Source organism: Perognathus longimembris, chromosome 2 (genome assembly GCF_023159225.1).
Source record: "Perognathus longimembris pacificus isolate PPM17 chromosome 2, ASM2315922v1, whole genome shotgun sequence".
In the NCBI taxonomy this organism is placed as follows: Eukaryota; Metazoa; Chordata; class Mammalia; order Rodentia; family Heteromyidae; genus Perognathus; species Perognathus longimembris.
In genome coordinates, this window is record NC_063162.1 from 52,865,083 (window position 1) to 53,434,078 (window position 568,996).

A 568,996-nucleotide genomic window follows, 5' to 3' on the forward strand; every position below is an offset into this window, starting at 1 on the left:
TGTAAAATGAGAATAATAATATGGAGTGTGAAGGGAGGTTGGGAGGGGAAATGCCATGACATGTGTGAAAACACTTGGCCCACAGCCAATGCCATGCACATGCTGGTCCCTCCCCCTTCCTCCCGGGACACACTATGCTGGGGAGCCCAGTGATGGTTTCAGATGCATGCAAGTGACTGGCCTGAGGAACCCTGGTCCTCCAGGGAAATCAAGGGGGCAGAACGTCATCTTCCCCAGCATGCAGAGATACCTCCAGGCAAGTTGGGGAGGGGCAGGGTCCCAAGAGTTCCCATTTCAATTTCTAGGTGCAACTCACATTGTCTACTAAGTGAAAACAAGTGTGGGGGAGGGGGTGGATGGGTAAGCATATGGGTAGGTGGATGGATGGATAAGAGAACAGCTTGAATAGGTTTCTAGGTCCCATCAGAAAACACCCACCCCCTTTTGTTCCAGCCCTACTGAATGCCATCTTTTTTGTTGAAAAATATCATAAATCGGCAATTCTTCAAGTTTCAGAAACATCAGAAGAGGACTTGTAAACATGGATTGTAGGGTCCCACTTACAAAGCTTTTAATTTGAGAGCATGGGTGGGGCTGGATATCTCTTTCTCTGTCTTCCTCTGTCTTTTTCTCTGTGTGTATGTGTGTGTGTGTGTGTGTGTGTGTGTTTGTGTGTGACAGAGAGAGAGAGAGAGAGAGAGAGAGAGAGAGAGAGAGAGAGAGAACATAACGATGCACACATTCATACTGGGCATGGAACCCAAGACTTCAGGCAAACCAGGCAAGCACTCTTCCATTGAGCTGAGACTGCATTTCTGGCCAGCTACTGCTCCACAAGTCAAACCATCTATTTCCAGCAGCCTTTGTCAACAAAGCTGAAAGCCACAATAGGGTCACCTGGCCTGGAAGAGGTTGGTAGGAGGGGAAGAAAAGAGGGCAAAGTCCCTCCCCCAAGCTCTGCTAATCCCCTGCTCCCCATCTCCAGCCAGGCTCTCTCTAAAGGCCCTGTGGGCCTGCCAGGACTTCATCGTAGATAGGCTTCATCTGGAAGATGCAGCCTTCCTTGGGGAGTTCAGGCTGCTCTAGAATCCCAACAAGTAAGAGGAAGCATGCAGAGGGACAGGCAGGTCAGCCATGGGCCTTCCAGAAGCAGCAGCAGCCCTGGGAAGCTGAGTCCCTGGCTTCCCAGACTAATGCACATACACATGCATATCCATGCACACATGTAGATGTGTACCTGTATGCAAATGCACACTCAACATGGAGGACGCCCAACTCCTTCCTGACATGCACCAGGCCTTCCTCACTGCTGGTGCCATGGGCAAGGGAAGCAGGACTTGAGTCGGAATCTAGCTCAGGCACTAACTTGCTGTGTGGCCTTGAACACAGGCCTTCTCTGCATCTTTGTTTCTCCATCATAAAACCAAGTGGTTGGATTAGATCTGGCCCAGGGAAGGGACGGATTCCATCTCAGCCGCCAATGTCTTCACTTGTTACTTTTTCATCTAACAGACACTGGTAACTCCTGTAACCCAGGACCTGGTCTGTGGCTGTGAACAGGTGATATGAACAGAGCTCCGAATGGAGCTCAGGCCCCGCAGAGCTGGCCCCAAGGTGACCACACACTCACCTTCTCATTCCCTCCTTGTGCATTCATCACATTTAACCACAGGACCTGGAGGCATCCCCTGTGTGTCACAGGCCAGGAACCTGAGGGGAGGGCTCAGACAGTCCATGGTGTCAACGGCCTTCGCCCAGCCCTGAGCTGAGCCCTCCACCCACGGAGCTCTGATCCTCCAACTCTGCTGGATTGGGGAGCAGAGTACCTGCCACCAATCCCTGTGTCCATCATGTCCCACAAGAACATGGAAAGACCCAAGGCCATGAGAAGACTGCTGTCACTCACTGAGGCTCACATCTGGGGATCCAGGCTGGACCAGGACATCACCCTCCTTCCTGTGAGAGGGGAGTTCCAGGGTCCTTCTCAAGCCCCTTCGCCATCCACCCTGATCGCCACCCATCCAAAGTGCTCACACCTGATCAAAGTGTAGAGCAAGTCCAAGCCTCAGGCACCATTACAGCCTTGTTCAAGGCATGAGGTTTCACAGCACACTCGCTTAACTCCAGCACACAAGGAAGGTTAGTAGCACCAGAGAAAACAACTTCATTTGGGTGGGCCTGTGACCTTGCCAGGCTCTGGTCTCTGAAGGACTCAGCAAGCCTGTGCCCTAGGCCTCCTTCTGCCCCTTTGAAGATGTGCCCAGACCTTCCTTCTGCCAGAAGCCTTCTCTCTTCTTTCTACCTCCCAACATGGCCATCTGTCAGGGCTCCCTTCGTCTCCTGCAGCCTCCAGGAGGCTGCTGTACCCCAACAGCCATAGATCCTGCATCTCCCAGCACAGGAAATCAGGTCTTGCCCTGGGCTGTTTACTGGGTTGATGCAGCCCCTGTCAGCTAAGGGAAGAGGTCCAGCAGGGGACCAAGTGCTAAGACTTTGCTTCTTACAGAGGTCTGTGACAATTAGAAGATGTTATCTGCCTTTCATGTTTTTCCTTTTGAAAGCACACCATGAGACCTCAATAGATGAAGTACAGAACCAGTCCTCATAAACAAAACGGAGATTCACAAAAACTAAAGGTAATGCCAATCCTAGCTACTCAGGAGGCTGAGGTGTGAGGATCCTGGTTTGAAGCTCAGCCTGAGAAGGAACATCTGTGAGACTCTTATCTCCAATTAACCAGGGGGGCGGAGAGCCAGAAATGCAGATGTTATTCAAGTGGTAGAGCACCAGCCTTGAGTGAAAAAAAGATCAGAAACAGAGCTCCCAGGCCTTGAATTCAAGCCTTAGTACTGACATAAAAACAATTGAATTAATTCATTTTTCAAAAAGTGATGCCACTCTTCTGATGTTTCTTCATTTTAGAAAAGTTTTTTAAATAAAAACACATTATATTAATATGAAGTGGAAAATTCTGTTTCAAATTCTCATTTAATAACTATCAAACGTATGTAAATATCAAGAACAATTCTACTTTGGGGATCTTCTCATTCTCTAAGAGTGAGGCCAGGCTTGGGAAATGGAACTGCAGGAAGAGCTCTACTCATGGCCACTGATTAGATGATGGGTAGAACCTGACCAATGAGCAGCCAATCCAGGGGCAGATGGTGGTGTGGGAAATGAGAAAGGGCTGAAAAGATGGCCTGCTCTGTGGACCATGACTTGGGCAAGCAGCAAAGAACAAGAAGCCAAGGGGATTGCTGAGGCCATCCACGAAGACTCCATCTGTGAAGAGCACATCTGTAAAGAACAAGGTCTGAGGTTCAGGCCAGACACACAGACAGGAAGAAGGGAAGGCAAGAGTCAGAATGGAACAGAAAGAGGTAGAGACATGGGGGGAAGAGAAGAGAAACAGGATGGGGGAGTACGAAGGCAGAGGACAGAGGTTTGCTGCATGATGCTCAAGCCCCAGCTCCAAGCACTGTGTTCCTGATGCCTCAGAAACTCCTGACTCCAGAAAGTTCCACAGTACACCCCCAGCTCTACCTGCAACCCACTGATTTGATTTCAGCCAGGTCACCAGAGTGGAGTCTTCCTCCAGCCTCCCACTCCTTGAGATCAGATGGCCTTTCCGACCTTGACATTTTCAGTCTGACTTCTGCCCTGTCTCAGGGACCCAGGCCGTGGTGCTGAGGATCAGTCTTCTCAGGACACCACAGGGAGCACTCAGGGAGCAGCGGAGGGCTCACTAGGATTGACGTCATCAGCCAGAGTAAGGCCTGCTCTGTGCCTGGCCCTTGACAGGTGCAGCTAACATTAGAATGCTTGCTCCTGCCTCTACCGCTACTGTTATTATTAGTGTTGGAATTAATATCACAGCAGGAAATAGTCTTCAAAGTCACAGAGCTCCGGAGCTCGATTTATTGAGGATAAACAGGAAGGCCAGGAACAGGCCAGAAGCAGAATCAGGACTCATTCTCCTGTCCTACCCCACAGGTCCTCTGAGCTCCCTGGGGACGGAGATACCCAGCCACATCCTCACCCTCCCGGCCACTATGCCCTCTGTTGACAATCCTTTCTTCAAAGGCATCCTGCCGTCTAGGCACTGTGCCAAAGGCTGTCTGCCCACAACAGGACTTGGCCCCCAAATCCATTCAATCGGTGTTTATAGATCGACTTTTGGCTTCTCCCATCTGGCTAGACACTGGGAATCCAGGCCAGGGGTGGGGCCTGGAAAGAGTTCCCTGAGCTAACCCCCTGACCACCAGGGGTCAAAACACATCTGTTCTTGCTCCTCCCAGCAGCTGTCTAACCTGTTGCCTGCGGAACTCCACTGGGTCCTCATCACTTTACCAGAAGGAGAACACAGAGTCCAGAGAGGCTTACTGCCTGTCCATGGACACATAGCCAAGGGCTGGAACCACAGGTTTCTCAGTGTAAGTTCCAGATATAGACCATGACCCGCTCAGGCAAGTGATACGTCAGAATGTGCCTGGGTGGGAAAAGCAGTGTCTCAAAGGTCCTGGTGGGGTCTCTGCTGACAGAGGCATGACACAGCCAAGCCCCAGAATGGCCTCTTCTTTTATTTTCACTTTCCGTAGTTGTACAAAGGGATTTCAATTCCACAAGTCAGATTCTGATACAGTGTATCTTGATCAATGTCACCCCTTCCATGGTCCTGCCCATCTCTCTCAGTTCCATCCTTTCCCTTGAGTGCTTCTCTTGCATAATGTACATTGATTATAGTGACTGTATTTGCTCACCCTTCCTCCCTCTGTTCCTGTACCCTCCCTCCCTGTCCTTATTGCCTCCAACCCTTGGGGCAAAACATGTTTTAGCTTTTGCCTATTCGTCTTATTAAACAGCAGTTGTTCACAGGAGTTACACCATGGAACTCCTTCCTTACATATACCTTTAGTCAATTCATGTGCATATGAATATAACTCTGCGTGCGTTATCATGTAAGTTTGTATTTTAGATCTAGCTTCTTCATACAAGAGAAATCATGTGCTTGTTTGTCTCTCTGAGCTTCAGTTGCTTCAGTAACATATTTTTGTTTCTAGGTCTATCCATTTCCCTGCAAGTGACATAATATTATTCTTTCTGATAAATGAGCAAAACTCCATTGTGTCTACATTGCAAATATATTTTTTCTTTTATTCTTTGTTTTCTTTTTTTCCCCCCTGCAATCTCCTCATCCATTGTAGGGCATCTGGGTTGTTTCCATAATGTGGCTATGGTGAGTAGGGCAGCAAGGAACATGGATATGGAGTGTCTTTACGGTATCCTGACTTGTAATATTCTAGATTAATGCCCGAGAGCAGTATCACTGGATCTCAAGATAGTTCTGGGATTTGTTTTTGTTTTTGAGAAATCTCCAAACTGCAGAAAGGCCATTTCCACGCCAGCCTCCGGTCCTTCCCGATCAAAGGGCAGGGCATGGGCATCCAGGCCAGATAGAGCCTGGCTGTCTGAGAAGGGACCCTCAGGCATTGCAGGATAGTGCAGAGGAGAGGTGGTGGCAGTCCCAGAGTGCAGGGACAGGGCCTGGGAGGGGTGGCAGGGGCCAGCAGAACATCGAGGCACATCCACAGGAAGGACTTAACCGAAGCTGGGAGTGGCAAGCCTTGGGAGGAAGGGGCCCAAGAATGTTGATGGTGAGGAGGCTGGTTGGATGTGGAGACCTTCTATCACTCTCACCATTTGCACCTCTCATTCTCTGTGGAGTCACTGTGCTACCCAGCCAGGTGTCAGGTTCCTTGAAGGTATCACTGATGGCTCACACTGGGACTCCTAGCTACTCAGGAGCCTGAGATCTGAGGATCAAGGTTTGAAGTCAGACTTGGCAAACAAATCTGAGAGACTCTTATCTCCAGTTACCCAGGGGAAAAAAAAACAGAACTGGAAGCATGGCTTAGGTGGTAGAGTGTCAGCTGTGAGTGGAAAAAGCCACAAGAGAGGCAGAGAAACACAGAGAGAGAGAGAGAGAGATGGGGGGACCTGAGTTCAAATCCCAGTATCAGTGTTTGAAAAAAGTTAGGAAAGAAGGAGAGAGAGAAGGGAGGGAAGGAAGGAAGGAAGGAAGGAAGGAAGGGAGGAAGGGAGGGAGGGAGGGAGGGAGGGAGGGAGGGAGGGAGGGAGGAAGGAAGGAAGGAAGGAAGGAAGGAAGGAAGGAAGGAAGGAAGGAAGGAAGGAAGGAAGGAAGGAAGGAAGGGAAGGTTTATGGCTCCCTGACAACCCAGTGTCTGACCCAGAATCTGGGACCACTTTGAAAGCCCACCTTGGCACACAGAAGAGTCTCTGTCCCTATGCAACCATCTTGGGTTTCTGATCTGTTTTGGGAGGCACCGCCCAATGGAAAAGGGGGTGCAAGGGATAGCCTGCAATGAAGTCCAACCCAACAACTAAGGGGTCAACAAGACCCAGGCAAGGGTCCCCCATCCGCTTTCCCACAGTAACAGTGATACAGACACCTAAGCAGGCTCTCAAATTCAGGGACAGGGTAATGTCCCTGCCTTCACACACACACACACACACACACACACACACACACACACACACACACAAACCCAAGCTGGCCTGGCACCAGCATGGTGCTCCACACAGGCAGTGCCTTGCTAGTGGAAGGCCTTAGGCCGCAGGCGGCAGCAGCAGGGCCCCTAACAAAGGCAGGGGTGGGGGTGGGGGCGGCAGCCAGGGTGAGGGCGGGAGGGACGTGGCTCCTGGCCTAACAGGCCACCAGCAGCCGCAGCATCTGCTTTTTCTCACCTCTAAAGGGAATCGATTTGTCTCTGACTGATTTCCCTGACGTCTAGTTTTCTTCTCCACCCGGCTGTCAGCCCAGCCACTGTGCACAGGGAAAGAGGGAGGAGGCGCCCTGGCCGCCAGCCCACCCTCACCCACCCCCCTGTGCCACCCACACGCTCCACTCATGCTCTCAAAGAAGCCCCACACCCCCTGCCACTGCTGCTGCCACCTTACCAGAGCCCCCATGCCCTCACACCCACAGACAGCTTGCCCTACATGTGCCCAGATCACACCCACAACACACACTCCCACCCCACAGACAGACCTGCTGCATGCAGTGCACACACACACACTCACACTCACACCCTACAGACAGACCTGCTGCATACAGTGCACACACACACACACACTCCCACCTTGCAGACAGACATGCTGTGTGCAGTGCACACACACACTCCCATCCCACAGACAGACATGCTGCATTCAGTGTACACACATGCACTCTCTCACCCCACAGATGCACTGTGTGCAGTGCACACACACACACACACACACATGCTCCTGCCTTGCAGACAGATGTGCTTTGTGCAGTGCACACACACACACACATTCCCACCCCACAGACAGACCTGCTGCATGCAGTACAAGAACACACACACATACACACACACACACACACACACACACACACATACACACAGCTTTCCTGCCCCTACCCCAGGCAGCACAGAAGCACCACACATACACCTACACACTCACACGTACACGCCCTCACAAGTCCTGGACACACACTTCATCACCAACATGACACTGCATGCCCAGTCCTCACAGTCCCAGATGTCACAAATGCTCACACAGCCCACAAATCACAGTTATACAGTGTGACTGTGACATACCACATCCCTGTGTGCCCAGACCTACACAGCATGTGCACATTCGTGATGCTGGGCCCCTCTGATACTCCCATGACACCCCACAGTTCCATTCCTGACACACACAGACACACTGCCTCATCACCTGGTGCTTCCTCAAGCACACACCCTCACCCGGGCCCCACAACACGCTGCTTGTGGCCTAGGCTCCTGGGGGTCTAGGTGTGATGCCACTGTGTGGTGACGTCACCTCAGGGTGCCTGCTTTCCTGCATGGCAAGGACACATGGGAGCCATCGTACACCCCAAGCCTTCGTGAGAGGGCCTGAGTGTGAGCACAGGCAGTGGCTGAGGCTGGGCAGGGTTCAGGGCACCACGGGACCTTTGCTAGGCCTTTGCTGTAGTAGCACAGCCTGTGGGAGGCTGGACCCTGGGCAGTGACTTGAAACAGGAATGGGGGTGTCCAATCCTGAGCATCGCCTGACCCAGAGCCAGGACCAGGGCAGGCCGAGCAAGGCTGCTCTGCTCTCCAAAGGGTCCAACCAATCGGCAACAACACCGTGGTAGAAAGACCAATAATAAGAGTGCCATGTGCACAAGACATCCTTGTGTCCCTGGCAGCTGGGCGCAGGATCCCAGGCACACCCCCTGGGCTTGGAAGGTTCCCACCTCCAGGATGAGGAAGTTGGGGCTCGAATTGGGACAGAATTGTCCAGGGTCCTGTAGGGTCAGTGAATTCAAACCTGTGATGGGAATCGGGTCTCCTGATTTCTCAGCCAAAAAATTCAGACCGATCCAACCGGCTCCAGATAATGGTCCATCTGTCCTCAGAAACCTCACATGGCCACCCACTCTGGCCCCACGCCCACCCTGGGGAGTGCGATGGAGCCCAAGCGCTGCCCAGGAAGGTGACCATTGAGGTGTTGGGTGTTGGGAGAGGCTGGGATTCTCTGCAGAAAGTGTGTGACTGTGGGGACCAGGTGCAGAGGTGAGGTGGTGTGCATAGGAGGTGCTGCCAGGATCATCCAGGGGGAGTTGAGGCTGAGTGCAAGGAAGAGGCAGCTCTGCACACTGGAGTGAGTGTGTTCGTGCCCACCCCTCCCAGTGCACCTACTCCAGACGAGGGAGGGGTGGGCTCCCTTCTGAAACCCTATCTCCTGCTCCCCTCCCCGCCCCTCCCTCGGGCTTTATCTGGCCAGGCAGCCCTGCTCTCCACTCAGGCAGCAGATAATTGATTAATAGAGCCCGTTCTTGGCTGTCCAAGGTCTGGATAGAGATAAGAGGAGACGGGAGTACCAGTTCAGAGGGGCGCCGTGGATTCCAGAGCTGAACTTTGAGGCCACAGACGCCCCCAATCCTGAGCCAGAGCCTTCCTCCCTCTGAGACCAGTGTGCCCCACCCCACCGGGACAACACAAGCAAGGCAGATGCCCCATGCTGAGCCCCCGGAAGGCAGGGGCTGGGGCAGTGCCCACGTCAGTGACACTTGCATGAGGACACAGTGGCTGGGGCACTGGGCTGGACTGATAAATGCATGCACTCCCAGTCAAGCGTCCACTTGTCTCCCCTCCCTTTTCCTGTCCATCTATTTCAGCATCTACTGTGTACCGGGTTGGAGCAGCTCCCAGAGCCTGAGAGGCCAGCAGACACAGGACATGTCTGGCTGACGTCACAGCCTCGGAGCCTCTGGGGACCGGGCAGTGGGGCCAATAGAGAGACAATGGCACTGCCTCCAACATCCCAGTCACAACTCAAGCTCAGACCTGCCAGGGTCACTGGCCGGTGTCTGCAGGGGAGAGGTATGGGCCATTGTCAAACATCTGCTCCAGCTAGACGCCCCTGCACCACTTACTGTTTGTTGTGCGCTGGACACTGAGAGGCTGAGCAGTTCGATGATTGTGCTGGCTGACCACAATCCCATGGACAAGTCCTGTTCCCATCCAACCTCAGCTTCTCATCCCTGAGATTTGAAAGCAATGAAGCAGGTGGACAGATGAGGTTTTGGAAAGACACAGCTCTGCCCCTGAGGGTATAGGACAAGGTGTCAGGACTGTCTGTAGAGGACGGATGCCCAGCTGTTTTTTTTGTCTCTCTATCCTGGGCTACTTTTTTTTTTTTCTGATGCCATCCTGGGGCTTGAACTTGGGGCCTGGGTGCTGTCACTGAGCTTTTTTACTCAAAGCCAGCACTCAACTACTTGAGCCACAGCTCTACTTCTGGCTTTTTGGTGATTAATTAAAGATAAGAGTCTCCCGGACTTCCCTTCCCTGGGCTGACTTCAAATCCTGATCCTCAGATCTCAGCCTTCCGAGTAGCTAGGATGAAAGGTGTGAGCCACCAGAGCCTGGCTCTCTTCTGGGCTACTTCTAAGAGGCCACACAATCCCCAGGACCAGCCACAGATGCTGAGGGCAGGAAGGCTGAGCTAGGTAGGCAGGGATGCTAGCTTCTCTCTCAGGTAGCGGAGACTCAGTTCACAGCCCCTGGAACCCTGTCTCCTCCCCTCCCCAGGGCTTTCTATGGCCAGGCATGGGTTTTATCTACAGCTTCCAGCATGGAGCCTTGGGAATCCAGAGACACCCCCGCCACCAACCCCAGGCTACCAGTCTTCCCACCCTGGAACACTGAAGGCCACCATTGTGTTCAGGGGGCAGGGACTGCACCCACCCACCAGGGAGCATACCTGGAGTGTTCATACCATCCTAGCCCCTGGCTGCCAGCTGCACTCTGCTTTGGCGATGTCTACAGACAATGATTGTGGGTAAGCCTCTTGCCAGTCTTTCCTTCCTTCCCTTTCTCTGGCATTCCTCGGCATCCTTTTCTGATTGCACTCTACAAACTCCTCTCAAAAAAGAAAATCTCCTTCCTGTTCCAAGTTTCCCACTGAATTCTAGGGGCTCTGCAAGCCCAGACCCCAGATGTCATGGAGCATTGGGCCATCTACCAATGAGGCACAGAGTAGAATGGATGTGGTGTGTGACCTTGGACCTCAGATGGCTGCGTGAGCATGGATAAATCCATGCCCTCTCTGGGCCTCTATGCTCCTTTTGTCCAATAGAATGGAATCCCCTCCCTCCCCTGTTGCTTCTTATTAGAAGATAGGGGAGGGAAGAGAGGAGAAAGGAGGGGAAGGAAAGGGAGAGCAGAAATGAGAGAGAGGAAAGGGAAGACACTCTTCCCTACAGAAACTGTATTCACATGTTTTATTATGTGCTCTGGCTTGGGCAGCACCTTAGTTAATGGCATGTCAGATGATGGTACAAATTTATAGCTGAAGGTTTACATCACAGACAGCTGGGATGAATGACAATAAATTAATTTAAAGTGCTACCAAAGTGTTCCCCAAAGTATATGTGCTTATGAGCTCTGGGCTAATAATTTATAAATGCATGCCTTTTTATAATCCTGATCTTAAGTCTTGAAAGCAGCTAGTTAAAAAGCAGTCACATGACATAAATTACTTTTATTAATACCACTAGTGCATCATTAGTGTGGGAGCAATGGTGGTCACCAGTGCACGGTTCCTGCAGACAACCATGCTTCTTCTTCCCAGTCCTCTGGTTCCTCTGGTCCTGAGGGGATATGAACCCCACAGCCCCAAGTCTCTGTTCCAGTCCAGGAGCACCTCAGGCTACCAGGACCTGAGCCTCTTGTCCTGAGGAGGAGAGGTGCGATGAAACGCTACTTCACTATGAGGTCACTTTCTGAGGAGTTATGGTGACATACTCCTGCTCCTCAGTAGAAGAGAACAAACATCTTTTATGTGCAATCAGCACAAGCATTCAGGAGAGAGAGAGAGAGAAAGAGAGAGAGAGAATTGCTAGTCTCAGCTGTTCCACTGTAAAATAAGCATCACAACGCATAGGAAGAATTGATTAAGGGTACCTATAGCACTCAATAAAATCTCTCTCTCTCTCTTTCTCTCTCTCACACACATCTCCCTACAACTTAACCTAGCACACAAAGGAAGAGGCAAGTTTAAAGTACTTTACACCACTAGGGACTCTAGTTGGTTGACTTTCTCAGATCTTCATCATAAGATGCAAGGTGACTCTTCCCTTCTAGAACCTTCTTCTGTCTATAGCCAAGCATGGCATGTATCACCTTAGTGGATGCATCAATTCTTCTCATATAGGCTCCCTCTCTTCTATACAATATTAAAGACAGCCCAGAGAGTTGGCAGCTTCTCTAAGCAAGAAATGGTGCCTGCTCTTGTACCCCTTGAATTGGGGCTGGCCCAGGACCTGCTTAGACCAGTGGAATCTGACAGTGGTAACACAACACTGAACAACTTCCAAGACAAAGGCCTTGAAAGAGATCTCTGTCATATCTGCCTTTGGAGCATTTGACATTTTCCCTCTAGGAACCCAGCGGTTAGGCTGGAGAAACACAACGGAGGTGGAAGGGCCAACAGGAGAGAATGAGGCAAATGTCAGCTGGAAGCCACATGAGTGATGGTTCCTGACATCAGCAGCCAAAGCCGACACCATGTGAACCGAAGAACCGGCCAACTGAACCCAGTCCACCCCAAGAGCTGAGTGGTATGAAGTAGACCATCTAAGGCCTTGGGTTTGAAGGTCTGACTCACAGCAGTAGATAACTAGAACATCTCTCTTTACTGGTTGCTCTCTATCAGCATCCACTCGTGCTCCAGCCTCTCCTACCTAAAACCACGCTGGACCCTATGTCCCTCATCCTCCTAGCTCACTACCTCCACCTTTGTTGGCAGCCAAACTGCAAGGAAGAGAAGGGTTTCTGCACTGCCTCCCTTCCGCACCATCTCCAGGATGTTAGAAAGAGCCTAGAATGTTGGGATGTCAAGAAGGATTAAGGATACCAACTCAAAAGGAACCCAGCAAGGCAGTTTATTTCTGCACTAAGTGCAACATCAGCCACAAATCTGCCAAGAGGCACACAGAGCAGGCAGGCTGCTCCCTTTTGATCTCTAACCCAGCGGGACCCACCCCTCTGCTCCCATTGGCTGAGCTCAGGTTCACAGTCTGCAAAATGGTGTGCTTAGTTAACAACATGTAACTAAAATTCAAGGAGCTTCTAACAGCATGTCTTAAAGTGGCAGGGAAGGGATGTAACAAAACTGAATTAATAAGGGCCAATCCAATCCAACTGGCCAAAGCAGGAACTTTTCAGAACAATTCTCACAAGATTGACAAAAAGGGAGTAGTGTCATAGAAAAGAGGATCTTCTCATAAAGACCCAGGCTCCAGCTATGTTCAAATTCTGCACATGACCCTCTACCCTCAGGCAGTAGGCATCCTGTAGGTTGGCTTATGACAATAATCCTAAACTACTCCGGAGACTGAGATCTGAGGATCCCAGTTCAAAGCCAGCCCAGGCAAGAAGCCGGAAGTGAAGCTGTGGCTCCAATTGTAGAGTGCTAGCCTTGAACAAAAACTCAGGGACAGAGCCCAGCCCCTGTGTTCAAGCCCCAGTACACACACACACACACACACACACACACATGCACGCGCACACACACACACACACACACACACACACACACACACACACGCAGAGTTATCTCTTGGCTCAAACCTGGCAATTTGAATTTCAAGTTCTATCACTCCTTGGTAAGAGTGACTCACTACGCTTGTGTGAAGAATATGGCTTATGCAGAACATGGCTTTCCTGCTGAGAGACTGGACTCCAAATGACATAGGCCACACATAGGCCTGTGTGGGAAGCTCCCACTTCTAGCTTACCTGCACAGGATCATACTTACATGGGAAGCTGAGAAGGGGAGGATCACAATTTGAAGCCCATCTGGACTACAAAACCCACAAGACCCCTTCTCACTTTATGGCTGGGCACAATGGTACATGCCTGTCATCCATGCTACATGGGAGGCTGAAATTAGAAGGATCACTGCTTTAGGCCAGCCCAGGCAGAAACGCGCACACACACACACACACACACACACACACACACACACACACACACACACACACACTCTCCTTCTCAGTGAAGAAAAGCTAGATATAGAGGCACATATCTGCTATTCTGACAGGGAGCCTAAAATAACAGGATCACAGTCCAGGTACATGCAGGGTAGGAACAGAGGTTTTTATCTCACAAATAGCCAGTATAAACAGGCCTGGAGGTATAGTGTCTTGCAGGTGTGAGGCCTCTCTCTCTCTCTCTCTTTTTCTTTCTTTCTTTTTTTTTTTGGTCATGGACTTTGACTCAGGGCCTGGGTACTGCACCTAAGTTCTTTTGCTCAAGGCTAGTCCTCTACCACTGAGCCACAACTCTACTTCTGGTTTCTTGATGGTTAATTGGAGATAAGAGTCCCACAGACTCTCCTGCCCAGGTTGATTTCTAACCATGATCCAAATATCTCAGCCTCCTGAGTAGCTAGAATTACAAGTGCCTGATGAGGCCTTGAGTTCAAACCCCACTGCTGGGAGGGCAAAAAAGGTCAGGGAGCCTCCCATGATGCTGTGGCAGAGAGCACTTCACAGGCACTGTCCCAGTTCATTGCGGGACAGTTGAGGATATTCTGTGAGATTCCACCCGGGACAGACTCTTGGAGGCTGTGTCTGGTTTCATTCAAACACCACTCCCTGCTTTTCCTTTGCAATTTTGCCTGTATCTTTTGCTGCAGTAAATCTTAACATGGAATAGTACTGTTGAACTTGAGAATGGTCTTAAAGAACTCCAACACATCAGTGATTCCCCTAAGAAAGTCTAAGAGAAGAAAACCAAATTAAAACCAAAGTAGAAATATGGGAACAATAAAGACCAGAAATCAATACACTAGAAAATGAACATACACTAAAGAAACTCCATGAAGCCAGTAGCTTATACTTTGGAAAAGATCAGTAGAAATCAATAAACCTCTAGCTAGACTGAAAAATAAAAGAAATAAAACAGAAGTTACCAATATCAGGAATCAGAGTGAGCTCATCACTAAAGATCTTGCAGGTGTCAAAAGAATCAGAGAGGGGCTGGGAAGGTGACTTAGTGATAGAGTTATTGGCTAGCATGCATGAAGTCCTGGGTTCAATTCCTCAGTTCTACATAAACAGAAAAGCCAGAAGTGGTGCTGTGGCTCAAGTGGTAGAGTGCTAGCCTTGAGCAAAAGAAGCTCAGGGACAGTGCCTAGGCCCTGAGTTCAAGCCCCAGGACGGGCCAAAAATCATCATCATCATCATCATCATAGAGGAATATTATGATGCCAGGAGCTGGTGGCTTACATCTGTAATCCACATAGGAGGATCAGATGGGGGATCCAGTTCAAAGCTAACCTGGGCAGACAAGTCTAGGAGACTTCATATCCAATAAGCCAACAAAAAGCCAAACTGTAGACATGGATCAAGTGGTAGAGTGCTAGCCACACAACCAAGCTGAACAAGCACAAGGGATGGTCATCAAGCCCTGGTATTAATAAAGAAAGGGAAAAGAGAACATTATTTTTAAAACCTTAAGATAGTAACTTTCATATCCTAAAGCAGAACATTTTCTTGAAAGATACAAGATACTAAAGATGACATAAGAAACATATTTAAATAAGCCCAGGTCTATAACAGAAATTGAATTGCTTCCTGTCGGGGGAGCTATCCTTAAACTGCCTGTCAAGGAAGGCTCTCAAACTCACCATCCTCTTGCTTCTGCCTCCTCTATGCTGAGATTATAGGTGTGAACTACCACACCCAGCTTGTCAAAGTTCAAAATAATGAATAATCCCAAATGAACATACCATATCAAGCACATTCCATAGCTGCAGCAATCACTAAAGTGAGGTATTGGTGGAAGGGAAGATGTGGATCAAGGGAATGTGGATCATGTGAATGATTTTTGCACCAGTGGCAATGCTATTGATTGAGTAAAGAATGACATTTGCAAAAATAATAATACTAATAATGTTAAATAGCAGACTTTTGGTTACCATGCCAGCACACAAGAAATTTGGAACTATTACTCCTATTTTCACAGTAGGAAATAAAGCTGGACAGACTGAAAATCAACAGCTCTTCTTAGATGGATCAGAGAAATATTCATGAGGAAAGCTAGAGCAACTAAGGTGTCTGCCCAAGCAGACACCATGAGGAGAAACCTCAGGAGAGCCCAGAAGCAGCAGCTCAGCACGCACAACACTACCTCCAGCTTCAACAAAAAGTTACAAGTCTTTACACAGGGCAACACAAGAGGCAAGTGCCAGTGACTCACCTATCCGATGAGGATACATCATAAATTTAAATTTAAACCATAAATTTAAATTTTTCATTGGCTTTAAGGCAAAAAATTGATATCTGGGGGCAGACCAGGAGGGTAACAGACACAGAAAGATATAAATTCTAATAAAGAACTGAAACGGAATGCTAGAAAACGAAGCGCCTATGATGGGTACCTATAATCCTAGCTACACAAGGGGCTGAGATCTGAGCATCTCAGTTCCAAGCCAGTCCCAGGCAAGAAAGTCCATGAGACTCTTATCTCCATATAACCATGAAAAGCCAGAAGTGGAGCTATAACTCAGGTGGTAGAGTGCCAGGCTTGAAGCCTTGAGTTCAAGCCTGAGTACCAGCACACACATATATATATATAACATTTATATGTACATTATATATTTTATATATAAACATGAGTATTACATATGCTGTATATAACATGTGTACAGTAATATATTAATAATGTAATATATTATAGATTTATGTATTTACATATAAATGCTATACTATAAATACTATATATGTATATATGAACAAAAGTAGAACACTGATGAAAACACAGTCTTTCCTTATTAATAGATGAGACGACTGGGAATGAAGCCTCGAGCTTGAGGAAATGATCACAAAATCCTCCAAAACTGGAAAGGAAAGTGGAAAGCAACAGAAAGGAACTAGAACTATAGGACTATGAAAGTTGTAACACATTTGTCATGGAAAGAGAAGAAAAAGGAAAAGGAGCAGGAGAAATGACCTAGAGTTTCCCCAAATCAACATCCAACACCAAATGCAGTCCTATAAAGCTCAAAGAGTAGCAAATAGAATTAATTTGTTAAAAAAAATGTTGTCATAGTCAAATTGTAAAAAAAAAATCAAAGACCAAGGTACGACCTTAAGGAAGCCAGTAAACAAAGGGTAAAAAATAATAATAAATAAAAAATAAAAGCAAGCTGGGCACTGCCGTCTCACTCCTGTAATCCTAGCTACTCAAAGGGCTGAGATCTGAGGATCGTGGTTCAAAGCCAGCCCCAGAAGAAAAGTTTGTGAGACTCCTATCTCCAATTAACTATCAGAAAACCAGAAGTGGAGCTCTGGCTTAAAGTGTTAGAACACTATCCTTGAGCAAAAGAGCTTAGGGGCAGCACCCAGGCCCTGAGTTCAAGCCCTATGATCAACAGAAAAATAAAATAAAATAAAAGCAAGCACTTTGTATAAAGAAGCAACGTTTCCAGGCAGAAACACCAAAGGGGGGAGAAGGAGGAGGAGGAGGAGGAGGAGGAGGAGGAGGAGGAGGAGGAGGAGGAGGAGGAGGAGGAGGACTGACAAATTATTTTTCAAAGTAAATGACAGGTGGGCACTGGCGGTTCCTATCTATAACCCTAAGTATTCAGGGGGCCGCAATCTGAGGGGCTTCAAAGACAGCCCAGGTAGGAAAGCCCACATAAGTCTTATCTCCAATTAACCACACACACAAAAAAGCCAGAAGTGGAGCTGTGGCTCAAGTGATAGAGCACTAGCCTTAAGCAGAAAAGCTCAGGGACAGTACCCAGGCCCTGAGTTCAAACCCCAGAACTGACACACACACACACACACACACACACACACACACACACACACACACACAAAAGCAGAACAAAAACAAGGTAAATGACAAAGTTTAAACCAAAACTGAGGGAGTTTGGGATCTCAATTTCTGACTTATAATGGATACAATAGATACAAGTTTGCAACAACATAATAGCAACAACATATTCAGTTGTAACCATTTATAAGTAGGTAAAACAAAAAAAAATGGTAGTGGCACAGGGATAAGGGAAGGACTTCCAATACTTTCTTACTGTAAGCTTTGTTATAAATGTGTACTGACAGCAAGTGCAGGATCCTGTAATTCAGCTTAGACATCCCGACTTCAAGGCCAGCTTAGACAACATAGCAAGACTCTGTCTCTTTAAAGAAAACTCTAGGGAAACTGAAAAAAAATAAGTAAAATTGATATGCTTTAAAAAAAAAAGTCTAAAGCATAGTAAATGTTCAATTAAAACTACAAAAGGCAGTAAAAGAACAGAAGATGACAAGGAATCAAGGATCAAAGGGTAAGGACAACAATTAGAAATAGTAACAGATAAACACATAGTAACACATGGCTCACATCTGTGATCCTAGCTACTGAGAAGGCTGAGATCTGAGAATCACAGTTCAAAGCCACACTAGGCAGGAAAGTCTATGAGACATTTATCTCCAATTAACCACCAAAAGTGGTAGAGTGCTAGCAAAAGAGCTCAAGGACAGTTCCCAGGCCCTAAGTTCAAGGACTACAACCAACAAACAAATAAAAATACAACACAATTTAAAAAGTGCTGACAAGAACACAGAACACCTATGTTGCTGCTGCTGATACTGCTAGAAATGGTCCATTTTTTAAAACATTCAAAATCTCATAAAGTGAAACATAATTAGTATGTACATAACCCAACAATTCCACTTCTGTACACTGTCCCAAGAAAAATAAAAAATGTTCACCTGTAGATATATTTGTGAGTGTATGTGCTTCTTTCATAAAATATGGTAAAGACATACAACCTCAAAGCACATTGATTGGTGGATGGAAAATGAACATGGTATGTTCATTCATTGAAATATTACTCAGTAATAAACAAGGTCATACTGCTCATACATGATACAACATGGATGAATCTATATGAATGAGTAAGCTAGGCTTTGGTGGCTCACGCTTATAATCCTTGCTACTCAGGAGGCTGAGATCTGAGGCTGTTCAAAGAGCCTCAGCAGGAAAATCTGTGAGACTCTTACTCCAATTAACCACACACAAAAAAAAAAGGAAGTGGAACTGTGGTTCCGAATGGTAAAGTGCTAGCCTTGAGCAAAAATGAGCTTAGGGACATTGCCCTGGCCCTGAGTTCAAGCCCCACAATTGGGGGGAAAAATACATACTATTTAAATCCATTTATATGACATTCCAGAACAAGACAATTTAATCTATATGGGGAGGGGTACGTGCACTCAGGAAAGGGAGGTAGGAAGATCCCAGTTCTGAGCTAGCCTCAGCTACACAGTGAGCCTTTGCCTCAGAAATAAAACAAAATAATAAGAAATAAAAATAAAAAGAACCGGAGATGTAGCTAAGTACCAGAGCACTTTCCTAGCATGTGTAAGGCCCTATGTTTCAGCACATGCATGCACACGCACACACATATGCATACACACCCATGCACATGCACGTGCACACAGGCACCTGAATGTCAGGAAACATGATATCTAATGCCTTCTGATATGAGGTTGGCTAGGCTCCACCTGTCACTGATGGCATACCGGTGTGACTTTGTCCCCATGCCTCAGTTTCCTGCTCTGCAAAGCAGAAGGGTCACAGGTTTTCCTAGTAGGGTTGTCCTGGGGGTTCCACGATGTGGTATTGCTAAGTCACCTGGCAGCTGGGGCTGTCCTGCTTACAGCTTCAGGAGCCCTGAACTTGTGCCCCTGCGTCCTGTCCAGTCAGCACAAGCTGCACACCCTGATTTCACATCTTACTGGCCAGGAGGCCTGGAGACAGTTCCTCAGCCACTCTATGCCCCCATTCCCCGCAAAGCAGGCAGGAGAGGGTTAACTGAGAGAACAGAAGCACAGTGCTTATCTCAATGCCTAGCACATCATAAATATTGAGGAAATGTCAAGTCTTCTTACACGCGGGTGACCAAAGCATTGAAGCAACGCACACTGAAGCCCACAGATGGTGACTGGTTGGTCAAGGTCACACAGCAGGGTGGGAACCCCATCTCTGGGCCCAGGTGAGTTCATACACAGCAGGGCATGCTACCACCTCTGGTATGGCATCAGCTTAGCAGGTCCAGGGCAGCCTCTACTGCGGAGCAGAGGCTGTGCCGGCTGCAGACGGGGCTTCCTGCTTTCCTGTGAGTGCAGAGCTGTGGCTTGGTGTGGCTGACACCATGTAGAAGAAAAGAGTACCACCTAGCTCTGGTGGCTCATGCCTGTGATCCTAACTATTCATGAGGCTGAGATCCAGAGGATCGAGGTTCAGGGCCAGATTAGGCAGAAAAGCTCACTAGGTTCTACCTCCAAAATAACTAGCGAAAAGTTGGGCTAGAGGTGTGGCTCAAGTGGTAGAGTGCCCTCTGAGCAATATGAGGCCTGGAGTTCAAATTTCAATACTGGTAAAGAAGAGGAAGAAAAGAAAGGAAGAAGAGGAAGAGGAGAAGGAGGAGGAGGAGAATGAAGAGGAGCAGGAAGAGGAAGACTAGGAGGAGGAAAGAAGAGGGTAGAGGAAGACAAGGAGAAGAAGAAGGGAGGAGGGAGGAGGAGGGAGGAGGAGGGAGGAAGAGAAGGGGAGGGAGGAGGAGGAGAAGAAGAAAGAGGCAGGGCGGGGGCAGCATTGTAGTCACTCACCACAGGCAGGAAGGCCTCTCTCGTCTCTCCCGCCCACCTTTGGTACTGGCTGTCGGCTGGGTAGACTCATCCTCCCTAATCCAAAAATCTGAACATTCTTGGGCACCATCATGATGTCACAGGTTTTTTAAAAATGCTGCTCCACAAACCTCAGCTTCAGACTAAAAAAAAAAACAAAAAACTCAAGTCCTGAGCAGAACTGCCTTGACCTGTGTGTGCAAGGTATGCTATGAAACCTGTGTAACCTTCAGGCTTGGACTGAGACCTCGTCTCTCATTCTATATACAGATATTCCAAAGTCTACAAAGTCCAAACCCAAATGATTTTTCCTGTCCTCAGCCCTTCGGACGTGGATGCTCAGCCTGAGTTATGTCCATACAAATCCCCTTGCACTGAACTGCCTGCCCCCAGGGTGGGGTTAGTGCTTGGATCAGTGGAGCCAAGGTTGCTGTGTGATGCCTAGGCCTTGGGAGGACCAAGTGAGAGCCACGTGGGAGCTGCCTGCCCGGGTGCCTACAGAAGCAGCGTACAGCCCCTGGCATCTGTATCCTATAACCCGGGCAACTCTAGAAGACAGGCAATGCAAGAGGAGAGGCCCAGAGAAAGTAAGAGTCTTGGCAAAGGACACACAGCAAGGAAGTCTCCAAGCCACACACCCAGTACTCCAGCCTCTGCCCGGAGCTTTCCGTACAAGGAGAGAGGGTTAGGCTGGATGGTTAGGTTTCTGATGCCAGCCTTGTATGGAGTGAGAGTGTGACTTCACTGGGGAAGCGTATTTCTTCCCAGAGCCTAGGACGTGGTCAGGGGAGCAGCCCAGCACAGCACAGCAGGGCCAGTGTAAAGCAGACTTAGGGAACTCTGAGGCAGGCACTGGGGGCTCAAGCTCGTCATCCTGGCTACTCAGGAGGCTGGGATATGAGGATTGCAGTTCAAAGCCAGCCCCAGCAGGAAAGTCCAGGAGACTGGTCTCTAATTAACTAACAGAAAACCAGAAGTGGCCCTGTGGCTCAAGTGGTAGAGTACATAAAAGCTCATGCCCTGGCTTTGAGTTCAAGCCCCAGGTCTGGCAGAGAGAGCACAGGGTAGGGTGAAACTCGAGTCTCCTTCCCTGCCATTGAAGAACCCTGGTAAGAACTAGGTGGTCACTTCTGGGAAAGGGGAGAAAATAACAGTTTCCTCTGCTTCCTGGCCTCCTCCACTGCTCTCCTGGGCAGGCCATTTCCTTCATGGCCCTCTCCCTTGCCACCTTCAATAGCTTCTTTTCACCTAGGCCAGTTTGCCCAAGTCAACTTTCTACAGTTTCACTAATCAGAGAGGAGGCCCCATTCCTGACCTCATGGCTTCCAGAGTTCATGTGCTCTTCAAGCTTTCTCCATGTTCCTCATTTAACAGCTAAGCCACCATCAGATGCTCAAAGCATGGCAGTGACTTGCCCAAGGCCACACAGTAAAACTTGGAAGTTCTAATCCCCCTCGTGGAGCTTTCGGCCTTATCAACAGAGGGGCCCAGGGCCCAGGTTAGAAGCTCAGGGAATCCATGTTGCTTGGCAATGTTGCCTGCTTGTGTTAGAATAGCAAGTAATAGATTAGGAAGGAGGAAGTGGAATGGTGAGCTCTGTAGCCATCACTGCTTTGTGGGTGGAGTTAAACTAGCTGGCCATGAGCTGGGCCTCAGCTGCCTGGGGAAGCCCAAACCCCAGACAGTCAACAGGCTTCCATAGGACTAAACGTTGGCCTGGCCCAGCCCAGAGGGGAGCAGGGTACACCAGTGCCTTTGCACAGGATGGCAAGGCCCAGGGTTGTGGGTGCAGACTGCAACAGCTCCAAGACCTACATGGCCCCAGCTACCACCCACACTCCTAGTTGGTGCAGCACCACCCCTGCCAGAAGGAAACTTTTAAAAGAAGCAAAACAAACATCTCGGTGCACTGTGTGTGTTGGTGGCAGGAAAAGAAACATAACTTCAGAGGGGAAACACACACACACACACACACACACACACAACAGGCCATGGGGGTGGAGGTGGGGGCTGGGCCAAGGCTTCAGGGGGGAAAGAGAGATCTGATAAGGAAGCTCTAGGCACAGCAAGGCTGGGGGCACAGCATGGAGGGGACTATGCTCCTCTGATCACTGAGCTGCTGTGGTGGGGGACAGGAGGGGTCTGGGGGCGGGGGGCGGGGCACATGACACCTGCAATGTGGGAGCAGGCTGGTTCCCAGAGGGGGCAGAGGATCCACTGAGGCAGGAAAGGCCCACCTGGGCTGACCTGAAGCCTCTGTGGGGGTTGATGTGCCATGGCTCTCAACCTGGGCTATTCTGAAGAGAAGTGATGTGTCTGGCCAAGGAACTAGCTGAAAACTTGAAGGTGGAAGGCATCCTTTGTTCAACTCTGAATTAGCCATGGCCTTGGGACAATTTCTGCCCCCTCTGGGCTCAGCATCCCCCCCATTGAGAGTGTGGGCTGTATATGGCATCAGAGTGTGGTGCTAGGCTGGGAAACCTGAGGCTCAGCCTCCAAGAGACAACTGAGCAGGCAGCTTCAGCCAGGGGATGCTGAGATCTGCATCCTGAAATGCCTGGAAGCCTAGGGCCACAGGATTGTGGTCTCTTTCTTTCCTCACAGGCTGATATTTTCTCAGTGGAGACAGTAGAGGCCCTTCCCAGCTCAGGCCTTTTCCATGGCAAGGCTTGGGCCTGCCCTCCTGACAGAACTTCAGCCTCACCACAGAGATGGGCATGTTGGGCAGCCAGGGCAGGTATCAGCCCTGGAGTGAAAGGCAGGTACAGGTATTGGGGTGGGGGAAGGTGTGGAGGGAGAGATCCCCAGAGTCTGAGACCCAATGTGGCAGTCAGGGAAGCAGAGGAAAGCAGAGATAGCATTCCAGTGGTAGAAAGAGCCTGAGAGACCAGAGTTGGCAAAAGTCTGCCAAGTCTTGTTCTAAGTGCTGAGAGATGCTAAGGCCTTGCATGGCCTCCAGAAACTTCCTCTTGAACTTTGAAACCCACCATCTTCAGTGGGCTGGTGCCCAAAGACAACCGAGTTCACCAAGTCATTTGTGTGTAGCAAAAAAATGAAAACTCTAAGCAAGTTGAGTTTTTTGTTTGTTGGTTTGTTTTTTAGAGAAGACAGGCTTTTCACTCATTAAAAACCCCCAGGGTCAAGGCGATGGTGGCTCACATTTGTAATCCTAATGATTCAGGAGGCTGAGACCTGGAGGATCTTGACTTGAAGTCAGCCCAAGTAAATAGTCCATGAGATTCTATCTTCATAAGAAAGCTGTACTGGAAGCATAGCTCAAGCAGTACAGCACCAATCATAAGCAAGCAAATTTGGGTGGGGGGTTGTGAGACTTGAATGCAGGACCTGGGTGCTGTCTCTGAGCTTTTCTGCTCAAGGCTCGCACACTACCACTGTGACCCACTGCTCCACTTCCTATTATCTAGTGGTCAACTGGAGATAACTGTCTCATGGGCCTTCCTACCCAGGTTGGCTTTGAACCAAGATCTTCAGAGCTCAGCCTCCAACTAACCACCAAAAAGCCAGAAGTGGAGCTGTGGCACAAGTGCTAGAACACTAGCTTTGAGAGAAAGAGAAAGAGAGAAATCAGCTCCGGTAGCATCACAAACACACACAAACAACGCAGCTAGAGTAGCAGAGGGGCTGCAGTAGAAGGGAAAGTGACTCTGGATGTCTAGGGCTTGTAGGGTTGAGGTGAACTGGGAGGCCAGTCCACCAAACTAGGCTTGCCCTCTCTTGCATGCATCTGAGCTGGGCAGAGGGGGTATAAAGGAAGTGGGCTAGGCTGGGGAGGGGGAAAGGGGCCCATCTGCAGTGTGCTTGCTACAATCCCACACACAAGCCCACTTCCCCAGACAGAGACAAGGAGGCCGAAGGAAACGGAGGGGGTGGGAGGGAGGGCTCAGAGCTGAGCTGTGACTCCCCAAAGGCACTCAAGCCCAAGAGTGTGCCACAAGGTGCCTGCTCTGCACCAGGCACACACCAGGCTCTGCGCCCACTGCTTCTTTAATTTTTTTTCCCTCTCCTGATTCCCTATGCCAGATTGATGAACAACGTAATAACGGGGCCAATCACATTATTCCTGAATGCATTTTAATAAAAATCAAATAAAAGCAATTATGTGAATTTCCAAGAGGATCACCTCTCCTCCTTTCCCTGAGGTAGGAAACAGAATGAATTCAGGAAATCATTAAAATCAGAAACCCGAGCCGTCTGCCACTGAGGCCGCTGGCGGCTGCCACACAAAGGCTGCAGAGAAACCCGGTCCCCAGCGGCTGGCGGGTGGCAGGCAGCAAGGATGCCTTTCTTTCTTCAACTCTCTTAAGTGGAAATACCACCTATGGGTGAAGAAGGGGAATTCAGAGCCAGGGAAACCTCTGACAGGTCACCTCTGTCCCTGCAGGTTGGACTCACGGCTTCAAAAGGGCTTCAGACTCCCTGAGTGTGTGTGGGGGTGGGGAGAGAGGGGGTTCTTTAGCCATCTCAGGAGGGTCTCTAGACCAACCCAGGTCTTCTGCAGGGCACAAGCAGCTCTTGGTCCAACAGGAGTGAGAAACTGGGTACACAAGTACAGGGACCCACCAAAGAACATCGCTTGTTATTTGTAAAACCCTTCTCATGTCCATATGGTTGGTCACTCTCACCCTGCCTGGCTCTGGGATTAGTGCCCTGCTTTGGGATGAAGGCTGCTGCAGCCAGTGACCTGCCTGGGGCCCCAGCCAAGCCTGGGATGGTGTTCTCCTGGGAGCGAAAGGCTGGCCCAGGACCTATGTGGAGGTGGCTGCTCTCGAAGGATTCTGCCTGGCATAGCGCTTGTAGGAATGAACACTGATCATCTTCACGGCTCTTTCCTGACCCCTCTGGCCAGGGCAGGGGTCCCCATCCTGACACCACGCAGGCAGAGTGTCCTTTATCTTCTCTGTACAAGTACAGATTTAGACTTCAGCGAGGCAAAGTGACTGCCCACAGCCCCACAGAAGCAGACCAGGCGATCTGAGCGCTGCCTGGCTATCAGAGTCCCTGGCCAAAGAGCCAGCCTGCCAAGCCACCGTGCCAACCCCTCTCAGTGGAGCCAGCCTCTGCTCAGGCCTTCCAGGTGGCCTTTGGGTGGTGTGTGAAAGAAAGACAGCAGTTTCACCCAACCCCACATTCATGCTGGCTAAGGACCCACACCATCCTGCAATCAAGGTGGCCCTAGCCAATCATGCCAATCTCCCTTCATCTGCTCCCGCTGCTCAGGTCAGGAGAGAAGCAAGCTGGCAGGGAGTAGCCTAAGTAAATGTTTGGAGGCAGAGGGCTGGCTCTGCATCTACATAGGCAGGTCCTATGTCTTTTCTGAGCACATACACACACACACACACACACACACACACACACGTGCAAATGTACATGCCCTGATTCCCAGTTCTCATACCTGGTGGTGCTACTTTACACTGTCCAGCCTGGCTGAGCTGGCAGCTGCCCTCAGTCTCCTGGGCTCCCTACAGCCACGGCGCCCCCCTACAGGACGCATGGGGAAATGTCCCCAGAAAGTGCAGAGTTTGCCAGGGAGTTAAGAAAGGGCTCCTGGGCCCCTCCTAATGCCAATTTACTTTGGAAGGGGCAGGTCTCTGCCACCCCTGCCACTCAACATGAAATCTGAGCACTGGCCAAAAGGTCCTGACCTGTTGACTCTGTCTGTGTCTGTTGTGGCCCCAGGGGCCTCTGGGGGCCTCGTCTAGGAAGTGAAGGCGGAGGGACACGGCTATTAGGGCTGGTATGCAGGGGGCTAGGATGGGAAGATGGCGTGTGACTGGTGTCATTCCAGCCCCTGCAGGAGCCAGCTGGGGCACACCCATCCACCTAGCTCTTCTGGTCTAGCCCAAAGTACACGGTGCTAAGACAGAAAGCAGGCCTGTGCAGAAGACAGCTGAAAACAAGAAGCAGAAATCTCCTTGCCTGCTCCATATAGACTGCCTGCAGACTGTGCCTATGTCTCACACAAGCACACACACTACAACATGGCCATGCATGTGTGAATATGTGCATTTCAACAAACACATCTACCTGTGGGGCACACCCGCTGACCTATACAGAGGCCTCCCACTTCTCATACATCTACACAAGATGTGAGTACAAATCAGCCCCAAGAGTTCTCCATCACTACCACCATGACTGTCTCTCAATCCTCAGTCTAGATGAGCGTCAGAGCACACTGAGAGGACTGGGGAGGGAGAGACAGGCCCATGGGGTGACATGCTGTATACTGTATGCTGATGCCTGCAGGCAGATTCAATCTCAATCACTCTGGCAGCATCTGCTTTTGTCTGACACTAGGCTTCACCTGGGATCTGGCACTGCTAGTAGTGCATCATCCCTGGGATAAGGGTGATAGGGGAATGCTCAAGGACCCTCATAGGGCACTGGAGAGCAGAGCCAACAGAGGTGGCTTCCCCAAAAGGAAGCCTTGGGGTTGGAGCTCATCTGGGAAGCAATGGCTGTGGGATATGTTATAAGGTCTGGCACATAGGGGCCAGGATGGAAAGGAGGAGCCAGGTGTGCTGAGCCTCCAGGTGGAGGGCTTGCTGAGCAAAGAGAAGGCAGCTGGCTTTGCTCAGGTGCTGCTTGGCTGCCAGACATCTCCCACTCCTGCTGGCTGTGTGTGGGGAATGTCCTGTTTCAGAGCAATTATTAAAGTGAGGTGAAGGATGGCCTGGGAAGGAAAGGGGCGCCTTGGGGTGCAGGTGACCCTCAGGGTCCTCCATGTTCCTTTCCTCTGTGACTAAAATACACTGCAATGGGCTGGGATGTAGCTCAGTGGCAAAGTGCTTGCCTAGCAAGTGCAACGTCCTGGGTTCGATCCCCAGTACCAAAAAAGAAAAGACAAAAAAAAATACAGCTAAAATACACTACAAGGTCTCAAAAGCTCAGTCAGCTCTCAGGGTCTCCACACATGCTAGAATTATCTGCTAAAAAAAAAAGGGGGGTGTGGCTTAGTGGTAGAGTGCTTGCCTAGCATGCATGAAGCCCTGGGTTCAATTCCTCAGCACCACATAAAGAGAAAAAGCCAGAAACAGCACTGTGGCTCAAGAGGTAAAGTGCTAGCCATGAGCAAAAAGAAGCCAGGGACAGTGCTTAGGCCCTGAGTTCAAGCTCCAGGCCTGACAAAAGACCAACAGAAGATATTGTTAGGAGAGGAACACAAAGGCGCAATGCCTACCTGCCTCTGATCATATAAAGTAATGATCAAAATGAACCCTGGGGAATGGAAACAAGAACGTTTTTCTTTGTTGATTTTTTTGTTTTGTTTTTGTCTTGTTTGTTCATTTCTCTGTCTTTAGGAGGGTAAAGGGGACACAGAATTGGAGGGACAAAGGGTAAACAAATGTAGCAGTGGTATTCACTAGATACTATGTTGAAAATGAACTATATAACTTGTGGGTGGGTACAGGAGGGAAAAACTGGGAAAGAGGGAAAGTCCATAGAGAAATGTACTCTTTACCTGACTTATGTAACTGTAACCCCTCTGTACATCACCTTTATAATAACAATTTTAAATTTTAAAAAATTAAAAGAAAAAAGAGGAAAGGAATCCTTGGGCATAGGTATCTCATGGCTCTAGTCCTAATTACTTAGTAGTCTTAAATCTTAAGACCAAGGTTCAAAGCCAGCCAGGGCAGGAAAATCTGTGAGAGTCTTGCCTCTAGTTATCCATCAAAAAGCCAGTTGTGGAGGTTTAGCTCAAGTAGTAGAGCACCAGCCTTTGGCAAAAAGGTAAACAAGAGTATACTTGCCCTGAGTTCAAGCTCCAGAACCAGCACACATAAAATAAAATGTAAGAATAGGAGAATAATGTAATTTACACATTTCGGAGAGTGGTTTCCCTCTAGAAAGTGGAGGCCAGGAAAGGTAGATCTTCTCTTCTGTTCATAATAATCCCATTCTTAAACTGAGTGGTCATGAGCACTTGGGTGTGACGTGTTTCATAGCTCACAAATGATCTTTTATATGTATGAAATATTATGTAATAAACATTTTAATTGTGTGTATGCCAAGTTTATAGAGTTGTCCAAGGCCAGGCTGAAGGCCTCTACAATCATCCTTAAAGATATTTGCCCTCTCTTGCTTTGCACCCTACTACCACTGGATCCATAGAAGGTTCTAGAATATCAAGGTGCCTGTGGCTCACATTTGTAAGTCTAGATACTCAGGAGGCTGAGATCTTTGGACCAAGGTTCCAAGTGAGCCTGGGCAGGAAAGTCCATGCAACACTACTCAGAAAAAGCTGGAAGTGGTACTGTGGCTAAAGTGCTGGCCTTGAGCACAGAGAGGCTCAGGGACAAGCACCCAGGCCCTGCATTCAAGGCCCAGGACCGGCAAAAAAAAAAAAAAAAAAAAAAAAAGGAAATAAAAGGTTCTAGAACAAGGCGGGGTATCACTAAGAAGGGCAGGGATGAATGTCAGAGTTAGGCACATCCCTCTCCTGGGAGCTTGGTGTCTCTTCTGTCCTGAAGGACTCTGGTGAGCTGGGGTCTTGGCTTAGTCGGACTCCACCAGTCCAGTTACCACCCAGTTTCATGGGCAATTTGCCCATCTATAAAGTGGGACTAAGAGGGACTAGGAGGCATGGGAGACCATACATGTGCAGACACTCCCTGGACGTAGTGGATAATAGTCCATAAATGTTGGTTTCAAAATGAACTTTAAAAAAAGTCACTGGAACATAGATCTTCTGTGGAGCCGGGGGGGGGGGGGGGGGAAGGGGGAGGGGTTAGAGGCTGGGGATCTTATTAATTCCAGGCCAGGCCACCTCTCACTAGCCAGAGTTTCCTGTCCCTTCTGAGAGGGAGGGAGACAGAGAGAGAGAGAGAGAGAGAGAGTGTTCTGCCATGGAAAATGCCAGGTTAGTAACCAGGGCTATTATAATCTCAGACCCTTCTCCAGGGAAAAGACCACAATCTGCTGGGGAGGGCTGGGGTGGGGTATGAAGTGGGCGGGGGGGGGGGGGAGGCTGGCCCAGGGCTGTCCTAATCTCAGACCCTACCCAGCTGCCAGGCTCTAGCTCAAGTTAGAGGCCAGGGCTGGGGGGGGGGGGGGGGTCGTTGCTGTGGATCAAAGGCAGAGCAAATTAGCATCATAGTGTGCCTGGAGTGGGAGAGGCCGGATTAATCCACTCTTCTTTTCCTGCTGCTCCTACCACAGCCCGGGCAGCACTTGGTAGGGGGAAGGGTCTTCTTCCCTCCCTCAGCACCTGCCACATACCTGAGGCCCAGCTGTGACCCAAGAGGGACTTACAGGGAAAAGTGGGGTTGCTGTGAATGCTTAACTGGCAAGACTGGAGATGCCCTGTGGGGGTCAGAGTATGGTGGACATGGGGTCACAAGGGTTGCCCTTTGCACCTTCAGGCCTGGCCTTGGCACTGCTGGTACACAGGAGCCTCTGTGCGGGTATGTGCACATGCATGTGCACACATCCATCTTTTGGGGCACAGGGCCTGTGGATCCACATGGGTGTCAGCACACATGTGTCTGGGAATCTCTGATTAAATGTGTGTGACCCCGAGCCTTATGTGCCCACAAGCCCAGGCAGCCATGCTGTGTGTGGGGTGTGTGGACCCCATCCTGGAGGTGAGCTAAAGGAAAGCGTGTACACTATTTCCCAGAGAGAAGTAGCTAGAAGGAGACCCACATGGACAAATTGCAGGCCCAGCCCAAAGACCTCCTGCCTCTGCCATGGGCACCTCTGTGGAGCCACCTGGCTTAGCCTCCCTGTGCCTCAGTTTCCTCATTTTAAATGAGGGTACTCAAGGACCTTGGCAGATGAAGAAAGCTGGCTCAAGATTTGGAGGGGGCACTGACTGATACTTGGAAGGTCGAAGTCAGGCTGAATCGAGTTGACAGAAGGAGCAGGAAGTACTGGAAAGCTGTCCTGGTGGGTGGGCACGGCTGAGCCGGGCAGCCTGTGGAGATGCCTGTATGCCCTCACCTGGGCTGACCTGGCAGATCTGGCTCTCACCAGCCAGGCACAGGGCTCTTCCTGCCCCACCCCTTCCTGTCTACTCTTCCTCCCCATCCAGCCGGACACTGGCTTCCTGCCCCAGGAGTGCCTGCCACATAGTTACCACCACCCCAGTGCATCCGCCAACAGGCTGTCACGGTCCATTCTTTAAATCCATTCTGCAGGAGGGGAAACGGAGTCTCAGAAAAGCAAAGAGATGTGACCCACAGAGCTGAGTCCACTGCAGAGGATGCTGGAGTTAGAAACGCTTACAGAGAAGCTAGAGGCCACCTGGCAGCCCGGCCAGCTCCCACCTCCCCCATGATTTTCAAAGCCCCTGAATCAGATGCTCAGTGGTCCCTGGAACACAGACTAACACTTCCTTCTCTTAGAGCCTAGCCTCTGCTCCATCCCACCCACTGGGGTATAAAATGTCCATCCTGATATCTGGATGAACTCCTAATCCCCCACCCCCATGCACCTTTGTCCTCCTGCATGCTCTGCCTGTCCACTCAGTCCAGATCCTCGTTGTCAAGGCCCACCACACATGCCCCTGTGACCCCAGCTCAGACGGCCTATCCATGAGTGGCCTCTCAGTTGGTCCTCTGCCCTCCCACCCCCACCTCCACCAACCTGGAGACATGACTCTCTTCCCCACTAACCATTTTACTTTTGGGAGATCCCAGAGGGCGGAGCAGGGCATCAGCCTGCCACAGGTCAGGGCCAGGTTGTGCAAAGGCTCTGATTCATCACGGACCTACCACCACCACCACCATAGCAGCACCAGGAGCCCTTGAGGCCTGGCCATATGTTATTGAGTTTAGCAGCTAAGGCTCCAGGAGTGGATTTTCCTATGCTCAAATCTCAGCCCTTCCACTCATTTTGGCTGTGTGACTTTGGGTTGTTCCTTACCCTCTCTGTGCCCATAGTCATCCACTCACGGAAATAATATAAGTCTAGTGTTGTGAGCTTGTGAGGATGAATTGGGTCACCATGTGTTGGTTCTTAGGATAACAACACACATCTAGCATTGTTATACACATGTTTGCTGCTATTATTACTATTGTTGTGTTAACTGGACACCAGCTAATTCATGTCTATAATCCTAGCTACTCAGGAGGCTGAGATTTGAGGATCCTAGTTCAAAGCCAGCCAGAGTGAACAAATCCCAGAGAAGGAGAATGGGGGGTAGGGAGGAGGGGGGAAGGGAGATCCTAACTTCCAATTAACCATCAAAAAACCAGAGGTATGGCTCTGCCTTGACCACAAAAGCTAAGGGACAGCACCAGGCCCTGAGTTCAAGTCCTAGTACTGGTACACATACACAAAATATTGTTATTGTGACTACAAGGAGTTTACAAAGGGGTACTACCAGAATATCATGTTCAAGAGGATGGGAACCCAGACAGGAAAAGAAAAGGAGTTTACCTTTGTAATCCCACTGAAAGGCTCAGGTCATCTTGGAAGTAGTTATCGGCAGGTCCATTGTACAGATAAGGAAACTGAGGCTCTCAAAGGTGGTGTGAACTTCCCCAAGGGCTCACAGCCTCAGTAGTGGCAGGCAGGGCTGGGGTGGAGAGTCAGGTCATGTGGCTCCAAAGTCCACACTCTTTTCAACCAGCCATGCTGCCTCTCTGTCTGCCAGGGAGATAAGCCCTGTACACAAATAGCTGTAATCCAAGGTAGAAAGTGATAAGTGCCAAACCGGTTGATAAAGGCTCTGGGGTTGGGGGGAGCCTTCCTGCTACAGGAAGGGAAGGGGTGGTGGTCTGAGCTCCAAGGGAGGAGAGCATGGGAGACGGGAGACAGGCAGGATGGGGGGGGGGCGGTGCTGAGCACATGGTCGCTGTAGCCACAGTACCTACTACCATTAGGTGAATCACAGGACCCAATAAGCATCTGTGAAATAAAGGAAGGGCCAAGAGGAGGTAGGAGGGGTGTGCCCTGTGTCTACTTAATCCAGAATCTTCTCTCTCACAGGGAGACAAGAGCTCCTGAAGATCTCTGAAGGGGGGCTCAGTGGGGTCACTAACCAGATGTTTTGCTGAATATCAAAAAACAACTTTCCAGCAAGGAAAGCCAGACAAGACTTCTCCATGGGGGCAGGGACCATGGGGGTACTGCAGCCTGCTTGTACTGGTTTCTTTAAGAGTGGGGCTGTTAAATTTTCACAAACTGTGGGAGCTGGTTGATGTTAAATTGGTGGCTAGAAGTCAGCCATAGGGGGAAATATTTACACTATGGAAATAACAAATACTAGAAATCAGGTTTCCCCCACTGTGGAGAGCTCAGAGGTTAAACATTTACCAAAACAACACTGGGCAGAGGTCTGCTCTGTGAAGGAGCTTTCCGGCAAGCATGCAAGCCAGCGTGCAAACACTTCCCAAGGAAGAATAAGGAAGGTTAATGTGGTCTTGCTTAGTGAGGGACTTAGATCGAATCACCTCAGACGCCTTTTTCTGGTCCCAAACACCTATGAAAAGTTGCGTTTAAGAACACCAAATCAGTGCTGGGTGCTGATGGCTCACACCTGTCATCCTAGCTACTCAGGAGCCTGAGATCTGAGGATCCTAGTTCTAAGGCAGCCTGGGCAGGAAAGTCTATGAGACTTTAACCACCAGGAAACCAGGAGCAGTGCTGTGGTTCAAAGCGGTAGAATGCTAGCCTTGAGAAAAGCACTCAGGGACAGGCCATGAGTTTAAACCCTACCACCAACAAATAAACAAACAGACCAAAAAAAAAAAAAACCACAAAAAAACCAACAAATCAGCCAGACATCCATACACAGTGAGACCAAAGAAAGATATTCTCAGCAAAGGAACACAAATGAGCAATGTCTATGTGCATCTGATCACAGAAAATAGTATTTATCACAATGAACTCCAGAAAAGAAAACAAGAAGGGTGTTTTTTTCTTTGTTGTTGTTTTCTTTTCTTTCTGTCTTGTTTATTCATTTATCTGTCTATGGGAGGGTAAGAGGGGGCACAGAAATAGAGGGGCCAAGAATAAACAGATGCAGCAGTGCTACTCACTAGACACTATGTTGAAAATGAATTATACAACTTGTGGGTGGAGATGGGAGGGAAAAACTGGGAGAGAATGAGGGAAGGGGAGACACTGTCCAAAAGGAATGTACTCTTTACCTAACTTATGTAACTGTAACCCCTCTGTACATCACCTTTATAATAACAATTAAAAATACTCTTAAAAATACCAAATCAGGGCTAATTATTCATGCCAGGAAATCATTAACTGCTTGCCCCAGAGGTATGTGTAGGGCGTGAACCTAGGAAAATGTGAGATGCGACCTGCCTGCAGATTTCCTAGGTGGAAATCCTCAGTGCCACCCAGGCAGTGTGGGAGAGAGGGAAAAAGGAAAGGGGGACACTGGGAGGGGAACCCATGTCTCCATTCTGAGTTCAGGACAATGTCTAAGGAACAGGAATGAAGGAGCATCCTTCTACACAAGACTTGTGTGGGCTTGTCTCTTCTGTCAGTTGGCTCTGTGACGGCATGGATGTGCCATGCTTCCTTCCCCACGGCTGCATCCCCAGAGCCTTGTTCTGTGCCTGGCACATTGCTTGTATTCAATAACTATTTGTTGAATGAATCGATGTGTCTGAGATCCTGTCTCCTGGCAGCATTAGGAGCTTAGGGACACCATCCTGGGGATGACATCTCCACCTAGGGTGGGGGCGGGAGATTCCTGTTCAGCTACATAGAATCAACTGACTACCCCCCTCCCCCACCCCTGCCTTGTATGACTTTAGCCATGCTACCAGGTCCTTGAACTCTGGTTTCTTCCTCTCCAAAGCAGGTTGTGCCTTCATCGTGCCCCCTGAGGCTGCTGTGGCATTCACAGGTGACACAATTTTCTTCCAAATGGAAGTACCATGCCCATAAGGCGGTTGGGGGGAGGGGGGCAGAAGGGAGCTTGGAAAGCTGACTGCAGGTTGCCCTAGGGGGTCCTGGGGGGCCCTGAACAATAGAAAGGCTCCTATGTAGGGTAATCTGGATCAGGTCAGATTTTACTCTGGGGAGCCAGGGTCAGGCATAAAACAGCTCACAAAAGGGACAGAAGGAGAGATAAAGTGAGATTTTGGGGGGTGGCTTTTGGAGGGAAGATGGGTTCCTTTTCCTCCTAAGACCAATGGAGAGAGCAAGCCAGTGACTTTATCTCAATAAAGCTGTGCCTGTGAAGGACCTTCATCTGTGAGTGGATGGCTTGCATTTGGGGTGAGTGGGAAATACTAACATGTCTACCCTCAAACACAACCAAGGTCCAAGTGATTCTGTGAAGGAAGGTTTTATCTAACACCCTGAACAGGTCCCTAAAGTTCCCACCAGCAGGGAGTGGGGTCCTGCTCACTCCAGGCTGTAGGTAGATGAGAAATTAAACCACAGAAGGGGCTGGGCACCATGGCTCACGCATGTAATCCCAGCTACTCAAGAGGCTGAGATTTGAGGATCCCAGTTCAAAGCCAGCCCGGGCAGGAAAGTCCTAGAAACACTTATTTCCACCTAACCAGCAAAAAGCCAGAAATGAAGGTGTGACTCAAGCAGTAGAGTACCAGCCTTGACTGAAAATTAAGGGACACAGATCCCAGGCCCTGAGTTCAAGCCCAATACTGGTACAGAAGAAAAAAAAAAAAAAAAAGAAAGAAAGCACAGAGGAAGAATGGGGAAGGCAGGGAAGGAGGGGGTGAGTGTCCCTATAGCCCTTGCAAGTGGCGCTTAATTTTTGCAAAAAAGGAGAGAGCAGCAGAAGCGTCCGAGCTGGGGCCAGGGAGGCAGGTGGAGGGTGTCGGCCTGGGTCCCCAGTGGGAAGCAGAATAGAAAGGCTCTCTGTCAGGAGCCAGGCCCTGGGCCGCCCAGCTCCTGTTCCAGTCTGCACAGCGGCGGGATTCTAGTTGGCACCAGCTGCAGTTGGGAACAATGCCTGGATTTCTTTCTTTCTTTCTTTTCTCCCCGCTCTCTCTCCCTCTCTCATTTTAATAAGGGGGAGGGGGGGACCGGAGCCACTCACTGAACAGCTCAGCATCATGGTGTCTGTGGCATGTCCTTCAAAAGGAGCCCAGTCACATGGTCCCCCCAGCTGGCTGCAGGAAGGTGCATCGCCCTAGGAACCAGGGTCATGGTCTCACTCTTGTTGTATGACCTTCGGCAGGTCCATGTCCCATCAGAGCTGGCCTTCCAGGTCCCACTCAAGGATGGCCAGCCTTTTTCTTTCCTTAAATCCTTAGTGGCATCTGTCTAGATGGGCATTGGTGGCTCATACCTGTAACCCTGGCTACTCAGTCCAAGATTTGAGGATCATGGCTTGAAGCCAGTCCAGCAAGAAATTTTATGAGACTATTGTTTCCAATTAACTACCGAAAAGCTGGAAGTGGACGTGTGGTTCAAGTGGCAGAGCTCACACTGGGAAAGGAAGATCCTCTATGCCTCAGTTTCCTTATCTGAGAAATGGAACAGTGAGTACAAATCCTCTGCTTGATGAAGGCCCAAGGAGTTGAAGTGGATGAGCTCCACAAAGCCTGGTGCACATTAGGAAATTAACCAATAGTTTGATGGTAGTACTACCTGGAGGCAGGACCAACAGCATTCAGAGGAGGTGATACCTCTGGGAGAGGCTTTGAGGAAGAGCAGGTGGCTAGAGATGTGGCTGGAGGCTGGAAGGGTGTGTTCCAGGAGGATGGAGGAGCCTGAGCAAAGGCAGGACTACATAATAATGTTGGCTAGGGCTGGGGGCGGGCTGTCTCAAGTAGGAGAGTGCTAGGCTATGTATGATGTTAAGAATTCTGGAAGGCACCCAGCATGAAGGCAGGAGATGGATAGGACAAGCAGGTATGAGCCCTCAGTGGAAGCCCGAAGGTCCAGGAGAAAGGTTGGGTCTAAACCAGGTGCTGAGCTCACACTTGTAATCCCAGCTAATCCCAGCTACTCAGGAGGCTGCAATTTGAGCATTGAGGTTCCAAGCCAGCCTGGGCAAAAATAGTGGGTGAGAACTCCCATTAATCTTAGCAGAAATCTGAAAGTGGAGTTGTGGCCAGAGATGCCACCCTCCTCTGCTCTCTGCAACCCAGGGGCCAGAGGGTACTCCCCAAAGTAAGGCCTAAAGTAGACCACAGGCCAGTCCAGGATGGAAAGCCACAGCACAGCAGCTGGCGTGCCACTGGACACCTTGCCCACCTCATAGCATACAAAACATACCACAGTTACATGAAGTAGATAGAGAAACCAAGGAGGCTGCAATGCGCTTAAGCCACGCCGCACAAACGTGGCACTCCTGAGGCAGGTGCTCAGTCTCCTGTCAGAAGAAATGGATGGAAGGGGCCTGAGCTAGATCTTGAACCAGAATCACAGGACAAAGCTCTGTGACAGAAAATGTCACTGCTCCCCTGGGGAGAGGGTCCTGTGGAGCCAAGGCCAAATGCTCAGAGAAAACATGCCTCAGAGAAGGACACAGTCACTCTGTGCCAGTCTTGATCCCCACCTCTGAAAGGACCCGGCTGGACCTAAGTGATTCCTAGATCCACCAAGGACTGCAAATTAAATGTGCTCCTGGTTACTCTGGCAGATGGGTGAGTCTTGACTCCACAGGACTTGAAAGTCACCTCATCTGCACCGTAGCCTGGGGATGAGATGAGGGCAAGACCCCATGCCACACACCAGAGCACAGCCAGACCTGGAACCAAGCCCAGTTCCATCCACTTAGTGGCCCTGAGAGCCTGAGCAGGTCACTGCTCTTCTCAGTGAGGCAGGTGTTCCAGTGAATGAAATTTCCTTTCTCACCCTCCAGCGCCCATGTAGATGCCTCTGGGCACCTTCCAGGATGGAAGGGCAGAGGGTGGATTTTGATCAGGTAGCTTCTGGAGAGGCAGGAGGCATCTCACATGTACCTGTCCCCACCCAGCCTACCCAGGACTCCCAGAATAGAGCCATACTCACTGTACCCTGCACAGGTGTTCTGTACCTCCCAGGGTCCTCAAGCCTCCCACTACCACCTTTGTCCTGGTCCCTGAACTTCCAGTCTTCTGAACCCCCCACCTTGGCTGTCTTAGCTGGTCCCTCCTGTTGCTGGCTTCTGGAAGGCAGGGAAACTAGAAGAACTCGAGTCTGCTTCCTGTAGCCTGGATTCCCCAAGACAGACCAAAGCTGCTTCTGGAGACAGGTGATGTGGGGCCTACACTGGATAGGTATCATGTGACCACCATTTTCCCAGTGGTTGGGAAGAATGGTGCCTTCCTCCCTGCATCGTCCTCAAGACCTTCTGGTGTAGAGAGGTGGAAGCCAAGGGACTGGGGAGTCAAGACACATAGGCCTTAGCCACACTTGATCACTGCCATGAAATCTGATCCTTATTTGACAGAAGCCCAGAGAGTAAAAGCAACTTGCTCAGGGCCACACAGAGTCTCCTGATGAGAACACAGAGCTGAGATCCAAGGGCCAGCAAAAGACTTGCTAATGAGGACACAAACTCACGCCTGGCCCCCTACAGCCCAGTTTCCTCTAAGGAATGTGCTGAACTGGAGGCAGTGCACAAACGCAATAAGCTAATGCTCCCAAAGTCCTTCCCACTGCACCAGTGGCACTAAAGAAGGCACAGGGATTCCCAGGATCTTACAAGGAGACAATTTGCCTAGTGACCTCACATGCAAAGGCTGGAAACCCCAAGATCTGGGGCTCAGGGTCACTAGGAGAGCTGGATTCCTCAACCTTGTCCTAAGTATCATGCTTGCTCAGCTGGGAGGCTGGGATATCATACACACACACACACACACATACACACACACACACACACACATTGTGCTACCCTGCCCTCTGGGCCACTTCCTGGTTCCCAGGTGCAAATGCTGGTCAGAGAGTGGAAGATAAAACTTCCACACAAGAGCTATCAAACATGAATGGTCAGTCACCCCAACATCACTGTCCCCTGCATCCCCCACTTCCTGGAAGTGGTCAGCTCTGGTAACTGAAGAAAGGATCTGGATGGTGTTAGCATGGTCCAGCACCCTGACCTATGCAGGTATCAAGGTGAGCAAAACTGGCTCATGTCTTTAAACTCTTAGACCTGGAGCAACAGTGGCTTTCTGGTCACTGTAATCTTGTGGATTGCCTAGTGGTGGGGGAGAAGGCAGAAATGCTTCTAGATACTATCCAGCATGATAAATTTCCCCCTTTCAAGTCAGGCCTCCAAGGATTGCCCAGTTTGCACCCCCATCTGTGAACTGGGGCCATCCACAAGCTCAGAGGGAGGAGCTACTTTCCACAGCATTGGGCTGGAATGGTGTTGGGCCGGAGAGGGACTGTGTCTCCCTGGTGTCCCTAGAGGTCTGGAGTGATTTCATACCACCCTCTCCAGGGATGCTCAGCTGCCACCTGTGGGTGGGGGAACAGCTGCCCCAGCGTCCTGTCCTTTCTATGTGACAGGTAGGTCCCAACACTGAGGCCTTTGGAAAGGAGGGCTTTCCTTTGGACCAAATGGCAGGGGGACAGGTTTCCCCTGGGAAAATCAAACAGGTACACACACACACACACACACACACACACACACACACACACACACACTGCACTCCCTATAGGTCTGAGCTGCTGTAATTCAGCCCACAGGAATTCCAGGCTGAGTTCACCGGCTGTCAGACTCTCTGAGCCCTGAGAATGAATTCAAAGCTGGCAAAACCATTTTGCCTCTTTTCTCTCAATGGAAAAAGTGATCTCTCTGGCCCTGAAGGAGTTCAAGCCGAGGTCAGAGCAGCTCCCTGAAGGATGTTTTAAAATGGGGTGTCTGTGTGTGCACGCGTCTGTGTGTGTGTGTGGGGGGGGGGGGGTTACTCCCGCCTTTCCCCACCACCCCGCTGACGCCTGGGCTCCGCTCCGATTGCGCCTTGGAGGCTGCGTGGCACGTCTGCGCTCCCATGCGGACCTCGTCCATCAGGCGGCGGTCCCAGCGGGGCCCGGACGTCTTCCGCCGCCCCACGCCTCGGGAGAAGACCCCCGCCCCGACCACCTCCCCCTCGACCGCCTACCGCGGTGTCATTGTTCTCTGACGTCAACGCTGCAGACCCGCCCCCCAGACCCCCCCTCCTTCCCACCTCGGCGGGCCCCGAGCGCCCGCGACCCCGCAGCCTCCTCCGCCCCGGCCGCGCCGGCTCCCCCCAGCCGCCCGGCTGGGGCTGCGCCCCCTTGCGCTCTCCGCAACTTGCCTTTGTTATTCCAGCTCCCTTCCTCGCCGCCTCCGACACTATGGCCGCCTGCAAAACGCGGAGCGCGGAGCCGGCGCCACAACTGGGTTCCGAGGCGGGCGGGCGGGCGGGTTCTCCCGCTCCAGTCTCCCCCCCCCCCCCCCGCCATCCCGCCCCGCGGCCCCGGCGGGGGATGCCCGCGCGCCAGTCCTACCCCGCTCTGATATGGCTTGAACTGGGGGAGGTGGGAGCGCTCCTTCGAGGGGTGCTCGAGGAAGGGGTGTGGAAGAGGAAGTAGGGAGGAGGACCCGTGTTTGTATGTGTACGAGAACGAGAGCCTTGGTGCACGGGGCGAGGGCGCGTGTTTTGTTTTTCGACCGTACGTGGGACTGGGACTGTGTACACAGATGTTCGTGTGTGGCGCACAAGTGTAGGTCCGAGTGCACTTACCGTGGCCGTGCGCGCGGGGCGCGCGTGTGAGGGGCGGTGTGAATGGGTGCGTGTGGGTAGCGGCTTTGCCGTGCCGAGGCTGGGCGCCAGTGCGTGTGGCGTTTATGTAGGAGTTCCTACGTGAGTGGCTGTAGACGTGAGCCAAAGGGGGGCGCACACGGACGATCCCCGGTGGGGAGGGACTGCTTGCCGCGGGAACCCCGCCAGTGGACACATTCAGCTGGGGCAGTACCCAGCCCCTGGCAAGGAAGCCGGCCTGGGTCTCCCTGCCTCCACTCCGCCCGCGCGCACTGCACCCCAAGGGTCCCCCTCGAGGCTTCAGAGCACCCACGCATCTAAGGATGCCAGGACCCGGGAGCTCACGGCACCCTCGCTCCTCCTCGCCCCAGCCGCGGGGGGGGGGGCACGTGGCAGCTTTCCCCAATATCACTCTTGGTGTTAAAATTGGGGATCCTCTCGCGCCCTCTCCTCGCCATGCGCTCGTCCCAGAGCTTGTAGGAACGACCCCAAAGTCCCTCCTACGGGGAAGGAAGGCTTTGGAGATCTTGTTAGCAACTCACTCACCCTAATTCGGATACCTGGCAGCGCTCCGCGGCCCGAGGCCACTCCAGGTGGGGGCGTGCGAGTGCACGGGGGGGGTGCGTGGGGGTGATTTGGGTCTCCCCAAATGTAGTCCCTACGTAGCCTCAGCATTCCTCCTCTTCTCCAAACTTACTGGGATTGAGGGGTGTGGGGGGGACGTTAGGGAACAGTGAGGGAGGGAAAGGGAGAGAGGAGCGGTGACAAGGAGCCCATCAACGCCTGGAGGACGAAAAGCTGGGGGGCGGAGTGGGGGGTCAGTTAAGACAGCCCTGAGAGTAGAGAAGGGAAAGGAGATATTGTGGCGAGGTGCAAAGGAAAGGCAGAGAAAGAAAGCAGCGCGAGTGCAGAGAGAGGGGAGAGAGAGAGAGGAGGAGAGGAGAAAGAGAGAGCGAGACAGAGAGGGGGGAGAGAGAGAGTGAGGAGAGAGAGAGAGAGAGAGAGAGAGAGAGAGAGAGAGAGAGAGAGAGAGAGAGAGAGAGAGAGAGAGAGAGAGAGAGAGAGAGAGAGAGAGAGATTGAGAGACCCGGAGACAGACAGAGCGTGCTAAGGAGAGCGAAAGCACAGCGCCGGCTGAGGCGGCGCAGCGCTCCGCTCCGCGCTCTGTGCTCCGTGCCGACTTTTGCGAGCGTCCGGTGGCGCGGGGCCCTTTGGAAATAGAATAGCCAATGTAATCTGACACTTCAACTTGCTGGGCTCCGGGCGAGTTGATTCACTTACTCACCCCCGAACGCCGAGTTCCTTTTCACTGTCTGTGGACATTAAAAAAGCGAGCGGCGGCGGCGGGCGCCCGGGAGAGCCAGCGGCCGGCCGGGAGAGCGAGCAGCGATCGGGCGGCCAAGACAGCCAGCAGCACCGGCCGCAGCGCCGTGGCCCCCCAGCCCCGGCTGGAGCAGAGTGGGAGCCGGAGCCGCTGCCGAGCCGATCTCGGCGCCCTGGCTGCGCTCTTCCCGGCCCCAGCCGGCCCTACCGGTGGCGGCGGCGGCGGCGGCGCGTCCTCCAGCGGCGGCGGCGGTGCTCGCAGCGCCCGGTAAGTTTGGGGACAGAGGCAGGCGCCCGTTAGCCCCGAGGCTTCCTTCCGCTCTCCGCGGGTTCTCCGGGTACGAGCGTGGGGCGCGGAGTGCCCGAGCTTTCCCCTTAAAGGATCCACTTGGGCAAGGGGAGAGGGACCGGCGGCCAGCGGCGTGGGCTTCGTGCACTCTCCTCGGCGGCTGGGGCTGGAGGCCCTGGCGGCCGGCTAGCACCGGGCTGCGCCGAGCCGGCTCAGGCTGAGCGCGGGGACCCGGGGATCGTCGGGTGTGCGGGGCGCGAGTGCTGTTCTACGCGCGCGGAGCCGGTGCCCGCCTGCTGCCGGTGCGCCTGAGGCTCTGGGTTCTGAACACCCAGTGGCCGGGCTGGACCTGGATTCGGAAGAGGGAGGGAAGGACCAGAGAAGGACTGTCTAGATCTCTCTCGCCTCCTTTGGAGAGATGCGAAGTTGTGAGCTTGTGTGCATTTGAGAAGCGCCAGAGAAGGAACCGGATTTCAGGGTGGCCAGGCGGTGGGGGTGGTAAGCTGTGCATCTGAAATTTCCAGGGAAAACACACACTTTTGCACTTGGGAGGTGGGAGCGCGGTTAAGTTGTGTGTGTGTGGGGGGGGGGGATTGCCCCGGGAAACGCTGCGCGCAGCCCGAGCAGGGATCGCCGAGGGGTGTGTACTGGGGGCTTCTCGGGGGGTTTTGGAAGCCACAGGGGGCTTTCAGGCCAATGCTTGGACGGGGTGCCCCGGGCAGAAGGCGAACCCCGAGGGAAGCTGTGCGTGCGCGCGCGCGGTGCAAATGCGAAAGTAATTTCTCCGGGTTCTTTCTTCCTCTGTCTCCCGCGTCTGCGGCCCCGGGGGAGCGTGAGGTCGGCCCGGGAGAGAGGTGGAGGGGCCGGGCCAGGCTTGGAACTAGGGTCGGGGGATAGAGAGGGGAGCGGGTCCTGGAAGCTTGCTACCCATTCCTGGCGTCTGGGTTGGGGAGAACTCGGTGGGGAGCGCGGCCTCGGCGTCTGGGGCGCGGGCAGCGGGCGCGCATCGCCCCCTCGCCACGGGGACATCTGTCCAGGAAGCTGGCCGGGCGGGGAGAGGGCGCGGTGCGGAGGGCAGTCTCCCCGCCCTGGAGCGGCGGGGGCGCGGGCGAGGGGCGGCTGCCTTCCCCGGCCATTGTGCGCCTGTAGATTTTCACGGGAGACTGCCCCGGAGCCGCCGGAGAAGGCCGGGAGCCGGCCACAGCCCAAGGTTTAAAAGACACTCCAGGAATGTAAACAACCCGGGCGGGAGGGAGGGCGGACGGGAGCGCGCCGGAGCCGCCATCCCGGGCCCCCCACCCTCCCCGGGGGACAGGACTGTGGGCTGGACCGTCCGGTCCTACCCCCTCTACCTGCTGCAAACTTTTCACTCCTCTGCCTCTCTGCTTTACCTCCAGCCGGGTGCGGGATGAGAGCCTCTCCCAGGCCAGGGCTGGTGGAGCCGGGGGAAGCAACTGGCACCCCGCGCCCGATCGGGCCAGCCTGGAGGCTAGGTCCGAGCCCGGAGCCCAGGCGCAGCTGCAGCTTCCTGGGCCGGCGGTGCCCGAGTAACTGGGGCTCCAGGCTGCCCGTCTCGCTGGCTCCCTCCCTCCCTCCCTCCCTCTGCTTCTTCCCCCGCTCTCCCCCCTTCTTCTCTCCCCGGACTGCTTTTCCAATGCCCTGACATGAGGGAGGAAGATTTAACTTGGCAGCCCAAACAAATGTTCTCTCTGAGGTCCTCCAAGAAGCTGGCGGCTGGGCTGGCGGGCGAGGGCACCGGGCGGCCAGCCTTTCCGTACTCTCTGCGCTGCCAGGGACATTGGGAGCCGCCCCCCCCCCCCCCCCGCAGTGGACAGCCCTGAGCATGGAGAGTAAAGCCCAGTCCTGAAGATTTAAAAGGGCAGTGGGCAGCGTCCTGTGGAAGCCCCTGGCTTGGTGCTGGGCACTGCCAGGCTGGAGCTGCCTCCTGGTGCCAAGGGTTTCTGAAGGCTCTTAAGCAACAGTTTGTCTCCGGGCTGCAACCTGGGAATGGAGCCTGGTAGACCAGAGGGTTAACTAGTGCAGTCTCCTCCTCCCCCGTGGGTGTGAGGACAGGCTGGTTACACAGGGCAGGGCAGGAGGCCAGAGGCTGTTCTCAGAGGTGCCTGGGTTTGCTTATTATTGTTTTTTTGAAGGTACTTTAGATAAAGGGACAGGCAGTAGGGCTGGAGAGCCAGGCAACTTGGCTGCTGGTTAAATTCCAGAGTCGCCTTTGCCAGAGTTTGCCTGGTAGGAGTGGAAAAGTTGCTTGTAAGCTTTTTGGGAAGTTTCAAGGAGGGAGCAATTCTCCCCCCTTTCCATTTTCCCTGTCTTGACTGCAATTTTTTGAGGGGTTCCAAAAGAAGAGGAACTTTCTAGCCCTTCTCTGGCTCTTCCTGGCTCCTATGTGGAGGCCAGGAGGGCTGGTGAATGCCCAGGAGCCTTGTGCTGACCTTTTCCTCTTCAAGTTGAGGATGTTGAAACTCCAGCATCAAACAAAAGACACATTGAAAGCCCTATCTGCTACAGAGCACGTGTGGCTTTGGGGCTAGAGGGAGGTGGCTTTCTTTTCTTTCTTTTTTTTTTCTTCTGAGTTTTATAATTTCAGTTGAGCTTCCCCTCCCCCCCCCCCCACCAACCAGGACTGAAGCATCTATTGGTCCCAAGTCACCCCGGTTATGAAACACATTTTCACATGTAAATCTCAGAAGTTTAGACTTGGGAGTGTGGGTGGCTGTGGCCTGGTGCCGTGGGGGTGGGGTGGCTTAAGAGTTTTCAGAAGTTGGATGGGGGGGGGCGAGGAGGGGGCATTCAGAGTAGGGCTCACTGAGAAAGGATGAGAATAAGAAAATACTAGACGTAGGAAAACCTCTGAACAAATAGCCTTTTCTATGCAGAAAAGCATTGCTGGCTTCTTTGTAGGGACAAAATGTCCCTTTTCCCCTTCTAAGGGAGAGGGAGGTTTCAGTAGCAAAGTGGCATTTAGCTGCAACACACAGACACACAGTCTCTCTCTCTCTCTCTCTCTCTCTCTCTCTCTCTCTCTCTCTCTCTCTCTCTCTCTCCCTCCCTCCCTCCCTCTCCTACAACATTCTTCTCTAGTTACAATAACACTTTACCAGCCCCATCTCATTAGAGATGACCCAGCCTAGGACAGGTGTCCACCCATTGACTCATTCTAGAAAATCACAGGGAGAAGGACCTAGCCGAGAAGCCCTGCAGACTTGAGCTCCCCCCACCCCATATGGCTAGGGGTGGATGCAGAAGGGGACACTTTGGGTCTGTGTGTCCCTAGAGCACAGGACCACCTTCCAAGGAAGCTAGGCCTGCTGAAGTCTCTTGTCTGGGCCAGAGTCCAAGATTTGTCTATAACCAAAGGTCTAGAGGTTAGATCTAAGAAACCCAGACACCAACAAGTTAATTTTGGGGAGCTTCTGTGGGCATTCCCATCATGGAATCAGGAAGTAGGGCCTGCCAGGTCATGACTGGGTCCCCTACGTTTTCATTCATAACTCTGCTCCCCTGGGCCCCGGCTTGGCTCCTATCACTGTCGAATCTTTATGAGGTTCCTTAGGTTTTGTGTGGATAACAAAGGCTGGCTGCTTAATTACCCGATGCTGCTGCTGCTACAGTCGTGCCTGGTGACTGCCTGGTCCTCCCAGCAGGACACAGCGGCCTCTGCTCAGGCCTCTGAGGAGGGCTCTTTGTCCTGAAGAGCCCCTGAGGCTGGGGTGGCGGCAGACTGCCTGGGCTACCAGCTCAGCGGTGAGTCTGAGCTCTGGAGAAGGGGGAGAAGGCTGCAGCTTGGCTGGCTGCTGTAGTCAGTTTATTCTGCCTGTCTCAGTCTGTTGATCTGTACAATGGGCTCAAGGGCAGAATGTCTCCTCTCCCTTTGGGTTGCTGAGATGAGAGGGCGCTGTAGAAGGATGGGGCAGATGAGTAGTGTCCCCTGATGACTAGACAGGCTTGGGGGGCCAAAGCTGGTTGAGGAATTTAGACATCTTCCCCTCAAGCTACTCACTTCTCTCTGTGTATTTATTTTTTCAGTCCTGGAGCTTGAACTCTGGGACTCGCTCTCGTTTAGCCTCTTCACTCAAGGCTGGCAAACTATCCCATGAGCCACACCTCTGCTTCTGGCTTTTGGGTGGTTAATTGGAGATAAGACTCTCTCAGACTTTTTCTGCTTAGACTGGCAGAGACCCTCAGATTTCAGCCTCCTGAGTAGCCGGGATTACAGGCATGAGCCACCAGGGCCTGACTCTCATTTTTTTCTTTAACAGTGATGGATTCCAGAGCTGACATATTTGTGTTTGGGGACAGCCCTGGGAATGGCTGCTTCCAGCCTTCATTGACAGTGACATTCAGGGAGCGGGGAAGGGTTCTTCCTGAGGGGGCTCACTGCCATCTGTCCTGTGTGCCAGTTTTACCTCTTGGCTCTTCCTCTCTTGGAAAGGGGCTGCAGAGAGGAGGCTCCAGCACCTATGCCACCCATGCTTATTGAGTGTCTGCAGTGTGACGGCTTTGGCCCCGTGAGACCCACAACCCAGTGAGGCTTGGAAGTTCCTGCTCCTTAAGAGCTTACATCCAGCAAGGGCAGGGAGATCAATCCAAATAAATAATTAACCGCACCAGTTGGCCGCCTGCCATGGGGCTTGGGACAGGAGTAGCCACAGCCCCTCCTCTTTGTATGGCACTTGGTGAATCTACAATTGGCCGCCAAATTTATTTAACCCCGCTAACAGCACTGTAAGCTAGCTAGTATTTAGAATTATACCTCCCCCCATTTTACAGAAAAGAAGAATGAAGTTTGTGGCATTAAAAAAAAAAACACTCAAAAACCAAAAACAACCTTTGGCTCATGAAGTCTTACAGATGGATACCGGCATCAAGCCTTGTGTCAGAGCTGATGCCTGTGTGGACCCTCAAAATGGGAGAGAGAGGATGAAGGAGGTGAACCAGGTAGAGGTGGGCCTTCCCTGGTCTAGCAGTGCAAGGGCCACGCCCCCTCAGCTGGGCTCCTTTGGGCACAGTGTCACAGCTAGCTCTGAGCCTCTGATGTCGCCCTCTGCCCTTAACACCCGTGTGCATCAGCTTCGCCCAGGGCCCTGGTCCTGCAGTAGATCCTGTGCAGCCCAAGTCTTTCTTCCTGGGCTGTTGCAGACCCCATAGATACAGAGGGTGACTCAGACTGCCCCTGCCCTGGCTGAGTCAGTCCTCAGGTTATGTGGGGTGGCTGCCCCTTGGGACCGGTCACCTCACGGATGGCACCTGGTAGTCTAGAGCCTAGCTAAGTTCCAGCCTTAGACAAGTCTGCAGCTGGTTGAGGTTCAGGACAGTGGTACAGCCAGGAAGGCCAAGCTGGCATCTCCCCTAGGAAGCCTGGCCTGGCTCAGCACACCTGTCCAGGTAGTAAATGTGGCCCAGGAGGGCTCAGGCCTCTTCCTTTCCTCAAGCCCAGCTGCTGGGGTTACTTACAGGATTGCTGGGGGAGGCCAGGGTGTTGGAGCTAATTAGATTTCTTCGATTTCAATGCTCCCCTAATCCTGTTAGCCAGGCTGTAATTGTAACCACTTCAAGGTTTTGGCTGTGGCAGGCTGTTGAGGACAGACGGAGCAGGGACTATATTCTGCCTTAGCCCTGGACATCCAGTTGGGGACCAGGAGGACTCGGAACAGCCTTCCTGGGTCTCCAGGGTAGGGGCCTGAGCCCTGGTAGGTTGGCGGGTATTTTCTGTAGCATGCCAGGCTGTCAGAGCAAACGTGGCCCTCTTAAGATCACTCAGTGTACTCCCTTGACAGTGGGGAAACTTAGGCCCCAGAGGGACAGGGCCTGGCTAACGGCCTCAATGGCTGGTAGTGGCTGAGTATCAGGAACTTGTGGTCTGACTTTGTGATTTTTGCCCCTGAAGGCTTCAAGGCAGGAATGGAATTTCCAGGACTGGTGAGTCCTCTAGAGATATCTGTCTGCCTCCAGAGACAGGGAGTGAAAGGTCTATTCCCTCTGTGTGTGTGTGTATATGTGTGTGTATGTGTGTGAAAGAGTGTCTATACACGCACGTGCACGCACACACACACTCTCTCTTCAGGCTTGCCTCTTGCACCCCAAGACTTGAGAACCTTCTCCCCATTCCTACCCCCAAACACACCGTCTCCCCCACATCCACTTTGGAGCAGAGCAAGCAATGGCCAGGCCCCTCTAAAGGTGAGAATGGTACTAAAATGCAGTCATTTTGCCCATCGCTGGTGGATCAGGCATTTTAATCCTAGCTACCCAGGAGGCTGAGATCTGAGGATCCTAGTTCAAAGCCAGCCTGGGCAGGAAAGTCTGTGAGATTCTTATTTCCAGCTACCCCCCATACAAAAAAAAAAAAAAGCCAGAAGTGGAATTATGATTCCAGTGGTAGAGCAGTAGCCTTGAGGGAAAAAAAAAAAAAAAAAAAAAAAAAAGCTCAGGGACAGCACCCAGGCCTTGAGTTGAGTTCTAGGGCTGGCATGCAAGCACATGCGCACACACACACACACACACACACACACACACACACACACACACACACACACACCAGCAGCCATTTAAAAATTTCAATGCCTCTTTCTTCCAAAATTCTTTCATGGAGTCTAGCTTGAATAGAAACTGCACCCACTCTCCTTCCTTTCTCCATCACTGTTTCTCCATCCCCACATTTATTCATCCACCCACCCCCATGAGCCACAGTGGAAGGCTGTGTGGCCTTCAGAGCTCCTGCCCTGCCTGCAGCCCCCTTCCATCCAGAAGGGAGCAGTTCCTGGAGACCTTCATCTACTTGGGAACCTCCCTGATTCTGGGCTTTGAAATCATAAGCATGGAGAAGTCAGGGGCTGATTGGGTTACCTGCTCTGCTTTTCCTTTTCTAGGCAGGAAACTGAACCTTGGAAGGTATGAGGTCAGCGATGAATGGGAGGCAGAGCCGGCCCTGGAACCCTGGCTCTGCAAGCCTATGAATTCATTAAACATTTATGGAGCATCTACTGTTTGCTAGGCCCAGCCTCCTTAGCTGCTCTTCAGAGCACATAAATAAATGTTCTTCCTGCCCCCATGAGCCTAGAGGACAGGGCTGGCCTCCGGCTTCTCTAGTGACAGGGTTTCAGTGGCTCCTGCCAGGTCCCTGCAGCAGGTGGAAGGATGGAGCTCTAGGATGGCATTGGGTCTCCAGTCCAGCAGTGGTGTTTTGTTTTGTGCCGGTCCTGGGGCTTGAGCTCGGGGGTGTGAACTGTCCCTTAGCTTTTTCTCTCAAGGCTGGGCACTCTACCACTTGAACAACAGTTCCACTTCTGACTTTTTGGTGCTTACTTGGAGATAGATAAGACAGTCTCGTAGACTTTCCTGGCTGGGCTGGCTTTGAAGTGAGATACTCAGATCTCAGCCTCTTGAGTAGCTAGGATTACAGGCATGAGCCACCAGCACCTGCTCTGTATGTTTGCAAAGCTTGATGGTATTACAACATGAGGAAAGACAAACAGAATCCTTGCAGGGAGGGTGCAAGGTTTCTTCCCTACCAAAGCCAGTTCATTCCGGGAGGATGGGCGGCTCCCTTCCCTTTCCCCTGTCCCCAGCCCCCCATTCTCTGACCTTGTCCTGAGCTAGGCTAATGACTCTCATGCTGTTCCTGCTCCCACCTCCTCCGTGGATGGGGAAGTGGGGTGGAGGCCTCCTCACCCCACCCTTCGAATCACCTGTGTCAGACCCAGGTGAGGGCACAGGAGGAAGAGCGGGCTGGGTTCCGGGTGAGGGAGGAGATGCCAGTGCCTGGACCTTGCCCTACCCCAGGGCTCCTGCCCCAACTCCCACTCCTGCTCCTCAGGTGGACCTTGACCAGAGCCAGAAGCTGGGCGGGCACACAGCTCCCACCAGCCAACAGTTTGGATGAGCTGAGCTAGGACTCACACACCTGTGGCAAGACTCCTGCGGCTTGCAAGTGGTGAGAGCCCTTTGGAGTCTCTCTCTGCCCTTCTGGATGGCAGGTGGAGAAACTCCCAAACCCAGACAGCCACAGGTCCAGCAGCTGGGTGGCTTTCTGCAGCAAGGTGTCTCACAGAGGGAGCTAGGTAGGGGTTGTAAATTTTGGTGCCCACTCTCCACACCTTGAACAACTTACTGGCGTCTCTATCAATATTACAGGCAGCGCTTTACTCAGGCTGCTTAGGGTCGGGCCTCAGGCTCATCTTTGTGACCTCTGGGACTTAGGGCATTGTCTCTACTTTTCTGACCTTGCTCATGTGTGTAAGACTTAATACACCAGAACAACAGCCCACCTGCAGCCTGCCTCATGCAGGATGAGATGGAGCATGCTCAGTGCCCTGCACGATAAATACTTAAGAATAGTAGCCTTTCCTGCTGATGGTGGCTGATGCCTGTAATCCTAGCTTCTCAGGAGGTTGAGATCAGAGAATCTTAGTTGAAAGTCAGCCCCAGCAGGGAAGTTCATGAGGCTCTTTATTATCTTCACTTAACCACCAAAAAGCTGGAAATGGAGCTGTGGCTCAAGTTGTAGAGCTCCAGCCTTGAAGGGAAAAAACTAAGGGACATTAACCAGGCCCTGAGTGCCAAAATAGAAAAAGCAAGGTAAAGAACAGTAGCAGCCCTGGTCACTGCCATTACCATTGCTCTCATGGCCTTTCCTGGGGTGACTGACTGCCCAAAGTCAAGTTGCCTGAGAACCAACTAGCATTTCCCCATTCATAGTCCATAGGCTGTGCTTGAGAGACCCCCTAGTGTAATCAAAGTTCTTTTTCGTTTCTTTGATTGTACTGTGATTTGAACTCAGGACCTCATGCTCTACCACTGGAGCCATACCTCCAGCCCTTTTTGTCTTCATTTATTTCTTCAGGCTCTAATTCTGGACTGAGCCACTGGCTGCATTCCTTACCTGTGCCTCTGGAGTAGCTGGGATTATAGGCATGAGCCCGTATACCTGGCTGCCCAGGACACCTTAACTCACCCACCAAGGCAGCCTGTTCCTCTTGGAGGTATTCAAAAGGTGGAGATGTCATTTGGGCTCCTGGGTGAGAGAGAATCATATTTTTCCCCCTCCTTACAAACAGAGCAGGTAATGAGTAACTCTTCACCTTATGAAAACTCCAAGAGCAGGTATGCGCAGAAGCATTGCAAAACGGGGAAGGAGACAAACCTGGGCCTTTGGTTCTTCTCACTCTTTGTTTGATAATCATAAGCTAAGATCACAAAATTCAGGATCCCAAAGTGGGCTCTCTGGGTAGCAGGGCACTTCCATTCCTGTCATAGGAAACTGCCAATGGAATTTGCTGCAAAGAACCTCCCAAACTGTAGAGCTCCCCCTAGGCCTTTCAGAGTAAGACTGGCCATACCTATGCAACACAGGAATGGGGGGAGGAGGTGGAGGGGGGAGGAAGGGAGGGGGGAGATCTCACTCCTGGCTGGATCAGCAGTATTCACAGAATCACTTTCCAGACAATCTCAGCATGGGGAGACCTGGACTGTGTAGCCCTCGTCCCCAGAAGTCCTCCCCGTAGCCAACTTTCTCGGTCACTCCTGTCTTACTTCTACCAGCCTCCAGCCTGCAGGCAGGTCTCTACCACTTTTGCTGGCCTCTTTTTCTTTCTTTTTATTTTTGGTCACTAGACCGCAAATCTGTTTGCGGTTGGGCAGTCTGGAAAGTCAAACCAGTTTGGTGGCAGGGTGAGAACCTCTACTAGGCCCCTATAGAAGTTGGCCTCAAGGATCTCCACCCGCTGGGGAATGGCCCTGCCCCTGCAGGCACAACTCTACCTGCATGCATTGTCCTTTCTTCAGTCCTTACGTCAACAGGGACACCTACAAGTCATAGCAGAATGGTGGGCTTGTCCCACGAATGCAACATCCTCAGCCTTTGAGTGGAAAACCATGGTGTTTTTTTCTTTTGGGTTTTTTTTTTGTTTTGGTCAGTCATGGGGCTTGAACTCAGGGCCTGGGTGCTGTCCCTGAGCTTTTTTGCTCAAGGCTAGCACTCTACCACTTTGAGCCACAGTGCCACTTATGGTTTTTTGGTGGTTAATTGGAGATAAGAGTCTTATGGACTTCCCTACCCAGGCTGGCTTTGAACCTCGATCCTCAGATGTCAGCCTCCTAAGTAGCTGGGATTATAGGCGTGAGCCCCTGGTGCCTGGCTGCTACAGTGGTTTTGCTGTCAACTCCTCTTGTCCATGTTCCAACTCTGTTGTGGGACCTCTCCAGCCCTTTGACTGCTGTGTGTGTCTGTGTGTGTGTGTGTGTGTGTGTGTGTGTGTGTGTGTACATGACAACACTCAGGGCCTCATGCTGTTACTTGACTTCTTTTTTTGCTCAAAGGTGGCACTTGAGCCACACCTCCACTTCTGGCTTTTTGCTGGTTCATTGGCAATAAGAGTCTCATAGAGGGCTGGGAATATGGCCTAGTGGCAAGAGTGCTTGCCTCGTATACATGAAGCCCTGGGTTCGATTCTTCAGCACCACAAATATAGAAATGGCCAGAAGTGGCGCTGTAGCTAAAGTGGCAGAGTGCTAGCCTTGAGCAAAAAGAAGCCAGGGACAGTGCTCAGGCCTTGAGTTCATGGCCCAGGACTGGCAAAAAAAAAAAACCCAAACAAACAACAACAACAAAAAAAAACAAAACAAAAAAGAGTCTCATGGGCTTTTTTGCTTCAAACCTGGATCCTCAGATCTCAACCTCCTGAGGATTACAGGCCTGCGCCACCTACCGGTGCTTGACAATTCACAGATGAGGAAACAGGCTGAGGGAAGGGATGTGGCTGGCCCACTAATAGTGACATCCCTGGGGATAGGAGCCCCGGCACAGGGGCCGGGTTGGTCTCTAGGGATGAGGAGTGACCATCGTCAGGTGGGTCTTCTGGTGAAAAGGTCCCATCTTGTTGTCTATGAGATGTAGTACCTAGCTGTGAGGGTCAAGGGATCAGGGTGGAGGGGGAACCCCCCTACTTCCAGGAAAGCCAGGCAGGACCACCCGTCTAGGGCTGATGGCCTCTGAGTTAGGAAGCTGGTTTCAGCCACTCTGCTGTAGTATCTTTGCTGTCTGGTTAATGTTCCTCCCCCTTGAGGGGCGGGGGCTAGAACTTCCAGAGAGAACACCCTCTTGCACTTAAGCCCTTCCTTGGGATTATCTGGATACTTGTGAGGAGAGGCAGGCTGGGCCCTGAAGAGAACTGTGATCCCAATCTGTAATTGTGAGGCATGATCCCCCTCCCCTTCCCGGCTCATAGTCCCCCATCCAGGGAGAAGAGCAGAAAAGCACTAGGGTGATTTTTCTTTCCTTCCTTCCCTTCCTTTCTTTCCTCTACTCTTCTCTCTCTCTCTCTCTCTCTCTCTCTCTCTCTCTCTCTCTCTCTCTCTTTCTCTCTCTCTCTCTCTCTCTTCTTCCTGTGCTGCTACTGGGGTTTGAATCTGGGGCTTTGTTACCTAAAGGCTAGCATGCTACCATTTGAGCCACTTCTGGCGTTTTGCTGGCTAATTGGAGAGAAGAGTCTCACTGACTTCTCTTTGCCCTGGCTGGCTTCCAATGGCAATTCTCAGATCTCAGCCTCTTGAGTAGTTAGGATTACAGGCATGAACCACCAGTGCCTGGTGATTTCTAATTTCTTGTTTAGGGAAGAGGTCTATATCTATTTACCCCTGCCAAGGGGTGACTTCAGATGCCCCAGCTGGCCTGCCCAGGTGCCTGTTCTACTTTACTGGCAGACCTTGGTCCTTTAGGCAGGAGGTGGGTCTAGTCCTGGAGTGGGAGTCCTCACAGGCCGTAGAAATCTGGGACTTTCTGCCTTGTGGATGGCCTCCCTCTTAGGCCAGCTCTCCAGAGGTGCCTGGCATTCCCATCTGTACCACCGCCGGCCCCCACACATCTTAGATTCCCATGACCTCAAGTAACCTTAGCCGCCACCTTATCTAATGCTGGGGCGCCGATAACTCTTGCTCAGCACTCAGTGGACAACATCCATGCAGCATCTTCCTGCATGAATTTATGCACCCTGAGGAGCAGGGCTTCTCTCTGCCTCCCCAGCAGCTCCTTCCATCTGGGACCTCCTTCCAAGGATACGTGTGGTCCATACTCACCCCCAAACTTGAGGATGGGGAATTCGGTTCTCAGGAACTTTCTCTCCACTGTACCCCAGGGATTGTATCCCCAGAAACCTTTTTCTAGGCCAAGTCTTGCCAGGCTGGAGTAGGCAGAGAGGGTGTGGAGGTGGTGTTCTTCTGTCCCCTGGGCCTTCTAATTCTTTCTGTTTCTGATTCGAGTCTAGGCAGCTTGGAGGCATTAACCCCAACCGGGAAGTCACCTCTACAGATCAGGAGATGTGACAGGGGCTTGGGAAGTCCCCGGCTGTGGGCCACTTGGCTACGAAGGGAAGAAAGTGGTCTTCCATGCTGGGCAGGGGAGGGGGGTGCTCAGGGAGGAAGTTTGTCTCCCTAGCTCTTCCTCCCAGCCTGATCACCTGCCCTGGAGATGGAGCCTTGTGCTGGGAAGTGAGAAGATAGCCTACCTGCGCATCCTTATATTCTGCACAAGGAGTACTGGGGTTGGAGTCTGAGCCAGGGGCACTGCTTCCTGTTCTGGCCTCCCCCAGGATTGTTGTGGGAGTTGATGGGAGGGCCAGGCCTTCCTGCTGTGCAGTCACCCTGTTGGGAGCACCCTGGCTTATTCCCGTGGTGGTTCAGAAAGGCCCTGGGGACTGTCCAGACCAACCCCAACATTGAGCTGCTGAGTCTGAACCAGAGGGACAACTCCTTTTTGTAGATCTGAAACAAAAACCCAGGTGTTAACAGGGTGCTGGTGATTCCTGTCTGTAATCCTAGCCACTCAAGAGACTGGGATCTGAGGATCGTGGTTCAAAGCCAGCAAGGGCAAGGAAGTCCATGAGACTCTCACCTTCAACTTGCCTTTTAAAAAGCTGGAAATAGAGCTGTAGCTCAAGTGGCAAAGCACTAGCCTTGAGCACAAAGGAACAGAGACAGCTCCCAGACCCCAAGGTCAAGACCCAAGACACACACACACACACACACACACACACACACACACACACGCTTGCCCTGCCCCCAGGTATTCCAGGAATTATCACAGTGTCTCTCCACAGAGTGAGGTGCAAGGAGAGAGTCCTCTACGGCTGTGGCTGCGGTACTACTTCACCTGTGTTTCTCTCTTGTGTCACTGGGCCTGGAGTCAGTTCCCTGTGGCCCATGTGGGTGCCTCTAGAGGAGGGCGCTTCTCTTCCCTTCAGCCTCCTTACAAGGGCTGCCTGGCTGGCTTATACAAGAGCCCCCCCCCCCCCCCCCGACTCCTTTCTTGCCCTGTTGTCTGGCCTTGGTGGTTGGGTATCTTGGATTGTGGCTATAGTTTCAGTTGGTATGACCTGCCCCAAGGTCCAGAGACACAAAGACGTTCAAACCACTGGAACTGGAGGAGCTGGGCATCATGCCAGCCTCACTCCCCATTTTCCAGATTAGACAGCTGAGGCCCAGAGAAGGAAGGAAGCCAAGCTGTGGAGCTAGCAAGATGCTTGGCTTTCCTGTCTCCACCTTTCTGCTTCCTGAAGCTGCCTTTGGCCCTGGAGGGGACAGAGTGCCTTCCAGCCCACTCCGCTTTCCTTGGAGATCTGAGGAGCACCAGCATTGGGAGGACAGAGCGAGTTGCCTGCTGGTGCAGGCCCTGGGGTTACATGACAAAGTTGACGGAGGCAGATGAGACAGTCAACAGGTCAACGGCTTCATGATGTCATGAGTTATGACATGTGCTTTGAAGAAAATCATGTCAGGATAAGGGGATCTAGAAAAGTGCACTGAGAGTGGAGGCAGGCTTCTGGGGAGAGGCTGCAGCTGAGCAGCTGACCCAGGGAGGTGAGCAACGAATCCAACTGTGCAGGCAGAGGGAACAGTGTGTGCAAAGGCCCTGTGCAGGTCTGTGGGGAATGTATTCTAGGAAAGTCAGGGAGGCCAGTGTGGCTGGAGGGAAGGAGGCAGCTGCAATGATGTCAGCACAGGCGAGGAGCCCCAGGTCACAGAGGGACTTGCTGATACTGGGAAGGCTACTGATTGACTTTAAGCTCTATGGTGTGAAAGCCACTCGAAGATTTTTTTTTTTTCATTTTAATGGAGCTGGGATTTGAACTTCTGTCTTTGGACTCCAGCAAGCAATTCCTTTAGTCATTTTTTTGTGATGGTTATTTATTTAGTTATTTGAATGGTATTAAGGTTTGATCTTTTGCTGGTTTTCCCCTTCCTTTCCTTTCTTTTCCTTTCCTTTCCTTTCCCTTATCCTTTCCTTGTGCCCATTCTAGGGCTTAAACTCAGAGCCTCTTGTTCTCTTTTGCCTTTTTCACTAATGGCTGGTGCTCTCCTGTTTGAGTCATGCCTCCAGCTCTGTCCTCTTTTTGGCTGGTTAATTGGAGGTGAGTCTCATGACTTTGTCTACTAATACTGGCTTCAAACAGTGATCTTTATATCTCAGCCCTCTGACTAGCTGTAAGCATGAGCTGCTGAAGAGCTGTTGGTTATTTCTGAGATGGGGGTCTCACTTATTGCCTGGGAGTGTGCTTAGACTTCTGTTCATCTATCGTATACTTCCTGTGGTGGCTGAGATTTCAGTCACATGTCAACATGTCAACCTTCCTTCTGTTGAAATGGAATGTCACGGGCCTTTCTGCCTGGCCCCAGCCTCCAACTGCAAGCCTCTCAGTTCCAGCCTCTTAAGTAGCTAGGATCACAAGTATGACATGCTGGTGCCTGCTGCCACTGGTAGATTTTGCACAAAGGACTGAGGCTTTCTCTCTGGGCAGCAGCTGAGAGTTGACTACAAAGGAGGACAAGTATGGTCATCTAGATGGCCTTTGGATGTTTTTGGCAGTACTGAGGATCAAACCCCGGGCCTCGTGCATGCTCTTGACCACAGAGCCACACCTGCAACTGGAAGGCTTTTACAGTAACTGGAAGTGGGTGGCAGGAAAGGTCTGGTCCTGGTTGTATCGGTATTGACTCCATGCAGAAAAGCACTTTGGGAGTGCCTGTCCACTTCCGGAAAGCAGCCTGTGGTTTGGGGATGGAAAACCTCCCAAGTTACCATGTCCTGGGGTTCTGGGCCCCTTTCCTCCTGTGTCTGTCTCCTCCTGTGCTGCAGCAACTCTGTCATGATTGAGAAAACAGAGATGTAAGGAAATGCTCCTGGTGCCCTGGTCGCAGTTGATCTCTGTCCTCTACGCTGGCACATTCTCTTGCCTTACTCTACTGTGCTACCCTATGCACCATGGTTCTCTAACATGTTCAACCATCCTGAAGCCCTGGACCTTTGCATATGCCAGTTCCACCCATGAGCCTCACAATTCAGTTTGGTGAACTCCTACTCACCCCTAAGAGCCCAACTCAGAAGCTGCCACCTCTGAACTCTCGTAGTCTCAGATGCTAGGGATTTGTTTTCCATGGAAGATCCATCCTCCTATGCCTCTCCTTTCCCACTCTTTCGCCTGGGATTATCTTGGCTTGGGGTGGGACTGAGTCTCCCTTTACACCCCCTCTTTCCGTTCTGTGTCCTCACAGCCTGGCCCTGGGCCTGCACAGAGGAGGGAACAAAAACATTTCAGTGTATTCCTGGAGCAGTAGTTGGTTACTATGGAAACAAGGAAGTGTTGCAACTTCCTGAACCCAAGGTTGAGGTCAAAGAAGGCAGCTCTCTGTCTTGGCTCCCTGAGATTCATCCACGATGATGATCCTTGGATTCGTGTTAGTTCAAAGGCACCTTTGACTGGTTTGCTCCCACTCTTGAGCCTCAGTTTCCCCATCAGTAGCCTAGGAAATCAGGATTGCCTGGCTCTCTTCCCTAACTCACCAACCTGTCTTTTTTTTTTTCTTTCTTTCTCTTTTTTCCTAATAAGATTCCTGCGTGAAGCCAGGCGCTGGTGGATCCCTCATGCCTCTAATCCTAGCTACTCAGGAGGCTGGGCTCTGAGGATTGTGGTTTGAAGCCAGCTCAGGCAGGAAAGTCCATGAGACTTTCATCTCCAATAAGCTACTCAGAAAAAGCTGCAAGTGTTGCTGTGGCTCAAGTGGTAGAGTGCTAGCCTTGAGCACAAAGAACATCAGGGACAATGCCCAGGCCCTTCAAGCCCCAGGATTGTTTAGTGTCTCTAGAGTCCATGTTTCAGCAACCATCTCGGCCTTTAGTGACTGAACTAGGGTTCCTGTGACCCTCAGGGGCACAAAGAGGGATGTCACCCAGACCAGAGGGAAGTGGTGCCAGAAAAGTGTCTTTTCAGTTAAAGTAGTTTGTTTCTTTTCTGTTAGTCTTGTGAGGATTGTTTTAATGAAAAGTCCCTGCTTTGGCCAGTTGGATTAGCCCTTGTAAATTACTTTTGAGTTACATACACCTGCCACTCTAATTATAACATCCTTGTTAGAAGATCCTTGCATTTTAATTGCATCCTATTAATTAAGCTATTGCAAACCTGAGCTCAGCCAATGGGAGCAGAGGGCGGGGCCTGCTGGGTTGGAGATTAAAAGAGAACAGCTGCTCACTGTGTGCTTGTTTGCCTGCCAGATTTGGGGCTGATGATGCACCCTTCTTCAGAAGTAAACTTTGCCTTGCCAAGTCCTTTTCCAGTTTGACACCCTGACATTCTGAGCGCTTTGTAAGAGCGGGTAGAGCAGGGAGGTGGTGGAAACCAAACCAGCTGACTCTGGTCTGCGCCTGAGCAGGCCCTGGGTCACCTTCCTTCACCTTGAAGGTGGCCTGAGCCAGTGTGGATCAGGGTGGCCCTGGCCTCCACTTCACGCTGCCCATTCTCTGCTTTCTGATTAGTGCTGTATCACATAGCCCTTGACCCTCCCTCCAAGGGTTGACATGTCCTTTGGTGGCCCCAGAGGCTGCCCACTGGCAGTGGGGCTGTGTGGGTGGACAGTGCCGTGTCACTCTGTCTCCTCCACTTGGTTGCTCAGAAGCCACGAGTTAGCCAAGCGGAAAACCACAGCCTGGCGACTGCCCGCCTCCCCAGCCCTGCAGCACCTGGTTAAGCTCTGGGTGCTGCACTGGCTGCACAGCCCTGGATCTGGTCTCCCCAAGCAGCCAGGCCAAGGGTCCAAAGCCAGCCCCTCCAGCTGTTCATACCTGCTTGACCAGGTAGGGTGGGCAGTAGGCATCTCTGCCAAAACCTACTCTGGTTTCTGCCTGGCTTTTAGCTGGCTTCCCCGCCAGGCCTGGGACCAGAATGGCCCCAGAGGAAAAGCCCTGCTCGTTCATCTGTGGAATGGGTAAAGGGTGCAGCCTTCCAAAGCCAAGGAGGGCACCCAATGAAAGCCCTTACGCAACCTACGGAGAGAGCGAGAGGGAGAGCCCGCTATCTAGAGAAACAGAATCCTATGCCTTTTACGTGTCATAGTCCTAGGCTGGGTGTTGCTGGTAGTGGAATGATTGCTGGGCAATCCATCGAGGTCCTCTCCCTCCCTTTCTGACCTGTACTCCGCGGACCAAGACTGGAAGGTGTCTTTGTGTCTGTCTCCCTATGGTCCTAGCCCTGACCCCGGAAGCCCCAAGGGCAGCCCTAGGGCTGGGAAGTGGGTCTGGCCAGGGTCTGAAGATGCTGACCTCTACCACAACAGTTTCCTGATGTTGACACACCCTGGCTCTCCCCCACCCATGGGTTCCTTGAGGCCCTCTGCAGCCAAGACCCTCTTTTGGAAGCCTAGCTGAGCATTGTTACCTGAAGGCGAGGGTTCTACTTGAGACTCTCCCAAGACTTTATATTGTAGGTCAGGGATGGAATGCATCTCCTGCTCTGCCTCACTTGGCAGAACTCAGGTAATTGGTGTTTTTTTCTTAACGTTTTCATGCTGGTCCAGGGGCTAGAGCCTCAGAGTCTATTCCTGGGCCTTCCCCTCCCCCCCCCCCCATGGCTAGTGCTCTACCACTTTAGCCACAGCACTACTTCTGCCCTTTTTTTTGGTGGGGGGGAGAGTTAATTGGAGATGGGAATCTCGTGGACTTTCCTACCTGAGCTGGCTTTGAACCCCAGTCCTTAGATCTCAACCTCCCAAGCAGCTAAGATTACAGATGTGAGCCCCCATTGCCTAGTTCAGAGATCACTTTTGTCATGGACTTCTCCCCGAGCTTCCTAGCGGTCCCCACTGAGCTCTACCAGTCCTCTACCTTCTACACCCCTCTGTGCCCTGTGAGGCATCACCGCATCTTACTCTTACATCTCTAGTCTGTACCTGGAGCGGAGAAATTTCTGGATGTAAGCCCTCAGCAAACCAAGCAGGGCGACTGGCCAGAAATACAGTCCCTTCATTTTCTCAGCACACAGTTACATTCTGAGGCTTGCTGGCTAGAGTTTTCTTGGCTTATTAGTACTTATCATGTTTGTTGTGTTTGTGTGTATGTACACCTGCCGGCAGCCGGAAGTGGGGCTTGAACTCAAGGCCTGGGTGTTGTCCCTTAGCTTTTTTGCTCAAGTCTGTACTCTACCACTTGAGCCACACCTCCACTTCTAGCCTTTTGGGTGGTTAATTGGAGATTAGAGTCTCATGGACTCTCCTGCCCAGGCTGGCTCTGAATCAAGATTCTCAGATCTCAGTCTCCTGAGTATCTGGGATTACAGGTGCGAGTCACCTTTTTCAGAAGCTTGTCACTAAGACCAGGACTAGTTTTTCTATACTATGGGCCAGTAACTGTCTTTCAAAACTGATGCTTTCTGGTTTGAATCTTTATTTACCTTGTCTGGGCAGCTACTTTTTCTATTTTGGTTCCATATAGTAAATAATTCCACATCGCATCTTATTTAGATTTCTCATGCCAAAAGATCTGGGAGGATTAGCAAACATTCTGCGGGCTTGTTCTTCACTTTAAGTGGGTTCTGTGTTTGTCTTGTTTTTTAAATTTCTGTGGACTAGACGTTATCCACCTTTTCTATCTGCCTGAGCCCCAGGCCTCTCACCCTCTCTTTTTTTTTTTGGTGCTAGTCCCTGGGACTTGAACTCAGGGCCTGGGTGCTTCTCTGAGCTCTTTTTGCTCAAGGCTAGTGCTCTCCCCCTCTGAACCACAGCTCCATTTCCGGTTTTCTGGTAGTTAATTGGAGGAAAGAGTCTCACAGACTTTCCTTCCTGGGCTGGTTTCAAACCACAATCTTCAGATCTTAGCCTCCTGCGTAACTAGGATGACAGGATTGAGCCACCAGCGCCAGGATTGCTTTCTCTCTTGAACTTCAAGCATGATGTTGTTGGGTTTCTTTCCCCAGAGCTTGGCTTTGGGAGGATGCGGGCGTACTGGACTGAAGCCCCCCAGCTCCATTTTCCAAATGTTTCCCAAGCCACCCTCATCTCCCCCTCAGTGTCTCCCTTCCCCTTTGCCTCTCCCCCCTACCCCCACCTTGCATTTGGCCACTAGTGTGGTCCTTAAAAAAGATGCCTCAGCTCCTGTCACCTCCTCACTTCCATCCATGCCTCCAGCCTGGCCTTCAGAGCGCTTCCATCTCCAGTCCCAGGTGAACTCGCACTTTCGTGCTTTGTGCTTTCTGTTCCCCTTGGCACTTGTTTTCCGGGGGAACTTCTGGGCCTCCTGCAAAGTCCACTCTGGACCCAGCTCACTCTTCTGTGCCCGCCAGGTCATATGGTATCCTCACGTTCTCGTGGTGCCCCAGGCATTGTTGGCTTTGCACTGTTATGGCCCTCGTCTGGCAGGACGGCGGTCACCTTCAGCTCTGATCTCCCAACACCCAGCACCATGGCTGGCATCTAGCAGACATTCTAGAGTATTCCTTGCATAGTGACTAACAGATGACACCATTGTGACACAGTGCTGGTGGGTCTGTGGTTTGGAATATGCATACTTGAACTTGGAAATGACTTGGATTCTTTGCTTGAGAAAGAACTGAACACCTCTGTGTCTGGGGTTCATGGCTGGCCTGTGTGCGTGCTCTGACTTCCTTGGGCTGCTTCTTTGTCAGCCCCTTCTTTGCCTGCCCCTTCCTGGTTGGAGCTGGAGGTCCAGGCCGAGCTCTCAATGCTTCCTGGGCTGGGCTGTTTTGCGTAAAGCTGCTGGATCTGAGGACACCTGTGAGTCAGCTGTGCCTGCCTCGCTGCTGGCCTCGCTTGGCTTCCTGGGAGAATTGGCTCAGCATTGCTAACCATAGCCTGGGCCAGGCCGCTGGGCCTCTTGAGCAAGACTTTGGGCAGGGCCAGGGGCCCTACACACAACAGGCAGTCTCAGGCGACCTACTATGGCCGTGCCAGCTGGGGGAGGGGGAGGAGGAGGAGGGAGGGCCCCCTTCTGTTGGGCAAACATGGGCATTCAGGCCTGCTGAGACATGTTGCAGGATCCCATCACAGGTCCCTGGGCTCTGTGGGTTGAAGGTGCAGGACATTTCCCCAAGCTGGGAGCCACCAGGTGTCAGGAAAAGGGGACAGGGAGGGACACGTAGGATTTTCATCATTTCTGCCAGGCCTTGCCACAGCTGAATAGAGGCAGCAAGAGGCTTGGGGGAAGGGGGTGTCCTCAGGCCAGCCCCTAACTGCTATTGCTCCTATTTCTGTCATCCTGTCTCTGCCGTGCAGGCTACCACTCTAAGCCCTGGCAGTAAGCATGTGGTGAACTGAGCCAGGTCTCCTAGCAGAGATTGCACTCAGAGCTCCCACTGTAGATCTGTTCTAGTCCCTGCTTCCCTAAAGCAGTGCTTCATCCTGGGGAACACTAGAGGTGTCCCAGATATGGTACTTGGGATCTTGAGTCTGTCCCAGGAGCCTTTTTGCTGGCCATGGGGCTTGAATCCAGGACTTGGGTGCTGTCCCTGAGCTTTTTTTTTTTTTTTTTTTGCTCAAGGCTAGTGCTGTACTCTACTGTTTGAGCCACCAAGCCTCTTCCAGTTTTGTGGTGATTAACTGGCGATAAGAATCTCTGTGGACTTCGCTGTACAGGCCAGCTTTGAACTGTAATCCTCAGATCTCAGCCTCCTGAGTAGCTAGATTACAGGTGTGAGCTACCAGAGCCAGGAGCTAGGAAGACAGACCAAGATGCCTCCTCCCACTGCTAAGAGGAGTCTTGGGGTGTCTCCCTGCAGGAGGCCTTGTCTCAGACTTTTTCTTATCAGTCTGCTATCTGTTGGTACAGATGAGTAACCCTAGGGGTGTAGTTGCCAGCCTTGTTCCCCTCTAGTGGAGAGCTTTGGGCGTGTACCTGGCGTGTGAGCCCTGAGGGAGGCAGGCGGGGAAGCCTCTGGGCAGCCAGCAGGGTTCATTGCCTCAGGTGAGAGTCTCCCTGTGGTTGAGTCTGGAGCAACAGCATCTTGGTTCCTTCTGCCCCACCTGGCTACAGCTGAATGCCCTGCCCTGCCTTGTCCCATTAGACCCCAGCACTTGGGCACAGAGATCCACCAGCATGGGTTTGGAGAGTTAGTATGGCCTGCCAACCCAGCTTACCCTCCTTCTCTAAGATGAATCCAGCTGGGAGTATTTCTGCCTTCCCAGTTTTCTTCTCCTCTGGGGTTCAGGGCCTCCACTCAGGGTAAGACTGTTATGTCAGATCAGACGCGAGGCAGGTAGAAATTAGGGGTGCTGGGCACAATGAGGGGGTGCCTGCTGGGGGTCCCCTGCAGGTAGAGTGGCACACGGCTGTTGGCGGGCATGTCTTTGTCTATAGAGTGGGGATCCTCTGGCTTGGATGGCTTTGAGCTCATCACTTGTCTGGGCAAGAGCCAGCCTCCTCCCCTTCCAGCCCTCCTGCTGTGTTTGAGATGGGAGACTCTGTGCAGGGTGTGTACCCGTTGATGCCCCTGGCTTTAAGGAGGGGGTAGGGACAGGTCGCTGGGGAGACGAGAGGATCTAGAGTGTGATTTTACTTCTGTGGTTCTCCTTTCTCACTGTCTTGGTCAATCTATTTTGCCTGTCACTTTGTAAATCATTATGAAGGATGAAACCTTTTACCAGCTTTTAAGGCTCTGTAGCCATGGACCGCCCACCTCACCCACATCCTGCCTTCCTCCTCTGCCTTGGGAACTTGTCCAGCATCATGGACACATTACTGCTGCCAATTCTCCAGGCATGGTCCCTAGACTGCAGCAGGAGATGGTGGGTCATTACTGAGCTTAGCACCTGCCCCCAGTGGACAGGTAGGAAAAGAACCCCAAGGTGGTTTGGGCTCATGGGTCCAGTGCTGGGTTTTGTTTTTTTTTTCTTTTTGTTGTTTGTTTTATACTGTTACTGAGGTTTGGACTCAAGGCCTGGGCACTGTCCCTGAGCTTTTTGGCTCAAGGCTAGTGCTCTATCACTTGAGTCACACCTCCACTTCTGGCTTTTTTGGTACTTGGGGATAAGTCTCACAGACTCTCCTAACCAGTCTGGATTCGAACTGGGACCCTCAGATCTCACCCTCCCGAGCAGGTAGGATTAAAAGTGTGAGGCACCAGCACCTGGCTTCCATGCTCTTTATTCTAGTGTTCTGAGTTGAAGGGTTGCCCCCCCCCCACCTTGCCTGTGGTGCAATTGCTGAGAGCCCACTTGAGCTGTGCTTTGAAAAACCTCTGGGAGATGCAGTAGGTCCTTCAGTCCTCTCTCAGGATGTAGGACCAGGAGGCTGCAGTGGCCCGGGACATGCACCCCTTGAAGTGACGAACATCTAGAGTTGGGATGTGGTCCATGGTCTGAGGAGCCGTGCTGGCATGTAGGATCTGCAGGAAAGCTTTGCAACGAGGAGCAATGAAGGCAGTCATGCAGCTGCACAGAGGTGTGGAGAGGGGCCAGGCGGCCAGGCCACCAGCTAGCAAGCTGTGTGCAGTGGTGCGTTGCCCATCACTGGTCCATCTGGAGAGGTCTGCTCTGAAAAACAAAGCAGAAAGGTGCCCCCCCCCCCCCGCAAGGCTGTCCCTGTGGTGGGAGTCAAGGACCTCAGTGCCCTTTTCTAAGCCAGGGAGGCCTTGGGCCGAATTGCCATTCCCATCTTGCCACCTAGTCTGAGAAGAAGCCAGCCTACCCTTGAGGCTGAGGCCTCCTCTGGCCATCTGGGAGGCCAGCACACACCCAGCCTGCTTCTGTGACCCCAGCCTCCCTTGTCTCGAACCCCACCCAGTAAGTGTCACTCCCCCCAGAGACAGGCTGGAGCATTTCTGTGGCATGGGGTTCTCCCATGTAACAGCCACCCCAGCCCTTCCATTCCTGCAGCCCTGGCCACAGGGGCTCCCTCTATGTGGGCCAGCAGCTGCCGCCTCTGCACCCACTTCTAGTGTTGTTTCCTGTCTCCCCTTGGCCTGGGGCCATTAGAGCACAGACTAGAGAAGAACTTCTTGGATGGAAGAATGGACAAATACACATCCCAAGACCTTTACGTCCAGGAGTTTTAATTGGAAATTGAACCTGCTCAGTGCTCAGTGGGAAGAACAGGGAAGATAAACACTGAGCAGTCCCGAGGGATGGGGCCAAGAGGAGTGAGAGATAAATCTGGGCCAAGTAGTCTGGGAGAGCTACCTGGAGAAGGGAGCATTGAAGGGCAGCATTGAAGATGGAGAGGCCTTAGCTAGAAGGAGCAAGAAGGAGGGAGATGGGAAGGAAGCAGGTGGGGATACCTGTGCCGGCACAGCCCATGCCTGTGGACTGCTGGGGTATAATTAGGGTCGTCCTTAGGTATGACTGGGCCCCTAAGGGAAGGCAGAGTTTGGGGAATACCTATCCTGCAGGTGGAATTGGGGAGGGGAGTGATGGATGGTAGAGGGCGGTCCAGCAGCATGCTTTAGATTAATCTGGGCCGGAGATGGAAACTGGAGTCCTATTAACCATACAAGAGAGTGCAGGGCTTCAGGTGCCTTTAGGACCAATTCCCTCCCCTGTGCTGCAAGAGAGAGCTGGCAGGGGCCGGGCCTAGGGCATAGACCTGTCTGGAGGCCAAGGAAACTTTCTGAAGGTCTGGTTGGGTGCAGGTTTGGCCTAGTGATTCATTGTGGGGTGTCCGGGTTCACCCCTCTGATTTCAACCATCATCCTCCTGACTGGTGGTCACCCAGGGATCTGAGTTTTGTTTCCAGCAAGTCCTGTGACCTTGGACATCTCCTCCCTCTCTGCAAGCCTCACTTTGTCCTCCACAAATGGGCCCATCCCATCCTTTCTGCCTCCATGGCTACTGTGACTGTGTGCTGGAACTGTGCCAGCCCTTAGAGTGGCCCTCTGTGGCTCCGTTGTCATGGCAGCCTAGCAACGCCTGCTCCTAAACTAAACCTTGGGCCCTCAGCCCAGAGGTTCCGGTGTGCATCTATTGGTGTCTAGTGACTGCTAGGGCCATTTTGACTTTTCTTGCACTCCCTGGAGGTGACATACCCTGAGCAGTCTGTCTTTCCTAGCAAGCCACACCCAAGACAGAGCTTTGTCTACTGATGCTCAGTCCTGATGCTCACACCAGTGGCTGGACACAGTGACATGCTTTTTATAAGATGAGATTGGGGTTTTCTTTCTTTTTTAGGTCCCATACCAGGGCTTGAACTCAGTACCTGGCGCTTTTGCTCATTGGCCAGTGCTTTACCAAACGCCATGCTTCCAACCCTGTGGGATTTGGGCTTTTTGTTTGTTGTTAGGAACAGATTTTGTTTTCTGGCAAAAGAGCTCTTGAGAGATTGAAGAGGGAACATCAGAAGTTATTTGAATATGCGGCCAGCCAGTGAAGGGCTGAGCTACTAGCCAATAGGAGAGGGACTCCTGGGCTCAGAGAGCGGAAGGGACCAGTCTGAAGCCACACCACAAGAAGCAAAAGAGTGGCAGATCCACATGTTGGTTACCAATGCCAACTAAATAATTAATCACAACCACCACATCCAGGAGACTTTTTAGGCTCTTTGTACTATGCCAGGCAAATTTGTGTTCATATCTTGTGTGTGTGTGTGTGTGTGTGTGTGTGTGTGGCTTGAACTAAGAGCCTGAGAACTGTCTCTTAGTTTTTTTTGCTCAAGGCTGACCCTCTACCACCTGAGCCATACCTCCACTTCTGGCTTTTTGGTAATAAGAGCCTCACGGACTTTCCTGCACAGGCGGGTTTCGAACCATGATCCTCAGATCTCAGCCTTCTGAGTAGCTAGGATTACAGGTATGAGCCATGGGTCTCCTGACATATCTCATTTAATTCTCCAGGGAAGCTCAAGAAGGAGGGACTACTATTGCATGTAAGCTGGAAATAATGTGGTGTTGCAAATGGATTACAGTTGCAAAGCTAGACCAACTGTACTGGCAGGATTTGAACATGAAGCTTCTCTCTCACTGCCCTCTGTAACCTCTCACCGCTATGCAAGCTGCTGTGAGAAGACTTAGCTCTTTCGGCAAGGAGTGAGTGCTGAAGACTTTCTGTAATGGAGAGATAAAAGGGCCTGTTGGGATGATTTTTATCAGCTCAAGCGAGTGGGTTTGACTTGCGGGAAGAAGCCGATTTGTATTGGGGAGAGCCATGTGAGCAAGTGCAGGGTAGATTTATAAATAAATAGTCAGCGGCGGAGGGCATTGTCTGTCCCCAGCCGTTCAGTGCCGGGCTTCTGTTGACACCAGCAGGCCGATGTGCACGTCACTGCTGCCCTTTGGACAGGCAGACCTGCTTGAGTAAGAGAAGGCTGCTCTAATGCCAAAGAACCCGTCCTCCCACCTGGCTTTCCCCGGGCACAAGCTAGCCGGCCGAATCAGCCTGTTTACCAAGACTGCTGGTGGGGCGTGCCAGGTGCGGAGCCTGTGGGCTGGAGCCCAGGAGGCCTCTCTGCCTGCCTTGAAAAGCCCTGAGGGAGCCCTGGAGCCCATGCTGGGGGCTCTAATGCTGCCTGCTCGTTAGACACCCATCTCTAGAGCTGACGGTGGTGTTTAGGGCCCTCCCACCACTCCCTTTTCTTTCTGGAAGCTTCAGTCTTTCACTGTATGCAGTGGGTCTTAACTTACTTCTCAGGTTATTTTGAAGATGAAGGGGAAATCCCCAGTAGAAAACATGAGGCTCATGTCTGTAATCTTAACTGCTCAGGAGGCTGAGATCTGAGGATTGTGCTTCGAAGTTGTCCCTGGCACACAAGTCTGAGAGACTCTTACCTCCAATTAACTAGCAGAAAAAAAAAATCGAAGCAGAGGTGGTAGCTCAGGTGGTAGAGCACCACCCTTGAGTGAAAAAGCCAAGCAAGAGAGCAAGTCCCTAAGTTCAAGTGCCAGTATTTGCACACACACACACACACACACACACACACACACACACTCACAAGCCCTGGGGGCTTGATGCACACTGAAGACCTGGGGCCCTTGGGTCAGAGGGGCTGTGCACCCCCTCACTGAGCTGAATGGAACTGGGCTGTTGGGCCAGCCCTGTCCCCTATGCCTGCCATCTGTGGGGCAGCCATTCCCCCGTCCCCTCTTGGCTCCTCAGGTTCCTGGGCATCAAGTAGGGACACTGGGAGTAGTTAGGAGGATGAAATATAATCATGAGTGGTTTGTGCTCAGTGTAGAGCTGGCCCCATGGTGACTGCTCATAAATAAATAATGCCAGTGATATTTATTTCAAGGGAAAAACCTATTTTCAAGTCAGAGCACTATCTATTAAGTCAAACATTCTCCTGATTTAATTTCAGAAAGAACTAAATAACCCTAATAACCAGGGTTTCTTGCCATTAGAGGATGCCCTGCCTAGGCCTGTCGCGTGCTTCATGAGAGTAGCCCTCCATCATGACCCGTCCGGAACCTAGCTAAGCCATTCTCCATCTGGTCACTGGGGCCTTCCTTGTGTCCAGTTCTGGTGTCTCTGGTTAGATGATGGTGACTCTGTCCTCGTCCCATTTGCAAACGTGTTGCTCTACACTGTGCCTGGCCTGATGCTGGGGGCCTGGAATGCGTTGACCATCGTTACCACAAAGAGGGGACCTGTTCACCCAGAGACCCCCCTGGCCCTCACACTTGGGGTACAGTGAGTGCTTCCCACTCAGCTGTCCTCGGCTTCCCATATGGGAGCTGGATCTCTGTCCTCATGTTCAGAAAGCAGCCCAAAAGCTGCCCTGGGTATATCCCACGCTGAGTGGCTTGGGGACTTACCCACTTTGCTGCTCCACATGGAGGTGGGTCCCCAGAGACTAGATGAGACCTCAGTTTTCAAATACATTTTGTATAAGGGGCCATTGCTGGTGTGGTTCACACCTGTAATCCTAGCTACTCAGGAGGCTGAGATCTGAGGATCACATTCCAAAGCCTGCTCAGACAGGAAAGTTTATGAGATGCTTATCTTCAATTAACCAGCAGAAAGCCAAAAGTAAAGCTGTGGTTCAAGTAGTAAAGTGCCAGTCTTGAGCAAAAAGCTAAGAGAGAGCCCAGGCCCTGAGTTCAAGTCCTGGTACTGGCATAGACAAGCCAAACAGGAGCACCTGTGTAAATCATGAGTCCTCAGAAAGAGACAGAGACTGGATGGGAAGTTCTGGGCTGCAGGATGGGAGAGGGGTGATTTAGACAAGAAAAGTTTTTCTGTGGAGTGGATAGCACATGCCAAGGCTGAAAGGAGGCCTGAGTGGCTGGGGGACAAGTGGGCCAAGGACTGGGAACAAGGACACACACGTGCTTCCACTCTGCTTATCCTTAGAGCCAGGCAAGCCGCCCGGCCTGCTGTGGTCAGGGGCCAAGTATGGACATGGCCGTAGCTGCTGGTGGGTTCCATGTGGGGCCCAGGGGCACATGGTGGTGACATCATTGGCTGTTTGTACCTCCATGTTGGTGACATGGATAGGAGGCCTGACCCAGGCTCTTGATCCTTCCCTGGTAACAGGGCTGGCTGTCACAGAGCGAGCCGGAGGGCCCGGATGCTAGAGCTACTGCCAGAGGTCTCTAGCCCGGAGTCACGCTGGGCCTGCACCCTTTATTTATTTACCTTGGTCTTTGCTCTGATCCTGGGTAGTAGCAAAACTGCCTGGAATGAAAGGGGCAGAACTAGAGATGATAATGAAATCAATTGGACTGTTTCCCCAGTAATTCTAGAGACTGATGCATCATTAATGGTGGTAATACAGTGCCTGTCAGATCACAAACTTCTCAATAAATGTGCAGCTGGCAAGCTCTGATAGAAATTGCAGGCAAGCAGAGAATGAGATTTGGGGCCTTTGATATATGGGGTGTCAGCGACGCAGTGAAGTTTTTATCAATTGCTGTCACTTTGGGCCTTTGTGCTCACTACGTCTGTGGTCCTGAGGCCCCTGTCTGTGGGCTGCCCCGCCTCCACACCCACCCGAAGCCTGGCCACAGGGCTTCCCAATCATGGACAGGCAAAGCCAGTTGCTTTAGATCTAGTCCCACAGATCATCTGGCCACTGTACCAACAGCACTTGGTGAGCCCCTGTTCCCTGTGGACCCTCGGTGGCCTGATGGAAACCTAAGACTCAAAGGCTTTCTTACACCAAGGTCAAGGGTCTTGGCATAATGGAAGGTGCATCGTGGGTGGTGTGAAAGTGTCTATGGACAGACCAGGGGGAGGAGCCTATCAGATCAGGAAGTGGTGTGGGGCCAGGCCTGGAGCCCCAGGTAAACTTTGGTGTTTGTGGGAGGGTAAGGAGCTTAACCAGGCTGGGCTCCAGTGGCATGGGGCAGGGACAGGAACAGGAACCTTTACATATGCCATGTTATGGGGTCAGCTCAGGTGGCAGGACCCCTGGAGCCCACTTACCAGCCACCTGGGCTTCTGACATAGTCCTCCGTGCCTCAGTTCCCTTATCTGTTAAGTGGGTGTAGGAACAGGCAGACCACCAACGTCGAGAGCTCTTGTAAGCATAAGTGGATGAATACAACAAACTCGTCCATCCAGGCAGAAGTGGAGGGCACATTTGAACCCAGGTAGGGATGTCAAGCTGGGCCTGGGGCCCCAGTGGAGAGAAAGCATAGGATGAGGGTCCGACTCCCTCTGAGGTCACTGCCATCAACAGGAGATTAATTGTTGTGGGGATGGGTGGAGGAGAGTGAGTGGGCTCAGCTTTCCTTCCTAAGCAGCTTTTTGGGGGACTGGGACCTGAGCAACCTCTAGAGACTTGCTGGGCTCCTGGCCTTTGTCTGGAGAAGGTGTTGGTAAGGGACAGATGAGCCTAACAAGGAACCGTGTTGTTTGTGAACCCTAGTGGAGAGTTGAGGCCCACATGCCCCTGCTGTGTGTGCCCCAGCCAGCCAGCCAGGGCCCGCTGCCTCTTTAGCAACCAAAGGGTCAGACCCTGGGTGGTGGTGAGGGGGCACTGTCCTGGGAGGGGGGACTTGTGACTTACCTGTGACATCACTAACCTGCTGAGAACTCCCTGAGGACCACTGCGCCCCTGGGACCTCCCTGAACACAGGGCCTGGACTTTCCTCTGGACTTGGTACTTCTGGCCCTCCCTAGGCTCCCCTGACAGGCTCTGCCTCTGTTTGCTTTTAAGGGCGGGCAGCCTGCAAGGCCCCAGCGGGTCTCGGAAAAGAGGAAGGATCTCCTCAGACCTGGGTGTGTTAAAGACAGAGGCACCTGCTCTGCACCCAGCAAGGAGAGGGGGCCTCCCATGGTTGGTCCCCAGGCCCCTATCTCTCCCAGAGCCTCTGTGATCTCCCAGGGCCTTCCTGCTGTCCAGCCTGGGGCTCTGTACTTGTTCCAGGCCTGCATTTCCCAGGTGACATGCCTGGAAAGAATGTCCCTCTGTGACCCCCGGGTGGCTGGAGCTTGGGGAAGTGTCCTATCCTAGGAGGGAAGCCACGAGCAGCCATGTCACAGGTGTCACCCCCATCCCAGGAGGGCCTCACTACTTTCCCTTATTTGACTAAACAAGCCCCTCTCTGAATGTCAGTTATCCCTAGGTAGAGGGTGTTTCTGCCCACATGACTCAGGCTGTGGCTACCCTGGGTCTCAGAACACCTCTGCCTGTCCAGTGTCAGCCTCTGGTGACCCACTTTGCAGGCTGAGCTGAAGGTTTGTGGAAGCCCATGGAAGCTCTGTCTCCAGGGTCCCCACAGGACAGGAGTTCCTGAACGAAAAAGAAAAAGGCCAAGCTGCCTGCATATTCAAGATCACCCACCCTTTTGGCAGGGGCAGAGGGGGCTTGAACTCAGAGCCTAAGTGCTGTCCTGTAGCTTTATTTTCTTTTTTCTTTTGCTCAAAGCTGGCTTTCTACCACTTGAGCCACAGCTCTACTTTCATCTTTTTTGCTTGTTAACTGGAGTTAGGAGTCTCATGGCCTTTCCTGCCAGGCTGACTTTGAAGTGCACTCCTCAGATCTGGACCCCAGGCCTCTTGAGGATGGAACTGGCTGGACTTAATGCTGCTCAGGACCTGGCCATCTCTTGTCCCTCCTGCCCTAGGCAGAGCTTCGCATGGTGAAGCAAAACCTTCTGCTCTGCATTTTTCACCTTCCCTGACCTAAAACAGCCCAAAGCAGCCAAGCCAGCAAGGGGGCGGGGGACTCCCTGAGTGGGACAGGCCCTCTGGGATTGTAGTAAGTCCCCCCACCCCCCCGGCCCTGTGACTGAGAGCCTGAAGCCCAGCTCTAGAAGGGTGTAAACATGGCTATTTTTAGTCCTCCCAGAGCTGTGGGTGCAGCAGCCATGACCTGAATTTGGCTCAGTCCTCTTGTACTGCCCCACCCAAAATAGGAGGCCACTTTTGCCCCACTCCATCAGCCTAGGCCAGGCTGGGAGTTCCAGGCCCCCTGAAGAAGAAAACTGGGCCTGGCTAGGGCAGGGTCTCTGCCGGGGCGCCCAACTCCTGAGGCTGAGGCCAGCACAAAGGGACAGGATGTGGTTTTCTGTGAGGCAGCATTTCAAGTTGCAAGACAGATAGCAGAGCTACAGGATTTCATGGTTTTCCCATGGCTCCTGTTCCCTCCCTGGGCTGGTAGGAAGCTGGGTTAGAAGAGACCTAGAAGAGACTGGGCTAGGCTTCAGGGGGTCTGTGCTCTGCCCCATATGTGTGGTCCCTGAAGTTAGGGTCCTCCCCAACATCTCAGAGCCCTCCTCCATGAAGCACAATCAGTCAGTCATACCCAGCCTGGCTGCCCTGAGGTAGGCAGAGAGCTGATGAGATGTAGACAACCATTCAGTCATTCAACAAACACCAGCCATGGACTTTGTACTAGCACTAAATGTGAAGTAGGAAACCAGACTGACAAAGTGCTAAGCCTGGAGTTAATATCACTGGGCAGAGCTCGGGGGTCAGAACACAGGGACAGAATGTAAACAACGTAAACATAGGATGAGAAATATAGTAATCCTCCACTCCTTTTTTGGTTTGTTTATGCCACTAGTGGAACTTGAACTCAGGGACTAGGCATTGTCCCTTAGCTTTGACACTCTTCTACTTGAACTATAGCTCTATTCCCAACTTTTTGGTGGCTAATTTGAGATGAGAGTCTCAGACTTTCCTGCCCTGGCTGGCTTTGAATTGCCATCCTCAGATCTCAGCCTTCTGAGTAGCTTACAGGTGTGAGCCACTGGTGCCCAGATGAACATGGCTTTGGGCCCAATGCCTGAACTGCTGGGGATAGATGATGCAGAGGGGCTGGTGGAGGTAGAGGGAGAACAGGATAGAGGGCAGTGCCATTCCTGACACAGGATGTTGTGCTGTCTGCTGGCATCTCAGCAGGGAGGGAACTCTGTGCCTCTTGTCTGCTCCTGGGGGGGTGGGGGTGGGGGTGATGTGCCTCCCTCTCAGGTGGGGCTGGTGCAGGCAGAAACCTCCCCCAATGCCTGGCCAGTGCCTTCACCTGTCCTGCTTGCATGTGGCCTGGGCAGGACAGTGCAGAAGGTCCAAGCCCTGCCCTACCGTGGCCGGCCAGTGACATGCCCATTGCTGGTGGCCAGAGGCAGATCCTGCTGTCGCTACATTTATCTCAGCTGCCTTGACATGTTATGAAGTAGGACTTGTCTCCAGGGCACCTCCCCGCCCGCCCCCCCCCCCACCCCGCCGAGCCACCACATGTGTGAGGATTTCTGTAGCAGGCGGGATTCTCTTGAGTTTCACACCGGCCATCATCAAACGTGAAGATGTCCCTTTCCCTCTATGGCCCTCAAGTTCCCAGCCTGACACCCCGGGGTGTCCTCACAAGAGACATTGGGCTGGGGTGCCAACCCTTTGGTTAGTTTGGGGTGAGATAATACCTGCATCTTGGGTTCTGGAAGTGCTCCTCAGGGCCCCTAGGTGTGCAGTCTGAGACAAAGATGCTCAGCAGATTTTTGAGAGGGGTCCAGGCTGCCTGTGGAAGGTTGCCAGGTGGGCTGTTGCATGCCCAGAGAATCTCTCAGCTCCCTGGGTGCCCAGCAACTGGTGAGTGGCTCAAGCAGATGTGTTCGACATGCACCATGGAGTATTACTCAGCCATAAAGAAGAGTAAAATGATATCATTTGCAGGAAAATGAGTGAAAGTAGAGAGTATCACATTCGATGAGATAACCCGAGCTTGAAAGGCCAAATCCTGCATGCTTTCACTCATAATGAAACCCCCTAAACACTGTTTTGAAGTGGAGGAAGTGGAGGTGGGTGGGGTTAAACGAATAAAACAGAGGGGTTGATCTTTTTCTAAACTCACTGTAAGCAACTATGAAACTCTCATGATGAAACTTCCTTGGACTATGAATGTATCCAAATACATATATTTTTTTTAAAGATGGGAAATCTCCACTTGTTAAAGCTTGGGTTTTTGTCATCCATACAGAGGGGGTAAAATAAATATCGCCACACGGCCAGCTCTGCACCTAGCCATAGAATGTCGTCTGTGTCGGGGGCGCCTTTCCTCAAGTGTCCCTCTCCAGTTCACAGCTAAAACGCAAATTCCCAAAGTTGATGGTACTTTTTGTTTCTTCTTACCAGTCCTGGGGCTTGTACTCAGGGTCTGGGCACTGTCCCTGGCTTCTTTTCGCTCAAGGCTAGCACTCTGCCATTTGAGCCACAGCGCCACTTCTGGCCTTTTCTGTTTATGTGGTGCTGAGGAATTGAACCCAGGTCTTCATGCATGCTGGGCAAGCACTCTACCGCTAAGCCACATTCCCAGCCTGAGGGTGTTCTTTTCTGTTGCTGAGATTCTAAGAGCCCCGGATTCCAGCCTGAGCCTCTTAAACCTCACTTAGAGACTACAAACCTCATGTGGCCTTGGAGGCCCACTGCTGTAAATGTCTACTTTAGGTATACTGTGCATATTAGGGTGAGTTGGGGTGTCAAACCACGGGGCAGAAATGTGGGTGATGAAGTCATGCGGGTCAGGTTTTCTTTCCCAAAGAAAAGACAGGCTTTGATTTTCACCAGTGCGGATGTGGTCGCTGTTGTGGGGTGTGTGTGTGTGTGTGTGTGTGTGTGTGTGTGTGTGTGTGTGTGTGTGTGTGTGTGTAAATTGCTCTGGGTTTTAGAGCTGCTGGAGAATGTGTGGAAAATAGCAGATGCTGCCTCTGATTGCCACCAAACTGTCTTGAAATGCTATAAATATTTTCTAAAAAGACCAGCTTCCAGAGCCCTCATGTGTTACTTATCTCTTCCCAGAGAAACTGATTCCTGAAAATTAAGACAAATAACCTCTTAAAATCACAGTTGTTAACCTCTGGCATAAAATAGCTGTCACTGTGCCAGCCTCGGGTCAGGGTGACTCTGCCCTGCCTAAGTGACTCTGTGTGGCACAGACAGGGTAATGCAGCCCCGAGCAGTGCCTCATGCTCACCCAGGAGGCTGGGTCAGCCCAGCTCAGCCACACACGGCTATGTGACCCCTGGTCAGTAGGCTCACATCTCTGATCTCCTCTGGGTTTCCTTGTTTGTAAAACAGGATGCCCTTCCTGGCCCCTGAGCCACCACTAGCTGGCCTTGTCCTCCTCAGGGGCAGATAAAGGTCCCCATGCTGTGTTACTCTGCGTGTGTTAAGGACACCGTCCGATAGCTGAGACCCTGTGCTGGGTTGTAGTATCTGAACACTGTAATGCAAAGCTTTTGTCCTTACAGTATTTCCATGTTTAACTTCTGTGTGTGGTGAGCAAAGCTCATTCTGTGTTTTAGGTAACACCTCAAAACTTTTAAAAAGTAAGTGCACTTGAGTCAGGGTGCCAGTGGCTCACACCTGTCATCCTAGCATCTCTAGAGACTGAGATCCGAGGAGCGTGGTTCTAAGCCAGCCTGGGCAGAAAAGTCTGTGGGAACCTTATGTCCAGTTAACCAGCAAAAAGCCAGACATGAGCTGTGGCTCAAGTGGTAGAGCATTGGCATTGTGTGAAAAAGCTAAGGACAGTGCCCAGGCCCAGAGTTCAAGCCCCGATACACACACTCTGTCTCTCTCTCTGTCTCTGTCTCTCTCTGTCTCTTTCTCTGTCTCTCTCTGTCTCTCTCTCTGTCTCTCTCTGTCTCTCTCTCTCACACACACACACAGAGTGAGTTGATTTCAGGATAGATAGTTCACAAATGCCTATCTAGATGATGGAAGGAATCATGAAGCCCAGGAGGCAGGCTGAGAAGCCCAGGAGGCAGGCTGAGAAGCCCAGGAGGCAGGCTGAGAAGCCCAGGGACTGCAAAGCTATTCCTCTGCACCCTGCACAAGCACTCTTAAGTTTGTCCTTTGGAGCCGCTGATGGATCAGACTGCAAGAAGGACATTCTTGTGACCATCTCCTGCACAAAGGGGCTGTAGAAATCCTTAGCCTGGAAGAACCCCCAAACCTGGGGAGGTAGGCCAAGAATCTGGGAGGGTTGGGTAAGGAAATGAGCTCCTACCTGTAGACCCTCTGTGTGTCGCCACAGTTCTCAAATCAAGGGAGGCCCAGACCTGGCCTCCCCTGCGATGGATGTGGCCAGTTCCAGTAGAGGGTGGAGCTTGGTGGTTGTTCCACCCACCACCCGTGGGGAAGCCAAGTCCTGTAGGTTCTGTTTTATACTGTCTGGCATTCTGTAGAATCATGCTGCTGAGGCTGTGTTGGAATTCTGTTAGAATGAGGGGATTGATTGGTAATGCCTGCCATGGATGTAGGCAGGAAGCTTGGGGAGGCATGCCATCACTCGCCACCCAAGGAGCTATCCCAAGCCTGTGGCTGTGTCCTGCTCCCTGTTGCACAGCCCATGCTGGACTTGGTAGGCAGGGAGTGATGGAGCCCAGAAGATCCTTTTGGGATTCAGTAGCTACTCTCCTAATGGCTCTTGCCCATTATACAAGAGGCTGTCCCAGACTGCATTGCAGGTCCCAGGGGGTCAGCACCCAGTCTTTGGGCTTTAGGAAGTCCTCATTGTCACCCCCTACATACTAGAGACAACCAGGGCTGGAGACAAGGTGGGTGACCAGGTAGTGTCCTCATTTGATAGCACCTCTCCTATAGGTGGCCCAGAGTTTTTAGGGCAGCCCTAGTTTCAGGCCCCTCATTTGTTGCTCTTAAAGGTTCCTGCCGGTCAGGCAGGCTTTGGGCCATGTTTAGGAATCCTGCCTGCTGTCTGCAGTGTTACCTCAGATTCACTCACCGGGACAAGCAGTGAGGACAAGCCTTTTGTCATTTTCAAAGAGTCCAGTTGGCCTTTGCCCTCATGGCTGGCCAGTAGATGAGGAAGCCCTGCTCACCCCTATTTTATAGGCAAGGAAATAGAACCCCAGAGTTGGCAAGTGACTTGCTCCAGGACACACAGCTGGTTAATAGACTTGGCCTGAACCCATGCCATCCATTTCCTGTCCACTTTCCTTCTACTTACAAAGGTAGCTCAAAGGAAGTCACATATTCTGGTACTTATACTTCATTCACTCATTCATTCATTCATTCATTTATTCAAAGTCTTTGGCCTCATGGGTGTGAGACCTCTGGGGCCCAAAGGCTTGGTTTACACTTATCCATCCATCTTCTGGACACTTCCTTTAGTCTCTCTATGCCTCAGTTTCCTCATCCCTCAGGTGGGCATGAGTACCACCTGGAGTGGTTGTGTAGGTCCTGGGGCAGGTGAGGATACACAGGTTCTGACCCCCATGAGACAGATGGGAGAGGCAGGCTGGCAGGCAGATGAAGATGTGGCCAGCCAGAGACCAGGTCAGCCCTAGCAAAGCAGAGAGTTCAGGTGTGTGGGTGGGGCCAGAGGCTGCACCCCACAGGCCGTGGGAACGTGGACCACACTCATCCCACTGTGGAGAGATGGTGGAGGCTCCTTCTATGGTGAGAGCCTGCTTGGTCCAAGGCTTTGAGGACAAAGAGGCCACCAGGCAGAGGTGCAAAGTAGCATGGCCCCGGATCTCTCCAGAGCTTCTGGACAGAAGAGCATCCGTACTGTTCCTGGCAGAGGCTCCAGGCTCCCGGAGGCGGGAGGGCTGTGGGGGAGGCAGATTTATCCCCAGGGCAGGCAGGGCAGGCACACACAGTCCTGTTGAGAGCCTTGACCCCAGGGACTGTCTGTTGTTTGCCCTCTGGTGAACCAGCTACCAGTGTCTGCTTGCTTACCCGCCTGCGGTCTGTCTGTCCTCTCTGAGCACTGTTAGCAGCCCCTCCCCCCTGCTCACTGTGGCTGCAGATCTGCTCAGGGAGCGATTGACACCCACAGCCCATCCAGACACCCATTTATCCTGCCGCTGGGGCCCAGGCCCAGTTTTAATCATCCGTACTCCACTGCAAGCTGCAGATGGTTGTATTATTAATAGTCATAATTAATCAGCATCCACTGAAGGGCTTGTCCCAGGAGGTCCTGGTCCCATCTCCACTCCCCAGTTTATAAACGGGAGGGGTGGGGAAGGGGCGATGGGAGGAGGGGAGGCAAAGGAGGTGGAGCTGGTGTTGTTCCCAGCCTCAGATATGGGGTCTGATGACCACACCGCAGTGTTCCTGTCCAGGGATTGGATTGTCCAACCCCTGCTTTAGGCATCCAGGTCGGAGGGTGCTGGAATCTTGGAGAAGTGTTCAGGCTGGTGTGCACTCAGGGGAGTCCCTGACCATGGAGGAAGAAAGGCAGGGCCTTAGCAGGCTGGCAGGCCAGGGGTAGGGTTCTGGCTATATGGGAGGTGGGGTGGTGGCCCAGGCTGGAAGGAATGCTGAATGCCCACATCACCCCACCCCCACCGCTGGCAGGCAGGGCTTTCTTGGTCCTGCTTGCTGCATCCCAGGAGTGATTTAGAGCTTGTGGTGGCAGCTTCTTGATTTATGGGGCTGTGTGGACACTAGTACAGCCGAGCAGGGCTCCTTCAGACCTGCAGATGGCTGTCTGCCCACTGGTTCCTGTGCTGTCTCCAAGCCCAGCTGCTGCCAGGTCCCCGGGGAGGGGGGCAGTAAAGGTGTTCTGGGGCCCACACCTGGGTGGGCACACATGCGATTGTACCGCGTACACCAGAGGTTGTTTTGATCAGTGCCGTTGGCCTAAGTGCAGAACACAGGATAGCCCAGCCCACCAATACGCTGAGGGTATCTGTCCATGCTCCTGTGTCTGCTGGGCAGCCTCTGTCCATGTTCTTTTGATTCTGGCCTTTAAATGGGTATACACACACATGCCTCCCGCATGTTCTTTTGAAGTTACCATTCATCATGTCAGTTTGTGCATCTTGGTCAGTGTCACCCTTTCTATCCTTCTCCCTCTCTACCTCACCCATCCCCTCAGTTTTTCCAGTTTCATAGGGTGTTTATTGAATATTATGGCTGCATTCTCCCTGCTTCCTCTCTTCATTCATCTGCCCTCATCTTCTTACCCACTTCAGTGGGTGTCACCCATGCTAACAGACCCCATGCCCAGTAGTCCCTGCCCCAGGCTGTGGAGACTGCTGTGTCATCAGAAAAGTCGAGTTCAAAAGCAGGACATGAACTCTGGTACACCACTAGGGTGTGGCCCCAGGCAGTGCCTTTGCCTCTTCCATCCTCAGTGCTCTGCCTCTGCAAAACCCCACGGGAGGACTGGGAATATGGCCTAGTGGTAAAGTGCTTGCCTTACATACATGAAGTCCTAGGTTCAGTTCCTCAGCACCACAAATATAGAAAGAGCCAGAAGTGGTGCTATGGCTGAAGAGGTAGAGTGCTAGCCTTGAGCAAAAAGAAGCCAGGGACAGTGCTCAGGCCCTGAGTCCAAGCCCCAGGACTCGGGGGCAGGGGGGGGAACCCACAGGATCATGTTGAGGATCATAAGGTGCATAACCAGCTAGGTCAGCCAGGTTTCTTCTCCACCAGGCTCCAGGTGCCCCATCTATAGAAGACAGTAATGACCCTCAGAGGGCTATTATGGGATTTTGAGTTTTGGTTGCGGGTGGGGGTGGGGGATGGGGGACAGGGAACAGTATTAGAGATTGAACCTAAGGTCTTTCTCATGCTAGGCATATTTGTACCAACTGAATGATATCCCTGTCCCCCTTTGTAAATCGTATTTTGAGGCAGGGTCTCACTAAGAGTGCTTAGTCTGGTGTGGAATTCCAGATCCTCTGCCTCGGCCTCCCCGGAACGGGAATTGTGCAGGTATGTGGCAGTGCATCACTGTGCCTGGCTACCTGGGGCTGTCTTGAGAATCAAATGAGGAAAGGGCCAGGAAGGGGGCTGGGTGACGGCCACAGAACTTGCAGCTCTGAACACAGGAGACAGAGGCAGCACCTGAGTTGTAGGGCCAGATCAGACATCTGTGTCTGAATCCCTATGTGACCACACTGGCATGGGGATTTGGGCACACCACTCCCCTTCACCTCCAGCTGAATTTCCATGAACACTGAACCCTCCATCTTTCAAGAAGGCACCACACACAGGTGACCACTGGGCCCAGATGCCCAGATGAGTGCATTGTGAATGATGCCATGGTGGCACAGGAGGACACCTGCTCAGGAGATGACGTGCGTGTCTCCCAATATTACGTCCATCCATCTCGGCCTAGAAGAATCCAAACCCTTCCTAGGGTAGCTATGGGGGACCTGGGGGGGGCAGACTGGCAGCCAGCCTGCGGGCTGCACTGGGAAGATGTCGATTGGTTCTGATCTGACTAGGGAATTGGCACCGTCTGGTTCTCCTGTGGGAAAGCCAAGGTCACCTCTGCTTGCCTCCTTTGGACCACATGACAGCTGGACCCAAGGCCCTGAAGGGGGTGCACTGAGGGGAGTATAACACCCCACCTGAGCCAGGTGAGGGCAACAGACCCCATTAGCAGCCCCTCAGGCTGCCAGCCCTGGTGCTTTCTCCTTCTGACTTCAGGAGTAGCCAGTGAGCAAGATCTCCTGTCCTGTGGCTTCCCAGTCTGTTCCTGCCTTGTGTCGACTGCTATGTGTGTGCATGTGTGTGTCTGTGTGAGTGCAAGTCTCCATTGCACACCTGATATCCAGGATCTGACAGGGAGAAAATGGTGCATAAATCAGTCATGACCAGGACTTCAGGAATTTGGAGGTCATTGGGACCAAGATAGGCACTGGTGGGCAGACCAGGCTGGCGCTAGACCTTGGGCAAAGAAGATTTAGCTGGCTGGCTGATTTTCCAGAAGGATACAAGTATGGGGATGAAGCTTTATGCTTGTTTGGGAGCAAAAGGTCCCCCACAAGACCTCTGGGCTACTCTACCTTCAGCTCTTGATGACTAGTGGCTGTAGGGTAAAGGAGAAGGCCAGGAGGGGAGGTGGAGGTGCCCTCAGTCCTGAGCCAAGCAAGGCCAAGTGGCCCACACAGGCTGTAGCCTGAGACCTTGGCACCAGCTACATGAGTCAAAAGTTAATGATTCATTTGTGGCCAATTTCTGCTAGCATTTGCCTGGAAAGTCCCAAGCCTGCCTCTTCCCTCAGTTGTGGGAGCTCCAAGAATATGGTCTCATTTACACCTGGATGAGATAATTTTACCCTCTCCCTCCCTGCAGGGAGGATTTTGAAAATTACAGTGGAAGCTATGCAAGTTGGCCATTAGGAAGAACTGGTCTGCTAGGTAGCAGGCTGGGGGCTGGGGTGGTTAATCTGAGTAGAGCAAAGTAGAGGTTGTTGGGTGCCAAGCACTAGAAAAGGAACCCTGTGTGCATTCATGGTGTCTCCACTTTAGACTAGATCAGATGCGACTAGAATTCAGTCTCGTGTCATTTGTCAAGTGTGCAGCAGTTACAAATGGGGAGGGAGTCAAGTCCTAGAGCAGGACTTGTCTAGGTAGGGAAAGCAAAGGCCCATATGCCAATGTCCTGAGGATGTAAGAATCTAGGGAATATGGAGGGATTGTGGTATGATGGGTACAGAAAGTGTGAGAGACCTGTAATCTTAGCTACTTAGGGCTGAGTAGCTGAGATCTGAGGATCATACTTCAAAACCAACCTGGGCAGAAAAATCCCTAAAACCCTTACCTTCAATTCACCAGCAAAAAGCTGGAAGTGGGATTGTTGCTCAGCTGGTAGAGTTTCCATCCTTGAGCAAGAAAGCCAAGTGAGAGTGTGAGAGGCCCTGAGTTTAAGCTCTAGTACAGATGTGTGCGCTTGAGTGTGCGCATGCACACACACACACACAAGTGTGAGAGACTTTCTAGGACTGTGAACACAACTCATGTGCCACAGCCTTAGAAATTTGCCCCTGGGAGTGCTGGAAGTGGGGTGGGGAGATGTTCACAGCAGGGCTAGGCGTGTTTGGTTTGTGTTGTAAGGTCATCTGCCCATGTGGGTTTTTATCCTGCTGGACAGCAGGCCTTCCTGGACACCTGCTCTGTGTTAAGCTTGGGCCCAAGCTCTGCCTGAAGCAGTGGATTCTGGCCTAGCCAGACAGGGTCTCATGCAAGGAAGAGCCAGTGGAATGGGCACAGGTCTATGGTGTGAGACTGGCTGTCACCCGTGTGAGTATGGTAGAGGTGTTGGGGTCAGCTTCAAGAACTTCGTGTTCCCTAGCAGGCTCTGCCAGAAAGACAGCAGGAGGTTACACCCCTGTCCCATGGGACAGGGAGCCTGAAAGTGTGTCTGTCACTATGCAGAGGGGCAGAATGAGCCCAGAGAGGGGACAGGCCATGGCAAAGAGCTCAGACAGAGCTCCAGGTCTCGCCCAACCCCATCCTGGCTCATGGTGTCCATGCCCCTCCCCCCTGCCCTGGCTCCTGCAGCCGAGAGGATGAGAGACCAGCAAATGGAGGTGTGGAGAGAGGCTCCTTTGTATTGCTCACAAGTTTACAGATTTCATTTCTTTGGATGATGTCTTGACAGCCTCCAGCTTTGGTGGTAAACAGCTACTCTCCACCGAATGGCCCCAGCACAGTGACACAGCTTGCTCTGGCAAGGGTGCTCTCCACACTTGGCAGGGCCTCTGCTGGTGCAGCTCACTCCTCCCACCCCCCTCCAGCTCCTGAGAGCCATGGAGAAGCAATCCAAGCCACTGAGCCCACAGTGAGCGTGACTGGGCCAGGCCTTCCTTTCCCCCAGCAGCCCGGCCAGGCCTCAGAGCCTCAAATGGCCCCTGATTGTGGATGGCCCTGAGCAGTGAGGCACAGTAGTATCAGATGTCCACTGGCTCCCACAGCCCCGGTGTCCAGGTCCTTGGCACTCACAGTGGCAGAAGCAAGCCTGCCTCCCGACGACAACTGATGCCCAGACCTGTCTGTGGCTGACAGCGGCAGTACTTTGCCCTACAGCCTCTGTGGCCTGCGTCACACTGGCTTAGGTGTCTTGAATCAGAGCCAGGAAATGGATCTGCCATACGGGGGTGGAGGTGCTGCTGGCCTGGCAGCTTGGGTGAACCCCAGCCTCTTGTCTGTTCATGCCTGATGGAGCTGGCTCGTGCGTTCTACCCTTGGCCTGGCCTGGGTTTGACCATGGCCTGGAGGAGAGGCTGGGCATAGCCAGCTCTGCTCTGTGCATCTTTCATTGTACCCAAGTCCAATGCCATTGGGCCAGCAGCTGTCACTCAAGATGGGCAAAGCTGTGATTAGGGGGAAGGGGAAGTACTGCTGAGTTGCATCGCTTGGCCTTTGCCTGGGCGGCCTGTTAGAAAGCCACTTTTACTTGGCCCTAGGATACTCTTTTGCTCCCCTTCCAAGTATTTGCCTAAGAATGGCTAGTTTGGCGAAGTCTTCCTTGGCAAGCAGGCACGCCTCCAGCTGAGTCTGTCCCCATTTGTCTGTCCTTGCCATGGCTTTCTGTTCAGGGCTTTGTCACTATGTGATACAATCCCACTTTCCCTGCAAAGGGCTTTCCCATTAGCCTAAGTGAGGGCCTTCAGCCTTGTTTATCTGTGCATCCTGCATGCCCAGATATATTGTAGGTGCTTAAGACAAGCAGACTAAACTTAATTAAGGGGCAATGTTCGATGGTATTGGAGTGTCCCTTTTGTTAGTGATGGAAGAGGGAAGAGGGTGTTTGCAATTGGTGGGCCTGGCCTCCCTGCCCCGCCCCTGCCTACCCCTGCCCTGCCCTTGCCAGGGTGACTGCTGCAGGCTGGGCGGCCCTCCTGGCTTGCTGCCCTCCAGGCGCTGCCTGCCTTGCTGCCTTCCTCGGCTTCCTGGCTGGCAGGAGCCTGCTCCCTGGGTTGCCCGAGCGATCGCTCTCCAGAAAACACCCCAGTGGAAACTGCATGAATGATTGATAAGAGCTGAGAGCTGTTTAATTTTTCCCCCTGTTTAATGGCTATCAATAATTTAATACGCTCTCTGTATGTTTTTAAGAAATAGCACCCATTTGCCGTCTCCGGTTTAGCGGGCTAAATGATTTAAGTGTTGGAAATGTGCTTGGAGGATGGAGGGAAAAATCTGGAGGCTGAAAGGGGGTGGGGGTGGGGGCAGGCATTCAGAGCCCACCATGGCATCTTGGCGTGTGTGTGTGTGTGTGTGTGTGTGTGTGTGTGTGTGTGTGTGTGTGTAAGGGAGGATGAGGGGGAGGGAGGGAAGGGGCGGGTAAAAGCCAGTGCCTCTCAGCTAAGAGCAAGATAATTGCTTTCCCTGGGCCTCTCTAAGCAGTAGCCGAACAGCTGTCACCTCCTCCCCAATGCTGGGCTTTTCTAGGCGGCCCTAAGGGCTCAAGGGGGCTAGGAAGGAGCAAGGCTAGCACCATGAGTTGAGACCACCCCCCCCCTTCCTCGACATTTTGACCCCCCTCCTAAAGCTTTTAAATCATTTTTAATGATGCACCAGGCCACTGCCCGGCTGGTGTCTTCCAGATGGGTCTGGGTGATGGAGGGGGGAGACTCAGAATCACTAATCTCTGGGCCCAGAGGGATCTAGAAGGTCATCTGCCGTGCTCTCCATACTTTGCAGATGCAGAGGAGCACCTGGGAGGACTGGTTAACAGTTTAAAGCTCTGGGCTGGCTTCCAGACCCCACGGCTGCCGTTCTCAGGGGAGGGGCTGAGGTGCTGTGAGCTGTGGGCTGAGCAGTCAGCCTGGGGAGTCTAAGAGCCAGGAAGGTTCAGGGAATGTGGAGTCCAGCTTCCTCGTGGGGCTCACAGCACCCACAGCCCCAGCTGATGCTCCATGTACTTGTATGGCCTCTTGGGACAAGGTACCCACCCCTCCCCAGTAGGCTACCAACTACCCAGTTGCCCTTGCGAATCTCCTCTGCTACAGGACATGATCCCTTCCCTCTCCAAGGACCTGGCATCTTTCCCCCGCCTCACCTGGTCACTCACTCTTTCCATGTCTCTCTGCTGGATAAGGAAACATCTTTTTTTTGGGGGGTGGGGGTGGGGGGAATCCTGGGGCTTGGTTGGACTCAGGGCCTGAGCACTGTCCCTGGCTTCTTTTTGCTAGCACTCTGCCACTTGAGCCACAGCGCCACTTCTGGCCATTTTCTGTATATGTGGTGCTAGGGAATTGAACCCAGGGCTTCATGTATAAGAGGCAAGCACTCTTGCCACTAGGCTATATTCCCAGCCCAAGGGAACATCTTGCAAAGGGGGTACATGAGGCAGGGAACAGGTACCAACGAGGTGCTGTGGCCTGCACCTAGGGGATCAAAGGTAGCTGTACCGGCTTATAGCTTGCTGGCAGGCACAGTCACTGGTCTAGTGGGGACCCTAAAGGAGTCAGGGAAAGGCCCCAGCCTGGCCCCTTGGGACTCGTGCCATCATTGGAGAGTAAGACTAGGACCCACAAGAGTTGATTGACTTAGCCCACCACTCAAATGACAGAGAAAGAGCTGACCAGAGAGGCTCCCCAGAGGTCACACCTGCATAAGGGCAGAGCTGGGGCTGGGAGGATATGGGCCAAGGCCCTGCTTTGGGAGTCCCCAGAAGCCCAACCCTGTCACCTACCCTAAAAACGCCTTCCGGAGAGAGGCTGGGCATGAGGCTCCTCCTCTGCTCTTCCAGGGCAGTTTACATTGCTTTGGCCCTGGGTGGAGCACTTGAGGACTGCCAGTTGGTCTGGCAATTTAAACAGATAATTATGAAGGGAGGAGTGGCATGTGTGGATGAGGTCATGATCTGCTGCCAAGTGAGGAGCCCCCACAGGACCATTCACTCTGTGAACCTTCTTTGTGCCTACCCTTGGTCTGTGTAGGAGGAACTGAGCTCTGAGAATTGCCCTGTCTGTCTTGTGCTGGCACAAGGCATTGTGGGTACTACTCTCCTATGTCTCTCTACCCCTGGTGACTGCTGGTCATCATGGGGTGGCTGTGGGGGGGGGGTCTCTACCCTGGGGAAGAAGGGGAGGGGTACTGCTTGACTCTGACAGGGCCTCTGACCCTAAGAGAAAGCTCTCAAAAGATGGGCGGTGGAAAAAAGAAAGGCCTAGTCCTACCCAGAGGCAGGCCATGCCCAGGAGCTGTCTATATGAAGTCCCCAGCCAATCAGAGAGGGAAGTCAGGATGGGCTTCAAGAAGGAGGTGCTGCCTGGCTCCAGGCTGAAGCATGGTAGGAAATGGAAAGGCTTTTCAGACAGAGGAGAAAGTGGGGGCAGCAAGGCAGGGGATGGCTGGAGAGGCAACAGACCAGGGTGGGGCTGGACTTGCCTGCTGCTCCCCCAGGAAAAGGGATCTTGATCTCCAACAGTCTGATACCCATGGACCCATCCCAAAATGAATGGCCTTAACAGCTCCCAGTTACGAAATCTCACCAGTGTGTGGTTGGGCTGGGCTGTCTGTCTGCCTCTGGGTTTTTCTGGCAGGCTGGCTGGAGGGGAGAGCCCGAGATGGTTTCTCTCGTAGTAGCAGCTAGTGCTGGCTGTTGGCTGAGCCTTCTTGGTTCCTTCTCCTTTGGTCTCTTTTCATGGCCTGGAGGTGGTCCATGAGCCAAGATCAGAAATGGGAGACCTTTTGAGGCCTGGTGGCAAAATGTTTCTTTTGAGGCCTTGTAAAATGTTACTTTTCACTGAACCAAAGTTTGCTTCATGAGCTAGGCACTCACTGGTGGCTCACACCTATAATCCTAGCTACTCAGGGGACTTGAGGTCTGAGGATCAAGGTTCCAAGCCAGCCTTGGCAGAAAAGTCTAATGAAACTCTTCCTTCCAATTAATCAGCAAAAAGCCAGAAGCAGAGTTGTGAGGCTCAAGTGGTAGAACACTGGCCTTGAGGGGAAAAGCCAAGCAAGAAGCTGTAAACCTTGAGTTCAAGCCCCAGTACAAACACACAGACAGACAGACACACAGACAGACAGACACACACACACACACACAATTTGCTGAATGTGAATTCAGATTCAGGGTGGATTCCCCTAATGGGAAGGAAGAACCACACAGGGGCGGGGTCCTGTTCCATCTGCTGTAGGCTGAGTCCATTTGCTTCTTGACCTTGATATAAATGGATCTCATAAGTCCATTGTCTCCCAAACCTGGCTTTCTATATCAATGTTACCTTTATGGATTCATCTATGTTGGCTGGATATAGTTGTACGTCCTTCATTCTCGAGGCAATGCAGTAACTCACATGGCTCCACCAATTTATCTGTTCTCTGACCACTAGGCCTTAGCACAGCTGGTAGCAAATGCAAGCATCTCTGTGAAAATGGAGTTGCTGAGCTGTGGGACAGGCCACGAGGCATGAGACACATCCACACCGTTCTCAAATAGTGATACTGGTGTTACCCATACCAGCAGTGCCTAGGGGCCCCAAGGCTGGGTTGAGAAAGGCCCACCAACTAAATACAGATTAGAAGGGACATCACTGGCCCTGGGCAGCTGTGAACTTGCTGGTGATGTCCCCTCCACCTGCTCCAAGCTTTGGGTGTCCAGGCTGGGCACCCCGATCAGGTGGCTCTGTTCCCAGGGTGATCTTTTCTATGATACTTTTCCTAGTCCCAAGGGCCTCCTGTTGCTGAACTCTCTTGCCAAAGGCTGTCTTCTATGGCAAACTGGGTCCTCAAAAGACAAAGGAGTCATGTGGATGGGGCCACAGGACCTGATGGTTTCCGGCAGTGGGCAAGGCTGGAGACTTGGGTTCTACTCTTGACTTTGCCTCTCCCACCAGCTGGAGTACCATGGGAAGAACCCTTCCTCCACTGGGTCCTCAGTTTCCTCACTTGGAAAATGGTAGAGAAAAGCATCAATAGCACCCAGTCTCTCCTCCCACCAACCTGACCCCCTGTTCTAGAACTGGACAGCAGGAAAGACACGGAAGTGTTTTGGAGCTTTCAGTGGAATGCTTGAGTTCAAGGCAGGTGACCCCCTTCAAATATGAGGCTCAGGAGCCTGTGCCTTTCCTGGGGGAGAGGGTATCACCTAGTTTCTCAAGGGCTCTCTTTGAGTGGTTGGCCAGAAGAACCTAGGCAGGCTGGATCTTGAGGTTGGGGAAGGGGGCGGAGGGCTGCTGGCAGAGCTGGATCTTGGAGCTCACTGACCCCCCTTTGCTTTCTTCTTTAGAACTTTCAACGGCTGTGTGTGGATGTAGTGGGGCTAGGGCTGCTGCCTCCTTCTCCTGTGACTGTTCCTCTCCTGACGCCCAGCAGCCTCCAGTTGTGGTTGGTCGGTAGAAGCCTCTGCAGGTAAGTAGGCTGGTCCAGCCCTGCTGTAGAGTTACCCATGGCGGGGGGGGGGGGGGGGCATGAGCAGATGAGGCAGCCCTTCACTTCTCTGTTTCCAGTTCTTCCTTGACTTCCAAACCAAACAGTGGCGGGCGGGCACCACGGCCTGGCACTTGGACATTTGGTTTTACTCTGTGGCTGACTCCCAGTTGTAGCCTCAGGGAAACGCTGTATTTTAGGCACTGTGCTCAAAGCATGTAGGTTACTATCTTTCCGTCTTCATAACTAGCCTGGAGGGAGTAGCTATAACCAGCACTATGGTACAGGTGAGAAGATAGCCTGGGGGTCAGGAAAATACTTTGCCCAAGGTCACAGCAGCATTTAAGTCCAGGTCTTTGTATGTCAGTGTACCAGCCCCACACAGTGGGGCCTGGGCTGTTGGCACCCTGGCCTTATCCCCTGTGGCTTTTGTGTTGTTTTTTTGCGGGTGGGAGTGGGACAGTGGGGGTGTGGTTGAGGTCCCAGAAGGGCTGGGTCCTGTCCCAACTCAAAGAAAAAGGAGGCTCATGCCTCTGATGCTAGCTACTCGGGAGGCCAGGATCTGAGAATCGAAGTTCAAAGCCAGTCTAGGCAGAATTATCTGAGACTCTTATCTCTAATTAACCAGCAAAAAGCTGGAAGTGGAGATGTGGCTCCAGCAGTAGAGTACCAGTCTGAAGCAAATAACCTAAGTAAGATTGCTAGACCCTGAGTTCAAGTCCCAGTACTGGCAAAAAAAGAAAGAAAAAGAAGAAGAAGAAGAAGAAAGAAAGAAAAAGGAAGGCCTTTTATAAGGTGATGGTGTTTGCTGATGTGTCATGAATCCTATGTGGCTACAGTATGGCCTGCACCAGCCTGGTCTGTGAGGTCATTCTGAGGTGCTCCCAGAGTCCCCTCAACACACACAGAGAAGGGGTGTGTTGACTGGATAAAGCCTTCTTCTGTTTGGTTCCCTCACCCCCAGTCCAGCTCCCATGTCGTTTACTGTATGCCAGGCTCCCGTGCAGGGAGAGGCTGTGGATCCCGCTGCCCCGTGGAGAAGCAGAGAGATCTCCACAGAGGCAGCCCCAGAATGCAGGCGCGCAGGGTTCCGAAGTGAGCAGGACAGTTAAGGCAAAAGAGTGGGGAGATGGGTACAGTAGACAAGTGGGAGAGCCTGGGAAGATGGGAAGGTGAAGGCTGCAAATGCCAGGCTGGGCACTGAATCCCAAGAACCACTGAAGGCTCTGAGTCAGGTAAGTACTACTGCAGGTATGCTTGAATTCGAGCCCTATGACTGCCTTGGAGAGGCCCATCTCTGGGCAGGGACACTCGGGTCCCTGGACCCAATGGGAGAACTTAGCTGGGGCCAGAGTAAGAAGCACAGGAGAGGCTGGATGCTGGTGGCTCATGCCTGTCATCCTAGCTACTCGGGAAGCTGAGATCTGAGGATCACAGTTCAAAGCTGGCCTGGGAAGGAAAGTCCCTGAGACTCTTAATTAACCACCAGCAAACTGGAAGTGGCTCTGTGGCTCACAAAGTGGCAGAGTGCCGCCTTGAGCAAAAATGCTCAGGGACAGCACCCAGGCCCTGAGTTCAAGCCCTGTGACTGGGGAGGCGGGGAGCACAAGGGACTAGAGGAAGCAACATTGGCAGCTCCTGGGTGCCAGTGTAGGAGAACTGCTCTGTTTTGGGATGGGATTGATGTGGGGATTCTGAGTGAAGCCTGAGAAGGCTTCTTGGAGGAGGTGAAGAGTGTCTGAAAGGTTTGAGTGTTGATGAGGAAGAGGAGACCTGGGTGGCATTGTGTTTATTCCTGGACTTGATCTTCTCACATAAGCATAGACACTCACGCAGGTATCTTCACACATGCTCAGGCCCGCTGTACTCACTGTGTGGGTACACAGACACACACATGCACACTTACACAGACAGACATAAGTATACCTGTAACTGTGCTTGCAAACATGCCTGTGCTCCCCAAGGACATATAAATGTGCACACATATGTACACATGAGCTTTCATTTGTGCACAGCTATGCCAACACACATGCCAGTGCAAGAACCCCATGTGCACATACGCACAGATCACTCATGTCATGTGTGCACATATATGTATAGGTTCATAGACACATGGTTTACAAGAGCACAGGCCCAAGTTCTCACAGAGGGATGGACACACACACACATACACACACACACACATATATACACATACACACAGAGGATAGGGGCATTCTAAGAAGAAGCAGGTTGGAGGTTGATGGGTTTGCACCTGTAGAAACATCCATAGCTCCCTGGGGTCCTGGGCAGCTCTTGGTGGAGGCTCAGTTGGGAAGGGTGGCTGTTGTGGTTTTCAGGGCTGCCATTGGACTGACTCTGGACAAGTCCTGTCCCTCCCTGGCCCTCAGTTTCCTCATCTGAACAAGAACACTCTCCCTCTATCACCCACGCATGGTCAGGTGGGATGTAGACTGCTTGAGAAGAGTCTGGGTGCTTTGCTGAATTGGAAGCTTTGTTCTCACAAGGAAATGGGTCATGGGTGGACTGGGGCTGCTGTGGGTTACTGTCCTGGGATGATTGTGGGGCCCTATCTCTGTTCCTAATCCCCTGGGGGTGGGGGGGTGTGCGGGTCCATCTAGGCTTCCTGAGGCATGAGCACCCTCTGAATCTAGGCACAACTGGTGACCCCCCACCTGCCCTTTCCAAGTAGTAGGTCTCCCCTACCCTGTCCCTCCCCCCACCCCATCTCTAAAGCTGACCCCTGGGCAGCTGCAACTATAAGCACCCAACTTTGGGTGCCTCATTCTATGAGGCTGGCACATTCTTGTGAGCACCCTCGACCCCATCCTCAAGCCCAAGAGGGAAGCTTACTGAGCCATTTCCAGGTGAGGAAACTGAGGCATGGAGAGGTTGATGAGAAACATTGGAGGTGGGTTTAGAGCCAAGCTGGGTGAGGACTTTCCCTCTTTATTCCAGCTGTCTCCTTCTATGGATGGGCCTTCTAATACCCACTTAGCAGAAGGGGAAACTGAGGCTCTGAGAGGGTGGGCTGCACAGCAAGCATGTAACTGCGCAGCATCCCAGATTCACCTCCTCCCTCCATCCCAGCAGGGCCCCTCGTGGTAGAGGGGGTCCTCAGGCCACTCTGGAATTGTCTGGCCTGCAGTCCTGGCCCAGTGTCACTGGCATGTCTGCCAGTTCCTTGCACATAAAGAAGTGGATTGTTCCCTGGGGCCCGTTATCGAGCCTGATCTGGAAACCTTTTCTCCAAGACCCCTTTGTTCAGTGTCCTTAAGATCGTCCTTCGGAAACTTGGCCAGCAGGAAGCTCCAGGAGGGGGCTTTGAGAGAGGCTGGCGTGACACAACCAGTAGCAGGCTCTCCAACCTGCTGGTCTTGTCAGGCTCCCAGGCCCTCTCACAGGGAGTGGAAATCTGCCTGGGAAGGGAGGAGACCTGAGAAGGGCCCCAGGAGGTGACAGGCAAGCTGGCCTTGGATTTAATGATTTCAACATGGTGGCAGCAAACATGGGGGTCCTTTTGTGCTTGAGGGCCTTTGCGACTGCCCACAAAGCCAGCCTTGCCTAGAATAAGCATGGCAATCATGGGAAAGGAACAGTTTGTATGCTAGCTCCAGCACTGACCGCCCTGGCCACCTCAGGCAGATCTCCCTCTGCCATGGGGGGTTCAGTGGTACGAGGATCCAGCTTTATCCCTAACAGTTTAGAACAGAAGTTTCTTTAGGGCAACCTGGAGCCCCTTCCTTCAGACTATGGTCTTTGAGGCTCCCTGGACCTGGCTCTGTCTCCCTTTCTGGCCCTGCCCCTGTGTACCTTGGCACCTGGGTCTCTGTGCTTTTCCAAGTGCAGCAGGGCTGTTTGTGGAGGTAGGAGGGGCTGGGGTAAGGTCTGTTGTGTGTTATTTACAGAGTCTCCTGTCTGGTCTGCCTGCCCCAGGCCTGTCCATCTCTGCCTTGCTTGGCACACTCTTTTCCAGATCGGCAGCCCAGGAGCCTTCTCTGACACACTTCCCCCTCCCACGGCTGCCATGAATTCTTGCATTGTGGGATTGAGTGGGCAGAGCTCTTTCATCCCCTGTGTGCCAGTGCCGAACTCAGGGCCTGGGAACTGGCACTTGCTTGTTTTTACGCAAGGCTGATGCTCTGCCTTTTAAGCCACAGCTCCACTTCTGGCTTCTTGCTGGTTAATTAGACATAAGAGTCTCACAGATTTTGCTGCTCTGCCTGGCTTTGAACCTCATTCCTCAAATCTCAGCCTCCTGAGTAGCTGGGCATGAGCCACAAGTGCCCAACTTTCAGAGAGCTCTCGAAAGGCCAGGCCTACATGCCTGATGAGAAAGTAGACTGAGAAGGTGTAGCCCTACCTCAAGCTCCTGAGCTAAGACCGGGCCACAGTAGGTCACAGGGTGACAGCTGAGAGCAGAGAGTACCTGGGCATTACCTGGGCAGACTTGCATTCCAGCCTTCTGTGGAGACTGACTTGTCTTCTAGTGGAAAGAGGTGAGCTCATTCCATCTTGACCCAGGGGGTATCCCAGTGTTGAGTGGCTGAAGAAGAGCCTGGACTTGCTGAACCCAGCGGTCTGGCCTGCTGGATTAGATCAGCTTCCAGCCCTGCTCCTTCTTTCAGGGGACGTGACCCATTTCATGCCACCAGGCAACTATGGCCCAGTGTGTGAGGCTCTAGAGCTTGGGTGAGTGGCGCAAGAGGAAGCTTGAGCTGGTTGGCCTCTTGCAGCCAGGAGAGACTGGACACCAGGGAGAGGTGTCCCATAGGTGCTATGGCAAGTGACAGGAGCCGCTTAGTGAATGAAAGAGAAGCTACAGGATTAAGGGGGTGAATTCCCAAGGCTACACTTGGAGCTGCTTCCACCTCTGCCTCTCCTTCCTCTTGTGACTTCAGGCACTAGTGACTTGGCCTCCCTGTGCCCCAGTTCCTCATCTGCACACTGGGAAGAGCTGACACGGCCTCCCCAGTGGTGAGGAGCCAGCAGGGCCTGGCACACGGAGGGCACGTGGACAGATGGTGGGTAGTGGGCAGCATGAGCGTGCCTGGGCCTGTAGGCACATGCGGGTGGTCCCTGGGGGAGAAGCCTGGTCACACGGTGAATTACATGGGAGATAGGGGGTCAGAGTTTGGGTTGGTTTCCCCAGAAGGCCACCCCACACAGCTGTTGCTGCTGGCTTGGAGGGCAGTGGCTGGGTAAGGGCCATGGCCCGCCCTGCCAGCCCCTGGGTGTGGCTTCAGGCCTCCAGTTTGGTTGCTGTGAGCCGTCCTTTGACACAGTGCAGGGCTCTGGGTGCTATGAGCTTCCTGCAGAAACTCCGAGTGCCCAGGCCAGCTCTGGAGGGCCTGGCCCCGCCTAGCGTGTGGTCTTGCAGAGCTGCAGTTCCAGGGCCAGCCTGTGGCATGCCTGTCCCATCTTCAGCCCCAGCTGAGAATGCTCACCCTGCCCCCACCCGCACTCTGCTGCCCATAGCTCAGGTCCCTGTGCCACCAGCCCCACCCCCCATTCATACACCCAAACCTGGAGCTGGAAATAGTCCATAGCCTGCTGCTCATTTCTGCCCAAGGGGACACATCCCTTCTGATCAGCAGGGCGGGTGACTGGCCTGGAAGGACTTCTGTGAGGACTTTCAAGCTTTTACTTGGATGACAGGCATGCTGTGTGATCTTGGATAAGTTGTTGCCCCTCTCTGAGCTGCCATTCATTGGTCTGTAAAACCCAGTTGGGCAGATGAGGAGACGCAACCCAGAGAGACTAAAAAAACCCATTCAGAATCACACAGCTATTGGCTGGTAAAGCTGGAATCAAGGCCCATTTGATCTGAAATCTTCACTACCAGAAGAAAAGAGGTCACCAAAGGTAGGAAGATGAAGCCCTTGGGGCCGATAACCAGGGGTCACCCTCTTGGGGCTACCATTTGCACATCTGCTTCCTCACACCTGTGGGTCTGATCTCAGTTCAGGAGCTTGGAGTGGATGTTTGTTGTGTCATAGTGGGATCAGAGAGGCTAGGGACCAGCCTGAGGACACACAGCATTAGCATAGGCCTAGAAGGCCCTGGCTCCGGCAGGCTGCATCTTTCCCAAGGAGGAAGCAGTCCAGCTCTCTCGGTGGCTTCCCCAGAACCTGGAGGGTGCTCCCCAAGTGTGTCTAATCACACGCATAGGTTTGTGGGGGTCATAAAGAGCATCACTGGAGTTACATCTGGCCAGCGTCCCGTCCCTCCAGTCAGGTTTATTATCCAAAATTTCCAGGGCTTTGTGTGGGGCCCAGGCCTCACACTAAGGGGTAAACTCGCCCAAGCCCTGAGCCCCTGGACGCAAAGCCCCAGTGACCTCCCAGGCAGGGAGCCAATTCTGAGGTCTGGGGGGAGATAGAACTGGGTCCTAAGAAAGTCATAGCCTTTCCCCAGGGAGGAATTCTTTTGAAATCACCCAGTATAGCCCCCTTGTGGCACAGGAGGGGGCCCTGAGGGGCTCAGAGATAGGAACACATACCTCGAGTAAGCCAGCACAAGTGCCAGGCCTTCCCTGAGCTCACTGCCCAACCTTTGCATCTCCTGCTGCATGGCAGGGGGCGTGGCCTGGTGAGGGTGGGGCCTGGGAGGGGCGGGGCCTAAGAGGATCTGGCGTTTTTTGGAGACTCACTCAGGGCAGGTCCAAGGACCGGACAGTCTTCATGATGTTCCATACACCTTCAGCTGCTGTAATCATTGGCTCCCAGCTGCCCAGAGAGCCCTAGGGTCATAGTCTTGTGGTCAGGGCTGGCACCACACCTTGGGCCAGCAGCTGACAAGGTACAAGGGAGTGAGGTGTAAACGAGGTTCAGGAAATCCAGGGCCACTCATGTCCCCTCTTTCTCCTCCACCAAGAGACAGCCAAGTAGTCAGCTGGCCTGCAGGACCGTATCCACAGTACATCGGGTGCAGAGTCAGGGAGGGCTTCCTGGAGGAGGTGGGGCTGCAGCTGGCTCTTGAAGAGTAAACCATATGGGGAACTGCACCACAGGCATCCAAGCTAGGCTAGGCCTAGAGAGATAGACTTGGAGCTTTGTGGGTTCAAGACTGGGCAAGGAAAGGAGGCTGAAAATGCAACTGGGAATCCAAATGGCAGAAGGAGGCTGCTTGTGCTTTGCTACTAACTTGATAAATGCCCCTGAGCAGATTCTGTCCCACTTGCAGGCCTCAGTTTCCTCCAGATCTTCTCTGAGCTATAGGAGCCACAGCAGGTCCGTGCTATGGTGGAAAGGGGAGTCTTTTAGGAGGTGTGAGCTGACACCAGAATTATTAACGGAGGGCGGACAAGGCTTCTCCGGCTGTTGATAGCTGACTTGGGAAGATGCTGCTGGACCAAAGGCTTTTCTGGTCGGTGAAGACCAAGCCTCCTCAGTTTCTCCAGCCTCGACCTGCCAGGAAGGACACAGGCCCCTACTGCAATCCACCCCTATGCAAAGACAGAACAGCAGGTGCGGGGGAGGCCAGGCAGCTTGAGATGGGATCCCCTGTCTTCTGCGTGCTCCCGCCTCCTCGCAGGAGAGGCTGGTGGGTAGGGTGGGGGAGGTCTCTCCAAGGCCGCAGCGGCACAGGCTGTGAGCAGGCCAGGTGCGCTTCCCATTCTCCTGTGCAGCGTGCCAGACTTGCAATCTGCTACAGCACCTGGGTCTGTCTACCCGCTGCCCTCCCCAGGCATGGCGGGGCCCTCCCCAGCCCTGGCTCCGCCCATGTATGTTTGCTGAACCTCGCTGACCCATAGCAGTCTCTGTGTCTCTCTCACCTCTCTCCTTGGAACTCGAAGTACCCAGGATTGCGCAAATCCCCCCAGCAGCGTCCATAGCTGCCAGCTCATGCCCCATCAGCCATTGGCTGGCCCAGTGCCTTCTCAGGAAGTCCAGAGTTCGATTCCGGAATAATACAGCTGCTCCTCCCCCCAGCAGGGGGTGACAGAGCTCTGTGAACTCAAAGCCTCTCCCTGACCCCTGACTGGTGTCACCCTCATATATCATCCGAGTCAGAGAAGGTGTAACACTTGGCTGGAGTCACACAGCTAAGCCAGGATCAAATTCAGGATCCAACCACCTCCTACTCCTTTGGGGACCCAGCCAGTGTTTCCTGCTGGGGTGGTTGGGGCACAAGGCAGTTGGGTTGAGGAGGAGGCCCGTTAGCCGAAGCTTTGGGGCTGGGTGGGGTGAGGAAGCAGGAGATGGGGGCCTCAGCTCTGTCGTCTAGCCTGCATTTCAGCGGCTTTAATTGGCTGTATCTGCTGGTGGCACTGACATTTACCTGGCGGGGAGGAGGGCCTCTCCCTCTTGAATCAAGATACTAAAAATAACCAGGTTCCGCTTGCCAGGGCCCTTGTCCAGCCAGCTCCTGCTGTCTGCCTCTTTGACCTTTTTCCTGGGTTCTGGAAGCTAATTGCTCTGCTAACAGGAAGTTCCTGGACCCTGGGGGTCCTAGGGGGTCCAGGCAGGAGCTGCCTTGTATGTCCAGCTTCCCAGTCTCTGTTCTTCCAGATTTCCTCCCTGGCAGCCACTGCTGCCCAGGGTGCCTGGCCCCTTCCCTGAGCTTCCAGGTTCTCCTGGCTACCTGGGCTTCCAGAGAGAGAAAGAGAGAGAGAGAGAGAGAGAGAGAGAGAGAGAGAGAGAGAGAGAGAGAGACAGGCCTCTCAGCTCAGTTATCCAACCTAACTTCTAGGCTTGCCCTGTGCCTGGCTCAGATATACAGGGCCCCGGTGCTGCTTGTATGCACTAGCATCTGGATGTTTGAAGCTTGACCCTGTGTGGCCCATGAGTTTCCAACCTCTATATTCCCATCTCTGAAACGGGCACTGCTGCCTAATAACATGCAAAAATAAATTAAGGCAGCATGCCCAAAAGTCTCCATCAGGAGCTGCACTGCCAGGGCCATTCAGAAGCAAGGGTGTAGCCATCTTGGAGCTTTCTTTCCTGTCTCTTGTTCTGAGTATATGCCCTGGGAACCTAATAAATCAAATTGGTGAGTGTAGACAGGAAGAAAAGGTCCTGAAGACCCGAGCTTACGGATGGATGACTTACGCATTCCCGGGGTACCTCTCAAGTGTCTTGTCACCCTTGCCCAGCCTCTGTCTGGTTCTTGCTCTGGGTCGGTGTGACCAGAAGCATGCGGACACTGGCCTTCATCCAGTGGCCAGCTGCATATGGAGTCTACCCAATGGTAACAAGTGGCTTTCCAGCCCTCCAGATTTACCAGCTGTGAGACAGGGGACACATGTCTTGGTTTCCTCATCTGAATGAAAGGAATAAGGTAAGAGTGGTCCCCTGACTAACCTGGGGCTATTACAGAAGCCCAAAGCTGCGATGTGTCTGCAACAGCACTCAGAAGAGGGTTGGGTGCGGTGCCTGTGAGCGTGTGGTGTGTGGTATTGGCTGGCTGGTCTCGGCATGGTAAGCCCAGAGGCGCAGTTGGTGGGGTGGTGGCAGCCACCTGCCATGTGCTGAGTGATTTGTATCAGATGCTACACACTGTACATACATTGTTGAACTCCAGCTCCTCACTACCACACACAGGGAGCCGGCACATGCTCTACATACCAGAGGAGGAAACTAAGGCACAAGGGGACAATCTGAAAGAGGCAGAGCCAAGAACCTGAATTTAGCTATCAACTCTGCTAGGGTAGACTGAGCAACGGGCCTTGCCTGGGACCACCCCAGTTAGAGCCTGAGAATTCCAAATCCTGGCCTTCTCTCTTTTCCCGGCATCCCCAGGCAAGGGGCCAAACATACCCTGTCCGAATGAGAAGACTCTCCTCCTATGCAAGAACCTCCCCTCCCTGTCCCCCACACCTGGCCCTGAGACTTCCTGGGGCCTCCTAGGCTCAGCCCACTCCACACATCACAAACCCAAACCTTCCTTGCCCCCAGGCCTGGCTTGTCTCCCCCTCCAGGTCTGTTGTCAGGACAAGGGGGGCAATGACATGGCTGGGCTCTCTGCCCAGGTTGTACTTGCCCTTGTCTGATGGACCCAACAGGCTGATTCTCCTTGCCAGGCCTCAGTTCCCTTGTTTGCATGGAGGGCTTTGGCAGCTCTACTCCCAGCCTTCTATAGAAGTCAGAGCCTCTTCCCTGAGGAGTGGGCAGAGGGAGCTCATGCCCCAGCCCCAGCCCGGCAGGACCATCTGCAAAGAATGCGCTGGCTTCCCTATTTGCTGGTAGAGTCCACCCTTGGTAAAGGAGAAGGGTCAGCAAGGGACATGGCAGAGCTTCATGGGGGAGGAGCCCATTGCTCCCCAGGATCCTGGGTTCCGTTCATGGAGGCAGCGGATGCTTCCTGAGGCATCCCCACCTCCAAGGGCTGTAGAGAACCTGGGTTATCCTTGATACCTCACACCCAACAGGGGTGTGTTGGAGAGTGTGTGTGGAGAGCTCAGTAGTTACTGAACAAGCTCAAGATGGCAAATATGGTCTCTATTCCCAGCCCCACCCTTTTCTAGCTGTGTAGCCTCCCTGGGCCTCAGTCTCATCATTTGTAATCATAGCCCCTCTTCCACATGCTAACATCAAGGAGATGACACATATAGTGTGTGCAGGGTTCTAGAACACTGTAAGGATCAATGAAATCAGCGTTCATCCATCATCATTATCACAGTGGGTACCACATTGAGTACCAATGTGGGTACCAATATGGTTTGCCACCCCACTGAGGTGGCAAACATCTTCCTGGTGGGCTCTGCCCAGTTCTGTGAAGGGACCTTCATTTCTGCCCTTGACCTTCACCCTGCTCTAGCACAGGCCTCCCATTCCTCCCTCTCTGGCCCATTCCCATGGAGCAGTAGCTTTTAGTCAGATTCGTTCGTGCGTGTCCCCCAGTCCTGTACAGATACCTAGACCACAGTTTAGGGCTAGTCACAGTTTCTGGACTGACATTAACCAAGAACATTCATCTCCGAGAAGCACAGGAACAGCAGGGACAGACAGGCCTCTGGGCCCCTCCACCGGCAGCTGTGGACACACCCAAACGAGCAAGCGTGGGTTTCCTTCCCAAGCACCTTGGAAAGTGATTCCAGGCTGGACTCCCTTCCACCCTCTGGAGCGGCTTCCCAGGCTGGCTCACCATGTTGTCTGCTTGGGTTCGTTCCCCACCCCCATGGTTCTCTTGTTAAATTGTGTTATTATATTTAAACAAATCAATTCCATTGCAGAGTTTTTCCTGTCCTAATGATGAGTTTGCAGCACAAATGCCATTGATTTCTCACAGCCCTGAAAGGCAAGTTGATGAATAGTACCGGCATGTCTTTGGAGAGGTGCTCAGGCAGCGTCAAGAAGCCCCTTTGCTCCCCCAAGCACACCCCCCTATGCCCATCCACAGTCGGTCCCCACCCCCAGCATCTTTAGCTGCCACCTGCAGTTGGGACTGCGGCCTCGGGATAAAGGTAGATTGTGAGCACTGCTGTGGGCAGAAGAAATGTCATCTCCACGGCCGACCCTTGTCTAGTGTGAAACCATCATCGTGGGTTTTTATTGATTTCCGCCCAAGGCAGGAGCAGGACTTACAGAGCAGAGAAAGCGAGCGATGTGATCTTGGTCTCCCCGTACAAGTCTGGAGTGCCCTCCTGACAGCTCAGCCCTCGTTTCTATGCCTCTTTCTAGGCCTGTGGGGGTGAAAGGCATGTGAGGGATGCTTTTGTAAAGCCAGGGGTTGGAGGCCGGCCATCCTGGGGACTGTGGAGTTTCCCTTTGGGAAATCCTTCAGATACTGCAATGTCAGAGTCAAGTTCAACCGCCACTCAGGCTTTGAGGTTCAAATGGCTGTCGCACAGACAGCTTCTTAAAGCTTCTGTGGGCAGGTACTTTTTAAACTCTTTCCAGTTTAGAGGTGGGCATGCTGAGTCTGGGCTGTCGCTAGAGCCTAGGGGGGTGGGGGATGGGACACTACTGCTTACCCACTGAGGCAGAGGAGGCATTCTGGACCCTGAGGGCAGCCATGGCTCTCAGCTTTCCTCCTGCAGGTCAGCTGCCAGCCTTCTAACTGGCTCCTCACCAGCCTGGGCTCCTAGCTGCCTAGCTGTCCAAGCCCAGGTAAAAAGAAGATGAGGGAAAGGCAGGGACCACAGCACACTGGAGAGTGCCTGTCCTTCCTGATTCCTCGCTATGCTGATAGTTATCCTGGAGCAAGAGCCAGGTTTCTGCCTTTCCCCTTTGCCAGCTTAGTCTACTTTGGAAACAGGGCTGGGCCCCTATCTCTCAGGCTTGGCAAGGCTCCTAAGATAGACAGGCCTCTCGCTCAGAGGACTCAAGAGTAGCCTGATGTATGTGAGCTTTTCGCTTCACTCAGAGCAGCTGCCCTCCCTCCTGCCCACCCCTGCAGACAGACCTCCTGCCCACCCCTGCAGACAGACCTCCTGCCCCTGTAATCAGGTTAGCCTCTGCTCGGCTCCACACTTGCTCTGCAGAGCTGGGCCAGCTGCCTCTAATGGCTCGTCCACCTGGCTCCCTTCTGTGGCTCTGGGCAGGGGAGAGGGCCTGAGAAAGAACAGTGAGTGGGAAGTACCTGCCCCCCCCCATCCTCTCCTCTCTCTGTGGCATCTAGGATCAAGATAAAACCCTTAGCCTGGCATCCAAGAGCCCACTTACTTCCCTAGCCTCCCCAACCCGAGTATACCATTAACTGTAGTCATGCATTTCCTATCTTCCTGCCTTTCACATACAGGTCCCTTTGTTACTTCTGGTCTCAGAAAACTCCTATGCATCCTTGAAAACCCCCAGTTCTCATCTTGCCACCTGGAATCTAGATCTGTGTTCCTGGAGTTCTAGGAGGAAAGGAAGAATATTCCCTTTCTCTCTGCACCTCAAGGGCAACATGGGAGATGCTCAGTGAAGGAACAGGACCAGCAAAGGAAAGAGGGGTGACTAGAGGACAGAAAGAGACCTATAGGAAGGTGAGAACAGCTGCTTTGAGCCCTCATGCTGCCCCAGCCCACTTCCTGCCTGGAGGTCCTGTTCCCTTCTCACAGAGACCTAGGCCAGTCCTGAAATAGACCCACAAGCTACAAAGACCCTCCCCCTCCCTCAGCCCTGCCCCCAAACTAGGACCTCTCCTCCCTCCACCCCTAGGGCCCAGGCCACGCCCTCTGTTCTTGCTAACTTTGTTTTATAAATAAATTATATAAATAGGCTTCTCTGGCTCCTGGGAGCGGGCTGTGTTTAAGGACTGGGGCGCTGCTGCCGGCGTAATTGTACTACGGAATCCATCAGCTGCCTAATTACCATTCATTTTGCATTTATTCCTGCTAATTAAAAAGAGAGAAACTCCTAACAACTTTTACGTAAATACTATATTTGTTCTATGTAAAGATGGGATGCTAATTTGCTGGTGATTAGCTGATTATTTAATTTTATAGCTGTCACACACAATAGCCCTGTGCCCCCTTGGCACCAGGACACCCTGAGAAGGCCCCTGAGGGGTGAGGGAGGCCAATGGTCTCAGGGCCTGGCTAAGGTGCTTAGGGGATCCAGTCTGACTGGGAGGAACCCCTGGCTCATGAAGGAGAAAGCAAGGCCCAGAAAGGCCCATAGCCTCCAGCAAGTCAGTGTCCTAGACATACACCATTGCAGATGTGTGGGGCCTACTCGGCGCTCACCAGGAATATATCTTGCAGTTGACAGGAGCCATGGGCAGGGATGGCAGAGCCCAAACTGTAGCCCATAGAGAGGACGAGGCAGCTTGATCTGAATCCATGTGCCCTTCCAGAAACCTCCACCTGCTTCCCCATCCTGCTTGGCTACTGTGCCCTCCTCCCCACCCCACTCCCCATGCGGTTTGGGGCTGTCTCCCTGCCTTCCTCATAGCCAGCCTGCACCCAGATCAGACCTTGCATACTGACTGGCCTACCAGAACACGTGTGCAGGTCTGAATTTCACATTTTAATATTATGTATTTATTTTCCTGTGGATTCGAAAAATATATAATTAGTACATCAAACCCATGATTTTGCAGATGATACTGCTTTAGATGAGGCTAAATAGGAAGAAAGTGACTGGTTTGAAGTGATTTAAATAATGATACATAAATAATGAATGTAGAACCCAGATGGGGCTTGCTGGAGCTGTTGGAACATTCTGGAAGAGGGAAGGACACATCAGAGAGTCAGGACAGAAAGGCAAGGACCATGGAAACATGGGCCAGCAAGGTGCCCACTGCTGTATCCCATTCCAGGACCAGACAGACAGACTCCTGGACAGCACCACTCGTTCCTCCCCCCAGCCCTGTAGGCCCCTAAGGAGATGCTACTCACCCCACACAAAATCACGCACCAGTGGGAGGCCCTGGGAACTTCCGGTCGAACATGACTTCCTGGACATCCCCCTGCTCTGCTTTCCTGGCTAGTCTGAAGGTGGCTGGTTCTCCAAGCAGAGGGAGAATGGCTTTGACAAGGTCCTGTGCTGGCTAGGTGGCCAGACCTCCAGATGAGGGCTGCAAGTTCTGGAGGGTGAAGACAAAGGCCAGGTTCGCCATGCTTCTCTACTGCTTCTCCCACTGTCTCCTCCTCTGTCCGTTGGAAAAGGCAGTGCTTTGAAGGATGGAGAACCACCCTGGAAAGTATCTTGGTGCTGTGCACCTTCAGTGCCACTGTCACCAGACACCTCTGCTCATCAGCCCTTCGTTGGCACTGCATGCAGTCTGGTGAAGCCAAGAGGGCCAGGGGACAGATGGAGGACAGAGAGAGAACAAAGTTACCTACCTGCCTCCTCCATCCACTGCCACCTGTGGGCAGCCCTGCCCTGTAGAAAACCAGCCTCATACTCCACACAGGCTCTCCATGTGTCCAGAAATAAACTTCTCTCTAGCTTATCTCTTCCCGTCTGTGAAATGAGGGAGGTGGACAGCAGGCTGATGACCTTTGGCAACTCTGTTCCCTACCTCATTGGGACCAGCTCAGCTCAAGGGACTGTGCCTGCCCTTCCCACCCCCTAGTCATGCCAGACAGCCTCAGAAAGTCCAAGTGGTGCCTACCTCTGCCTATGCAGACGAATGCAGCATGCCCAGGGCAGGGTGAGACAGGCAGGAGGCTCCATTCTCCACCAAGGTTGCCAGTGTCTTCTGAACACTTGTGGGGTAGTGAATGAATGGGGGTTGCTCATGAATGAATGAATGAGAGCTTACTTAGTTTCAGCTTTGGCTGCTTCTGGCCCCATTAGAGTCTCTCAAGGAGAGAAAATGATCTCTGCTTTCCAGAGAGCTAGCAGAGGGACTTGAGGGCAGCTAACCATGCCAGTGCAGAACCATCTGTATACACATTTTTGGCTTTGTGATCTTGAGATGATTAATTTTGTTTTGTTTTGTTTTGTTTTGCCTGTACTTAGGCTTGAACTCGGGGCCTCCTGGGTGCTGTCCCCGAGCCTTTGTGCTTAAGGCTAGTGCTCTACCACTTGAGCCACAGCAATCCTTCCAAATTTTTAGTGGTTAATTGGAGTTGAGTCTCACAGACTTTCCTGCCCAGACTGGCTTTGGACCATGATCTTCAGATTTCAGCTTCCTGAGTTGCTAGGATTACAGGTGTGAGCCACTAAGTGCCCAGGTAGTTTCTAAGCCTTTTTATGTGTCAAAATGAATCCAGTCTCTCTCTCTCCAAGACTGGTGATCTTGCAAGAATTGATTCACATAAAGTACTTGTACAGTATTGCTGAAGGCAGCATCAGGTATCCTGACTAGTTTAATCACTGCCATGGCGGTTAGGGAGGGAACCTACTGAGAAGCTCCTGTGGCTTCTCAGGGAAGGCTGGGAGTTGCTGGGGGCTATGGAGTGTTCTAGATAGAGGTACGGCAGGTTGCAGGAGGCTTTCGTTATAGCACTTTTTGGTAAATTGTATAAAGCAGCCTCCTGAGAAAGGAGCGCAGATCGCTATCTTCAGGAATTTGGTACAATTTCTTTTCTGATTATAAATATGTATTTGTAGCCGTGTGTGTACATTTATTATTCTTGTTGTTGTTGTTTGTTGTTTGTGTGGGTCCTGAGGATTGAACTCAGGGCCTGGGTCATAAATTTTCCTTCCCCCGGCTGACTTCAAACCACAGTCCTCAGATCTCAGCCTCCTGAGTAGTTAGGATCACAGGTATGAGCTACTAGCACCTGGCTATATACATCTTTGTCAAAGAAGATGCCAAACTTGTATCAGCTTAGCTGGGAGCCTAAATGAAGCTCTGTGCCAGGGGCCTGTGCCGCTCACCCCAGTGGCTCCGGCAGGAGGAGGTTCTAGCACAAGGTTGGTGGGACCTAACTTCTCCCCTGTGGAGAGACATGCTGTCTACAGGCTGGCACCTCTGCCTTGGGGTCTACACTACATACCCCAGACTGAGCCCAGAGCCCAGGGGACCAACTGGGACAGTGACACCTCTGGGCGGCTCTCCTGAAGGCACCCAGCTTCCTGTACCCAGCCTTGCTGACCCTCCCTGCTCTAGGCCAGGTGACCGCGCACTGGAGGGCAGTAGGGCCATGGGAAGCAGGATGTGGAGTTGGACAGTTGGCCCTGAATTTGTCACCAGGGTGGTTGGCTGTGTGCCAAGTCTACGGCTTAGTGCCGGGTAGGCCTTGCCCTCTTGAGTTCTTGGGTCTCTGGAATCACAAGTTTGTGCCTGGAAGAGTGGGGAACCGACAGGGGAAGATGGGGTCATAACCCCATCATACTAGGTGCCTCAGAAGGAGCCGTGCTGAAAGCCCAAGGGTCACAAGGCTGGACACCTGAGAATGGTCTCTGGAGGAGTTGGAGGAGGCCTCAGGGTGAGCACTCTGCCTCCACTGGCAGCTGGGCCTCTCGCCCCTGCTCTGACTGGGACATTTATAACTCACAGCTGTGCGGTTCTGAGCCCAACTGACTGTGGTAAACCGATCTGGCTTCAGGAAGCCCCGTCCTGGGGCCACTCCCTACCCGACCCCACACTCGCACTCACCTCCGGATGCCTACATCCTGTTCTCCACGGGAGGGGCAGGCAGCAGGGTGTGGGGTCCCTAGCAGAAGAGGACAGAAAGTGCCAGCAGAGTCCAAGCTTCCAGATCACCAGCAGCAGCATCTAGGCCTATCCCCAACATGCATACCAGGAGACTAAGGCTTAGGGAAAGCCACCCCCCTGACCCCCAGCTACAGGATCACAGGATGTAGGCCAAGAGGTACACCTGTGCCTCTAAATCTACCTAGAGAGAGAGAGTAGCCCCTGCTGATCAGACAGGCCTAGGAAACTGAATGGAGCTGCAGAGGGAACCAGAAGCCTCTAAGAATGCTGGGAAAAGATGCTTTCTTGGACGCCAGGCTTCGGTACCCCTGTGCTTCTTCAGGATGCTCCATCTTTAGGAGGGCTTGTATCTCCCACCTGGATTCTCACAGTGGAGTTTAGTGCAAGGCCAGGCTAGTCCAGCTAGTACTTGAAAGAATACCACAAGCTTCTAGTACTCCGTGACTTTGATTTCCTTGCCTTGGTCTCGAGGCTTGGGCCCCATCAGCCTCCTAACCTTCCTCCCTGCCTCTTTCCCCTGTGCAAGGGAAGGGTTGCCATACTGCAGTGAACTTTCTAAAACGTGATCCAGGAATCACTAGAAGTCTATGAAAAAGGTCTAGAAGCAGATGATGCTGGACAAAACATACATCTCTGTCTTATTGGCTGTGTATTAAGATATTACAAAACCAGAAGTAGCACAGCAAACCAATTCTGTGGCTGTGATTACTGAGTACAAAACCATACTTGCTGGAGCTGAGAGGAATTGAAAAAGAAAAACTCATGGGAGGGAAAAAGTGGGAGAGAGCGAGGGAAGAGGTGACATTGTCCAAACAAGAATGTACTCTCTACTTGTTTTATGTAACTGAAACCCCTTCGTACATCACCTTTATAATAACAATAGAGAAATTTAAAAATAAAGAAACAAGACAAGGGCCCCAAATTAAGAAAACAAAACAAGGTGAGTAGCTGTGGAGTAATCTCAGAGGTAGAACATGGTTCTGACAGGAGTTGTGAAGGACACAGGAGAAGGTCTGGAGTTAGGGAGACATGAAGTAAATCAGTAAGAGGTCTTGTCTGCCTTAAATTATTTCTGGGCCACCAGTTGTAAGGAAGATAACAGTCTGAACTCACCCATGCCAGCGCACAGGAGGGTGGGGAAGGGTTGATTCTCCTGGGGGCAGTGTGTACATGTCAGGTGGCTCCAAGTGTCCACCCTATGGAAGGAGAGCTGTTCATAATGAGGGAAGAACTCAAGCAAGGGTCAAAGGGTGACTTTGGAAGTGGGTGCATGATCGGCTGTGTGAGATAATTCCCCGAAGCTAGGCCTGGTGCAGGGAGAAGCCAAGCAAGGGCTATGTGTGCCTGGCTAAAAATACCCCAGTTGCTTCTCCTTGACACCATGCCTGGGGACCACCTAGGAAGGTGGAAGGTGATGGCTTTCTGTGTCTCTCACCAAGGAAAGAAAAGCAACTCAAAGCTCCTGACCTCCAGAAGAAACAAACTTTACAAAGACACGTACTTAAGAAATAAACAAATGAACAAAGGCCCACTGCTAGTGGCTCACGCCTATAATCTTAGCTATTCAGAAGCCTGAGATTTGAGGATCATGGCTCAAAGCCAGCCTGAGCAGGAAAAGTCCATGAGGCTCTTATCTCTTAAGTAACTACCAGAAAACTGGAAGTGACACTGTGGCTCAAAGTGGTGGAGGGCTAGCTTTGAGCAAAAGAGCTCAGGGACAGTGCCAAGGCCCTGGGTTCAAGCCCCATGACTGATGAAAAGAAAATAAAGATACCACCAGGAGGATGCTTAAATGGCTCAGAGAAAACTGAGATTACCAGAACAAGGATGGGTGGGAGGGACAGCTGCCTATGTCCCTCCCTGGCCTCTCACATGTGTCTGTCTCTCCCTGTGGAGCAGGAAGAAGAAGAGGGAACCCGTGGGTACCAGACCAATGCTGCCAGAGGTGTGAGGAGAGGAGCTGACACCTGTTGCTACACTACAGGCTCAGAAAGGTAACTCCAGACTCTCGGAAGCCCTGACAGGCTGAGCCAGCCATTCTTCATCTACATGGAGTTTCTCTGTAATGCCTCTGGCCTGCCACAAAATACCCTGGGCTTCAGTTTGTCTGTCTCTAAAATGGGTGTGGGACTCAGGTTCTCTGCTCATTCCAGTTTTTGAGGATGCCATAAACAAGTGGGGTCTGATTTCTCCTTGGAGTTGAGCCCTATTAGCATCCGAGCTCAGTTTGAGGGTAGAGCCACGGGGCCTAGCCCTTGTGGCTGTAACCTGAGGTGACTCTGAAGCCATCAGAGTCAGGTGGAACCTGAGGGCAAAGGCAGATCTATGTAAGGCAGACCGGTCTGAAGGTGCCCCTCTCCAGAGAGATGGCAAGGGTCTCCTTTGTGGTAGCATTTAAATTCCAAAGCCCCTTCCCTACCCCAGGAATTTTTATCTACATGTTCAGACCCCAGACCAAGGCATAGGGAAACTCATGGGCCTGCCAGAGGCCACATAGCAAGCTCTGGCCAAAAAAGGGCAGCTTGGATTAATCTTATTTGATATATAAAGCTTCTATACTTTGGCTTTTTACCATACTGCACTAGCCTGACGAATCCATCCTGGAGAACATGTTACCTCCTGTTTTAATTGTGTGCATTTGGTGGGATTCATTCACTTGCCATCTGTTTACTCACCTACCAATGTGTTACCCATTTCCTTCTACCCCATCCATCTGTCTAATCCCATCGGGCCTATTCTCCTGTCTGTCCATCCATCCATCCATCCACTCATCTACCCAACTGTTCATCCACCCATCTATACATCTACACACCCATCTACTCATCTACCAATCCACCCATCGGACCACCACCCAATCCATTCATCCATCCATCTATTTATCTGTCTATCCACTCATTCATCCATCTGTCCATTAATCCATTCATTCAGCTCCATGTTTTATCTATTCACCCATTTCTAATTCATTCATCACTCACTGACTCTTGTATCAGGTCAAACTTACACTATAAAGGCCTGGGTTTGGGGAGATAGAGCAGATCCAGCCCTACCCCAAACAAGCAAGTGTGATAGAGGCAGCCTCCTGGACTCAGAGCCAGCCTCACTTCTCTGGGGGTAGTGCTCAAGGCTGAATGCCGTGTGTGCGACTGCCCTGGGATGATGAGGAGGCACTGCATGCCGACTCTGTGGGGCGTTCAGGGAAAAGGACATGGCATTATTAATTTCTTCATTCTCTAAATGATTATTGAAAACATCTCTTGGGGGGGGCTGTTGAGACTGGGAGTATAACAAAACTCTACCCTTAGGATGCATTTGTTCCCATGAAGAAATGAGGACAGTAGATACTCCAAAGTGAAGCTATTATGTGTCAGATGATGCTTTTTTGTTTTTGTACTGCTACTGGGACTTGAACTCTGGGCCTGGGCGCTGTCCCTGAGCTTTTTTGCTCAAGGCTAGTACTCTACTACTTGAGCCACAGTTCCGTTTCTAGCTCTTTTGGTGGTTAATTAGAGATAAGAATCTCACAGACTTTCCTGCTGAGGCTGGCTTTGAACCATGATCCTCATGTCTAAGCCTCCTGAATAGCTAGAATTACAGTCATGAGCCACCAGCACCTGGCTCCAAGGCCTAGTTTTTAGAAGAAACATGAGCCAATAAACAGTGGAGCTGCAGGCTATGGTAAGGTATTCTCTGATTAGCTGATTGAGAAAGACCTCTGGCTCGGTAGGAGACTTGAATCCAAGCGATCAATGAGTAGCGGTACACCTTTGTGTGCAAGGAAATGGCAGGAAGTCATGTGGTTAGTGCTTCATGAGGGCAAGTGGTAGACCCACTCATGTTGACGGCAAGCGGGAAGTAGAGGAGTTCGCTGTTACTCAGCCCAGATAAAGTTGGTGGCAGCTTGGCGTGGGGATGACAGAGAAGAAGCAAGAAGCCACCGAGACTGAATGTTCCTGAGACTCCTGAATGACTCCTGAGACTCAGAAGGTTGGCTTGCTATGGACTCAAGGAAGGTCAACACAGAAGATAGGGACAATCAGGGTGGGCTCTTGAGGTTTGGCCAGGGATCCAGGCAGGGGTGGGGTGGGGCCGGGGTGGGAGGGAGTCATCTTGAAGCTCAGGATTTTGCTTTTGATGGGTAGTAACAGTAACATGTGGGATGGCCGAGCCATCCGGGTGGAAAGCTGACTAGGCAGCTAGATATATGGGTTTGCAAGGCAGAGAAGGCCTCGGCTGGAGATAAAATTTGAGTGTTGTTTGTAGCTGGTGTTGCAAGCTGTGTGGCCGATGAGATCACCTAAGCGTGAGTGGAGATAGTGGGGTAGGGAGCCTGAATCTGAGTCATAACCATCCTGCCCTTGGGAGGGGAACTGATGGGGAGCCGGCATAAGAGAGGGTGAGGAAGGTGTTCGCTGGGAAGAGGAGAAGAATGCAGAATGGCAAGACTGACTGACAAGATGTTACTGGAAGAAAGGACACTGCAAGCAGATGGAGCCAAGGGGGCACAGACAAAAGGAGAAGAGTAATGGAGAGGGAGGAGAGACTAAAAGCCTCTGGTGTGTCCTCTTTGTGTGTGTGTGTGTGTGTGTGTGTGTGTGTGTGTGTGTGTGTGTGTGTGTGTGTGTGTGTGTGTGTGTGTGTGATTAATTGGAGGCAAGTATCTTCTTGGACTTTCCTGCCCAGGCTGGCTTTGAACTGTGCACCACCAGCATCTGGCTCTGAGATCCTTGATCTTAAAAGACATTGACACATCTGGGGCTTTGAGGGAAGTCCTGAGCTACCGGCTCACCAGTTGGAGCATTGTCTGACTTTAGCAGGGACCTAGGTGTGTGTCTGTCACCCTGTAGCCCTCTTCCCTCATCTCATCTCTATTTCTATGTCTCTCTTAGCATCATCCCCTCTGGATGGGGAGGTGGGCAAGTTGATACACCAAGAATCGGGAGTAACTTCTGCCTCCAGATTGTTCAGACTACTCCTCTCTCTGCTCCTGGATACACACCCTTGTGGGACTCAGGAGCTTAGCCGGCATTAGAATTCTGCGCCATGGCCCATGATAGAGTGACTTTGGAAGCCACAGCTGCCCTGTGCTGACAGTACATGAGACAGGGCCTGCCCAAGTGTCCTTGAGCCGTCCTTCGTCTAGGATGGAGATACAAGGTTTCCATGCCCCGCAGGGCACAAGTCCCACACTGACTCCCACGGGATGTCTCCCTCACCATTCTGAGCATCAGCTGAGCACCCATCTGGTGCAGGAAAGGGATTTGAACCAGCTGGACAGAGGAGCCAACAGAGGGTCCCCACTGCCTCGGAGTCCAGGAGAGATGGGCATAGAGCCAACAGGGTACAGGGTGGCCGTGAGCTCCACAGGCATTCTGATGACAAAAGTTGCTGCCTCTAACAATGTCTTCTGTAATCCTGAGATCTGAGCATCCACAGTTCAAAGCCAGCCCAGGCAGGGAAGTCTGCAAGACTCTGATGTCCAATTAGCCACGTTATAAAAAAGCTAGAAATGAAGTTGTAGAGCTCAAGTGGTAGAGGGCTAGCCTTGAGCACAAAGGCTTAGGGACAGCGGTCCAGGTCCTGGATTCAAGCTTTAGGACTTACCACGCATAAACAGCTTCTCTAATACCCTTATTTTGCAGGATATCTCAGAAGAGGTAAGCCACTTGGCCAGGGCTACACAGCAGTGGTACCAGACTCCAAGGAGCCCAGGAGTAGTGTAGGGATCTGCCCTGGACCCTGCCCACTTTCCCCAGGGAGCACCCAGTGCCTGGGGTCAGCCGGCAGCCTTTGGCCCCCAGCTCCTGGGGAAGGTTCCTTCTTGGCAGGCTCCATTGTGCCTATTGTTTAAATATAGATTACTAATGAAATGCCTTTCATTGCCTTCCCAGTGAATAGTTTCCATGTAAAGTTAATTTGCAGTGTTATGTAAATTCTGTTTAACTTCAATCAAGTTTCTAATTATGTTTTTACCGCAGTAATTCCCATTTGATTTGTCATCTCCTGTTAGGTGTTTAATGTTCGGTGGGCGGGCTTGCTTTCCGTCTGTCTCTTGGTTTCCCAGGGCCCTCTTTCCACTGACCTCCTCTTTGCTTGGTTCTCCCCTCCCACTTACTCCTCCCACCCCCCTCCTGTCCCTTCCCCTTCCTTCCCTTCCTCTTCTCTCTGTATTATCCCCACCTCTCTTTCTCTGTCCCTCTCCTTTTCCTCCTTCCTCATCCAGCCTTCTATCCCAGGGCCATGTCTCCCATCTTCCCTCTCCTGGTTCTCCATGCCTCCTCTGTTTTTGCTGCTCTCTTTTGTTCTCCTTCCTGGCTTGTGGCCCACCCAGGGTTCCCTCCTTCTCTCTCTGCCTCCTCCCTGTTCTCCTTTTTCCTTCCCCATAGGGCAGGCACAAAGCTGAGTGCAAGGATTGCTTCCCAGCAGACAGAGGATGGATGGTGAGGCTGGCTGGGTGTGGGTCCTAAGTGCCCCTGCAGACACCCAGGCCTGGCCTTGGGAAATGTGGTCAGGGGCTTTGTAGAAGACAGGCCTGTTGGACTGGTGGGGTGGGGCATTGGTGGAAACTGTAGGCTTCAGGGTTGGACACTGTGAGTTCAAATCTCCATTGCAGCTGTAGCACGTGGAAAGACTTCTGGTTACTGAGCATTTATTTATCTGTGCTCCAGGTCCTTCTCTGTAAAGCCCAGGGATGATGCTTGCCCTAGGGTTCAGCTACTGTGGAGATTCACCAAGGTGACTTTGAAGGGCTTGCCTGGGGCTTGGCTTTTATCTGGAGACCTAATTTCTCATTTCTCTGTGGCCTTCCTGAGATTTCTCGGCAGTGGGCCTCTGTGCCCTGGAAATACCCTGGCCCACAGGCCTTTCCCAAGCAGAGAACAAAGGCAGAGCCATGCCTGCTAAGGGGAGGGGGGGGTGTCCATTTCTCACCCCCTCCTCCTCCCCTAGACACCCCCCAAGGTCAGGCCATGGATCCAGCTGTAAGTTGTGGCTGGCTGGCTGACACCTCCGTCCCCAGCTCCCCCTCCTTGCTGGTCTCAGCTGGAAGATACCCCCCCACCCCCCAGTGTTCTGTGGACTCTGGGGTTCTCCCTGTTCTCAGGAAGCTGGTTTCCCAGCAGACATCTGCCCTCTGGGTGGGGATTGAGGAAGGAAAACACCAGATAGGGGGCCAGGCTGGGTGTATATCTTCCCCGCTCCTAACACACACGTCCGTCCCTCCCATCCCCCAACTCTGCTCCCTTTCTACCTCCCATGTCCCTGACATATGCAGAAAGAAAAAAAAAAGTGTTTGGAAAGAGCCTTCTTTTGGGTGACGAAAGGCAGCTGGTCATTTGTCCTTCCGAGACATGGAAATCTGAGCTGGCCCAGCCCTGCCCTGCTGGGCCACATGGCCACCTGACCCACAGGGAGGGAGTGTGTGTGTGTGTGTGTGTGTGTGTGTGTGTGTGTGTGTGTGTACTCGTGCTCGGTTGGGGTCAAGGAAACCTTAAATATCACGTGTCTCTTTCTTTCCCTATTTGTCTAAGTAAGCAGTTCAGGCCGGCTGTAGCCAGGAGGCTATGACGAGAGCCAGGGACAGGGCCACATTGCTGTGGGCTCCTGGGCTACGCCATTCGCAGAGACCTTGAACCGGGTCCCAGAGCTCTTAGCCCCTGGATTTGGTGTGGTAATCTGGGTGGTGGCCATATTCTGATCTTCTGTCTACCCAGATCTCTAGCCTCCCCTGCCCTGCTGACCCAAGATAGGACAGAGAAACCTCCCAGTTGTCTAAACCAGAAAAAGAGGCCTCTCTGACTAGGGGAAGCCCTAAAAGGCAGCATGCTGGCCAGATCCAGGGACATGTCTGTCCATACCTACTATGTGTCCTAGCCCCTGGCCTGTGTGGCACAGCTCTACCTCCTTGGCCTTGCCTCCTCCCTCCAGTAAGCCCCCAGTAATAAGTAGTAACCCAGTAGACATTGGTTTGACACCTTCCAAAAGCTCAGTGGAGCCCCTTATCTGTGATTTTTTTTCCTTCCTGTGGGGTGGCAGACCACCTCTCATACCAAAGACCGTCCCACCAACAGAAAAGGCTCATGAAGCCCTAGCATCAGCCCAGGGCTCCAGGAGAAGTGAGAGACTCTATTGGGTCCCTTGTGGAGGGAGCAGGTGTTTCTAGCTGTCTGTGGAGAGGTCCCCTTCCTCCAGGGAGGTTAAAACCCAGGCTTCTAAAAGAACAGAACAGTGCGCATGAGCAGAGCACACAGGCCCTGAGCTCCAGACTTCTGGGGGTGTCTTCAAGCCCACCTGGGCAGAAAAGCAGCAGGAGGAATGGCAGCTACAGAATCACAACCTTGTGGAGTGTCTTACCACAGATTGGGCAGTCCCAGGCCTAGAGGGAGCCAGGGGGGCTCTGTGGGGAGACATTACCCCCCACCCTTTGCTGCCTCCTTTCTCATTCCTTCGCTTAACAAACAGTTGCTGGTAGTCTCATCCATGCTGAGCCTGTGTTCAGGGAGACCAATGACCCTGGCTCTAGAAATGCTCACTGCCAAACTACCAGTGAGCAGCATCCCAGAGGGTCAAGGGGCAGGCCAAGGTGAGGCCAGGAGAGGAGAACTGCATATAGCTGATCTCACCACTACTTTGGGCTCTGGAGCGGCTGAGACCTAAGACACATAGGTACTGAGTGCCTATTTGGATAAGACTGCAAGGTGCAGTATTCAACCTAGAGGAGGCGGAGCTCAAAGCTATTTTGTCACAGCTAGGAATGCCACTGCTGAAAAAGGGGTGTGACCAGCAGCCAAGAGGTGACACCTGCCAGCCATCCTGCCACCCACATTCAGATCCAAGAATTTACAGCCTGGGCTTCAGTCCTAGACTTGGCTTGTGCACCCCACCCTGGGATCGGGGGGTGTTTTCTCTTGTCCGGTCATCTTGTAGCTCTTCCTTCTTGTGTTCTAGCCTCCCACCTGATTGACCTCTAACCTCGGTTTTCTGCCCTGCTTGTCTTAGGACTACACAATGTGGTCCTTTAGCATCTCTGACTCTGGTCCTCCCAAGCAGGCTTCCGAGGAGCCGCAGCAGAGCTTGTTTGGGACAGTCTGAACAAGGCTTCCTGTCCTGCCCTGGCAGCCAGGGAATAGCTTGCCCAAGCCCAAACCTAGCCTCTCAGCCTTCTCAGGATTTCCTGGGGCCAGGAGAGCCAGGGCAGGTGTGTGTGTGTGGGGGGTGTTCATCTTCTACTGCAGAGGTCAGGGGGATAGGCAGAAAGCCTGGCTCTTTCCCTGTCTCCAGGGTCCTCCAGCCAACATGGTCAGAAGAAGCTTTGGCCTGCAGTGAGACCTCCTCACGCTGGCACATTTGCTTTCAGAGCAGCCTGCGGAGACCTGAAGGCAGCTACAACGGGCCTGGGGTAGGGGCTGAGCAGTTTCTCCCAAATCTCCCCCACTGAGCCAGGCTACCAGCAGCCTCTCCCCTTCCCAGCCCATGGAAGTTGGGTCCCCAGCTCCTGAGGCTTCAGGGGTCCGCTGGAGACACTCCAGCACTCTAAGGATCCAGATGAGGCACTGGGGAAAGGGGGCTTTCTGCATGCTGCACCTGTGGCCCGACACTGTGTCATCCCTGGCTGATTGGATGCCACGCTCTCTGTGAGGGAGGCCATGCCAGCTCTGGTGTGTGAACACAAGGAGGGTCTGCCTTAGGTGGGAGTTGCCTCCCCTTTCCCTCTTCTGCTCTCAGGCCTGGCTTCTCAGAAATGACTGCCCCAGGGTTGGGAGCATGATCTGATTCCCAAAAGCCCTGTCCAGTCTTGTCTGAAGTTATGTGTGCAGGGGAGGGACCCAGTGGTACTTTTGTCAAGGCCTCATCCTGTAAAACAAATGGTTAGAGGCCTAGAGGTCACCGCAGGCTTGTCCCCACCCCACCTGCCCAGCCCCCCTCACCCTGAAAACATCAGTACTTCTGAGGGGACCTCCACAGCCCCTCCTTTTCTGGGGCCGGGTAGAGCCAGTGGGACAGGAAGCTGGGGACTGGCTACAGGAAGGGGGCCCGCCAAGGATGAGGCAAAACTCAGCCTGGCCCTTCTCTAGGGCCACCAATGCACAGGTCATTGGTCCCCATGAGGGAGCCCTGCCCAGGCATCTCCTTGCTCCACTCGAACTTCCTGAGGGTGGTGCTTCTTCTATTCCTGTGGGAGTCACCGCCAGGAATCCTGTCCTCTTGAGAAAGGAAGACTGGCCCCCACCCCCCAGGCTCCAGTCTGCCCTGTGCTTGCCCTGCCCTGCCCCTCTCCTGGGGACATCCCATGGGTGGGAGCTATGAGCCCACACCCAGCCCTCACCCCACAGGCTGATGACTGAACTTCTCCAACAGTCACTAACTTTCAGGGCCCTAGTGGAGGAGCCTGTTAGGGGCATCTGGGGACTTGGGAACCCAGGCTCTCAGTCCAGGATCAACCATTGATGTGCTGGTCCCCCTGGGCAAGTCACTGGGTCACTGTGAGGCTTACCCTTAGAAAGCTAAGGGAGAGATGGAGAGTCTGCCAGCAAGTAGCATCCTGGGTGATGAAGGGGTTGGGGTGAGGTGAATTCATGCTCCTGGGTGCTGCAGGCTTGGGGTGAGCTCTCAGAACCCCCTTCCACATCTCTGTAGGCTGGGAGAGACCTTCTCTATTCCCATCTCTCCCAAGCCAGGAAGTGGAGTATGTCTGGGTTCTCTGCCCTGCTCAGGCAGGTGAACCAGGTTGGTGAGCCTGTGGGTTATGAGCCAGGGAGGGGTCATTGCATATCCTCCCAACACCATCCTCCTCCTCCTCCTCTTGAGAGGTGCTCTTAGACTTCATCCTACCTCCCCAAGCTAGTAGCCATCAGCTTATCCCAGCTCAGGATGTGCAGAATGGCACTCTAAGATGACAACTGGGTTCCCTAGGGCCTGAGGAGCGGCTTGGGACAAAGGGGAAGGGGGTACGAGTTACTGGGACTTTGGGTAAGTTAAGACAGAGTAGGCCCCACCTTGAGCTTACGAACTAGCTGAACGCTTCTTGGCTTTGGAGATGTCCTCACACCTGGGCAGCTGATTCCCTCCCTGTGGTGTAGGGATAGCTTGGAGGCCTGTGACCTTGGATCCTCTTCCCCCTGAGAGTATGCCTCTGTCACGTGATCGTCACATAGCCATTGCCGTGCTGTGGAAAACACTGGAGATGAGCAAGAAAGCCTAAGCTTCTGAGCTAGACTGAAGTGATCCAGTGCTTTCCTGGCATCAGGATTGGCACAGGCAAATGTCTAGAGGAAGTTATGGACATACTTTAGGGAAAGGTTACAGGCCATGGTCTGTGGGATCCTCTAGAAGTTCTGTTTTGTTTTGTTCGGGCCACTACTAGGACTTGAACTCAGGGTCTAGGTGCACTGTCCCTTAACCTTTTTTGCTCAAGGCTGGAGGTTTACCACTTAAGCCACAGCTCAACTTTTTGCTGGTTAACTGGAGATCCTAGTCTATTGGGCATTCTTGCCCTTGCTGGCTTCAAGCCCCGATCCTCAAGCTATCAGCCTCGTGAGTATCTAGGATTACAGTTGTAAGCTTTTATCTCCCAGAAATAGCTTTTGAGTCTTGAACACAAGAGGAATGAATTTGGGGGGAGAAGAGTTGGCAGTGGATATCTGGCACGAGCTGTTAACATGGGGCCTTGAATTCAAAGGAGTCACACAGTAAAGCTGGCCAGTGTGGGTGCCAACACCAAGGTCATAGGCCAGCCTCAGTTTCTCCTGTGGACTCGGGTGGGCAAAAGCCAATGCTGGCACCATGCCCCTAACCTCTTCCTCCGGGTGTATCTGTGTCCTGCTCAGCCCTGGGTGGGGTCCACTCTGCCTTCCTCTCGGTGGCTTTCTGGTCCTCAGTGGGAGGGGCCTCTGGAGGCTGCAGTGGGCCCAGCCATGTCGACTGGGTGGGGGCCCTGGCAGTGGGTGGAGTCACGGGATGGGTGGCCGTGAGTCAGGAATTGCCAAGCCTGTGCGTCATCTGGCAGTGTGCATCCCCCGCCTGTCTGCCTCGTCTCTCCCGCCCACATCTGGACCCATGGTGCTTCACTGGGGGATGGTGCTCTGCTTCCAGGAGCTCAAAACCCAGGCTAGGGGAGCCTGGAAACCCAGCTTCACATCCCAGGCTCTCCCAACCTCAGGTGGACCTCTCCCCTCCCTTCCTTGATGGAAGGGCCATGGTTAGGCAGGCCAGTGGCGCTCAGCCCGGGCCCCCAGGTGAGATCTAGGCTGGCTTTGACACATACCTGTCTCAGACCAGTTAAGTCAGATCCCTGGGTGGGGCTTGCAGCCAGGTTGGGAACCTGAGGCCTATGTGGCTTTGGGTAGGCTGCTCTGTCTCCACACCCTTCCCAAAGCCCAGGAGAAGGCAGCTATAACCCTGCACAGAACCCAGCTCCTTCACTTTCTAATAGGAGCCAGGGCCTTGGTATCTCTGAGCCTCAGTTCCCTCTCCTGTGTAGTAGGGATCATAGTGCCTACTTCACAGAACTGCTTTGAGGACAAAAATGGGCTCACGTTGAACTCCCATATAGAAACAGTGTGGATGAGAGCGAGATCCAGAACAAGCATCCTAAGTACTGCACTAGTGCCGGCATCTCAGTCAGAGCGGAGTTCACATCACTCTGAGGTTAAGTGTGGGGGCATATGCCTGTAATCCCTACACTCAGGTGGCCGAGGAAGGAGGATGGAGAGGTCGAGGCTAGCCCCACAAAGTTAATGAGATCTTATTTCAAAAACAATAAGGACAAAATGACTGGGAATGTAGCTCAGTGACAAAGCAATGGTCTAGCATATGCAAAGCCCTGGGTTCAATCCCTAGCACGACTGGAAAAAAAAAAAAAAAAGAGCTGGGCACCAGTGGCTAATATCTGTAATCCTAACTACTCAAGCAGCTGAGACCTGAGGATTGGAGTTCAAAGCCAGCCCACATAGGAAAGTCTGTGAGACCTTAATCTTTAATTAACAAACAAAAAGCAGAAGTAGAGCTAGGGCTCAAGTGGTAGAGTGCTAGCCTTGTACAAAAAAGCTAAGGGACAGTGTCTCAGCCCTCAGAACAAGCCCTAGGACTGGCACATGTGCACGCGCATGTACACACACACACACACAAAAGGGGGGTGGGGGAAGAAAACTACTTAAGACCAGGTAATTGATAAAGAAAAGAAGTTGAGTTGGCCCATGTGCTTATACCTGCTGGTCATCGGCTGAGGCCTTCTTGCCCCATCATGACACAATGGAGCCACTGTGCCAACTCAGCTCTCTCTTCCCTTCTTACAAATCACTAATATCAGCACCGATGCCCCACCCCCATGACCCATCTCATCACAGTCACTCTCAAAGGCCTCTCACCTCCAGATCCCCCATCATACACTACAGGGGTAGGTGTCCAACACACCGGCTTTAGAAGTACCATCTAAGTGTCACTGCCAGCAACAGTGCTGGGGTCTGGGACAGTAGAAAAAGGAAGCCCAGCCAACCAGGGGGCTGGGCCTGGAAGAGGAGGGCATCACTTCTCTGAAAAACCAATTAAACTGCTGGGCAGAGAGCCACTCCTTCTGAAAGAAGGGAGACAGAGGGTGTCTCAGGATTGCGCAGGTGACCTGCGCTGGGAAGCTCCCAGGAAGTCCTCCGGGTCTCTGGGACTCCTGGGCAGCACCAGTAGTGCCCAGAGAAGACGGGACCGCCTCACTGCCTGGGGAGCGGTGGGCAGCAAACGATGAAAAGGAGACCTCAGGGATGGGCGATACCTAGCCCAGATCAGGGAAGGGTGAAGGCACCAAGGTAGGACTTAAACCCCAGATGGAGACCTTCCTGGGGGAAATGGTGCTAGGAGTGCATTGGGGCATGCTGGAGAGTGATCCACTCCACAACAGGAGGTGCTGCTACCTGGGAAGCCTGAGGGTCAGAGCACGCCTGCACCTCAGTCACCCAGTCAGACCATTCTTTTCCTTCTTTTCATTACCCCACTGGGGAAACAGAGGCAGGGGGAGTTCTTGGCTTGTGAGCAGTGGATGGAGTCAGGAGTCTGCCCAGGCCTGGGTGACATTAGAGCCCTGTGCTCAGCGGCACCACCTCCTGCTAGCAAGAACAGTGCTTTGCTTTGTCTTGCATTTATAAATCTGGGCCTCGGCCATCACTTCAGACTGGCCAGGCACACATGTGGGCAGAATCCCAGAGGGAGGCCTGGCTTGAGGAGCGTGACAGCCCAGGGCTGGCCCTCACCCCAGGAAGGGGTCATTGGGAACACTCGGTACTTGGCCATTAATGGTGCATGTGCCCTTCAGTCTCTTGACCTTCTTGCATTAGCTGTGGGTGTGACATCGCTTCATCTAGAAGGCCTGGAGGGACTCCCCTGTGAGTTAGGATTGTACCCTTGAGGCTCCTCAGTCTCTCTTCTGTGTGTGTGCGCGCGCACACACACGCGTACTGCTTCTGAGGCTTGAACTCAAGGCCTGGGTACTGTCCCTGAGCACTTTTTTTTTTTTTTTTTTTTTTTTTGGTGGTGGTGGTTAATTGGAGAATTGAGTCTAATGGACTTCTCTGTCTGGGCTGGCTTTGAACCTTGATCCTCAGATCTCAACCTCCTGAGTAGCTGGGATTTACAGGTGTGAGCCACCAAAGCCTGGTCAGTACTGCTGACCTGGGTGCCAGACTCAGCTGTCACTCTCTTTCTGTTAGAGGACAGGCTTGGCCTCAGAGAAGATTCTGCGGAGAGCTCTGTCAATTCTGCATGCCGTGGCGGAGGGGGTGGGGAATGGGGGAGGGACATCCCAGAGATTGGGAGAGCACCCCAGATGAGCAGGAGGTGTGTGTGTGGCGGAGTGGGTGGAGGCAGGACACCAAACTTCAATGTATGTCCTTCCCAATGGGAGAAGCAAGTGCTTGAGACTTCCCAAGGCCCTAGAGTGGCACCTTTCTCATTGGTGACACTCTAAGAAAGCCCATGACCCCCAGAAAGTGGGGGAGCCCTGATGGAACGGTGGGTGTGATGGGGAGGTGGGTCCAGACACCAGTGACTCACGCCTATCGTTCTAGCTCCTCAAGAGTCTGAGATCTGAGGATCACAGTTTGAAGCCAGCCTAGGAAGGAAACTCTGTGAGACTCTCATCTGGAACAATATTACCAAAAAGCCAGAAGTACAGCACTAGCCCTGAGCAAACAAAGCTCAGGGACACCCATGCCCTGAGTTCAAGCCCCAGGACTGGCCCAAAAATAAATAGACAACAACAAAAAACCGAGGGAGATGGGACCCATATTCTTGTGGGAGCAAATAGTTCTGAAATTAACCCACAGGGCTTGTGGGTCAGCCTGGAAAAGGTGTGGCCTTTGTGTCTATGGTGGAGTCCAAGGTCTTCTCTCAGTCAGGGTCCTGCATCACCCCCCCGAAACCGGCCTAAACAGCAGTACTGGTTGTACAGCCCCTGTGCCCGGTCTTTCTATGCCAGTGTGACTCAGCTGAGACCTTGAAAAGTCCTTCACCTTTGAGATCAAGGTGTTTATTGTCCCTGTCTTACAGAAGAAGAAACAGAGGCCCAGCTTGTGCCTTCTTTGGAGGAGAAATTGTTCACTTGATGATCTCGCATGAGGGGGCTCATGGACCTCTGTGCCTGGGAGGTGTTGGTGGGAGCAGGCAGCGGGCTTTGGGAATAAGGTGAGCCTCCATCCCTCACCACTTCCTAGACAAGGATCTGATACTGATGACAGGAAAGGAGAGCCAGTCTCCCACCAGGGATGAGTTCAGATCCTAGTGTTTTTATTTATCTCTTTGGGTAGGTAGATCCATTCTTCTCTCTGGTTTCATTCCATCTCTGTTCAAGCCCCTCACCCAGAGGCTAGGGTGGCTTAGACAGGAGATGGCCAGGCAAATCTGTGCACCAATGGCCAGCATGTGTCTGAGAGGCAGGATGGGCAAAAGTCATTTGTCATAGGACCCGGATGATATGCAAAGAGAGCAAGCACTTACTTTCTATCTAGCCCTCTGAGGCAAAGATCTCTGCGGAGGTTCAGGGTGGCCGTGCAAATGTGGCAGCTCAGGGGTGGGCAGAACAATGACTTTGCATGGTCCCTGCTGTCTTGCATGCTGCCTACTGCTCTGTCATTGGCCTTGGACACTTCCCTGCTTGACCTCTGGGCCTGGGCCATCCTACCCAAGGTGCCCCATGCCCTCACCCTGCTCCAGTCCCAGCAGGACATACCTTCCTGCTCTCTGTCCCACACCTCCTGGTCCAGTCCTGCTTCCCCATATTAGGGGACTTAGGTTGTAGGGAGCAAGCCTCCTACCTCAGAGTCTGAAGGCTACAGACTTTCGAGTCCTACTCCCAGCTACTCTTCTACTCTTCCTTCCTTTGCCAAGCCATTGGGTGTTAAGAGAAGGGGAGGGGCGGGGAAAGAAGGGGAAGGCAGGAATAGTGAAAGGAAGGGAAGGGAAGGGAAGGGAAGGGAAGGGAAGGGAAGGGAAAGGAAGGGAAAGGAAGGGAAGGGGGAAAGGGAAAAGGGAAAGGGAAGGGGGAAAAGGGCTCCTAGTGGTTGGTTTATAGCTTCCATTTTGAGAAATGAGAAAAAAAGAAGAAAAACACCTTATAAATTCAGACAATTTTCCTTCAGGAAAGCAATATAAAAATGTTCCCAGCTGAAGGGGTGACGTTCCCGAAAAAAAAAGAAAAGTACTCTTTACCTGACTTATGTAACTGTAACCCCTCTATACATCACTTTTACCATAACAAAAATTTTTAAATGAGAGAACCCAGTCTCCGCAATGTGTGGCGCTCGTACCCTTCTCCAGCACCCCTCTCTGGATCCCTCCCTGCTGGCTCTGGAGGGCAGCCCAAGTGTGCATGGGCATGGAAGCTTTGTAGCCACACCCATGGAGGCAAGCATGAAGGGCTGTATCAGCTTCCATGTGACTGCCTCCAGTGTCTCAGACCCACCAGGCCTGCCTTCCCCTGGCCGAGGATTGCCACCTCAGCCACTCAGCCAGATGCTGCTGCCTGTCCCCTTCCTAGGTCCTTGTGGCATTGCCAACAAGAGAAGAAGGCCAGAGTACCAGAGGCTTGCTGTGCATCAGGGCAGGGGCAGGTTGGCTGGGCTGGATGAAGAGTTCTCATAGGAAATGAGGATGGACAGGGCACTGGACGGCTTGCAGGCAGCTCTGCCCCTGAGTCCTCTGGACCCCAAGCCACCAGCTTGCTAAGTCTCACAGGCTCCGCAAGTGCTGGCTGGGCTGTTGGAGGCCACCTGCAGGTGCTGCTGAGTGTGTGTGTGGGGCGGGGGGGAGATTCAGTGGACCTGTGTCCTCCCCTGAGCACTCGTGCTGTCGACAGCCCCAGGTGTGTCCATGCCATTCCTGGAATGCGTGCGAATGACCAGGTCCCTGTCTTTGCAACTGAAGGGAGAGATAACCTGCAGCCAGGTTGTAATCAAACAAAAGGAAAGAAAAGAGCCCGCCAGAATGTTCTGGAAGTTCAAGGAAGGGAAAGGTCTGTAGAAAGGACTCTCAGGGAGGGTGGCATGAAGGAGGCAGTGCCTGGACACGGAAGGATAGACAGGGCTCCTCATCGGAGTGTGGGGAGGGTGACACTGCCCACTTCTGCCGTAGCTAGAGAGTCAGCAGGTGGGCCTCTGTTGTCTGATGGGTGGGAATTGTACTGACGGTGGAGTGAGGGTTGCAAAGGATTTTGGGGGACAATTGGGGCTGGCAAATGGGAGCCTCTCCCTGTGGTGGCAGGCTGGGTGGCTCAGAGAGAGAGAGAGAGAGAGAGAGAGAGAGAGAGAGAGAGAGAGAGAGAGAGAGAGAGAGAGAGAGAGAGAGATCAGCTATAGCTGTGAGAGGCCCCCGTGGGTACAGGAACCCTGAAATCTGGAACGCTTATGGGCTCAGGTGGCCCCCTCCACATACCCCACCCAGGAGTCCAGCTGGTGCCCAGTGGTCCATGGGTGGGTAGGTCCTGTGGGTGGGTAGGCCTGCATTCTCCCAACTTTAGCCTGGAATTTCCCTGGAGAGCGAGTAGCTGGGAGAGGTTGGCGGGTGGGGTGGGTAGGTTGGCAGTCCTAGCATGTCAGCCACCTGGCCTTGCCCTCTCCCTGCCTAGGACCCTGAGTCCATTCCTTCCCTGGGTCTGGATCCCCAGCCCCCAGCCTAGTGAGGTCAGGGAACACATATTCCAGGAATGCGGGAGGCAGGGCAGCAGCCAGCTTGGATAAGGTTTGGATAACCATCAGGGGTAAATATTTGCCTGGCTCCTGGAGCCAGCCCTGGCTGGCCTCTTAGGGAGGACAGGGGCCTGTCCCTAGATCATGTCAGAGGATGTATGACCAGGTGGGTGGGCTGCAAGCTGAGGAGACCTGGTCCCTTGGAGAGTTGGTATGGAGTCAGAGAGAGGGTCTGTGGCTTCCACTCTGAAGTCATTTGGCCCATTTGTAAAATGGGGGTCAAGCACCAGCTGCCCAGCCTGGCTCAGACAGAGGCTGAGGGGTCAGGATGTCCACAGCTGGCTCAGGTGAGTTCAGGCAGGAATGAAGCAGGTCTGCTGGGAATGGGTTGTGGTCCTGATCTCTACCTGGCCATTTATTGCCTGGAACGAGTTACCTGCTTGCCCAGCACTGCTGAAAATCATTCTAAGTGTTATGCCTCTACACCTCAGGTCTTCTTTAGCCCCCACAGCTCCCAGCCTTGGGGTACAAGGACGTGTGTGTGTGTGTGTGTGTGTGTGTGTGTGTGTGTAAGAGAAAGACAGATGGACAGGTGGACAGAGAGGCAGAGAGAAGAGCCTATGTGAGGAGTGAGGTCTGGTGACAGGAGCCCTGGGCGCCAGGCTCAGAGACGTGCCTGCCTCTGCCCAGCAGACCACCCAAGGACCATTTGACCCCCTCCCCTGCCCCGCCACTAGTGCTGCTCTAGCCAAAGTCCTGCTCTTCCACAACAGGTTGGAGCCTCTCCTAGGAGCTGGAGGGGAACTGATCCTTTTTGAGAAAGCAGATGGAGGTTCAAAGAGGCTGATCTACTTGCTTAAAGACCACCCAGCAGTAACAGCAAAGCCAAGATTTAAACTTAGCCCTCCATACTCGAGGCCTCTGACCTCTCTACAAGGAGGGTACACTTGCAGGACCCATCTTGGCTCTGGGATGGCCCTAACCCATTAGCGGGGACACCTCCTGCGTGCAAGATTCAGCCTGACCATTCCATCTATGCTACGTCCAGCAACTGTGTCAACTACTGCCGTGGGACCTGTTGGACAATATGGGCACAGTCCTGCATCCTGCCCCACCCTGCCCTGGGATGCTTCCCAGATGGACCACCACTTGGGCTGCAGCTGCCCCAGCCTTGCCTGGGTTGAGGCTTCAACACCCCACCCCCCAAACCATCATCGGACTGGGAGTCGGGAAGAGTCTTCTGGACACTGGGGGGACCCATCCATGGGAAGCCTAGGCAATTTCCACTTTCCCACAGCCCAGACTGTACCCCTCATGGTACCAGGGACCCCTATGTCTGTTCATCCTGTAATCGCCCAGGGTAGAAGCATCCAGGGACATTTCCTGCCTTCTCTAGAGGGCACCAGCAAGTGGTAAAGGGGATATGCCCATTTCCACAACCTAGCCCAGGCTCCTGGATCCTGAGCCCCCTTCCCTGTGGGGAAGGATCCCAGCTGCCACTTGCTCCCAGCAGGGCTGCTGAGCAGCTCCCACTGCTAGGCAGCGCCTGGGCAGCAGCTAGGTGTACATGCTGGCTCTTGTTAGCTGTGTGGCCTCAGGAAGTTAGAGAATTGCTCTGAACTTCCTATGTGAATTGGGGATACAAGTTTCCCTGTAGGTTAAAGGAAATAAATAGCTCAGGCAAGCCTCATACTTCTGTCTTGCAAGCGAATGATATAATCCAGGCACGCTCACCGCCCCTGACCAGAGCCTAACCCCTCCTTGCTGCTGTGTGACATTGGGCAGATCCTGCCCCTCTGGTCCTAGTGGCTGGAGGCCGGGAAGCTCATGTATGCCTCCTTTGAGCCAGAACACTCTGAGCACAGGACAGGCAGGTGGTGTGACTCCTGGAGGCCCGGATAAGGGCTGGACACACTCACCCCCGAGTGAACAAGGGCTTTCCGGCTCTGGCTTCTGTCTCAGCTGCCAAAACGATCATTTTGTCTTGGTCAGAGGCTCTGCGGGCCAGGCCAGCTTGCCCTTGGGAAAGGTCTGGGCTGTCGGTGGTGGGAGGTGGGAGGTGGGAGGCTGAGTCCAGTTCCTCCCCAACCCATGACCTGTTGATTGACTCTGAGATGAGTCAGACGCTGCCCTTCGGTGCCTCAGTTTCCTTCTGTGTGAAATGGAAGCACAGAACCCAAGGGACATTTGTATTTTTCAAAGTGGTTGGAGTCTGGGAAGGCAGTGGCTGGAATGGGGACATTGCCTGGCCTAAGAGTTTGGGGACCCAGGAATCTGCATTCCATATGCACTGTGTTCTATAGTCTACATCTCTCTGAGGGAGGGTGCTAATCCCCCCACAAGTGAGGGAACTGAGGCAGAGAGGTTTAAGAAATGTATCCCAATCTGGGTGCTGGTGACTCACACCTATAATCCTGGCTACACAAGAAGCTCAGATTTGGAGATTGAAGTTCAAAGACAGCCTGGAGGAAAGGCTATACGAGTCTTACATCTAATTACTCAGCAAAAAAAAAAGAAAGAAAGAAAGAAAGAAAGAAAAAAGGCCCAAAGTAAAGGTGTGGCTTATGTGGTAGAGTGCAGCTTTGGGGAAAAAAAAAAAAAAAAAGCTCAGGCTCTGAGTTCAAGCCCAAGCTAGCTTTGAACCACAGTCCTCAGCTCTCAACCTCCTGAGTAGCTAGGATTGCAGGTGTGTGCCTCTGCTGCTTTGGTGCTACTTTTAGTTCTACAGTGTTTTCTTCTTTGCTCATCATCTGAGTCCTCTGAGGAAGGACTGCTGTGAAATGTGTGTTGAGTGAATGTGTGAATGCAGATTGCCTTGGATCCTTCTAGCAACCCTGAGAGAGTCCAACTCAGGATCAGACTCGGGCTCCCTATGGAACTGGCTCACTGATCACCCCTTCTCATTGCAGGATCATGGAGCTGGAGTGAGGTGAGGGGCTGCGAGCTGCTGATCAGTGTGGGGGAACACTGGTGACTTGCAGATCACTAAGGTAGGTGTGCAGCTGAGCTGCCTGACTGCGGGGAGGTGGGGTGGGTGGGAGAGTGCTGGCTGTAGGACTCTGCACCTTTGACTCGGGGGCTCAGCGCTCACAAGTGGGATGGAGTGCTAGCACATATGTCATTATACAAACGGATATTTCCTTCAGCCTGCGTCCCAGGGCCTCTCTGGCTCGGCCTTTTTCTAGAGTGCCTGCTTGAGTGGGCAAGGGATGTGCCAAGGAGGAGGGACAGGCCTGCTGCTGCACACGCAGTAGCCCTGACCTCATGGGGTCCTCACTCCTCTGAGCCCCATGGGGCATGGACCTTGCAGGAAGTGTGGCCTGGGTGACAGAGAGTATGATGGCCAGCGTAGGTCAAAAACAGGCTGCGGTAGCCACTTCTGGGTGCAAATCTTGATTCTGGCATTTGTTCACTGGGACCTTGTACCATTTTGGCCAGGGCCTCAGTTCACCTGACTGTTGAATGGGGGAATAGTGCTCCCGTGGCTCAGGGCCTTTTGTCCCAAGGTGCCATGGCCTGAGACCAGTCCAGGAGAAAGAATATCCCTGTTCTGATGCCCAAAGCTTCTCTGTGGGGCCCCAGTGGGGCTCTGGGAGCCCTAGTGGTAGGGTTAGCTAGCTGCAGGAAGGCTCTGGAACAGGAGAGCCAGGCTCCTTAGCCTTTCTGTGACTGTGAGCTGGTTCCTTGCCTATATTGACAGCCATGTCTTCCTCCAAGAGAAGCTGCTGCTGCTGACATTGCTAATAGGACAGTAGGTGCCTAGAAGTCAAGATTTCTAAATGCACTGGGGCTTGAACTCAGGGCCTGATGCTATCCCTTAGCTTTATTTGCTCAAAGCTAGCACTCTACCACTTAAGCTTCGCTTCTGGCCTTTTGGTGGTTCATTGGAGATAAGAGCCTCACAATCTCTCTGTGGACTTAGCTTTTCCATCTGTGCACGAGGGGAAGGACAAGACTAGAAAAGCATAAGAGCTGGGTACTGACGGTTCCTAGCATCTCAGGAAGCTATCATCTGAGGATTGTGGTTTAAAGCCATCCTGTCTGGGTGGGCTGAACTGCGATCCTCAAATCTCAAGCCTCCTGAGTAGCTAGGATTACAGGTATGAGCTACCAGTGCCTGGCCTAAATGCCACAGCTTTTTGACCATCAACACCATAATGCCAGGCATCATACACCTGAAATAACACTTTTCTCCCCACCGGAGTTCCTGGAGGAAGTTGGCTTCATGCCTCACTCTGGAAGGTTAAGCTATTGAGCTGTAAATAGGGGAGTGGGGATTTGAACCCAGGTCCACAGGAATTTAGCAGTAAGCAGCGCTTTGCTAGCATGGTGGCATGGGGGGAGGTGCACCACCCTCTTTGCTTGCTCAATGCCCATGTTACCCAGCACCCTGCTACTGTCTGGAGCCTGAAGGTTAGCCCTGGGCTGGAACACAGGCTTTCCCATGGGGCCTGTCAGCACCCCAACATGGCTCCGGGAACCTCCTGTTAACTGTCAGGTAACCTTTGAAGTTCTCCTTCACGGCAGCTTCTCTTTTCAGATGTTTTTCAAGGTAATTCATCCCCTTTCCAGAAACTGCCAGTGGCAGAGTGTTAAGCAGCTGGTAATTAATCATAGGAGCAGCTTTGAGTTTATTCTTTAAAAAAAAAAGTGAAGAACAGAAAGACTTAGTGAGGAAAAAAGAGAAAGGAAAAGAAAAGAAAGTGCTCCAAGTTAAGGCTGGTAATAATACTTCCTAGGAAAGACGGGATGGGTTGGGCAGCCACGCTGCCTCTCCCTTTCCCTTTCTTCCCCGGGTGGCAGGTGGTCAGCTCCTGTGGCAGTATGAGCCTCTGATCTTGGTCAGCAGCTCCTGTTTGACTCTGGGAAGTCACCATCTCTCTGGACTTTGCTTTTCCATCTTGTGAAGGACAAGACTAGAAAAGCACATGAGCCCGGCACTGATGGCTCCTAGCCTCTCAGGAAGCTAAGATCTGAGGACTGTGGTTCAAAGCCAGCCCAGGCAAAAAAAAGTCCATAAGATTCTTATCTCCAATTAACACCCAAAAAGCTGAAGTGGAGCTGTGGCTCAGGTGGTAGAGCACTATTCTTGAGCACAAAAGCTCAGGGACAGCACCCAGGCCCCCGAGTTCAAGCTCTAGGACTGGTGTGCATGTACAGCATTTATGCATGCACACACACACACACACACACACGGACAGCTAAGATCTGAGGGTTGTTAGTTGCCAGTCTGGATAGGAAAATCTGTGAAACTCTCATCTCTGATGAACCAGCAGAGCAGTAGTGGAGCTATGGCTCCAGTGGTAGAGTGGTTAGCCTCAAGCAAAAAGCCCAGGTCCTGGCCTGTACCAGGGATGTTTACTGAGTGAGTTGATGACCATCCTAGAGAAGAGCTGTTGTCAGGAAAGAAGACAGCACAGGCTCTGACTCTGTTGTCTCAGGGTATGTGACAACCAGGGTGACTGGCCAGCTCTGTCACTTTCCAAACAAATCATGGAAGGATAGTCTTGTCTCGGGCCAGGAGAGCCCAGGTCCCTTCATGGCAGCCACTCTATGTCCCTGTCCTCTTCAAATTCAAATGACTTCCGGCAGGGAGTGACTTCATTCTTTACATGCTTGCTGACTGGACTCAGGGCTGGCTGGACTCAGGGTTGCACAGGCCATTTGGGCTGAGGACTGGGGAGACAGAGCACCCTGAGTCTGAGAGTGACAGTGTGCTCTTTAGGATAGCACTGGAGAGGCTGGGCTCCCAGGGGGAAAGCCTGTCCCCTCAGAGTCCCTTCCCAGGGCCTGTAGAAGACTCACATACCAGCTCAGAGTTTCACTATTGTGACGCTTGCTGTCCTGACTGCCCTCGCTCATGCCGTGGGCCCAAGACACAGAGCAGGTGGGAGAAAGGACCATTACTTGGGGGGGGGGGGAATCTCCCCCCCCCCATCTCTTTGGAAGTCCCCAAGATGGCGCTGCCAGTCCTAGGTGGCAGAGACTGTGGTGAGTTGGGCTTGGGATAGGGCAGGAAGGCATGGAGAATCGAGAGCTGGCATCTGGGAGTAAGGGCCTCAGGCCTGAGTTCCTCCAACTAGCTAAGAATTGGAGGCCATAGAAGCCACTTCTGAGGATTTGGGCTAGGAGGGGCAAGCAGCTAGGGAGCAAATCCTCCAGAGCTTTCTCTCCTGAGTCCCCCATCCCCCACCCCACCCCAGGGGACTCTGGGAGACACAGGTGGCCTAATAAAGCCCAGCTTCCTTCCAGAGCTTTCTCTTCCTTTCACCCAGACTCCCAGGATGGATGGCCCTGGCTTATGTGGGAACTTGAGTGACAGCCCGTGAACAGGTGTGAGGGTGTGAGTGTGATTGATCAGGGTGGCGTGAGATGGTGTGAATGGTTAAGGAACCAGGAGACCCCACTATTTAAAAGATGCCCATATACAGTTCCTCATTAAGACCTTCACACTACTTCCACATTCAGACTGCCCAGGGGAGAGCTGCCTGTGGCAGAGCCCACTGAGGGGCAGCATGAGGACAAAGATGGCTCTCGAAGGACTGCAAAGCAGAAAGTGTGTGGGCCAAGAGGCCTGGCCTCGCCCTCCCCTCCCAAGTGGGCAGGGCCAGGCTTTGATGCCTTAGGCTGCTGGTGTCTCTGGCATGAGTCTTTGTATGGGCTCAGCATGTCCCACATGGGCAGGCCAGGGTGTGCTGGGGACTCTACAGAGCAGCTAAGCCCAACCTGGCCCTACTCGCTTCTGCTGAGGCTGCTGAGCCACAGCTCAACTCTGTGTGTGTGTGCATGTGTGCATGTGTGCGTGCATGCGTGTGTGCGTGCATATGTGGACTCTTCCAACAGACACAGGGCCACGGCTCTGTTTCTCTGGTCTCCATCTCTCCTGTTAACTGTCTCTGGTCCTTGTCTCTCTCTTACCCAGTAGCCTCCCATAGCCTCCTCTACCTCCTCCTCCTAAATCATAACCATCTTCTCTGCAGAAGAGTGGCCACCCTCCCTCCCCCTTGTCACCTCTTGCCTGATCCCTCTAACACCTGTCTCCAGCCATGCCTCATGCACAAGTGGGACGTCCTCCCCCCTCCTCCCATCTCAGGGGCCATAAGCACCTGCTCCCATCATGCCTAGGTCCAAGCCTATCCTTCCCTCAAAAGTGCTTGTCATATGGCCACCACTTCTCTTCTTAGGGGTCACGCATGTAATGTTCATGTGGCGGATGCTCAGAGCAGATGGCTAGCCTTCTTTTCCCATTCTATAAGTCTTTCAAATCTGTACTAAGACATACATTCATCTTGGCTCCTTGGCACTTGACCGAAGTGGCCAATGCAGGCTGGGAGGGTCTAGCTTATTCCTTTTGCAGGTGGGGAAACTGAGGCTTGGAAGGGAAGTGTGGCCCTGGGAAGTGGGGGCAGAACAATTGATGTCTCCACTGTCCTGCAGTACAGAGTAAAGATCTGCGGTCATGAGGTCATGAGGTAGACAGGGCTGGCGGGGTCATGACCAGGACTCACTTGATTGAAACTGGCTGTGTAGTGAGGCCCATGTAAGGGCAGGACAAGGTAGCTCACACCTGTAATCCAAGCTATTCAGGAGGCTGAGATGTGAGGATCATGGTTCTAAGCAAGCTCAGGCAGGAAAGTCCCTGAGAGTCTTAGCTCTTATTAACTACTAAACAAAACAAACCCAACAGTAGAGCATGTGATGTGGCAGTACAGGGGCTTGAACTCTGTTACTTAGATTTTTTTGCTCAAGCTACCATTCTAGCACTTGAGCCACAGCTCCATTTCTGGCTTTTTGCTGGTAAATTGAAGGTAAGGATCCCATGGACTTGCCTGTCTGGGTTGTATTCGAACTGAGATCCTTGGGTCTCAGCTTCCTGAGTAGCTAGGATTCTAGGTGTGAGACACCTAGGTTTTATCCAGTGTGCCAGTTCTTTCTGGGCTTGGAAGATGCCATGCTAAGGAAGGCTTTACGCTGCCTGTAGGCTCTGTGAGAAACTATCCTTGCTACATGGTACATATGTTCCCTGTGTCTGCCCACACACAGGTTTCCCAATTCTGGGCTGGGACCACAGGGGAGGGAAGAGGCAGTGACCATTGCCAGTGAGCTCTGTCCACCCTGGCTGTTGGGTGGAGCTTTACCACAGAGAACATTCCAGACTCCCCCTAACGCAGAACTGGTAAGTAGAGAACTGGTGGTCCCTGAGCTCCCGGCAGCTCCGCCCTCATTCAGGTCTCGTTCTGGTTTGGGGACCAGCATTCCTTGCTTCCCAGCTGTTCGGGACCTTCTACTACTTTCCCAGGCTTCTTTGGGGGCCTCTTCCAGAGCCTGAGGGGCCGTCTCTGCTTCATAAGTTCTGTGGAATGCTCTCAGGGTGCCACCTCCATCTGGCTAGTCACAGACTAGTGGGATGGTCTAGCCTGAGATAGTCCTCACTGGGCGGGCCCTCTGAGTTCCTTCCCTGGCCCTATCCCCATCTAGACTCCCCATCACCGCCCCCTCCCAGACCTCTGCTCCCACTGTCTCCTGGGCACGCATGCACACACGCACATGCACACACACGCACACACACACACACACATGCACACACACGCACAAGCAGTCCTTACCTGGCAGCTGCACAGTGCCAAGGCGTGATCCAGGAAGACTTTGATGAACTGGAACCTATAGAACATCTGGAATACTTTTCTGTATGTGGAAGAAGTACAGTGAATATCCTTGTATCCTTTAGGCAGCTTGGTCTGTCCCCAGTCACCCTCCAGAAGGCTGACATTGGTCCTCTCCACCCCCTTACCCCCTCCCATGCCTGTGTGTGGCCCCTCCAGCAGATGCTTGCACTTCTCCATTGCCGGAGAACTTCCCACAATTCTGTTCCTGTAAAGATGGGGGTGCTGAAGGATGTAGTGCATCAGGTGGCTTGTGCATGGGTTTTAGAGACAGGCAGCTGTGGGTTCAAGTCTCAGCCACTTCTCAGCCCGGTAAGATGACACCATGTGCTCTGGCTTTGTCTCCCTTCTGCTCCCTCTTCTGCATGCCCCCCTGGAAGACTGAAATGCAACAAGCCTGTGAGACCCAGACTCATCCTGCTCTTAAAACCCCACAATTGCTGGGTATAAGTGGCTCATGCCTGTAATACTAGCTACTCAAGAGGCTGAGAGGTGAGGATCGTAATTCAAAGCTGGCTTGGGCAGGAAGGTCCACGAGACTCTTATCTCTAATGAACCACCATAAAGCTAGAGTGGTGCTGTGGCTCAAGTAGTAGAATGTCAGCCTTAAGCAAAAAAGCTAAGGGACAGAGCCCAGCCCTGAGTTCAAGCCCCAGGACTAGCAACCCCGCCCCCCCCCAACCACACACATACCAAACAAAAAAAGATAGCTGTCTCAAGTCCAGGCTCCCTGGAGGAAACTGTGGGTTTCATTCCCATTCCCTCCCACCGCAGAATATTTGGCTCAGTGGCTGCCTGCCAGCCCAAGTCCCAGAGACAGAGAAACTGATTCCTGGGTGTGATGTGCCATTTATCGACCATTCCCTTGGGCTCTTCCAGGGCCTCTGCCCTCTGGCTAGCAGCTAGGAACTGTCCTGTGAGCTGAGCTGGATTGCTCAGCAGGGGCTCTGGGAAATTAGAGGGAGCAGGAGTGTTGTGGACTCATCTAACTCCTCTGGGACCCTTCTTAGTGTCAGAGACACAGGTTGACAAACTGACGCCAGGTGGGAAATAAAAACCTGAGGCCCCAGGTAGAGCATGCCTTGCCAGGCCACCAGGGAGACAGGGAGACACTCTGTGTACCTCTGGCCTCAGGCTGCTGTCTGGGCTGAACCTCACCATGCACGTCCCTGTGGGTGGTCTACGGGGGTGGGCAGTCCTCCTAGCCCTGAGCCTTCCTTTGCAGCCCCTGGCAAAGGCCCGGGGCCAGCTCAGGACAGGGGCCACTGCCTGCTTTCTGCAAACTGTCCCTTTGATCCACACTTTCCGTTTACTTGGGCAGCCCTCTGATGGCCTCCTGGGCCCTGAGGTCCAGCCAAGGAGCACCCCCCCCCCCCGCTCCCCCAAGAGGTTTCCAGGCCTGTGAGTAGTAAGCTCCAGAAATGAAAAGGCTCTCTCACTCCTCACTCCCTCCCATTCCACTCTCCACTGCTCAGGAGAATTAACAGCAAGAGGTGAAAAGGTTGGCCCCATCCTAATGAGGCCTTAGAGGGCGCTGGGCCCTGGCAAGTGACAGAGGAGGAATTATTCAGTGCAGGGGCCTTGTGCCACACCTGGAATGACGTCAGGGCCCCAGGCCCCGGGTCTGGGTGGTACTGTCACTGAGACATGGGACCTGAGCTCCTCTGACTGCTGCTGGCACCCTGCTTACCCAGCCAGCCTTGGGTGTGGGGCCGTGTGGGGGTGGCTCTGTCTCCTCCCTGGGTGAGCGCCCCAGTCAAGACCTGATGCTGTGCCGCCTCCTGCTCTTTCTCCATGCACTCTCCACCTGTTGTGGTAAGGCAGCCATACATAGTTGGTGCCTACTGTTTGTGTGAGTCTATGCGCAATTCTTAGGGGAGATGAAACATATCCCCTGGTCTAGGTTCCAATGTGACCTTCATGCAGGGAGCTAGTGATATACAGTGCCAGGAGGCCAGGATACGTGAGGATCAGAAGGGAAAGACAGGTGTTAGTGGATCATGCCTGTAATCCTGGCTGCTCAGGAGGCTGAGATTTGAGGATCCTGGTCCCACGCCAGCATAGGCAGAGGAGTCTGTGAGACTCTTACTTCCAGTTAATCACCAAAAGCTAGAAATGGAGCTGTGGGTCAAGTTAATAGTGTGCTGCCCTTGTGCAAAAAAGCCAAGTGAGAGTTTGAGGCCTTGAGCTCAGTACCACCTCAGTACCACCACCACCCACACAAAGAAGCGGGGAGGAAGCATTAGGGAATAGGACACATGGCAGGCTTCCTGAAGGAAGCGTATTGGAGCTGTCTGACCACTCAAGGCTTTCAGGTGAGGCTAGGGATGGTATTTGCAAGCAATGGTGTTTTCATCAAAGCATCAGTGGGCACACACCTGCCCCTTCAAGGCGTGGAGCTGCAGGGTAGCCCACCAGGCAGGATGAGGACCCAGCTACACTGAGAGGCACCCAGGACTCAGGCTTGGTGTGTCCTTCTGCCTATTGAGTAGCTGCTCTGTAGTGTGGCAGGACCAACAAGCATGTATGCAGTCAGTGCTCTGTAGAAGGTGGCTAGATGGAGCACACAGTGCATACACGGGACCCATGAGATGACTAAGAACCCAGGCCAGGAAGCAGCAGGGACCATGGGACAGAGCACCAAGTCTGGAAAACAGGGCAGAGCCAAGGACAGCTCAGCCTAATTCTTCAGAGCTCAGCATAGCTGGAGCCTGCATGACTCCCTCTCCAGCCATGGCAGAGCTCCGACAGGCCCAGCATGGCACCTGACAAGGCAGGCATACGAGGCAAAGATGTCCAGGGCCCAGCTGCCAAGCAGTGGCAGCTTCACTGAGATGCATTTGTACATGGCACTTGGCGTGTGCACCACACATACCCAGCAACTACCCCAGGGCCCCAAGGACCGGAAGAGAGCAGCCAGCTGTGGCACTTCTCCCACTGGAGGGCAGGACACAGCCCAGTGCCCATAGGTGGTACTCATTAGGATAATTAATAACGATGATGTCCACATCATCTCTGTCTGACACTCCTGTCCCCACCCAGGAGGTAGGCATCGGTCACTTCTGGTTCATGACTGAAAAGATCAAGGTGTAAAGAAGTTAGGGAAACATGGAGGGTTCGAACCCTGGACCCTTATTGCTACACTTCTACTCTGATCTAATATTGGGTCATCCCACCCAGCCTTCAGCGCTAGCACAGGACACACAGGGTCCAGTCACATCTTTTAGGACACAAAGTAGGAGAACACAAAGTCCAAAAAATCATTTCAGGGCTGGGGATATGGCCTAGTGGCAAGAGAGCTTGCCTCGTATACATGAGGCCCTGGATTCGATTCCCCAGCACCACATATACAGAAAACGGCCAGAAGTGGCGCTGTGGCTCAAGTGGCAGAGTGCTAGCCTTGAGCAAAAGGAAGCCAGGGACAGTGCTCAGGCCCTGAGTCCAAGGCCCAGGACTGGCCAAAAAAAAAAAAAAAATCATTTCAAGTGGTCCATTATCACTCTTTACCCAGGCCCTTTCTCTTTCTTCCCTGCTTTTCACCCTCTAATGGTTAGAGTGGATCCTTCCCCTGAACTGACCAGTTGTAACTGAAGTGAATTATCTGCTAGCCTTTTGGGCAGCACAGTGTGCTAGTTCAGATGTTTAAATGGTAATGAGTGTTGGACCAATCAGAGCAGGCAGTGAGATGGATGAAGGACTCAACCAGAATTAAAGGCGCTTTATCTAGGGACATTTATGAGCTGACTCAAGTCCTCAGAGTCCTGGTGGCCTCTGAAATATAGGAGGTCCCTGGGGTGGCAGTGAAGGTCAAAGAGCCAGAGGGTAGCCTGGTGGCCAGAACACCTGGCAACCTGCTGTTTTTGTAGAGGTGAGGGTGGTCCAGTACAATAATAAGAAAGGGTTTTTTTTTGTTTGATTTGGTAGTGGTGGTGGTGGTGTTGGGGTATGTGGGGGGGGGTGTATGTGTGTGTGTCTGTGTGTCTGTGTGTGTGTGTGTGCATGCATGCATGCATGTGCTGATATTGAGGTTTGAACTCAGAGCCTAGGCATTGTCCCTGAGCTATTTTCGCTCAAGGCTAGTATTCTACGACTGGAGCCATAGCTCTATTTCCCACCTTTTGGTGGTTAATTGGAGATAAGAGTTTCACAGACTTGATCCTCAGATCTCAGTCTCCTGAGTAAGCTAGGAGTACACAGGCATGAGCCACCAGCACCAGCCCCGCAGGAAGAGAATTTTTTTTTAAAGCATACATTAGCTTGCCAAGAGAAGATTTCATTGTGACATTTTCACACATGTATACAATGTGTTCCAATCAATCTTCCCCACCCCATCACTAATAAGACTTTCCCCCAGTTAGCAAACAGCAAGTGACTTGTCCAAAGCTACTTTGCCAGGATTCAAGACCCAGTCCTTGCTGTCAGTCACTGTTACATAGCTGTGTGTGACATTGTATGTTGTGTGTTGGAGGAGTCTTAAAGGTAGTTATGTTAATTAGTATATGTCCCAGTTATTATATGTATATATATGTCATCTAATTTAATTTTCATAGAAATCTATTTCAAAAATGAGTAAACTGGCCAGGTGCTGATGATTCACACCTGATTCCTAACTACTCAGAAGCTGAGATCCAGAGAATCCGAATTCAAAGCCAGCCAGGGCTAAAAAGTCTGCTAGATGCTATCTCCAAAACAACCAACAAAAGTCCAGGCTGGAGGTATGGCTTAAGTCATAGAGCACCAGCCAAATAAGCAAGCCCAGCGAGTGCCAGGTCCTTAGTGTAAACCCTGGTCCTAGCAAAACAAACAAACAGATTGAGAAGCAGAGAAGTTAAGTGGCATACTCATAATCACTTGGACGCTTGCTAGTGGGCCAGAATTTGATCTCAGGCTCATCTGACTTTCTACCTTAAGCTCTTGGCCTGGACCCCAGGCACAAGGAATCTGGCCTGGGCTTTGCTGGGGCACAGGCCCTGCCCAGCAGGGAGAGTGTATCCCAGGGTAAGGAAAGGCTGTGAGGAACTGGGTAGAATACTAGGAGCCATGACAAGGCACTACTCATCCCTGGGCCTGAATGTCACTTCCAGAGCAGAGAGCCAGAGGCAGGATGAGGGGCAAGGCCCCGCTGCTGGGCCACACTTCCATCTCATGGGCAGTAGGGAAGCTAGTGAAGGCTTCAATCTGTAGAAGGAAAGACATTGCATCATTTCTTACTGAGTTCCTAGAAGTCCAGCACGTCAAAGCCTGGGGCTCAAATGCAGTCATAGGGCAGCAGATCTGCTCCCTAGGGTACTCAATTGTGGGGGGGAGGGGACCTCTTTGGAGCCAAGCTGACCCTTTGCAAGGCTGGCTTTCAAAATCCCAGTCCAATGAGGGACGAGGCTCACCGTGTTCATTGGAAATGGGGTAGGGTGGGAAAAAGGCAGCACAGAGACCCCCCCCCCACACACATACACAGAAGACCCTGGATATGAGAGGAGGGAGCTCAGGGGACAGCCATCTCAGCCCCTGTGTCTTGGAGGAAGCTGAAGCCCAGAGCCACAGAAGAGTTGGCCAAGTAGGCACAGGGTCCTTGAAAGAGTAAGTCACAGCTTTAGCACGCGCCTGCCCTCCTGGGGACCATGGTCCTCCCACATGCCTCTGGCCTTCCTCCCCAGGCCTCTCCTCTGAGCATGAGCAGAGGCCAAGGGGTGAGTCAGACAGGAGGGAGAGCATGACATGCGGACCACCTGGGCCAGCCCACCAGCCTTCAGAGAGCCCAGGAAGCGCATCCTCACAGGAGGCCTTTTCTTGACCCTGGACACTGAACATGGCACTCACATAGGGACAGGTACCATGGTGGCAGTAAGTATCACCCAAGGCATGACTCGTAAGAAACCGAGAAGCTGAGCACTGGTGGCTCATGCCTGTAATCCTAGCTCCTCAGGTGGCTGAGATCTGAGGATTGTGGTTCAAAGCCAGCCTGGGCAGGAAAACCCAGGAGTCTCTTACCCCCAATTAATTAACCATCAAAAAAGCTGGAAGTGGAGCTGTGGCTTCAGGGGTAGAGTGTTAGCCTTGAGTGAAAAAGCCCAGACCTTGAGTTCAATTCCTAGTGCCGGCACATACACACATACACATACACACACACACACACACACACACACACACACACACACACACGTAAGAATTGGGGTGTAGAGCTGTTTGTCTGTGGCCCGCATCTGCCTCTGCCCACCAGCCCTTCCTCTCTTGCTCCTCTCTCCCCCCTGCCTGGAAGAGTCAGGCCTTCCCTCACTCTTGGGACTGTTGGGGTCCCCATCTTGACTGTCTCACTGCCCTATCTGGGCAGCAGGAGTGCATAGCCCAGTGCCCTTCTGAAAGATGACAGCGGACCTGTTTCTGCCCTGTTTATCTTCCTATTGTGACGCTTGCTCTTTATCCTGTCTGGCCATTTGTCCCTGACTCATCGTCCTCCGAATCACAGAGAACTCACACACACAGGCCCCACCCACCTCTGGGCTGAACTTAGGGTCCTCCCCACTCCTGAGGACCACAGCCTGGCTCCCCGCAGGTTGTCACCAGGTTCAAGCACCCACCTTACTAGTTGTGGGCTGTCTGCAGTGGACCTGGGGTCCAGCACAGGACTCACCCAGGGAGCCCGCCCAACACCCAGCCTGGAAAGTGGCCCTTGTTTGGGGGAGTAGGAGTGGCCTGGATGGGAAGAACCAGAGAGGAGACAGCTCATGAAAAAAAGCAAACAAGGGCAGGATTCTATGGCACGAAAATGTGCCTTTTGTCTAGTGCTAGTGCTCTGGGAGTCCCGGAAAATGAGGGACAGCACACCAGGGCCCACTGTGTAGAAGAGCTGGGGCTGCGGGCAGCATTGATTCCACAAGAATGGGATGGCCTCACTGACTGCCCCAGCCTGGAAGCCAGGGGGAGGTGGGGGGGGGCAGGGCTGCCACTCCTCTCCCTGCAAGGCTTGACAGCAAGATTTTCTGGATGGCCCCAGCAGGGATGGCTGCAAACAGCCAGTCCCCTGGCCAAGATGCCGGATGGAGGGCAGCATTCCTGGGATCTTTACTGAGACTTCCGACTCAGCTATGTGAAGCTAGAGGGGTTTCCTCTGGGCCTCAATTTCCCTTCTTGTAAGATGTGAAAGACAGACAGCTCACAGGTTTATCATCCAGCAGCGGCACTTGTCCAGTATGCAGTGTCCTGTTTTGCCAAGGGGACACAGTCAGGAATCTGCCCGTCTGGGTTGAGGCCCTTCTGTCTTTGCTAGCAGTCTGGTGGTATTGGGAATCCCTTCCCTCTGAAGGCCTTAGCCTTCCATTTGGCTGGGTAGGGGGAGGAGCAGCTGATGGGGGATCCAGAAGGCCTGGAACCATTGAGGTATTCGGCAGTTTGGTTGGCCAGCATTGGTGGCTCATACCTGTAATCCCAGTTACTCAGGAGGTTGAGATCTGAGGATCCACCCAGGCAGAGCAGTCTGTGAGAGTTTTACCTTCCATTAACCAGCAAGAATGGGAAAGCAGGACTGAGGCTTGAGTGGGTAGAATACCAGCACTGAGTGAAAAAGTCAAGTGAGAATGTGAGGCTCTGAGTTCAGGTCCCCAGTCTCAGTGTGTGTACACACGTGCGTGCGCGCGCGCACACACACACACACACTATAAATTGTGCTGGGTGAGCTGTCATGAGCAAGGCCCCATGGCAGTCTCTGTTAGCACTCTCCAGAGCAGCAACGGACCCTGAAACTCCCCCCACCACCACCCCAGTTAGGCCAGTGGAAAGCAAGGCCTGCTTGCAGCAGCGCCTGGCAGGGACCTGTAAATTGAAAACATGTTTCCTGTGGGAGGCCAGCACAGGGCTGGACACTGTGTGGCCTTGGAAAGCTGGCCTCGCTGCTCAGGAAGCCCTGCTCCCCACCACACCGCCACAAAAACAGTGGAAAAGTGAGCTCTTTTCAAGTCTTGTTTCCACTGTAAACAGGGCCTGAAAGCTGGCCCCAGGTCTCCTGAGCTTCGGCCAGGCCCCTCTCCCCCCACCCTCCACCCCCACGGAGGGGCTGGCCTGCCCTGCATTGGAGATACCTCAGCCACCCTGTCCCCAGCTCAGGAAGCCTTACAGTGTAATTTTAGCCTGTCCAGACCTCCTTGTCCTCGAACCCTGGCCTGCATGGTGGGAAAGGCTGGGGAGAACAGTGTACAGAGAGGTACAAGACATGCCTAATGTCACACAGCAAAGGCAAAGCTGACCTGTTCCTCTTCTTTCCTGCTTACCTGCATCCTCCCCCAGGGCCTGCAGGCTATCACAGAGAAGCCTTGGCATAACTGTTGTCTAATTCAACATGAATTTCTTTGACTTTGTCCTCTAATTTGGGCAAGGTAGCAGTTAGTGGCATAGTAGCATTTAGTAGCACACTGACTATTGATTTTTAAGCTTTGATAATGTCCTTGTCCTCTTAGTTATGTACACTTCTTGTAGACAGCCTGAAGGTCACAAAGAAGCAATGAAAAATAAAATCCCCCCATAACTATTTCCACCAGAAGTCCCCTGATCCACACTGGCTGTATCTCTGTCATCGATTTTGGACTTCCTTTCCCTGTCTTGTGATCCTACATTGTGAGTGGGTTTCAGGGTCCTTCAAAATCCCCCTGGCTGGAACAATCTGGACTCACTGTGATGGGGGCCATCTGGGACACAGAGGGGCAATGTCCCCACCCTACAGCCCAGGTGTCTGACTTTGGCCTGCCTGCAAAGTGGGTAGATAGGATCCTTGTGGATTATTCGGGCAACCAGTTAGCCTACGACCATGCTAGCAGCCAGTCAGCCTCTGACCAATGCCACAGCTCTCTAGCTGTAGTCATAGCATGAGTTCCTTCCCTCTGCCATCTCGGAAAGATTGAGTGCCTACTGTGTGCAGGTGTTCCTGAGCAAATGAGAGTCCCCACACTTCCCACAGCTGCCCTCTCTCCCCATTCCTGCCTCTTTTACCCCTCTTCTAGCCCAGCCAGCCTCTTCCTCTCCAACCCTCACTAGGCTGGGGCTGGAGCCCAGCTAGGTGGTAGAGGAGGGAACAGCAGGAAGATGAGCCATCTCCAGCCCTCTCTGCCCCGCCGACGTCCTTCGTGGTTCTTAAGACAGCTTTATGGAGGATGGGGAGAAGCTGTCTTCCTCTTGGCAGGTTTATTTCTTCATTTCTCAAGCCCCGCTCTGAGTTTTCTACCTCGCCCCCCTGCCCCCACCTCCCCTCTCTATAGGCTTCCTTCCCTCCCCCCTCATCCATCAGCTCAGCCAAGACAGAGGGCCATTGGCCTCCAAGGTGATTGAATTCTCAGGGAGATGGGCTAGGGCTTATGTATGGGTACTCTTGGCTTCTCGCCTTCGCAGAGGGGTTGGAGGAGACTGGTGATGGCAGTGACCGCAGTTGAGGAGCTCCCAGAGAGCCCTACCGCGTGCCCCCAGCCAGTCCTGTTTGGGCCTGGGCTCTTCCCCCAGCGGGATGGACCGGCACTCTGTCCAGAGCTGGAGGAAGGAGAGGTATCAGGCCAGCTGACTGCTTACTCACTCTGGAAAACCTCCTCCAAAGCTGCTGTCTCTGTGCTTTGAGGCAAAGGCGCCAGAGGAAGAAGCAAGGCGGCTTCCACTTGCAGCATCCCTACTATGTGCACCTGCCCTTGCGCAGCAAGCCTCCATGTAGAGACACACAGACACGCATTGCACACATAGCAACTGCTAAGAGCTCTGGACTTTTCCAGCCAGGAAAGTATAAATCTGGACCCCTGACTCTCATATAAGACCCGGAAGGTGTTTGGTGAACTTGAGTCTCCTGAAAGGAGACTGAAGAGTTCAAAGTTCAAAATGTAAAGACACTGGTGGCTCACACCTGTCCTCCCAGCTACTCAGGAGATTGAGAACTGAAGGTTGTGGTTCAAAGCCAACCAGGGCAGGTAAAGTGAGACCTCAAGGAACCCATCAAAAGCCAGAAGTGGAGCTGTGGCTCAAGTAGTTGAGCACCAACCTTGAGCAAAAAAGCCATAGGTGAGACCATGAGTTCAAGACCCAGCAGCAGCGCACCTGTGCGCACACGTGTGCATGCACACACACACACACATGCACACACACACACGAATGCAGACACCCACATACACACAACCCAAGATGACAGAGTTAGAAATGAAGCCCTCCTTCTACCTGACTCCGTGGCAGCCAGCCACCCCTCCTCTTCTGAGTTTTCAGAGAGGCCTGCCATTCCAGCTGGCATCCTCTGATGCTTGCCTGTGATGGCGGGGCTGAGGGCACGGTGACGGCCCAGGGCTTTCAGCCCCTTCTTGCCTCTGTCCCTCTGCTGGTCAGGCCCTACTTGCTTGATGTCTCTTCCTCGGGAAGGAGGGGCAGGTGGGCAGGGAAAGCCCCCTCTCCTCTCCGCTCTGCTCTCCACCTCATGGAAATGAAAAACACATTGGCTTCATTATCCCTGGATTGAATGAGCAGGGTTGCCATGGCGACAGCCATCGTAGGCCGCGAGGGGGCAGGGAAGGGGCTGGCGAGGCCGAGGCAAGTGGGGACGGGGCAGCAGGTGAGCAGGCGCGCCAGGCAGGCCAGCCACAGGAACAATTGCCATTTGTGCCACCCGCCCTCTCAGGGAGGGGGGAGCACCTTCTGCTCAACAGGGACAATGGACAATCAGCATTCTCTCCCCCCATCTGTCCCTTGGTCCCGGTCCCCTTCCCTAGAGGGGTGCGAGGGTGGAGACGGGCCTGTACCTCACACCAGCCTGCAGGTCAGGGACAGTCAGAGAGGGAGAAGTGGGAGCCACAAGGGGCCAGTGCCCACTCCCCAGCCAGAGACCCGCCTTGGGGCTCTACTGGGCTCTCCAGGGATGTGACAGATGAAATCCCTGGAAATGCTGGGCTGCACTCACCTGAGCACACCTGAGGCAGCTGTGCTGCCGATGGCACTACGTCCCCTATCACCACCATCCTGAGAGGCTCAGTCACCAAGTACCAAGAGGACCAGAGATGGCAGTGACTCTGGCCTGATGGCAGGGAGTCATGGCCCTGTCCTGGTGTCCACCCGGGCCTTTCCTTCCCCATGGCTGGGTGCTGCCTGGCACCTCTGCCCCATGTGCTGTCAGATCTTGGTAGGCCCAGGCTCCGCCACTCCTGTGCTCAGCTGTACCAAGGGGGACTGGCTCACCCCCAGATTGAGCTGACAACAGGGGAGGCCCAAATGGGCCAAGGACCCCAAACAAACACTGCTGCCTCTTCTGAGCAGATAGCCTCGGTTGGCCCTCCATGTGATCCAGAGACACTGCTAAGGGACTAAGTGCCCTCAGGACAGTACTGGTCAGACAGGGCCTGTCAGAGAACCCCAGTGATGCCCCAGCAAAAGTTCCACCTCCATCTCAGGTTCAGACTTAGCCCCACTTCAATGCCCTGGCCCAGCCCCGCACCGGTTCTACTTGCCTGACTCATAATACCACCACCCTCTGCCTCTGCACCCCTAACCCAGCCTCCTCCTGTGCTTGCTTTACTGGGGAAACTGAGGCTGGCAAGGGAAAAGACTTGGTGCAGGCCAGAGGTAGTCAGAGCAGCATGACAGACTCCCCATTCCCAGATGGGCTTGAGGGGCCCACTGAGATGAGCCAAGACCACAGGGCTATGATCCAGAGCCAATCTTTTGTCCAGGGTTGGTGGCAAGTTCCAGAGGGCAGGGTTTTAACTCCTTGGTGACCCTTCCCAGCAGTGGTGTGGGGAGGGGAGTGGCTTAGTGCAATCCAGGCCTGAATTCTTTGAATCTTAGGAAGAGTCACGTAGCCTCTTCCACTTCAGGGTAAATGGGCAGTTGATGTGGTCAGGGTTTCAATGGCGGCCTTGAACTCCTGCCAGATGGGGTGTGTGTGTGTGTGTGTGTGTGTGTGTGTGTGTGTGTGTGTGTGTGTGTGTGTGTGTTAGAGGAAGGCAGAAGAAGCCATTCAGGGGTTTCCAAGCCTTTCCCAGAGGCAATTCAAAAACAAGATTCCCAGGCTTTCCCCGGGAAGCAAGGGCAAGGCCAGGGTTCAGCACTGAAGCTTCCCAGAGCCTAAATTATGGCCCACTCAAGGGCCTGGCTGGCCTGCACGGGGGTCTTAAATCTTACAATACTAGCCTTGATGACTGAGCCCCCTCTTCTGTCCTAGGGTCCTAGGGGAATAACCTCTGTCCACCCTCCCTGGGCCTTGTCTCGCAGGGAGCTCGTCTCAGACCAGGCCTGAGGTCTTGTGCTCACAGTCCCCATGGCATTTGGCCCTGACGTTGACCTCTTATGACTCGGTGGCTGCACGTTCTGAGCCCGCCTCCCAGCCACCACCACGGTCACCGCCCAGCTCCCTGCCCGCCGGCCCGCTGAGGGCGTCTGCTGGGCAAACCTGTCATTTTCTGTGTTGGGGATTATAGGTTTGGAGCTGAGGGAGTCTGAGCTGGGGGAGGAGAAGCTGTGAATCTGCCCCCGTGCCAGGCCCGAGAGAGAGAGAGAGAGAGAGAGAGAGAGAGACACCTCACAGGAAGGGCAAGCCCCAGAAGATGATAGCTGAGCTGTGTTGGGGAATCCTGTAGCCTGACATTCTGAAGCATGTGTGCATATGTGTGATATGTGTGTGTGTGTGCACATTTACATTTGTGTATGCCTCTCCTGAAGACCAAGGCTCCTCATGAACTCAGAATCTTCCCAGTGATCTTAAGAACAAACCCAGCCATTTTCCAGAATCAAAAAAGTCAGAGATCAGGAAGGACAGCAGACGGGCTGGGGTCCCACGGCAGGGCAGGGCAGGGCAGGGCAGGGCAGGGCAGAGCTGAGTTTGGGCCAGCTGCCTCTGGATGTGGCAGCCTTTACTTTGCCCTCACCATCTTCAAATGTGGAGGCAGCCAGGGGAAGGTTTGGATTATAATAGACATTTGAAGGTGGGGCACTGGGGTAAGGTTTGAGATCAGGGCAAGGCAGACTTCTCATGTGCGCTTTGTGGACGGAGAGCCCTGCGGTGAGCTTGGATGGAACAATGTGACAACATTCAGAGGATGGCTAGAAAAATCTCCCAGTGGTACACAACTGAGCAAAGTTGGACAGGGCTAAAACACAGCAAGGGAAATGCCCCCTGCCATCCAGGAGACATAGGGTAAGGCGCTGTGTGTTAGAAATAGAGCCTGAGAACCATTTAGGGGCTTAGGACCTGAGGGGCCAGGCTACAGTGGCTCTTAGCCTGGACCCCAGAATCAGCTTGCCTGTGCCGGAATTTGGGACCCAAGCATAAGAGGTCCTGGGAGCCTTACCCCTAAGAGCCGGCAGGCAAGTGCCACCGCCATCACAGTCAATAAACCTGGATCACCTGCTGCTGCCATGCATGCTAAAGGGTCCCTCACCCTTACCCATTTGAGCTGTGAGAACACAGCTGGGCCATCAGTGCTCCAGGAGTGGCAAGAGGGGCTTCTGAGGCTGTCCCAGGCTGGATCACTCAGGAGCTGGGTTTCTTGTGGGCAGCACTAGATCCACCTAAACAGGCCACCAGCCCTGAGGTGAGCAGGTGGATGACTGGCAACCAGAGGGGCCTGACAGAGCTGACCCCCCCCCAAGTCCCCAGGGAGCCAAGAGTGGGATGAAGCTGAGGCTAGGGGGAGGCCTGCCTGTTCCTGGGAATTCACGATGTGTCTGCCTGTCGAAAGTACCGCGATAAGGAAGATTTGTGGGTGAGATTTGCAATTCTGTTTTCTCTGAGGGTTATAAATCAGCTACATGCACATCTTCCATGCAGGACAGACCTAAGGCTCATGAGTGCTTACACACACACACACACACACACACACACACACACACACACGCACACACACACGCGCACACACATGCACAGAGGAGATTTACTCCAGGCCCTACCCAGTGTTCCCTGGAGCAAGCCAAAGAGTTCTTCAGGGCCTTGAGGCCTATGAAAGGGAAAACCAAGCCTGCCCTGAAAAGGTTTCAGACCCTTCTAGAACCCAGGACCCAGAGCTGGGAGGCAGGTTAGAGGGCAGCATATTCTTGTCAATTGCCAAAGTGAGCCCTGGGATCTGCCTGGCTGGGCTCACATCTGACCTTGCATCTCACTTGCTGTCTGCCCTTGGCCATACTGCTTTCAAAGCCCTGTGCCTCAATTTCCCCATGTTTGAAGTAGCATTCTTTATAACATGTACTTTGTGGTTTGTTTGTTCCATTATTTGTGTATTGCATTTTATTCACTCAGAGGTTGCTAGGCTTTTATTGCTTGTGGCTGGCACTCTGCCAATTGAGCCATACGTCCAGCCCAGCATTTTTGATAGTTAATTGGAGATGGGGTCCCAAAGACTTTTCTGCCTGGGTTGGCTTTGAACCATGATGCTGTAGGTTTCTATTTCCTGAGTAGCTAAGGTGACAGGTATAAGCCATCAATTCTGGCTTTCTAATTTGATTTTATTTTTGGTGGTACTAGAGGTCTATTTGAAAGAACAAAATAAGATCATGTGAGTAAACCAGGCACAGTAATTTACAGCTGTCATCCTATCTAGTTTGGAGGCAGAAATTGGGAAAATCATGGTTTAAGGCCAGCCCTGGGCAAAAAGTCCAAGAAATCCAATATCAATCAGTAGTAGAGTATGGTGGTATGTGTTTCTCACCATAGCTATTTGGTAAGCACAAATAGGAAGATCTTGGTTCAGGCCAGCCAAGGCAAAAACCTAAAATGATGTGAAGAACAATGAAAGGAAGGAGAGCTTTTACTCATGTATATGATAGAGCATTTGTGTAGCAAATGTGAGATCCTGAGCTCAAGGTAATTAATAACAATAATCGTAATATGCGGCATGTTTAAACTAGTACAGGGTACATAGTAAGAGCTCAGGAAGGCTTGGTTGTCCTCAATACCAACCTCCTCAATTAAGAGTATGTTCTCGCTGGGTACCAGTAGCTCACATCTGTAATCCTAGCTACTCTGGAGGCTGAGATCTGAGGGTTGCGATTTGAAACCAGCCCAGACAGAAAAGCCCTCTTGAGACTCTTTGCTCCAATAAACTACTCAAAGAAGCCAGAAGTAGTATAGTGGCTCAAGCGGTAGAGAGCTAAACTTGAGTACAAAGAAACTCAGGAACAGTGCTCAGGCCCTGAGTTCAAGCTCCAGGACTGGCAAATAATAATAATAATAATGTACTCTGGGTGTAGAGTCAGGCCTGCCAGAGCCCCAGCTCTGCCCTGGGTAGCTCTATGATCTCTGTGTGTAGCTTGAGTGCCTTTGCTGAGCCTCCCGCTCCTTGGCTGTGAATGGACTGGACTCTGGGACCATGACATCTGGGCCCATGATATCTCCACCATGGTTCAGTCTGCCTCCAGGTGGGCTTCACGAATGAGGGCCTTGGTTTGCAGCCCCAGGTGGCCTGTCTTCCTAAGAGAGGACACACAGACAGGATGTTTAGAGACTGGAGAGGAGAGGAGAGCCGAGGATCCCAGGAACCTCTCTGTCTCCCTTTTGCCGCTGGGGAACAAACAGCAAGCCACATGTTCCTTCTGCCCTGACTGGCCTCCCTTCCCTTCCCTCCCTCCCCACCACCCATCTCTGGTGCTGGGTAGGTACACAAGAATGGGCCTTGGCGACAGCAGGTGTGACTCACTGGGGTGTCATGCATGTACTAGGGTGGCCTTAGGCAGATCCCTTAACCCTTCCAGTCCCTGCTGGGAGGGCTAATCATGCCTGTCTCTCCAGGCTGCTGGAGAGCACAGTTAAATGAGATAATGGCTGTCGAGCACCGCCTGGCTCCCAGTGGCGGCTGGGTAAGTGCTGTGCGAATGCCATCACCGCCCCTCCTCTCCTCCCCCCGACTCATTGCTCCTCTCTCTCTCTCTCTCTCTCTCACACACACACACACACACACACACACACACACACACACACACACACACAATCTGATGCACAGCCTGCAGCTTCCTGGGCCAGATCTTCAATATTTCTCCCTGAGAAGATAGGCTTTAAATCCAGGAGCAACCCGAGGAGATTGTGGATGGAGAGAGATAACTTGAAAGACCCAGACCTGCTCTGATTCAGGTCCCCTGGTACCTGCCATCCTAGCACCCCAGCGTCCTGTATGTGAAGCCTGGCCCTGGCTGGGCGCACAGCTTTTCACCCCTGGGCCCCCTCATGGTCTTCTGGGCTCCTTGGATGCTGTCAGATTTCCAGCTTGCTTCCAAACTGTTTCTGGCATTTTTTTTTTTTTTTTTACCTGCTCAGCCATAAACCCTGGGAAGCGATGAATCTGAGGATGAGTAGTGGCTTGCACAAGTGTGGGGGGCGGGCGGCCATGGGCAGCAGGAGGCAGGGGAGGGTCTCATCATTTTGCTTCGCTGACATTTTTTGCACCTCTCCCTCCCAGCTCACTACTCTGAAGCGATGACGGTGAAGCTTTGGCCGTAGATAATTGTCCAGAGCATCCCAGGCCAAGTCCAGTCTCTCATCAGAACTTTGGGGGCGGGACTTCACTGTTGCCAGGGAAACCAACGGGTTCCCTGGAAAGGAAACCACAGTGCTTTGGCTGTGAAGATGCAGTCCCTCCCCACACTTCCTCCAAAACGAGTTCCCTCAAATCCCATCTCCCCCCACACCCCTCAAAAACACCGCCAAGGCGGCAGCATCCTGCCTCCTCCTGAGCCTGCTGAAATCCATACAAAAATGAAATCTGGCCCTGACCTTGTATTTTTCACCTCTTTTTAAAACATTCCACTGTTGCACAAGGACATGTTTTGTTTTGTTTTGTGTTTTTTTTTTTCTTCCTTATTTATCTTCCTCCCATGCCAGCTGGGGCTCCAAGTCTTTCTCTCTCCTCTTGTTGACTGGAGCCAGAAGGCAAAGGACTTCCATGTCTTTTTTCTTTCTTTCTTTCAGCTGTCAGCAAAAATAAACAACCAGGTTTATATTTGGAAAGTACGGGTCTCAGCCACCAGATCGCTATGTCCGGGGGGATAGGTTCAACTTTAGTGTCCCCTGCTGTAACTAGGCTGGAAATCCAACCTGCAGCTTGGGGCGGAGGGGGCGGGGGGCGAGCCGGCCTGGTTTTACTCACATTGACTTATTTTTTTCTTTTTTTGTGTGTGTGCTGGTAGTGGGGCTTGAACTCAGGGCCTGTGCCCTGTCCCTGAGCTTTCTTTTGTTTTTCTTTTTCCCCCCACTCAAGGCTAGTGCTCTACCACTTGAGCCACAGTTCCACTTCTGCCTTATTTGGTGTTTAATTGGAGATTAGAGTCTTATGGACTTTCCTGCCTGGGCTGACTTTGAACCGTGCTCCTTGAATTTCAGCTTCCTGAGTAGCTAGGACTACAGTCATGAGCCACCAGGTCTCAGCTTCATATTGACTTTTAAATGCCCTGGGAGGGTCACGGTGATTCTCAGACCAGAGAGAATAGCCTGGCTTTAATTAACATTAGGTCCTGGGAGAATGGCCCAGAATGACACTGGAGTGGGCAAGATATGGGCAGAAGCCCCTCATACCTGCCCCTCCTGTGGTCCCTGCCCGGGGAGGGGAGGGGGAGTCTACTCACCTGGTTTACAGATTCTCTAAGGTGGAGATTGAGATTCTCAGCCAGGCCCCGAAGCCCATGGGTTGATATTAGGAGACCAGAAAGGAAGAAAGCGGAGAGGAGGGGGCGTGTGTTCCATGTGGGGTCCTTGAATGGTTTTCCTGTCCAGCAGGAGAAGGGAAGGAGATAAAGAGATTTTAGTCTAAACCCCAGCAAATCCCTCCACCCCTGCGGCCTGGGTCTCCCCATCCCCACTTCTGCTGGGATCTGAGTCAGTGCCCACCCCCCCCCCACCTCTGGCTTACGTCCTGCTCTGCACTCACCGCTACTTTGTTTTGGTGATCCGAGCAGTTAATTTTTCACCTAAAAGTGACTCCCTGTTCCGTGAGTAATTTTAAACAAATTCTGTTCCTGTCCCTGGACTTCCAAACAAGACCCAGCTGGATTTTCCAGCAAGCTCCACAGATGTGGCTGCAGGCAGAATGAGCTTGAGGCTGTTTGGAGCCAGGGTTCCATCCACATGAAGCCCCCAGCCCCAAGTGGGGCACAGACTCCGTCACAGGGAGAGCAAGGGGTCCTGGGGACACGTCTCCGTGGGGTCGCAAGGCCTTTTGAGTCCTGTTGTGGATCGCCAATGGAGCTTTCTTGTTGATCCCTGTCAGATCTTGCTATTAGCATGAAGCTCTCAGAGTGTAGAGTAAACTAATGAATTACAGCATGATTACACAGCACATAATTAACTTTGTAATTAATATGCAACTGCCACTTAAGCTAAAACACTGCTTATAGAGACATACAGCAATAGTAAATCACAGGTCAGAAATAGCACTTTGGAATTTTCAGAAGAGCCAGCGGAAGCTGGAAATCACTGAAGGTCGTAGGGCCAGTTCATTAAAAAGCAGATGGAAGGCGAGGGTCCCTTCTCATTTCAGGATCTTCCTAAAGAAAGACCTTCATGCTACCTCACTGGGAGGACAGCCAGGCCTGGCCAGAAGGAGCCTGCACAGATGGTTTTATTTGCAAAATAAGAAAGGACTTCCCCCTTTGGGCTATGGCCCTTGGGCCCCGGCTGCACTCCTCTTTCTCCTATAGGTGCCCCCACTTAACAACTTAACTTTGCCTCTGCCCTCTTCCCCTGTGCCTACGCATGGCTACCTGGATGGGCAGTTATCTGTCCAGCAACTCTGGAACTCAGAGGTTCCTTGTGGTTCAATCCTATCATCCCCCAGCTTCCACCAGAACATTTAATCTAGAAGATTCCTTAGAAATTATTTCACTCAAGTACCTGTTCTCCAGACCAGAGATCTGAGGGGGGCGAGCACCCCCATCACCAGACAGTGGAGGCCAGGCAAGGCAGAAGGCCCTCCCTTCCACCAGACAGTGGTCAGAGCCAGGTCATTTGCTGCATGATTACACTGAGTTCTAATCCCAGGAAACTCCCCTGTCCAGCTATGTGACTTTGAAGAAATCACATGACCTCTCTGAGCCTCAGTTGCCTTAAGATCTGGGAAATGAGGCCCATCTTGGTGGGTTGGAGAGAGACTCGGGTGGAAAGATGAACTCAGAGGGGTTTGTTGCAGTGGTGAATGATTCCCACAGAGGGTGCACCTGTCTGTCCCCAAGTATGGGGGTTCGGAGAGAAGCCAGTGACACCACAATGAGCCCCATCTTTGGGGGGCTGAGGAATCAGAGAGGTTGACTGTGCAGTACTATGTGTTGGCTGTCTGGTTAGCTTGCCCCGCCTCCCCCCCCCCCCCCAGCCCAGACAGAGAGGTGTCTTTATGCCCCACCCCGGGCTGGGTTCCTGGGATGCCATTTTCCTGTCCTGTAGCTGCCAACTGGTGTGCAGATCGTTGGGCTTTAGGAGAGCTACTCACTGGCCTTTGAAGTTTCAGAGAACCTGAGTTTGAATCTCAGGTTTAACCATTTTTCTAATCCGGGGCAAGTTTTAGGCTCCTTCATGACATTTCAGTCTTTGCTCTCCTTCCTATAGATGGCGTTAATCATTCTCCTTTGGCTATGTTGTTATAATTCTCATAAAATACCAAAAGCAGGCCTGGCATTAGCAGGGTAAGGGAGGAGTTCCTATTGTTCTCATTATTGCTCAGAACTGTGAACAGGGGTGGCTGTGAACAGAGTGGCTGTGGGGGGCTGCCCACCCCCATGACCTCATGAGACAGCCCCCTACAGTCCAGGCCACCTGGACCACCTCACTCCATATCCAGGCCATTAAGCCCCCTGCTTGGAGGGAGGGGGAAGGGGGAGGAAGAGGTCAGCCTCCCAGCCAACCCAGACTCTTCCTTAGTAGCTCATGTGATCTTCCAGTCTCTGGCCTTTGCCCTTCCAGGAAGTGGCCAACCTGGGCCAGCCCTGCTGGGGGAGGGAGTGGGGCTTCTGCCACATTCTGGCTGGCTAGGTTTCTCTGAGGGTTGAGACTCCAGGAAGCCAGACCCAGGATAGGACTCAGGATTCAGTATTCCACGCTTCTTATGGGTTCTCTTCCCAGAGACAGCCTGGAGTCTGACCACACATTGTGGGGTACCCTCCCCTTGGCTTGGGTCTTGCAGGGGGAGGGGAGTCCAGTATCCCCTCCCCTCTTAGATCGGCCCTTCTCTGGAATTTTAAAACATGTTTCTTGCCAAGCATCGGTGGTTTGCGCCTGTAATCCTAGCTACTCAGAAGACTGAGAACTGAGGATCATGGTTCAAAGCCAGCCCAGGCAGGAAAGTCCATGAAACTCTTTTCTCTAATTAACCACCAAAAAAGCTGGAAGTGGAGCTATGGCTCAAGCAGTAGAGCACTAGCTTTGAGTGAAAAAGCTCAGAGACAATGCCCAGGCCTTGAGTTCAAACCCTAGGACCAGTGCGCGCGCGCACACACACATACACACACACACACACACACATACACACACACACACATACACACACACACATGTTCCTTGAAAAAGCTGTTTTGTGGTCCATTAACTTCATGATGTGGATGTCTAAGGCTGCGCCTGGCCAGCTAGTGTGCTTTGGTAGACATCCCGGGGAGGTTTCTTCTGACCAGGTGTCTGTCCTTGCAGGGAGCTCCACAGGAGCATGGATTCTGCTGAGCAGATCCCCGTGCCCACCTGGCCACGGTCCTCCCAGACAGTGGCTCTTCCCTGGCTCCTCCAGACCCTGCCCACACAGACAGACTTCACATGAGCATGCAGGCCCTTGCACAGGAGTTGCTCACTTCACATTTCCCAGAGCTCCAACTCTATCCCTGCTGGAACTTTCCATGACTGGTCTTTGTCTTCAAAACGGAGTCTGTCCAACTCTCCAACCTAGCATTCCGGCCAGGCCCTGCCTCCCTGTCACCTCCAGCTGCTCTCAGCTCTGGGCAGGCTCACAGGATGGTTCTCAGAGGTGCCCAGGTGAGGGAGGCTGAAGGGGGCCCCCCTGGATCACTCTCCATCCACAGAGGGCCCCTCCCTTATTTTAGAAATAGAACATCTCCCTAAAATGTTACTGTAAAGTCTAAACAGTACGTTTAAGAGGTAATTTAGCAGGGCTAAATTATAGGCTCATGCCTATAATCCTAGCTATTCAGGAGGCTGAGATCTGAGGATCATGGTTCAAAGCCAGCCCAGGCAGGAAAGTTCACAAGACTTTTACCTCCAATTAACTGCAGAAGTAGAGCTGAGGCTCAGGCGATAGAACATCAGCCTTGAGCAAAAATGCTAAGGGACAGCTCTCAGGGCCTGAGTTCAAGCCCTCGCAGTGGCACAGACAAAAAAGTAGAGTGTTGTTTTTAAGACCGAAATCCTGAAAATTTTCACACCATCTGAGAAGGGAGGGCAAGAAGGTGATGAGCAAGAGCACTCTGGAGACTGTAAAGCACTTCTGCTGTGAACAGAGGGGACCCAGCTGGTCCCTGCAGGGCTCCTGATGTGGGACAGCCCTCGAGAGCAAGATGGGGGCCAGATCCTGCTAGACACACCCCACTGCCAAGGGCTTTCTGGAAAGGGAGGGGTCTGGAGGGACCCCTAGCCAGCCTCAGTGCAGCAGGGCACTCAGATACAAGAAGATGGAGAATCTACACCTGGTACCCTGGGCACCACACAGGGTGCTGCAAGCAAAGCCACACTGCTTTTAGTGGGCCCACACCCCCATCACCCTTGGCTTATTAAATACCCAGGCTCGCCCTACCCTGCTCCAGGGCACTGGCTGATCCCCCAGAGATCCCTGTGGGAGCCATCTGTGGCCTGATCACAAGCTGGCCTGGACCAGCACCTGTAGGCTTGTCTGGATGGGTTAGAGGGTGAGAGAAAGCTAAGGGCCCTCGAAGCTGGAGTCTTCATGGTATAAATGTTAGGATGGGTCTGAGCAGATCACCAGATCCCTTCTGGACATAAGCCATGAAGATCATCTCTTGTTGGTTTGTTTGTGTTCATCTGACACTCTTACCTCATGTCAGTTGCTCCCTTCTGATTGGTTTTTTGCCCAGGAGAATTTCCCATCCATGCCTTCGATTTCTTATGCCTGGCTTCTCATGTGCAGAGCAGAGTGGGACAGACTGCCGTGACACTGTGGTATGAGTTTGCTTGAAGTATGGCTAGTTCACAGAGTGGTTCAACCGTGAGGGTCTCATCTGGGGGGTGGGGGGAGAAAGCCTGGGCTCTGACCTTTAGTTAGGGAACCGAGCATAGTCAGGAATGGAGTCTCTGCTAAGCTTCTGCCTCTCTGGGCTTTTCCAAGGGAGAACACCTGCAACTCTTCACCTCCTGCACTGGTTCCAGGAACTTAAGAGTGTCTGGGTGGAAGGTTATGTGGAGGATCAGCTGGACCTGTCTGGACTCTGTGGGAAGAATGTGGTGGTGGATTGGTCATGCCTGCCCTGGGTGCAGGAAGTAAGGTGCTACGCCTGGGCCAGGTGGTCCTTGTGGGCTCTGTCTAGAACTCCCTCTGAGTGCCAGATAGGTGGATTAAGAGTCTTACGGAGGGGTGGTAAGGGGACTGTTGAAAGGCCTCCTCTGCCTAGAGCTAGAGCTGTAGGAATATCTGGGAAGTGTTTACAGCCTTTGATGGGGCTCAGAAGGCCCTGCCGGTCTCCAGCCTCTTTTCTTCCCATGTTCCCCAGGGCCCTTGAGTAACTGCTCCCTGCCCCCACCCCCACTTCCTGACATCTGAGCCTTTGAAATAGCAGCAGGAGCCTCAGACAAAGCCAGGTCAGGCCACTGAGAGAGCAGTGCTATCCTGAGAGAGGCTGTGGCCTGTGCCCCTCCCAAGGCAGTGTCAGCTGGGCCTGTGGCTGGACCTCAGGGAGCACAGCACTGCCACGACACTCACCAGCCCTGCTCCTGTGGAGGGAGAACACAGTGCACAAAAACATGGCCTCTGCGATCAGACTGGAGTTTGAATCCTAGCACCGTCACTTCTCAGTGCTGTGACCTTGAGCAAGTCTTTGGATCTCTCAGAGCCCTGGTCATTGTCACTAGAGTAGAATACCACAGTAGGCTTGGGAAGCTTAAGTGAGGCAACACAGGGACCTTCGTGTCCTGCAGAGGGAGGTTCAGTCATGGTTTGCTTTCTCCTACCTCTGATGAGACACAAGTGTGGAGTGGCTTTTGGGAGTCAAAGGAAATTGGGGTCAGGGACTCGGAGTATGGCCAGAAGAGGGTTCATCCTGCTTTGGAGCCCTGTGCCCAGAAAGACAAGGCCCCCAGCTGCCACTGGGTTCCCAACCCAGCATGGGTCAGGTCAGGGCTGTGGTGGCCAATGCCAGGCTCTCCCCAGGAGGTCCTTGCTCCCTCTGCCCCGTGGTCCTAGATCAGGCCGGCAGACATCGATGCCTGGGCCCGGCCTTCGGGACCCCCCACTCTGGGAGGCTCAGGGCTGCACTGTGTCCCCTGTTAGCCAGCATGGACAGTGATGGAGTGCTTGGAAGTGTGGTCACCCTTTCAGAAGCCTCCAGTGTGAACTCAGAGCATCAGAAGCCAGTGTGAGCCTTAGCACCAGGCACCGCTTGGCTCCAGGGAAGAGGGGGTGGGACGACACTACATCTGGGTGAGTGGAGATCCAAATGCACAATTCACCTTTTGGGGTACTATTCCCTAGAGGCATCCGCACAGTGGGAAGGGAGGAGATAGCTCCTCGTGTCTCACTGTGGTGGACACAGGCTCAGAGAGGTGCAAGGCCTCCCACAGCCCCATGGTCAGGAAACTGTGGCTCCGGGCTGCTGCCTCCCACAGCTCCACCAAGCCCAGGACTTGCTCTCCCTACTCAGCCTGGAATGGGAGAACAGCTACCTGGAGCTGCTGTTCCTTCCTTCCCTCCTGTCTCTCTCCTCTGGGGTCCTTCCCAGACGCCCTTCCTCACTTCCCTAGGGAAAAGCTTTTCTTTCCTTTTTTTTTTTGTCTAGTCCTGGACCTTGGATTCAGGGCCTGAGCACTGCCCCTGGCTTCTTTTTGCTCAAGGCTAGCACTCTGCCATTTGATCCACAGCGCCACTTCTGGCCTTTTTTTTTTTTCTGTATATGTGGTGCTGGGGAATCAAACCCAGGGCTTCATGTATAAGAGGCAAGCACTCTTGCCACTAGGCCATATCTCCAAAGTCAAAGCCACTCCCCTTCATCTCTCCTGCCTCCTCTTCCTCTGCTTTGGGGGCTCCCAAAGCTAGGGAGGGGAAGATGCATTTGCTGGGCAGCCCCAGGCAGCTGCTGTGCCTGTCTGAGCTTCTGAGCCTTCTCTTTAAGTTGAGGGAGATGATCAGAGTTCACATCCGAGCTGCCCTATCTAGGACTCTCATCAAACTGTCTTCAAAATATCCCTTGAGGCCAATAGGTCAGCCATCACTGCCTAATCCAACTGCGTCCTGAATGATACTGACATCAGTTCGGCCATGATCACTTCTCTAGCCCCAAACGTCACTGTGAAAATGAAAAGGGTTGTGAGGTGCCCGTGGCTTGGCACTGTCAACCTAGCTACTCAGGAGGCTGAGATGTGAGGATTGCGATTCCAAACCAGCTCAGGCAAGAAATGCTGTGAGGCTCTTATCCTCAATTAAACACCAAAAAGCTGGGAGTGGGGGCTGGGGATATAGCCTAGTGGCAAGAGTGCCTGCCTCGGATACACGAGGCCCTAGGTTCGATTCCCCAGCACCACATATACAGAAAACGGCCAGAAGCGGCGCTGTGGCTCAAGTGGCAGAGTGCTAGCCTTGAGCGGGAAGAAGCCAGGGACAGTGATCAGGCCCTGAGTCCAAGGCCCAGGACTGGCCAAAAAAAAAAAACAACAAAAAAAAAAAAAAAAAGCTGGGAGTGGAGGTGTGGCTCAAGTGATAAAGCAACAGCCTTGAGTGAAAAAAAGCCAACCCGGAGTCCAAGGGCCTGAGTTCAAGCCCCAGTACTGGCAGATTAAAAAAGGAAGGTGGGGGGGGGGTGGGAGTGGGGGAGTGAAGAATAGAAATGAGAATGCCTGCCTGTGGACCACCTAAAATCACCATTTCCCAGTCCCAAGAATTTTCTGCAGGGCTGTGAGAGTTATCCCTCAGCTCGTGACATTCTGGATCGTATATACTCCTTGTAGTGATTGTGCATCCAGCCATCGGGTGCACCTGGTGCATCCTGTGTACACCCAACTAGGAGCCACACCTGCGCTGGGCAATGGCGGCGCATAATCACCCCCTTTCAGCGGAAGGGGAAATCCAGGCAGTTTCCACCAGGCTAGGCCGCCGGGCTGAGGGTTCAGGACCCGGATGCCAAGGGCATGGGAGCATGAGGGGGACAGCCTGCCAGGCCTTGATGGATGGGGAGGCAGGGCGTTCTGGCCTGAGGGATAGGCAGAGACCAAGGCTGGGGCTGTGGTGTTAGAGCTGGCTTTAGGCCTCAGCAAGCAGTCTCAGGTGGGGGTATGGCATGTGACTGGGAGTGATGGGAGGTGGGAGGGCAGGCCAAGAAGGACCATAATCGTGCTGGCAGTGTAGGGTGACATGTCACTGCCAAGCCTGGGCCCCATGATATCTGTCCTGCTCCCCCCGCCACCCCGAAGTCCAAACCAGGATGAGTCCCCTGCATCGCCGGGCTCTTCTGCATGGCAAGCCACGAGCAGCACCCCACAGGTCCTGGGTCAGTTGGGGCTAAGGCCTCTGCATAGGCCCGAGGCAGAGGCCGCCACGCCCACCGCTGGCCCTGCTCTCCCTGGAGGACCCAAGCTGCAGATGCGTGTGGTGCGTGCCTGTGGTGATTGAATCGTTTCTGCACACCGGTGCTCACATAGCTCCCCTGGGGACCCACCACTTGCCTGTGCAAGCTGCCATGAGATGTGTGTGTTCAAGTGCATCCGAGCCGGCCGCCTGTGTGTGCACATACCTGTTCTGAAGCAGTGCATTAGGGCACGTAGGCATTGCCGACACAGTCGGGTGTGCAAAAGCCTCTCCCTGGACGTGTGGCTGGAGGGGGTCAGGTGTGCAGATGAATGGTTCAGCCTGAAAGATAAATGCAACACTATTCACACCACTGATTGTGTTGTGGGCCTGCCACCCTAGCCTTGGAGGCTGCCTGTGTGGCTTTACATGTTCCTGGGATGGCAGTGATCTAGCAAGCTACTCAGAAGGCTGTGATTTGGAGGATCTATCTCCAAAATAGCCAGCAAGAAGCAGAGCTGGAAGCATGGCTGAAGTGGTAGAGCACCCGTTTCTGTACCTAGCAGGGGAGCCTGCCACAGGCCACTTGCTGCTCCCAACTTTGGCAGTCCTTACATAGAACAGCAGAAGCTCCAGCCTTCTTCCTTCTGCAACCCCAGCTCCGCATCCTTCAGGATAGCTCTCCCGGCCCCTCGCACACCTCAGTTCAGCGTAAGGTGTGAGGAAAGGTAGCTTTGACTGGGGCAGTGTCCAGGGGAGGGAGAGGAACAGATTTCCTGCTGTTTTCCAGGCTGCTGGCTCCACAGGACCTGCCTTGGAACAGACTTGGAGTTTCAAAAGCTCTACTCCTGCCTACATGGGGCTTTCCAACCAGCCAGAGGCTCTGGCATAGACCTCCCCTGGGGCTCCACAGGCTGTCTAGCCCAGAGAGGGAAACTGAGGCTCAGTCACTGGCCCTAGCCTTGCATAGCAGTCTGACTCTGCTCAGACAGGAGAGATTGGGTAGCAAGGCCAGAACCCCCTAATTGAGCCCCTCCAATGTACCCCAGGGGCAGATAGGCAGCAGGAAGAAACCCCGGGGCCCTGGCTGGGTGCTGGAGCTATAGCCAGGAAGGATTCTTGAGGAGTTGTAAAAGCTTAAGGGAGCTTTAGGGAGGTGGAGGCAGCTGAACTGAGCAGAGCCCAGCAGAGTTGATCTCCCGCGGTGGAGGGCGACCCCTGCTGGCCACTTCCCGAACACCAGCCACTGTGCAGAGCCCAGGCACGCTTGAATGGCTTTGGAAAGACAACCAACAATTTGGACAGGGTGGATGGAATAAAGAGGGTATCTTTTGGGGCTCGGTTATGGCTGGAGGTGCTGACAGCTAGGGGACGCTGGCCACCCATCTTGGAGGAGTGGAAAAGAGCATAGTTGCTACTTAGAAAAGCGGAGTTTAAATCTTAGCTCAGCAGTTTCCTGGCTGGATGTCTTAGGGCAATTCATGCCATTTCTCCCTTTAAAGATTCAGATAATACTTAGCAAGACTGGGCACTGACAGCTCATGCCTATAATCCTAGCTATTTTCGAGGCTTCGATCTGGAGGATCTAGTTAGAGGTCAGTGTGAGCAGCAATCCATGAAGTGCCACCCCCCAAATAACCTGCAAAATGCAGGGCTAGAGGCATGGACCAAGTAGTAGAGCAACCAGCCTACTAAGTTTGAATCCCTGAATTGAAGCCCCAGTACTGCTAAAAAGAAAAGAAAACTAGCTATGTATAGGACCCAGTCAGTCTGCCTCTTCCAAGGCCTGTTGCCCATACCTCCTTCAACCCATCCCTCCTTTGTTCCTACCTGGGACCTTTTCACTTCGGAGAAATCCATTCCTGATGTTAATAATCCCAATTTTCCACCACTTATCTCAGCACTTTAGAAACGTCATCTCAGCTGAATGTGGTAGCACATGCCTATAATCCCAGCACTCTGGAGGCTAAAGCAGAGGGTCATGAGTTAGACTGAGGCTAGAACACAGGCCACACGATTGTCCTCAGGATTCATGACATCTTCTGCCAGCTGTCTACTCCCCCCCCCCCACACACACACACTGAATTCAGTCCAGATGTGCTATCTAACCTTGGACTAACCACTGTGGCCTCAGATTCCTCCCCCAAAATAAAACCAGCTGGACAGCTAGAGTAGGGGAGCCTCAAAGCACCTTTGCCCTCAATACTCTGAGAATCTTTGACTCCAGAAGCTAATTCAGTCCAACTACCGGCCTGAAGAAGGCCCTGGAGGGGCCAGGCTGAGCTTGAACAGCGCAGGCTTGCCTCATTGTTGGCTCTCGAAAGGGAGATGACTAGCAGCCGTGGAGCCCCGTGGTGGCCAACTAGGGAGGGCCAAGTTTGTGAATTAAGAGCTTTTCTCTGTGGGTTGAGCACCCCTACTCCCAAGACTGTGGAAACTTCCAGTCAGGAAGCAAGCATTTCTCCAAACCCTGAATAAATGCATTTCCATTCTGGAAGGCCCTGCTCAGAGACAGACCTTGAGGAGACCACTAATTCTCCCTTCATACCATCCTCTCCTTCAGATAGGGAAACTGAGGAGGTCTAGAAACCAGACGTGCCTGAACTACATTGTCCGGGCATAGAGACCCCAGGACTCCTTGGTTTGAAGGAGGAGATGGGGGTACAGAAGAAGGGACCCCAGTCCCCACTGGGCAGCGTTCTGGTTGGTCCTCTAGGTGCTGATGCTCGCCAACAGCGCCCCCTGCTGGCCTTTTAGGCTGCCGCAGGTCCTTTGTCCTGGTGGAGTGGGGCTGTGGGTGCTTATCCGGCCTGGGGTTTCTTTGTGCTTCTCGCTTAGTCACTCAGATGACCCAGGCTTGGCGTATTATGTTCCTTCAGCTTGGTGTCGCTCTTCCTGGCTATGGCCAGGGTGGGCTGGACCTCCACAGCCCCTGAATTCCACCCAGATAGGGCCTAGAAACAAGAAGTAAGGTACCGGCTTGTCCCCGCTTCCCCAGGGAGGTCCTGGGGCGCTGAGTGCTGGCCAAAGCTCTGCAGGTGAACTCAGGCCCTGCTTGGCGGTCCTCTGGAATAGTAAGAGGACCTGCACTGCCCCCCCACCCTTCACCTGCAACCCCACAGCAGCCTCAGTGGGGGCTCCCCTGGGACCTGTTCAACAACAGAGTTGTTATGGGAACGCTGGGATCCTGGAGCTGCCTCTGTTTTCTCGTCTACAAAGTGGGGATGTAGCGGCATCTCTCTGTGCCCAGGGCATGGCCTGGCACCTGACTAGGCCTAGGAGGACCGCAGTAGATTGTCACCGACGAGGAGTGAGAATGCAGGCTTGGGGGGCTGGGGATATAGCCTAGTGGCAAGAGTGCCTGCCTCGGATACACGAGGCCCTAGGTTCGATTCCCCAGCACCACATATACAGAAAACGGCCAGAAGCGGCGCTGTGGCTCAAGTGGCAGAGTGCTACCCTTGAGCGGGAAGAAGCCAGGGACGGTGCTCGGGCCCTGAGTCCAAGGCTCAGGACTGGCCAAAAAAAAAAAAAAAAAAAAAAAAGAGAATGCAGGCTTGGGCACTGGCTTCTGTTCTCTCACTCTGCTTGCTGCATGAAGCCATGCAGGTCTTAGCACAGTAGCACATTGCATCAGTCCCTGGGAGATGATGCACACGGGGGGATGGGTGGACACACGGGCACTGACAGAGAAGTTGGACATTTGGGAGTATAAAAGTGTGGTGGGTGGAATGATGGTCAACAGGGTGAGAGTGAGGGAGAGGAAGTAAATATGGGGCCCGCCCCCCACCTTTACCTTCTCACCCAAGGACTCCAACATAAAGCGTACCAAAAGTGCAAATGTAGGGCTGGGAATATGGCCTAGTGGTAAGAGTGCTTGACTCGTATACATGAAGCCCTGGGTTTGATTCCCCAGCACCACATATATAGAAAATGGCCAGAAGTGGCTCTAGTGGCTCTAGTGTCAGAGTGCTAGCCTTGAGCAAAAGGAAGCCAGGGACAGTGAGTCCAAGGCCCAGGACTGGCAAAAAAAGTGCAAATGTCCAAAGGCTCAGCCCCCTCCCATCAGAAGAGTATGTTCTTTAGATTAATTCATGCGTGTTGTCTGTTGCTGCAATGACAAGATTAGGGTTCCCTCACACTGAATGGGGTCGGGAATGTGAGCCTCCCACGTGGAGGGGAGGAACCTAGGCCCGGCCTGGGTAGGTGGACAAACCTAGTAGAGGATCCAGATTTCAAACAATCCTTGTGTTTTGGAATCTTACACAGCTGTTAAAAATGAAAGGACTCTGTTTTGAATGGGAATAAACTTTGGCATACATATGTACATATACATATCCCCCTCTACATTTATATGTGTTTATATATGTTGTTTATCATACACAGCTACAATACATTTTGGTATTATTTGTCCTCCATTTATTATTAAGGGGAAAAAGTAAGAACCAGATAGTATAAATAGGATGATGTCATTAAGGAGTAACACTGGTCAAGATGAATTGTACTCATATACCGACATGCTGAATTGTAACCCCCTGTACAACTACTTAAAGATAATAGTACAAGCCAGGTGCCAGTGACTCATACTTGTAATCCTAGCTACTAAGGAGGCTGAGATCTGATGATCAAGGTTCAAAGTCAGCCCAGGCAGGGAAGTCCATGAAACCCTTATATCCAATGAGCCAGCAAAAAAGCTAGAAGTAGCACTGTGGCTTAAGTGGCAGAATGTTAGCCTTGAGCAAAATAAGCTCAGGGACAGCGCCTAGTCCCAGAGTTAAAGCCCCAGGACCAATAATAATAATTTTAAAATAGAAAGCTATCATTTAATTTTTTCATGGTGATTATCCTGAGGCTTGAACTCGGGGCCTGAGTGCTGTCCCTAAGTTTCCTTTGCTCAAGGCTAGCAATCTACCACCTGAGCCAGAGCGTCACTTCGCTGAGTAGTTGACATTACAGGTGTGAGCCACAAGCACCTGGCTTTGTGTGAGTGCTTTAAGGGAAGCAACAGCAGGCATGGTGGGTTTGGGGCTTGCTTTGTGGGACGAGCACCCTGGGCGTTGGCTCTCCCGGGACACAGGGCTGAAGGCAGGCAGTAGGATGCTCCATCCACAGGGTGCCCATGTGGAGGCCAAGAGACAGGCAGGAAACAGCCAGCTCCTCCTGGCCTTGGCCCCTTGAATTAGAACCTCAGTTTCCCCTGGTAACCCAGAGACACTGCATGCTCCCTGAGAGGAGAGGCCCGCAGCCCCCTTCCACAAAGGGGGGCAGAGTAGTGTGGCAGGGTTAGAGATGGTCGGCCCTACTTGTCCTCTGTATGGCTCTCTGCATGCGGTGGGAGGGGCCCTGCTGCGAGTGGGAGGAGCCCGCTGCGAGTGGGAGGTGATCTTGGACCTGTGCCAGTGATCTTGGACCTGGCCACTGAGCCATGCAAGAGCCGTCATGCAGTGTCTGTCATTGCTGCTGTGGCCTAGCGGAGGGGCCTGGGGACTTGGAGCTTTCTGGAACCAGGGGAGCCTCCTCCACTTAACTCCACCAAGCGGAAGGAATGCCACTCGGGTGCCAGTGGCACACCTCTACTCCAGAACAAGGGAGCCCAGTGTCCAACACAGGGACTACCACCAACGGTGAACCCCATGCAGTGGGGCTGGCCAAGGGTGGGGGTAGGGAGCCCTAGGCATGAGCTCCCTGTGCCGCCCTGCAGACTCTCTTCCTGTCTCTAAGCCTCAGTTGGTTTCCTGGTCTGCAGAATTGGTGTGGTGCTTCTCCCTGCACCTGTGGCTCAGCCTGTAATCCTAGCTACTCAAGAGACTGAGATCTGGGGATCCTGGTTTGCAGCCAGCTCAAGCAGGAAAGTCCGTGAGACTCCTATCTCCAATTAACCAGCAAAAAAGCCAGAAGTGGCGCTGTGGATCAAGTGGTAGAGCGCTAGCCTTGAGCAAAAAGGCTCAGGCACAGCACCTAGTGAGTTTAGATCCCAGGAATGGCACAAAAAAGGGGGTGGTGCTAACTATCAAGTGAACACATGCACATCAGGCTCACGGAGAGCATCTCAGCATCCCCTTGCCTCTCCAGGCCAGCTGTGCCCACGCAGCCCTGGAGGGGAAGGGCGGTCTGGGTGCCTGGAGTGGGCAGAGGCCACCATGATGGAAAGGGCCTTGTAGGCAGGGAGGTGGAAAGATCCCACCACTGACACGGGGTGTCATCTTCTTCCTGCAGGCTGGACGTTCATGGCTCTCGGGTAGAACCCAGCGAAACAGCCAGAATGAATTCTATGGACAGACACATCCAGCAGACCAACGACCGGCTGCAGTGCATTAAGCAGGTGGGTTAGGGCTTGGGGGTGTAGGCAGGACAGGAAGGGGCAGAGCAGGAGGGACTGGAGTCTGTGCTGGGCGTCAGGGGAGAAAGATAGTGGGCAAAGGCCAACCTTACACTGGTATCTATCCTCCATTCCTGGCTCTGAGTGCCAGCTTGTCCTTTCCTTGCTGTATGACTGTGAGCCAGTGTCCTGCCCTCTCTGGGCTCTGAGCTGTGTGGTCCATACGGTGACTGCCTAACACGATGATCCTCTTTCTGCTACCTCTCCAGAGCTAAGCTCCCTGCCGCTGGCTTCCAACTGTTCACTGATAGAAGAGAAATAGGCTGGTGTTGGTGGCTCACATCTGTAATCCTGGCCACTCTGGAGGCTGCAATCTGAGAATCATGGTGCAAAGTTAGCAGGGGCAGGGAAGTCCATGAGACTCTTATCTCCAGTTAACCACCAGTGGCTGGAATTGGAGGTGTGGATCAAGTGGTAGAGTGCTAGCCTTGAGGGGAAAATACTCAAGGACAGTGCCCAAGCTGAGTTCAAGCCCCAGGATTGGCACAAAAGACAGAAAGAATGAGAGGCAGAGAGAAGCAGAGAGAATGTCCTGGGAAATTAAATCATATCATAGAAAAGGAAGCTGAGGTTGGGCTACTAGCTCGTAGCTTGGCTCCTAGCTACTCAGGAGGCTGAGATCTGAGGATCACAGTTCAAAGTCGGCTCAGGCAGGAAAATCCACGAGATTCTTATCTCCAATTAACAACCAGAAAACTGGAAGTGGCACTGTGGCTCAAGTGGTAGAGTGCTAGCCTTGAGCAAAAAGAATCTCAGGGACAGAGCCCAGGCCTTGATTTCAAGCCTGGGACCGCCAAAAAAAAAAAAAAAAAAGGAAACTGAGTCACAGAGAGGGCACCCCACTAGTACTGAGAAGCCCAGCATGGCACGTTCCCCATCCATCCATTTCTCAGCTTGTCAGGTCGAGTGCCCCACCTGGTGGCTACATGGTATGAATCGCCCCAGGGTTCAACCTCCCTGCCCAGACCTGGGGTGGCCAGAAGGAAGCAGGGGTGGGAGGAGCGCTGACTTTGGCATCAGGCAATCTTGGACCCCTAAGTCCTTATTTTCCTATGTGCCCAGTGGGGGCTTAAGCTTGGCTCTGAGGCTTTCATTCATCCAGGCCCCACCAGCCTACCTAGCTGGAGGCTCTGAGGGGATTGTGGGTGTGACCGGCAGCCCAACCCTACATGAGTGGCAGTGGCCTGTCTGTGGAGGGGAGAGGTGTGCACAGCCCCCAGCTAGAGTGGACTCAGCAGAGAGCTTGGGAAGCCACCATAGGCCAGGCAGTGCTTGGTACAGCCTCCCCATGGTGCCCTCCCAGGGCAACTAAGGCAATTCCACAGGAATAGGGGGAGGTGTCCCTTGAATTGGCATCAAACGGAGCAATCTTGGGAGCCAGTGCAAAATCTGCTGAGAGGAAATTGAAGAAAGACTTGTTAAAGATTGAACCCAGCCCAGTCGCCACCCAAATGTCAATTACAGGTCTCTGCTCACCTTCTTCCCATAGAATAGAAACCAGACCCTGTGCTACCTCCATTCCTTCCCTCCCTCCTGCCCTCCCTCTTCCCCCCCTCCCTCCCTCCCTCCCTCCCTCCTTCCCTCCCTCTTCCTCACCTTCCCTACCTCCTCTGCTCTCAGGTCTCTCCCAGCTCTGCCTCTGACCCGGTTTACCTGCCCTTAGCTGGGCTCATGATGATCCCTTGCCCAGCCATAGTCCTGCCCCGTCTTTGTGAGCCCTCCATGTGCCAGGTGCACAGCTCAGGAGAGCCCCCCCACACCTCTGCTGGGCCTCCCCTCCCTGGTGTGCTCTCTCTTTCTCTCCCTTTCCTTTTCCCTCTCCCTCTTCCTCTCTTCCCCAGGATAGCAAACCTGAATATCCATCAGAAGAGACCCTGATAAAACCCTCTCTTACCTCCTTCGTGAAATGGACATCTTAGTGGATTCCTGCTGCTCAAGGAGTGCTGGAGGGCCCACTGCCTTCCCTACTCACTCCAGACAGGCAGACTCCCTGTATGCCTCCTGGGGCCCTGCACAGGCCAGGCAGGGGCACGTTTGTGGGCAGCAGAATGCCCTCAGGATGCTCCTCTGGACCTTCAGACCTTCCCAGCCCTCCCACTCCTCCCAGCCCAGCCTCCTGGCCCCCCTCTCTGGTTCCAGCCATTTAGGCATTTCATTCCCCAAACACTCCCTGGCCCGTCATCTCTGCAGCCACCACCATCAACTACTTCCACCATGTCCCAGCTTTGAGGGATCCAAACAACCCAGGGCTCCCTCTCAACACTATGGCCCCTCAGAGCCCCCATCATCAGGCTCCACAGCCCTCCTGAACCCGGGCACTTTGGGGGGCATGTGTGTACCCCTACTGGAGCCTAAGGGCTTTCTGGGCACCCAGAAACACATCTGCCCTACCTCCAGCAAGACGTGGCTTCAAGGCTCCCACCAGGCTACATTTTGTCATCTCCAAATCTGCAAAGTCTAGCTAGTTAGAGCCTGGCCCAGGGTGGGGCCTGTGTATTACGATACTCAGGCTAGGAAGGAGTAGACCACCACAGGGATGGATGGATGGATGGATGGATGGATGGATGGATGGATGGGTAGGTAGATGAGTGGGTGGGTAGAGATGATAGATGGATGGATAGGTAGCTGGAGAGATCGACTTCCGGGTGAATGGGTGGCTTGGGAGATGAATTAATAGATGGAAGAGGGCTGGACAATGGAGTGAATGGATGAATGGATGGGTGGACAGGTGGAAAGATGGATGGATGCCTTGATTCACTTTGAATGAATGGATGGATAGACGCGTGGGTGGAGGCATGGGTAATTTGATTCATAGAGGGGCTGGTGGGCCACTGTGTTGGTAAGAGTCTGAATCTGTCCCAGGGTAGCCCACCCCCACAGACTCAGCAGACACAGGACACCAGCCAAACCCTCTGAGGAGTTGTGTGGATGAGCGAGCTTAGGAAGCACAAGACATTCGTGTCCAGTACCAGCCAGCCTCTGATCCCACTGTGTGCCCATCCTATTCCATCCTAGGCTGGCCATACTTGCCCTGGCCTGGCCTTAGCCCCTCTCTGTACCAGTAGGGTCCCTTGTGAAGTGACCAGGCTAGCAGAAGGGACATCCTTTGGACAATTGACTGACCACCCACCACTTCCTGTGGGCTCCACTTTGTGCCAATCCTAGGTGAACAGGAGTCTTGACCTTTAGGTAGCTCATGAGGAAACAAGAATCTAGGTGTTCATGCTTGTAATCCTAGCTACTCAGGAAGCAGAGATCTGAAGATCACAGCTCAGAGCCAGCCTGGGCAGGAGAGTCCGAGAGACTTTTCTCCAATTATCCAGCAAATAGGCCAAAAGTGGAACTGGCTCACTTGGCAACAGGGTTCCTCACAAATGCTGTCCCTCACTTTGGCAGTGGCCCTCCAAGCTGTCATCCATCACCCATATTCACAGATGAGGATGCCGACGCAGGGGCTGTGTCAGCGCAGTGGCAGGGGCAGGGTTTGGAACAGGTGTGTTGTGTTTGTGTTACCAAATCACATGACATCTCCTTAGTGCATTTTGGCCAGAAAAAGACAGCTGCCATAGCCACAACAAGTGCCGGGACCACAGACACAGGGCCCCTGTGCAACAACCAGCCAGGGGAGTCCCTGCTGCTGGCTCCACCCATAAGCTGTGCCCAACCCAATCCAGCCGTCTGGGCTGAGAGCCACACTCGTGCACCCAGACGCCTAAACGGGGGTGGGCGGGTGCTATGATCACTTATGTGCCAGCAGCAGGGAGCAGCAAAGGGGAGCAGGGGCTGTTGACCCTGCTAATTGGGTGTGACATCGTGTAAATAAATGGAACAACTCGGTTAGCAGGGCAGCGAGGTGCCTGGCAGGAATGGGCTGACACTGTGTAATGGCTTTCCCCAAGAAGCCCACATGCAAGTCCAGGCCATGTGGAGAAGAGCAAAGGCCCAGGGCCATCCTCCAGAAGAGCAGGGCTCAGGATGCAGAAGCCCTGCTTGTCCCCTGCAAGTCAAGGGACAGTGGCTTGCTGAGAGCCGGCCTGAGTGCCACCAGCAGTTGTGCCATGGGAGAGCCAGGAAACCTCTAGGAGCCAGAGTCTGAGCCAAGGGCAGCCCGCATGGGAGTGCCCCGTGTCCGGCGCCTGCTAGGCCACCCAGACCTCGTTTCTTCAGCACCTAGCCCCATCTCAGAGGCATGGCCTGCTTGCTCTCTTTCCCTTCGATCCATTCTCTTCTGCTATGTTGGGGAGGGAGGGATTTCTCAATGATTTCTCTTTCTCCTGACTGTTTATCTTTGTTTGTTTGGTGCTAGTCCTGAGACCTCAAACTCTCCATTGCCTTTTTTTTTTTCTTTCCTTTCTTTTTTTTTTCTTTTTTTTTTCTTTTTTTTTTTTTTTCTGGTGTTGGCCTTGGAGCTTGAACTCAAGGCCTAGGCACTGCCCCTGAGCTTTCTTGCTCAAGGCTGGGGTTCTACCACTTTTGCCACAGCTCCAGCTATTTTGGTGGTTAACTGGAAATAAGAGTCTCACAGACTTTCCTGCACAGGCTGGCTTGGAACAATGATCCTCAGATCTCAGCCTCCTGAGTAGCTAGGATTACAGGTACGAGCCCCAGTGACGGGCTCTTTTGACTTGTTTGCTCACATCTGGCACTCCATCCTGCTGGGGAAGGGAAAAGAGGTGTGCAGAGGGGGGCTGCAGGAGTTCACCGGCCCTGGCCTGTCATCTGCCCTTTCCTGAGCATCTCCTCCCAGGTTGGAACTGAGGTCTTTCTTGCTCAGCCTCTTCCCCCACATGCTACACGTGCCAGCCTCTGTCCTGGAGCTTCATGCTGCCTCTCTCTCTTTACCCACAGCACTTACAGAATCCTGCCAACTTCCACAATGCCGCCACGGAGCTGCTGGACTGGTGTGGAGACCCACGAGCCTTCCAGAGGCCCTTCGAGCAGAGTCTGATGGGCTGCCTGACCGTGAGTGCAAATGTCCCCATGGTGCTGGCAACCCCGGGGGGTGGGGGCAGGGGAAAGTGGGGGGGGGGTAGGGGAGAGCAAGGGGCGGGGGACAGGCTGTCCCTGTGTCCAGGAGGCACCAGATCATGGGAGTGAGAGCTGGAAGGGTAGCCCTGCTGTGATGCCTGGGTCTGATGAAGAGATTCTGTGGCTTCTCTATACTAGAGAGAGACAGGCTCACCTGGTGGGGGTCAGTGTTCTCCTACAAGGGAAGCAAGGAAACTTTTGGAGGGTTCTCAGCCTTCCTTCTCACCAGACATTCATTCTCTCACTTACTGAACATTTTTTGAGCTCTTATCATTGCTGTTCATCCATCCATCGTCCATCTATAGCCACCCATCCATCCATCATCCATCTACTCATCTACCTACCATCCACCTTCCATCTACAGCCACCCATCCACTCACCCATCCATTCATCTATCCATCCACTCACCCATTCATTCATCCATCCATCCATCCTCCAATCCATCCACCATCCACCTTCCATCTACAGCCATCCATCCACTCACCCATCCATTCATCTATCTATCCACTCACCCATTCATTCATCCATCCATCCTCCAATCCATCCACCATCCATCCATATCTGCCCATGTATCCATCCATATCCATGTCCCTATCCATCCATCCACATCTATCCATCCATCCATCCATATCCATTCATCTATCCATCCACTCACCATCCATCATCCATCCATCCTATCTATTCATCATCCATTCTTCCACCATATATCATCCATCACCCATATATCCTTTTGAAGCATTTATTGAGCGTCTGTTACATCCACCTGTCTAGCCAAATAAACACTATTGATGTCTAATTTCCCATGTGTGACTCCCTGTGCTGAGAGTTTCTGAAGTGGGATGGTCAGTGTGTAGAAGTGACTGGAAAAATCACTGATAAGGAGGGCCACATGGAGAAAAGAGTTCCCATCTGCCTTCAAGGTAGAACTAGTCAAGAAAGCCACTTTTCCATAAGCTGAAGGGTGCCAAGCAGCTGGGGACCATGAGAGCAACCCCAGGCCCCAGAACAACACATCCGCACACACAGATGCCCAGGGAGCCCAGAGAGTGAGAGCTGGCTCTTGGATACACACTGGACAGAGGCCTGGCCTAGACAGAAGTCAAGGCATGACTTGCCGGGCTGACGAGAATCATATATAAGCCTCTGGCAGCTTGTGGTGTCCGGAACCCAATGGCCTGCATTCATAAGCATGCAGTGCCTATGAGGGCAGCCTTGGAGGATGGCCGCACAGAGGCCCTGAGTCAGCTTTGAAGGGTGTGTGGGCAAGGGCTTGCTGGGAGATGGACTGTCTCAGGTGTGCACAGGATGGGGCAGGATGCTGCCCAGGGTCCCACTGTGGATCTAAAGGCGCTGTAATTCCTAAAGAGCTCCAGGCGACAAGGGAGACAGGAGCTCAGTGTGGCTCCAACTTGGAAAAGGAGAAATTATGGCTTGGGCAGTCACCAGGGCCCCCATTTTGAGAGAGGCTGAGCTGGTCCATGGTGCATGCTGTCTCCCAGAATCCACTTGGAAAGCTCCATCCTGTCACCCACCCAGCTCACAGAGGAGGACATCGAGACCTATCACTGACTGCCAGGCCACCCAGCCTCGGACTTGGACTCTGGTGAGGCCTGTCTGCCTCCACAATGGGAAGTCTAGGCCATAGGGTTGCCTGGTAGGGAGGCAGCTCAGACCCTCCCAGGATGCCTCTGTTCTGTCAGAAACCTATGCATACCATCTGGCTCCCTGCAGGCCACCCGCCTTTCCTCCCCCAGCCTCCCCTCCCCCTCCCCCAGCCAGCTTAATCCTCTTTGTGGGGATCATGGCTCTGCCTAAGCCCAGGACATAGACAGATGTTGCCCAATGTCCCCTTGCTCCCACCCCAGCTGTGGGGAAGGAAGGAGTTCCTCCTAGCACACTGCCCTGAGACTGACCCGCCGAGGACACAGGACTGAATTGGATAAAGGGCCCTGGCCAGCCTGGATAGATTAGTAACCACCCTTGCTTCACCTCTGTTGTTCATTCATTCATTCATTCATTTAGTAATCCTTCACCAAGGGCCCTCACCATGGGCCAACACTGTGGCCATGCTGATCTACTCAGGAAGGACATTGACCCCCCAGGAACCAAGCAGGAGAGCAAACAAGACACGTCAGAGCCCTGGGAAGACAGGCAGCGTGCAATACAGGCGACCTCCCTGGGAGGATGAAGGTCTTCTCTAGTCTGAAACAATGGCTAGTGCAAAGGCCCTAGGGTTTGGATCTAGTGGAGGAATTTAAAGGAGGCTCAGGAAGGGCAAGGCACAGGTCAAGGGCCTGCAAGGTTCAGAGAAAGGAGCCTGGCTCTTAGCTGCAAGGTGTGGCAGGCAGGAGAGCGAGGGGCAGTTGGAAGGGGGCAAAGGAGAGCTGCGGAGGCTTCCAGAAGGAAGGAAGACCTTGCAGGGCCTGGGAGATCTAGTGCCTGCCGCTCAGCAGAGGGAGTCTTTGCCCCCACCCGGTCACAGCAGCTAAGGCCAGAGCCACTATGGGTAGACTCAGGAAAGGCACGGCCAGGAGGCTGCTAGGCGCCCATGCTGTACCCTGGTGCTTGGAGAGCCCAGGCTCTCCCAATCCTGAGCACAGCCCTAGCTCCTTCGTCGCCACCATAATGGGGTGGCCTCCAGAAGCTGGTTCCAAATTCCACGTAACCTGGACAGCACACGGGGCCTAAGCAGCTCAGGTTCAATTCCAGAAGGTGACTCTGGGCCCTGACCACTGGAGTGTAGAAGCCCTGGGCCACTCCGGGGCCTCTGCACCCACTGCCCCGCTTCCTCAGAGGCAGAGCATGCTTAGCCGTGCACCTAGGGAGCGGCCAGAAGAGGCAGGAGGCACCCAGCAGCCCCCACCACTCCAGGGAAGGCACCCCCAGGCCTCAGCGTACACCCTCCCCCCCCCATCCTCGAACCTCACTGCCTACCTGCTTTGGCCTGCTGTCCTGGCAATGGAAAAGGCATTTGGTACCCATTTCACAGATGAGGAAACGGAGGCCCGCAGAGGAAACCACTTAGGCGAGGCGGCTAACTTGCAAGTGGCAGAAGCAGACTCCTGTCTGACTTTCAAGCAGCTGCAGATACTTCCCTGTGTATGAAAGCAGGAAGTAAGGCCCCTATCCCAAGCGGTGTAAGGTGTAGCCACGGGCAGAACCAGGACAGGAACTTAGTCAGGCCCAATCGTGCACCTGGAGATGAAGTGCAGTGAGGTGAAGTCATTTGACTTGGATTGCAGAGGATGGGGAGGGGCAGCATTAGAAGAGGCTGCTCTTACTTCCTGGAGGAGGTCCAGCTCCATGCCCCTCTTCTCCAGAGCCAAGCAGCTTGTGTAGGGAGCTGATAGCACATTTCCTGTGACCTCCAGCTCCCATCACGTTTCCCTCTGTGGCATAGAGCAGGACCCCCTGCCTGAGAGCACGTGTCAGGGGCCCACGGACCGGTAAGGACCAGCCACCAGCAGAGGGCAGTAGGGCAGCCGCCACCTCGGGCCTCGACGCTGGGGGAGGGGGGAGACGGGGCATGGGAAGTTCCCAGAGTGCCAAGTGCCATGCCCACCAGAGTGGCCTCGGCCTTTTGAAATCACGGCATCTTAGCTGGGCCCAGCTCCCCACCCCCACCCCAGTGCCACTCAGACCTCACTTCTCAGGACTAACCCAAAGGTCTTCGGCTTTGGTCCGGGAACTAGGGTCCTGGGGTTTAGTGGGGCTCACTCTGTCACACCTGTGCTGTGTGATGTGGAGTGAGGCCTCGCCCTCTCTAGTCTCAGTGACAAGTGGACACTCTCACCTCCCTAGCCTGTCTATACTCACAGCAGCCTGCACTCAGCGAGTCCCTGTTGCTCAATAGTGTCTAAAGCCAGAGCAACAGGATTGGCCAGTGCTGGCTAAATATGGAGACCTTTGCCTCCCTGGCCTGACCCGGCTCTGCAGGTTGGGAACTATGGCCTTAACCCTTTGTAGGCTGGAAAAGAAACTTTTTTTTCTTTCATTTTGTTTTTGTTTTTTGTTGTTTGGCTTGGTTTGGTGCTAGTACTGGGGCGGGAACATAAGGCCTGGCTATCTCACTTGGCTTTTTCATTCAGGGCTCGTGTTCTACCACTTGAGCCACAGTTCTTCAGGCTTTTTGCTCGTTAATTTGAGATGAGGGTCTTTCTGGTTTGTCCGTGATCATCAGATAGAGCCTTCTGAGTAGCTGGGATTACAGGAGTGAGCCACGGTGCCCGGCTAGACTGTTTGGGCCTGTGTCCTGGTTCTGTCCCTCACTGCCATGCCAAGCTTCTGTTCTAATTCATCCTTGTTTGCTCCTCTGGAAACAAGAGATAAGGATCCCCTGGTGGAAGTGAGTGTCCTGTGCTGTGTTGGCTGAGCCCTAGTCCCTCCCAGCGCCAACCTCTCGCGCTCCTTCAGCATTGGCTTTTCCGTAGTGCCTGCCTCAGCCCTGCACCCGTCCAAACCCAGCTCCAGCTGTGCTCCCTGGTGACCCCCAGGGCTCACCTGCCAGAGGCAGAGGACACCAGAGGCAGTGTCTGAGCCTCAGCAAGCCCGAAGCCCAGAACCTTCTAGGCTCTCCAGATGTCTACCTACACACTTGGAAAATGAGTTAGGAACCTGAGTTTTCCTATAGAGAGACTGACAGTGAGGGTACCCCAACCTGGGGTGATCTAGATACTCTTGGGACAGAGAGAGAGAGACAGAGACAGACAGCACCTGTGGGAAAGAGCACAGGGGAGCCCTGGGCCTCCAGCCAGGGGCTAAACAAGCACCCCACGTGTCTGTGACCAAGTACCTCTTCCTTCCAGTCTGGTTTGGACATCAGCCCAGCCTGGGGTGTTCCCAGGAGAGAGGGCCCTGGGTTCCATTCCCCGAGGCACTGCTGGACCTGGGAAGAACTTTCTATTGGTTCCTCCCTGACTCAGTGAGACGCTTTCTCTGCCTGCAGTGTCTCTGTCTTAAGTGAGGAGGTGATCTTATTACCAATAAATCTCTCTCTCTCTCTCTCTCACACCTATTTTTAAAAAAAGAGCTGGAAAGCCAGGCACTAGTGGCTCACGCCTGTAATTCTAGCTCCTGAGGAGGCTGAGATCTGAGGATCCTGGTTCAAAGCCAGCCCAGGTAGGAAAGTCGGTGAGACTCTCATCTCCAATGAACCACCAGAAACTTTGAAGTGGAGCTGTGGCTCAAGTGGTAGAGAACTAACCTTGAACAAAAGAGCTCAAGGACAGTGCCCAGGCCCTCTGAGTTTAAGCTCCACAACCATTAAAAAAAAAAAGAAGAAGAAAAGAAAAAGAAGAGCTGGAAGTGAAGATGAGACTCAAGTAGTAAAGCACCAGCCTTCAAGGAAAAAAGTATGAATTCAAGCCACAGTACTGCATAGATAGACAGACAGAATCAGATAGAATCAGATGGGGAGCATGCATATATCATAGATGGATGGATAGATGGATGGATAGAATCAGGTGGGGGCATGCATAGGTAGATAGGTAGGTAGAGAATCAATCAGATGGGGGAGGGGCGCTATTCTGTGGGATCCAGGGAACAGGCCTGAGCCCATGGCAACCTGTGTGGGGCTCTGGAGAGACCCCACGTAGCTCTGGCTGGGATGGCAGGCAGCCTGGGACTTGAGGATGAGGCTTCCCCTCCTCAGAAGCAGCACTGCCACATCTGGGAGCACTTCTCCCAGTCAGCCATGGCCACCCCAGCTGTTTTCCACTGCAACTCCATTTTCCCAGGTTCCTCCTTCTTAATAAGGAAACCTCATTTGGCTGCTGCTAACGAGGAAGGCGGGCGGGAGGGAGCTGCTCTGCCAGTCATGGGATGCCTGGGAAGGGTGGGGACAGGGTGAAGCCAGATGGGCTGGAGCTTCCAGAGCCTTTTGTGGGGCCCCTGGAGCACCCTGACTGTACTGCCTCTCCCACAGGGAGACTAACCGCCCTTCCATTCTCCTACCTCTCAACTCAGGTATGACCTTGAGCTCCAATTCAGTCAGTCTAAGGCTCAATGCTAGAGGCAAACTCAGGCTGAACTCCAGGGTCCTGCACTCAGGCCAGGGATCCCTGGCCATGCGTGACAGCTCTGCCCTGGAGACCAGGGGAGGCATGTGCTGAGCTGCTCTGTATGTGTGCATGTGTGCTAGTCCTGAGGGTTGAACTCAGCGTCTGAGTGCTCTGTCTTAGCTTTTTCGCTCAAGGCTGGCACTTTACTACTTGAGCCACAGCTCCCCATGGGAGCTGGGTACTGGTGGCTCATGCCTGTAATTATAACTACTCAGGAAGTTGAGCTCTGAGGATCACAGTTCAAAGCCAGCCTGGGGCAGGAAAAGCTAGGAGACTTTTAACTCTGATTAAACACCCCCCCCCCCGCCAAAAAAAAAGGTAGAAATGGAGCTGTAGCTCAAGTGGTAGAGCACTAGCCTTGAGCAAAGAAACACGGAGAGAGTGCTTAGGCCCTAAGTTCAAGCCCCAGGATTGGCACACATACACCCAAAAAAGAATCTCATGGACTTTTCTGCCGGGTTGGCTTTGCATCACCATCTCAGCCTCCTGAGTAGCTAGGACTACAGGTGGAAGCCACGGGTGTCACGCTGTCCTGAACTTGTGGGGTGTAGGTAGGAACACAGGAGGCAGAGCCAGAGCCTCCAGTGGCAGGCCACCTGGCCACGGTGAGATGGGAGCTCAGCGATAGTCGGGAGTGGGAGGGTGGGGGGACGGGGCACAGACTTGTGAGGGAAGTTGGGAGGGGCACCTGTGAGGAGCAGGAGCCTGGCTGGGATATCTGATACAGGACGTCACCACATCTCCAGGTGGCAGCTGGCGACAAGGCACGGGAAAGTGGCAGCTCCTCGTGAGCCTCACGTGTGAAATGGGTCTATCTCCCCACTCTGGGCTCAGGGCTTTGTGGGGACGGTGACTGACCCCTGCCCTTCCTCCCCTCCTGCTGACAGGTGGTCAGCCGAGTAGCGGCCCAGCAAGGGTTTGACCTGGACCTCGGTTACAGACTGCTGGCTGTGTGTGCTGCAAACCGGGACAAGTTCACTCCCAAGTCTGCTGGTAAGTGTTGCTCAGCGGCTCCAGGCATGTCTTGTGAAGTGGGAGAGGGGGGCACACTAACCTTGGGCTGTCACCATGCTGTGCCTCAATTTGCCTAGGTATGAGGCAGGCCTCCCAGGAGCAGCTCAGCCCCGCGGAGCCAAAAATGGGGCAGATCTTTCCCAGCACTTGCTCCAGGGTTGTCACAGAACTGTGGGGACCCCTAGGCAGGCTGCACCCCAGGAGAGGCACTTTGCTAAAGGCAAACGCCTTCTGTTACCACAGGAAACTGAGGCTCAGAGAAACAGAAAAGGCTACTCAGGGTCACCCAGCCTGGTAGTTAAATCCAGATCATGCAGCTGCATGCAGAATTACTATGAACCACTCTTCCTTACACTCCACTGTGTTTATTCACTCATTCATCCACTCACTCATTCAAAAGTCCACTTATTTGAAAAACAACAACAACTAAATGTGGTGTGCTGGTGGCTCAACGCTTGTAATCCTAGCTACTCAGGGGGCTGAGATCTGAGAATTGCAATTCAAAGCCAGCCTGGGAAGAAAAGTCCAAGAGACTCATCTCCAATTAATAACCACCAAAGAGCCAGAAATGGAACTGTGGCCCTGAGCAGAAAAAGCCAAACAAGCAGTGGAAACTCTGAATCCAAGGCTCAGGACTAGTACACACACACACACACACACACACACACACACACACACACACACACACACACAGAGAAAATCAGTACATTCAGGCTCAGGACTAGTACGCACACACACACACAGAGAGAGAGAGAGAGAGAGAGAAAATCAGTACATTCAGGATCCGAAAAGCCTGCTATGCAAACTATGACTTTGTCACAGGTGGGCCCAGCTGAGCCCACCATGTCTAAGCCTACCAGTGAAAGCCTTAAGCTCACAAAAGATATGGTTTATCTGGTACAGCATCTCACTACTGTAGTCCCAGCCACTTGGGAGTCTAACATAGGCATATTATTTTTGAGCCCAGCTGGGCAATAGATTGAACCCATCTCACAAGAAAAGCAAAAACTAAAGCCATAGTTTTACGCTTGCCACTGTCCTCGTAAGCTCGCCGAGGCAGCAGGCATGTGTAAGCTTTAAATCAGACAGGCCTAAGACAGCCTTATGGTCATATGTGAAGCGTGCAGTTTCTGGGACTCAACTCCTCTGGATGGTAGGGGGTGATCATGTGACCTGCCTTGCAAAGATCTTGTAAGTTTTATAAATGTGACATGATATGTGAACTTGTGTCTGTTACCATTCGCTATTGATTCAGAATAAGGCATGATTTAAAAAGAAATGGAGTATTTGTTTCCTGTCTAATAATCAAAACAGCTGGGTGCCAGTGGCTCATGCCTGTAATCCTAGCTTCTCAGGAGGCTGAAATCTGAGGATTGCCATTCAAAGCCAGCCCAGGCAGGAAAGTCCATGTGACTCTTATCTCCAATAAACACCAGAAAACCAGAAGTGGTGCTGGGACTCAATGTAGTAGAGCAGTAGTAGCTTTGAATGAAAGAGCTCAGGGACAGAGCCCAGGCCCTGAGTGCAAACCCCACGATCAACCAAAACAAAAAAGAATTTAAAAACAAGTAATCAAAACAGTCATTTTCCTGTGATTTGCTAGCTAGTTCTCTGGAGCGTATCTAGAAACAGTCTTTGTGAAAATATTTGAAAGACCTCTCAAGAAGTGTTTCCAGGGCTGGGAATATGGCCTAGTGGCAAGAGTGCTTGCTTCATATACATGAAGTCCTGGGTTCGATTCCCCAGCACCACATATATAAAAAATGGCCAGAAGTGGTACTGTGGCTCAAGTGGCAGAGTGCTAGCCTTGAGCAAAAAGAAGCCAGGGACAGTGCTCAGGCCCTGAGTCCAAGGCCCAGGACTGGCAAAAAAAAAAAAGAAAGAAAAAAGAAGTGTTTCCATAAATGGACTCCAATGCAGTGAGAGCTACCTTCTTATGGGGAGGGCTCAGCAAGATTTTTCCATGAAGGTATATTTTAGGCCCTATGGATTAGAAGGAAGAAGCTTGGGCCATCTGTAAAGAGGTGAATGTGGCTGATGCCAACAAAGTTGCATTAATTTTATGTTTATGTGGTACCAAGGAATCAAACACAGGTCCTTGTGCATGCTAGACAAGCATTCTACCACTAAACTACATTCCCTGCCACCAATAAAATTTTATTTGTGAAATAAGTGACATAGCTATGCACACATGGATCAAATGATTATGGGATGTGGTGGAAGTATATACGAGTAGGGCAGTGAATCTGTGAGCTCTAAGTTGTGCTAATTTCCATGAAGGAAAAGTCAAGACATTTGGGGTCCACATACTGTGCTAGAATCTAGATGCACTCCCCTAAAACTGAGAAATAATTGAACAGGTAAAGAAATAGAGGATGAGCTACTTTTCAAGTAGAGAGAGCAACCTGTGCCCTGGAATAGGAGGGGAGCATGGCTTTGTGTTGGAACCAGGACAAAGGAGGTTGTTCTGGAACCCAGAGTCAGGGAACCATGTGCTTTACCTGTCAGTGGCTGAACATGCAGTGCCTGACTTGAAAGTTGTAGCCTTTATCCTAGGACGAATGAGAACATGCTCAAAATTGTCCATTAATGAAAACTATCCCTGCTATCAGAAACCTGATTGCACTGGGGGCAAGGCTGGCTGCAGGAACCAGTTGGCAGATCGCTGGGGAGATTGGGTGCATGATGATGTGGAATCAGAGAAGCAAGAGTGGAGTGTGAGATTTTATAAAAAGAGTGGAGTGTAGAGAAGAGAAGAGAAAAGTATAATAAGGGGCAAAATGAGGCTGAATATGTAGCTCAGTAGTGGAACATTTGTCTGGGTTCCATCTCTGACACTGTAATCCATCAGTCAGTCAATCAATCAATAGGCACACCCAAGACAGGGAATTCCTCACCTGAGAGGAAGAGGAAGGCTGTTCCCAAAGTCCTAGCTACTCCCTGGCAAAGGAGGGACTTTGGCCTGGAGAGTCTGTTAAAAAGCCCTTTCACTACCAATGCATGCTGGGTGCTCTCCTGTCTTTTGCTCTAGTTCCCTGCGCTCTGAGACTGGTGTTACCTAGGGATGAGGGGGGTGGAGCCCAGTGTGGGCCTGTGACTTGCCTAGAACTCACCAGCCATAAATGACAGACCTAAAACCTGAACGCCAGCCTCCTGACCCCGGGCCGAGGGCTCTGCCTACTCCATCATAGGTGACTCTGGGCCGGTAGGGGCTCTTAATTAGGAGACCTCTTTTCACAACTGAGTCTTTCCACTTAGCCCTGTGCCTTTCCAAGTGCTGTTTGCAGTGCCACCACTTCTGAAACAAGGTTTTGCTCTTTCTTTCCTGTCTTCACCCTCAGCCGAGCACAGCTCTTTACAGTTTCCAGAGCCCCTTACCACGTGCAGTCTCCACACAGTGCTTGTCAGGCCCTGGCGGGGGGTGTAGGGGTGGAAGGAGGGGTGTTCCCAATGTACCCATTTGCAGCTGGGAACACTGAGGCACAGCATGCCTGTGGCTTAACACCTCTAGAGTTCCCTCGAGCGGACTCAAACCTGTGTCAGCCCTGGTTTGCCTTTCACTGGGCATGGTCTGAGGGAGGGGGCCTCAGCAGCTGGTTCTGATTAGCAGACGACATAGGACCTGCTTGGGTGCAGGGAGAGGGTTGGCGGCCACGGAAAACAAAGCAGTGATGCCAGTTTCGGGGGTAGCTCTGGCACCAGGACCCTCTTGGCTTCCTTGCTCACCTGCCACTCAGCTGCTTGTGGAAGTGCAGTACAACCCCTAACAGGGGAGGAGAGGAGGGGTGCTGCCTATGTCAGATGTACCACGAATGTGAAGAGCCCAGCCTTTCTTCTCGGCTAGTCAACCTCTCCCGGTACAGATCCCAACCTCTCTCCCAGCAGGGACAGTAGCTTTCACCAGCTCCTGACTCTGTGGGTGGGTTTGCATGACCTGGGGTGGCCCTGCCCTGGCAAGGCTGCAGGTGCCAGTTTCCCCCCATCCCTCCCAGGAGGTCTCTTCATCCTGGAGCCGTGTCCTTGCCGTGCCTGTAGCCAGCGGCTGCCTCTCCACCCTCCTGTCTTCCCGTCCGTCTGGGCTCCGCTCTGTCTGGCTCACCAGTGCAGTTGTCCCTGTCCTTCCTCCCTGAGGGGCGCTGGTGTCTGATTGTCTGGCCATTCCTTCCTCGCTGTTCTTATCCATGCCCAGTTTGTCTCTCTGCATTTCTGTCTTTCTGCCTTGCTCCCTGTGCAAGTGTGCGTGTGTCTGGGTACCTGTGCAAGGCTGTGCACGTGTGTGTTTCTGTGTGTCACAGGGGGTGGGTGTGAGAGCATCTACCTGTATGTGTATGCCTAATGCATTTGGCTGTGCACTGAGGGGTGGACATGTGCATAGCTGTGCATGTCTGTGTGTGGTGTGTGTGGCTGTGTGGGTGCATGTGTGCAGGTGTGCGTGGCTGTGGGCGCTGCTCGCCACCCCTCTCCCTGTCTGTCTCTTCTGTCAGGAGGCCAGGCTGGGCCCCCAAGGAGGATGAGATCATGCCGTGCAGAGAGGTTCATTGTCAGGAGAGCTGGCGGAGAGCCGGGCTGTGTGCAGAGTGTTGGTGGCTGTGAGCAGGCGCACGGGCCCTGAGGGTAGCGTGTGTGTGTGCGTGTGTGTGTATGTGTGTGTGATAGAGACAGAGTGTGGAGTGTGAGCACAGCCCAGACACTGCAGCGAGCCGCCCAGGCAGGCGTCTCCACGTGGGACCCTCTGATACCCAGCCCCCAGCTCTTTGTTCTGGTGCAGCCGTCAGCCTCTGCGCGTCCACAGAACAGGAGCCTGCGCGTGCACACCAGATGCATCCTCAGCCTGCCACTCCTGGGGGCCAGCCGTGCACCCTCTCCTGTGTCATGCAGAAGGTCACCTGCCCAGCCCCCCCCCCCAGCACCTTGCCACCTCCTTGGCTCTCCTCCAAGGTGGTGGCATGCCCAGCCATCCCCACCCCCCACCATGTGCCAGCCATCAGCAACTTGGAAGAAACGTCAGCCTCTTGAACACAGAGTGGTCCATCCTGCTGGCTACCAGGCAGGCATTCTCTCCAAGGCCCCCAAGAGCCATCCGCATGCCTCTGCTAGGTGTCCATGCTTGAATAAATCCGTGTCACCTCAGCTGACCTCCACCCCACCCCCTGGGCAGCCAGTGTGTGTTAAAATAATAGAACTTGAAATGCCCAAGCCCAGAGGGCAGAAAACCCGGGAACCAGAGGAGGTGACCCATCCCCCAAGCCACAGGAAGCCCACAACAGAACCCAGACAGGACCTGGGGTGCCCACTGCCTTTCCTTGCACCCTGCTTGTCCCCTGAAGCAGTGAGTACTGTGGACTCTCAACTGGGTGCTGTCTGTCAGCTGAGGAGGAATGTGCTTGCCTGGTGGGTGTGGGAGGCCCCAGGATGACCTAGGGCTATCTGAGAAAGGTCCCAGCAGGTGTTTAGAGAAGTGACTCTGGACCTCAGGAGAGTGGCCAGGCAGGAAGAGGCCAGGTTCCTTAGAGACAGGTGGAGGATGTTTGTGGATCCCTTACAGGGGTGGGCTACCATAGGTTCTGGCCTGCAGGCATTCTAGGTAGCCCACTAGAAGTTCAGAAAACATGTAGCAGCTCTCCACTTTTGCTGCTCACATGCCCTGTGGAAATGCCTGGTTTTCTTTGAACAGGACTTCTGAGGTCTGATCACTAACCCTTGAGACAGGGCTGAGCCCATCCTCTCCCTCCCTGCTGTCTTACCACAGCTGAGGACATGTGCGTGTCTGATCCCTGCTCCAGGCTCACCTTTACATCCTAACAGAAGCCCAGGCCCTGGGGACCAGCTTTGTGTCTCCTGCTTATGCTGCTCTCCCCTCCATGTGCACAGCTGGGCTGTTCCCTGGCACTCAGTCACAGAGGGCCTCGACCGTGCATCAGCCTTGGGCTCAGAGAAAGACCCCAACACCTGAGCCCCCGGTGTAGACATCTTACCTTTACCAAAGTGGGGTTGAGATGGGACAAAGGAACCAGAGACCAACGAGTCATGTCTGCTTCTCCTACGTAGGAATCTTTAAGCAAGGAAGGGCAGTCATGAGCCATTTTAGAAGCCAAACCTTCTTGCTTCCACCCGACCAAATAGGAGGAGACCTGCTATCATTGTGGTGGCGGGGATAGACATTCCTGATCTGTCTTAGTGGCTCCTACTTCCACCCTCATGCTTCCTAGTAGCTACTCTCCATCCTCCAGCCCAACACTCCCTCCTCCCCACTCCAGTTCATAGCCACCTTCCAGCCGGCCAGGAGGACAAATGTCCTCATTCAGGGACACCCTGACAGAGCTGTCTCTCTAAAGACAAAGCTGTGCGCAGCTCTGCGTGAAAAACGGCTTGTGGCCGCCCAGCGAGCAAGCAGGGCGGGATTGGTGGGTGCAAATTGCTGGGGATTTGTTAGCAGCTGCCAGCTTCCCCCAGAGACAGCAGCAGGCAAGGCCTTGCCCTTGAAACACAGCCACCCAGCTGGCTGGGGCGCCTTTCCAAGGCCAGGAACGACTGCTTCCTGGACACCTATTCCAAACATATATCCAAGCTCAGCAGAATGGGAATGTGAAGGAGGACTCCTCTCCTTCTGCCCAGTCACCTGCACCCTGCAGCCAGCCAGGTACCCCAGGAAAGGCTCTAGATTTCATCATCAGCCTCTTGGGAAAATGAGTGGTGTTCAGATACGTCCAGTAGACCAAACCAGTCTATGGGCATGCCTCCTGCCATGAATGGCTGTGGGGGATAGCTCTCATTAGAATACCCATTTACAGAGGAGAAAACTGAGGCTCAGAGAGGGAAAGACAGGGCTAGGTCTGGTGCTGGAAGTAGGACTAGCCCCTAGAAGGATCCAATCTGGAGCTCAGGGAGTTGCCCCATATCTTCTGAGTGACCAGGAGAGTGTAGGAGGAGGCCTGGCCTTGGGCAGTGGCCCCGTTCCTCCTCCTCCCCCAGATCCCTGAGGAATGTGGCCTGGAGCCTGGTGGCCTTGCTCTGGTCTTAGGGAGAAGGCACAGTGGGAGGAGATCTATGAGCTTGCCTTTCCCAGACTGAGAATGGGGGGAGGGGGTGGGGTGACTGGATGGTCCCTGGGGTGCCAGGAGCACACAGTGGGGAGGGAGGCAGGAGGAGAGCAGGCAGATGAGGAACAGCTTCCAGCCTTTCTATTCCATGCATACCACAACCCAGACCTGTGTAGAAATACTCAGAGTTGGTTGGGTTTTTTTTGGGGGGGGGGCGGGGTTGGAACAGCAACAAATGGTCAATTCAATATGATCTCCAGCAGATACAAAAACAAAATGTGTATGGATCTCAGCACAGAAAACAGAATGTCCCAGAATGTCAACCTATACATAATGTGTCTGTCAAGAGAGGAGTGATGGTGTGTTTGTGTGTGGCTTCAAGCCTTGAGGGTTCTTTGTGGGTGGTTGAGGGTCTCTTCTGAGCTAGAGTTAGCAGGATAGGTGATCCAAGCACGCATCTCCTGGCTGGCTCAACTGACTCCCTACCCAGCCCTCTCTGGTTAACCAAGAGCCCTGTCTCCCCTCACTGGCTGGGTTTGCTCTCAGCTGTGTGAGGACAGGCAGGGTTACCTGGGGTCTAGCCAGTGGCAATCTATTTGTCCCAAGAGAGGGGTGTCAGGACAAGGGCGACAGCCCATGATGGAGGGGGATCTGGGGGAAATTTTCAAACAGGAGATCTGAAACCCTTTCAAAATAGGCCTGCTGAAGCTGGGAATGTGACCTAGTGGTAGAGTGCTTGCCTAGCCTGCATGAAGCCCTGGGTTCGATTCCTCAGCATATACAGAAAACCTGGAAGTGGTGCTGTGGCTCAAGTGGTAAGAGCGCTAGCCTTGAGCAAAAAGAAGCCAGGGACGGTGCTCAGGTCCTGGGTTCAAGCCCCAGGACTGCAAAAATTAAAATTAAAAAATAGGCCTGCTCTTCCCGGGACCCTCAGTACCACAATCCGGAGCCCCTGGTTGGGACAGGGGTTGAGATTAATGAAGCACACGGTAAGGAGGCCAGGCTCCTGGATGCCTGGGACTCAGTACTGGAGCTCAGGCCTCTGGGAACCATTGTTAACACTCTGCCATTGTTGGTTGCTGGTTGCTGGGGAATGGAGGTGGATGAAGGCAGTTCTGGGTGAGGACAGGCTGGGTGACAGCGTACACAGTGACCAGGTATGTGTGTGGGTGGGTGGGTGTGCATGTGCACATGCGTGTACAAGGTACCTCTAGTGCCTGCCTCAAGATCTCTCCATATTTTCTTCCCCTGCACCTCTCCCCATCCCCTCCAGTGGATTCTGGTCTTCTCTGGCTATGTTGTTTTGCTCATTTGGATTTCCCTATGGGAATGGCAAAAGGAGAGTGTATGGCCACCGTACCTGGCACATACATACATACGGAAGCCACACCCTGAGTCTGGGTTGAGCTGCAGGTGTCTGTCCAACAGCTGGACCCCGAATGTGTTCTCTGCCAGGTAGAAAGGCACATGAGAGAGCTGAGGTCAGGTTCAAGTGTGCTTTAAACCAGAACTGTTGCTGGGTGCCGGAGCTTCACACCTGTAATCCTAGCTGCTCAGGAGGCTGACGCCAGCTTGGGCAGACTCATCTTCAATGAACACAAAAAGCTTGAAGTAGATAGAGATAGGGCTCTCATGGTGGAGTGCTAGCCTTAAGTGAAAAGCCCAGGGACAACACCCAGATCCTAAGTTCAAGCCCCAGTATTGGTGCATGCGCATGCATGCGCGCGCGCACACACACACACACACACACACACACACACACACACACACACACACACACACAACGTCCTCTTAGCATTCCAGAGATGGGGCCATAACTGATACACTAGTGGTTCTCTTACTGGGACCCTTGACCACCTAAGCTACCAGGTGGGGCACCTCACCTGGCTCACACTTGGGGACCCACCATCCAGAGAGGATAACCAGCCCCACCCAGCACCAATTTCTCCCTCTATCTGGGGCATCTGCAGTGCTTCATGGCTGTGGGGGAAAATGGTGGGGTACAGTGTGAGAGTTCTTTTCAAAGTGAAAAACACCAATCCTGAACCTCAAAGGCAAGGGACGATTAGCCTCTGGTAACCAGGCCTACTCCACTCTGAGCCCAGAGCCTACCAACACAGAAACGCAATACACCATCTTTGCTCTTGTGGCTTGAAATAAATGAGCACTTCCATTCTGCAGGTAAGAGCCACAGCACAGCCCCTCACCAGCCTTGTGTATCCAGCTCTGTGAATCCCCAAGGCAGGCTCGCTCACACTTGAAGAAAGTACTGAGGCCAGGCACTTGGTGGCTCATGCCTGTAATTCTAAGTACTCAGGAGGCTAAGATGTAAGAATCTTGGTTTGAAGCCAGCCTAGGCAGACAAATCTGAGAGTCCCCAGTGAACTAGCAAAAAGCAGGAAGTGAAGGTATGGCTCAAGTGATAGCCAGCTTTGAGCGAAAAGCTAAGGGACAATGCCTAGGCGCTGAGTAACAGCCCTAGTATAAACACAAAGGAAAAAAGGGGGCAGGAGAGGGGGAGGAGGGGAGGAGGAAGGGAGGGAGGCAGGCAGACAGGCATTCAGGCTCTGTAAAATGGACAGGTGGTTGGTCTTGTCAGGGGCAGAAATGGAACCAGAACTCTAGTCAGGCCATCCCTACCTCTTCAGGTTGCCAGGAACCCAGGGAGCTCTAACAGTCTCTAGCCTCTCTGGAGTTGCTGGGTCCCAGTACAGGATTACCATTCTGAGCTTCCCACCCCAAAGATGCCCTCTGGACAGAGACCTTCCAAAGCAGTCCCCTTTCCCCTCCCCAGGGTTCCCCCGAGGCTTAATAAAGCCCCCCCCCCACCCCCAGAGCAATTAATTCTGCAAAGGAAAGCCCAGGTAAGAGGATCAAGGAAGCCAGAGCTTTGGTTTTAAGATGGGCTTAGCTTTCTTGCCCCCAGAGGAAGGATTCTGGGGTGTGAGAGTGAAATGGAGCCAGAACTCAGCAGGAAGTGGGTGAGTCTGTTATGGGACTTCTTTAGTGAGCTTTGTAAAACTCAGCCTTGTGGATACTTTCTGGAACAGACAGAGGACAGACAGACAGGAATTAAGGACAGAGCGGTTATTATCCAGCTTGCTTATTTAGACTCAGATGGCTGGGGCAGGTCAGGAAAGGGCATATGGATTAGGAAATAATCTGACTTCTAGCCATTTCAGTCCTGACACAGCATAGTTTGATCAGCTTGTGTGAGATCACCCACATCATGTTTTCACAGACATACTCAGGACTACCCACTTTACAGGTAAGGAAACAGAGGTTTAGAAAGATTCAATTGTTTGATACTCAGTGATCATTTGGTCCCCCCCCCCCCCGCAGTGAGGCACTGAAAATAGCCAGAATTAGAATAGGTGTGCTCACATCTGTCATCCCAGCTACTCTGGAGGCTGAGATCTGAAGATCGTGGTTTGGAGCCAGCCTAGGCACCAAAATCCATGAGACTCTTATCTCCAATTAATCATCAAAAGGCTGGAAGTAGAGCTGTGGCTCAAGTGGTAGAAGGCCAGCCTTGAATGGGGAAAAAAAAAAGTAAGAACACAAGGCTCTGAGTTCAAGCCCCAGTACAGGAACAAAAAAAAAAAAAAGAAAAGTAGGAGCAGGGGTCCTGCTGAGGTCTCAGCATGCTATAGATGATACTCACCTCATCTTGCATCTTCTTGGGATGGTGGTACAAAGTACACCATCCCCACAAGGTTCAGAACACAATAACTGATTATTATTTTGCTTTGCAACCCAGGCTCTGAGACCTACTAACAGTGTAACTCTATGCAAATCAGTTCACTTCTCTAAGCTTGGAGACCAGTGGATCTAGAATCCAGGTCTCTTGGTTGGAGCAGCAGCAATTTGGTTTCCGTGGCAACCCAGCTGGCTCTTCAGGGACCATCTGGATCCCATCACCCTGGCGAGGTGCTGCCCAGGCAACCAGGTGTTTATGTTTTGCAGTAGAGGCTCTGCAAGGTGGTAATTTCCTCTCTGGGGACCGGGTGGTGGCCAGGGCAGGTGGCTAAGAAGGAAGCAAAGTCATCTTGGCCATGCCAGCTTCCTCTGCTGTTCCTGGGCCCAGAGAGAGAGAGAAAAAACCCTGGAGCTTAGAGCTCTGGTCAGTGACTTTCCTCGAAAAGTCTTGAACAGCTGCTTTGTAATGTTCCCAGGAACAGTTCCTGGCTTGTTGAGGCTGGCCACTTGGGATATTCTGCCTGGGGCTGGACTCCTGTCAGGAATTCCAAAAGACTCAGTCTCACCTGTTTCGGATGAAGACACACTATTGTCTCTGGCAGGAAACAGGAATTATTGGGGGAGGGGGGGATAGGAGACTGCCTTTCAAATAGGCTCCTAATTACAATGACAGCAGAAACGCAGTGCAGTAGCTAAATTCACCCCTGCCACGTAAGGAAGAAAGAGCAATCTGCTTCCTCAGACAGCTGCAGGGCAGGGGGCTGAGGAGAGGCAGGGGGCTGATGTGGTTTAGCCCCCGAGCTAGCGGCTTCCAGCAGGAAGTTCTCAACCTAGACTGAGTTGGAGCAATAGGTCCAAAGTTCACGGAGAGCCATCTCTCTGGATATCAGTGAGCTTGCCAAGGAAGAGACCTCCGTGGGATACTCCTGTCTCTTCCCAGATGTAAACTGAAGCTCTGAGAGTTGAGTCTTGAGCTCAGGGTCCTACAGTTGGGGAGGGACTAGTCCAAGATCAGAACTTAGTGCATCCTATGTGAGAAGCAAAAGCTGCCTTGTCAGTGGGCACTGTCCCTGAACTTGTTTGCTCAAGACTGGCACTCTACCCCTTGAGCCACAACTCTACTTCTGTTTTTTTTTTGGTGGTGCACTGGAGATAAGAGTCTCATAGACTCCTGCCCAAGCTGACTTTGAACCTTGATCCCCAAATCTCAGCCGCCTGAGTACCTAAGATGACGAGATGGCGAGAGCTACCAATGCCTAGCTAACCGGTTGCCTCTTTCTGAGCAGAACAAAGCAGATTTCTGCCTGTCTTCTGTTCCTCTCCCATACTTCTCTCTCCCTCCTCCTTTCCTGTGTTGCAGACTCTTCCTCCTTTCTCCTTTTCTCTCTCCCACCCTCTTTATTTCCTTTGTCTCTCCCTTTCCCTGAGGACTGACTCAGCTGCCTGCAACACTGGTCCCAGTCTGCTAAGCTCAGCTCTGCTGAGGGTCACCGGCAGCCTATGCTTCAGGACCCCCACCCACCTGCGTGCAACCCTGGCACTCCTGCTGCTGTTTAGCTCTGCCCCCTCCAGAGCACCCTCAGCCTCGGAAGTGACTTAAGTGCACAGACTGCCATTTCCTCCAGGCTCCCTGTGGTCCTGAGCCCCCTCTCAGATGTGCACCCAGATGTTTAGAATTACTTCCTCTCAAGCATCTGCTGGGATGCTGGGAGGCGAGGGGGCCTCCTGTGCCAGGCCCACATCTGTGCTCATGGGCTGAGAAGGGAGAAAAATGGGACCTCACCTTCTCCACCCCACCCCCCTGCACAGAGATGGGAGAGTGTGTGTGTGTGTGTGTGTGTGTGTGTGTGTGTGTATGAGAAAGAAACAGAGACACAGAGAGAGAGAGCGTATGTGTGAGAGAGGCACGGCGAGTACGTGGCTCTGAGTGTGGCTGATGATGCCTGGGCACTGGATGAAGCACTGTTTTGGAAGCTCAGGCACCTCTGTGGTCTCCAGGGAGAGGTTCTCCTTGCCCATGGCCTGGGATAGGACACTGTCCTCCTAAAGAAAGCACACAGGCTGCCCAGGGGCCCCAAAGGTCATCCATTTCTCCTCTAAGGGTATTAAGGTCATGGTTGGGCCACTGCTAGATTTGGAGATTTTGGTCCTAGGCTTGAGTGGGAAGGGATATTTTAGCTCCTGGTGGGGAGGTGTGGGGTGATCCAGGGGCAGCTCAGCTGAAGGAGCAGAAGGGGGATCCTGGGAATCAGAGCCCTTAGCCCTGTGGGTAGCCTAACATCCACACCTTCAGCTTCTGCAAGGAGCCTGTGTGTCTCCCTTTCCCGATGCCTTTCTGGCACCATGCAGTCATTGTCATTCATCACCTTCCGGCTCTCCTCTCTCCGAGTCATCCTGGAATTTTAACTCTCATTTCAGCTGCACTTTTCCCACTCCTATTGCTCAGACTGCTACATCCTATTACTTCCAATACTGTCATGTCTACAGCGAGAGCATCCATCCAAATCTCCAAAGTCCAAAATACTCCAAAATCACCAAATCTTTGAGTGCTATGGTGATGCTCAGACAGGGAAATCCCACACCCGACTTCAGCATGACAAGTCAGAGCACAAATGGAAGCCATGTGCTGGTGGCTCACGCCTGTAATCCTAGATACTCAGGAGGTTGAGATCTGAGGACTGAGGTTCAAAAACCAGTCCAGGTAGAAAAGTCCTTGAGACTCCATCTCCCATTAAACAGCAAAAAAAAAAAAAAAGTAGGATGGCAGGGCATCTTATCCACTCAGGAAACTAAGGCCTGAGGATCATGGTTTGAAGCCAGCCCGGGCAGGAAAGTCCCTGAGACTCTTATCTCCAATTAGCTACCAAAATAGCTGGAAGTGGAACTGTGGCTCAAGTGGTAAAACTCTAGCTTTGAGCAAATAAACTCAGAGACAGCACCCAGGCCCTGAGTTCAACTCCCAAGATTCGTACCAAAAATAAATCAACAGGCTGGAGGCATGGCTCAAGTGGTAGATTGCCAGCAGCCAGTAAGCCAGCAAAGCCAGAGTTCAAGCCATTGGTATCAGCACAAAACAAAACAAAAACAATTTGCACTAAAAATGTATAAAATGCCTCCAGTGATAAATGAATTCTAGTTTATAATTGAGTCACACTCCCCACTTATCTCATTGTATCTGGGAAATATTCTATCACACCCCCACACCCCCCCCCAAAAAAACAATCAGAAACCTGAGGGACTTCTGGCCCAGGCATTTTGAATAAGTGATATTAAAGCTGTCCTGTTGATTAACTGAGACATTTACATCTATGGAATCCATACCATGTTCCAGATCCTAGACGAATGGTGCACGTTTGTAACCTTTCCGTTTTGTTGTTAGTTTATAGAAGTAAGGTTTTGCTGTGTAGCCCAGGCTGTCCAGGAACTTGTGACCCTCTACTTCAGCCTCCTTGGTGCTGGGATGGCAGACATAAACCATCACACCTGACTAGTTGGTTGAAATTAACTTTTTGTCCTGGCTGGCCTCAAACTTCAAGTCTTCTGATCTCTGAAGCGATCCCTAATGGCTGAGATTATAGGGGGGAACCACATGCCTACCCTTTCCTTTCTTTCATGTTCATAAAGATGAAGAAGCTGAGCGTTAGATCAGTAAATGGCTTGAGATCACTCAACTAGCAAGTGGCAGGTCAAAAATTCAGACACACACAGTCCTGCTCCAGCCCACTCTACCTGGATTCCAAGTCATTTGGCCTTCCAGAAGGAAGAAAGGAGCCCAGCGAGGCCCTGGGTATCTAGAGTCTAGAATTGTCCCCAAGCAGGACTGCCTTGTGACTCAGCCCAGTGGGCAGCCAGCCATCTCTGGAAGGGTCTGATAAGCTTTGTGTTGCCCCTGACCTGACATTCCTCTGTCCAGCCATTGTCTTTGGTCAGGAAAGCTTATCTCTGGGTAAGTTTATACATTCACTGCTACCTGACCACATGGTAGGGAGAGGGCAGAAGGCCTGTACCCCAATTCCTACAGTTCTAGCTGTCCTTACAAGCTGGGCCCATATTCTTAATCTGCCAAATGTAAGATCTCATACCTGAAGTTCAGTACCTTTGTGTGTGTGTGCACACGTGCATGCACCCATGCACAGGTCCTTGCACTTCAACTCAGGGCCTTGGTACTTATTCCTTAGGATTTTGCTCAAGGCTAGCACTCTACCACTGGAGCCACAGATGGTTTTTTCAGTGTTTAATTGGAGATAAAGGAGTCTTACGGACTTTCCTACCAGGACTGGCTTTGGACTAAGATCCTCAGATCTTAGCCTCCTGAGTAGCGAGGATTCGGGCATGAGCCACCAGCACCCACTTTTGTTTTGTTTTAGCCGAAGGCCTTCTTAAAAAGGAATCTTGTCCTTCAGGGAAGGGGGCTAGGAAAGTAAAGACAGATATGTCCCAGCCCCTGCCAGGCTGAGGTTCTGTTGGCATGGCTCAAAGTTCATGCCGCTTCCTGCCGAAGAGGTGCCCACCCAAAGGCCAGAAAAGCTGCATGTCTGGAGAGACATGGGATGTAGTCGGGAGGTTATTCAGCCATTTGCTTAGTAAGCATCGATTGAGCTTTAGCATATCCCCAGCTCTGTGCCAGACATGTGAACCCAGAGTGAGTGAGGTGCCTGCGTCCTCACTCATCGGGACTCAATGGGGAAGACAGACTGAGAAGGAACAAACTCTCTAACAATGACTTCATCATGGCTGAGATGCCTCTGCAAAGAAGCTTGGCCAAGAAAACAACTTGAAGCTGGGCACTGATGGCTCATGCCTATGATCTTCAAAGCCACCCTGAGCAGGAAAGTATGTGAGAATCTTATCTCCAATAAACCAACAAAGAGCCAGAAGTGGAGCTGGGACTCAAGCCTTGAGCAGAAAAGCTCAGGGACAGCACCTGGGCAGACTTTGAGTTCAAACCTTAATACTGGCAGAGAGAGAAAGAGAGGCAGACAAAGAGGAGAAGGAGATGGGGGGGGGGAATGAAGGAGGAGGAGGAGAAGGGGAGGAGGAAGAGGAAGGGGAAAGAGAGAGGAGAGAAGTGCAGGGAAAGGCAGTGTAGGCAGAGGGAAGAGCGTGCCACAGGCTCCCACAGTGGAAGGCAGGTTCCCATCTCCCCTTCCCTCCTGTGACACTATGTAGGATGCCTCACTCTGAGCTTTTCATAGGACCAGAGCACAGCAACAGCCAAGCAGTGAAGGGCTTTGAAGGTTCGAGCGCCCAGTGCTAGCTCCATGGATGCCTGAGGGATCTGGAGCTGCCTCTTGGCTCCTGGCTTCCAGCCACCCCAACACCCAGGGCTCTGTCAGTACTGGTTGTTCCTTGGTGCAATTAGGTAATTAGGCCAAATTCAATTACACACCACACTCCCAGGTCTGTCTGGGCCAGAGAGGGGTGTGGGCTCCCCTTGCTGAAGAGTCTTCTGGAGCCCAGGCTTGGTTACCAGGGCTCTTCCTGCCTGCCATGGAGCCCAGGAAAGAAACTGAGGCAGGGGGGGTAGTACTACCTGGTTGGACATCTGTAACAAAATAACATAGACTGGGTGATTTCACTGTGCTGTTCTAAATATCGGCAACTTCAAGATCAGGCTGATGGGATGATGATACCTTCTCCATGTATCTTCCCTACAGCCTATTTATGAAAGGAGCCAACCCATGTATGACCCAATCCCCTCCCTAAGTCCCCCACCTATGTGTTTTTGTGTGTCATGAGCATGCTAGTATTGGGGCTTGAACTCAGGGCCTTGAACTCTTGCTTGACTTTTCTGCTGAAAGCTGGCACTCTACCACTTGAGCCACAGCTCCATGTCTAGCTTTTTGGTGGATATTTGGGTATAAGGGTCTCATGGACTTTGTTGCCTGGGCTGGCTTTGAACCAAGATCTTGGGTAACTAGGATTACAGGAAAGAGCCACCAACTCCCCACTTCTCTCTCTCCATGCGTGCAGGTCCTAGAGCTTGGAGCTGAGCACAACTGTGCCTTAGCTCTTTTGCTCACTTGAGCCACAGCTCCACTTCCAGCTTTTTGGTGGTTAATTGGAGATACGTGTCTCACAGAATTTCCTGCCCAGATTGGCTTCAAATTCTAATCTTCAGGTCTCAGCCTCCTGAATATCTAGAGTATAGGTGTGAGGTACTGTTTCCCAGAAGACATAAGTCTTCTAGGGACCACATGGTTCCATGTCTTGAATGCTAATTTAAGAAGCTTGAACTTCAGCTTGGTCCTGGTCACCTAGGGAGACAGGGAAGGCTTGGATAAGGGTTGCCTTTGCTGTGTCAACAGCCTGGGCAAGTAAAGGAAGGTGTTGGGAACTAGAGGCTGGAAGCAAAGTTTAGAACTGGTGCCATTGCCAGGTTGAGAGTCTGCTGGGGCAGGAGCATGCATGTGGAAGGAACAAAAACCAAACCTGCAGGGGCTAGGAATGTGGCCTAGTAGTAGAGTGCTTGCCTCATATACATGAAGCCCTGGGTTCAATTCATCAGCACCACATATATAGAAAACGGTCAGAAGTGGCGCTGTGGCTCAAATGATAGAGTGCTAGCCTTGAGCAAAAAGAAGCCAGGGACAGTGCTCAGGCCCTGAGTTCAAGCCCCAGGACTGGCAAAAGAAAACAAACCTTGAACATCACCCATGACCATACCTCTCCCTGAGCTCAGAAGTCCCATTGGTTACATGGGGTTGTTTTATGCTTGACTTGGGAGTTACTGTTTTTGAATATGTTATATAGAACCTTTCAGAAAAGAAAAGTTCATTTGTTTATCTGGAACCAAGATCTGGAACTCAGAGGGTCTGATGCTTTTGCTCAAAGGCTGGCACTCTACCACCTAAGGCATGCCTCCAGCCCCAAGAAAACATTGCATTTCTTTTTTGCAATGTTGTTGGTGGTGTGAAAGTTTGAACTCATGGCCTGATACTTGCTCAAGTTTGCTTGTTCACACCTGGCACTCTTTCATTGGAGCCACACCTCCAGCTGGGCTTTTTGCCACTTAATTAGAGATAGAGTCTCACAGACTTTCCTGCCCCAGGTAGTCTCACATTTCAATCCTCCAGGTCTCAGCCTCCTGAGTAGCAAGGATTACAGGTTTGAGTCACCAGCACCCATTATTAGTTTTGGATTTCTTTAAATGTGGACATGCTACTTTGGAAGTAGCCTCTTCTACTTATCAGAGCCATGTGTGCTGTAAACCTCTTCCTTACTCAGAACAACACAGCCTCATGGGGCAGAGCAGCCAGACTGGAGGGGGACAGTGTGTGCCCACCCCCCGCCCCTGAGAAAGAGAGCACATGTCCTCAGTGGCTGTGTGGGGAAAACAAGGCTCAGAGCAGGATGGTGACACAGTAGGACACTCCACCTCCAAAAAAAACCCAACAAACCAACCCTCCCTCTAGGCAACCTCTGTCTCACCCGGGTACTCGGCCTCCCAGCCGGGCATGTACCACTCTGCAGGGCTGATTTCAACATCAGGCCTCCCACTCCTCGCCCTGCCCTCGCGGCCACCTTTGGATTTTACCCAGAGAGGCATTCCTGCATGGCCTGTCTGCTCATGTCCAGGCTGCCCCCCCGGAGGTGGGGGGACACCTGGGGATGGAGGAAGCTGCCTGCTTCCCTGGGCTGCCAGGAGCTGGGAGAAGGGGGCTTGCAGGCACAGGCACTTGGGAGGAACCCCCCCCACCTCTTTTCATTGAGACAGCTGGAGAGGAAGGGTGGAAGGCAGTGCCAGGTGATGAAGGATTCCTGGCAAACCTTAGGGGCTCGAGGAGTTTAGAAAAGTGCTATGCTCTTACCCAGAATGCACTGAGGCATGGGGCATAACTTAGCCACCACCTGCCTCTCCTCTTACACATCTTACTACCCAAGCAGCAGGGTCTGGAAAGCATAGGCATGGTAGATCAGGAGTCCCTCTGTCCCTCCAACTTCAGCTTCACGCTTCTGTAGCAAGTGCTGATAACCACTGCTGCCAGCCCCTGTCACATGACTCCTATAGTGGATAAGGATAGGTGCTGAGGGATGAGAGGTCAGCTGAGGCCCTGGCTTCTCCCTCTGACTCAACCACTTATTTACTGTTCCACTAGAGGTATCCTTCACCCCCTCCCTGAGCCTCAGTTTCCTCATTTGAAAGATGAGACCAAAGCTAAGTATTGATAGTTCATACCTATAATCCTAGCTATTCAGGAGGCTGTGATCTGAGGATCATGGTTCAAAGCCAGCCCAGGTAGGAAAATCCATGAGATTCTTACTTACAATTAACCACCAGAAAGATGAAAGTGGGATTGTGGTTCAAGTGGAAAAAGCTAAAGGACAGCACCCAGGCCCTGAGTTCAAGAAAAGAAAGAGAGAGAGAGGAGGGAAGAAGGGAGAGAGGGGGGAAAGAAAAGATAAGACAAGAGAAGATGAGAGAAGAACTTTTTAAAAGTTAAGTTGCTGATTCCAAATGGGAAGTTGGGACTTGGTTACGAAAAGAGCTAGACACACATTACATTACCCCAACAGGGTTTAGACACTGGCTGGGCAGCCTGCACTGCAGCCTTGCCTGGTCCCTGGCCTGGCCTGGCCACTGTGTGCATGGCCTCAGAACCTGTCTCTAGCCTTTCTCCAGCCTCACTTTCACCTTCCACCGAGGGCATGCTCAGTCCAGAGAGTGCCAGGAATAGCATTGGGCAGCCCCATGGAATCTGGAGGTGTGCTGCAGGGAAGGTGGACAGCCAGCTCCAGATGGAAAGGAAATGGCATTTCTAACCACCAGAGGCTTGTGTCAGTCCAATCTTGGGGCTCTCCAGAAGCCCCCTTCAGAACTAGGTCTTGGAAGATGCTATAAAACGCTAGGGTTGCTGAGGCCCTGACATTCGAGCTGCCTTCACATCCCCTCCCTTCAAAGGCAACTCTAGAAATCGATAGGAAGAGATTCATTAGAGGCTGAGGTGGTATGCACCCACCGCATCCCCACTGTTGAGAGGCCTAAGCTTCCTGTCTGACCTGGCTGCTTCCCTGGGGAAGGGAAGGGCTCACATTCTTTAGGCAGCTGGCCCTGGGCAGGTGGGCAGAGTGGTCAAACCACACAGACCCCAGGGGGCTCACTCAGTCGGCTAGCTCTCATTTCATTCATAAAATATTTGTGGGGCATGTTTTAGATACAACATACACCAAAGTCCTATTTTGATGTAGAGTGTATGTCTATCTGTCTGTCTGTCTTTACTGTGGCTTGAACTTGTACTCTTGCTTGGCTTTAGTTATTTATTTATTTGCTGATTAATTAAAGGTCAGGGCCTCACACACTTTTTTTTTTTAACCAGGGCTAGCTTTGAACTTCAGTCCTCAGGTCTCAGCCTCCTGAGTAGTTAGGATGACAGGCTTAAAAAACAAGCTCTAAGAAGTAGAGTGGAGCTGTGGCTCATGTGATAGAGGGCTAGTCTTGAGCAAAAATGCTTAGGAACCATGCCCAAGCCCTGAGTTCAAGCCTTAGGATAGGGGAAAGAACAAATGAACAAAGTACCTAGAAAATGCTGGTCGTGACTTAGGTTTCAAAGGGCATGTCTATGTGTAAGTTTAGGATTCATTCCTAAAACCTAGGGGCTGTAGTACTAGACATCAACAGGCTCGCAGTCCCAGAGACCAGAAGGCAAGCAAGGCCGAGGTGTTGGCAGGGCCAAGTGTCTGCACAGGCTCTGGGAAAGTATTAAACATTCCTAGCTGCTTACAGGTTCTTGACTAGGGCTGCATAATTGTCCCATATTTACCCAGCATATATGTCTCCCCTGTATCCAGATGTCCCTTTCTTATAGACATCAGTCATGTGGGATAAGAGCTCATGCTGATAACCTCATCTGAACCTGACCATTGGCTAGGAATGGAACATTTTAGGGGGACTCGCTCACACACACAGTGGCTTCTCAGCCTATCTTCCTGTTCTCTCCTTGGGTCTTGTTCAGGTCTTGCTATTGAGTAGTCTCAGCCTGGTTTTGTCAAGGGGGAGGGGTAGGTCCAGAGAGTCTACTTAACTTGTCCAGGGCTGCCAGCCATCCAGTGCTTGTTTCTCAAACCACAGCCTCCAAATGCAGCGCACCATGGTCTCCTGAGGTTAGCCATGGAGTAGGGCCACTTCCTCTCTGCAGCCTGGGACAGGAGGCACTCTTAGCTCCACACACCCACTGAGGTGTCCTGTAGTATATAATCTGGACCCAGCCTCCCTCCTAGCTGAGCAGGTGGGGATGGCAGCTCCCTAAGAATGAAGCCACTGGAAGGAGCATTTTGTGTCTGGAATGTAGGTACTCTTCTCACCCACTGCTTCATCCCAGCAGATGTTTCTGGATCTCCATTAACCTTGAAATCATAGGGCTTCTTGGACATGCTGAGTAGAGTTGTGAGGTAGGAGGGCTAGTGTTGTTTTCAAAATAAAATGATTAGAGGATATGGGCCAGAAGCCAAATGCAGCATTCTGAGAAGGTAGCCTGAGTCTGGCATAAGAGACTCTGCTGGCAGTAAATCCAGGAAGAAGTGACAGGTAGAAGGTGCAGACATCTCATTCCTATCTCTGCCCTCTCCTTTAAGTGATACAAAGTAGTCTCTGGCACCATTCCCTCACTAGCTAGCTACTTGAGGAGGCTGAGATCCAGTGTACTTTGGCTCAAACCCAGATCCAGAAGAGAAGTCTGGGAGACTCCATCTGCAAAATAACCAGGAAAAAGCCTGGCTAGAGGCATGGCTCAAGTGGTAGAGCACCAGTCATGAGCAAAGAAGTCAAACAAGTGAGTGTAAGGCACTCAGTTCAAGTCCTGGTCAATACTCCTCCAAAAACAAAAAAGCAAGAAAGACTGTATATGTAATATAATATGCAGAGAGAACATAAGAGAGCTGACAGGTAGTTCTCATCACTGAGAAAATGGGAGTGGTTATTAGAGATGGACTACAAAGTAGATTCAAACTATCTTTTAAGAGTTGTCTGAGCCAGGAACCCACGGTTCGCACCGGTAATCCTAACTGCTCAGGAAGCTGAGATCTGAGGATCACAGTTCAAAGCCAGCCCAGGCTGGAGAAATCTGTGAGATTCTTATTACCAGAAAACCATAGTGGCGCTGTGACTCAAAGTGGTAGAGTGCCAGCCTCGAGCAAAACTCAGAGATGCCCTCCCCCACCCCCCACCCCCGAAAAAAGAATGGCCTAACCTCTGTGTGGTGAATAATAATTGATCCAACCAGAGAGAGTTGCTGGTGATGATGCTGTGTGTTAATGCGTAGAAAATGCCTGAATGTTCTCTAGCCACCAGCGAGCACTGTTCTGTGTTAGTATCAGACAGAAGCTTGGCTCCAGCATGCAGGCAGGGTTCTGGGGCCTGAGGTGGACGCCAACACTGTGCAGAAGCTGAACCTCACCAGTACCTTCCATCTTCAAGACTGTGAAAGAGGTTGGTCTGAGGAGAGAAAAGGGAGGGGAAGGAGGGGGGAGGGGCACAGTGCCACCAGAGCTGACTCCTCAGAAGAAAGCAGAAGCCCCAAGAAAGTCTCTGAAGACAGACCCCACCCCCTCCCAGTTGACTCATGCCCAGTGCTTCTGTCTAGCTGTTCTTCAGGTGACCTAGTTGAACGAGCACTTGCTGCTCTGTGTCTGCTTCCTCATTTGTAAGAGTTCATGTGTTTTACACACACACACACACACACACACACACACACACACACACACTGCACTCTCTTCCTTGCAAAGACAGATGGCCCAGTAGCTCCTAGGGCCTGAGCTCATGCCAGTCATTCCCACATGGGCACTCGCCTAAGGCCTCTCTGTTGACCGCCTCATCCCCCTGAGTCTTGAGCTCGCCTGGGTGACATCTCAGAATCATCAGGATATCTGTTCAAAGCCGCTGAATCAGCAAACTGCTCCTGAGGGAGAGAGAGCTCTGCTCCCAGCTCAGGCCCTTTGCACACCAGAGCATTGTTCAGTCTTTCCGTGCGTCACGGTAAGCTTGGCTTTCCCATGACAATCCTTTCTTCTTTCCTTCCTTCCTTCCTTCCTTTCTGCCTAACTCTACACAGGAGGTGACCCAGCCTTAAAGATACTTTTGACCCCTGGTGACCTACATTCCAGGTAGATGACTTAGATCCTCTCACTGGCCTGGCTTGGGACAGGATCCAGGAAGCCCATGCTCCATCTCTTTGTTTTGTTTTGGGGTTGTTGTTGGTTTTTTTGCCAGTCCTGGGGCTTGAACTCAGGGCCTAAGCACAGTCCCTGGCTTCTTATTGCTCAAGGCTAGCACTCTACCACTTGAGCCACAGCTCCACTCCTGGCTTTTTCTATATATGTGGTGCTGAGGAATCTAACCCAGGGGTTCATGTATATGAGGCGAGCACTTTACCACTAGGCCATATTCCCAGCCCCTTATGCCCCATCTCTAAAGTAGGGGAACCCTGGGGGGAGGGAGGAAGAGGCCCTTCTCCAGCCTCACTTCCCCAAAGCTTGCCTATTGTGGTCCTTCCCCCACCCCCATGGCTGGTCCTCCAGAAGTGGGTTCTGCACTACCAGGCGAGAGAGAGAGAGAGAGAGAGAGAGAGAGAGAGAGAGAGAGAGAGAGAGAGAGAGAGAGAGAGAGAGAGAGAGAGCGCCACTACCCAGCCTCCCAGCCTTCATGCCTGCAACCCGGTGATTTATTGGCAACTTTCCTCAGCACAGCCCATGGCAGGAGAAGTTCAAACACCCGCAGGAAAAGCCACCCGCTATTGATCCCACGTCTGGCCTCCTGAGCGCTGGCAGGCATTGATCAAGGAGTTGCAGCAAGTGGCTGCAGTTCACCCTTTCTTCTTCCTTTCTTCTCACTCCCAAGTCATTCCCCCCAGAACCACCACCACCACCCCCACCCCCGGCTGAGGTCACTCTGGGAGAGCCTGAGAGTGGAAGCTCCTGGGCACCTTTGTCTGCAGCCTTTTGCTATATAGATCCTTATCAAGGCCAGCCGGGGTGGAGCAGTGGCTCTGGGCTCCAAGATTTTGCACAAATCTTTGAAAGTTAGGAGAGAAATGGAGTTGGGACTTAGAGCCATTAGGGAGAAACCCTTCAGAAACCAGAACTGGCTGTGTTGCTATAGACTTGGGGCGTGCAGTACTATAGTGAGCTTGTTAACCAAGTGGGACTGAGGGGCTAGAAGAGCCCTGGAGAGGGCTTTGAAATTAGCATGTGAAAAGGGCCAGAATGGGCTGGAGGCCTTCTGGGTGCCAGTTGGAGGAGAGAATGGATACTTGAAAACAATGTTTTCCTAATTATGTAAATCTACCAGTAGGGAGAATTTACTTTGTAGGGGGAGGGGCTTACTTGGAAAAGAGCTAAAAGTGTGGCTTCTAATTCTGGTTTTAGACCTCACCACGGGGCTCATTCCCCCAAGGTTTCACCCCATACTCCGAAGTGTGTTAGGGAGGGAAACCTGAAGGGTGGGCTGTCTTAAAGTTTCCCAGGAGCTGTATCATCAGGTCATGATCTCTCTGGGATAGCAATTCTATTCCTAATGCTGGCCCAACCTACAGTAGTGATCTTTCTGAATTCATTGTGTGTGGCTCAGCTCCTGATACCTACATTTATGTGATGTATCGAGAATGCACCTAAAAGTCCCCTTCAGTGGCTGAGAAGGCTCTGAAGATCAGATTAAAATTGTAAACTGTCATTGCTCTGAACTTTTGGGAAGGGCAGGTGGGGGCAGGGTGGTTATTCAGAAGCTCTGTTGTTTGGATTCTAGATAATCAAGGCTGGAGCTCTGACTTTGGGTTAAAACCAGATTAACAGTAGGAAGCAGGTTTTAGGGACATCCATCCTTCTCTGTATTCTGAAACGTGGGCCAACACACTGTACCCTATCTGCTTTCTAGGCTGAGTTTTGGGAGAAATCAGTGGTCTAGGGGTCTACAGCCCACCCATGGGCTCCTGGGGTCCCCAGATCCATGTGGGGCTTTGTTTTGTGAGGGGGCTTGTCCCCAATGAATGTCAGTAAATGTCCTCCCAAGGGAGCCATTTACAACCCAAGAGGATGACTGTGAGCTGGGCCTGGAATGTGTGTCCAGCAAGGGGAGGAGGGGGGCTCTCCTGGCTGCCCCAGGGTTGGCCCTGCTAAAAGAGGATGCTAATTAATCTCACTCACAGGAGCTACTTCTTGTCCAAAAAGGCAGCAAGTTATGAAGTACGAATTAATCCATTTAACCAGCTCCTCAGAGGGAGAGCCCATGACAACTGCATTTCCAAATGCCAGCTCAAAAGTGATATTTCAAGTGGTGGTGGGTGGGATTAGAGCATGCTAACGACTTATGTCAAACAAGGAGCAAGTGCAATCATTTCTCCATAAGTGATTTGTCTCAGGCACTTCCTGGGCGGGCAGCAGGACAGACAAGAAAGTTTAGGAGTAAGTCAGTCAGCACCTCAGACTGAGTGAAAAGAGAGATAGAAGGCAAAGAAGGCAAGAATTCCAAAAGGCAAGCCAGTTAAGTTAGTTCCCTGTGAGCAGGGTAGTCCAAAACAGAGATTTAAAACTACTGGCAGCCAAGCCTGAAGCAGAGATCTGAGGCACATAACTCAAAGCCTGCCCAGGCCAAAAAGTCCTTGAGACTCTTACCTCCAATTAACATTAAGGAGCCATAGAGGTGTGACTCTAGTGGTAGAGGGCCAGCCTTGAGGGAACAAAGCTAAAGTATAGCACCCAAACACGTAGTGCTATGTCTTGGGATGTTGGGGGTGAGCAACGAGATGCCACTCATGGCACTTACCGTCCAAATTCGAACAACTTTCAGTAGCAAAGTTGGTAGGAGTGGGTAGAGAACTATAAAATCCTGTCGGAGGGAAGGGTGCAGCGTCCTCCAAAGGCAGCCGGGAACAGGGCCTTTGGGTCAGGACAGCGGAGTGGTTTACCCATGGGGTTCGGCCGGGCCGAGGGATGAGAAAAGGCAATCTGAGTTCAAAGCCTGGAGCCCTTACGACCGAACAGGCTGGAAAGAAGCCGAGGCCACCACAGGATGCAAAGTCAGGAAGGCAGCAGCTCCTAGAACGGGGCGGGGCCGTGCGCCACAGCCGCCCCCGGCTTCCCTCCAGCTGGAGGCTCCGGGGCACAGGAACTCCCCGAGGTCGGGGAGCCTAGGCGTTTGTGCGCGCGTTCGCCCGGCCCTGGGCCTCGCGACCGGGGAATCCCAGGGGCCCCTGTGCCGGAGAAGTAAGATGCCAGGTTGCCGACCTGTTCCACCCCCTAACGGTTCGGAAAACCCTTTAAACCCAGGTTTCAGTCGAATGTCTCCAGCCTGCCCCGCCCCTCCCTTCTCCCCCGCCCCCCTCCCGCCAAGGCCTCCGGCCGTCCATCCCCGCGCCCTGGCTCGGCGTCCTCCAACCCCGCCCCGCCTAAGACTCTCATTAGCATGACCTCTTGGGAGGGTTCCTCAGGGGGCTAAGTGGGGAGGGGGGGGTGACACCCGAAGTCATCCACTTCGAGCGCCTTCCCGGTGGCCCCCTCGGGCGACAGCGCTTCGGGAGCCCCACTCGCACAAGTGTTGCTTCCAATTAATTGCCTGGGCGGGGGAGGAAAAGGGGCCTGGTCGCCGCCCCCGCCCGGAGGCTGGAGCGCCACTGGTCGGGTCGTGCGCTCTCCCGGCGGCGGCGTGCTCCGGCACCACCCCTGCGTGCAAGTTTGAAATGTGAGCTGCCTCCGATTCAGACTCGCTTGCGCTCGAACGCCGCGGAGTGGCTCGGGGTTTGGCGGTCTGCGCGCGTGAGTGAGTGCGGGCGGCGGGTTTGGGGGGCGGGGGTGGAGTGGGGGTGTGGATGGCGAGGCTCGCGGGGCCGGGAGGGCGCGCGCGAGCAGCCGGGGCTCCCTGGAGACGCCGAGGCAGGTCTGCTCGCCTTTCATCCTCCTCCCGCGCTCCTCCCCCTTCCTACCCCCACCCTTGTGCCGCGGCGCGCCGGGCTTCCCGGGAGCCCCCAGACCCACGCGGGCGCACGGAGGGTGGGTGATCACGCCCTCCGGGGCCTGGAGCGCGGCGCCGAGCGCGGGCCGTGGGAAGTTCTGCCGAGGCTCCCCGAGCACCCCGACCCCCCGCGTCCTCCCCCCGCACGCCCCCGGCCCATCCCCGTCCCGGGGGGGTGGGGGTTGTCGCTTGCGCCCGGGCGCGCGGCTGGCTGCCTCCTTGGCGGCGGCGGCCCCATTAGCGGAGCCTCTGCCTGTGATTGGCTTCGCCCGGGAAGCTGGAGACGGGCGATGAATAATTGATGTGTGCGGTGCGGTAGCCGGACGGCGGCGGCGGTGGCGGGCAGCAGCGAGCAGGAGCGCGGGAGCCGGAGCGCCCTCGGAGCGGGCAGCGCGGAGCGATCGGGCTCCGGAGCCGCCCGGGCCCCCCGCGCTGCCGCCGCCGCCGCCCGGGCGCGGAGCGGGGATGCAGGCGGCGCCCGCTGCCTGCGTGCAGCCTTTGTTCGGCGCCGACTGAACCCTGCCCGGAGTCGCTCGTGGTTCCCGCGGCGGGCCGGGCCCCAGCCCCCGAGGGCGCCTGGGCGGGTTCGAGGACCGGGCAACTACTTGTAGGTAAGTGGCGGGCTTGGAGGGGTCGGCACCTGGGCGCCCGCGAGCCTGGCCGGGGCTCCCTCCGGGCGCAGGGGGAGCGTGTGCGAGCCTGTGTGTGACAGACGAGGGCCGGTGCATTGTGGGAACGCCGTGTGCTGCTGCATGGTGTCAACCCGAGGCTTGGCCGGGAGAGTGGCACCGGCGTATGCCGGGCCCATTTTGTGCGCCCATAGTGGGGGATCTGCATTCTTCCCCCAGAACCAGCGGGCCGGTGCCCCCTACGCCTCCTCCCTGGCGGTGAAGTATTGCCTCTCCAGCAGACATTTTAGGAGACTCTGTCCCCTGTCGGTTCCTATTGCAAAAATAAGAATCGGCTAGGAAGCTTTCGGTGGAGGCATTGGCTGAGGGTCCTAACTTCAAGCTGCTCCTTTGTCCCGAGGCAGCCCCTGATGCTGAAAGCACCCGAAGACCCCCGCCCCCGTGCGCACTGGTGGAGACACCACTGCGGCAGGGCGCCCTTCCCAGAGGTGGTGGGTGCTGATCTGACTTATGACAAGTGTTTGCTAAGAAGCCAGCTGGAGGGAGAGGTGGATCTGCACCAGAGCGCAGGCAGGGGCCTTGCAGGAGGTTCCTGGAATCACTGTTAAGATCTTGTACAAGACCTTGGAGAGGGGTTTCTCAGAACACTGCCAGGGACTAAGAGGGCAGCTACTGGAGGTTCCTAGCATGTGACTTTGGTGTTGGGGCCCTGGATTCCTCGGTCAATTTGGAAACCATCTGTGGGGAGAGTAGGAGAGGACAAGGCTGCCCAGGTACCCTGCTCTTGACTGCAGGCTGGACTACCATTGGGTCTGGGCACAGCTGGTGCCTCTTCCAACAGAAAGGTTTTGATAGCTGGCAAGGAGTTGATCCCACCTAGTGTTTCTCAACAGCCCATTTTGAGGATGGGCCACAAATTGGGCCAAGGATTTGGAATGAGCAAAACCATGTCACCCAGAAATCAGGGTTGATTGATCTAAAATTGTGTGTAGGAACTCTTGGGTTCTGGGATCCTCTGTGAAGTCACCCACTAGTGGGTGGAGTGAGGTGTGGTAAGTCTTGGGGTCCATATGGCTCCTACCTAGTAATAAACCTGTTCCCCTTTTTTTTTCTGCCTCAGTCAGTCAGTGACTACCCTGTAACTGGTTGGATTTGAGTCCCTTCTGAGCTATTTTTACCCCGAACTTCCTTAGTGAGAAACCACCAAACGGCAATGCTTTTGGTGAGAATCTGGGTCTTTACCGGAAGCAGCAGCCTGCACAGAGTTTGAGACTTGCTTTTTAGTGTTGTCGCTTTCCCTGCACTGCCTTCCTTGCCTCTCTTGGCTCTGAGTTTCCATCAGCTTTTTGCACACTAGGACTTGGGAGCTCCCTTGTCAGGTCGAAAATCTGATGTGCCTGAGTCTTGTAGGGAATGGAGGAAGCCAGGTGTGGTTCCTGTGGGAGCAAGGCCTAGACCTGGCATGAACTTTCTGGAAGGCAAGGGCCACATATTGCTCTATTCCAGTGCCAGCCATGGGGGTTGCAAATACAGAAAGGTGCCTGGCCTGTTGTTTCCCTGTTCACCTGGGGAGCTGGCAGGACTGAAAGACCACTTCTGGATTTACTTCAGGTTGAGTTGAGTACCCACTAAGCAAGTACCTAGTCATGCCTAATCCTTAGAAACTTTATTTTTCTTTTCCAGCAGGGCTTGGGTTTTTTGTTCAAGGCCTAGCGCTTTGCTTGAGCTACAACTCCACTCCTAGCTTTTTGGTGGTTAATTGGAGATAAAAATCTCATAGTGGGCTGGGAATGTGGCTTAGTGGTAGAATGCTTGCCTAGCATGCATGAAGCCCTAGGTTCAATTCCTTAGTACCACATAAACAAGAAAAGGCCAGAAGTGGCACTGTGGCTCAAATGGTTGATTGCTAGCCTTGAGCAAAAGCAGCTCAGGGACAGTGTCCAGGCCCTAAGTTCAAGCCCAGGACTGGCAAAAAAAAAAGACAAAAAGAAAACCCAAAACAACAAAAAAGTCTTATAGACTTTAATACCCCTGCTAGCGTCGAACCAAAATCCTCAGATCTCAGCCTCCTGAGTAGCTGTAATTAAAGGCTTGAGCCACCATTGGCACCCAGCCTTTGGGATATCTTTAAGATAAGTCTCTAGACTGAAATCAGCTAGTTGGACTGAGATATGTCTCAGGAATCTTTACAGAGTCCTCTTAGGGGCTTTTTCGGTGTCCTTTCGGTACCTAAAGAATGAGAGGATAGTGGATTTCTAGGTCAAAGAATATGATTGGCACTTGCCACATGGGGCTGCTTTTAAGTTTAAATTGATTCACAATAAAAGTTTAGTTATTGGCATTAGCTACACCTCCAACTCTCAGTAGCCACAAGAACCTAGAGGCCACCTTATTGAGTAGCTCCGATTATAGGACAATTCCACAGTGGCAGAAAGTTCCAGTGGATAATGCTGGCCTAGAAGGATGGGAACAGGACAGATGGAAGATGAAGATGATATACAGACAGAGACCACCCCTCCTCTTAGGACTATGTTTCCATTACGGTGGCCTCCATGAGAGAGAAGCATATACCAGCCAGCTACTCCCCGTTAGCACAGGAGAAATACTGGGGCTTCATTTTGCCTGAAATCACCAAGAAAGAGAGAGTGGTAGTAGCCCCAAGTCGCTGAAACCTCAGCCAGCCCTGTGCCATGCTGCAGAGGTCAGCCAGGGGACACAGGTGGGCAGCAATCCCTGGGGCATCCTTAGACCTCCCTGAGGATTACCCTGGTGCCAGCAGGCATCAGGCTCCATGAAGTCATCCATCGATCCAGGCAGCAGATCTCACTCAGCCTCTTTGGGAACAGACAGTTCTAAAAGGAGCGAGAGAGGCACTGTGTGGGCACAGGAGGTGTTTACCTTGATGGATAAGGCCTCAGTCCCTCAGGAGAGCCCAGCTACTCCACAGACAAGAGTCATGAGTTGGCTTATGGCCCAGTTGTTTTGTGTCACCCCAGAGGGGAGTGGGGGGGTGGGGGCTCCTTGGGCAAGTGATACTAAATGCCCCTTGCTCTCACCCTGCCAGGGCCTATGGCCCCTCATGCTGTAGCATGCCTGCTGGGCTGTGCTTGCTCTAGCACTCCCCCAGAAACATCAGCTGCCAGAGGAAAGTCTCCCAGGGCCTGCCACACAGCAGCTGCCTCCCCAGAGAGGCCTGCTCAGGGAAAAACAAGGCCCCCACCCAAGAAACGCATCCAGCTTGGCAGGAAGCACCCACAGACAGGGAAGGCTAGCAAAAGGACTTAGCTGTCTCCGTGGTCACAGCAGAGCAGGCCTGGGATGAAGTTTGATCTGCTGCAAGACCTACTTCTTTCTGTCTGTGAGCCCTGGGTTTAGGATTTAGCCAGGCCCTTTGCTTCTTTGCTTTCTTGCTCCAACCTGGTAAAGTTCTTCTAACTGACATACTGTCCTTTTGTCCTGAGGCAGCCCCCTCCCCCCTCTCCCTTCAGCAGCAAGCTTCCCTTCAGTACAGCCTCCAGCTCCTGTGGCTATGGGCTGGCTACTGGGGTAGCTTTCTGCCCAAGACCCCAGCAGACCAGAAAGGGGGTCTCCAAGGTCGAGCCAGGGGTTGTACTTTCAGGTTTCTGGTCCTCAACTAAGAAAATGGGCTTGACAGGACCCCTCTGCCTACATATACCCATCCTGGAGCCAGGAAGAGCCACCTGGGGTACCCATAGTGTCCGGTCTCCAGGGCTGTAGGCCTTCCAAATTGACTCACAAAGCCAGTCCCTGCCCTCTAATGTGAGGGCTCTGGGCGGGGCTGTCCTGCTGCTGTCCTCAGGCCAGGCAGGCTCAGGAAGTGGGGGCCCTTTTCCTGTTTCAGTAGCCCCAGTTGTGGCCCCAACAGTTGTTTGGAACCAACTCTGGGGACTTCTCTGAGGCCTCTTCTGAGGCTCCGGGTCCCTGTGGGTTTCTCCCACTGCCCCTGCCCCCATGGGGTGAGCTCGGCTTTAAGAGTAGCCAGCCCAGAGCAATGTGGGTAATGCTTATGTGTTTGGTGAGTGAAGGAGGTGCTTAGGCAGGACTCTCTCTCCCCCTCTCACTTCCCCTTTCGCTGAGGTTGAGGTTCCCAGATGCCATGGAGTTCTGGACTGGGGCCCTCTGCCATTGGCTTTGCCTGTGTAGAGTTCCTCACTGACTTCTGATACTATTCAGGCCTGGCCCTCTAGTGATAATATCTATGGTTTGGTGCCATATTAGTACACAACCTTTGGCACATCACTTCTTAGGACGTGTTCTCATCTCAGCTAAAGACTGCTTTTTGTCTCATCTTTATCCCTAAAAAGGACTTTATTTAACCTGTGACGGGAGTTGGGACTGAAGCAGGAAATAGGAAGATGCAGTCATAGTCTTGCCTACCCCCAAGGCCCTTTACAAGGAAGAGGGAAATGGTAGTTTTGGAGTTGGAGCCACTTGCAACTCTTCCCAGAAAGTGGTAGGTGTTGGGTCTGGGGTCAGTGGAGGAATAAATGTCTGGTGGGAGGGTGGTGGCTGAATCAGGGCAAGTATGACACTTGGGGAAGGGGAAGGTGTGCAGATTAAGTGGGATCACTGCTAAAACTGCTACTCAGAACTGATTTTATGGGAGGAGGGAATGGGGAGCCATTGGAGGGTTTTTGTTGTTGTGTTTTGTTTTGGTAAGAATCCTGGGGCCTGAACTCGACCTGGGCTCATTTTTTTTGCCTATGACTAGTGCTCTACCTCATGAGCCACAGCTCCACTTCCGGCTTTTCTTTTTTTGGTAGTTAATTGGAGATTAGTGTCTTATGGACTTTTCCTGCTAGGTTTGAACCAATGGTCCTCATATCTCAGCCTCCTGAGTAGATAGGATTACAGGCATGAGCCACCAGTGCTGCACCATTCAAGAACCTCCAGTGATTGATGATTGAGGCCCCTGGGACTCTTTAGGCTTTTTGGAAGCAGGGCCCCTGAGAGTATGGTTGGAAGTAGGGTTGTCCCAGCCCTGCTGACGCAGTGGAAAGCCTCTTGTCTCAGAGTTCCTGTTTTGCAGTTGCAATGTGGGGGTGGAGAGGCAAGGGCCACCAGCTCTGCCTTCCAAGAGCTCCAGGAACTTGCTGGAACTGGTCCAGACCTCCCCAGGCAGCCCTCTGCCTCTCCTAGGGAAAAAAAAAAATCTAGTAGGTCTTCTTTATGGACCCAGCACCTCCGGGGCAAGGGAGTTGCAGCTAGCCCTGGGGTGATTTAAATTGTTGCGGGCCTTTTCCTGGGGCTGGAACTGGAGAGGGCCTGTGAGTGGGACCAACCTCTGGGCTTTCCGATCTCACTTTCTGCTCTCACTATCAGTAGTTCCTGTCCCCTGGGCTGGTTCCTGAGGTGCCTGACGATTTATGGGACCTTCGCGAGCTAGAGTTTCTAAATCTCTTGGAGGGGTTTAACCAGATCTGGTTCCTCGTCTATGCGTAGCCGGAAGGACTAGGAAACGTGGGGGAGGGGGCATATTCTAAGCAGAAGCAAGACACAGCCCTGGGATCCTTGTTTCTTATTTCACTATTTATTCAGTTAAATTTCATTTTCAGTATTAGGGCTTGAACACAGGACCTGGCACACAGGCATGAGCTCAACCTCTTCAACAACTATACCTCCCTGCCCTTTGGGCTGGATTTTTTTCTTTTTTTTCCCTTTCTTTTTGATGTTGGTTCTGGGGCTTGAACTCAAGGCCTGGGCACAGTCTCTGAGCCTTTTTGCTCCAGACTAGTGCTCTTCTTGCTTTTTGGTGACTACTTGGGGATAAGAATCCGTGGACTTTTCTGTTCTGGCTATCTTCAAACCTCAGTCCTCATATCTCAGTGTGAGTAGGTAGTATTACACATGTGATCCACCAGAGCCCAGATTGTCTTTTCATTTTGAGATAGAGTCTCACCAACTTTCCCCAGGCTAGACTCAAACTTTTTTTTTTTGCTAGTCCTGGGGCTTGAACTCAGGGCCTGGGCACTGTCCCTGAGCCTCTTTGTGTTCAAGGTTAGCCAGCTCTCTACCACTTTGAGCCACAGTGCCACGTCTGACTTTTTTTTTTTTTTTTTGGCCAGTCCTGGGCCTTGGTCTCAGGGCCTGAGCACTGTCCCTGGCTTCTTCCCGCTCAAGGCCAGCACTCCGCCACCTGAGCCACAGCGCCCCTTCTGGCCGTTTTCCATATATGTGGTGCTGGGGAATCGAACTGAGAGCTTCATGTGTAGGAGGCAAGCACTCTTGCCACTAGGCCATATTCCCAGCCCCTGACTTTTTTTTTTGAGTAGTTTATCAGAGATGAGAGTCTCATGGACTTTTCTGCTGGGGCTGGTTTCAGACCAAACCACACCAGCCTCCTGAGTAGCTAGGATTAGGATTACTGGCCTGCATCATGGATGCCCACCTTTTGTTTTTTTTCCTAATTGACAGTAAGTATGTATTCATGGGATACAGTGTAACAGTTCAGTGCATGGCTACACTATATAATAATGAGATTAGAGGGAATAGCCCTTCCCATCCCTCTCAGTTTTGCTGCAGTGCAAGCCCAGCTCACGCACCACCTCCTAAGAAGCTCCTTGTCCCCGATCCCCGGACACTGTCCTTCATTAGTGTGTTTTATGAGATCCCCTGCCCTCTTTTGGTGTCAACTCTGCTAAATTGCAAGTCATGGGGCATAGTGTCTGATAACTGATTGGCCCAGAGCATAGGGAGTGTAAGCAAAGGTCTCTTAGGAAGGAATTGAGAAGCCCCAGTCTGGGTTCGTGCAGTACTGGGCTTAGTACTGTGGCTAAGTAAGTGTATGTTAGTTAAAATGAAGTAACATTATGTTTCCCTCGGTCATAGTAGCCATGTGTCAAGTTCTCTGGGGGCCCATAGGGATGGTGGCTCCCATGTTGGATAGTGTAAGTGACACCAGGGCAAGAGTTCTCTTGGACAGAACTCTTTGACCTAAGAACTTTTCCCCACCAGAGCCCTTGGGGCTCCAGCCTCTTTGGCTCTGTAGGAGGCAGGATCAGTAAGGGGTCTAAGCCTTAGAGCCGCACAGGGTCCTCCTGCTGTGATGTCTACATCTACGGCTACTCCTACTCCAGCCCCATTGGGCCTCCCTACCCCAGCTCTCCAGAGCCCTGAAAATGGGGCCACTCAGAGTCCTTCTAAGGCTGTATTGGAGAGTAATTACAAAACCCACATCTGTTGTTTCCTGGGTGACTTTGAGTATGTCACTTAACTTCTTCAAGTTTCTGTTTCCTAATCAATAGAAACCCTTACCAAGCTGGGTTGTCCTGTGGTGATTAGGGGGGGGGTGCTCAGGGGGAGGGGGGAGCACTACACTCAGAGCCTGGTTACTGAGTAATTGCTTAGTGAGTGACAGCTTGCATTACCCTCCCATACCTGAGGGTTGGTTCCTTCTTGACTCATTTCACCCACAATCCCTCTGGGCTTCAGTTCCTCCATCTCTAAGATGTTCCTGCCTATCTCTTTTCTCTTTGTATTATGACCAGAGACTTTGCTGTGCTCTGTTTTGAGTCTGTCCCCACCTCCTGGATGTTGTGTATAACAAGACAGCATGAAATGGCAAAAGAGAAAGAGAGACAAGAGTGTGCTTGTCCATTTTGTCCCTGCTGGTGGCCTGGCTCCCTGTCTGGGGGGTCCCAGCATGTGTCCTAGCTCTGGAAGAATTGCTCATGTGCAGGAGCAGACTTGTGTACTCTATCTTGAGCTCTTCAGAGACTGCATGTCTTTCACTCTTGAGGTCCAGCAGTGATTTGCCAGGGTTTGAGTGCTCTCAGATTTCCAGACAGAGGCATGTTGAGGTAGCTCTTAGGACTCCCCCTACATCCCTAACTCAAGTAAGGATTGGCTCCAGAGGGCACTGGGAGAGGCCATCACTGAAAGGAAGGGGGGCATCCCAGAGTCAGTACCCCAGACCTTGGCACCCACCTGGTGCCTAGAACAGACTACATGGGGAGAGGGATGGAGACAGCCTGGCATGGGAGTGTATGTGGGGTACTTCCTGGGAATTTATCACCATGGAGAGAGGTGGCAGATGATGAGGGCTGGGCATGCGGGAAAAGGCTTTGGTTAAGTGGGTCCAAGTGGTGGGAGGGCCTGGCTCTCCTTCAGCAGAGGCTAGGGGCTCTCAGACCTCCAAGGCCCCCTCCAGAAACTTATGCACATCCTCCTCCTCCTGTCCACACTTCAGAGCCTCTGGAAGCCTCACTTGGCTCCTCTGCAGTGAGAAAATGGTGCTCAACTCATAGGACTGTAAGTGAATGACAGAGCTCTCCCTAGCCAAGTTGTATGCCATGCCAGGACCTGGTCAGGCCCTGGCTACCACAGCCGTCCTTGCTGTCGGCCTCCCTGGGGTGGGGGTGTGCCATCCCCCGGTCTCCTTCTTGGGCCTCTTCATCACCCATGGCAGCCCCAGTCTCCCACATCTCCCTCCCTTGTGGGTTTCTGCCGGCATCTTCACCCCTGAACTGGAGGAATACACACAACACCTATCTTCCCACGAACCCCACAGCCCCACTCCTGCCCCTTAAAACCCCAGAGCTTGGGGCTGGGGATATAGCCTAGTGGCAAGAGTGCCTGCCTCCGATACACGAGGCCCTAGGTTCGATTCCCCAGCACCACATATACAGAAAACGGCCAGAAGCGGTGCTGTGGCTCAAGTGGCAGAGTGCTAGCCTTGAGCAAAAAGAAGCCAGGGACAGTGCTCAGGCCCTGAGTCCAAGGCCCAGGACTGGCAAAAAAAAAAAAAAAAAAAAAAAAACCCAGAGCTTAGTGTCTGCTGAGAACAGTCTGTGGCTTCTCTGCAGGGTGGTGTGGACAAACTGGTGTAAACTCTAGGTGTGTCTGCTTTTTATTTACCAGTGTGGTTCCCCCAAAGCCCCTGGGATACCCAGGCTAGAGGAGGAAAACCCTTGCCCTGGTTTCATGGCCATAGAGTCTAAGACAGCAACCCCACCTACCCCGCTGGTACAGGGCGGCTGTAACCATGGGGTTCCAGTGACTTCTGCAAGGCAGCCAGGGTCAGGAGAGCCTCCCAGAGGCCACTTGAGGACATAGAAGGAGCAAGGGCCCAGAAGTTGCTTTCCTGAAGCACAGGCTCTTGCTCCTTCATGGTCCTGATGACACCTAAAGGCCCAATAATTGATTTGGAGGAAACACTACTACCACAAGACCTTCCTTTGTCTGTGTCTCTGTGTGTGTACGTGCATGTGCATGCACACATGCAAACCATGCACACGTGCATTAATACTGGAGCTTGAACTCTGGGCGTGGGCACTGTCCCTTAACTTTTGCCAACTCAAGGCTGGTGCCACAGCTCTAGTTCTAGCTTTTTGATGGCTAATTTCAGATAAGAGTCTCCCAGACTTTCCTGCCCAGGCTGGTTCCCCCCACCCTGGGAACCTACAATCCCAGGTCCTTGAGATGCTGATGTACAGGCTTGCACACATCTCGGGGACTAGGTACTGATGAAGAGAAGTGGGAGATGGGGCATTGCTCATGTCACCTGGGTTTCATACTGTGGGTCTACATCATGTACAGGGAACTCGTGTCTCCCTCTGTACAACTGTGTGGATCACTTGTTAAAAGAGTTGTATGGCATTCGTCTATACTTGTCTGTAATGTGGTGTGTAAATGTTAAGTCATTTTCATCCTGCTGGATCCAGAGGGCCCAGGGCTGCCCTTTCCCTTGAGTGGCAAGCCCACACTCAGTCCTACCAGAGGGCAGGCCTGCAGCTCTGTCAGGGCTGGCCTCCAGCCCAGAGATTTCAACTAGCATTCATTTACCCAGTTGACCTTGAGATTGTCATGGGAAAAAGCACAATCAACTCCCTCTCATGTAATGTGGGATAAACCCTCTGGATGTAGCAGGCCTATTGTCACAACCGGAGTCACAGTGTCACCTGCACTAAACCCCCAAAAGACATTCACCATCTTGGAATCCAGCCTGCCCCAGGTGGCTTCCAGATCTGCACATGTGAACACTCATACCATACCCACAGCAGCACACAAGCATACATTCAGTCATGCATTCAGCCCTCAACCATGCACAAGCAGAGACATATATATGTGTTTACTGTAGTGCACAGGTGCCCATGCACAGATGTATTCTCCAACCACAGCCATATTCAGATAACCACACTCTTATACCCCGACACCCACAGCCATGTTTCAAGCACACACAGTGTGCCAGAACTGGGGCTTGAACTCAAGGCCTAGGTGCTGTTGGTTAGCTTTTTCATTCAAGCTGATGCTCTGCCACTCGAGCCACAGCTTCACTTCCTGCTTTTGCTGTTTAATTGGAGCCAAGAGTCTCCTAAAGTTCCCTACCCAGGCGGCTTGGAACCACGATTTTCAGATCTCAGCATCCTGAGTAGCTAGAATTGCAGGTGTGAGCCACTGGCATCTGGCTAACACACATTCTTATGTGTGCATTGCTAATGCATAAGCACACATACATACACCCACAGCCAGGCTCAAGCACACACTCACACAAAAAAAAACCTCACCCTCAAGTCTTTCCTCTCCATTTAGAAGACATAATTGTAGCTTAAATTCTCCTTTTAAACCAACTTTGTTGTTCATGTTGAATAACTATCACTTGTTTGCATATGCTTCAGAAACAAAGTCCCTGGGGGAGAAGTAGTCTGTTTTCTTAAGATGAATCCTACAAGTCCAATTAGGAGCAATTGTTCCTCTTATATTCAGGCGTGCCCTGCTGAGCCCCTAATTAGGCAGCTAGGGGTACCCTACTCAGGCCCTAGCATGATTAAGTGGTCTACTGTAGGGCCAGGCTTAGGCAAGTCTAGGACTTGAACCCCAAGGGGGAGAGAGTATCTGAAGGGCTCGGGGAAAATAAATTGTCCTTACCAGCCTCCAACGGGCTTGAGATCATTGCTTATGTCCCAGACCTTCCCTGCTTCGGGACACAAGCAATCTTAGCACTCCAGGTAGAAAGGAAACCTCTCAGCCTGTTCTGCAGGGCTTTCAAGGCCTACCCAGTGCTCACCTGCTAGTTGGGGATTGACCTGTGATGGGGTGCAGCTTGCTTCTCTCCATTCCTTTGGAGCAGAGCTGAAGCTCCCCGCCAAAGTCACCCCAGGGTGAGCTAGAGCCAGGTTTGGGGATGACCAGATCTGTACCTGATAACTTTTTACCACCATCCTGATGTTTAGCACAGTACTCCATCACCCTCATCCACTCTTGCTGGAGAAGAAAGGTGTTGCTTCAAAGAACATGTGCCTTGCAGCCACGTGCAGCCTGGAGGTTTGTCTGGGCTGCACACACCAGCTGGTGCCTGCTCACACCCCACAGAGCCGTTGGCCTCCAGCTTGGCATACACAGCCCTCTGGTACTGTGTAGTGCCTGACACTGCCCTAAAAGGCATTGTCCCTCCCATCCAGCCCAGGCCTGTTTTCTGCAGCCCCTGGGGAGTTCAGGTTTCCATCCACCAGGTGGGCAGCTCCCCACTTTTTTCAGTGAGCAGCAGCTTGGCTCACAACCATGGCCTACTCCTACCACCTGGGCCCCCAGGTGCCATCTGCCACCCTGTTTCTTGGAGGGAGGGAGGTGGCCTCAGGGCAAAGGCAAGGAGAAGGCACAAAGGTTTCAGGTGGGGAGGGTATGGGGCTCCCTTTCTGGGGGGGAAGCTAGTACCCCATCTGTCACCTGGCATCTAGGTTATCTTCCCCTCCCTCTAGGAAGGGCAGGAAGCAGGCGTGGTAGCATGGGCATGGGTGTGGAAGGACAGATCTGCTTAGTATATCACTATCTTGGTTGTGTGTGTGTGCTGCGTGTATACTGGTACTTGAACTAGGGCAAGGGCACTGCCTCTGAGCTTTTGAGCTCAAGGTTAGCACCATACCACTTGAGCCACAGCTCCCTTTCTGGCTTTTTAGTGCTTAGTTGGAGAGGAGAGTTGCGTAGCCATTCCTGCTGGAGTTGGTTTGAAATCATGATCCTCAGATCTCAGCCTCCAGAGTAGCTAAGGTTACAGACATGAGCTGCTGGTGCCCAGCTCCATCTTGCTGTGGATGAGGAGAGGGCCCATGAGAGCATCTTGTGTGTATCTGAGTTCCTGACTGTGTCCGGTCCTTGGCATCCCAAAGTCTCCCCAGTTGTTTCTCTGTACCACTACATCTCTGTCTCTGGTTCTGAGCTCATGGGGGTAACCCCCCTCCATATTGGGTTTCTCTGTTTAATTTCATTTTCCCAGGGATCCAACTCACAGAAGTAAACCCTCTCTCTCCCCCCTCCTCCCTGTCTTCCCCCCACCCCTACACTCCTCTGATTTAACAAGCCTGCCGGAAAACAATAGTGATTTCCTCATCGATCATAAACAGAAGTGATTACCATACAATTACAGCCTGAACCATCAGCCTGGATGCAATCACAGAGACGCAGTGTAAATGGGAAGACAATTGCTTGCAGAATTACCCCCAAATTGGTTTAAGTAGCAACAAAGGAGTGTTGGCACTTTGGCATTTGGGGGAGAACTGGGGGGAGATGCTAGTGGTCTTGAGCTCCTGGCTGTGTGCTTTGGCATTGAGGAGGCAGCCTGCTAGGGAGACAGTGGCCTGCCATCTTCCCCTACCCCATTATTTTCATTTCAGTCATTGCTCCTTGCCTGTCATGGCACAGTTTATTATAAACTTGCTTATACTAATGTGTGAGTGGATAAATGCACCTTCAAATTGGATCAATGAAAAAGATTGACTCGAGGGGGAAGGTATTTGGGGGAGCCTGCTTAGCTCCCCACTTCTTTCTTACCTCGAGCTTCTTTAAGTCTCTTCATCCCTCTGGATTCTCCTGGCCTGCCTTCCACCATCCCTAAGGCCCATCTGTACACATGTCCCAGGCATGGGTGGTCTCTGGTCAGGGACTTCTCATGATCCATGGAAGACAGTCCCCTCCCTTCCACTTCAGGGTGTCCCTAAGCTAGCCACTCGGGCTAACTGGAGCCCATGGTACCCTTGCCAGGCAGGCCCAGGCAGCCATCCTGGGAAACACACATTCTGAGAAGGGCCAGCAGAGCATGGGGGCCAGCTTCTGTTGACCAGAGTCTGCTCCTTTCCAGCCTTTGGTTTGTGAGAAGTGGCCTGCCAGCAAGATGCCTCTGGGTTGCTTCAGCTGTGTCCACAGAGGCGGGGGGTGGGGTGAGGGGATGCATTGGCTCTGGGAGGTGATTGCTCTGCATCAGGATGCTCTGTGCAGCAGGAAGAGGAGGAGAGACACTGTCAGCCATTGGCACACTGATTCCATCATGCCTAGCTGACATGAAAGCTTTGTCCTCTCCCATCTGATCCTCATACAAAGATCTGCACATGTCTGTGATTTTATTCTAGTTTTTTATTTTAAAAAAGAAGCCTTCCAGGTGAGGTGAGGTGGCTTGAACCAGTTCATACAGCCCATGAGTGAGGACTAGAGTTGAGTTCTAGATGCTATCCATCCTCCCCCCCTTCCCACCAAACCCACTTGGAGCAGACTGGAAGTCTCACCTGGTGTCTGCCTATCCTGAGCCCTTGGTTGACACCTCTTGTGGGAAAGAGCCTCAGCAAGCACATCCATGCCCCTTCCACATATCAGCTCTTTCCATTCCACAACAGTACCCCAAGGGGACACTTAGACCCCCATTGAGCAAACTGAAGACCATAGTAGGAGCTGGGCTTCCCCAGAACCTGGTAATGGAAGCTGTTACAAACCCCCATCCATCTGCCAGACTCAGTCCTGTGTTCAGTTGTGTCCCTGACCTCTTTGGACGATCCAGTGTCCCCTGCCGTTGGTCACTCTACAGGAGCCTCAGGGCAGATCCCGTACATTGGTGTGGCTACGAGGAGACATCAACTTGGCCTTTGTGCATGTCTTGGGCTCTGCACTGGGCACATGCAGAATGTCTACATGGCCCCAGGTAGCCATGGACGCTTTTAAAGTGAACCAAAGTGTGAACGTACCTTCTTGGTCATAAGTCAAGTGCTCGATAGCCATATGGAACCCCCCAATCCTAGTTTCAGGCAGCACAAATCCAGGATATTCTAGGTGAATCTAGAATGCTCTAGATTGTCACACAATACTACATACCTCATCCCCTTTCCCAGATGTGGTGCCAAGGACTGGATTGGTGATGTGTTGTGTACAAGGTCTCAGCTGGAAGCCAGCTGAAACAGCGTAGGCCCAGGAGCGTGCAAGTACAATTCCCCTGCAGGGAGAGGACCAGGGCTGGGCTTTCTCCCTGGCTTCATGGCATTAAAGCAAGTGCATGTGTTGAGTAGATGCTGGAATGAATGACTAAGTAAATATCACCTGCTGCAACTTCCGTGCAGACTTGACTCCTCCCGTGATAGAGTTAATGTGGGGTGGGCAGAGCCAGCTGCTGAGGAGTGATGGATGGCCCTTCTCTGGAGATAAATGTGGCAGTCAAGGTAATCGGATTGTGTGTGACGGTCTAATTTGTAGGCGAGGGTAGGAAGCGCCCAGCCATCCTTCGCCCTAGCCGCCCATATTAGTTTAATCAAATGCCCAGTATCTAAATGGCTGGGCCCAAGTGATGGATGGTGTAAGCTTTGTTAAATGTTGTTGCCCTGTCGAGCCAAACTTCTCAAGGCCCCACCAGACTCCTGAGCTCTTTAATTTGTTTCTTCTTGCTTGGTTATCTCTGCATGGAGCAAGAAAGGGGGGCTGGGGCTCTTCTGTCTTTCAGTGTCTGGTTTTTCATAGAGATAGAAGAGAAGGAGGCCAGAACTGGGGCGCAGAGACATTGAATCACCTTCTGCCTCTTCTGAGAGGCTGTCCTGTGTCACTGCACAGCCTTAAGGAAGCCCAACTTTCAGAATATTTCTCCCTGTTCAGTGTGGTTTCTATTTCATGTGACATACCCTGAGCTAGTTGGACTGTTCTCTTTCTTCCTTCCTGATGATTATTGTACTAGGGCTTGAACCGAGGGCATTTTACTTGTTAGGCAGGGGCACTACCACTGGAGCTGTGCCTCCAGCCTTTTCCTTTTCACTTTCCTGACCAGGTATTTGAGTACACCATAGTTTTTCACTGTATCGTAGGAAAGTTTATCTTCTTTCCCTTAGGGTCAGTGCTAGTTTGTCTTCCTTGAGAGTCTCCTGTGACCTCAAGATCATAGAAGTATTCTCCTGTCATCCCGTGTCACCTTCTAGACAGTGCATATCCTCACCCACAGACCTTTTTTTTTTTTTTTTAATTTCTATGGTGTGAGGGAGGGATCAGACCAGATCCCCAGAGGAAACAAGAACAAGACATAGAAGCAAGCATTTTTCTGTCCTCCAGGAGTATTTTTGACTTGAAACACAGATTCAAAGGGAGAAAAGGGGCCATAACCACATGTATAGTGGGGGTCTCTCTGTCTGGAGAGAGTGTGGCTGTTACCTGACATGCTGTGTCCCCCCTTCCTTCAGTAAGTGCTTGGGAACCAGGTATGGTCCTGGGGCCTGCTGCTGTAGCACATGGAATCCTTGGCACTGGAAATGCTTTTGATCCAGTGTGATGAGTGGGAAGTCGCCTAATAAGATTTTTTTACACTAGAAGGTAAGCGCTGAGGCAAGGAAAGGAAATGGGGAAGGTGTCAGGTAGAGGAAAACTGTTAGAACTTACAAACTGGAAAGTTGAGGAAGCCCTGGTGGAGGAGGTGAGGGAGTGAACCGCGTGGGTGTCCAGGCAAAAGCCTTCCAGGCAGGGGCTGCCAAGTCTTGATAGGATGGAACAGTGTTAGAAAAAAAAAAAAACCCAAAAGCTACCGGTAGTGATCCTCCCGGTGAGAGGAGCTGGGTGACAAGGTTGTGGCTGGAGACCTGTGTGTTGTCAAGACAGACTGTTTTCTGGCTCTTGTATGTCACTCATTGTGTGCATACGCCATCTCTTCAAAAGAACATTTCAGAGATGGGATGGAAGCCTTGAAACTGGAGGTGTGGCTCAAGTGGTAGAGGACCAGCCTTGAACAGAAAAGGCCAAGTAAGAACATGAGTCCAGGAGTTGAAGCTCCAGTACCAACACACACACACACACACACACACACACACACACACACACACACACACACGTGCACGAAGAAGGGAAAGGGAAGGGAGGCTAAGGTGCCATCACACTCTGGGTTTGAAGCTGACTTATATGAGCCCTACTCCCTATTCCAACCTCTATCCAAAATGTTAGGAGAATGGATTTGAGGGTTACTTATATAAATAAAAAGTCATTCTGACCAGGCACCAGAAGCTCACATCTGTCATCGTCGCTGCTGAGGAGGCTGAGATCTGAGGACCTCAGTTCGAAGCCAGGTAGATAGGAAAGTCCGTAAGACTCTTATCTCCAATTAACTAACAAAAAAAGCTGGAAGTGGAGCTGTGACTCAAATGGTAGAGCACCAGCCTTGAGCACAAAAAGCTCAGGGACAGCATTCAGGCCCTGACTTCAAGGCCCATGACCAGCCCACACACAAGAAAGGTAATTTCATTCATTCAGAGAGCATAGAGCCACCCTGTTGACTACTACTGCTGGTGGTTGTTAGACACGTTGTAGCCTCTCTGGGTGCCAGAGAAGGGATAAAGTGGGAGTCGTGCTGGGGGTCATGGTCCCTCCACAGAATTGTCAGGAAAATGAACAGAGACAAAGGTTATATCAGATCTCTGCTCAGTCTGCAGCTGACCTTTCCAAGGACATGTTCCTGTGTGATCTAGCTCTCTTTCTGGTGTGTTTGTTTCTGTTGAGGCGGAGTCTCACTGTGTAAGCTCAGGCTGGCCTTGAATTCGCAATCTTCCTTCATAGCTCTGTCTTTTGGGCGTAGGATCACAGACATGTGCCACCTACCTGGTTTTCCAGGCTCTCTTAAAGGCAACAAAGAGTACATTCTTGCCATCATATTCTCCATGGACTCCAGACCCCCAGAAGGTCAGGAATGTTTCATCTAGTTCCCCAAGGGGTCATTAGATTTATCCCTGTCTCCCTTGGTGGGGTAGCCAGTCTTTACCCCTGCTGGGTGGTAGTGGTCTGGCTGCTTGGACTTGCAAGCTCACGTAGCTGGCACCCATTCTGGTTCAGGCCAGCTAGCTGGTCATCTGGCTCCCACGCCCCTCCCTCCACATGTTTCCTTCTCTTTTCTCTGCATGCCCTGTTTATTTTTCATAGCCTCCATGAGAGGCAGAAAGCAGAGAGCTGCTTCCTGCAGGGAGAGAGCAGGCGCTGGAGAGGAGGAGGAGGGAGGGAGAGCTGCATGGTGATTAAATACTGCAGAGACCCAAACAAATGATGCCTCTGCCAGCAGCTCTGGAAGAGAAGCAAGGAGCTGGCCCTGAGCTGCTGATGGCCCCAGCTGTTGTCTGTCCCCTGATGTACCTGGAGCTGCTTCCTGAGAGCCAAGTGGCTTTGCAAGACCCAACTCAGCTCTTACAGACACTCTGGGAAGTGTTCCCTTTCCCCCTCACCCTCCCCCAATGGTGTGCAGAGCCACACCGCCATCCCCCAGGCAGCTGGGAAGCTGTGGAGGATTAGGACCGTGTGTAGGAGCTTTAATCAGACCCCATGGCACAAGTGCCCAGAGCAGTGCTGGGTCAAAGCAAGCTCTTCAGCCATAGCCATGATCACCTGTCTAGGCAGGTGAAGAAACAGGTGCCATGCCCACTGGGGCCCGCTCCAAGATCATGGGGCTCATAGCTCCTAAATAAACTGAAGCTCCACCCAATCTTGATGACTTTCCCTGTAGTCCTTTTCTTGTCACACAGGCACCTTCAGGGCTTTGAGTGCAGCAGTCAGGGGAGGCCAGCAGCAAACCAAGAGGACATTTGTTGGTCACATGGCTCTTTCGGTTCCCAGAGCATCCATGCATTCTGAAACAGAAGGGAAAAGGGAAGGGCTAACTCACTCCCTAATGCATTCATGCAGTAACTGAGCATCTGCCTCCATCCAGGTTCCAAGCTCACCCACCTCCTGGTCCAAAGCAGCAGGGCGCGTGCGTGCGTGCGTGCGTGCATGCATGTGTTTTGTTTTGTTTTTGTGCCAGTACTAGGGTTTGAACTCAGGGCCTGGGCACTATCCCTTAGTGTTTTTGTTCAAGGCTGGCACTCTACCACTTGAGCCACAGCCCCACTTCCAGCTTTTTTTTTAGGTCCAAGACTGGGACTCAAACTTGGTACCTGACACTTTTGTTCATTGACTAGCATTCTACTAACTGAGCCAGGCCTCCAACTCCTATACTTCTAGTTTTTTACTAGTTAATTGGAATAAGAGTCTCACAGACTTTTCTGCCTAGGCTGACTTTTGAACCATGATCCCTAGATCGCAGCTTCCTGAGTAGCCAGGATTGCTATAGCACCTGGCAAGAGCAGTCGTTTTTAGCGATACATTCATTCTCGTTACTCACCTGGGAACTGATTAGAAATGCATATTCTTTTATTCCATTCACCCACCGAATCTGAAGTGTACTAGGGGGTAGGGCCCAACACTTAAGATAAGTCTTCTAGGTGATTCTGAGATTGGGCAAAATGGAGAGCCCTAGAAACTAGAGAGCTCCACATGGTTCAGTCCAGCCCTGAAACTTCCCTGTTGAGGAGTTGGATTCACCCAGACATCACCCAGCTGTGTTACACCTTGAGTAACAGGTGCATCCAGGAAGCTCTGGCTGTAAATTGAATTCTTATAAACCATTCTCGTTTTCATTACTATGAGGCAACTAGATACTTAAACCCACAGAGAATTGGTTCATCGCATAAAGAACCTTCTGCAAATAGGAAAGTATTCACACACACACACACACACACACACACACACACACACACATCTGTGAATAAGTATTTTGAAAGTGATGAGCACATTCTCCTGAGTACATGAGGACTTGAGCACCCTGGGGTAGATAGAGGTCATACTGGTACTTGGGGCAATAAGGTCATACACCTGCCTAGCTCTCCTGCTGGGCACCTGGGATGTAGTAAGGGCTGGTACAGGTGATTTCCTAGGTCCTACCAACTAACCACACTTAGGGTTTGTGAAGCCCGTTTGTCCCTGATGCTGCCATGGGAGTGTGTGTGCGTGGAATGAGAGACCCTGCACACAGCTTGCAGTGCCTTCTGAGCTCATAGTCCCTGTGTGGTTTCAGGGAGCTGCTGGTATGGTGCCTGCTGCCACTTCTGATGACCACCTGCCTGATGGCACAGGCCTAGGCCTGCTTCAGACCTCAGCCCCACTGCCCCGAGTCAGATGGAGGAATCTATAGTTCTAGCATAGGAACCTGCACTTCCTACAAACATGTTAGGAAGCCTGGGAAGCAGGGGAGGGTGGGTGAGCTGAGGGACTGAAAGAGTGAGGCAGAAGGCTAGTAGAGACCTCTCTGGTCATCAGGTTATCTTTGATGGAAAACAGTGCCCTATCCATGTCCATTCTCTGCTACTTAGGTCTGGGGAATTGTCTGGGTGATTTATTTTTTATTTTTTGCTAAGAGCAAAGATGCTGTAGGATCAGTACCTTCTCAAGGCTTAGTTGATTTTGGACCAGGACTGGAGGATGAGGTCAGAAACCACTTGAATGGTGCTGGGGGCAGCTGCTGAACTTCCCTAGGGTAGAGTTCAGGATCCAGACAAGTTCAAGAATTATACATCAAGGCTATTCAATCTCATGGTGTACCAATAGGTGTGATATTAAGAGCTGGGTGTCAGCCCGGTGCCAATGGCTCATGCCTGTAATCCTAGATCTGAGATCTCAGAAGACAGCAGGGGCATTGAAGTCAATGAAACTTTGCATGTGTGTGCTTGTTCTATGTCTTGAACTCAGGGCCTGGCCACTGTCCCTGAACTTTTGTGCTCAGGGCTACTGTTTTATTACATTGAGCCACAGCCATTTTTAGCTTTTTAGTACTTGATTGGAGATTTAAAAAAAAAAAAAAAAAAAGAGTCTCATGGGCTTTCCTGCCCAGGTTGGTTTCAAACTGCAATACTCAGATCTCAGCCTCCTGTGTAGCTAGGATTACAGGTGTAAGCCACTGACCCTCAGCCTCAATGAGACTCTTGAATGGAGCTGTGGCTCAAGTAGTAGAGCACCAGCCTTCAGTGAAAAAGCTAAGGGACAAAAGGAAGGGGCGACATTTTCCAAAGTGAAATGTACTCTTTACCTGACATATGTAATCCCTCTGTATTTCACCTTAATAACAAGTTTTGTTTAATTAAGCTAAGAGACAGTTCCCAGACCTTGAGTTCAAGCCCTAGTACATGTGTGTACACACACACACACACACACACACACACACACACACACACACACACACACACATATATACACACACACAGAGCCAGGATTCTGTGCAGTCCTGGAAAGGGACTCACTGCAGCCTCTCCTCTTTAGGCTGGGAGGCGGGCACAGCCCAAAAGCATGCCTCCAGCTGAGAAGTCTCAGGAAAGTAAATTACCCAGGGAAGAAATTGATTCTCGTAACCCCTTCTTAGCCCCTCCGGCTTCCCTGAGAGCGAGCAATAGGCCATGGTGTTTAGCCCAGGGGAGATGCTGTATGTGCAGAATGGAAAACAGGCTCTCGGGGTGGCTCCTGCTGGAACAAGGCCTGAGTGCAAGTGCAGGCTTATTGGGCAGCTGCTGGCTGTGGGCACAGCAGGTGTGGCTCCCTCATCACCTTGTAGGCACACCACACTGTGAGTGTTGACCCAGAGCCAGTTAGGAAAACAAATCCTCACCTCCCTGGGTGGCTGATTTCATCACCGCCCTGAGCTCTGCTTCTGGGCTCTGCTCTGGCTGCTTGGGCACTGTTGGAAGAGGTGGCCCCAGCAGCCTGCCTAGGACATGGGTGGACCTTGACACACCCAGGAGATCTGTGCTACTGACACCCATGTCCTCCCCAAATGTGGAGCTTGTGTACGTAGAGGCCCTCTACTCTCAGCCTGGCTTTGGCCAGGGCCCTGAAAGTGGGCATTGTGACTGTGCCCCTCCCTCAAGGCCCCTCCTCTCTCTCTGGCACGCTTGTTCTGTTACTTTTCTTTTTTCTTTTGCAATACTGGGATTTGAGCTGAGGATTTCATGCTTGCTCCACCAGAGGTACTCTTATCACTTGAGCAATGCCTCTAGCCCTAGTTTTTGTGGTTATTTTAGAGATGGAATTTAGTGAACTTATATAGATAAACTGACTGGCTTCAAACTGGGGACCCTTCAGGTCTCAGCCTCTAGATTCGTTGGAATTATTTTGTTGTTGTTGTTGTTCTTATTTGGTGCCAGTACTGGGGCTTGAACTTGGGGCCTGAGTGCTGTCCCTTATCCTTTTCTTTCAAGGCTGGCACTCTACCTCTTGAGCCACAGTTCTTTTTCTGATTTTGGTGTCTCACCAGAGATAAGCATCTCACAGACTCTTATCCAGGTTGACTTTACACCCCTATCATCAGATCTCCACTTTCTGAGTAGCTAGAACAAGACACAGGCCCCTTGCACTTGACTACTTTTGTTACTAGTGCTATGTAATTTCCCACTTCGAAGGTCTATCCACTGCCCCCGTCCAGCAAATGTCCATCTCTGAGATGACAAAAATCCAGGTTTGGCTGTGCCTAGATTGCCATACACTTGGTCTGTCACCGGAAAGGCTTCTAACTTCTCCAGGATTGGAGCTGTGGCTGTTCCTCACCCCACGGTGGGCTTGAGGGTCTGTGGCAGTGGCAGGGCTGGCCAGTGCTCCTAGGGCCTGGCTTCCTGCCAGCTGCTTTCTGCCAGCCACACACAGCATGTTGGCCCATGTCCCGGTCCAGGCCCATCCTCAGGCCACAGCACTTTGGGGACACTGCTGAGGTAGAATTCCCAAGAAGGAAGGGACCTTCTTTTTCTCTGATGGGAACAGTGCCCAGGGTGTCTTGGCAGTTGTGCCCGAATTGTTCGAGCACGCTCAGGTGGAAGTGTGAGGTGGGCAGGGCACTTTCCAAGCTCGGGTTTTCTTGAGGCTCACAGACAGGCTCCGCTGGGTGAGGAAAGGCCAAACCGGTTTGGGAAATCAGCCCAGTGGGCTCAGAGGTCCTCCAGAGTTCAATTCCCAGGATGCGTTCACACGCCTAGAGCCCTCAGGGAGAGGGGGTGAAACAAGCAGGAATGTTCCAGCAGTAGAGCTGGCCTGAGGCTGGACCACAGCACCAGAAAAGGCAGGTCCTTCCCAACCTGGGGAGCCAGTGGGGCCAGGGGACAAACTGCAAGTCGCCATGCTTGTCCCAGGCAGCTGTTCTCCTGAGCCCCTGCAGGGCCAAGAACTGAGGTTTCAAGACCAACAGATGGTTCTGGCTTCTCATCTCACCACGTCTGCTGGTGAGCAGAATGTGGGAATGATCTAGAAAAATCAGAAACAGTTAACAGGACTGGACCACAAGCTGGTAGTCAGAGAAATAGTATGGCCATTCTGTCAGGAGCTAGTTCTCAGAGCCATCAAAGACTAGCCCACCCCCATCCCTCCACTCCCCACCCCCTCCTGCTCACATGACATTCCCGATGACCAGTTCATTGTCCAAGAACAGTGGTCCTGTTGCCCACCTCATACGTGCAGCCCGAGAAGAAGGAAGCTGTCTCCAGTCACACAGGAAGTTGGAGGCAGAGGGGGAAAGGAAACTGGGGAGGCACTGAGCTATCATCTGATGACTGTTCTTTGATGTGATATCACAGATTGGGGACACAGAAGGGAAATTCCATGTACCCCCTCAAAGGACACTTGTGAGGCAGAGGGTGCCAAATGACTGGACAAGGGAAAATTGTGGTCTTGCGTGGTCATTCGTCCTACAGTCGTACCCCTCTAGCACACTGACATTTGGTGACCTCAGAGCTCATCATGGCTAGAGGGCTCAGGTCAGCAAACCTTGCCCTGCAGTCCTCCTCCCTCATGCACTTCCTGTGTTGTTTCCTCCTGGGAGGAGAAAATGCCATAAACCAGAGGGGGAGGGACAGGGCCTTGGCGCCATTACTTAGGGTGCCTAGCAGTGAAAGGGCCTCAGGGTGCGGAGAACAGGATGTAGGGGGGAGGGGAGGGCCTGAGAAGGGGGTCTCACCTGTGCCCACTGCCCAGACCTCCTTGTACAGTTGAATCTAGAGTGGGCAGATGTTGGAGTGAGCGTATAGTACTTGGGATCTGGATAAACAGAAGATGTAGGCACAGTTGGGGGGCGGGCACTGCCTGCCCCAGGGACTAGGCAGTGTGAAGGAAGATGTCAAGCTGGCTTTTTGAGTATTTGGGATCCTCACAGAGTCAGAGAGACAGGACTGACAGGCACTGAGAGCAGGGGTCTACTTTCTATTTCTGGGCCACCCTAATATCACTGGGCTTGTAGAGGCAGCTGGCCTGTTTAGTGCTTTTTTAAAAAAAAATTTTGTCAATCATGAGGTTTGAACTCAAGGCCTGGGCACTGCCCCTGGGCTCTTCTTGCTCAAGTCTAGTGCTCTGCCACTATGAGCCACAGCTCCACTTCCAGTTTTCTGGTGGTTTATTGGAAATAAAAGTCTTATGAACTTTTCTGCCCAGGCTAGCTTTAAACCACAATCCTCAGATCTCAGCCTCCTGAGAAGCTAGGATTACAGGACTGAGCCACCATTGTATGGCCTGTTTAATGCGTTTATGAAAGTAACATTAACTGGCCCCATTTGACAGAAGGAAAACTGAAGCCCAGAGAGCTAAGGACCATACCCAGGGTCACACAGCTGCTATGTTGGCAAGCTGAGCTTTGATCCAAGCGGCCTGGCTCCAGCCTGCTTGTGTGTGTGTGTGTGTGTGTGTGTGTGTGTGTGTGTGTGTGTGTTGCTCCTGGGGCATGAACTCAGATCCTTGAACTTTTGTACTCAAGGCTAGTGTTCCACCACTCAAGCCACAGCTCTGCTTCTAGCTCTGTGGTAGTTAATTAGATATGAGCCTCACAGCTTTGCATTTGTCTTCATGGGCTGACTTTAAACCTCAGAGCTCAGCCTTCTGAGTAGCCAGGATTACAGACATGAGCCACCCCTTTTCTGTGCACAGGTCTGGAGTCTGGAACCATAGATTAGGCACAGGCAGGAGACTCACTGTCTTAACCCCCTTAGGCACCAACAATGGGGAAATGGAAGGTCAGAGGGCAGGGGAGTGTGACACCTGTTCCCCGAAAGGACTGGAAGGCCATATTCTGGGCTCCAGAGGGAAATGCAGATAGATAGACACCAAAAACTTCCTTAACATAAGCTCCAACACCAACCCCCGTGTTGGGGAGACATAGGGTGGTGGTGAAGTCTTAGAATACCTGCTTACCAGGTAAACTGCTTACCTTTATTCTACTACCACTGCGGCTGTATGTGCCATGAAATGGGTCACTGAATACCATGGCAGGCTTTATTTGGTGACAACACCAGTCTCTCTGGACATCCTGGCAGGATTCCATTGAAGTGTCTTGCTCTTAAAGAAGATACCCCTGCGGTCCAGGTTTCAGATGTGTGCATAGTGTCTGACCATCTCCCCCTCCTCTCTGCGTACAGGGTTCTTGCCTGTGACTCACAGTGACAAGTTAGTCATGTATTGGCTGCATAACATGTGCTAAACCTCGAACTGGGTGCTGGGGTTGTGGAAAGCCCACTCACTCAATCCTACCATGGCCCTTGGGGAGGTGCACATGAGCCCTAGGACACGCCCTGGCTAGCTTAGCTCATGACTCCTGTCTGTCTCCATTAGCATCTCCCATCCACCACAGGTATACCAGAATGCACTTGGGGGGGAAAATGCCTCTGGCTGCCATGTGACAGGGTGGGGTGGCAGGACATGAGTTTGGAGAGAGACAAATGGTAGGATTCTGTTGTTGAGATTACAAGTGTCCCAACTGGCACAGGGTACTTGGATGCCAGCAAGCAAGATGCAAGGGAGCTGGGCTGTAGGAACAGTTGGCATGGAGTAATTGGTGGGTGGCACAGGGCAGGGGTCCATCTTTGGAAGGTGACTGCAAATGCCCCCAGCCCTCTTGTGTATGTAGGAAGAAGGATTTGGAATGTATTTTGGCAGGGGAGGAGAGGAAGAGAGGTGCTCAGTATGGAGATCTAGCTCTCCTGTCCCTGGTACAGCGTGCAAAGCCCTGGTCCTGTGCCAGGCAGACCTCTTCATCAAGAAAGGAGACTGCTCACCTAGCTGTCACAGGAGAAGGTCCCTATGCATCTGAAATGCATGGCTAGTGAGTTTTTTTAACTAATAGTGAAGTCCACCTGTATCCTTCTAGGGGCTCTTCCTATACCCTCTCCCCTTCCCAGGGTATGTTTGAGGGAAAAGTGGCTGCCCTCTGCCTTGAAGACCCTGTCCTCAGCATTTTAGGGTCCTCTCCATCCCAGGGGCCTCCTGGGTCTCAGAACCCCACCCTTTGGCCCCCTCCACACATACACACACACACACACACACACACACACACACACACACACACACACACACATACACACACGCTCTCTCTCTCTCTTGAACATAGGCCTCTACTCCTTATTGGCTTTCTAGCCATGAGTTGCTATGGATCTCAATATGCCTTTGTTTCATTCCGCGTGTGGTCTGCCATCTGCACCAGCTTGGATAAAGCTCCTGTCATCCTCGTTCCCGGATCTCAACCAGAATGAGCACCCCAGAAGTCCTTGTTCAGATCTCCCCAGGGAACTTCTCTTGCTCTGTGGAGACTGTGGCTGCCTCTGATTTCTTGTTCCTTTGCAAACTGGAGCCCAGTGTGCAAAGGACTTACCTGACCTATGGGCCCAGGGACGTCTGTTTGTCCTCTTTGATACTCGGCCCAGCCTCTGCCTGGCTGAACCCGTCGTGGGCACACATACCTGGGGATCTCTCCGCCTATGCCATCCTTACCTCTAATGCCCCTCTTATTTATTTTCCTTGTGTCTAAAGGATATTGGAGTGGCACTTGCATGCAAGGTGCATTACTGTGGAAAGATCTTGGTGAGATGGGAGGGACCTTGCTTTTCCTCAGTGACCTCATTCTTCCTCCATATCCTCTCAGATCTATCTTTTGGGTCCCTCGTCCTTAGACCCCTCTGTCTTTCATTTCCATTCGTACTGCAGTTGAGCAGCTATGGGTAGCCAGCATGTGTGAGCACCACCTGATTGGTACAGCCGGTGCAGAGGCCCTTAGCCTGTCCGTGGGGACCCAGAGGGAAGCAGAAACACTTCCCTTCCAGGGCTACACGTGCCTTTGCACTGCCTGGGGAGACAGCTGCCTTTGGATGGGGGAACTGCCTTTTGCTTCCAGTCTGAGCAAGGTAAATGGTTGTCTAGGAAGATGACTGAATAACCTATATCACCCACCTGCATGACACCCCCCCTCCATGGACCACTAAAGCCTACCTGGGACATTTGTCTCTGTCCTGGGATCAGAACTGGACAGCCAAGCCCAGGGTCACCCTGCCAAGGGCACAGATGCTAATTGCCATCCACGTAGTGGCAGGCGGGCCGCACTGACCAGGAACCTGGGAAATGCTGTGCCTCATGGTGATGACTGGGTCCATCCTCACACCTGCCCCCACGAGGGAAGAGTGACAGCTGGGGACGCCTCCCAGCTTTGCAGGCATGGCATGCCATCCTGAGTGGCTTGGACGAGAGGAGGGGAGCCAGCCCGGGCCTAGTTCACGTCACTGCAGGAGCACTTGCACACAGGTGCTCGGCAGCTGTTGGTGGGGTGAACGCCAGGCGAGCTGTCAGACATGTTGGCACCTAAGGTGAAAGTGGATTGGGTGTCTGGAGCCGGCTAGGAGGGGAGATACCGGCCGGCTAGGAGGGGAGGGGATCCCAACAAATCATTTCAGAAGTGTTGGGCTGTCTGTGTCTGTGTGTCTCGTGCCTCTGCACACTGTGCTGAAGAGTTTGGAGAGCACTTGGAAATCTGGCTTGAGGCTCAGCATCGAAGGATGGGGTCCAAGGTTGTACCCCTGTTGCTGGTGAAGTGCCTGAATGGCCTGGTGAGGATAAGACATGGGACTCCATGAGAAGCCTGAGAGACCAGATTCCTGCAGCCCCACCCAGCTTGTGTGTGTTGCACAAGAACTGCCCTAAGGGAGGGGGGTAGAGAAGACCTCTCTAGGGGCCACTCCATGCCTGGGCAGTGCACAGAAGACATGAGTTTGAAGCCTCACCCTCTTGGGAAGGCCAGAGTCAGTTACAGGTCCTGCCTGAACAAAGGAGATAGTATGTTGCCACAGTCATGCCACTGGCTCCAAGAATGCCTGGTCCCAGCCCCTTTAGCCCCTTTCCTGCCTCTACCCCTGGCTGAGACTGATCGCTGCTTCTCAGTTCCCCACAGGCAAAGGGCACCCTCCTCCCTGTTCCATGACCCTAATTGGGATGGGTCCAGAAAGGACATGCTAGATCCCAAGTGCCTGTCCTTGGCCCTTCTGCAGCTTCAGAGCATCTCCCTTTAGACACACTCAGCTCCTAGAGGTCCAGCCTCAGGTCCTAGTGGATCTATGGCCAGCTGCACGGGTGGTAGATATAGCTTTGGCCACAGAAGCACTAGGCCGGAAGCCAAATATCCTCTGTCCACCAGAGAGGCAGTCACACACTGCCGGGGCTGCCTTGAGACTAAGCAAGTTGCACTTTGTAAGAAGAGAAAAGGGGGTCAGGCACTGTTGGCTCACACCTGTAACCCTAGCTACTCAGGAGGCTGAGATCTGGGCATCCTAGTTTGAAGCCAGCCGGGCAGACAAATCTGTCACCAAGTGAACCTTAAACGGCTAGAAGTAGAGGTATGTGTAGCTCAAATGGTCAAGCACCAGCCTTGAGTAGAATAGCTGAGTGAGGCCCCAGTACCAGCACACACATACATAAACACACACCAGAAAGTAAACAATTGAGGAGGGGGCACTGAGATACCTCCTGCTATTTGAGTGTATAAAGGGGGGTATCTTAGGACAAGGTGAGGGACACATATTGACCATCCAGGGGATAAAAGGGACACTGCTTCAAAGAGAGGCCCAAGCCAGGACTGGCACTATCCTCTCACACCTGAACCATCTGCATATGCCACAGTAAGTAGGCTTTTTCCATCTCAGGACTATATACCCCACCCAGCCAGTGCACAAGACAAAGGCAGGCCAAGGAGGCAAGCAGGCAGGACCTGCCCCAGCAGCACAAACAGGCCTTTCCAGACAAGCAATGTGCATGACACCATATCGGGCACCACTGTCCCCCTACCCCCACCCCAGCCCTTGTGCAATCCCCACCTGCCTCTGCCTTGACCTGTCATGCTTCTTAGGGTGGTGCCCAGATTCTCTTTCTTGCCTTCCGGTTCCCGTGTGTTGTCAGTCACCAGCATTTGCTTCCAGACAGTTCCTGTTGGTCTGTACCCACTCACCATCAAGGGGCTGGGAGGGGAGGGGACTGACATTCGTCCTCAGTAGCCAGCCTCTCTACAGGAGGGGAGGGGGGTAATGGGCTTCCCTCACGGTCCCACTTGCCCTCTCAGTTGCAGGAATGTAATCTTCCAGGTGTGTGAAGTTGTGGCTGCCTAACACACACACACACACACACACACACACACACACACACACACACACACACACACACACACCATGCCAGGCCCTTGTGGCCAGGCTCTGCACAAAAGCTTCCCTGCCTGTCTGCCTTTATTCTCTTTCCTGAAACCACTCTGCTGACAATAAGAAGAGAAGGGACATCAATGACCTGTGGAGGAAAACCCCGGTCCCTTAGTGCATGGTGTGTGTGGCTTTCCCCCGAGGAGAACAAGGCTAGGAAGGCGGGGTGGGCAGCACCATCTGCAGTTCTTTGTGCTGGCTGGCGGTGAGCGTCCTGGCGCTGTGATCAGGCTGCCTCGTGCTTGGCATGCAAATGAGTTCCCAGATGCCCGGTGCCCCCGCACAAGGAACGTAACTAGGGGCCTGGAGAAGAATGGAGCAATCTGCAAATGCACTTCTGTTTGTTCCAGCCTCATTGAATAGGCAGCTTTCCCTCCAGCCACAGCAGATGTGTGCAGGGCACTGCTGGAGGAGCCTTGCCAGTTTCTCAGCGTGTGGGGGATGAGAAGAACCTCTCCTCCCTTATTCTCTCCTCCCTTGTGTGGTGGCAGCCAGGTGACCCCCACAGACAGGGCAGGGGCCCACATGAAATCCTTTAAAATTCATCCCAGCTGGACACCCATGGCTCAAGCCTATGATCCTAGCTCCTCGGGATGCTGAGATCTGAGGATTGCAGTTAGGTCAGCGCAGGCAGGAAATTCCGTGAGATTATCTTCAATTGGCTAGCAGAAAGCCACAAGGAGAGCTGTTGCTCAAGTGGCAGAGTGCCAGCCTTGAACAAAAGAAGCCACAGGACAGCTCTCAGACCCTGAGTTCAAGTCCCAGTAGTATCAGCACGCACATGCTCGCATGCACACAGACACACACAATATGCAAGAGCAAGCTAGTGTGCAAACTGAAGACCTTGTTTCCAGCCTAATAACTGATAGACAAGTCAGCTCTCCAGTCAATGTGGCCCAAGGACTCTCATCAAGAGAGGCATGAGCTGAAGTGTGGTGCCCAGGATGTGTCTCTTAGTTCTTCCATCTGCCCCTCCCCACAGCTAGGAGGGCAGGGCAAAGGGCATTACCACTCTTTACCTCCAAACACACTGAGGCCCACTCAGAAAGGGTCTCTGAGCTCCTTAGAGTCACATAGCTGTGACTCTAGAGGCCAGGCTGAGAGACTTGCTGACATAGACAATGCTTTTGTCCTCTGGAGGCTGCAGTTGGATGGTGAAGAATCAAAGAAAATCACTCTACCCCTCCCCCTCCCTCAATACCAGTTTATTCGAAGCTCACTCAGCCTGGACATCAGCCTGGCTTTTGCCCATTTCCACATGTGGTGCCCTTGGCAGTCTGTAGCATAACCCTCCACTCCCCTCTACTCCACTCTAGAACTCCTTCCGTCCTTTCAACAGGCAAATGCCCAGCCATGCAGGGACCAGCAGTGGACTTGGTGGGAAGGCAGGTGCCACATGTATTCTATGTGGGGCAAGTTTGGGGTGGGAGTCTCAGGGAAGGCCCTAACGACACTCCTGGATGTGCCCACAGGCTTTAATGAACCCACAGGGAGAAGCCATGTAGAGCTATTTAAAGTGCACATCGGGGGAGGGACTACTTAAAAGTCCAAAGGGGAGTTGGGGGCCGTGGCTTGGTTGGTAGAGCACCAGCCAATGAAAAAGCAAGCATTGAATACCTAGTTTTGAGTCCTAGTTTGAGGAGGGGGGGGGGGTAACGTGCAAAGGTCATGCCCCTGTCCCCTCGCATCTCTCCCTGGCCCTTTCTCTGCCTTTTGTCTTGATTTTCTGGACTCTACAATGCTTCTCAGTGTGGTGGTCATTAAACTCGGGCCCCCTCTCACTGGCCCTTAGCAGTGGATGTTTTGGGATCCTCCAGGGGGAGGGGGGAGTTAGTCCCTTTTTATGGAGAGCACTAAGACCTCTGAGAAGGCTTACTGTCTCCTGGGAGCCAAGCTGGTATCACCAACAGCCAGTGCTGGCAGAGTGCAGGGAAGCCGGGCGATGAGACACAGTAGCCAGGGTGTCCACTGACCATCCTCTTTTTCTTTGCAGCCCTGCTGTCATCCTGGTGTGAGGAGCTTGGCCGCCTGCTGCTGCTCCGACATCAGAAGAGCCGCCAGAGCGACCCCCCTGGGAAACTCCCCATGCAGCCCCCCCTCAACTCCATGAGCTCCATGAAACCCACTCTGTCGCACAGGTGAGTGGGCAGGTACCTCCCTGGGCGGGTGCACAGGGTCTCCTTGGAAACCCCCCTGGGTTGGAAAAACCAGGTTAGGGCCTCTGAGCAGCTGGGAAAATATCACATCTTCCGAGTTGCACTTGTTTTTCTTTCCTTTCTTCTTTTTTTTTTTTTTTTTAAGTCTTCGTAGTGAATGCTATTTTGAGCTGGATGTAGTGATACATGCTTATAATCCCAGCTACACAGGAATTCCAGGCCAGCCTGGGCTACATAGCAAGATGAAAAAAATAGAAACGAAAGGGAAGGAAAATAAAGTGGAAAAAAATAGGAAGAGCGCACTGGATTTTTCCTACCCATCTGCCGAGTCCTTCCCTAGGGGACTGTCTCTCCTTCAAGGTGTCAGATGGAATATTAGGAACCCTGAATCAGGACTTTCCTGAACTCTTTCCTGAGCAGTCTTAGGCAAAATCAGGAAAACCAGCAGCAGGCAGAATGTCAGAAGGGCCCCGAGGCTGCCAGTGGTATCATCCTCACTGAGGAACAGAACCAGCCCAGACCCATCACACCAAAGCCATGTGAGCCTGGGCCATATCTGCCAGAAAACCGGAGTCCTGGGCAGGAACAGGCTTATTCAAGGCCTCTGGGCACCTAGAAGCTGGCCAGGCTGCTCTGTACCAACTGCAGATGAGCACGTGGCCAGGATTGGTGATTTCCCTCAGTTAATTATCGGGAGGGCACCTTGCTGAGCCTGGCTGCTCTCTGCAGGCTGACCCTGGCACCGTGGGGCCTGTCATACTGTCTGTACTCCCTAGGTGCCTCCTGCTAATGAACAGGAGGAACATTTGCAATCCGATTGGCTCTCATTATCCCTCCTGATCCAGGCACCCGTGGCCCAGAGCACGCTGCATGCAGAACTGGGAGCTCCGTCATCCACACTTAGAAATTGAATTAGAGGCTTGTTGACTCTGAACTAGAGAAGACTTTGGTTTGCTCATTAGGGCTGGTGCCCCCTGCTTGGCAACATCACCCCAACCAGGCGCACCCCAACCCAGAGCACTGCCTTGACAGACCCTGTGTCTGGCCACTAGTAGCCACAACTGCCTCCCTCTTATGCCAGTGTTTTCTTGTGGATTGGTATATGGCCAATGGACAGTGAAGGGTTTGGTGGAGTGTTTAATATTGGGGGAGGGGAGGCCTTCTGCCTACCTAATTCTTGTAATGACTAGCTCCTTCCCCTAAGCATTGCAAAAACAAAAACGCCCTCACATACTTAACTGAGTTGAGTGGTATCAGCCCCAGGCTGTGAACCAAGGCTCTGGAGAAGCAAACACCACTACCCCCACCTTTCCTTTCCTTCACCTCGGTCAGGCTAGAAAGCTGCAGGCTATTTCCCATGGAGCCTAGTGCTGAGCACAGGCAATAGATGATGTCACCTAATCAACATGGTTGGCAGTCATCTTGGTGATACTTCAGGTTAATCATTCTGGCCCAGCCATCATCTCCAGAATCATCCTGCCTGTCATCACCCCACATTGTGTCCTGCCTCACCTTCTCTCCTCAGAGTCATTTTACTCAGGTTGATGATGTTGGGCCAGTGTTCTCACCATAGACTTGTCTCAGATCTGCTTGGGCCACAAAGGATCTTTTACTGGGTCTTCACTGAGTTAAGCTCATCAAGAATGAAATTATGCCATCCTGAAGATAGACAGAGGTGAAAAGTGTCTCCACTCTAGAAACTCAGACTGGCCAATGGAGAAGTAAGAGTCCCTGGGCAGAATTGGGAGCTAACAGACAAAGGCAGGGCTGGAAGCAGCCTGGCGGGCCTGGATTCCAGGGGAGAAAAGTGGGCAAGATTGGCAGCCAGGAGACTGCCAAGGATGAATAGTGTTGACTAGGAAGGACTTGATCTGGGAATGGCCACATGCACTTTACAACTTCAAGATGGCTTTGCCTAGAAGAGATGGGGACACAGAGCAACCCCCGCCCCCTCCCCATACACACACACATGCACAAGGTCAACTCTGACAGGGAATGCAAAGCAAGTTGTCTGGAGGCTTGAAGAGCCATCTGGCATTCGTCCAGTGGCCCTCGGTGGTTTGTCAGAGACCGAGCTGGAAGACTTGCTAGGTGTTTACTTTAGGAAACCAGTGAACACCACACACACATAATGAGGACCCCTCTCTGGAGCACCATGAAATGATGGGCCTTCTGGGGGTGACCCACCTCTCCACCTGGCAGAACTAGAGAGGAAGTGAGTGCAGAGTAGGAGAGTAACATAGCCAAGAGCACCTGGCCATCAAGGTAGAGTAGGGCACTGGGCACTGCTTTGCCGTTGCTCCTGGTGCTTGGTCCTTCAAGGTCAGTGTGGAGGTTTCTGGCTGTTCGCCTGGTTTGGAGGGTCTTCTTGGAAGAGGCCACACAGCCCATTCTTATTCCCACATGATAGCAGGCTAGGTGGGACCACAAGAAGACATGTCATTAGGTGAACAAGAATTGGTGTCCATCTCTTCCCCAAACCCAGGGCTGCTCTGAGGACACACTCTGAGTGGTGCCCAGGAGTTGAATAGCCTCTCCTTATAACCTTCCTTCATGAACAGCCCCGTCGGGGAATACTGTCCCTTCCAGGGGAACTCCATGGGGCTCATTCCCCACACTCGAAGGGAAGGAGATGGGAGGCCTTCACAGTTAAGGCCCTGTTTAAGTCCATCATTCCCAACTGCATGACTGAAATCATGCATGCCTTATGTCAAGAAAACCAGGCCAGGGAGAGCCAAGGTTCTCTGGGCTAGGGTGTGCTGCTCTTAGCTGGGGGCTCTCATCTGGAGGCTCTGGGGGCAATCAGGATAGGAACCCAGGAGCTTGAAGGTGCAGAGGTGCAGAGGGTCCCTGGTGACTACAGTGTCCCTGTAGCGTGGCCTCCACAGTCATACCCACCTCAGGCCATGAACACTGTGCACCTGAGTAAATGGCTGGGAATCCGGGCCTGGTTCCTCCATGCAGGGCTGTGCTGTGCCTCTTAATGAGGCTCTTGCCCTCTCTGAGTCTCAGAGAGGGCCAGGTGATATACTCTGAGCTATAAGTGGCATGTTGGAAAAGGATAGCTGGGATGTACAAGTCTCTAGAGCCCCCATGTTATTTGTCCCACCAGGCCATTGCAAAGCCATCTTTGTGGCTAGAGAAGATATACAAAAGGATCTAGAAGGCCATCAAGAAAAGGGAAGCCACTCAATGTCCTAGAAGGTTCAGCTGTAGGTGAGGCAGGAGGTCACCTTCCTCAAAGTGATGTGGGCTTCCTGCCAGCTCCTACTGCCCTCTCCCAGCCTTGTCTGTCTGTCTGTCTATCTCTATCTCTCTATCATCCATCCATCTATCTATCTGTCATGTATTCTTACATGCTTATGTATTTATTTAGTGCCAAAATTGGGGCTTAAACTCAGGGCCTTGTATTCTCACTTGGATTTTCTGCTCAAGGCGGATACTGTACCACTTGAGTCACACCTCCACTTCCGGATTTTTGCTAGTTAATTGGGGATAAGAGTCTAAAGGACTTTTCTGTCCAAGCTGGCTTCAAACTATGATCCTTAGCTATCCTCAGTGTAGCTAAGATTACAGGCATGAAACTAGGGCCTGGCTCTACCAAGCTTTTAGTGAGTGGTTAAAATAGTCATTTGTGATTAGCTCCTTGTCTGTATGCAAATTAGTGTTGCAAAAGTAATTAGGAACCTAATCAATCTTGTTTGTGCTGTTAATTTGATTACAAAGACTCAAGATCAGGGGCCACCTTCCTCTTCCAGGTCTGAGGTTTGCCCCCCCCTCCGCCCCCACAAGTGGGAACATGGGCCTTGATACCAGGCTGTTGTCTTTTAGCTCGGCAAAATGAGCAATGACTCCACCTCTCCGTGCCTGATTCCTCATCCATAGAGGAAATAATAGTAAGGGCAGGGTCAGGATGCTTGTCTGGCAGAATGCATGACTGGCACAGCAGGAGCCCCATGGATGCTCTATAACCCCTCCCTCCCTACAACCCAGGCTACTACTCTCCCAGCCCTCAGCCTGACACCAGCTAGTGTGTGTTGTTTGTGGTCAGCCGATGGAGGTTGATCAAAACCAGCTGCCATCTTCTCTTCCTTCGTCTCCCCCATCTTTGCAGCTGCCATTTTTAGCTTTTTCTGTGGCGGTGTGCCAAAGCTCAGTTTGTAGTAGACCCTTTTTGCCCAAGAAATGTTAAGGGGAAAAAAAAGGAAAGGAAAACACAGAAAGGAAAATGGAAAGAGCCACATATCTCACTCCATCCATCTGCTCCAGATTGCTAAGATATAAGGAGCTTTTCTGCCTCCCCCTTGGAAAGCGTTCACACCCTCTCCTGTGCTAGAAGTGCACGTGTCTCCTCCAGGTTCCACAGAGGGGAGGAAGCAGCCCCGGGTCATTGTGATGATGGAGAATGCTGTTCATGGTTCCCTGAAATTAAAAGAGACCAGGAGCATAGCTTCTCGCTGGCTTGACCTTTCATTAGCCGCCGCCCTGCAGCCTACCTAGCCCATGGCCCCACCCATAGCGCTGGATCAGGGGAATTAATTAGGATCTGACAGAGCCTGCCCACAGTGGGAACTGCTTGCTTCTCCCAAATAAAGCAGCTGCTGCAAGTGCCAGGCAAGAAATAGTCCAGCTCCCCTCCCCCTCTCTGCCTTCTGGGGATGCCTGTGTAGACAGTGACTCCGCAGGTGGGGGGGTGGGGTGCAGGGCTAGGAATCACCTCCTTTATCCCAGGGCTAGCTCAGGAAACCAGCCTCACTGACAGTGGAGCTGGCACACAGACATGTAAACCATCAAGGGCAATCACAACATGAAGAGCTCTACAAAATAGATGCGGAGCTGGGAATATGGCCTAATGGGAGTACTTACCTCCCTTACACAAAGCCCTGGGTTCAATTCCTCAGTACCACATAAACAGAAAAGGCCAGAAGTGGCGTTGTGGCTCAAGTGGTAGAGTGCTGCTAGCCTTGAACAAAAGAAGTCAGAGACAGTGCTCAGCCCCTGAGTTCAAGCCCCAGGACTAACAAATAAATAAATAAATGAATGAGTGAGTGAATGAATGAATGAATGATAAAATAAAATAGATGTCTGGCCAGGCACCGATGGTTCACACCTGTAACCCTAGCTACTTAGGAAACTGAGATCTGAAGATCAACCTTCAGGAAAGTCTGTGAGACTCCTGTTTCTAATTAAGTATCAAAAAGCCAAGAACAGAGCTATGGTTCAAGTGGTAGAGTGTGTTAGCCTTGAGCAAAAAAGCTGAAGGATAGCACCCAGACCCTAAACAAGCCTCAGTACTGGTATAAGAAAAAATAAAATAAAGATGCAAAACATGCTCAGCAAACAGAAAAATACCCTTGATTCTGTCTTAGGAAAGTCATCAAAGGGAATATGCAGGCTGGGCCTAGAAGTATGAGTAGGAGTTGACCAGCTAGAGAAGAGAAGGCAGGCAAACAGGAAAGTCTCAGAGCTTGGAACACACATTCTCTTTAGTTAACAGGCAGGGATCACCGATACTAGCCCTTCCGATTAGGAGCCAGTTCTCAATCTTCAGAGCACCTTACCATAACTGTGGGAGCCCGCACCATGGCTGTGCTAGAGAAACAGAGTGAGAGCAAATGCCTGTCTGGCAGGCACCACACTGAATTCTTGCATTTCATCTTAGGACAGTGTTTTAGATGAGGAAGCTAAGGCTATCGGTGGCAGAGCCAACATCTGACCCTTCAGAGTCAAACTCCAGAGCCTATAAGTGACCTTGATCCTGCAAAATTCCCTTCTTTTTATTTCAAAATGAGAGCCTCAACAATGATTTTGAGTCCCTGCTTCCTTCCCAGCTGAGCCAGCCAAGGCTAAAGGAGGTGATTTCCTATGTAAAGCCTCTTCTCAGGGGGATGCAGTCTGGATCTTCTCTGTTCCCTGTGAAGCCCAGCTTTGAACCTCCCCTGTCCCTTTATGCTAAGAGCCTCCCCCTACTCCCCTACCAGTCCCATGCACACACATAGCGCAGTGACTTCCCTGAGAAACCCAGGGAAGATGTGGCCCCTTCTGGGGTCTGCAGACTTGCAGAGCCCCATTAATACCCAATCTCGTGCATCACCGTCATCTGTCCCAGGAGTCTGCCTCGCTGGATCCAGTCCCCCAGGTCCTTGAGACACTGCTTACTGAGGTCATGTGACCAGCAGCCTTTCCCTCTGCTGGCCCTGCTGTCCTGAGAGATCCTGCTGAGCAGAGGACTGAGTTTTTAGGGGAAAGTTCCTTCATACCGTTCCTGACAGCTGGACACCATTCAGTGCATCAGAACACGGTAATAGCAGTAGCCAGCACTTCCCCGGATGCAGTTGGGGGTGGTCTGTGATCACGTTCACTTTGCAGATGACAACCCTGATGCTGCTCATCGAGAGGAGAGCAAGCTAGTTCTTTGTTCTCCCTGGAGAGCTGGGACCACTACCCTTCCCTGGGCACCGAGGCCCAGTGGCCACAGATATTTCAGGCACTGGGCAATCAAGCTTTATAATGGACTCACAATGTATTCCCAGCATCCCCATAGAGCAGTGGCCCTTCCCTAAGCACGTTCTTGTGCTCAACAAAGACCTCCCAAGTCTTCTCAGTTTATAAGGACATCAAGCCAGACCTGGGGAGCCTGAAACCTCAAAGCAGCAACTCCTGAGGCAAGAGGAACAAGGCAAGGGGCTCTCACAGAGTGTGAGGAGCTGGTAGAATTCGTGCCAAAAGGCTGGGGCTTCCTGTTGGATTCCTGGTAACACAGCTCCCAGGCTGAGAGGAGGCACAGCTGCTCCAGCCAGGAGGCACTGGACCGGCATGGCTTCTGGCCTGGCACCTCTGGGTGAGATGAGTGGGTGGCGGCCAGTTTTGCCTGGGTGAGCCTGTTTCTGAGGGCCTTTGGTGACATGAGATCAGGGCCATGCAGAATCAGGTAGTATGGAGTGGGTCAGAATCACCAACAAAGTTGAGGCTCTCAGATGCCAAGAAATCTGTTCTCCCTTTGCACAGAAGTCAAGAGTGTGCAAGGAGACAACACCTTGTCAAAAAATTTTGTTTAATAAATAAATAAATTTAAAATTTTTTTAAAAAGGGTGTGCAAGGAGAGAAGTGGGTCCCAGTGGGTGGCCCCAAATGCCAGGCGCCTCTACCTAAGCCATATGTGCTGTAGACTAAACAGTGCTCATCAAAGAAGCACACCTCTGAGCCCCTTAGGCAAGCCCCAGCAAGTTCCTCGGCTCTGTTGGGTAGCAGCCACAGCCACAAGCCTGACCTGACCTTGATCTTGTGCATGGGACCAGGTGCCCCCCTTACTCTGGGTGGGTGACATATCATCAGACTTACTGCAGTGGGGACTGCATGGGTGTGAGCCTTCAGCATGAGGTGAGTCACCAGCCCCTCAGGGAGTGTGGTGACTACTTCTGCTTCAGTAGCAGGTGCCTGCGGAAGCCTGTGTATCCTGACAGCCCCCACCCCCGTGGTGCACCTGTCACTTCCTGGTATGCATGCAGCATCTCACAGGGCCCCTGTGTGTGTATGTGAGCGTGCGTGCTGACCCCCTGCATGCATGTCAGGTGAGAGCTTTTACTCTGGGACAGTGGGAATGCCAGCCAGGTAGTGTCATTTAACTCTGCTTCTCATGGAGTGTAGAGTAGAATGGACCAAACAGGAAAGAACCTATTTCCGCCCACAAGGCCCACCCACCACAGAGCAGTTGGAACTAAGCTTATTTGAGAGCCTCCAGTGCAGCAGGGTGGTACCCTGCAGTGTCCAGGGTGTGCAGCCAGCTGCCAGTGGGGTTTACCTCCTGAGTCTGGCCAGGCATGTTTGAGAACAGTAATCACCCAGTAGTGGACATTGGCCAGGAGGACCAGTGGGAACTTGTGGAGCAAGTGTTTGGGATAGGAGAGACAAACTGGGGCTTGTTTTGTTAGGTTGCTAAGGGAACCCATGCCCATCCCTGCACACCTGGTAGCCATGTAAGAGAACAGGTTATCCAGAGTCTCTTCTTCGCTCTCTAAAACCATATCCTGTAAGATCTCCCTGCTAGATTCCCTGTCAGCCTGGGAGTCCCCTAAGGTCCCAAGGTTCTGTGTTCTGAGAAGCAGGCTCAGTGTTTATTTCTCATGGTGCCCTGTCTCGTTCTTTCTGAGTCTTGAGGCATGCAGCAGGAAAAACATGGGGTGCACAAGGTATTGTTCTCATGCCCTCATTATTACAGAAGAAGAAACTGAGCACAGACACCTGCCTTGAGCTAGTGAGGGTGGGTCCCTGCCTGGAATAGCAGCGGCCTAGGCCCCTGCCCCAGCACAGCGCACACAGGCATGCCCATCTACAGACACCTGTTTTGTGGGCCTCGTCCCAACGAAATACCCACAGTGCGGCCAGTGAGAGGCATGGACTGTTCTTTCTGGGGTCCATGTCTGGGATTTTGTACCCTTCGCGGAGCTGTGGGGGAGAACCAGCACCTCTGAAGACTGTACCCTGCCAGACTGCTATGAGCCCCCCCCCCCCGCCCGCTCTTCCTCCAGTATGGACCCCTCCCCTGTGGAATCTGGGATTCCCTCTCCTTTACCCATAGCTCCTTGTACGCCTAAAGCAGGCCACAGAAGAGGCAGAGCTCTTGCTTCCAATGTGGAGTGGCTCCCTGGGCAGGGGGTTTGGGGAGACTGGCAACAGAAGAGAGGTTCCAGGGCAGCCCAGAGAAGATGGTTCTGATGTGGTGGAGGGAAATATCCAGTCAGGTAAATTGTTTGGGCTTGGCCTGGTAAACATTGGAAGCCATGAAGGACTCTGATCGAGCTGAGGGGGTTAGGTGTAAGGTGGATTGGGTGCTCCAGAATGTAGCAGGAGATGAGGTAGAGCAGAGAGTGTGTGTGATAAGTAGGGGTCAGGAGGAGAGAGGACAATGGGAAGCCTGCATTCCAAAGGCCAGGCCAGGAGCAGCCTGCTAGAAGGAAGGGAGCTCTCAGACATGGCCTTCCAGCTTCTACTGAGGCTTGGCAGGGAGCCTGGGGCTTCTCCTGGAGTGAGAACCAGAACAAGGTGGAAGAAGAGGCTCCTGCTGAGTCTCAGGTTGCGCTGTTCCTTCTTGACATGGCCTAAAGACTTTGGGCCCAGGTGAGACAGCCCGCCAAGCAAGTAGCCCCTGCCTAAGAGGGTGGGGAGTGGCCACTTGTACACGGACGGATACCCCTTCTGCATCAGACACCATGACATACCTGGGGTGGCACCTGATCAGAATGGGGGCCGCCTAGGATGACCTGATGGTGGGGTGAAGATATGGTCTGGGCCACCAGAGCCCTGCTCCAGCAGCCCTAAAAGGGCCTCCTTCTGTCTCTTTTGCAGTGATGGGTCATTTCCCTATGACTCTGTTCCCTGGCAGCAGAATACCAACCAGCCTCCCGGCTCCCTCTCCGTGGTCACCACGGTGTGGGGAGTGACCAACACCTCCCAGAGCCAGGTAAGAGCCTGTCCCGCTCTCAGCCAACCCCTTCCTCACAGGAGCCTACCCCATCATGCTCTGGGCCCTCAGGCCACCACCACCTCATGCCTGCCCCGGGGCCATCACCTGCCAGCTCTGGAACCCCACTTGCAGGGGTCATCCACTGCCACACCCCAGAAATGGTCTCCACTTGCCTCAGTTGAGCTATTGCCGGGCCCCTGTAGATTGTCTCATGGTGTACTCCCTTATAGGGCCTTGAAGGTGTGGGTGGGTGGGGAGTTTCGCTGTCTAGGATATAGCAGATGATGGGGTACACCACATTTACTCCAGCTAAACAAGAGAACTTTCTCTGTGTTGTTAGTTTTATTAGAGTTTTGTAAGGCTGAGGCCTTTGACTCTTTGAGTGGCCTGAGTTAGAGTTCAGCAAGATGTTGCATTTTAGCCAGGAGGGAGATATCTTGCTTCCCCAGAGTCCCAGACACAGCTTTGTTCACCCCGTCACTAAACCCCATCCCCGTTGTAAGTGCTCAGCCCCTGGGAAACGGTTCCTGCCACCCATCTCCCCCTCCCCCACTCTACTCCCCATGTCACACTTTGTTTTCTCCATGACACCTCCATGGGTAATGGCCGCTCTGTGCTAACAGGTCCTTGGGAACCCCATGGCCAATGCCAACAACCCTATGAATCCAGGCGGCAACCCTATGGCGTCAGGCATGACCACCAGCAACCCCGGCCTCAACTCCCCGCAGTTCACGGGGCAGCAGCAGCAGTTCTCCAAGACCGGCCCTGCACAGCCTTACATCCAGCCTAGCATGTACGGACGGCCCAGCTACCCTGGCAGCGGGGGCTTCGGGGCCAGGTGAGCAGAGAAGCCTCTCCCCTCCCACCACCTCCATCCATGTGCTAGCTGAGATGCCCACCTGGGACATGTGAGCATAGCTGTCACTTGTCTTCCCCCTGCTAACTTGTCAGGGCTGGGGGGCTGATCACAGGGCCAGACACTGCATAAGCTGGGTGACATGCTCGCTTCTCAAAGTGACCCCTGTGTGCTTTGGTTCCACAAATTGAAAGCCACTAAAAAATAGCAGTGGCCCTGGGGTCATTTACCTCGAGGCTGTGCCTCACCAAAAACATAGGAAGAAAGAATGAAGTGGAAACTAAAGTCCCCTAGGTCACAAAAAGAAAGGAGCAGGGTCTGGGGCGGCAGACACCTGAGCTGCATTCCATACCTCCTCCTCCACCGAGCAGCACTGGGGGGCCGTGGGCACGTTTGGTGCCTCCGGATGCATGCTCACCCTGCTTGTCATAGCTCCATTTGTAACTCTTCTACCCTTTTCTCCCCACAGTTACCCCGGGGGTCCTAGCGCCCCTGCAGGCATGGGCATCCCTCCGCACACCAGGCCACCAGCCGACTTCACTCAGCCGGCAGCTGCAGCCGCCGCGGCTGCAGTAGCAGCTGCCGCTGCCACAGCCACAGCCACGGCCACGGCTACAGTGGCAGCCTTGCAGGAGACACAGAATAAGGATATAAACCAGTATGGACCGGTAAGGGTCCCCATCTAGCCTGGGAAAGAGAGCTTGGTGCGGGTGCTTCCCACAAGGGAGCTGATGGTCTGTGTGCTGGCTTTCCTTGGAAGCATGTGGAAGGAAGGGAGTATGTTAGGATCGAGTATGGCAGTGCCCCCAGGGGCAGCAGGGATGTCTGGGTGCTGTGTTCCATGTGGGTTAGGGGTTCATGTAGAGACATGGGCAAAGAGGCTTGGCAGTGCTCTCCGGGAACCCTAATCAGTGCCTAACACGGCCTTGTTCCCAGCCTGTCCTGTTGATGCCCTCTGTGGGTTCTGTTCAGGCCTCAGGGAAGCACCCCAGACCGTCAGAAGGATGGGGTGGGATAGAGGAGAAGGGGTGCCCCATAACGATGCAGGACAGGAGGCGTGGAGGTAGGTCCACAGAGCAGCTGGGCAGAAATGGAAGCCAGGGCCAGGTCTTGGTAGATGGAGGGAGGGTGTGTGTTCTCCATTAGCCAGGGGCCAGGGCTTGCAGGAAAGGACTTCAGCCTCCATCCTCATCTGCCTCCCTCTCCTGTATCCTCCCCCACCCTGTCCCTCCCACCCTTGTCCCCTTGCCTGCCTCCCTGGAAATGCTGCCTGTGCATTGGAGTGATTGCTCCCTACCCTCCCCTAATGCCCCAGCTACATCTTTCCCGTGTGGCCTGCAGAGGGCAGTAGTGAGCGCCGCAGGACAGGGCTTCCTCTGGGGCCTGGTCACTAGCAGCAGCCACACAGGAAAGTGTCCCTTATCCCTTAGCCCCCCAACCCTACCCTGCCCTCCCTGCACTTTCAATGCATGTGGCATTTTATTCTTTTTTTTTTCTTCTTCTTCTTCTCCCGTTGAAGGTCTGTTCCTCTTTCCAGATGGGTCCCACCCAGGCGTATAACAGCCAATTCATGAACCAGCCGGGGCCACGTGGGCCTGCCTCCATGGGGGGTAGCATGAACCCTGCCAGCATGGCGGCTGGCATGACTCCCTCGGGGATGAGCGGCCCTCCCATGGGCATGAACCAGCCCCGGCCGCCCGGCATCAGCCCCTTTGGCACACACGGGCAGCGGATGCCCCAGCAGACGTACCCGGGCCCCCGGCCCCAGTCCCTTCCTATTCAGAGCATAAAGAGGCCATACCCCGGAGAGGTGAGTGTGGGAGCACGCTGAAGCTGGGAAGGGCTGGCCTTGGAGACTAGACTCGGCTGTGGATGGGGCCTTGGAAAGGGTGTGCTTTCACAACCAGAAAATCTGGGCGGGTGTAAAGGAAGGGCCTTGGGATCCTGAACTCGTGGGGGTTGAGACCTGGCTCTGCCGTTTCCTAACTCGAACAAGTCATTTGGCTGTGACGATCACACCTCCCTCAGCCATGCCTCCCCACACCCCCTATGAGGCCTGCCTCGATTGCTCACCACCAAAGCCCCCTCTGTAAGCATCCTGTCCCAGGTCTTCCACTTGCACCCCTCTCTTCAACCATCTGGTCCCACACTGTGGCCTTTAGCTTGGGCTGCAGTAAGTTTTCCATCCTAAAGGACCTAAGTTCCTTGAATGCCCACCCCCCCCTCCACACCTACCCTATCACAGGCTGGATGACCTTGCTACTGGCAGAGGTTATCCTGAATCCAAAGCTCAAGAATGGGGACCGGAGCCTAGCTGAATATCCTGGAGGCCAGAGCAAACCCTGACCCTCTAGCTAGTTGGCACTAGTGGGGGGAGGGGTGTGAGAAAGACTGTGGGTTGTGGCTGTCCTTGGGGAACCTTAGGCTGCTAGCCTGACTCCTGGTACACAACCCTGCATAGTTGCTGAGCCCTCTTCTCTGCCTCCTCAGCACTCAAACCCTGAGCTGCCAGCCTCAAGGAATGAGAGCTTGGATGCGCTTGCAGCAGAAAAGCTGCCATGGGCATCAGCCCTGTGCCAGTGCCAGGCTACTGGCTTCGTGCGGGGATGGGGGATACTGGGCATTGAACTCAGAGCCTCACACTTGCTAAGCAGCCACTCTACCACTTGCAAAACTCTTAACAGTGCCTTTTTTATTTTGGGGATAGGGTCTCACTTTATGCTTTAGGCCAGCCTAGGCTGTGGTTCTCCTACTTGTGCTTTCTCTGTAGCTGGGATAATGCAATTCTCCACCGTACTCAGCTGTTGGTTAACATGGAGTCTTGTGAGCTTTTATCCTTGGACCTGCCTCAAACTTTGATCCTTCCTTCTCTGCCTCCCAAGTAGCTAGGATTATAGGATTGAGTTACCATGTCTGTCTTCCTGGTTCCCAAAGGAATCATCTTCGCACAGAGCACTACCCATCTGTTGTCCGGGTGTGCAGTGCTTGGTCTCAGGCCAGGTGCTGACTGAGAGCTCTGGCCTTCATCTTGCCAGACGTGCTTATCCCACCATAGAGATGGTGGGACATTAGGGGGTGGGCTGGAGTCAGGTCACCTGGTCCCTACAGGATTCTTCAGCTTGGTAGGCAGGCACCACACACCTGCTGGGGGGCAGTGGGGGGCAGGGAGCACAGAATGCTGAAGGGTAAGCTCTGTTATTTAGAGTGTGAGTCATGGAGAGTTCTTGATGTGCTGGCCACTCTGACATGTACCAACATGCACAGGAGCACAGTCACCTGCCATACCTCTGAGTGTAAGCATGAGACACACTTAGATGAGGAGAGTGTGGGCTGCAGGGCCCCTGAGAGTCATTTGATGCTCCCAGCAGGGAATGTGGTTGAAGATGGCCCTGTCTCCTGTCTGATTGCCCCTGCCAGAAGGGATTGTCCAGCTCCCTCACCAGCCATTCTCCCAGCCTCTGCCTGTGTGGCCGGTTGACAGTAGCCTTGAGCTAGATGCTGGGTGTGCTCAGTGTGAGGCACAGGGCCAGTGCCACTCAGATTCACCCTCAGAGTGCAGGGTGCTTTCTGGGAGCACACCCAGTGGCCTGCCACCTTGGGGTATGGCAGCAGGGCACCATATTCCTGATGGAAAGAAAGTGTCCGAGGAGGTATGAGCCAGGAAGAAGGGCTTCACTGGGAGGTGGCATATGAGCCAGACAGGCAAGACCCTGCCTCTGGCTTGAAGGGCCCATCTAGTCCAGCTTGCCTCCTTCCCTAGGCAAGGAGGGTGTTTGTGAGTAGAAACCACAACCTTGTGGTGAGTGCCAGCCCCGGAATTGGAAGGAGCAGCTTGGAGACAAGAGAAGTGACCATCTCTTTCCTGTCCTCTCTCCGCAGCCACAGCCCAACTATGGAAACCAGCAATATGGACCAAACAGCCAGTTCCCCACCCAGCCGGGCCAGTACCCGACTCCCAACCCTCCAAGGCCACTCACCTCTCCCAACTACCCTGGGCAAAGGATGCCAAGCCAGCCCAGCACTGGGCAGTACCCGCCCCCCACGGTCAACATGGGGCAGTATTACAAGGTGAGTGTCCACCCTGGGGCCGCCTCAAATCTCTTGCTTTCTTACCATTCCCATCTGTGCCCCCCACCCTGTATCCTGACCCTTCATGTGCTCCCTGATGACCCCAAGAGGCAGGGAGTGGGGGGAATTTCAGGGAGGACCATGCATTACATCCTTGTTTTCTTACCGAACCACCATGCTGCTTGGACTTCAGTATCAGTGGATAGGAAGGCAGACTGGCTTTTCTCGGTTCCTGTTCTCATGGGATTTGGATGGTCCTTTTCTTTCTCCTTATTTATGGCACAAGCAAGAAAATAACAATAGAGGAAGTAAGGGTTGTTGTTTTTTTTAATCATATACCCTGATTATATTTACATTTTATTCTAAAGTGTATCTCTCCATGCAGATAGGGCAGCAACACATTACAAACTGTTATTCTAACTAGTCTTGACTCTGTTTGGGGTTTTTTTCTGGGGCAGGGGTGCAGCTTGAGGTTTCTGTGGTTGTTGTCATTTTTGTACTGGTCCTGGGGCTTGAATGCAGAACGTGGCACTGTCCCTTAGCTTTTTCACTCAGAGCTGGTGCTCAACCACTCAAGTCACAGCTCCACTTCCAAGGTTTTTTTTTTTATTATTATTTGTTTGGTTTTGGTTTTGTTTTGGTGATTAGTTGTTAATTTGGTAGACTTTCCTGGTCAAGCTAGCTTGGAACCATGATCCTCAGATCTTAGCTTCCTAAGTAGATAGGATTACAGGCATGGACCAGCACCCAGCTTTGAGTCTGGGAGTCTGGGTTTTTCTGCCTAGCCTGAGTTCACTGCATGTTAATTATTGCCACAGAAATCACTACATCCTAGTTAGTTTCCCACTGCCCCCCTCGGTCAGTCGGTTGGTAGCCGGTCTGTCTGCCTGCCTGTGTGTGTGTGTGTGTGTGTGTGTGTGTGTGTGTGTGTGTGTGTGTGTGTGTGTCTCTTCACTTTTGGTCTTTTCTCTTTTGCTTTTGCTTTTCTATGTGTATGTGTGCTCTTGTGCACATGAGCGTGCTCCCCAATGGTAGGGCTTAAACTGAACCAACCACACCTCTACTTCCATCATTTTGCTACATAATTGGAAATATTAGTCTGGTTTATCTGCCCAAGCTGGGTTCGAACCGTGATTCTCAGAGCCTAACTTAAGATTTTTCACTCTGAAATGATATTGTGATAAGTATCTTCAGGCTTCTAGGCTTTTCCTTCAGGAGGACCATGAAACCCAGGAAGGATGACATCATTGCATTATTTTATATTACTCTCCAAAGAATCGTGCTGGCAGATGTGGCCACCTGCCTGTGTCTTTACCATCTTTACTTCCAACTTCAGCCCACCTTAGGGGTTGCTATTTTGTTGTTGTTGTTGTTGTTGGTGGTGGTGGTGGTGGTGGTGGTCATGGGGCTTGAATTCAGAGCTTAGGTGCTATCCCTGAGCTCTTTTGCTCAAGGCCAGCGCTCTACCACTTTAAGCCATAGTACCACTTTCAGTTTTGTCTTATTTTGTTTTGTTTTTTTGCCAGTCTTGGGGCTTGGACTCAGAGTCAGGGCACTGTTCCTGAGCTTCTTTTGCTTAAGGCTAGCATGCTACCACTTGAGTCATAGTGCTACTTTCAACCTTTTCTGTTTATGTGGTACTGAGAATCAAACCTAGGGCTTCATGCATGCTAGGCAAGCACTCTACTACTAAGCCATATTTCCAGTCCCACCTCCAGTTTTTGAGTGGTTAACTGGAGATGAGAATCTCACAGGGACTTTTCTGCCCTGGCTGGCTTTGAACTGCAGTCCTCAGATCTCAGCCTTCTGAGTAGCTAGGATTACAGGTGTGAGCCACTGGTGCCTGACAGGTGTTGCCGTTTTTGTGGATGCCTTTACTAAGTTGATGGCTATGGACAGACCCAAGGGCACTCTGGCTGGCCCTCCCTGACCCAGAAGTCCCCTCCTCAGATTGCAGGCTCAAGAGAGAATCGGGGAGGGGTGTTTCTCCTGCCCTCCACTCACCAAATTGTTCATCCTTTTTTCAACAGCCAGAACAGTTTAATGGACAGAACAACGCCTTCTCGGGGAGCAGCTACAGCAACTACAGCCAAGGGAATGTCAACAGGGTATGTACCACGTCTCAGATATCCCACATGTTGTGGTCCCAGCTTCTCAGAGTTCATGAGGGTGGGGGGGGGGGGTACTTTCTCACCATCTGGGTCCAGAGACACCCAGCACATACAGTCTACACTCTGATGATTGACTAAGGACAAGTTCAGGCCCTAGAGAAAACATGGCAGGGATGGAGTGAGGATACCCAGACCAAGGGTCCCAAGGGGATGTGGCCTAGAGTCATGATGTGTGGGAGGCTACAAGGCCGGTCCCCGCTCTCCTCCCCACCTACCCTGAGCCTCAGTGCTCCTTCCTGTAGTGGCTCTGGGGCTCTGTATCCAGCTGACCTCGGAGAAGCTCAGTGGCTTGAGATGTGGATGAAGGGTGGGGACCCTTTCCCTGGTCATTTGTCTTCCAAAGGGATCAGGGGCCAGCAGGAGAGAGGGATCTCCTTGGGGAGATTCCACTCCTGGGACTAGCCCTAGGTAGAACCCAGGAGCAGGTGGGATGAAAGTTCACAGCCAGGACCCCCTGACGGGCTTGTGTCCCATAACCCATCTGTGGTTTCTCTTTCCTCTAGCCTCCCAGGCCGGTTCCTGTGGCAAATTACCCCCACTCACCTGTTCCAGGCAACCCCACGCCCCCCATGACCCCTGGGAGCAGCATCCCTCCCTACCTATCCCCTAGCCAAGATGTCAAACCGCCTTTCCCGCCCGACATCAAGCCAAATATGAGCGCTCTGCCGCCACCCCCAGGTGAGAGCCCTACACATTTCATTCACTCCCTTGAATTCGGCTCTAACCAGGACCCCCAATGGGCCAGGAACAAGGGGTCCAGGGGCTGGGCTACCTGTGCAGGGCCATGCAGAAGTACAGGAGCAGTGCATATAGAAAAGCTCCACTCAGAGGGAGTGTGTGTGTGTGTGCGCGCTCATGTGTGTTTGCACACATGTGTGCGCAGTAGTACTGGGGCTTGAACTCAGCCTGGGTGCTATTTCTTGGATGTGTTTTGTTGGTATTGTTGCTGTTGTTGTTGTTTTTGCTTAAGCCTGGCACTGCTACTTTAGTACATTGCTCCACTTCTGGATTTGTTCACTGGAGATACAGGTCTCACAGGCTCTCCTGCCCTGCTGGTTTCAAACCTCAATCCTCAGATCAGGATTACAGAGGTGGGGTGGGGGCTGAGAAAAGCCAGCAGGAAGAGCCTGGGCCTTCCAAGATAAGACAACAAAAGGAGAAGCTGGCAGACTTATGGTCAGGCAGGCTTAAGGAAGCCTGGGCACCCCACGGGTGTGTGTGTGTGTGTGTGTGTGTGTGTGTGTGTGTGTGTGTGTGTGTGTGTGTGTGTGTGTGTGCACCCCACGGGGTGTGTGTGTGTGTGTGTCTGGCTTGCGTCTGGGTTCCTTGAGCATGCCTGGGGGTGGTGTGTCAGGTGGGCAAGGGAGATCCTGTTGTGGTCGGGAGACCTGTGACTCATCAGCTCTGTGTTCCCCCTCCCCCGCCCTGCCCCCTCCAGCCAACCACAACGATGAGCTGCGGCTCACCTTCCCAGTGCGGGACGGCGTGGTGCTGGAGCCCTTCCGCCTGGAGCACAACCTGGCCGTCAGCAACCATGTGTTCCACCTGCGGCCCACTGTCCACCAGACACTGATGTGGAGGTGAGCGTCATCACCGTGCGGCCGTGCACAGGTGGTAGCCACGCCTTCTTGTTACCCTCACCTGTCCAGCATCACTGTGTGGCCCCTCTCCCGAGCAAGTCTCTAGGGATGTCATGCAGAACCCACAGGCATGGAACAGGAACCAGCCACCCAAGGGCTGGGAAGAGAAAACAGTCAAGACTTGGACCAGGGCCCCTGTGGCCAGAGCCACAGAGATGAAGGACAGCAGGAAGGACCAGGCAGGCTCACTGACCACTACCTACAGCAAAGCCTGACCACCAAGCAGAGCTGACCCTCCCCAGAACAGGCTTGAGGCCAGTGTCTGGAGGAAGCCCCCCCCCCCCAAACCAGCACCTGGGCTTATCGCTTGCTATGATTTTGAAAGCAAGCAGAGATTTTCCCTTTGACAAATGAGGAAACAGCTGGAGAAGAGCCTTAATAGTCACACAGCCGGCAGGAGGCAGAACTGAGACTTGGGCCTGGGGCTTCGGGTGGCCATAGCCAACCTAAGATGTCTTCATCTTTGTCCTTCGTCCTTGGGCAAAAGGTCACTCACATTGTCACTTGGTGCCTAGGACTAGCCACCAGACTCACACAGCTCTAGATGGCTCTGAGTGGCCACAGAGTGGGCCTCCAGGTGGGCCTGCAGGACTCACAAGCTAGGATGTCCAGATAGAAGGATGTCCCATACATGAATGGACCTAAGCCTAGAGTGCATGTACCACCATACCCCTTCCTTAGAAGTGCTCTGGCCTAGAAGGGTGGGTTCTATGGATCTAAAGGTGGGTTTAGTTAGCCTCTTAGCTAGCCTCTGTCTAGGAGATGCCAGGACGGTCATAACAGGAGTGCAGCAGGTGTGTGGAGATGCTGGGAGCTCAGGGTGTTGGGGCCAATTTTCAGTACATGATGAGATGTGGGAAGATGAGAGAGCAGGTGAATCAGGGGAAAGGATGGTGACTAGGATTGGGGTCCTTGGGATCTGAAGGCTGATGATGCATTTGGAGGTGGGGAGAAGGGGGGATGGCTCGTGGAGTCAAGCTGAGCCCATCCTGCCCCACCCCGACTCTAGGTCGGACTTAGAGCTACAGTTCAAGTGCTACCACCATGAGGACCGGCAGATGAATACCAACTGGCCAGCCTCCGTGCAGGTCAGCGTCAACGCCACACCCCTCACCATCGAGCGCGGTGACAATAAGACCTCACACAAGCCGCTGCACCTCAAGCACGTCTGCCAGCCTGGCCGAAACACAATCCAGATCACCGTGACTGCCTGCTGCTGCGTGAGTGTGCTGGGCGGGCAGGCTCAGGGGCAGCCCCACCCAGGCAGGACCTGCCCTTGGGAACGACACCGCCATCTCCATAATGATCAGAGATTCTGTGCCACGGCCTCAAACTCTCTTCCCCTTCTGCCTCCATGCAGCCCATATGTACAGCTACTTCCTTCCTCGCCCCCCCCCCCCACCTGCACTCGTCTTCCATTGGTGAAGTTCTGTGTCTCTCAATGCTGTGGGTGGTCTGCTCTCACCTCATTTGCATGGAATTTTTACATTCCAACAACCTTTTCCTCCAAACCTATCTCCACTAAATGGGGGATTAAGTCTCTTTCTTTACCTAGACTTTTGGTCTAAAGGTAGTATATGCCTGTGTGTTTAGAGGTGGTGTATGTGTGAGAGAGGAGAGGGACAGAGAGATTTAGGACCATGCTTAGGCCATTCTGTCCATGTAGGTTGCGAATCACACAGGGCTTACCTGGGTAATTTATGTGGGAGTAAACTGCCTGCCAATCTGCTGGCCATTCTAGAAGACCCAGAAAAAAATGCTCTGGTCCCAGCCTTGCAAGCAGAGAGGCTCTGAGGCTGCAGAAATGAATAAGTGTCTCCCGACTAGAGGTGCTTTATATGCAAGGCTGTTTAACTAGGAGCATGAGGAACCTGGCCAGGTGGAGATGGGAGTATGCGGTCTGAGAGGGCTTCCTAGAGGAGGGAGGGCAGGGAAGAGCCCTCTCACCAGGGAGAGCTACAGACCCGTTGTTGGAGCAGTAACAGAAGCAGTTAGGAGGCCAGCTGGGCTCCAATCCTGAGGCCTTGCATTCCATAAACTCCTCCAGAAGACATTTCAGAGTCAAAAGGCTACCATGTCGGCCTGGAGCAGAGACTCTGTCCCAAAGGACCAGCTCCTCAGTCCCTGGGTACCTTTTGGCTTCTGGGGCTCCCACTCCCAGGTCCTAGAGGAAACTGGGCTGCAGAAGCTGCAAGTGGAGTGGGCATGGAGGACCAACTAAGCATGCCCTCTTATCCCCACAGTCCCACCTCTTCGTGCTGCAGCTGGTGCACCGGCCCTCCGTGCGCTCTGTGCTGCAGGGTCTCCTCAAGAAGCGCCTGCTCCCAGCTGAGCACTGCATCACAAAAAGTGAGTCGGTCGAGGGTTGAGGAGAGGGAGTGTGAGGCTGGGCCTGAAGGGAGCTTTTTGCTGATCCAGTAAATCTGACAAGTGCCAGATTGAGTTTCTGTGAGCTTTGCAGAAATCCACCCACCCCCTCCCATGCTTCACAAAGGTGGGGTATGTGCTGCAGAGATCAGGAAAATACCTCACCTCCTTCTCTGGCTACATGTCACCCGTGAAGTTCCTGTCTGCGTTCAAGGCAGCAGGGTCTAAGGAGTCAAGTTCTGCCTTGTACTACCCAGTGTGGCACACGCCAGGGCACGTTTGGGAACATTCATGGTTTGCCCCCTCAGCAGGATTTTACCCCTCCCCCCCTCCAACCTCTCGCCTCACCCACCTGTTTCTTCTGCCCCACAGTCAAGAGGAATTTTAGCAGTGTGGCTGCCTCCTCAGGCAACACAACCCTCAACGGGGAGGATGGCGTGGAGCAGACAGCCATCAAGGTGTCCCTGAAATGTCCCATCACGTTCCGGCGCATCCAGCTGCCTGCCCGAGGCCATGACTGCAAGCACGTCCAGGTGAGCATTTCTAAGAGGTACGCCTGGAAGGCAAGCCACCTGGAGCATGCAGGGATGGCAAGAGACAAGTAGCAGGGCCAACAGGGCCTGCGTGTGGTCATCAGCCTGACTTCACACCTTCCCTTGCCATCCTTTCTCCTTTGGGTTCCATCTCAGAGTACCCAGAAATATGGCTAGCTAGATATGTCATTATTTCGGCAGATGTCAGAGGCAGGCAGGCAGGTACACCTCTGCCTGAACAGGTAGCTGTGAAATGAGTGTCACCAGCCGGCCTGGCTCTGAGAACTGTGGGCAGCCCTGGCAGGAGCTATGCATCACGGGAGGCTGCCCTCCAGAAGCGGGAGGCCAGGAGTCACTCCTGCCAAAAACTGGGTGTCAGAACCCTCCCGCTCCCCACACCCCACCTTGCAGTCACGGCTCCTCTTACAGGCTGAGGAGTGGGGCTCCCTTCCTCCGAGAGAATGCATGGGCCCAACAGCATACACGTTTGCTTTCACTTGTCTGACATGGAATCAAGAACTTGATCCATTTTGTTCTGGGTCCCTGGCCTGCTCTTGTCCTCAGGAGGCAAAAACAGTGAGCCGCCTGGGGTGGAGAGAATACCAGGAGAACTTCCCAAAGGATGTAGGCAGGGAGTCCTGTGGGGCCCAAGGTGCTGGTGAGAGGGATGGTGGGGTGGGCAGAGGCGCCAGGGAGTCTGCGGGGCTGGTTTACCAGGCCATTTTACTCCACCCTCTTGCTGCCTCCTTCTCTAATAGGGACTTCTTCCTAAGAGTCCTCCCCAGGGTGCAGTCTAGTCTTGCTTGTCTGTCTGACTGTCTCTCCCTGGCCTCTGCAGTGCTTTGACCTGGAGTCGTACCTGCAGCTGAATTGTGAGAGAGGGACCTGGAGATGTCCTGTATGCAAGTGAGTGATACCCACCTCTGCCAGGCCACACAGAGAAGGACCCGCCACCCTGGCCTCCTCCTGGGGCTCCAGCCCCTTCTCCCTGTTCTGAACACAGAACTGAACCCAACTCCACAGAGGAGCCCCATCCTTGGCCTGTCATTTGTGCTGCCTGGTCACAGAGTGCCCTGTTTGTGCCACTGCAGTACCAGCAGCATAGGGGAGGGGTGGGCTGTGCCCCAGGAGAGAACCATCTAACCCTGTTCTTCTCTTCAGTAAAACCGCACTGCTCGAGGGCCTGGAGGTGGATCAGTACATGTGGGGGATCCTGAATGCCATCCAACAGTAAGTGGGGCCCCTGCTGATGGGGTGTGGCCTGGGGTAAATACAGCCCAGATGACTTCCCTGGCCAGGCCAGCAGACCACTGACCTCCACCCATGCCCCCCAGACACACACACACACACACACACACACACACACACACACACACACACACTTCTTAGCCAGAACCGGAAGCCAATAGTGCACTTCATAGCAACTCCCAGAAAAGGGGCCCCGTCGGGGGGCTTTGTGGCCAGCTGTCTACCTCAAGCCCAGCCACTTGCTTCTCCTAGCCTCAGTTTCCCCATCTCACTCAGACACAAAGGGCTTCACCAGACTCCTGTCCTGTGCACAGTGATGAGAAGGGTTGGAGGTCCTTGGCCTTGTCTGCAAAACCAGGCATCCCAGATCCTCAGCTCTGCCTTCCTTGATCCCCCAGCTCCGAGTTTGAAGAAGTCACCATCGACCCCACCTGCAGCTGGCGGCCGGTGCCCATCAAGTCCGACCTGCATATTAAGGATGACCCCGACGGCATCCCCTCCAAGCGGTTCAAGACCATGAGCCCTAGCCAGATGATTATGCCCAATGTCATGGAGATGATCGCTGCCCTGGGCCCTGGCCCGTCCCCCTATCCACTCCCGCCTCCCCCCAGTGGCGCCACCTCCAATGACTACAGCAACCAAGGTGTGTGAAGTTGGACGAGAGAAGGCCGGAGGGAGGGAAGGAGGGCAGCTCAGACCTGTTGTCCATGCTGATGGTGGCAGGTGCAGGAGAGGAGGGGAAGAAGCAGAGGCGGTACACGCCAAAGCTCGCTGGACTTGGACAGTGGGCCAAGCCCGGGGGCTTCAGAACTTGCTCTGCTGGGTTCTACAACTGCTGCCTCTCCTGGGAACTCCTGTGTTTCTCTGTAATGTCCATTTTTGTCCCATCCCTTCGACTCTCCTCTAAGAAGTCCAGGCACTGGGAGCCCCAGCCTTTGCCAGGTCACCGTCACCCTGTGGCTCTCACCCTGATGCCACTTCACCCTCCAGTGCAGAGGGAGGCCGCTCCCCAGCCAGGATCAGTGATTGTAGGTCTCTAGGGCACCCAGGTAATTGATGGCCCTGAGATGCTAGTCCACCTAGCCAGAGTCCCACAGCATTTCAGCATGCTGACTCTCTGAGCTTCGCCATTGCCATGTAGCATGGGATGCAATGGCTTGCCAGACCCCCTTCACCCAAATCTTTATGAGCCTGGGACTGCTCACAGAAGAGCCTCTGGGCCTGCGTCTCTCAGTTACAAGATGCAGCCTTGCAGGGGACTAGTTCAGCAGCTCCTCTGATGGGCTCGTTCCATGTCCTTCCTGCCCCATAGAAGCTGGCCTGTGCCCTTTCTCCCAGTCTGTCCCTCTGTAGCCACAGAGCTGCAAACACCCCAGTTCCTGGGATGAGGCTGCATTACTGCCCAGAAACCTAGGGGTACAGGTGCCTTGCCAGCCACCCAGGAAGAAAAGAAAATGGCCCTTACCTTTATGTGGCCTAATCTCTGAGGGCAGCACCTTCCTCTGAGTGTCAACCCCCACCTTACCCCCATCTCCCTCCCTCCCTAGGCAACAACTACCAGGGCCATGGCAATTTTGACTTCCCTCACGGGAACCCCGGTGGGACATCCATGAACGACTTCATGCATGGGCCCCCCCAGCTCTCTCACCCCCCGGACATGCCCAACAACATGGCTGCCCTGGAGAAACCCCTCAGCCACCCCATGCAAGAAACTGTGAGTACCGCTTCTTAGCACCCCGGCCTTCCCGCAGCTGCTGTCTGGGCCTCTGTCTGGGACTGACTGGGGCAGAAGCCCTCCCTTGGGACTTTCCTCCTGGGGATAAGCTTGATTCTCTCCCAGGAAAAGGGGGACCCCTATTAGGTGTTGGCTTAGAAGGAAGTAAGGGGACTGAAGTAGATCATCAGCATCCATGAACTTGGCTATTCTACTGGGACTTTGCAGTCTATGGAGACTGCTTCTAGTGCGCGTGCATACGTGCACGCACGCACACACACACCCACATACATATGATTCCAGCCACCTAGAAGTTTGTCCCACACCCAGGCACTTCCCTCAGGATGTAATCTTGGGGCCATCACCACCTCCTTCAAAAGGAAAGTGCCAGGAAGCTCAAGTACCCTGGAGTGTGCTCTCCTCATCCTGGAGTGGCTAGGGATGTGCCCTGGGGCATGGTGTCCTGTGCTGGCCACTTGCCTTCCCCTCCTATCACTTAGCAGCTGGGTAGGAGGCCTGACCATCCTCCAGAGTCTTGTCTAGTAAATACGAAGTCATCCCACTCTATGCAACAAATGTTTCTTGGACCATGCTCTTGGGTCAGACTTTTGCTAAGTGTGAACAAGTCTTGTATCCTAGAAGGGCCTATGTGGAGGAAGAACATTTGAAGTTTAAGGGGAAACCAAGACCCAAGGACTGAATGACCTTGTCTGAGGCCTCAGTTACCTTGAGAAGGGTCAGCTGCTAAGGAATTCAACAGCTGGAGTGGGGGGCAGGGAGGGTGCATGTCTCTCCAGCAGGGTTGGGAGCTACATCAGAAAGCTAACTCCAGCCTGCTTCCAGTGGTTCACACCTGTAATCCTGGGCACTCAGGAAGCAGAGATCTGAGAATTCCAGTTTGAAGCCAGCCCTGGCAGGAAAGTCCTCCAGTACCTCCAGTGAACCACCAGAAAGCACAAGCCTTGAGTAAAAAGCCAAGAGAAAACATGAGTTCAAACCCCAATACTCCCCCCAACACAAACATACACACACACAAAGTCACTCCAATCCTGTCATCTTCCATTCTGTAGCCTAAAGGAAGGAACCACATAGCTCCCTGAGTCTCAGCAGTAGCAAAGGTTAATTTTCTACACCATGAGACTTTCAGCCTCCCGGGACTTCCTTTCTCTTCAGGCCTTCTGGAAGTTGATGATGGGAGGCCATATATATATACTTTCTCTTACCAGCCAGACTTTGTCCTGTCTTCTGTGAGCCCTGTCACCAGGACTCTGTGCCGGGGGGACCTCGGCCCAGGGGGCTGACTTCAGAGCCCTCAGATTACTCCCTAGATGGGTTCTGTTTTTTTCTGATTTCCCACTGCTCGCAGAAGGCCAACAGACCCTGAACTACAGCAGGGGGCGGGAGGGGAAAGGGGAGACAAGGATGTCCCATATCAAATCCAAACATACTCAGACAGAACACACCTGCCTCGGCTGAGTGTTCCCATGCACACCAGGTCAGGTGAGAGTCTCCAGCCAGGCACTGAGGTGCCCAAGGATTCTCCTACCACAGGCAACGTGTGGACACCAGCACCGGGAGGTGGGCCAGCCTGGTCAGGGAGCCCCTGCCTCCTCCAGGCCTTGACATGCTCAGCCCGTGTGTGGGCCAGGGGGCAGAGCTGTGTCTGAAGATCTGGGGACTACCTATCCTCAGCTGGGCTACCCCCAGGAGTGTGCAGCTCCTCTCTGCTCCCCCAAAATGGGCACTGTGCTGTGAGTTGGGGTGGCCTCAGTGTCCACAGACATGAGCAGGAGCCTCCACCATAGACAGCTGTGATGGCTGTCCTTCCAGCCTGATGTCAAACCGCACATGAGGGCCCAGCCTTGTGGTCATATGGTCATCTCCTCTTTGCAGAATCTTGACTAGAAGAGCACCTTGCTTCCTCATGTCATATTGGGTGGAGGGGGGACGCTGTCTCCCAAGAAGAAGGGTCCACTTGGACTGCGGGCAAAGGCCAGCCCACCAAAGGCCCAGGGAGTAACTTGTAGCAGAAATACGAGGAACAAGGGTCTGGGAGGGTCAGGATAGCATGGAGGCCACTTGGAGTAATGTGGAGATGTGTTCTGTGTGGCCCAGGAAATGTGGGGTGGGGAGGGTAGGGACAGAGAACCAGGGAAATACTTGGTCCCAGGAAGCCTGTTTTGAGGGGCTGAATGGGAGTGGGACTAGAAGCCCCCAGATGCCTGCTTATGACAACCAACAGCAGCGAGCACAATTGTATCAGACGCATCCTTTGCTCACCTGTCCACAGGCAGCTTGGTTTGTTTTGGTTTTGATTTTTTGTTTGTGTTTTGGAGGGAAGGTTTTTATTCGGGGCGGCGGGGGGGGGGGGGGGGTTGTTGCTGGTACTGGGCTTGAGCCCAGCCTGTGCTCTGTCCCTGAGCTCCTTTTGCTCAAGGCTAGTGCTCTACCACTTGAGCTATGCTCTATTTCTAGCTCTTTAGTAGTTTGTTGGAGATAAGACTCTCATGAATTTTCCTGCCCCATCTTGGCTTTGAATTCTGATCCTCATATCTCAGCCTTCTGAGTAGCTAGAATTACAGGCTTGAGCCACTGGCACCTGGCTCCCTTAGCTTTTTTGTTCAAGGCAAGTTCTTTTTTACTGTTTGAGACTCACACAGCTTCACGGGTTTTTTTGCTGGTTAAATGGGGATAAGAGTCTCACTTTCCTGCCTGGGCTGTCATCCTTCGATCTCAGCCTCCTGAGTAGCTAGGATTACAGCGTGAGCCACTGGCACCCAGATGGCAACTTGGTTTTGAATGGCAATGCAAGTTGAAGGGTGTGAACTGTCCAGCTGATCTGTGAATCACCAGGAACTCCAGTCCCAGCAGAGTCCCCCCTTCCTTCAGGACTCATGAGCAGCACCCCATCCTTGAAGACCTGAAGGGACCTGGCTTCCCCAGGCACCTTCTAGCTTGAGGCCTGTTGTTGACTTAAGTGAAGCAGCCAAGAAGAAAGACCAGGCTGGGCCTACTGATTCGCAGGCCCCCAAGAGGCAGGTGTGATTTATTGGCCTGCCCAGCCTTGCCTCGGATGCAGGGCCCGCACAGGGCAGTCCCCGTCCTGAGCTGCACGCCCGCCCGTGCTGTGTGTCTGCGTCTGCTCTCTGCTGCCCTGGCCCTGTGAGAGGCCTACATTACCATGCCGCTGGCAGCACCTGCCTGCCTCCTCCTCCCTGGAAACATGCCCATTTTGCTTCTCCATTTTTCCCTCACTGTGGTTCGTTGTGGTGACGATGTCGAGTGAGTGGGAAGGCACTGGAAAGTCTGCCTGTCTCAAAGCCCTCTGGGGCTCTGTGCAGCCTGTGGCCCCTTCCCTACCCTTCCCTTCCACAAACCTCCCTGACTAGCAGTGTTGGGGGAGGACATTCTTATTTGTTTGGGGGTTCGTTACTTCCCTGGTTTGTTTGGTTTTCATTTTCTCCAGGCATCTCGTGGCTGTGCCTCCGTCACCTCACCTCTCTTCTCTCCTGCTCTCTCCTCCTCCACAGATGCCCCACGCTGGCAGTTCTGACCAGCCCCATCCCTCCATACAACAAGGTTTGCACGTACCACACCCCAGCAGCCAGTCAGGGCCTCCATTACATCACAGTGGGGCTCCTCCTCCTCCTCCTTCCCAGCCTCCCCGGCAGCCACCACAGGCCGCTCCCAGCAACCATCCACACAGCGACCTGACCTTTAACCCCTCCTCAGCCTTAGAGGGTCAGGCCGGCGCGCAGGGAGCATCCGACATGCCGGAGCCTTCACTGGATGTAAGTTGGGGTCACCACACACCTTGGCCTGGGGTCAGGCCTGGCACCGGGACCTGCCCGAGAAGAAGGGGAGGGTGTTGAGGGCTCAAGGCCCCGGGTGGAAAGGTGGGAGGGTGGTGGGTGGGCCCCACACAGCCTCCCCTGGTTCCAGAGCCAGGAAGCCCCACCACGGAGAGCAGTGTCACTGAGGACCCCTCCCTTTCCAGCCCCTTGGCCACAGTTCCATTCCCCAGTCCTGTCCCCTTCCACCTAGGTCCTTTCAGGGGCCCGTGGAGCCCAGGGTTTGGAGGCAGCACAGGAGGGTCCCTGCCCTTCTTCCCACTCTCCCTTCCCCCTTCCCTGCGTTGAGCTTGCTGTATCTGTGTGGCTCCCTCTCTGGCCCTTGTTGAGGGAGGGGCTGGAGTAGCAAGGCTCTTCTGTCCATCCTGCTGGTCTTGTCTGTCTGCAGTTTTCTTGTCCACGTGTTATCCATTCCCTGCTTCTGCTTGCTCCATTGCTCACTCCAAGAGACCCCCTTGGTGGGGTGAGAAGGTGGTGGGATGGGGGCAGGAGAATCAGTTCTGGGGCACATTCAGGAGGCAGTAGGTCAGGGTAGGCAGCCGACTTTCAAGGGTTTTCCACCTTGGGGCCTTCACAGTCTGGAGAAAGTGGGCATCATGGCACGATTGGGGCTGGGCAGGTGGACCAGGCACCTGTTTGGGATGGAACTGGACACTTGCCCCTCCAATCTCCACTTTGGGACTCGGGGACCTAGGTGCTGGACTTCCTGAGGACACCTCAACCACTCTTGTCCTCTACCTCCCAGCCCTGTTTGTCACCTTCTCCCTAGTGTCAGGCCTTGTGTTGTAGGAACTCAATCCCATCTCAACCGTCTCTCCCCCACCCCCCGGCCAGGGCAGTAGAACGCTGTCAGATTCATGGTCCCCTCTCCACACAAGTGGTACAGTAAGGGGCAGGGGACAGTGGCCCTCAGGGACGTATGGTACTATCTGCCAGTCATAGGCTCCCAGGGAGCTCTTGGGAGCCGTCCAGGACCGGCATTTTGAAAACCACCTCCTGTGAAGCATAGTTTCTCCAGGAGGCTGTGTGATCTACAGTTGCCATGGTCATGTCAGAGAGGGCAGAGGACCGCTCCATCTGGAGGAAGCCATGGCCTGCCAACAGGGCCCTCGCTTATAGAGTTGATGTTGGAGCCTGGGAAGGGTCAGCCCAGCTCTGATCTCCACTGGTGGGCTGTGGGCTCTGCTACCCTCACCTTGAGATGGGCATGGGGAACAGCCAGCAGGCCCACACCTGGCACCTCAATTTTCCCTCTGTGGACTAGAACCACAGGAAGCAGATGGAGGGGATTCAAGAAGGCCGGCAAGACCCCTCATTCCTCTTGCTGGACGCTTCTCAGCCAACACCTCACCTGGACTTCTTCCTCTTTTCCAGCTGCTGCCAGAACTCACAAATCCTGATGAGCTCCTCTCCTACCTGGATCCCCCCGACCTTCCGAGCAATAGCAACGATGACCTCCTATCTCTCTTTGAGAACAACTGAAGGCCACCTCTGTCGGGGGCCAACCCTCCCCACTTTGCCTCCTGCCCCATCTAACCCCACACACTTGCCCTCCCTCTCAAGTGCCCGTGTCAGGCCACTCCTTGCCAGAATCACAGGCCTGGAGGCGGGCAGGTACACCGGGAAGGTTGTGTAGGGCTGCAGCTGCATCCACCTGAATACTTAGAGCTCAAAGATGACCCCTGCTGAGGGGTGCCTGGTCCAATGAGAGGCCCGGGCCCATGGTGGCTTCAGGTCCCTCCAGATGACCTTCCAGTGCAGTGCCCCCCAAAGTTCTTCCATGTTCTAAACTGTAGCCCTGCTTCCCAGCCCAGAGCCTCCTTCAAGTGACTGGAGCCTGAAGGAACCACCCCTGCCTCAGTCCAGGTCGGGGTGGGGGGACAGCAAGCTTTTGGAGGAGCAGTGACAGTTGGCCACAGTGAGAATTGCCTGCCCACCACCACCCACCCCAGAAAAGCACAAATCTAGGAAGGAGAACATCTCTCCAGGCCAAGGGTCTGCGCTTTGGCCTCTGCCATGTACGCCGAGAAGCCGTGTAAACACTTGTGAGAAAAGCAGAGACAAGACAAGGTGATGAGGATCTCCCGTCTCCACTCGGGGATGGTGGAAAAGGGGAACCGGGGCCACCCTAGGAGCCGGGACAACACATTGGTGGCTCCATGACCTGGCCTTAGATCAGAGCCCAGTCTTGGACAGAGAGAAGGAAAGAAATCCTGTGTAAGAGAGAGGACACACGTGTGCACACCCACCCAACAGGACCGCACTCTCAGCTGGGGGCTGGAGGAAAGGGCAGCTGGAAGCCCATCAGGAGCAGCCCCTTGCAACTTTGCTATAAGCCACTCCCTGCTTTCTAAACTGTGAAAGTGACCCTGGAAAGTTCTGAAGTCACCAAAGGAAAGGCACGTTGGACTTTGACCACAACCAAACCGTTTCCCTCGTGTGCTCTTCGTTTTCTTCCAACCCCACCTGCACCTGCCTCTCCTAGACTGTTCAGTGGGACATGGCTTCCTTCTGGGTCCTTATCCTTGTGTGTCCAGCCAGTGGCAGGGTGCACAATGGAGAGACAGGACAGGGGCAGTGGAGACAGAAGCCTGAGCTGGCCAACAGGAGTCCAGCACATCTGTGTCTCAAGGCTGCTTCGAGCTGCAGCCCAGGCCATCACTGCATGCCCCAGGATACCCCACAGGCAACATGTGGGCCCTGTGTGCGGCCGTCAGCCACCCCCTCAGCGTCCCCCCTCCACACTCCTGCCCCAGTGAGAGCAGTCTTCCCTCTTCACTCCATCTGGCTTAGGGCCCTCAGGGGGCTCTGTCACGCATCCACTTCCTTCCAGGCTGAGCCATGGTGATGTTGGGTTGCCCTGTTACTTGGGGTCCCATCTGTATATCCTTGGCACCCTTCCCTGCTGCCGCCGCCACCACCTCCCAGAGCCCTTTCCTGCCCTCCCATCCACCGTTGATGTCCTTGGTAGCTGTCGTGTCCCAGTCCCTCTGTGGGTGCTTGGTGTTCCCCAGGGCTGTTCGGCTTGTACCCAGAAGGTGGTCCCAGCCGTTGACTCACAGTCACCTCACCCAAACGGCACAAGGTTTTCTTGTAGGACAGCTGCCATTGTTCCCCTACCCTTTTTCTTCCTTTGTCCCTTTTGTCGAGGTTTTTTCCAGAACACCTGTTGTTCAGTATGCAAATCAGTTATTTTAAGAATCGCTTTTGTAAATATCTTTGTGAATATTTTAGTATCGTCTTTGATAATACTCCAACATTTTCATGACCTGGTTATTGCCTTTGCTGGTGTTTTTAAAATACCTTGACTCAGCAACAAAAACTGAGTCCTTTTTTTTAAAAAAAAAAAGCAAACAAAAACAAAAAAGCAACCAGGGCTATTTGTATAGATGAGGGAGGAACAGAATGAGTGGCTACACTGGGAGGTTGTAGATCTGGAAGCCTGCTGTTAAGAGCCATTCCCTCCAACCCTGGCAGCTGGTGGGGACAAGACTGCGCCAAGTAATATGGCAATGCCTGCCCTGTGCCCGTGGCCTGGCACATGGCCACGGTCTGCACTGAACACCTGGAATGTCAGCTTCAGACAGACGGACAGATGCCTTTCCTTAGAAGTTTCTGCTTTCTGCTGTGATACAGTTCCCAGAAAGGCCTAAGGTCCATGCTGATCCTTGTCACTGCACACCAGTTCTGTTCACAGGACCACCCTCTGCTCTCTAGTGCAGAGTCTAGATCCATCCTGCCCCTTCCATCTTGGCCTGGTTTCTGGAGTTCCCTCCCACACAGGCCTCCAGGAGTAGGGTCATTACAGAGCCCTCCCGGCCAGCTCTGGCCTGTGGGCACTGGGAATGCCCCCTTCCAGGGTAGTTTCGAGTAGGAGCGAGCTGGAGCCATCCCTTAGAAATGACAAGGAAAGGCAACACCCATTAGCAGAGGCAGGCCTGAGTTCTAGAAAGTTAACTTCCTGATCCTGGAGCCATAAGTAACCTCGACAAAAAAAGAGACAAGGTCTCAGCAAGCCACTCTCCTGTGCCAGCATCCTTCCATCCACCCGCCAGCATGTGTCTGTCCCCACTCCACAAAATGGGCTGGGAACAGACAGGCAGAAAGGGCCCTGTACAGGCAATCGCTCCCATCTTCTTGGTTCGAAGCTTTATCCGTGTATCATGCTCCCCTGTAGCAATTTTATTTTTGAAGAAACGTCTAATCCTTTTCCCCCAGCTGTAACGCCCAGAGAGCTCCATTCTGCTGCCGATGGGTCTCAGGCCTGACCTGTCCAGACGGGGCAGTGGGCAGCCGCAGTGACTCAAGGGACGTGTGTACATATGTAAATGAGAAATAGACGTGTCAACAGATGCTTTCATTTCTCTTGGAATGTGTATTGTTTTTATTTTACAAAACAACCACAAAAAAAGGCTTGAAACTCCATCATGCGTGGAAAAGAAAAAAAAAAACTAGATCCTGTTAGCATTTGTCTCAGCCGTGTAATATACTCTGACCTTGTGTGGAAAGGTATTTTTTTGTTCTTGTTTTTGTTTTTAATTTTTACCTACCTGTACTATTGAGCTTCAGTGTGCTAGTTCTGCCACCTGTGTATTTTTAGGGTGCTATGGAAATAATGAAAAGAAATGGAGGATTTCAGAAGAAAATTGTAACCAAATTCATAACTTTGTATAATTTTTTGATATCATGATCACAGGTAATCCACACGCCCACACATCAACACGCCCACCAGTGCAGCCTGAAGTGACTCCCACCCGAACCGCCATCCTCTCTGTACATTGTCTGTACAATGCAATCATTTCATCTCTTCAACTGGTCAGAAAACTAATTGTGGTTTCTAGTCTTGCAAAGCTGTATGTAGTTAGATGATGTGACCTCTAATATTTATCTAATAAATATGTATTCAGATGAAACCTGTATATTAGGTGTTCATGTGGTTATTTTGTATTTAAAGATCAAATTATTTGACTATTGCTAGACATTTCTATACTCTGTTGTAACACTGAGGTTATCTCATTTGCCCATGTTAATTTTTTTCTAAATAAATTGACAAAAAAAAAAAAAAGGTTCTGGTGAATTAGCTGTTTTGTGGGTGGTGAGGAGTGGTCTTCGTGTTTCACATTTATTCTTAAAAGCCACCACCCCTGTTCTGTTATTAAACACACGCCCACAGCAAACATGGGAGTGGCTTGGGGACTGTCCCTGGTGACCCTACAGCCACAGAGGCCCTGTCCAGAGCATCCATGACTAAAGAAATGGAGGAAGAGCCAAGTTTCTGTTGTCTGGTGCGTTGTGTGATCGCATGACTGGATTCAGCCACCCACCTCCTCTTAATAGCTTGGGTCTCGTCACACTCTGTCTCTGCTAGCTCCTACCCACACCACCGTCCGACCAGCCTCACCACCTCAGCCCTCCAGCACAGGCTGCACATCTGTGTCTGGGATTTAAGTTCAGGGGATGTGTATGTGGTTGGCAGGGCCTGATGGCTGGTGCTGCCCTTTCTCCACTCAGCCTGACCACTGAGCACTAGGAGTAAACAAACATGGCCACCTTGGTCCTCTGGCAATGGGCAGAAGTAGGCTCTGAGAAGGAACCCCAAATATATCCACCAGGGTGAGTTGGGCGTATGGCAATGGGTTAGAAGAGAAAGGGGTGGGGCTGGGAATATGGCCTAGTGGCAAGAGAGCTCGACTTGTATACATGAAGCCCTCGGTTCGAATCTCCAGCACCACATATCTAGAAAACGGCCAGAAGTGGCGCTGTGGCTCAAGTGGCAGAGTGCTAGCCTTGAGCAAAAAGGAAGCCAGGGACAGTGCTCAGGCCCTGAGTCCAAGGCCCAGGACTGGCCAAAAAAAAAAGAAGAAGAAGAGAAAGGGGTGAGCAGGAGACAAAACAGTCTGAGGGCCCAGGGGACAGGCCTGCCCTGAAAGTGAGTGCTCGCTCCTCTCCTCTGGGTGAACACTCACGTGGCTGGGTTCTCTTGGGGAGGTAGAGGTATGGAAAGAGGATTTACATGAAAAATAGAGGTTTGAGCTGGGCACCAGTAGCTCACACCTATGATCCTAGCTACTTTGGAAGCTGAGATCCTAAGATCATGGTTTGAAGCTAGCTGGGGCAGGAAAGTCCATGAGACTTTTGTCTCCAATTAACCAGCAAAAAGTAGAGGTATGGCTCAAGTGGTAGAACACTACTAGCCTTTTGTAAGAAAGCTAAGAAGCAAAACCGGCTGGTAGTAATAATAAAACAAAAACCAGTGTCTGTAATCCTAGCTACTCAGGAGGCTAAGATTTAAGGATTACAATTCAAAGTCAGCCCAGGCTGGAAAGTCCCTAAGAATCTTATCTCCCATGAGCTACTGGGGAAAAAGCCAGAGGTGGCAGGGTGGCTCAAGTAGTAGAGCACTAGCCTTGAGCAGCTCTTAGGTCTTGTGTTCAAGCCACAATACACGTACACACACACACACACACACACACACACACACACACACACACACACACACACACACACACTTACAAATAGAGCCTTGATCACTGCTAAATTCATGCATTGGCCTCTGCCTTGCATGGTAGGAATCTAAGCAGCCTAAGAAGGGGCATTGGTGGGGTAAGAGGTTTCCAGTGGGGCTACCCAGCTCTAGCCTACCCAGTACCCTACAGCATGGACCCCTCCAGAGAGCTGAGGACCCATTATGGTGAGGTACAACGTATATTTTTTATGAAAAAAGAAATCAGAAACATACCCTATACAGCAAGACAACTTGTTGTGTGGATGGGAGGGCACACATGCTATGTTATGATGGGAGTTCTTGCTTGCAGGTTGTGTTTAAAAAAAAAAGTGTTGAGAGATTGATGGTACTTGGGAGAGATGGCAGCCGGGCAGGGCGGGTGGCTCAGGCCAGTGTTTGGGTTGAGGTTGCTGTTGGTGACTGTGCTTCAAGGGGTGTCTGCTTTGGGGGCAGAGTTCTCATCAGAGGCATACAGAGAGTTGGGCTTCTCTAGCAACTTGTTCTGCAGCTCTTGTGATCTACTTGGATAATTCAGCCTACTTCAGCTGGATCCTGATTACAGGGGTTGCTGTCAGGAGGAAGCACAATTTGAAACCAAAAAGTTTTATGCAGGAGCTATTCTTGAAATCTGTGGATGAAAATTGGGGAGGTTTCCTCAAGTCCAAGCTTTTGTCAGAAGTGCCCAAACTGTTCCGAGGACTACAAATCAAGTATGTTCATGGTTCAGATCCTGTACTATAAAGCTTTTGGACAACAACGGGAACATTGCCGCAGAGCTAAGCATCCTCAAGTAGAACATGGATAGTGTGCAGAACAATTTTGTAGCTTCACTATTGTGAAAACAGCTTGGAGATCTACAGTTAAGAATGGGTCATACACAAAGATTTGCGTCTATGAAGATTACACAGAAAACCTTTCTTAAGGGTTTGTGCAGATCAGATATTTGGCAAATTTTTGTGCTTTACAGTCTTAGAGAAAATGTTCATTTAAAAAATGATCATTTATAATACCAAAATATAAATTAAAATGTTCAAAAGTCTTGAAAAAAATGTTACCTGGGCTCTGATGGCTCACACCTATAATCCCAGCTACTCTGGAAGCTGAGATCTAAGGATCACAGTTTGAAGTCAGCCTGGGCAGGAAAGTCCATGAGACTCTTACCTCCAACTAACCGCAAGAAGCAGAGAGTGGAGCTATGGCTCAAATGGTACAGCGATGGCCTTGAGCAAAAAAGTTCAGGGACATAGCCCAGCCTTTTGCTTATGTCCCAGGACCAGCAAAAAAAAAAAAAAAGAAAGAAAAAGGAAAAGTTTGAATATCTCTGTCCTAAAGGCAAGAAGTAAGCAGGGGAGAGAGGACCCTGTGCTCTCCTAACTTCAGGATAAAAAGCAAAGTTCTTGACATATCTGCTTGGCATCCTGAAACCAGTGCTGCTGCCCAAGGCCAGTCTGTGGCCAGCCTGAGGCCTCATGGAGACCTGAGACCCCGGCCCAGCTCCCTCCTCCTGAGGGAGGAGGAGCCCAGCTCTGGGCTGAGGAAAGGCCACCATAAAGCCCAGTGGGGGCCTGCCTCAGGGCACCTGGACCCAGACACCCTTCTGCCCATCTCCTCAGACTTCAACCACAGGCCAGGGGCATCGGAGGTCTTTGTTCTTCCCAGCACACCTTGCTTGCAAGATCTCCAAGTGCAGCCTTCAGGGGGCTCCAGGAGGAAACCCTGGGGTCTCCAGGGTCACTGAGGCCTGGGGGAACCCATCCAGGCTTCAGTGCTCTCCCTCCCTCGCACCTCCCATCATTCCCTTGTGCTCCCCCCTGCCTTCTCAATCACAGTCATCTCACTCTCAACCCACCCCTCACTCCGATGCTTACTGGCTGCCCATCCAACCCACAGACACCCTCCACCCTCCTCTAGCCGAGCCCAGACGGGATGGTCTACTCATTCCCAGGAGGTCAGCAACTCCCTGGCCTTATATCAGCTCCCCATTCTCTTCTGCCTCCAGTGCTGGCTCCCCAGTTATCTCCTAGTTGCTAACATCCACGATGCTTTCACATCCTGCATCTCACAGCAACACTTGACAGCTGTCCTGCCTTTTTGGAAATTCTCATCCCCGGGGATTCCAGGACAATGTCCTCTCAGTCGTTCTGATGTCTTCTAGCACCTTCTGCCTCCCTCACAGCCCCTGGAGTGTCCAGGCATTTGTGACACCCCATGAAGACCTTCTGTCCCTCGACAGCTGCGGAGCTGGCACACCCTCCTTCACCAGTCACCTCAGGGATCAGCGAGTCACAGCCCTGCATTCTGCCAAAGGCACCTGAGGCCTGTGCCTGCTCCTCTTGTCTGTCTCCTCTCTCCATAGCCCATGGCTGCCAGCATGCCGGGGTGATGAGCCCTTTTCATTGTAAGCTGCCTTGGAATCTATTTCAAAAATAAGTTCCATTCTCATCCCCAAAACGTGACCAGTCACTCTTGAAACTATTCCTAGTTCTTTGCTTCCTCCCAGTTCTTCCATGTAGCCAATCCAGATATCTGTTCTGCAGCCATCTCCTGCCCACACATCCCTAGGCACAGCTCCATACAGCCTGCTGGATTGGCCCAGCCACCCGCACAGACCAGGCAGATGTGCCACAGACACTGAAGTCACAGCGCCACTCACCCATTGCATCTCTCTTCAGTCAGGGAATCTGTTTGGATAAAGCCCTGGACCCAAAGGAGATGGCAGCCCTCAGATCCCACTCTCTCCTCCCTGCTCTTGCAGTGTGTATGTGGCCTCCAGGAATGCCACTCCCTTCCCAGGCAATATAATTACCTGTAAGTCATATTCCCTTCACTTCCTCCTGTGTCTCTCTCTCTTCATCCTCAAAGGGACATGCCACCAGCACCCGGTCAGTGACCTGCTCTTTGAGTGGATCAGTGCTAAAATCCTCTAGATTCAGCTGCCCGATCAGGAGAACCCCATAGAAAGTGAATTTTGGGGACCAGGTTCCACATTTTTATCACTTCAGGTTTTATCACCTGGTTGCCAGTGAAGTAGGAAAGGAACTCAATAAAAAGGCAAAGGTCCAGCAGGGCTCCTGTGGCTCACGCCTGTAATCCTAGCTAGATCTAAGGATCAAGGTTCAAAGCCAGCCCAGGCAGGAAAGTTTTATCTCCATTTAACCACTAGAAAACAAGAAGTGGCACTGTGGCTCAAAGGTGGTAGAGTGCTAGCCCTGAGCAAAAAGAACTCAGGCCCTGAGTTCAAGCCCCAGGACCAGACGGAAGGAAGGAAGGAAGGGAGGAAGGGAGGAAGGGAGGAAGGAAGGAAGGAAGGAAGGAAGGAAGGAAGGGAGGAAGGGAGGAAGGGAGGAAGGGAGGAAGGGAGGAAGGGAGGAAGGGAGGAAGGGAGGAAGGAAGGAAGGAAGGAAGGAAGGAAGGAAGGAAGGAAGGAAGGAAGGAAGGAAGGAAGGAAGGAAGGAAAGAAGGAAGGAAGGAAGGAAGGAAGGAAGGAAGGAAGGAAGGAAGGAAAGAAGGAGGGAGGGAGGGAGGGAGGGAAGGAAGGAAGGAGGGAAGGAAGGAAGGAAGGAAGGAAGGAAGGAAGGAAGGAAGGAAGGAAGGAAGGAAGGAAGGAAAGAAGGGAAGGAAGGAAAAGAAAGGCAAAAAAAGGCCAAGGTCCTTGGAAATGTAATCTAGCTATGTGCCTAGAAAGAAGCTCATAGGAAAGGATTCTGATTAGTCTATTGTCGACTACAAGGCAGGGTTGTGACTGCTTCTGTGTATTTGCTGAACATTTAGGCAATCTATCAATTTGATTTGGCCACATCACAAACAGTTCTTTCTCACAAATGGTTTAAAGCAGCCATTTGTTTATGTATTTTCACCTATGGTCCGCTTATCTGGGCTGGGCTGATCTAATCACAATCAGGCTTGCTCAGGTGTCTGTTGTCACAGGCAGGTTGGTTTACAATAGCTACACCCCTGTGTTTAGTAGTTGTCTGGTAGTCAAGCAGAATAATGAGGTAGCCAGGCTGTGTGTCTCTCATTACCTATAAGGCCATCCTGGGCTAGTTCAAATGGTGGTGGTAGGTTCTAGGAAACAAAGGGGAAGTATATGAAGCTTTTTTTTTAAATTCACAGATATTTAATTTTTTTTTTTTTTGGCCAGTGCTGGGGCTTGAACTCAGGGCATGAGCACTGTCCCTGGCTTCTTTTTGCTCAAGGCTGGCACTCTACCACTTGAGCCACAGCACCACTTCTGGCTTTTTCTATTACGTGGTGCTGAGGAATAGAACCCAGGGCTTCATGTATACGAGGCAAGCACTCTATCACTAGGCCATATTCCCAGCCCCAATATATGAGGATTCTTAAAGCCCAGCACTGGTATGGAATTACTTGTGTCATATTCCATGGTTAAAACAAGTCCCAAAGCCAGCCCATACTCAAGGCACAATGAGTGACATTACCTCTGGACAGGGGGAGGAGAGGTCACAATTTCACATTACAGATATGCCTGAGACAAGAAGGGGATTTCAGGGAGGACAACTGCAATTGACCCCAGCCAACTTCTGCCATGTTGGTACACAGGACTCAACACAATACTGCTTTCCAACTCAATGACTGGAACCAGGGGCGGGCCCAGAATCCAACTAGACCAATAAGCGTCTTTCTCTGAGACTTTCCATTCTGGCCATGAAACTATGGGTGTGGAATTGGACGACCCACCTGTCATGGCTCACAAGGGCAATGCCTGAAGTTGGAGGCCACAAGGCTGCCATTCCAAGAATGGTGGAGAAGAGTGACAGAGAGACTTGTATAGCAAGACACCCTGGTTCCAGTGTTGTCCACTCACACCCCTGTCTTCTTCAGTGATATGAGCCAGTGGAGCTCCTTTCTCCTGGTTAAGTTTGGCTTGGGTCTCTGCTGAAATGATGTGTATAGATGGATTCACAAAACAACAATGAGCGAGACATAGATTTGGGCAGGAATAGTGCCAGCCATCTCTCCTCCAGCTTACAGTGCCATCTAACCCCAAGAAAAAGGCCAAGTTTCTCAGGTCCACTTGAAGATTTAGAGAGTCCAGGATCAAATTGAGGTAGATATCAGAACTAGCATGCTGAGCCTTGCTGGGTTTCTGCCCCCTAGAATTCATGCTTAGAAAATCCCACTGAAGCCAGACAAGTGACATGATGATCCCCACCTCCCCAGTGTATATGCCAGTCAGGCAGGAAGCTCAGAGTACCAGCAGCAGAAACCAGCTCTATCTTGTTCTCTCTCTCTCTCTCTCTCTTTCTGTTCCTTTCTCCTTCCTTCCTTCCTTCCTTCCTTCCTTCCTTCCTTCCTTCCTCCCTCATCTTTTTCTTTTTTGCTGGTCCTTGAACTCAGGACCTGGGACTGTCCCCGAGCTTCTTTGCTCAAGGCTCTACCACTTGAGCCACAGCATCTCTTCCAGCTTTTTCTGAGTAGTTTATTGGAGAGAAGAACTTTCCTGCCTGGGCTGGCTTCACACCGGAATCTTCAAATCTCAGCCCCCTGAGTAGCTAGGATTATTCCCAGCTCTAGCTCTGATTTTCTGAGGAAGTGTTTGCAGGTTGGTGAGTCGAGAGGCTGAGAAGGAACATGCAAACACTTAGAGCAGGTGTGGAGTATGACTCATATAGGTTTGGGTGCAGAAACTCATTGCCTCATGAGGTATGATGTCAGAAAGAAAGAATGAATCCCAATGTTTCCCCCTGTCCCGGCACCACCTCCTGCTAATGCTATCGTTTGATGGAGTCAAGGGCATAGGCCAAACTGTTCCCTTTGTTCTGGTGGTGAGAGTAAGGTCTGTCAGAAGATGTCTCGAGGACTCTTGTGGATCCCATCAAGAATTAGAAAACTAGAGACACTAGAACTTATAGGCACAGGCAGGAACTTCCTGAACAGAGTCCCAAAGGCACAACAGATAGGGGAGAGACTCAACATATGGGGCTACTACAAAATAAAAAGTTTCTGCACAGCTAAAGACATAGCTACTAAACTAGAAAGACAGCCAACCATATGGGAAAAGATTTTCACTAGCAAAGCAACAGACAAAGGCCTATTATCCATCATCTACAGAGAACTCAAGAAACTAACCCCCTCCAAACCCAGTAAACTAATTATTAAATGGGCAAAGGAGCTAAAGAGAGACTTCACAGGAAAAGAAATAAAAATGGCAAAGAAACATATGAGGAAATGTTCAACATCCCTGGCAGTAAAGGAAATGCAAATAAAAGCAATCCTGAGATTCCAGTTAGAATGGCCTATACTCTGAACTCAGGCAATAACAAATGCTGGAGGGGATGCGGGGAAAGAGGAATCCTTCTCCATTGTTGGTGGGAGTGCAAATTAGTATAACCACTCTGGAGAACAGTATGGAGGTTCCTCAAAAAACTCAGCATAGACATATTCCATGACCCAGCCATACCACTCCTAGGCATCTATCCTGAACAACAGGCCTCAGGATACCATAAAGACATCTGCACACCTATGTTTATCACTACATAATTCACAATAGCCAAAATATGGAAACAACCCAGATGCCCCTCTACAGATGAATGGATCCAAAAAATGTGGTACCTATACACAATGGAATACTACATAGCGATTAGAAATGATAAAATAATGGCATTCGCAGGGAAATGGTCAGATCTTGAACAAATAATGTTGAGTGAGACAAGCCTAGAACACAGAGAACAAAGGCACATAGTCTCCCTCATATGTGGTTGTTTTTTTTGCGGCGGGGGGGGGGGGCAGAGAACAGTAGAGATCATGTCTGTAAAATAACTAACTTCTTTTCAAATGGTATTTCCTCATGTTTTGGTCAGTGACTTTACAGTATGTCTCTAAAACCAATTACTAAATAAACATAAAAAGGTCTAGGAAAGACCTATCAGAGGATCACAATAGCTCAATAGCTGTGTACATATGATTATATAGGATGAGGCTAAGCAAAATGAACTCCAAGAGATGAAAACAGGAGGACTTTATTGTTGTCATTGTTTAATGTACTAGGTAAATTTCCTTCGGCGTACCGCCTGTGGTCACTGTATGTGATTTTGGTACACTGGATACTGTATATATGCTTATCTGAACTAGGGAAGGGAAAGAAAAATGAGGGAGGGTATAACAATTAAGTCAAGAAATGTACTCACTACCTTATTATGTAACTGTACCCCCTCTGTACATCACCTTGTCAATAAAATTTAATTAAAAAAAATTTTAAAAGAATTAGAAAACTACAAATCTGGGGTCCAAATAAAGCCATATTTCCATTTGAATGGCTCATCACTAAGAATAGTTTAGGTATTTTTTTTAATGTTTGTTTATACAGGAGGGCTCAGACACCTGAATACATTGACCTACGAAGGCAGATCAGAAAAATTTTCTTGAGAGGACAGCAGAGGAAGGGAAAGCATTTAGAATAGCCACATATGACAAAGGTTCTCTCTCTCTCTCTCTCTCTCTCTCTCTCTCTCTCTCTCTTTCTCCTAGTATGCATGTGTGTACATTCAGGTATGTATCTATAAGTCAAAGTGTCTTAAACCAAGGTGTCTCTCTGTCAGCTGCCAGCTGGGATGAACCCCAGGGATGAAGCAAAGTGATTGGTACGGATACCCTTCACTGTCATTATCAGGCTGGGGAGGAGCTGCTTTACAATGCTGTTCAGAGCTGGGAGTTGAGCTCTCAGTGTAGTTAAGTCAAGGTTACAGTCAGAATAAGAGTCAAGTGTGGTAAAATGGAGTCCTAGGCATACTCTCATAGATCCAATCACCTTCAAGCCACCAGGTGCCAATCCAAATCTCCAAAGCCACCCTGTGGACAGGCACCATGGTGAGACCACATAGAAAGTGAGAGACAAAGTGTGGCTTCTCCAGTCCCATTGTCACCAGAGCTGTGAACGAGTCACCCTCTGACTCAGGCCACAGGGCCTCTGGAGGGAGAACGGCACTGCAGAGTGGAATCCGCCTCCAGTCCTGTGGGCAGAATCAGCCATGGTGACTGTGTGAAGTCACAAAACTTCATCTGTAGTAACCAGAGAAGAATCTCCACCCCACAAGGCCCAGCCTAGACGGGCACTGGGGGACTCACAGCCATAATCCTCCTGAACCCAGGAGGCTGAAATCTGAGGATTAAGGTTCAAAGCCAGCCAGGGGAAGGAAACTTCATGAGACCCGTATCTCCAATTAACCACAAAAAAAGCCGAAAGTGGAGCTGTAGTTCAACTGGTAGAGTACCAGCCTTGAACAGTAAACTTAAGGGACAGCATCCAGACCCTGAGTTCAAGTACCACCTTGAGCCAAGGCCTTAGAGGGCAAGGTCATCTCCTAAAGTGGCTGGTCACACCCTGAAGGAGGTCTTTCTGCAGGTCCTTGTCCTGTAGCTTTCCTAGTAAAATGCACACTTGCTAGAAAGCCCTGAGGACAACCAGCTTCAGAGTCAGGTGCTACTGATTCACTGTAGCTGGGCTGAGGGCAGGGGAGGGGACATGGAGGACATGCTCTTGCAACCTTGTCCCCTGCTGTCTGAACCTGAACAGCACCCCAGGACCCTCATATGGGCCGTCACAGGTGTCCAGGCCACAGGCAGCTGCCCAGGGTGGAAAGTGAGGGGCGCCAGCTTCCGGTCACACTTGCCAGCTGGGTAGGATCATTCAATCCAGTTCTTCCATTGCCTCCTTGAGGCAGCAAGCATCCTGCCTCCTCATCTCCCCTCCACAGCTGAGCCTCCCCTCTGGCTGAGCACCCAGGTAAGACAGAACTGTGAATACAAAGAGTTCTATCACTTTGCCCTGATGCCCAGGAGAATTGAGGCTGGTCTTTGCTCTCATGGACTGCTCACATGGGTGGGGAAAGCCCATGCTGGTATGTACAAGTTTGGAGGGGCTACAGTTGACAGAAGAGCACTGGGAACAAAGCACACTGGGAACAGAGAGGAGGCTGCATGTCAGGGCTTGGCCACAAGGGGGCAAAAGGCCACACACTCACACAGACTCCTCACAGATGCACATGAGGAAATTGGTCTGCTTTATTTACTATTTCCCCAGTGTCGAAAGCAGAGCCTGACACATGTCCAGTACCTAATAGCTGCATGTGATGAATTGATGAATGCCTGATGAATGGATGAGTGAAGAGGAGGAAAGAAAGGACCACAGGGGGTGAGTCAAGGATGAGGTAGGACAGCATTCCAAGGAGAAGGAACAGTATGTGCAAGTGCTCAGAGGCATGATGGTACCCAGTGTATCTGGCAAAGGTGGAATGTCCACTGCATATGTAGAGAAGGAGATGATGTTGACACATCTGGCTTTGAGAATACAGGTTCTTATCAAGGGCATGGCACTCATTTCAAATGTCTACAAATGGCGTTCAGTTTTAGAACATTTTCATTACCTCAAAAGGAAATCCCATTAATTTTGTCCTCCAGCCCTCTCATTCCTCCAGCCATAGACAAGTACTACCGTTCCTCCCTCCCTCCCTCCCTCCCTCCCTCCATCCCTCCCTCCCTCCGTCCCTCCCTTTCTTTTGTGTGCCACACTGAGGCTTGAACTCAGAGCCTTATTATCTCCCTTGGATTTTTGGCTCAAGGCAGGCACTCCACCACTTGTAGTTTTCTTGTAGTTTATTAGAAATAAGGGTCTCTTAGACTTTCCTACCCAGACTGGCTTCAAACTTCAATCCTCAGATCTCAGCTTCCTGAATAACTATCATTACAGGCATGAGCCATCAGTGCCTAGCACTAATCTACTTTCTGTCTCTAGATTTGACTATTCTAGATGTTTCTGTATAAACAGAACTACGCAATTTGTGGCATTTGTTGCTGGCCCCTCTCATTTAGCATGTTTTCAAAGTTGCAGTGGTGTTACTACTTCATTCCTTGTTATTGCCAACTAATATTCCATTGTCATATGGATATGTCCCATTTTGCTTACCAGTTAATGGATGGTTGAGATGTTTAAATGTGGCTTAAAAGGGATCTTCTAAAAATAAAACACCAGGAAGTGAGTACTTGAAAGGAGTAGGGTTAAGGGTAATGGGACAGACAAATGAAAGGGAGAAGAGGGGGGAAATTCAGACAAGAATTCAATGTATATCCTACAAAATTAATAAGAATGTGAGAACTAATAAGGGAGAGCTCAGTAAGAATGTTGAAAGGGGTGACATTGATCAAGATTTATTATATTCATAAACTTCTTAGTTTAAAGGCAACCCCTTTGTATAGCTACTTAAAGATATTTTTAAAAATCTAGCTGGGTACTAGATGACTCACACTTATAACCCTGGCTACTCAGGGATGATATCTGAGGATCTCAGTTTGAAGCCAGCTTGGGCAAGAAAACTCATAAGACTCTTATCTCCAATTAACCACTGAAAAGCTGGAAGTGGAGGTATGACCCAAGTGGTAGAGTGTCAGCCTTGCATGAACAAGCTAAGGAACAGCACCCAAGCCCTGAATTTAAGCCCCAGTACTGCACATAAATAAATAAATAGCAAGCAAATTAATTAATTAATGTAAATAAGCAAGATAAAATAAGATCCTCTGATGGCTAGTATTAATAGCACTGACAATACCAAATGCTGGCATGAATATAGCCAGAACTCTCTGATATTAGGGCTAGGTGCTTGTAATAGTAAGACCAGGTATGTAGGTAGATAGATAGATAGATAAGATGAGATAGACTCTTTCTCACACACACACACACACACACACAAATTCTAGAAATTTAATTTATAAGCATTTACCTAAGAGAAATAAAACATATGTCCCCCCATTAAAACTTGTATACAACCCCTATGCCACAAAAAAAGCAAATGCTGTACACAACAACAGTATTTGCTAGTAGCATTATTCAGAATAGCCAGACTTAAAACAGCCTTCATCTCTATTGCACCATCAATAGGAGAATGGACAGACAAACTGAAAACAGAATTGTGTTCACAATATGGAAATCTACCCACAATGAAAGTCACAGAAATATGAGTGGGGAGATGTTATGACAGGTGAAATGAGCCAGATGTAAAGAAACGTACTGTGTAATTCCTGAGGTTCTGTGTGTGTGTGTGTGTGTGTGTGTGTGTGTGTGTGTGTGTGTGTGTGCTAGTCAGGGCCTGGGCACTGTTCCTGAGCTTTTGTGTCAAGGCTAGTGATCTTGATCTCCTACTTGCAGCCACAGCACCATTTCTGGCTTTTTGGTAGTTAATTGGAAATAAGAGTCACATGGACTTTCTTGCTCGGGCTAGCTTTGAACTGCTGTCCTCAGATCTCAGCCTCCTGAGTAGCTAGGATTACCGGCGTGAGCCACTGATTCCTGGCTGAGGTTCCGTGTGTGTGTGTGTGTGTGTGTGTGTGTGTGTGTGTGTGTGTGTGTGTGTGTAAAGTAAACTTGCAGACTTCATTTGGAGGGGTAGAGGCCAGCACAGGGGTCTTTTCCAGAGCAAGCCGGGTGCTTGAAAGAGGGACAAGGCCCCATTGCAGGTGACAGGAATGCTATATGCTCTGTTGTTGGTGATGCAGGGTTTGATCTCATCATGGCTTCTTTAGCTCTTATTATTAGATGGAGGGGGGTAGCAGTGGGACTGGGGCCAGGGCTCGGGTGGGAGGCAGTCAGGGCCTCCTGTGGTCACAGCATGTGCAGGGCTGCTGGAGGGCATGAGGATGGAGGCGGGGAACACGAGAGGCAGAGATGAGGAAGGAGGCAAGGGATGCTAAGCAGGTGCTGAGGGCAGCACAGACTGCCTGCTCTGAGGCTGAGGGAGCAAGTAAGTGTGACTCACGGATTCTTCCGGACTCCTATGAAAACCCAGTCCACTTCTACCCAGGAGCTTCCTTCCTGACATGGCCACGTCCCGGCTGCTTTCTGATAGGGAGCTCCCACAGACTGTCACCTGTATCAGCATCATGTGACATTCCCTGACTCATGGGGGAAACAGCTCAGGTGACTTCAATGCCTTGACCTAAGCAGAGAAAGCCCCAGGCCTTCCAGGTGAGCTGGTTGCTGGGGGAGGGGAAAAGGGACCTGGCAAGGGCTCTTGGGTGGTTTGGATGTGAGGGGAAGCTCCAGCGCCCCGATGGAGAGCCACCACGATCTGATGCTCCAGAGGACCAGTAAGCTGAAGCTCAGGCCCTTCTGCCCTTACCTGCTCCCACATGCCCCTGTTTCCTGCTCCACAGCTGGCACTGCTGCCAGCACAGGCCGCCCCAGAGCCCAAGGAGAGTGCGCCACGGGAAACACGGACACCTCTGAGTAGGTGTGCTAGGGCAGGGATGCCACCGGAAGCAGAAGCCCCGGCAGGGGAGGTGGGTGTGACTTGGCGCACAGCCCTGCAGACAAGTCCCAGCTGTGTCACCCTCCTATAATGCACCCCATCTTATCCTCCCCATGGACTCACTTCCCCTCACTGTTTGTCATCCAGCCCAGCCTCCTGGCCTTTCCAAGAACACAGCCTCTTCTCAAACAATCCTGAGAACCAGGTCTTTGAAGAGCAGAGATTTAGCCTCCCTGTCTCTTCCCTCTTCCCCCTTCCACACCACGCACTGAATTCTTCCAGAACAAAGGAAATGTGGTTATTTATTTTTATTTGTTTATTTATTGATCTATCTATCTATCTATTTTGGTGCCAGTACTGGGCCCCTTGAACTCAAGGCCTCATGCTCTCACTTAGCTTTTGCACTCAAGGCTAGTGCTCTACCACTTGAGCCACGCTTCCACTTTCAGCTTTTTGCTGGTCAACTGGCGATGAGAGTCTCTTGGACTTTCCCGCCGGGGATAGTTTAGGATCACAATCCTCAGAGCTCAGCCTCCTAGGTAACTAGGAGTATAGATGTGAGTCACTGGCGCCTGGCAGTATTTTTTTTTTTTGAGACTGTTTTATTGGAACCTAACATAAAAAAAATATACACAGTGTGCTTGAGTCTTCAACATCAAGTTTGATGAGTTTACATATTAACTCTGTCTGTCTCTGTCTCTGTCTCTATCTCTGTCTCTGTCTCTGTCTCTGTCTCTCTCTCTCTCTCTCACACACACACACACCACCACCACCACCACCACCATTACCACCAAAATTCCTGTGCTTTCGGGATTCCAGAAAGGTCCCCTGATAGCCTCTCCTCTTCTGATTCTACAGTTTAACCTATTCTTGTGCTTCATGGAGGTGAGAGTTATGTATGCAAAGATGGTTGTATTTCTTCTCAATATAACCCCTATGCATTCCATCCATGTTGCTACCTATATCAATATTGTCAATATTATCAGTGTGTGTGTGTGTATGTGTGCACGTGCACGTGCTCACTCCTGTGCCAATATTGGGACTTGAACCCAGGGCCTTAGCTTGCTTGCTCAAGGCTGATGTTTTACCACTTGAGCCACAACCACTTCTAGCTTCTTGCTGGTTAGTTGGAGATAAGAGTCTCCTAGACTTTCCTGTCCACGTTTGCTTAGAACCACAATTCTCAGATCTCAGCCTCTTAAGTAGCTAGGACAGCAAGCATGACCCAGTAGTTATTGTTATTTTTTGTCTTGTGTGTGTTTTTTTAATTCTGCTGTCTGGGAGCACCTGGATACACAGGTCCATTTTACCAAGAATGAGCACTGGGGCTGTTTCTGGTTTGAGGCCCTGATGAATATTTGCATAAATATTTGTGTGAACATACACATACTCATTTCTCTCAACACTTGCCTGGGAGTGGAAATTCTGTGTCATAGGTAAGTATATTTTTAGCTTTATTAGATAACTGCTGTGTTTTTTTTTTTGCAGTGATGACACCAACTTATATACTCCCAGTAACAACGTAAGAAAGTTCCAGTTGTGCCTTCTTATAATTTTAGCCACTCTAGTGGGTACAAATGGCAGCTCAGTGGGCTTCCCTTGGCTTTCTTCAGGTGACTGGTGAGGCTGTGTGCTGTCTTCTCTCCCACCCACGAGTCATTTGCATTCCTGTGTGAAATGCCCGTTCAAGTCTTTCCACCACTCCACAGAGCTATTCACCTTTTCTTATTGATTTGTGGGAGTTCCTTATATACACTGGATAGAAACTTGGCTCTGAGAAATGTATCATGAATATTCCATTCCAGTTTGCGGCTTTATTTCATTAACTTCATTTTCTTTTTGTGTATGTCAGGACTGGGGCTTATATTCAAGACCTTACTTTCTCTCTCAGCTTTTGCAGTCAGGGTTGGCACTCTGCCACTTAAGCCATAGCTCCACTTTTGGTTTCTTGCTGGTTAATTGGAGATAAGAGTCTCATGGACTTTTTCTGCCTTGGCTGGTTCTAGACCTTGATCCTCAGATCTCAGCCTCCTGAGTAGTTAGGATTATAGGCGTGAGCTACTGGCATTCAGCTGATTGCATTTCTAAATAAGCTCTTTTGGTGAATAGAAGTTACTAATGTTAATAGAATTTAAGTTATCCATCTTAGCTCTTGAGTGCATTTTACATCCTCTGTAGGCAACCTCTGAGAAGCCGGCGCAACAGCTTCCATCCTGTCTTCCTTCCTGTGTTGGAGTTGCTTATTCACCCACTGGGATCAAGGGAGTTCCCTACCCATCAACTTACCTGCTCATCGACCCATCCACCCACCCACTTCCCTCCTATCCTTTCTCTTATACCATTCATACATCCTTCCATGTGTCCATCTATCAATCCATCTATCCATCACTGATCTATCTATCCATCTACACATCATCCACTCATCCACACATCCACTCATCCATTCATCCATCTATCCATTTATTTATCCATCCATTCATTGATTCATCCATTCTTTTTTTTTTTTTTTTTTTGGCCAGTCCTGGGCCTTGGACTCAGGGCCTGAGCACTGTCCCTGGCTTCTTCCCGCTCAAGGCTAGCACTCTGCCTCTTGAGCCATAGCGCCGCTTCTGGCCGTTTTCTGTATATGTGGTGCTGGGGAATCGAACCTAGGGCCTCGTGTATCCGAGGCAGGCACTCTTGCCACTAGGCTATATCCCCAGCCCCTGATTCATCCATTCTTATATCATCCATCATCAATATATTCATCTATCCATCCATCATCCATCTTTTCATTTGTTACTCTATCTAGATATCCATCTATCCATTGATTCATCCACCCAATATTTCTTTACACAAGCATGGTCTGAAAGATGACAGGCAGTAAGTTTGAGGTGGCGAAATGAATAAAACCTTCAAGGAGCATATGACCTGATGGGGAAATACAACATACACAAAGTCCTTGACAGATTTTTATCTAGCTTCATGTCATCCTGAATTCTGTAGTTCCCAGTATCATTCTTGGAAATCTCTATGTATTGGTCCTTGTTATGTAACACACCTTTCAATTTTGTAGACAGTCCAGTTCCCACACGTCTCAGCTGCAAAGAGCAAATAGATATCCTTCCCTTTAGATACTCAGCTTCAATTATGAGACCATGAGATAGTCAACAGCACTGCCCCACCATTGACTTAAATCTTGCTTGTGACCAGGCTGTAATCAGTCCAGTGTTGAGAAGGAAACAGTAGAGAGCAAGATGAGTGGGAAGAAGGGAGAACCCAAGTTGCCAAGTAAAAATGTGGTCTCCTTCCTGTCTAGAAAACAGTGTGGACTACATCTCTTTGCTGTTCGGTGTCAGGTCAAACTAGATCCTGGATGCCTGAGTGGGGGGCTGGGCCAGTATTTGGGAGGGCAGAGATCCTGCATCCCTCCTAGGGAGCCCTTGCCTGGCCTCTGGCTACCAGCTTGGCTCATGTTCCCTCAGCTCAACCTCTGCTTGCCATGCTCCCCCTGACCTCTATTGAAGGGCAGTGGCTCAGAACCAAAAGCCCACAAAGAACCCACTCGCCCTATCCTCAGCTGCTCAGGGCCTCAGCTGCTTTGATGGTCAGACTGCCCCAGACTCCCTGATAGGCCTGGCTGTTGTCCTGCCTGGGCAGCACCTGCTGCCCAAAGGACACTGGCCCTTTGTTGGGAGAGGTGGCTTGTTGGGAAAATCTTCAGGAGGGACTGAGCCTAGCAGGCCAGGCTGGCGCCAGGCGGGACCCAAAACCTCAGCAAACAAGACTTCTACACAGCAACCACAGTGCTTGATGGGACTAGAGCCAGTCATGCGCAGGGAAGTGGAGCTGCTAGCTAGTCTCAGCTATGCAGATCCCTGGTCCCCTTCTCCCCACCTTTCACCACCACCGCCACAAGGTGAACAATGTTACTTACTCCCACCGTGCTGTGCCACCACAGGCTCAAAAACAGGCATCCCAAACCGAAAGCCTAAGCAAACCTTCTTCCTTTGTTGATTTATCTCAGTTATTTACTATAGCATGGAAAATTGGCTGGTAGAGGTTGGAAGTGGTTAGAGCGTGTCTCCTGTCTCCCAGCACTTGTGTGCTGAGAGCTTGATCCCCAGTGAGGCAGTGTTAGAAAGTGGTGAGGTCTTTAGTAGCGAGGCCAAGGTCTGAGAATCGTGGTTCAAAGCCAGCCCAGGAGGTCAGGAAAGTCCAATTAGCTGCCAAGAGGCTCAAGTGGTATAGGGCCAACCTTCAGCAAAAGAAGCTGAGGGACAGCTATGTGCTGGTGGCTCACATCTGTAATCCTGGCACCTCAGCAGGCTGAGATCTGAGGGTTGTGGTTTGAAGCCAGCCTGGGCAGGAAAAGCTGTGAAACTTTTATCTCCAATTAACCAGAAAATTGGAAGAGGCACTGTGGCTCAGGTGGTAGAGTGCTAGCCTTGAACAAAAAAGCTCAGGACAGTGTCTAGGCCCTGAGTTAAAGCCCCAGTTATGACAGGAAAGAGGAGGAGGAAGAGAAAGAGAAAGAGGAGGAAGAGGAGAAGGAGGAGGAGGAGGAGGAGGAGGAGGAGGAGGAGGAGGAGGAGGAGGAGGAGGAGGAGGAGGAGGAGGAGGAGGAGGAGGAGGATGAGGATAGAAACAGGGACTCTTTTCTGAGCGATCAGGGAGAGAGTCGGAGAACCTTCCAGACAACCTCTCACAGCTCCTGAGGTGGAAAGCAGCTATCCCTCTGCCTGCTGTATGAGGTCTGCAGTGGAAAGCTCCACCTATGTTATGGGTGGGTCCCCAGCTGGAGTCCCAGCGGGATCTGACTACGTGCAGAGCCATGTGGTGAACCAATAGGCCTGACCAAACAGAGAGGCCAAGGACCCTACTGTGGAGCTGACAGGCTGGCTTGGCCTGGCAGCAAATCTGTCATCAGAGGGAAGGAAGATCTACAAAGGGACCATGCCCCCACTCCAGTCTTGCCTCTGCTAGGCTCACAGCCAAGTCCTATGGGGGCTAGAGGCTGCAAAGACAAAAACAAACACTTGCGAGGGTCTGGTGACTCATTAATGCCTGTCATCCAAGCTACTCAAGAAGCTGAGATCTGAGGATCATGGTTCAAAGCCAGGGAAATTCGTATCTCAATTAACCAGCATAAAGCTGGAAGCAGAGATGTGGCTGACGTGGTAGAGTTGGTCTTGAACAAAAAAGCCAAGCAAGAGTCAAATCAGCTTGGGGTACAGGAGCAGGCAAGCTTACAGTTACCGGGTCAGTGGGTGAGTCTATTTGCGTGCCACCCTGGTGAGTTCATGTAAACACTGTACTAAGGCTCAGAGAAGGAGGGTTGGTCTGGCTTTCCTGAAGGAGGGGCGGGGAGGGGGGAGGTGGAGGCAGGAAGCCACATCCATGAGAAGCAGGCAGGGCAAAGTGTTAGTTACTCGGCTCTTCCCGGAAACAGATACCAAGGCTGATGGAGCTGAAGGAAATGCATTAAGGAAAATACATACAAAGGATAGCGGGCTGGGATGGGTCAGAGTGTGAGTTAAGTCTGACCTTGAGTGAGGAGAGCGGGAAGGGAAGACACAGGAAGAAAACGAATGAGGAAGGATGGTTGGCTGTGTGTGGTACCAATCATAATCGGGAAAGACAATGAGAGGAAAGGAGGAGGGAGAGGGAAGAATGGGAGAGGAACACAAGGCAGGCAGGCAGAAAACTGCTTTGTTCAGTTCCGAAAGGGGCTACAGGTGAGCTGGGTGTTAGTGACCTGCCTGTCATCTTAGCTACTCAGGAGGCTGAGATCTCAGGGTTGCCATAATCCGAAAATTGAGGGTTGCCATAATATGAAATCCCCAAAGTTCAAAATTCCTAAATTATTCAAAACAAACAAAAACCAACCAGAATCCCCAAAGATTAAATTCTGGAATATTCCACCCCCAAAATATCCAATCTTGAGAAACCATAATTCGTGTGTGTGTGTGTGTGTGTGTGTGTGTGTGTGTGTGTGTGTGTGTGTGTGTGGTGTAAGGAGATAGAAAGCGGGATTCTGGGAAGGCAGATTCTTGCAATAAGACTTGCCTGATGATTTAAAAAATGTACTTGAAATAAAAGTTATTAAACTAAAAAAATAAAAAAAGACTTGCCTGAAATTTTAAGTTAAAAAAAAAAAAAAAAGCATGGTCTGTCTGTCTGATTTGGCACCGCTTCCAGCTGATGAAATTCCCGGAGCTTTTAAGGACTTGAAGCCATGTTTGCCTAAAGAAGCTAGAGAAGCCATTGTGGGGAGAAGAATCATTCCATGCACAGCAGGCAGTGAGGCCATTCCTGCACATGCTCTGTCCCCATGGGCCTGCACCATATGTGTGACCCTGCTGAGGGCAGGTAGGCAGGCCTCTGCTTGCTTAAGACCACACAGAAGTGCCCAGGGAAGTGGGCAGGGCAGGCCTCCAGCCAGTGGCTCAAACCTGTAATCCTAGTTACTCAGGAGGCAGAGATCTGAGGATCACAGTTCAAAGCCAGCCTGGGTATGAACGTCTCTGACACTCTTTTTTTTTGTGGGGGGGGGGGGCAGTCCTGGGCCTTGGACTCAGGGCCTGAGCACTGTCCCTGGCTTCTTTTTGCTCAAGGCTAGCACTCGGCCACTTGAGCCACAGCGCCACTTCTGGCCATTTTCTGTATATGTGGTGCTGAGGAATCGAACCCAGGGCTTCATGTATATGAGGCGAGCACTCTTGCCACTAGGCCATATTCCCAGCCCCGTCTCTGACACTCTTATCTCTAATTAATCAGCAACCCCCCCCCAAACTTGACTGTGGAGGTGTGGCTCAAGTGATAGAGCACTAGTCTTGAGTAAAAAAGGCCATAGACAGTGCCTAGGCCCTGAGTTCAATCCCCAGGAATGACACAGGAGAAGCAGAGGAGGAGGAGGAAAAGACGTTAGCGCTTCTCTGAGTCCAGTACCTTTTGTGTGCAGATCCTCTTGCCCTCCCCCACCCCCTGTGTCTTCTGCAGAATTGCCCAAGGTTTTCCCAGGGAACAGGACACCTGTACTATGATCTCCTGGGTGCCCCATGAGCCACCATGTGTCACTGTGACAGAGACTCTGGGAGTCCGTCAACTATTTGCTCACCTTCAATTCCAGCTTATTTGTCAAATCAATGGAGGTATCTCAGCCTGACCTGCTGAGGTTTTGTATCCTAACTCAATAACAACTGAGGTAGCCCGAGAGGGCAGGGCCAAGTTCTGGGATCAGATGGAGCTAAGGCCAGACAGACTGTCAGTTACTTAGCCTGTGGAAAAGTTCCTGCAGCCCTAGACCTCTTGTGCTAGCTTTGGAGTCCATGTTAAGACAGAAAAGCTAGCATTAATATCTCCTCTCCAGAGCCACACAGAGACTGAGAAGTAACATAAATGCCCACCGAGAACACTTCGTTAAATGGTGATGAAAGCTAACTACTTTGGGGAATTTCATCAGTGAGATACACTTACAGATCCAGCCCCAGTGAGACCCAGTGAGACCCAGTGAGACCCAGTAAACCATACTTTAAGAGGTCGAATTGGGAGTCTTTATTAAAATACTGGTGTCTGCAAGCAGACTCTGTCCCAAAGAACTTGCAGCAGCGAAAGTGGCTAGCAGAAAGCTTGAATAGGCCCAAACCACATATGATATGAGGAATTAAACCTTACAAAAGTGTCTTACATAAGTAAAGCAAACCAAGTGAGAAACAATTAGGGTTCCAGCCACTTGGAAGGTAAAAGTAGGAGGCTCACTGGACCCGGAAAAAGCATATAAACATACTGGAAAATAAAAAAATCTTACAAATAAAAGCAAAAGGACAAGGGGCGTGGCTGAAGTGGTAATGCCTTTGTCTGGCAAGTAGAAGGCCCTGAGCTCAATCCTTACTACTGTCAAAAAGAAAAAGGAAAAAAGTCATGCAACAGTGGTTCACACTCCTGCTACTAGGGAGGATGGAATCTGAAGACTGAGGTTTGAAGCCAGCTCAGGCAGGAAAATCCATGAGACTTTTTTTTTTTTTTTTGCCAGTCCTGGGCCTTGGACTCAGGGCTTGAGCACTGTCCCTGGCTTCTTCTTGCTTAAGGCTAGCACTCTGCCACTTGAGCCACAGCGCCACTTCTGGCTGTTTTCTATATATGTGGTGCTGGGGGATCGAACCCAGGGCTTCATGTATACAAGGCAAGCATTCTTGCCACTAGGCCATGTTCTCAGCCCCCCATGAGACTCTTATCATTTCCAATTTACCAGCAAAATGCTGGAAAAAGAACCATGGCTCAAGTGGTAGAGTGCCAGCCTGGACCACAAAACAAAAGCCAAGTGGAAACACAAGGCTCTGAATTGAAACCCCAGCACTGACTGGCACAAAGAAAGAAAGCAAAAAGAAAGGAGGAAGGAAAGAAATTAAGAGAAAAAGAAAAGGTCACTGGTCAACAGCTCAAGGAAGGGAAGATAGACTGTAAAACTGCAGGCTGTTTGCATGCGTGGGTGGAGAGCTCAGAGTTCAGGCAAGGTCAGGTCATGCTGCTTTGGCAAAGGCCCAGGCCCCACTCTTAGACAAACTGGCAGCGGAATCTTTTCCTTAGGATGGTGAGACACGGAGAAAAGCAAATCCCAAGTGGTAAATAGAGGCAGGAATGGGGCTAATCTGGGCTAGCTTGGACACCTGCTGGGCCCTGTTGACCACTCCTTTCCTGTTGACTCTGGGTGGGAACTGTGTACACACGCTCAGGGCTTCTGGTTTCTGGGGTGGTCACCTGTGCTGTTGGAGGCCAGAGGCCAGTGGGAGATTCTCTAGAGCAAGAAGGCCCAGCCAGCATGGGAACATGCAGGACGTAGGATGAGCCTGGCCTGGATTCAAGTCCAGCTCATTCACTTGGAATCCATCACAGAGGGACCAAAGACCCTCTGGAAGAGTTGCTGTTAGGACTAGGTGGGACCACTGATCTATGTGACTACTGGCAGTGTCAAGCTGGGGAAAGGCTATGTGGTGGCCCCTGTAATCTATCTCAGTGGCACCTCGGGAGCTGATCAGCTCCTGAAGAAAGACACAGAGCAGAGAACCCCATGCCACTTGGTCTCGGTGTGGCCTTGCATGGGTCGCTCGCCCTGTCTGGGCCTCTACTCCCTCACTTGTAAGGCTGAGCTCGCAAACTCAACCCTGTAAGGCCATTCTGTGCCTCCCTAGGAGCCATCTTGGAGCAGTGTCCAGAACAGAGTCACAAAATGAGGTACTGAGCCACATGCTGGAGGCTCACCCCTGTAATCCTAGCTACTCAAGGAGGCTGAGATCTGACTATCGAGGTTCAAAGTCAGCCCAGGCAGGAAAATCTCTGAGACTCTTATCTCCAACGAACCATTAACAAACTGGAAGTGGTGCTGTGGCTCGAAGTCGGGGAGTACTAGTCTTGAGTAAAAATGCTCAAGGACAGTGCCTAGGCCCTGAGTTCAAGGCCCAGAACCAACCAAAAAAAAAAGTTTGGTGTCATCCCCTAGTTCCAGCTTAAGCCAGGACTTCTTCCAGCTCCTTCTCCCTCCACCCGTCCCCCTCCCTTCCCGCCCCCCCAACCCCCAGCCCGGCTTCACTCATTTACCTTCAGATTATGAGACAACTTGGCCAATCTGCTCTTCACCTTCACAGAGACAAGCAAGTACTGTCTTGCCCTGCCAGCTTCCTGTCTGAGCCTGTGGGTTTTGGCCAAGAGCAGCTGGTGACACAAGCATGCTGAGTGGCAGGCCAGCGTCTGGCTGTGCACAGAGCACTGGGATTGTCCAAGCTGTGGCTGGGGTGGGAGGTATGGGGTATTAGTTATCTATTGCTGAAGTGATGACCCAACACAACACTTAGTAGATTACTCAACATCCAATGTGCATTACATCAGTTTCTGCAGATCAGGCATCCAGGCACAGGCTGGCTGGGTGCCTCTGGCTCAGGACACTGCAGTTCGGCTGTGGGCTGGGGTCCTCTACCAAACTCTCTCCCACGGAGGATGATGGGTTGCTCCACATCCAAGATCACACATGTGGCTGCAGGCAGATCTGCTCCAGAGGCGGCCTGTGTGTGGCAGCAGTGGGGTGTGTGTGTGTGTGTGTGTGTGTGTGTGTGTGTGTGTGTGTGTGTGTGACAGAGAGAGGGAGGGAGAGAAAGAAGAAAGACACAATTCAGAGGGAGAGAGCTGGGTGTTGGTGGCTCATGCCTGTAATCCTACTCTGGAGGCTGAGGTCTGAGGATCAAGATTGGAAGTCAGCCCAGGCAGTTAAGTCCATGAGACTCTTATCTCCAACAAACCACCAAAAACAAAACAACAACACAACAAAAAACCCACAAGCAGAGCTGTGGCTCAAGTGGTAGAAATAAGCTTTGAACAAAAAAGCGCAGGAACAGTGCCCAGGTCCTGAGTTCAAGCCCCAGGACCGACACACAGAAAGAAAGAAAAAAGAAAGAGAGAGGGAGAAAGAAAAAGGAAGGAAGGAAGGAAGAAGGGAGGAGAAGGAAGGAAGAGAGACAGAGACAAAGAGAACACAATCTGTAACCTAATCTCAGATAGACCCCATCACACTGGGTGTATTCAGCTTATTAGCTAGGCACAGTAATACACACCTGTAGTCCCAGCACTCGGGAGGCTGATGTAGGGTGATCACAAGTGCAAGGTGGGCTGAGGCTACACTGTGAGCTCAAGGTCAGTTTGAAAACAAAAACAATGATAAAATCAAGGACTGAGAATACAGCTCAATGATAGAGTGCTTGCCCTGCATGTTTTAGGCCTTGGGTTCAATATCTAGCCTTGGGGAAAAGAAAATCTAAGTTATTATATCTGTAAATTCCAGGAGAAGTGACTGCACTAAGCTGTATGTGTCTCCCAGGGTCACTGGGGACCACCTGGGATTTTCAGATCTCAGCCTCCTGAGTAGCTGTGATTACAGCTGTGAGCCACTGACTCCTGGATGACATGATACCTGTTCACTCTGCATAGTAGAAACACTGGCTCTTGGTACCACAGCAGTCTCCCCACCTTCATACCTACAGTCCCATCCCTTCCGTTAAATGAGGATGCATCCTAGCGTGGCACCCACACAGGTCTTCTGTAGATCAAAAACACTGGCTCTGAGCACACTTTCAGCTGAAGAATCCCCAAATTGAACATGTCAGTCAGGGTGAGGTTGGTATGATGGTCTTCCTCAGGGAGCCTGGGGTAAGAGAAAAAATTCACTCATAACAACCCCACAGAATCCCAACCACTGGGCACAAAGTCATACATGCACAACCAACCTTGTTACCATTTTTAGCAGGTCTGGATGGAGTGTATTCATTCCCTCATTCATTTGCTTACTCATTTCTTCATTTACGAATTCAAACACTCATTTGCTCCCTGATTCCTTCCTTCCCTCCTCCCTTCCTTCACTCCTGGACCCCTTGATATGTTCAAGCCCCTCACAGTATCATCTTTCTGAACTAATAATCCCCCTAGAAAAGGTGAGGCATGCAGCAAGGGCTCAGAGAGTAACTGGGGAGGGAATGAAAGGCAAGCTGCTGAGACTGAGGAATCTGTGACCTGGCCTGTTGGGCAGGAACCAGGAAGGTGGGGGTGGGTCACTTCCCGCCCAGCCTCCCTCCAGGGCACTCTAGATCTGTCTCTCTCTCTCTGGCACTATGCTTATCACCAGCCACCCTGGGCTACCACAGCAGTCTCCTCTTTCCATCCTTCCTGCCTCCGCTCAGGGCCTGACTCCTTGTTCCAGCAGAGCCAGGCTGATACTCTCTGCTGACTTCACCAAGTGTGGAGATGCCACCAGACAGCATTCCCAGAGCACAGCTGTCACAGCTCCCTGTCACTTGCCCTGGACAAAGTGTTCACTCAGGCTCCTCAATCAGCACCTCCAGCGATGGACCGAAGGGCTCCCATCCCAGCATCCAGGGTCCAGGCCAGCAGCCCGGCTGGGTGTCCTGGTGACTAATGTTGGCAATAGCTGGGTAGACCTTTCCCCACACACATGCCACTTATATGCCTGTCACACAGCACAGTGCTTGCCCGTCCCCAGGGTGAAGCCTGGGGCTCAGCCCTGCTCTGCATCTGCAAGTGAGCCTTTAGATATGACCCTGGGAAGAGCATCATTGTGGGCGACCACATCCTGAGACCGCCTCACTTTCCAATGATGGCCAGGCCTCTGTCCCTCTTATTTATGTAATGGAAAGAACAAATCTTGAACTCGAGGGCTCATCTAGTTTGTGGATATGATGCCTCATTCGGTGTTTGATTTTACTTGAAAATTAGTTCTCAATAATGAAAACCTCAGTTCATGCAAGTTAACTTCCAGCTTATGTTAGTAAACGAGGCTGGCCTGGTAGTGGCAGCCTCTCTAACTGGGGCTTTTGTCATGTGGATGCCCCTGTGCTTGTGCCATCTCATGCACTCGCCATGTCACCCACCTGACTCTCACAGGCCCCTGTGTGTGCCAGGGCCCCTCCCTGCAAATACGACTCTGAGTCGACCCAGCCTGACTGTTCTTTGGCTCTGTGAGGCCCAATGCTGCAGTCGTAGAATCCTCCATGACAAGCATCAGCTTGCTGGCTCAGAACCCACTCAGGCCTCGTGGGGAGAAATGCTGCCTTTTCTGAGACGTGGTCCATATCAGGGGAGCCAGGTAAGTACCACACCTGTGTCATCCCACCTGCACCTGGTGTCCTCCAGGGTTGGGTGTGTAAGCCATGACTCAGCTTAGGGACTGTCCCTCCTCCTGATACCACGGAAGACAGCCCATGGAGGAATGACCTCATAGCCAGGCTGGTGGACAAGGCAGAGCCTTTCTCTGGCTCATACACAGGTGGTGATGATGCCTGATTTTTGAAAGATGGAAGAGGAAGGAAGCAGGGGAGGTGGCGCAGAACCACCGATGACTCCTGGGTGCAGTCCCACAATGGTGGCCCTCAGCCTGGCCTTCAGGGCCCTCTGTGGTTGGACTCCCATGGGTTTTTCAGCATATCCCCAATATCACAGCCATTCCTTAAAGCTGCTCTGATCTCTCCCAGTTTGGGCTGGTCTTCCACCACCACCACACCCACCCCCGCCCCTTACCTTTTCATATCTTTGTCCTTTGTCTTCAGTCTCAGTTATGTCCTAGCCGATTCCTATGGGTAGAAACCATTGCCCTTGTCCCTGGGTTCCATGACCCCCACTATTGCCTCAGTTTCCATTCTTCTGTGTAGTCTGACCAAGGGCAGCCCCACGCCCAACCCCCAGCTCCTTGAGATTAGACCTTGAAGTTAGACATGCCAGCCCCAGAGTCAACACTCTGTCCTTGGCAATTCACTGCCTCAAACAGGCTCAGCTCCTCCCTTCACAGGCTCTGGTGCTGATCAGGGGAGCTCAGGGCTGGGAAGGGCTTTGAGACTGGACAGAAGGGGCCATGTGAACAAATGCAGCTCTGGAAGGGCTGTTCTTACACAGGGGGAGAGGGAGAAGGTGGGGTGACCAAGGCCTCTCAAGAACAGGACACCAGGGCTGGGGATATGGCCTAGTGGCAAGAGTGCCTGCCTCGGATACACGAGGCCCTAGGTTCGATTCCCCAGCACCACATATACAGAAAACCGCCAGAAGCGGTGCTGTGGCTCAAGCGGCAGAGTGCTAGCCTTGAGCGGGAAGAAGCCAGGGACAGTGCTCAGGCCCTGAGTCCAAGGCCCAGGACTGGCAAAAAAAAAAAAAAAAAAAAAAAAAGAACAGGACACCAGTGGCTCATGCCTGTAATCCTAGCTACTCAGGAGGCTGAGACCTGAGGATCTTGATTTGAAGTCAGCCTGGGCAGACAAAACCTGACGTAATTCTATCTTCAATTAACGAGCTGTGGAGCTGTGGCTCAAGTGGTTAGAGAAATAGACTTGGGTCGAAAAGCTGAGAGGACAATGCCCAGGCCCTGGAGTTCAAGCTCCAGTACCAGCACAACCGAAGAACAGGATACCTCTGCTCCCATTGCTATGGACAAGGCCTGGGTGAGCTCAGGAACTCACACTCACAGCCAACAGCCTCTGGCTCTCGGGAAGTTTCATTACCAGGCTCACAGGTGGATCTTCCCTCCACTACTTTCAAGTCTGCAGTATATACTGCTAGTGGGAGATGGGCTCTTTTGGGGCAGGAGAGGGACCAAATGGTTTCCTGGCTTAGGTCACTTACATCAGAACACAGCACAAGAAAAAGGAATTACTTCTTAGTTCAAATCCAGGCACATCCTGAGCTGGGGGCTGGTGAATCCTTCATTGGCGTTTTGTTTTTCTGCCAGTCTTAGGGCTTGATCTCAAAATCTGCACAGTGTTACTGAGCTTTTTTGCCCAAAGCTAGTGTTCGACCACCTGAGCCACAGTGCCACTTCTGGCTTTTTGCTAGTTAATTGGAGACAAGAGTCTCACAGGCTTTCCTGTCTTGGCTGGCTTCAAACTGAGATCCTCATATCTCAGCCTCCTGAGTAGCTAAGGATTAGAGAGGTGAGCCCCCAGAACCAAGCTCTTATTGGGCTTTTACTGAGCACTCAGCACCTTGCATGCTAGGAAAACAAAGCCTGAAGCTGGGGGCTGTGAGTCTCCAGAAGGAGGGGTCTAGACACTGTTCAGACCTCATGGGTCAGTAGTGATCATTCCACAGTGTTCTAGAAACTGATCCAGGGACTAAGCCCACGTGTTTCCAGGGCTCAGCTCCTATGGCTTCCCTGGACTCTCAGCATCTGAGCCTCCACATTCGAACCTCTGCTGTCTGAACTCTAAACCCTCAGCAGTCAGCCCACACTGCCCATCACCAATACACAGTATGTAGCAGCTGACACAGACCTGAATAGAAAGCAGAGTAGAGACTAGTATCATTCCTTTTTCACTGGAGGTCTGGGAGGACCAGCATAGGCTGGCAGTGGTACTCCTGGTTCTGGCTACAACCTTCTCTCTGGTCCTCAGTTTCCCTTCTGTAGAATACAACTGTTACCCAGTGACATTTCCTAGCATTCCATGGAATGGCTGGTGTACAGGGGTCTGGGGTCTGTCAGGAGCACAGTAGACCCAGGTTTCATTTCCAGTCTTGCTGGCAGACAGTCCCAGGTCAGAACAGGGAGGCCTGTGGTTACCCTGTGGGGTGTCGGGGAGGTGTCTCTCTTACCTGCTTCCTCTTGCAGCCTCACTTTCTCTAATCCCGCCTCGTCTCTGCAAGAACTATGGAGGAAGGGGCGGTAGGAAACCACTTGGACTTGAGCCTTACATATATATGAGGCACAAAGGTAGAATTTTATTACATTCAAATGAAAACTTGAGGGTGCTCATATTATAGAAGTAACCACATGGTAGTAACTTTCTTTAATAAAAGATAACTGAAGTCCTCACCACAATGAACTGGTCTTGCTGGGCCGGGGGCTGAGGGCACGGTTGGGGCCCTGGGTAGAGCTCTGTCTCTGATCAGCTCAAAGGACTTCACGTCCTTGGGCCCCACGAACTGCCTGCACTGCCCTCTGGCGCCGGCAGAGGTCGTCCGCGGACGGGCCCGTAGGGGGCGTATCGGGGCGTGCCGTGGGCGTGGTCTAACGACCAATAAAGGCGGCGCGCGCGGCTTCCGGGTTAGTTTCCTGTGTGCGCGCGGTGTAGGCGCTGCCATCTCTGGTTTGTCCGTCTCCGGTCCTTCCATCCATCTCCCGCCCGCGATGCTGGCGCTGCGTTGCGGCTCCCGTCTGCTCGGCCTCCGCCCGCTCTCCCGACCGTGCTCCGCGCCGCTCCGGTTCCCCGCGGCCCGCGCCTGCAGCAGCGCCGGCACCCGAGACCCGGCCTCGGCCTCCGCCGGTAACCCGCTGGTCTACCTGGACGTGGGCGCCGACGGGCAGCCACTCGGCCGCGTGGTGCTGGAGGTGAGGCCGTGGGGCCAGGCCGGGAACCGGAGAAGACCTGGGTCCTGGCCTGGCCTCATGCGGGCTGTCCTGGGTGACCTTGGGTTTCCCCATCCGGGCTCGGATCCTCAGTTTCCCCGTCTCTGAGACGGGGCATTAGCTGGGTCATTGGGAACTGGAGGTGGGAGGCGGGGCAGGGATGGAGGAGAAAGTTCAAGGTCACATCGCAGGGGGCGGATGCCCGAGCCCCACTCACCGATCCGGGTGGCCCACCGCGGCCAGTTCTGAAGTGGATGTGGGGGCTGGGGTGGCCCTCGGCGGCCGGACGGTGGGCGGAGCCGCCCACGTGGCCGCCTGGGCGCTCCCCGCCGCGACCCCGGCCCGGCTGTCCTTCATGGAAGCAGAAAGGGGCGTCAGTCCCTAGACTGACCCAGGTGTCCCTTTGGGGAGTGGGGCGATGAGACGGAACCCCAGCCCAACCACCCTCTTGGGGATGGACACTGAGCGCTTACCTCTGAGCCTTTCTTCCTGGCCCTTTAAAGAAGTAGGGAACAACCAGTGTCTGTAGCCCAGGCCTTTAATGCTAGCCACTCTGAAGGCTGAGATCTTGAGAATCGAGGTTCTAAGTAAGCCTGGGCAGGAAAATCTGTGAGACTCATCATCAATTAAACACCAAAAAAGTTGGAAGTAGAGCTGTGGCTCAAGTGGTAGAGTGCCAGCTTGAAGTGAAAAAGCCCAGGGACAGTGCCCGGGCCTTGAGTTCAAGCACCCCTCCCCCCAAGAAAAAGGAAACAGCCCCTGGGGAACCCCAGTGTCTCCTTCAGGCTGCTTCACTCTGAACAGTGTTGACTGATCAGTTTCCAGGGAAGCCTTGGAATGTCTTGTTATACCTCAGTTTACTTTTCTGGAAAGTGAGGTTCACCCTCTATCCACATTTAGTGTATGAGTGATTTTCAGAGCCAAAGAGGTCAGAGGCCAGCTTGGCTGGTAACAATCTACCCATCTCCTACTTTTCCCCTCTGGCCTTTCTCTGGGCTTCAGTTTCCCAACAGTGTATTGAGGCGCTTGGACCTACCTGCCTCTTCCTAATCCAGGCCAGGGATCTCTGATGCCCTGGCCCTGGTTGAAGAAGGTCCCTGTCAGTTCTGCCCAGGAAGTGGGCCAGAGTGGCACTGTCATCTCTTCTGACAGGCGAGGAAACTGAGGCTGCCTCCCCAAGCCTTAAGTTCAGGAAGCAGCTTGCCACAAGTGATAGCTGCTTCCCTTCTTCTTCAGGGTTGGCAGTCACAGGAATGGGCGAAACGGCCACGGTTCAAGCTGCTTTTGTCACTGGTGCTAGGTGGTAAGGAGGCTGCTCCTGTGCCACCTGCCTGTAGACTGATGATCTTTTTGTCTCTCTTTGCTCCCCACAGCTGAAGGCAGATGTGGTCCCAAAGACAGCAGGTAAGACAGAGCCAGGGCCTTCTCAGTTCCTTCTGGGCAGGATGGGGCAGCTTAGGTGGGCTGGAGGGGAAGAAACAATGACTAGGAAAGCGTTACACATGAGGCTTAGCTGTTGGGCAACTTAGGGCAGGCCCTGTCCCTTTCTAGGCCTCTCTGTTGGCTCTGTCCTCCAGAACCAGTGGGAGGCTCATGTAAATTCCCAGCCTCAGCTTGCTGCCTGAGGGGGCGGGGCTGGGTAATAGCCTTGGACTCCCTGCCTCGCTATCTGGGTGGCACAGCTAGGAACTGGTCCCCTTGTCACTATGTTTGGGCACTGGGGACAGAGGAGGGGAGTGACATGTCGCAGTCACACAGTGAATCAGGCAGAGTAGACCCAGGAAGGGGGAACAGGATCTTTCCATATCTGACTTACCTTCTGGGGGGCTGACGTGAGCTTGCAATGGGGCCCGCCTTGTTGACCTGCCTCTCTTAACTTTCTCAGAGAACTTCAGAGCCCTATGCACTGGCGAGAAGGGCTTTGGCTACAAAGGCTCCACCTTCCACCGGGTGATCCCGGCCTTCATGTGCCAGGTAGTGTGGTCTTTGAACTTTGGTCACTTGGGTGTGAGTGTGGGTGGCAGTGGGAGCTGCCTGGCCTCTGTGGGGGACACTGATCCGTAAGTTCATGAATGGAGCAGGGAGCTGTTTTGAGTACCTCACTGGCTTGGCTTGTCTCCTCACCCCGAGTGGCCGCACTGTCCACGCTGCCATGGGTCCTGCTTGCCTACAAGTCAAGCAACAAGGCCAGAGGCCCAGCTACCTTGGTGCCTTTGATGGTGTCAAAGGAGGGGTTGGGAGGGAGGGGCGGGGGTGGGGAGTGGACCTAAAGGCTTTGCAGGGCCAATGGAGGCTTCCAGTGTCTGACTTTAATCCCCATGCATGTTGCAAGTTCCCTGAGCACTGGGCATGGGAGACAGAGAGGAGGAAAGGGAGAGGAAGAGGAGAAAGGCAGGGCCAAGCGGAATGCGCAAGCTCTGGAGCAGCTTTTCCCAGCCAGTGCATCTTCTCGGTTGAATGAATTTCTTTAGTCATATCCTGCCTGCATGTCAAAAGCATTGATTGATGTGTCAGGTTGGGGAGTGGACAGTGACAACAAGAACTTCCCAGGATGTCAGAAGCCAAGCAGGTTGTCCTTTATTGGGGAAGACCCTCAAGATCCTGGGGCAAGCAACTCCTAGGGGCAGGGCCAGGAGCAGAAATCAGGACAGCTCTGAATTCTTTCTGCCCCAGATCTCTCCCCACCCTGACTAGGGGCTGGCATGCCATGAGAATGGCAGTGAGTTGGGACTGGACCTGCTGACCCTCTATGATGCCTGGGTCCAATTAAACATGCCCAGGCAAGGAGGGGCAGGCCAGGCCACCTGGCCTCTGCCACAGGCTCCCAGCTCTGAGGCTGGTGGATGGGAACTGGATCTGAGGTGGGCATATGAGCCAGGTACGACCTTCTGGATTCACAGCGCTCCTTGTGGCATGAGGTAGTAGCCCCAGCGGCCCAGGACAGGCATCTGAAGACACCTTATTGGGGTTTGTGGGTGCTTTAACTGGACCAGCCAGTTAACCCCTTTCAACTCGAGGATCCCACCGCAGGAAATCTGCTCCATAGCACACAGCACAGGTGCAGCTAATAGCTCCTAGGGCAAGAACTCCCTTCACAGGAGTCCTGCAGAGCTGCCCAGGCCTCTGGTGCCAACTCTGGCGGACCCTGCCCTTGGTCAGAGAACTGTGGGGCTTGGTGAGAGGGATGGCAGAAGGAGGCAGTGGTGACCAGGTCTCTCAGGGGCTGCCGATCCCTCATACCACACGTGGGAATGGTGCTCCTGGCTCTCGGGAGTAGACCCCGAGTTACCTCTCAGACACGGGGAAACATCGCAGGTGGATCTTTTGAGAATTACTTAAAAATTTGCTCCAGCCAGGTGCTCACCAGTGGCTGTGGCTCCCACCTATAATCCTATCTGCTTACAAGGGTGTAAGGGCTGAGGATCACAGTTTGAAGCTAGGCAGGAAAGTCTGTGAGACTTTATCTCCATTTAACCACCAAAAAACTGGAAATGGAGCTGTGGTTCAAAGTAGTAGGGAGGGTGTGTTAGCGTTAAGCAAGAAAAAGCTCAGGGACAGTGCCCAGGTCCTGAGTTCACCACCACCATCAAAAACATAGCTCTGACAAAAAGTGTAATGTACAGAAGCCAGGGTTGTTCCTCTGGCCAGGGATAGTTAGGCTTTGGTTCCTTTTTGCTTTGTTTCTTGACTGTTCCATGAGTTCTTGCTTCCTTGGAGTCAGGATGAGCATAGCTAAGGCGCTAAGGAGGCCTTAGGGGCTTGCAGCTGCGTGGCGTTGGGAGAGCTGCTGGAACGGCTCTGTGGCCTCCATTCAGTGGGTGTTCTGTGTGCAGGCAGGCGACTTCACCAACCACAATGGCACTGGGGGGAAATCCATCTATGGGAGCCGCTTTCCTGACGAGAACTTCACACTGAAGCACGAGGGACCAGGTATGGGGGGGCAGGTCCCCACTCCTGGGTGAACCTTGCAATTGCAGCCCAGCTAGATTTGCCCCCCTCTCCTCTACGATGGCCCTGACCAGCTGTCCTGGATGAGTGCAGTCGTCATTGCCAAAGCCAGGCCCTGGTGGCTCACACCCGTGTAACCCTAGCTCTTCAGGAGGCTGACATCTGAGGATCCCCATCTAGAGCCAGCCTGGGCAGGAAAGTCTGTGAGACTCTTAGCTCCAATTAACCACCAGAAAACTGGAGGTGGCGCCATGGCTCAAGTGGTAGAGCACTAGCTTTGAGTGAAAGAGCTCAGGGACTCAGACACCAAGTTCAAGCCTCAGTACAGGCACACACAAAAACACCCCATGATGAGCCTCTTCCTGGAGCATCTGGGTAGCCCAGCATTTCTGGCTTGTTATATTTCCCCAGAGCCTTCTCATTCCCAGCTCCCAGTTTAGAAAACAGACTCCCCTTTGGGAACTTGGATTGGGAGAACCTTGAAGCAGAACAGCAGCATAGCATCACCTAAAGCCCCAAGGTGGAGTGTGGAAAAGTAGAGATGGGCCCCAGCTTCACCAATGGGAAGCCTCTCCAAGGCACCCCACTGAGTTGCAGAAGGCAACAAAGGCCCAGGGCCCAGGCCTCACCTTTGCTTGCTTTCCCAGGCGTCCTGTCCATGGCAAATGCAGGCCCCAACACCAACGGCTCCCAGTTCTTCATCTGTACCATAAAGACAGACTGGTAAGTCTCCACACCAGGCCCTCTGGGCATGAGTGGCCAGTCTAGCCTTGTAGTTGTAGAGTGTGGCTGCATTTAACCTCGGAGCAGTGGCCTTTCTGACTATCTGTTTAGAGACAAAGTCAGTGAAAGGCTTAAGGGACAATCTTAATTGTTCCTGAAATTCCAGCCTGCTCTTAAGTGCAGCCATCTCATCACTGGCTCTGACTTGTAACCCTGTATACACACACACACACACACACACACACACACACACACACACACACACTGCTACACATACCCCTTTACCTACCCCTATATATACTCATCTACCTCTACACACATTCCTCCCCTCCCCGCTCCTACACATACCCCTATATATACTCATCTACCTCTACACACATCCCTACACACACACACACACACACACACACGCACGCACACACATACCCCTTTTGGAAATTCTGCTACATATTAGATTTTGTTACGTCCTGAGTAGAAGGCAGTTTGCTTGGTTTACCCTCTGTTTTTCTGGCTTCCCTCCATGGTGGGGCATACCTAGAGAAACTGTCTCGCTAGTTTTGGTGATACCTGTGTCAGCAATGGTGCTCAGCCCTTCACAATGCCCACAGATTCTAGGGTTGCCTTTTCGCTGGTGAGGTTTCCAGTGAGGGATGTTTTTTGCACAGAGTCCCGGGCGTCCCCGCACCTGAGGTTGGCGACAGCATCTGCCCTGGAGCTGGGACTTTATAAAGCTCATTTCCAGCATTTGGGAAATCAGCAGTGGCAGGGTAGACATTTGTTAGTCCAAGCAGGAGAGATAGACAAGCCTGTTCATCTATTCCTATCATTTTCTCTGTCCTTGGAGCCCTAGGGCAGTTATGCCCTCAGCTGCCACCTCTCCTGGCTTTATGAGCTGAGTTAAGGGCCTCTTGCACTGTTGGGACTCTGGGTCAGGTTCTGCTCAGGACTTCCGTGTTTTTCTACACCTGTTACATTTCTGTAGATTTCTCACTTGTTAAGAGTTGCCCCATGCCCTGCATCTCCGGACAGAACAGGCGTGGCTCTCTGGTCACGGGTGGGGTGAACAGCTGGGGACATAGTCTCACAGGGCGGGAACAACTGGACATGTCCTGGGGGTTGGGCATCCTTTTGGGGAGCTCAGGTTGATTCTGAGGTTTGGGTTGGTGGACCCAGTCACCCAGGTGAGTTTTCAGAACTTGTTTTTGCCCAAGTGGCAGAACCTAGGGTAACCCAGCACTGCTCGGCTCGGCTCACCTGGCTTGCCCCTTCTCACAGGCTGGATGGTAAGCACGTTGTATTTGGACACGTGAAGGAGGGCATGGATGTCGTGAAGAAAATAGAATCTTTTGGCTCCAAGAGCGGGAAGACATCCAAGAAGATTGTCATCACCGACTGCGGCCAGCTGAACTGATGAGTGGCCAGGGTGCGGAGGTGGCGTCCAGGCACCCAGGGGCGCACAGTGAAGGCGTCCTAGAGGGCCACTGGCTGGTGGCTGCTGCAGGCACCTATCCACATGTTCCTGAAGAAGGCTGCTCGGGGGCCCACAGCTCCACCAGGACCTGCCAGGGTGCTTCTTGATTGCCCGCCCTTCCTTACAGCCCGTTTCTGGGTCCCCCGTGTGTCCCTCAGCCCTGTCAAGCATTACCCATGACTGCCCAGCCCGGGCTGGTGGGTGCCTAGACATCCGTGATGGTGATGGATTTGTCTGAGGAAGGATGACTTCCCATGTCTTCCTTCACCCATGCGGGCGGCCACTCACTGTCCAGTGCTGGCTTCCTAGCTGCAGTAACTCAGCAAATTATATTGCCTAGAAATGAAGCTGTGATCCTATCTGTGCCAAACTGTGATGCCACCTGTTGGTACAGGCCTCAGAACCCTGGGCCCCGGCTTTGAAACACAACTCAGGGCTTTTGTGACAGTCTCCAAGAGCGAGGACTTGCCTTCTGGTTACTGTGAACTCCACTGGTGTGCTGTTGTCTTTTTGTTGTTGTTCTTCCAGTCCTGGGGCTTGAACTCAGGACCTGAGCTTCTTTTGCTTAAGACTAGTGACTCTACTCCTTGAGCCATAACTCTACTTTTGCTTTTTTGGTTTTTGTAATTTTTTTTTCTTTCTCTCTTTTTTTTTTTGGGGGGGGGGGGTCAGTTGTGGGGCTTGAACTCTGGGCCTGGGCTGTCCCTGAGCTCTTCAGTTCAAGGCTAGTGCTCTGCCACTTTGAGCTGCAGCACCACTTCCAGTTTTTATTGGCTATAAAGTCTCATGGATTTTCCTGCCCAGGCTGGCTTTGAACCAGGATCCTCAGGTCTCAGCCTCCTGAGTAGCTAGGATTACAGATATGAGCCACTGGTGCCCAGCTGCTGTTATCATTTTTGAGGAGCGCCCCTGGCATAGTGGGCCTAAGAACAAACAGCAAGCTGCCCCAGTCAATGTGAATCCCCATGTAGGAAGCTTCTGGAAATGCCCTGTAAGCATCCTGTGCTCAGGAAGAAAATAATTCCTGGTGGTTGTTCCTTTTTCTGTGTTGAATAAATCTAGTCTGTTGGTGGTGCATGTGAAAAGTTTCTGAAACACTGGAATTCACCATAAATGTGATAATAAATCCTATTTTCTATAGAAGACTGGTTTCTGTAAAAAAAACTATTATCACCTGCTTTAGAGATGACAACCTGGAGGCTGTGGTAGCATCTCCAGCCCCTTCCTTGAGCACTGGCTCCGCCCCTCAGTACCCACATTTCCATTTAACCCAGCTGCATCATGGACATGTGACACCTATGTCACACAGGGTGTGGCCCATACGCTCAACACCTGGCCTGGTGTGTCATTGCAGTAAGCACCCAGAATGACAACTGACATCTCTTGCATCAGGCCCTTAGGAAAGGGGTGACCCTAACCAAAGGGTCCAGCACCTCAGGTGAATGGGCTTCACTCTGGTAAACCCAAATGCAAGTTGGAATTCTGGGTGTTTGGATTTAAAGGAAGGGTAGAAGTGGGGGTGGGGTGAGCTTCCTTAGCCAGGGCTGAGTGTAGTAGAAGGCCAGGAGGGTGGTTTGGGGAGTCTGGCCGCAGGTCATGTGGGTCACCACAGTCCCTCTGAGGTCATAGGGGCTGGGGTTGGGTCCTCCAGTCAGGCTTTCCATGAGCTTAGTTAACTGTGTGGGCTTGGAGCAGGAGGATTGGTGATTTTCAAACAATCCCAAGGCTCTGGGATCCTCAGGAGAACATGGGGGAGATCAGAATGGCCTCCAAGTCCCATTTCTAATAAGCACTCCCCATTTTTCTTCCAGTGAGGCTCAGCAAACGACTTTGCTTGAGGGCTGCCATCTGAGCCATCTAGCCTACTCATTCTTGAGTGGGTAAGCGGAGGCCCTGGAGGGATCATACTGGCCGCTGGTGACCCTGTGAGTTGACAGAACAGAAGCAAGGTCTCAGGGTAGCCCCTGCTGGTTCAGAGCACACAGGACCAAGGCCCTGAGTCATAGCCCCTACATGACTGCGCAGTCATAGTCAGAACCATGGCTTGGGGCCCTGCAGAGGCCCCTGCCCCCTCTCCCTAGCACCACACAGAGCAGCAACAAGTTTGAGGATCAGCCCATGGGTGACAGGCCTTGTTTTAGTCACCTGATGGTTCTTACAGGGGAAGTAGATGTGCCATTAGGAATCTGGGAGTGGAGCAAGCAGGCAGGAATTTTTTAGAAACAATTCCCCCAAGCCGGCACCGTCCCCTAGTTCTCCAGCCCTCCATTCAGAGGCCTGGTCTTGTTTCTTGTATATAGCAAGAGTCTAAGTGCAATATGAAGAAAACACTGGCTTGTTGCTAGCCGGATCACGTCACTGGTTGATGGGCAGATGTTGTGGTGCTCTCCCTGCATGTGTTCTCATGGATGTGGGCACAGGTGACACCATGCAAACATCAGAGGTGTGTGATAGCCTTCCGTAGTGACCACACTGAGGTCTGATTTACACAGACCAAAACCCATACATTGTTAGTGCATGTATCACCAATTAAGATTTCCATCTTTCCAGAATTATTATTATTTTTTTTAATGTACAGCCCATTGGCTTGCACTCAGCACTTTGTGCTTGCTTGGCTTACCTGCTTGCAGCCTGTGCTCTACTGCTCCAGCCATGCCTCCAGCATTGCTTTTTGCTGGTTATTCTGGAGATGGAGTCTAGCAGGCTTTTCTGCCTGGGTGGCCTTTGCACCCCAGTCCTCTAGATCTCAGCCTCCTGAACAGCTGGGATTACAGGTGTAAGTGAGATCAACATACAAATGTCAATTGTCTGTCTACACAGGAGTCAAGAAAATTCTACTCACAATGAAATACCTAGGAACAACTTGAACAAAAAGAGCTGCTACACATACAGGGGTGAGGCACCAGAGTCCAGAGACAATTAGGTTGGTGTTTGATGTTAAGTGATACCAAAGGCTGGGGACTTGCTAGCAAACATGAAGTTCAAACTCCAGTAGTGCTAAAAGAAAACAACCTTTTTTTGGGGCCAGTCCTGGGGCTTGAACTCTGGGCCTAATAGTTGTCCTGCTCAAGCTATCACTTGTGTCACAGCTCCACTTCTGGCACATGCATGAGCATGCGCGCGCGCGCATGTGTGTGCGTGCGTGTGTGTGTGTGTGTGTGTGTTTAATTGGAGATAAGAGTTTCATGGACTTTTTTTGACCAGGCTGGCTTAGAACTGCGATCCTCAATCACAGTAGCTCAACAGCTGTGTACATATAATTATATAGGATGAGACTAAGCAAAATGAACTCCAAGAGATGGAAACAGGAGGATTTTATTGTCGTTATGTTTAATGTACTAGGTTAATTTCCTTTGGCGTACCCCCTGTGGTCACTGTATATGATTTTGGTACACTGGATATTGTATATATGCTTATCTGAACTAGGGAAGGGAAAGAAAAATGAGGGAGGGTGTAACAAATAAGATAAGAAACGTACTCACTACCTTATTATGTAACGGTAACCCCTCTATACATCACCTTAACAATAAAATTTAATTTAAAAAAACTGCGATCTGTTGGGGTCAGCTGTGCCTTTAACGGGCCACAGCTGACCTTGGCCTGCCCCTCCCCTTCCTGCCTTTGGCAGGAAGAGAAGGCCCTGCTCCTGGGGCAGCACGTGCTTAATGGAGGACACCCCAGAAACCCAACCCTTGGGGGCCTGGGCCTCCGCCCCCGAGAGAGGTCCCCTGACATCACTTGATGGACAGCCCTCTGTGACCAATCTGCAATCCCTCTCTTGTGCCCGCCCTTGGGGGTATATCTGGGGGGCTCCTCATTTGAATAAACAGAAGCCCTAGAGGTTTTCTCCGAGATCTTATGCGCTCGTGTCTTCCTTGGGCTGGCGAGTATGGAGGTCTCGCACCCACACATGACCCAAGGCTAAACCCGGGACCCCACTCCCGCGTCCGATACCCTACTGGCCGGAGGGGACGTGAGAGAGTAGGTATGGATCCCCCGCAGAATAGATAGGTAAGCCCAGAACCCTTCCCCACGTGTTGGGGAGGGATAGAGCTAAGCCCGGCAAATTTACAGCCCAACAGCGATCCTCAGGTTTCAGCCTCCCAGCTACTCAGCTAGGATTACAGGCTTGAGCTACGGATAACTGGCTCTTTTTTAAATTAAAGAAACAGTTAAGGGTTATCATCCCAGTGCCTACAAGAATAAGAGACTCATTAAGAGTGACTGTGGCAGAGTTTGGGTCCTCAGAACTGAAGGGCGTTCATGTTTGGCTGTCTTTCACTATGCCATCAAACATCCTCCAAGGAATTTACCCACATCACTATCTTTACTGTCATCTCTGCTGTCGTGGTGGTCATGGCCAGCCCATTGCCATAGTCACTGGCCTCCCATGGCACGTGCCACTTAAAGGCAGGTGACAACATGACTCATTGTGATGTCACAGCACACCATGGGTTATCAGCATACCATTCCCCAGTGCCTTCACAGCCAAGGGCACAGCCAGATGTCCACATTCCATTTCCCAGAACCAGTGCTGCTGTCCATTCTATATGGTCAGGGCCCAAATAGGCTGAAACCATACAGCAGCATGAATAGGGACATATAGTGGCTTAGAGGAGATCCGAGTGCTGAGACCCAGGGCCCCCTCCCAGTGCCCACTGTGTGTGAAGCCCAGTGTCACACGGCAAGGCCCCCTGCCACAGACCTGGTGTCACTTACACGGCAAGGTCCCATGCCACAGAAGGGCAGGGAGGAGGGGGCTGGGGAGTTTAGAGACAAGAGACTGATCCCTGGTGCATTGAGCTTTGCTTTTTCTTAGCTGATCTGGCGATCATTTAAATATTTAGATCATTTACATTTCATGTAATCACACATGTGGCTAATTTAAGATAAACTGGCTTAACATTTGTTTTCTATTGGTCTAGCCTGCCGTTCTCTTCTTGCCTTCTTTTGGATTGATCTTTTTCTCTCAAATGACTGTTTCTATTGCCACTGATGGCTTATTAGATTTAATTCTTTATCTTAAAAATAAAGAAAAAGAATGAGAAAGAGGAAAAGGAGGAGGAGGAAGATGATGACCATGGAAGAACACAGTTGAGTTTTGTCTGGACATGATTGCTCTGTAGGAGCTTGGACCATGGGGAACGATGCCTTTTTTCTGTGTTGTTTCCAATTCACAGTACCCCCGTTTTTGTTTTTGTTTTTTCTTTTGTGCTGTTCCTGGGGCTTGAACTCAAGGTCTGGATACTGTCCCTGAGTTTTCTTTTTTTTTGCTCAAGGTGAGCACTCTACCACTTTGAGCCACAGCTCCACTTCCAGCTTTCTAGTGGTTAGTTGGAGATGAGAGTTCTACAGGTTTTCTTGTCCTGGCATGGGCCACTGGTACCTGGCCATATTAGTCATTTTTATAACCAAGGGAGAAAAGCCAAATATTACCACTTGACAGTTTTTCTCAAGTACAAATATAGGATACAAAGGGAGATCAGGGCTCACCTGGGATGTGCGTGCGTGTGTGTGTGTGTGTGTGTGTGTGTGTGTGTGTGTGTGTGTGTGTGTGTGAAGGGGGGTGGGGCAGGGAGATCCCTTTTGTGTCCTACACAGAAGAGGCAGGTTTGCCGGCAGGGAATTGCAGTTCCTAAAATGAGCCACCAGAGGGCGGCAGGGAACCAGCTGATTAGCACAAGAAGCCAAGCAGATGGGAATTCTGCATTGGTCATTTAATCCTGGGAGAGCTGGCCACACAGTTTGAAGTAGTTCCCACCATGGTGCCAGACCAGGGTCCCAGGGAGAGGAGGACTAGATAGTTGTGTCATGGACAAGGGAAACAGAGGCAGAGGCCCTGTCAGAAGAACTGAACGAGGTGTCTGTCTGAGGAAGGAAAGGGAATGGCAGATCCAGAAGCGCTCCCTGGGCTGTTCCTGGGGAGAAGTGTGGGCTTCGTGCTGCTAGCCTACCAGGGTGAAGGATTCAGAGTCACCTGGGAGGGTGGGGAGGAGGCAGACTGGAACCATTGGGCCCATTCTGAGCTCCCCATGTGCAGAACGCCTATCTGCTCACCTAGTTTAATTTGACCTGACTTCAGGTGGATCTTGAGAAACTGAGGCTCCCTTAAGTCCATCTGAACACAGCTGTTCTGCCCAGGATGGTAAGAGACAGGAGGTCACAGCAGGAAGTAGGGTCCTAGGTAGAAGGCGGAGTTGGCCCCTTGATTGCCCTGCAGGAGGTAGAGGAGCCAGCCTAGCATTCAGAAAGTGAGGAGGGGAAGTTGAGAAGGTGACTGAAGGGAGGCTGAGTGGCTCAGCTCCCAGCATTGAGGGCTTCATTGGGAAGAATGCCATTGTCCTCTCTAAACTATGATGCAGAGTCCAGAAGGGGAACTGAGCTCAGCCGGCGGCTCCAGGAGGCTATGGGGCCATGTGGAAGGGGCATGAGAGCATGCCCAGGTTGGGAAAACATTGGTCCTCATCAGACGTTCTCATTCTGAGCACAGTGGAGACAGAGGCAGAGCCATAACCACCTCCAAGAGGCCCCTGGGAAATGGTCAGGGAAGACATGGAAGGGGTGCATGGAGAAGGCCTTGCGGGGCTGGACCTGGCTTCTAATGCCTGCTCAGGAAGGCTGGCAGGTGGGTTGGGCAGGGGTGAGGGGCCAGGGGCAAGGGAAGGCTGGCTGCTTTGGGGCTGTGGGAAGGAGCTCAGCCACAGGAGGCTGCAGGAAGCTGGGACCAGATCTGGCACCTTCTATGCCCTGAGAGTAGGGAACAGGGTGGGGGAGGGGGATTGGGGAGGGGCCGTGCTCTTTGCCAGCTCTAAGCTCTTGGAGAAGTCCTTCAGCCCCTCTGAACCTGGGCTATCCCATCTGTAAGGTGACTCATGGCGGCCCTCACTGGTCACTGTAAGGGAGAGACATGGTGTTGGGGGCAGGGCGGGGTGGGGCCTTGCACACTCCTTGCTCCACTTACCTTAACACTCATGTCGTATCCAGGAGTGAGGACAGACGCGGAAGTCCTCAGCCCTTGTTCAGCCATCATCACCCATTTACCACCGTTCTTTGACACCCCCCTCCCCCCGCATGGTCTTGTGTCACCTCCATGCTCCAGTATGGAATACATGAGGACATCTGTCCCATCCCAGGGCCATTCTCACACCTTACAAAACTCAAATTACTTCAGCTGCGTGGAGTAGGAAGGTGACTGCTCACAGGGCCAGGCCGGCGGGGCTGGGCTGGGGTCCCTGTGGGAGTCCTCAGTTCATGGCAAACTCCCGCCTGTGGGGCAGGAGGAGGCAGGGTCCACAGGAAGTTTATTCCTCCTCCACCCTGGGGTTCCCCACCCCTTAGTGTGAGCGTTGGCTGAATGTGTGTGTGGGTGTTAGGGGCTGGGAAGGGCTGCTCAGTGGGCACTGGCTGGTTGGAGCCCATGCTCTGTCCTCAGTACAGCCCTGCCACCCACCACTTGGCTCTCAGTGCCTCTGTGTGTGTGTGTGTGTGTGTGTGTGTGTGTGTGTGTGTGTGTGTGTGTGTGTACATGGGAGCAGCCTTGGGATAGATTGGCGGGAGGCAGAGGCGCCTCCACACTCAGCACAGAGCACTGAGGATGGGCTGTTCCTGGCTACAGCTAAGCTCTGGGGGATCAGTCAGAGCACCCGACCCTGGAGAGCTGAGCTTGAAAGGCAGCAGCTATTTGGATGCCTGGCCCTGGGACATCCAGGTGTAAAGGGTCAGGGCATGGGAGGGGCAGGCGTGGTCCAGGGCCAGCTCTGAGGAAGTGAAAGATGGGGGTTTGGAGACCTCACCAGGATCAGAGCACGCAGATTGGGGGCCGGTGATGCTGTCAGCCCTGGGCATCCAGGCCTCCCCCAGCCTCAGCTTTCCTGCCCACTCTGCAGGCATACTGTCCTGCCAGAAGACCAGAAAACCTACATGGCACAAGGGCCTGGGGTGAGGATCGTCCCAGGCCGGTGGGGACAGAAGGCCAGACCACAGCCATCTCTGAGCTGTGGGTAGGGACAGCTGGGTTGTGGGCCTCAGGGCATCCTGATTGTTTTATGACATATATTGGGAGATGGGGTCACTCCTGGGGACCCTAAACTCTCAGCAGGCAGGCTCTTCTGCTGCTGCTCTGTCTGAATCCTACCCTGTGTCTCCCTAGGTCTGCATTCCAGCCTGGCCTTCCTCCCCATGGCCAGAGCAAATGCTAATAAGGCTCCTTCTACAACCTTCCAGCAGTGGCAGGGTGAAGCTACCACCCCATGTTCCTTCTCGCTGCTGGTCTTCTTGTCCCTCAAGATTGCTACGAGACTCATTCTTCCCTGTCCTTTGCAGCTCAGGGCTGGGTCCCAGCTCTGCTGGGAGGTGAAGACATGAGGCTCAGATCCTGGTTTTGCCACAGTCTGCTGGGAGAAGCCAGGAGGGGCCTTCTCCTCTGGGGAGGTCTCGGCGACTCCCATGTGCAGGCCAGCCATCCCAGGCTTCCCGGTGGCCCCTCTTTGGGTGGACTCTGTTCTCTTTCTAGTCTCGCAGCAGTCACCACCTCAGATATGGCCATCAAGTCCAATGGAAACCTTTCCTGTGGGGGGAATGACTGGTCTCCAGGGCTGTGGGAGATGCTGAAATACAGGCTCTGGTGTCCTGGGGTTCATTTTCTTTCCAATTAACCACTAAGAAGCCAGAAGTGGCACTGTGGCTCAAGGGGCAGAGCAAAAGCAGCTCAGGGACCGCACCCACAGGCCCTGAGTTCAAGCCTCAGGACTGGCAACAAAAAGATAACATAATTTTTTTAATTTATAAAATAAAACCTCTGGAGTTGTCTGGCAAGCGTGGCCACAGGGGCAGGCAGGTGACTTCTGCTGGCCTTGTTTCCTCATGGCTCTGTGGTGCCTCCTAATCCTGGCTTTGCTCAGAAGGAAAGCTTCCTGCTCACCAACCTTCTCCCACAGACACTTCCATGGAGTCAGCGTGTGGTGCCCAGGGTCTGGAGCCCCAGCTGTAGTCCCAGCCAAGAGGGTCAAGTGTTCGCATCACTGGCAGGCCCCAGCCTGCTGTTCTGGGTGGATTCTCTCCTATATATGGTTACCCAGAGGCCCAGCCCTGAGCTGATGTGTGACCTAATCTGTCAAAAATCTCACCCGGCCTGGGGCCCAGCTTGGGGGAGAGGCTCACCCCCAAGCCGATGTCCACAGGGGAGCAGAGAGGCTTGGAGGAGGCAGATCAGATCAGGAACACAGAGGCAGAACAAAGCCTGGGGCAGCCCAGGCCCCTCCCTACCCTAATGCTGTCCAGGCCTGTGAAGATGTCCATCTTCCCCTGATGCTGGTGTAAATAAACCCACGAGCCTCATTTGCTTTCCAAAGTCCTTTTTAATACAGCATGAAAAGGCTATAGTCCCATAGGCAAGCCGAATACAGAGTCTCCAGGTATAAGGCACACAACGGAATGCCATCCCCGGCACCCTTGGCAGGGTGGATGGTCTGCACCATCTACCCTCCAAGTGGGGGCCTGCGGGTTCTGTTTGTCTTTTTAGCTTCACACACACACACACACACACACACACACACACACACACACCACACCAAACACACACCAAACACAGACAAGGACCAGGGGGGTGGAGGTCAAACAGTGAGGTTGGCCATAAGAGCGGTGGTAGATGCCACCAGTCCTGGGGAAGGGGTAGGAGGGAAGGGGGTAACACTCGGCCATTTCACTGCAGGCAAGAACACCCCTCTTTTATTTTAGGGTTAGTTGTTACACTGGGTTACCATGTAGTGAGGTTGGATTAAGTATTTGTTATGTGTAGATTCAAGTCTATTAGATGCTGGAGGGGCAGGAGGGCAGATCCAAGCTCACAGAGCAAGGGGGCCCAAAGGCGTGGCTCATATACAAAGCCGGGCAGGCCACGGTGGGGGGTGGGGAGAGGGTGGCTGGCCCTGCCTCTTTCCCCCTTCTTGGGTCTAGCTGGTCCATAGCAGAGGGCTCGTTTATCAAAAGCTTTCTTCCCCTGTCCATACCCATCTTCCCCCAACTCCCAGCCCTGTGAAATTTAATAAAATCATAATAACAGAAAAACACAAAGGTTGGAGAACCTCTATTACAATGGTGTGTTGGTTAATATCAGCATTAACAAACACATAATGGGGCCACTGTTCCCTTTTTTCTTTATGTGTCTATTAACAGCGCCCCTTAAGAAAGGCAATATGTTCCAAAATACACATACATATAAATACAGGACAAAAGCATATTAATAAACCTAAACACTTGACTAATACACTGGTTACTACTTAATACTGATATTTTCACCGAAGAGGGACAATACAGAATAACAATATGGCTTAGAGAAATGCAAAGAGTTTTTTCTCTCATCAGAATTATGTACCAACTTCATATAATATTCTATGTAGATAATATTTCCTTCTTAATGTAATTCAGTTGCATACTTTTTACATACCGAAGCATAGTAAAAAAAAAAGCTAATAATAGGAAAAAGAGAAAAGTTCTCACCACAAATATTTTCTTTCAGCTCAATCAACTTTGCAAAATGTTTCCAGAAATCTTTAATATTTTATTGCCTTCCTTAAAAAATTGAAGTGTTGAAAATGTCTCTTTTTAATTGCTTTTTAAAATCTAAAAAATATCAAACCATCATCATCCTTTTCTTTTTCTTTTTCTTTAAAAGGTCCTCAAATATATACAGATAAAAAAAATCACTGTAAAGATTTTTTTCCATGAGAAGCTACCAAATTCAGTGTTGTGACAAAAACTGGTCAGAAATGTTAACATCTGTGAATTTTTCCCCCTCATAATACACACATGGTGTTTTTATTTTGTTTTGTTTTGTTTTTTAAAAAGGAATTCTGTGTCAAGTATAACTCAAAATAAATACAAATTCACAAATAGAGCTATGAGTACTTCATATGTATGGCACCCACTATAACCTCTCAACTCGATCGCTAGATCTACTTAATACAAGCAACTGTCCCTTTTGAACTTAATTGCGACGGCACACTATCCTGTCTCCTGGGCTACCAGATCCTCTGAGCACTGAATTCTCTCTAAGCACTGGCCTGGGCTGTGGTGTCTTTTGCTGACCCTAGCAGGCTCCCCAGTCAGTCAGCAGCGAGAAGGAGGCATGGCGGCCGCCCCTGCGGAGGTGGTGGGGGAGGCGGGGCCTGCACAGATGTCATTATAGGGTAATGACTGCCAGTTGGACCAGCTACCAGAAAGAAAAAAAAAAAAAAAAAAAAGGTCACTTTGGGGTAAAAGCTCTCCTGCTGGCCTGGCCTCTTGCGGTCTGGAGTCTGCGTTCTGTGCAGGGCTGGGCTTCCCCCCCTGCTTTTGTAACAGTGTTGGCAGGCCCCAGATATCCTTGGATCAAGGGACCCCCAAGCCCTGGTCATCCTCACAGCTGAGATAAGCACAATGCCTTTCTCCCCACCCCAACACTCAGGAGGATGATTGACAGCAACAGCTCCTCTGGAGGACAAAAACAGTGGGTCAAGGCCACCCAGCTTCTCCCAGGGGAGCAGCTGGGCTGAGAGGCCTGGGTGACAGTCCCGAGAGGGAGCTGAAGCTGCCTGTCTGCAGTGGGCATGCTGCCTCTGAGGGGTTCAGGGGTGCTGCTGCTAAGTGCTCAGAGGACATGCCCCCCCCCACCAACCCATCCTGCAGTGCTCGGGCTGTGGAAGTGCTCAGTCTTGTTCATTCGCTCCCTGGACCTTGGCTAACACTTCACGGTAACTCTTCAACTGTACAAAGCACGCTCACTTGCAAACAGAAGGCGACTGGTCACCAGATGGGTGTGCTCCAGCCTGGTAAACATTTGAATTTCAGGACCATTTTGTGGTCTGATTTCTTTTCCTTTCTTTCTTTTCTTTTTCTTTTTTTTTTTTTTTTCCTTTTTCTTTTTCCTACAGAGTTGTAGTGTTGGGGGTGGAGATGGGAATCAAGCCACCAATCCTGGTTGCTGATTCTCTCTCCCCAGGGAGAAAAAAGACCACCGAGAGACTGGGCCTTCTCTCTGGGGAGGGAGGGGGTACATGTCTACTTGGGTGGGAACAGGGGGTGCCCTTGCCCTGTGATGCTCAGACGCCTCTCAGCCCCCTAAGGAGGTAGGAGGATATCACTGTCCCCGGTTTTCAAATGAAAGGCTCTGCAGTCTGTTTCAGGCATTACCCCTCCCCCCCAGATGGAAGGGCTTGGGGGCACCCAGGTAAAGAGAGGGTCCTTTTTCATGATGGTAGGGAGGGGGACACAGTCACAGGGGTCACAGGGTGGGCTCTGCTTCCCTCACCCTGACTTCCTAAAGGACCAACTGGGGCATGCCTGACAGGAGTCCCCCCTTCCCAAACCTGGGCTTCTCCCCAAAGAAAGCTCTCTGTCCAGAGAGGTACCCCGACAACATGGCTGTCGGATGTTACTCACTAACTGACAGGGAAACTGAGGCTGGAGATGAGGCGTCTTTGCCCCAGGTGAATGTCAGACCTGAGTCCTTCCTTCTAGGGAAGCTTCTATATGGGGGCCTCGTAGCACTGGTTGGGTCACTGCCTCCTCCCCCAGTGGGGATGAGAGGCCAAGGGGAGAGAAGGAAATGGGACTTGCAGGACCCAAGCCTGTGGCAGTTTCTGGACAGGGGGAGTCATGTAAAGAGGGGGCACAGTGATGCACACAGAGCACTGCCGGATATTCGGCCCTCTGCCTTCCAGGCTCTTGTGGCCCCTGAGGCTGTGTGTGTGTGTGTGTGTGTGTGTGTGTGTGTGTGTGTGTGCGCACAGTGACATCACAGGTGAGCAGGGCTTGGGGCTGAGTGTTGGTGGGGACAGAGGCCCCTCCCAGCAGGGGCTAGAACAGGTGCTTGCTTCCTGTGAGTGCCGGTGAACCACTGGAAACAAGGGCAGTCAGGGAGGGGCTTGTCACATAGGCACGCTGGAAAATTCTGGTGGGAGCTAAGCTGGTCCGGCTGGTCTTGGGGAGATGACCCCGCCCCCCCCCCACTACAGATCTCAGGATTCACAGTTCATTTAGTGTGCTGGTGGCCAGACAAGGCTGCTCACTTAGAAAGAAGGGTCTGGGGGCCGGGGAAGGGGTTCCTGGCTCTGCCCTCTGCCTTTACTTCTCCACAGAGCACAGAGCCCCGGGGAACACCGTACAGAATGCGAACCCCTCCCTGCCTGCTGCAGCTCAGCTGTCAAACTACTTCTCAGCACACATAAGACAAGGCCTCCAGTAGCCCCCTGCCAGGCCCACAGCCTGGGAAGGTTGCCCCTTCTCCCAGCCCCGCCAGGGGCCTCGCAGTCCCGCTAAGCAGCCTGGGAGGCAGGCCTGGCGGCTGGCAGGGTGCGACAGGCAACGGTGGTGGCTGTCACTGCACGCGGCGGCAGTAGTAGCCGAGGACCTTGCACTTCTCACACAAATGCTGCGGATGCTCCTTGCTCTGGTCAGACACGTCCAGGCCGTCGGGCTTCTCCAAGGGTCTCTGCAGAGAGGGAGGGAGGGGCCAAGGGATGGACAGACACACAGGGAGAAATGGAAGAAGAGTGAGCCACCCAGAGAGACACAAGACAGGAGAGACAGACACATGGACATACAGACACACACAGAGGCAGAGTTATACACGCAGAGACACAGAAGGAGACATGTAGTCCAGTGCTGGGGGCTTATGCCTGTAATCCCAGCTGCTCAGGAGGCTGAGATCCGAGGATTGTGGTTCAAAGCCATCCCAGGCAGGAAAGTCCATGAACTCTTTATCTCCAGTTGACCACCAGAAAACTGGAAGTAGAGCTTTGTGCTAGAGTGCTAGTCTTGAGTGAATAAACTCAGGGAAAGCACCCAGGCCCTGAGTTCAAGCCCCACAAATGACAAAGAAGAAAGGAAGAAAAGAAGAAAGGAAGGAAGGGAGGGAGGGAAGGAGGGAGGAGGGCAGGAGAGAGGGAGGGAGCAGGTGAGTGAGAAAGGAAAAAAGAGAGATAGATAGATAGGGTATAAGGCAAGATATACCAGAATGGTTCCAGACTAAGAGACAGAAATGCATATCCAAAGAGACCAACCGACAGACGGGCAGACAGACAGACAGACAGACAGACACACACACACACACACATACACACACACACACACACACACACACAGCTTGATCTTTCACCCCACCCCAGCCTCTCTGAATAGCCCAGGACAGAGACAGGATCCAGCTACAAAGACATCTTTCAGATGAGGAAACCGAGTCTCAGGCAAGGCAGACCCACCCCACAGCTCCTGATTCTGGGCATCTGCTCTTCCTCCCTGGTCTCTTGTCTCCCTGGCCCCACTCAGGGCAGCCTCAGGAGTCAAGGAAACATCAGCCTGGGTAGGGTCACAGCACTGAAACCTTGGCAAGAATAACTTACCTCCAGGAAATTGGCCTGGGGCTCAGGGTCACCTGCCCTGTTTGTTGCGTTACTGTATGAATGGAACTTCATTGTTTTCTAATGGGGAAACTGAGGCCCAGGGAAGGGAGACCATTTGCTAGAGCTCTCAGAGCCTTCATACTCTGAATCTGTGAGGGGGCCCTCCCAGCACCACCTCTTTCAGGGAGGACCTGAAGGATATTAGACTGCAGAACCTATTTCTGAGGCCCCCAAGCCCTTGCCCCCCAAGCCCAGGGAGCATGTCTCCCTGGAGATGCAAATGTAACTAGCTGTTTCCTGTTCAGCCACCTGTACTGTTTCCCTCCAGCTGCTGCCCCAACCCAAGCGCCCGCCTGCAGGAGGGACACCTGAACATCTAGACCTGGGGAGTCTCAGAGTGAGCCCCAGCCGAGGAGAGGGGGCAGAAACTGCCCGGTTGGCATGGGACGAGAACCCTTAGAGGCCAGACATGGCCCAGGATGGTCAGGGGAGGGCATTGAGGCCAACGCTACCCAGACCAGACCATGAGCTGCTCAAAAGCAGCACACAAGCACTGGTGCCTCGTGTCTGTAATCCTAGCTACTCAGGAGGCTGAGATTTGAGGAGTGTGGTTAAAGTCCATGGCATTATTATCTCTGATTAACCACTAAAAAAGCTAGAAATGGAGGTGTGGCTCAAGTGGTAGAGTGCTATCCTTGAGTGAAAAACTACTGGAGAGTCCTCTGGCCCTGAGTTTAAGCCCCAGTAGTGGCACAAAACAAACTGCATCAGAGATTAAGAGGGTGCCTGGCACACACGGAGTGCTGGCCAGTATTAATAGCAGGTATTATTAGTGCTGTGATGTAGGGTTGGGCCTGGTGGGGGACAGAGAGCTAGATGAGTCCAAACTGCTCTCACAAGCCCTGGGCTCTTCTGATCTGCGGTGGTGACCCCTGGTGCCCCGTCCTCCGTGGGCCTGGGCTAGCTGCTCAGCCCAGCTCAGCCTGCCACCAGGCCAGGCCATGGGGAACAAGCTGGGGCTCGTGGACTGGAGGAAAATATGGGGCAGCAGGACCTCCCCCACCCCCTACAGGGAGGGGGCCGGTCAGGGGAGGGGCGGCAGGCACAGCTGGAGCTTGACAGGAAACAGATGTGGCAGAGGCAGTTGCTGGGAAAGATAGACTTCTAGGAGGCCCAGGTCAGAGCTTAGGGGAGGGGGAAGGGGCCGAGGGCCTGCAGGATAAGCCAGCCGGCTCTGACTGCCTGTCATGGTACAGGGCACCACCCCAGCCTCCTCCCCAGCTGTGGAGGGACGCCAATCACTCTGCCTGGAAGAGGACTCTGAAATAGCTGACCCTTGATGCTGGCTGGTGCTCAAGTCCCTTCTCCTCTCTGGGCCTCGGTCTCGGTCTCTCTGATGTATATGGTGGTTGCTCAACAAACACTGGCTGAAGGACAGGGAGAGAGAAGAATGGAGTCACATGCTCTTGACAGGTCCTTCCCCTTGGGCCCTTGGGTGCTCCGGCCCTGAGCACAGGGAGGGGCCAGGTTGGGCCCATGAGGCAGGGGAGCCCACAACCAAAAGAGGGTAGCCTAGCTTGTGGAAGGGACATAGTGGGTATTGAGGAAACAAGGAGTTGTGTCCCACTGGCTTTTGAGTGCTGAGCTGGTCCTACCTCTCTGCTGATAGAAAATGTGGGTCATAAAGACAGAGTCCCTCAGTTCTACAGCCCAGACCCAAGCAGCTGCATGTACCTCACAAACACCCAGCCACCTCTCTTCCTCCTTCCAGCCCCAAGCCTAGCCTACCTCATGAACCTCTGTTTCCCTACTGAGTTGGAGGGGCCACCCCCTGGCCTCAGTTTCCCTCTCAGGAAGGAAGGGGACACACCAGGCTGACCTCAGGGGATGAGACCATGGCAGGTATGCCTTAGAAGGTGTGTGTAGGATGGACACATTGCTCCAAGATACCTAAGTCACAGGAGCCAGGGCTGGGATACAACAAGTGCCCAACAGGCCTTGGGACCAGGCTCTAGTTCTGTAGAGTGTCTGCAAACACAGGTGCAAGCTCAGCTCAGAAGTAAGCCCTCCCACTGAAGACTCTCCCCAGACCAAGCTGTGTATACCTGTGATGACTTAAAACCAAGCAGAATCCTGTTGCTCTTAAGCTACCTTGGGTGTCCCCAGACTCTGCTGTCTGGCCCCCTTAGCTCCCCACCACCCATTTCCACCTCACCTCTCCATCTACTCACCAGCTCCATCGCTGGTCTGTGGGCTAGGAGCAACCTGAGTCCTTTAGAATGCCAAGGCATTTGCACCCGCTGTTCTCTCTTCCTAGGATGGACTTGCCCCATTTGTGAGAGGTGTAGCCTCCCCTTCCTTCTTGTCCCCCACCACAGGTCTCTGAATGGCTTTCTCCTTGCTGCCTGCCTTAGAAGGTTTCCTCTAGCATGAGCCATCTCACCCGCTCCCACTTGCCCCTTGCCCAGCAGTGACCTTGTTCGCAAATATCAGCTCACTGGATGAATAAGGAAATTTAATATGTGGGTTGTGGAGCACCCTGCTACCCCCAGTTTCCCCCAGGAAAACAATCCCCATGGGTTCTTTTTGAAACTAGCCGGGGGTGGGGGGTGGGGAGAGGGAAATTGGGAGAAAAATGAGGGAGGTGGTAACAAGTTTGACAAGAAATATCCTCATTACCTTACATATGTAACTGTAATCCCTCCGTACATCATCTTGATAGTAAAATTAAATTTAAACAAATAAATAAAATTAGCTTGGGGGGGGTCTCTACTCTTGGTATAATGGTGCACTGGTTCCTTTATCCTCCTTCCAGTCCTGTGGAGAGGGGTTCTCCTTCTCAACCCATTTCAGTGAGACCAGGGGCCTCTCCCACGGCCACGCCCACTGCATCCACGCGGCCCTGCCCTGCCCGGTGGCCACGCCCACTGCTCCGGTGCTCCACAGACCCTCCCTCCAAGCCCGCCCAGTAGAGTCCCAGCCCCACCTGCGGCCACGCCCACGGACCCTGGCCCCAAGCCCACCCCTGCTTGCCACGCCCACTTCCCCGCCCCACAGCCACGCCCACCTGCTTGTGCGGGTACACGTTGATGTGGCACTTGATGCACTCCTGCCCCATGTTGGCCCACGAGTTCCCGCTCATCCATTTTCTCTTGCACTTGGGACACTTGTACTCTCCAAAGCAGCGCTTTTTGCCCTGGTACGGGGTCAGACCCTCGCCTTTGGGCCGTGCCTGGAGGACAGAAAGCGAACACCGGGGGTTGAGGATAAGGACACCAAGGTGATGTCCCAGCGTGGTTCCTTCGTATGCATCTCCTGCGTCCTCACGTGCAAGCACCTGGAGAGAATCAAGGTCACCCCAGCGCACGCACGGGGATGGTCAGGCTGTACGATTTTCCCCACCCCCCAGACAGGCAGAACAGGGGCGGCAGGAGGTAGCTCCTCTAAATCGAAGGAGGAAAAGTCCTCAGAGGGGGATGGCGAGGTATTTCCTTAACTGGGATGCCACACAGGAGCAGCTGGGGGTCACTGGGACACACCTACAGGTGCTTTTGGGCCACCCAACATAGGCATACAGACAGGTGCGCAGCAAGCCACCCCATTTCCACAGCCCCTCCCCCCCAAGCACTTTCTCCTAGGCTGGTCTTTAATTTACATCCTTCCTGCCTCCTTCCTCCAAGGGTTGGAATTAACCACACAGAAACTGGAAGCAATTCGGTTTTCTGTCTACCACCCCAGACATGGCTGTGTGCAGATGCATTGGACATGCTTAGGCACTGGCATTCTTCTCCTGCATCAAATAGAAACAGACACACAGCGGGCTCCACAGCTTCCGGTGGGTACTTAATAACACACCGCCCTAACCCACATCAGCAAGGCGCGGGCTGTTCCACTGCAGTCTGATTAATAGTTACAAAACTGTGGAATCCAAGTTCAAGCACATTCATCTACTAGTATTTCAGAAAATCTAGGTCGTTTCCAGTCTCTATTATCACAAACCAGGCTGTATGTGTGCATTTTGCACATGTAGGGTAAATTTGTAGAAGTGAAATCTCTGAGTCAATATGCACTATCAATTATCCTGTGTGTGTGTGTGTGTGTGTGCACATGCATGCGTGCATGCGTGCTGGTCTTGGGGTTTGAACTCAGGGCCTGGGCACTATCCCTGAGCTTTTTTGCTTGAGACTAGTGCTCTACCACTTAACCCATAGCTCCATTCCTGGCTTTTTGGTGCTTAATTGGAGCTAAGAGCCTCGAGGACTTTCCGGCTTCAGACTTCAGGTTGACTTCAAACTGCAATCCACAAATCTCAGCCTCCCGAGTAGCCAGGTATTACAGGCAGGAGTCACCAGCACCCCGTCTGAAAGATTCAGTTTTTAAGGGAAACCTCAAAACAGATGAGCACTGCTCCCCACTCCCTCACACTGCTTGTTCGCCAACTTCACATCCCATGCCCTCACCCACAGTTTCACTGACTGGCCTCCCTCAGGAGAAGTTCCACCTCTAACCATTTTGTTTTCCTTGATTTTAGTTATCTGTGGTCAATTGTGGTCTGAAAGTTATTCCGTGGGAAGTTCCAGAGTTATGCAACTTGGAAGTTTTTAATGACTCGCTGCTTTGAGTAGCAAGGTGAGATTGCCCTTCTCTTCCCCAGTGGGACTCCCTCTTTGTTCAGCAGATAGGAGCTGTACACACCACCCACCCATTAGCCACCCAGCATGGTTGCTGTGGATCTCTAGTGTGATATTCACCACCTCATCCCATTTGATGCAGTAACAGCCCTGCCATGCTGGAGTAGTCCACGCAGGCAATCAGGCCATGCCAAAGGAAGCGAAAAAGCACTTGACAACTGCAATGAAACTTCCTCAAATAAGGAAAGAAAAATACTACAAGCGGAGATTGCTTAGATGGATGGCTAGAAACAGATCTTCTGCTTGTGGAATTGTGAAGAAACATTTATGCCACAGTGCATAATAAGTGCATAATAAGACAATGGGAGACAGCCAAGAACTGGAGGCTCACGCCTGTATTTACAGCTACTCAGGAGGATGAGATTCAGAGGGCTTAGCATTTGAAGCCAGCCCGAGCAGAAAAGGCCCCGAGACTCTTAGCTTTAATTAATCAGCAAAAAGCTGGAAATGGAGCTATGGCTCAAGTGGTGGAGTGCCAGCCTTGAGTGAAAAAGTTAAGGGAGAGTGCTCAGGCCTCAGCTCTCTCTCTCTCTCTCTCTCTCTCTCTCTCTCTCTCTCTCTCTCTCTCTCTCTCTCTCTCTCTCTGATTCTTTTACTGAAGGGGGAACTGGGGGCCTCTCTCTAGCCTGGCTTGCTCTGAGACTTGGTTCCATAGATCTTTCGGCTCACTGAGCTAAAAGGGCCCAGGGTTGGAACTCCACAGCCAAGGGGTAAAGGACAGAGGTGAAAGTATCAGAGGGAATGGGTCAAGTCCTCCAGTATACTCAGCCAAGCAGAGCCTGACATGGACACCAGGTCAGGACTAGAGGTAGAATCTGTGAGCTGAAATTCCAGAATCTCTACTTTAGAAACAAGAGGGAAAGACCCCACATTGATAGTGGGGTATAGAGTATGTACCAGATGGAGGAACAAGCAAGTGAAAGAGAAGAGCAGTGTGCCTTGGAAACAGGGTCACAGTTTGGAGTTAAGAGTAACTGTCTTTCTGGAACTTTCCACCAGGTGGCCAGGGACAGAGTGCCTAGCTTCCTGCAGGCCAGGACAGCCTTAGCACACCTGTCCACAGCTGGCAGGCCGGATACAAAGAAAGACATGGCTCAGGTCCTGGGTCAGATGACCTTGACACACACGGGCTCTGCCTGTGACTGTCAGGGCCCCTTGCCAAATCACTCAATGTCTCTGTGCCTCAGTGTCCTCGCAGAAACCCAGTGATGGCCCCCGCTGGACACGCACCTTTGGGAGGCCATGATACACGCACAAGTGTGCAGGTCCCAGCTTAGCGGGAGCCTCTCCGCCACACTGGGGTGGTGGTGGTGGCATGAAGGTGCTGTAGAGGCCAGGCTGAGACCCAGGAGGCATCAGTCCAAAGAAGAAGGTTCCAGAAGTGGTAGGAAGGCCTTCCTTTCATTTGGAGGTAGAGGTAGTAAGCAGAGGAATGGAGTTAGCTTCCTTCACCTTCTAGAACATTCCAGGGAAGGACCAAGAAAGACAGAGGAGGCAACCTTAGCTTGGAGATGTGTTGGCACAGCACAAGAAGAGGGATGAGGCCTGACATTTGTGTTTCGCAGGATCAGAGCAGCCTGAGACCCCCGTCCCAGAATCCTGTGAGGCAGGGAGTGTGCTCAAGCCAGCTCAAGATGGCTGGTGACACTGTGCCCAGCGACCCAGGTGAGACAAGTTGAGAAGTGGCTGGCAGTAACGCCCCCTGGCCACCTCATCTGTTCGCTTCCACCAGGTCTGTGCCAGGGAAGGGAGACATGCTCCCCCTCCCCCACAGGCAGGAATGTCAAGAGAAAATTCCAGGCCATCCCAGGCCATCCCAGGCGGCCTGGCTGCCCCGGCTGGCCGCCTTCGAAGGCGCTTCCTGCAGGCGGGGGGAGGGGTGGCCGGCAGAGCCAGAGGAAGAGACAGTGAGGAGGGGAAGCCCGGCCAGCGGGTGCCGCAGCGCAGAGCAGCCACTTCCTGGAAGGTTCTGTGCAGACATTGTTTGTGCTGACCAGAGGGGGCAGAGCCAGGAGAGAAGGCATTTCTGAACAGAACAAAAGCCTTTCTGGTTCCCGGTTTTCTCCGAGAAAGGCGCAGCCTCGTCTCATAAACATGGGCATGAAACAGACGGTCAATGCTGACACATGGCCCTGGAGGGAGGGGCCACCCCCCAGCCTGGACAGGCAGGCTGCCAGGCCCAGCAGGCTCCCTTGATCTCACACACACACACACACACACACACACACACACACACACACACACACACACACACACACGAATATTGCATCTGTCAGGAGCTGAGGCACCGGCACCGTGGGCACCCTCACGAGGGCTCAGAAGCCACTCTAGTAACACAGACACATCCTCTGGGGACCAGAGGCAGGGAACTTGCTCAATGGCATGTGGGAAGTTAGGGACAAAGCTGACCTCCTCCAGATCCTCTGACCACTAGATGGGGGGAGAAGGATGTGGCAGGGCAAGTTGGGGGGTGGGGGTGAGCCACATGAAGGAGCAAAGAAGGCAAAGCTAACTCAGGCTTGTCATCATAACTTACTCAGAAGGCTGAGAGCTGAGGACCAGGATTCAAGGCCAGCCTTGCCTTGCCTTGCCTCTCCTCTCCACTCCTTTCCTCTCCTCTACTTTTTCTTCTTTCCTTCCTCCCTCCCTTCCTCCCTTCTTCCCTCCCCCCCCTCTTTCCCTCTCGCTCTTTCACTGGCCTGCCTGGCTCCTTCCTTCCTTCCTTCCTTCCTTCCTTCCTTCCTTCCTTCCTTCCTTCCTTCCTTCCTTCCTTCCTTTCCTCCCTTCCTCCCCCTCCCTCCCCCACCAGTTCTGAAGCTTGAATTCAGGGCCTGGGCACTGTTCTGCTCAAGGCTGGTGTTCTACAACTTGAGCCACAGTTCCACTTCTGGCTTTGGGGTGGTTAATTGGAGATAATGAGTCTCACAGAATTTTCCTTCCCAGTCTGGTCTCGGAATCGCCATCTTCAGATCTCAGTCTCCTGAGTAGCTAGGGTTACAGGCATGAGCCACAAGCAGTGTTCCAGGTAGCCTGTCCAGCTTTCTGGAGGACAAGGAAAGTCTGGAGCCAGCTACATTCCACACCAACGTTCTGTTACACCCACTGGACGAAGGACAACAAAGCCATTAGGATAGCAAGGATGGTTTTTGTTAGGAGCTGGGAAAGGGCTTCGAGAGAAGGTAGGGTGAGTGGTGGAATACTGCCTCTGTCTCCAGCTGAGAGAAGAAAAAAATGCACAAGAATAAAAACTGCTGGGAAACCAGCCAGAAAGTTCCAGAAGTTGCCTCTAGGACATGGGACTGGGGCTGATTTTATTTCTGCTTATGTTCTGTCCTAATTAATGAAAAGTCTTTCATCATGTGTGGGATGGACTTGGCTGAAGATAATGTTGGCTTAACCAGACCACTTCCTGGGCGGCAAGGCCTGTGCTGTCCACCAGGGGGCGCCCTGGGCATTGCCAAGGTGATAGGAGCCCCGTGGGAAAGGCAGCTCAGTCTACACTTGTCCCTGATGGTGCTCAAGGGGTGGACACTGTCTGCCGGCTCTTCACAGAGCTACATTGCCCAGCCACAAAGGCATCCCCACTCCTCCACCTGGTCTGCCATCTTGAGAGACACCAGAAGTGTCCTGTGACACAGCCCAACTGACCTCCCCGCTCTAGCTGCCTGGAGTCCTTCTTCAGAGCAAATCATCCTTGGGGTGAAGCCTGGTTCCTCTCTTTCAGACTAGAAGTCCCCTTTTCACAGGAATGACGACTGAGGGAAGGCTCAGGGAAGGAAGGCAGGACAGGGTAGGAGGCTGAGGGCTGTCCCTTCCCTGCCTGTCTTGACTACATGCTGGCTGGACAGAGGTTTCCAGCTGTGCTCCCCCTAACCCTGGACCTGCCCAGAAGGACAGGCCCATTTCCTACCAAGCCCTGACTTAGAGGTGTGGTTATTGCCTTCCCGTTAGCTGTCCAGCGAGGGGCTGGCCCACTTTATGACCCCAGCAAAGGTGCAATCTGGGACTCTTCTCAAATTCCACGCAAGTGTATACCAAGATGGCACAAAGAAAAAGAACCCGCTGTCTCAGGGTAGTGAGAAATTGCAAGGTACTGAAAGTCTTGGGGTGGGTCTCTGCATGCTAGAGGCCAATCCTTCCCCTCCCTAGGCCTTGCTTTCCCCCGTTTACAGAACTGGGGTGGGGGGACTGGCCTCTGGGCCAGGGCAGTTGCAGCTCTGGAGGCCCTTCAGTCTGGTGCCTAGCAGCCCATTCATGTCTCCCCTCACCAGTGCAGTGCTGGGCTGGCCCCGATCTTCCAGCTGAGAGGCTGGGGCTGAAGCCAAGATGGACAGGAGCAGGAGGCAATGAAGAGCAGATGGGCACCTGGCCAGCCTCTATCCCTGGACAGCGAGGTGGCCCTGGCCTCCCGTGCCCTGTCCTGAAGAGGAAAAGCCCTAGACCTCGGTCTGAGCTGGGTTTCCTCACCAAGGCGGCAGCAGAGGCTGAGGGCGCACTGGGGAGGGGCAGGGAGGACCCAGGACACTGTGTGCAGATCCTCCCGGGAGCACTCCATGGAGGAGGCCTGGACTTCTTCCTGTGAGCCCCTCTTTCTCGCTCTCCCTGCTGGAGGCGTCCAGGGGCACAGAGGGGCTGGAGGGCAGGTGCCCAGTTCATTCATCTGCCGAATGAGAAGTCTGGAAGGGCTGGGATTCTAATCTTCAGTGAGCACCTACTGTGTGCAGAGCACTTCCTGACCTCCCAGTGCACACCCTTTCCATGGGGCAGGACAGCAAATGGAAGCCCTGGGAGGCATGTGCGCAGGGCCTCGCTGCTGTGTTCCCACACTTGAACCCTCGCAGCCGACCTTTCCCACTTAGTGCTTGGCCTCGGCCTGGAACAGCTGTGAGCAAAAATGAGAGAACAAGCTGGCTCTGACCTCTGGCCTCTGACCCCTGGCTGACCCGTCAACATCCCCTCATTCAAGGAACATCTGTTGTGTACCACCCGTGATGTACCAGGCTGGGTGGAAAATTCCAGAACATGGACATAAACAAGGATGTTGAGGAAAGCCTACCTTCGTGGAACACAGTTTGGGACATTCAGAAGGGGCCAATACTGTGACCCTTTCCTACTCAAGCCACGCCCATTACGGACACGCCCAGCCTGAAGCCCATGGGAGACTCCGCTGTGGAAATATGCTGGGCTCCCGTCTTGAGGCAGAAACCACTCTGGCTCCTGGGTGACAAGTTCTCACTTTTAATCCCAGTGACAGATGAGGAAACTGAGGCACACCACCATCACATAACTACTAAGCAGCCGGGTCAGCCAGATAGGAGGTCAAGTTGGTCAAGCACTCACGTTTGTGCCGTTCCTTCCTCTCTGTTGGGGGTCCTGCCCGGGGGGACCCTCCAGAACCCCCTCCCTCACAGCCACACAGCACATGCCCTGGCAGGTGGGAAGCTGGCCGGGGCAGCTGCAGGCTGCCAGACGCCCCAGAGGAAGCAGCAGCCGGGCGCAGGGACAGGTGGGCTGGGTGCAGCCTGTGGGATGCTGGGAGGGGCGGCGGGGGGCGCAGAGCCACCCTGAGCTTCCTCCAGCCTCAAGGGCCTCCTTGTCTGAGCGCAGACGTCCAACGGGGCCCGTGTGCCCAGTCCCCTCCCCGGCACTGGGCTCCCGCTGCAGCCCCCTCCACCGTGGGCCCAGAAGGCCCAACCCTCCCACCCTGCCAGAGAAAATGCCATCCTGACTCCACAACACTGGGGTCTGTCAAAGTGCAGGGAACAATGGACGCTTTCACAGAGGCAGGAAAAGCCCTGGGGAGGGGGCCTGGCTGGCGTGGGGGCACGGGTGTGTGCGGGGCGGGGGGGGGGGGAGGCGAAGGGGCAGAGACAGAAAATAGGCCCAGGAGAGGCCTGGGAGAAAAAGCAGCAAGGGACAGGTGACTGAGGGAGGTGACAAGGAGAGGCAGGAGACATCTGAGAAATCAACCAAGAAGGAAGAGGAAATAGATATCCAGACAGAAACAAACGATTGCCCCTGGACCCTAAGTATGAGGAGACCCTAGTACCCCACATGCCTCCAGGCTGGGGGCCCATAAGACAACAGAGCCTCTTTCCCCAAATCCCACCCCCAGTCAGCCATCTGAAGCAATCTCAGGGAAGGCTTTTTTTTTTTTTTGGAAAGCCAGGACTTTATAATGGCATGTGCAGCTACTCCCGGGTTATCTGTTTCCTGCTTCTGGCTTTCCTCCACCAGCCAACCACAGAGTCAGGGGCTGAGGGCAGGCAGGGGAAGAGGGGCCGGCCAAGGGGGGTGGAAACATCCGAAACACAGGCATTGCAAAAGCCCAGGCCTTCCTCTCCCGGTGACTGCAGACCCAGAGATTGCTGCTGGCTGGCTGGCCCCGGAGGAGGCTTGTCAATCACTGCAGGGGACACTGAGTGGAAAGCGACTTGTTTTCCTGAGTGGACTTCGGATCCTCTAACCTTAGTGAGCGTGAGCGCGCGCGCGCGTGTGCGTGTGTGTGTGTGTGTGTGTGTGTGTGTGTGTGTGTATGTGTCTTGGAGCCTCAACTCAGGGACTGGTCACCGTCCCTTAGCATTTTCTGCTTACTTTCTGGGTCATTCCACCCCTTGAGCCACAGCTCCACTTCAAGCTTTACGGTGATTAACTGGAGACAGGAACGTCAGGGATTTTTTTTTCCTGACTGGGCTGGCTTTGAACCATGATCTTTAGTTCTTAGCCTCTTGAAGAGCTGACAGCTATGAGCCACCTGTGTCTCACTCACCTTAGCTTTTATGAATCCCTCAAAGAGTCACATGCCACCCTCCCTGCCTGATTCCTGCAACTCCCCAGGTTCCTGACATTCTTCCATCCATGAAACATCCAGGTATCCCTCCAAGACTAGCTCAACCACCCAGACTCTAAGGCTCCCAGCCTCCCTGTCCCAGGCAGGGTTAACTTCCCCCCCCACCCCCAGGGAGGGGAATAGCTTGCTGAGAGCACAGGAAGGGGAGGGGGGTGCTCCCTGAACTCCCAAGGCACCGTGTGGTCAGCCTCTCATCTGGCTGTGGCTGGTGTCCTGCCCTGACCCGGCCTCCCGCTTGCCACACTCAGAGTTCATCCCAAATGTAAAGAAATTCTGCAAGCCATGCTGTGGTTCCCAAGTGTGTGCATGCGTGCGTGCACGCACGCACGCGCGTGCGCGGGTGTGTGTGTGTCCCTGCCATGCCCACATCTCCTGCTTCTCTTAGGGCAGCAGACTCAGGCCCCCCTCTCCCCACAGTGGGTAAGGGCTTGTGATGGGAGGCACCATAGGAGAGCAGGGGGGGAGAGGTCACTCTGGCACGGGTGGCAATGCTAGGCATGGCCCAGATGTCCTTTCCTGGGCTAGGCTGACCACTCCAGACCACAGGATTCCATGCCAGACTCCGCAGGAGGCCTTCCCTGGCGAGGCCTGGCCGGAGGAGGCCAGGTCCTCAGGGCTGGAGGGAGGCTCTGCTCAGGTCCTAGGGAAGGAGGAGGGGAAAGAACTCAGCTGGAGCAAGGCTCTGGGGGTGAGAGCCGCAGCCTGCTAGGGGACAGGGAGAGAACTGAGCTCAAAATAGCGATGGGGGAAGGGTGGCCCTGGGCCAGAGAGGAGCAGAATGCTGAGGTCAGCAGTTTAGGGCCCAGTTCTGGCAGCAGCCAAGGCTGGGGCTCCCACCTACTGCCAGGGGAGGTGAGAGGCAGCTCCATCACCATGTAAACCTCCACCTCTGGGCCACAAGCTCCTCTTCTGACCAGAACAACAACAACAACAAAGCCCAAGAGGCAGGCTTTCCTTCTGAGCGCACAACAGGTGAGCTGGAAGCTGGGGCAGGGGTAGGGGGGTGGGGGAGGTGCTTCACACTGCAACTTATTCTTTCCAGAGGAAGATACAAGAGAGGTTAACAGTCACCTGTCCAAGGTCACAGAGCAAATTCATGGCAGAACTTGAACCCTGGACCTGTGAGTTCTCGTCCAGCTCTCTTGTTGCTGCATGGGCTACCTGAGGTCCAGACAGCCATAGCTTGGAGGTGACTGTCACCAGGCAGAGCAGAGGCTGAGAGGCTCCATGGCCAGCCCTGGATCCATCTGCCAGCTCCTGCCATGGTTTCCAGTGCTGGATGGTGTTAGAAATCCAAGACCAAACTTCAGGGAGCCCCAAGTCCAGGGTGAACCTCACAGGTGGGCCCTGAAGGGTGAGGGCCCCCAGGAAGGGCTGCCCTCCTGACACTCCTTACTCTACTGTCCAGGACTCAGCTGACTCCACTTCCCTTCAGGTCCAGAAGGTCATGGCAAAGCCCACTTTTCCCACCGTTCCCCAAGGCAAGTATTTGGGGCAGGTGGCTCTGTGGGAGGAGGAGGGTGGGGCACTGGATCCCCCCATCTGTCCCCTCCCCCAAGCTCCAGTTTTCCCTAGAAGTAAAACCTCCAGCTTTCCTGCCTCCTGCAACATTACCTCTACCAACCCTATGCCAACAGATCAACAACGCAAGGCACAGATAGGGTGGGAGATCTGCCTGAAGTCACCCAGCCAGGAAGTAGGTGAGCTGGGATAGCTGGGTGCTGGTAGCTCCCACCTGTAACCCTAGCTACTCAGGAGGTGAGATCTGAGGATCATAGTTCAAGTTGAGCCCAGGCAGGAAAGTCTATGAGACTCTTATCTCTCCAATTGACCACCAGAAAACTGGAAGTGGAGCTGTGGCTCAAGTGGTAGAGTGCTAGGCTTGAGTAAAAAGAGACCAGGAACAGCACCCAGGCTCTGAGTTCAAGCCCCATGAGAGAGAGGCAGTGGGAGGATCCAAACCCAGGCCCAGCTTGCCCCTCCAACACTGCCTGCTTCTTATGTGGTCTCCAGCTCTGACCTTCCCCTTGCCCTTGACCTGCTACAGTGGGGTGTTTGGGGGTGAGGGGCTGCTGGGAGGGGCCCGTGCTCATTCTGTCTCCAGTAGAATCTAATAAAAGCTGCCCTTCCTTCTAGAAGATGTGTGTGTGTGTGTGTGTGTGTGTGTGTGTGTGTGTGTGTGTGTGTGTGTGTTTAGGTGTGTGTGCGTGCATTTATACTAGGGCTTGAACTAATGGCCTGGGGGCACTCCCTCAGCTTTTTCGCTCAGGGCTGGTGCTCTGTCACCCAAGCCATACTTCCACCTCTAGCTTTTTGCTGGTGGAGATACGGGTCTCACAGACTTTTCTGCCTGGGGTGGCTTTGAACCGGGATCCTCAGATCTCATTCTCCTGGGTAGCTGGGAGTATAGGTGTGAACCATGGATGCCCGGCTCTAGGTGATGCTTTTCCTGCGCTGTCTTCGAGGGCCCCAGTGGTCTCTATCCCCGCCGTGGTGTCCCTCAGACCCACCTGCCCCAGGCCAGATGGCTCCCACCTGCCCCCAGGGATACATGACCCTGTCCCTCGTGCACAGGGCTGGGTGGGGTCCATGGGGCTCCAGGCTGGGAAATGGCCATTACCAACCACAGCCTGCAGACTCAGGAGCACAGTGGTGAGGCTGCCTTCTCCTCGTGGCCCCCAAGTGCCGATTCCATACACGGGAGACAAAGCTCACAGGACAGCCACTTGCTCCTGCTATACTCGAAGTCAGTGCTGGGGATGAAGCCAGGCCAAGGAGCTGTGGCTGGGGGAGGGGGAGGGGGTGAGTTTGGTGCAGGACTGGTGGGGTACTCGTGGTGGCAGCTAAGGAGAAGCACTGGGCTGATTCCCTGGTTCGGTCCCACATCTGTGTGTCCCTGGTATCTGGAAACCATCATGGGCCAAACGGTCCCGGGCAGACCTGGCTGCTGGGGGCTGCACCTTGATCCCCGCACCATCAGGGTACAGCAACCCCAACCTGCTGATGTGAGTGGGGTGCTGGCCAAATTCCATGACCAGGAAACCCAAGAGCAGCTCCCTGTCCAGCTCAGCTTGCCTGGCTCATGCTTCAGCTCAGGGGCCTCAGGGGGTTCAGGGTGGGCGCTAACTAAAGCAATTCCCTTGATGCTCAAACCCAAACCATCACCGGGATCCTCCGTGAAGGCTGAATGAGCAGCTGTGGGGAGGGAAGGCCACTGTGCACCTGTATCTCACTGCCACGAACCCCTCCATTCACAGCCTCAACCCCTACCCACCAGGCCCTGGTGTAGGGACCCGAACTGGACAGACCCGAACCTGCACCACAGACTCGCACCTGACCCCAGATTCCAGGCATGTGGGAAGAATCTCATTCAAATTCAAAGCATCTCATTTAAATAATTTCAGTGGTTGTGTAAGCTGAGGAGGAAGCTAAACTTCCTCCAGGTAGCCCTCCCAGCAGACACCCGTCTGGCATGCCCTGCATTTGGGCATCTCTCTGCCCAAAGCACTTAGGACAAACCACTTAGTGTGTCTGTTGCCACTCCCAACCCCATCTTCAGGGGGAACTTGGTGCTGTGGCTCATGCCTGTCATCCCTAACTATTCAGGAGGAGGAGATCTGAGGATCATGGTTTAAAGCCAGTCCAGGGGAGATACAGCTTAGAGACCCTTATCTTCACTTTGCCATCCAAAAGCCAGAAGTGAAGGTGTGGCTCAAACGGTAATGCACCCGGCTTGAATGGGAAAAGCCAAGCAAGAGTGCGAGACCCTGAGCTCAAGTTGTAGTACCAGCACACGCGCATGCGCACACACACACACACACACACACACACACACACACACACACACACCCCAGAAACAGGAAGGGAAAGCCAGAACAGACGGAGGAGGCACAAGGAAGGGGGTGGCAGCGCCTGGCAACTTCCTGGAGCAGCGAGCGGCCGCTGGTTGAAGCGCCAGTCCTCAGTGTGGCTATTGTCCCTGAGGTGCAGGGAGAAGCTCAATGGAGCCTCTGTCCCTCCACAGGCAGGCAGGCCTAGCAGCTGGGAGGTGGGGACATTTCCTGTCCCTGCTGCAAGGATTCGGGGTGGCAGGGGGCGGGGACTCCCAGACAAGCACCCATCTGTGTTCCCCAGAGATGAGTGCCCAGCTGGAGGAGGAGGCAGGAGATGCTCAGCCCCTCCCAACCTGCCTGGGCCCGGAGAGGGCAGGCCAGGCCACCTCCTGGCTCTACCTCAGGGCCTTTGCACTTGCTCTTCCCTCTGCCAAGAACACTATTCATTTCTGCTTTAATTTATCTCTATACAAGTGGTCACATCTGCAGCGAGGCAGGCTCTGACGGCCCTGTGTGAACACATTGCAGACTGTGGCATAGCTGTGTCCGTGTCTTCACTGTCTGCTCTCCCCACAAGCATGCCAGGTCATGCTCTTTTCTTGCCATCTCCCCCACGAAGGGACAGTGCCAGGCATGTAATAGATACTCAACAAACACATGATGAATGGAAAGATGAACTTGAGCTAGGTATGATGGCTTGTGCTTGCTATGTAAATTAGATTTGGGAGGCTGAGACTGGGAGGATTGTGGTTTGAGGCCAGCTGGGGAGAGTGGGGGAGTTGGCAAGACCCCCATCCCCATCCATCAGCCGGGTGTGACGGTATGCACCTGTGGTCTCAGTTATTCGGGAGGTATAGGTATAGGAGTATCTAGGTCCATAACCTCCAGGCAAAAGCACAAGACCTTGTCCATAAAAATAACTGAAGCAAAAAAATAAAAGGCCGGGGGCATGGCTCAAATGGTACAGTGCTCGCTTAGCAAGCACAAGGCCCTAAGTTTGAGCCCCAATACTATAACCACAGCCAAAAGACAAGAAGTCTAACCAATTGCATTTGATTTTCTACATGGAGAGTCATGGGCACTGGGATAGAGGACGGAGGAGCCAGGTGGAGGGAGCCCCCCGTGGGTGGCGCTGGAGCTGGGGGGGGGGGGCAGCTGGAGGCTGAGCCCTGGCACAGGCCAGGCCACCTGGGGGCTGCAGTCCCTGGCAGAATTGGGCAGGAAGCACAGGAGCCAAGTCAGCCTCAGGCTGGAGGCGGCGGACAGAGGGAGCTGAGTGGGGAAGGGGGGGGAGGGGAGTGGAGTTGGGGGGGTGGAGGTGGGGGAGGGCTGCAGGTGAGGACATAGGCCTGGGCTGCTTGCCGGGAAGCCGATGCCTGTGTGTGGCCAGAGGAGACCTCGTCAGGATTGTGGGGTGCAGGAGGCTTGGGGAGGGAGTTCGAGGCCCAGGTCTGTACTGACCAGCCTTTATCACGGTGCACGCTGGAGAGCCAGCCAGGCGGGCTCCTCTGTGCCGTGAGGGTCCTGGCTATAAGCAGCGTGGTGCCTGGCCAGGCTGAGAGAGCACCGTGCACTGTGGCTGTGCCGGGCCCCAGTGGTGACCTGTGAAAGAGGCCAAGCCATGCCTGGAAAGCAGGAACAGGGATGGATGAGGCGACCTGTCCCTGGACAGGCCTGGACAAGATGCCTGGACTCGGGGTCCACCCCAAAGCCTAGTGAGAGGAGGGCTGGGGGCCCTGATATAATTCATACCACCACACTTGCTCCCCTGCAGGGGGACACATCAGCTCCCAGAAAGAGGGCCATGGAAAGCGCAGGTCCCCACCTTCCCCACGGCTGCCAGGCCCCCACCTTCGTTCAGAGGAATGAGCAGGGGCAGCGATGGCTGCACAGCAGAGGCAGCCCCAGGGGAAAGGAAAGGGATGACCCAAGCCTGGGGTCCAGCTCGCAGCTCCACATGGGTGGATATTGCCATAGTCTCCGTCTTCCCCCTGCCCCTTCCCCACCCCCTGCCAAGATGGCCCCAAGTCTAGTGCTGGGAGACACTGCGAGTCGAGGACTGGCCCGAAGCACACAGATGGCTAGATGGGTGCCTCTCACTCCCGGAGACTGGCCACAAGCCGAGGCCTCTCATCCCCAGTGTCGGTGGTGCAATGCCAGGGAGGGGCTCCCAGCCACCACTGAGTCTCTAGCCTAGGGCTTATGGGAGGCAACTGCCAGAAGGAGTGTGTCTGCTGGCCAGTGTGCCGCTCCTGCCCCTGGCTCCCTTCAGGCCTGAGCCCCAGGAGCAGAAGGCGCCCTGGAGCTCTGCTGCAGGCTCTGCCCCCTTGGGCCCTGCAGTGCTCAGATGCATGGAGCAGGAGCATGTGGCCTGCCAGCTCCGGTCAGCAGGAAGCCAGCGGGCCGGAGAGGATCAGCAGCTCTTTAACCGGACTGCAGAACTCGGCAGCCTCCAGTGACCCGCTTGGCAGCAGGGGCTGCGACCCTGGGGCAAGGCTGCTCTATGCCTGTCTTTGCAGCCAAGGCACAGGGGCCCATTCCAGCCCTGGCTTTCTAAAACCGATGAAGAGAGCCACGTGGGGAACAGAATCGGAGGAGGGCAGAGGCGCGTGCAGCGATGCCCTCTCTTCTGAAGAAGGCCCTTTGGTGCCCCCAGCCCTACATGACTGTCTAGCTGGTGGCCATGTATCCTCTCAGGCAGTCAAGGCAGAGGGAAGCAGCTGCGTGGCCTGGGCAGCTGGGTTTGAATCCTGCCAGTGCCATTTACTGGCAGCTAGAGAGCGCAGGGCTTTCTGCATCTCTCTGACCTTCAAGTTCCCATAATTCAAGTGGGGAGAACAACTCCTGTCAAGGGCTTAAGTACAAAGTGCTCAGTACGAGTCCAGAATTTAGCTTGCAGCTGCCATAATCACCACCACTGTTACCACCAATGCCACATCACCACCACCATCATCACCACCACCACCATCACCATCATCATCATCACAACCACCATCACCACCACCACCACCACCATCATCATTATCACAACCACAACCACTACCACCATCACCACCACCACTACCACCATCATCATCACCATCACCATCACCACTACCACCATCACCACCACCATTATCACCACCACCAGCATCACCACCACCACCGTCATCATCAAAACCACCATCACCACTACCACCACCATCATCACTACCACTATCACCACTATCATCATCACAACCACTATCACCACTATCATCATCACAACCACTATCACCACTATCAGTACCACCACCACCATCACCACCACCACCATCTTCATTGTTATCATTATCATTATATTTGCCTCAATTCTCACATGCCCAAAGCCTTCAGACCCTTTCTTCCTCCTCTAGGAGTCCTTTACTTTGTTTTTGGTCAGTACTAGAGCTTGAGGTCAGGGCCTCCTCTTGTAGCTTTTTGCGTTAGTTGGAGATAAGGGTCTCATAAGTGTGTCTTCCCCAGGCTGTTTTTGAACCGAGATCCTAGGATTACAGGCGGGAACCATCGGTGCCTTTTGAAAACCCAAAGAAGTCTCTCAAATGTGCCATTCCACCCCCAGAGTTGCTATAGGTGAGCATGTGCAATCTCCTTTAGCAAACGCAGCTCCTCATCAAGGCTGGCTCCATGCAGAAAGTGATGAGCCGGGCCCACCCAGAGAGGCAGGTGTGCCCACAGGCAGGCACTGTAACTCATGATTACTGGCCCCAACACGGACAGGCACACATAGAGGTGCTGAGGCCTCCTCCAGGTCACGTGGTGGGGTGTGTGTGTCCTGGCCTGCCTGTCTCCTGCCTCTCCCCTACCCCGGGCTCCACATGTGTGGGTGCAGAGGGGCCGTCAGTCCTGGGATGAAAACAGCACAGCGTCATCTAGCAGGAAATGGCCTGGCCTGGACCACATGGGGCTTAGTGAGCCGTGTCTGGACCTGGTGAAATTGTGGGGCTCCAGGTGTGTCATCCAGGGCTACAGAGTGGGTTGTCGGGATCCCCAGCCCTGTCAGACAGGTCGTCTCCTCTTTCTGAGCTCAGTTTTTCCATCTGGAATCAGTGTGTGCATGGGTGTCTGTGTGATGTGTGTGTGTGAGAGAGAGATAGAGAGACAGAGAGACAGAGACAGAGAAAGTGAGCGGCAGACGGATGGGGGAAGGGAAGGGGCAGGCTCTCCTGCGCTCTGGGCACCACTGGGATGTGACACGGGCTGGGGCAGATCATTCACTGCCCTTCCTGCTGCAGGGTCACAGGTGCTTTGCACTCTGCTGGCTTCCATCGCTAGTGCTAGAGAAAGAGCTAGCACTAAGGGGCTGTGTGTGTATGTGTGTATGTGCACGTGAGCGTGCGCGTGTGCATGCGTGTGGTTGCGTCCCACCCCAGGCCTGTGCACCAGGCTCACACAATCACCACCTTGTCCTCAGGAGACAAAGGCCAGGCCCTGCGCCCCCGTGGCCCAGAGCCCAGAGGCAACGACAGATCACAGAGTTGCTGAATTTAGAATTTTGTTGGTGCCACAACAATTTAGATTCCCGGAATCTCTAGAATTCAGGACAACACCACATTCCAAACACAGAGGCGAAGCCGTTTGGTCCCAAAGAACAATAGCAGAACACAGAAGAGCACAGACCCGAAGGAGGTCCGAACCATCAAACTCAGAGACGGACAGAGTACAGAACCTCAGATTTAAAGTCACAAGTTTTGTCATCACAGATTGGTGGTGGGGGGGGTCACTCCTCAGGAAAAGCCTACATCCCAGAATAAGCCCTGGCCGTCACACAGTCTGGGGCTCTGGGATTGTGGGCTTGACCCCAGACAGAGCCCCTAAACTAAGATTTCTAGCATTCCCCCCACCCCCCACAAATAAACAGAACAACACAACCCTCCATTAGTGGGAAGGCCCATGTGACAATCACTGATTGGGTCCACATAGGGAACAGAGACTGTAATTAACCAGCCCAAGGATGCTAGGCAGTGTCCCCAGCCTGGGCGCCAAGGTCACGCCCCTTCCGCCTCTGTGTCATCACCCTGCCTGGACACCTCTGGCCCCAAGGTTCTGTCCCAAGCCCACTGCATCTGCCTCGGTGGACCCCCGCCCAGCACACTCCCGGTAGTCTTAAAGTACGGCAGGACAGCAGGTGAGATGCGCCCCCACCCACAGACCCCACCACATGGCCTCAGAGAAGTCTTTCTAGAAGCCTCAGAGCCCGCTTCCTGCCTGCAGGAGTCCTGCAGCAGAGCGACCCAGGCGGGAACGCAGACCCCAGAGGCCATGGTCTGGTGGCTTTACATAAGTTGCCCCGGTTTGAAGGCAGGAGGCTCTGCACAGGTGGCCTCTGGGGACACAGATACAAGCACACATGGAGGGAGGCCAAGCCCCCAGTGGCCGCGGCTGGCTTGTTCCTAATTCACCAGCCAGCTCCTGACGCTCCACCACTTCAGCCACACCTCCACTCTGGCTTTTTGCTGACTGACTGGCCACCCCACTTGGGGTGCCACTGGCATCCCACTTGGCAAGCTTCGGTATTTGCAAATGAAAATCTTTTTTTCCCCTAACCACTCCTCGCCTTTATGGCAGCTCGACCTACAAATCATTTGCAGCTCTGCTAGTGTGGAAGACCCCATACAGCACCCCTTAGGGATGGGCTGGATGTGCTTTGCTGGGTCCACTCTACAGAAGGGGAAACTGAGGCACAGCCCAAGCAAGTGGCTTATATGTTCATCTATGTGGCTACACCACTCCCTCTAAACAATTCCTCCATGGCTGGTTAGAACTAAACATGATGGCAATCAGTGAGTGACACCCCCCTCCCCAACACCTAGCAACAAATTCTGTCCTGCCCCCAGCTCAGCTCAGCCCCCCCCCCATGCTTTCCACCCCACTGGCCACAATCAGGTGGGGTTGGGGTTAGACACCAGTGGGCAGGGGATGGTGGGAGAGAAGGCCCCGACAGCCATGGGTCCACGCTGGGCTCCGAAGGAAATGGGGAGATGACAGAAGGGCTCCCTCAGAGGAGCCAAGCCTCAGCCAGCAGCTTTGCCACACAGCCCAGGACACCCCACAAGGTGGCTGAACCCATTTCACAGGTGCCCAGGCCGAGGTCACACAGCCAAGTGGCCTCTGGATTGAGCTCAATGAAGCTCAGCCAGCCTGGTTTCTCCTACCCCCACTAAAAAGCCAGAACCTTCTAGGAGCTCACAGAGCCAGCACTGCATTACCCCAATCAGAGACCTTCAATGGGGGGGCGGGCAGCTGGGAGGGGAGACAGTGAATCCCTCACACCCTCCAAGGTCAGGCCTTTTCAGCTTGGACAACAAGAGAAATCAGGGAAGGCTCCCCGGAACAGGCGGCACTGAAGAGCCATTCAGCCAGGATCTGGACAGGGTTCGAGTGTCTCTATGTATGTATACGCCAGGGCCGGTGGTGTTGAGAGATGGTAGCAGCTCAGGAGGAGGTGTATGGGTCACTGGAGTGTGATTCTGGAAGGATCCAGGCAGTCTGGCTCCTCCCTCCCCCTCCCCCTGCTGCTTTCTGCACCTGTTCCTGTGTGCACCCCCCCCCCCCCGCGCCTCATCATCCTCGGCCATGAAGCCATGGCACTGTGCCTTCCAGAACCTGCGCTCTGCCATTTACACTCTGAGCCTCCAGATGATCTCCTTCCCAACCTCTTCCTGAAGTCAGCTCTGCAGGAAATGTCATGAGAGACAGCAAGCTGGTTCCCACGGATGCGATTGTTCTAGTGTGGTGCCTTCCAGGCTTTTCCAGGGGCTCAAGCAAGGCACAGTCCTCGACTCCCACCTGTGCCAACCTCCCTGTAGCCAGGAGCATAGGGCTGAGGAGCCCAAGCACTGACCCCCGAGGTCCTGGGTCTCCTCACCACCTCCTGTGACCCTTTGAAAGGAGAAGCGGGGACACGGATGTGAAACTTGCCCTCCTGGGCTCCTTCCTGCCAGGCATGGGCAGCCGGAGTACCCCACTTCCTGTGCCCCACCCCACCCCACCCGGATGCTGCTCCCACTTGGTGAAACCAGCCCTCTCCCTGTGCCAGCCAGATGGAGCCAGCAGCCTGCAGGTGGCACCCACACCTCCCGGCCACACCCTCTCGGCCTTCTTCCTGAGGGGTTCATGGGGCAGACACCGCGGGCCACAAAGCTCTCAGAAGATCCCGGGGTAGTCCAGCTTTGGGGCCCCATTGCTCAGGGGTCGAGGGCGGGAATGGAGGCCAGGAGACCTCTGTGGCCTCCCAGAGCCCTGAGTGAGGCACTCAGCAAACCTCTGGGAGTCCTCCAACCAGTCTGAAGGAACTGAATCACAGAGTAACAACAACAGCAGCAGCAACAGTCCTCAGCAGCAGCAGCTGAGGATTGGTGTTCCAAGCTAGTGTGTGCAGGAAAATCTGCAGCTAACCAGCAAAAAGCTGGAACTGGAGCTATGGCTCAAGTGGTAGAGCACTAGCCTTGAGCAAAAAAAAAAAAAATCTCAGGAACAGCACCCAGGCCCTGAGTTCAAGCCCCGTGACTGTCACAGAAGTGCACACATTAGTGCGCACATGCACACACACATACACACGGACAGCAATGAACGGTATGAGCAGCTGTGACTCCATGTGTGAGGTGCCAGGTGCTCCTAGGAGCAGGTCGGATGAATAACTCATTGAGCCTCGCAGCACCCCGAGGTGGAGTCTGCCAGCGTCTTCGTCTTATAGACGAAATTGAGGCCCAGGCAGTGGGGCTGCTTTCCCCGGGGGTGCTCAGTCAGAATGAGACAGCAGGGGCTGGGGTACAGGCAAGCTCACTCCAGCTCCTGCCATGCAGCAAGGGGCCTCAAGGGTGACAAACATCCACCCAGGGCCAGCATCCACGCCAAAGCCACCCCACCAAGCCATAGCCATACACCATCCCAGCAACACCCTTCCTGCTAAGTATCTGTGACACTCTGTGATCCTGCGACAGGCACAGCCCAGGCCCCACGGCTGCTCAGCCAGCCCTGGGTTCCAGAGGTGCCCTCTGCACCATTCTCTGCAGAGGAATCCCCTGCTCCACCAGGCCTAGACCTTCCTCAAGAGGATCACAGAGCTATGCTGTTTTCCTAGTTGCCCTTCTTCCTCCCTCCCCCACCCCGCCTCCCTCCTTCTTTGCTTTCCTTTCTTTCCTACTTCCCTCTATCTCTTCTGTATCTGTCTATCTATCTACCTATCTATCATCTATCTGTTATCTATCATCTATCTATATATCTTTCTATCTATGGTGTGTGTGTGTGTGTGTGTGTGTGTGTGTGTGTGTCCTGGAGTTTGAACTCAGGGCCTGGGCACTGTTTCTGAGCTTTTTGTGCTCAAGGCTAACACTACCATCTGAGCCACAGCTCCACTTCCAGCTTTTTGGCAGTTAATTGGGGATAAGAGTCTCATGGACTTTCCTGCCAGGATGGCTTTGAATCAGGATCCTCAGATTGTGGCCTCCTGAGTGGTTAGGATTACAATTGTGAGCCACTGGTCCTTGGCTGCATGTATATAAAACATAGTTCTTGCTCTCTGTTTCTCTTGCAGTGTATCGGTCTGTTTTCTGTTACCGTAACAAAATACTTGGAGCTGGGTACTTATGAAGAAAGGAGGTTTATGTAGCCTGCCATTTTGAATGGGCTACATAATCAGATGGCTCCAGGTCTGGTAAGGGCCCCAGAATGCTGTGATGGGAGGGCTGGCTGAGAGACTGAATGGCCACACAGGAAGCCATAAGGAATGATGAGAGCAAAGCCTGGCCCACTTCTGCTATTCTTTCTTCTTTCCTTAGTCACACTGAGGACTGAATACCAGGCCTTGCCATTGCTAGGCAAGTGCTCAACCACTTGAGCCGCACCCCTAGTTCAAGGCTTCCTCTTTTGTAACATCTCTTTCACTACCTGAACTAACCAGGGTCCCAAGAGAACTACCTAAACCCCCTCCCAGGGCAGCACTCAATGACCTAACCCCCTCCTGCTAGGCCTCGCCTCTTAAAGGTCCACTGCCTCTCATAGCACCAAACCGGGGGGGGGGGGGGGGGCAAACTTCCAACACACAGACGTGTGGGGGAGGCAGGCACACTTAAACCTTGTCTAGACCACAGCCGGTTCAAACCAGTCAGAGGTCGGGAACCTTTCCAGAGCTCTGAGGCTGAGCAGCTTCACATCCTGGTTCTGCAGGAGGACCCCTACATATCCCCAGTCCGTCTTGGCTGTCCCCTTTCTGGCTTTTCCCCCTGGCCCCCAGGGACTCCAGACCTGCTGTCAGGGAAGACCCCGGCTTGTCAGCCTTGCCTGGTGCCCTTAGGTGCCCCAACCCCACAGGAACCAGCCTGCTCCTGCCTGGAAGGGGTGCAGGACTAGGTCCAAGGGCAGCAGCGATAGGGTGGGGGCAGGAAGCCGGGCCCCAGGAGCCCCCTTTCCCCTCATCTCCAGCCCCTGCGCCAGTGGGACCCCACCTCTAAGGTTTCAGCTGTTCTCGGCTCCTCGCTTTCCTTTTCTTTTGCAATCTCCAAGAAACCCGAGCTGCAGAGAGGCGGGCCAGGGCAATCGTGCGGCCTCACATCTGCCTCGCATTAGCAGTCCGAGCTGACTCAGGCAAGGCACTCCCCTGAGCGCCCAGGCCTCTCGCAGGGCCGTGCCAGACGTGGGCACAGTGGCACAGGTGACGGCATCTCTCAAACCTCCCCCAGAAGAGGAGCTGCTCCTCCCCAAGCACAGCTTGGAGAATGCTGAAGGCCAGGGTGGGCTGCCAGGCTGGGCGTGGCTGGGAAAGGTGGGGGGGGGCTTCAGAGAAGGAGCCTGGACCCATCCAGGGCCCTGCTCTCTCACCCCCACTCTGTTCTCCACCTCTACAAAGGTGCTGTGTTTATCACAACCCCAAATGGCAGGTGATGGAAGGTGGTCAGAGTTATTCAGCAATTTGCTCAAGGTTGCACAGCACAGCAATATGCAGAGCTGGGACTTAAACCCTGGTTTCGAGTTTATACATTTGAAGCTCTTTCCTTGGACCTCAAAAAGACACCCACTCACTAGCACCCAGGTAACTGCTGGTGGCATGGGACGTGCTCCTGGCCACCTGCGAGGCTGGCTGTGCCATGCGACTGAAATCAGCCCCAGGTCCTGTTCAGAGCTGCTTGGACTTTCGTGTTGCTATGTCTATTTGCCTGCATGGGCCTTCTTCCATAGAGATGATTTAATCTGGGCACTGGAGGCTCACACCTATAATCCTAGATGCTCAGGAGGCTGAGATCTGAGGCTTGAGGTTCGAAACTCAGCCCAAACAGACAAATCCAAGGGATTCTTATCTCCAATTAACCAACAAAAAGCTGAAATAGAGTTGTAGTTCAAGCAGAAGTGCACCAACCTTGAGCAAAGAAGCCAAATGAGAGGGGGAGACTTTGAGTTTAAGACCGAATATCAGCACACGAGGAGGAGGGGGAGGGGGAGGGGGAGGGGGAGGGGGAGGGGGAGGGGGAGGAGGAGGAGGAGGGGGAGGAGGAGGAGGAAGAGGAGGAGGAGGAGGAAATTATTTTAAATTACTTTTTGTAACTGCATTTGTATAAAGGTAAGTATCCAGGCTGGATTCATACTTTCAAATTAATATTATATTTACTTCCTCTTCCGGTTTTAAAATAAATGTAAACGGAAATGCTTCCGCAGACATCTAAGAGGGTCTCAGGCCCTGGGCAGTGGGTCTGCTGCATCTGGAGAAGTGGCCCACTGGCATCTGTCTGTCAAGGTGCCTCCATAGCCCCGCCCAGACTCACATTTCCTCATTTCTTCTTGGTTCTCACTTACTGTCTGATGGCTCAGCCAGGACACCGTCTCAGCTCTGCTGGAGTGTAGTCTCCATGCCTCACCTCTACCCTCAGCTCCTGCTGCCCCATCTGCTCCTGTCATCTCTGCCCATGCCCTCAGGCTGCCTGCCACGGCCAGGCCTCCAGCATGCAAATCCGAGCCTGCCCTGCCCTGGCCTCTGGTGTGGCTTCTGCCTGCCCTCTGTGTTCGGCCCCGAGTGCCGGCCCATGCCACCTGCTTCTCCAGGTGTGCCAGCCCCGCCCAGGGCTCCGAGCAAGCAGACTGCACACCTGAGACTGCGCCTGGGAGCCATCTCCACCCCGGGGCCAGCCTCCTCCTCTCCGAGGTCTCCAGGAATGCATGGCGGCAGCCCTGGCCTCCCAGAACAGTGCTGCCCCAGTCTATCTACAATTGGATCCATGGTGGAATGACAGGACATACCATCTCAGTGAGACTAGGGCAAGTGTGGCATCTGTACAGACGTCCGTCCCTTCTTTCCCTTCCTTACCCTCCCTTCTCTTTCCTTTCCTTTCCTTTTCTCTTCCCTCCCCTCCCTCCCCTCCCTCCTCTCCCTCCTTCCCTTCCCTTTCCTTCCTTCCCTCTCCTTCCCTCTTCCTCTCTCCCCTCCCCTTCTCTTTCCTTCCCTTCCCCCCTTCTTTTCCCTTCCTTTCCCTCTCTTCTCTTTCCTTTCCTTTCCTACCCTCCCCGCCCTTCTCTTCCCTTCCCTTTCCTTTCTTCCCTCTCCTCCTGTATCCCTCCCTTCTCCTCCCTTCCCTTCTCTTCCCTTCCCTTTCCTTTCTCCCCTCTCCTCCTGTATCCCTCCCTTCTCCTCCCTTCCCTTCCTCTTCCTTGCCTCCCCTCCCCTCCCCTCCCTTCTTTTCTCCTCGCCTCCCCTCCCCTTGCCTTTCTCCCCCTCTCTTCTCTCTCTTTTCTCTTTCTGGTGGTGTTGAGGTTTGAACTTAGGGCCTTGTGCTTGTTAATCAGACCCTCTACTATTGACCCATTCTCTAGCCCTCTGGGCTTTACTTCTTTTTCAGATAGGGTCATGCTTTTCTACCCACGACCGGCCTCAGAATGCAATCCTCCTGCCTATACCTCCCATGTGCCTGGGATTGCTAGTGTGAGCCACCACACCCAGCTTCTTGGTTGAAATGGAGTCTCACTATCTGGTGCCTGGGAAAGCCTGGAACTGTAACCCTCCTGCTCTCTACCTGCCAAGTCTCAGAGATTACAGGCGTGTGGGCTGCCATGCCTGGCCTCCAACATCTCATTTTTAAAAAACACCTTGTTTTTAGGGACTATGATAGAGATGAAGATCTAAATGTAAATGAAGCTGGTAGGTGTGATTTGATAAGCCTGAATTCTGCAGAACCCAAGTTTTAATCTCAGCTTTGCGATCCACCGGCTCTGTGACCATGGCAAGTCACTGAACTTCCCTGGGCTTCCATTTTATAAAACAGCAACCACAGGTCACAGCCGCATCTGCCTGCTCAGGAGCGCTGGCCAGAGGACTAAGCAAGCCACTGCATGGAGGAGCTCAGCTCCGTGTGAGCTGTGCACCGCAGGCTGTCAGCAGTGCCCTGCCCTGTAGCATGTGTCTGCATGGCTGGCACACTGTGGGACCCAGGGCCTCACGACCACTAGGCGAAGGAGATTCCTGGCTCCCAAGCCCTCTGGGGCCGGTGCTGCCCTCAGCCGGAGATGGCCCAGGCCTGGCCCTGCCTCACCCTTCAGCAATGCTCAGAACTGTCTCCATCACCTTCTACCTTGGCCTTTGGGGACTCCATTCTTCCCCAATGGCCCTTGAGGATGCCCTAGAGACACAGGGAGACCCCAGTGGTCTGGTAAGTGGGGTAATGGACACCTGTAGCTTTTCTCTTCCCTTTCTTCCTTCCATCCTTCCTTCTTTCCTCCCTCCCCCTCTCCCTTCTTCCCTTCTCCTCCCTCACTCGTTCCTTCCTTCCTTTCTTCCTCCTTCCCTCCTTCCTTCCTTCCTTCTCTCCTTTTTTCCTCCCTCTCTCCCTCCCTCCCTTCTCTTCTTTACTTCTTTTTATTTTTGCCAGTACCAGGGGTTGAACCTGGTGCCTCACTCTCTCACTTGGCTTACTTGTTTGACTGGCAGGCTACCACTTGAGCCATGCTTCTAGTCCAGCTTTTTTTTGCTAATTGGAGATGGAGTCCTGTGGACTTTTCTACCTGGCCTGGCTTTGAACTGTGATCCTCTGGATCTCAGCCTCCTGAATTGCTAGGATTGTAGGTATAAGCCGCCCATGCATGGCTCTCTTTCCCATTGTGCAGTTTGAAGAGGGTGGGTTTGCAGGCTGCCAAGCCTGTCTATCTCTTGTGTCACCAGTGAGGCTATCACCACTAAAAGCCTGGGCTGCCTCCTCCTGCTGCTTCTCCTGGGGCTCCTGGGTAGTACTGGGACCTGGCCAGGCAAGTCCAAGTATACCATAAAGTCCCAAGTATACCATAAAGGATTCTAAACATAAATACACTCAGAGTACTTAAAATTGTCTCATAAGAGAGGAGAAAAATAATCATAAAATATAGAAAAAAAGTTGTTTGAAAACATCCCAAATCTGATGGAAAACTTTAACCAATACAGCTAGGCAGCGCCGCAGTCTCCAAGAAAGATAAATATAGAAGTTCGGACAGACAGACAGAAACAGCACAGGATTACTGATCAGAACTGGAGAGAGCAGGGCTGGACCTGAGCAGCAGCTTGTTCTCTGTGTTCATCTGGGAGGTAGGATGTGTGAGGAAAGTCTATGACAGCCAATACAGATAGCATTTTAAAATGAGAAAACTTCCTGGGCAACAGTAGCTCACGCCTGTAGCTTCTCAGAAGGCTGAGATCTGAGGATCACAGTTCAAAGCCAACCCAGGCAGGTTTATCTCCAATAAACCTTTATCTCCAATAAATCAGGGAAAGCCAGAACTGGTGCTGTGGCTCAAGTGGAAAAGCATTAGCCTTCAGCAAAAGAAGTTCAGGTATCACACCCAGGCCCTAAGTTCAAGACCCACAACCAGCACATGCACCCCCCCCCCAATACCTTAAAACCTAAAAACCAAGATCTAGCTAAGGCTTACTGGCTCAGGCCTTTAACCCTAAGCACTTAGGAGGCAGAGGCTTGAGGAATAGCTGGAGGGCAGCCCAGGCAGCAAAGCCAGTGAGACTCCATCTCCATTGCAACTAGAAAAAAGCTGGACAGAATGGCTCAAATGGCAAAGCCCTTGCTGAAACACAAAACCATGAGCACAAACCCTAGTACCAGCACAAACATTTCTAAATTAAAACAAAATCCTAGGGCTGGGAATATGGCTTAGTGATGGAGTGCATACATGAAGCCCTGGGTTCAATTCCTTAGCACCACATATATAGAAAAAGCCAGAAGTGGCTTTGTAGCTCAAGTGGCAGAGTGCTAGCCTTGAGCAAAAAGAAGCCAGGGACAATGCTCAGGCCCTGAGTCCAAGCCCCAGGTGTGGCAAAAAAAAAAAAAAAAATCCTAGCTGCCTCTAAGTGACACACTCTAGATTCAAATAGATGTATATATTAAAAGTAAAAGGATGAGGACAATCTAGGGTATAAACAAAGGATGAGGACAATCTAGGATATAAACAACAAGCCACTAGAAAGCTGGATATACTGCTATCAGACAAAACAGACTTTAAATGAAGAAAGTTATTAGAGTGAAAAGGGATATTTTTATAATGATGAAAGGATGTCAGGAAGATACAACAATTATAAACATAGAGGCACCTAATAACAGAGCCCCCAAATACATAGAACAGACATGGATAGAATTGAAGGGCAGTAACAGCAATTCAATAGCAGCAGTTGGTGACTTTGATATCCTCCCCCTGACATAGTGGGGAACAAGAGCTAGAGGGGACGTGCAGAAGGCACCAGGAGCCAGCAGCCTGGCCCACAAACGGGCAGTTCTCACAGCCATCCACAGTGTGCGGGCCAGCACACTGGGGCTCTTCTCAAGTGCACACAAGTAGACAGCAGCACGGCCCACATGCTGAGCGCAGAAGCAAGCCATGGTGCGCTGAGGAGGGATGAACTAACACAAAGCAGGCTCTGGGATCACAATGGAACAAAGTCAGACATCACTGAAAGATATTTGGAAAACTCACAAGTATGCGGCTATTAAATAACATTTCCTGTAATCACCAATGAGTGGGTCAAAGAGGGAATCCTAAGAAAATACATGAAAATAAAGGTACAATGTACTGAAACTTATGGGATGAGCTTGTAGGGAAATCCATGGTCATAAATGTCTACATTTAAAAAAGGAAGACAAGATTGGGTATGGTGGTTCATGCTGTAATCCCAGTCACTTGGGAGTCCGGGAGAGGATTGCAAGTTTGAGGTCAGTCTAGGAAAAGTGAACCAAACACAAACAAAAACAAAAGGTTCAAGTGGTAGAGTGCCTGGGTTCAACCCCCCAGTAAAAGAAAAGAGAGGAAGACAGACAGACAGACACATACACAGACACACACAGACACACACATCTGATTCTCCATTTTAAAGAAACAAGAGTAAGAAGGAAGTCAACCTAAAGCAAGCTCATAGAGGGAAGACCAGAATGGAGTTGAGAACAAGGACCTGGTAAGATATTTATAAGCTTTTACTCAGAGCACCGCTCATTATAATCACTCTTCATTCCACCACAGGTGGAAGAAACCCATCCTTCCCATTGAAGGATGTGATATAGTGTATGTACACCATGGAATATTATACAACCTTGAAAAGAAAGGACATTCTGACCCAGGCTGATCCACATGGAAGAACCATGAGGACATTGGGCACATTGACAGGGATACTTGTCATAAAAGGAAAATATTTTGTGAGGTCTCTGGAGAAGTCAAATTCACATAGAGCAGAATGGTTGTTGTAAGGATTGAAAAGTTGTTTCATAGTTCATAGTTTAGTTTTGTCATATAAAAAGAGTTGTATGGCTAGTGGCTTACATCTATAATCCTAGCTACTCAGGAGGCTGAGATTTGAGGATTGTGGTTCACAGTCAACACAAGTAGAAAAATCTGAGAAACTCTTTATTTCCTATTAACCAGCAAAAATCCAGAAGTGGAGGTGTGGATCAAGTGACAGAGCACCATGCTTGGATGAAAAAGCTAAGGGACAGAACCCAGGCCTTGAGTTTAAGCCCCAGAATTGGCAAGAGAGACAGAGAGAGACAGACAGACAGACAGAAACAGAGAGAGAGACAGACAGAGAGACAGACAGAGACAGAGACAGACAAGACACAGAGTTTTGTGTGAATGGATGGCATTTCCTGGCACTGATCTGTATAGTTAAAAATGTTACAATGGTAATTTTTTTTTTTGCCAGTCCTGGGGCTTGGACTCAGGGCCAGAGCACTGTCCCTGGCTTCTTTTTGCTCAAGGCTAGCACTCTACCTCTTGAGCCACAGTGCCACTTCTGACTTTTTTGTTTATGTGGTACTGAGGAATTGGACCTAGGGCTTCGAGCATGCTAGGCAAGCACTCTACCACTAAGCCACATTCCCATCCCAGTGATGGTAAATTTTATGTGATGTGTATTTTACAACAATTTAAGAAAAAGATTCAAGTGGCAAGTAATGAAACATAGAAGAGAAAAACAAATATCAGCTAAATCAAAAGTTGATTCTTTGAAAAGTTCAGCAAACTTGGCAAATCTTTAGCTACATCTGTCCAAGAAAAAGAGAGAAGACTCAAATTACAAGAACTGTAAAGAGGGGAACTTTATTAGTGACCTTACAGAAATAAAAAGAATTGTAAGAGAATATTATACACATTTGCATGGCACTAAATTAAACAAATCAGAAGAAGCAAATTTCTAGAAATACCCTAACTACAGTAAGAAGCATTTAAGAAGAAACAACATTAGAACACATCTAGATGGCAGACACTGGTGGCTCATGCCTGTAATACCAGGTACTCAGGAGGCTGAGATCAGAGGATCACGGTTCGAAGACAGCCCAGACAAGAAAGTCCTTGGGATTCTTATCTCCAATTAATCACCAATAAAGCTAGAAGTGGTGCTGTGATTCGGGGGGGGGGGGGGGAGGGGGGGAGACACTAGCCTGAGTAAAAAGGCACACAGAACAAGTAGAGAGACTGAATAGTCACCAAGATCTACCCACAACACAAAGTCTAGGCTCAGATGGCTCCATAGGGGAATTATTCCAAACATCTAAAGAAGAATTAATGATACTTCTCCAAAGTCTCTTCCAGAAAATAGAACTCTCTCTTATGGAGGACACAGATACAGATTAACTGAAAACATGACAGTACTTTTTTTTAAAGCCAGTCACAAAAGCCCTCCGATTGGGCACTTCCACTTCCACGATAAGATCAGAGCAGGCAAAAATCTATTCAAAGAGGAATGAGGAAGTACAAAAGTAGTTGTCACAGAGTGGCCTGTGTCTGTGATCCCAACTATTCAGAAGGCTGAGATCTGAGGATCACAGTTTGAAACCAGCCCAGGTAGTAAAGTCTGTGAAATTCTCATCTCCAATTAACTACAAACAAAGCTGGAAGTAGGATTGTGGCTCAAGTGGTAGAGCACTAGGCCTTGAGCGTAAATGCTCAGGGACAGGGCCCAGGCCTTGAGTTCAAAGCCCCAGAACTAGCACCAAATGGGGGGGGGGGAGAGAGAGAGAGACAGACAGACAGACAGACAGATAGAGACACAGAGAGGGAGGGAGGGAGGGAGGGAGGGAGGGAGAGGGGAGGGAAGGGAAGGGAAGGGAGGGAGGGAGGGAATGAAAGATGAGAAGGTGGTACCTTAAAAAGCAGTGAAGTCTTTGTTGACTTTATAAAAATATTCTCTGATTGTAGTGATGGTTGCATAGGTCTTTGAATAGAATGAGAATCACTGCATTACACATTTTATTTATTTATTTTGTGCCAATACAAGGACTTGGATCTCAGGGTCTTGTACTCTTGCCTGGCTTTTTCTGCTCAGGGATGACGTTTTACCACTTGAGGCATACAAACTGCTACTTCTGAATTTTTGCTTGTTAATTGGATTTTAAAAGTCATATTGTCTGGGCTGTCTTTGAACTGTAATCCTCAGAGCTAGGATTACAAGTGTGAGCCACCAGCACCTAACTAGATTACACATTTTTATACAGGCAAATTACATGGTGAGTAAATAGTGCCTCAATCTGTTACTGAAAAAGAAAAGCATCTAACTTTTATATATGAATTCCTATATAATATTTCACTTGGAATACAGGTTCCCATCCATGGTTTATGAAAGCTTTGTCACTTCATCATGTCTGGAAGATGCGTGCCGAGCACCTGCTGGATGAGGAGCCATGGGCTTGCATAGGGTCCCTGGTCCTTCAGATTCCAGTCAGATGAGAGGTGGGCCTTATCCAATTAAATTCCAGCCTGCCAAAATAGCCAGTACCTGGCCAGGTACTTTTTGATCCAAAGGAGAGAGAAAAGAGCAGTATAAGCCACACTTTGTAAGGCATAAACTTTTGCATTAAAAAGGGAAGGATGGGACTGGGCATGGCAGCATATGCCTGGGCTCCAAGCTGCTTGGGAAGCAGAGTAGGAAGATCACAGCTTTCCCCCTGAATGATTTTCTTGCATTCTCAAACATTGCTGCATGCTGTGCTCCCATTTGCCTCATTCCATCCATGAAGCAGGCAGGGCATCCTTGCGTCTTCAGAAATCCCCAACAGACTCAGGTTTGAGATGGGGGCAGGGGCAGGGTTGGAAAGCTCTATGCTGGCGAGCTCAGCCAGGCTACATAGGCCACGGGGCGGGGGGGGGGGGGGGTTAGGGGTGCTGTCTCAGCTTGGGATTGGTATAGCTGGTTGATCCGAGGAGACGGTACACAGGGAGAAGCCAAGTTCTCACACACATTCTGCCCAATCCCAGCACTGCAAACCCTCAGAGATCCAGTAAGATGAGGATGCAACTTCTACTTCTGCTCTGGAGTTAAAAGCAAGCCATATAAAAGAATAACAAACCCAGCCTGGTATGGTAGTTACACACCTGTAAGCCCAGCACTCGGGAGGCAGGGGTAGGTGGATTGTGAATCAAAACTACTCTTTGCTACACATTGAGACCTTGTCTCAAAAAATGTCAAGAATATGTAACTATCCCCCCTTTGCACATCACCTTGTCAATAAAATTTAATTTAAAAAAAAAAACAGTCAAGAAAAATAAATGAAAGAACCAGGCCGGATGTAGTGGCTCATGCCTGTAACCCCAGTGACTCAAGAGTCATGATTCACGACCAGCCTAGTCCAAGAGTTATCAAGACTCCACCTCAACCAAGAAGCTGGGCATGGTGGCCTGTGCCTGTGATCCCATCTACATGGAGGAGCTCAGTCCAGGCATGCTTGGCCTGGGCCAAAACATGAGACCTTATCTAAGAAATAACTGAAGTAAAAATGGTTGGAAGTATGTGGCTCAAGTGGTAAAGTACCAGCCTAGTGAGCATAAGGCTCCGAGTCCAAACACCCATAAGAGAGGAGGAGGTGGAGGAGGGAGAAAAGGAGGAGGAAGAAAAGGAAGAGAAGAAATAGTAGTAATCACCAATCTCTAACTTGGTCCTGGCATTTCCCTAGCATCTTTACTGACCAACTCAACCGTCCTGTGGTGTTCCCTCCTTGCTCAAAGCTCCTGTTTCACCTCACAGAATGAAGCAGATGACAGCTCGTGGACTCTGGGAGGTGGTGAGCAGTGCTGAAATCACAGCAATGCATTCTGCATAAGGCCTTTCTCTTCCCTGGGGCTAATTCCACGCTACTCACTTCCCAAGCCAAGAAGGAGAGGATGAGGGAGTTATGAACTACAGTGCCCATGAGTGTGTGGCTGGTGAGCCACGGGCAGATCCTTGAGAACCACGCAGAGCCATCACTGCCTCCATCCTACCTAGAGAGTCCTAGAGTGGGACGAGAACTTAGTCTCTTCTGAGAGCCCCTTGTGTCAAGTGCCGCTTGTGCCAAGTGCTGGTGGCTCACGCCTGTAATCCTAGCTACTCAGGAGGCTGAAATCTGAGAACTGAGGTTCAAAGCCAGCCCAGGCAGGAAAAGTTCATAAGACTCTTATCTCCAATTAATCAGCAGCCAAAAGTGGAGGCATGGCTCAAGTAGTAGAGTGCTAGCCTTGATCAAGAAAGCTATGCAAGACCGTGAAGCCTTGAGTTCAAGCCCTGGTATCAGTACACTCACACACAAAGGGTGCGGATGGCTCATGCCTGTAATCCTAGCTACCCAGGAGCTGAGATGTAAGGATCACCGCTCAAAGCCAGCCTAGCTAGGTAGACAAGTCCATCAGTCTTAGCAACAATCAACCACCAAATCTTAGCTCCAATCAACCACCACAAACACTGGAAGTGGAGCTAGCTGTAGCTCAAAGTGGTAGAGAGCTAGCTAGCTAGCCTTGAACACAAAAGCTCAGGGATGGCATCCAGTTTCTGAGTTCAGCCCATGACCAAACAAAAACAAAACAAGTTTCTTGCTTATAGAGGCCTCTATTGAGGGAGAGATAGGACACCCAGGGGGTTTAGGATCAAGGACAACTACTAGTGGGTCACCCCTACTATGCAAGTCCAGCTGTGGGGAGTCACACACATCTGACCCCCATGTATGCCTGGGGTGAGGCTGGGACTTGGCATGTCTAACAGGTCCCTGTTCAGAGCCCCTGAGGTGACTGTGCCTGGCGAGATCCTTGAAACTGGGGCTTTGATGATCGGCAAATACCTCGGGGGTGGGAGGGCATCCTCCTGTGCCAAGCCCCTCCCTCCCAGCCACACTCAGCTTCTAACAGCTGGAGGGTAACGGACATAGATTTTTCACTCTCCAGGATTCCATCGCTATTACGTACATAAAATTAAACCACTACCCACATTATTTTTAAAACCTGGAAAATATATAAGAAAAAAAATAACAGGGACAAAATTATGGATGTAAACTGATGTGCTTTAAAACACAGCTGCCACCTTCTAGTCCCAGGAAGACAAAGACACTTCATCAAGGATCCCGCTTTGTCACACATTGTCATGAAGAGCCCACCATCTCCCTAAGGCATCCCCATGCTGAGAAAGCAGCCCCTCATAGCCCTGGGCCTTTGCTCAGACCAATCCTGGGGCACAATGTGTGCTGGGACCCCTCATCCCATCTGCTACAGGCTGAGGAAGCAGAGATGGGGTCTGGGGGGTGCACATCTGGATTCCTGGCCCAGAGCCCGCATTCCTTCCTGGTGAGTGTGAGCAGATGTGGCCTCTGGAGCCGCTGGCCCCCATCCTGCTCATTGCCAGGGGACTCAGCCTGCAGAGAAACTGGTGGGGATCTGGACGCCCCAAATCTCACTGGGGGGCAATTTGGCTCCAGAATCACCCACTCAGATTGCTGATCAAGCAGCAGAGGCCTCCTCTGTCCTGTCTACACCAGCCAGTCTTGTCCCTAACAGAAGAGATGGAAGGCCAGCAAGAGAAGAGGCCCGGGGAGGCCACTGCACCCTGCTACCCACAGAGCAGCGCTCTTCCCCCCACCCCCGGCCCCCGGTCCTCCGGGGAGCTCAGAGCCCCTTCCTGCACCAGGGTTGCTTTACCTGGGGGCAGTCCTTGATGTAGTGGCCTTTGTTGAAACACAGGTGGCACAAGTAGTTTGGTGGGGGCCGCTTGCTGGGCTTGCGGGCCTCGGAGGTGAGGGCCAGGTCTGAGAAGTGTTCTGTGAGGGAGCTGAGGCCGTCTGCGATGTTGTTGAGGGAGCCATAGGGTGAGGCACTCTTGTACACGCTGCTGCCCAGAGCCTGTGGAGGACAGAGACTCAGTGGTGGCCAAGGCTTGCCCCCCTTGGGTGATTTCTACCTCCCTCTCCCCTGACACATGGAAATGCACAGGGGGTTCCAACTCACCCTGGGAGCCTGAGTGCAAATCCTAAGTGTAGTTAGTGTCCTTGGTTGGACACACCAGTCAGCCCCGCTGGGTTTTGGTAGCCCTGTTTGTGAGTAGTGATGGCTACCCATAAGGTTTCCAGGAGGCTGAAATGAGGTCATGCAATAATGTACTGTATATCATGCCTGGCCCCTAGGAACTTAGCAATGATTACTATTATTATAACCATTATCATTATTTCCATTGGGGATGTGTGCGCATGAGCATGTATATGTGAACATGTGTGTGCTCACAGTACTGGGGCTTGAACTCAGGGCCTCACTTAGATAGATTTTTTGCTCAAGGCCAGTGCTCTACCACTTGAGCTATGCCTTCACTTCGGGCTTTTTTTTTTTTCTGGTTAATTGGACCTAAGAGTCTCTCAGGTTTGTCTGCCTGAGCTGGGGAGCTGGCTTTTGACCAGGATCCTCCACCCTCAGCCTCCAGAGTAGCTAAGATTACAGATGTGAGCCACCCGCGCTGGGCTAATTACCATCACTCCTTTACACGCTACTGCAAGGTAAGACAGGATCTCAGAAAGCAGCCTGTCAAATGTGGGGCTATGCCACTGGCTAGTGGAGTCACTGCTGACTCAGTTTCCCCATCTGGTAAGGAAGAGGCACATGGATTTGCAGCACGGCTTCCATTTTTGTGGTCCAGCCTTTTCCTGGTCTCCTGCACGCACATGCACACACACACACACACACACACACACACACACACAACTGTTTGGAAGCCTGGCCTGGCCTAGGCCAGCCATTCCTCTGGAGTGGAGAAGCGCGCCACCTCTCCCACCTCCGCATGACAGGAACCAGACATCCCGCTGAGGCTGCTGTACACAGTCTCTATTTATAGGTGTCATGGGCTCCAGGCAGCCTGGCACACTGGAGTTTAGGGAAGGTGGGGCTGACACAGAATGGCCACGGGCCCCCTTTCCTAGAGGCAGCTTCCCCAGGAAGGGCCACAGCAATCCTAAGCACAGGACTTGGGCAACCCCTGGGCTCCAACGTCGGTGGCCAAGAGCAGCCGGAGTGAGCTATGGATTTTGGTGGGGAGAGTGAGTGTGACAGAGAGATAGGGCTTTGCTCTTGGGTGGTCTCCCAGCCTTTTTAGAAAGATGAGGCATGCTGGGTGCTGGTGGGTCATGACTGTAATCCTAGCTACTCAAGAGGCTGAGATCTGAGGATCATGGTTCAAAGCCAGCCCAGGCAGGAAAGTCCATGAGACTCTTCTCTCCAGTAAGCTACCAAAAAGGGCCAGAAGTGGAGCTGTGTCTCAAGTGGTAGAGTGCAAGCCTTGAGCAAAAGAAGCTCAGGGACAGCAGACAGGCCCAGAGTTCAAGTCCCAGGACCAGAAGAAAGAAAGGAAAGGGAGGGGAGGGGAAGGAAAGGGAAGGGAAGAAGAGGTGGGGACAGAGAGGGGCCCAGAGCAGGGACAGTCTTCCCTGTGTCTCCTCCATGTAGGAAGGGGTGGGAGGAGAGCTGATGGCTGTGCTTTCCCTCATTCCACATGAGCCTCCTCTGTGTCCATCTTTAGAGGCCTGCCACTCTCCCCTCGAGGACAGTCCTGTCATCTGGGTGAGGTGGTCCCTCAGAACATCCTGTGTGCCCCTGGCAGTCCTTTCCAACTCTGGGCCTCCATGTCCTCTTCCATACTTCTGGACTACAGTCTGAGATGTGGAAGGACAGAGAGACACACCACAGCTGGATCCCCCAGTGACTGGGGAAGGGAACTCCATGAGCCTTGATGACTGTGCCTGTCTGGTTCACCATGAAACCCAGCACCAGCCGGATACTGCGCCAGCCCGCACTGAGCCAGCCCCCATCTCCTCCCTAAGCCTCCGGGCAGCCCAGGCTGGAGCTGTCCATTGGAGCAAGGCACAGCATTCCATTCTTGGGAGCAACAAGGCCCGGGTGGCCACCTTGACAGCCCCAGTGGCCGTCAGGTCAGGTGACCACAGCAACCAGCCAAGTTTTGAAAACTTTACACTCACTAGGATAGCTGCTCCATGAGTCACTGTCCCCATTTCACAGATTAAACGAGTGTGTCCAAACTTGGATCGGATGACCTGGGAAGCTGGGAAGCAAAGCGCTTTTCTGGGCTCCACCTCAGAGCCCCAAGGCCGCTGCTTAGGACTGTGGGAAGATTTTGGCATGTGGCGAGTTACCCATAACAGAGGTTGGCGCTTTCATGACTGTAAAGTGCACAGCTCACCAGCATCAAAAGCATTCATGCAGCCAGGTGCTGGTGGCTCACACCTGTAATCCTAGTGACTCTGGAGGCTGAGATCTGAGGGATCTCAGTTTAAAGCCAGCCGGGCAGAAAAGTCCATGAGACTCTCATCTCCCATTAACCAGCAAAACAAATAGGTGGAAGTGGAGATGTGGCTGAGTGGCTAACCATAGTGAAAAAGCTAAAGGACAGTGCCCAGGCCTTGCGTTCAAGGCCCAATACTGGAACACACACACACACACACACACACACACACACACACAGAGCTTCACACTGTTGTGCAACCACCATCCCTCACCCCCACTCCAGAGCTTCTCCATCATCCCAAACTGAAAGTCTGAGATAATAAGGGCCTGCCCTGGCCTCTTCTGCCCGAATCTACATTTTTCAGGCTTCCCAGCCTTCAGGTATAGGCAGCCTTGGGCCCCACTAGTCAGGAGCGCCTGGAATTTTCCAGACATCAGGCCTTTGCTTATCTTCACTGAGAGACTCTCTCCCCACACCCCTACACCCCAAATCAACCCAAGGAGGGGCACCATTGCCCCAGCCTGTCAGAGAAAAGTTCATCCAAACAAGAAACTTGAAGCGGCAAAGACTGTGTGACTCACTCTTCATGGCTGGGAAATGCAATTTCACAAATAACAACCTTCTTCATTTTTCTTCCTTTTCCTTTTCTTTCTTTATTTATTTTCTTAAAATTTTTTTCTGGATAAGAGTTGAAGTAAGTCCACAGGAATCAGAACTGTTTTGGCCACAAATTGTTAAGCGGAAGGGGAAGTTTGGTGGAGGCCCACAAGTGTGCTAACCTTCAATGATCCTCTTTCCCATCTTGCAGCCGAGATTCCTTGTCCCCAGCCTCCCCTTGGGGCATCCCTGGACAGCCAGAGGCCTCTGAGCAAGCGACCCTCTCCTTGGCAGCTCTCCCTCCCCCAGCCACTGCCTCCTGAAGGCTACATCTGCCCTTCCAAAGGCAGCTCACAGGAAGAGAGGGGAGGCCCTTGCTCCTCTTCTCAGCCTCTGACCTCCAGCGTCCTCCAGCCCGTCCCCCGCGTGGCTGCCTGGGCTCTCTGCCTCCAGCCCTGATTCAAGACAAAACCCCACCCTAGCACTGAAAGGACAGAATGGTCACCTGACCTGACCTAAGGTGCCTGTGGCAGCTAGAGCAATGGAGATAGAGCGGAGAAGCTCAGGGACTCAGACCCAGCAGGGATTAGGAGCTGGGAGTCCAGCTTGCCTGGCCAGTGCAGGGCGGGTGGGGCAGTGAGCTGTTTCCTCTCCAAAGCCTTGTTTTGAGTTTGAGCCATAGAGGTGAAAGGCGAGTCCTGGCCATATCCACGGCCTGTGTGGACTGCCCCTACTGCACCAAGCAGAGGTCAGGACAGAGTGAGGGGCAGGGCCTGGCCTCTTAGGTTTCCTGCGGTTGAGCACAGAAGGAAGCAGCAGGGAGGGAGGACAACCTTGACCACCGCTGCACACTGCCATCTTCCTGTGCAGACACACAGGCCTGGAGCGATGCTCCACAGTGCAACACACAGAAGGTGACTATTCTCATCACCTGTGGCCAGAGGGCCCCCTTAGGAAATACCCTTCTTCACATCTATCTAACCTCTCTCCTCCCAGGACCAGCCACAGATCCAGCTCTACGTCTTGTGCATGGTCTCAAACCTACCTCTTCCCCAACTCAGGCCTCAGGATCTCAGGGACTGTACACAACAGCAGAAGCAGGTGCACCTGAGGCCCAGCTGTCCATAGGTCTTGGCTTCTTAAGGGACCTTCCTGACCCTCTCACTGCCATCCTGGTCTAAGGCCAGGGACCACTGTTCTAACTCCATATGCAACTGCCCGGAGTCTCTCCATCTCTTCCAGGAGGGTGGAGGTCTCTGGACATAGCTTCGCTGATGTTCTGTGGCTCCACACTGGTTTTCCTGTACCTATTGCCAGGGGTGGAGAGTCCCCAGCCTTAAGGGTCTTGGGAGTCCCTGGAACTGTGAGGTAACAGGCCAAGTCTCAGGGTTCCTGCAGACTGCCTAGGCACCTCTGGATGTGGCAAAGGGAAGCGTCCAGACAAAATTTCCTCCCACCCCAGGTCAGTGGCCCTGCAGCCATCTAGCAGGAGGCACAGGTTCCTTGTACCTCACTTGGAGAATAGAGATTCAGACTCCTGCCCAGTGCTGGACCTTCTCCAAGGTCCTCACTTGGCTGACAGTGGAGAAGGGACAGAAAAACATTAGTTTGTTGGGACTGTCATGTATTAGACTATCTCCTTTCCCTTCCTTTTTTGCCAGTCCTGGGGTTTGACACTGTCCCTGGCTTCTTTTTGCTCAAGGCTAGCACTCTACCACTTGAGCCACAGCGCCACTTCTGGCCGTTTTCTGTATATGGGACTTGAACCCATGGCTTCATGTATATGAGGCAAGCACTCTTGCCACTAGGCCATATCCCCAGCCCACTCTAGCTCTTAAGCCACAACACCACTTCTGGCTTTTTCTATATATGTGGTGCTGGGGAATCAAACCCAGGGCTTCATGTATGTGAGGCAAGCACTCTACCACTAGGCCATATTCCCAGCCCTCCTTTCCCTTTCTTAAGGCCCAATTAGGACAATAGCTGAGGCCAGGTGACCGTGACTCATGCCTATAATCCTAGCTACTCAGGAGGTGGAGAGCTAAGGATCCTGGCTCAAAGCCAGCTGGGGCACACAAGTCCAAGAGACTCTTTCCTCCAAGTAACCAGCAAAAATGCAGATGTGGAGGTGTGGCTCAAGGTAGATTGCTAGCCTTGATTTTAAAAGCCAAGCAGGAGTGTGAGGCCCTGAGTTTAAGCTTCAGAACTAGCACACACACACACACACACACACACACACACACAGAGAGAGAGAGAGAGAGAGAGAGAGAGAGAGAGAGAGAGAGAGAGAGAGAGCGCTAGAGAGATTTCGAGAGGAGTGCTGCCTGCCTCATTTCATAAGCCAGAACCCTAGGCTCTGAGAGGCTGAATAACTTATCCAAGGTAACACAGGCAGTATATATACCTATCAGCACCCCACCTCCTTTAGCCCCTTTCAAGCCTCTAAGGCTTGACTTCCCTACAGGAGAGGGAGCTGGAGAAAAAGGCCAGGTGTAACGTGTCACCTGGAAGCCCTCGGCACCGGTGAGATGCAGCACAGCTGCTCTGGGCTGTAGGGAGGATGATTCTGCTCTGGAAACAGAGACCACAAAGATGCAGCCACACCTCCCCAGAGCCAGCCTGCCGAGTGGGGCTCCCTCCCACAGGGCACTCAGAGAGCACTGTGGGGCAGGGCAAAGCTGGGGCAGGGGAGTAGATTCTTCTGAGGGTAGCCAAGAGGGAGAGGAGGGCAGCACAGAGACCAGACAAAGAATTGCAGGAGTGGCAGAGCCAGCAGGCAGGGATGGAGAGCAGTATCCACCAGGGCAGAGGGCAAGGCAGCACCCAGGGCCACGCAGTGAGCAGAGCAGCCTGAGGAGGTTAACCGGAAGAAGGCATGGTGTCCTGCTCCCTGGACTGAAAAAAAAAGGCCTGAACGAAGGACTCTCTCTGATCCTAGTCCTCAGCTCTGTGGGTTCCTTTTGTTAGCTAGACAAATGCCTTCTGGTCCTCCACAGCCACCCTCCTGTACCCCTTTGCTCTCCCTCTCTCTCCTCCCTTCCTCTTTCTCTCTCTCTCACACACACAGACATACACACACAGAGATGAGCATGCACATGCAGACACAACCACACACTCCCACACTCTTGTTTGGGACCAGAAGCCATTCAGCTCACGAATGATCCTGCCCCTTCTCCCAAGGGGACCTGCACATCTTCCCCTAGATTACGTCTGGAGACTAACACACGCACGCCCTATACACACAGACAGAGACGGATGTGCGCTGGACATGGGTTGGGTGGGGGCAGAGGAGACCGCCCAGGCTCCAGGCCCCTGTGAGAAACTAGAGCCACACCTTGACCAAGGGCTTCCCCACCCCCACCCCCCCCCCCCCCCGCCAGCCCTGGCTGTGCTCTCATGTTTCCAAGGTCAAAGTGTGACCTGTGGGTGGGGCTGAGACAGGGTGATGACCCCAGAGGGCTCATCCAGTACATAAAAAAACACGATTCCTATACATACAACCCACGTTCCAGAAACCATTCAAATCGGAAGAACCCATCCAAGTTCTTCTGATGAGAGAGTGGGTAGGAGGAAGTGTGGGAGGGGACTGAGGGAGTAGGGCAGAGGAGAGTGAGGGGTTGCAGGACAAACTGAACAGACCTGAGGGACACCCCCTCTTCCTGTGGCTCTGCTCAAGGGGACCTGGTCTCTGCTCAGAGCCACCACTTACCGGACAGTTGCTCAGGCTTCCTAGCTCCCACCCTTTTCCTAGCCAGCACGTCAGCCCGAGGAACCCATGCCTCTTGCATGTCGTGCGTGTTTGTCAGATGGAAGCATGAAGCTCGATATGGGAGTAATATTTGGGCAGTCCAGGAAAGTACTGATGTCCACGGCCTCCTCAGCAGGGTCTGGATCTGAGAGCCATTGCTTCCCGAGAGTACCCATGGCCCCCGCAGCCACTCTCAGACCTGTGTTCACTGTGCTCACACCAGGAGCTCTGGCTGTCTTCAGGTTCTCAAAGAGACTCATGACCAAACAAGGTAAGGCCCATCAGCATGGCTCAGCCTCTGCCAGGGCACTGCCTGGGACAGGGTTTCACCATCTCCCAAGTCAGCTCATTCCAAATTAACTAAGGCTTCCATAAACACTCCTCTGCTGGGATAACACAAAGGATGTAAGTAAGGATGGGTCTCAAGTCACCCACCCAGACAATGACAGGCTTTAAATGAGTACCTCATAGGTCCCACTCATCTGTGTCAGGACTGCTAAGTAGAAATGGACAGGCTTTCAGCTCTCAGGGCACTGACACCTTAGAACGGTCCATGAAAGGGCCCACCCATTGCCTGGTACCCCAAAGGGCCAGCTATGCAGATCTGCTGTACCAGAAGCATCACTGTCACCTGCCACAGGCTCACAGCAGCTGGAGAGAGGACTTCCCCCACCCCCACCCTGCAGCCAGGCAAAGCCTCTTAGAGAAAGAGCATCCGTGTGTATCTGTTGGTCAGTAGCTGGGAATGACATTGTAGGAAAAGGCAATAGCAAGGGCCAAGACTTGACCACCATGGGCCACTGGCTACATGAGAAACCCCAAGTATTGATAAGTAGTGCTGTGTGACTAGAGAGGGATGGAGTCACAAATGGCATGCCCCCACCCATGCACATACTGGCAGGACACAGTAAGTCTCCTGGGTCCCAGGCTGCAACTTTGGCTCTGTCTGCAGCCCTCTGAACACACCACCTTCCTCTTGAAGAGCCTTAGTTTCTCCATCTGGACAATAGAGCTGCAGCACCCAGGCTGTAACAGGAAGACAGGAGCAATACACATGTTAGTATCCACTTCTACTGCATATCCTAAAGCAGGCCAGCTGGAGTGGGAATACAGCCGAAAGGCTATATTCCCCAGGAAGATTGGAATCCAGGGCAAAATGTGAGTGTCACTGTAGCTGAAAAGGAAGCCCCTGGGAAATTACTGCCTGCCCTGGACAATGGCAGAGAACCATCCAGGTTTGCGCTAACCCGGGGACCAGCTCAGCTGCAGGGTGGACGACAGAGACAACTCCTGGCTGGAATGCAGGACAGATTTAGCTCCAGCTCTGTCACTGACTCACTGGCTGACTTTCCAGGCCTCTGTTTTGCCTTCTGTACAATGGGAGCTTTTCCAGAAGGGCAGAGGGAAGAGAATCCAAGAATTAAAGCCTCGTCTAGGAGCATGGGATTGCTCTCCACTGGCCACCATCCCTGCAGGGCTCAGCCCTCCATGCTGAGGGTGCCAGCTCAGTGCTGCTGATCACCGATTACTAATGCCTGCTTCCCCCCTCTGCCTGACTCAGAAGGGGCCCAAGGTGTGGTCTCCTTTCTGAGCCAATACTTACCCAGTCAACTTAACTTGACAGAGGAAGGGTCAGGCTGCCTCTTCTAACATTCTCTCATCAAGTGATGGGCCTGACTCACCATTTAGCTTTCCCAGCATCTTCCCCAACAAGGCTGGCCTAGCCATTCCTTCCAGGACCAGGGACCTACCCCCACCATCTCTCTTGCACAGACCAAAGGCTATGGGGAAGCAGTGTCGGTTTCCTGTAGGCCATTCCACCCCCGCCAGGCAGTCCCCCTGCCCTCCTAGCTTCAGGCACAAATGTGGTTTTAGCCCCACATTCACACTGGCCACCCACTGCGATGGGCACAGGAGAAAACTCCTGACTCCTAGAGAATTGTCTTGCTTGGGATGCTGGTGAGCAGGATGCTATAAGCTGCACCCTAACTGTTCTAAGAATCCAGTCTGGCCAGGGTCTGGTGGCTCACACCTATAATCCTAGCTACTCAGGAGGCTGAGATCTGAGAATCACTATTTAAAAACCAATCCAGGCAGGAAAATCTGTGAGACTTTTATCTCCAATTAACAAGCTAGAAATGGAGCTGTGGCTTAAGTGGTAGAGTACTAGCCTTGAGCCAAAAAGCTAACAGACAGAACTTAAGCCCTGAGCTCAAGGCCCAGTACCAACAATAAATAAATAAATAAATAAATAAATAAATAAATAATAGGGCCAGGTTTGTGTTGAAGGCCTTAGAAAACCCACGGTCTGTCAAATCTTGTGACATTTGCTGCCATTCTCAAATCTCTATTGGGCAGATACCTGCAGTGCAGAGGAAGGGTCTGTGATGTTAAAGATTGAGTTTACTTCACAGAAGAACATTTCCTAGAATTTGGAGCTTCACAGCAGGGGAGAGGTCTGGCTTGGCTCCGTGGAGCATCCCTGGGCTTGGAGATGTTGGAAGAAATGTTTGGCTGGAAGAATCGTGGACCCATTTTGCACTGAAGGACTTCCCAGAGCCTTTGCTGAGCTAGTGGGCATTGTATGTCCATGGGAAGGACAGTGCAAGATACTTGAAGGCCAAAGCCCTTCCCTTAACATCCACAAAGTAGTTGCCACTTGACAATAGGGTCATACTTTCCAGCTATCCCCCATCAATCACTCTAAGAATCAGACCCTCTGGTGGTAGGATGGGGGTGGGGGGGGTTAAAAGATCTGTTCGGTACAGGCTTTGAGGACAGGCTCTTTGGCAAGGGGCCCAAGAGGTAATGCTTAACTCTACTTTTCCAGAGGTAGAATCTACAGCTACTACACTGCTGGGAATTTAAATTCCAAACAGAACTTGGCAAGAAAAATCCCATGCAGCTCAACACCCCCTGTCCTCCCCCCCCCCCCACACACACAAGAACTACCTCTCCTGAGCACCTGGAGGGAGAGAAGAAGAGCTCAGCCAGCCTCCCCCCTCCCCCCTCCCTACCCAGAAGTCTCTCTCCAAAGGCAGGCAGAGTAGTCACAGATGAGTTTCTGAATGTGAGATTCACACAAAGCCTCTTCTCTGGACCCAGAAACTACACAAGGTGCCTGGGGCTGCTTTAAGGTCACCCCTGGTTTGTTCTCTCCTGTACTTGCCTGTGAACTTTCCCATTTTCCTCTCTGCTCCTGGGGCCAGAGTGCCACTCAGAACCCTTGGCTTATCTTCAGCTTGCAGGGCCGAGGTTCTAGGGGCACAATGGGCTTCTGTGCCCCCGGTGTTCCCACCTCCCCCAGTGCCAGCTGCATTCATGGTGTTTTTCTATTGTGGAGGGAGCAGCCTGGGGGCGGTGCGGGAGGGGGTGGGCTCTTGGCACAGGGGCTGGCACAGACAGGCTGTGGTCAGCGGTCAGCATGCAAGTCACATCCACAGGCACTGCCACTGGGCCCGCCAGGCCTCACATAGAATGGCGACGCTCCTGGGCTGTGGGTCCCTTTGAAGAGTCCCCTCCACTCTCACACAACATGCTGCCCCCACAGCCAGCCCTCTGGTGGCACAGAAGCGGGGGGCATCTCTTCTCGTCCTCCCAGCCAGTTGCTATCATGGAACCATATTAGGTCACCAGCTAAGCCTAGACGCAGGAAAGGCCCATCCCCAAGAGCACAGCTGGGGCTCTGAGAGGGTTTAAGAGGCCAAGGGGGTGGGGGTATGGAGGAAGCCTGAAGCCAAGACAACCTTTTGCAAGTTAGCAGGCAGAGCCCCCCAGCCCTCCAAGGATACCACTGGCCTGGGACCATGAGAAGCCCCCCTGGTCTCCTTGGGCTCAGGCTGTCCCCAGGCCTGTGTTCTCTGAATGGCACAGGTCACCCTGGGAACAAGCAGGGGTGGGATCTGCCAGATAGGCAAGAGGTTTCTTGGAGTCAAGACCACCAGACAGCTGTGTACCAGTGGCTCATGCCTGTAACCCTAGCCACTCAGGAGGCTGAGATCTGAGGATCATAGTTTGAAGCCAGCCTGGGCAGAACAAGACACTTATCTCCAGTCAACCAGTTTAAAAAAAAAAAAGAGCTAGAAGTAGTGCTGTGCTCAAGTGGGAAAGCACAAGACTTGAATGGAAAAGTTAAGGGACAGCACCCAGGCCCTGTGTTCAAACACCAGTACTGGCATCAATAAAAGAAAAAAGAAAAAAAAAGATGACATTTCTCCAATAATTCTTCTCAATAGCCATTACATGCCCTTTCCACAATGCACCCTTGCATGGAGAAACTGAGGTACACAGTATTGAAGTGAAAGGAGGCAGATCTCACTGAGCCACCATTGGGAACCCTAAAGGGCAGAGATATTAAAAACCAAGCAGAACATCCCATTCCCATAGGAAACTCCTCATGGCCCCAAACTCCCAGGAGCAGAGACCTACATGTGACAGGCAAGGCCATCCTAGGATGGAGCGAAGGGAGGCTGCAGGGGTAGACTAGGGACCCCAGTTGATCAGTGAGCCATATCACCTCCTCCCTGAGTGAGATGTTCTCCCTGAGGGCTCACCCTCAGGCAGTCATGCACCATCCAATCAATCACTTCCCACGACAGCTTCCCCCCATCCAACCAGCCACCATTCCCACAGATTGTCTGCCTACTTATCTGTGGCTTCCTCTAGCCTGTGGCTTTGAAGGCCCAGCCCCACCTCCCCCATTCCAGCTTAACAAATGTCTGGTAAGAAAATAAACAACAGGGAAAGACCCAGGCATAAAAGAAACACCCCATGAGGGGTCCTCCAAAGTCACTGGGCACCTGAGGAGGCCTCAATGTCTCCTACAAGGAGGAAAATTCCCTGGCCAAGAACCCCATTCTCCTATGCGGAGAGGGAAACTTTACCGTTTATAAGATCTTTGGCATACAAAAGCTTTCATCTGGCACTATGGGGTACCTCATCTCCCTCTACCATGCCCAGCCTCCCCATCCCAACTACTCAATGGGGGAGTTTTGTGTGTCCATGGACCCTCCCCCCACCATAAATAAAGACAGAGTAGAAAATGTATATGAAACTAGAAAGGGTGACCTTCCTCCCTCATGCCTTGCGGATCATACACAAGCCTGCCTCCCACCCTATTTGGGGCTCCAAAGAAAACTGAAAGTGACCACTCCCCCACCCCCCCAACCTTCTGCACCTTGGCAGAGACCCACAACAAATGAAGCTGGTGAGAGCCAGAGGGGTTGTCTTCAATTCCAAATGAAGCCAAAGTGGGGGTGCATAAGGAAGACTCCAGTGGGAGAGAGGCACCAGCTCTAAGAAGGCCTGCAGAAGACCCCTCAAAATGGGCTGGAGGTCACAGCAATCCATGTGTTTATCTTGCTGGGAAGAAGACGCTGCCCAGTAGACTTTGTAACTGAATCCACCAACCAGGCAGATTCTGTGACACACAAGAGGCCCAGGTTTCTGGAGAAGTCGCTGGGCCGCTGGAACTCTCTCCTCTATCTAGCCCCCTTAGCCCCCAGAGAGCTCTAAGGATTTCCCTTTCATTTCCTTCCAGGCTGGGAGAGCCAGGGGACAGCAGCAGTCTATGGGGGTCAAGCCCTCAAAAACCACTTCCTATGTGAATGGGGGGAGGGGGGAGGGCAAGCAGCTGGAAGATGGATCTTGGGGCAGGGGGAGGTGTCCCCAAATGGGAGCCACAAGAAAAGCCCACTGGGCCAAGTTACTGCCCCTCCAGGGCGCTGTCGGATGAGGAATCGCGAAGGTCTTGAAGAGAAAAGATTGTAGGCCATTCCAGAGTTCAGACAGGGCAGGATCTGCGCTCTAGATCCCAGCTAGTAGCGGTGGCCAGAGGGAGACAGGATTGGACAAGAGAAAAGACACTTGGAAGGGGTTCCCCGCCCTGGCTGCACCCCAGCTGTCTGGAAAAACTCCGGAGACACCCCCCTTTCCCAGTGTACTTCGAGCAGGGCTCTCAGCCGGGAGAAGGGAGGGCTCGGGCCCTGCCCAGGTCTGAGCTACTCGGGGCCTGATGCAGCCCAGGAGTTGACGCGCTCCCCGACGCCCCCAGGGACTTGGGGAGACAAGTTTGGCAGAGTGGATGGAAGCCAAGCCAAGCCGGCCGCCAGGGGCAAGGAGGAGGGCGAGGACAGTGGGGAAGAGCCGGGCACGGCCGAGGGGCGCAGGGCGGGCGCGCGTGCGGGCACCCACCTCTCCGCGCTGCAGCTGGAAGAAGCTGTTGAGATAGCTGGAGTGCAGGGGCGAGCCCAGCTGCTCGGGGCGGCCCTTGCCGAAGGCCAGCTCCGGGGGCGCGGCGCCAGCAGGAGGCTCGGGCCGGAAGGCATCGAAGGCACTGGCCTGGTGCGTGTCCTGCAGCGACAGGTAGACCCAGTTGAGCAGCTGGGCCGGCTGGTACACCGAGGCGGCGCTCGTGTCGATGGCCGACAGCAGGCTCATTTTTGCCGCGGCGGTGCCGGCCCCTCCCCGGCCGCCCGCTCGCGCCCCCCTCCCGGCGGAGGGGCGGGCACCGGGGAGCCTGTATTGCCCACTGCCAGCTGCCCAAGCCCGGATGGCGTTCGCCTTCGCGCGCCGCGCCCCGCGTCCTGCGCGCGCTGCCCGCAGCCGCTGCCACCGCCGCCTCCCCCCCGACTGCGGCCGGGGCGCGCGCGGGCGGAGGGACGGAGGCAGCGAAAGTTGGGCAGGAAACTTTTGGCCCCGCCCCTCCGGCCGCCGGCCCCGCCCCGCCCCGCGATCCGCTATCTGCCACAGCTCTGACCCCGCCCGAGGGCAGCTCCCAGGGTGGGGTCCTCTGAGCCCCGCCTACGCCCCGCCCCTCCCGGCCCCGTTCGCTCCTTCCATTGGCTGCTTCATTAAATATGGATATGAGGGCAGGGGCGGGAGAATGAGACCTCTCCACTCTAGCTGGACAGCACAGGCCTGCGGGGGGAGAGGGGAGGGCGTGGGGGAGCGAGTGGGAGGGACGGCGGCCCATCCCTATTCCCTCCCGCCCCAGCCGGGCAGACTTAGCTCCCGGCTCGCTGGAGTTCGGGGTTGCCCAGCAGAGATCGATGTCTTGAAGCTCTGATGTCTGCTCTGTCTGGTCTCCTCTTCTCAAACTCTATTTCTTTATTCCCCTCCTCCTGTTCCTCTCCTGTCCCTGTTCTCGCTATTGGATTCTGTCTGTCTCCTCTCCCTGTCTCTGTCTTCTCCACTATTTCTGTCTCTTTTCATGTTTCCTTCTCTCTCTACACACACACACACACACACACACACACACACACACACACACACACACACACACACATCTTCCCTCCCCTCGCTATCACCACAGGACCCTCCCCCTCCCACTTAATTCCTTCCATCTGCAGAATCGCTTTGCAAGCCGTCTGCACTGAGGGGGGCCCGGGTTCCTGCCCCAGGAAGGACTCCCCACCCCCTTCCCTCCTCCCCCTCCTTCTTCTCCTATTTCTGCTGTAGGTCCCGCCTTGCTTCTCACCCCTCTCCTTCCCTGATCCATCCTTTGCTCGCCCTGTCCCTTGGAGGGACGCCAGGACCCCAGACTAGGCCTGGGGATCTCAGGAACCAAGAGCTGCTCGGGGTGGAGTGCGGGAACCTCGCCTGGCTCCTTCATCTCCCCTAGAAGCCCCGAGGCCTTCACCCCTCAGTCCCTGGACAATCTGCTCTGAGCCAGCTCCCAGGATTTAGCCACCGACCAAGGAAGTCTCCCATGCCCACACAGGGGAGCTAATGGTCTTGCAGTGACTCAAATCACCTCTTCCACCTCCAATTGGGCTCCAGTGGTATCCTGCCAGCCTTCAAATGTTATCTAAGTCACTTCTCAGTGGCCTCACCTCTGGGAGTGAGCACATTTTTCCTGTAAGATGAGAATGACCAAAATTCTAACTCGGGGATGATTGTGAAGTTTGCCAGGTTGAGTTTAGGGAACAGAAGATATTTCATAAAGTTCAGTCCTCTGCCACCATTTTGTCTACCTGTTCTAAGCAAGACCTACAAATGCTTGAACCAGAATGGCTTTCAATGGTGGACAACTGATGTCTGGTCCACCAACCAGGAGCTCCTTTTGCCTCAGATCTCTGTATTTCCAAAAGGGTTGTCTGTCAAACAACGTTCAGTTGTTAATATAAATGATAACATGCATACCGATCACATCTCAATATTTCAGTTTGTAAAAAAAAAAAAAAAAAACAACACCTGGGGCTGGGGATATGGCCTAGTGGCAAAGAGTGCCTGCCTCATATACATGAGGCCCTGGGTTCGATTCCCCAGCACCACATATACAGAAAATGGCCAGAAGTGGCGCTGTGGCTCAAGTGGTAGAGTGCTAGCCTTGAGCAAAAAGAAGCCAGGGACAGTGCTCAGGCCCTGAGTCCAAGCCCCAGGACTGGCAAAAAACAAAAACAAAAACACAAAAAACAAAAAAAAACACCTGTACAATTCCCTTCATATATTTAAGCAGTGTGAAGCCTATTTAAGAAAGAGATTCATGATAGTTGGGAATAATAAATATGAGACGCGTGTGTGTGTGTGTGTGTGTGTGTGTGTGTGTGTGTTAAACACAGGGTCTGGGCACTGTCTCAGCTTATTCACTCAAGGTTGGCACTCTATCACTTGAGCCACAGCTCTACCTTCAGCTTTTTACTGGTTCATTGGAGATAAGAGTCTCAGAGGATTCTGTCCTGGCTGACTTCGAGTCATCCTCAGATTTCAGCCCTCCTGAGTAGCTAAGATTTCAGGTGTGAGTCATAGGTGGCTGACGTGAGACACATTTTATTCTGGGGAATTTCTAGAATGCTACAGCTATCTTTGAGCTTTCAAACGTAGGGAGTAGAATTTGGAATTACTGATGTAGACCCTTTCCTAGACATTATGAAGAAAACTACTTATGTGAGAGTTGATGCCTTCAATTGCACAACCAGGTAGCTAGGGAGACCAGAGGCATCAGCCCCACCCTGGAGCTCTCTGCTTCTGTCCCCCTCTCACCTCTGCATAAAAGTGATCCTATAAAGTTGAAGGACTGATATTTTCCCTAAGTATGGGCTGCAAATTCAACTACTGAGAGTTAGGCAGGTAATCATCAGGGTAAGACAATAAACAAGTGGTAATGAGGCCTGTGGGGGAACTAAAGTACTAGCCAAAAGAAATTCTTCTGTCATATTCTGGCCATTAAAAAACTAAGAATTTAAGCTGGGATCCAATGGATCCCACCTGTAAGCCTGTCTACTCAGGAGGCTAAAATCTGAGGATTGAGAGTCAAAGCCAGCCTCAACAGGAAAAGCTATGTGACTCTCATCTCCAATTAATCACCTACGAAAGAAAAGAAAAAACTAAAAGTGGAGCTTTAAAATCTAAGAGACAGTGCTTAGACCCTAAGTTCAAGCTTCTCAAGCCCCAGTATTGGCATGTGTGTGCGCGTGCGCACACACACACACACGCATACGCACGTGCGACTAAGGATCTGACACCTAGTTAGTGACTTAACAGAAATAAAAAGGATTGTAAGAGAATACTGTGCACATTTGCATGACACTAAATTAAACAAATTAGGTGAAGCAAATTCTTCTCCCTATCCATGGCACACTTGCTCAACACATGAGCTTTGTACCCAGTAGGTGATCAATAAATGTGAGCAACATCCAGGAAGTCTGCCTGGATTCCCCTTGCTGACCTGAGATCAGCCGCTTCATTGGCTGTAGGGGACATATGTGGGGCAGGGGTTATATCTGTGGTTGAGTACCAAACCAAGGACCTAGGACCCAGCCAGGTCGCAGGTCTGTGCCTCCCACTCTGGCCACACCAACCCTTGAAATCCTTGTATGAGCATGTCAGAAGTTTTCATTAAAACCCTGGCTTTTGTCTGTCTTTGAGAGGGTTAAGGCACAGAAATTAAGGGACAAAGGGGGTGAACAATATGCAGCATTGGTACCCACTTATGGGTGGAGACAAGGGAAAAACTGGGAGAGAGAGAGGGAAGGGGTAACATTATCCAAAAAGAAATGTACTCGTTGCCTGATTGACATAACTGTAACCCTTCTGTACATCACCTTTGTAATAATGGTACAAAAAGGAGGAGGAGGAGGAGGAGGAGGAGGAGTAGGAAGAGGAGGAGGAGGAGGAGGAGGAGGAAGAAAGAAAGAAAGAAAGAAAGAAAGAAAGAAAGAAAGAAAGAAAGAAAGAAAGGAAGGAAGGAAGGAAGAAAGAAAGAAAGAAAGAAAAGAGAGAGAGAAACCTGTGTTTATTTTTTTTTTGGTTTGTTTTTTTTTTTGCTGGGCCACTGGTGGCTCATATCTGCAATCCTAGCTACTCTGAAGGCTGAGATCTGAGGATCGCTGTTTGAAGCCAGCCATAGCAGGAACAACCATGAGATTCTGATGTCCAATTAACTGCCAACAAATAAATAACTAAATAAAGAAGACGCAGGTGGAGTTGGAGCTCAAGTGGTAGAGCCTTGAGCCAAAGAAGCTCAGGGACATTGCCCAGGCCCCAAGTTCAAGCCCCAGGATGGGCACAAAACAAACAAAACCTGGATCAGTTGAGGAGGAGGCACTGCAACCCAGGAAAAAGGGAATTGCCAAGTCATCCAGTAAGTCTGACAGCCTAACCACATCCCAGCTCTGCTTCGCAGCTCCCAGTACTCCCACTGAAGCAACTCTGGCCTCATGGGGGTCTCAGAGATGAAGAGAAGAGGAACTCCTAGACCAGGCTGAGTCTCTGTCCCTTTCCTTGTGTGGCAACTCCAGTTACTCCATGGTCTCCAGAAACAAGCAATGGAGAGAACACTGGACTTAGAGAAGAATGGCTGTCTATGTGCCCTGGGGCAGATCTTTGCCCTCTTTGTAAACTGTAATTTGCCTAGTCAACAAATGAAAATGTTCGCTTCCCTCCCAACCCCCACAAACTGATCAAAGACTGTCAAGGGTCAAATGAGAGTATGAACAGAATAGCTCTTTGCTAGCTGTATGCAGCCATGTGGCAGCGAACAATAGTATTGATCATTTCAATAATAGTAAGATTCAGTTTATCTGGAGAGAAGAGCTGTCTGTCTCAAAAACCATCTCAAAGGAACAGACCTAATTGACAGGTATTGGTGGAGTTTCCAACCAAAAACTTTGAACTCAAGGGAGTGGGAGGAGAAGAAAACAAAAACAAAACCCATAAAACAGTATTCAATTGGGGCCTGAGAGGCAGCAGAAATGAGAGGGACAAAGTAGGACCTCATAGTGAAATGAGGTTTTTTTATTCCAGGCCCAAAGTCCAGGAGTCTTGAGTTAAGTTTGACCACTGTTTTCCATATGCAAAATCAAGAGACACAGTGAGCCAGGTCACCAGGCTCATGCCTACCTGCTCAGCAGGCTGAGATCTGAGGATCACAGGCCAAAGGTAGCCTAGACATGAGACTCTTACCTCCAATTAACCACCAAAAAGTAAGACGTGGAGCCATGGCTCAAGTGATAGAACACTAGCCTTGGTAGAACAAAAGCTCAGGGACAGTGCTTCAGCCCAAGGTTTAAGCCCTAGGACTGACAAAAACTACAACAAAAAACAGCTAAGATTCTCTCTCCCTTTGGCCAGAGCCAGGCACTAGATGCCTGTGGACTATATGTTTACATTGACAGTGCAGACTGGAGAGCAAACTGGCAAACACCCTCCCTGCCATCCTCTCTCCCACATGGGAACAGATAGCCATCACCCAAGTGCATCGTGTAATAGTGTAAGTGTTATAGCAGAGTCGCTCACCTCCTGGTGGCCAGGAAGTAGAAAGAGCAAGAGGTGCTGGGGTTCTAAGATCTTCTTCAAGGTCACACTCATAATTACCTAACTTCCACCTAATCCCTACCTCTAGAGTATGGCCAGCTAGTCACCAAGCCTTTAATTCATGGCCTTTGGGAAAACTTTCTCCAAACTACAGCAATGTTGTGATTCCAAGCTCTAATCCAGACCCCTCTCTTGAGTTAGAATATCTGTCTCCCTGTTATCTCCATTCAGATGTCTAAAAGGGGGCTGGGAATATGGCCTAGTGGTTGCTCTGGGTTCGATTCCTCAGCACCATGTATATAGAAAAAGCCAGAAGGAGCGCTGTGGCTCAAGTGGTAGAGTGCTAACCTTGAGCAAAAAGAAGCTAGGGACAGTGCTCAGACCCTGAGTCCAAGGCCTAGGACTGGCAAAAAAAAAAAAAAAAAAGATGTATAAAAGGCATCTCAAATGGGCCATTCATTCCTCAATCTTTCCTCCAAATCTGCTCTCTTCAATCCATCTTCTCCATCTCAGAGAGTGTTAACTCTATTCTTTCAGTTGCTTAAGAAAAATAAAAGACAACAAAGCAAGAAGCAAAAACCCATGGTATGACCTCTGATGCACCACAAGACACCTGTCAGAAAATTCCATCAGCTCTATGTCCATAACATATTCAGAATCCAGTATGTCTCTGCAGCTACTAATTCTTCATGGCTAACACCATTCTTTGCCTGGACTCCATACTTCTTTCCCCTCCTCCTTGTGATCTAAGTGGGCTCGTGTCACTTCACTCAAGAATCCTCGGTGCCTCTCTTCACTCTCCAGGAAAGCCACAATCTTTGTAATAACCCACAAAGCTGCATCTGGGCCCTCATTCCCTCCCCCAGCTTGCTGCTTTCAAATCTCCATGAGTTTACCTGGTATTACTTTGTGTCCCCTGAACATTCCCAGTTCACCTTAAGGCCTTTACCTTCTTGATTCCTATTCCTGGAAAGCACCCTGGCTGTCCTCCAGCCCTCCATTGAGGAATGGACAGGCCATTTCTTCAGAAAAGTCTTCCTTCATCTTACTTACTTCCTTGTTTAATAGCTAAAGCCTTCCAGTATCATGTAAGCTTGCTGAGGGCAGGAATATTGTCTGTTGTGTTGAGTGTTTTCTTTCCAGGCCCTGAGTCAGTGCATACCTAAAGCAGGTGCTTGGTGAAATCTTGGTGAAATACCCCCACCCTGTCCTATGGCTGGTGAGGTACTCTCCTCTGGCCTGTGCTGCCTGTGATGGGAGGCTAAGAGTTCTGTCACAGTCAAAAGATCATCAGGCACTTCCTCTCCTATCATTGTAGGGGTTCTATGCTCCACTCAAGATCAGCCATGCCTGGGGCACACTTTTCTCTCCCCATGTCTGTCCAGCTTGCTTTAAAAACAAGCATAGGAAGTATCCCAGAATAAATATGTAGAGTTGGTTTTAGTGTTGGGGTTACTGGTGCCTTTGAGGGGAAATGGCTGGGGCAGAAGCTTTACTCAGTAGATCCAAGAGAGATGTGAGGAAAACGTGAATGGGAGTCTATGTGATGTCACAGGCCTGAGAGGCCTGGGGTCTTTGTTGTACATGGGCCATGGGGCAGAGGGAAGGAGGGAATCTGTAGATGTTACAGAGGGCCTGCTAGACTGGGGAAATGGGGAGAGCAAAGGACAAGAATGACACCAGTTTCCTGTCTTGAGCTACTGGCGGAATGATAAAGCTTTACTGCCACTGCAAACCTGGGAAGAGAATTAAGTTTTCCTGGGCTCAACAGTGGGGAAGCCAAGTATGGGGTGTTTGGAGAATCCTGACGCATGGATATTGGGTTGTCTGACTAGTTGAGTCTTCAGGGGAGAGATCTGGGCTCAGGCACTAATTTTTTTCTTCAAGGGAGAGACCATGGCTCAGGTGCTGAATTATGAGATAAAAGAAGAGATAAAAAGCCAGACCAAATTGGGAAGTTGGCTGTGAGGTTAATTATAACAGTATTGTTCATTAATGAAGCCCATGTACATTTTATTAGATCTCTACCTTCTGTGCTGATTAATTTTAAGTATTTACTTGACTGGCTAAAGGGTTCCCAGATAGCTGGGAAAGCACTTTGTTTTTCTGAGTATGGCTGCAAGAGTGTTCCTGGAAGAGATCAGCCTTTGAATTAGTGGACTGAGCCAAGAGGATCCACTCTCGTGCATGTGAATACACTTCCTCCAAAAGGGGCCTGCCAGAACAAAATAATAGAGGAAGGAGGCATTCCCTTTCTCCTATGGAGCTACATAATCCATACTTCCCTCCACATGGACATCAAAGCTCCAGGTTCTCAGACCGACACCATCAATCAGTCTGCCTGGTTCTCCGGCTGGCAGATGGCTTTATTTTAAGACTTCTCCATCTCTGTAATTGTGTGAGCCAATTCCCTTCATAAACACCCGCTTCTGTGTCTGTATCAGTGTCTCCCCAATAGGTTCTGTTTCTCTGGAGAGCCCTGGTTGCCACACCTCCCTGCCTCAGGAGCTCATGCAACCCCCCAGGACACTGACCACATCACTTTCTCAGGCATTAAATGATGCCCAGAATCACCTTGATGAAGGACTAACCCAAAATGCCAGGCCCTAGTCTCTTCCCGTAACTTCAAAGCTGAGCAGGGACATAGGCGGAAGCAGCAGTGTGCTGGACTCAGCGGCGGGTGCCATGGATGACTACCTGGGGACTTAGCCTCTCTCAATAACTATAGGTTCTGATGAGATCTCCCCAAGTCCAGGGCTGGGCCATCTGGAATCTAAGACTGGTCCACTTTGGCTCTTGTCTCCCAGCAGATGTGTCTTGAGTTTGGGCTAGAGAGGATCCCCGGAAGATAAGCTTCCTACAGAGGCCAGCTCCAGTCTGTTGACCAAAGCAAGCTGCAGGTCATAGCAGGAGACAAGGAGCTGGACAGTACCCTGCTACCACCTGGGATCCCACCATAAGCCTGCTCTGACAGTGCTGAGGACCTGCTCAGGCCCTGTTGTTTTTCTCTCTTGAAATGAAAGAAGCTGTGCTAACTTCCTCCCCCACCATTGGCCCAGCAATGCCTTGGGCTTTGCGGAAAACAAGACTGAGGATGAATTCTTGCTACTTGTGGTCATGCTCCAAGTAGGGCAACAGCTCTAGATGTCTGTCCTCCCTAGTGCTCTAAGGTGTGGCTTTTCTTCATAAGAAAGTCCTCTTCAGAACCTGTGAAGAGGAAACAGATTTATTCTGTGGTATACGGGTTGGACCCAAGGGAGAACTTAACTCAGGTCTGGGTCATGATCACAATCATCATTAAAAGCTTGAATTGCACAGTGAAAACTTGTTTTCTCAGAGATCAGTGCCCTGGAGGAATTTGTTATCTGAGATAGATAGACTTGTTCAAGATGCTAGTATAGAAAAATCTGGACATGTCAGGCAAGATCTGGAACTGGACAGATGGAATAAATCAGAACTGAGGGAAAACACACACACAAACATCTTAGACATGACACCAGAGACCCAAGCAACCACAACACAGTAAACCAATGAGACTTCATAAAAGTGAAAATCTTTTGTGTTCTAAAGAACACTATCAAGGAACTGGAACAGTAATCCACAATTGAGGGGACTAATTATTATTTGCAAAACACACATCTGAGGAGGAAGATGCATTGATGATGCATGAAGAACTATCACAACTCATTAATTTAATTAACTATTTTAATTAATTAAAAAGATACTTGTTTTTAAATGGCCAAGGATTGGGTGCTGGTAGTTCACACCTGTAATCTTAGCTACTTAGGAGGATGACAGCAGAGGATTGTTGTTTAGAGTCAGGAAGGATTTGAGACTCGTATCTCCAACTAAGCAGCAAAAAGCCAAAAGTGTAGGTATGGCTCAAGTGGTAGAACATCAGTATGGCTCAAGAGGTAGAACATTAGCCTTGAATAAAACAGCCAAGAAAGAGTGAGAAGAGGCCCTGAATTCAAGCATCAGTACTGGCACAGACATCTAAAAAAAAAAATCACTATAAGGATCTGACTAGGCATTTCACCACAGAAGGTACACAGACATAGAGCCCATGAGGAGATTCACAGATCATTAGTCACTAGGGAAATGCAAGTCAAAACCACAGAGAGAGATTGCTTCACACTCACTAGGGTTGTGGGGGAGGATGTGGAGAAATTGGAAGCCTCAAACCTTGTTGTTGGAAACCGAAAATAATGCAATCATTATATGCAACAATGTGTGTGTGTGTGTGTGTGTGTGTGTATGTGTGTGTGTTTACTGAACTTGGGGCCTTGTGCTCTCACTTGGCATTTTTGCTCAAGGCTGACATGCTACCACTGAGCCACAGTTCCATATCAATTTTCTTGCTGGTTAATTGAAGAGAAAAGTCTCACAGGCCTTTCTACCTAAGTTAGCATCGAATTGCCATCCTCAGATGTCAGCCTGCTGAGTAGCCAGGATTGCAGGTGTGAGCCACCAAGTGCCTGGCTTAGACAAGGGTTTTATTTTTTAAATTAATTTAACTTTATTGTTATTGTAAAGGTGATTTACAGAGGGATTTCAATTATGAGTCAGGTAATGCATACATTTCCTTTTTTTTTTTTGGCCAGTCCTGGGCCTTAGACTCAGGGCCTGAGCACTGTCCCTGGCTTCCTTTTGCTCAAGGCTAGCACTCTGCCATTTGAGCCACAGCGCCACTTCTGGCCGTTTTCTATATATGTGGTGCTTGGGAATCGAACCCAGGGCTTCATGTATACGAGGCAAGCACTTTTGCCACTAGGCCATATTCTCAGCCCTACATTTCCTTTTGTACAGTGTCTTCTGTTCTGTACTCTCTCCCAGTCCCTCCCTCTTATCGCTACCCATGAGTTGTATAGTTTACTTTCATCAGTGTCCAGTGAGCTCCATTGCTGTACTTTTTCACCCTTTTCCCTTGAGCTTTGTACCTTCCCCGCCATCCTCTGGAGATATACATTTGAACACACCAAACATAAAGAAAAGAAGACAGAGCCATCAAAAATTTTAAAAAAATCTTTCGTTTCCATATCTTGAAGTTCATGTATATATGTGTTTACATATATACACATATATAATTTTATATAAATAAGAAAAGGTATGTAAGACATTGCACTGCCTTTTTGTTTCTTGCCTAAAAGGATCCTCTTTTGGTCTCACTGTGTATGAATATCTAAAATTCTGTATAACTTATCACATCCCAGAGTCTTTTAGATCTAATTTCCACATATCAGAGAGAGCATGAGCTGTTTGCCTCTCTGGGCTTGGCTTACCTCATTTAATGTGATTTGTTGTTGTTTTTTTTAAATTTTATTTTAAGTTTTTATTATCAAACTGAATTACAGAGAGGTTACAGTTTCATACATTAGGCATTGGATACATTTCTTGTACTGTTTGTTGCCTCGTCCCTCATTCCCCCTCCCCCCTGTGATTTGTTTTAGTTTCTTCCATTTCTCTGCAAATGACATTGTTTTATTCTTTCTGATGGTTATGCAAAATTCCCCGGTGTATAGGTAGCACATGTTTTGGATCCACTCATCTATTGTAGGGCATCTGGGCTGTTTCCGTGTCTTGGCTACTGTGCATAGTGTGGCAGTGAGCATGGATGTGCAGGTAGACAACAGTTGAGGTACTCTGAAGAGTTAAACATAGTATTGCCTCATGGCCTAGCAATTTCATTCCAAGTTAGAGCCAAAAGAACTGAAATCAGCTACTTAAGTACTGTATACCAGTGCATATGGTGACACTATTTGCAGTAGACAAGTAGAAATACTGAAATGTTCACACATTTTATGGGCAAAATATAAATATAAATCAGAATTGATATAGAGAACAACATAGATAAACCTCAACAACACTAGAGCAAGCAAAAAAAAAAAAAGTCAAACATCAACAACCTCAGCCCTGGCATAGATCTAACCCTGACTCCCTATTCCAATCCCGGGAGCTACAGGACCAATCTGCATTCCTCTGGGTTACTTGTTCCTGGTCAGATGGTCAGATGTCTCCCCTCAACTCCAGCCTGCCTTGGCGGAGGCTGGGGAATGGGCTTTTGCATGTCAGTGTGGCTAAAGCACTAGGCTGTTAGAGACAAGGCCTGAAACTCCAGAACACATGCACCAGGAACTCAGTCATGCTGTGTCTCTCATCTCCACTTCTCTCGGTGTGTGCCAGCTTTTCCATCACTGTTAAGTGAAGAATCTGGGAGAAGAATTCTGTCCAACCCAGATATCATGAGCTCAATGGGGATGGGGAGACAATACAGAGAGGGAATCCTCTCTGTAGACTTGAATGGGAATTGAACTTGAACTCAGGGCCTGGTACTTTCACTCATAGGCTGGTGCTCTACCACCTGAGTTAGGACCCCAGCCAAGGGATGGGTACAGTTCCCAAGTAGAATAAAGGAAAAGCAACCAGTCACCTATAAACCTGGGGAAGCTAGGTATTGGTGCCTCTCGTTTATAGGCCTAGAATCTTGAATCTAGAATCTTGAATCCTAATTCAGGAGGCTGAGATCTAAGGATCAAGGTCCAAAGGCAGCCTGGGGAGAAAATCCTGTGAGACTCCTATCTCCAGTTAACCATAAAATAGATGGAAATGGAGCTGTGACTCAAGTGGTAGAGTGAGCAAGAAAGCACAAGGACTGTGCCAGGCACTGAGTTCAAGCCCCAGTACTGGAACAGATTTTTTTTTAAGGCTGAGGAATAGGTAGGATGGCAAGAGCACTCCCTGGTAATACCTTGGAGTATCAGGATTTCTGGGATTCGGCCATAGTGACGGTCTCCATGGATAATGAGGAAGTGTCAGTAGCCTTTGGCAATGAAGACCCTCAGTGTGCACACCTGCTCAGAACCTACCACAAACTCAAGCCTTTGCATGATCTTGGGATGCCTCTGCAGATGAATACCCTTCCTTGTTTTGCAGAGAGGGAAAACTGAGGCGCTGGAAGTCAAAGCCACTTATCCCCATGAGGCAGGAGGATGCTTCCTATAGCTCAGCTCCCTCCACCCATGTCCACTGGTTCTCCCTCTGCCAACCCCCCTGGGTATGCGTGGCCAGGCTGGAGGGGCCTGGGCCCAGCCACTAAATCCAGAGGGACCCTTGAGGATAGCTTGGCACTCCTGAGCTCCTGTGGAAGCCGCTGGGGTGGGAGGAGGCTGGTCATGTGGGCAGGAGTGGATTGCTTCCTCAAAAATAAGCACAGCCATGAGGGACTGGGGCTCCTCCCTGCAATGGAGGCCATTTGTTTCTGAGCAGAAAACTGTGGTTGACTTGGAGCCTAGCCAAGGCTCCCAATGAAGAAACTCATATGATGTCCTACAGCTCTCAGAGTGGCTGTCCTTGGGTCTCCCCTACCCCCATCCCATGCCAGATGTGGAGGCCCTCCTGTGACCATCGACTCTGAGGCCACAGGCCTGGGAGTGCTCAGCTTGTTCCAGAGAACTCTTAGGGGATAGAATCACTGTTTATATGTCCCCATGGGGCCTTAGATTTAGGACAGATGAAGCAGATGTGTCCTGGACACCCCAGAGGACAGGTTGGGAGAAGGCACAGGGCAGAATGTTCCAATGCGAGGTACAGGGAGATGTCCAGATGTCCCAGCTGTTCCTAGAACAAGTTCAGGACACCCTTAGGGCTCGTGGCCTCCCTCTGCTGGTGGTACACAAGCTGTGATCCAATGCCCCCATGGAGGACAGAGGAGGAGGGAGGGAGTGTCAGCTGGCTCAGAGAAGAAGTGTCACTCATCCTTTTTCAGCCCCAAGTCCCCGGCTGTCCAAACTTCTTCCAAGCTTTATTCTCATTCTTGGATTACCTTTTGTTTTGGGAAGAGCACCAGTGATGGGTGTTGCCTCTTGCTTCCCGGCCTCCTTCCCACTTCCTGTATTCCAGAACAGCTGGGTGGCCTCGCCTCTTGCTGCAATGGTGAATCTATCAGAGCAGTAAGGGCCCAGGGTTGGTAAACACTGGGGTTTGATTCAGGTGGAGGTGAACAACCGCAGCAGGGCAGAGCCAGGCAGAGCAGTGGCCAAGACTTTTGTGTGATGTCATCTCACAAGTGCGCTGGCAGGGGAAGCCACATACCAGTGTGACAGCCCTGGCCCTGTCACCCACATTCCACTGTCCCATTTCAATTTGTTATTACGCTTTTTCCTTGCTTGTCTGAGGCTCTCTGGCTGATCCTGAGCAGGCCAGAAAAGCCGAGAGCCACTTGGCTCTTCTATGTTATTCTCCAAAGCTCCTCAGTAAGACTTCACTGTGGTTTCCAAGGGAGAATTTTCTTGGAGCTGTTTCTTTGCCTATCTGTTTCCCATCTTCCCTCTAATGTTTCCCTAGGCCTCTTTGCAGGTGAGATCCTCCAGTGATCCTTGAGCCCCTGTTTGGTCATCTGGAGGGGAGGTGCTGCTGTGGATGTGTTCTGAGACCACCAGGGACCACCACAGGGCAAGAGCAGGCCACGGGAGGGGCAGAGCAGAGGTGGCATGTGGTGATAAGCTGATTTCCGGACACTGGTGAGCCGTTGATGCTGCCTTCCCCCCATCTGCCTTACCCCAAATGAACATTTTATGTTTATGAAATCTCATTTTTCCCTGACCCAGCCTACATCAGGTGTTTTTTTCTTTTCTTTGTTGGTCATGGGGTTTGATCTCAGAGCCTGGGCACGGTCCCTTAGCCTTTCTGCTCAAGGTTAGTGCTCTACCACTTTCAGGCACAGCTCCATTTCTGGCTTTCTGGTGGCTCATTGGCAATGAGTCTCACAGACTTTCCTTCCTGGGCTGGCTTTGAACTGTGATCCTCAGGTCTCAGTCTCCTGAGTGGCTAGGATTACAGATGTGAGCCACCAGTGCCCAGCCATTGCATTTGGTTTTCTATTACTTAAAACTCAAGTAGTAGAAAACATTGTGAAGGAGAGAATTCATGACCTGGAGAGCCCCAAGTGTGGTTTCTGTGGTTTAAATGAGCTCCTTGAGTTCAGGTGTTGGGAGATGAGGCCTGAAGGAGGCTGCTCAGGTGTGAGGTCTCTGTTCTCACAACAGGTCTTGGGAATGGGGTGGTTATAAATATGAGTGGGGGCCAATCTTGTTCTCTCTCTCTCTCTCTCTCTCTCTCTCTCTCTCTCTCTCTCTCTCTCTCTCTCTTTCTTTCTCTCAAAGTATTAACTATGGGAATGTAGAAAGAAGGTCCTAGGAGATGCAACCTCTTAATCTTGGATGACCAGCTTCCAGACCGAGAGCCAGTTAAACTCTGCCTGGTTATAAACAACACAGCCTGTGGTGTTCTGTCACAGTAGCACAAATGGCCTTGCAAGTTAAGGAGACAGTCATCATGACAGACAGCCTGCTGTGAGTGGCAGGGTCCAAGTGACACAGCTGGACTCTCAGCACCAAGGTCACTTGGACCTCTGTAGTGCTACTCTCCTTGTCTGTAAAAGAGGAACCATTACCAGCCACTCAAGGTTAGTGGGAAGGTTGAAAAATACATTTCTATATGCATATATAATACAGTATTATATCATAATATATTATATAATACATTATAATATGTACTACATATATTATATAAATATTCAAATATATATATATATATATATATATTTTTTTTTTTTTTTGCCAGTCCTGGGCCTCGGACTCAGGGCCTGAGCACTGTCCCTGGCTTCTTTTTGCTCAAGGCTAGCACTCTGCCACTTGAGCCACAGCGCCACTTCTGGCCGTTTTCTATATATGTGGTGCTGGGGAATCAAACCCAGGGCTTCATGTATAGGAGGTGAACACTCTTGCCACTAGGCCATATCCCCAGCCCCTCAAATATATAAATATATTTATATTTTTATATTTTTCTCAAGTTCTGGGTGCTGGTGGCTCACACCAGTAATCCTAGCTACCAGGAAACTGAGATCTGAGGATCAAAGTTTGAAGCTAGCCTGGGCAGAAAAGTCTGAGATCTTTATGCCCAGCTAACCAGCAAAATAGCCGGAAATGGAGGTATAGCTCAAGTGGTAGAGAGGCAACCCTGAGTGAAAAGCTAAGCAAGACATGAAGCCCTGAGTTCAAGCTCTAGTACCAGAGAGAGAGATGGATGGATAGATAGATAGATAGTGATAAGATACTAAGCTAAACCTCAGTACTACCAAAAGGACTGGAAAGAAAATAGCATTTGGAAAGTAATTAGGATGTAGCCAAAGTTTTCAAACTGGTAGCTATGGCTGATAATTGGAGAAGGTGAAAAGAGGAGGAGGGGGGGAGGATTGCAGACTGGCCCACCGCAGCTCCAGAGCTAAGAGTAACAGGGGTATGGTCCAGGAAAGACAGGAGGAAAGATGGTGGCTAACATCTGCAGAACACAGGCCCTGCTCTGAGCCCTTTGCATTGACTAGTTCATTGGTTGGTTTGTTTATCCCTCAAAACTGTGAGATGCATGCTACTTTATCCCAAAAGAAACTGAGGCACAGAGAGAAAGGGTTGAGCAACCTCTCTGCTTTCACTGACTCTTCGCAGCCTGAGATAACATTAATGCTGCAGATGTGGCGTGCCTTCGGTTACAGGATGAAACATTTGGCTCTGTCCTTTAGTAAGCAGGCAAAGTTTACTGGCCCTGGCCCCAGGACAGTGGAGACATTGCATAAACCCTGGTAATTGGTTAAATTACTCTGGAGTCATCCTAAGAAGATTTTTCAAGCTGTCCTTCCCATGGGAACAAAACTTCCAGCGGGTTTTCCCTAGAGGAAACCAGAGGGCTGGGAGACTCTTGACCCCCAAAGAGATGGGCTGAGGATGTAGGAAGAAGAAGGAAAGCTAAGATACACCTGAGTCACAACAACCAAGGGCTTGAAAGACCCTAAACTGTGCTGATGAGGGGGTTGGAAATGATCTTTTCCTGAAGGAGATGGATACTCGTTCACCCCAAAGAGGAACTTAAGGCTGGAAGAAAGCCAGGGCCCCCTTTTGGAATGAGCCCTACAAGCTGGGCACTGGTGGGGGCTCACCCCACTTACTCAGGAGAGCTGAAATCTGAGGATCAAAGTTCAAAAGCAACCTGGGCAGGAAAGTTCATGAGACTCTTATCTCCAATGTATCAACAAAAAAGTTACAAGTGGAGCTGTGGGTCAAGTGGTAGTCAAGCCTTGAAAAAGAGAGAGGGGGGGAGGAAAGAAGGAAAGAAGGAAGGAAGGAAGGAAGGAAGGAAGGAAGGAAGGAAGGAAGGAAGGAAGGAAGGAAGGAAGGAAGGGGAGGGAGGGAGGGAGGGAGGGAGGGAGGGGGAGGGAGGGAGGGAGGGAGGGAAGGAAGGAAGGGAGGAGGGAGGGAGGGGAGGGAGGGAGGAGGAAGGGAGAGAAAGAAAGAAAGAAGAAAGAAAGAAAGGAAAGAAAGAAGAAGAAAGAACAGAAAAGAAGAATAAGAAAGAGAAGAAAGAAGAAGAAAGAAAGAAAGAAAGAAAGAAAGAAAGAAGAAAGGCGGGCTAAGGCTGGGCAGAGGGAGGGTGGAGAGGTGGCACTGTGCCGTGACCATCATTGATGGCTTGATTCCAAACCCAAACATCATCTCTGTCACTTCTCCCAGAAGGTTTGTGGGCAAATACTATTACGAAAATGAGGATGGGTGTGCAAACAGACTATAACACTTCTTAGGACTTTTACTTCATCTGTCCTCTCTCTGCCACTTGATTTGATTATGTACTAGGCTGAGCCACATCCAGACAGGCCTTTGCTTGGGAGGCCCTCCAGCTCACTAAGTCGGGCCAACTCCTTGCTGGTAGACTGGGACCACCAAAGCCCCAAGGGCAGAGAGTTAGGCCTAGGCCCTGGATAGGGCAGGGATTGACAGACTTGAGGTACTCCCTCCCTTCCTCTCTCCCTCCCTCTCTTCTTCCTTCCTCCCTATCTCCCTTCCTCCTTCCTCCCTATTTCCCTTCCTCCTTCCTCCTATTTCCCTTCCTCCCTCCCTCCCTCTCCCTCTCCTTCCTTCTTTCTCTCTCTTTCCCTCCCCTTTCTTTGCTAGTACTGGGGGCCTCACACTCTCTTTGATTTTTTTTTGACACTCTACCACATGAGCCACAGCTCTACTTCCATTTTTTTGTGTGATTAATTGGCAATAAGAGTTTTCACCTCCTTCATTTCCTCAGGTCTCAGCCTCCAGAGTATCTTGGATTACAGGTGTGATCCACTGGTCCCTGGCTACAAGGTCTTCTTGCATGTCTAGAGTCAAGACAGCCATGCCTTTCCTAACGCTGGTCTTACCTGCCCAACCACGTTTTGAGTGTAGTTGTGGCCCCAAGGACTTATTTGCTGGAAGCTTAGTGCCAGGGTGGAGGGCTGAGGTCATAGAATCCTTGCAAAGTAGGGCCTAGCAGGAGGTAATGAAGCCTTGGGGCTGCCACCTGGCACAGGATCTGCGTTGGTCTCTCAGGAACAGTTAGTTATAAAGTGAGCTCCCCTGCCCCCCCAGCTGACACATACACAGGGCTTTTTCTGCATGTGGTCAGTTCCTTTTGAATATTTTTCCTGTCATTATGGAACCCAGATCCCCTCCCCCAAAGGCTGAACAGAGAGAATGAACCTATAATGAGCTACCAGCCTCCAAAACTATGGACGAAATAAGCCTCTTTTTGTTCTTTAAATAAAGTATCCATCCTTAGGCATTTTTGTTATAGCAGCAGAAAACAGACTAAGCCACTTCCCCATCCCTGTGGATTTCAAATCTGAGCCTCTGAGAATGAAAGGAGTTGATGCTAAGTGGGGTTTGTAGGATGCTGACGTTAGCTTCTACTCCACCGTCCCCTCCCCCCACACGACAGCAAAAGGACAAGAAAGTATATGAACCCCCACAAAAACAATGAAATGAGGGGATAGTGTTATGCGGCCTAGTATCTCAGGCTGGAGAGCTGATGGAGGAGTACAGTTTTCTTAGTGGCTCAGAGGGTATGGAATCCCAAGCAGGCAGGTAGAAAGTCAGAAAGGCAGAGCCCCTCTGCCCCCCCTCTCTGCTCTGGGTGCCCAGGCCTTGCTTCTGGAAGAGAATCTGAGGTGGAGGAAGAGAGAGATGATTGGCCAATGATACACCTTATTTCCTAGCTAAACCTGAATGCTTGCAGCCCACACAAAAACCTACTCACAATGATTATAGCTTTATTCACCAGTCTCTAAGACTGAGGGCAACCAAGATGTCTTCCTCTTCTATCCCCATCTCCATAGATGAAAATAGGATCAACAGAACCCCAACTCCCATATACACCAGAATGACTCAAGGATAAAAAGAAACGAGCTAGCAAGCTTGCAAAGACATGGGTGGACCTTCAATGTGTACTGCTGAATCAAAGATTAGATCCTCTGTGATTGCAAGCATGTTGATTTCTGGAGAAAGGCAGAGAGCGTAGGAAGGCCAGTAGCTGCCAGGAAGTTGGAAGGAAGGCACAGAGAAAACTTTTTTTTGGTAGAGCTGTGAAGCTATTTTGCATACTACTGCTTTGATGCACTTGCCAAAGCCACAGAATTTTACAGCAAAAAGAACAAACTTAAATGTATTTCTGTGTGTGTGTGTGTGTGTGTGTGTGTGTGTGTCTGTGTGTGTGTGTGTCTCCACCTGTACTGGGGCTTGAACTCAGGGCTTGGGCACTGTCCTCTGATTTTTGCTCAAGGTTAGGGCTCGATCACTTGAGCTACACTTCTGGCTTTTTGGTGGTTCATTGGAGATAAGAATCTCACAGACTTTCCTGCTTGGACTGGCTTTGAACTTTGATCCTCAGATCTCAGCCTCTGGCAGAAATTTTAGTGCTGTTCACTTCTACTCTATGCTCTGCCAAAACCATCCCTCCAAAGGTTGACTCTAAACACTTTCACGTGTTGGCCTCCTATAATCCTTTTACCAGGATGCCACCAGAGGACTTGCCCCACTGAAAGAGAGGAGGGAGAGTGTCCAACAAGAAAGGGGATGAAGGATAAAAACAGAAGATCCTTTTGGACAAGAGTGCAGAGAGCCTAGTGCGCCGTGGGTTTGTGGGGGAGGGGGAGGAACTGGATTCCAGGATGGGGTTGAGCACGTGGACAGGAGATTACACAATGGACCGAGTGCTTTGGGAGATTAAAATAACATCTTTAAAAAACACACACCAATTGGACACAATGATAATTATTAATTCCAGAAGGGAAAAATGCCATTCAGAGGAGAAAAAGAGACTGTGGTCTAACTCCCTGTGGAGGTCACAACTGTGCAGAGGGTAAGAGATGGGAAGCTGGAAAATGTCCAAACCCACTGGAGAGGGGGAACTCACAGGAAGTGTGTGGTGTGTGTGTGTGTGTGTGTGTGTGTGTGTGTAAGAGAGAGAGGAGAGAGAGACATGCAGATAGACAGACAGTGACAGAAACAGAGACAGAGATAGGGATGCCTATGGAAGATGTGTAGGAGAGATCAGCCCCTCACTACCATAGTAAAAGTCAATAGCAAAGCTTAAAATGGGGCTGGCAGAGTAGCTTAAGTGGTAGAACTTCTACCTAGCAAACACAAGGCCCTGAGTTCAAATCCTAGTATAAGCAAAAGAAAAAAGAAATGAAAAGCTTAAAATGGGAAATTCAAAAAAAAAAAAAAAGGAGCAATCCAATCAAGTCGTTTCAAAATCTAAAAATAAGCTGGGCATTGATTGCTCACACCTATAATCCTAGCCACTCAGGAGGCTGAGATCTCAGGATCATGGTTCAAAGCCAGCCTGAGTAGGAAAGCCTGTGAGACTCTTTCTCTAATTAACCACCAAAAAGCCAGAAGCAGAGTTGTGGCTCAAAGTGGTAGAGCACTTGCCTTGCCTTGCGTACATAAGCTCAGGGATAGTGCCAAGTCCCAAGTTCAAGCCCCAGGACCCGCACACAGGTGCATATGCACACACACACACACACACACACACACACACCACACACACAAACACTCATGTAAATACTAAAAAGTGCCAGGTGCTGGTTGCTCACACCTGTAATCTAGGTACTCAGGAGACTGATATCTGAAAATTGTGGTTCTAAGCCAGCCCAGGCAGGAAAGACCATGAGCCTCTTATCTCTAATTAACCAGCAAAAAGCTGGAAGTGGAAGTATAGTTCACGTTATAGAGCACTAGTCTTGAGCAAAGAAGCTAAGGGATAGTACTCAGGCCCTAAGTTCAAGTCCTAGTACATGTGCACATGTGTGCACGCACACACATACACACAATATAATTTCAAAAAGTAACAATCCAAGCTAGTTGAAAATATAGAAATAAATATCAGATTTTTGATATTTCTTTTGGTGTTTATTCCTATGCAAAAGATAGAATGAAAATAAATATCCAAAGAATTGTTTAAGAAAGAATTGAGAGCAGTTTCCTCTGGGAAAAAGAAATATGGAGGACAAGGTAGGAAGCCCAGTTGTCATAGTGACAACATAGTAATTCGTTTGGTTAACTATGTTCATGGATAGCTGGTGCTAAGAGTGAAAACAAATGTCAGGAGAAAGAAAACAGAAAGAGGGCTGACATAGACCTATCTGAGCACCCATCAGCCAGTGCTGTTCCAGGCACCTCCTCATGCTTTGCCTCATTTAAGCCTATTCCACACAGCATTACCCAGGTGAGAGGAGTGGCTCAGAGATGCTGACAATCTGCCTGAGGACACACAGCTAGGGAGACCTCCATCATCCATCCCCTGCTGCTCCATCCTTGTTTTCCTTCTGAGTGAATTCCTCTAAGGAGGGAGGGCCTGTCTCTTTCCCAATGCCTCACTCCTAGCCCTGCTGACTCGAGACATGACAGAAATTTAATGGGATCCAGATGGAGGGGCTCCTCTTGGCTCTGCAGCCAGTCTTTGGGGAGTGCTGATATTTGCAGATAAGCGGGAGAAGAGGGAGGAGGACCCGACCCTGCAGGCTGAGGGAGCAGAAGTGATTGTCTTTTGGGGGCAGGTTTGGGCCTGGGGGGGGCAGCCCCCAGGCTTGGAGCTTCTTCAAACCAGAAACGCATGAAGTTTACTCCTTCACAATGCACAAATGCTTGGAAATGAACATCTGGGGTCTGCTTTGGGTGGGAATCGGCAACAGTCTTGTCAGACAGACAGATTCAGCCTCAAATGAGACGGCATGACAGATAGAGGGACAGATGGACAGCCATGGGATCAAGGATGGCCATTAGAGGCAGGGCAGAGCAGGGAGGGAGGGATGAGGTACAGTCAAGGAAGAATGGACATGGAGCTGGTTAGGGGAAATGCACAGGCCCAGGCAGGGAAAGACACTGAGAGGCAGAGAAAATAGAAGCTAGGAGACAGCACAGCATGATGGGTGGAGAATCATGGGGAGTCGAGAGGACTCCGGTTAGACTCATCCAGCTCAGAGGAGCTGTGACAGACGAATTAGCCATTCCTGCTCCTTCGCCTTCAAGCCTTGCAACCCACAGTTCACAATCTTGTTTCATTTTATTTTCTCTATTTTTCCAGTTTCAAGGCTTGAGCTCTCAGCTTCCCTCCTCACAGCTGGCATTTTGCTATTTGGAGTCGTGCTTCCAGACTTGCTTTATTCTTTTATCAGTGGGGGGGGCTTGAACTCGAGGGTCTGAGTGCTGTCCCTGAGTCTCTTTGTGTTCAAGGCTAGCGCTCTGCCACTTGAGCCACAGTGCCACTTCCAGCCAGGACTTTTCTATCTCGGCTGGCTTCAAACCACCATCTTCAGATCTCAGCCTCCTGAGTAACTAGGATTATAGGCACGAGCTACTGGCGCCTGGCTCAGCCTAGTTTTTTGCTGGTTAATTTGGAGGCAGAATCACATAGACATTTCTGCTCTGGCTGGCTTTGAATTGCGATGCTTCAGATTTTAGCCTTCAGAGTAGCTAGGATTATAGGCATGAGCCACCAGAACCCAGCCTCCCCTTGTCTCTCTGTCTCTGTCTCTGTCTCTGTCTCTGTCTGTGTCTCTGTCTCTATTATTCTGTGTCTGTCTCTTTTCATCTGTTTGATGAAGAAGGTCATTTTTAAATCTGAAAAGCAAGAAGTAATACATTACGTTGTATTTTTTAACACCAAGAAATGTTACACACATGTTTTTGATGAAGAACAAGATTCTTTGTCCAACTCTCTCTACCCTGGACTCACTTCCCCAGGGGAACTTCTTTTTAAGTATTTTTGCTTACTTAAGTGGTTAGCCTTCATAACTCTCCAAAATGCTTGTGCATGCAGTTCTGATTTGCCAGCCTTAGGTAATAAAAATGTTTTTAATGAGAATTTAATTCACAATAATTTCATTTCTTTTTCTCTTAATCTTTGTTAATTGATCCATCTGTCTACCTCCTGTAATGGCTGCCTTGAAATCATAATCTTTCTGCCTCTGCCTCTCTAGTGCTGGGATTACAGGTGAACACCACCATGTTCAGCCTCTATTTCTCTTCCATTTATTTATTTATTTATTTATTTATTTATTTATTTATTTATTTATTTATTTATTTATTTGAGCCAGTCCTGGGGGCTTCAACCCAGGGCCTGCACAACATCCCTGGGCTTCTTTGCTCAAGGCTGGTGCTCTACACTTGAGCCACAGTTCCACTTCTGGCTTTTTTCTGGTTAATTCATAACAGCCTCAAAAGTTTTTTTTTTTCTCCTGGGCTGGTTTTGAACCACAATCTTCAGATCTCAGCCTGCTGAGTAGCTAGGGTTACAGGTGTGAAACTATAAGGCTTCTAACATGGTATGAGCCACATCAAGTATTTCCTTTAGCTGCTATGAAAATGGAGGAGAACAGGATAGCAGGACCTGTGTGGGATCATGGAAAGGCTCGGTTTTGGGGCTGTCACTCTGCCCTGTGTTGAGCAGGCACAGAGTCCCTTGTGAGGCCTCTAGGGAGGGCAGAGGCTTCATACCACTGCAGTTAACTGGAGTCTCCCATGGGGTGGGGCTGAGAGACAGGAGAGCCAAGAGACTCCCTCCCTGCTCAAAGGGATGAAGAAGCAAGCCAGGCTATCTATCTGTGCAAGACTGGCTGCCCCAGCCCCTCCACTCACCTTCCCCCTGGTGGCTGAAGTAGGTAACTTCAGTTTGAGGCTCCACAGACCTGCAAAGGAAGTGAGAGGAGATGGCAACAACTGCCATCAGAAATAGAAGCTCCGAGGCTCAGCTCCACTGGCCTCTTCCAGAAAGGCTCTTTCAACTTCCGGCCCTCCTCTGTGCTCCCCCCACACCACACCTCCTCCTGATGGTTCCCAAAATGGCCACCTTCAGGTTTGTGGGAAGGCTCTGGATGTGTACTGCTTTATCTCAAGGCTGGGTACCTGAGCCACACTGTCCAGAGCTGCAGGCACTCAGATGCTGGTGCTCAGACTCACAAAGACAGAACCGAGGAACAAATACCAGTGGCTTAGTGGATGAGGAGGGAGGGGCAAAGGGGACCACCCACCAGCTGTCACCAGACTTCTAGACTGTGAATAATGAATCAGGAGGCACACAGAGGTGCTTAGGGAATGGCTCCATTTGTACGACATCATGTAAAAGGCAAAATCAAAACTGTATGGACATCCGTCGGATCGATGATCGTTGGGGAAACTTAGTGGCTGGGCTGAAGAGGCTAGCTAGGAGACAGGAGGACATGGAACTTATGGGTGATGGGGTAGTAGGGCTGACCTGAAAACCAGAGTAACTAAATATAAGTTTTAGTGTTAAAATTGTAACAGCTTCTAAACCCTGGTGATGATTCCAAGCTAGAGGGCTGCACCCCCACCTGCGAGACTAGTTTCTTGTAGTTTGACATTTAAAAATGTAGGGAGTACTTGTTCCCCCTCTGTACCTGGGTAGCAACCATGGTAACAGACAGTAAAAATGATCATAGTCATAGACTATAGAAATAACCATAATAGTAGTAGAAATGCCATGGTAACTGTCAGGTTGGTTTACTTATGACTGAGTACTGGATTGTTTTAGCCGACTCAAGCTTGCTTAGTGGTAAAGGGAAAACATGGTCGCAAATGTTAAAATAAAGTTGGTACTAGGTCAGCCTGACCACAATATTCTGCTTCTGTAAACGGCTTGCTTAACCCATTTTTGACTTGCTCTACCCCCTGCACTAACCCCCTGCATCAGTGTTATGTGACTTCCTGTTGTCAATGCTGATATCGAGGCCAGTTCCCGATATAAAAGCCAAAATAGATAACTGAAAGGGTAGATAGCCAATAGAAATAGGACAAGACTTGCTTGCTAAATGCCATTCAATCAAGTATCTGCCAAGTTGGAAATAACCTGCCCCTGTTGTAATCACAATAAAAACCTTGCCTATCTGAGGGTCGGGATTCTCAATCCAGATCCGCTGTGTCGGTGATGGTTGGGAGTCCAGGCTCGAGCTTGCAATAAAGACTCTCATGCATTTGCATCGGTGTCGGCTCCTTGGTGGTCTTTGGGGACTGGAAATCTAGGCATAACAGGGGAGGTAGAGAAGGTGTCCAGATAGTTCTCCTCCAACCCCTGCTGTGGGTGATGCCTAATATCTTAAGGATGTTGGAGGCCTGGGAAGGAGGAAGAGGGAAGGGCTGTGGCCGAGGATTCTGGGAGGGGTGGGGCACAGGGTGGGGCAGCCACTGAGAACAAGAGTGGATCAATGACTGACTGCCATGTGCCAGGCACCATGTGCCTCGGGCATCTCATTTAATTCTCACAGAAATCTAATGGACGTGTGTGTGTGTGTGTGTGTGTGTGTGTGTGTGTGTGTGTGTGTGTGTGTACACACATATACTGGGACTTGAACTCCTCACACTCTCACTTGGCTTTTTCACTAAAGGCTGGCACTCTACCACTTGGAGCCACAGCTCTACTTACAGTTTTTTGCTGGTTAATTGGAATGTCACAGGGTTGGCTTTAAACTATGATCCTCATTACTGTCTCCTAAGTAGGTAGGATTACAGGCATGACCCACCAGCACCTAGCTTTTTCTAATGAACTTCTTATTGCTCCCATGTTATTATGGAGGAGGAGACTGCAGCCCAGAGACAATAATCTTCTCAGAGTAACACAACTTTTAGGAAGACACAGGATTTGAGCACAGGTACCTCTGGCTCCAAAACCTTCATCCTTAAATGCTTGATGCCGTCCCACAGGCCAAGCCCCTAGTGATGGTGGAGAAATTTCTAGTACCTTCCTGCTGTTGGCTCGGTATACAGCTACTGGGAAATGTCAGATGTAAATGGATTCAAAAGTCAGCTTGCTACGGCATTCCTCACAGCTCTCGGAACTCCTTTGGCCTTGAGATGGTTGTTTCTCTCATCCACCAGACATTTCTATTTGCTCCTGGGCCTGGAGTCATGGGGTGTGCTTTGGGGTGTCTTGAGGCACCCAGGATAGATTTTGGTTTGGGTAAGTGTCCCAGCAGCCCATGTGTGATAGCCTCTGGGTGAGGCCTAGCTGGGAGTTTCCCAGCCACTTGGGGACTTGCCCTTGAAGGAGCCCTCATCCCCTCCTCTCTAATTCTCAGCTTCCTCTGTGACCACCTAATCCTGCCTTACCATAGGCCGCAAAGCAAAGAAGAGATAAACTTTTCTTCATTCGAAGCTGACAAGCTCAGGCATTTTGTCATGGATGAATACTGCACTGAGTGATTTCTTCTGGTCAAATGAAATGGGGCAGGAGCTTTAAAAGCCAGTGTGCCATTCCCTTCTTCCCTGTGCCACTGCGGCTAGCGTGAGGTTAGCCCACTTTGGGATGAAACTTGATCTGATCGGGGTGAATAAATAATAGGAGCAAGAAATGAGTCCTGTTAAAGGGAACCGCTGAGCTGTGGGGGTTGTGTGTTATTGCAGCAAAGCCTACCCTCTCCTAGCGGAATAGGTAAGCCAGCCTCCTCAAGGAGAGCAACCATATGGCTCTTTTGGCCTCTCAAAGCTACTTTGCCCTCATTGGCTTCTGCAGCTAAGCCTCCACTTCATCCGCTTCTCAACACACTCTTTCCTTTCCTGACACCTTTGCAATGTGAGAACAGAAAAGAATCATCCGGAAGAGTTTGCAAAGCAGGGTCACTTCTCCCCTTCTTCCTCAGGCCAGCAAGGCCACCCCACTTCTCTGGCCTTCATTGTGACCTGCCTCGTTCTAATTCTTTGGGTTACCGGCTCAAGGTTCAGAGCCAGGTGGATTCAGACTTGGAGTTTTATTGTCCTGAATCCCAGGGGCAAGTTCCAAGGCCGCCCTGCCCTCCGTGTACCTCTCTTCTCTCCCTATCCCTCGGTCCCCTTCAGGTTCATGGGCCTGGGGAGACCTCAGTCAGCTCCTGTACTGTTGTTGAGCCTCAATTTCCTGAGTCTTAAGAAGTCAGGAGCTCCTTGCACCCTCCTCCCCGTCCTCCTGTGGGCTGCAGCTGTCTGTGGCCTCCCCCCATGCTCATCTCTGGTGGGGGACTCCCCCCAGCAGGGAGGGAGAGGGGGCTGGGAGACCAGGAAATGGACTCCAGGCTGCAGATGTTCGGGCTCAAGGATGGCTGCTGAGCTAATTCCAGGCCGGCTGGCGAGGCTGGTCAGAGCTCCAAAGTGGGCTTTCAAAGGGGCCTCTCCTGCATGCAGGGCCTGGGGCTGGGCTTGAATTTCCCAGACCCCTGGTCTTGGAACAGCTGCAGTAGCAACCCCTTCCTCATGTCCCTCCATCTCCCCTTCCTGTCCTGGCCACCCCCTGTGAGTCAAGATGGAGTCCAAGGGCCCTGGCCGCTGAACCCAGGGCCCCGCTGAAGGCTTGATGCAGACACCTGTGCCTGCCTTGAACTTTCAGCTCACACATGCCGTTCTTGGAGCCCTCCTTGTGCCCCAAACACCGTCCCAGCTTCGTGTGTAGATCCTTGTCCATTCCATGGCTCCCAGGACGCCTTCCACACTGTCTCCAGCACTCCTCTGTCTCCAGTCCATGACTGGCTCTGTGGCTGTCCTTCCCTTGTCCCTTTCCTGCCCTCCCAGCCAGGCAAGACTGTGTACCCATGTCGCTGCTGTGGCCCGCATGCTTCTGACAGGAAGAGCTTGTTTGTTTTTATCTTCATCTACTTTTCACCCCTTCTCTTTAACAAATAAGGAAATGATTGAGCCAGAGTGAGTGACAAAGGTGGTTGGTTCACAGAAAAGGGGCAACATGGCAGGGTGGATACTGAACCTCATGGCGTGAACCAAGCACCAGGATAAGCCAACTCTGTGGAACATGTTTGACCAAGACCAGGGGTGGGGGAAAGAGAATGAGAATAAACAACTTGGCTGATGTAGGAACCAGGGGCCCATCATGCTAGCTAGCTAACTCCTCCCAGTTTCATATCAATGAGCGCAAGTCTCCTCTCATGTGACTTTTGTATCTGGCTTCTCTCCCCAAGCTTGGTGTTTTCATTGGCTCGTGTCCATACTTCATTCCTTTTTTTATGGCAGCATAACTTTCCATTGTGTGTATGGCCTGTGTCTTGCTTATCGCTTGGCTGTTGATGAACATTTGGGTTGCCCTGTGGGCCCCCTTTTAAAACAAAAGTCTTTGAGAGGTTTGAGTGAGGTCCATTATCATAGCTCAGCCCTTTGGGGGTGTCACAGCCCCATACTGGTCCTCTCCATGGGCACTTCCATCCACCCACCTGCTGCCCTCTCCCGAGTCCAGGGACTCTCCCCTGGGTCCGAGGAGAAGCAGGCCTTAAGGGTCTTAATAGCTTGAAAAGGTCACAAGGGGGAGTTTCCTCTCCCAACTCGTTTCCTTGCCCTCCAGCTCCCGTCCTAGCTGGTTCCAAGTTTCCCACAAAAGTGGATTGGCTCCAGCGAGCCCGGGACCTGAGGGTCAACTCCTCCCAAATTCGTATAGCATCGGGTTCTGAAATACTCAGCCTCGCAGTTTGGAGGGTTAACCTCAGGATTTCAAGGGGCGAATTAGTCCGCCTACTGTGACCTTGCCCCATCTTCTTTGATGACCTGGATGGGAGGACCACGCGTCCCGGAGTTTCCACTCCAATTTCCCTGAGGGCCTACCGGAAGCCACAGGCTTACTTGCGTGAGTTCTGTGCCCCCACGTTCGGGCCGCCAAATACCGGCTAGGTTTGCCTCCCCTGGCGTGGGGATGCTAGGCTTACTCTCTTATCTGTGCTCCCTTTCTCACCCTCTCCCCTGGTTGCCTAACCAGTAGGCAAGGCCAGGGTGGAGTGGGGAGCTAGGGAAGGCCTCAGGTGCACGTGGCCAATCGAGATCCCTTTCCTCCCTCCTTACCCACGAAGGAAGCCAGGCATACACAGAGTCTCTGAGACAGCTTCAAGAGCAAATCTGATTTAATAGGGGAGTGGCTAACAGTTAATATAGTAATGCTGACGAGAAAAGGGGGTGATAGACCAGGAGCTGGCGATAGGCTGGCGAGCTTGTCTTAAGACCCCGTCATGGGCTAACATCACTCCCATAGCACCACCCCTGGCAAAGCCCACGAAGAGGGGAGCACACGTGCTAGCTGGCGAGAAGTTGGGGGGCTGGTTGCAAAACCATCCCTTCTGGTTCCGGACCCAGAGAGGTGTGGCTTGCTTCCACACTGCCCCAGGGCTGGAGGAAGGGCAGCGTCTAGGGATAGTTTTTCTTGCCCTTCCCCCCTCAAGGCCAAAGCTGAATCCCCAACACCCACGTGCCTGGTATGGCTGCCCATGGACCTCACCAGAGTGGTGGGTGAGCAGGGGACTGGCCCTGGAGAACATCTCTGAACCATCTTGATTTTATTCAGGCTCCAAGACCTAGGGTGGAGGAGAAGAGAAAGGGAGGAGCTAGGAAGGTGGTAGGGAGGACAGAGTGAACAGGAACTCCCTAGAAGTTTCTAGAAGCTTCTTGCTGGTGATTGGAATGCAGTGATTCACCCAACCTAGGATGTCTTTAAATCTCATGGAATCCCCACTGAGCAGCTTCAGTTGGATGGAGTTGGCTTTTCTAGATGGGGAAACTGAGTTCCATGGAAGACAACAGCCTACCCCAACTGTGGCACAGAGGTTGTCAGACCTGGGGTGCTGGTTCTCTGTGTGGGTTTGCTCTGCCTTCCCTGTGCTGGCCCAGGAAGCTGGCCACCAAGTTGGCAATTTCCAGCAGACCCAGCACTGGAGCAGAGCCTGCGTTCCACCTGGGTGTGGTCTGCAGCTGCTGCCAGCCTCGCCTCTCTCCTGCCTCCCTCTCTTCGTGTGTTCCAGTCCCTGGCAGTGACTCTTCCTATGGAAGAGGTTTTCCTTTTTCTTTTTTTTTTTTTTTGCCAGTCTGGGGCTTGAACTTAGGGCCTGGACACTGCCCCTGAGCTACATTAGCACTGTTTCACACGGTGCCATTTCCAGCCTTTTCTGAGTAGTTTATTGGAGGTAAGAGTCTCACAGACTTTCATGCCTGGACTGGCTTCAAAGCACGATCCTCAGACCTCAGCCTCCTGAGTAGCTGGGATTACAGGCATGAGTCACCAGCATAAGAGAGGTTTGTAGATTGTGAAATCCTGAACGAGGGAAGGTGGACACACCAACTGCTGCCTACTCTTGTCCCAGCTGGCTGGTCCTCTCTCTCATTCTCTGGAGGAAGACTGCTCTATGCCAAGGGGCTGTTTACCTGCACCCATGCTGTGCCTGGCTTAGACTGTTTAGTTTGAACCAAACCCTGGCTCACAGACAAGCCCCCAGCCAGAGAAGAGGGTTATACCTGACCAGCATTCATTCACCCTGGCCTGGTTAGACTCAGGCTAAATTCAATCCACCCCTGGCCAGCAGCTTGGGCCCCACAAACTAAGCACATTCTTCCTCCCATTTCCTCCCACCCCCAGCTGTGCCTTCTCCTCAGGCTAGGTGGCAGAAAGCCTCTGGACCTCCCATCCTCAGCCACTACCAGCTAGCCTCTCCTCTGGCCATCCCTAGGCAGTTAGCGAAAGGACAGGGGTCCACGCACCTGACCTGCTGGCCCAAGCCCGTGGGGATGCTAGTGTTAGGCCCCTCCCATCCTTGCACACATTTTTCTAACTCCTTCAAAAACAACAGAGCCAGCGGCTGGTGCCTCGCTTCTGTAATCCTAGGTACTCAGGAGGCTGAGATCTGAGGATCTTGATTTGAAGCCAGCCTAGGCAGGACAGGATCTTTGAAGATAGCCCTTTGTAAAGAGAAGGGGCACAACAAATGCTATTTCCTCCCACCAGTCCCTTAGCTAAATTCAAATAAAAGCTTTGTAAACGCTGTGGTTGCTGCTATACAGAAAATGGCCAGCAGAGAGAAGCATTGAGTGTTCCAGCTCCCATCTCTCTACCATTGCAGGCTTAAGAAATAGGAGCCTTTTCCGTTCTTCAAAACTGTTTGTAGTCTGTCTGTCCTCAATGGAAGTCTCATATTCCTGCTCCTTTGCTGAAAAAACAAAAAAAACATTATTTTAGTATCTGCAGGAGCTTCAGTTTTGAGCACAGTGGCAGGAGGGTAATGTAATGAAATGCAAAAAGAGCAGTACACTGTGTGTGTGTGTGTGTGTGTGTGTGTGTGTGTGTGTGTGTGTTACCACTACTAGGACTTGAACTCAGAGCCTGGGTACTGCCCTTGAACTTTTTTTTTTAACCAAGGATTGTCTTCTACCACTTGAACTACAACTCTTCTTCCAACTCCTGATGCTTACTTGGAGATAAGAATCTCACAGACTTTCCTGTCTGGGTTGGCTTTGAACTGTGATCCTCAGATCTCCTGAGTAGCTAGGATTACAGGTGTGAGCCACTGATACCCACTTCGAGTTGTGTTTCTGTATTGTCCAGGGACTGCAAGCAGCTCTAGCTCAGACAACCTAGTGATTTCTCTGCCACCTAGATGTCTACCATGGTGCCTTCAACAATGTCCAACTCCTCCAAGCTGGGGAGAATTCTCCCTCACAAGGTTGAGTTTGTAGGGTTCTCTTCCTCAGCCACAGGCATTAGACTCATTAAGTTCTCTTTATATTATGTTTACTCATTCATCTTAGGTTAATAGTTCTATCCAACTCCCATTGTATAACTACTGTGTGGTTTCTGTCTTGTGATTGGACCCAGGCTGACACAATACATACAGCTCTCATCATACCTAATCCAAGAGAAAACAAAAACATGGAATCACTCTGCTCGCTGCCTAGTGCATAGAGAACCATAAGCCTAAGTAGCCACATTACTGCCAAACATTGAAGATGGAGATCTGGGATTTGCTCCAAGGAGTTCTTATTGCTTGTAAATCAAAGTGGGGCTGCCTTCTCTCCTGGTGTGGATGCCAAAAACCACTTAGTGGAACTGTCCTTCATAAGACACATACTTCAGACGAGCAGGGTGCCGAAGGACTGGTGCAAAACCAGCCCCATTTCACAAATGAAAAGAAACTAGAAAAAAAAAAAAAAAAGAAGCTACAACTGAATGCCAGTGTTTCACACCTGTAATCCTAGCTACCAGGAGGCTGAGATCTGAAGATCGCAGCTCAAAGCCAGCCTGGACAGGAAACTCCATAAGGCTCTTACCTTCAATTAATCATCATCAACAACAACAAAGGCCAGAAGCCAAAGAACCGTGCTCTTAGAAGAGGGACACAAAGGTGCAAGGCCTCTGCGCCTCTGATCATATAAAATAATATTTATTGACATAAACACCAGGAAATGGAAGTGAGAAGGTTTTCTTTATTCACTTTTCCATCTTTGGGGAGGGTGAGGGAGGACACAAAAATGGAGGGATAAAGGGTGAACAAACACAGCAGTGGTACAATGCAGAAGCTATCTTGAAAATGAACTATACAACATGTGGGTGGAGACAGGAGAGAAAAATGGGAGAGAGTTAGGGAAGGGATGACATTGTCCAAAAAGAAATGTACTCTTTACCTGACTTAAGAAATGGGGACCCCTTTGTATGCTACCTTTGTGATAACACCTTGAAAGCTAAAAAAAAAAAAAAAGCCAGAAGTGGAGCTGTGGCTCAAGTGGTAGATTGCTAATCATGAGCAGATAAAACTAAGGGAGAGTGCCCAGGGCCTGAGTTCGAGCCCCAGGAACAGCGGTAGCAGAAATAGAGGAGGAAGACGAGGAGGAGGAGGAGGAGAGGAGGAGGAGGAGGAGGAGCTAGACATTTGTCTAAGTTTTCACATAAGAATCAGAATGTGAACCCAGTTATATCCAATTCAAAAACCAAACACATTCATATTAATTCTCTCTATTTCCTCTCCTTCTCCCTTTCCCTCTTCCCCTGTCTTTTTCCCTTCCCTTTCTCCCTCCCCTCCTCTGGGTTGACTCCAGCCCTGGCTATGCTACCAGTCCTCACAGACCAAAGCCTTCCCTACCATATGATGTTTGCCCTCAGTAAACACCTCTATTGCTCCATCCAGCTGGTGTCAAATGGTGCGTAGTACCCAAGTGCTTCCCATAACCACAGTGTTTGGTAAACAGGATTTTTGTTCCTATTTTACAGATAGACACTAAAGGTCTCTTCCAAGGTCATTTAGCAGCAAGTCACAGAGCTATGATTTGAAAGGTGTCTGTCTGCCTGACTCCAAAGCCTACACTTAACTCTCCGGTGCTCTGCTTCCCTGGTTCACAGAAGAATTGGACTTTGGGGGTGAGGATGTGGAGACCTGGGAACCATGATGACCTTCCTATGGTTCCAGCTGTTACCAAAGGATGCTGCCTGTGAGAGTTAGTGAGATAGAGTGATGGCTAGGAGGCAGGAAGGAAGGAAGATCAGATGGGACAAATCACCACCCTATGATTCCACCACTATCATGAAATACAAGAGAGGCTGAGTACTTCAGAAAGAAAAGAAGTTTGCTTAGTTCACAGCCTGGGAGGCTAAAAGGCAAACCAGCATGGCACTGTCTCCGCTGAGGCCCCCTCCCCCTGGGTTGCATCACTGCACAGGGGAGAGAGAGAGGAGAGAGGGAGAAATCACATGGAGAAAGAGGAAGCCAAAGATTGGGGAAGTACCAGGCCTGCGGCTCACACCTGTAATCTTACCTACTCAGGAAGATGAGATCAGAGCCAGCCCAGGGGAAGAAAGTCCCTGAGGCTCTGATCTCCAATTAGACAGCCAAAAGCTGCAAGTGGAGCTGTGGCTTAAGTAGCAGAGGACCAGCCAGCCTTGAATGTAAAAAGGTAAGGGACAGTGTTCAGGCTATATCCCAGAACTGGCACTAAATAGTGAGTGGAGGAGAGCCAGTTCTACTTTTTTTTTTTTTTTTAATAAGAATTTACTCTCTCAGGATGCCCCAACCCTGAATATCCAAACCCGCCTATGGCAGGTGGGGCAGCTGCAGCATCCCATCAATGCCACGTTCAGGGACCTACACTCACCAGTCGTGTCGGCCTGAGTGGCTAGTCTGCTTTGTCTGGTCCCCTGGCCATGCACTAATGTAGCTGTAAAGACCCAGGCAGCTGACCAGGAGAGGGCTCTCTGGTTCATGAGAAAAAACCCAGAGTGTTTGCAGGTTGCTAAGAAAAGCCACAACAAACTCAGATCCCAAAACACAAGAGCATATTCTGGAGTCTTCGTAGAGAGGCGATGCCCTCCACAAGATCCCATCCAACAGGGAGGCCTCAGGAAGCAGTTGAGTGCCCCGCTCTGCTGCTCTGGCTAAATCAATGCATTCACGAGCACTCGTCTAGAGATGGCATGGAATACAGCTCTGCCGGCACTCTGCCAGCACTTATCCGTGAAGAGCAAATGCCAAGCATTTGAAAAGTGCAATGTGGCCCTGAGGTTGAGAGTCTCTTTTGAATGCTGGTATTTTTGCACTGCCAAATGAAGAAAGGGATGAGTCATGAACCTCGATAATAAGCAGAGGCAGGACTTCAATTAGATACTCGAGCCACAGAAAGAACGTCTTCCTCAACAGAAGGTCAAGGATGTTCTCCAAGGCAGAGCCCAGTTCTCTTCAGGAAGAATGTGGAGAGAGCTTGATAAAGCACTGAATGGATGGTTGGAGGCCCATTTGTACCTCCCTATCTTGAGGTGCAGTGATAAATAAAAACCAGCCTGGAAAACCTGAAAGACAGCTAGGCAACTGGGCGGCCTCTTTTGCCCCTGCCCCCATGCACGCATGCACACATGCACACACAAGTACATGCATGTGCGCACATACACATAAGTACATCTATAGTAAATAGAATTTTGAACCACAGCCCCCCACCCAACAAACTGACTGAAGAAAGTCCATGAAAAATGTTTTATTTACTGTTTATAAACAGTTTTCTATACATTTATCTTCTATAGACAGCCCTCAAGTTTGGAAGATAATTCTAAAATGATTCTCGTAAGGCTAAGACTACTAATTACACAGAGGTAGAGTGCATGCTTAGCATGTGGAAGACCCTGTATTTAATCTCCAGGACTAAAACCAAGTGTTATTGAGATCTAAAAGTGGTAGCTATGCCGGACCCAGCTGGCTCATGCCTATAATCTAGCTACTCGGGAGGCTGGGAGCTGAAGATCATGCTTTGAAGGCAGTCCAGGTAGGAAAGCCTGAAAGACTCTTATCGCCAATAAAAAAGAAGAAGAAGAAGAAGAAGAAGAAGAAGAAGAAGAAGAAGAAGAAGAAGAAGAAGAAGAAGAAGAAGAAGAGAAAAAAGAAAGAAAGAAAGGAAGGAAGAAAGAAAGAAAGAAAGAAAGAAAGAAAGAAAGAAAGAAAGAAAGAAAGAAAGAAAGAAAGAAAGAAAGGAAGGAAGGAAGGAAGGAAGGAAGGAAGGAAGGAAGGAAGAAAGGAAAACCAGAAGTGGAACTGTGGCTCAAGTAGTAGAGTGGCTAGCTTTAAGTACAAAATCTCTAAGACAGTGCCCAGGCTCAGAGTTCTAAACCCAGGACCAGCAAAAACAAAATAAAACAAAAGTGGTAGCTCTTTTCTGGGTGCTGGGGGCTCACACATGTAATCTTAGCCACTCAGGATCTGAAGGTGGTGATTCAAAGCCAGCCCAGGCAGGAAAGTCTTGTGAGATTCCTATTTCCAATTAACCAGCAACAAAACAAAATAAAACAGAGTGGAGCTGTTGCTCAATTGGTAGAGCACAATCCTACAGCAAATAATAATAATAATAATAATAATAATAATAATAATAATAATAATAGACAGTGTTTATCCCCTGAGATCAAGTTCCGGTACATAAGTAAGTAAATGATTGGTAGCCATTCTTTCTGAAAGTTGTTAAATAGCAGCATTGACTACTGGGGCCACTCCTTGTCCATAATAGACAAGCAGGCAATTTGCATGCAAAGGGATACTTGGTCTTCTGTCCTCCAGGGTACACTGGCAGGGCCATCCCAGGGCACAGAAGCTGACTCACTGCTGGGCTGTATGTGCTGTGCCTGAGGGCTGGGCAGGCCAGTAGGAAGGCACACTAGAGCCCTTCCTAGGCATGGAGGATTCTGCTGATCCCACTTGTGTAGTACATATTGTAGTATGTACACACAAGAATAGATGTATTCTATTTTTGTCCTCACCTGGGCTGCAGTGCTAAATCTGATCCTATCTGCTTTCAGTCCCTGTGTTTTCTGATTCTCCACACATGCCCTATTATCTATTTGAAGATGCTCATCTTCTTCTCCCTTCCCAGTTATTTCTGGAGTTTGCAGTTGGGGAAAGACAGTGGCCCACACTCGGCCCATTAGGAAAAGGGAAATCAGAGTTTTCTAGCATAAATGAAGATTAGGTAGATTCTTGGGCCACAAGTCGGAGCAGCCAGAGTGAAAAAAGAGGGGGAGGTATTGCAAGTCACAAGACATCAAGGTGGGAGACAGGACATGGTTCAGAAGAGGGAAGGAACAGCTTCCATTGGCTTTGAAGAGGGCTGCAGTATCCTGGCCACCCAGGACTCGCACCCACGAAAAGAAAGTCACCAGCACTCAGTCAATCGGGTGAGGAGTCTTATTTAGCTGTGCACAGCGACTGTTCTCCGCCGTTGGGATGGTAAAGAACAGCAATGAGCCACCGCAGGACTGGGTTCTTAAAAGTAGAAGCTATGCATTCTACAGCAGGTGGTCATGTAGCACAGATGCAGGGGGTCAATGCAGGGGGTAGAGAAAGTCACAGATGGGTTAAGCAAACCATTTACAGAAGCAGAATTTCACAGTCAGGCTGCCTAATATCGACTTTATTTTAACAATTGTTACCATGTTCCCTTAATATCAACTAAGCAAGCATGAGTGGGCTAAAACAATCCAGTACTCAATCTTAAGTGGACCAACCTGATAGTCTCCATGTTATTTCTGTAACTACTACTGTCGTTATTTCTATAATCTATCACTATGATCACTTTTACAATCTGTTACTATGGTTGCTACCTAGATACAGAGAGGAACAAGGGCTACACATATTTTTAAATGTCAAACTACAAGGAACTAGTCTCACAGGTGGGAGTGCAGCCCTCTAGCATGGAGCCACCAAAATGGAGTTATAGAAGCCAAGAGTAAAATCTAAGACAGTGAAATTTTACAAGCCCTATTGTTTCTAGGAGCTGGGGGGCTACACTTTTCCTTGGTTCTCACAGGGCCAGGCTCAGGGGCTTGCAGAGGCAGTTCAGTGAGAGCAAGGCACGTGTTTTGTTCAGGGGGTGAAGTAGACCCTGGTGAGCCCTCGGTGGTGGTTTTAAGGCAGCAACAAGCCAGGTTTGAATCTTGTACACCCAGACAGGAAGAGTGGCAAGGAAGCCCCTGCAGAGGCCCAGGCTACATACTGAGGCCTTCCCAGTGCTGCCTAGGATTCAGACTCCAGGTCAGATACAATAGAGAGACAAGACATAAAATTGTTAGGTGACCAGAGTTGTTTTCTTGTTTGTTTTGGGTTTTTGTTTGTTTGCTTGCTTGCTTTGGTACTGGTCCTGGGCCTTGAACTCAAGGTCTGGGCCCAGTCCCTGAGCTTTTGTGCTCAAGGGTAGTATTCTACTACTTAAACCACAGCTCCACTTCTGGCTTTTTTTTCCCCTGCTGGTTAACTGGAGATGAGGGTCTGAAGTACTTTCCTTCTCTGGCTGGCTTCGAACTGCAATTCTCAGGTTCAGTCTCCCGAGTAGCTAGAATTACAGGTATGAGCCATTGTCTCCTAGCTGTTTTCTTTTTAACCTCCCCCCACCCCCAGCAAAGAAGTTTGTTAGAGGTACCCAAACTGCTGTCCCACATGAGATATAGCTGTGTAGAGACTGGGGTGAATGTAGGGAGAGGGCAGGGAGGAGGAGTGGCCATGGCAGATGCAGACACGACCTCAGAGCCTGGGAACCACCCAGGCCCAAAGGAGGCGTGACCAGGGCAGTTCAGGAAGGGAGAGTGACTTCCAAGCTTGGGGGACCTCCTACTGCCCCAAGTGTGCCTGACACCTGGGTTACACAGGTACTGGGCTGAGACTTCTAGGAAAGGACAGGTGCGTGCGGTCCCACATGGAAAACCAAGGGGGAGGGAATATCTATGTGCACCTTCACATGGAGGGAAAGGGTCATTTTCCCTAATATTCTAGCTTTTTGATAGTTATAAAGGGAGATAATTCTCTCTGGCTGCTTCCCGCTGGCAAGGGGCATTGACATTAGGGGTTGAAGGCAGAGATGTTGTCCTGTCTGAGAGAAGGCAGCAGTGACTGTTTCTTGGTGGTAAACATGCATATGTGTGTTTGCATGAAATCTGAGAGAAATCTTACAAGACAGGGACTGAGCAATAAGAAAGAATATTAAAGGACACATGAACAGCAGAAGGAAGGGTTCCAGGCCAAATATTAGAAATTGCATGACTTGGCTAGTTTCTATCTCCTGTATTCCAGGTGGTCCTGGAGTTGGTAGAAAATGTCCCTAGCTACTACTGACTGATCAACATCTGGCAACTGGGTAGAGGAGAAGATGGTAGACCGCTTGAGAATAAGCATTCAGAAGCTAGGGCTGGATTGGAGTGGTTCGGAGCCCAGGGGGAGGCCTTGAACATTTCTGTAACTGGACTATAGATGTCCAGGTGGAGACCCAGGAAGGTTCCAAGGCAAACTGCCCCAAGTCTACGACTCACTATGAATTCCCATCCATCTAGGAGAAAGACAGGTATGAACAGTAGATTGGCATGTTTATTAACTAGTTTCTTTTGACCTGGCTCTGGTCAGTTTTGAAAGAGCAAGTGCAAAGTGACTCCATTTCGGATGTGACACCATATCCCCTCTTCCTCCTCTCCATAGTTCCTGGTCACTAGGACTAGTTTTGTTCAGGGATTCTAGGTGCTTGTTGCTGGGACGGTTTGTACCAGTCGGTGTTTTATTTGCGTATTTGTTTTTTTCTCTAGTTGCAGAGCTTGAACTCAGAGCCTGGGCACTATTCCTGAGCTCTTATGCTCAAGGCTAGTGTTCTACCATCTAGAGCCACAACACCATTTCCAGAATTCTGCTGGTTAAATAGAGATAGGAATCTCAGGAGGAGTTTTCTGCCTGAGCTGGCTTCAAACCATGATTCTCAGGTCAAATGAGCCTTTGACCCTTTTACTTCCAACTGGAACAACAAGGAGATAAACAGAAATAGTTTTAAGCAGGGCTTACCTGGAACTTGTTAAGAATTGACTAATAAGTACTTATAAGAGTTATTTATTCCTCTGTGTGTCTGACAAAATGTTGCAGAGGATAAAATCTGCAAGGACAAAAATCAGTAGATGTGAGGAGAGTTTTAAAACAATCTAGTTAATGTTTAACTGAATATAGCACTTTAGGATACTACATGAAACCGTTAATGTTTAACTGAAAGGCTGTGAATCCAAGGCAGCTCACTTCCTTGGGAAACATACTAAAACTTGACACACTTAATAGTGCACAATTATACTTTCATAGATGGACATAAAGAATGAGATGCTGGTTTTACATCAGTCTATTAATCTTGACCTTATTTAAATCACAGCCAACTTAATTACATATCAACTTTACTAACTTTCTCATAAGCTCTATCTTTTTTTTTTTTTTTTGTGGCCAGTCCTGGGCCTTGAACTCAGGGCCTGAGTACTGTCCCTGGCTTCCTTTTGCTCAAGGCTAGCACTCTGCCACTTGAGCCACAGCGCCACTTTTGGCCGTTTTCTATATATGTGGTGCTGGGGAATCAAACCCAGGGCTTTATGTATACGAGGCAAGCGCTCTTGCCACTAGGCCATATCCCTAGCCCTCATAAGCTCTATCTTATAAATTCAAGACATATTCATACCATCTGCTACTCACCCAAACCTTCTGGGGTTTGTATTAATTTTCTCCCTTTTTCCATTTTGGAACAAACATTAAGACAATTCTTATTTTCCAAATCCTTTCTTAACCAAAGAAACTACTTTTGTTTGCTCAATTCCTTTCTCTTTCATTACATTTTGCACCTAAATCTAATGAGCTTTATGGCTTGAGTTTAAAACTGCCTTTCTTTCTTTCTTTCTTTCTTTCTTTCTTTCTTTCTTTCTTTCTTTCTTTCTTTCTTTCTTTCCTTCCTTCCTTCCTTCTCTCTCTCTCTCTCTTTCTTTCTTTCTTTCTTTCTTTCTTTCTTTCTTTCTTTCTTTCTCTCTTTTTCTCTTTCTCTCTTTCTTTCTTTCTTTGGCCTGTGGAGACAGTTATCAGAAAACCTTTAAAACAACTTGGTAAAGAGATACATTGGCATACAAATTGGCCTTTGAACACTTGTTAGAGGGGTGGGGGTTGTAAGAAAACCCCACCACGTGGCCAATATGGCAAAAAAAAAAAAAGGTCAAAAGTCAGGATGGTAAGAAAACTTGGTGGAGCTTTAGTAACCAAACAAGCAAACAAGCAGACAAGCAGCAGGAAAACAGACCAGCAGAAAGGCAGGACACACTGTAACAGTGAGGAGGCTCTCTAGGAGAGACAGACAGCTTTACAGAGGCAGACAGAAAGAGAAATTGGCGGTGGGGGGGGGGGGATGAACTCCTATAATACAAGGAAAGTTTCTGGAGGAGATGGCTGGGAGGCTTATGAGACAGAAGACACAGGAGTCAGAAAGAGACGAGGACGAGGGAAGAAAGTCTGAATGTGTAGAACCTCTGTCCATTTACCATTGCATTAGCAGAAACTGTGACAAAAATAGTTTTGGCTTTATAAAGTCCTTTAGAGAGTGCCAGGGGATGCTGTAGAAGGGAGAAGTCCTTGAAGACATAGAAAGTAGAAGGGAGTCACTCACCAGATGTAGAAAGGAGATGGTGTGGTGGATGTATGGCCAGCAATGGTAAAGGCAAGAAGTCTAGCATGAAGGTCCTTTGGCAGTTCAGGTCTCTGGGGGGTTGGTCAGGATGCGAATTAACCCTCAGAGAGAGACAAGGAGGGAATCCAGCAGCTCCTGATACTACCCCCTCCTAGGTGTCAGCACCATTATGTAAGGTTAGGCCATGCAATTGTTCAGGCAGAAAAGTTTATTAGAGGTATCCAAACTGCTGGCTCACCTGAGGTACAGCTGTGTGGAGAACATTATTATTTTGTTTGTTTTGTTTTATAGACATATCAACTTTCTTCCCAATTGGTCATATGATTTTTGTAAAATAAAAAAAGACAACATTACTATTTTAACATCAGCATGTATATTAGTTTTCTTTCTTTCTGTAACCCAGCTAGCCTCAAACTTGTGAACTTCCTGTTTTAGCCTCCAAAGTGCTGGCATGCATCACCCTGTCTAGATTTAGCATGTATTTTTTTCTTTTTCTTTTTTGCCTTGTTTTCAGATAGAATCCCATTATTCTCTCTCCTGCAGGCAAGCCTCAGATCGAAATCCTCCTGTATCTGCCTCCAGAGTAGCTGGGATTATAGATGTGCACTACTACTTCTAGCTTGTTCCTTGTTACACTTCTAATTTTCTGCTTGGACTGACCTTAAACCATGGATCTTCCTACCTTTACCTCTCAAGTAGCTGGGATTATAGGCACAAGCCACTATACCTCTACTGACTCCTGTTCAAGTTGAGAATATTTCAATAAATTTTCTATGTAAACTATAAGATTACATAGCATTTTATGTTTTCCTGTGCCTTGTCTGATCTTACACTTTTAGTATTGATTCAGTATTATGTGACTTATCATGATCAGTAGATTACACTTCAAAGGTGTATTTCATATAATAAAATTTGATCTCCCCCACCCTCTTTTTTCTCTAGGGTGCTGGTACTGAGGCTTGAACTTAGGGTCTGGAGCTTCTCATTGGCCTCTTTACTCAAGGCTACCTACCGCTCTACCACCCGAGCTACAATTCTGCTTCCAGCTTTTTTTAAAGGTTCACTGGAGAAAAGAGTCTCTCAGAGGGGCTGGGAATGTGGCTCAAGTGGTAGAGTGCTAGCTTTGAGCAAAAAGAGCAAGGGACAGCACCCAGGCCCAGAGTTTAAGCACCATGATAAAAAAAAAGAAAAAAAGAGTCTCTCAGATTTGTCTGCCCAGGCTGGCTTAGAGCTGCAATTCTCAGATCTCAGCATCCTGAGTAAGAGTGTCAAGAACTTTTCTGTCCATGTTGGCTTTGAACTGTGATCCACAGTGTAGCTTCCAGCCTCAGTGTAGATCTCAGCCTCCAGTATAGCTAGGATTAGCGGTGTAAGCCACTAGTGCCTGGTGTGAAGCTCTTATCTATAATTAACAACCAAAAAGAAAAAAAAAGCCAGAAGTGGAGCTGTGGCTCAAGTGGAAGAATGCTAGCCTTGAGAGGAAAAAGCTAAATGATAGCCTTGAGTTCAAGCCCCATTACCATCAGAAGGCGAGAAAAAAGAGGCAGAGGAGGAAGCAAAGGAGATCCAAATCACACCAAGGAATGCAGGAAAGGAGAAGAAACTAAGAAACCATATCACCAGTTAGGCATGTCTACTAACCAGTTAAAGCCAGTCTTTCTTTGGCACGTTTTGCACCTTAAGTTGGCAGATAGGTGGAGGCAAGGGCTGGGGGGATTTTAGGGGTCTCTGGGCAATGCTATGTACCAGACAGAATGGAAAAATTACAGTTTCTAACAATTGATGGGACTGTATCATTGTGTTCTGTATGAACATGGGCATATATGGGATTTATTTGTTTTTCCATTAAATTAGGAGCCATGTTGAGAACACAGGAATTAAGTAAGTTGCAGGTGGCTCTCACCTATAATCCTAGCTACTCTGGAGCTTGAGATCTGAGAATTGAGTTTTAAAGCCAGTCCTAGCAGGAAAGTCAGAGAAACTTCTATCTCCAATTAACTATCAGAAAACCAGAAGTGGTTCTGTGGCTCAAAGTGGTAGAGTGCTAGGTGAAGGATTGACTCTTGCCTTATTCCCCCAGGTCAAGCAAAACACCAGGTGTGAGCTCATCTGTGTGTCTGCAGCCTGGTCACTCTGACCTGGGCTTAGCTGAAAGTCCCCATCGCCCCAGGCCAGACATTCCACTCTGGACCTCACCGAATGTACCCCTGAGGAACTACGGCCTGATTTTTACTCTTTTGTTTCCTTGTTAAGATCCATATAAGCTGGACCCCAAATCTAGTCCCTTGCACAACCTCCATATCCGTGGGAAGGCCTGCACCCGTCACTGACAAGAAACAGTCCTAGCCTGTTGAAGATAGAGTTTGGTCTATTTTCTTTTCCATTCTCCTCCATTTTCCTAACCTTAATATTGAGCAAAAGAGATCATGGACAGCTCCAAGTTCAAGTCCCATGACTGACAAAAAACCCAAAACAAAACAAAATGTACCCAAGAGTTTCTCTCTCTGTCTCTCTCTGTCTCTCTCTCTCTCTCTGTCTCTCTCTGTCTCTCTGTCTCTCTCTCTCTCTCTCTCTCTCTCTCTCTCTCTCTCTCTCTCTATACCAACAAGCACAGGGCCAGTCCTAATGACTGCACTTTGTTGAAAGAAAGATTCTACTGTTCTCAACCTTTCTTTTATGAGGCAAGGGCAGTCATATCTCCTTCGGTTACTCCAAGCCTGTGCTAGCGTGAGCGGCCGTGAGCCTGGGTGAGCATGTGGACATTTACAGACCCCTTGGAAAGTTTCCTGTGAGAAAGCCAGGCTCAGAGCATGCAGTCCTTGGAAATGCCACAAATGCACCTGGAACTGAGAGGTTAGAATGTTAACTTTGGTACCGTTTGTCTCACTTTGCCTTCCTAGCAGACTTCCTTGCAGTGTCCCCTGCCCACTGGCCGTGAGGACTGAGCCTTGGCCAGTCCCGCTGTGCTCCTCCTTGTCCCCTAGTGCAAGGAATAGGGCAGATGCCACATGCTTGTTGAAAGTAAATAGCAAGGTGAGAACAGTTAGTGGTGATTCAACATTCTTGCCCGGAAGGGCTTCCAGGCAGGAAATCCTGTGTGTGTGTGTGTGACACACACCAGTACTGGGGCTTAAACTCCTCACAGCCAGGTTGTTCTCTCTTACCTTTTCACTCATAGATGGTGTTCTACCACTGGAGCCATGTCTCCTCTTCCAGCTTTTTGGTAGTTAATTAAGAGTCCCATAGACTTTCCTGCCTGGGCTGGCTTTGCACTGCAATTCTCAGGTCTCAAGCTTCTGAGTAGGTAGGATTACAGGCAGGAGCTGGAGCACTTGACTCTATATGATTCTTTTTAAACACAGCATCTACAGAAAAGTGGGGCACTGTGAGGGGAAGAGGACAGGTGCAGGGGTCTAGGCAGAGGAGCTGGGTCAGCACCAGATGACATTTTTGCAGGAATCTCCAGGTCCTAAAGAGCAAGTGACATTAGCAACTCCAGAGCAAGAAAGGGACAAGGAAGTTTTTTGTTGTTGTTAGTTGTGGTGGCGGGGGGGGGGGGGGGGGGGGGCTGTGAACTCAGGGCCTGGCTGCTGTCCCTGAACTTTCCTGCTCAAGGCTAGTACTCTCACTTTGAGCCACAGCTCCACTTCCGGTTTTCTAGTAGTAGATTGGAGATGAGAATCCAAAAGACTTTCCTGCTCTGGCTTTGAACTGCGGACCTTAGATCTCAACCTTCTGAGTAGTTAGGATACAGGCACAAGCCACCTGCCCTGTGACCCTGGGCTTCTTCTCTGGGAGGCATTTTCTGGGAGGCATTTTCTTTGGGAGGCATTTTCTTTGTGCTACCTGAGAGCTTTTAGTCTTATTTTCACTCCCATCCACCCACTCATGTCCAAAATGTACAGTTCAGCAGAGAAAGAAAGGTGCACATGGATGTGCTCCAGTTGCAGAAGTTTCTGGAAAGGCCTTGGGTGGGGCAGCTTCACTTCTGGCCCAATCCAGCCCTGTACTTGCCAGTCACTTGGTCCTTTCTGCTCCAGCTCCCCAAGCTTCTGAAATGCAAATTCCATGGTAAGCTTCCAGCTACATTACAAATAGGCCACCCAATGCCTGAAAGGAGCTTGGACTGTGATAGGGCCTTCCTTAAAAAGAACCAGGTCCATCTTGTCCTGCCAAGATGCAGTGGGGAAAAAAAGCAACAACGATGTAACCCTGCTTTGTAAACAATACATGTGGGTAAGTATACATAACCCTATTTTGTAAGCAGTACATTTGGGTAAGTGTGCGCAAAGATGTACACTTAGAAGGTTTGTTGGACACACAGAGAGATCCAGAAAGGACACGCCTAGAAGAGATTTGGGGCAGTGAAGAGCTAATCTTTTTTTTCCCCCCCCAGTGCTGGTCCAGGGGCTGGAACACAAGGCTTGGGTGCAGTCCATGAGATTTTATTCCCTCCCTCCCTCCCTCCCTCCCTCCCTCCCTCCCTCCCTTCCTTTGTCTTTCTTCCCCTCCCTCTCTTCCTTTCTTCCTTTTTAATGTGGTACTGAGGAAACCAAACCCAGGGCTTCATGCATGCTAGGCAAGCACTTTACCATTAAGCTACATCCCCAACCTGAGACTTTCTGTTTAAGTCTATTGTTCTAGCACTTTAAGCCATAGCTCCACTTCCAGTTTTCTTGTAGTAATTGGAAATAAGGGTCTCATGGACTTTCCAGCCCAGGCTGGCTTTGAACTGCAATCCTCAGATCTCAGCATCATGAGTAGTTAGGATTACAGGTAAGCCACCAGTGCCTGGCACTAACCATTTTTAAAACTTATTTTTAAAATGTTTAAAAATTTTCATGTATTTCCTGCATCACTTTTTTTTTTTGTAGGTCATGGGGCTTGAATTCAGGACCTGGGGACTGTACCTGAGATTTCTCAGCTCAAGGCTAGTGCTCTACCACTTTGAGCCCCACTTGCAGTTTTTTGGTGGCTAATTGGATAAGAGTCTTACAGACTTTCCTGCCAGGGCTAGCTTTGAACCACAATCCTCAGATCTGAGCCTTCTGTGTAGATAGGATTACAGGTGTGAGCCACCAGCGTTGTGGCAACATCTTCTTTTTTCTTTTAAATAAAGAAATAATATTAGAACAGTTTAGTTTAGAAAATTGTGAAGATAACCCAAGAAGTTGCCATCAAATTCACTTCACTTGATATTAACATCCTAGCATGTTGTAGAATAAAATGAACCACCATTGATGCTTTAGTAATAATGTTTTATTGTACTCAGGTTTTATCTCATCCAGTACACCATATTTATTTAATTATTTCTTTACGTTTTCTTTTCTTCCTACTAGTGGGGATTAAGCTCAGGACCTCATGTTTGCTAGGCAAGTACTCATACCACTGAGCTACCTCCCAGACTTCAATATTTCCTTTGGTTGTGACAGCGCCTCAGGCTTCCTTTACGATGACTTTGACAGTCTGGGGAGCACTGGTCCTGTATTCTGCAGCAGTTTCTCAGCTGGAGTTTGTCTGATGTTTTTGCACGAGTGCATCGGGGTTGCGTGGGGGTGGGGGGGAGACCGCCGCGGTCAGGAGCTTCCCCACCCCCCCACCATACCGCGGGAACCTTTTTAATGTAGGAAGTTTCCTTCACTTGCAAAAGAGCCACTAACGATATGCACCGGGCCAAATGCAGCCCGAGGCAGGACGGGGCCCAGGTGGGGTCGGGGCGCTGCCCTGGTGCCTCTCTTACTAACCCTAAGGCAGCTGAAAATCCTGAGCGCCAGGGAGCGCAGGTGGAGGGAGGTCTCTCCTCTCCGGGCCACGTGGCCACGACCAGGCCACGCCCACGGCACTACCCAGCCACGCTCCGGAAGGCAGCTTCACCACTGACTCGAGGGGGCGTGGCCACGGCCCCAAGAGAAGCTCCGTGGCGCCGCACAAGGGTGTGGCCTGAGCAGGCCCCGCCCCCACAAGAAGACCAGCGTCTCCGAGCGGGGGCGTGGTCAGGGTAAGGCTCCGCCCCCGAGAACAGCTCCGCCCCGGGGCACGTGGGGGCGGCCGCACCCCGGGAGTTTTCCGCCCGCCCGGCTCCTCCTTCCCTCCCCACCGAGACAGACTCGTAGCCCGCGGGTCGCGAGTGCGGAAAGCGCGAGTGGGAGCGAGCTCGCAGCAGACAGAACCTAGGCGTCCGTGGAGAGCGTCGCTGCCTCCCAAGTTCCCGCTCGCTCCTCGCGTGTCGCCGTCCCCGGGGCCAGGTGAGTGAGGGTCCCGGTAGGCGTCTGTGGCCGCGGGCCCCTCGGGGGACGGGGAGGTCGGGGACCGACCTGCGCCTCTCCTGGTCCCGCGCTCCCGCTCCGGCCGGACCCCGCGCCTCTCCCGACCCCGCGCTCCCCCTCCGGCTGGACTCCGTGCCTCTCCAGGCCCTTCCCCTCCCGGCTCCCCGCCCGGCCCCGCGCTTCCTGGTTGCCCCGCACCCGACAGCGCCCACAGCCCGAGCCCCGCCTCGGCGCCGCGCAGGTGGCGGCCGCCCCCCCTCTCCCGGCTCCGAGGGCCCTGGGGTGCACAGGGCCCTGGGGTGCACAGGGCCCCTCTCGGCCAGCGCGGCGCGGCGCGGGCGGAGAATCGGGCGGAGGAGCGCGCGGATCCGTGTCGCCGCGGGTCGGAGTGCACTTCCGACCTGGGTTGGGATTAGGGCGGTTGAACCCGGGACGGCACTTAGGGTAGCGGGGTTCTGCAGAGGGTGCGGGTGTGTGCGGGGCCAGCCCCGCAGAGAAAGCTGCCTTCGGGAACTTTCCCTCCGAACTGGGAGGACGCAGAGTCCAGGTTGCTGCCACCGTTGCAGTTTATTTAAAGGGAGGCAGGATCCCTAGTCATTGAGAGAACGCAGCGGGTTCATCCCGGGTGGTGTTCCCCCCCTCCCCCTCCTCCTGCCTCTTCCTCCAGCCTTCTGTGAAGTTCCTCATCTGAGACTTCAAGGGGAAGAGGTAGACATAGAGATGGAGACAATCTCTTCTGGGGCCTGACTGTTCCTCTCTGATCTTCAGTGACCTGTGAGGACATCAGATGTGTGGGGACAGGTCCCCAGTATCCTGGTAGCTGTCCCCTCCTCCCCTTCTACCTTCCCCTCAGCTGCTGCCCTGCCCTGCCCACACACCGAGGAGGAGAGCCTTGCAGGTCAAGGCCAGCTATTTACTCGTCCTTGCCTTTTGCTGGCTCTTAGGTTCCTTCATTCCTTTCTCACTACTATAGTGTGTGTGGGTTCCAGGAAGGTTGATAGAGCCCCTTCCCTTCCAGGCATTATCTGGGCTCCTTGGCGTTTCCTGACCACAGGTGAGGGGGGCAGGTAAGGTCAATCTGTTGTCCTCACTCTGGATTGGATGCCCACTCTGGCACCTGCATCCTTCCCTGATCTGTTAGTATTCTGGGAGCTCTGGTTTCCAAATGTTGATTTGAAGATGATTTTACTTTGCACTATATAGGCTTCTATGAGGATTCCCTAAGTTAATATTTTTAACCACTGTCTAGTGCTCAGGTACTGACCTGGTAGAACAGGTGGCTACTGCTGCACTGTACCTATGTGAATGTCACTCAGGCATAAAGTGCCCAATGCAGGCCTGGAGTATAAGTAGTCAGATACAAGTGCCTAGGAATAGAACATTATTACTACTAATAAAGTAAGTCCCTTTTATTTGTGGATTTATTTTATTACATGTGGTGTTAATCAAGCATGTTCAAGAAATAATACATATAAAAAACACAACCAATGGGGCTGGGAATATGGCCTAGTCGCAAGAGTGCTTGCCTTGTATACATGAAGCCCTGGGTTTGATTCCTCAGCACCACATATATAGAAAACGGCCAGAAGTTGCGCTGTGGCTCAAGTGGCAGAGTGCTAGCCTTGAGAAAAAAAAAAAAAAAAGAAGCCAGGGACAGTGCTCAGGCCTTGAGTTCAAGGCCCTGGACTGGCCAAAGAAAAAAAAAAGCACAACCAAAACTTGAAAATTCCCACACCTGTTGTGACATCGCCTGTGTTAATGCTAAGAAGCTCCCAGTCAGTGCTGAGTGATGGCAGATTGTGTCTAAATTATTGTGTGATGTGCTATGTGTTTTCCTGTCTGTGGCTTTGTCAAAATCTGCCTCCTAAAAAAGCTAGGTAAATGTTGATGTGCACTGGGCACTGGTGGCTTGTGCCTGTAATCCTATCTACTTTGGAGCTGAGATCTGAGGATTGAAGTTTGAAGCAAAAAGTCAGCAAAAAGGCTGAAAAGTCTGTGAGAGTCCTATCTCCAATTAGCCACCATAAAAGCCAGGAGTGGAGGTATGACTCAAGTGGTAGAGCACTAGCCTTGGCCATGAAAGCGCAGGCAGGGTCAGCACCACCCAGGCCCTGAATTCAAGGAACAGAACAAGAAAAAAAAAGTTAATGTGCTTCACTGTTGTGATAAAGTGAAAATTTGAGGTTTGTTGACAGGCTGTGTGCTGAAGTCTGTATATCCTTGAGCATGCATTTTTTTTTCCTTGGTGATCTCCTTGCAACCATAGACCTGAAGGTCTCAAGTCTGTGCATAGTTCTTCCTTCTTTCACACAGGAGAAGTATCTCTCTCCGTATCTCTGTACAAGCAGCCCCTGTCCTCTCTCCCCCATTTTGTGTGCCTGTCTGGCGGGGGGTGGGGGAACGTGCTCTGCACACACACTGTCCTTTTCTCTGGCACCTGTCCCAGTTGTTAGGGCTGGCCTTGGGGAGTAGTTGTGTGTCTACGTGTCCCAATCCCTGCCCTGTCCTCTTTTCCTGGAGGGCAGGAGCTGTTTCTGAATCATCTCTTGGTCTCTTGAAGCACCCATTATGGGCCCTGCCCTGTAAAATGTTCAGGAAATGTCAGTTGAGTGAGAGGCAAAGCAAAGGAGGTAGTATTTCTTGGTTAAGTGTTGGCTCTACAGTACCGGGAAGGTGAGCTGGGGGCAAATCTAGATTCAAAGAGGCTCAAAGGTCAAGTACAACTCTTTGAGCTTATTTAGCTAGGACCAGAAGACGGAAGGGGGGTTGCATTGTCCTATCTACTAGGGTTGATTTAGTAATGCCTTGGTGATGTGACTTGGGAAGGTAGTGGGATGTTTGAGATGACCAGAGGAGGAACTCAGGATCAAAACAGAAAAGAAATCCATTCTGGACAGGTATCCGTGCTGGGTTCTGGGATTTTAGAAGCCTGGCATCTTTTCTTGCTCATTTTTCCCCTCTAGCTCCCTTCTTTCCCGTTGAGCCAGGAGCATTTCCTGGTACTGGGCCCCTTGGGAAGGGGAGTGTCTGCTTGTGAGTCTGAGGCTGTAACTCACTCCAGTGCCCTTTGGGTTTTGCTTCACTGTACCCTAGGGGTCCCCTGGTTCTCTCATATCCTTAGGAAATTGAGTGGTACCTAGATAAGAACATTCTTAGGTAAATGTACAAACCAACAATTTGCATTATAAAGGAGGAACTTCCTAGCAGCCATTGAAACTCATCCACTTTAGGTTTACTGACCTTGACTTCTAAACTCATGAAATAATGGTCTAATAGTTGTGGGGTTGTTTGCTAGGGGCAGGATCCCTTTCTTGATCTGCCCTAGGAAGTAATGGGTGGGGCCCACTGAGGAGTGTGGTGTTGAGTTCTCAGCTGGGGGGAGAGGGGGAGGTGGACCCTGGAAACAACCATTTACCCACAAGGCCCTAGTATTCGGCATGACAAAAGATTATCTCAGACAAGAATCCCTGGACACGATGTTTGTAGAGGGTTTTGAGCTCTGTGAGTGGGTGAAGACCCCAGTGAGTGTTGACATTGTGAGTGCATTTGCTACAGAGCTATGAAGCTGGAGTGATGTGTGCTGTGGTTGGAGTCAGGCTCTGATAGGTTAGTGTCTACATTTCTAGGGACTGAGAATCCCATTTCCTTTGGAGAAAGGAAGGGAAAACAAGAGAAGGAAATCAGGATAGATCTGATGTTCTCCCTCACCCCTGGGATGGGGGGGGGGGAGGCTGGCTTGGAGCACTGGGACATAATTTTTTCAGTGGGGTAGAGGGGAGAAATGAAGCGGCTCACTGGGAGGGAGACAAACTTGGCTTATTCAGCCTAGGGAGTGAGGAGGAAAGGTGGTTGGTGAAGTGGTGCTTCTGATAGATGTAAGCTTGCTGTGTCCACCAAAAAGGGCATTTTTTAGAAGTAGGTGACCAGCTAGATGCTGGCGGTTCACACCTGTAATCCTAGCTACCCAGGAGGCTGAGATTTTGAGGATTGCAGCTCATTGCCAGTCTAGGCAGGAAACTCCTTGAGATTCTTATCTCCAGTTAACCAGCCAAAAGTGGAAGTGTGGCTCAAGTGGTAGAGTGCCAGCCTTGAGTGAGAAAGCTAAAGGATAGCACCCAGGCCTTGAGTTCAAGCCCAGGACCAGCACCAAAAAACAAAAAAAGGAAGCAAGTGACCAATTTTCAAGTGAGTTCTTTAAGTAAGCCCCTACCGTTTGCCTGGCTCTGTGCTATAGGAACAAGAAGATGGAGAAGTTTTGGATATGTTGCTTCTGGGGTGCTCTAGAGACATCAGGTAGTTGGGTCTAGGGCACAGGAAGTGTCTGGGTAGACAGACATTATTTATTTTCTCTAAGGAGTTGTGCAAAGGGGTTTTAATGTGACATATTAGTTTATAAGTGCCATGTGTCTTGGTCAATGTCACGCCTTCCATCATTCTCCTCTATCTCTCCCAGCCGCTCAAGTTCCCTGGTTCTGTTTTCACTTATGAACATTGACTACAATGACTGCCTTCACCCACCCTACCTCTCCCTCCCCCAACATGTTCAGCTTCGTGGTATTCATTGTTAAACTGTATGTTAGTGCTTCAAACAAGTTACACCATATGACTCCTACCCTGTATATACCATACTTGTGTCAGTTTTTATATGCATAGGCATATAAAATATATGTATGACCCTCTATCTGCTTTCATATGTTTAGAACGTAGATGTACTTCCACTTAGGAGAGAAAAGTGTGTGCTGTTTCTGTATAGATTGTATTTATATTTGAAGTTGATTGGCCTCAAACAGCTGAAGGAAGGAAGAGGAGCCTTCAAAGGAGGCAGGTAAAGAGCAGCTTGAGGGGAAGCCAGGAGCCAGGACCAGCCTGCTTCAGTGGGAGGGTAGGAAGAGATGGGGCTGCCTTAGCAGTGTTTAGATGGGATGATGAGAGCAGAAAAGAGAATGAAGCTGAGTGCTGACACTCCTGTAATCCTAGCTACTCAGGAGGCTGAGATCTAAGGATTGTGTGGTTCTAGGCCAGACCAGGCAGACAAATCCATGAGATTCTTAGCTCCAATGAACTAGCAAAAAGCCAGAAGTGAACTGGCAGAGAGGGAGGGAAGGGGTGACATTGTTCAAAAAGAAATGTACTCTCTACCTGACTTACATTGGAAGTGTAGGTGTAGCTTAAGTGGTAGAAGACCAGCCATGAGTGGAAAAGGCAGAACGAGAACTAGAGGTCCTTAGTTCAAGCCTCCACAGTGTACACAACCACACATACCCACACACACACCCCTACCTCAGACTGGAACACATGGGTGAGAAGTATCAGGTGACTCATCTTCTGGGTACCAAGGACAGACAGGCAGGCTTTGATCGAGGAGGATATCTCAGAGAGTGTTGTGTCTCACCTCACCCTGCAGCTCCCTGAGCACACAGGTGGGTGACAAGCAAGTGGGTGCTGAAGCCAGCACCCCCCTCCCCCCTTTCACCTGTCTGCATGTTCTGGAGACATAGGCCTTTAGAGTTTTGCTCTGTCTACAAAATGCAGTGTGGCCTATAGCTTACCCTGCAGCTTGTGTGTGTGTGTGATTTGTTTATCACGACAGTAACTCCGGGTGACTATTCTCCAGGCCAGTGGTTGTGCAATGCTTTTTAGTGTGGAATTACCATCATTTATTTAAACTCCCCTCCTAAAAAGTGTTTTAGATCAGTTACTGTTTTCTTTATTGATTTTGGGGCAAGGCCTGGTTGGAATGCTCCTGAATGTGTTTAGGAAGACTTCACATTTTTATGCTGTTAGGAATAGGGTTGAAATTGAATGCAGCGGAATCATACATTTTTATGTGTATTTAGGTTTTTTTTTTTTTTTCCCTTTGGTCATTCACTTCGTCCTTTTTTTGGTTTGTTTTGTTGCTCTCTTGAATACTTGTCTTAACTGGTTTTCATTTTTTGTAATTCTGGATTTTAAATTGAATTTTAGAAACAAACTTCTTTTTCTATCTTTTTTTTTTTTTTTTTTGCCAGTCCTGGGCCTTGGACTCAGGGCCTGAGCACTGTCCCTGGCTTCTTTTTGCTTAAAGCTAGCACTCTGCCACTTGAGCCATAGTGCCACGTCTGGCAGTTTTCTATGGACGTGATTCCGGGGAATCCAACTCAGGGCTTCATGTATACGAGGCAAGCACTCTTGCCACTAGGCCATATTCCCAGCCCTTAAATTGATTTTTAAAAAATGATCTTGGTTATTTTTAGTCTCAACAATTTGAGAGGCAAGCACTCTTGCCACTAGGTCATATCCCCAGCCCAGTCTCAACAATTTGGAAAGCATGCGTGGCTCAGAATCTAGGAGCTTTCATATCAAGTCTTCATCTTCCCATTGCTTTCTAGTTACCTTGCAAATCCTCTGTGTGTGTGTGTGTGTGTGTGTGTGAGAGAGAGAGAGAGAGAGAGCGCTTTTTTTTGTTGTTCATAGCTGGTGCTCTACTACTCTCCAGTTCTTGCAGAAGAGTTTTGATCCAATGATTATTTAGAAAAGGGGATCCTGAATTTCCCAGTAGGTAGATGGAATCATAGAGCATATATGATTTTATTACATTGATGAGTTCTGGCATAATTGGGTTGTGATTAGTAGATGTGAACTGCAAAGATCTATTTGTATCAAATAATTTTGTGTGGCCAACTATACAATGTTATTAAAGGCTTTCATGGTCTTAAGCTGGATGCTGGTGGCTCATGCCTGTAATCCTAGTTGTTCAGGAGCCTGACTTCTGAGGATCATGTGGTTCCCAGCCAGCCTGGGCAGAAAAGTCTGTGAGACTCTTACCCCCAAGAAACCACCAAAAAATCCTGAAGTGATAGAGCACCAGCCTTGATCTAAAAATAAAAATCTCAGGGACAGTGCCCAGGTACTTGAGTTCAGGCTCCAGTACTAACACAGAGAAAAAGAAAAGATTCATAAAAAAAATGTGTTCTCTGAGGGACACAAGACTTGTCCTTCTTATCCTTAGGTATACATTAGTCCAATTCTAAGAGATGTGTTAAAATTACTTACTATTATTCTTTTCTAAGTCAGATTCTACTTGTACTTGGTAGGAGTTCTAGCTTTATGAACTCGTTTTCATGTTAGTGTTTCCAGATTTATCAGTCTTATCTTGTGGGTCATAATTTGTGTCATTAATTTGTTTAATGCCTTTGGTCTTTGGACTTAAATTTCATATTATATCTGTTTTGGAAGAATATATAGCCAAGGATCTGGGAGAACTCCTTTCCTTTGTAGTCCTAAAATTAAGAAACCAGTACATGTGAGCTGAGTATAGTGGTACATCCCTGTAATCCTGGCTCTTGGGATGCTGAGTCAGGAGAAACTGTGAGGTTGAGACCAGCCTGAGTTATATAACAACTGTCTTAAAAACAAGCAAGAAAAGAGAAGTATGTTCTGTAAAAATAGCAAGACTCAGATTTAGAGGCAGGTATCCATTTCTTCCCAAGCTCAGAAGGAGTAGTTAGAAGTCAGGTCTAGATTCTTCTCAGCTTGCTATCACAAGCTCTCCTTCCACTACTGCCTCAGAGGCCCTCACGTAGCCAGGCTTTTAGGAGGAGTGGATTTGCCTACAAACTCCAGGGACATGCCCTGGAAATAGCTTTCAGTCTGTTTTCTGCAGTTGTAACAAAACCTGAGGTGGATAATTAATAAACAAAAGAGATTCATTTAGTTCTTAGTTCTGGAGCTACAGAGTTGTGACATAGCATCTTTTGTCACAATATTACAGAGAAGGGGAAGGGGAGGCTAGCATGCTCAAGACAGAGATTTACCAAAGCCAGTTTTCACAGTAATGGATATAGTTCCCATGACCTAACCTACCTTTCACTAGGTCCCTCCCCTTAAAGGGCCCATGTCCTCATATTAGGGACCAAACTTCCTGCTGGTGAATCTTTGAGGGACAAACCATAGCAGAACCTCTTTTCTCTCTTTGCAGTTTAGGGCCCTTTCTTTTAGGCCCAAGGATTTGGACAGCTTTTCCTGGCTCTTTCACATTTCCTTCCTCATTTGAAGCGGCAAGATGGGCTTGCCTCTGTTCTTCTAGGGAGTGATGAAGTGATAAGTAGACAAAAGTCTTGGGGATTAAACATGAGAGACTGTCCCTAAGGATCTCACTCTTTGCTTTGCTTGTGGTAAATTGCAGTGGACGGGGCTGGCCTGGGATGACACCAGCCTTGCTGGTCCTTCATTGTTGAGATAAGGTGAGTTGTGATAAAGGCATATGATGGGAAAAGCCCTGCATCTGCAGAGGCAGGATCAGCAGCCAGCCCTCAACCTATTTTGAGTGCTAATATGTCTACAGCTGCTTATATCTTTGCCCTGTGCTTATATATTTGTTTCTCTTACTATCACCCTGTGGGTGGGGCATGGAGGGAGAGAGAGAATGGCAAAAGGCATTAACAACAATAAACCTTGTTTGGTGGTTTTTCTTTTTTGGAGGAATTCAACAGGTTTGGTTTCATACACTTGGAGTAGCTTCCTTCCATTCCTGATTTTTGCTATGTTCTTTCCATTTCTCTCATTCCTCTTTCCCATCCCACCTGAAATAGGGTGTAGGTTTGGTAGTGAATCCCTCCTTTCCTTCCCTCTTTCTCTCTCTCTCTCTTCCTCCCTCCTTCCCCTCTTCTTCATTCTTTCCTTCCTCCCCTCCTTCCTTCCTTCCTTCCCTGCCTCTATGCTTCCCTTCCGTGCATGGGCCAGGTCAAACAGCTCACTCTCATCCACTGACTGGGCCATGCTGAGTCGCTAGGGTACCAGCAACATGATTCTGGCTTAGGGCTTCTGCATGCTAGGCTACTACAAAGTGTTCTATACCCAAAGCAACACAGGGCAGATGGTTGAGGGGCGACACAGCTAGAAGTTTCTGGAACACCACCCACAGTTCTCCTTAATTTGAAACTCCTCCTATATGTATCAGTCACACCACTGGCCAAGCCAGTGTTACTCCAGCTGGGAAGTGGAAACTATGTGTCATGACAGTACTGAGCTAGCAGCTCAGCCATGCAGCTGGGCAGCTCCGTCCCCGTGGGCTTGTGAGCAGGCTAGCAGGCCTCTGCCTCCTTGCTGGTGCTCCAGAATCATCCGCTCACTCCCAGAGGCCAGGACTTGGAGCCACATGCTCAGTACTGGAGCTACTCCATGTCTCCCAGCCCCATGGGACCAGGTGGCCCTTCCAAGACCCAGCTTGGGGATGGGGAGTGTCTTGTGGTGCTAGCTCCTCCCAGCTTGACTTTTGCTACCCCACATATTACCCTGTAGGTGACTCTTTCCAAATGAGTTGGGGACAAAGGCCATGTGTTCCCCGGCTAAGATGGGGCTTCCAGCCAGAGCAGTTTCTGACACCCCTGGGAGATGAGCACAGTGGCTGCCACCACTGGGTTCTCATCTGTGGCCATCAAATCATAGGAAGGGGAACTGGAGGGAACAGAGGCTACTGAATGACTGGGTTGTGTGGGATTGCAGGGTGGGCAGCATGCACACCCTCATGGTGGCTTTGCCAAATCCCCGTCCAGGATGTGCAATGTGCTAGAGACCAGCCTGGGTCAGAATGCATTGGCCCGAAGACCAGAGCGACGGTTCTAAGCCCTGTCCTGTCCCCAGCCAGCCTGAGGCCTCATGAAGTCTCCTTCTGCTCCCTAGGCCCCAGCTCCTGACCCAGGTAAATAAGGCAGTTGAAGTGAATGGGGTCATGACAGTCCCATGCAGCCTCTGTGTCAGGATCCCCATGCAGTCCACATGGGATAGACTTTTTTTTTTCCTAGACCTGAGAGGCTGGGGCTTGAACTCAGAGCCTGGGTGTTGTTCCTGAGCTTTATTGCTCTCAGGGTTAATGCTCATAGCTCTACTTTTTTTTTTTTTGGCCAGTCCTGGGCCTTGGACTCAGGGCCTGAGCACTGTCCCTGGCTTCTTCCTGCTCAAGGCTAGCATTCTGCCACTTGAGCCACAGCGCCGCTTCTGGCTGTTTTCTGTATATGTGGTGCTGGGGAATCGAACCTAGGGCCTCGTGTATCCGAGGCAGGCACTCTTGCCACTAGGCTATATCCCCAGCCCATCATAGCTCTACTTTTGACTTTGTTTTTGCAGTTAATTAGAGATGAGTTGCGTGGGATTTCTTGACTGGGCTCTCGTCAAACCACTATTGTTAGCCCTCAGTCTCCTGTGTAGCTAGTATTACAGGCGTGAGCCACCAGCGCAGGGCTTGGGGTAGACTTTTGATTTCTAAGAAGTATTTGGCCACAGGCCGTTTCCAGAGCTTCTCCAAGGGGCTGAATATATCTAGGCCATTCTTCTAGCATGCTCTGTCCCTGATTTCTCCAGGCTGGGCTCCCCACGTGCCTGCCCTTGGAGGGCAGAGTCTGCCACAAAGTCTGGCTAATGATTGACGTAGGTGCCACTATTTTTAATTCCTGGCATGTGGGCAGGGAATTGGATGTATGACAGCACCTTCTGTTGGCTCTTTGTGTAGTGCCTGGGAAAATGTAGTCAGAGTTGGTGAAATGCTGCCTTAGAGCTCTCTGGCTTGCGTCACTGACTTAAAGGTCTCTGTGACCCTGTAAGGCAGTTCCTTGTAGGGCAGGACATGGAGTGTTACTACCTGTGTGTAGCAGTGCTGGGATGTTCATATACCCTGCCACATCCTGAAGTTCCTGCATGGGGGAAGGGGGAGAGGGGAATGTCCCAGAATTCCTGGTGCCTGCTTACACATAGGCCATCAGGATATGGAGGGGCGAGTCCGGTTACAGTGGGATTCCTGGCAGGAGGCACTCTGTTGAGGATCTCACAGTGCCAGATTGTGAGACCGGCTGTCCTGTAGCCTGTAGCACTGTCTCACTGGAGGCCCTGGTGCTGGCTTGGTTGTAAAATGAGTGTCGATATGTTTCTCTGGTACCTTTGGGAGGTCAGTGAGGTAGTGTATAGTGGGATACCACGCGCCTGTTCTGGGGCACATTATCAGTACACTGGAGGACTCAGTGAATGTTTTGAGCTGAGTGCTGGAGGAGGCCCCTGAAGAGGCATCAGTGTGAGTGTGGAGGTCAGGGGAGGGCATCCTGAAAGGGGCAGCATCCCACCCAGCCTCAGAGATGGCACAATGGACCAGTCACAGGGCGCATCTGAGGAGAAGTGTAGAGATGGAACTTGCTGAGCTTGGCTGAATGGACACCGGCTTTTTTCCTGTCATACAGCTTCTGCCTTTTCTTGGTGGCTCAGGATGCCAGCCGCAGAGGGCTGCCCCACCAGTAGGGTATGCCATGGATCTGTGGCTTCTCCAAGGCCCTCATAAGCAGAGCTGGCCAGCGCTTTGTGTCACCAATGGGAGATCTGCCCTTGGAAAGAAACTTTCTCTTCTTGGTGTGTTACTAAGGCTTGAACTTTTTGCCTGGGTGTTGTCCCTTACCTTTTTCACTCAAGGCTAATGTTCTACCACTTGAACCACAGCTCCACTTTTGACTGTTAATTGGAGATAAGAGTCTCAGACTTTACTTCCTGGGCTGGTTTCAAAGTATGATCCTCAAAAGTATTTGCAAGAGGTTTCCTCAGGCCTCTGGGCAGGGTGATGGAATGAACCCTTGAGTCTTCAGTTTTGTGGGGCTGAGCTTCTGGGGAAGTTGATAGGCCTCCAGGATAGACCCTAGTCCTGTCCTCCACCCCTCCCCACCCCACTCAGTGAGTGAGGACCTGGGAGCACTCCCCAGTAGAGGAGAGCTGGCTTGGCCTCCCCTGCACCCCAGCCCCAAGCTCAGTGTCTCTTTTGTAGCCCTTGTGCACCCTCCCCCCCAAACATCATGGTAAGCTACAAAACCTTCATGGAGCCTCAGCTTCTAGGATAGGTAAGATGGAGAAGCCTGGAGGAGTCTCTGGTCTGCTCAGAGCCCTCCTCACACCCTGATATATTTCCTGACTTCTCTGTCTTCACCCCTGTACCCTGCATGCAGATACCCTGCAAATGAACCTAGATCCAGCTAGGTCTCAAAATAACCAGCAAAAAGCTGGGCAGGAGGCATGATTTTGTAATCACTGTTGCACATGTGTGTTCCTGGAAATGCAGTTGGGTTAATCTTTCCAGCTGGAGTGAGAGCCTGTGGCAGGTCAGGACCGCCTTTGCCCCTTCTCTGCTGGTCCAGTCCAGTCTTGGGGCCTCCCTTAGCCCCAGCAGATCACCGTGAATAGTCCTCACTTGGCTCTGCTGGGCACTAGTTGCTGGCATAAGGAAGGTCTATTGTATCCCCTTTCCCTAAAATTATATAAGCCTGATGCCCCACAAAACCTGGGCCTGTCTCTACAGATGCTGCTAAAAAAATCCATAGACTAACCAGCGCTGATGGTCCATGTCTATAATCCTAGTTGCTTGGGAGGCTGAGATCCAGAGGGTTTAGGTTCAAAGCACAGCCCAGGCAGAAAAGTATACCAGACCCCATTTTCAAAATAACCAGCAAAAAGCTGGGGCCATGGCCTACTTGGTAGAGTGCTAGCCTAGCAAAGGTGAGGCTAGGAGAAAATGACATGGAAAGCAAAAGGTGCTTTAACTTTTACCTGAAAGTGTGTGTGTGTTTGGTGGTTGTTTTTCAGAAAATTGGATGCTTTAGTTCAGTTGTACTGATAGTCATCTGGTTCTAAAATTACGTGATAAAGGGTGCTGGATTTATTTTATGCTTTATAGTTATTGCTGCATTGTAAAACATTTCATAATTAAAAATGAAAGAGATCATATACATTGATTGGAAAGGCTTCTAATGAAGCCAGCTGTCCCTGAAGCATCTTTTCCTTCCACCCCCTATTCCACCTTTACTCATTTTTAGCAATCTCCTTATCTTAAGATAATAGGCTTATATTAACTGTTTCATATCAAGGTAGACATTTTGTATTGATTTTCTGCTTAGATAGAGAAGGAATCAATAGACATTATTTAAGGCATACATTATGCCACCTCTAAAGGATGCTTCACAGGGCTCTGCCATGTAACTTACTGTGCTGACATTGTCACCATGTTTTCTTATTCCTGACACCCTCAGTCTTGGCTTGATTTAAAAAAATTATTATTATAAAGATGATACACAGATCACGTTTCATAAGTCAGGAAAAGAGTATATTTCTCTTTGGACAGTGTCGCCCCTTCCCTCCCTCTCTCCCAGTTTTTCCGTCCTGCCCCACCCACAAACTGTATAGTTCATTTTTCACATGGTGTCTAGTGAGTACCACTGCTGCATTTGTTCACCTTTTGTCCCTTCATTTCTGTGTCTCTCCCCCCCCCTCACCCCCGGCTTGGCCTCCCAAAGATATAAACAAGACAGAAGAAAACAACAACAAAGAACAAAACCTTTTGTTTCTGTTTCCTAGAGTTCATTTGACTTGATGTTATTTTTTATTTTTTTTTGTATATCTATTGCTTCCAACCAGACAAGTTGTTCCTTCAGTCAACTGGCTCAACTGTCATCTGAGGAATTCCGTTTACTGTTTTCTGTGTTAAATTCCTTGTTTCTGGGATTCTTTATTTGCTTTCGTTTGGTTTGAATCCTTGTGAAGTTCAGTGAATTAGATAGGTAAGGTATTTTTTGTTTTGTTTCCCTGGAGCTGGCCTCAAATGGGGAGGCATGAACCTTGATTCCTTGCTTATGTGTTGAGAGAATGGAGTCTTGCTGATTTTTCAGGCCTCCTGAGTAGCTGAGACTGCTAGAAGCATGAGTCACTTCTAGCCACTTGCTTGACTTTTTTTTCAGTTTATTTTCTTGACCTAGTCTTCTAGCCTTTCTGTTGCATTTTAGAATTCCTCCTCCTATCCCCCCCCCCAATCCCCGTCCCCCTCACCCCCCCCCCAGGCTCCTCTCTCCTGCCCCCAGGAAGCTCATGGCCTTGACCCTGTTCTGAGCTTTGTGCTCAGGGCTAGTGCTCTACCACTTTGAGCCATAGCATCATTTCCGCCTTCTTGGTGGTTAATTGTGGATAAGATGCTTAACAGACTTTCCCACACAGGCTGGCTTCAAGCCACAGTCCTCAGATCTCGGCCTCCAGTATAGCTAAGATTTCAAGCGTGAGCCACCAGTGCCCTGCCTCTCTTGTAGTTTTTGATTTCTCAAGAGACTTTACTGGTCACCTAATTGTTCTGTTTTTATAACGTCTTGTTTTTCTCTGGATAAAATATTTTATGTGTCAGGATATTGATTTACATATTTTGTCACTACATCTCATCAGTGTTTCTTCTTTCTTTTCCATTGTTCTTGTTTTTGCCTTTTCTTTATTTTTTGGGGGTGGTGGTGGTGGGAGGGCAGTACTGAGGAGTGATTGAACTCAGAGGTCTCCTGCTCTTGCTTGTTTTTTAGGCTCTACCACTTGAGCCACACTCCAGTCCACCTTTTTGCTGGTTAATTAGGGATAAGAGTCTCTCAGACTTTCCTGCCTGGGTTGGCTTCAAATCCTCAAATCTCAGCCGTCTGAGTAGCTAAGGTTACAGGCATGAGCCCATCCTTGGGTGTTGTGTGATGCTTTCTGTTTACAGGAAGAGCTGATGAAAAGCTAGGGGAGAACAGGGTTTAAGGCCAAGGCCTCTTCTGCCATCAGCTTCTCTTCTCTGCACTTGTGCTGGTGCCTAGGCAGTGAGCCATGCTAGAGCTCTGTGCGGCCATAGCGGTGGATGGAGGAACCAAAAAAATGTCCTGCAAAGTGGCTCTGCTTCCCTTGATGCCCTTTGCACTATGAGCCCTTGGTGTGGGCTGTGGGAAGTTCAGGCCCGGCCTCTTAGGGTCTTATTCTGTCAACATGACATGTCACTTCCCCTCCCTGGTTTGGTTGTCCTTTGTAGGAGGAGAGAGGCCTGAGTCACCCCTGAGGGGCCCCCTTTGACGTGAGACATGCAGAGTAACTGCCCAGCCCGCTCACTTGCTCATCTCTCCCTCCTTGGATCCATTTGCACTGCTGCCTGGGTGTGCTTCCAGGTCACACAGAACCCACCCTGGAGTCCCATTCTCACTGTGGTGACTCATGGTGACTTACAGTACTGGTGAGCCAATTGTGCGCCAGCTTTTATTTGTCCTGGGGCACGCCCTGAGAGCCAGCACCTGCACCCTCTTTTATTGTTGAACTTTTTATGATCGTGGTTTAATGCTTTTCTTGTCAAAGGGGCCTTGGTTAACCTAGGTCAGTTTGTCTACAAGGCAGAGATCTCCATGGAAAGAAGAGACATGGTCACTGCTAAGTTGTTTTTTCCTGTTCTAATTAATTATTCCACACTTTGGCTTAAGTTCATTGAACTTTTTTCTCCCCTTTAATGCCAGGACAGGAGCTTGAACTCAGGGCCTCATTCTCTCCCTTAGCTTTTTCACTCAAGGCTGGTACCACTTGAGCTACTATTCTAGTTCTAGTTTTTTGTTGGTCAACTAGAGATAAGAGTCTCATGGACTATCCTGACCAGGTTGACTTTGAACCATGATTCTTAGAGCTCAGCCTCCTGAATTGCTAGGATTCCAGGTATGAACCACCAGCCAGCCCCCAGTGCCCATGAAACTTTTTTTTGTGGTAAAGTATACATGACATGATTTTTGCCACTTTGAGGTATGGTGTTCAGTGGCACTAAATGCATTCACACTTCACACTGCTCTAGGACCATCACCATCGCAGATCTCGCAACTACCTCACCCCACGGGTCCCCATTTCACAAGAACTCTTCATCTCTTGCCCCCAGCCCCTGACAACAGCATTCCTCTTTCTGTCTCTGAATCTCAGAGAGTTGGAATTGGCAATGTGTGTCCTTTGGTGGCTCAGCATAATGCATTTAATGTTCAGCCATGCTGTATGTATGTCCGAATTTCATTCCTTCTTTATTTTTGGTTCAAGACTCCACTCTACCTGACACTTCACCTCATTGGCTAGCTCTGTACCAACTGAGCCACACTTCCAATTACTTCCCTCCTTTTTTTCCCCCCCTTCAATTTTTAAGTTCTTTGAATGAAACCCAGGGCCTTGCACATCTTAGGCAAGGGCTCTACCACTGAGCCACATTCCTACTCCTGCATTTCCTTCCAGAATAATATTCCATGGTGTGGGCAGGCCATGATTTCCTTGTCCACTACCCACGTGTGAACACCTGGGTCACCTCTACAGAGGACTGTAGTGGTGGGTGCTGTCATGAATGTGAGGGTGCCATCATCTGCTCTCACTTACCTCTGTGTAGCCCACAGGGAGGACTGCTGGACTACATGCTGGTTCTAGATTGAACCATAGCTGTTGTCCAGTTTTCTCTCTGTCTGGCCTCATGGTGCTTTACTCGAGTTGTTAGCAGGATTGCGACCTCTCTGGAGGCTCTGGGAACATCTGTTTTATCCTGTTTTCCAGCTCTGACGGCCATCCCTGGTCCTGGCTGTGGCCCCTCCTCCTCACGCTCCTTCTCATCCTTCACATCTTTGTCCTAGGCAGGACTCTTCCAGTGGAGTTTATCTGGATGATTGAGGCCAGTGTCCCTTCCCATGGCTGCCCCCTCCCTTGCATCTGAACAGTCCCTTTGCCCACGTGGAGTAGCATTCACAGGTTTTGGGGGTGAGGTATCATCCTTTGGGCTATTTTGGGAGGAACCAACAAAGAAATCTGGTGGTGGCCTAGTCTCAGACTTTGAAGCACCCTGCCTTGGACTTTTTCAAACCCAGACTAACATTGTCCTGGGGGCCCTGTGACCTTCATGGTTGCTCTGGGTCTCCCACCATGTGTTAGCTGGTCACTGGTAGATAGACACATCCTTCTCAGTGATCCTTTATTCCTTCATGCCCACATGTCTGAGCCCACTGAGTACATCCTCCTTGGCCAATAGGGAGAGACGAACACTGGGTTGAGTGTTGAGTCAGTAGGAGTGAAAGGAACTGTTCTGTACTTTGCAGAGACTGCATTCTGTCCTCTGCTTAATCTAAGTGGAGTCAGTCAGGTCTCTGCAGAGAGTGTGAAGGTTCAGAGACGTTCTGGTGCCCAGGGAGGAATGTACATCAAGCGGCAGAGTTAGGACCCAAGCACCTCAGCTAACGCTTCTTAGGGAACAAGTGCAGATTACTAGCCTAAGTAAGTAGCTTTGTACGTGGTTATTAGTGCCTGACCCCTCACAGCCATAGTTATTTCTCTCATTTTACAGGTATGGAGAAAGACCCAGAGAGGTCAAGTGGTTTGCCCAAAGTTAGGTTTCAGTTAGGTTTGCCCAAAGGAAGCTACCATGCTGTCTTCAGGTAGGAAAAAAAAAAGTTTATTCTGATCTTCTGGCCCTGAATGTGGTGGTGTGCACAGAAAAAGGAGCAAAACCTGGGGGGGTTGGGGTTAAGTGGGAAGGGGTGGAGAGAGGTGCCACTGTGGATGTGGATGTAACCCCAGAGTCTGAGAATCTCATACAGCTTGAAGGAGGAGTGACTGGGGTCATCCAGGATGTGACCTCAGAGGTAACTGCCCCCAGGTGTGCCAGCCACCTGGGCAATACAGGTGCTGGGCGGAGACTTCTAGAGTAGGGTATGTGGGGTCTTGTGTGGAAAACAGGAGGGAGTAAGTGGAGTCTTATGTGCTGATTTGCACACAGACTTCTCGAAAAGTGGCCTTCCCAGGTGGACTTAATACCCAAGGTCACACAGCTAACAGTAGCGATAGACCTAGAACTGTAATCCTTGTCACTGGATTCCACAGCCTGTGAATCACCCTGGCCGCCCAGGGGCGGGCCTGGAAGATGGTATCAAAGTGTGTGGGCTGCAGAACCCAGAAGGCTCTTGTGACTGTCCTGTGACTTTGGTGGTTTCCGATAGAGAAGCAGATGCTGTGCAAAGATGGGGAGGGTTTAGAGTGTGGGGAGGTGACTGGAAGTAGTGGGCAGGCCCACTGAGAATCTGGCCTAGACATCATGAGCTGGGGGTTGCTTAGGCCGTGTGGCCTGAGCTGCTCAGCCTCTGCTTCTCACCAGGTGAGTGAGGGCTCTGGAGGAGCTCCCCGTAGCCCTCTTCAAAGCTTGACATTTGAAGGACTGTGTTGTCCAGACAGCAACTGACTACTGCAGGGCTTGGAGTGTGGGGCCTCCCTGAGGCCTGGGTGATCTGGGAGAAACTGGGTTGGGATGTGTGGTGCGCAGAGGGTGTGTCCCTGGATGCAGGTGAGGGTTAGGGAAGAGTCCCTTTAAAAGCAGAGACTCTTCACTGAAGGTCCTTGATCTTGATCACAGAATAAGAATTTCTAGGCAAGTCACATGGCAAGAAAACTTGGAGAGGAGCTTTATTGAGTAAGTAAGCAAGCAAACAAGCCCACAAAAAGCAAACAGACTAACAGAAGGGGCAGGGGCATACTTTTAACAGAGTGTGGGGTGCTCTCAAAGGGAAATAGACACACCACTTCTTGGCTGTTAGGGGTATTTATATGGTAATGGGGGGGTCTGGCTTCAAAGTTATGTATGCAAAGCTAGGTGTTTTTTCTGTGCCCTAATTACTTCTGATGCTATTTTCTGAGGTTCTGGATGTTTGGGGGCATTTCTTTCTGGCAAGAATGCATCCTGAGGGGCTGCGAATATGGCCTTAGTGGCAAGAGTGCTTGCCTCATATACATGAAGCCCTGGGTTCGATTCCCAAGCACCACATATATAGAAAAGACCAGACGTGGCCCTGTGGCTCAAGTGGCAGAGTGCTAGCCTTGAGCAAAAAAGAAGCCAGGGCCAGTGCTCAGGCCCTGAGTCCACGCCCCAGGACTGGCAAAAAAAAAAAAAAATGCATCCTGCCATGAAACAGATCCTTATCTTTGAGATAAGGAAGGCACTGTTAATCTGCATTTTGAAAGTAGGAGGTTGCCTAAGTGATCGGAAGCATTTTTCTCAGACAGCCTACATCCTGTCAGACAAGTGTTCATTCTTGGGGTGAGAAATGCATCCATCAGGAAGGAGTGCATCCTGCTGTATCTCTTTGAAGCAAAGATGGCATCTCTGTGTTTCTGAATACCATATTTCTGACTTGCCTTTACCAGGCCTCCTTTTCCTCAAGTTGTCCTGCCTCAGATGAAGAGATTTGACAGCTGTGGAGGGCCTGGACCCCTGTGGGACTTGTGCTCCATTACCATCTCTGTGTGTGTGTGTGTGTGTGTGTGTGTGTGTGTGTGTGTGTGTGTGTTGGTCTAGGTTGTGTCTCAGTCCATTCAGGCTGCTTTAACGGATGACCATAGGCTGAGGTGGTTTAAGCAACAGAAATGTATTGGTCACAGTTGCAGAGGCTCAACATTCAAGATCAAGGTATCAGCAGGCTCAGTGTGTGGTGAGGGGCTGCTTTTGGGGGTTCATTCATGGCACTTCCTCACTGTGTTCTCACTTGGTGATCTCGTTGGTCATTAATTCCATTCACGAGTGCTCCATCCTTGAGACCTAATCTCCTTCCAGAGGCCCCTGCTCCAGCTCCTGATCCACCACACTCCACCACCCTGGGGTTTGACTGGGAGCTGGGGGGAAGGGGCTCACAGATCCTTAATCTCGATTGAGGAGTTAGGCTTGGATAGGGGGCTTTTTCTGCCACTTCTCTCTGCCTATCATAAAAACCTTAGGTTGGCCTTTTCCACAGTTAGCTTCTTTTGGGTTGCTGTGAAGAAATACCTGATTATAACAAAGGAGAAAGGATTTCTTTTGGCTCATAGTTTAGGAGGAATGTTCAGTGTCTGGTCACTTGGATCCATGTTTCTGGGCATGTTCATTTTGAAGTGGAACATTATGGCTGTGCAGTACAGAGCAGTTGACATCATGGCAGACAGGAATTAGGGCAGAGAAAGTAGCCAGGGGTAACAGATCTCCAAGGACCTCCTCCCCCAGTGACCTAATTCCTCCCCTAATGGTTCCAGAACCTCCTAAAACAGTGCCACCAGCTGGGGAGCGACCAAACCCTACTCTTGAATGGCAGCCCATCACCGACTGACTCCAGACTTGTGCTTGCCTTCTTCCAGCCCCAGAAATTGGACTTGAGGTTGGCATGGTACTGAGTGTTGGTGCCCTTTGTGTGAGTAGGAGTGACGGACAGGGCTTGCTGAGAGAGTTGGCTGACTATGTGATCTGGCTAGTGAGGGGAGAGGAGATAGTTTACTCTGCCTGGGCAGAATGAAAGTACTGAGTGCAAGGTGGGGTGCCCAGGGGAGTTGGAACCTCATAGGCTCTACTCGGTGGTCCCCTTCTCCCAGCAGGCTCCCTTTCCCCAAGGCCTTTCCGAGGTGTTTCCCCTGTCAGTGTCTTGCCTCTGCTGGGCCACCGTGCCTGGAACTTGACTTAGACACATGGACATTGAAGAAATTCAAAGAAAACACGGCCAATCTCCTGTTGGTGCTTTCTTTATTAGGAGGGTGGAAAATCCCACATGGCGAAGAAGACCAGTGTACTCAGTATATTAGTTAGCTTTCTGTTACTGTAACAAAACACCTGAAATCAATTAACTTGGAAGGCTCATTTTGGCTCAGTTTCAGATTCTGTCCATGATCTGTTGGCCCTGTTGTTTTTTGGTTTTTTTTTTTTTGGCCAGTCCTGGGCCTTGGACTCAGGGCCTGAGCACTGTCCCTGGCTTCTTCCTGCTCAAGGCTACCACTCCGCCACTTGAGCCACAGCGCCGCTTCTGGCCGTTTTCTGTATATGTGGTGCTGGGGCATCGAACCTAGGGCCTCGTGTATCCGAGGCAGGCACTCTTGCCACTAGGCTATATCCCCAGCCCGGCCCTGTTGTTTTGGAAGGTAGCATATCATGTCAGGAAATGAGTCATGGAGTGTTTAAACTGTTCATCTCCTGACAGCAAAAGAGCAAAGGTCCCATTATTGCCTTCTGACCATGAACCTCAGTGACCTAAGGCCTCCCAGCAAGTTCCACAAGCATAGCTTGGGACTCACCTTTGACACATGGGCCTTTAGGGGACTTCCGGAATCAGACATAGCATCATTCTTCCTATCTTTTACCTTTCACTCTGTTCTCAGCTCCTCACCCACCTTTTCCATCCCCCACAGTTCCCTTCCCATCCTGAGTACTACTACCCAATGTCCCAGGGTTTCCTATAGGAACCCCCTCTCCCCCCATTGTATTTGCATTTTGTATTGTGGAAACCCATACAGTGAGAGCTTAAATAAAATGAGAGTAAATTTGCTATTTGGCTATTACTACTCCCATCTTACAGATGTGGGAATTTGAGGCCCAGAGAGTTAAGTAACCTGCCAAGACCACATAGCTGTAACAGGAGCAGAGGTGGGTGAAACTGACCTCCTGGCTTCAAGTCCATGCTTTCCCTTCCACCCTGCATTATCTTAGGCATGGGCAGGGACACATATCATACAGGAACCAGCGGAGTCCTGATTCCCAGGTTCATGCTATTTCAGCACACCCACCTTTTTGAACCCACTCTTGAGCTCCTATTCCCAAGGATGGCGGGCCTGTGTGGAATTGCAAGGTGGCAGTGAAAGTCCTGGCTTTGAGTCAGACTGCCTAGGTTTGAATCCTGCCTCTGCCATTCACTGCTGGTAACTTCTGTTTCCTCTTTATTAGGAGGATATTCATGGTAGTACTTGTTTTAAGGTTAAATTCCATGTTAAAAGTTCCTAGTACTGTGTCTGGCAAATAGCAATTACTGGTTAAATGGTGACCGTTAGGATGACCTTGTGAGTTTGGGCAACTTGAGGGCAGAATTGCAGGTTTCTTTGTTACAGGGCTTCTGGGAGCCTTTTATTTTGGTATTGTGAATTGGTAGTTTCTTGATGGAGAGGAGGAATTAGTTACAGTACAGAACCATGTGTGGTTGTTAGCATTTGTCAACTTTTAGGACAGCTAATCTTGCTGCCTCTATCTTTGTCTCTCTCTTTTTGTTGTGCTAGCAATTAAACTTCAGTCCTTACATTGCTAGATAGGCATTTCACCTCTTGAGCCATGCCCCCAGTCCTTTTTGCCTTTATGTTTTGAATACGGTTGTATGTGTATGTTCAGTCCAGTCTAGACTGGGATCCTCACATTTACACCTTCCACTTAGAAGCTAGTGGCTAGATGCTGCTCTATGGTTGAGGTAGGGGTCTTGCATTTGTGCCCGGGCTGGCCTTAAACCATGTCCAATCTCCAGAGTAATTAGGATTACAGGTATGGACCACCAGTGCTTGACTAATTTCTCTGTCTTCATATTGTGTGTGTGTGTGTGTGTGTGTGTGTGTGTGTGTGTGTGTGTGTGTGTGTGCGCCTATCCTGAGGCTTAAACTCAGGGCCTAGGCACTATCATTGAGCTTTTTTTGCTTAAGTCCAGTGCTCTACCACTTGAGTTTCAGATCTACTTCTGGATTTTTTTTTTTTTTTTTTTGGCCAGTCCTGGGCCTTGGACTCAGGGACTAAGCACTGTCCCTGGCTTCCTTTTTGCTCAAGGCTAGCACTCTGCCACTTGAGCCACAGCGCCACTTCTGGCTATTTTCTGTATATGTGGTGCTGGGGAGTCGAACCCAGGGCCTCATGTATATGAGGCAGGCACTCTTGCCACTAGGCCATATCCCCAGCCCCTGGATTTTTTTTAATAGTTAATTAGAGACAAGGGTCTCATGGCCTTCTTGCTCTCTGGCTGACTTCGAACCATAATCTTCCGAGCTCAGCCTCCTGAGTAGCTAGGATTAGAGGCGTGAGCCACCGGAGCCCAGTTAATCTGTTACTGAACTATGCTCCTGGTAACCTTACAGCATGCTAAGTGAGGTCAGGCAGCTCGAGCTGCAGGCCACACTGCCTGCTTCAGCTTGGCAACCTGGGTTGGAGTTCAGGTCAGTCCTGAGTGAGACTTGGGGCAGAGGCTGGTGTAAGCAGGTTTTCAGTGGGCCAGAACAGACCTGGGGCCTGCAGGGAAGACTTGGCTCATGTGTGCCCCGTGGCCCTGCGGCTGCCATCAGGGGCTTGTGTTCCCCAGAAGCCCAGTATTGCTTATTGGAGGAGCTTATCCTTGCCCAAAGCCTTGAATTTAATAAGTACCCGTTGTGCTGTTTTTACCCTGTACGTGCAGGCCAAATACCTCTTTGGTGATCCTTATGTGGGCTTAGGGACAAGCAAAGGAAGAATGTCAGCTGCCAGCCTGCACAGCACAGGCTGACTCTGGGCCTTCACTCATCCTCTCATTCAGTCTGTTTATGATGTACAGGTTAAACCAAACACTGGGTAATACAAATACTACATGTAGGAACTCACTGGTCCAAGGACTCAAAAGTCCTGGGGAGGCTGGTTTCCAGGACCCTTGGGGGCTGAGGTGTGCCCCTCCAAGCACCCCAAGCTCCCCTTTTCCTAAGATAAACCAGCACCTGTGTGGCATGAAAACTGAGTGCTATCCTGGCAGTCCAACCATTATGTGTGTGTGTTTAAATTTCATAATCATTGAAGAGATGAAAGATGATAGATGTGTTTTAGGCATGGTGGCATACACCTGTGATCCCAGCTGCTTAGGAGGCAGAAGTAGAGGACTGTGACCCAGGGACATCCCAGACAAAAGCATGAGACCCTATGGGAAAAACAAACTAAAAGCAAAAGGATTTGGAGGAAAAGCACAAGTGGTTGGGCACTTGCCTAACAAGTGTGAGGCCCTGAGTCCAAACCCCCCAGGATGGGAGGTGGGGGGTGGGGAGGGGGGGGAAGAGAGAAAAAGGATCCAAAAAGTTACAGATGAAATAATATACAATGTTGGGGATTTCTTTATCATAAAGTACACAGGGGAGGGGGCAGGGTCTGCCGAGCCAAGACTAGCCTTGCAGTGACCTTTGTGAAGCTGAGGGTTTATGGCTGTGTTCTGCTTTGTGTGTGTTGTCTGTAATAAAAGGTTGTAAAAAGCATCCGTTATTGTGAATCAGTGCCTCTGGACACCATTTACTCCTTGGCATCCAAAGTTGCTGGTCCTTACCTGGTCCACCCAGGGCTGGCTCCTGCTGCTCCCTTTGAGAGCTTCTGATCTGAGCAAGCCTACCCCGTGAGCATTGCAGCTCTAACACCAAGGGATGGGGGTGCAGAGGATCCCTAGGATCCCATCCAGTGTGGACAGTGTGTGTGTGAGAACCCCCAGGGACCTTTTTCAGGAGTTCTGGATCCCAGAGGAAGGAAGAACCAGGCAAGGTGAGAGCCCTGTCTCCTAGGAGGAGCAGGTCTAGGAGGGGAAGGCCCTTGCTGGTGAGGTTTGCGGAGCTTTGCTTCTTGAGCACATTCCTGTCCTGCCTCAGGCCCCTGCTCACACCTGTCTCTTTTCCCCTTCCCACCCTGAGCACTCAGCCGTCTCCAGAGTGGCACATGGCTTAAACTGCCCAGACCAGCTCAGGACTGAACTTCCTCTCCTTAAAAAGGGCTAAGAGGCACAGCAGCTAGGATAGGAATGTGGACTGAAAGGAAAACCAAAACAAGAGTGGCTTTCTCTGTGTGAGTCCTGTTCCCTCTTTCTGGCTCTGGTTCATGCACACTTACCAGTCCAGCACCAGCCGGGCAGATAGGTGTTCACAGATCAGCCCACTTCTGCCCTGAGCTGGAGTGAGTGCAGGCCCACAGCTGAAGTGCTCAGTTGCACAAGTAAATGTGTATTTCATTGTATCTGTAAATGTGTATTTCATTGTATCCCAACATTACCCAGGTCTTACAGCAGAACCTGCTTCCTGCTGGGGTGAGGAGAGTGTGCAAATTCCCAAAGAATCTCCTTTGTGATTAGATTGGTTGCAGATACATGTGTGCTTGCATGAGCCTAATGCATTTGTAAGTGTGTGTATGTGTGTGCACACGCACGTGTGCATGAATGCGTGTGTTACTTAGACTATACATTATAAAGTACAGAGTACTTGGTAGTGACCTTTAGGGAAAGGGAGAGGATAGAGGCACTTTTTTCTCATTGAATTTTCCTAGAATGTGTCTGGCTGCTTAAAAAATATTTTAATCTAAGGCAAATGGATATGTAAAACTCATACATACACAGAAACGGTGGGGCAAAGGGTGAACTAATTCAGCAGTAATACTTACTAGACACTATGTTAGAAATGAACTATACAACTTAGGGGGATGGGAGTTGGGAGGGAAAAAACAAGGAAAATGAGGGAAATGTACGTAATACCTGACTTAGGTAACTGTAATCCCTCTATACATCACATTTACAATGAAAAAAGAACACATACCTCATCAGAATCACATGCACAGGCCATCTTTAACCACCATGATTATAAAACAGACATTTTACAGTTCATAAACTGAGACTGATTCTGGCTCAGTGGACCCTGTGTGGTTGGTTTGGGGTGCTCAACGCTTGCCAGGGGGCACTGGATGCCATCACTGTCCTGTCCCTCTCAATACTGGCTCCTTCTTTATGGTGCTGATACTGGGGCTTGAATTCCGGGTCCTTAGCTTTTTGCTCAAGGCTGGTACTCTTATCACTTTTGAGCCACAGCTCCACTTCGTGCTTTTTTGGTGGTTAGACATAAGAGTCTCATGGCTTTTCCTGCCTGGGCAGGCCTCAAACTGCAGTCTTCAAATCTCTGCCTCCTAAGTAGCTAGATCTAGCTAGACTTGTAGATGTGAGTCACTCACACTTACTTTTTTTTTTTTTTTTTTTGGCCAGTCCTGGGCCTTGGACTCAGGGCCTGAGCACTGTCCCTGGCTTCTTCCCGCTCAAGGCTAGCACTCTGCCACCTGAGCCACAGCGCCCCTTAAAGCTGGCCGTTTTCCATATATGTGGTGCTGGGGAATCGAACCAAGAGCTTCATGTTAGGAGGCAAGCACTCTTGCCACTAGGCCATATTCCCAGCCCCCACACTTACTTTTTTTTTTGGCCAGTCCTGGGGCTTGGACTCAGGGCCTGAGCACTGTCCCTGGCTTCTTCCCGCTCAAGGCTAGCACTCTGCCACTTGAGCCACAGCGCCTCTTCTGGATGTTTTCTGTATATGTGGTGCTGGGGAATCGAACCTAGGGCCTCGTGTATCCGAGGCAGGCACTCTTGCCACTAGGCTATATCCCCAGCCCCACACTTACTTTTTAATAAAAGGTTTTTTTTTTTGTTTTTTTTTGAAGCATGGCTCTAGGGTCACAGTAGCATTGAGCAGATATTTCATGGACTCCATGTGCTTGTGGTCTGTACACCTGCCCAGCTTTCCTCATAATTACGTTCTCACCCTGTGGTGCATTTGTCACAGACAGCACACACTGACAGCATCACACTGACAGGCCTTAGTTTACATCTGGGTTCACAAGCTGGCTGTTTCAGAGTCATTTCACTGCCCTAAACATCCTCTACTTTCCTCCCCTAACTCCAGGCAACTGCTCATCTTCCTATACTTAGTCTCGTTCCTTCTAGAAAGACCTGCAATTATAATTATACAGTAGATTGCTTTTTTAGATTGGCTCCTTTCATTTAGTGATATGCATTTACATGCCTGTCTTGGGGCTTGAACTCAGGGCCTAGGAGCAGTCCCTGAGCTTTTTTGCTCAAGGCTGGCATTTTGGAGGTTAATTGGAGATTAGAGTCTCACGGACTTTCTTGCCCAGGCTGGCTTAGAACCATGATCTATCTCAGCTTGTGCCCAGCTCTTTATTAATTATTTTTAGTGTGGATTAATTGTTCAAAAGTGTGTTGTTTCATTATAGTATTATTATACCTGTATTTTTAATGTTACTTTTTGAGACAGAGTCTTGCTATGTTGCCACAGCAGTCTTTGAACCTCTGGACTTCAGGGACCCTCCTGTCTCACTCTCACAAGTCAGTGCGACTGCTGGTGGGTGCCATCATGCCTGGATTATCAGAGCCATATGGCTGCAACTATAGACTTAATTAAACTTTGTGTAAGAACAGATTCAATATTCAGTGTTAAAAATTGAATGAGGGAAATTTCCAGCTGTCTGTCTGTGTCTGTCTCTCTCTCTCTCTGTGTCTGTCTCTCTTTGTGTCTGTCTGTCTGTCTGTCTCTCTCTCTCTCTCTCTTTTTCTGGTCCTGGGGCTTAAACTCGGCCTGGGCTCTGTCCCTAAGCATCTCTGTGCTCAAGGCTAGCATTCTACCTCTTGAACCACAGCACCACTTCTAGCCTTTTCTGTTTAAGTAGTACTGAGGAATCAAACCTAGGGCTTCATGCATGCTGGGCAAGCACTCTACCACTAAGCCACATTCCCAGTCCAAGACATCCATTTTTATCCAGGTCTGCTTGACAGACAGACATACTGCTGGGCACGGAGGGCCTCAGGTCTTAGTCCTGTGCAGGCTCTGCCCCTCTTGGGCAGCCACTTCTGTCCTCGTGTGGAAGACATGGCACTGTTGTCACTCACCTCTCCCTCCCTTCTCAGTCTCTGGAAGTGAGACAGGGCACTGAACCTCGTGCCCAGACCAGCCTTGCTACTGGCTGGAGCTGTGTCTCTGTCTCCCACTGTCAGGGTGGTTAAAGATGAGGCTCCCCACTGTGCATTGGGAAGACTGAGTGAGGGGAGTGTAGCTCTCTTTTGAAGGTATTTTTGCATTTTTGTCTCAATATAGCATTTCTAGATTTCTGTATGTGGAACTGTGGAACTCTGGCCAGTGTCCTTGGGGGAGCTCTTGACCATTTTTTTTTTTTTTTGGAAGGGGGCTGGCATAGGGGTGTGTGCTAAGGGCTTGGGCATCCCTGAGTGTTTTTTTTTTTTCTCAAGTCTAGCAGTGTATTAGAGCTGCAGCTCCACTTCCGGCTTTTTGGTGGTTAATTAGAGATAAGAATCTCATGGACTTTCCTGCCCACGCTTGCTTCAGACTATGATCCTCAGGTCTCAGCTTCCTGAGTAACTAGGATTACAGATGTCAGCCACCAGCACCTGGCTGTTGGCCCTTTTATGGCAGCTATGTTAACCAAATCAGTGGTTCTGGAACAGAGCTGAGAGAAAAATAAGGCATTTGATGTTGGTAAGAATCACAGAAGGTCTCATGCTAGAGCCAGGGGAAAATTAACAGAAATCCACAACATAGGGCTTCATCTTCCCGGAGACGTGGGAAGGGGTAGCTGTACTGGTGGGGTTGGGGGGTGGTGGGGAGCTGTTACAGGATGTTCCCCTTCAGACCATACCTAGGGAGGTTGGTTCTGAAGAGATCCGAGAGAGAAAAGAGTTGGACATAGGCTGGAAAATATTCCAGGGGGAAAATAGTTGAGAAAACGTGAGGCTGTTCTTGTTGGGAAGAGGAAAGACTGGAGGTGGCGTCTTTGGGGAGAAGGGAGGACTCCCGACTCAGGACTGGGCTCTGCAGTGGGACTTGCCAGCCCAGGGGGCCTCCCTGGCAGAGTTCTTTCCTGGGTACAAACCCTACTCTTGCCAGAAAGCTCCTTGAATGCCCTCCCAGCAGCAAGGGCCATCCTCTGTGTGGGCTGCCCCACCCATGTCTCAAGTCCTTTCAGGTCTGGGTGGAGCTGTCAGGAGCTGAATGGCCCCTGTGTGAGTTATTTTAATCTTGGAAGAAGAGCCAAGACCAATAGCCTCAAGTGTGGCCAGACCTGCCTGTGAATTGAGATTTTTTCTAAAAGTTGGCTTTTAAAAATTAGGAGCACATGAAATGAGGAGAGAGGCCAGTTCTGTCCTGTTCTCCGCTGGGGGGCCGCCAGTGTTACCCAGTGTCTTGCTTATTGCTCAGGGCGGTCTTCCCATGCATGTACCCATGTGCCACTTTGTGTGCTTCTGCTTTCGCTCTTGTTAGGTTAGTATATACAGTTTGCATCTTGATTAATAAAGGGGATTTTTTCCCCTCTACCTCCTCTTAGGGCCAGTACTGGCGGTCAGGCAGAGCCCCCGGGAGGGGAGTTGACAGGAATTTGCGTGGGCTCCATCTGCTCTGTGGGACCTGTTGTGTTGTTTTTTTTACCAGATGTTGGCTGTGGAGGGGTTTTCTGCCACAGCAAAACCCAGTTCCTCATTTCACATAGGCCTGAGTGTAACCAGTAGGAAGTTTCTTGAGTAGAATTGCTGGGTTAAGGGGCGTGTCATTTTAGCGTGGGATCTGTTGGCACCTCATTGAAGGTGAACATCTTCTATTCTTTTTCTGCAACTCCTGTCTATATTATTTGACAGCTTCTCTAGTGTTTAGCAGTTTCCTTGTTACGCATTTTCCCCTCCGTTATTTTCTAGTCCTTGTTTCCTTTGTTGTTATTATTGTTTTATCATCATGCTTTTAGAAACTTTCCCTGTGTCTTTGATGTTTGGAGCTGCTTCTTAATCATGGGGAATGGAGTTGATTTGGTGTGACTCCCGAAGCCCTGCCTGTCATGTGACAGTGGCAGTGGGTGCTCAGGCTGCCCTTTGTGGGACAGCTGCTCCTCCTACATTCACACCCCAGGCTGCTTCTGCCAGTTTGAGGCTGGTGAGCCTGGACCCACTGTGGGGCTCTGCTTACCGCTTACCTAAGGCCAGCCCCACGGGGACCTTAGCCACACTTGCTAAGCGGTCCATTCAGAAAGACAGCTGTGCAAGGTCACTGTGCCGGCTTTCTCCAAGGCCACTGACGTATCACGTGCTTTGCTTGTGGTGGCCTCTGGGCCCACTGGTCAGAACAAATGGCCGTACCTCTAGTGCCAGGCCCATCTGCGAGGACCAGATGTTTCAGCTCCATTCACAGGCCCAGGTCTTCAAGGGAGAGATAGAAGATAACTGAATCTGTGGGTAGGTTGTGCCTAGAGAGTGGTTCTCAAAGTGGGGTTCCCCCATAAGTGCTATCACGTGGGAACTTGTTCAGAATGCAAATTCTGGCTCTGCTGACCAGGAAACCCAGAAAATAAAGAGCTCCGTGTGTGTTCTACCAATCCCTTGGGTGATTCTGAGGCTCCTTCCATCTAAGGGTGGCTATGTGTCTGGACCTGCAGCGGAGTAGGCCACGCACAGGCCTCCTTGCGCACCCTCACTTGGTCCTGGTATATCTTTGGGCATTGCAGAAGCTTCTGATTGATAAGAGCAGGCAGTTGCATGATGGCTTTGGATGGCTGGTCTCCAGGTTGATCTGTGCCTCAGTTTAATTGCCCTGGAGTAGTGGGGCCAAGCTATGCCTTTATGAACACATAAGATGATGCCTAGTGAAATGAACTCCATGTTAGGGAAGCGACTGTTATATCACTGTTGTAATTACTTTCAACATGCCATGTGAAATCGTAGCTTCTATTGTTGATGATCCTCTTGTATCCCCTTCCTGTGATTGTACCCGCACTATTACTGTATCTCATCTGAGTACAGTGGATACTGTATATACTGGTATTAGAACTAGGGAAGTGAAAGGGCATATCAAAATTGAAAGACAAAGGATAAAAAGACAATTCCAAAAGCAATACTTGTAAAATTATTTGTTGTAAACCAACTGAACAACTCATGGGGGGAGAGGGAGAGGGGGAGGGGGGAATGAGGGAGGAGGTAACAAACAGTACAAGAAATGTACCCAAGACCTAACGTATGAAACTGTAACCTCTCTGTACATCACTTTGACAATAAATAAGAAAAAAAAAAGCCCCCCCCCCCCAAAAAAAAGAATCTGCATATGGAAGGACTGCTACTCTGGGTTTCAGGCCCTCTCCTTCCTTTAGCATCCAATCTCCAATCTCCAAGCAAGTCTCTCTCACACTGTCTGGGAGCCTGAGCTTCCTCACTGTCTGAATTCAGGCCCAGCAGCAGATATCCCCCAGGCCCTGCTGAGGGGCCTTCTTGTTTGCGGGAGTGGAAGTTCCCTTCTTGACCCAGACTGCATTGCCCAATGGACTGGAAGTTGGAGGCTGTAAAGTGTGCCTTGGTATCAGATCCCAGATGGGCATGGCTGTGGCTAGCTAGGGGTCTGTAGGAGGAGACAGAGTCCTCTCGAAGAGGATGGTGGGGACAGGGGAAGATGTGGAACAGATGTGGAGTGAGGCACTGTGATCTCTGGCAGCTGCGGTCAAGAGGCCACGTCCAGACATGCAGCCCTGTTCTTGTCAGTGAGTGGGGTACAGCCTGGATGAGGGGTTCTCCAGGAAACCTATGGGCTTCATGGGCCCTTGGAGGCATAGCTTGGCCCAGACATCCTAGCTGGAAAGCCCATAGGGTGCAGGTCAGCGTGGCTTGCTTGAGGTAACACAGGTCCACAGTGGGATGATTGTGGAGCTGCACTTCTAGGTTCCAGGAAACCTAGATGGCAAGGGCTCTGGTCAGAGCCTGAATATGCTGCTTCTTCCCTTCCAGATCGAACCATGAGCTACCCGGGTTATCCCCCACCTGCCGGTGGCTACCCTCCAGCTGCACCAGGTAAGAGGCTCTGGGGTGGTCAGGGTGGAGGAGGGTAGAGCCAGAGCCCCCAACTTCTTGTCCTCCCCAGAGGCAATGCAGGACCCTCCCAGTGGAGGCAGGGGCTGGAGGGATAACTGGGTCTCACTGGTTCTGGAAAGCCTTGGGCCAGGCCAGGACTGGATCTCCTGCCTCAGGTGACGGCAGTGGACAGATGCCTCCAACTCTTCTGAGACTGCTTGTCCTTTGCCAAGTGGCTGCACTGATCTCTTTCCTCACTGAGCTGTCCCTGATATTGAGCAGCAGCCAGAACCACCACAGTGTCTCCCACAAGCACTACAGTTGTCCCTTCCATTCTGCTTGGGGGCGTGGTACTACAGCAGCAGGCTTCCTCTGCCGGGAGTGGATGGACACAGGGGTCAGATACACTGTACATCCCTGCCACTGTCAGGAGCCTTGTGTGACAGGAAAGACATTCCACCTGTGTGGGGAACCGTGGGTGTATGTGTGCCCATCCTGGGCCTTGAACTTAGGGCCTGGGTGCTTTCCCTGAGTTCTCCTCCACCCCCCTAGCATTTGGGCCACAGATCCACTTCTTGCTTTTTGGTGGTTAATTGGAGATGAGTCTCATGGACTTTCTTACCTGGGGTTGGTTTTGAACCATGATCCTCAGATCTCAGTCTCCTAAGTAGCTAAGCTAGGATTACAGGCATGAGCCACTGGTACCCAGCCTCTCATTTTCTTAAATAAGGTTTTATCCCTACCAAATCTTACTTGGGAAGGAATATGAGGCTCCTGGCATGAAAGGGGGATGATGGCCTTTGTAAGGATCGTGTCTGAGGGGCTTTGAGCTCTGCCAGAACCCCTGACATTGTTTGTTTCTTTGGAGCTAAGGTCCTGGGTGCTACATGGAACCTTTCTCCTGTCTAGCAGGTGAAGGGCAGACTCAAGCAGGAAGTGATGTCTTGCCGGGCTCGGGTCGCCTGGGGGGGGGGTCAGGTTCTACTCTAATCGCTCCCTTTCTCACCCTCTCCCCTGGTCACCTGACCCGCAGGTAAGGCCATAGTGGAGTGGGGGGCTCAGGAAAGACCTCAGGTGCACGCGGCCGTACGAGATCGCTTATCCTCCCTCCTTACCCTTGAAGAAAGCCAGGCGTACGCAGATCTCGGAGATGCTTCAAGAGCAAATCTGATTTAATAAGGGAGTGGCTAGCAGCTGATATAGTAGGGGGCGACGAAAGAAGGGGTGATTGACCAAAGAGCTGGCGATAGGCTGGCGAGCTTGTCATAGGACCCCCTCATGAGCTAACGTCACTTGCTTAGCACCACCCCAGGGGGAAAGCCCGCGAGAATGGGGGGCACATGGGCTGGTGAGAAAGTTGGGGGGCTGGTTGCAAAGCCAGTTCTTCTGGTTCCAGACCCAGAGAATTGTGGCCTGCTTCCGCATTCCCCCAGGGCTGGGGGGAAGGGCGGTGTCTCGGGAGCGCTCTCCATTGCCCTTCTCCCTCAAGGCCAAAGCTGAACCCCAACAACGTCTCTGTGTCACAAGGCACTGGGGCCACACTCAGCCATGTTCCTAGGAACAACATCCGCCCCCCCCCCTCCCAATTTCCCAGTGCTGGTTGGTTCAGATCTCCAGTGCAACCCTGCTGCCCATATCCTGCCAGTGGTCACCTTTGTCGCCATTTCTCTTGAGCCCAGCAGTGATGATATGTGAGCAGGTGACCTAGAGAAAGGTGGGCCCCAGTGCCCCCAGGGCCTGGAGCTGCAGAGTGGATTGGAGGCTTCCTGGGCAGGTGTCAGGCCAGTACTGGCCATGATGCTGGTCTCAGTGACAGTGTCACAGTTGCTCCTTGGGCCCCAACTGGGCCCTGCGCAGGTGTGTGCTTGCTCGGTCCTCATCGTGGCAATTCTGGATTCCCATTAGTCACTGCCCCCTCTGTCTACAGGGTTGGACTAGAGGGGCTGAGAGCCCTGCCCGTCACACACCGCTGGCCCTGCTGATGTCAGGGCAGCTACTCATGGCTGCTTTCTACTGTACTCTTATGGACGATGGTGGATGTCTATTTCACCCACCATCTCTATCTTTAAGCTCAACAATCACAGACTCACCACGGCACCCCAGGGTGACCTGTCCTTGTGTCTGTCCTCGCATTCCAAGATGATAGGCTTGGGAGGACAGAGCCTATACCCTGGGCCCTTTCTGCCTCCTAATTACCCTACCATGGGGCAAGACTACCCTGCTTCCTGGAGTGGGCAGAGGCCCCTGCTCCTCTGCTCTGACCCACTTGTCCTGGTGTTTCTCTGTGGTTTTAATACTAGCCTGAGGCCAGTTGGCTGCTTTCCTGACCTCACCCCCCTGGAGCCTGAATCTCTGCCTTTCTCTGACAAGTCAGGGATGGATGGAAGGAGCTGACTGACTTGATGTTGCTTTCAGGAGGAGGTGCCTGGGGAGGTGCTGCCTACCCCCCGCCCAACATGCCCCCCATCGGGCTAGATAATGTGGCCAACTATGCAGGCCAGTTTAACCAGGACTACCTCTCAGGAATGGTGAGTCCAGCTCCCCCCCCCCCCCCACGGCTGCCCCTGAGCCCCCACTACATGGCCAGATCAAGACCGCTGCCCCCGGGGTGCCTCCTGTGAGTGCACCATGAGCATGGAGTGCACTGAGCACATCAAGGTTTTCACCAGGTGGCCACCGACTCTCCATTCTTCTCCACACTTAGGTTTCTCTGAAAAATTAGGAGAAAAGATCACAGTGGGCCTGTCCCTCAGCGTCAGATGTGCTGTGTACAACCATCTGTGTGTGTGTGCATGCATGCATGTGTGTGTGCACATGTGTGTCTGTGACACAGGCTTGTTAGCTCCTCTGGTTAGTACTGGGTAGACATATTGCAAGTAGCTTAGACAAACATGTTCTTATTTATTTTGTTTTTAAAATGGTGTATTTTATAATCTGAAAACAGATGTGTGCTTAGTGGAAACTGCATCTAGTGCACACCAAATACGTACCTGGCTTCGTGCAGGGAATAGATGAATAGGACAAGCAGAAGTCTTGGCTCTCGTGAAGTTGTTATGGGAAAGACACAGAAGCACACCATCCCCTGGTGGTGGCACTGTGTATGGATGCTGTGGAAACACAAAGACAGAGAAGAGAATGGGGCGGGGCATGTGGCATGACACTGGATCAGGGTTTCATTTTGTTTTGTTTTTTGGGGAGGGGGCCCCGGGGCTTGAACTCAGGGCCTGAGCACTGCCCCTTAGCTTTTTCACTCAAGGCTAACATTCTACCACTTGAGCCACAGCTCTTCTTCTGGCCCTCTGGTGGTTAATGGGAAATAAGAGCCTGTCAGATTTTTCTGTCCAGGCTGGCTTTGAACCCATCATCCTCAGATCTCAATCTGGAGTAGTTAGGATTATAGGCATGGACCACTGGCACCTGGCTGGGGTAAAAATGTTGGAGATGGAGGTCAGGAGGGCTTAGATATGCCCTTGAGCTGAGTTGTGTGTAGGGTGTGTGTATGTGTGTGTGCAGTGTGCATGTGTAAGGGCCGCCATGCCCTGAGTTTCCAGTCCCCTGAGGTGCAGAGGGACAGTGAATGCGGCCCACACAGCTGAAGAGGAGAGGAAAATGGTGGGCCAGGTCTCACAGGCCATAGGAGGCCCTCTTGATTCAGGCTTCCGTTCTAGTCTTACCCGAGCATGTCCTGTCAAGTGGCCATTAATAGATTCATAGGATGCCATAGCAGGTCTGCCTTGAGCTCCTGGAGCTGTGAGCCCTTTCCTTCCGTGGGGAGGGATGGCTGTGTCCCTTCTGAAGGCCAGAGGGTCTCTGGTGTGGGCCCAGGGAGATCCGAGTCAGCTGTCACTGAATTGTTACTGGTGGCGTGGCACTGAGCAGATGTCCCCATCTCTGTGCCTCTGACTGTCCACCGCTGCCATTGCTCTCTCACTGGGGGGGACACATTGTGAGGAGTAGCGAGGGAGGAAGGAGGCTAAGCACACAATAGGACACACAGCTACCCTTGGTGCCCACAGCCCTGGTGGGTGGTTGTGATCTGGAAGGAAGCTTCTGGAAGGCTGCTGCAGGGTTCTCATCAGGGAGGGAGAATGGTACTCACTGGCCCTGCGGGGCCCACGAGCCTTAGGCTTTGCTTTGTGTTTCCAGGCAGCCAACGTGTCCGGGACATTTGGAGGAGCCAACGTGCCAAACATGTACCCTGGTGCCCCTGGGGGCGGTTACCCGCCAGTGCCCCCTGGTGGCTTTGGACAGCCCCCTCCTGCCCAGCAGCCCATTCCTCCATATGGCATGTACCCACCCCCTGGAGGAAACCCACCCCCGGGCATGCCCTCATATCCACCGTACCCTAGGGCCCCTGTGCCAGGCCAGCCCATGCCGCCTCCTGGACAGCAGCCCCCAGGGGCCTACCCTGGGCAGCCACCAATGACTTACCCTGGACAGACGCCAGTGCCACCCCCAGGGCAGCAACCAGTGCCCAGCTACCCAGGATACTCTGGATCCGGGAGTGTCACCCCTGCTGTGCCCCCAGCTCGGGTAAGTGCAAGGCTGGGGAGTTGGGAGGCAAGGGTGGGCGCAGGGCTTCAGCTACAACTTCATATTTTATCTAAGAGCATCACTTTCTCAGGGGCTCCTCCTGTCCCTTAGGCCTGAGGAGCTGCCCTGCTTTCTCCAGGTTAGCTAGGTGCCCAAGTGCAGGTTGGGCTGGAACACCCAGTGGTGCTCTCCACGCCTGCCTGGACTGCGTGTTTAATTCGTAAGAGATGTTGGGGCTGTGGGTCTCAGGCCTCGTGTCCAGCAGAATTCCGCCCCCCCTCCTCCCCCCTGTATGTGCCTGCCCAGGCACGTTGTGGAGAATTCTTAAAATTCCCTTGGGTAGGGAAAGTTGTCAGTAGTTCCTCCAGAGTTGATCTTGGCTCATTAAGGAGAAGTAGTTGATGTTTGCAGAGCCTAGAATTCATTGTCATGGTTACCCAGTCAAGCCCAGGACTGGTGGTATGTGCTGGGGACTATTTTTAGACAAGGGTCCCCTCTGCTCCCTGCCCCCATCCCCCTCCTCTGCTCACCCCTTCTCTCCCTTCCTCCCTTCCTCCCTTCCTTACGGTGCTAGCACTGGTGTGCACTGGCCACCAGGAGGCAGTTCAGCCTGTATGTGGATATCTCTGGTAAACATCTGAAAGGGAGGAAATACTTCCTTGGGCTCATGGTGTCTTCCAGTCCATGGTTGCTTTGGGCCTGTGGAAGCACATTATAATGGCGGGCAGATTATAAGGGACCCGCTTATCTCATGTCTGCTGCGCAGCAGAGGGAGAAAGGTGTGCGGAGGCCCAATGTCCAGGTCAAGGCCATGCCCCCAATGGCCTAACTTCCTTCCACTAGGCCCTGCCTCCTACAGGTCTACCCCGTCCAGCAGTGCCACAGGCTGGGGCCCAACCTTCAGCACATGGGCCTTTGGAGGGCATTTAAAATCCAAATCATAGTAATACTCTGGAAAATTCAAATTAGCTGACAGTATAGCTGTCAGGTTGGCAGCTTGGTCTCAAGGTCAGGACCAGGACCAAGGAACTCAGGCTGGATGCTGGTGCCTCATGCCTGTAATCCTAGCTACTCAGGAGGCTGAGATCTGAGGATCATGGTTCAAAGCCAGCCCATGCAGGAAAGGCCATGAAACTATAATTTCCAATTAACCCACCATAAAGTTGGAAGTGGAGCTGTGACTCAAAGTGGTAGAGTGCTAGCTTTGAGTAAAAAAAGCTCAGGCACCTGAGTTCAAGTCCTACAACTGACAAAAATGAGTGGGTGCCTGCTTCCTCCCTGGGGATATGAATTAGCCAGGGAGCCTGTCTGGAAGGATGGGAACCTGCCCTTCCTCAGGCATAGCAGTCTGGAGGACAGCTCAGAGGGTAGATTGTTGCACCAGGATTCATCTGAAGGAGCTCAGAGCCACAGGGCACCGAGCCATGGACCCGGGCTGAAGCCTGTCTGCCGGAACACCGGCTCAGATAATGCCACATAAGGCAGATTCAGCGGAGAGTCCACAGTATTATAGTTGACGTAAGGCTCCTTGAGGTACTCCAACTCAGAGAAAGAGGTGTCCCGGAGGCTGGGGGTGGAGCAGTCTCCCACCTGAGCGACCTGGTGTACAGATAGACTAATTTGAAACTCTTTGAGCAGTTTGGAAACCGAGGCACCATCACAGATGCTTCTGGCTTTGACCCAATGCGAGATGCTGAGGTCCTGCGGAAGGCCATGAAGGGCTTTGGTGAGTCACCCTGGGGTGGCTTAACCCCCCCCCCCAGGTGGCCTCCGTGGTGATGGAGAGGTGGCAGATGGGGGTGGTGGTGGTTGGGTGCCCAGGGGAGCTGGATGCCCCAGGCCAGGAAAGCCCACAGCTGTGGAGCAGCTCCACCACCCAGGCTTGTCCATGGCCCACTCTCCTCAGGGACGGATGAGCAGGCCATCATCGACTGCCTGGGCAGCCGCTCCAACAAGCAGCGCCAGCAGATCCTCCTGTCCTTCAAGACCGCCTATGGCAAGGTGAGGTGCAGAGAGGAGCTGTGGGGGGGGACTTCTGGGCCCCGGCCTCCCTGAGCTAAGCACAGACAACACATCCAGCTTTTCCTTGGGGCCCAGTGGACCTGTACCTGCAGTAGGGCAATTCCCTCTGCCTGCCAGGTGGCACAGTTTAGAGGTGTAGAGGACGCCCCCTGGGAGCAGCTCCAGCATCTATAGGGCACAAGGGCTTGGAAAAGTTTCTGGACCTGGGTTCTGTAGCCCTGACCCTGCCACAGCTCACTGAGAGTAGAGGCACGCCATTGCTCACATATCCCCTGGCCTCGGTTCCCCTCCCCTGCCTCCTCATCACAGCTGCATTAGAGCTATGTAAGAGTTTGTGTTATTTGAGAGCTTTGTAGGAAGAGGACCCTACGGGTTGTGTTCTGAGTCTTAGGAAGATAAAGATTAGATTAACAACTGGGTAGGTGAGTGTTCCAGTCCAGCTGTTTACCAGCTTCAGGCTGCTGAGCAACTCTGGCAGGCTCAGAGATGACAGGTCTGGGGCAAGGCCTTAAGTTGGGCTTTTCCACCACTGCTGGGGCTCCTGGCCCCCAGATGTGTGCTGTGGTTGTCCAGTTAACTTCTGTGATTCTCAGAGTAGTGTTTGTGTGACTGTCTCACCAGGATTTGATCAAAGATCTGAAGTCGGAACTGTCAGGAAACTTTGAGAAGACAATCTTGGCTCTGATGAAGACCCCAGTCCTGTTTGACGTGTATGAGATAAAGGAAGCCATCAAGGTGTGTGTGCACTGTGTGTGTGTGCACACATGTGTTATGACACATTTCCTCACTGCTGCTCAGTGTCACTTCTGAGCCCTCCTGGGTTGGAATCTCACAGGCATCTTTGGGTGGCAAATAAGGTGCCATTTGTCATCAGGGAGCATCTGGCTGAACTTTGAGAGACTCAGTAGGGAGGATAAAACAAGCCTGGTGTGCAGGGGGAGGCCCTAGACAGGCAGAATTTCTCTCTTATTTCTTTGGGACATCCACTTCCCTTTCCAGTCTGTGTCTGTGCCTGTCCTGTGTTTGCCTCTGTAGTATGTCCGTCCCTCTCCATCTGTTTGTCAGAGATCCAGCTACAGAAGAAACTCAGTTCCAGTAGGGCTTAGCGTGGGCTCTTGGTCCCTGCTCTGGTTGGCCTTGACCCTGGGGTGGGCACTGGCTGGTCCATCGTCCTGCGGCTGGCTCTGAGTGTGTCCCATGGGTGAGGGTCAGGACAACACAGGAGGTTCCCAGGCACCCCAAAGGAGCTGTAAGCTCAGCAGCGCAAAAGAACCTAACTTGCTCTCCCTGCTTCTCCTGGGGACGGCAGGAAATTGAGTGTATGCAGCCTGCTTTAGTGTATACTGACTGCTTCAGTCCTGGGAGCCCTGATAGCCTGGACCGGGAGTGGCCCCCCGGCCTCCACCCATTGCCCACCTCAGGCAGGTTCATGAAGTGGTGGTGGGGAGGGCAGGAATAGCACAGCTGTATATCTCTGAGCCTGCATGCAGTGGGGACAGCGGCTGCTCTCAGGATGTGCAAGGGCATCAAAGATGGCAGCAAGTGGGTACCGATAGTCATAGAAACAGCTGACAGGCTTTCTTCATGCCTGGCCCCATCAGTGTCCTGCACATTCCAGCTCGTTCAGTGTTCATAACTCCTATGGTATAAGTGCACATGCCAGTCCCATTTGATTCCCAAGGAACCCAAGGCCCATAGAGGTTGAGTAACATGCCCCAAGGTCACACAGCCCAGTAAGCTGAAGATTCAACCTGACTCAAACCAGGCTGCTGACCCTAGTCCTCTGCCTTCCTGCTGTTCCAGACGTGGTCATGCCTCTGTCCCCTTTGTGTCTGCAGACTCGCCACGCTCCGTCAGAATCCTAGCTTGTTCACATGTCCCCCACTGCACCTCTGAGTTTTTTGGTTGGTGGTGTGATTTCTCCAAGCCATGCTGGTAGCATCTGGTTTTGCCTGGGGCTGGGGCTCAAAGCCTCACAGGAGCCTCATGGTGGGTGTGGCTGTCTGTGATCCCTGCCATGCTTACTGGGCACCGATTGGGGCCTGGTCACCAGTGTAAGCTCTGTGTGTTCTCTGTCACAGGGGGCTGGCACTGACGAAGCCTGCCTGATCGAGATCCTCGCTTCCCGTAGCAATGAGCACATCCGGGAACTTAGCAGAGCCTACAAAGCAGGTCCGCTGCACCCTCCCCTCTGTGCCCTCCCCTTGGCCTCTGCACATCGCTAAGTTTTGGCCATAGTCTCTCATAGGGCCTCTCACTCCTCCCTAGTCTCCTTATCACTGCATTTCCTGCCACTCCCAACACACTGGGCTTTGACCCAAGGTGCAGCCCTGCCTGCTGTTTACACACAGAGCAGATGATTGAGGGTGGGGGTGGGGGGTTGGGGAAAACCTTGGGGTTTGAGCCAAGCCTGACCAGAAGCCAGGTTGACCTGCATGTCGTGGGCTGTATGACCTTGAGGGGCCGTATAGACCATTAGTCTTTTCAGGGACTCCTCAGGCCTTTGTCTGGCCAGGTCAGCCTGGACGTCATGGGCTGTATGACCTTGAAAGGCTGTAAAGATCATCAGTCTCTTCAGGGACCCCACAGGTCTTTTCCTGCCATTACCCATGGTTGGCCAGTGGCAGCTGCTCTGGCTGCAGGCTTCAGAGTGAACTTTCCTTGTATCTCCCTTCCAGAGTTCAAAAAGACCCTGGAGGAGGCAATTCGAAGCGACACATCAGGCCACTTCCAGCGGCTCCTCATCTCTCTCTCTCAGGTATCTTTCCCAGGACAGTACATGATGTCAGAGATGGGGAAGTGGTGGGAAGGGAGGAGTTTCCCACCCTGGAAGTGGGCTCTGCCTGACGGCCTACTTCCTTATTTAGGGAAACCGGGATGAAAGCACAAATGTGGACATGTCACTTGTCCAGAGAGACGTGCAGGTGAGTGTGAGGGGCGCCCTCCTGGCACCTCCTTAGCCAGGGCTGCCCTGCTTTCTTGCTGGGCAGGGAATGGCTCTGGGATGGATACGGGCAGCCCAAGTGCTGCAAGTTTGACCCATGCTCTGCCATTTGTCCACTGTATAGCCCTGGGGAGGAGACCAGGGGACATGTGAGATGACCAGTATCTCTGCAGTCCACCGCCTGGTGGGGTGATTTCTCCAAGCCATGCTGGTAGCATCTGGTTTTGCCTGAGGCTGGGGTGCTTCCTTGGTCAGGTGAAGGCTGTTCTCTGCAGACCCTGGACTCCTCGCTGACCTGGTCTTAGTCCCCTGGTGTGGGAATCACCCATTCTTCTCAGGAAGAGGATGTGGGTGTCTGGGTCTCCTATGAGTGGAGCATAGCAGGACATGCGAAGCCACGTTCCCCCTGTCAGGGGCTTGTCCCATTTCCCGTTCATTAGGGCCTGCAGAGCCCAGCCCTGTTCCCTGTTCAGAGTTTTTAGATGACCTAGGCCTGTGCCTCCTTGCCCCTGCCCAGGAGCTGTATGCCGCTGGGGAGAACCGCCTGGGAACAGATGAGTCCAAGTTCAATGCAATTCTATGCTCCCGGAGTCGGGCCCACCTGGTGGCAGGTAAGATCACCCGGGGCCTCCTGGGGCCAATTAGATGAGGGCTGAGGGACACTAGAGAGACAAAGTTTTTCCTGTGTGGGGTTCTTGCTTCCCCAGAGGAGCCCCCTGGTGGTCAGTTAGAAGATAATGTCCAAGGGTTTCCCAGTTCAGCCAGCTCCTGTTGTGGAAGCTGTGAGGGAATGGACTGCCAGCAGATGGGTCATGTACATACGTGTGTGTGCATGTGCACGTGCACGTGCCTGGTCCTGGGGCTTGAACTTGGCCTGGGCATTGCCCCTGAACTTTTGTGCTAAAGGCCAACTCTACCACTTGAGCCATAGTCTACTTCATTTTTAGTGGTTAATTGGAGATAAGTGTTCCGGACTTTCCTGTCCGGGCTGAACCATGATTCTCAGATCACAGCTTCTTGAGTAGCTAATATTACAGACATGAACCACTGGTGCAGAGGCAGGGGAGCGGGAGGGGGAGGGAGGGAGAGAGGGAGAGAGGGAGAGAGACACAGACCTAATTTTAAAAATTACCTCTAGGGGGAATGAGGGAGGAGGTAACAGTACAAGAAATGTACCCAAGGTCTAACATGAAACTGTAACTTCTTTGTACATCACTTTGACAATAAATAGAAAATAAAATAAAATACTCAGTCACTAAAAAAAAAAAATTACCTCTAAATAGTTCAACGAAGGGCATCTGGTCTTTATGGGCTGGATTGTGGAGGTTAAGAGTTGGGAGAATATGATATAACAAGCAATGCTAACGCTATTACTAGATAACATTTGTTTACTCATTCAGCATGTATAAGGAGCTCTGACCCAGGGCCATTCGTTAGCTGGTGTGGTTGGGGTTGAAATCAGAGCCCTGAGGTCTTTGTTCTTAGGGCCTCTTACTCAGGAGACAGTAAGCCAATACTGAATAAAGTCTGTATCAGGTGGCAAGTCTTGTAGAGAGTAATAATAAGTTGGAAACTGGGGCAGGACAGGGAATGCTGGCCCAGGGGAGGGGCCAGAGGCAATCCTCAGTGATGTCAAAACATTTCTTTAAACAACCGGAAGGAGGCTCAGGTACAAAGGCTCTGTGGCAGGGGCATGGGGGGTGGGGCTCCAGGTGTACCCCAGACACTGAAAGGGAAGTCATTGCAGTGTGACTGGGACAGATAGAGTGAGAAGAGTAGGGGTATGGTCAGAGGTGGAGAGGGCCCTGCCCACAGTGCGTGGAGGTGGGTGGACTCCCCCGGTTCAAATGGAAGCTGTTAGAGGGCTCTGACTGAAGGAGATCTGCTTGTTTGTTGGGCTCCACACTGGGCCTGCAGGCCCAGGTGGTTCTGAGAACAGGGTGAAGGGACAGAGGAGGGGACGGGACCAGTGAGAGGCTGTGCAGTGACTCAAGGGAGACACGGTGGCCTGGTCTGGGGTAGTGGCAGGTGGTGGGCAGGGGCTGGCCGATGAGCAGGACAGAAAGGGCTTGGGGATGACACAGGGTTTCTCGTGGCGAGTGAGTGGAAGGATGGAGTGGCTCACCAGGGCACTTGGGAGCCGTGTATGGTGGAAATCCAACAGCAGGGAGAGGCCAGGAAGGCAGTTGGGCCATGGGCTACGAGAGAGGTCCCCTCAGTGGGGACTGGGGTGAGGTCAGCATTATGAGGACAAGGCCCCGGGCTGTTCCTAGAATACCAGAAGCATTGGCAGGTGTGGTAGGGTACAGGAAAAAAGCGAGTGGGAGGACAGCTGTGTCAGAAAGGCCACGGGAGGCAGGCGGGGAGGACAGAATGCTGAGCATGGAGCTGCTTAGAGGGGTGCATGGGGTGGTGTAGCTAAGCCCCACACTTTGCTGCTTGTACCTGAGCAGGAGCGTGTGAGTTCTTGCCATCTCTGGAAGGAGGGGGCCTGGGCCCACACAGCTGTGAACGGGGCTGAGCTTGGGGTTGAACCCAGGCCCCAGGGTCTGCTCTGAATCTCTTCACTGACTATAGTAGAGGGTGGGTGAACGTGTTTCACCTTTGTAATGAAAGGTGCCGGGGTCCCATTGCGCACAGAAAGACAGCAGTAGTTGAGACAGAGAAACAGTGCACATCACAACTCTGACACTCACATGACCCCAGCTTCAGGATATGGGGTGGCCTCTGCGGCCTAGGCTGGAAAGGAGAGCTCACTGCCCATGGCTCAGCTGCTTGTAGGCTACACAAGAGTCCTCAAGGAGCTGCCACAGCTGCCTCCCCCCTTCTTCCTCCTTCCTTCCTCCCCCTTCCTCCCTCTTTCTTCTTCCCTCCTCCTCTTCCCCTCCCTTTCCCCCCTCCTCCCTCTCTTCCTCCTCCTCTTCCAGTGTTTTGGTGTTTCATTGGTGTTTTAAAAGAGCCTCAGGCTTTTCTGCCTGGGCTTGGCTCAGGTCCATGATGCTCATATCTCAGCCTCCTGAGTAGCAAGGATTATAGGAGTGTGCTTGGCCTGATCTTGTCTCTTTAGGACACCAATTAGATTGGCCACGTTCCCAGACTAACAGCCTCTTGAATAGTCTGACCTCAAATACACTTGCATTTTGAGATACATGGTTCAACATGGGAACTTGGGAGGCAGGTGATTTGGTCCAGTGACAAAGCCCTTTTGTTTCCTCACTAGTGTTCAATGAGTATCAGAGGATGACAAGCCGGGACATTGAGAAGAGCATCTGCCGGGAGATGTCCGGGGACCTAGAGCAGGGCATGCTTGCTGTGGGTAGGTGTCTGGGGGCCCTGCAGGGCAGGAGTGCTAAGTCACCATGTGCTTCCCAATCACTTCCTGATCACAGTGTCCCGAGGGTAGGGCCTTGTTGATGTTTGCAGGGTAGATTCCGAAAGGGAGCTGGGCATTAGGGGGAGAGCATCCAGCTGCCCTTCTGGAGAAAGGTGACTCACATCCTGCCAAGTTTCCTCTAAAAATATATCCATGTGGGCAGTTGTCACATGTTTGTGATGGAAACATGTGGAAAGGTTTCTACTTGCAACAGCAAAACAGGCCCGCAGTGTGTGTGTGGGGGGGGGGGGGCAGAGAGGGAGGAGCTGGCTGGGCTTCCAGGCCACACCCCCACCCCTCACCATCTTGCTTTGTACCCAGTATCTGCTCATTTCTTTGCGCCTTTCTGGGGGCTTTGGGTGGAGCAGACAGTACACCTCCTTTTTCCTATTGCCCCCTCCCCCCTGCATTTGGCTTGAGAAATGTGGACTGACACTAAATGCCCTCAGGCTGCCTTACCCATTAGAGTCCCAGCAGCTCCCGTGCCCCCCTTGGGTGAGGACATGGTACCTCTTTGCCACTCCTGTCTCTGGGCATGGGCATCCTTGCACTCGGGGCCCTATGCTTCTTGCTCCTTTTGCCACAGTGCTTGGTAGGAAAAGAAGTTCCATTAGATGGTGTTGAGGCCCTGTGTGTTTCAGCCATACTCAAGGGTGACAGGAAGAGGAAGTGGGGAGGGAGATGTTGGCTGGAGCAGTTGGGTTGGATGTGACTTTGCACACTGGTTACACTATGTTTCTATCCTAGTGAAATGTCTCAAGAATACCCCAGCCTTCTTTGCTGAAAGGCTCAACAAGGCCATGAGGGTACGTAATTTCCCGGAGCAGAGGACTCAGGTTGGGATGTCTGAGCCCCACCTGGGACTGGGACCACAAACAGGTGTAGAAGGCGCGGCAGCCCCACCTCAGCTGCGACATGGGAGAATCTGGGGCTGGGAAAGGCAGGGGGCCAAGCCTGATGCTCATGTTTTTTCTTGGCTGGGCTCTCTAGGGAGCAGGGACGAAGGACCGGACTCTGATCCGCATCATGGTGTCCCGCAGTGAGGTTGACCTCTTGGACATCCGAGCAGAGTATAAGCGGATGTACGGCAAGTCGCTCTACCACGACATCACGGTACGCGCTCTGGGGCTGTGGGCTGCCTCTTCTGTCCTTTTCCAGAACAGCCACATGCTGGTCCTCTGGGCCACATGTGGCTGTGTTGCCGATGGCCCAGGCTGCCAGGCTGGTTCACTTCAGTACCCGCTGATCACCCAGGTGCGCCTCACACAGTCTGTCAGCTCCCAAGGGCAGGCTCCCCCCCCCACCCCCAACTGCTCAGGAATTAACCCGCAGGGTCCACTTAATACACAGAGAGCCCTTAGGGCCTGTCCGCCCCTTAGCCTTGACCTTCACAGTCCCAGCCAACCCCCTGCATCCGGAGTATCTTAGCCAGAGCTCCTGTACGAGGTTCTGCGAGGCTCGGCAGTGGCTCACCCTGAATGGCTCCTCTGAATAGCTGGACAGCAGAGACCACACGGGAGGACATCTCAGGGCAAGAACCTGGGAGTCCAGGGCTAGCTTTTCTACTTGTTTGCCAGGTGATCGGGAGGTTTCTTGAAGATCATGAAGGGAGCACTAGTTCCTACCCAGGGTGCTGTATTAACCTGGGTGGCCACGAACAGCTCGTGTGTTCGAGACAGGCCACAATCTTGAACCTCCAGGTCCCCAATTTGGAGCAAGCACATTGTCACCCGGTGTAGTGGGGCTCTTGAAAAAAAAGCCAATAAAACCCCCATTTTCGTGTGACAGCAACAGTACTGTGGGTAGTACAGAGTCATCCTGGGTGGAATGTCTGAGCACCGGCTGCCCTTGCTGGCCCCTCAGAAAACTCAGGTAGCTGGGGGGCTAGATGTGACTGGCCTGCGCTCCCAGGGGGCTTGATCCTCAGATTCCAGCCTCCTAAATAGCTAGGAGTATAAGTGTGAGCCACCTATAACACTGGCTGCTTTTTTTTTTTTTTTAAGTGAGCTTGGGCTGGGCTGGGCAACCCTGACCCAGCGGTCTATGGGGTCTGCTCTGAGACCAGTGGGGTGGGCCAGGGTACTTGGGCAGTGAGAATGGAGGTTTCCCCCTTCTCGGGATAAAAGGGAGACCCTCAAGGAGGCGGGATGTGACCTTGCGCCACCGCTCCAACCCCCCCCCCCCGGTAAATGATGGCCTCATTTTTGTGACCAGGGAGACACTTCAGGGGACTATCGGAAGATTCTACTGAAGATCTGTGGTGGCAACGACTGAGCAGGGACGCTGGCTCACCTCTGCCCCCTGCTGGCAGCTGCAGTGCTGGAGAAAGGCCCAAAGAGCATCTTGTCAGTTCCTCACTGTCCACACTTAGCCCCTGGGTGCACCTGGGGTCTGCAGAGGCTTGGCCCTGTTCTACCTGCCACATGGAAGGAGCAGGGAGGGTCTACAGCCCCCTGGAAGCCTTCACCACTCCCACCCCCAGATTCTGCTGTTTGTGTAGGTGTTTTGTCTCCCCATGTATTCACCCCTCCCTTGTTGATTGCGGCCATTTTAGTTGTGCCATTTTGTATTTTCCTTTGGAAGCCTATTTTCTATTCTATTCATCGCCAGAAAGATGCAGACTTTTCTGATTATGCACATTTCTAGTGAGAAAGGAGGATTCCCCCCCCCCCCCCCTCAGGATAAAAGGGAAACTCTCTAGGGTTGTAGTTGCATCTGGCAAGAATGTATCATGACCTTTGTTTTTGCCAAACCACTCCTTTTTAAAAAAGAAAAGTAAAGAAGGCCAGGACACCTTTTGTTACATTTTCCATGCAAAACCTCAGAGCAAAGCCAGTTCCCTGCCAATGACAGCTCCCTCCTTGTAGTTCTCAATGTGCCTTAAACCTAAATGTCTGTAGCCAAAAGCTGTTTCTAAATTAAAGCCAGCCAGCTCTGGAATGTTCTGGAAATGTCTGCGGTGCCAGCTTGTTTTCTGCTTCCTGACTCCAGCCTCATTAGCATAGAACTTGGAGTGAAAATCCTGAGAGCCATGAGGACATTTGCAGGGGCTGCGTTGTGAGGACAGGATGCTCCCAAAATCCCATGCTGGGGGCTCAGGCACACGCATGGCAAAGCCGCTCTGATGGGGCTCGGGCACACGCACGGCACAGCGGCCATGGCCGGGCTCGGGAGGTAGGAGGAAGATGGCCTGTCACCCAGAACTGTGCGTGCGTGTGTGTGTGCACGCGCGGACGGTTCTCCTGAGGAAGGCTGGCAAACAAGACTGGGACAATACAGTGAGACACCTGGCCATTGCCTTCCCTCAGGTGCTCCTGGCTCAGGACCCATGGCCCTCTCTTCCCTGGTTGATGGTATTAGAAGTTTAGCAGGGACAGAGTTTCTAGAAATTTCCATGTCACATCCAGAAGCACAGGTCTTAGCTACCTGACTAGTGACCTTTGCTCAGTTCTGTGTTGAAAGGGTAGGTGATCAGTGGAGCTGCTAGTCCTGGACAGGAGCCCCAGGGCGTGGCCTCTGCAGAGTGGATGTCTGTTTGGGGACTATGAGAGGAGAGCAACATGGGTGTGGAACAGCTGTGAGCTGGGCACTGGTGTCCACTTGGACCTGCCTGGTGGGCATGGCCGGTTTTGGTGTCCAGATCTCACTGCTGCTGGTCTGGAGGTGCTGCTTGGAACCCACCGCCTGCTGGGACAGACTTCTGGGCGTGGTCCAGTGGGCCCTGACCTCAGAGGGAGCCTGGTGGCCTCCTGAGCAGTGACAGGGCCTAGAAGTGGTGTGCTGCAGTGAGACCCAGGGCTCAGAGATGTGTCCACTTTGGTTCCCAGAGTACCTTCTACAAATCAAAAGCTGGATGTGGTGGCATATGCCTGTAATCCCAGCATTAGGAGGCTAAGCCATGCTCACAAGTGTGAGGCCGGCTCCAACAGAAACAATACATGAAATATTTACATGTGTTGGCAACATTGAAACATTGGGATATTTCAGATTTTAAAAATCAGCTCTGTGTGTGCGTGTGTGTGTGTGCACGCATGCCAGTCCTGAGGCTTGAACTCAGGCCTGGGCGCTCTCCTTGAGCTTTTTTGCACAAGGTTAGCACTCTACCACTTGAGCCATAGCTTCACATCTGGCTTTTTTTTAATGCTTAATTGGAGAAAGTCGCATAGACTTTGTTGCCAGGCTAGCTTTGAACCATGACCCTCAGAACTCAGCCTCCTGAGTAGCTAGGATTAGAGATGTGAGCCACTGGTGCCTGGCATCAGTTAATGGCCTTTAAAAAGCGGTTCTTCTTTCTCTTTAAAACAAATGGTATTTCTACATTCTTGGAGCCCGTTGTAGCCACCCACTCGAAGCACGAAGTCTCCCTTGCCACAGAGCTTGCCACTTCTGAGCTCATGTTTCCTGCCTGGCCTCTGCAGGCTTTGAGTTTGAGATCCTTGGTCTGCAGACTTGGGGCCCCAGTGTTTTCCCTGGTCCTGAGTTTGGCTGTCTCCTCGTCCCTATGGCTGTCGCTTGGTCGTATCTCAAGGACTTGGCTAGCACAGAGGAGACAAACAGGCTTGGGAAGGCAAGGCTGTGGCATGAGATGCTTTCAGGATAGAGTTTCCACATATTCCTTGCAATGCAGAAGCCAGATGTACACCCAGGGCCAGGTGGGTGTTGAGAAAAGGCTGTAGAAGGTCTGACCTGTAGCTGACTTTCACGCTCTGCACAAAATAAGTGAAGGCTAATTTTAGCACAGTAATGAACTGCCTCTCTGAACATTGTTCATATATGTGCATGTGCGTGCACGCATGCGTGCGCACCCCCACAGACTGGCAGGGGTTTTGATTGTCATTCCTGATGCTCAGAGAAATCTGTTGACCTGACTACTAAGCTAGGCAAAAACTTAAGAGTGAACATGAGTATGTTGCAAAAAAGTCAGTCTAGAAAAGTCATCAAATAAACAGGAATATGGCTGGGGATATAGCCTAGTGGCAAGAGTGCCTGCCTCGGATACACGAGGCCCTAGGTTCGATTCCCCAGCACCACATATACAGAAAACGGCCAGAAGCGGCGCTGTGGCTCAAGTGGCAGAGTGCTAGCCTTGAGCGGGAAGAAGCCAGGGACAGTGCTCAGGCCCTGAGTCCAAGGCCCAGGACTGGCCAAAAAAATAAATAAATAAAAATAAAATAAAATAAACAGGAATAAACAGCAACTCCAAACTCTTAAGAGGGGAAGAATTTGATTTCCCAAATTGCCACATTCTAGGGTTCAAAAGTATCCAATTGTCAACAAAAATTATCAGACATGCAAAGAAAGTGTGGCTCATACGTAGGGAATAAAAGACAAAAAAAGCCTAAGAGGCCTTTGAGACACAATCCAGTGTACAGAAAAGGAATGTTTTGAGCAAAAGAAAAAGACTGAAAACTTACTGATTTGATGAAAGACATCAATCTACACATATCAGTAAGTAAACTCTCATAGATCCACATGGAGACACATGGCTGGGAGACTGTCCAAAGAAAAAGCATCCGAGCTGTAAGAGAAAAGTCTTAGCATGTGCGGGGGATGCTTAGGAAGGTGGACGGCCAGCTATTCAGCAGAAATTAATGGGATGATGTATTCAGTAAGCTCAAAGAAAAATGTCAACCAGAAATCCTGTATTTGGTTAGCAGAGGTGATTTGCACCAATAATCCCTGACTTCAGAAGGATTGCATGTTCAAGGCCAGCCTGGCTGCACACAAGGCCCTGTCCTAACCTGCCCAGCAAGTTCTAGCAACGGGAAGCTCAGGGAAGCCTGGGGCTGGAAGGCTTGACTGTGGAGTTCTATCACACATGCAAAGAAAGATAAATGCCAATCCTTTTCAAAATCCCCCCTCCAAAAAAATAGGGACTGGGATGAAACACTTCTTAGTTCATTCTGTGAGGCCAGTATCACCCTGATTCCCAAGTCAGACAAGTCACAAGGGAGCTGCAAACCCATCACCCTCAATAGGTGAAAAATCCTCAGCAAGATACTAGAAGGCCAAATCCAGTAGCGTACCAAAAGGACTACGCCAGGACCAAATGGAATTTATCCCTGGAACTAAGGATGGCTTGATAAACTGATAATATTAATAACACCTCAAGAGGATCCTCTTCAGCCTAATGCATGGGAAACATCCGACAAAACCCCACATCCTATGATTTAAAAACAACTTAAGAAACAACTGTAAGGGAAATTTCTCGTTGTAGTAGAGGTGACTGGAAAAAATCCCCTGCTAACGTTGCTGGAGGAATGAGCTGGTACAGCTGCCATGGCAATAGAGTTCCGTGGTTCTTCTCGAAGTTATTCATAGTCAACGGGGCACAGAAATGGAATAACAGAAGGGATGAGAGGGGAAAACTAGGGAAGTGGCGGGGAAGGAGGGGGGCACATTGTCCACAAAGATATGTATGTTACCCTTATAATAACATAAACGTTCAGTTATACATAGCGTGTGCTGGGGCTTGAACTCAGGGCCTGAGCATTCTCCCTGAGCTCTTTTTGCTCAAGGCTAGTACTTGAGCCTCAACTTCATTTCTGGCTTTGTGCTTGTTAGTTGGAGATAAGAGTCTCACAGGGGCTGGGAATATGGCCTAGTGGCAAGAGTGCTTGCCTCGTATACATAAGGCCCTGGGTTTGATTCCTCAGCACCACATATACAGAAAATGGCCAGAACTGGCGCTGTGGCTCAAGTGGCAGAGTGCTAGCCTTGAGCAAAAAAGAAGCCAGGGGCAGTGCTCAGGCCCTGAGTTCACGGCCTAGGACTGCCCCCCCCCCCAAAAAAAGTCTCACAGACTTTCCTGTCCAGCCTGGCTTTGAACCGCAATCCTCATATCTCAGTCTCTTGAGTAGTTAGCCACTGACCCACAGTTTAGAGTTAGCATTTGATTCAGCAATTTAATTCCTAGGTGTATACTCAAGAAAAGCAAAATATATCTATAATAAGTAATGTATGTATATATTTTTTTAATATCCAAAAGAGTACAGACAACTCAAATGTCCTTTAATGAATGGATGGATGGTTGGGCAGATGGACAAAATGTTGACTGTCCATACAATAAAACATTATTCAGACCAACAAAGGAATGAAATGCCAACACATGCTCTCATATGAGCAAACCTTCAGAACATGCTGAGACAAACCACATGAAAGGTCACATGTGGCATGATTCCATTTACGTAACATGCCCAGAATAGGCAGGTCCACCAAGCTGGAGGACAAGTACCTAGTGGGAAAAGAAGGGCAGATGGCAGCTCAGCAGACCCAAGGTTTCAGTCTGAGCTGTTCTGGAGTTATGCAGTGATGGTGATTGCCCAACACTTCAAACCCCTGGAAGCCACTGAACTGCTACAGGTTGATACAGTGAGTTTTATGGTACTTGAATTGTACAATTGGAAAACTTGTATGTGTGATATTGAGGCTTGAACTCAGGGCCTGGGTGCTGCCCCTTAGCTTTTTTGCTCAAGGGTTGTGCTCTGCCCCTGAGCCACAGCTCCACTTCTGGCTTCTTAGAAGTTAATTGGAGATGAAGAGTCAGGAACTTGCCTGCCCAGGCTGGCTTTGAATCACAATCTTCAGATCTCAGCCTCCTGAGTAGGTAAGATTACAGGAGTGAGACACCAGTGTCCAGTCGAAGTAGTAACTTTTATTTCTCAAGAAAAGGAGAAGGAAGCTGAGAAAAGGTGGCTTGGCTTCCAGGTGGGTGGTGTCTGCTGGTTTATTTCCTCCCACTGCAGGTGCTCAGAAGTGATCTGAAAGAAAGGGGTCCCCTGCTGCCTTGAGTACCAGGGTGGTGGAAGGAATCCCTTGATCCCCATGGTGCGCAGTGGGTGCTTTCCCTCCCCTTCTTAGCCCCCCTGGGGCCTGTGGTGCTGGGACCTCAGCTCAGGGAAGAGCAGCAGACAAGCCCGCCACCACCCCATGAATGGGAGGCCAGGGTTTGAGGTGAAGCAGGATGGGCTCTCTGAAAAGGGCTGGAGGACAGAAAAGTATGGAGGCAGAAAGGGGCGGTGCCTTCTCCAGCTGGGAGCTTCAGAGCTGGCCGGTGACGACTCCCTGCATGTCTAGGTGGTGGGGCAGTCTAGGTGGAGGAGGCCCGGTCTTCCCGGCCCACCTGAGTGGCTCACCATCTCCCAGGAGATTGGGGCTGGCACTGAAGGGCCCGGGGGGCAGGTTCCAGGCCAGTTCCTCCAGCAGACCCAGCAGGCCTTGGACTTCTGCCTCCAGGTGTTCCACTGTCTTCTGTATGGTCTACAGCAGGAACGCAAGGGGCAAAGCCAAGGTCAAGGGCTGGAGTGAGTGCAGCTCACACTGAGGATGGACAACCGCGTGTTACCACATGTAGGTCCTAGTCAGGCACCGCCTTTGCCTGCCTCAGTTTCCCTGGGGTGGCAGTATCAAAGAGGGCTTTCCCACTAAGGTCTCTTCCTGACATAGGTCTGATTTCACAGATTGAGCTCACATTTCTTTGGTTGCCCCGCCCCCTGGTGGCATCTCTGTCAAATAACAAGCTTGAAATTGCAAAATTTTCTTTATGGTTCTTTTGGGGTTTTTGTTTGGTTTCCTTCCTCCCTCCCTCCCTCCCTCCCTCCCTTCTTCCCTCCCTCCCTTCCTCCCTCTATTCCTTCCTTCTTTCCTCTCTTTTTTTGGCAAATGATTCTATGGGCCAACAGACATCTTAGACTTAAATGTGAAAATTAAGAGTACAGTTAGGCCAGTTGTGGTGGTTCAAGAGACAGAGACTGGGGAAGGTTTGAGTCCAACTCTGGCATTGGGAGACCTCATCTTAATTTGGGGCTGGGTGCCATGGTGTGCATGTGTGATCTCCAGTGACTGGGGCAAACACAAATAAGAGGATCAAAGTCCAGGAGCAAACCAGCACTGAGGGAGACTCTATTTTAAAATACCCAATACAGCTGGCAAAGATGGCTCACATCTGTAATCCTAGCTACTCAGGAGGCTGAGATCTGGGGACTGTGGTTCAAAGACATCCCAGGCAGGAAAGTCCATGAGACTCTTATCTCCAATTAATCACCAAAAAGCCAGAGCTGTGGCTCAAGTGGAAGAGTGACAGCCTTGAACACAAAGCTAAGGCACAGTGCCTATGTTCTGAATTCAAGCCACAGCACTAGCAAGCACACACACACACACACACACACACACACACACACACACACAAATAGTGAAGGGAAAAATGGGGCCTAGATTCGTGGCTTGAATGGTAAAGTACCTGCCTAACAAAACTCAAAGCCCTGAGTATAATTTTCAGTATGAAACACACACACAAACGCATACAATTAATGAACATTAACTGCCTTTAAGGTATTATTTCAGATTTAAAACCTAAATCTTTGATATAATACTAGATAGGTTTATTAACTCACTGAATAACATGATCTATACCAGGCCTAACTACTGTCATTATGACAATTCAGAGTAGAAGTTACGGGCTGAGATTATTGGTCACTATGATGGGATAAAGTTCTCTGTGACTTAAAACTATGGTGAATGGGAATGCTAGATTTCAATCAAAGTTTTATGAAATGTATAATTTCCCACTTGTAAGGGTATAAGCCCCAAGTTATGAGCCAATCTGTATCACAAAAGACCCAGTTCTCCTAACTGTGGGCAGATGTTGGGCTGGTTGGACAGAGGCCCAGGGAGATAGGTGAAGAAGGAGCAGAACAGCCCAGTAAGGAAGGGCAGGTGTTTAATCCACTGGCCTGGATTTTCTGACAAAACAAGGCTGTGTCATAACATCACCAACCTGGCGGTGGGTCCTGAAGCTTCATGTCCCCCCTCCCATACATTTGCCACCTATTCATTCCCCCCATTACCTCTTCCATGATGTCTAGCCGGCCTTGGGCAGCCATGTGCTTGTCACAGCCAGAGTTCCAAGCTGGGTCTCCTTGGGAGGGGCTGAGGGGCTCAGGAGCTGTGGGACAACAAGTCTTGTGAGACCCTCAGTTTCCCCGAGACACCTGAAAAACACTGGGCTTAGGGGAGGAGGGTCCTGAGCTCAGCCACACAGGAGAGGCAGAGGGTGTTCAGGTGTGAGCTGGTGTGTGTTGTGACTGCCCTCAATTCCTCCCTTGTTCCTGTGGCCTAGGTCAGTACAGACCTAATGGGCTTTTGTCTAGGAGGTGAAGCCTGGACTGGGAAAGGCCTGGCAAGGAGAGGTTTCTGTGGGGAGAGCAGGAAACACAGAGAAAGGAACAGAGGCCTCAGTGGCCAAGCTCTTTGGACAAACTCTCCTGGAAGTTAGGGGTGGATGGGAAGTCTGGGGTGGGGGGCAGGAATGGTCCTGAAAGCAGGGCTCAATCCTAAAACCATGTGTCTTTGGGGGTGGGAGCAGATGGGGGAATCTCAACCTTGCCTCTTTGGAGGAGGCAGCCTGGAGGTGCCAGGGTGAGATGCGGTGAAGATGGATGTAGTGGGAGGAACTGAAGGAAGATTACGAAGCCAGCAAACAGGCTGAGCAACTCCATTCTGTAGCAGTCTCCTGAACTGCCAGGACTACAGGTGTAAGCCACTGAGGCTGGGCCTAGTCTGGATCTCAAAGTGTAGGTGTATTAACATGGGCTCAGTCCCTAGCTGGTGTCCTTGGGGAGTGATGAGAACTTTTAGGAGGCAAGACCTAGTGGGGGGGGGTCCTTAGATCTTTGGGTCATGGAGATTTGTGGGAGTTCAGTCTTTTCTTCTTTTCTTTTATTCCTGGCAATGGGGTGAGTGGTTTTGCTCTAAAGCAACAGGCTGGTTGATCATGAACTGGAATTTAAAAAACATGAACCAAACCCACAAGCCCAAATAACCCTTGTTCTCTTTATAAGTTGCTTGCTCCAGGTGTGTCAATATAGTGATAGCAAGCTGATTAATACAACACTTTGTATGGAGAACAATTTATTTCCAAATTTCTACTTTTTAATGACTTTTTTTGCACTTTACTTAAGACAATGGTGTTATTGTTGAATTTGAGGGGAGATGGATGTTTTATTGGACACTGGAAAGCCATATTGGAGTTCTTACTGCTGAAATGCTATGATGTGATGCCTTGATTTATTTCAAAATAACCCAGGCACAGCCTGTGGAGAGGGGAGAGGCACAGGCAGGCACATACAGCCAAGAAGAATGGCCAAGGGCTGTTGGCTGTTGGAGCTGGGTAATGAGCCACAGAGGGTGCGTTTGACATTCTCTTCACATGTGCACGTGGTTGAAATGTTTCCATGATAAAAGCCAGTCAGATGGTGGTGTTGCCAATGCAGAAACCATGATGGGGCAGAGGCACAGATATGGAATAGTCTGAATGAAGGGGAGGGTGTGTGGCAGCGGCCACCTGGGGGTGCTGTGATCTGTTCCTGGCCACAACCCACGAAGGCCTTTTGAGAAGCAGGTGATGGCCTCCATAAAAGGGATTCAACTTGAGTCCCAGCTAAAGCCAGGGTGCTCAGCCTAGGGAGGAAAGATGTAGAGGAAGCAGAAAGCTGTCCTGTGAAGAAAGCTCTGTCCTGGTTTGAGTCTCTGTGCATTCACCCTCTTCTGTAGTTCTGTCCATGGCCTTCAGCCAAGTCACCCCTCATGCAGACCCTACACTCTGCCCCTCTATACCTTCCCATGGAGTATGCCAAGAGGGAGGCACGGGACCTTTGGCCCACGGGACCCTGCCAGCTGCAATGCCTCCAACCACACAGATTTGCAAGTCTTCCTCAGCCCCAAAGCCTGTTCCTGGTGTGTTCTGTGATGAGGTCTAGCTTGGCTGTGGAATCCCTCCAGAGAAGAGGCTGCTGGGAGATTGCTGGCTGTCCCATGGAGAAGAGCCACTGCCGGACTGTCCATGAGCTCAAAAACCCAAGGCGGACACTCTTAGGAGAGGAACACAAAGGAGCAATGCCTCTGTGGTGCTGAGCAGATAAAATGATATTTATCAAAATGAACTCCAGGAAATGGAAACAAGAGGGTTTTTTTTCCCTTGTTCATACTTTTGTTTTGTTTTCTTTTTGTCTTGTTTGTTCATTTATGTGTCTTTGGGAGGGTAAAGAGGGCACAGAAATAGAGGGACAAAGGGTGGACAAATGCAGCAGTGGGACTCTCTAGACACTATGTTGAAACTGAACTATACAACCTGTGAGGGAGAAAGGAGGGAAAACTGGGGGAGAGCAAGGGAAGGTGTGACACTGTCCAAAAAGAAATGTACATTTTACCTGACTTACGTAACTGTAACCACTCTGTACATTGCCTTTATAATAATAACAATAATAAACAAGCCCCCAGTTCTTAGCCTGGTTTGACCACTAACTGCTGGATCAGGAGAAATCCTCTTGGCCTTTCTGAGAATTGGCAGTCTCCTCCGACAAGAGCAATGGGGTTGGCCTGGGGCTCTGAGGCCCTGGTGGAGCTCATCTTCCAATCTTTGTCTTTCAGAGCGTGGCCAGAGGCCTTGAAAGAATTAGCTCCAACATTGAGAGCAGTGGTTCATGTCTGTAATTCCAGCTACTCAGGAGGCAACAAGATGTTAAGCCACCCAGAGCAAATACAGAAAACACCTTAGCTGGGTGCCAATGGCTCATGTCTGTAACCCTAGCTACTTAGGCAGCTGAGATCTGAAGATCGAGGTTCAAAGCCAACTTGGCAGGAAAGTCTGTAAGACTCTTTTCTCCAATTACTAAACAGCTGGATGTGGAGCTGTTGGTCAAGTGGTAGAGTGCTAGTCTTGAGGAAAAAAGCTCAAGGAAAGCACCCAAGCCCTGAGTTCAAGCCCCAGGATTGGCACACACATGTGCCCATGCACACATACACACATCCTACCACCACCACTATGAACAATAACAAAAGCCACAAGACCATACCTAAAAAGTAACTAAAGCAAAAAAGGGTGAGGGCATGGCTCTTGGTAGTTGCCTACCAAGAAGATCAACCCCCAGTACTGCTAGAAGGAGAGAGAGAGAGAGAAAGAGAGAGAGACAGAGACAGAGAGACAGAGAGAGACAGAGAGACAAAGAGAGAGACAGAGACAGAGAGAGACAGAGAGAGACACAGAGACACAGAAAGACAGACAGAGACAGAAACAAAGGAAGACAGAAGAGGAGGGGAGGGAGTAGGAGAAGGAGAGGGAGTGAGAAAGGACAAGGAGGAGGAGGAAAGAGAAGGGGAAGGGAGGGAAGTAGAGAGGACAGGAAGAGAGGGGAGAGGAAGATTTGGACAAAATTGGGATAAAGGAGAGTTTACTTCTTGGAGCAGAAATTCTAGCAAGGCAAAAACTGAACACCTCTCATAACACACACACACACACACACACACACACACACACACATCTGGAAGCTCAATGAATCAACTAACGATAGTGAGAAAGGCAAAAGGGCTGAAGGGTTGTCATGTTTTCATGACAGACTTTGAACAACAGCCCGTGGCTCCCCTCCTCCCTTCCCTCTGTCCTCCCTGCCCTGCCAGTTGGGAAATGGTCCTCCTGGCTCCCGCTCAGGGCTTCATTCGCACCCTGGATGGTGGCCATGGGTGGAGGCCCATGTGTGCTGATGAGCTCAGGCTGGGAGTGGGGTGGGGAGAAGCCCAGCGGCCCCTGGGAGGCTTTGGGCTGGCTAAGACTCTGGCCCCTCCCACTGGCCCCTCCCACTCTCGGGCCTTCCAGGGAGGCCCTTGGTACCTGGGGCTGAGAAATCACCCACAGCCCCTGAGATTTTGAGTGCTAGGAAGAATTTTCTGGATGACAGCTTCCAGAGGCAAGGCTCGCCTTTCTGGACCATCCAAGGCCTAGTCTATTTTCATCAGCCACACTGGCCAGCTGGGGCAAGTGATATTTGACCACGTTCAATAAAATGGGGTAATAAATTTTTACCACATCCAAGACTTGTATAAATATTTGTGATTCCTTCAAAGCCGTCAGTGGATTTTGATTTTTTTTTTTTTTAAGAGGCAGGGAACACTAGTTTCAAATGACTGAAATTCAGGATTTGGAAGTGCTCTGGCTGGAAATAAGGGGACCCGGAACCCTCTAAAAAAGAGCTTGCACACCGAGGAATACTTGTTTTGTTTTGTGATGTATCCCATCTCTTTTCTTTGATTATTTTCCACATTTGAATATTCAGCCTTGTGCATCGCTAAGATTTTACCAATGTCATTCCCACGTTTTTGAATTTCAGGTTAAATTGAAGGCTCCTGGGCCTTTCTGCTAGGGTTGGCCTTGAACTTGGATCCTTCTGCATTCAGCCTTCCAAGTAGCTGTGATTACAGGCATGGGCTGCCTGGTGCCTGGCCCTCTAAGGTATTCTTGCTATAATATAACCAGAATTCCATCAGTTATCTAGGCTTAACCATCAGCTTGTAGAAAATACAAGAGGTTTGAATGACACAGATGTGATGTAATTAGCAAAATCTAATGTGAGAAACTGCCGAGGACAAACTTGTCTCTTCAACAAAGAAAAATGGGGAGACTTGCTATTAAGCAACTACAAGTGCATGTCACCTTGCTTGAACCACAGGAAGGAAACACAAACACATACCATGCAGCCAGGACATTCAGATGCTGGGTGCATGGGTTTTTTGGTATGATAATATTGTAATTATGCTTATTTCAAAAGTATGTATCTGTCAGGCATGCTGGGAAAATTGTAGGTGATGTCATATGCTTGGAATTTCCTTGAATGTAGCCCAGTGAGGAGACCTGAGAAAGGATTCCCAATCAATGAGATTAGCCAGGAGTTAATACTTCAAGCAAGGCTATTGAAGCATGGTGGTACATGCCTGTAATCCAAGCATTCTCCAAACGGAAACAGGAGGATTACAAATTTGAGGCAAGCCTGGGGCTGCATATTGAAACCAATCTCAAAGTACCAAAAATAAAATAAAATTTAAAAAAGCATGATTGTTAGATATACTATTCTACTTTTGTATATTATTTTGCATTCTGATTTTGCTTCCCAGCATTTTCATAATCAAACATTAAGTACAGCTGCTAGTGGCTTGCTCTTGTAACCCCAGCTACTCAGGAGAATGAGATCTGGAGGACTGCAGTTTGAAGCCACCCCAGGCAGAAAACTCCTCAAGACTCCATCTCCACAATCACCAGCAACAAAGCAGGCAGGTATGGTTCAAGTGATAAAATGCCAGTCAAGCAAGTCACCAAAGTGCTAATCAGTAGTGGTTATATACACAGACTGTGGTTCATACTCAGTGGAAAACAAGTTGCACAGCTGTGCCAAGAAGGGAGGCAGAGCCCAATATCAGCAGCTCACACCTGTCATCCTAGCTGCTCAGGAGGCTGGGATCTGAGGATTGAGGTTCAAAGCCAGACTGGGCAGGAAAATTTCTGAGACTCTTATCTCCAATTAACCACCAAAAAGTCAGCAGTGGAGGTGTGGCTCAAGTGGTAGAATACCATCCTTGAATGAAAAATCTAAGAGATGATGCCCAGGCTGGTGGAGTCCCCCCAAATGGCCCCACTCTTCTGAATGACCCCCACCCACCCCATCCAAGGAACTGGAGGCCCAGAGAAGATATCTAGGAAGCCACTGAAGAACCTCTCAGGTTCTTGAGCCCAGGACTGGCCGAGCTATGTGCTTTACCCTGTTTGTCCTTCCAAGGGCGGTGCTGGCCCTTCCTGAGTCATTGGCCTTTGTGACTTTGGCATCTATTGTTCCCGTGGGCATGGCCTTATTGGCCCAGGGATGTAGCCTTCTCCGGCTGCCCGCCCTGCCCAGCCCTGTACCTCCCTCCTCCCATTCCCTGTGCTCCGGTGCTCCAGGGCCTGGCTGCTCTACTCCCGCACTTCTCTCACTTCCTCCTCCTGTCCACAACGGCCTCCCCTTTCCCCTCCCCACTCCAGTGCCTCTGTGCTCCCTTCTTGTTTGCTTTTCTATGTTCCTTCCTATCTCCAGAGCCTTTTTGTGTCTCAGCCTCTCCTTTATTCCTGATACTCTTCCCTCTTGCCTTTATTTCGTGTTTTTTCCCCCCTTTTCCTTTCTTTTCTTTCTCTTTGGTGCCAGTCCTAGGGCTTGAACTCAGGGCTTGTGTGCCATCCCCAAGCTTTTCCACGCAAGGCTAGGGCTCTGCCACTTCCTACTGGTTCATTGGAGATAAGAGGGTGTGGAATTTCCTGCCCCGGGAACACTGAATCGTGATCTTCAGGTCTCAGCCTTCAGGTCTCAGTAGCTGGGATTACAGGTGTGAGCTACCAGTACCCGGAGATTGCTGTTTCTACCTTTATTTCTCTGCACTTTTCCTCCTCCCCCTCCTCCCCCTCCTCCTCCTCCTCCTCCTCCTCCTCCTCCTCCTCCTCCTCCTCCTCCTCCTCCTCCTCCTCCTCCTCCCCCTCCTCCTCCTCCTCCCCCTCCCCCTCCTCCCCCTCCTCCTCCTCCTCCCCCTCCCCCTCCCCCTCCTCCTCCCCCTCCTCCTCCTCCTCCTCCTCCTCCTCCTCCTCCTCCCCCCCTCCTCCTCCACCCCCCCACCCCCCAATATCCATCCTCTCTCCCTCCTTCCCTTCATCTGTCTCTCTGTGAGTCTCCCTCCCTTCATCTCTGTCTGTCTGTCTGCCCCATCTGGTCACATGCGGGGCTCCCTGCCCACACCCCGCACTGGGGGCCCCACTCACCGGCCACGACTCTCCCGGCGCGGAGCAGGGTGAGCCCGGCCAGGGCGCAGAGCAGCGGCCACATGGTGCGGTCTGTCTGTCCGTGCCGGGTCCGTGGCGCCCTTCCCTCCCTTCCCCGGATCGCGTCTCCCGGCCGGGCGCCTGGAGGGAGGAAATGCTCCAAGTCCACGCCAAAATTCCTGGGCGGCTCCGGCTGTCAGATCCAAAGAACCCGCCCCTTCCCGAGGCCCCGCGACCCCCAGGGCGAGTGGGGGTGCGGGTGCGGGCCTCCCCGGCGGGGCCGCCCTGTCCTGCCCTGCCCTCTTCCCTTCCCCTCCCATCGCTCCCTTCCCCTCCTCTCGGCTCCCCTCCCTCTCCTTCCCCTCCCCACCTGTCCTCACCCTTCCCCTCCTCTGCCCTCCCCTCAGTCGTCCCGGGGATCGCAGTCCCGGGGGAGCCTGCCGGTTTCCCAGAGGGTCCACTGAGCCCAGGTGAAGCATTTTGTTCCCTTTTACCCTGACCTGGAGGGTTCGAACCCAGGAATCCCAGGAATGTGGACACTTCCTCCACCTACTACCCAGAAACATCCAACAGGGTTTGGTCAGAGACAGACTCCTCTTCCCAAGTGTGTGTGTGTGTGTGTGTGTGTGTGTGTGTGTGTGTGTGTGGTGCACCTGTTGGCATCCATCCTGGGGCTTGAACTCAGGGCTTGGGCACTGTCCTTGAGCTTTTTTGCTCAAGCCTCTTGCTCTACCATTTGAGCTACACCAAGCTTCTGGCTTTTTGGTGGTTAATTGGAGATAAGAGTCTCACAGACTTTCCTGCCCCATTCGTTGGCTTTGAACTGGGATCCTCAGAGATCAGCCTCCTTAGTAGCCAGGGTGACAGGTGAAAAATATATTTTTCAGGAAGGATACAGAAATCATGACTTCCATTCAGATACAAAATGAGACTGGATTTAGAGAGATCTCTCTTAACTCATCAGCAAAGGGACAAGTGAGTAAGATACCACAGCCTGTGTCAGGAAATACTGATCTGCAGTGTTACTTGGGTGTGTAATGGAACAAAACACCAGAGCCAAGGAGGGAGGAGTCAATTGCAGAATTTGCATATCTGTACACTTGAAAGTGTTGAAGTCCTGTTCTTGACAGTGTTAAGTAGAGCTCAGAGAAGAAGGAAAGGGCAGTCGTTCACATAGTCACCTAGAGCGTCTGTCCTGCAGTGGGGGCCCGCTCTGGTGATGCTCTGAAGTCTTGGTGGAATGTTCTGCAGATTAAGAAGCTGGGGTCGAGTGCAGTGCTGGTGGCTCACACATGTAATCTTAGCTCTTCAGTAGGCTGAGATCTGAGGATCACGGTTTGAAGCCAGCCTAGGCAGACAAATCTCAGAAACTCTTGTATCAAATGGAGGCGAATCTGCCAGGAGTGTCACTTCCTGACCCAGGCCCAAAGGCCGGAGGCCAAGAGAAACAGAAAATGGAGGCTGACTGTCCCTGGCGGCAGCGGAGAATTGGAAACCTCAGCGGCTGGGGTGAGGGAGGAGGCCAGGAGCTGCACAAAGCATTCTTGTCTTCTGCTTTGGGCAAAGGCAGGGATTTCCAGAGCCATGAGAAGAACGAGCCACTGCTGGAGGGCCCTCCATGTATCTGACAAGGCTGCCTGCCTCCTCTCTGCCCCACAGAGGGTGGCTGCTAGCCCAAGGCCCACAGCCCATCCAGCCAGGGACTGCACAGATGTGCATGTGGTCATCTCCAGCAGGTATGGGAAAGGGGAAGAGGATGTGAGATGTTCAGATTTAAGATTTTTCTTTCTTCTTTTGTTGGTTGTGGGGCTTGAACTTGGGGCCTGTTCCTGAGGTTTTAGCTCCAGGGTAGCTCTCTACCACTTTGAGCCACAGCTCTAGTTCTGGCTTTTTGTGGTTAATTGGAGATAAGAGTTTCATAGACTTTTCTGCCTGGGCTGGCTTTGAACTGCAGTCCTCAGATACCATCCTCTCAAGTAGCTAGGATTACAGGTGTGAGCCCCTGGCACCAGCAATACTTTTTTGTTTTTTAATTGTGTCAATATTAGGGTCTCTCACTTTCACATGCCTTTTTTACTTAAGGTTGGTGGTTTACGACTTGAGCCTTTTCGGGGGGGGGGAGCTGCTATAATTATTTCTTCAATAGTATCTGTCCTTTTCTGTCCCAAGACAGCTTCATACCTCTTTTGTCTATGCCATCCATGTAACTGGGATTACAGACAGGTACCATTAGGCCAGGATGATTGATTTTTGCCTAAGCTAGCCTCCAATAGCCATCCTCCTAATCTCCAACTCCTGAGTAGCTGAGATTACAGATGTGAGTCACCGAGCCCAGCCCAGGAAAGCACACCTTAGTGCTAACAGTGGAGGTACTGATAGAGGTGATGTAGTCACACACTCCTTCTCGTTTTTTCTGAAATTGTCTTAAGCATTCATTATGCATGTTTAATTGACACACAATTGTACATATTATTTATGGGGTCTCAATACATGTAGAAAAATTGTGTAATGTTCAAATCAGGGTATTTCTAATTCCTAAAATATTTCTCATTTCTTTTCAGTAGGAACTTTCCAAACTCTTTCTCCTAGGTTTTATTTGCACTTTGTTCTATTTTGGCTGTTTTTCAGTGCTGGGGAGGGACCCAGAACCTTCCAACATTTTAGGAAAGAGCTCTACCACTGAGCTACATCTTTGCCCTTTGTTTTTGGAGTTTTTTTTTTAATGTGGCCTAGGTTATTTTTTGAATTTATGGGCTGAAGAGATCCTCCTCTTGTCTCAGCCTCCAGAAGGAGAGAGGATGGAGGACTGATGGAGGGAGCACCTGAAGGAGAGTGGATGGAGGATGGATAGATGGAGCACCTGAAGGAGAGTGGATGGAGGATGGAGGGAGCCCCTGAAGGAGAGTAGATGAAGGACTGACGGAGGGAGCACCTGAAGGAGAGTGGAGGATGGATGGAGGGAGCACCTGAAGGAGAGGGGATGGGATGGAGGACCGATAGAGGGAGCACCTGAAGGAGAGGATGGAGGACTGACGAAGGGAGCTCCTGAAGGAGAGTGGATGGAGGACCGATGGAGGGAACACCTGAAGGAGAAAGGATGGAGGACCAATGGAGGGCACACCTGAAGGACAGACAGAGCAGCAGCTGAAGCTGCCCTCCAGCAGGACCCTTGTTTTCTGAATGCAGTTCTGCACACTCACTCTCCACTGTCCTGGAGTTCATTGGTCTAATTCCCGAGACAAGAACCTGAGGAGGCTCAGAAGCACTAGCAGTGGCTGCTGTACACTAGAAGGTGTTGCCTGCTAGAGATAGTCTCTGCGGGCTGCTGACTAGAAGGACTTGTGTGGGCTCTGCCCACCCTGAGCAACAGGCAAAAAATTCTGTATCAGTACCACCTTATGAGTGAGCTACTACACCACCCCAGCGAACACTACCCTATCTACCCACATCCCTTCCTGAATCAATAGTAGTCCTAAGCTGACACCTGATGAGTGAGTGATTCACTACTATGCAACAATCTGTGAATAAAAAGAAGATTCATGAAAGTGCTGATTCATGTTTTTTTTTTTTGTTGTTTTGATTTTTTTTTTTTTTTTTTTGGCCAGTCCTGGGGCTTGGACTCAGGGCCTTAGCACTGTCCCTGGCTTCTTTTTGCTCAAGGCTAGCACTCTGCCACTTGAGCCGCAGCGCCACTCTGGCCATTTTCTGTATATGTGGTGCTGGGGAATTGAACCCAGGGCCTCATGTATACGAGGCAAGCAGTCTTGCCACTAGGCCACATCCCCAGCCCTGATTCGATTTATCTGAAAGGTAAGTATTAATATGAGCGAAATGAATGCAGGCTAAGAGAACTTATTGTCTCTTTCTTTTTTGTGGGCTGGGGGGGGGTATGGGTAGTGACTGAGAGAGAGGAAGGTGCTTTCTGAAATGCTGGTATATTTTCCTGTCGTTTTGTCTGGGTGTAGGTTACCTAGGTGTGTTCAATACTTCCCTCCCCTCCTCAAAGTGGTAGGGAGCTTGCCTTGCGTAAAAGAGCTCAGGGATAGCACCCAGGCCCTGAGTTCAAGCCCCATGACCTCCTGCCCCCCTAAAAAATAGAGGCTAGTTTATGTATGTGTGTGCGTGGTCTCAAGTGGTTGAGGGCCTGCTTGGGAAGCTTGAGACTTTGAAAGACATTAGAGGGTAATGGTTAAATATATATTACACAGGAAATTGTATTTCACTTTGTGCTGTGGCGCCATCTGTCATCTACAAACACTTAGCCCTGGAGACAGGTTGTGAATATTGGCTTTGGAGCCTCAGGGATCTAGGTTTGATTGTTGGCTCTTGCACTCACTGCTTCTGACTCTAAACAAGCATTAGGTCCAATTTTCTAAGTGAGAAAAATGGGCTAGCTGCACCATAGGGTTAAAGTAGGGTCAGTTGAAAGCTTGCAAGCAAGCCTGTTAATCCAATGACTGGTTCACCATCACATAAGTGGCTGCTTGCTCTTGCTAACCTGGAAGCTATTCTGTAGCATCCCTGCAGCCTCCTCCTCCTCCTCCTCGTCCTCCTCCTCCTCCTGTCCTTAAAGTGTGTTTTGTAGCAGACATGACTGGACACCAGGATAATACTAATGACACATTAAACACTGGAATTGCATCACATATATATTTTTGGTTTCCTAGGAAACCCTCAGAAAATAAGTCTGTAAGCCAGCTGTGCAGATGTTATAAACACCCCCATCCTGTGTACATGTGCATTGTATTATCACTGTACTGTTAGTGGATGGCAAGAAAACCCTTGGGTTGGAAGAGTGTTTACAGTATGGTGTGTTGCCATGGAAACGGTATCAAAGGCAGGGGCCAGTAACATAGGCAGGATGTCTATTCTCTTACTGTTTCAGTCCTGGGTAACATTTTCAAACTCTGGGAGTCAAGACCCACTCAACATTCTTCCACTGAGCTGCCAGTCGGGATCTGGTTCTGTCACTGAATTGAGTGTGTGACATCCGTGGTTACTTTTCTTAGTTTCTGAGTCTCTTCCAATAGTCTGATTAGAAGTGGGTCACTAACATGATTTCATCTCATATCTATTGTGTGGCGTAATGCAATTCTAGCTCAATTGGGTAAAACAACATAGATTTTTTTTTTTTTTTTTGAGCCTTCTGATGTCAGCTATGCTAGTTGGCCAGCCTGGACCTTGACCCCCCCCCAATGATTATTTTCTTGTTCACAAACTATGTAGATTTCCATTGGTTCTCACTGTCTGGGAAACAAGCTTTCTCTCTCTTAAGAGAACAATGGAGAATGTGAGCAACTGAATGATTGTCAAATTGTCAAAAATTAAGTGAAAATCAGATAAATTAGTTACCCAACTCACAGCCCTCAGAGCCCTTTTGCAAGATGCCAAAGTTTAATAGCAATGGACCTATGGCAACACGAATGAGCCTTTCATTGAATTCAATACACACACAGAACAATGTATATTTTTGCAAGAATACATGCACATAAAACACATTGAAGGGGCTGGGAATGTGGTCTAGTGGTAGAGTGCTTGCCTAGCATGCATGAAGCCCTGGGTTTGATTCCTCAGCACCACATATACAGAAAAAGCCAAAAGTGGCATTGTGGCTCAAGTGGTGGAGTGTTGGGGTCTGGACAACCCCTTTCTCCCCCCACGGGGAGAATGGTAACCACAAACTCTATGAAAGAGCACTCAGCCTGGCCCTCCGCCAGCAGAAGGCCAAAGGCGTGCTCACATGGGCAAGCGCTAAGTAAAAGGAAGGCATCAGGGACACGCTGCGGTGGTGGGAAGCGTCTCAAAGACTTTAATATGGAAAGGCACTTATATAGAAGTAATGGCGGGAAAGAAAGGGGGCTGGCCAAAGGGCCAGTCATAGGCTAGGGATCACGTTCATCAAGTGACATCACGAAACTTCCCTTTGTGGGCGGGACAACCCCATCATGGTGGCACGCACGTGTTCACCTCCCAAGGGGTGGAGGCCAGAAGGTGGGAGGGACTTCCATTGTCCCAAAGCTGGCGGAAGGGCAGCCTTCCCAAGGCCATAATAATCCCCAACAGTAGAGTGCTAGCCTTGAGCAAAAAGAAGCCAGAGACAATGTTCAGGCTGTGAGTCCAAGCCCCAGGACTGGCAACAAAACAAAACAAAACAAACACAAAAACACACTGAAATTGTCTGGAGTCAGTAGGGAAATGGGAATTACAAGGAAATAAACAAGCTGGGTGCTGGTGGCTCATGTCTATAATCCTAGTCAGGCAGGAGCTGAGATCTGAGGATCAAGGTTCAAAACCAGATTGGACACACATCTCATCTCCAATTAACCAGCAAAAAGACAGAAATAGAGGTATGGCTCAAGTGGTAGAGCACCAGTCAAAAAAGCCAAGCAAGTGTGTGAGTCCCTGAGTTCAAGCCCTAGTACCCCCAGCCACACATATATACTGTGTGATATATGGCTTTAAGTGTGGATACTTTTTGGATGGATCTGTGACTCAAAGTCCAAAGCCTCTTCCACCCATTTGCTGACATTTGCTCCTGAGGGGTAGCAACAGCCCTAACAGGACTGAAGTGTGCACCCATAGCTGCCCACTCCCAGAGTGTTGCTTGGCTGCTACATTTCCTTGTCTCTCTACGGTGACCCTGGGCTTCATCAGCCCCCATCTTGTGTTGACTGGGCAATGTGAATTCCCAGTAGCAGGGAAGGTATATGATTTCTGATCACTTCAGAGTAGTAATTCCGGCTGAGATTGTAGAGGGTTTTTGAGAATCTGGTTATTTTTGTGGGGGAAGCAAGCTTTGAGATAGGGTCTTACCATGGAGAATGGGCTAGTCTGTAATCCACAGCCATCCTGCTTCAACCTTCTGAGATTACAGGTATGCCCTACCATGCCCAGCCCCCCAAAGGTGATTCGTATGGCTGTGAAGGGTATTTGCATGTGCTTGTTTTTATTTGCAAAATGACAGCAGGAAAGATAAATCATAAATATCTTTTATACAAGATTAAATAAAAATGATTGCAATTGTACCACCATATTTTGTGTCCCATTGCCCAAAGGAAAAGAGCCGTTTCTTATTTCCCTGGGAAATCTGGCTTTGTAAGTTTTTACATTCCTTTGATAAGCAAATAATTAAAAAAAAATGCTGCACAAGCCTGAGAAATGCTACCACCGCAGACTGCCTGGGTCTGTGTGTCATAGGGTCTTACCAAGTAATCCAGGCTGGCTTCAAACTTCAGACCCTCCTCCCTTCCTTTCGGTGGGCTTGCTTAAGTCCTTTCACCCTTGCTGGGATGCACTTTGGGGGAGGGGTTCTCTAAAGTGAGTGACCTCCAACATTTGTTCACTAAGATTCCCTCCAGAAGCTGGGACAACTCCCTAAATAAGATGATAGGATCTTGTATGTCTTGTATTAAAAAGAATGGCAGAGCACTAGTCTCTTGCTGGTTTACCAAATGCTGATGGAGACACCAATGTCCTTCTACTGGCCCAGTGAGCGTGGGAGTGCTAATGGGCCATGGCGGCCCGGGAGGCCATTATATCACACATCCCACAGCCAGGGCTTGTTCCTCTTGGAGATGGAAACCAAGGCTGGTGTAAGGCAAGAGCTCTATGACTGAGCTGCTCTCCTAGCCTAGACTTTTTTGTGTGCTTGAATTCAGGGCCCATGCTGTCTCAGACCTTTGCTGAAGGCCAGTGCTGTACTTCTTGAGCCAGAGCACCATTTATGGCTTTTTGTTGGCTAATTTGAGGTACATCTTATGGACTTTCTGCTCAGGCTGGCTTTGAATTGTGATCCTCAGATCCCAGCCTCCCAAGTAGTTAGGATTATAAATGTGAGCCTGGTTTATACTTCTTTGTTAGTGACAAGCTGATATTTGAAGTGGACAGCCCCACAAAGAATCATATGTGGTCAATACTTCCAAACAGCCAGGTGCTGGTGTTCCCACCTATAATCCTAGATACTCAGGAGGCTGAGGCCTGGAGGGTTGAGGTTTGAAGCCAGCTCTTGCAAAAAAGGCTCTGTGAGATTCCGCCTCTGAAATATCCACCAAAAGGTGGGTTGGTGGTGTGGTACAAATGGTAGAGAGCCAGCTGTGAACAAGCAAGCTGAGTAAAATAGCTCGAAGCTCCTAAATTCAGGACCCTGTACCAGCAAAGAAAATCTGATAAATACAAAAAGAAAGCCCTTTACTTAGAGAGTTAATTCACAGCATTTTAATTCAAGTTAATCTTGTTTGATAATCTGACATATTAGGTGTATTGGGGGGCAACCCCAATCAACAATACCCCCTCTAGCACACTCCCTACTCCACACCTTCTTCTAGGTTTCAGTGTTCCATTTTCATATTCACCCACATTTACTTTCCCTACCTCTTCCCACCCCTGTCATTTTTTAGTATGTATTAATTTTACCAAGGGGCTTTGCTATGATACTTCAGAATAGCCTATAATCACATTTGCTTTCCATGCCCAACCTACTGATGAACTGCTTTCACTCAGATTCCTTATGCTAGCTTTGTAGATGGTTGCACTCTATTTTTATTATGGTTTCCTAGCTACTTTTCATCCATTTTCTCTCCCTCATCCCTCTAAAACAGAGGTAGGGGATCTTTTTCTAACAAGAACCATTGAAATATTTATGGTAGAGGTAGACAGGCTGGGGCAGCTGAGGAGAAGTGTGATTTCTTGTACAGTGTGCAGTTCAGAAGATCTTGCTCTAGACGGGCCCAGGGGAAGGAAAGCTGTCTACCATGTGGCCTGAGAGAAAGCAGCATTGAGCAGGAACCAAGAGACCCCCTCAGGCTACAAGGCTGGGTTCCAGACGCCACATGCAGGGCAAAATCTCTGGCTGGCATCATGGCAGGGCGTCCCCACCTGGCTGCTGGGTCTCAGCAGGTGCTCTGGGCTTCTGTGTCATCCCTCAGCAAGGCCTCTGTTTCTCTGTAGTCGAAGTGAGGTTTTCAAGGATTAGCTCCTACCTGCCAGGTGCCTAGTACATGTTTGTGGAATCCTGGTACTGAGAGAATGTCTCTTTAACTTGGTCCCAAAAGGTAGGAAAATAATTGAGAGAAGGAGAGATAGTGGTGGTGGTGAAGGTTATGGGTTGATTGGAAAGTGGGAGCAAAGGTGATCAATGGGCAAACCCAATATATGCTCCAGCTGAGGGCAGACAAGCACCAACACAGCCAAAGCCTGGGGAAACCGGTCTTGCGCCATCTGGCAAGCTAGTGAGTTTGCAGAGCTGGAAAGCCAGAATCATTTCTGAGGCTTGAACTCAGGGCCTGGGTGCTAGCCTTGAGCTTTTCTGTTCAAGGCTAGTTCTCTATCACTTGAGCCATAAGTCCACTTCCTGTTTTTTGGGGTAGTTAATTGGAGATAAGAATCTCACAGACTTTCCTACCAGGGCTGGTTTTGAACTGTGATTCTCAGCCTCCTGAGTAGCTAGGATTACAGGCATGAGCCACAGGTACCCAGTTCTTTCTTAAGGAACAACTGACCTATTCAAGTTTAATCAGAGCATAGGAAAGAAAGATGCCTAATTAGGGGGTCTTAAATAACTTATCAGGATGGGTGCTTCATAGAAAGTGGAATGATCAAGTAAACCTAGCACCCCCAAAAAGAAGACATTGAATGTAGAAATGGTGAGAGTGTACATTCAAGTGCGTTTTTGGTGCTTTGGTCGATAAGCGATTAAGATGGAGAGAGATGCTATTCCAAAGAGAAATGTCTGCAGGAACCAGAGGAGTTGAGTCCAGCTATCTGTGATTCCTTTAGACCTGCAAAAGAATGAGCAAAATTTAAACACCAGAAATTTAATTATATAGTTCTATTGAATTGTCGGGTGAAATAGTGCCTATTTTTCATTGATAATTTCCATCGTTTTACTGGGTTTATTTTGCTGTGTTTCACTTGAAATTGAATGCCTAGGTCATACTATTGTCATCTTTCTTTCTTTCTAGATGCATCTCAAATGGTGCACAGCTCCAGTCGGGCTGTTATTTGGGGGTAACTGTGAAGTGCTTCTGACCACTGGATGGGGTCAAAAGCTCTACTATGTCTTCAGATTCCTCGCCCCTCTCCTCCCCCGTACTGGGACTTGAACTTCAGGCATGGTGGTTTTTCCACTCAAGGCTGGCACTCTACCACTTGAGCCACAGATCCATTTCTGGCTTTTTGCTGGTTAAATGGAGGTAAGAGTTTCATGGACTTTTTCAAATAGGCTGGCTTCAAATGGTGATCCTTATATCTCAGCCTCCAGAGTAGCTAAGATTACTAGTGCCCAGTGAGAGTGAATGTTTTGGAGATAGACCAAAGGAGAATCTTGGCTTTGCCCCCAATTGGCAGTGGCCTGGATAATTACTTAGGTGCTTGCAGTTTTCTTGTATGAAAAACAGTATGCATCTCACCCAGTTCTGATAGGTTTTATACCACAACAGATGCAAGGTATACAAGTCAAGCCCAAACACCAGCTTCAAATCAAACCACTGGGATTGGGACAAAGGAATAATATCTGAGTGCAAAAATTGGTTCAGCCTGCTAGGTGGGAGTAAGGAAACATGGCTGTACTGGGAAGGGCATGCCCTTGCAGAAATACTACATAGGAGGGACAGGAGGCTGCTTATCACGAGCTGTGCAGACACAGATGGTTTAAAAGGAAGCTTGCCTGAAAGGCCCAACTGCATGTAGACGAGATCTGTGCTGGGCAGTTCCTACCCAAAATAACCTTTTGGGCTAGAGGAATGGCTCAAATGGTAGAGTTTCTGTCTAGTAAGCACAAAGCTATGAGTTCAAACTACAGAACCAGCAAAAACCAACGAACCAAACTAAAACAACTATGAGCTATAATTTTATTTTGTACTTTTAGAAATAACACAAAAGTGTTACTTTTTTTTAGTGAGTTACTTTTGATCAGACCAAAATGATGAGTTACAAAAAAAGTCTTGTTATCACAACCATCTTTTGTATTGTACCATAGTTTCTGTTTATGCTTAAAGTACAAAGGTAAAGGGAATTTTTTCTTTTAAAGCATTCTCTCAAAATCTTAACCTATGTGGGCATCTGCTGAATAGAGAGTCAGGTTTGGAGCCTCTAACTGTACTGTGTCCCATAATTATCTATGGAGCCTAAGTCTGAAGCAAGCCCCATTAAGATGTCTGAGTCTGGAAATTAGATATTAAACTTTGGATACATTTCTTGTACTGGATATTAAACTTTAGATATTACAGACTTTGAAGAAGTTTCTCAGGTGATGTAGGCAAAATCAGGATGAGAAGCATCAGCCTAGGCCAGTAACAACTCTTCAGCAAAACAAAAGACAGACCCTAACCTTTTGTTGTAGTTAGGACTACACAGAGAGCTTTTAAAACACAACAAAACTCATCTAAATAACTAATTAACCAACATAAATGAATGGTACTCATTGATCAACTATTTACTGAGGACTCCCTCAGTGCCAGACTCACAGAATTAAGTACAGGGTATCTGGCTCTACCTGAGAGTTCTCTCAGCCTAGAAGTGTGTGAATTATTTAACTGTGCCTCCTTGCACCCTCCATTAGATACCAGGAGAAAGGTAACAGAGACCTATAATACATCCTTACTTGCACAATACCATAGCATATAAAGACTCTCCCACATGGATCAACCAGGCAAGCCAAAACCTGAAATAAAAGAAGCCAAAGGTTAGCTGAGTCTAAAGTGGTAGCTGCCTGTTGTTGAAATCTAACACAGAAATTTAAAAGAGAAAGGTAGCTTAGAAACATCAACCCACAACCCATTTCTGCAGTTCTCCTTACCCACTGTGTAGGAGAGTGTAATGGTGGTCTACCAGGTACCGTGTGAAGGACCCCAGGAGGCCAAGGCTCTGGTAAGGGATAGTCTGAGGCCAGAGGACAACCCACTGAAACATAACCAAAGGCACAAAATATCTATTAGGCTTCTGAAAAACAAGTTTTCCTTTTTTTTTTTTTGAAAGCAGTTTTCAAATAATATTGACTCTACAACTACAGATCAAAGAAATTATAAACAAATGCATTTGGTCCCCAGTTCATGACTTTTAGTTTCTGTTTTTAAATTTATTTCTTTTTTCTTATTTATTGACAAAATGATGTACAGAGAGGTTACAGTTTCATATGTTAGGCCTTGGGTATATTTCTTGTACTGTTTGTTACATCTTCCCTCATTCCCCTCTTTCCCTCTCCCCCCATGAGTTGTGGTTTACACCAAATGGTTTTGTAAGTATTGCTTTTGGAGTCATTTGTCTTTTTATCCTTTGTCTCTTGATTTTGATATTCCCTAGTTCTAATACCAGTATATACAGTATCCAGGGTACTCAGATGAGATATAGCAGGGACAACCACAGGAAGGGGATACAAGAGGATCATCAAGAAAAGAAGCTACGGTTTCACATGGCATGTTGAAAGTAATTACAACAGTGGTGTAACAGTCGCTTCCATAACATGGAGTTCATTTCACTTAGCACCATCTTATGTGTTCATAAGGGCATAGCTATTAGGCTCTTGTGATCCTCTGTGGTGACTAGCCTAAACCTGTGCTAATTATTCCCTATGAGGGAAACCATAGAGTCCATGTTTCTTTGGGTCTGGCTCACTTCACTTAGTATAACTTTTTCCAAGTCCTTCCATTTCCTTACAAATGGGGCAATGTCATTCTTTCTGATAGAGGCATAAAATTCCACTGTGTATATGTACCACATTTTCTTGATCCATTTGTCTACTGAGAGGCATCTGGGTTGGTTCCATATTTTAGCTATGACAAATTGTGCTGCGATGAATATTGTTGTGCTGGTGGCTTTAGTGTTTGTGGTCTTTTGGGTAGATGCCCAAAAGTGGGGCTGCTGGGTCATAGGGGATCTCTATATTTAGCCTTCTGAGGAATCTCCATACCGTTTTCCAGAGTGGCTGAATCAGTTTACATTCCCACCAACAATGAAGTAGGGTTCCCTTTTGGCCACATCCCTTCCAACATTATATATCACCCTGCACCAAAATCAATTCCAAATGGATCAATGACCTCAAAATTAAAAAAGATACCCTGAAAACACTAAAGGAAGGAGTAGGAGAAACACTTGGGCTCCTTGGCACAGGATGGAACTTCCTTAACAAAGACCCAGAAATGCTACAAATCACAGAAAGGATGGACAAATGGGACTGCATCAAACTGCAGAGCTTCTGCAGGGCAAAGGACATAGCTTGCAAGATAAACATAAAGCCCACAGATTGGGAAAAGATCTTTACCGGCCATACAATGGACAAAGGCCTCATATCTAAAATATATGGAGAACTAAAAAATTAAATTCCTCCAAAACAAAACCGCAAAGAACCAACAGCCCCCTCAACAAGTGGGCTAAAAAAGACTTAAAAAGAGACTTCTCTGATGAGGAAAGGAGAAAGGCCAAGAGACATATGAAAAAGTGCTCTACATCACTGGCCATAAAAGAAATGCAAATCAAAACAACATTGAGATACCACTTCACCCCAGTAAGAATGTCCTTTATCATGACTTTGTTTCTAAAAGCAACTTCATTGGATAATGTGTGGAGAGTAAACTATGTGCTTATCAGACTAAGTGTCCAGGCTGGCTCTTTTTCTTTCTGAACATCAGGAAAAAAATTATTTTATGAAGGTTGTTAACAATCTTTTAAGTGTTTATACACATTGGACATCTTCTTATTGCAGAAACTATGACTTGATTCAAATTCCCATTTAATTTGCAACACCTTTTTTTCCAGGGGAGAATGATAAAAGAGGTAACTTTGATCAAGACACATTGTGTTCACATGACATGCTGAACTAAAACTCCTTTATGTGACTATTTAAAGGTTAAAAAAAAACACACCAAAATTCCCTTTTCTCTCTTTTTTGTAGCTCTACAAGTGGGAACGATCTACCTCACGAGTTGGAAAATAACTTTATCAGGTTTGTGAAATTCTAGAAGGTTTCTGTAGTATCAACTTCCCCGCAGTCTATCTCGTAATCTCTGATAGCTTCATGAGAATGATCATGTGCTAACGACTCCAAATTATATTGTTCCATCAGATCCATCATTCTCTAAAACCAATGTGTTGTTTTACATATAAAATGAAAGCTTATGCCACTGCATTCTCCAAAACCGATGGAACAGAAGAGACAGTTTTCTATCTGCTACGCGGTATCTCAACTTGGAAGTCTCTAGCCAGAGCCACAGAATCATGGAACAGAAAAATGTTCTTAGAAAGCCACTGTGACACATGGGAGACCTGGACAGAGACAGTCACATCCGACATAGAGCCGCCAAGGATTCGGGCGAAGGCCCGTTCTCCTGGGAAATGTCCACAGTACCTCCCCGTTCCTTCACAATTAAACCAGCGTGCGCCCTTCACCAGCGTTGCCTTCAGACAGTCTGACCGGCCCGCCTCACAGAAGCCAGCGCGGCCTGCAGACCTCAACAGCAGTGCTCTAAACCCTACCCTCCGCTGAATCCACTCCCCCCCACCCCAAACAGAAACCAATCTATCAACTCGACTCCCCCGCCCCAGGCCTCGGAACCTCGGCGGGGAGGAGGACGCCAGGCCCCGACGTCTACAAACAGAATCCCTCGCAGGAGCCCACCCCGCATCCGGGTACACAGGTCACCTAGGCAGCCGAGCGCGCGTGCGCAGAAGGGCTCTCTTCCCCCCTCCTCCCCGCCCCTCACTCTCCAGCTCCCGTGCGCTACGAGGGCCGCGTAAGCCCAAAACGGATGCGCCACGCACCGAACGCCTTACCGCGGCGTAGCCCAGCATCAGGACAGTGACCAGTGAGGGCAAAGGGAGAGCTGTACGGAAAAAGGTGGAGGCATTCCGCCGGACCTCGGGCTTGGGAGCCACCACCATCTTGAAAGTCTGCGACTCGGAGCCGTCCCCGCCTCCACTCAGGAAAAACCAGGCGGGCCGGATTCTCCAGACCTAGAACACGCGAGCCGCCGGCTCAAGGGCGCGCCTGCACTTCCCCCCACCCCCTTGGTCTCTTTGTGCCCGGCCTAGAGTCCGCATTTCGCGTACGCGCCTTCTATTCCAGCCCCAACGCGCACGCGCATCAGCCGCTTCCAGCGGCCGTGGACTCCTCGGACTGGAGCTGACCGAGCCTTCCGTGGGCCGCCGGCCGCCGGCCACCGTCCTTACCGTGAAGTAGCTAAAGGACACGGTGATGACCGTGAACCAGAACAGGCTGCCCCTCCGGAAGTAGGCGGCGTCGCTTGTGGCCGGTGCCATCGTTGCAGTAGATGCGCGCAGCGTGCACAGCTGCTGCTGGCTCAAGGGAGAATCCTTCCCGCCACCGGGGGTGGGATGGGGGAGGGGAGGGAGGAGCAGGGCAGGGCTAGGGAGAACCTTCCCCACACAGTAGGGGCGCACGGCTTGGGGAGGATCCTCCCTCACAGGTGGAGGCATGGGCGGGGCTTGGGGAGAATCCTCCCCCCACAGGGGAAGCAGGGGCAAGGCTAGGGGAGAACTGTCCTCCCCTTCCCCCCCATAGATGGAGAAGATTGTGCGGTTTCAGAAACTCTGGAAGCCAGTTTATCTGTAGAGTGCCTGCCACACCCGCTCAAGGGCCTGAGTTAAAAAAAAAAATTGGCCTCCTAGTTATGAAGACATAAAGAACTACATAATAATTTAAAAATTTTGGCATTTGACATACAAAAATCAATACATGGAACAATGGAAAACAATGCTCAGATGTAGATCTGATGTATATCTGATCACCTATTTTGTAATGAAGGTAATGCTTCAATAAGGGAGGAACAAGTGGCTAATCCATCAATTTATTCTGAGCTATTTTATATATTTGGGAAAAAAGTAGCCTCTACTTTCCACTATTGAACACAAATCCACCACAAATGCAGCTTCCTAGGGCACAGAGATACATAGTCCTCCCCAGAAACCTCTGACTCCCGGCAGGAAAGTACAATTGCCTTTTGCAGAAGGGCTGCTGGGAAGGGGTGGATGCGATTCTCTCCTACTGAGCAGTTCAGGAGAGCAGGAAGGAGCTGCTGCATTGGGTACCTTGAGCCTCAACTAAGGTGGTTTTCCTAATAAATCCCCTTAAAGTTATTTCTCAGAAATTATGTTCCACAAGCTACCCCAATCCAGATAATACCAATATCTCCACTCAGGGAAGAGCCAAAGCTTTTCCATGACTTGGGAAGTTGGAAGGGGCCTGTTGTGACACTATGCGCAGCCCTATGCACATGATGAGATGAGATGCACATCCTGGACATTTCCCACTCAAATAAAATGCACGTTTTGGTGATGATTCTTCCTGGTTTTTCTTATTTGTCACAAAGAAACACTGCTTGAATGAGGGCTCTTCTTGATGTTCTGATTTGGTTCCTGCTAAGAAGTGGGTACTGAGATAAAACAAACCAAGAAAAGCTTCCAGAATGCCATTCAGGATCATAGACTGGGGAATGGGAATATAAACAAACTGGAAATATGAATACAGCATTGAGTGACTGTCCAGAGAGTCCAAAGCAGTGTGTGTGTGTGTGAGTGTGTGTCTGTGTAGAAAAAATGTGTGAAATTGAGTAAGGAAAGATGAGCTGGAAAGGCAGGAAGAGTCCTGATCAACAATAGTATTGGTTATTGAACTGAGAAGTTTTATTTGATTGCTTGGTCAAGGTGAGTTAGTGAAATTGTTGTTTCAGAATTTTTTTTTTTTTTTTTTTGCCAGTCCTGGGGCTTGGACTCAGGGCCTGAGCACTGTCCCTGGCTTCTTTTTGCTCAAGGCTAGCACTATGCCACTTGAGCCACAGCGCCACTTCTGGCCATTTTCTGTATATGCGGTGCTGAGGAATCAAACCCAGGGCCTCATGTATATGAAGCAGGCACTCTTGCCACTAGGCCATATCCCCAGCCCCAAACATGCTTTTTTTTTCATTGGGAGTTCTGCAGCTTTTAAGAAAGGGCCTGGTCAATGTCCCTGGATCATTTTTCTTAAAGGCTAGCACTCTGCGCATTGAATCACATCACCTCTTCTGGCTTTTTTCTGTGTATGTGGGGCTTAGCAATTGGCCATAGAGCTTCATGTGTGCTAGGGAAGGACTCTATCACAAGGCCACATGCCCAGTCCTGATTTTTACCTGTAATTAACTACACAAAACAGGGAGTGGACTTGTGGCTCAACAAACAACAACAAAAACAAAAAGAAACAACACAAACCAGTGCCAGTAGAAAAGAAGCACATACCTCTGTTTTCATTAAACAGTAATACACACACAAGTACGCACACACACACTAACACAGACACAGACACACACAAGCAGAGAGTGAGAGAGAGAAAGAGAGGGAGGGAGAGAGAGAGAGAGTAAAACTTGTTAACTCTTAGATTGCAAACCTATTCATAAAGAAGATTTTGGGATGGTCCACAAAGGCTTCTCTTGCCTATATGACCTGAGACTATGATGTAAGGAATAAAAAGGGCTCCGGGTAGGCATGACCTAGGAGGGTCTCAAGGGTGTGATAGTGGTAAGATGCAGTGTGTTTGCTTCACCACCAAAAATTTTTTTTTCAACTCAAGCAATGATGATCAGGGATGGTAAGCATTAGGGTTTGTGCAGAATTTTGGCCTAGTGATAAGTACACATATCTTGAGGTATTCAGGCTTGCTTAAAATAGGATTCCTTTAGCGATGGCAGATGTAAGAACTCCATAAACTGAGGCTATGCTTTATTTTTCTCATTGGTATACTTAATTAAGTGCTATATTGTAAGAGCAAAGGAGAAGCAACCGTTAACATTTATCTGGAGGGAACCTTGTCTTGCTCCTGATTTTAGAGGAAATGGCTTTAGCTTTTCCCCATTAAGAGTAATGATTGCTGTGGGTTTGTGGTAGACAGCCTTAATTATAGTCAGGAATGTTTCCTGGAATCTGAGTTTTTCCAAAGCTTTTATCATATATGGGTGCTGGAGCTTATCAAATGCTTTTTCTGTATCTAGCAAAATAATCATGTGATTCTGGCCCTTGCTTCAGTTGATGTGGTGGATTACGCTGATTGGCTTGCATACATTGAACCAGCTCTGCAAACAGGGAATGAATCCAGTTTGGTCATAGTGTAGGATTATTTTGAAGACCTGTTGAGGTTGATAGGCCAGAATTTTGTTGAGAATTTTTGCACCAATGTTCATCAGGAAAATCGGTCTATAGTTCTCTTTCCTTGAGGAGTACCTGCCTGGTTTGGGGATGAGGGTTATACTGGCCACATAGAATGTGTTTGGTGGTGAACTTTCTCTTTCAATTTCATTGAAAAGTTTGAGAAATATTGGTGTGAGTTCTGTTTTGAAGGCCTTGTAGAATTCTGCAGTGACTCCGTCTGGCCCTGGGCTTTCCTTGGATGGGAGACCTCTTATTGGAGTTTCTATTTCAATGCTGGATATGGGTCTGTTTAGGTTAAACTCTTCTTGGTTGAGTTTGGGAATATCGATTTTTGCTAGGAAATTGTCCTTTCTTCCAGGTTCTTGATGTTTTATTTGAATAGTGACTGATAGAATATTGAAATCTTATTTCTATATACTAAGTTTTTAAAATACAGTTCCTGAGCTTCATGGTGCTGGAGACTAGTGATATACCACCTGAACCATTCAATTTCTGCGTGGTTAATTGGAGATAAGAGTTTCACGGGGACTTTTCTGTCCAGCTGGCTTGGAACTGCCATTCTCAGACGTCATTCTCTGTAGTAGCTAGGGTTTCAGGTGTGAGCCACTGGTACTAAGATTTCTTTTAGACATTTGAAATGGCTTGTTATTTCTCTTATAATGTATGTGACCTTGCATTTTTAAAGATGACTACTAGAAGATTGAGATGTTATTGGTTTCTACTATGGTTTTGAAATTCAGAATATATCTTACAATAATGGAATCTGGCATATAAGCTACAATAGTAATACATTAGATTTTAGATACATTATTGCAATTACTACTGATATTGTTATAAATATTATACAAGTACAATAGGAAGACATTTTATAAGTATAGTTTATCTGAATTTGAATCCCACATTTTATTAGACATACATGAACTGTTGGAGAGATTTCATTCAACAGGTGGTTGGCAAAAGCAAATGCACATATCCACATTGTTGGAGTGTTCATTGACATCTATAAATGATGGAAAATGAAATCAATGATCTGATTCCTAGGCCACACACGGTGTCTATCCAGTTCTTACTTGTCATATAACCATTGTTGCCCGGTGGCTCAGTATGGGCCTAGACACTGGACATAGAAAGTTCCAGATTCTTCCTTAGCCAGGCCGAGCTGTCAGATGAGTTTCCTGGTCAGAATCCTGACTTCCCCAAGGGAAGGGGATCTAAGTCCAAACAGGAGAAATGCAAGCTAATAAGGCATTCTAAAATAAAATAAATTAATAAAAAGTCTCCTCTGTCTATGTCTCTCTCATTCTGTCTTTTGGACCCAGATTCTCCTATTGTCAATGTTGACTTGACAATACCTCAGGCAGTGTTCCCTTGTTAACCCTCCTACTAAGCTCCCCCTCCCCCCCTACAGTAATGGGATTAAAGGTAGGCAGCCCCCAGGGAGTTCTGAGAAATTCTGTGGTTTCAGTGGCCTAAGGACAGACCCACGTTTCTGCTCCTGGGTGACTGTGGGGAAGACCTAAGTCCTGAAGTGGAGGGTGCACATACTTGGTAGACTTCCTTTTAACCTTTTCATTTATTTAGGTTTCTTCTTTCTCCTTGACTGGGTAGCCATCCTGGTGGGTTTTCCTCTTCCTGTGCCTCCTGCTTGGCCTGCTCCCCCGTTTCCTCCTTGGCACTCCCACTGGCACATTCATGGCTCTCATCCCCTTTCTGCTGCATAACTTCTTTCCCATTAAAGTCCTTGGTGCTAACCTTGCAGCACAGCCAGTGCTGACAGCCAGGAGTGGATGAAGCAGGTTAGAAGGAAGTGGGAGGAGTCGGGACAGGTGGATCATGCCAGTGATGTTAGCTACTCAGGAGGCTGAGATCTGAGGATTGTGTTTTGAAGTCACTGAGCCAAGAAAGTCCTGAAATGCTCCGGTTTTTCTTTTGGCCAGGCTTGAGCACTGCCCTTGAGCCTCTTTGTGCTCATGGCCAGCACTCTACCACTTCAACCTCAGTGCCACTTCCACTTCAGTGCCACTTCCATATTTTTTATTGTTGAGTAGTTTATTGGAGGTAAGAGTCTCCCTGGCAATTTTCTGCCAAAGCTGCTTCCAACTGCAATCCTCACATACTAGCCTTCTGAGTAGCTAGGATCACTGGCTGGAGCCACTGGGTCTGGCTCTCTGAGACTGTTCTCTCCAATGAACCACTAAAAAGCCTAGAGGTAAGCTCTTGTTGCCCGCCTTGAGATAAAAAGCTAAGAGAGAGTGCTCAGGCTCTGAGTTCAAGCCTTGGTACTGACACCCATAGACACACACACACACACACACACACACACACACACACACACACACACACACAACGAAAAACAAAACAACCTCCAAGTATTTTTAAGGTCTATATCTGGGTTTGGGAAAGTACAGAGTTGAACAGTTGTGAAGAAGTTCCAGGTCCTATTTTTGCCTTCTTTGTAGAATCGAGGTTTTAGAGATTTTACAAGACAACTCGAATTCTTGGTGTTTTGGGAAAGGGTATATCTACATTGAGTAGGCAGGCCTGGAATTCTTAATCCACCTTCCTCATTCTCCTGGACAGGTGTCATTAAAAGCATGCACATGTGCTGGCTAGGCATGTAGTAGAGGCAAATTAGACAAAAATGATTTCATGTGAACAAAATATTATCTCATAATGTTGATATATGATGTTCTTCTGAGCTCTCCAACTTTTGATCTCAGTTATTGCTTATGTGTGTGATTATGTACTCTTATTACAGTGTCCAGAATCAACTGTGAACCAGGCAAGGCTTCCATTTTCCTACAGAGGATATACCATGCTTGCATATTATATGAACAACAATGAGCTAGGTGTTCAAATTCAATGTGGACAATTTCTAGGCTAACCTCTAAGTGAAGATAGAGCAATAATGAGAGGATGATAATATTCTAGAGAGTTCATGTCAGTGGGTGCACCATAGAAGATAGGATTTGAAAAGGTCTGCTTAGGTGAAGGCAGCAGATGGAACAAAGGTGGGGCAGACATGGGGTTGTGTCAGTGGGTGGAGCCACTAAAGGTGGATCTAGGGTGTGTTTTTCAGTGTCCTATATAAATAGAGGGTAGGGACTGGAGTTCTATTCCAAGCTGGGAAAGGCCCTGGACCAGCTGTGAGCTGTGTTCTCTTCGAAAGTGAGCAAAGCCCTGGACATCATCTCTTCCCACCTGTGAGAGGTCCTGGAAAAAGGGATTCAACATGGCTCCCCATAGTAAGTTCCTTTCTTCCAGAATTGGAGTGTGTTTGCTTTGGGAACTGACTGGTCACTTTAATGGTTTAGGACGATTGGATATGGGGTGGAGGGGAGTTTTCATCTGTTAAAACCCAAGCCTGTAGGATGGAAGCATGGGGAATGTAACACAGGTCACCAATGTCACTGTGTATGGCTGTGTGACAGACTTGGGGTACAGGAGAATTTTCTCATAGGTGTGGGCATTTATAAAGGCGTACATATTCCATCGAACAAGATGCGTTTTCAAAGGATATCTAGACTATTTTCAGGTAAAACAACACTCCTGGATATCTTTCTAAATAGTGATGGGGGCAGAGAATTAGAGTGGGTGGTGGGCAGGATAGAATCCATTGTGGTCTGGGGTGGCGGTGTTGCTGTGTGTTGAAGTGTTGAGGTTGATTTATCAGGCCTTTACTCTGCGATTTCCTCTGTGTTAGGAATATAGAAGGATGGAATGGGCACTAGGCTTGGTGCCAGAGCCCTTGGGTGGCACACAAGGCTCAGGGTTTGAGCCCAGGTACTGAATGAAACATAGAAACAAGACAGGATAGGAGGTAAATCTGTTATTGAAAAGCTCTGCTAGGTGAACTGCAGATTTCTCTAATTTGACACCTAGGTCAGGGAAGGACCTGTGTCAAGTCCATCTTGGTAAGGCTGTGAGAAGCATTAGCCTCTATTTTCTTTGCCTACATGAGCCTGAACGGAGGCAGTGTTCGTGCTTTGCCTTCATCTCCCTCACAAAGCAGAGTCAATTCAACACCTCCCAATTTCCTCTGGGCAAGATATAGGAGAGGTGAATGGGAGAGGACTGCACTGACACCTACTGAGAAAGCAGCTTTCTTCACTGGGTCTCTTTGCACCCATGTCTCAACAGGGCTAGGAGAGAACTTACAATGTGGTGTTGGGCTATGTTCATTTACTCTCTTTTTTCCTTAATTCCTTTTTTTCTTAGTTACTTTTGCCCCCTAGATTGTCCAGCCTTGCTCGCTCTTTCTGGTCCTCAGTCCCACCCTAGTTCCCTCCCTCTCTCAGTCCCTTCCTCTTTCAGTTGCTTCCTTCCTCCCTCCTTCCCTCTCTCCCTTTCTCCCTCCCTCCCTTCCTGTCTCCTTCCCGCCTTCCCTCCCTCCATCCCTTCCTCCCTCCCTCCCTCCCTCACTCCCTCCCTCCCTCCTTCCCTCCCTCCCTCCCTCCCTTTCTCCTTCCCTCCTTCCCTCCCTCCATGGCACTCTCCCTCCCTTCCTCCCTCCCTCCCTCCTATTGTTGCTCATTCCTCCCTCTCTCTTTCTCAATCTCTGTCTGTCTTTCTCCCCCTCCCCACTCTCTCTGGGTCATGGAATTTTAGCTTTTCCCATGCCTAGGTCTGAAATCAATTCGTGTATTGTGTCCTGAAGCTTCTTTCCTACTCAGGAGAAGCGTTCTATCATAGGAGCCACATTGCCCCCTCCAGCGCTTTTGGTAGTTTAGTGGAGATAAGAGTGTCAGAACATTGCTGGCCTGGACAGGTTTAAATTGTGATCCTCACTAGTCAGCCTCCTGACCAGCTAGGATTATAGGCATGGTTCCAAAGCCTTTGGGTTATTTGTTGTAGAAGCAATTAGGTCTTACTTTGGCCACTGGTTTTGGAGGGTGCTGGATTTTTGACCCTAAATGAAGTCCAGGAATCTACCTCTTCTGCCACATCCCCAGCCACGGGGTGGTGTTGGGAATGTCCAAACTTTCCAAAATAAACCTCTACAATTTGTTATATGTAACATATTGTTTGCCTTATGTCATTGTCCCTTTGGTACGAGTAGCTTATTCATTGTGGTTGTAATATTCTCAAGGTCCTTTTCTTCCTTCATTTTGAGTTAAAAGAAGATTGTTTAGTATTAATTTCTTAATGATTCAGTGAAAATGTAGGGAATAATTTATGAGTAAGATCTGTATTGCTCCTTCTAAAAGCAAGGTTGTAGATGTGCTGCTGCACTGGAGGACCAGGGTTTCAAGCAGTCAGCACCCTGGAGAGGGGCTGGGGAAAGGAAGTGGGAGCTAGAGGGAGCTGCATCTTGAGTGCTAGCCAATCAGTAGAAAATATTAGGTACCATGTTTAAGACCTGATATCAGATAAAAAATTAATAATAAAGCAAGGAAGAAAGAGACAGGAAGGAGAGGAGGAAGAAAGGGAGAGACTGTGAGAGATAATAGGAAAAGAAAGAAGGGAAGAATGAAAGAATGACAATTGAAATTTGATATCAAAGCTCTTCAGTGACTGACTGGGCCTTGTCCTTTGCTTTCTAGACACTGGCTAATGTTCCTCTATTTAGCCAAACCTCTAGTTTTGTCTTTTTGTTGGTTAGTGAGAGATCAAATTCACAGGGACTTTGTTCCCCTGGTAGGTTTTGCTTTGTAATCCTTAGGTCTCAGCCTCCTGAGTAGCTAGAATTACATGAATGAACCGGCGGTGCCCAGCTAATGTCTTCAATTTGAGTGGATAGACTATTGTTAGTCAAAGGACATCCTTTTACAACACTGGAGAATACCTCTCAATTCATCTTTATCAATTTAAAGCTAGGTCTTTACCTCAGCAGTAATTTTGTTGTCATGAAACAGAGCTCCACTTTTAATTTCACATTGGAAGTACTTGCATGGGAACTCTGAGCCTTGTCCCTGTCAAGCAGTTGCTCTGCCACTTGAGACACATGTCCAACACTTTCTACTTTCAGAATTTTGAAAAGAGAGGTTCACCCTAATACGTAGGACAGTCTGGATTTTTAAGCTAGAGAAACAATCATGTGTATGGGTATTTTCTTTCTCTGCAAGCCACTCATCTTTAATGCTTCATTTTTATTCTGACAGGATCTTCCGATGAGAAAGACCTTAAACCCAAGAGAGGAAGTGCAGGAAAACAACGACACAGGTTTTCTAAGAAAGACTTGGAAATACTTAAGCAATCATTTGAAGAGAACCCCTATCCTGATTTTACAGCCAGAGACGAGCTGGTCAAAGAGCTGGGTTGTTGCCTGACTGTAATTGATGTAAGTGTAAACTGTGAATCTTGTGGGAATTACTCCCTATATTTGGTAGGAAATGTAAAGGATTGTGAGAAAGATTCATCCTTCTTCATCTCATAAGTTAGAGTCAATATTTGGTCACTGGGTTGCTTGTAATTTTGGGGCATGGATGTGTCATTTATTGTTTAAATGGAAAAACAGGTACTATGGGTCTAGTCAGGATGAAGAAGCAGTTGAGACTCTACTAGCTTTGCTTGGAAAGTTTGGTGTGGAATTATACTTTATGGCCTAGACAGAATAATTTGAATGGAGTGTGGAGGATGGAATTTGGTGGTATTAGGATAGGAAGAAAAGGTGAGGTAAGAATGGCTCTAGAATTCTGACTTGAGCAAGTAGAATACTGGAGTTGTCTTCAACTCCAAGAGGGATGCGGGAGGTTGAGGTTTGTGTCAGAGACCTTTCCTGTAGATGTTGACCTGGTTTTAGCTCTAAGAGGGTGGAGTCAGTACAAGGTTAGAGGCTCAAATGGGGAGTTGAGGAGAAAGGAGTGGGCCTTACTGTGTCAAGTACACACTCATTATACTTATAACCATGGGTTGTCATGTTCTTTCTTGTTTTCAGGATTTCTTATAATAACAATGAGAACTTGTCTACTGGTTTGTGTGTGTGTGTGTGTGTGTGTGTGATTGTGTGTCTGTTTTCTGAACACAAGGCCTCAGTTCTCTACATGCAGTCTACCACTTGAACTATACACCCAGCCCTTGAGATATTGTTGATAAGATTAGCGTTGTGCATAAGTGTCAATTTACACTAAGTTTGTAGCCAGGATTGCAGATATCTGTCATCAGCACCTGGCTTTTCAAAACCCCTAACATACAGCAATTCTACAATTGGAGTTGGTGTGTACCTGTCAATATGTTCAGGTGCCAGTGGCTTATGCCTATAGTATTCAGTACAAAGGAAGATTAAATCTGAGGGATCACAGTTTTGAGAAAGGCCCAGCAGAGTTGATGAACTCTACAAGAAATGATTATTTGTGCCTCAAGTGCCAGTTGAGCAAGTGCCCAGGGGTCATGAGTTCAAACCCCAGCATTAACAGAATATCATTTAGAATATATAGACCCATGAATGTACTGGTTTGGGGTAGCTTGAATATAAATTTGAAGGTGGGACCATGTTGAGGAACAGATAGGAAGGATCTGTTCTGTTTCCCTGCAGAGGATTCTAAGAGTTTGATTGGATGTCTAGGGAGGTCCTTGAACCTCCTGTCCGTTGAGGGTTTGGAAGGGTGAATGGTAAAATCCTTGCTACCAATGTACTATATAGTCCACAGAGTAAGGTTATGAACTCATCAACGATTGCTTAATTTTCATGTCTTCACAAGGCAAGGAACAGAGATATTGGTAGTGCGGAGACCACACCAAACTACAAACAATTCCTGACATGATGGCTTTATGCTAATGGATATTACTTGAGTACCTAGGAGTAACCAAATGTATTTCTCTTTTTATGTTTTCAGACCTGGTTCCAAAATAAAAGAGCCAGGCTACCAGATGCAGAGAGAAAGAGGATATTAGCCAACCGGAAACGACATAAGAAATGTACCCAGGTCCGTGGGGATTTAGGCCGCTCTGATGCCCTGTCGTCGTCCCTATGGGGCTCCGGGAGTCCCTGGCCTCTGGAGCCTCCCAGGGTGTCCAGCAAGGAGAATGCCGGCCAGTGCGCCCCTGTGGTGCAGGGCAGGAAAGAAGGCCCAAGCTGTCCTTTGGAGCCGCGAGGAGACACCGAAAGTGGCCTTTCCTCCAGCTTCAGTTCATCAGAGCTTTATCTGCAGAGAGGGGTTGCTGACATTGGACAAAGGCAATGCACCCCACCCTTCCAATGGCATTTGGTTCAGGGTCCACAGGAAGCAACCCAGCAGCAGTGGCAGCTTCAACAGCTCCAGCAGCAGCAGCAGCAGCAGCAGCAGCAGCAGCAGCAGCAGCAGCAGCAGCAAGAGCCAGAGCCATCCTATGGTTATTACTCCCCATTGCAAGGACAGCAACAGAATGGCTGGGAATGTTTTCAGCACCTGCCGCATCCTTCAAACTACCCACAGCAACAGCCATCTCAGAATCCGTATCTAATGCACCAGCATCTTAGGGACAGAGGGCATCAGGTTCAGTGGGATCAAGGTGAGAAACTAGCCTTTGGTTCTCAGATGCAGCCTGTCCCCCTAAATTTTCCTGACAGTTCTCTGTCATTGCCTCCCGCTTTATGTATAGACGTTGCTGAAGCAGAACAATCTGGGAAACAGTACTGGCAGTTGTAGGCCCCAAATCTGCATCCTGATCTGAGGGGGCCCGTGGCTGAACCAATGAGTAGGAAGCAGTTTCCATTCCTAGAATTGCCCTGACTCAGGACACTGGAGGTGCTCTACCTCTTGATCCACAGGTCCATTGCCAGTTTTTGATTAATTCTTGATAAGAGCCTTGGAGACTTTACTTTCCTCGAGCTGGTTTTGAACTGTGATCCCTGATGTCAGACTTCTGAGTATTTGGGTCTCCGATGGGAGCCGAAGGTGCATGGCAACCATGACTTCATAACTAACTTTGATAAATCAGACCATGAACTTCAAGGCCCAAACAACAAGCACAGAACTGGGAAAGTGCAGTTAGAAACACAATGTTCTTCAGATGGACAGTGGTTATTTCTCTCAAGGACTCAAGAACTCCAACATCAGGAAGGGCCAAACACTGCCCAGAAATGTATGTGGGTTCCACCCTGGATAGTAGGGACCTCTCCTCCAAGGATTAGGACAACATCATCCCGAGAAGCCTGCAAGCGGCTACACAGTGTCTTTGCCCCTGGGCATCCTTTCCTTGGAGCCACAGGAGGAAGGCTGCCCCAACATTGCTCAACTCTGAAAGCCCTCAGTGCTCATGGACTTGCTTACATAGGCCCTAACCCGAAGTTTTGATGAAAAGACTCTCAGCATGACTTCTTTTTGATATAGAATTTGTTTTTAACCAAGCAAATGATTTGTTAGTCTTTCTCTTACTGTGTATCTTTTATTTTATTTCAACAAGTGATTGTTATAAAGTAGAGACTTTATTTTTTCACAGTCTGCAATCCAGTTGATACACTACAATACCAATATATTGTTATATAAAAATAGCTCATATTTGGAAACCTAAATTCAAATACTCAATTGTTTGAACTGTTCAAGTATATATGTGAGTGATTGAGTGTGTGAATAAACTACAAAATTGCTTGGTCCCAAATGCTGTCTTTTGAGTGTTTGTCACATGATCATGGTTGCTGTATGAAACCGCACAAGCATAGACATTAGACATATGAACTTCCAGAATCATGTCTTGGCAGGTCAAGCTGCCTAAGCGCCCCAGGAAGGGGAGCTTTGACTCTTAGTGGGAGAAACCAGACACCATGTGCATTTCTCAGTGGTATTCATGGTCAAGCTGAGAAACACTGCGTTCCGGCAGGAAGCTCCTGATCTAGGGAAGGAAATGATCACAGGTGAGTTGCAGGTGTCAAGAGCAGTGAGGTCAGGCAGGGCTTTCCATGCAGTGACAATGAAGGTCTTATCTTGGAGGAGTCTTTGGTGCATAGTATAAGACATCAGAGACAGCTTGGTGCTCCTGGCCCAAGCTTAATGCGACCTCCTCAGGAAGCAGGAATGTGGTGATCATGAGCACTTTGGGGAAGAAAGTCTACGAGACTTTTTTCTCTAATGAATCCCCCAAAGGCAGAAGTGCATCTGCCCTTCAAGGGTAGTACCATAGCCTTGACCTAATGAAGCTCATCTAATGCCCAGGCCCTGATTCTAGCTCCAGTGCTGGCATAAACCTATATAATTGTGAACACATTCTCTGTTTAGCTTTTTTAATTATTTTTGTCTGATGAGACAGGAAAGACTCTGTAGACACATTAGTTAGGAGAGTTGTGGCAATGGACAGGGGCAGGACACCTAGCAGAGCAAGGTGTGAGGCCTCAGCACCATTGTGAAGCAGGTGCCACCTGCCCACCTAAGGCCAAGAGAATGGGAGCTTCTGTCATTGCACAGAGAGTTCTAGAAGGACAAGTTGACATCAAGTCTGTATGCAGAGTCAGAGAAGTGGGGGAGTGAGATGATCATCATTTGGTCATCATGTAACCTAGTCACTGTGTACTTGAGATATGAGGACTGCTAATGCAAACTTTGCCAATCAGGAAAATCCATGAGACTCTTATTATTTATAAAGAAATAAAGTCAGAAGTGGAGCTGTAGCTCAAGGGGAATAGGGCCAGGTTCTAGGGACACAAACTAATGACAACACCCTTCTCTTGACCTTACTTCACAAAGCAGAGTGTGTGGTGGCACACACACACACATACACACACACACACACGCAGAAACACACAGACAGTTGTAATATCTTTGCAACTCTCTAAAGTACTTCATGTATGTTTAAATCCTGCCTTAATGTGTGAGTATTTGGAGAAATGGTCAGAAAGAAAGTCAAAATAACGCTACAGGCATAAGATTTTCATTTATGGGTGTAATATTATCAAATTAAAAGGTTCCAATGGGGCTGGGAATATGGCCTAGAGGCAAGAAGGCTTGCCTTGTATATAGGAAGCCCTAGTTTCGATTTCCCAGCACCACATTTGTAGAAAATGGCCAGAAGTGACACTGTGGTTCAAGTGGTAGATTGCTAGCTTTGAGCAAAAAGAAGCCAGGGACAGTGTTCAGGTACTGAGTTGAAGGCCCTGGACTCGCAAAAAAAAAAAAAGGCTGAAATGCATTGAACAAGAGCTTTATATTACTGGAGGCCACAAAAATATAACCATTTTTTTTTGGCCAGTTCTGGGGCTTGAAATCAGGGCCGGAGCACTGTCCCTGGCTGCTTTTTGCTCAAGGCTAGCACTCTGCCACTTGAGCCACAGCGCCACTTCTGGCCATTTTCTGTATATGTGGTGCTGGGGAATCGAACCCAGGGCCTCATGTATATGAAGCAGGCACTCTTGCCACTAGGCCATATCCCCAGCCCCAACCATGTTTTTTTTTTCATTGGGAGTTCTGCAGCTTTTAAGAATGGGCCTAGTCAATGTCCCTGGATCATTTTTCTTAAAGGCTAGCACTCTGCGCATTGAATCACATCACCTCTTCTTGCTTTTTTCTGTGTATGTGGGGCTTAGCAATTGGCCATAGAGCGTCATGTGTGCCAGGGAAGGACTCTATCACAAGGCCACATGCCCAGTCCTGATTTTTACCTGTAATTACACAAAACAGGGAGTGGACTTGTGGTTCAACGAACAACAACAAAAACAAAAAGAAACAAAAGCACAAACCAGTGCCAGTAGAAAAGAAGCACATACCTCTGTTTTCATTAAACAGTAATACACACACAAGTACGCACACACACACACACACACACACACAAGCAGAGAGTGAGAGAGAGAAAGAGAAGGAGGGAGAGAGAGAGAGAGAGAGTAAAACTTGTTAACTCTTAGATTGCAAACCTATTCATAAAGAAGATTTTGGGATGGTCCTCAAAGGCTTCTCTTGCCTATATGACCTGAGACTATGATGTAAGGAATAAAAAGGCCTCCGGGTAGGCATGACCTAGGAGGGTCTCAAGGGTATGATAGTGGTAAGATGCAGTGTGTTTGCTACGCCACCAAAAAATTTTTTTTCAACTCAAGCAATGATGATCAGGGATGGTAAGCATTAGGGTTTGTGCAGAATTTTGGCCTAGTGATAAGTACACATATCTTGAGGTATTCAGGCTTGCTTAAAATAGGATTCCTTTAGCGATGGCAGATGTAAGAACTCCATAAACTGAGGCTATGCTTTATTTTTCTCATTGGTATACTTAATTAAGTGCTATATTGTAAGAGCAAAGGAGAAGCAACCGTTAACATTTATCTGGAGGGAACTTGTCTTGCTCCTGATTTTAGAGGAAATGGCTTTAGCTTCTCCCCATTAAGAGTAATGATTGCTGTGGGTTTGTGGTAGACAGTCTTAATTATAGTCAGCAATGTTTCCTGGAATCTGAGTTTTTCCAAAGCTTTTATCATATATGGGTGCTGGAGCTTATCAAATGCTTTTTCTGTATCTAGCAAAATAATCATGTGATTCTGGCCCTTGCTTCAGTTGATGTGGTGGATTACGCTGATTGGCCTGCGTACATTGAACCAGCTCTGCAAACAGGGAATGAATCCAGTTTGGTCATAGTGTAGGATTATTTTGAAGACCTGTTGAGGTTGATAGGCCAGAATTTTGTTGAGAATTTTTGCACCAATGTTCATCAGGCAAATCGGTCTATAGTTCTCTTTCCTTGAGGAGTACCTGCCTGGTTTGGGGATGAGGGTTATACTGGCCCCATAGAATGTGTTTGGTGGTGAACTTTCTCTTTCAATTTCATTGAAGAGTTTGAGAAATATTGGTGTGAGTTCTGTTTTGAAGGCCTTGTAGAATTCTGCAGTGACTCCGTCTGGCCCTGGGCTTTCCTTGGATGGGAGACCTCTTATTGGAGTTTCTATTTCAATGCTGGATATGGGTTTGTTTAGAAGGTTAAAATCTTCTTGGTTGAGTTTGGGGATATTGATTTTTGCTAGGAAATTGCCCTTTCTTCCAGGTTCTTGATGTTTTATTTGAATAGTGACTGACAGAATATTGAAATCTTATTTATGTATACTAAGTTTTTAAAAAAAAACAGTCCCTGAGCTTCATGGTGCTGGAGACTAGTGATATACCACCTGAACCATTCAATTTCTGAGTGGTTAATTGGAGATAAGAGTTTCACGGGGACTTTTCTGTCCAGCTGGCTTGGAACTGCCATTCTCAGACGTCATTCTCTGTAGTAGCTAGGGTTTCAGGTGTGAGCCACTGGTACTAAGATTTCTTTTAGACATTTGAAATGGCTTGTTATTTCTCTTATAATGTATGTGACCTTGCATTTTAAAAGATGACTGCTACAAGAGTGAGATGTTATTGGTTTGTACTAAGGTTTTGAAATTCAGAATATATCTTACAATAATGGAATCTGGCATATAAGCTACAATAGTAATACATTAGATTTCAGGTACATTATTGCAATTTCTACTGATATTACAAAAAAGTACAATAGGAAGACATTTTGTAATTGTAGTTTATATGAAATTGAATACCACATTTTATCAGACATATATGAACTGTTGAAGAGATTACATTCAACTGGTGGTTGGCAAAAGCAAATGCACATATCCACATTTTTGGAGTGTTCATTGACATCTATAAATGATGGATAATAAAATCAACGATCTGATTCCTAGGCCTCACATGGTGTCTATCCAGTTCTTACTTGTCATATAACCATTGTTGCCCGGTGGCTCAGTATGGGCCTAGACACTGGACATAGAAAGTTCCAGATTCTTCCTTTGCCAGGCCGAGCTGTCAGATGAGTTTCCTGGTCAGAATCCTGACCTCCCCAAGGGAAGGGGATCTAAGTCCTAACGGGAGAAATGCAAGCAAATAAGGCATTCTAAAATAAAATAAATTAATAAAAAGTCTCCTCTGTCTATGTCTCTCTCATTCTGTCTTTTGGACCCAGATTCTCCTATTGTCAATGTTGACTTGACAATACCTCAGGCAGTGTTCCCTTGTTAACCCTCCTACTAAGCTCCCCCTCCCCCCTACAGTAATGGGATTAAAGGTAGGCAGCCCCCAGGGAGTTCTGAGAAATTCTGTGGTTTCAGTGGCCTAAGGACAGACCCACCTTTCTGCTCCTGGGTGACTGTGGGGAAGACCTAAGTCCTGAAGTGGAGGGTGCACATACTTGGTAGACTTCCTTTTAACCTTTTCATTTATTTAGGTTTCTTCTTTCTCCTTGACTGGGTAGCCATCCTGGTGGGTTTTCCTCTTCCTGTGCCTCCTGCTTGTCCTGCTCCCCCGTTTCCTCCTTGGCACTCCCACTGGCACAGTCATGGCTCTCATCCTCTTTCTGCTGCATAACTTCTTTCCCATTAAAGTCCTTGGTGCTAACCTTGCAGCACAGCCAGTGCTGACAGCCAGGAGTGGATGAAGCAGGTTAGAAGGAAGTGGGAGGAGTCGGGGCAGGTGGATCATGCCAGTGATGTTAGCTACTCAGGAGGCTGAGATCTGAGGATTGTGTTTTGAAGTCACTGAGCCAAGAAAGTCCTGAAATGCTGGGGTTTTCCTTTGGCCAGGCTTGAGCACTGTCCTTGAGCCTCTTTGTACTCATGGCCAGCACTCTACCACTTCAACCTCAGTGCCACTTCCACTTCAGTGCCACTTCCATATTTTTTATCGTTGAGTAGTTTATTGGAGGTAATAGTCTCCCTGGGAATTTTCTGCCAAAGCTGTCTTCCAACTGCAATCCTCACATATTAGCCTTCTGAGTAGCTAGGATCACTGGCTGGAGCCACTGGCTCTGGCTCTCTGAGACTGTTCTCTCCAATGAATCACTAAAAAAACCTAGAGGTAAGCTCTTGTTGCCCGCCTTGAGATAAAAAGCTAAGAGAGAGTGCTAAGACTCTAAGTTCAAGCCTTGGTACTGACACCCATAGACACACACACACACACACACACACACACACACACACACACACACACACACACCGAAAAACAAAACAAGCTCCAAGTATTTTTAAGGTCTATATCTGGGTTTGGGAAAGTACAGAGTTGAACAGTTGTGAAGAAGTTCCAGGTCCTATTGTTGCCTTCTTTGTAGAATCGAGGTTTTAGAGATTTTACAAGACAAGTAGAATTCTTGGTGTTTTGGGAAAGGGTATATCTACATTGAGTAGGCAGGCCTGGAATTCTTAATCCACCTTCCTCATTCTCCTAGACAGGTGTCATTATAAGCATGCACATGTGCTGGCTAGGCATGTAGTAGAGGCAAATTAGACAAAAATGATTTCATGTGAACAAAATATTATCTCATAATGTTGATATATGATGATCTTCTGAGCTCTCCAACTTTTGATCTCAGTTATTGCTTATGTGTGTGATTATGTACTCTTATTACAGTGTCCAGAATCACCTGTGAACCAGGCAAGGCTTCCATTTTCCTACAGAGGATATACCATGCTTGCATATTATATGAAAAGCAATGAGCTAGGTGTTCAAATTCAATGTGCACAATTTCTAGGCTAACCTCTAAGTGAAGATAGAGCAATAAGAGAGGATGATAATATTCTAGAGAGTTCATGTCAGTGGGTGCACCATAGAAGATAGGATTTGAAAAGGTCTGCTTAGGTGAAGGCAGCAGATAGACCAAAGGTGGAGCAGACATGGGGTTGTGTCAGTGGGTGGAGCCACTAAAGGTGGATCTAGGGTGTGTTTTTCAGTGTCCTATATAAGTAGAGGGTAGGGACTGGAGTTCTATTCCAAGCTGGGAAAGGCCCTGGACCAGCTGTGAGCTGTGTTCTCTTCGAAAGTGAGCAAAGCCCTAAACATCATCTCTTCCCAACTGTGAGAGGTCCTGGAAAAAGGGATTCAACATGGCTCCCCATAGTAAGTTCCTTTCTTCCAGAACTGGAGTGTGTTTGCTTTGGGAACTGACTGGTCACTTTAATGGTTTAGGACTATTGGATATGGGGTGGAGGGGAGTTTTCATCTGTTAAAACCCACGTCTGTAGAATGGAAGCATGGGGAATGTAACACAGGTCACCAATGTCACTGTGTATGGCTGTGTGACAGACTTGGGGTACAGGAGAATTTTCTCATAGGTGTGGGCATTTATAAAGGCGTACATATTCCATCGAACAAGATGCGTTTTCAAAGGATATGTAGACTATTTTCAGGTAAAACAACACACCTGGACATCTTTCTAAATAATGATGGGGCAGAGAATTAGAGTGGGTGGTGGGCAGGATAGAATCCATTGTGGTCGGGGGTGGCGGTGTTGCTGTGTGTTGAAGTGTTGAGGTTGATTTATCAGGCCTTTACTCTGCGATTTCCTCTGTGTTAGGAATATAGAAGGATGGAGTAGGCACTAGGCTTGGTGCCAGAGCCCTTGGGTGGCACACAAGGCTCAGGGTTTGAGACCAGGCACTGAATAAAACATAGAAACAAGACAGGATAGGAGGTAAAACTGTCATTGAAAAGCTCTGCTAGGTGAACTGCAGATTTCTCTAATTTGACACCTAGGTCAGGGAAGGGCTTGTGTCAAGTCCATCTTGGTAAGGCTGTGAGAAGCATTAGCCTCTATTTTCTTTGCCTACATGAGCCTGAATGGAGGCAGGGTTTGTGCTTTGGCTTCATCTCCCTCACAAAGCAGAGTCAATTCAACACCTCCCAATTTCCCCTGGGCAAGATATAGGAGAGGTGAATGGGAGAGGACTGCACTGACACCTACTGAGAAAGCAGCTTTCTTCACTGGTGGTCTCTTTGCACCCATGTCTCAACAGGGCTAGGAGAGAACTTCCAATGTGGTGTTGGGCTATGTACATTTACTCTCTTTTTTCCTTAATTCCTTCTTTCTTTGTTACTCTTGCCCCGCTAGATTTTCCAGCCTAGCTCCCTCTTTCTGGTCCTCAGTCCCACCCTAGGTCCCTCCCTCTCTCAGTCCCTTCCTCTTTCAGTTGCTTCCTCCCTCCCTCCCTCCCTCCCTCCCTCCCTCCCTCCCTCCTTCCCTCCCTCCCTCCCTCCCTTCCTCCCTCCCTCCCTCCCTCCCTCCCTCCCTCCTATGGTTGTTCATTCCTCCCTCTCTCTTTCTCAGTCTCTGTCTGTCTTTCTCCCCCTCCCCACTGTCTCTGGCTCATGGAATTTATCTTTTCCCATGCCTAGGTCTGAACTCAATTCTTGGATTGTGTCCTGAAGCTTCTTTCCTACTCAGGAGAAGAGTTCTACCATAGGAGCCACATTGCCCCCTCCAGCTCTTTTGGTAGTTTAGTGGAGATAAGAGTCTCAGAACATTGCTGGCCTGGACAGGTTTAAATTGTGATCCTCACTAGTCAGCCTCCTGACCAGCTAGGATTATAGGCATGGTTCCAAAGCCTTTGGGTTATTTGTTGTAGAAGCAATTAGGTCTTACTTTGGCCACTGGTTTTGGAGGGTGCTGGATTTTTGACCCTAAATGAAGTCCAGGAATCTACCTCTTCTGCCACATCCCCAGCCACGGGGTGGTGTTGGGAATGTCCAAACTTTCCAAAATAAACCTCTACATTTTGTTATATGTAACATATTGTTTGCCTTATGTCATTGTCCCTTTGGTACGAGTAGCTTATTCATTGTGGTTGTAATATTCTCAAGGTCCTTTTCGTCCTTCATTTTGAGTTAAAAGAAGATTGTTTAGTATTAATTTCTTAATGATTCAGTGAAAATGTAGGGAATAATTTATGAGTAAGATCTGTATTGCTCCTTCTAAAAGCAAGGTTATAGATGTGCTGCTGCACTGGAGGACCAGGGTTTCAAGCAGTCAGCACCCTGGAGAGGGGCTGGGGAAAGGAAGTGGGAGCTAGAGGGAGCTGCATCTTGAGTGCTAGCCAATCAGTAGAAAATATTAGGTACCATGTGTAAGACCTGATATCAGATAAAAAATTTAAAAAAAAAAGCAAGAAGAAAGAGACAGGAAGGAGAGGAGGAAGAAAGGGAGAGACAGTGAGAGATAATAGGAAAAAAAAGAAGGGAAGAATGAAAGAAGGACAATTGAAATTTGATATCAAAACTCTTCAGTGACTGACTGGGCCTTGTCCTTTGCTTTCTAGACACTGGCTAATGTTCCTCTATTTAGCCAAACCTCTAGTTTTGTCTTTTTGTTGGTTAGTGAGAGATCAAATTCACAGGGACTTTGTTCCCCTGGTAGGTTTTGCTTTGTAATCCTTAGGTCTCAGCCTCCTGAGTAGCTAGAATTACATGAATGAACCAGTGGTACCCAGCTAATGTCTTCAATTTGAGTGGATAGACTATTGTTAGTCAAAGGACATCCTTTTACAACACTGGAGATTGTATAAAAATACCTCTCAATTCATCTTTATCAATTTAAAGCTAGGTCTTTACCTCAGCAGTAATTTTGTTGTCATGAAACAGAGCTCCACTTTTAATTTCACATTGGAGGTACTTGCATGGGAACTCTGAGCCTTGTCCCTGTCAAGCAGTTGCTCTGCCACTTGAGACACATGTCCAGCACTTTCTACTTTCAGAATTTTGAAAAGAGAGGTTCACCCTAATACATAGGACAGTCTGGATTTTTAAGCTAGAGAAACAATCATGTGTATGGGTATTTTATTTCTCTGCAAGGAACTCATCTGTAATGCTTTGTTTTTATTCTGTCAGGATCTTCCGATGAGAAAGACCTTAATCCCAAGAGAGGGAGTGCAGGAAAACAACGACACAGTTTTTCTAAGAAAGACTTGGAGATACTTAAGCAATCATTTGAAGAGAACCCCTATCCTGATTTTACAGCCAGAGACGAGCTGGTCAAAGAGTTGGGTTGTTGCCTGACTGTAATTTATGTAAGTGTAAACTGTGAATCTTGTGGGAATTACTCCCTATATTTGGTAGGAAATGTAAAGGATTGTGAGAAAGATTCATCCTTCTTCATCTCATAAGTTAGAGTCAAAATTTGGTCACTGGGTTGCCTGTAATTTTGGGGCATGGATGTGTCATTTATTGTTTAAAGGGAAAAACAGGTACTATGGGTCTAGTCAGGATGAAGAAGCAGTTGAGACTCTACTAGGTTTGCTTGGAAAGTTTGGTGTGGAATTATACTTTATGGCCTAGACAGAATAATTTGAATGGAGTGTGGAGGATGGAATTTGGTGGTATTAGGATAGGAAGAAAAGGTGAGGTAAGAATGGCTCTAGAATTCTGACTTGAGCAAGTAGAATACTGGAGTTGTCTTCAACTCCAAGAGGGATGCGGGAGGTTGAGGTTTGTGTCAGAGACCTTTCCTGTAGATGTTGACCTGGTTTTAGCTCTAAGAGGTTGGAGTCAGTACAAGGTTAGAGGCTCAAATGGGGAGTTGAGGAGAAAGGAGTGGGCCTTACTGTGTCAAGTACACACTCATTATACTTATAACCATGGGTTGTCATGTTCTTTCTTGTTTTCATGGTTTCTTATAATAACAATGAGAACTTGTCTACTGGTTCGTGTGTGTGTGTGTGTGTGTGTGTGTGTGTGAGTGTGTGTCTGTTTTCTGAACGCAAGGCCTCAGCTCTCTACATGCAGTCTACCACTTGAACTATACACACAGCCCTTGAGATATTTTTGATAAAATTAGCGTTGTGCATAAGTGTCAATTTACAATAAGTTTGTAGCCAGGATTGCAGATATCTGTCATCAGCACCTGGCTTTTTAAAACCCTTAACATACAGCAATTCTACAATTGGAGTTGGTGTGTACCTGTCAATATGTTCAGGTGCCAGTGGCTTATGCCTGTAGTATTCAGTACAAAGGAAGATTAAATCTGAGGGATCACAGTTTTGAGAAAGGCCCATCAGACTTGATGAACTCTACAAGAAATGATTATTTGTGCCTCAAGTGCCAGTTGAGCAAGTGCCCAAGGGTCATGAGTTCAAACCCCAGCATTAACAGAATATCATTTAGAATAGATAGACTCATGAATGTACTGGTTTGGGGTAGCTTGAATATAAATTTGAAGGTGGGACCATGTTGAGGAACAGATAGGAAGGATCTGTTGTGTTTCCCTGCAGAGGATTCTAAGAGTTTGATTGGATGTCTAGGTAGGTCCTTGAACCTCCTGTCCGTTGAGGGTTTGGAAGGGTGAATGGTAAAAACCCTTGCTACCAATGTACTATATAGTCCACAGAGTAAGGTTATGAACTCATCAACGATTGCTTAATTTTCATGTCTTCACAAGGCCAGGAACAGAGATTTTGGTAGTGCAGAGACCACACCAAACTACAAACAATTCCTGACATGATGGCTTTGTGCTAATGGATATTACTTGAGTACCTAGGAGTAACCAAATGTATTTCTCTTTTTATGTTTTCAGACCTGGTTCCAAAATAAAAGAGCCAGGCTACCAGATGCAGAGAGAAAGAGGACACCAACCAACCGGAAACGAAATAAGAAATGTACCCAGGTCCATGGGGATTTAGGCCGCTCTGATGCCCTGGGGCCGTCCCTACGGGGCTCCAGGAGTCCCTGGCTTCCGGAGCCTCCCAGGGTGTCCAGCAAGGAGAATGCCGGCCAGTGCGCCCCAGTGGTGCAGGGCAGGAAAGAAGGCCCAAGCTGTCCTTTGGAGCCGCGAGGAGACACTGAAAGTGGCCTTTCCTCCAGCTTCAGTTCATCAGAGCTGTATCTGCAGAGAGGGGTTGCTGACATTGGACAAAGGCAATGCATCCCACCCTTCCAATGGCATTTGGTTCAGGGTCCACAGGAAGCAACCCAGCAGCAGTGGCAGCAGCAGCAGCAGCAGCAGCAGCAGCAGCAGCAGCAAGAGCCAGAGCCATGCTATGGTTATTACTCCCCATTGCAAGGACAGCAAAAGAATGGCTGGGAATGTTTTCAGCACCTGCCGCATCCTTCAAACTACCCACAGCAACAGCCATCTCAGAATCCGTATCTAATGCACCAGCATCTTAGGGACAGAGGGCATCAGGTTCAGTGGGATCAAGGTGAGGAACTAGCCTTTGGTTCTCAGATGCAGCCTGTCCCCCTAAATTTTCCTGACAGTTCTCTGTCATTGCCTCTCGCTTTATGTATAGACGTTGCTGAAGCAGAACAATCTGGGAAACAGTACTGGCAGTTGTAGGCCCCAAATCTGCATCCTGATCTGAGGGGGCCCGTGGCTGAACCAATGAGTAGGAAGCAGTTTCCATTCCTAGAATTGCCCTGACTCAGGACACTGGAGGTGCTCTACCTCTTGATCCACAGATCCACTGCCAGTTTTTGATTAATTCTTGATAAGAGCCTTGGAGACTTTACTTTCCTGGAGCTGGTTTTGAACTGTGATCCCTGATGTCAGACTTCTGAGTATTTGGGACTCCGATGGGAGCCGAAGGTGCATGGCAACCATGACTTCATAACTAACTTTGATATATCAGACCATGAACTTCAAGCCCCAAACAACAAGCACAGAACTGGGAAAGTGCAGTTAGAAACACAATGTTCTCCAGATGGACAGTGGTTATTTCTCTCAAGGACTCAAGAACTCCAACATCAGGAAGGGCCAAACACTGCCCAGAAATGTATGTGGGTTCCACCCTGGATAGTGGCGACCTCTCCTCCAAGGATTAGGACAACATCATCCCGAGAAGCCTGCAAGCGGCTACACAGTGTCTTTGCCCCTGGGCATCCTTTCCTTGGAGCCACAGGAGGAAGGCTGCCCCAACATTGCTCAACTCTGAAAGCCCTCAGTGCTCATGCACTTGCTTACATAAGCCCGAAGTTGTGATGAAATGACTCTCAGCATGACTTCTTTTTGATATAGAATTTGTTTTTAACCAAGGAAATGATTTGTTAGTCTTTCTCTTACCGTGTATCTTTTATTTTATTTCAACAAGTGATTGTTATAAAGTAGAGACTTTATTTTTTCACACTGCCTGCAATCCAGTTTATACGCTTCAATACCAATATATTGTTATATAAAAATAGCTCATATTTGGAAACCTAAATTCAAATACTCAAGTTGTTTCAACTGTTCAAGTATATATGTGAGTGAATGAGCATGTGAATAAAGTACAAAATTGCTTGGTCACAAATGCTGTCTTTTGAGTGTTTGTCACATGATCATGGTTGCTGTACGAAACCGCACAAGCATAGACATTAGACATATGAACTTCCAGAATCATGTCTTGGCAGGTCAAGCTGCCTAAGCGCCCCAGGAAGGGGAGCTTTGACTCTTAGTGGGAGAAACCAGACACCATGTGCATTTCTCAGTGGTATTCATGGTCAAGCTGAGAAACACTGCGTTCTGGCAGGAAGCTCCTGATCTAGGGAAGGAAATGATCACAGGTGAGTTGCAGGTGTCAAGAGCAGTGAGGTCAGGCAGGGCTTTCCATGCAGTGACAATGAAGGTCTTATCTTGGAGGAGTCTTTGGTGCATAGTATAAGACATCAGAGACAGCTTGGTGCTCCTGGCCCAAGCTTAATGCGACCTACTCAGGAAGCAGGGATGTGGTGATCATGAGCAATTTGGGGAAGAAAGTCTACGAGACTTTTTTCTCTAATGAATCCCCCAAAGGCAGAAGTGCATCTGCCCTTCAAGGGTAGTACCATAGCCTTGACCTAATGAAGCTCATATAATGCCCAGGCCCTGATTCTAGCTCCAGTGCTGGCATAAACCTATATAATTGTGAACACATTCTCTGTTTAGGTTTTTTATTTTTTTTGTCTGATGAGACAGGAAAGACTCTGTAGACACATTAGTTAGGAGAGTTGTGGCAATGGACAGGGGCAGGACACCTAGCAGAGCAAGGTGTGAGGCCTCAGCACCATTGTGAAGCAGGTGCCACCTGCCCACCTAAGGCCAAGAGAATGGGAGCTTCTGTCATTGCACAGAGAGTTCTAGAAGGACAAGTTGACATCAAGTCTGTATGCAGAGTCAGAGAAGTGGGGGAGTGAGATGATCATCATTTGGTCATCATGTAACCTAGTCACTGTGTACTTGAGATATGAGGACTGCTATTGCAAACTTTGCCAATCAGGAAAATCCATGAGACTCATATTATTTATAAAGAAATAAAGTCAGAAGTGGAGCTGTAGCTCCAAGGGGAATAGGGCCAGGTTCTAGGGACACAAACTAATGACAACACCCTTCTCTTGACCTTACTTCACAAAGCAGAGGGTGTGGTGGCACACACACACACACACACACACACACACACACACATACACGCAGAAACACACAGACACTTGTAATATCTTTGCAACTCTCTAAAGTACTTCATGTATGTTTAATCCTGCTTTAATGTGTGAGTATTTGGAGAAATGGTCAGAAAGAAAGTCAAAATAACGCTACAGGCATAGGATTTTCATTTATGGTTGTAATATTATCAAATTAAAAGGTTCAAATGGGGCTGGGAATATGGCCTAGAGGCAAGAGGGCTTGCCTCGTATATATGAAGCCCTAGTTTCGATTTCCCAGCACCACATTTGTAGAAAATGGCCAGAAGTGACACTGTGGTTCAAGTGGTAGATTGCTAGCTTTGAGCAAAAGGAAGCCAGGGACAGTGTTCAGGTACTGAGTTCAAGGCCCAGGACTCGCAAAAAAAAAAAAAAAAAGGCTGAAATGCATTGAGCAAGAGCTTTATATTACTGGGGGCATACAAAAGTATAACCATTTTTTTTTGGCCAGTTCTGGGGCTTGAACTCAGGGCCTGAGCACTGTCCCTGGCTGCTTTTTGCTCAAGGCTAGCACTCTGCCACTTGAATCACAGCGCCACTTCTGGCCATTTTCTGTATATGTGGTGCTGGGGAATCGAACCCAGGGCCTCATGTATATGAAGCAGGCACTCTTGCTACTAGGCCATATCCCCAGCCCCAACCATGTTTTTTTTTCATTGGGAGTTCTGCAGCTTTTAAGAATGGGCCTAGTCAATGTCCCTGGATCATTTTTCTTAAAGGCTAGCACTCTGCGCATTGAATCACATCACCTCTTCTGGCTTTTTTCTGTGTATGTGGGGCTTAGCAATTGGCCATAGAGCGTCATGTGTGCTAGGGAAGGACTCTATCACAAGGCCACATGCCCAGTCCTGATTTTTACCTGTAATTACACAAAACAGGGAGTGGACTTGTGGTTCAACGAACAACAACAAAAACAAAAAGAAACAAAAAACACAAACCAGTGCCAGTAGAAAAGAAGCACATACCTCTGTTTTCATTAAACAGTAATACACACACAAGTACGCACACACACACACACAAGCAGTGAGTGAGAGAGAGAAAGAGAGGGAGGGAGAGAGAGTAAAACTTGTTAACTCTTAGATTGCAAACCTATTCATAAAGAAGATTTTGGGATGGTCCACAAAGGCTTCTCTTGCCTATATGACCTGAGACTATGATGTAAGGAATAAAAAGGCCTCCGGGTAGGCATGACCTAGGAGGGTCTCAAGGGTGTGATAGTGGTAAGATGCAGTGTGTTTGCTTCACCATCAAAAAATTTTTTTTCAACTCAAGCAATGATGATCAGGGATGGTAAGCATTAGGGTTTGTGCAGAATTTTGGCCTAGTGATAAGTACACATATCTTGAGGTATTCAGGCTTGCCTAAAATAGGATTCCTTTAGCGATGGCAGATGTAAGAACTCCATAAACTGAGGCTATGCTTTATTTTTCTCATTGGTATACTTAATTAAGTGCTATATTGTAAGAGCAAAGGGGAAGCAACCGTTAACATTTATCTGGAGGGAACTTGTCTTGCTCCTGATTTTAGAGGAAATGGCTTTAGCTTTTCCCCATTAAGAGTAATGATTGCTGTGGGTTTGTGGTAGACAGCCTTAATTATAGTCAGGAATGTTTCCTGGAATCTGAGTTTTTCCAAAGCTTTTATCATATATGGGTGCTGGAGCTTATCAAATGCTTTTTCTGTATCTAGCAAAATAATCATGTGATTCTGGCCCTTGCTTCAGTTGATGTGGTGGATTATGCTGATTGGCTTGCGTACATTGAACCAGCTCTGCAAACAGGGAAGGAATCCAGTTTGGTCATAGTGTAGGATTATTTTGAAGACCTGTTGAGGTTGATAGGCCAGAATTTTGTTGAGAATTTTTGCACCAATGTTCATCAGGCAAATCGGTCTATAGTTCTCTTTCCTTGAGGAGTACCTGCCTGGTTTGGGGATGAGGGTTATACTGGCCCCATAGAATGTGTTTGGTGGTGAACTTTCTCTTTCAATTTCATTGAAGAGTTTGAGAAATATTGGTGTGAGTTCTGTTTTGAAGGCCTTGTAGAATTCTGCAGTGACTCCGTCTGGCCCTGGGCTTTCCTTGGATGGGAGACCTCTTATAGGAGTTTCTATTTCAATGCTGGATATGGGTCTGTTTAAGTTAAAATCTTCTTGGTTGAGTTTGGGGATATCGATTTTTGCTAGGAAATTGCCCTTTCTTCCAGGTTCTTGATGCTTTATTTGAATAGTGACTGATAGAACATTGAAATCTTATTTCTATATACTAAGTTTTTAAAATACAGTCCCTGAGCTTCATGGTGCTGGAGACTAGGGATATACCACCTGAACCATTCAATTTCTGAGTGGTTAATTGGAGATAAGAGTTTCACGGGGACTTTTCTGTCCAGCTGGCTTGGAACTGCCATTCTCAGCTAGGGTTTCAGGTGTGAGCCACTGGTACTAAGATTTCTTTTAGACATTTGAAATGGCTTGTTATTTCTCTTATAATGTATGTGACCTTGCATTTTTATTTGTTTTTTTTTTTTTTTTTTTTTTTTTGGCCAGTCCTGAGCCTTGGACTCCGGGCCTGAGCACTGTCCCTGGCTTCTTCCCGCTCAAGGCTAGCACTCCGCCACTTGAGTCACAGCGCCGCTTCTGGCCGTTTTCTGTATATGTGGTGCTGGGGAATCGAACCTAGGGCCTCGTGTATCCGAGGCAGGCACTCTTGCCACTAGGCTATATCCCCAGCCCTGACCTTGCATTTTTAAAGATGACTGCTAGAAGATTGAGATGTTATTGGTTTGTACTATGGTTTTGAAATTCAGAATATATCTTACAATAATGGAATCTGGCATATAAGCTACAATAGTAATACATTAGATTTCAGATACATTATTGCAATTACTACTGATATTGTTATAAATATTATACAAGTACAATAGGAAGACATTTTATAAGTATAGTTTATCTGAATTTGAATCCCACATTTTATTAGACATACATGAACTGTTGGAGAGATTTCATTCAACAGGTGGTTGGCAAAAGCAAATGCACATATCCACATTGTTGGAGTGTTCATTGACATCTATAAATGATGGAAAATAAAATCAACGATCTGATTCCTAGGCCACACACGGTGTCTATCCAGTTCTTACTTGTCATATAACCATTGTTGCCCGGTGGCTCAGTATGGGCCTAGACACTGGACATAGAAAGTTCCAGATTCTTCCTTAGCCAGGCCGAGCTGTCAGATGAGTTTCCTGGTCAGAATCCTGACTTCCCCAAGGGAAGGGGATCTAAGTCCTAACAGGAGAAATGCAGGCTAATAAGGCATTCTAAAATAAAATAAATTAATAAAAAGGCTCCTCTGTCTATGTCTCTCTCATTCTGTCTTTTGGACCCAGATTCTCCTATTGTCAATGTTGACTTGACAATACCTCAGGCAGTGTTCCCTTGTTAACCCTCCTACTAAGCTCCCCCTCCCCCCTACAGTAATGGGATTAAAGGTAGGCAGCCCCCAGGGAGTTCTGAGAAATTCTGTGGTTTCAGTGGCCTAAGGACAGACCCACGTTTCTGCTCCTGGGTGACTGTGGGGAAGACCTAAGTCCTGAAGTGGAGGGTGCACATACTTGGTAGACTTCCTTTTAACCTTTTCATTTATTTAGGTTTCTTCTTTCTCCTTGACTGGGTAGCCATCCTGGTGGGTTTTCCTCTTCCTGTGCCTCCTGCTTGTCCTGCTCCCCCGTTTCCTCCTTGGCACTCCCACTGGCACATTCATGGCTCTCATCCACTTTCTGCTGCATAACTTCTTTCCCATTAAAGTCCTTGGTGCTAACCTTGCAGCACAGCCAGTGCTGACAGCCAGGAGTGGATGGAGCAGGTTAGAAGGAAGTGGGAGGAGTCGGGGCAGGTGGATCATGCCAGTGATGTTAGCTACTCAGGAGGCTGAGATCTGAGGATTGTGTTTTGAAGTCACTGAGCCAAGAAAGTCCTGAAATGCTGGGGTTTTTCTTTTGGCCAGGCCTGGGCACTGTCCTTGAGCCTCTTTGTGCTCATGGCCAGCACTCTACCACTTCAACCTCAGTGCCACTTCCACTTCAGTGCCACTTCCATATTTTTTATTTTGACTAGTATATTGGAGGTAAGAGTCTCCATGGGAATTTTCTGCCAAAGCTGTCTTCCAACTGCAATCCTCACATATTAGCCTTCTGAGTAGCTAGGATCACTGGCTGGAGCCACTGGGTCTGGCTCTCTGAGACTGTTCTCTCCAATGAACCACTAAAAAACCTAGAGATAAGCTCTTGTTGCCCGCCTTGAGATAAAAAGCTAAGAGAGAGTGCTCAGGCTCTGAGTTCAAGCCTTGGTACTGACACCCATAGACACATACACACACACACACACACACACACACACACACACACACACACACACACACACACACATACAACGAAAAACAAAACAACTTCCAAGTATTTTTAGGTCTATATCTGGGTTTGGGAAAGTACAGAGTTGAACAGTTGTGAAGAACTTCCAGGTCCTATTTTTGCCTTCTTTGTAGAATCGAGGTTTTAGAGATTTTACAAGACAACTCGAATTCTTGGTGTTTTGGGAAAGGGTATATCTACATTGAGTAGGCAGGCCTGGAATTCTTAATCCACCTTCATCATTCTCCTAGACAGGTGTCATTATAAGCATGCACATGTGCTGGCTAGGCATGTAGTAGAGGCAAATTAGACAAAATGATTTCATGTGAACAAAATATTATCTCATAATGTCGATATATGATGTTCTTCTGAGCTCTCCAACTTTTGATCTCAGTTATTGCTTATGTGTGTGATTATGTACTCTTATTAAAGTGTCCAGAATCACCTGTGAACCAGGCAAGGCTTCCATTTTCCTACAGAGGATATACCATGCTTGCATATTATATGAAAAGCAATGAGCTAGGTGTTCAAATTCAATGTGGACAATTTCTAGGCTAACCTCTAAGTGAAGATAGAGCAATAAGAGAGGATGATAATATTCTAGAGAGTTCATGACAGTGGGTGCACCATAGAAGATAGGATTTGAAAAGGTCTGCTTAGGTGAAGGCAGCAGATGGACCAAAGGTGGGGCAGACATGGGGTTGTGTCAGTGGGTGGAGCAACTAAAGGTGGATCTAGGGTGTGTTTTTCAGTGTCCTATATAAGTAGAGGGTAGGGACTGGAGTTCTATTCCAAGCTGGGAAAGGCCCTGGACCAGCTGTGAGCTGTGTTCTCTTCGAAAGTGGGCAAAGCCCTGGACATCATCTCTTCCCACCTGTGAGAGGTCCTGGAAAAAGGGATTCAACATGGCTCCCCATAGTAAGTTCTTTTCTTCCAGAATTGGAGTGTGTTTGCTTTGGGAACTGACTGGTCACTTTAATGGTTTAGGACTATTGGATATGGGGTGGAGGGGAGTTTTCATCTGTTAAAACCCAAGCCTGTAGGATGGAAGCATGGGGAATGTAACACAGGTCACCAATGTCACTGTGTATGGCTGTGTGACAGACTTGGGGTACAGGAGAATTTTCTCATAGGTGTGGGCATTTATAAAGGCGTACATATTCCATCGAACAAGATGCGTTTTCAAAGGATATGTAGACTATTTTCAGGTAAAACAACATACCTGGATATCTTTCTAAATAGTGATGGGGCAGAGAATTAGAGTGGGTGGTGGGCAGGATAGAATCCATTGTGGTCTGGGGTGGCGGTGTTGCTGTGTGTTGAAGTGTTGAGGTTGATTTATCAGGCCTCTACTCTGCGATTTCCTCTGTGTTAGGAATATAGAAGGATGGAGTAGGCACTAGGCTTGGTGCCAGAGCCCTTGGGTGGCACACAAGGCTCAGGGTTTGAGCCCAGGCACTGAATAAAACTTAGAAACAAGACAGGATAGGAGGTAAAACTGTCATTGAAAAGCTCTGCTAGGTGAACTGCAGATTTCTCTAATTTGACACCTAGATCAGGGAAGGACCTGTGTCAAGTCCATCTTGGTAAGGCTGTGAGAAGCATTAGCCTCTATTTTCTTTGGCTACATGAGCCTGAATGGAGGCAGGGTTCCTGCTTTGGCTTCATCTGCCTCACAAAGCAGAGTCAATTCAACACCTACCAATTTCCTCTGGGCAAGATATAGGAGAGGTGAATGGGAGAGGACTGCTCTGACACCTACTGAGAAAGCAGCTTTCTTCACTGGTGGTCTCTTTGCACCCATGTCTCAACAGGGCTAGGAGAGAACTTCCAATGTGGTGTTGGGCTATGTTCATTTACTCTCTTTTTTCCTTAATTCCTTCTTTCTTTGTTACTCTTGCCCCCCTAGATTTTCCAGCCTAGCTCCCTCTTTCTGGTCCTCAGTCCCACCCTAGGTCCCTCCCTCTCTCAGTCCCTTCCTCTTTCAGTTGTTTCCTTTCTCCCTCCCTCCCTCACTCCCTCTCTCCCTCCCTCCCTCCGTCCCTCCCTTCCCCCTCCCTCTCTCCTTCCCTTCTTCCCTCCCTCCATCCCACCCTCCCTCCCTTCCTCCCTCCCTCCCTCCTATTGTTGCTCATTCCTCCCTCTCTCTTTCTCAGTCTCTGTCTGTCTTTCTCCCCCTCACCACTCTCTCTGGGTCATGGAATTTATCTTTTCCCATGCCTAGGTCTGAACTCAATTCTTGGATTGTGTCCTGAAGCTTCTTTCCTACTCGGGAGAAGAGTTCTACCATAGGAGCCACATTGCCCCCTCCAGCTCTTTTGGTAGTTTAGTGGAGACAAGAGTCTCAGAACATTGCTGGCCTGGACAGGTTTAAATTGTGATCCTCACTAGTCAGCCTCCTGACCAGCTAGGATTATAGGCATGGTTCCAAAGCCTTTGGGTTATTTGTTGTAGAAGCAATTAGGTCTTACTTTGGCCACTGGTTTTGGAGGGTGCTGGATTTTTGACCCTAAATGAAGTCCAGGAATCTACCTCTTCTGCCACAACCCCAGCCACGGGGTGGTGTTGGGAATGTCCAAACTTTCCAAAATAATCCTCTACAATTTGTTATATGTAACATATTGTTTGCCTTATGTCATTGTCCCTTTGGTACGAGTAGGTTGTTCATTGTGGTTGTAATATTCTCAAGGTCCTTATCTTCCTTCATTTTGAGTAAAAGAAGATTGTTTAGTATTAATTTCTTAATGATTCAGTGAAAATGTAGAGAATAATTTATGAGTAAGATCTGTATTGCTCCTTCTAGAAGCAAGGTTATAGATGTGCTGGTGCACTGGAGGACCAGGGTTTCAAGCAGTCAGCACCCTGGAGAGGGGCTGGGAAAGGAAGTGGGAGCTAGAGGAAGCTGCATCTTGAGTGCTAGCCAATGAGTAGAAAACATTAAGTACCATGTTTAAGACCTGATATCAGATAAAAATAAAAAAAAAAAAAGCAAGAAGAAAGAGACAGGAAGAAGAGGAGAAAGAAAGGGAGAGAGAGATAGAGACAGAGAGAATAGGAAAGAAAGAAGGGAAGAATGAAAGAAGGAAAGAAGGACAATTGAAATTTGATATCAAAGCTCTTCAGTGACTGACTGGGCCTTGTCCTTTGCTTTCTAGACACTGGCTAATGTTCCTCTATTTAGCCAAACCTCTAGTTTTGTCTTTTTGTTGGTTAGTGAGAGATCAAATTCACAGGGACTTTGTTCCCCTGGTAGGTTTTGCTTTGTAATCCTTAGGTCTCAGCCTCCTGAGTAGCTAGAATTACATGAATGAACCAGTGGTGCCCAGCTAATGTCTTCAATTTGAGTGGATAGACTATTGTTACTCAAAGGACATCCTTTTACAACACTGGAGACTGTATAAAAAGTACATCTCAATTCATCTTTATCAATTTAAAGCTAGGTCTTTAACTCAGCAGTAATTTTGTTGTCATGAAACAGAGCTCCACTTTTAATTTCACATTGGAGGTACTTGCATGGGAACTCTGAGCCTTGTCCCTGTCAAGCAGTTGCTCTGCTACTTGAGACACATGTCCAACACTTTCTACTTTCAGAATTTTGAAAAGAGAGGTTCACTCTAATACGTAGGACAGTCTGGATTTTTACGCTTGAGAAACAATCATGTGTATGGGTATTTTCTTTCTCTGCAAGCCACTCATCTTTAATGCTTTGTTTTTATTCTGTCAGGATCTTCCGATGAGAAAGACCTTAATCCCAAGAGAGGAAGTGCAGGAAAACAACGACACAGGTTTTCTAAGAAAGACTTGGAGATACTTAAGCAATCATTTGAAGCGAACCCCTATCCTGATTTTACAGCCAGAGACGAGCTGGTCAAAGAGTTGGGTTGTTGCCTGACTGTAATTGATGTAAGTGTAATCTGTGAATCTTGTGGGAATTACTCCCTATATTTGGTAGGAAATGTAAAGGATTGTGAGAAAGATTCATCCTTCTTCATCTCATAAGTTAGAGTCAATATTTGGTCACTGGGTTGCCTGTAATTTTGGGGCATGGATGTGTCATTTATTGTTTAAATGGAAAAACAGGTACTATGGGTCTAGTCAGGATGAAGAAGCAGTTGAGACTCTACTGGCTTTGCTTGGAATGTTTGGTGTGGAATTATACTTTAAGGCCTAGACAGAATAATTTGAATGGAGTGTGGATGATGGAATTTGGTGGTATTAGGATAGGAAGAAAAGGTGAGGTAAGAATGGCTCTAGAATTCTGACTTGAGCAAGTAGAATACTGGAGTTGTCTTCAACTCCAAGAGGGATGCAGGAGGTTGAGGTTTGTGTCAGAGACCTTTCCTGTAGATGTTGACCTGGTTTTAGCTCTAAGAGGGCAGACTCAGTACAAGGTTAGTGGCTCAAATGGGGAGTTGAGGAGAAAGGAGTGGGCCTTACTGTGTCAAGTACACATTCATTATACTTATAACCATGGGTTGTCATGTTCTTTCTTGTTTTCAGGATTTCTTATAATAACAATGAGAACTTGTCTACTGGTTTGTGTGTGTGTGTGTGTGTGTGTGTGTGTGTGTGTGTGTGTTTGTGTGTGAGTGTGTGTCTGTTTTCTGAACGCAAGGCCTCAGTTCTCTACATGCAGTCTACCACTTGAACTATACACCCAGCCCTTGAGATATTGTTGATAAAATTAGCGTTGTGCATAAGTGTCAATTTACGATAAGTTTGTAGCCAGGATTGCAGATATCTGTCATCAGCACCTGGCTTTTCAAAACCCTTAACATACAGCAATTCTACAATTGGAGTTGGTGTTTACCTGTCAATATGTTCAGGTGCCAGTGGCTTATGCCTATAGTATTCAGTACAAAGGAAGATTAAATCTGAGGGATCACAGTTTTGAGAAAGGCCCAGCAGAGTTGATGAACTCTACAAGAAATGATTATTTGTGCCTCAAGTGCCAGTTGAGCAAGTGCCCAAGGGTCATGAGTTCAAACCCCAGCATTAACAGAATATCATTTAGAATATATAGACTCATGAATATACTGTTTTGGGGTAGCTTGAATATAAATTTGAAGGTGGGACTATGTTGAGGAACAGATAGGAAGGATCTGTTCTGTTTCCCTGCAGAGGATTCTAAGTGTTTGATTGGATGTCTAGGTAGGTCTTGAACCTCCTGTCCATTGAGGGTTTGGAAGGGTGAATGGTAAAAACCTTGTTACCAATGTACTATATAGTCCACAGAGTAAGGTTATGAACTCATCAACGATTGCTTAATTTTCATGTCTTCACAAGGCCAGGAACAGAGATATTGGTAGTGCGGAGACCACACCAAACTACAAACAATTCCTGACATGATGGCTTTGTGCTAATGGATATTACTTGAGTACCTAGGAGTAACCAAATGTATTTCTCTTTTTATGTTTTCAGACCTGGTTCCAAAATAAAAGAGCCAGGCTACCAGATGCAGAGAGAAAGAGGATATTAGCCAACCGGAAACGATATAAGAAATGTACCCAGGTCCGTGGGGATTTAGGCCGCTCTGATGCCCTGGCGTCGTCCCTACGGGGCTCCGGGAGTCCCTGGCCTCTGGAGCCTCCCAGGGTGTCCAGCAAGGAGAATGCCGGCCAGTGCGCCCCTGGGGTGCAGGGCAGGAAAGAAGGCCCAAGCTGTCCTTTGGAGCCGCGAGGAGACACTGAAAGTGGCCTTTCCTCCAGCTTCAGTTCATCAGAGCTTTATCTGCAGAGAGGGGTTGCTGACATTGGACAAAGGCAATGCACCCCACCCTTCCAATGGCATTTGGTTCAGGGTCCACAGGAAGGAACCCAGCAGAAGTGGCAGCTTCAACAGCTCCAGCAGCAGCAGCAACAGCAGCAGCAGCAGCAGCAGCAGCAGCAGCAGCAGCAAGAGCCAGAGCCATCCTATGGTTATTACTCCCCATTGCAAGGACAGCAACAGAATGGCTGGGAATGTTTTCAGCACCTGCCGCATCCTTCAAACTACCCACAGCAACAGCCATCTCAGAATCCGTATCTAATACACCAGCATCTTAGGGACAGAGGGCATCAGGTTCAGTGGGATCAAGGTGAGGAACTAGCCTTTGGTTCTCAGATGCAGCCTGTCCCCCTAAATTTTCCTGACAGTTCTCTGTCATTGCCTCCCGCTTTATATATAGACGTTGCTGAAGCAGAACAATCTGGGAAACAGTACTGGCAGTTGTAGGCCCCAAATCTGCATCCTGATCTGAGGGGGCCCGTGGCTGAACCAATGAGTAGGAAGCAGTTTCCATTCCTAGAATTGCCCTGACTCAGGACACTGGAGGTGCTCTACCTCTTGATCCACAGGTCCACTGCCAGTTTTTGATTAATTCTTTTTTTTTTTTTTTTGGCCAGTCCTTGGCCTTGGACTCAGGGCCTGAGCACTGTCCCTGGCTTCTTCCCGCTCAAGGCTAGCACTCTACCACTTGAGCCACAGTGCTGCTTCTGGCCGTTTTCTGTATATGTGGTGCTGGGGAATCGAACCTAGGGCCTCATGTATCCGAGGCAGGCACTCTTGCCACTAGGCTATATCCCCAGCCCCTTGATTAATTCTTGATAAGAGCCTTGGAGACTTTACTTTCCTCGAGCTGGTTTTGAACTGTGATCCCTGATGTCAGACTTCTGAGTATTTGGGACTCCGATGGGAGCCGAAGGTGCATGGCAACCATGACTTCATAACTAACTTTGATAAATCAGACCATGAACTTCAAGCCCCAAACAACAAGCACAGAACTGGGAAAGTGCAGTTAGAAACACAATGTTCTTCAGATGGACAGTGGTTATTTCTCTCAAGGACTCAAGATCTCCAACATCAGGAAGGGCCAAACACTGCCCAGAAATGTATGTGGGTTCCACCCTGGATAGTGGGGACCTCTCCTCCAAGGATTAGGACATCATCCCGAGAAGCCTGCAAGCGGCTACACTGTGGGGACTGCTCTCTCTGCTCCGGCTCAAATTCTTATTTTCTCTCTTATTATCCTCTCATCGCCTTCTCCCCCGACCCTCGGCCTGCAGGTTTGTCGGGGTGAGACGTGGGGATGTCTCCGTCCTGGCGGGCGCGCGACCCGCGTGGTAATGTGACCGCTATCCTACTCTGGAAGCAACGGACATAGACCACGGAGTCAGCTTCTGAGAGCGAACTAACTTTATTGAGAGAGGGGCAAGGGTAGATGATCAGGGGAAGGGGGTTGGCCAGGATTCCCATAGGCCGCGAGCTGTCAGGTGACCTCCAAGGGGCTGGTCACTTGACCTCCAAGGGGCTACGTCACTCGACCTCCAGGGCGGGGCTGGTAGGCGCCAGGCTGGCTGCCAGCTAGGTCGGGGGTCTCTTATCGGACCGGTTTCTCCAGATTCCAATGTAGGGAGGATGGAAGGGCTGCATTCCCCAGCTGGGGGAGGTGCCTCAGGCCCCTTCCATCTAGGGGGAAGATGGACCCCAACATCTGCCTCTTTTATATTTTTTTTTTCGAACAGCAGGAGGCGCCCTACTCGAGAGCGCGCCATGTCTTAGGTTGCCCCCCCCCAAGGGGAGTCTTACCCGTCTTGGGCTAACGCCCTAGCTCTTCAGGCTGACCTTCCTGCCGGGCTGGCGGGCCCGATGAGAGGCCTTGGGGAGAGTAGGATTGGCACTCGAAAGAGAGCCTGATAATTTTTTCCGGTGCTGGCGGACCTTACTGAGCAGCAGGGCCTAGGGTTCGAGTGACGAGCCTCTTGGGGTTCTTATATGGCTAAAAGGCTAAAGGCCACTTGGTACCTAGACAGCTCTGGCCCATCGCTTACAACAAGAGACTCAATGTAAATATAAGGTAAATGGGAGCATAAAGCAGACATAAGCATGAGCAATCGTAATACAAGGCAAATGCAAACATGAGCAACTGTAACATATGAGCAATTGTAACACATGAGTAATTACAACAAGGCACAAGGCAATGGAGGGTCTCTTATCGGGTTCAGTCCACGGAAAACAGGAATTCTGGTCCAGTCTGGTGTCGCTCAAGGCAGCGCAGATGGCTCTTCCTTCCCTCGATGGTGAGGTAGAGGGGCAGGTTCAGGTCCTGGTGATGTGGCAGCCAGGATGCTGGTAACTTAACAACTGAGGTTAGTAAAACACTTCACAGTAAACATTACAGCAAGGTGCCAATACCTTACTTATTATAAACATTTATAATAAAACATTAAAGTGTCCAAGTCCTTTAGCTCCTATTTCCCTCCAATGGGGACCCCTGAGATAAGCAGCAAAGGGGGGAGCGAAAGAGAGGGACAACCGTGCAAAATTTCCCTTTGGTCCTTGTGCAAGGCTGTGGGCCACGCTGCCACAGCAAACGTTACTCCAAAGGGCGTCAGGCAGGGTCCAGGGAAGAAACAGGGCCGACACTGGGTCCAGGTCCATCGCTGGTGCAGGCAGGCTTTCCGTTTCTCCTTAGAAAATTCCACCTCGGTCTTTGCTTTCCTGAAAGGAAACAAGGGGAGACATCCCTCAAGGGCAGGTGCCCTTGGGTGGTCATTCTGTTGGACAATATTTTACATCTCTAGCTGGTATCCAGATTGGATTCGGTTCCCCAGTAGGGAAGACGCAGGCGAATCCCCTTCCTGCGCTGATAATTGGGTCGGGTCCACGCCACGCCCCTGTCAGAGAATCCTTCCACCGGGCCTCCACTTTTAAGTAGGGTGTTTGGCTTGACCAGTGTCTCTGGAAAGCCGACAGAGGTTGGTCCTTAGAGAAATTTAAAATATTCAATGTAAACATCGCTGTCCTCAGCTGATCCTGGGGGCTTCCCCCCCTTTTTGTTTTAATAATTGATCCTTCAGGGTCCTATTATGCCTCTCAATTATGGCTTGACCCTTTGGGTTATAAGGTATTCCAGTGGTATGTTTAATATTCCACATTTGGAAAAAATGCCTGTAAAGGCTTACTGGTGAAACAAGGTCCATTATCTGTTTTAACCTGTAAAGGCAGTCCTAGGATAGCAAAACATTGTAAGAAGTGGCTTTCAGCATGCCGTGCTCTTTCACCGGTATGCAGAGAGGCCCAACATGCACCAGAGCAGGTGTCAATGGACATAAATATATATTTTAGCCTTCCAAAGGGGGCGTAATGGGTCACATCAGTCTGCCAAATTAAGTTGGGTCTTAAACCTCTTAAATTCACACCTGGAGATTGCAAGGGAGGGACTTGCACGAAGGGCATACATGATTTGCAAGTCCTTATAATCTTTTTTAAGTCTTTTATAGGAATTGAAGGAAATCTCTGATGTAACCCTCTCCAATTTAAGTGAGTACGCTCATGAAGCCCTTTGGCCATTTGGAGGTTTTGAGGTTGTACAATGGCTAGCGCTATGATGGTTCCATTCGTGGCCAGCTGGTCGGCCCTACGATTACCTTGTGCCAGGTCCCCAGGCAGTCCTTGGTGTCCACGAAGGTGCTGTAAAAAAATAGGCTCACTCCGCTCTTTTAACAGAGACCTGACTTGGATCATCAGAGGAGTGATTGGGTTTCCATCCAACTTGATATGTGAACATACCAGGTTGGGTAGCAAGTTAACCACATACAGACTATCAGAGAACAAGTTCATTGGCTGTTTAACATGGGTCAGTGCCAAGGCAACTGCGTACAGCTCTTTAAACTGTGCAGAGCCAGTGATGGCTTCAAAGTAATGGGTGTTATCTTTCCCACCGGCAGGGGGCGAGGCGGAGCGCACCACTACGGCAGAGCCGGCTCGCCCACCATCTGTAAAGACATTGGCAGCCTTGACAAGAGGCTTGGTAGAGAAAAGCACGGGGGGTGTCCATTGTAGCCTGGAAAATGAGGTCACCCATCTTGAAGTGCCATAGTGGCAATCTATCTTACCCATAAAGCCCTCCAGGGCACTAGAGACATTTGCATTATTTCTTCTGACCCATTCAAAATCTGACAACCGGTAGGGAATAGTTAGCACGTCAGGATCTCTTCCATAATGTCTCAGGGAAGTATCCCTGCCCTTAATTACCAAGTCAGCCAGCTGGTCCATCTGGGAATAAACTCTGGGAGCTCCTCCCACTGATGCGTGCACCCACTGAAGGGGCTCGCCTGATTGCGTAATTGCAGCTGAAGAAAGTTCGGATCCGGGGAGGATCCAAAGGCAGAGTGGGCACTTAGGCTTGTAGCGTGCCAGCTGTGCCTTATTTAAGGCCAATTGGATTTTCTGGAAGGCTGTTTGGAGTGATGGAGTTATTGTAATAACATCAGTGGGCGCTTTGCCCTTCAAAGAGTCATGGAGCGGTAGTAACTCCTCTGTAGGCAGTTGAAGCCAGGATCTTAGCCAATTAATTTCACCTAACAGTCTTTGCATCTCCACCAGGGTATAAGTTGCCTGGAAGGATAACTGGGGCTTGAGTGGGCATACAGAGTCTAGTTTAAGCTCTGCCCCCAAGATCTTGAAGGGGTATACTTTCTGAACCTTGTCACTGGCTATACGCAACCCTCCTCTTTGAAGGAGTGTTTGGGCCTTGCTATAGGCCAAGTCTAGCACATGGGCGTCGGCTGATCCAATAATAATGTCGTCCAATTAAATGCATATGGTCCGATCTGCTCCTGTATTAATTAAGAATCGGAACTTTTTTCAAATATCATGATTACTGTCTCTGGGAATAGGGACTGCCCAGCAAGGGGCTTTAGGCTGTTTATTGCCTTGGTTGGTGGGAAATCTTAAAGCCAGGCTGTAAAGTTGATATTTTGTCCAGGACGCGTTCGGCCTGCCTCTCTCAAGAACCATCCTCCAGCACTCATGAAAATCTGTAGCTTCAAGGCCTCTGAATTTAAAAGTGGCCAGGCCGGTCTTTTTTTTTTTTTTTGCTGCGGGGCACCGCCGCCACAGAAAAGCGGCTCAGGGCTGCCGAAATCTGCATATGTATAGAGTCAAGCTGAGCCTCACATGGGGGAGGGGTAGCAAGCCTGCGGCTGCTCTGCTCCTCTCCTGCCAGCTTCTGCTTTGGATTCCTGGGTACCGAACGAGATTTGGTCCCAGGGCTTTTTGGAGTAGGCATCAGGGCCCGCTCCAGATCAAAATTAACTCCGGCTTCCTTCTCCTGAATCCAGGGGTTCCCCGCCCGGGTCCCAAGAGAGGCAAGCCTTGAGGGTCTTAATGGCTCGCAGTGGGGGTTCTCCTCCACATTTTGTTGTTTGTAATTCCCGCTCTAGTTGGTCCCAAGTTTCCCACGAGAGTGGGTTGGCTCCAGTTAGCCACGGGACCCTGTGGGTCAATTCCTCCCAAATTTGTGTAGCGCAGGGCTCTGAGATATTAATCCCCGCGTTTTGGAGGGTGAACTTTAGGATCTTAGGGGGCGAATTGTTTCGCCGACTCTGGACTTGTCCCATCCTCTTACCTGGGGTGGGAGGATCGCGCGTCTCAGGATTTCCAACCTGTTTCCGTCAGGGCCGGTCGGGAGCCAGGCTTTCTTGCGTGGATTCGTGCAAACCACGTGGGGCGCCACTCTGTGGGGAGTGCTCTCTCTGCTCCGGCTCAAATTCTTATTTTCTCTCTTATTATCCTCTCATCGCCTTCTCCCCCGACCCTCGGCCTGCAGGTTTGTCGGGGTGAGACGTGGGGATGTCTCCGTCCTGGCGGGCGCGCGACCCGCGTGGTAATGTGACCACTATCCTACTCTGGAAGCAACGGACATAGACCACGGAGTCAGCTTCTGAGAGCGAACTAACTTTATTGAGAGAGGGGCAAGGGTAGATGATCAGGGGAAGGGGGTTGGCCAGGATTCCCATAGGCCGCGAGCTGTCAGGTGACCTCCAAGGGGCTGGTCACTTGACCTCCAAGGGGCTACGTCACTCGACCTCCAGGGCGGGGCTGGTAGGCGCCAGGCTGGCTGCCAGCTAGGTCGGGGGTCTCTTATCGGACCGGTTTCTCCAGATTCCAATGTAGGGAGGATGGAAGGGCTGCATTCCCCAGCTGGGGGAGGTGCCTCAGGCCCCTTCCATCTAGGGGGAAGATGGACCCCAACACTACACAGTGTCTTTGCCCCTGGGCATCCTTTCCTTGGAGCCACAGGAGGAAGGCTGCCCCAACATTGCTCAACTCTGAAAGCCCTCAGTACTCATGGACTTGCTTACATAGGCCCTAACCGAAGTTTTGATGAAATGACTCTCAGCATGACTTCTTTTTGATATAGAATTTGTTTTTAACCAAGCAAATGATTTGTTAGTCTTTCTCTTACCGTGTATCTTTTATTTTATTTCAACAAGTGATTGTTATAGAGACTTTACTTTTTCACACTGTCTGCAATCCAGTTTATACGCTACAATACCAATATATTGTTATATAAAAATAGCTCATATTTGGAAACCTAAATTCAAATACTCAAGTTGTTTCAACTGTTCAAGTATATATGTGAGTGAATGAGCATGTGAATAAAGTACAAAATTGCTTGGTAACAAATGCTGTCTTTTGAGTGTTTGTCACATGATCATGGTTGCTGTACGAAACCGCACAAGCATAGACATTAGACATATGAACTTCCAGAATCATGTCTTGGCAGGTCAAGCTGCCTAAGCGCCCCAGGAAGGGGAGCTTTGACTCTTAGTGGGAGAAACCAGACACCATGTGCATTTCTCAGTGGTATTCATGGTCAAGCTGAGAAACACTGCGTTCTGGCAGGAAGCTCCTGATCTAGGGAAGGAAATGATCACAGGTGAGTTGCAGGTGTCAAGAGCAGTGAGGTCAGGCAGGGCTTTCCATGCAGTGACAATGAAGGTCTTATCTTGGAGGAGTCTTTGGTGCATAGTATAAGACATCAGAGACAGCTTGGTGCTCCTGGCCCAAGCTTAATGCGACCTACTCAGGAAGCAGGGATGTGGTGATCATGAGCAATTTGGGGAAGAAAGTCTACGAGACTTTTTTCTCTAATGAATCCCCCAAAGGCAGAAGTGCATCTGCCCTTCAAGGGTAGTACCATAGCCTTGACCTAATGAAGCTCATATAATGCCCAGGCCCTGATTCTAGCTCCAGTGCTGGCATAAACCTATATAATTGTGAACACATTCTCTGTTTAGCTTTTTTATTTTTTTTTTGTCTGATGAGACAGGAAAGACTCTGTAGACACATTAGTTAGGAGAGTTGTGGCAATGGACAGGGGCAGGACACCTAGCAGAGCAAGATGTGAGGACTCAGCACCATTGTGAAGCAGGTGCCACCTGCCCAGCTAAGGCCAAGAGAATGGGAGCTTCTGTCATTGCACAGAGAGTTCTAGAAGGACAAGTTGACATCAAGTCTGTATGCAGAGTCAGAGAAGTGGGGGAGTGAGATGATCATCATTTGGTCATCATGTAACCTAGTCACTGTGTACTTGAGATATGAGGACTGCTATTGCAAACTTTGCCAATCAGGAAAATCCATGAGACTCATATTATTTATAAAGAAATAAAGTCAGAAGTGGAGCTGTAGCTCAAGGGGAATAGGGCCAGGTTCTAGGGACACAAACTAATGACAACACCCTTCTCTTGACCTTACTTCAAAAAGCAGAGGGTCTGGTGGCACACACACACACACACACACACACACACACACACACACGCAAAAACACACAGACACTTGTAATATCTTTGCAACTCTCTAAAGTACTTCATGTATGTTTAATCCTGCTTTAATGTGTGAGTATTTGGAGAAATGGTCAGAAAGAAAGTCAAAATAACGCTACAGGCATAAGATTTTCATTTATGGTTGTAATATTATCAAATTAAAAGGTTCAAATGGGGCTGGGAATATGGCCTAGAGGCAAGAGGGCTTGCCTCGTATATATGAAGCCCTAGTTTCGATTTCCCAGCACCACATTTGTAGAAAATGGCCATTAGTGACACTGTGGTTCAAGTGGTAGATTGCTAGCTTTGAGCAAAAAGAAGCCAGGGACAGTGTTCAGGTACTGAGTTCAAGGCCCAGGACTCGCAAAAAAAAAAAAAAAAAAGGCTGAAATGCATTGAGCAAGAGCTTTATATTACTGGGGGCACACAAAAGTATAACCATTTTTTTTTTTTTGGCCAGTTCTGGGGCTTGAACTCAGGGCCTGAGCACTGTCCCTGGCTGCTTTTTGCTCAAGGCTAGCACTCTGCCACTTGAGCCACAGCGCCACTTCTGGCCATTTTCTGTATATGTGGTGCTGGGGAATCGAACCCAGGGCCTCATGTATATGAAGCAGGCACTCTTGCTACTAGGCCATATCCCCAGCCCCAACCATGTTTTTTTTTCATTGGGAGTTCTGCAGCTTTTAAGAATGGGCCTAGTCAATGTCCCTGGATCAATTTTCTTAAAGGCTAGCACTCTGCGCATTGAATCACATCACCTCTTCTGGCTTTTTTCTGTGTATGTGGGGCTTAGCAATTGGCCATAGATCGTCATGTGTGCTAGGGAAGGACTCTATCACAAGGCCACATGCCCAGTCCTGATTTTTACCTGTAATTACACAAAACAGGGAGTGGACTTGTGGCTCAACGAACAACAACAAAAACAAAAAGAAACAAAAACACAAACCAGTGCCAGTAGAAAAGAAGCACATACCTCTGTTTTCATTAAACAGTAATACACACACAAGTACGCACACACACACACACACACACAAGCAGAGAGTGAGAGAGAGAAAGAGAGGGAGGGAGAGAGAGTAAAACTTGTTAACTCTTAGATTGCAAACCTATTCATAAAGAAGATTTTGGGATGGTCCACAAAAGCTTCTCTTGCCTATATGACCTGAGACTATGATGTAAGGAATAAAAAGGCCTCCGGGAAGGCATGACCTAGGAGGGTCTCAAGGGTGTGATAGTGGTAAGATGCAGTGTGTTTGCTTCACCATCAAAAAATTTTTTTTCAACTCAAGCAATGATGATCAGGGATGGTAAGCATTAGGGTTTGTGCAGAATTTTGGCCTACTGATAAGTATACATATCTTGAGGTATTCAGGCTTGCTTAAAATAGGATTACTTTAGCGATGGCAGATGTAAGAACTCCATAAACTGAGGCTATGCTTTATTTTTCTCATTGGTATACTTAATTAAGTGCTATATTGTAAGAGCAAAGGGGAAGCAACCGTTAACATTTATCTGGAGGGAACCTTGTCTTGCTCCTGATTTTAGAGGAAATGGCTTTAGCTTTTCCCCATTAAGAGTAATGATTGCTGTGCGTTTGTGGTAGACAGCCTTAATTATAGTCAGGAATGTTTCCTGGAATCTGAGTTTTTCCAAAGCTTTTATCATATATGGGTGCTGGAGCTTATCAAATGCTTTTTCTGTATCTAGCAAAATAATCATGTGATTCTGGCCCTTGCTTCAGTTGATGTGGTGGATTACGCTGATTGGCTTGCGTACATCGAACCAGCTCTGCAAACAGGGAAGGAATCCAGTTTGGTCATAGTGTAGGATTATTTTGAAGACCTGTTGAGGTTGATAGGCCAGAATTTTGTTGAGAATTTTTGCACCAATGTTCATCAGGAAAATCGGTCTATAGTTCTCTTTCCTTGAGGAGTACCTGCCTGGTTTGGGGATGAGGGTTATACTGGCCCCATAGAATGTGTTTGGTGGTGAACTTTCTCTTTCAATTTCATTGAAGAGTTTGAGAAATATTGGTGTGAGTTCTGTTTTGAAGGCCTTGTAGAATTCTGCAGTGACTCCGTCTGGCCCTGGGCTTTCCTTGGATGGGAGACCTCTTATTGGAGTTTCTATTTCAATGCTGGATATGGGTCTGTTTAGGTTAAAATCTTCTTGGTTGAGTTTGGGGATATCGATTTTTGCTAGGAAATTGCCCTTTCTTCCAGGTTCTTGATGCTTTATTTGAATAGTGACTGATAGAACATTGAAATCTTATTTCTATATACTAAGTTTTTAAAATACAGTCCCTGAGCTTCATGGTGCTGGAGACTAGGGATATACCACCTGAACCATTCAATTTCTGAGTGGTTAATTGGAGATAAGAGTTTCACGGGGACTTTTCTGTCCAGCTGGCTTGGAACTGCCATTCTCAGACGTCATTCTCTGTAGTAGCTAGGGTTTCAGGTGTGAGCCACTGGTACTAAGATTTCTTTTAGACATTTGAAATGGCTTGTTATTTCTCTTATAATGTATGTGACCTTGCATTTTTAAAGATGACTGCTAGAAGATTGAGATGTTATTGGTTTGTACTATGGTTTTGAAATTCAGAATATATCTTACAATAATGGAATCTGGCATATAAGCTACAATAGTAATACATTAGATTTCAGATACATTATTGCAATTACTACTGATATTGTTATAAATATTATACAAGTACAATAGGAAGACATTTTATAAGTATAGTTTATCTGAATTTAAATCCCACATTTTATTAGACATACATGAACTGTTGGAGAGATTTCATTCAACAGGTGGTTGGCAGGGCTGGGGATATAGCCTAGCGGCAAGAGTGCCTGCCTCGGATACACGAGGCCCTAGGTTCGATTCCCCAGCACCACATATACAGAAAACGGCCAGAAGCGGCGCTGTGGCTCAAGTGGCAGAGTGCTAGCCTTGAGCGGGAAGAAGCCAGGGACAGTGCTCAGGCCCTGAGTCCAAGGCCCACGACTGGCAAAAAAAAAAAAACAAAAAACAGGTGGTTGGCAAAAGTAAATGCACATATCCACATTGTTGGAGTGTTCATTGACATCTATAAATGATGTAAAATAAAATCAACGATCTGATTCCTAGGCCACACACGGTGCCTATCCAGTTCTTACTTGTCATATAACCATTGTTGCCCGGTGGGTCAGTATGGGCCTAGACACTGGACACAGAAAGTTCCAGATTCTTCCTTAGCCAGGCCGAGCTGTCAGATGAGTTTCCTGGTCAGAATCCTGACTTCCCCAAGGGAAGGGGATCTAAGTCCTAACAGGAGAAATGCAGGCTAATAAGGCATTCTAAAATAAAATAAATTAATAAAAAGGCTCCTCTGTCTATGTCTCTCTCATTCTGTCTTTTGGACCCAGATTCTCCTATTGTCAATGTTGACTTGACAATACCTCAGGCAGTGTTCCCTTGTTAACCCTCCTACTAAGCTCCCCCTCCCCCCTACAGTAATGGGATTAAAGGTAGGCAGCCCCCAGGGAGTTCTGAGAAATTCTGTGGTTTCAGTGGCCTAAGGACAGACCCACGTTTCTGCTCCTGGGTGACTGTGGGGAAGACCTAAGTCCTGAAGTGGAGGGTGCACATACTTGGTAGACTTCCTTTTAACCTTTTCATTTATTTAGGTTTCTTCTTTCTCCTTGACTGGGTAGCCATCCTGGTGGGTTTTCCTCTTCCTATGCCTCCTGCTTGGCCTGCTCCCCCGTTTTCTCCTTGGCACTCCCACTGGCACATTCATGGCTCTCATCCCCTTTCTGCTGCATAACTTCTTTCCCATTAAAGTCCTTGGTGCTAACCTTGCAGCACAGCCAGTGCTGACAGCCAGGAGTGGATGAAGCAGGTTAGAAGGAAGTGGGAGGAGTCGGGGCAGGTGGATCATGCCAGTGATGTTAGCTACTCAGGAGGCTGAGATCTGAGGATTGTGTTTTGAAGTCACTGAGCCAAGAAAGTCCTGAAATGCTGGGGTTTTTCTTTTGGCCAGGCCTGGGCACTGTCCTTGAGCCTCTTTGTGCTCATGGCCAGCACTCTACCACTTCAACCTCAGTGCCACTTCCTCTTCAGTGCCACTTCCATATTTTTTATTTTGACTAGTATATTGGAGGTAAGAGTCTCCCTGGGAATTTTCTGCCAAAGCTGTCTTCCAACTGCAATCCTCACATATTAGCCTTCTGAGTAGCTAGGATCACTGGCTGGAGCCACTGGGTCTGGCTCTCTGAGACTCTTCTCTCCAATGAACCACTAAAAAGACTAGAGGTAAGCTCTTGTTGCCCGCCTTGAGATAAAAAGCTAAGAGAGAATGCTCACGCCCTGAGTTCAAGCCTAAGTACTGACACCCATACACACACACACACACACACACACACACACACACACACACACAATGAAAAACAAAAACAACTTTCAAGTATTTTTAAGGTCTATTTCTGGGTTTGGGAAAGTACAGGGTTGAACAGTTGTGAAGAAGTTCCAGGTCCTATTGTTGCCTTCTTTGTAGAATCGAGGTTTTAGAGATTTTATAAGACAACTCGAATTCTTGGTGTTTTGGGAAAGGGTATATCTACATTGAGTAGGCAGGCCTGGAATTCTTAATTCACCTTCCTCATTCTCCTAGACAGGTGTCATTATAAGCATGCACATGTGCTGGCTAGGCATGTAGTAGAGGCAAATTAGACAAAAATGATTTCATGTGAACAAAATATTATCTCATAATGTTGATATATGATGTTCTTCTGAGCTCTCCAACTTTTGATCTCAGTTATTGCTTATGTGTGTGATTATGTACTCTTATTACAGTGTCCAGAATCACCTGTGAACCAGGCAAGGCTTCCATTTTCCTACAGAGGATATACCATGCTTGCATATTATATGAACAGCAATGAGCTAGGTGTTCAAATTCAATGTGCACAATTTCTAGGCTAACCTCTAAGTGAAGATAGAGCAGTAAGAGAGGATGATAATATTCTAGAGAGTTCATGTCAATGGGTGCACCATAGAAGATAGGATTTGAAAAGGTCTGCTTAGGTGAAGGCAGCAGATGGACCAAAGGTGGGGCAGACATGGGGTTGTGTCAGTGGGTGGAGCAACTAAAGGTGGATCTAGGGTGTGTTTTTCAGTGTCCTATATAAGTAGAGGGTAGGGACTGGAGTTCTATTCCAAGCTGGGAAAGGCCCTGGACCAGCTGTGAGCTGTGTTCTCTTCGAAAGTGAGCAAAGCCCTGGACATCATCTCTTCCCACCTGTGAGAGGTCCTGGAAAAAGGGATTCAACATGGCTCCCCATAGTAAGTTCCTTTCTTCCAGAATTGGAGTGTGTTTGCTTTGGGAACTGACTGGTCACTTTAATGGTTTAGGACTATTGGATATGGGGTGGAGGGGAGTTTTCATCTGTTAAAACCCAAGCCTGTAGGATGGAAGCATGGGGAATGTAACACAGGTCACCAATGTCACTGTGTATGGCTGTGTGACAGACTTGGGGTACAGGAGAATTTTCTCATAGGTGTGGGCATTTATAAAGGCGTACATATTCCATCGAACAAGATGCGTTTTCAAAGGATATGTAGACTATTTTCAGGTAAAACAACACACCTGGATATCTTTCTAAATAGTGATGGGGGCAGAGAATTAGAGTGGGTGGTGGGCAGGATAGAATCCATTGTGGTCTGGGGTGGCGGTGTTGCTGTGTGTTGAAGTGTTGAGGTTGATTTATCAGGCCTTTACTCTGCGATTTCCTCTGTGTTAGGAATATAGAAGGATGGAGTAGGCACTAGGCTTGGGGCCAAAGCCCTTGGGTGGCACACAAGGCTCAGGGTTTGAGCCTAGGCACTGAATAAAACTTAGAAACAAGACAGGATAGGAGGTAAAACTGTCATTGAAAAGCTCTGCTAGGTGAACTGCAGATTTCTCTAATTTGACACCTAGGTCAGGGAAGGGCTTGTGTCAAGTCCATCTTGGTAAGGCTGTGAGAAGCATTAGCCTCTATTTTCTTTGCCTACATGAGCCTGAATGGAGGCAGGGTTCATGCTTTGGCTTCATCTCCCTCACAAAGCAGAGTCAATTCAACACCTCCCAATTTCCCCTGGGCAAGATATAGGAGAGGTGAATGGGAGAGGACTGCACTGACACCTACTGAGAAAGCAGCTTTCTTCACTGGTGGTCTCTTTGCACCCATGTCTCAACAGGGCTAGGAGAGAACTTCCAATGTGGTGTTGGGCTATGTTCATTTACTCTCTTTTTTCCTTAATTCTTTCTTTCTTTGTTACTCTTGCCCCCCTAGATTTTCCAGCCTTGCTACCTCTTTCTGGTCCTCAGTCCCACCCTAGGTCCCTCCCTCTCTCAGTCCCTTCCTCTTTCAGTTGCCTCCTCCCTCCCTCCTTCCCTCTCTACCTCCCTCCCTCCCTCTCTCCTTCCCTTCTTCCCTCCCTCCATCCCACCCTCCCTCCCTTCCTCCCTCCCTCCCTCCTATTGTTGCTCATTCCTCCCTCTCTCTTTCTCAGTCTCTGTCTGTCTTTCTCCCCCTCACCACTCTCTCTGGGTCATGGAATTTATCTTTTCCCATGCCTAGGTCTGAACTCAATTCTTGGATTGTGTCCTGAAGCTTCTTTCCTACTCGGGAGAAGAGTTCTACTATAGGAGCCACATTGCCCCCTCCAGCTCTTTTGGTAGTTTAGTGGAGACAAGAGTCTCAGAACATTGCTGGCCTGGACAGGTTTAAATTGTGATCCTCACTAGTCAGCCTCCTGACCAGCTAGGATTATAGGCATGGTTCCAAAGCCTTTGGGTTATTTGTTGTAGAAGCAATTAGGTCTTACTTTGGCCACTGGTTTTGGAGGGTGCTGGATTTTTGACCCTAAATGAAGTCCAGGAATCTACCTCTTCTGCCACATCCCCAGCCACGGGGTGGTGTTGGGAATGTCCAAACTTTCCAAAATAAACCTCTACAATTTGTTATATGTAACATATTGTTTGCCTTATGTCATTGTCCCTTTGGTACGAGTAGCTTATTCATTGTGGTTGTAATATTCTCAAGGTCCTTTTCTTCCTTCATTTTGAGTTAAAAGAAGATTGTTTAGTATTAATTTCTTAATGATTCAGTGAAAATGTAGGGAATAATTTATGAGTAAGATCTGTATTGCTCCTTCTAGAAGCAAGGTTATAGATGTGCTGCTGCACTGGAGGACCAGGGTTTCAAGCAGTCAGCACCCTGGAGAGGGGCTGGGGAAAGGAAGTGGGAGCTAGAGGGAGCTGCATCTTGAGCGCTAGCCAATCAGTAGAAAATATTAGGTGCCATGTTTAAGACCTGATAGCAGATTAAAAATTTAAAAAAAAAAGCAAGGAAGAAAGAGACAGGAAGGAGAGGAGGAAGAAAGGGAGAGACAGTGAGAGATAATAGGGAAAAAAAGAAGGGAAGAATGAAAGAAGGACAATTGAAATTTGATATCAAAGCTCTTCAGTGACTGACTGGGCCTTGTCCTTTGCTTTCTAGACACTGGCTAATGTTCCTCTATTTAGCCAAACCTCTAGTTTTGTCTTTTTGTTGGTTAGTGAGAGATCAAATTCACAGGGACTTTGTTCCCCTGGTAGGTTTTGCTTTGTAATCCTTAGGTCTCAGCCTCCTGAGTAGCTAGAATTACATGAATGAACCAGTGGTGCCCAGCTAATGTCTTCAATTTGAGTGGATAGACTATTGTTAGTCAAAGGACATCCTTTTACAACACTGGAGATTGTATAAAAATACCTCTCAATTCATCTTTATCAATTTAAAGCTAGGTCTTTAACTCAGCAGTAATTTTGTTGTCATGAAACAGAGCTCCACTTTTAATTTCACATTGGAGGTACTTGCATGGGAACTCTGAGCCTTGTCCCTGTCAAGCAGTTGCTCTGCTACTTGAGACACATGTCCAACACTTTCTACTTTCAGAATTTTGAAAAGAGAGGTTCACTCTAATACGTAGGACAGTCTGGATTTTTAAGCTTGAGAAACAATCATGTGTATGGGTATTTTCTTTCTCTGCAAGCCACTCATCTTTAATGCTTTGTTTTTATTCTGTCAGGATCTTCCGATGAGAAAGACCTTAATCCCAAGAGAGGAAGTGCAGGAAAACAACGACACAGGTTTTCTAAGAAAGACTTGGAGATACTTAAGCAATCATTTGAAGCGAACCCCTATCCTGATTTTACAGCCAGAGACGAGCTGGTCAAAGAGTTGGGTTGTTGCCTGACTGTAATTGATGTAAGTGTAATCTGTGAATCTTGTGGGAATTACTCCCTATATTTGGTAGGAAATGTAAAGGATTGTGAGAAAGATTCATCCTTCTTCATCTCATAAGTTAGAGTCAATATTTGGTCACTGGGTTGCTTGAAATTTTGGGGCATGGATGTGTCATTTATTGTTTAAAGGGAAAAACAGGTACTATGGGTCTAGTCAGGATGAAGAAGCAGTTGAGACTCTACTGGCTTTGCTTGGAATGTTTGGTGTGGAATTATACTTTATGGCCTAGACAGAATAATTTGAATGGAGTGTGGATGATGGAATTTGGTGGTATTAGGATAGGAAGAAAAGGTGAGGTAAGAATGGCTCTAGAATTCTGACTTGAGCAAGTAGAATACTGGAGTTGTCTTCAACTCCAAGAGGGATGCGGGAGGTTGAGGATTGTGTCAGAGACCTTTCCTGTAGATGTTGACCTGGTTTTAGCTCTAAGAGGGTGGAGTCAGTACAAGGTTAGAGGCTCAAATGGGGAGTTGAGGAGAAAGGAGTGGGCCTTACTGTGTCAAGTACACACTCATTATAACCATGGGTTGTCATGTTCTTTCTTGTTTTCAGGATTTCTTATAATAACAATGAGAACTTGTCTACTGGTGTGTGTGTGTGTGTGTGTGTGTGTGTGTGTGTGTGTGTGTGAGTGTGTGTCTGTTTTCTGAACGCAAGGCCTCAGCTCTCTACATGCAGTCTAGCACTTGAACTATACACCCAGCCCTTGAGATATTGTTGATAAAATTAGCGTTGTGCATAAGTGTCAATTTACGATAAGTTTGTAGCCAGGATTGCAGATATCTGTCATCAGCACCTGGCTTTTCAAAACCCTTAACATACAGCAATTCTACAATTGGAGTTGGTGTGTACCTGTCAATGTGTTCAGGTGCCAGTGGCTTATGCCTATAGTATTCAGTACAAAGGAAGATTAAATCTGAGGGATCACAGTTTTGAGAAAGGCCCATCAGACTTGATGAACTCTACAAGAAATGATTATTTGTGCCTCAAGTGCCAGTTGAGCAAGTGCCCAAGGGTCATGAGTTCAAACCCCAGCATTAACAGAATATCATTTAGAATATATAGACCCATGAATGTACTGGTTTGGGGTAGCTTGAATATAAATTTGAAGGTGGGACCATGTTGAGGAACAGATAGGAAGGATCTGTTCTGTTTCCCTGCAGAGGATTCTAAGAGTTTGATTGGATGTCTAGGTAGGTCCTTGAACCTCCTGTCCGTTGAGGGTTTGGAAGGGTGAATGGTAAAAACCCTTGCTACCAATGTACTATATAGTCCACAGAGTAAGGTTATGAACTCATCAACGATTGCTTAATTTTCATGTCTTCACAAGGCCAGGAACAGAGATATTGGTAGTGCGGAGACCACACCAAACTACAAACAATTCCTGACATGATGGCTTTATGCTAATGGATATTACTTGAGTACCTAGGAGTAACCAAATGTATTTCTCTTTTTATGTTTTCAGACCTGGTTCCAAAATAAAAGAGCCAGGCTACCAGATGCAGAGAGAAAGAGGATATTAGCCAACCGGAAACGACATAAGAAATGTACCCAGGTCCGTGGGGATTTAGGCCGCTCTGATGCCCTGGCGTCGTCCCTACGGGGCTCCGGGAGTCCCTGGCCTCTGGAGCCTCCCAGGGTGTCCAGCAAGGAGAATGCCGGCCAGTGCGCCCCTGTGGTGCAGGGCAGGAAAGAAGGCCCAAGCTGTCCTTTGGAGCCACGAGGAGACACTGAAAGTGGCCTTTCCTCCAGCTTCAGTTCATCAGAGCTTTATCTGCAGAGAGGGGTTGCTGACATTGGACAAAGGCAATGCACCCCACCCTTCCAATGGCATTTGGTTCAGGGTCCACAGGAAGCAACCCAGCAGCAGTGGCAGCTTCAACAGCTCCAGCAGCAGCAGCAGCAGCAGCTGCAGCAGCAACAGCAGCAGCAGCAGCAGCAGCAGCCGCAGCAGCCGCAGCTGCAAGAGCCAGAGCCATCCTATGGTTATTCCTCCCCATTGCAAGGACAGCAACAGAATGGCTGGGAATGTTTTCAGCACCTGCGACATCCTTCAAACTACCCACAGCAACAGCCATCTCAGAATCCGTATCTAATGCACCAGCATCTAGGGACAGAGGGCATCAGGTTCAGTGGGATCAAGGTGAGGAACTAGCTTTTGGTTCTCAGATGCAGCCTGTCCCCCTAAATTTTCCTGACAGTTCTCTGTCATTGCCTCCCGCTTTATGTATAGACGTTGCTGAAGCAGAACAATCTGGGAAACAGTACTGGCAGTTGTAGGCCCCAAATCTGCATCCTGATCTGAGGGGGCCCGTGGCTGAACCAATGAGTAGGAAGCAGTTTCCATTCCTAGAATTGCCCTGACTCAGGACACTGGAGGTGCTCTACCTCTTGATCCACAGGTCCACTGCCAGTTTTTGTTGAATGTTGATAATAGCCTTGGAGACTTTACTTTCCTCGAGCTGGTTTTGAACTGTGATCCCTGATGTCAGACTTCTGAGTATTTGGGACTCCGATGGGAGCCGAAGGTGCATGGCAACCATGACTTCATAACTAACTTTGATAAATCAGACCATGAACTTCAAGCCCCAAACAACAAGCACAGAACTCACCCTGGCGCCGTCTCTACTGTGCCCCTGGAGTCCCTGGCCTCTGGATCCTTCTATGTTTTCCTTCGAAGAGAATGCCAGCTAATTCGACCCTGCGGTGCAGGGCAGGTAAGAGGGACCAAGTTGTCCTTTGGAGCCTCGAGGAGAAACCGGAAGTGGCCTTTCCTCCAACTTCAGTTTATCAGAGCTTTATCTGCTGAGTGGTGGTGCTGGCATTGTTGAAAGGCAGTGCACCCCACCTTTCCAATGGCATTTGGTTCAGGGTCCACAGGAAGCAACCCAGCAGCAGTGGCAACTTTAACAGCAGCAGCAGCAGCAGCAGCAGCAGCAAGAGCCAGAGCCATCCTATGGTTATTACTCCCCATTGCAAGGACAGAAACAGAATGGTTGGGAATGTTTCCAGCATCTGCCCCATCCTTCAAATTCCCGACAGCAACAGCTATGTCAGAATCCATTTCTAATGCACCAGCATCCTAGGGACATAAGGCAGCAGGTTCAGTGGGATCAAGCTGGTGGACTTGCTTTTTGTTTTCAGATGCACCCTGTACCCCACACATGCCTGTCAGTTCTCCATCAGAGTCTCCCACAGAATAATACAGGTAGCTGATGCAGAACAACCAGGGATACAGTACTGGCAGTTGTGGGCCACAAATCTGCATCCTGACCTGAAGGGGCCCGTGGCTGAGCCAAGGAATAGGAAGAAGTTTCCATTCCTAGAATTGAACTGACTCAGAATGCTGGAGCTGGGGCTAGTGCTCTACCCGTTGACTCACAGGTCCTCTGGCAGTTTTTGTGATTAATTGTTGATAATAGCCTTGGAGAGTTTACTTTCTCTGAGCTGGTTTTGAACTGTGATTCTTGATATCAGACTTCTGAGTATTTGGGACTCAGATGTGTGCCAAAGTTGCATGGCAACCATGACTTTATAGCTAACTTTGATAAATCAGACCATGACCTTCAAGCCCCAAACCACAAGCCCAGAACTGGGAAAGTACAGTTAGAAACACAATGTTCTTCAGGTGGACAGAGGCTATCTCTCAAGACCTCTAACATCAGGAAGGGCCAAGCACTGCCCAGCAGTATGTGTGGATCCCACCCTAGATAGAGGGAATCTCTTCTCCAAAGACTAGTACAGCATCATCCCTAGAAGCCGACAAGCCTGCTATATTATTTTTGGCCCTGGGCATCCTTTCCATGGAGGAAAGCTTCAAGAGGAAGGCTCCCCCAAATCGCTCAACTCTGAAAGCCCTCAGTGCTCATGGACTTGCTTACATATGCCCTAACACAATGTCATGAAGGAAGGACTCTTAGCATGACTTCTTTTTTATATAGGTCTTGTTTTTAAGCTAGAAAATGATTTGCTATTTCAAGTCTTACACTGTAAGTTACACTTTATTTCAACAAGTGATTGATATAATATAGAGATGTTATTTTGTCATACTAAGTCTGAAATTCAGTTTATACAGAACAATACCAATATTATGTTTTATAAAAATAGCTCATATGTGGAAACTTAAATTCAAATACTTGAGTTGTTCGAAGTGTTCAAGATTATATGTGAATGAATCAGCATTTGAATAAACTTTCAAATTCCTTGGCCACAAAGGCTGTCTTTTGAGTGTTTGTCACATGATCATAGTTGCTGCATGAAACCGCACAGGCCTAGACATTAGACATATAAACATCCAGAATCATTTTTTGGCAGGTGAAGCAGCCCACCTGCCCCAGGAAAGGGAGCTTTGACTCTTAGTGGGAGAAACCAGACACCATGCGCATTTCTCAGTCGTATTCATTATCATGCTGAGAGTCAGTGTGTCCGGCAGGAAGCTCCTGATCTAGGGAAGGAAATGATCTCAGCTGAGTTGCAGGTGTCAAGAGCAGTGAGGTCAGGCGGGGCTTTCCATGCAGTGATAGTGAAGAGCTTATCTTGGAAGAGTCTTTGGTGCAAACCATAAGACCCTAGAGAAAGCTGGGTGCTCCTGGCTCAGTCTTGTAATCCTAGCTGCTCAGGAAGCAGGGATGTGGTCCACGGTCATGAGCACTCTGGTCAGGAAAGTCCATCAGACTTTTTTCTCTAATTAACCCCCCAAAGGCAGACGTGAATCTGCCCTTCAGTGGTAGTATCATAGACTTGACCTAATGAAGCTCAGAAACAATGCCAGGCCCTGATTCAAGCTCCAGTGCTGGCCTAAACATATATAATTGTAAAGACATTTTCTGTTGTTTTTTCTGATGAGACAGGAGAGACTCTGTAGACACATATGTAGTTAGGACAGTTGTAGCAATGGACAGGGGCAGGACACCTAGCATAGCAAGGTGTGAGGCCTCATGATCAGTGTGAGAGCAGGTGCCAGCTGCCCAGCTAAGGCCAAGGGAATGGGAGCTATTGTCATTGCACAGAGAGTTCCAGAAAGACAAGTTGACATCAAATCTGTACTAAGAGTCAGAGAAGTGGGGCAGTGAGATGATTATCATTTGTTCATCCTGTAATCCCAGGTACTGTGTACTTGAGATATGAAGACTGCTATTACAAACTTGGCCATTTAGGAAAATCCATGAGACTCATATTAGTTAACCAGCATAAAGTCAGAAGTGGAGCTGTGGCTCTAGGGGAAGAAGGCCAGCTTCTAGGGATAAAAAACTGACAACACCCATCACTTGAATTTACTGCACAATATGAGAGAGCGTGCTGGCACACACACACTCTCCTGTAATATCTTGGAATTCATTAAGGTACTTTATATACATTTAAATCCTGCATTAATCTGTTAGTATTTTGAGAAATCCTTAGACAGAAAGTCAGAGTAATGCTACAAGTCTAAGATTTTACTTTAAGGCTGTAATATTAGCTAATTTAAAGGCTGAAATCAAATGTTCAATGTTTTATTTTACTCCAGGCCGACAAAAATTTTACTGCTTTTTTTTTATTGCCAGTTCTGGAGCTTGAAGTGAGGGCCAAGTCAACGTCCTGGCTCCTTTTTCTTAAAGGCTAGTACTTTACCAATTGAATCGCAGCGCTTCTTCCGGCTTTTTCTGTATATGTGGTGCTGAGGAATTGAGCCTAGAGCTTCATGTTTGCTAGGCAAGGACGCTATCACAAGGCCACATCTCCAGCCCTGTTTTTTTTTATCTGTAATTAACCACACAAAAGCTGGAAGTGGACTTCTGGATCAACAGAAAGAGTGTCAGTAGACTAAAAGCAAAATCCACTGTTTTCAAACTCCTAATCCTGGGAAAGAACAAATCTACACACACACACACACACACACACACACACACACACACACACACACACACATACACACACAGAGTAAAACTTAACTGTCAGATTTTGGGGGGCTGGGGATATGGCCTAGTGGCAAGAGAGCTTGCCTCGTATACATGAGGCCCTGGGTTCAATTCCCCAGTACCACATATACAGAAAATGGCCAGAAGTGGTGCTGTGGTTCAAGTGGCAGAGTGCTAGCCTTGAGCAAAAAAGGAAGCCAGGGACAGTGCTCAGGCCATGAGTCCAAGGCCCAGGACTGGCCAAAAAAACAGCAACAAAAAAATCCACAAGATTTTGGGATGGCCCACAAAGGCTTCTCTTGCCTATATGACATGAGATTATAGACTAAAGAATTAAAGGGCCTCAGGGCATCTAGTGAAGGAACAGGGCAGGCATGACCTAGGAGGGCCTCTAGGGTTTGATGGTGGGAAGATGCAGTGTGTTTGCTTCGCCATCAAAAAAACTTCTTCAACTTCAAGCAATAATGAGCAGGGATGATAGGCATTAGGGTTTGTGCAGAATTTTGGCCTAGTGGTAATTATACATATCTTGAGGTTTTCAGGCTTCTTGAAATATGATTATTTTAGCGATGGCAAATGTAAGAACTCAATAAACTGTAGCTATGCTCGTTTTCATTGGTATAGTTAATTAAGTGCTATATTGTGAGAGAAAAGGAGAAGCACCTGTTAACATTTATTTGGAGGGAATATAAAGTCTATCAATAGAGAATGGCCATAAACTCATCTCCATATCTGGACTCCCGTAGTTGTAGCATATTCCTATAATCAAAGGCTGAGAAATGAGAGACAATTAACCAGTAGAAAAGCAGGGTAGAAATGTGGCTCATATAGTGGAGCAGCAGCTGTGACGAAGAAGCCAGGTGAGAGCCTGAGACCCTGAATTCATCTTTCAAAAATCTGTATTCTAAGCCACTTTACAGAATAATTAGTTTGCCAATTTCCCCAAATATACGGAATTCTATTGTGATAGGAATGTTCAGTAACTTTATTAATCATGTCCTTTTTGGCCATGGAAAAGCAAAATGCTACATTTTTGAAGTTAGAAAAACAAAGAAAATAACGTAATTTTGAATTAAGTGAAACATTTAGTATCACCCAGCCATTGGGAATAGGAACTTTAAAATTACACTGGATCACCAACATGGAGAAAATATCCCTAAATTTTTATGACAAATAGAAACGAGAACATAATAGAAAGAAATACAGAAGCTTCCCATCTTTAATGCAACTGTGGCAAATGGTACCATTTTTTTCTAAGTGTATGGTTATTTAAAGCACCACCCTCAAGTTTGTCTTTAGTGAAAGACTTTCCTGCTGGACCCTTGGTGGGCATCTAAGCAGGTGTGTTTTGGAGCAGAGGGACAGTGGGCACTGAACCTGGCAGAATGCCTGGCCTGGGAGAGCCAACTGCTCACAGGAGATGGGGGACCTCTGAGCTGCATGGGCAGGCATGGCATCGCAGAAAACCTGGTTAGGATTAGAGAAAATCCTGATCTTTCCCTGCCCAGGATAATAGCAAAGGATGTAGTTTAAATATGTCCTTGATTTCAGAGACTGCCTTGTTTGGCGTTCAACCTCCTCACCTGTTTTGCTCAAGGCAGGCAACCTACCAGTAGAGCCACAGCTCCCCTACTGCTGCTTTTGCCTAGTAGGTGATAATAGTGTCAGGAACCTACCTGGCTCAGCGGGTGTCAAACCACTATTCTCAGTTCTCACCCTCCTGAGTAGCTAGGACTACAGGCATGAGCGAGGAGCCACAACTCCTCCCACTTTCTTATTACCCTGATGCAAACTCTCCCAGTTGTCAGGAGTGGCTATTGGCCAACTGCAAAGTCAGCACCAGGGATCTTAATGAGAAAGAAATGGAGCAAGGGGGAACAAATGGAGGGGGTGTCCCTGCTACTGGGAGAGCCAAGGAGGGAACAGGGGAGCAAGCTGATCAGGAGGGACCTGAAGAGGAAAACCTGTCAGGATGGCTACACAGTCAAGGACAAAAAAGAAAATTAGAAAGAAAAAAAAAAAAAAGGTGGGAGAAGAAGGAAGTCTACCAAGAGCAATGCACCCTCCACTGCAGGGCTTAGATCCTCTCCATAATCACCCAGAAGCAGAAAGGTGGGTCTGGTCCCAGGCCATTGAAACCATATGAATGTTCCTGACTACCTTGATTGTACTGGACTATAATCCCCGCCCTTAGGAGGCTTAGGTAAAAGGATTATGCATTGAAAATCAGTGTGAGCTAATGTGCAGTTTCCCTAGTCCACTTGGGACCTTGCCTCAAAAACATAGACAAACACCAAAAAAGACAAAGAGAGGGAGCTAGGAAGAGAGCAAGGGAACTAGGGTGGAAAGAGGTAGTGAGGTAGGTTGAACAGGAAGAAGTGAGGGAGGAAGGGAGGAAAGAAGAAAAAGGAGGAATAGAAAGAGTCAATTGCTTGAGATATGTATTAACATGGTGTATTTTTGCATATATTGCTAGGAGTCAGCAGTTTTCAATGTTCTTGTGTAATCACTTTGGTTTCCAGAGTGTATTTTGTGTTCTGACTTTGTTGATGGTGTGACCTGGTTCATTGTCATCTCAAAGAACAGCGCAAAACAACTAAGGCCCCGTGGGATGGTACACCCCTATAATCCCTGCAACTCAGAAACCTGAAGCAGGAGGATCATAATTTCAAGGTCAGCCAGGGTCACGTATCATTTCTAAGACCAGTAAGAGGGATCCAGGCTCAAAAAACAATGTTGTGTAAAAAAAATCAAGTAACTCTTTTCTGTCTTTTTTCAAATCAGACTAAATTATTGGTTGATATTTAATAGTTTAAAAGGACAAAGATTAATCTGATGATTTTTAACTTAGGCCTGTTATATATGTGATGTACTATTTAGTCCACCTATTCAATAGAAATTGTGGCTGAATTATTCTAACAACACCTAAAACAATAACCACAAAAAGAATTACAGAACACTTAGGCTGATCACTCTGGATTCCATAACTTTTTTTTTTGCATAATATACGAGCAAGGTATAATACCCCACACAGTTATATTCTTTCCTTTTTGTATTCCCACATGACATTGAAGGGCTGACTATAGACAGAAGGATTTCTCACATGAAAAATGTTCTTGTGGATTCTCATCAGTGTGCAATGTTTGATTCTGTATAAGAGGAGTAGATCAGTTCACAGCTTTCCCACAAGCGACACCCATGGTTTCTCTCTGCTGTTTGTTCTTTAAGGGAGCCAACCCTCCATGATGACTGAAGGCTTTCCCAGAGCTGAGATTTTCATAGTCTTTTTCACCCGCCGATAGTCAGTCCTAAATCCTCTCACAAAGATGGTTTCTGTCAGTGGTTTCTGTCTAGTATATGTCCTCTGGTGTTGTCTTAGATGAGTTGATTGACTGAAGACTTTCCCACACAGATGACACTCCTGAGTTCTCCCTCCGGGAGGATTGCTCTTACTTTCTAAGGTTACAGGGTGTACCAAAACCTTCCACACACCGGTTGCATTTGTGTGATTGCTGTCATTGCTTTTCCTGGCAAGGTTTAAATGAGATACTGAATGATTTCACTCACTGATGACACGCATCTTTTTTTTTCTTCTCTAGTGTGTACTTTCATATGGTGAAAAAGGCTGGAGGAATAACAGAAAACTTTCCCACAGAAGTGACACTCCTAGGGCTTCTCTCCAGTGTGTGTTCTCTCATGTGTGGCACAGTTAGATGATACATGGAAGGCTTTCCCACAGAAGTGACATTCATAGGGTTTCTCTCCATTGTGTGTTTTCTCGTGTATGGAATGGTGAGATGGTACAGTGAAGGCTTTCACACAGAAGTGACACTCATAGGACTTCCCTCCAGTGTGTATTCTCTCATGTGTGGCACGAGAAGATTGCAGAGTGAAGACTTTCCCACAGGTGGGACATTCATAGGGTTTCTCTCCAGTGTGCACTGTGCTATGTCTCTTAAGATCACTTGGCTTTTTGAAAGCTTTCCCACGGATGTGACATTCATGCCGTTTCTCTTCAGCATGGGTTCTGTTATGCATCTTAAGGTCACTTGGCCTTTGGGAGGCTTCCACACCTGAAGGACACGCCTGTGCTTTCTCTCTGACATGTGCTGCTTCCTGATTTCCAGGATGAGCCGGCTGAGTGACCGCTTCCCACACACAGAGGGGACCTTCATCTGCCCTTCCTTCAGTGGGCATGTCCTCCTACTCCCGAAAGTGACTTGGCTGAATGGAGGGGGCAGTAAACAGGTGGCTGTCATCAACTTCCTGTCTAGTGTCTCCTCCATCCTGCCAACTGGGCTCCCTGGGTTGACCGAGTACGTGCCCCAGGTCACTATCCTCACACGCTTTGTCTCCATCGTGCGCAGTCATATGTTGACTGAACTTTGAAGGAACAAAGGCTGTCCTACACAAACTACAACCTCGTGATTTCCCTCCAGTGTGAGATACATTGTGTTTATAGCGTTCATTGCTCTCAACAAAGACTTTAGCACATAGACCACAGTCACACTGTCTGTTTTCCTCGAGAGACTTACTGCATTGTCTAATGTCTAACAAATTCTTCATAATGCCATTGCAATTTAGATGATCATTTTTTTGTGTTCCAGGTGCTCAGTAGTACGTGAATATTCATGGTGGTTCTCTTCCTGGTGTAGGCTAACACAGGAGATGTCTTCTGCATCCTTTAGCAAACTCTGTGTCAATGATGAACTGTGAGTCTTCGTTTCTGTGGAGTCATTCCTGTCAAGTGAGTCTTGCAGAGAAAGAGATTTCTGTACTGACAGGGTCACGTGGACCTTACCACTGACTTGTTGTATGTAAAGACGGCCATCTTTGCCATGTGGAATGGAAATGCCTATGGACTCCAGCAGACAGGCAACCTCTGACATCACATCTCTCCACAGCTTCCTCTGTGCTGCATTCATCAGGTCCCACTCTTTGGGGGTGAAGTTCACAGTGACATCTTCAATGTTCAGAGGTTCCTACAACACCCAAGACGGTTCCCATTCGACAGCGCAACAGGGACAAGTTCAACAGACAAGCCGGGGACGCCATCATCCCAAGACAGTGCTCCTCTAGGCTTTCGCTCCTCTAGGCTTTCACTCCCAGGCAGTCCCAGCGCTATGCTGAAAGAAGCATGGAGGGAGGAAGAAGCCGGATTCCATAACTTTTTACTGGAGCCACATATCTAGCTTGCCTCTTTCCTGGATAATTGTCTCTCACCTCTCAGCCTTTGGACTGGCTTGGATTAATGGAATGAGCTACCACTCTGGGAACCTAGTTGTGGGGATGGTTATGGCCATTTGACATTCATAGACTTGATGTACCCTCCAGATACATTTTCAGTGTTGCTTCTCTTTATCTTCCACAAGTTAGCATTCACTTTACTCTACAGTAACAATGAAGAAAAAGCATAGGCCACATTTATAAAGTTCTTACATTTGCAATCACTGAAGTAATCCCTCTTCAACAAGCCAGAAAACCTCCAGGCTAAAGTCCTGCAAGAAACCTAATTTTGTCACCCCTGGTCATTACTTCAGTCTGACAGGTTTTCTTTTGTTTGGTTTTTAAGGCTAAGCAAACATACTGCATCTTCCTACTATCATACCCTAGAGCACCGTTGGTCCTGCCTGCCCTCTTCCTTCACTCAATGCCCTAAGGCCTCTGTTTCTTTATCACTGAGTTTAAGTAACTACATATATTTCACAGTACACATTTTAACCTTCACAATGATGAAAATTATCATTTACTCTACAAGCCTCAAGAACTCTATCAACTTTAACAATAAAACCATTTCTTCCAGATTGGGTGATAAGCACATTTCTTATTATTTATTTTTTTTTTTTGGCCAGTCCTGGGCCTTGGACTCAGGGCCTGAGCACTGTCCCTGGCTTCTTCCCGCTCAAGGCTAGCACTCCGCCACTTGAGCCACAGCGCCGCTTCTGGCCGTTTTTCTGTATATGTGGTGCTGGGGAATCGAACCTAGGGCCTCGTGTATCCGAGGCAGGCACTCTTGCCACTAGGCTATCTCCCCAGCCCCCATGATAAGCACATTTCTTTATGCTTGCTTAATAGCATCTGTTTCCTCTTTCTCTCTCATTCCCTCTCACCTATAACCACCCTCGAGTCGTTTAGTTCACTTTCATCAGGGTCCAATGTAGCTGATGGGCCCCTCTGCTGTATTTTTTCATGTGCTTTCCACTCATTCTCTGCCCTCCTCCCAGCTTCCCTCAGATGTGCTTGTACATACACCATATGTGAGGCAAAGACTTGGAGTCATCTAAAAATTGTAAGACAATTTCAGAAGCAATCTTGCTTTCCTTATCTTTGAGGTCCTAAGGCATTTTACAATCCTTCAATCCATAATCTCAGGTCACACAGGCAAAACAAGCATTTGTGGGGCATCACAAAACCTTGTTTTATGAATCAGACCTCGGCAGGCCTTCAATAAAGATGTGTCCTGTGTGGCAGCAGCACACTTTCCTCTTGTTCTTGTGCTTTGTTTTGTTTGTGTCAGGGGAAGAGGCCTGAACTCAGCGCTCTGTGCTTTGATTACATTGGCACTCTCTCCCTTGGGCCACAAGTCCATTTCCAGCCTTTGTCTGGTGAATACCAGGTAAATTTGAAGTTTTGTCTCCCCAGAGTAGCATCAAACCTAGATCATCTGACCTCAGCCTCCTAATAGCTAGAATGGAACACATGAACTAAAATTGTAGGCTTGTAGTACTATTCTGACTTTCTGGCTAAGGAGTTCTGAGAATATTAACACCTTAACATTACTTCAGGGCTCACTTGTACACCAAGTATCTCAACAAGTTGCAAAGATACCCAGGGAGTAGGGGAGCTGGTAAGGTATTGCATTCAGGGCTTGGGTGCTGTCCCTTCATGTTATTCACTCACAGCTGGCCCTCTACCACTTGAGCCATGAGTGACTTCTCACGTTTTGCTGGTTAATTCATATGAGTCTCATGGATGTTCCTGACTGGACAAGCTTCCAGTTGAAATACATCAGAGGGAAGATTGCCCCAAAACAATAGGGAAGCACGCCAACTCACTCCAACCAAATAGAGAACTGGGAGCCCCAACATCCAATACTCCTTCAACCGACCAGCAACATCATCAACAGCCAGAACAAGCAGAGATCCACAGGAACCGAAAAGGAACAAAGAAAAAAGTCCATAAACTTCATGAAGTCTGAAAATCTGTGGGGTACGCTCTCCCCCCCACACCTGCCCCGCGCGCCCGGGACCTAGCAGGGCTAGGCTGGGCAAGCAGCCCTGACGCCAGGGACCACAGCACTCCAGCTTGCAGATGCTAGAGCAGCAAATTCCCACCGAGAGGGGGGATACCAGACAGCAGAAGCTGCGTAGTGAACCAGACCACAACACCAGAACGAGATCTTAGCCAGACCGCAGTGCAGGAGCTGGACACTGCAGAGGCTAAGAGCTGAGGCCAGGTGCTGCCATACCCTGACCAGAAGAGACCCCACAGCACCGCAGTACACATCCAGACCCCAGGACCAGTGAGTACCACACCAGGGACACCACCCCCAAACAGGAGACCAGCTCTGCCAGAGACCCACAGAACTTGACTTGGATGTTATTGTAAGAGGACAAAAAAATCAGAGCTCCCCACCCTACCCCACCCCACTAGCCACCCCAAGGGAGGGAACAAAGGATCCCATACACTGTGGTAACTAGGACCCTACATCTCCCAGAGCACATGAGACTGGGAGAACACAGGAACCAGCAGAGGATGGAACACTTCCCAACAAAGACGTTTGGAGTGACACAATTGCCCCCATTAGAGTCGCCTGGGCCTGCATGCACCAGCACCCCAACAGGGTCACTTGGATTTGCGTGCACCAATCCCTCAGCAGGGTCACCTGGACTTGCATGCACTGGCCCCCCAGGAGAGTTGCTATGGTCTGTGCCCCCCCCCACCAAAGACCCTTGGGCTTGTGAGCAATCAACCTCCAGCAGAGACTTGTGGATTTGTGCGGACTAGCCACACGGTAGTGAGACTTGTGCTTCTGTGTAGTAGCTTCCCAGCAGGATCACCTAGGCCCACGGGCACGTACCCCTCAGCAGAGTCACAGTGGTTTGCAGGCACCACGTCCCCCCCAGCAGAGGCTCGTGAGTTCGCACGCACACACCCACCAACAGGTTGAGTTCCCCTGCTTGTGCCCCCCAGCAGGGCCTCATGGGCTAGTGTGTACCTGCCCTCCAGAAGGAGGGCTCCGAAACCTGCTCCCCTGTGGGAGCACCCAAGTGGGTGTGCCCACTCCCCAGTGGCAACACTTGTTCTGATAGGTGTACTCTACCGAGATAGCAACCATGGGGGAAGGAAACAAAAAAGAGAAAAGCGTCCATGCCACGCCTAATCGGCGACTCACGAACACCTCCAGGGGCCTACAAGGGACAGCACACCACCGTGGCAAAGTACTGACCTGCACAGAAAGCTGCAGAACCTACCCACCCCTTAACTGTGGAGAGGGTGACCGTGTTACCAGGTGCTGAGGAGGGCACACTCATGCATAGGGCAGAAAGGTACAAGGCAAAGCTCAAACCCGTAGTCAGGATACAATCAAGTCAGTCCAGCCAGCCAAAGGGGGAACCAAGTGCTGACACAGGCACAGGCCTGGCTGGCAGGAGACACACCCAGCTGGCAGATCAGCAGGAACCAGCACAAGACCAAGCTAAGACCACTGCCTACAGGCCACCAACAGGACGTGCAGGGGGAAACAAGCCCCCATAACTCCTGCATCCCAGAGTCATAAACCACAGAGAAATATTACAAACTTCATGAAAGGTCATGTCAACTCACCAACTCCAAAACCCCAGGACACACTAGGAAAAAAAAACCCAGTGAGATCAAAGAAGAGATGGAGATTAAAAAAATACTTCAGGCTATGATGGCAGAAATGACCGAAAGCATTAAGATTAAATTCCAAAAACAATTTCAGGGACACAGAAAGGCATTCTCGAGGGAACATCAAGACCTGAAGAAAGTAATGGAAGTGAAAATAGATACAATCAACTCCTCATTTAAAGAAGAAATTAACATCTTAAAAACTGAAATGCATGAAAAAATAGAATCAAAATACAACTCATTAAAAGTTTGTGTTTTTTTTTTAAAGTTAAGCAAACACACTGCATCTTCCCACTATCACACCCTAGAGTCCCTACTAGGTCATGCCTACCCTATTCCTTCACTCCATGCCCTGAGGCCCTTTAAACCCTCAGTCCATAGTCTCAGGTCATAGAGGCAAGATAAGCTTTTGTGGGCCATCCCAAGATCTTATTTAGTGAATAGGACTCCTGTAGGTCCAGTGTCCAGTCTGACAGTTAACATGCTTTCGTGTGTGTGTGTGTGTATGTGTGTGTGTGTGTGTGTAGTTTTGTTTTGTTTGCCAGGATTAGGAGCTTGAAAACAGAGGTTTGTGATTTTTCAGCTGGTGTTCTTTCCCTTGAGCCAGAAGTCCACTTCCAGCTTTTATCTGGTATTACAAATTATCTGGTAATTACAAGTAAAAATCAAGGGCTGTGAATGTGGCCTAGTGGTAGAGTGCTTGCCTAGTATACATGAAGCTCTAGGCTCCATTCCTCAGCACCACACAGAGGAAACTCTTCTGGCAGCTTGGCCTGCCTAAAAATGATTCTGGAACTTCCTATGTCTAATGTCTAGGCCTGTGCTCTTTCATACAGCAACCATGATCATGTGACAATAAAACACTCAAAAGATAGCATTTGTGGCCAAGGAATTTGATAGTTTTATTCAAAGGTTGATTCATTCACATATGTAGTTGAACGCTTCCAACAACTTGAGTATGTGAATTCAGGTTTCCAACCACATACTTAATGAAATTGCCCGAACAGTTCAAATAGGTCTGAAGAAAATGGTGTTCAAATGCAGATCAGCCATTTTTATAACAATATATTAGCATTGTAGTAAATAGACTGGATGTCAGATGTAGTATGAAAAAATGACATCTCTATTTTATACCAGTCACTTGTTGAAATGAAACATAAGATACACTGTAAGACATGAGATTATACATCAGTTCATATTGTAAAAACATCAAAAAGAAGTCATGATAAGCGTCTGTCCATCATAACTTCATGACACATCTTATGTGAGCAAGTCCATGAGCACTGAGGGTTTTCAGAGCTGGGAGATGATAAGGCATCTCTAGCAGGCTTGTAGAAATCTCTGGATGATGCTGAAGTAGTCCACAAAGGAGAGGTTTGTTGTGTTCAGGGTGGGAGACACACACACACTGCTAGGCAGAGCTGGGTCCTGCCTGGTCTTACACTTCTTGGAATCCCTGAAAGACAGAGCCTCTGGCCGCCTGAAGGCCTTCTTTCTCAATGCACTTTGCCAGTTCTGTGCTTACTGGTTTAGACTCCATATTCAATCCCTGCTTTCTCAAAGTCAACTATAAAAGTCATGGTTGCCAGACACCAGTGCCTCACAACTGAGTTCCAGCTACTCAGAAGGCTGACATCAGGGATCCCATGTCAAAACCAGAGTGAGGAACGAAAAGTCTCCAAAGCTATTATCAATAATTAATTGACAAAGAGCTGGCAGTGGACTTATGTATCAAGAGGTAGAACACTAGCCTTCAGCTCCAGCATCCTGAGTCAGTTCAATTCTACAAATGGAAACTTCTTCCTATTCATTGGTTCACCCTCCTCCTCCCCCTCAGTTCTGGATGTAGATGTGGGGCCTACAACTGGAAGAACTGTTTCCCGAGTTGCTCTATATCAGCTGTTTGTATATATTCTGTGGGAGACATTGGAGGAGAACTGACAGTTACATGTAGGAGGACAAGCTGCATCTGAAAACCAAAGGCAAGTTGCTCACCTTGATCCCACTGAACCTGCTGTTCTACCTCCCTAGGATGCTGGTGCATTAGAAACAGATTCTGAGATGGCTGTTGCTATGGGTAATTTGAAGGATGGGGCAGGTGCTGGAAACATTCCCAACCATTCTGTTGCTGTCCTTGCAATGGGGAATAATAATCATGGGACTGTTGCTCTCCTTGTTGTTGTAGTTGTTGCTGCTGCTGCTGCTGCTGCCACTGCTGCTGGGTGGCTTCCTGTGGACTCTGAACCAAATGCCATTGAAAGGGTGGGGTGCACTGCCTTTCTTCCATCTGAGCACCGCCCCTCTGCAGATACAGCTTTGCTGGGGAAAGATGAACGCTGAGAGGTGAACTGAAGCTGCAGGAAGAGCCACTTCCAGTTTCTCCTCAAGACTCCAAAGTGCATCGTGGGCAAATTTTCCTGCCCTGCACCACAGGGTCACACTGGCTGGCATTCCCCTTGCAGGAAACCCTAGCCGCTCCAGATGCCCAGAAGAGGAGGCTCCTGGGCATCAGTGAGGCCTATATCCACTTGGACCTGGGTACGTTTCTTATGTCATTTCTGGTCAGCTTATATCCTCTTTCTCTCCTCCTCTGGCAGTCTGACTCTTTTACTTTGGAACAAGGTCTGAAAAGATAAATATATATTTTTACTATTTGGTATTCAAGTAATATCCCATAGGACAACTCCATTGCATCAGGAATTTTTTGTAGTTTAGTGTGGTCTCAGCACTATTACTGACTCAGTTACTGGCCTTGAGAAGACATGAAAATTAAGGCAAACTTTGATGAATTCATAATCCTACTGTGTGGAATGTATAATACATTGATAGGAAGATTCATTACTGTTAAATATCCCAAACCCTCAACTGACCACTTGTTCACAAGAGCTACCTAGACAATCCAGGCAACCTGTTAGAATCCTCTGTAGAGAAACAGAACAAATACCTCCTAGTTTTCTCTTACACATGTTCTGACTTTTAAAATTTATACTTAAGCTACCCCAAAACAGTACATTCATGAGTCCATATACTCTAAATGGTATTTTGGTAATGCTGAGGTTTTTAACTCAGGACCTTAGTCACTTGCTCAACTGTCAGGTGAGACACACATAGAGTACCATTTTGTTAGCGAGTTCATGAAGTTTAATGGGCTTTTCTCCAGCTGTGATCCCTTACATCTCAGCTTCCTATGTAGTGAAGACTACAGGCAAAAGCCACTGGCACCTTAAAATATTGACAATTACAAACATCAACTCCAACTCTAGAATTTCTGTATGTTAAGGGTTTTTAAAAGCCAGGTGCTATTGATTTATACCTGTAATACTAGCTACAAATTTATTGTAAATTAACAATTATTCACAACAGCCATCTTAACAAAAGTATTTCAAGGGCTCAGTGGTAGTCTGCATATGGAGAGCTGAAGGCCTCGGGTTCAGACCACAGTAATACACACACACACACACACACACACACACACTCACATATCTACACACACATACACAAAGACACCTACCCACCCCCTACACCAGTAAACAAAGTTCACTTATCATAAGGAATTCCATAAACAAAGGAGAACATGGCAGCCAGTGGTTATAAGTACCACTAGTGGGTACTTGACACAGTCAGGCCAAATGTTTCTCCTGAACTCTCCATGTGTGCCTCTGACCTTGTAGTGACTCTGTCCTCTTACAGATAATTAGCACACAAGACTTCATGTGTCCCGGTCAACATCAACACCAAAAGTCTCCAACCCTCAACCCCGAGTGTCCCTCTGGGAAATGAAGACAACTCCAGTCTTCTACTTGCTCAAGCCAGAGTTCTAGAGTCTTTCTCATCTCACCTTCTCTCCCTATCCTAATGCCACCAATATCCAACATCTTGACTCCATTCAAATTATTCAGTCTAGACCATAAAGTGTAATTCCACGCCAAACATTCCAGTCAAAGCCATTATTTTCTCAAACACTTCCTTACACATCTCTGCATCCTGTCCTGACTCTCAGTAACTGACTTTCCATTCAAAGCATGAACTATACATCTATGTCCCAAATAACATGGAAAACAGTAAGCAAATACTGACTCTACCCTATGTGATAAAGAACGATGAAACTTTCTCAAAATTGTTTACATTTCCTACAAAATAAAGAAAAGTTTCCACAAGATTCACAGATAACACATACAACAATTACGCTCAGGCAACAACCCAACTGTTTGCTAAGCTCACCTCTGGCTGTAAAATCAGGGTAAGGGTTCTCTTCAAATGATTGCTTAAGTATCTCCAAGTCATTCTTAGAAAGTCTGTGTCTTGTTTTCCACCACTTCCTTTCTTGGGATTAAGATCTTTCTCATCTGGAGTTCCTGACAGAGTAAAAACCAAAGCCTTAAAGATGAGTAGCGTGGACAGAAAGAAACCACCCATACCCATGATTTATTTTTTCAAGGTTGAAAATCCAGACTGTCCTCGATATTAAGGTGAACGATTCTTTTCAAAATCCTAAACGTGGAAAGTGTGGCTCAAGTGGTAGGTAGAGCACTTTCCCGGCAAGCACAAGGCTCTGAGTTCCCACACAAATACTGATAATATTAAATTAAAAGTGGAGCTCTGTTTCATGCCTGTTCATGACAACAAAAGAACTGCAGGGGTTAAGGCATAGCTTCAAATTGAGAAAGATGAAATGAAATTTATTTTTTACAATCTCCTGTGCTGCAAACGCACGTCCTTTGTCTAACAGCAGTGTATACACTGTAAATGTGTAGACACTAGCTGGGCACTGAGAATCATACATGTAATTCTACCTATTCAGGAGGCTGAGACTTAAGGATTACAATGCAAAACCTATCAGGGGAACAAAGTGTAATGCCCAAGTCGAGAGAAACCCACCAAGAAGACCACCAAGAGCCAGACGTTCTGAAATGCAAAAGCAAGGCTTTAATCAGGCGAGTTGCAACTCGGGCCTCGTCCCTTACACCGACACAGCGGAGATAGGGAAGAAGCCCCGAGCTGAATTTTTACAGAGCTTATAAAGGCAAAAAACTACGAAATTTACAGCAACCAGGTGTTTGGGCATAATTAGGGTACGGATCGAAGGCTGATTGGCTCGGGGCTAGGGGCATTGAAGGTTATCAAGGAAGTTTCCTGACTGTCTGGATTCCCACAAGCTGTCCTGCCAAGTGGAGTGATTGACAGTCTGGGTCTGCTTTTAATGTCCCGTTTTCTCATACTCTCATACTGGATGCCAGCCTCCCCAAGGCCTCCTCAAGGCCAGGCACAGCACAGAGCAGCTGCTTGACTTGGAGATAGCTTTGTTCTAGGGATTTACAAGCACTGTGGGGAGTCTGGCTTTTGGGTTGTTAAAGAATTTGCAGCTCAACAGCTTTAGCACAAACAAACCAGTTCCTGAGAAACTTAAGCATGCTCAGGGTCATTTAGATTTTGATGTAGACAACAAAGGGGTTAACACCTCAGAACAGAGCCGTTTTCATTTAATCCTTCAAAAGTCCCTGTGACTTTTGTCTCCCACTAACCAACAAAAAGACAGAAGTAGAAGTGTAGCTCAAATGGAGGAACACAAGCCAGTGTCTAGAAACCATAGAACAACGCCCAATCACTGAATGGCTTTGATATCAATTTTCTATTTTCCTTTCTTTTTTTCTTTTTTCTTTCTCTCTGTTTCTCTCCCTTTCTTCCTTCCTCCCCCTCCCTCCCTCCCTCCTTCTCTCTCTCTTTCTTTCTTTGTTCTTTTATTTCTTTTTTTAAAATTTTTATTATCAAACTGATGTACAGAGAGGTTACAGTTTCATACATTAGGCATTGGATACATTTCTTGTACTGTTTGTTACCTGGTCCCTCATTCCCCCCTCCCCCCTCCTCCTTTCCCTTTCCCCCCATGAGTTGTTCAGTTCATTTACACCAAACAGTTTTGCAAGTATTGCTTTTGTAGTTGTTTGTATTTTTTTAACCCTATATACCACTGTTTACCAGTATACATGGTTTCCAATATACTCAGATAAGATACAGAGATAGTGTAGGTACAACCACAGGAAAGGGATACAAGAGGATCATCAATAATAGAAGCTACAGTTACACATAGCACGTTGACAGTAGTTACAACAGTGATATAACAATTGTTTCCATAACATGGAATTCATTTCACTCAGCATCATCTTATGTGTTCATAAGGGTATAGCTATTGGGCTCTTGTGATCCTCTGCTGTGACTTGCCTAAACCTGTGCTAATTATTCCCTATAAGGGAGACCATGGAGTCCATGTTTCTTTGGGTCTGGCTCACTGTTCTTTTATTTATCTCTCCCACTGTTTCTTTTTCTTTATATTGTTGTCTTCTGAGATCTGGACTTGAACTCTATACCTGATGCTTTCTGCTGATTATCTAGCACCCTACTACCTGAGCCTTGCCTAAATCCATCTAGCTCCCACATCCTTTCTCCAGTCCTTCTCCTGGGTGCTGTCTCCTTGAAACCCTGTCCCTACAGTGCAACAGCCCATCTACCCACTGTGTAACCATTTCCTTGTTTCTAGAAGGAGCAATACAGATCTTACTCATAAATTATTCTGTACATCTGCTCTGATTTATGAAAGAACAGATAAACCACAATCTGCGTTTAACTCAAAATGAAGAAGGGGAAAAGATCTTGAAAATATTACAAACCCAATAAACAATCTACTGGTGGGCAAAGGTACATACAGGATAAAAAATATTTTACATCTAGCAAAACTCCAGAGCATTTTGCTAGAGAATTAGGACATTCAAAACACCAACCATGAGCTAGGGGTTTGTCTCAAGATGTAAACTCCTAAACTTACTGTGGGGTCACATTCCCAGTACTTCCCCAATCCACCTTTAATGCAGAGCCCAAAAGTAAGAAGTAATTAGTTTCACATAAAAATGAGCCAAAGGCTGGTGGCTACTATCTGTAATCCTAGCTGCTGCAGAGGCTGAGATCTGATGATCATATTTTGAAGCAAGTATGGGCAGGAATGCCCATGAGACTCTCATCTCCACTTAACTTCCAAGAAGCTCAAAGTGGAGCTGTGACTCAAGTGATAGGGTAGCAGCACTCAGCAGAAAGAAGCCAGGGGCAGCACCCAGGCCCTGAGTTCCAACACCAGGAATGGAAAGAAAAGAAAACAAAAAAGAACCTGGCCACAACAGGGCACTGGAAGCTATCTCCTAACCCTGCTGAGACATGGGTGCAAGGAGACTACCCATGTGGTCTCCAAGGGAAGAAAGCTGCATGCTCAGTAGGTGTCAGTTCAGTCCTCTCCCTTTCACCTCTACCTTATCTTACCCAGGGGAGATTTGGAGGTGCTGAATTAGCTCTGCTTTGTGATGGAGATGAAGCCAAAGCAGGACCCCTGCCTCAACTCAGGATCATGTAGAGAAAGAAATCAGAGGTGGATGCTGCACACAGCCTTCCTAAGAAGGACTTGACAAAAGCCCTTCCATCTCCTAGGTGTGAAATTAGAGAAATCTGCAGTTCACCTAGCAGAGCTTTGCACTGACAGTTTTACCTCCTCTCTTGTTTTGTTTCTGTTTTTTTCAGTACTGGGGCTCAACCCCTGAGCCTTGTGAATCTCCCAAGGGCTCTGGCACCAAGCCTTGTGCCCATTCTAACCCTCTAAATTCCTCTACCACAGGAAAGCACAGAGTAAAGACCTGATAAATATACCACCCACCTCAACACAGTCACCCCCAGAACACAATGGATTCTATTTCCTCCCCACCTCCACTCTAATCATCTCCTCCTCACTAATTAGAAGGATTCTCAGGGGTGTTGTTTTACCTGCAAATATTGCAACGAATCCTTCTAAAGTAGAGCACAAGTTCTTTTGATGGTACCATGGGCCCATTTTTAAATGCCCAAGCCTATGAGAAAAGTGTTCCTGTACCCCAATTCTGTCCAACGGCCATACACAGTTAATATTCATGACCTGAGCTTCCTCCCTATTTCTCCATCCTAGACTCTTGCATTTGAGAGATTAAAAATTCTAACCCCTCCAACAATCCTAAAGTGTTAGAATGATCATTCTAATACTGCTTTACATGCCCCCAAAACACACTTCAAAGCAGTATGAGATAAACTCACTTTGGGAAGGCATGTTGAATCTCTCCTCTAGGATTTCTCACAGATGGAAGGAGAAGATGTCTGGAATATTTCCAAGCTTGGCAGAAAACTTCAGTCACTATGCAGGATTATATAGGACACTGAATGAAACCCACTCTAGGCCCTGCTAGGGTGGCTCCGCCCACTGACACACTCTTCACCCAGCCCCACCATTGGTTGATCTGCTGGATTCACCTAAGCAGACCTTTTCAAATCCTACCTTCTTTGGGGCACCCACGGACACTAATTGTCTTTATTCTCCAGAATGTTCTCATCCTGTTAGTATCGCTATATTCCCACTTAGAAGTTAACCCAGACATTGTCAACACTGAACTTGAACGCCAAGCTTATTGTTATCAATCTAATATGCAGGCATGCTCTATGCCTCTCTGTGAGGATGGAAGCCTTGCCTGTTTCACAGGCAATTCTGAACACTTGAAAAATAACAAATCATTGCACACTTAAGGAATAAATAAGAACGGATAGCTCAGAAAGTAATCCAATTAAGGTATAGTAAGTCAATTTTTCATTCACATGACATCATTTTGTCTAATTCACCCCTAGAAAGCACAAGTGCAAGCCTATAATTCCATCTCCCTGGGAGAATGAGGAAGGAGGTTAGGAGATCAAGGCCAGCCTAGTCAAAACTGTGATACCCTCTCAAAAGGAAGGAAGGAAGGAAGGAAGGAAGGAAGGAAGGAAGGAAGGAAGGAAGGAAGGAAGGAAAGGAAGGAAAGGAAGGATGGAAGAAAGAAAGCAGGCTTGTAAAAAGAGCTAAAACCTCTGTTATACAGCTAAAGGAACTGTAGGTCCTGGAGTTTTCTGTATGACTGTGGAAATCTGTACCATTCCAACTAATCAAGGAGACATTAACAGTAGTTGAACGTAAATATTTTTGATGTGTGTGTGTGTATGTTTGCACATGTGTGTATGTCAATACTGGGGATTGAACTCATGGCCTAGATTTTCAGATGGTTCAGCAGCTGCTGCACTCCAGCAGCCAGGTGCAGTGGTTCTGATGGTAACTGCTGCAGCTGGACTCTGCTGGTGGGTGGTGGGCACATGCTGGCTCATGCCATCATGCCAGAGGGGGTTGTGAAGCAGCCCTGCACACTTGACATAGCTTACCTGGAGTTCCAAGAGACTCAGCTGGTTGGCCCTCGATTTTATGAGATGTGACTGGTTTTTGCTTTGTTGTTTGTTTCTTTTCTGGCCATGGCCCTTGAGGCTCATGTTCTACCATTTGAGCTATAGCTCCAGTGTCAGCTTTTTGATGATTAATTGTTGAAAAGAGTCTTGGGGACTTCCCTCCACACAGCTGGTTTTGAACTATGTTCTTCTGATCTCATCTCCTGAGTAACTGGGATTAGAGATAGGAGTCACTGATGACTGTAAACCTTGAATTTTATTTATTTATTTATTTTGCCAGTCCTGGGCCTTGGACTCAGGGCCTGAGCACTGTCCCTGGCTTCTTTTTGCTCAAGGCTAGCACTCTGCCACTTGAGCCACAGCGCCACTTCTAGCCATTTTCTATATATGTGGTGCTGGGGAATCGAACCCAGGGCTTCATGTATACAAGGCAAGCACTCTTACCACTAGGCCATATTCCCAGCCCTAAACCTTGAATTTTATATTTGCCCTTGAGAAAGCAGGGGGTGAACATGGAGTCTCACCCACCAAGCACAGAACTGGCAAAGTGCAATGAGAAATACCATGGGCTTCAGAAGGACAGAGGTTCCGTCTCTCAAGGACTCAAGAACTCTAAGATCAGGCAGGACCCAGCTCTGCCCAGCACTGTGTGTATGTGTGTGGGGGGGGGGGGTCCCACCCTGGACACTGCAAAGCTCTCCTCCAAGAACTAGGACAGCATTGCCCAGAGAAGCCTCCAAGCCTAGGAGACAGAGTCTAGGGCCCTATGCACCCTCCCCACAGAGCCACAGGTGGAAGGCTGCCCCATCATAGCCCAGATCTCAAAGCCCTCAGTGCTCATGGACTTGCTCACAGAAGCCCTATCCCATAATTATGAAGGAAGGACACTCAGCATGACTTATTTCTTTCTAACATTTGAAATGTCTTGATATTTCATGTCTTATGATGTATCTTATTTGAACAATGACTGATAGAAAATTGAAATCTCAATTTGTTTATACTAACCTTTTGAAATACAGTCCCAGAGCCTTTTGGTGCTCGAGACTCGTGCTATGCCCCCTGAGCCACATTGCTACTTCCAGTTTCTGGGTGGTTAATTGGAGATAAGAGTTTCACAGGGACTTTTCTGTCCAGCTGGCTGGGAACTGCCATTTTCAGATCTCATTCTGTTCAGTAGCTAGGATTTCAAGTGTGATCCACTGGCACTAAGACTTTTTTTTAACATTTGAAATGACTTGTAATTTCTTTTATAATGAATGTGACCTTTTATTTTAAAAGATGACTGCTAGAAGCTTGAGATGTCATTTGTTTGTACTAAGGTTTTGAAATTCAGAATATATCTTCCAATAATGGAATCTGGTAGATAAACTACAATAGTAATACATTAGATTTCAAATACATTACTGCAATTACTACTAATATTATTATAAATATTAATACAATTACAATAGGAAGACATTTTATAATTATGGTTCATCTGAATTTGAATACCATATTTTTATCTGACATACATGAACTGTTATGGAGATTTCATTCAACTGGTGGTTGGCAAAAGAAAATTCACATATCCACATTGTTGGAGTCTTCATTGACATCTATAAATGGTTGAAAATGAAATCAACGATTTGATTACTGGGCCCCACAGGGTGTCTTTCGAGTTCTTACTTGTCATATGAACATTGCTGCCCAATGGTACAGTATGGACCTAGACACTGAACATAGAAATTTCCAGATTCTTCCTTAGTCAGGCCAAGCTGTCAGATGAGTGTCCTGGTCAGCTTCCTGCCCTCCCCAGGGGAAGGGGTTCCGAGTCCTAATGAGAGAAATGCTTGTTAACAGGGCATGCTAAAATAAAATATGTTAACAAAAGTTCTCCTCTGTCTCTGTTTTTGTCTCTGTGTCTTCTGGACCCAGAGTCTCATGTTGTCAAAGTTAACTTAACATTAGCTCAGGCAGATTTTCACTGGTTAATCCTCCTACTAAACTCCCACCCTTCCCACCACCGGGTGATGGGATTATAGTTATGCAGCACCCAGGGCAGTCTGGAACATTCTTGTGGTTTCAGTGGCCTGAGGCCAGACCCACCTTTCTGCTCTTGGGTTACTATGGGGAGTACCTAAGTCCTGAAGTGGAGGATGCACATACTTGGTAGACTCCTTTAAACCTTTTTATGTAGTTAGGTTCCTTGTTTCTCCTTGACTGTGTAGCCATCCTGGTGGGTTTTCCTCTTCCTGTCCCTCCTGTTCGGCCTGCTCCCCTGTTTCCTCCTTGGCACTCCCACTGGCACAGTGGTACCTTCCATCCCCTCTCTCCTGCATAACTTCTTTCTCATTAAAGTCCTTGGTGCTGACCTTGAAGTTGGACCACAATCAGTGCTCAAAGCTGGAAGTGGATGCAGCAGGCTAGAAGGAAGTGGGAGGAGTCAGGGCTGGTGGCTCATGCCTGTAATCCTAGCTATTCAGGAGGCTGAGATCTGAAAATAGTGTTTTGAAGCCAAGTGAGACAGGAAAGTCATGAATTTTTTTTTTTTTTTTTTTTTTGGCCAGGCCTTGGCGTTGTCCCCAAGCCTCTTTGTGCTCTACCACTACAGCCACAGTGCCACTTCCAGATTTTTTATTTTTGAGTAATTTATTGGAGGTAAGATTCTCACTGTGAATTTTCTGAAAAGCTGGCTTCCAACTGCAATCCTTCAGATCTTAGCCTACCGAGTATCTAGGATTACAGGCAGGAGCCACTGATGCTGGCTCTGTTAGACTCTTTTTTTTAAATTATTATTAATTAAATTTTGTTGA

General features: G+C 50.6%; 6 protein-coding genes, 1 long non-coding RNA gene and 1 pseudogene across 15 annotated transcripts; 4 read left to right on the plus strand and 4 right to left on the minus strand.

Moving 5' to 3' along the window:
- Positions 1 to 41,095: 41,095 nt before the first annotated feature.
- Zmiz1 (zinc finger MIZ-type containing 1) lies at positions 41,096 to 266,995 on the plus strand. Of its 6 annotated transcripts, none has more exons than XM_048339140.1 (25): positions 41,096 to 41,452; positions 88,076 to 88,197; positions 107,098 to 107,192; positions 126,269 to 126,349; positions 163,876 to 163,981; positions 168,887 to 169,000; positions 176,013 to 176,118; positions 234,003 to 234,147; positions 243,511 to 243,625; positions 244,252 to 244,466; positions 244,954 to 245,152; positions 246,004 to 246,294; positions 248,364 to 248,552; positions 250,583 to 250,660; positions 251,227 to 251,401; positions 252,162 to 252,303; positions 253,373 to 253,583; positions 254,607 to 254,712; positions 255,103 to 255,263; positions 256,102 to 256,169; positions 256,425 to 256,493; positions 256,910 to 257,154; positions 258,059 to 258,225; positions 261,756 to 262,016; positions 263,451 to 266,995. In XM_048339140.1, the coding sequence occupies exons 5-25, from the start codon at positions 163,922 to 163,924 to the stop codon at positions 263,556 to 263,558; spliced, it is 3,225 nt and encodes a 1,074-aa protein (XP_048195097.1). In that variant the 5' UTR covers positions 41,096 to 41,452; positions 88,076 to 88,197; positions 107,098 to 107,192; positions 126,269 to 126,349; positions 163,876 to 163,921; the 3' UTR covers positions 263,559 to 266,995. The 6 variants fall into 6 exon arrangements, with proteins under 6 accessions (XP_048195097.1, XP_048195099.1, XP_048195100.1 ...); XM_048339142.1 differs by having other exon boundaries at positions 246,022 to 246,294; XM_048339141.1 differs by lacking the exon at positions 41,096 to 41,452 and adding an exon at positions 41,506 to 41,971.
- LOC125346511 lies at positions 203,437 to 218,236 on the minus strand. The gene is made up of 3 exons (XR_007209953.1): positions 218,224 to 218,236; positions 215,700 to 215,713; positions 203,437 to 203,683 (listed from the first exon to the last, which is right to left on the minus strand). It is a non-coding gene; the product is annotated as an uncharacterized LOC125346511 (long non-coding RNA).
- Positions 266,996 to 268,937: 1,942 nt separating the features above from the next.
- LOC125344187 lies at positions 268,938 to 269,420 on the plus strand (annotated as a pseudogene).
- Positions 269,421 to 296,426: 27,006 nt separating this feature from the next.
- On the plus strand, positions 296,427 to 303,474 carry Ppif (peptidylprolyl isomerase F). The gene is made up of 6 exons (XM_048339146.1): positions 296,427 to 296,688; positions 298,080 to 298,110; positions 298,592 to 298,680; positions 300,540 to 300,636; positions 301,302 to 301,377; positions 302,653 to 303,474. Exons 1-6 carry the CDS (start codon positions 296,488 to 296,490, stop codon positions 302,786 to 302,788), a joined length of 630 nt encoding a protein of 209 aa, XP_048195103.1. The 5' UTR covers positions 296,427 to 296,487; the 3' UTR covers positions 302,789 to 303,474.
- Positions 303,475 to 313,449: 9,975 nt separating this feature from the next.
- Zcchc24 (zinc finger CCHC-type containing 24) lies at positions 313,450 to 367,540 on the minus strand. Of its 2 annotated transcripts, none has more exons than XM_048339149.1 (4): positions 367,115 to 367,540; positions 353,994 to 354,194; positions 320,291 to 320,455; positions 313,450 to 316,316 (listed from the first exon to the last, which is right to left on the minus strand). In XM_048339149.1, exons 1-4 carry the CDS (start codon positions 367,358 to 367,360, stop codon positions 316,203 to 316,205), a joined length of 726 nt encoding a protein of 241 aa, XP_048195106.1. In that variant the 5' UTR covers positions 367,361 to 367,540; the 3' UTR covers positions 313,450 to 316,202. The 2 variants fall into 2 exon arrangements, with proteins under 2 accessions (XP_048195106.1, XP_048195104.1); XM_048339147.1 differs by lacking the exon at positions 313,450 to 316,316 and adding an exon at positions 316,944 to 318,650.
- A 46,300-nt stretch (positions 367,541 to 413,840) lies between these two features.
- Positions 413,841 to 461,029, plus strand: Anxa11 (annexin A11). Of its 2 annotated transcripts, XM_048339150.1 has the most exons (16): positions 413,872 to 413,996; positions 435,158 to 435,225; positions 445,148 to 445,210; positions 447,626 to 447,738; positions 449,357 to 449,743; positions 451,382 to 451,469; positions 451,650 to 451,744; positions 452,387 to 452,500; positions 453,847 to 453,937; positions 454,444 to 454,523; positions 454,633 to 454,689; positions 455,227 to 455,320; positions 457,930 to 458,025; positions 458,830 to 458,888; positions 459,073 to 459,195; positions 460,297 to 461,029. In XM_048339150.1, the coding sequence occupies exons 3-16, from the start codon at positions 445,156 to 445,158 to the stop codon at positions 460,354 to 460,356; spliced, it is 1,512 nt and encodes a 503-aa protein (XP_048195107.1). In that variant the 5' UTR covers positions 413,872 to 413,996; positions 435,158 to 435,225; positions 445,148 to 445,155; the 3' UTR covers positions 460,357 to 461,029. The 2 variants fall into 2 exon arrangements, with proteins under 2 accessions (XP_048195108.1, XP_048195107.1); XM_048339151.1 differs by lacking the exon at positions 435,158 to 435,225 and having other exon boundaries at positions 413,841 to 413,996.
- A 4,687-nt stretch (positions 461,030 to 465,716) lies between these two features.
- Plac9 (placenta associated 9) lies at positions 465,717 to 474,947 on the minus strand. The gene is made up of 4 exons (XM_048335886.1): positions 474,689 to 474,947; positions 467,928 to 468,025; positions 466,218 to 466,341; positions 465,717 to 465,842 (listed from the first exon to the last, which is right to left on the minus strand). Exons 1-4 carry the CDS (start codon positions 474,750 to 474,752, stop codon positions 465,832 to 465,834), a joined length of 297 nt encoding a protein of 98 aa, XP_048191843.1. The 5' UTR covers positions 474,753 to 474,947; the 3' UTR covers positions 465,717 to 465,831.
- A 9,179-nt stretch (positions 474,948 to 484,126) lies between these two features.
- On the minus strand, positions 484,127 to 490,000 carry Tmem254 (transmembrane protein 254). 2 transcript variants are annotated; one of them, XM_048339153.1, is made up of 4 exons: positions 489,848 to 490,000; positions 486,483 to 486,586; positions 486,288 to 486,347; positions 484,127 to 484,464 (listed from the first exon to the last, which is right to left on the minus strand). In XM_048339153.1, the coding sequence occupies exons 1-4, from the start codon at positions 489,935 to 489,937 to the stop codon at positions 484,344 to 484,346; spliced, it is 375 nt and encodes a 124-aa protein (XP_048195110.1). In that variant the 5' UTR covers positions 489,938 to 490,000; the 3' UTR covers positions 484,127 to 484,343. The 2 variants fall into 2 exon arrangements, with proteins under 2 accessions (XP_048195110.1, XP_048195109.1); XM_048339152.1 differs by lacking the exon at positions 489,848 to 490,000 and adding an exon at positions 489,452 to 489,670.
- Between the last annotated feature and the right edge of the window lie 78,996 nt (positions 490,001 to 568,996).

Excerpts from the sequence above, each read along its gene's own strand:
- Zmiz1 (XM_048339140.1), top strand. The coding sequence starts at position 163,922 with ATGAATTCTATGGACAGACACATCCAGCAGACCAACGACCGGCTGCAG. Across the intron at positions 176,119-234,002 it reads GTTCACTCCCAAGTCTGCTG|CCCTGCTGTCATCCTGGTGT; the intron begins GTAAGTGTTGCT and ends TTTTCTTTGCAG. Across the intron at positions 250,661-251,226 it reads GCCAAGGGAATGTCAACAGG|CCTCCCAGGCCGGTTCCTGT; the intron begins GTATGTACCACG and ends TCTTTCCTCTAG.
- Ppif (XM_048339146.1), top strand. The coding sequence starts at position 296,488 with ATGCTGGCGCTGCGTTGCGGCTCCCGTCTGCTCGGCCTCCGCCCGCTC. Across the intron at positions 298,681-300,539 it reads TCCCGGCCTTCATGTGCCAG|GCAGGCGACTTCACCAACCA; the intron begins GTAGTGTGGTCT and ends TTCTGTGTGCAG. Across the intron at positions 300,637-301,301 it reads ACTGAAGCACGAGGGACCAG|GCGTCCTGTCCATGGCAAAT; the intron begins GTATGGGGGGGC and ends TTGCTTTCCCAG.
- Zcchc24 (XM_048339147.1), bottom strand. The coding sequence starts at position 367,360 with ATGAGCCTGCTGTCGGCCATCGACACGAGCGCCGCCTCGGTGTACCAG. Across the intron at positions 354,195-367,114 it reads TCCAGCTGCAGCGCGGAGAG|GCTCTGGGCAGCAGCGTGTA; the intron begins GTGGGTGCCCGC and ends TGTCCTCCACAG. Across the intron at positions 318,651-320,290 it reads ACGTGTACCCGCACAAGCAG|CCAGTGTTTGTTGAGCAACC; the intron begins GTGGGCGTGGCT and ends CCTGTCCTTCAG.
- Anxa11 (XM_048339151.1), top strand. The coding sequence starts at position 445,156 with ATGAGCTACCCGGGTTATCCCCCACCTGCCGGTGGCTACCCTCCAGCT. Across the intron at positions 447,739-449,356 it reads AGGACTACCTCTCAGGAATG|GCAGCCAACGTGTCCGGGAC; the intron begins GTGAGTCCAGCT and ends TTGTGTTTCCAG. Across the intron at positions 454,524-454,632 it reads TCCTCATCTCTCTCTCTCAG|GGAAACCGGGATGAAAGCAC; the intron begins GTATCTTTCCCA and ends TTCCTTATTTAG.
- Plac9 (XM_048335886.1), bottom strand. The coding sequence starts at position 474,752 with ATGTGGCCGCTGCTCTGCGCCCTGGCCGGGCTCACCCTGCTCCGCGCC. Across the intron at positions 468,026-474,688 it reads CGCCGGGAGAGTCGTGGCCG|CTCCTGAGCCCCTCAGCCCC; the intron begins GTGAGTGGGGCC and ends GTTGTCCCACAG. Across the intron at positions 466,342-467,927 it reads GGCTAGACATCATGGAAGAG|ACCATACAGAAGACAGTGGA; the intron begins GTAATGGGGGGA and ends TTCCTGCTGTAG.
- Tmem254 (XM_048339152.1), bottom strand. The coding sequence starts at position 489,559 with ATGGTGGTGGCTCCCAAGCCCGAGGTCCGGCGGAATGCCTCCACCTTT. Across the intron at positions 486,348-486,482 it reads TACACTCTCCTACACAGTGG|GTTTTGGCTTGCCTGGTTGA; the intron begins GTAAGGAGAACT and ends CTTTTATTTCAG. Across the intron at positions 484,465-486,287 it reads TATGCTATGGTATTGTGCAA|GTCTAAAGGAATCACAGATA; the intron begins GTAAGGATGTAT and ends ATTCTTTTGCAG.